This window comes from Gopherus evgoodei, chromosome 3 (genome assembly GCF_007399415.2).
Source record: "Gopherus evgoodei ecotype Sinaloan lineage chromosome 3, rGopEvg1_v1.p, whole genome shotgun sequence".
NCBI lineage: Eukaryota > Metazoa > Chordata > Testudines > Testudinidae > Gopherus > Gopherus evgoodei.
This window is the reverse complement of record NC_044324.1, coordinates 34,911,571-35,488,286: the sequence shown is the minus strand read 5'-3', so window position 1 is coordinate 35,488,286 and position 576,716 is coordinate 34,911,571. Positions and strand designations below refer to the sequence as shown.

At 41.4% G+C, this 576,716-nt stretch overlaps 2 protein-coding genes and 2 long non-coding RNA genes across 6 annotated transcripts; 2 read left to right on the top strand and 2 right to left on the bottom strand.

Moving 5' to 3' along the window:
- Positions 1–102,148: 102,148 nt before the first annotated feature.
- NBAS (NBAS subunit of NRZ tethering complex) lies at positions 102,149–483,895 on the bottom strand. The gene is given in 57 exon segments (XM_030555399.1): positions 102,149–103,033; positions 117,232–117,360; positions 125,466–125,610; positions 145,756–145,895; positions 180,661–180,856; positions 193,798–193,887; positions 209,922–210,124; positions 211,110–211,328; positions 226,825–227,159; positions 233,616–233,866; positions 239,385–239,495; positions 242,929–243,158; positions 289,836–289,973; positions 290,558–290,634; positions 308,392–308,515; positions 309,704–309,817; positions 311,237–311,404; positions 328,960–329,061; positions 331,294–331,451; positions 334,144–334,257; positions 345,324–345,437; positions 350,212–350,324; positions 365,785–366,014; positions 369,783–369,885; positions 371,231–371,353; positions 372,980–373,042; positions 374,103–374,236; positions 378,266–378,300; positions 378,303–378,344; positions 378,347–378,437; positions 380,053–380,238; positions 384,393–384,401; positions 384,403–384,437; positions 384,440–384,496; positions 384,499–384,545; positions 386,458–386,541; positions 411,013–411,149; positions 411,528–411,632; positions 413,028–413,106; positions 413,447–413,584; positions 415,054–415,205; positions 416,432–416,557; positions 420,085–420,342; positions 422,227–422,420; positions 424,656–424,719; positions 440,377–440,505; positions 446,019–446,084; positions 447,038–447,176; positions 468,874–468,972; positions 469,073–469,206; positions 470,349–470,482; positions 471,911–471,954; positions 473,089–473,136; positions 474,711–474,788; positions 477,758–477,794; positions 479,635–479,689; positions 483,740–483,895. Coding segments are annotated over 57 exon segments (7,125 nt in total). The 5' UTR covers positions 483,863–483,895; the 3' UTR covers positions 102,149–102,757.
- LOC115648178 lies at positions 306,060–325,623 on the top strand. Its single transcript, XR_003999484.1, has 3 exons — positions 306,060–306,162; positions 323,148–323,155; positions 325,613–325,623. It is a non-coding gene; the product is annotated as an uncharacterized LOC115648178 (long non-coding RNA).
- A 698-nt stretch (positions 483,896–484,593) lies between the features above and the next one.
- LOC115648176 lies at positions 484,594–488,208 on the bottom strand. Of its 2 annotated transcripts, none has more exons than XR_003999482.1 (3): positions 487,938–488,208; positions 485,541–485,595; positions 484,594–484,772 (listed from the first exon to the last, which is right to left on the bottom strand). It is a non-coding gene; the product is annotated as an uncharacterized LOC115648176 (long non-coding RNA). The 2 variants fall into 2 exon arrangements; XR_003999483.1 differs by lacking the exon at positions 487,938–488,208 and adding an exon at positions 487,135–487,189.
- On the top strand, positions 487,473–525,399 carry DDX1 (DEAD-box helicase 1). 2 transcript variants are annotated; one of them, XM_030555398.1, is made up of 26 exons: positions 487,473–487,497; positions 491,329–491,380; positions 494,304–494,367; positions 496,035–496,064; positions 496,894–496,990; positions 497,856–497,903; positions 499,757–499,840; positions 500,158–500,241; positions 500,739–500,815; positions 502,002–502,074; positions 502,166–502,242; positions 504,948–505,062; positions 505,706–505,844; positions 507,252–507,312; positions 510,014–510,112; positions 511,173–511,262; positions 512,471–512,659; positions 518,563–518,614; positions 519,843–519,989; positions 520,101–520,192; positions 520,919–520,991; positions 521,572–521,644; positions 521,729–521,771; positions 522,015–522,110; positions 524,270–524,390; positions 525,053–525,399. In XM_030555398.1, the coding sequence occupies exons 2-26, from the start codon at positions 491,331–491,333 to the stop codon at positions 525,181–525,183; spliced, it is 2,205 nt and encodes a 734-aa protein (XP_030411258.1). In that variant the 5' UTR covers positions 487,473–487,497; positions 491,329–491,330; the 3' UTR covers positions 525,184–525,399. The 2 variants fall into 2 exon arrangements, with proteins under 2 accessions (XP_030411258.1, XP_030411257.1); XM_030555397.1 differs by lacking the exon at positions 487,473–487,497 and adding an exon at positions 488,344–488,461.
- Positions 525,400–576,716: the final 51,317 nt, after the last annotated feature.

The following is a 576,716-nucleotide window of genomic DNA, read 5'->3' as shown; positions in this document are numbered from 1 at the left end:
CAACCCACTCTTTCTTAGCTGTGTTAGGTCAACAGTACTAATGAGTGAAAAACAATACAAAAACGTATTTTTTGTCACAAAGTCAGAAGATCTGTGTCTCTGAATGCACCCCAAGGAACAGATCTGTTGAGTAAGATGATGCCACTTTTACACAGACTATTTTCATTAATACTGTATTTTTTAAAAACTCTCTCTTTATGATTTGCATTTGAGGCCTACAAAGACAAATTACAAAGACAATTAACAGGGCAATTCAGTTTTCAAACATTTCTATCTGAATTCCATGTAAGTGTGTATCATTGAAGCCTGAATAATGTATCTTATGGCAAAGTACTTTGAACATATTTAAATAAACACACCTAAAGTGGTTTTATAAGCATGACATAATAAATTATGTATCATTAAGGAGGAAAATGCATGTTGTAATGAATTAGATGTAAGAAATGTCAGAAATGCTGGACCAAAAACAAAAACAGGAGGGTTTGTATGGTTCAAGGCAGAAATTTGTAATTAATAAATTACTCAAAAAATCTATGTTTTTCATTTTGTTCAACAAATATATTACAATTCTTTGCTTTTGTACTGCTATGAAGTTTAAAAAATTATATTTTCACAATATTAGTTATGCTTTCTACAAATCTAGTTTATTGTGTCCCAACTTCAAATGATGCCACAACTTCACTAATGGATCCAATTCATGGATAATTACTGTTTACTAACATATAATCTGCTACAGGCAATTGCCTCTGTGCTACATAGAGAAAGTGGACCAAGGATATTTTGGTTATACGTAAGGATTCAGTTATGCTCTTAAAATGACAAACATTATCATTTACAGTGCATGTGATTTTCTCAGGACTAATCTATACTATTCCTTTTTCAGATCTTGAAAATTGTCCTTCAAGACAATAATCATGCTAGAGGAAAAAGACATTTTCACTTTAGCATAATACTCTACTATCATTTTACCGCCATTCCTTTTTGTGTACCATGACTTACTGACTTAAGAGGTTCAATGGTGAGCAAATGTATTATAGTTTGGGATATACCTTAGTGGAACTTGTATTTAAAAGCATATAATAATAGTTATAAATTTGTGTTTTTTCCATTACACTATTACTTTATACTTACAGCTTTTAGAACTCCCAGGTATTCCCAGTGCAGGTGTCTACTGCTTTGGCTGTGGTGTGGCATCAGCCTAAGAATGTTTGTGTGTTTAGTTATTTTGTCAGGCTGCACAAAACGTTCTGAGAAATGCAAGTGGAAATGGCAATAAGGTGCCATGATAAGCCAGTGAACACTAACAGGTATGCCAACAAATAAGTTAGAATTCTTTGAATAAGCAGATCTGTCTCATTCCATGTAACCTTTGCTCTGTCCTCTTTATTGTCCCAATTTTAAGTTGTATTTCTTCTTTTCCTCATTCTTTAGCTCTTCATTTTATTCTCTCCTTGCTCCAGTGAAGCAGTAAAAGCTTTAAGTCAGTGATTAAAGTGGCACTATTAAATTCATGTGCATTGTAAGTAATATGAAAATTTACTCTCGCTCTCTACAGACAATATTAAGACACAGTTATTTCCAGTCTACAAAGAAATGATAAAAAGGCTGTATTGTGGAATATAGTGTTTGATAGGCAATGATGCTACAATATGAACAAAGAAAAGGCTATTAGTATTCAACTCCCTGCTAATCAGCATGCAACAGAAACACAGGGCCAGATCCTCAATCAACATAAATCACTGATTTGGACCAGCTGAAGATCCAGTCCCAAGTAGTTGACTGTACAGTCTGCAGTAGCAGGGCAATGGGAGTGAACTGTGTAACCTTCACCAAACTGTCACACAATAAGCTTCTTCCCAGTGTCTAGATCCCCATGCACACAAAGTGCCCGTGAAAGAACTTAAACATGCTTGGAGGGGAAATACATGGACCTATTGCAAACCAGTCTCTTCAGTATACCAGGTCACTCTGCCTATAAAAGTGCCAGGGAACACCTGGCAAAGCAAAACACATACAAAAAGCTACATTCATGCAAACTTACGGCTCCATAGTTGAAATAAACTCAACAACTGCAAAAGTTATGATTCCTATCAAAAATTTCACTTATGCACACTATTATTTATCTCTAAGGGCCTGATTTTGCCAACCTTACACATGCTGAGTATGGCCTTGTCATAAACAGATAGTTAAGGGTTAATGTCTCTTTTACCTGTAAAGGGTTAAGAAGCTCAGTGAACCTGGCTGACATCTGACCAGAGGACCAATAGGGGAACAAGATACTTTCAAATCTTGGTGGAGGGAAGGCTTTGTTTGTGCTTTTTGTGTTGTTCATTGTTCGCTCTTGGGGCTAAGAGGGACCAGACATACACCCAAGCTTTCCCAATCGTTCTGAATCAGTCTTTCATGTTTCAAAATTGTAAGTAATAGCCAGGCAAGGCGGATTAGTCTTATGTATGTTTTCTTAATTTGTAAATGTGTCTTTTTGCTGGAAGGATTTTTACCTCTGTTTGCTGTAACTTTGAATCTAAGGCTAGCGGGGGAGTCCCTCTAGTCAATATGAATCTGAATACCCTATAAGCATTTTCCATCCTGATTTTACAGAGATAATTTTTACCTTTTCTTTCTTTAATTAAAAGTTTTCTTTTTATGAACCTGATTGATTTTTCCTTGTTTTAAAATCCAAGGGATTGAGTCTGAATTTACCAGGGATTGGTGGGGGGAAAGGAAGGAGGGGGGATGGTTAATTCCTCCTTGTTTTAAGATCCAAGGAGTTTGGATCAGTGTGAAGCCTCTCAAGGCAACCCAGGGAGGGGAAAGTCTGGGGGGCAAAGAAGGGGGATGGTTAATTTCTCCTTGTTTTAAGACCCAAGGGGTTTGGATCTGGGTTCCCCAGGGAAGGTTTTGGGGGAACAGAAAGTGTGCCAGACACTAAATTCTGGCTGGTGGCAGCGTACCAGATTTAAGCTAGTAATTAAGCTTAAAAGTGATCATGCAGGTCCCCACTTTTTGTACCCTAAAGTTCAAAGTGGGGGAAAAACCTTGACAGGCCTGAATGACATGAGCAGTCCCTTTGAAGTCAATGGAACTGCTTGTATGAGTACACTGCTACTCAACTTGAGAAAGTGTGGCAGAATCAGGCTTGGAATGAAGTTCATTCCTGTGCAGGAGGCCAGCACAGGGTCCTAATAACCACTTACATGCCATGTAAGTCCTCAGAATAAGTAAGTGGTGCATAAACCTCATGTAGGCCTTTGATATTATTCGTTCAGGGATTTACATGCTGGTTGAGAGAGCTCCATCAGTCTAGCTGAAAGATCACTGATTACATGACAAGACTGCAGATCACTTTGAGCTATCGATCCAGATACAGCTAGCTGGCTCAACATACAAATTCTGGTGACTATTTCCTAGGTGAAAGATGGCAAAAAATAAAACATAAAAATGAATTTTGATTATAAGAACTAAAGGAACTGTTCACAGAAATACTGTTTTGTTTTTAATCAGCTCTATTCATAGTTATAGGCTTGATTCATCCTAAACTTCAGTTGGAATTGTTGACTAGTGAAGATATAATCGAAACACAGAGTTTCTCTGTTCCCCTCTTGTGGCTGCAGTATCTAAAGGCTTAAGAATCTGCTACAGGCTCTGAGTTAGCATAGTAGCACTTTTAGCTTTTTATTCCTGAGTCCCTGGGTTCAATTTCAACTGCCAACAATGCACCCAGGTGCAAGGCATTATAAAAGTGACGTAACCATCAGCGGTGATACTGCCACCAAGACTGCAACCTCTTCCAAAGAGAAACTCCTCCCAAGGGAGTGGCTGCATAATTCTGGTTTAGGATTTCCAAGGTCCAACTGAGAGTTCACCTTATCGGGACAAGTTGTGCAACTTTCCTACCATGTTACATATTAGGGGGTGTGATATATCCTAATTCACAGTATAACTTCCTTGTGTAGACAAGCCCCAACTACTAACGACAGAGAACAGAATGGTACCGTAACAGCCTGAACATGTTTTCTTTGAGAGGAGGTAGTTTTCTGTTGTTCAGAGGCATTCTTGGTTTTTCTTTCATGGTCTTCATGAGCAATTCCAGAGAATTAGTCTTTCTGACACAAAAGCAAATAAGGCTGAAAAGTAAAAATAATGCATCCCGAGAAGTACTTTTTCCCTGCCCTGCTTTCACCTTCAGCAGCAGCAAAGAGAGAGAGGAAGACAGACAGACTCCAGATGACTCCTCAGCTCAGAATTTTCCAACCAAATTTGATCAGCTCCCCCTGTGAGTTAATAATATAGACTGTGGGAAATACAGAGAACAAAGTTTTGCAGACAGAGTTAACGCTTGAAAAACACAGCTGAGAGAAAACACAGTAAGACAAGATGTCCAAAAACTTTTGTTTTGGAGAGCAAGCTTTTGCAAAGCAATACAAAGGGCTAGAAAATCAGAAAGGAGTTTACAAGTGGTTACTTGGTATTATATACAAAAAGGATTGGGGGAGGCTCAGATGTGTGTTCTTGGGAAATAAATTCCCTGCTTGGCTACCCCAGAATATATAAAGGGCACACAAAACTCTGCAAGGAGCTAGGTGAGTAATCAGAATGCATAGACTATGGCTGGTTCCACCATTTTCTGAGGCTCAGAGGCACAGAGGGAAATCTCAGGTGAATTGGGAACTGCAAGATTTGCTCTATATCAAAGTCACAACACTCAGAATTATTCTGGATTATTATTTTGGAAGTTAGCGATCCAGTGTGATGGTTCTACTTCAATGAAAACCTCTGCTGCTCATAAAAATAGCCTTTTTGTATTTAGCAGTGTGACAGAACGGACTAGGTCCAGAGGCCCCATGCTGGAAGCCTCGCACCTCATCCCACCCAAGAAAAGAGCAGAGGAGGAGCCTTCCATGCAAGCTAGAGTGGTTGCAGAGAATCAGCCAATCAGAGAGGCTGCTGGAGCAGCCAATCAAGGGCCAGAATGACCACATAAAAGGGAACAGCAGAGGCGTATCAGTCAATTGCTGCCTGGTACCTGGCTGATTGGAACAGCAGCAGGACCGTGGACAGCTCCCTTCAGGCAGGCTGAGCCCAGGGGAATGAGCCCAGAACTTAGCCAGACCAGGCAAAGTACCATGATGGGCCCTGCTGATCTGGCTGAAGACTGAGCCTAGGGAGGGCTGCTGAAAGGATACCAATTGAGTACCAAGATGGATCTCTGTTGAGCTGTTGAAGAAATCAGTGGCTCTGGAGAGGAATCCTTAGTGTTACAGCCCCATACCAAAGTCATAAGAAAGAACTAGAAATTGTATACCCCAGAAGGAGGAACAATGCTTGTGACTCAACTGGAGGGCTGAGTTGCTGAAGACCTGCTGAACAACCATTGACTAGGGAAGCACTCACAAGAGGTGGGTGCCACCCCATAGTAAGAACTGAAAGAAAAGCAGGCTCACACCTAACCAGAAAGGGGGCGCCCGCAAGAGGTGGGTGCTGATGTCATTACAAGAAGACAGATACTTTTCAGCTTTATCCTACCCAGTTGGGAGTGAGACAAATAATATGTTTTACAGTAGGCAGGTAACATCAAAGAATTTTTCAAGAAACACTGAAGCTAAAATTGACTGAGATGAAATACAACAAAGCTCCAATGCTCCAAGCCTGACAGAACTTGAAATTAAGAGCTAGCCTTGTGTCCAAAATTGACATTTCGTTGTTCTGACTGGGTTTGAAGGCTTTGATAATTTATACATGGAGAATTGGCTTTATTAATATTTAAGCATCAAGATGTGTGTAACGTGTAGCAAGTAATATTAAAGCCAGAGATGTTTTTTCTTTAATTTTCTCCATTTCAGTTCATCCTTTCTAGCTGTAAAGGAGGATGGCATGCACATGGAGACCTAATAAAAAATGATATCTTATACTTATTGGGCACTTGGCATACTGGAGGATCCCAAAGTGAGATGATATGTAAGCTACATTGTATACACATAGGCCTAGTTATCTATTCCTTTGCAATGCAGCTGCTTTAATACACTCACACACAGAGTGTCTATATTTATTCCATACTGGGATATACTGCAAATGTTAAAGGGTAAGAGAAATATTTCATAACAATTATTTAATGTGTATAATGTTAGGGCCTAAGGGCCTACCAAAAGTAGGGCCCCATAGTGCTAGGCACTGTACAAACACAAAGCAGAAGACAATTAAAAAAAAGAACTAGATAAGTTCATGGAGGATTCTTCCATCAATGGCTGTTAGCCAGGATGGGCAGGGATGGTATCACTAGCCTCTGTTTGCCAAAAGCTGGGAATGGGCAACAGGGGAAGGATCACTTGATGATTATCTGTTCTGTTCATTCCCTTTGGGGCACCTGGAATTGGCTACTGTCAGAAGGAGGATACTGGTCTAGATGGACCTTTGGTTTGACCCACTATGACCATTCTTATGTGCCTGTCACAAAAAGCTTACAATCTAAACAGACCAGATAGATGCAGGCTGAGGAAAGAGGTATAACACACAAACATAAAGAATGGGATCACAGCAAATGTCAAGTTAGTTCTATTGTATAATTATACAGTAAATGCTGTTTTATCTGGCACTTCACCAACCAGAAATCTCTATAAACTGGCATTTCTGATTTTCATTGAAATTCTGGTTTATAGCCTGATTGGCATGGGGCCTGCAGGGGGTTGAGGTGTGGAAGGCAGTGTGGAGCATGGGCTTTGGGAGGGATTTTGGGTGTGGGCTCAGGGCAGTGGGTTGGGGCATGGAAGGAGGGGGGTGCTCACCTCGGGAAGCTCCCTGCAAGCGGCGACTTGTCCTGGCTGCTCCTAGGTGGAGGTGCGGCACATGGCTCTCGGCACTTCCTCCACCCACAGGCGCTGCCCCCACAGCTCCCATTGGTTGTGGTTCCCAGCCAATGGAAGCTGCAAAGCTAGTGCTCAGATCGGGGTGGGGGCAACATGCAGAACTGTAGTGAGGCTTTAATTAGAGGGGATCAGCTAAATGGAAAGAAAATGGAAGGAATGAGGGGGACAAGGCAAGGGAGAAAAGGGTACCAGGAGAGATGTGGAGTGAAGCTCAGGTGAAGAATCTGAGGGAGGAGGAGCAGGACGGTTAAAGCAAACAGCTAGTCAGCAAAGGGCACAGAATTCCAGTCAAAACTGTAGAAATTTCTCTGAAGAGGTCCTAAAGCCCCACTTTGGCTGTTTCTGCTACTACTGGCTGGAGTCTCTGGTTGGCTCCTCTCGGCAGCCCACATGTGGAGGGAAGCATCAGCTGGATGTGAGTGCCCAGAGAGTAGGGGAATCTCCCCTGCACAGTTCTGAGTCCATTGGTGGCACTGATTGGGCCCCATTTTGCTCCCTCATTCCAGTGTCATAGTCCCTGCTTTGGCAGCCTCTGCTCCCATTGACTGGAGCATGGACTCTTCTCTCCACCATCTTTAGCAGTACCAACTCCTTTGAGCATGGAACCCACTGGGCTGCAGGGCTGGTATTTTTCATCTTTTAATGCAAAACCCGTATTCATCCCTTTTCCCGCAAAGCACAAAGAGGGCACTAGTGTGAAATTGCAATTTACCTTTGAACAGAGGTGACCTGCAGGTATAACAAATGGCAAGATAGTGGATAAGTATGTGAAAAGTTGGTTTATTCAGCAGACCAGCTAGTGAAAAATAGTCAGGACAAGTTGTTTAAAAATACAAAGAAAGAAAATAAATTATACTTTTAAAAACAATTAAATAAATAATAATACTTTTCAGTATTTGGTAATTATACTAGACTGAACAAAACTCCTGTGTATATTTGATAACGCCTTCATAACAGCTTAGAAAGTGGAGTAGATTAAAGCATCACCACAGAATTTTTAGTGTGCATCAGCAGGGTCTGCATAGACACTCAGTACATGGCTACACCCCAGCTTGCAGCAAATTAAGTATTTGTATAGACAAGCCCTGAGAAGACAGGGCATTCTCTGCATTACTTTAGCAGGGACAAACAAACAAACATAGACTTGTCCCTTAGAAAGCCAAGACATCTTCTAGGAAAGTCAGGATAGGACCAAAGTCTACTGTTCATTTATTTCACATCAAACTGTAGGGGTAGAATCTAAAAGCTTTATACATATATGTGTCTCTGTCTGAAACAGACGTATTATTTAGGAAATCTTTTTTACTTCTGTTTGATCCCTATTCTGTCAATGGTCAAGGCAATGTACTTAATTTAATTTAAATTGGCTGTTATATATTGGTGAATCTCTCTGATGCTCTTGAAAAGACAGATATTCTCCATCTTCTCCAGATAAAGACAATTCACAAGAATGTGTTCACTTCTGTTAAATGCACGGGGAGGAAGAAGTCTTGAATAGCATTTTGGACACAAAGAAGACTGAATGCAACGAAGATGACAAGGCACCACCGCAGTTGTAGTCCTATGAAATGGCTTCTACTAAGACAATAGTTAAAATCAGTCAGCAAAAGAATTTCAAAAGGGAAGAGAGCTGGATCAATTATTAAATAGATTTTATTATTGAAAACTATAACAATGACTCACACTTGAAGAAAATAAGATTGTGTGCCACATTTTGTACTCCAGCTGCAATACAAGCTGTACATCTTTCTCACTTTGGTCAAATAAGTATCTATCATGAAGAAATCCACAGCTATAATGGCAGGTATTGAGCATGCTTTAAAGGGGTGTAGGAAATGTATAAAAAGAAGGGGGGTTAGCCAAAAATCAATGTTCCAAACTCCATTCTCAAAAGAGAAAAACATGCAGATTTAGGGAACAGAAGTACCAGGAACTGACTGACTCAGAAGATTGAGTTTCAGATATACAAGCTTTCCCCTCAGTATCACCAGTTCAAATCCAACCCAGGTTGCTAATGACAGAATCACAGAAGATCAGGGTTGGAAGGAACCTCAGGAGGTCATCTAATCCAACCCCTTGCTCAAAGCAGGACCAAACCCCAACTAAATCATCCCAGCCAGGGTTTTGTCAAGCCTGACCTTAAAAACCTCTAAGGAAGGAGATTCCACCACCTCCCTAGGTAACTCATTCCAGTGCTTCACTACCCTCCTAGTGAAAAAGTTTTTCCTAATATCCTAAACCTCCCCCACTGCAACTTGAGAACATTGCTCCTTGTTCTGTCATCTGGTACCACTGAGAACAGTCTAGATCCATCCTCTTTGGAACCCTCTTTCAGATAGTTGAAAGCAGCTATCAAATCCCACCTCATTCTTCTCTTCTACAGACTAAAGAATCCCAGTTCCCTCAGCCTTTCCTCATAAGTCATGTGCTCCAGCCCCCTAATCATTTTTGTTGCCCTCTGCTGAACTCTTTCCAATTTTTCCACATCCTTCTTGTAGTGTGGGGCCCAAAACTGGACACAGTATTCCAGATGAGGCCTCACTAATGCCGAATCGAGGGGAATGATCACGTCCCTCGATCTGCTGGCAAGGCCCCTACTTATACAGCCCCAAATGTCATTAGCCTTTTTGACTTCTTGACTGATTCTTGCCTGCATATTTATACCTGCCTCTGGAAATTTCCATTACATGTGTCTGACGAAGTGGGTATTCACTGATGAAAGCTTATGCTACAATACATCTGTTAGTCTATAAGGTGCCACAGAACTCTGTGTTGCTTTTTACAGATCCAGACTAACACGGCTACCCCTCTGATACTTGGCAACAAAGGTACACTGCTGACTCAGATCTAGCTTCTCATCCACTGTAACCCCTAGGTCCTTTTCTGCAGAACTGCTGCCTAGCCACTCGGTCCCTAGTCTGTAGCAGTGCATGGGATTCTTCCATCCTAAGTGCAGGACTCTGCACTTGTCCTTGCTGAACCTCATCAGATTCTTTTTGGCCCAATCTGCTAATTTGTCTAGGTCTCTCTGTATCCTATCCCTACCCTCCAGCATACCTACCACTCTTCCCAGTTTAGTGTCATCTGCATACTTGCTGATCCATGCCATCCTCCAGTTTATTAATGAAGATATTGAACAAAACTGGCCTCATGACCAATCCTTGGGGCACTCCCCAACTAGACATGGAGCCATTGATCACTGCCTGTTGAGCCTGACGATCTAGCCAGCTTTCTATCCACCTTATAGTCCATTTATCCAGCCATACTTCTTTAACGTGCCTGCAGGAATGCTGTGGGAGACCGTATCAAAAGCTTTGCTAAAGTCAAGGAATAACACATCTACTGCTTTCCCCTCATCCACAGAGCCAGTTATCTTCTTATAGAAGGCAATTAGGTTAGTCAGGCATGACCTGCCCTCAGTGAACCCATGCTGACTATTCCTGATCACTTTCCTCTTCTCTAAGTGCTTCAGAATTGATTCCTTGAGGACCTGCTCCATGATTTTTCCAGGGATTGAGGTGAGGCTAACTGGCCTGTAGTTCCCTGGATCCTCCTTCTTCCCTTTTTTAAAGATGGGTACTACATTATGGGACCTCCTCTGATCGTCATGAGTTTTCAAAGATAATGGCCAATGGCTCTGCAATCACATCCGCCAACTCCTGTAGCACCTTCAGATGCAGTGCATCCAGCCCCATGGACTTGTGCTCATCCAATTTTTCTAAATAGTCCCAAACCACTTCTTTCTCCACAGAGGGCTGGTCATTTCCTCCCCATGCTGTACTGCCCAATGCAGCAGTCTGGGAGCTGACCTTGTTCGTGAAGACAGAAGCAAAAAAAAGAACTGAGTACCTTAGCTTTTTCCACATCCTCTATCACTAGGTTGCCTCCCTCATTCAGTAAGGGGCCCACACTTTCCTTGACTTTCTTCTTATTACTAACATACCTGAAGAAACCCTTCTTGTCACTCTTAACATCTCTTGCTATCTGCAACTCCAAGGTCACATCAGTATATTGTGGCTGTTTGGGATTTTATATGAAAGAGGTTAACAATTGCTAATGGTTAAATATCCAACTCTGATATTCTTACAACTAAGGCCTTCAATGGAAATCTAAAAAAATGCCAAGGACTACATTACTCGCTTGGCCTAGAGGTGGTATAGTGTTGTACCTGTTCCATGGATAAATAAATGCAAGACTTTTGTCTCCACAACTGCAAATCAGGGAAATTTCATGTGTAGCCAATTTCCTTTAAGAAAAGAAAATAGAACAATTTAAAGTTGAACCTGGACAATTTTAATATACAAGTTGAGCATGGGCTTACTTGAATCATGGCAAAACAATAACTCTGTGATTGAGCCCTCCAAGTAATGGGTTACGTAAACTTCATTTTGTACACCTTAGTGCAAAAGTTCAGAAATATAAACCCTTGTACACAATGTGAAATCTGTATTAAATTTTGGAGCTGTTAATAAATTTCTATGGAACAACGTTTGATAAAAACTGCAATTTATTTCAAGACATTTTAGACTCCAAATGCAAGGCTAGAAGAAAACTTATTACTGCTTTAAGTTTATACATCCATAACTAAATTAATAATCAATTATTTGCAGTAAGCTAGAATGATGATGATTCATCGCAGAAGAAAGCTACCCCACCATTTATTCAATCCAGAGCTCTTAGACTATGGCGTGGGGCTTTTAAATCTAATCTGCTTAATGACTTTACAGGTGGTAATGGAAGATATGTCTCTATGCTTAAGAACCCAAATGTAATTAAAAAAAAACCTCAGCAAATTATTATCCCACTTAAAACTTATATATAATGGAAATGCTGGGGAAATAAATGTTGTGGAAGGGGGAATATAGAGTCATTTGTGTGTAAGACTAAGAATTTTGACTGTATTTTTGGTGGAGAAACCAATTTGAATGAATGCCCAAAATACATAAAGGTACACAAAGATGATATAAAAATACAAAATAGCCAACTTAAGCAGCACTTGATATCTCACCTCCTTCTCTACTATCTATTCATCTAGATTTTCTACATTGCATAAGGCAAATGACACAAAATGTTTAAATTTTTTAAAAGAGTGTATTGTGCACCAATTAAGAAACAAATATTTTTCAACTTCTTAACCTCTTGCTGACAGTTGGTAAGCACTCAGCTGAATGACTACCAGGCCTCCAATTATAAATTCACTAACTAAGTTTACTGTGAGAATAAACAGGTCAGAACAGTTTAACAATGGACTCATAGTTACATGGAATCCTAAATTATTTCTCAACTGCCTAAACTGATACTTCAGTCTTGTCACTTTCTTACTGTTCTGCCACATAGCAGTTAATAGCCTGCAATAAATCCAAGAAACTGATCTGGAAGCCACAGAAGCATAGCTGGGAAACAGGGTTATGGTATTTGGTCTGAGAAATGATATTCATATTAGATTTCTCTCTCATTTTTCCTTCATTATTAGGTTGTCCCTCATTTTGGGCCCAAACATAGTTCTATTTATCCTTGTCTCACAATCCTACTGTTATCACACTTTTTATTACTGTAAATAAAAGAAAAAATAATGAAATTGAAGTTATGGAAAGCACTATAATAAAAGCCACATCATTTTGTGGGTTTTTCCATGACATTTGTTTGGTTTTGCACCATTATTTTGGGACACTTTCTCCCAGATTATGTTCCATTTTGGTACCTTTGGGCGAGTGCTAAATCCACATTGTCATGCAAAGCATCTCTAGCATTTATTTCTCTTTTAATATACCCAGAGGTGCTTAATTATTTAAACTTCAATTAAACCCTTTAATGTGCCTGCATGTTAGGTTTTATAAATTATCCTCTTTGAACATCCTTTAGCTGAATAGTCCTGGTTTCAAAGTGCCTTGTTGAATTTACTAAGCACAGAACCACCGCACATCACATCAGAAGACATATTGAAAACTGCATTTCAGCAGATGCTGCTTCAGAAGGAATGCAAAGTAGGACTGTCTTCCTACTTTCAGTTTAATATTTTCTTGACATCACTTTGGGGAAGGAACATCCTGTCCTATTCCAAACATTTGGAATATTATGGGTTCGTCTACACAATGGGAATCTTTATTTCTCTTCTTTGGCAGAATCAGAAAATCAAAGTCACACACTTAAGCAGAATAAATGGTTTCACTATTTTTCTGGTCTTGTTTCTTTTAAGATTACTTACCCATTTCCCTCCTGTGCTTCCCCTATCAAGTCGAATATTCTATTGTTAGCGGTGTCCAATTCCTGATGCTGCAGAAGATGACCAAAATTGTTATGGAGTTATTAATATAGCCCCATCTCTTCCCCAACTTCCTTCCTTTCAGACTTTGACTCATAACTGTACCTTTTCCTCCCCTCACAAACTCCCAGCCTAACCTTCGGCAACTTCAACTTTCAAATGAATGTGTGATCTGTCGGATTGGCTGCCCACCTCCTTGCCCTCAACTCCTAGTTTGATTACTGTAATCAACTCTCCACTCACCAGAATGATAACTTGCTTCACCCTCTTGTCCTCACTAACACCACTCCTTTTCTAACTTCTCAGTTTCTATGGCGGAGGTGAGTGAGTTCAGTGGGAGGTGGGATGGAGGGAATCAATAAATCAGTTAACAGTGGAGAGGGGAGGGAGGGGAATGGAAAAAGAGACAGGACACTCACATTGATGGACAGGAAGTAATCAAAGATCCAATGGAAGACACTTACTAGCAATAAGTCCCGTGGTTGATATGTGTATTTTTACCACTAATTCCTAAAGCCTTCGGACTCTTTCAGTATCTTAAACACTTTGATATAAATTTTGACAGGATGCTTCCACCCCACTGTATTCAGAGATCTATATGAAATAAGTGTAGCAGTCTCAGATGTCCATATGGCAAAAACCTTCCCCAGCACTAATTGCTGCTTAATCTTTGCAAAAGTAGTCATAGTTGGATGAGCCTGAAAATAGCACTACACTCTCACACCTAAAAGTTGGCTCCTTCTAGTCAGTATTAAGGCACATTGGTGGGGACAGCATGGGTAACCGGGTTGCTTTGGGGATAACTAAGATTTCAGGCTACACTGCTGTCAGTTAGGAATGGACTAGTACTCTTACATGCACAAACATTAAACATGACTAATTTTATGTGAGATAGTCAGTTTTATCCAAAAAGCTCAACCAGAGCAACTATTCAAGGAAAATTATTGTATTTGAGTAGTTCTGTCGGTTTCTCCAATCACCACATAAATCTGCATTTGTTCTTTAACAAAAACATACATTTTGCTCAACGAACTGAAAGTTCAAACATTAGGAAGCCCTTCTTGCTAGAAATAACTTCTAAAAAGTGCATACCTAACTGTAACTGTTGTTCTTCAAGATGTAATAATGACATGTATTCCATATGGGAGGATGTGCCTCAGGCACCAGAGCTGGAAAAAACGTTGCTTAGCAGTATCTGTAGCAGTGGTATTCATGCCCCGTGACCATAGCCCCTCCTTGCCCATATAAGGATGGCACCACCCCAACTCATCAGTTCCTTGGTACTGAACATCAGAAGTACAGGCTCCAGTGCAGAGAGGACAGAGTATAGGTCATAGTATACACATCTGCATCTCATCTCAAAGAACAACAGTTATAGATAGGTAACCGTTTTTTCTTCAAATAGATGCAGCCACGTATTCCGTGTGGGTGATTCACAAGATGCAGCCATAATGGCACAGTGGTTTGCAAAAGTATGCATAGAGGACCACATAACTGCCCTGAAAAATCCATTATAGGAATTTCATTTAGAAATGCCATTGATGTCACCTGAGGTCTTTGCAGTTTGGGGCATCCTGATGATTGACCTGTTTGCCACAAGACAAAACAAGAAATGCCATCTGTTTTGCTCCTGAGGAGGTCTCAGTTTGGGCTCCTTGATGGATGCTTTTCACTTGAACTGGGAATTGGGACTCCTGTATGCCTTTTTTCCAATTCCAATCATCTTGCAAGTCATTCTCAACTCAACTGAAATTGGAACATACCAAGCTCATTCTCATTGCTCATTCTCATTGGCTGAGACAATGTTGGTTCTCCTATCTCCTCACATTATCAGTTTGACCTCCCATAGACCTTCCTCTTCATCCCAATCTCCTGATTCTGCATTAAAGTCAGGTTTTACATCCAGCACTCAGCTCTCTGCATCTCACAGCATGAATACTGCATGGTTAGAAGATTAGAAGGAATGATGCTCAGAAGTGATCTGGCAGGTCTTGCTTAACAATAGAAAGCCCTCCACCTGGGCAGCCTATTTGGCCAGGTGGAAGTGATTCTTGGTATGCTTGTTAGCCTGGAGTTAAACTGATGCTAGCTCATATCCAGGAAATCGTGGAGTACCTGTTACACCTTCAATCTTCTGGTCATGCACTTAGTTCATTGAGAGTCCACCTTATGATGTTTTTGGCATTTCATCCACTTAGCCATCAGTGTTGAAAACTTCAGTGTTTTCAAACTCCATGGCAGTGAGGTTCTTGAAACAAGTCACTCATCTCTTCCCATAAGTTAGGAGTTGGTTCCTTTGTAAAACCTTAATACTGTTTTGGCAGCTCTTAAGGAACCTTGGTTCAAGCCTTTGGCAACTACTTCTTTCTCCCTTCTTTGTCAGAAAACTGCCTTCCTCATGGTAATAACATCTGCAAGGATGGTGTGCAAGTTATAGGCTTTGAATGCAGACTATCCTTGCATGCAATGTTCCAAAGACAATGTAACCCTGCTTATTATCAAAGGTGGTTTCCCCTTTTCACTTGAACAAAGTTATATATCCACTAGTCTTGTTTTATAAGTCGCAATGAAACCCAGAAGAGCAGTGTCTTCACACATTCTTTGTCAGACAAAATGTCTAGCTTTTTATCTGGATAGAACTGCATCTTTCCGTTCCTTCCCACCTCTGTTTGTTTCATATGTGGACACAGTGAAGGGTCAAGCAGTCTCTTCACAGACAGTCTTCAGTAAATGAAATAGCCCTGACAGGGATGACTAAAAAAAAAACCAAACCAAAACAACAACAAAAACACCTGTAAAAAAAACACGTGGGGCTTGTATTCACCGTGCGGTGCTCTGAGTCTTCGGCGGCACTTCGGCGATGGGTCCTTCACTTGCTCCAGGTCTTTGGTGGCACTGAAGGACCCGCCACCGAAGTGCCACTGAAGACCCAGAGCAAGTGAAGGACCCGCCGCCGAAGTGCCGCTGGAGACCCAAAGCGCCGCCAGGTGAGTAAAAATTAAAAAGGCACCTCTAGCCAGGGAAGGGATTCTCACTGGGTGCGGGGCCCTCTTAGGCATGGGGCCCGATTCGGGGGAATTGGTCTAAAGCCAGCCCTGGCCCTGGCCCCGGCCCTGCCCCCACTCCACCCCTTCCTCCAAGTCCCCACCCTGCCTCTTCCCACCTCTGTTCTGCCTCCACCCCACCCCCATTCTGCCCCCTTCCCCAAGCCCCCATCCTCCGTCTCTTCCCCCCCGAGCACGCTGTGTCTCCACTCCTCCCTCCCTCCTAGAGCAGGCAGAAAAGCTGGGAGGGAGCGGGGGGAGCAGGAACATGGTGAACTCAAGGGAGGAGGCAGGGAAGAGGAGAGGGAAGCTTCGCTGCCGGTGAGTGCGGAGCACCCATTAGTTTTTCCCCAGGGATGCTCCACCCCTGGAGTACCCATACAGTCAGCACCTATGTATAAAGAAGCTTCTCGTTTTGACCACAGACCTTGAATTTCCAATGATTCCAGAAGCACTGCCCAACCTATTAAGGAGGCATACGTGACTGTAGTTCTAGTTGATGGAGCCTGTGCGAAAGGAACACTCCGGCAAACATAGTCCTGAATGGTCCACCACCGTATGGTACCCAAGATCAGTGTGGGGAGTCAAAACCACCAATTCAGATGATAGACTGACTTCAGCCAGATCTGAAGAGGATGCAGGCACAGCCTGACATATTGGACTACCAGTGTGCATGCAGTCATATGGCCTAGCAACCTTAGACATATTCAGGCTGTGGATAAGGGTTCAGATTGCAAGTCCAGACATAAGTGGTGGATCACCTGGAATCACTCAGTCAGTAGAAATGCTCCCAAATTCATAGAATCTATCAGCACCCAATGAATGTAACTCTGAATTGGAACTAATGTTGACTTGCCACTGTTTAGGATGAGACATAGACCATCAAGTAGGCATAGTGTGAACATGAGAAGGGATTTCCCCTTTGGCCTTGCCGCTCAGTAACCAATCATCCAGATATGAGAAGATATGAATTCCCATCTTCCTAAGGCACCTTGTTACCTCAATCATATACCTGGTAAAAATCTGGGGAGTAGAAAACAAGCCAAGAGGCAGCACAATGTACTGGCACTACCAGCCAGCCATGAAAAATACAAGGAACCTCCTGTGGCTTGGGAGGATTGCTGTGTGGAAAGAAACATTCTGCAGGTCCAGAGTGTAATGAGTTCCACCTCCACAGAGTGCAACCTGGAACTGGGGTACCACTGAGCCCTCTGACTCACCAGCCTCGGCTCACTCTCAGACTGTGCTGCTGTGACAAACTGTAGACTGCTCCTGGTCCTAACTCCCACCAGTATTCACACAAGTAGGGACACACCCAGCTGCAGTTACATGCAGGCTCTGGCCAGTGACTGCAAGAACCAGCAATAGAGAGGCTACAGCCAAAATTCTCCCAGACCCCCAGCCTAGGACGTCAGAGCTGTACTGTCCTTCCCTGGTCAAAAGCCCAACCAGTATGAATTTATTACCCAGTTCACCCTTCCCTCGATGTGGAGAGGACCATGTGCACCTGGTCAGTTGAGCTGACCTTTCCCCAAGCACTTCACTCAAAAACACACTGGTTAAGATAAAACATAAAACAAGTTTATTAACTACAGAAAGATAGTTTTTAAGTGATTATATGCGATAGCAAGCATATCAAAGCAGGTTACCTAGGAAATTAAATAATAACGCAATCTAAGTTTCATACAAACACGATAGGATTTGAATCAGCAATATCTCACCCTGACTGATAATACAAGCAGTCCACCAAGTTTCCATACACAGGCTAGAAATCCCTTTACCCTGGGACCAACATGCTGCCCAGCTCAGCCTTTGTTCATCAGGTGTTTCGGTGTTTTTTTGTGTGGGGAATGAGGCCAAGAAATGATGTCACTCCTCTTTTATAGCCTTTCTGTATGTTGGGAACCTCTTTGTTTTAAGATGAGTTCCCAGCCCCGTCTGTGGGAAAATACAGGTACAAAAATGTAGTCTAGTATCATGTAAACTTGTCACATGCCCTTGCATGCTTCTGATGAGTCATAGCAACCATTATCCATAGGCTGTGAAGCGTTCCATGATGTGGATAAAACTTTTCCATGGCCATTGTCTTTGTTGATGGGCCATTAACACTGACTAGCTTCTTCATTGTTCTACCTGAAAGGCGAGTTACCTAATGAGTGTTACCCAGTGTAAACACATTTGAAAAACAGAGACATAGTCAATATTCATAACTTCAGATACAAAAATGATACCTGCTGTGATAGACCCAGGCCAGCTGGGAACAGCAGGATAGTAGAAGGGAGATATACTGGCCACTGGATAAGCAGCTTTCTGTTCCCTGAGTGACCAGAGCAGGGGCTGCTCCAGGCTAATGAGAACACCTGACTCCAATTAACCTGCTAAGAATGCTTCACTATAAGGGCAATGAAGCTGGGGTATTTCTATGTGGGCTGCAAGAGAGCTTCATTCATCAGGAGGGCTACTCTCCCTGGAGCTGATGTTGGAAAATATTCAGCAACTTACGTGTATTCTCCTTCAGTAATTTCACCTGGATACCAAAAGTCCTCAGGCACCAAGGGGAAAGGAAGATTCCAGCGTGGTAGAGTCAGCCAGGGAGGACAAGGAGGCGGTTTGCTACAGCAGCGATGGATCTTGTTTTGGTACTATCAGGACTGGTGATCTTGTTCCAGATCAGGGTGGAGGAGCAGGATCTCAGAGACCAAGAAGCATCCCACGGATACCAAGGAGGCCACTGGCCATATGGATAAGGCATTGTTGGCCAGTAGACACCAAGCCAAGCATTCCTGTCCAAACTGCAGGACAGATGCCTATCTTGGTACGAATAGCGATCTGAGGATGATCTCTGGCACCTTTCTGATGAGACCAGGATGACGACCGGTACCTGGGTCTTGAGGAATTCCAGAAGTTCTGTGATGACAACATGGGATCTTGCCCCAATGGGGGCAAACAACCAATTGGATTCATCTGAGATCCAATAAGGAGTGGGGAATCAGCACTGGTAGCACCAAATGAAAGACGCTTCCACTGGTACCAAGAGAGGCATCAGCACTGAGGCTGGTAGTGAACTTGATGATGGGATCAGCCATCAAGACAAGGGCAGTGCTGAAGGATGCACCAGCATCAAGGGGGCCTTCGGTTCTGAGCCCAGTTTGACTCCATAGTCTGCAGCCCAGGTGGTGTGAGCTGCAGTGCTGATGGTCCCAGCAGCTCTGCAACACAGCCAGAAGGTGCCAAGGGCACAATAGAGGATGAGCCAGTAGAAGCAGTAGTACTATAAAACTCCTGAACCAGCAAAGAGTCTGGGATTGAGAGATAAAGCAAGTGTGAGGCTGCCCAGTATGCTGTCAGCATGGAGATGGTCGGCGCTGGTGCCAACATTGTTGGTACTGAACTCAGACAAACCACAGCTGTAACTGGAGTCGATGGTATGGGCCTGAGCTGCTCTCACAGTGATACCAGGGAGCAGTTGGATGGATCAGCTCAATCTTGTGCACTGGAGGGAGTACAGTGTAGGTCAGCATTCTTCCTACAAGTGGAGGGAGGCAGAGTCTCTCCAAACCCTGGAATGGTCCCAATTCATTTTATGGGACCCCTTCCTCACCATACCAGAGGAGGATGCATCACTCTTTTCCTCTTGGGTATAATGTCAAAGCCCAAGCACTGGTTGGCATCACTTGTAAGAGCCAAAGGTGTCCGCCGCTGATCAGACAAGGGCTTAGGTGCCAAAGCGGGTCTCCTGGCCTGCTCCAGAAGGTGCTGTTTCAACCGCAAGTCTCTTTCCACCTGACTCCTTTTTGTGAATGACTTGCAGATGGAGCATCTCTATTTAATGTCTCCCTTGCCGTGACACAATAAACATCTCTTGTGGTGGGTCGTTGTTCAGGATGGGCCCCTCTACTTGATGGACAATACTTGAACCCTGGTCAATGCAGAGGGAAGCCAAGTGCTCTCCTAACACTAAACTAACCCTTAAACTAAACCTAAGGTGGTTGTCATAAACAGATAAGTAAGAGTTAATAGAACCGAAGTACTTCATAGCTCTTTTGCCTGTAAAGGGTTAACAAGATCAGTGAGCCTGGCTGTCACCTGACCAGAGGACCACCCAGGGGACAGGATACTTTCAAATATTGAGGGAGGGAAGTTTGTGTGTGTGCTGTTAGAATTTGGTTGTTGTTCTCTCTGGGTTCTGAGAGTGACCAGACGTGCAACCAGGTGTCTCTCCAATCTCTCTGATACAGTCTCTTATATGTCCAGACTAGTAAGTACTAGGTAGATAAAGCGAGTTAGGCTTATGTTTGTTTTCTTTATTTGCAAATGTGTATTTGGCTGGAAGGAGTTCAAATTTGTATTTTGTTGAAAGGATTTTAATTTGTACTTGTATACTTAGGCTGGGAGGGTATTCCCAGTGTCTATAGCTGAAAGACCCTGTAACATATTCCATCTTAAATTTACAAAGATAATTTTCACTGTTTTTCCTTCTTTAATTAAAAGCTTTTCTTGTTTAAGGACCTGATTTTTTTTTATTCTGGTGAGACCCCAGGGGACTGGGTCTGGATTCACCAGGGAATTGGTGGGGAGAAAGGAGGGAAGGGGGAGAGAAAGGTTAATTTCTCTCAGTGTTAGGATTACTTTCTCTCTCAGGGAGAGTCTGGGAGGGGGAGAGAGAAGGAGGGGGAAGGTGGATTTTCCTCTCTGTTTTGAGATTCAGGGAGTTTGAATCACGGTGATCTTCCAGGGTAACCCAGGGAGGGGAAGTCTGGGAGAAGCAACGGTGAGGGAAAGGGTTTACTTTCCTTGTGTTAAGATCCAGAGGGACTGGGTCTTGGGGATTTTGGGGGGGACCGGAGTGTAGCAGGCACTGGAATTCCTGGTTGGTGGCAGCGCTACAAGTACTAAGCTGGTAATTGAGCTTAGAGGAATTCATGCTGGTACCCCATCTTTTGGACGCTAAGGTTCAGAGTGGGGATTTATACCATGACAGTGGTACTACTACTACTATATAGAAGAAAAGTTTTCAGAAAACTGGGAGTAAATCTGTGAGGTGAAGCCACACACAGAGCTCATACTTTACCCATAGGTGGTAAGAAGGAACTAATCAGGTCAGGGCAGTGCCAACCTTACATGGCCAGGGGAAGAGTTACAACCACAGGCCATGAGCACCACTGCTACAGGCAGTGCTAGGCAAAGTTTTCCAACTCCAACTCCATGGAATACATGGCTGAATATATTCAAAGAAGAATGTGTGTTTGGATGTCAAGTTTCATTACGCTTGTCATAGCCTTCTTGTTATAAATGAAATAAATTGTAACATAGCCATGTCAAGGACCATGTGTAACCCACTGGTCAGTGTGTGATACTCATCCCCCTCCATGCTCAATCCACAGCAAATGTGAGTACATTACGGCCTTCACTTGCAGAACCTGACTGCAGCTCAAGCTATTCATGTTTTCTACTTTGAAGATCTCTGGTCCAACCTCTAATTTTAGCCAAGATGGCGGACATCCCATAAGTGATGCCCCTTGTTATTGTTCAGATCAGAGGCTGGCAAACTTTCAGAAGTGGTGTGCTGAGTCTTCATTTATTCACTCTAAATGAAGGTTTTGCGTGCCAGTAATACATTTTAACATTTTTAGAAGGTCTCTTTCTATAAGTCTATAATATATAACTAAACTATTGTTGCATGTAAAGTAAATAAGGCTTTTAAAATGTTTAAGAAGCTTCACTTAAAATTAAATTAAAATGCAGAGCTCCCCAGACTGATGGCCAGGACCCGGGCAGTGTGAGTGCCACTGAAAATCAGCTCACGTGCCGCCTTTGGCACCCGTGCCATAGGTTGCCTACCCCTGGTTTAGATGGATCTAATGTTTCTTTTATATGTTTGATTTTTGGTTTCCATTCAGATAGAATAACAAAAAGATTGTTGTGCTAGTTCTTCATCCTCTGGACTATACTTTGCCTAAAGGATCAATACTCTAACTATACCAGAATTGTTCCTGTCTATGTCATGTACAGTATATACATGCTTCTTTTCTGCTGCTCTAGGGCTTGAAAATGAACAGTTCTTTATAAATCTAATTTCAGAGAATTTGCATGATACATATAATAACAGAAGTATTGAATAATGTATGAAATCCTTTAATGGTCCATTTCTTGTTTTTAAGAGTGATCTTACAAAACTACTAGTGTTACTTTTTATGGTAAATTGGAAGCTGTTTTCCCCACATTTACTTTACATATTCTTCTAATTAAGGTAGGATGAAATGTGTTTTGGACCTGAAATAAGCCATTTCTTTTCAACAATCTGCATTTATAAATTGGATCAGTTCATTTCAATCAACTGCACCCTCTAATTTAAAAGTGTTGTCAGCATAATGCAATCATAAAAGATATCTCAATAAGCAGCTTTGATAATGATTTCATCCTTACAGCGTCACTTCAGAAGTTAGCAAACTTTATTGCATTATCTTTACTTTTTTTAAAAAAAGAGGGAGGGAATGTCAGAACATGTTATGATACAAGTGAAATTTTATAAGATAAATATCAGAACTTCTTTAAATGAGAGACCTCCTTTTCTCTGCAAATGCTGTACCTTTCCATATGTACTTGTTAAAATAATTTATGTAATCATACTCCATGAGTGACATTTACTGCTGCAAAGATTGGATGCAATTCCACTGATGTCAAAAAATGTAATTGGTTACACCAGTGGTGAATTGCACTTTGTTTTGAAATTAGGGCTGCATCAAATGAATTGGACTTGGTGTGTAGGAATTTTATATTTTGTTTGGTTTAAGATCCTTTCAGGTTTGCCGACTGTATATGTTCAACCAATCAGTCAATCAGAATTTCAAAGGGAAAGTCTGCCAACTCGATTTCATTCTCCCAGGTTTGAGATTGAAGCAATGATAAAAGGAACAAGTTTCAGCTTGAATTTTGGGTTTGCAACCATTATGTAAGTGAAGTGACTGGCTGGGTCTGGTGGATCTTTTTGCATTCTCCTGCATTATGGTAGGATGGATGTAACTAGGCCTTAAGTATCTTTAACAGATGGATGTTTAGACTAGCCATGAATATCCCCAATGATGTAAATTCCACAGTCTTATCTGGCAGCTTATTTCATTGCAGGCATGATCTTTGAAACCTATTCCTAATATTTAACCACATTCTAACCACATTGAATGACAAGAACGTGTATGAGTCCTCTTCACAACATCCCTTCATACGTTGGGAGAAAATTGTTTCCCCCACACTTCACTTTTCATCTAAGGTGATATCTTGACCTTTTTGAAGTCCATGGAATATTTGCCATTGAATTCAGTGGGGCCAGGATTTCACCCATAGAGTGGAGTCACCCAGCTCCTCTCAGAAGTCTTATGAGTCTCCTGTTCACTGAGCATCCCTTGAAATCTTAGCACAGGAATGTGAGGGGCTTCCCTGGGAGATTAATTTGTGGTCAGGAAAGGAAAAAATTGAAGAGGAGAAATAACACAAGTCACTCCTTCCGGATGAGCTCTGAAGTAGCTCTGTCAGACAAAGAGGGGAAAAGACTTATCTGGCTTCCAGCATCCCCAATCCAACATGTGAAATCAATGATCAGTGGAGGACAAGAGATCCTATCTCCCCAAGACTGCTTATTAGGAAAATCTGGTTTCATCTGGTTCTATGTCAAAACTAGAAATCTGCCCAGATTCACTCAATGTTCAGGAAATGCTATGTGAACCTAGGGAGTGTTACTAATTTATGACAAAGCAGGTGATTTTCCCATTGCAGTGAATACTTATCAGACAGTTCTGGACAGCATCCAATATCAGGAATGGCAGATTTTGCTGGGAGATAGGGAGGTTATTTATGCTACATGAGTTTTCCTGCTTCACAGCCAAGATCCACAACGTCATGACTTGGAGCTGTAGGGCTTAGGGAGAATTTTTGCCCTTCTGGGGTGTGTTATCTTTGACCCTGGATAGGTTGGCCTGCTTGTCAGACAGCAGCTATTGTGCTCCAGGACTTGTGCATCTCAGAAAGTTGTGTAGATATTTCCTCCTGAATTGGTCCAACTATCAACAATTGTTTAGAAAAAAAAATAATTAGCAGAGGAAGGGACATTTCTTGAGACATAGCCTAGCATCATCTTACTTCTCCATTGCTAATGCTTTGAGTTCACATTTATTCTAACTGGTTAACCAAATAAAATTATAACACAATTAAACAAATGATTATTATAACCATAAACTGTATCTCTCAACCTGCCAAGGCCCAACTGTGGGATTCAATGTGTGATAAAGACCAAAAATGAGGCAAACAAAGAAAGTTACAAAGAAAGGAAACTTAAACTATAATGGGATTGGTTCCTCTATTGTGAACAATGTTCTCTGTAACCTCAAGCTTCACAGTTCTTTCCGATCTAAATAATTTTCAATAACAAAAAAGGGGACACCAAATTTGTGAGGAACGGAGGTAACGGTTCTGAAATGGATTATATCTCTGGAAATATCTTTGACTAAGAGGTATGAATACGACAGCATTGGTAAATGTTGATTTATAGAGTATAAAGATGCATCTGCTGAACCCATGAAGAAAAGGAATTACCAAAAATCTCTCTTGTATTTTGAAAAAGACTTTTGTTTTCCTCCTTCATTTCCTAGTGTCAGAGTCATTTATCACTTCTCAATTTTTTCAGCTGATTTTTTATTTGTTTTTATTTTTTTCTTCAAGCGAAGTAATGTGTTTGCTTGAATACTCCTATGTGAAGGAGCTTTCAAAAAGCAGAGGAAATAATGAAGCCTGCCTGCTGATTGTGTGGGATAGATTTGAACAATGCCTTCCTAATACAGTTTTCCATTTAAATTTTTTATTTTTGATTTCATCAATAGAAACCATACTCAGGTTCCTTTTTTAAAGTTAACATCTTGCAAAAGTAGAAAACATCAAAGGAACAAGAGGGAAGAGTCTCTACACACTAAGTTACATTATGAAATTGGGGCTTCATTCTGTATACAAAAGCATAGCTAGAGGCAGATTCTGCCTCAGAGCTTACAGTCTAAATAAATAATTTTCCCCAATTCGAACCAAGGCAAATTGTATAAGATTAATGAGCCTTCTTTGCACTAAATGAAAAAATATTGCCCCCACCAAATTGAAAAAGGCACTCATGCTATCATAATTCTATCATGATTCTTCACGGAGAGAAGTTTTATAGAGGAATTCCATAATTTGAACATTGCAGTGCTGTGTTCCATAGTGAATGTCCTCATGGCAAAGTAGAGCATGGAATAGGCCAAGTGGTTGTAATGTAAAAAGAATGAGGTGTACTAGTCTCTAAGGTGCCACAAGTACTCCTCATTCTTTTTACAGATACAACTAACACGGCTACCACTCTGAAACCTGTCACCAAAATGTATGGACACTTGGCATCCTGCAGCTCCTGCTATAGCCAGGAGGCATAAAAGTATTCAACAATCTATTATATATAACCCTAAGTTACAGATAAGAGAGGGTTGAGTTCCCCCAAACACCTACGCTCCTTCCATAGCTACACAGCATAAAATCTGTTTACTCAGTCTTTGCACAGTTGACAAGAACTGGCTTCCTAGGGTGCAGCCACATTAGAAGATTTGCTGTGCTCCTGCAAGGTCATGGTCAGACATTCCTGATTCCAAACACAGCACTTGGAAATTGAGGAGCAAGGTGTTTTCTAAACCTAAGATGCCTGATTCTCTTCTCACTTAGTTTTTTTTACTCTTCAGCTTCAGTTTGGTTACTCCTGATTTACACCAGCATAAATGAGAAGTGAATCAAACTTTAGGATTAAAATAGATATACCCTAAGAATTCTGCAATGTTCTGCTGTCTGTATGGAAGCCCTCCATTATAATAATAATAATTTGAGATATACCTATCTCATAGAACTGAAGGGACCCCAAAAAGTCATTGAGTCCAGCCCCCTGCCTTCACTAGCAGGACCAAGTACTGATTTTGCCCCAGATCCTTAAGTGGCCCCCTCAAGGACTAAATTCACAACCCTGGTTTAGCAGGCCAATGCTCAAACCACTGAGCTATCTCTCCCTTTAATCTAAGCTTACCCGCACCTTGGTTTCTTCTTTCAAACCCATAGTTGGAAAGCAGTTATGTCAGTCAGTGACCAAGTGCAATTGGGACAATGAGTGAGACATTGTTGATTTCTAGAATCAGAACATTGTGAACTTGGCTGCTGTTTAATATTCATTTCTGCTCAAAGCAATAACAGACACAAACATCCTGAGTGTGTGCACACACATCTCTCCTACTAAGGAAATAATTCATTTCCAGAGTCCAAATCTTTCCTGATAGCTCAGAAGCTGTGACAATAAAATGATTTCCACAAGATGACAAGCAATGACCACAGCGCCTAAGTAATTACTATAGGCAAATGATAGCCCTGAGAATAAAGAAACATTCCAATTATATTACCTTGTCAGAGGAGAAAGAACAATCTCAAAAGTAATATAGAGTATGTTAGATTCAATATTATACTGCCTGCCTCTCCACTGTTATCAAGAATTGCAAGGATGCCAGCATTTCCCAACAGTCTGAGGTTATTACGGGAGTTTTAAATTACAAAAACTCTCAAGAATTTACTCCCACTCTCCTATTCTGACAAAAAACACAGCTGGTGAGTTTTAGGGCAGGTTATAGGACTCCTCTATTTCGCAGTGTTTTCCATGGTCACTAGCAGGGAGGCTGAACATATGCTGGAATGGAGAATGTTCATTCTGGTATATGGGATGGTCTTGTTTTAGCTGAGTTCTGTGACCGTACAAAGCATGCTGCTGAGAGCTCTGAACAGACACTTTTATAACTGTAAAGGAAAAAATAAATGCCGGTGGTACTGACATTAACTATGGGACTTGTCTACATTACACATTTTTTTTCACATTCAAACACAGTTGTGAACAGTCGAGTTAGCTGACCTGATGGGCGTAAATTGCAGCCAGGACAGCTTAGGTTGGACATTAGGAAAAACTTCCAGTCGGGGTGGTGCAGCACTGAAATAAATTGCTGGGGCGGGTGGGGGGGGAACTCTGTCATTGGAGATTTTTTTTAAGAGCAAGTTGGACAAACACCTGTCAGGGATGGTCTAGATAATACTTAGTCCTGCCTTGAATGCAGGGGACTGGACTATAAGACCTCATAGACTCATAGACTTTAAGGTCAGAAGGGACCAATGTGATCATCTAGTCTGACCTCCTGCACAAAGCAGGCCACAGAACCGTACCCATCCACTTCTATAACAAACCCCTAACCTATGTCCAAGTTACTGAAGTAATCAAATCGTGGTTTGAAGACCTCAAGCTGCAGAGAATCCACCAGCAAGTGACCCATGCCCCACGCTGCAGGGGAAGGCGAAAAACCTCCAAGGCCTCTGTCAATCTGCCCTGGAGGAAAATTCCTTCCCGACCCCAAATATGGCAATCAGCTAAACCCTGAGCATGTGGGCAAGACTCACCAGCCAGCAGGAAAGAATTCTCTGCAGTAACTCAGATCCCATCCCATCCAACATCCCATCACCGACCACTGGGCATACTTATCTGCTGATAATCAAAGATCAATTGATTGATTGACTCGAGGTCCCTTCCAGTTCTATGATTCTATGTACTTATTAGTCAGAGGATAGCACTGAAAGCTGTCTTTAGCATCAAGCCAGCTAATCACAATTAAATGTCTAAACACAATGCCAAAACACTGTTTACCCTAGTCTCCGTTAACTGGTCAGTCACAGTCAGCTAACTTTACTCATTACAACCATGTACAAACACAGTGATATTTTCTAAACTAGACAAACCCTTAAATTGGTATTGGGGTTATTGACATAGGTAAGAGCCTTCAAGGCAGTTGGTGAATCCTTAACATTTACACGTCCAGGTCATTGTTTCATTTAGGGTTGCCAACTTTATAATTGCAGAAAACCAAACATCCTTACCCTGCCCCTGCCCCGATGCCCCACCCCTGTTCACTCCATCCCTGCTGACTCTACCCCACCCTCACTCACTCATTTTCACCAGGCTGGGGCAAGGGGTGGGGTGCAGGAGGAGGTGAGGGCTCTGGCTGGGGGTGCAGGTTCTGGGGTGGGGCCAGGGATGAAGGGTTTGGGGTGCAAGAGGGGGCTCTGGGTTGGGGCAGGAGGTTGCGGTGAGTGAGGGGGGGTGTGGCTGGGAGGGAGCCCAGGGCTGGGGCATGGCATTGGGGCACAGGAGGAGCACGGGCTCTGGGAGGCGCTTACCTCAGGCGGCTTCCAGGAAGCGGCTGGCGTGACTCTCCTCTGGTTCCTAGGCAGAGGGGCCAGATGGCTCTGTATGCCTTCCCTGCTTCCAGGTGACAAACCCACAGCTCCCATTGGCCGTGGTTCCTGCCCAATGGGAGCTGCAGAGCTGGCGCTCAGGTAGGGGCAGCACATGGAGCCCCCATGACTGCCCCTATGCCTAGGAGCCAGAGGAGGAACATGCTGGCTGCTTCCGAGAGCCACATGGAGCCAGGCAGGCACCCTGGCTGCCCCGCTGTGGGCAGCCAACTCTACTTTTAAAGGCCTGCCTGGTCAGCACAGTGCTGCCGCCAGGGTCCTTTTTCGATTGGGCATTCCAGTCAAAAACTGACTGCCTGGCAACCCTAGTTTCATTGTTTGATAATAGTTTCAGTATCTATTCTCTTCTCCTATGGTAATTATCTTGTGCGTTTGCTATGTATGCTTCCAGCTGGATGAGTGAACTCAGACTGTGCATCCTGAAAATCAACATCAACCCTAGCTCTGAAATAGGAATACTAGTATCACAGATTTAATTGTTTATGACTTTTCAACATGCAACCGTAATGTACTAATTTAAATGTGTGCCCAGTCTTCTTCTGTTTTAAGACAGTGGGTACTTTGCTATTAACGTAATTGGCAGCAAGATGGGGCCCCAAATCTCTATTTGAAACACACTGAAAGACACAGTTGAAGAAGAGGCGGTATGAGACAACAGAGATATTCAGTATTCTGCTTCAGACAGCTGCCTTGGAAGTAAAGTGTCTGGTATAACTGTTACAGCTGTGGATGAAATATAAATAAATGATTATACTTCATAAACTACACCTATGCATAGTTTAAACACAAGCTGTATTTGTTGTGGAAGATGAGTACAGTATAATGCAGGTCTCTATCATGCAGGATTCCTGCTGTCACAGAATCATGCAGTTACTTAAGATACAAAAAGAACTCCTGGAAGGCACAGAATGAAACATCTTCTGAGCACATTGGCCACCTACCTTTTTCCAATTCTTTCCATTGTTGCTGGTATGCTCCCTGTTTTACAGTAGTGTTTCTGTCAAAAGCATGGACAGGAGTCTGATTAAGTTCTGTAACTTCTTTTCATAGGACATGTTTCTAAAACACTTGGAGCTGGCTATAGAAGTTCATTCTGACCTCTCAGTTAGATGTAGAGGAGGCTGCCACAGTCTAGGTACAGCTCCCTCAACTGGGCACTTGCCAGGCTGGTGTGTTGGGGTCCCAACACGTTAGACCCCTGTGCTGAAAAGCTGCCCTTCTCTGAGTAGGCTGCAGCACAAGGGCTAAGTCACTAGAGATATTTCAAATGCAAGCTGAAGATAGAATACATAGCAGTGTTGCATTTGTAGGTATGAACAACGGATCAAATTCTGGCTCATATGATCTAACAAGATAGACTTCCAATAATAACAACATTCTTTGTGAATATTTGCTCTGATTTAAAAACAAAATTTGTTTGGCTTCCTTTGTATCCGTGCCTCTTTGGTATTCACCTCACATGATTAATCTAGGTAACTGTTGTACTAGCAGGCAGGTTTGTAGGGAGAGTACATTTTAAGCAGAGAATTATTTCCAGAAAGTGAATTTTGAACTCAAACCAGAAAAAAATCCTAAGAATTGCATTAATCCAAACAAAAATGTGTCCAATCAAAACTAAACAAAGATACCGAGTGTCGATTCCTCCAACAAACTGCTCTGAAATAATGGATAAACTGAGAACTGTTCTCAGAAATCGTTCAGCAGATAATTCTGAATAGTGATTAAATTTAAGAAAAGTATGACCTGTCTGCAGAGCTCATGAAATGACAATTGATAGAATTATAAATATAAACCAATTATTGAATAAATTATTCATTACTAGTTATTTCTCTCAGTTCTATTCTCATAACTCACCCAGGAAAAGTAGTAATTACAGTAATATTTAATAATTACATAACGCTTTTCATCCACAGTTCTTAAAGCACTTTGCAAAGGTTATTGCCTTTTTAGAGATGAGGAAACCAGAGGCACAGAGAGATGAAGTGACTCATCTAAAGTGACAGTACTGAGAATTTAAGTTAGTTGAATAGCAATATCTACAGATACATGCTGCAGCCCAATTAGATGTATCATCATCTTGTTTATTATTGAGCTGTAAAATTGAATATTGTCATCTTTAGCAGCACAGATTCAACAGTTATTAACACTTACAATTTGTACTATAGTGGCACTAAACAAGCAAAGGGAATGAAGAGACCATTGAACAGTTTTCTCCTACAAACTCTTGTCTCCTGTTAAATTGTATTTTAAACATTCATTCCACAATCATTTGCTAAGATATTGTCAAAACCATTTCTCTTGGGGAAAAAAATCCATTTTAATCAAAGTATAAACCACAAGGACTTGTCACTAGGTGCTTGTACTAATGTAGAATTAAAACAGACAATAGACATTTTGCTTAATTAGCACAGACTTTTCATGTAATTAGATAAATACACAATGTAAAAAAAGTTTCCCCTTCAGACAGACAACAAACTGCCAAGAAGGAAATCTTAACTCTTTTCTTTTTTAAATGTTTTTCTACAGTACATCAAACTTTTAAAACAATAAAACAGTTTTTAAAGGCAGTCTGCCTATATTCCCTACCTCAGGGCTGAAAACACACACAAAGGGACAAGATTCATCGCTCCTCTAATGGTCTTGTGGTTTAGGCGATGGCCTGGAACTAAGAAGATGTGGAGTAGAGCTGAGATAATAACTAGTGTAAATAAACTGTAAATTGTCAAACTGAGGCATGAGGGATTAAGGAGAGTGTGTGACTTGAGGTAAATCACTTAATCCCTCTGTGCCTCAATTCCCCATCTGTAAATTAGGAAATATTCCTATCCCTTTCTCCTAGTGCCTCCTGACTAGTTAGAGTGTAACCTGTGGGGCACAGACTGTTTCTGGCTATATACAGTGCCAAGCTCAATGGGCCTGATTGCAAGTGCATGGAACGGGTGAAGCCAGGACTTTTCCCATTCCCTGGTTCTTCACCCACCTGCTTCCCCCCATATTGGACATGCAGCCCTTCTCTCGCCCCTGTGCGCAGCATTATAATCCAGGAGCATTCCACAAGGCTATACAAGGGGCCTTACTCTCCTAGAATATGTCTACACTACGAAATTAGGTCAATTTTATAGAAGTTGATTTTTAGAAATCGATTTTATACAGTCAATTGCGTACATCCACACTACGCGCATTAAATCAGAGGAGTGAGTCCTCACTACCGTGGCTAGCATCAACTTACAGAGTGGTGCACTGTGGGTAGCTATCCCACAGTTCCCACAGTCTCTGCCACCCATTGAAATTCTGGGTTGAGCTCCCAATATCTGATGGGGCAAAAACATTGGTCGCAGGTGGTTTGGGGTACATGTCATCAGTCGCCCTTCCCACCATGAAAGCAATGGCAGACAATCATTCTGCGCCAGACACCAGGCCGATTAGAAGAGCACAGCAGGGTGCACCGCGCATCAGAGAGGCTTTGAAGACCAGTTTCATGATTGACCAGGCTTCGGTGTGACAGGTGTGTGTGTTTTTCCTTGATGTAAACCTGCCCCCTTTGTTGATTTTAATTCCCTGTAAGCCAACCACCCTTCCCCCCTTCGAAATAAAGTAACTATTGTTTTGAAACTATGCATTCTTTCTTTATTAGTTAAAAAAATGAAACAACAGACAAGGTAGCCCAGGTGGGGTGGGGGAGGAGGGACGGACGTAGCTTATTTTAGCCACACTAAAAATCAAACGGTTTCAATGACAGCCTTCTGTTGCTTGGGCCATCCTCTGCAGTGGAGTGGCTGGGTACCCGGAGCCTCCTCCCCCACGTTCTTGGACATCTGGGTGAGGAGGCCATGGAACATGGGGAGAAGGGTAGGTAGTTATACAGTGGATGCAGCGGAGGTCTGTGATCTCCTTTCCTGCAGCTCCAACAGACTCTTCATCATGTCCGTCTGCTCCCCCAGATGCTTCATCATGTCCATCTGCTCCCCCATTAGCCTCAGCATCGCATCCTGCCTCTGTTCTTCGCACTCACTTAATTCTTTCCTGGACTCTTCCACTGAATGCCTCCATACATTAAGCTGTGCCCTATCAGTGCAGGAGGACTGCATGAGATTGGAAAACATGACATCGCAAGTGCGTTTTTTCACCTTCTAATCCGCGATAATCTCCGGGACGAAAATGATAGGCGGAGCGTAGAAACATTCTACACTCTATGATTCTGCAGGGACTGCATGGTCACCTGTGCTGCTGAGTTTGCCATGCTGACCAAACAGGAAATGAAATTCAAAAGTTTCCAGGGCTTTTCCTGTGTACCTGGCTAGCGCATTGGAGTTCAAAGTGCAGTCCAGAGCGGTCACAATAGAATACTCTGGGATAGTTCCCAGAGGCCAATACTGTTGATTTGTGTTCGCACTACCCCAAATTCGACCCAAAGTCGATTTTAGTGCTACTCCCCTCACCGGGGAGGAGTATGGAAGATGATTTTAAGAGCCCTTTAGGTCGATGGAACGGGGTTGGCTGGGTGGACGCATTCATTTTTAAATCGACCTAATGCAGCTAAATTCAACCTAACCTCATAGTGTAGACCAGGCCCTACACTGCTGAGGGGCACAAGAATAATCCAGCCCTGGATATTTGAATAGCCTTTGATCAAATACCCATAGCAAATACTCAGGACTCGCTGTGACCAGCGTTAATGGAGTTAGCATCTAACTACTGGATTACTGGAGTATCAAAGAAAGTATATATTTACTAAATAGTAATTTAAAAAGTCAACGACACTATATAGTATTTCTTACTTTTCTATTACTTTTGGGATCTACAGCCATTCCTCAGAAAGAAGTAGGGTTTTTTGCACCTTAGCTCAGAAATAAATCTTAAATTCTGTGAATTGCTCAGTAACAAAGGTGTAATCATACAGTCCTGATTTTAGTGAGCAATAAAACCTCTAAACAGGAGCAAGTATGCAAACAAAGTACATGAGTACAGGTAATATAATCTGAAAGCAAAATGAATTTTATTTCACCAGATAAATTCATAGCCAGATGACAAAATAACTGGAGTACTGTCCATATGAAATAAGATATGAGAAATATTGTACCTGAATAATGATCATCTTCCATCAATATCTGTCATTAAAGTGGAGTGACAATACAGAGGAGTGCAGAATGGAGTGTGTATATAAAGATTCAGTGTATATGCATACAATTATACCTACATGAAGAGAGAGAGAAAGAAGATGTGAAATCAGTTTTCTGATATAGATTTATAGAATGACAATTAGATCATCTAGTCCAGGGGTAGTCAATACGCAGACTGTGGGTCAAATCAGGACTACCAGATGCTTTTGAACAGACCCCAAAATCTTTTTATTCACTTATTTTTTTAATTATTTTCTTAGGAGTCTGGACCTTGACTATATCTTGACCAAGAAATGTAGACATTGACAGAAATAACTAATTAGACCTGATCTAGTCTGACCCAGGGCCAGCACTTCCATTAGGCGACCCTAGGCCATTGCCTAGGGCGCCAGGATTCGGGGGGCGGCATTTTGTGCACTCCCTATGAGGCGCATAGGAGCTTCCGGTTCTGTTCCCGTGGTGCAGCCGAAGAAGGACCTTCTGCCGACGTGCCGTGGAAAACAGCAGCAGGCAATTGAGAAGCTCAATGACTGCCACTGTCACCTGCAGCATTTTGGCGGATGGTCCTTCTTCGGCGGCACAATGGGAGTGGAACCGGAAGCTCCCACGCACCCCCTGGGGAGCGCACAAAATGCCGCCCCCGGAATTCTGCCTAGGGCGCCAGAAATCCTGGCACCACTCCTGGTCTGACCTCCTGTACATCACAGGCCATTACATTTCACCCAGGTTCCCCTTGAAAGAGTACAATAAAATGTGTGTTTGACTAAAGCATATGTTCCTAGAAGGCCTTTGGTCTTGATCTGAAGACATCAAGAGACTGAGAATCTACCACTTTCATTCAAGTTTGTTCCAATGGTTAATCATTCTCACTGTTAAAAATATGTGCCTTGTTTCTAATCTGAAGATTGTCTGGCTTCAGCTTCCAACTATCAGTTCTTGTTATGCCTTTCTCTGCTAGTTTAAAGAGCCCTCCTTTAATGCTCAGTATTTTCTCCCTATTAAGGTTCTTATCCCTTCTAATGAAGTCATCTCTCAATATTCTATTTGAAGAACTGAACAGACTGAATTCCAAATCTCACTATAAGACATTTTCTCCAGCCTTCAGATAATGTAGAAAAGAGGCACAAAAAATGTCTCAAATTTTTCAACATCTAGTTTAAAATGTTAGCACCAGAACTGTATGCAATATTCCAGTACCTGTCTCACTAATGCAGTTTGATTCAGCGGTCTGTAACAGACCTCCAAGAGTAATCCCTCCCCACCACTCCCTGCCCTGGACTTTGTAATTTAGCACATTGATCGATTTGTATTTAAGATCCTGCAGTTCTGAGTTATCGATAACTCTAAAACAGATAATGGTGCCTAACAGAGTGCCACTTACTACCATCATCCTTTTTACCCACTCTGTCCTTCTGAAACAAATTATAATCAGTGATTTTTATAACATTCCAATCATGCATATTGTCCCACCAAGATTTCAAGATATACCAATTATATCAAAATTTCTTCTCATCCATTTCCTCTTGCTTGTTACCCAACCTCCTAGCATTAGTATATAAGCAACTGAAAAATTTCTTCTCTTCACCTTCTGTGTCATATAGGTTCAATTTGCTCACACCACACTGAATTGAGTTTATACTGCATTTTCTGTCTTAGCAGCTTTCCCTTAAATTGCTAGTTTAACTGATCCAGCTAGTCTCCAACAGAGATTACCCCACTACTTGTGAGATGCAGTCCCCCTCCTCCTGCTGGAATGTAGCTCAATGTTCCACAAAACCCAAACCTTCAACTTCACACCGGTCACATAGCCAAGAGGTCATAGTGCAGTGAAACTAATAGCCTTCCTTTTTCATGTATCTGCAACTCTTTTGTCCTGAGTACCCCATCTCCAGAGAACTTCTCTCTCCCAGCAGGGGTGATGAGCAAAGTCTAGAATTACCTTAAGGAACCTTATCAATTCTCTACTGTGGTATTGGATCTTTCCCTTTAACCATTGGTTTCTTGTACATATATCAAATACTGATTTGTTTAAAAAGTTTATTGTTGCACTAACATTACCCTCTTCTTCATTGAATTGCTCACCCAACATCATGCAAAATGCCTTTAGTTTTCATTTCTAAGTGCTGGTAATTTGCAAGCATGTTCCTTGTATAGGGCATCAGCACTCAGTTGGGCCTATGAACTTACCATAGTTGTAAGATCAATTGTAAAACATATATGAAAGTTCATAATATGTGACAATAACCTGTCCTATAATAACAAATGTTGAAGGAAATTAGGTCAAGTTGTTTTCAATAATAAGTGTTTTAAACATGTGCAAGAGAACCAGACAGAGAGACTATATAAACCAATGCAAATAAAAATGGACACGTTGATATAATTGCAGGACTATGTTGAAACAACGCTTGGTAAAAACAGAAGATATGGAACCAGAAATTAATGAAGTAAAATTGGTATGTCAGATATTAGGTCGTGTGACAAAGCTCTGACCTTGTCTCTGTGCATCTCATGCTTCCTGGTGGATTCTGCTAGCCTCAGAGGCTCACTGTGACCCTCCACACAGCCCTTCTCTCTCTAGAGGCAAGGGTCACAGCCTAATGAGCCATTTTCCTCATAAGCCAGCAAGGGAGGAAAGGAGAAGCAACCCTCCCTCGCACAGTCTCTGTTGTCTCCCAGTCTCAGTGATTCATCAGGGAGGGGAGGGGAAGTCGGGCCTGCCCTCTATTCTGGGCGGCTCCAACCCAGGGACCCTAATAGTAGCAGGTATGGTAGCTGACTTTTTGGAAACAGGACACGTACAATTCCCTGGGCCACTTCCACACAGCAGCTCCCAATTCCTCAATATCTACTTCACCCTTACTTCAGAGCCTCCTTCCTTGTGCCTAATATGGTTTGTACTGCTCAGTTTCTCCAACAGCGTGGCTTCCTTCTACAGCTCTTGACATGCGCGCCCACCTAATTAACTGGGAGACTTTTAACTAGTTTCAGCCAGCCCCTGACTGACTTCAGGTGTCCCAATCAACCTAGTGTCTTCCCTGCCTTCTGGACAGAGCTTAATTGGCTCTAGGTGTCTTAATTGACCTGGAGTGGCTGCCATTTGCTTATTCTAGTAACAGGGATTTGTTTAGCCTGGGGCTAATATATCTGTCTCCCACTACTTTACTATAGCTATCTGGCCTTGCCCCGTCACAGTCTAATTGGTGGACAAAATAATGAGGGATGGGCTATTCTACACATTAGTCCCTTTTGGGGTCCTTACAGAACAGACAAAATAAAGATGGAAGAACAGAGGGAGGCTATTTAAACAAACTTCACTATCATGGCTGCCACCCCCACCATCTCCTGGGACCCCAGACTTTCTTTGTCCTAATCCTGTGGGATGTCCCGACCAGCTCGGGCCAGAGAGAGGGATCCAGATGACATCACTACCCCCACCAGTTCTAGCTGAATCCCAAACACCACCTGAGATGAAACTGGGATGGGACTTTGACAACAGTAGCAACAACAACTTAAGAACATAAGAACAGCCATACTGGGTCAGAACAAAGGTCCATGTAGCCCAGCATCCTGTCTTCCAGTAGTGGCCAATGCCACCGGTCCCAGAGGGAATGACCAGAACAGGTAATCATCAAGTGATCCATCCCCTGTTGCCCATTCCCAGCTTCTGGCAAACAGAGGCTAGGGACACCATCCCTGCCCAGCCTGGCTAATAGCCATTGATGGACCTATCATCCATGAATTTATCTAGTTTTTTTTTTAACCCTGTTATAGTTTTGGCCTTCACAACATCCTTTCGCAAGGAGTTCCACAGGTTGACTGTGTGTTATGTGAAAAAATACTGCCTTTTGTTTGTTTTAAATGTGCTGCCTATTAATTTTGTTTGGTGGCCCCTAGTTCTTGTGTTACAAGAAGGAATAAATGACACTTCCTTATTTACTTTGTCCTCACCAGTCATGATTTTATAGAACAATAGCTCCAGCCCACTTCAACTAATAATTTCTTTTAACTGAAAGTTCAGTGCTTACCATCTTTTATACCATCTCAGATACTATCAAACAAGGGGATTTTTCCTTCTAAAACTCTTTCCAGCTAAATTAAAAGGGAATAAGAAATGTTAAAATAAAAGCCTTATTTTATACTTTACATATCAAATGTTATAACCTTTTTTCCTTCTTTTCTGTTCCTTTAATGAAAAGTTTAAAGGATTTTTAATGGTGTGTTTGCTGTATTAAACAGGCTGAGGTCTCCGTATACCAAACCCCAGACCTTATTTAACATTGTTTAATGTTGGAAAGTGATGGCATACGTTAACACCTTTGGCCCATACATTCCATTTAAATTAATACAAATCCCTTCCTGCCTGTCAAGCACGGCTAAATTTAAGCAGATTATGACTGCCCCAATATATACAGAAAGGATAGAAACTCTTTCAATCTAACTAAACTGACCTTGAAGGTTTGAGTGGTTGCACAGTGGTTGCCATTAACCAGTCAATATTTTTTTATATCTATTATGTATATTATAAAGTTACATTCCTATTCTAAATACCCTGGAAAACCTGGTATTTCAAATACCACTGTGTGGTAACTGTTGACAAATACTGACTTTTTAATGAAGAACACTGCGCATGCTGCAAATTGTGTTCTGTTTTCCTAATGAGATCATCTTTACCCAAGGGAAATGTAGCTGTATACTTAACCAAAAACAAATACAAAAAATAAATCAACATTGTACTATTGAAACATTAACTTGACCACTTACCATATCGGCTAGTTTGCTCAAACATTGCACCTCTACCTCTTCTCTTTGTCTGTATAGCTGTCTGTCTTTTGCCTTGCAAGCTTTTATGTGCAGACGTCATGCCTTCTTTTATGTTTGGTTAATGTCTAGCAGATTTTTGGTGCCACCAAAAAATGAATACAAATAAAAAATATAAATGAACATAAAGAGTGTAAAAGTTCACTGCTCTCTTTCCTAGTTAGTTTTCCAACTGCTGCAAACCAACACATTTCAGAATTGCTTCTTTTCTCTGAGCTCTCTGTCTCTCTTGTCTATTTTGACTGTCAGCACTTCTGGGCAAGAACAGTCTCTTAGTAGACATATGTTCATATAGTAAGCACAACGGGCCTCCAATCTCAGCTGGCACCTCCTGGCACAACCACAATACAAGTAATAAAAACTATTGCTAATTAAAACTGAGCACTTGTCTTATCCTGTGGTAGACAGAAGACAGGCATTCAGGAGGTATAGAATTATTTACATGTAGCTTACACTCTATTTTGCAGGAAGCCATCTGACTCTTACTCTTTTCCATGCTGGTAAATTTAACTCCTGCTGACAGCAAAAGCAATTGCAATACACAGATTGCAACCGACTGTTTGGAAATTTTAACTCTGTTTCCCAATTCCATTTTTACAGTGCAAGCATTCCTACAGATCTGAGTTTCATTGCACAGATGGTCTGTGCAAAAACACAACAACAACGTATTGTTATATGGTTTTGGTGCCAAAACACACAGAAGGTTTATGTGCCACTACGGAAAGGTAAGTATTGAGAATAAGGCTGTATCTTGGGTAATAAAAGCTTCTTTTATTTCATATTCTCCTTCACAATGGTGGCTGTTCCCCTAAATCTCTCTAGGCATTTGGCAGACAATAAAAAGGGCCCTTGTTTCCTGAAACATCAGCAGTTCTAGGGCTTTGTTTAAACTAAACACTCCTACTTATAAAGCGTGGCCATCTTTGACTTCCATAGCAACTTGGTGACTGGCCCAAATTCAGGCAAATCAGGGTCACAGTGATTTTCTTGGGAGGTGGTGTGGCAGGGCAATGACTCACCAGTGTGGTGCCTCCCGCTGGTCATCCAGAGAATTAGCTCTTTTCCAGCTCTGGAGCGCCCTCTACCAGCTGCTGTCTCGCCTGCTGCTGGCTCCTGCGTCCCTTCCAGACTCCGATGCCCTTTGCCCAGGGGTTTTGCCCACCACAGTACCCCCTCACTCTGGGTCTCCCCTCCCTGGGGAAACCCCACCCCCTATCCCTACCTTGCCTCAGTGGCTATTGCCAGTCTCCATATAGCCTCCGCTCACTGGGGCAGACAGCAGTCTGTAAACCACTCATCATTGGCAAGAGAAGTAGGACCGGCTGTCTCTGCCTATTCCTGGGCTGCTCCTCTGCAGCCCTAGTACCCTTTTGTGGGCCCTTAACTCAGCCTGCAGCCTAAGGCTTTGCTAGGATGGAGCTCCCCAGCTCCCTCTGCCCTTCCCCAACACTGCTCCACCCTAGATACCCTCCTCAGCTTCCCAGGAAGCCAGGTCCTTCCCTCTCTAGGGAGTTAGAGAGAGAGTGTGTCTTCTTGAACTCCTGGCTCCCAGCCCTTTTATAAGGCCAGCTGTGGCCTGATTAGGGCGTGGCCTCACCTGTGGTTGAATTCCCCCAATCAGCCTAGCATTTCTCCGCAACAGCCCTCTCCAGAGCTGCTTTAACCCCCTTAGGGCAGGAGCAGGGTGACCACCCTGCTACAGGTGGTATAATGGAATAGTACATGATGGGGAAAGCTAGTAATGCTCTGTTCAAGGATTAATGCAGCCTGGTGCCCCATATAGGTTCCAGCATGAAGAGTCAGGAGATCTGGATTCAATTCCTACTTTTATACTGGCTGAAGCCCTGATTCACAAAGGCATCCCTATTCAGGACAGCAATTTCGCATGAGCTTAAGTTCTATTAAAGTCTGTAAAACTAGGGATAATCTGCTTAGTCTAATACTTTGAAATACGTTCTGAAGAAAAACAGTATATACTGTAAGTGCAAAGTAAAAGTATGGAGGTGGATATTCTGATGGCAAAGAAAAAAAAACCCATAGGACTTCAGCCAAGAACACTGGGTTCTTTCATTCCTGTCTTAGTCTAGACTTCCATGCACAAGTCACAATATCTTTGTACCTCAGTTTCCCAATATACAAAAATGGGAACAATAGCTACATCACAGGGCTATCGTGTTCTTTCATTCATTAATATTTGTTCAGCACTTTGCGGAGCTCAGATGGGAGATTTAAGAAGTATTCACCGTTAAAGTTAATGCATGAGCTGAATTAGCTATTGTGCTCCAGCTCACTGAGTGGAAAAGCATGTGTCACTCCAAGGTGGCCAATGATCTTTGGCCAGCAGAAGCCACCCCCTGCATGCACAGGCATTAGCGTAAGTCACTTAGCATATCCTTTCACAATACTCAGCATGTCCTTCCCTATTCTACCCAAGGAATCAACTTGTAACTGCTTTTCCTCTTCCCCATCCCCCCACATATATATGGTCGCACAACCATTCATCACTCTTCAGTGAGTCTTTGCAGGGTGTTTTGTTGCTTTTTTTTAAACTATTCCTTCACAGCTTGTTTTTCTATCACTTATGAAAGCCCCATCAGAGGAAATAATGCTTGACATGCACAGTTTTGATATTGCGTGGAGTGCATATCACAATAATCCTGTGTCAGACAAGTCCAAACGCATTGTGCATTCAGCAGGCTGCATTCATTGCATTCTAATAAAGAACAGCCACAAGGAAGTTTATAGAGGATCTGAATAAATATTCCAGCGCATGTAAGAGATGTGTTATCTTGTCCCCAAAATTGCTTGAAAGGTGCTTGTGGTTCTGTCTCAGCATTGGTCCTCTGGCTGTTTTCATTTCATACAAACTCAGGGCCAAAGTCCTACTTGTGTCATTAATTCAAATTTTAACAATTTTTTCCAGGGATACATTCACTCAGAGATAAAGTAGGATAATAGTAAAAGCTAATAAAAGTGGTTCTACATTTGACAGAACTAGTTCTCCCAGCCCGAATAGAAAATACGAACCCTGACATCTCCCAGAACGGATTTTCCCTCTTTTAACTGTTTTTATGACAATAAAAACAGTGAGGTGTACATTTGGATGCTGTTAGGAATTGTACTGTGTACTTCTAGTTCACTACCTGGGTGCCAGGCCTGCAGCAGCAATTTCGGGCCCCAGGGCAGAACAGTCAATGGACCTCTTAGAAAGGGATGGCTGAGGTTTACGACACTGCTGGAGCCAGGCCCAAGGCTGCTGCTGGCCTGGCATCACCACATGGGTTCAGAGCTGGACCATGTGTGGCGGCTGGTACACACACGCAGAAACTGTGGACACGATCTGCTTGACATTTGGGTGATGCTGCTCCCACCGCTGCCACTATATCATAACCTAGTCCCAGATTTGGACCTTAGCGTCCAAAATATGGGGGTTAGCATGAAAACCTCCAAGCTTAGTTACCAGCTTGGACCTGGTAAAGCTGCCACCACCCAAAAAATTAGAGTGTTTTGGGGCACTCTGGTCCCCCCAAAAACCTTCCCTGGGGACCCCAAGACCCAAATCCCTTGAGTCTCACAACAAAGGGAAAGAAACCTTTTCCCTTCCCCCCTCCAGGTGTTCCTGGAGAGACACACAGAAGCAAGCTCCGTGAATCTAAACAGAGGGATTCCACCCTCCCCGTTCCCAGCCTTGGAAAACAGAAGCACTGAGAGCTAATCTCTCTTCCCCCCTCACCCAGAGGGAATGCAAAGTCAGGCTAGTAAATCTAACACACACAGATTTCCCCCAGACTTTTTCCTCCCACCAATTCCCTGGTGAGCACAGACTCAATTCCCTGGAGTTTCCCACTAAAGAAAAACTCCAACAGGTCTTAAAAAGAAAGCTTTATGTAAAAAGAAAGAAAAATACATAAAAATGGTCTTTTTGTATCAAGGTGACAAATACAGGGTCAATTGATTAAAAGAAATATGAATAAACAGCCTTATTCAAAAAGAATACAATTTAAAACACTCCAGCAAGTACACACATGTAAAATACAAAAAAAAAACATATAAATCACTATCTGATCTTTTGTACTTACAATTGGGAAACAGAAGATTAGAAAGCAAGAGACAGAAATCCTCTCATAGCCGAGAGAGAGACAGGCATAAGACAAAGAACTCAAACACAAACTTCCCTCCACCCAGACCTGAAAAAGTCTGGTTTTTTGATTGGTCCTCTGGTCAGGTGTTTTAGGTTACTTCTTTCCAGGTGTAAGAGACATTAACCCTTAGCTATCTGTTTATGACAGGCTGGTACACACACGCAGAAACCGTGGACACGATCTGCTTGACATTTGGGTAATGCTGCACCTGCGCTGGCCAGTGCCCAGTGAGCTGCTGTCAGCTGCACTGACGGACGCGCTCTTCCATCACGGCCAGGGCTTCCACATGCCTGCCCAACTGCCTTCGCAGGCACCAGTACCACTCCATGTGCACCTAGGAGCCCTGAGGCCCACCCGGGTAATTTAAAAGGGCCTGGGGCTCCTGGCCGCTGCCGCTACCACAGCAGTGGCAGTGGTCAGGGCCCCCTGGGCCCTTTTAAATCACCCAGGCCCCTGGGCAATTGCCCTCTGTGCCCCACCTCCCCCCCATCGGCACGCCTGATGGGTTCTGACCCCTCGCTCTGGGAAGGCATAACTCATTGTTCCCGCAGCAGCAGGTTGAGGTTCCAGGGTGGAGGAAGCAGTGATATTTATGTGCATGTGGTTACTGTTAATCTAACAAAATCATCATTCTTATTTTCCTCTGATTCTTGGAGTGCATACCACAATAATCCTGTGACGCACAGAGAGACTAAATGATTCACCTCAAGGCCACACTGCAACTGAGTAGCAGCAATAAGATGAGAACTCAGGGGTCCCCGTCCCATACTCAGTCTATTAGATGCTGCTGTTTCTCTAATTTTTCACCAACGGTCACACTAAAAGCAGTGAACATCGGAGTTGAGACAAATTGACACCGATTAGCCAGATCATCACAGGAAAACATGCCACATACTGTAGCTTTAAAAAAAGAAGAGAGTTCAGTGAATAAACACTGATTTGAAAAGAAGTCAGCTATATCCATCCACCCAGAGTAATATGCAGCTATCACCTTCCACACAAAATGCTGTTTAAAGGAGCACTGAGGAAACCCTATAGTGACACAAATACCACAAGGTCCTTACTCCTAACCCTTAAAAGTCATGTCTTCTCTGCTCCTTTTTTTGATGAGTCCAGCTAGCGCCATTATTACTTGTGATTAGCAGCAGAGCTGTGCCTATTCTTAGACCTGTGCTCTTTGCACTTCCTAGAACAATATCCTCAACACTATCTTTGACCAGCTAAGATTAAAACACGACTGATATGTTGAGTCGTTAGGAAGAACAACATAGGAGCCTCTCACTTCTGCAACAGACCTCCCATCTGACATCACTGACACTGCCAAGGAGGACTTTACAGCCCTTTAATCATTCTATGAAAGATCAGACTTTGTCCAAAATCAACTCTCAATTTCTGTTTAATTATAGGGTGCTGGGCCTATTTTCCCACTCCGTGCATTGTAACCCTGTGCATGGGGTCTCAGTGCCACTCAGATTTGACCAGCTGCCCCTCCGTCATGATGGGGTGGCTAGAATAAATTTGCGTGAGTAGCATTGTGGCCTGATGCACAGGACGATAGCATGACTGAAAGCTTGGAAAAATGAGCCAGGTCACAGTGCCACTCACTAAAATTTGACCCAGCTGCCCCCCTGTCATGATAGAGAAGCAGCCAGGCCAAACCTGGATGGGGCTGTGATTCCATGTGCCAGGTCACAACACCCAGAGCAAACAGTTGGGCCCAGCCCTGCAGGACAAGCACTGAAGGAGTCGCTGCTGCAGGGTGACTGTGGTGTAGGGTTGGTCTCCAGCCGCCCCTCATTTTCATTAGTCTCGACATTTTCCCATGTTTAAATAAAAAAAAAAATCACAAAACCCATGACTTCTATTAGATTCTACTAAATCACTTCTCCATGATTATTGATATAAACTACCATGCCCTAATTACAGCTGCAGGAGAGAGAGATTTGAAAAAGAAGGGATTTACCACGATTTTATGACATCACCACTTTATTTAAGATAAACCAAAAACAGATTCCATTGGCCAATTTAAGATTTAACCATTTAATCTATTATGAAAATGTTAATCTAGGCTGAAATGTGACATTGTAAAAGTGCATTTGTGGAGCTCCATAGCTACCATTTCTTGATGGTACCATATACTCTAGCTGCCAGGCCTGAAAACTCAGCCTTGGATCAAGAGAGTCGAGCAGGTCAAGCCTTCTCACACACATTTACTTGAAACAAAGCTGGCAGGAAATGTTATTTTTCTATCAACAAAATTTCCTTAAACTGTTTCTGAATTCTCATAAATATGAAAATTTCAGTTTAAAACAAAATTTGTTTCTTGTTTGCTGAAAACAAAAAAAAAGTTTTTAGTTTTTTTTTGTCAAAAAAGCCATTTTTCCTTTGTAAAATTATTTCCACTGAAAACTTTGAACAAACTACTACATGACAACACATATTCAGAAGGGCCAGACCCCCACTCAAGTCAATAAGAGGCTTGCTGTTAATGTCAAGAGAAATTTGCGCAAAGTTTGCTGAATACTGAACCCGTACATTGATACTGAGGAGCACATTGTTTTTTTTATTCTGCCTAATATATCTTCAAACCCATTTGGATTGCTACCAAGGAAGCCAGTGCTAGAAAATAAAGTATTATTAAGTCAAATTATCCCATTGCTCCAGCTGCCAGGGAAGAGAAAATGAGGGAAAGTCAGAGTTTGCCAAGCCCTGCCGTACATTAGAAATAGAGAAGAGTTTACCTGCAGACTCTCATTCACCTTTCCAACGCAGGAAATCTAAATCACATAAAATATTAACTATAAATTATTCATTTTACACATATGCACACAGACATATTTAAAGTTCAGGTAAGAAATCAAATTTAGGAGGTTTATTCCAGACAGAACAAAAAAACCTTTTGACGTTATCCATAGCTTAACCTTCCTTGTCAACTTTACCTCAAGTCCTTTTCAGGATTTTAAAAACTTCTATTAGGCCATCTCAAAGTTTCCTCTTTTTCAGTGAGAATGAGTTCCACTTATTTGGCCTATTCTTGTAAGTTATTTATTATTCAAAACCTGGCCCCATATTTTGTGCCCAATGCTAGTCTGTCAATAATATTCTTCCTGTGACCTGTATTTTTTTACCTGAAATTGTGCCCAGTGCCTCTGCACACAAGATGTACATACATAATTTTATACACATTCTATATGTAACAGTTGCTATATATACTTAACAGTGCTCACCTTTGTTTAGCATTTTATTCCTGGGGGATTATTAACTGCTAGGTATGAAAAAATAGTATTTCAAAAATAGTGCTCCAAATTGGCCATGGCATTGTGGGAGTTAATCCTCTAGACTTTTGCTTCTGAAAACTAGAAGGCACTCCTATTAGGACAGAAGTGAAATGGGAGTCTCCCATGGTCATTTTTTCTCATCAAGCACTCAGACTCCATGGTGACGAGAGGGGCATAAAAACACCACAGCCGGAGTAGGCAGACTACTACCTTATTTCAGTGTGATCTCTGCTCACAAACTCATCTCGGAATAGTTGGCAATTGACTTTCAGGGAGAAGATGGAGGTATGTGGGTTGAGCTATCTGAAGAAGCTTAACACAGAATGACTCCACAATCTGCCTGGCTCTAGCCAATGGTATTGAAATCTCATTTAAATGAGCATTGTTATATACCAAGAGAAAAACAAAAACACAAACCCCAGATTTGCTTTGATCACAAGAAATATCAAGCTTTGGCTGGGTGCTACCAGCTCAAGAATGTAAAGGGGAAGGCAGTGGGAATGCATCACTTTCAGGTCCCTAAGGCAACGAAATGATTAAACAATCCTAGTAAACTTTTTTTTTCATGTTTGTCAACGGGACCGGACTTGCCCCATGGTAAGTAGTTGCAAAGTAATTAAATATTTCAGTTGTCAGGTTGCTTCTCAAAACTAGCAGCATTTTTACCAGCAGCTAGCAAACTGCTAATAAAAGTCAGTAACGAAACAGCTGGGGGCTGCAGAATTCTGTTGCTATGGAAACCACTGCAGGTGTGTAGTCCAAGGAATAATAAAACCAGATTTTCAGAGTATATTAAAAAAAAAAAGGAAGAGAGGACACAGAGTGAAATAAATATCTCCAGCTAAGGGCAGTGAAAACAGTTCTGACAAGAGCACAGAACAGCATTGCTAAACTTGATCTGCCAGAACGTATTAGGGGACAAAGGGATATAGGTGGAAGATGTCTCAGAGTGTAGGTATGCTGTGGGGTAGGATGCAGGAGAACAAGAGGGCACTGGCACAGAAAGAAAAATTGAGTACAGCTCACTGAGTTCAGAACAGTCAAGAGAGGGAAGAGGAATGGTTTGGAGACAGGATTGGGAATCAGGAACTCCTAGATTCCCTAATCTATCTTCAGCCCTTAGCATCCCTACCTGTAGTACGGGGATCCTACTTCTCAAACAGTATGAGGATTAGATCATGACTGTACATCACTAAGGGCCAGATTTACAAAAGTATTAAGGCAACTAAAGATGCAGATAGGTTCCTAGTGGAATTTATAAAAGCACCTAAGCAGGTTAGGCACCCAAGTCCCATAGTGTGACTTAGGGACAGATTTTAAAAGGTGCCTAAAGATGTACATAGGCATCTAGTGGGGATTTTCAAATGTGTCTAAGCAGGTTAGGTGTCTAACTCCTTTTGATTTCAACAGGAGCTAGGCACCTTAAAAATCCCACTAAGTGCCTAACTACCTTTGTAAGCCTAAATCCTATGTATTCATCATCATCATCAATTAAGGCTGTGCTACAGACTAGTACTAAGTGAAATTAAATGTGTATATATGCAGGGGGCTCTTCATAAAGGTTATAGTTGATCTAGTTAAATTGATCTAGTTAAATTAAAGCAAGGTCGTTTTAGGTTGGACATTATCAAAAACTTCCTAACGGTCAGGGTTGTTAAGCACTGGAATAAATTGCTATCTCCATTGTTGGAAGTTTTTAAGAGTAGGTTAGACAAACATCTGTCAGGGATGGTCTAAATAATACTTAGTGCTGCCATGAGTGCAGGGGATGGGACTAGATGACTTCGAGGTCCCTTCCAGTCCTATGATTCTATGATCTGAAAGGAAGACAGAAAGAACAGGGGTACTTGTGGGACCTTAGAGACTAACAAATTTATTTCAGCATGAGCTTTCATGAGCTACAGCTCACTTGTTTGGATGCATAGAATGGAACACACAGACAGGAGATATTTATACATACAGAGAACATGAAAAGGTGGAAGTATGCGTACCAACTGGAAGAGTCTAATCAATTGAGATGAGAAGCTGTTTTCTTTGAACTCTAGGGTTTCTCAACCAACCAAAATTGAGGAGGAAGCCTGGCTGTGATGCTCAGCAGGTCTATAAGAGAGGCTGGGCTGCTTTAAATTGTAACCAGACCATGAAGCTGAATTGAAGTTTGAACCTTCTCATTTCAGAGCCAGATCTCTGCTGGTTTAAATCAGCATATGGTGATTTATATTCACTCTGGATCTGTCCCACTCCATCTACAGTAAAGTCACAGAGAACAAAGTTTGACTCACAAACTCATTTATTTGACAAAAATAGACTTGGCCATGAATGTTCTCAACATTTTCCCATGCCACTGGTCTAGGGAATCTTTTACAGAATGTGTCAAACTGTCCTGTTGGTCTTGCATTTCTTCCTCACCTCACACAGAGCCTCAGATAATATGGACTGTCTCTAAAATGAGTAATGAAAGCAGTGCCTCCGTCACAAACTGCATTACATAGCATATTTGTGTCCTCTTTCAAAAGTTAAGCAAAAATGGCCAGACTCTGAGATTTCCTTACTATATTATTTATTCAGGGAAAAAATAGTCAGAGTTTTATAAAAACAAACAAATTTTTGTTGTTACCGATGCCTACTGTAGACACCAGATTTTATTTTTCTGAACCAAGCTGCTTAAATTTAGGTCAAGGCATAAAAACCTTAGAATAAACAGATTTTAAGAAAAATAAATTATTTGGTACTGTCATTTTTAAAATCTATAATGTCAATTAACTGTATTTATTACTGTCCATTAGGAGTATCCATTTTTTACATTACAAAATCATATGAGAGGTAACAAGTAGGCCAGCAATTTGCTACCACAAGTGCTACCTTCTCTAGTGACAATTTCTTGCAATTGAATGTCACATTTTTCAGGTATGCTGAAAGACACCCACCTACTTTGCCAATCTGCATTTATTGGTTTACTTTCTCAGACATTTGCATCCTAAATATTAAAACAAAATATACGCTAAACTATATTTCCATGGTATTTTGCACAGAGTATTGTTATGCTGGAGGTTGAGTAGCTCCTAATAAGCTTGTCTTTGTGCGATAGGCTACCACATGACCTCCACTGAAGATGTTGAGCATGCTGGCTGCTCTTCTGACCCGATGAGGGAATCATTAAAAGCCTCCTTTTTAGTGATAGCTGAAACAGTGGAAGCCACCACATAAGACTTGATGGAATGTAAATGGTGATTGATTTGATTGCAGGGAGATGAGTGAGTGTGAGTGTGCATGTGTGAGGGGAGCAGCCATAAACCAAGCACAGAGAAGCAGAACATGAAAGAGATAACAAGAGATGTATTTGGAGTGTGGCATTGAGAAAAAGCCAAGAGAAGGCTTTTTGGGCAGAGCGCGGGCAAGAAAAACACTTGGAATTATGAGTGAAGCTGCTGCCTCCTGTTGTTTAATTTCTACGTTATTCTGGGAAACAGGACTTTGTGTACATTTTTTGCAAATAAACATGATTCCATACAATAAAATATCTGACTCCATCATCAATTTCTTCTCCTAATAAACACAACCTGTGAGGCCCAGAGACCAAAAAAGTGCAATAGAATTATTGATGCATTCTTATGCTCAGGTGCAAACTTTAGGATGTAGGAATACAGCAAAAGAAACCAAACAACAGAACTATTCCATTTGGAAAAAGAAAACCAAACATTTAATACCTTCTGGACTGCTGGTTCAAATCTGGCACAAGACGTAAATTATCACCATCTAATGTTTAATTAGTGACTTTTATGAAATAAGTCCTGTTCCCAGTGGAGAGAGAAGCATTTCACAAAAACCACTACCATATTAGCACCCCTATTAGCAGTCTCGAACAGTGACACCTTGAATGGGTACCTATGCTGAATTAGCCTGTCACTTACAGGCAGTCAGACACCACAGTAATGGCATGGTAGAAAAACCTAAGCAGAACAGGATCCTTCCAGGTTAGATAGGGTCATGTTGGAGAGCTTGTATTGCTCCTGTTTGTGCTGTACATGTTCTGTAGAGACATACATAAATTCAGTCTCTGGGGCTGTCAATCCATCATGTTTCCCAGTCTTTAAATCTCCATAAAATACATCAAAAAGAATGCAGCCAATAAAGTGAAAATGCAAATGTCTCCTTCTGCACAAAACATTTCTTAAAACAACCTCCCTTCTTCTCCTCATATCCTCAAGTGCTAAAGGGTCAGTTCTTCAGGAGCCCCTTTCTTATTAATATGCAGCTCACAATTTCCATTGCTAGCATCATTGGGAAGTGACCAGAGCAGAGCTCTTTATGGCAGATGCAGCTGTCAAAATCCAAAGAAGTTATCCAACCTTTGGCATTACACACTGCTGAAGTCTGCATCATGGAGTGTGAAGTAGCTGTTAATTTGGTCATTACTATCACTGTCAGATGACAGCTCAAAACTGATTGGCAGAGCAAATGCACATACCCAACAGTGCAGACTCTAGCTCAATGTGTCTGTAACAGCAGGTAAGCTTTGCCAGTGCTGAAGCTATACCATGCGGCTCCTTTATCAAGATGTGGTAATGACTGTACTAATAAAGAAAAGATGGATATTTGTAGGAAATTCACATTGACTTTATTTGTTCCACATCTGTATAGTTGTTTAGAATTAAGAGAGCTGACTTTAAGTACTGGAAATGGAATGGTTAAATTCCATATACTTTGAATTGCCTACAAGTAACTTTTAAAGTAACATGCAGGGTCGTGATGTATTTCACCAGAACAGGGCATCATGGGGTCATTTTCATTATTCCAGAATTTAAAAGTTTTATTTTTCCTGGACTTGTAATCAAACTGGGCAATCCCAATACAATAGCTCAGCAGAAACACACTGCACTGGACATGATAGTATCTCCAAGAGGGCTTGGATTTAGGGCCAAAGGGGGTAATTCTCTCAAAGTAAAGAGGAAAAATGAAAACAAGTAGTATCTCTTACAGTCTGAATGTACGGTACGAGAGGCAGATCTACACAGAGCTCATGAGTGGATTAAAGGTTGTATCCAGGTGTCATAGCTTAGGAGAAAAATCTTCTCTCACTTGGCCAAATAGTCATTGTAGATAGAAACATCCAATTATATGTCACTGGGTGCAGAAGGTAAACTAGAGTTCAAAAGAGTATCTTGTCGAGATTTTCCTACTCAATGTCTAGGACCCTTGCAAATAAGTGAACCTTCAGTCTCTCCTATTACAATATATACACCTCTACCTCAATATAACACAAATTTGAATATAAAACAGTAAAGCAATGCTCTGGGTAGGCGTGGCTGTACACTCCGGCAGATCAAAGCAAGTTTGATATAACATGGTGTGACTGGTTGCGACTCACCACCATGGTGCCTCCTACTGGTTGTCTTGGGAATTAGCTCAGTCCAGTGGAGCGCCCTCTCCCGGTGGAGTCCCGTGCGTCATCTCGCCCTTGGTTGGCATGTGGACCCATGTTGCTCCCAACTTGTGGAGTTCTCTTTGAGCCACTGCCCTCCGGCAGTGCCCCCCAGTCCAACTTCACCCCCTTTCACGGGGGGGGGGGGTGTTAGCAGTCTCTCTGAGCCCTAGCCACCATGTCCAATCACACCCTCAAAGTCTAATTCCTCCTGTCAGGGATCTGGCGTAGTCTATGATGGCGACTCCCCATGGCCGATGGCGGGGTGTACTGCAAGAAGGGAAGGACGGGGGGGGACCCAGGCCTGCTCTCTACTTTGGGTCCTGGCCCAGGGACCCTCTGGCAGCAGCCTCACTGTTCTCCTTCTCTCCCCTCATCTGTTCACTTCCCTGGGCCGCTTCCCCTATGGCCCCTTGCACCCGCTAGGCCCTTCCCTTCAGGGCCTGCAGCCTGGCAGGCTACAGGCTAGCTCCCTTCTGCTCCCCGAGCCTGGCCAGCACTGCGCTGTCCACGGTGTTAGTCTCCCAACTCTGGAGACTGACCTTCCCCTGTCGAAAGCCTGGGACAGACAGACTGCTCCCATCCTGAGCAGCCTTTTTATAGATCTGAGCCTGGCCTTGATTGGCTCTCAGTAAGCCCTTTCCTGATTGGCTGCCGTCCTGCACAGCCACTCTGGCATACTCCAGCCCCCTCTCACATGGGGGTGGGGCAGTCGCTCCACCACACACAGTTTCACCTATAACACAGTAAGATTTTTTGGCTCCCGAGGACAATGTTATATCAGAGTAGAAGTGTATATTGTACCAACTTACATGTTTATTGTCAGAGCATAAAATGATGCAACATGTAGAAGCTAAACAAACTTACCCCATGTAGCCTCTTCTTGGGAAACTGGCTACTCATTTCACATAACAGTCTTTTTTTCAGTTGGGAAGATTTGAGGCACTACACAAGAGTAACAAATTAATGGACTGAAAAAAAGAGACAATCATTATACAAACCACACACATTTGCATGAGGAGCCCGGAGGTGAATCCTGGTTTTTCAGCTCCAAAAAGAAACTTCTATCACATGAGCTCAAGCCAAACCACTTTCACAAGCAATAATGGCACACCTCCAATTCTTTGAATATGAGAGCACTAGCGGATGACAGCATATAAGAATATCTTCTTGTGCTCAATATCGGTAGACCCTCCTTGATTCTCAAGTGTCACGCCAAACCCTTAGTGAGCCTCACAAATTTCTCTTCTTTATAGGAAAGGTAAATAATGGTTTCTGCCATCATGTGGCAGAACTCTTCTACTGTGCTGAGCAAAACCTGTGGGCAGAAGCCAGCAAAGCTGAGCCTAGAACTGGAGCATCACACATTCAAATCTCCTCAGAATGGCAAGCTGCATGTAGTGAGTTGGATGAGCCCCTTTGAGCAGAGTTAAGAGAAAGCATCATATGGAACTAGGATAACTGCCAAATCAAAGCACAGAGCTGATACATCTGTGCAACACCATCTAAGTATTGCCAGCTAGATTACTACTACAACTAGGAAACTACAGTGAAATAAAGTATTCACAAACTGACCTTAGAACAAAAGGATTCACACTGTGGGATTCTCCACCCCTTTTGATCATCTTTACCAAGCATGTAAACATGAGATTTTTTTGGTTCCCAAGGATGTTTTTGGAATTAAAGTATCCCAAATACTCATGCAAATATGTTTCAATAAACATCTGCACTACAAGAGACTTATTTAAACTCTCCTCCCATTTGAAAAAGGCGCAGTCACAGAGCAGAAACAATGCCACATGGCTCACTGTAGGAGAACTACCACACACAGTGACTGGTGAATCACAAGCAACAAGACACTCAAAGCAACACCAGCCACTAACGATTTGTGAGCAACACATGGGCTGAAATGTTTTTTTCATGAAACAGTCACTGAATTATTTCAAAGAACTGTCATTTGTAGAAAGCTGTGTGTGTTCGCCAATAACACAAATGGGAAAAAGAAGCTATATTTGTCAGGTTAATTTTCTGCTGCAAAAAGTTTGCTTAGCTCTAAATAGGGCAAAATCATTCCATCATTTTGAGAACCACAGGATACACTTCCAACAAAACAAAGTAAAGCTTAGCAGAGTGGCTTTGCTGCTATGTGTTTCAAAGCATTTCTATATCAATAGATCTAGAGCAGTGGTTCCCAAACTTCTTCCGCCGCTTGTTCAGGGAAAGCCAGTTTGTTTACCTGCCACGTCCGCAGGTTCGGCTGATCCAGGCTCCCAGTGGCTGCAGTTCACTGCTCCAGGCCAATGGGGGCTGCAAGAAGTGGCATGGGTCAAGGGACATACTGATAGCCACTTCCAGCAGCTCCCATTGGCCTGGAGCAGCAAATCACAGCCACTGAGAGCCACAATCAGCCAAACTTGCAGACGTGGCAGGTAAACAAACCAGCTTGGCCTGCCGGGGCTTTCCTTGCACAAGCGGTGGAACAAGTTTGGGAACCACTGATCTAGAGCATCTCTATAACAATTCAGTGTTTCTAAGAGAAGGGTTAAAATCTCAATAAGGAATGGATGGACAGATTGGCTATTACAGTTTAAGGACAGTACCAATGTGCAAGAGGAGGTGGATATCAAGGGAATGATTCTTCCCCACTATGACTCTCTTACACTGCTATAGCAGCTAAAACGAACCATTGAGCCCTGGATCTGGTCAGGGGACAATTCCTTCTGGCACAGACTTTGTTCAGGGAAGTTTATGCTACTCTATGAAAACCCTGGGAGAGATGTAGCTGTAACACATCCAAGAAGCTATAACTTAGGCAGCCACACCACAGTTAAGTATTGAGAGACCACGAAGATGGCTTAAAGCTATCTCATCCCATCCCACCGCATGCACCCCTTCCTCTTAGGGGTGGGGAGGGCTGCAAGTTTTGAGCGGGATGTCTTAGAGCCTCAGCACAAAATCTCACTCAAAGAGCCTAATTCCTCCCATTTGCACACCTATGGAGGTGTAAGCCACAATACGGCTGGAAGCCCCCTTTTTCTTCATAACTGCCTTAACAAGCATAGGAAATGGCAGAGTTTGCCCAGCATTATGCTTCACCCACTCCAAGGGATGCACCAGAATGCATAGCCCAGGTGCACCAAGGAGGAAGCCCTCTTGGTGATGCAGGCTGCCCTGTGATCTCTCCACAGCCCCTTGTGGGTGCCTGAGGACAATGAGGGAAAATTATTTTTAACCACTAATCTTGTGCTTAGTACTGTATGAGACCCAGGAGAAAACATGTCTGCTCTGAGAGGAGGCAAAAATCCCTGTACAACCAGTGCCCCAAACACAATCACAAAACCCACTGGAAAGCATTTGGAATCATTAGCACAGAATACAGTAATCTTTTTAAACAAGATTTTACGGTTTCGCTATTGGGTTCTTTTATAAGCAAAGCTCTTTTCTGGCATGTTTTTCAGGAGCAGAGGAAGCCCATTTCATACCCCTTTAATAAGGAAAGAAAATAACATTTAAATGTTAATGTAAAATAAAAAGTTATGTTGCAAGTCTAGCTGCATGGTTAAGCACTTAGCGGCGAGGAAATGTACATACTCAGCTTCAGTTCACAGCCTTACCCAAGCTCCCTTGTGAAGGTGCATTACAATGTCATTATGTGCTCACCTACTAGTCCTCCAACACTTATATTAAAACAACCTTAAACACCAGAGATGAGATCCTCACCTCCACTCTAGCGCTGTTACACCATGTGTAAGGGCTGGAATGGCATAGAGGGGTCCTAAAAGCTTCTGCTGTGGAGAGGGAATGATTCCCCCAGAGTGGCAAAACAAAGACAGCAATAGGCTGCCTCCTGAGGACCCATCACGAGCCCCACCCTAAGGGGCATGCCAGGGGTGGGTTAGGGTCAGCAGAGGGATGCTGGGGACAGGGGAGAGGGCCACAGCATTGCAGAAATTCTAAGCAGTCCTACAACTTGTTGGGCAGGCTGCCGTAATTTAACCAGGCCCCTAGGGCTGTCTAAATTGTGCTGAGGCCTCTCAAGGCCTCAGAACAGTGAAGATGCAAAACCACTTTACAATCCCTCTAATACACACAAACAGGGTTGAGATTTCTGCCCTCAAATATACTGTGACCTCAAAATCTGATATATTATCCCAAAGCATAGTCATAAGGGACAGAGTTAGCAGGCATGTGTGTTCCCTTTAGCTTGTTCTGATTTTTGAGAAATTAACTGAGCAAACAATATAGGATTAAGAAAAGACCCTAGGTTTATAAATAGCAGATACCAGTTAGCAAGTGCCTACCAACATTTATTAATAAAACATACAGTTGTAGATACCTTGGCACTAGTTAGTCATAAACTGACTTAATTTCTGTTACTACTGGAACATGCCTATCTATGTAGTTGAGCCTGCAAGATCACTGGCCATAGAAATCCACACACACACAATAATTCCGAGAGCAGATCTTTTAGAAGAGGATCCAATCCTGATTTAAAATTGTCAGTGACTGTGATGCAACGACCTCTTCATGCCAACTTGTTGCCGGCACAGAGTGCCCGAGGGTGGCAACGGTTGAGTCCGTTGCCCGGTGTGCTTTGCAACCAATTAAACACACCAGGGTAGAGAAGTAACCAAACTTTATTTGAGCTCAAATAAGATGCCTGGAGCCACACAGGACTCAGATCAAGCGCGCCAAACAAACAGCTTACCTAACCATTTATACTGGAACCAAAACTGATACACATTATAACATGATCTGTCACTCACACTGTCCCCACCCAAGGCTAAGTCTGCCTAGTAACAGTTCAGTTTCCCGCCAAAAGGTTAAATCTGCCCAACAACAGAGGAGTAGGAGTAGCCCCTCCCAACAAGGGCAACCTGAGGTCAAACATGGAGGAGTAAAACTCAAAATGGAGGAGCTGGTACACTATGGCTCAGAACAAGAGAACTTCATCGGCTCTCATGGCCTTCCATTCTCCGAATTACCTGGGTTATGCCAAGTGCATCCCCAACAAACTGACAGAGGGTACTGGGGTGCATAAAGGTTACAGGGATTCCCTGGATCTAGTATTTACATTTTATTTCACCAAAGAGTGTCACGTAAGGTTTCTACTGAAACCCTTTGTCACACTGGTCATCACAAGCTGTGAAAAATGTATGTGCAGATAATCCTGTAAGGATATATAGATATAGATATATAGATATATAAAATTATGTTCTTACGACCTTGTAATTTAAAGGCAGGTCACCCAGAGGTAGCAGGCCTTAGATCAGGTTCCACCGGAGGGAAGATGGAAGATCTAGCTAACTATTGTGTATTGTGTGTCTTACAATGGAAGTTAATATGCATACAAAATAAAATGCTAATGAAGAGATTGAGGGGACTTAGGATGGAAATATTAACAGGAAGACAGGTGAGGGGAGGAGTTGTGAATAGCAAAGGGCTTGTCTACTATATCTAGGGCTGCAGGAAGAAGCACTATCATCAGGGTCGGTGCAACCATTTAGGTGACCTAGGCAGCTGCCTAGGGTGCTAGGATGGGGGGGGCGGCATTTTCTTTGGCAGCAACTGCTGCGGCCAGATCTTCATCCGCCCCGGTCGCCGCCGGCATTTAGGCGGAGGAAGCTGGGGCAGGGAAGCACAGGGAGGGCCGCCTGCAGCTAATAAGGGGGGGGGGCAGCACGCAGGGAAACTCCCCGCCCCAGCTCACCCCTGCCCCGCCTCCTCCCTGAGCACACCGTGGCTGCTTCACTTCTCCCGCTTCCCAGGCTTGCGGCGCCTAAGCTGCCACGGGGGGGTGCCTCAGGGCGGAGGGGGTAGTTGCCGCAGGGGGGCACCTCAGGGTGGGGGGGGAGAGCAGCCGCCACGGGGGGGGCGCCTCAGGGCGGGGTCTCAGGGACGGGGGAGGGCGCAAAGTGGAAGTTTCGCCTAGGGCACGAAACATGCCTGCACCAGCCCTGACTATCATCTTTTATCTAGGGGAAACAAGCTGCAAGCGAGTTTGAGCTCATGAAGAAAGAGTTGGTTGAAAAACTCTGAGAAGGATGTTGGGGGTAAGCCGTAGTTTGTTTAGTTTGTTAAACAAAAAGGCATCTTAGCTGAATTCAGGTACTAGTAGCATGTTATAATTTTATTTTCTATGTAACCTTTTGTTTCCAATATATCTGCTTGCTATCATTTGAATCTCTATCCCTTTATTTAACAAAGGAAACTTGCTTTATCTATAAACAAAAACCAATGTTGTGTGTTAAGTTGGGCTGTGTTCTAGGTGTAACTAGTTGTTCCTTTGAGAACAGTGGATCTGGTAATCCTATGTGTATCCAGTGGATAGGAAGCTGAACACTGCAGGGAGATGATCAGAGGACTCAGGGGTTGAAGTGTGCCTATTGCTAGCTTGCATGAGGGACAGCAGTGCCCTTTTGGGCTGAGAGAGGAGTGCTTGCATTGCCCTCTGGCTGGGAGAGTCAGATAGCTGACTCCAGGCAACTAAGGGCAGGTGGTAGCGAGATACCTCACAACCCTGGGTACCTCTGGTGAGTATCGCAGTGATGGATAATCCACTTCACCCTTGGTAAATTGTTTCAGTGGTAAATTACCCTCTCTGTTAAACATTTATCCTTTATTTCCATTCTGAATTTGTCTAGCTTCAGCTTCCAACCACTTGATCACGTCAGACCTTTCTCTGCTAGATGGAGGAGGTCAAATATATGATGCCCATACAGGTAGTTGCAGACTGTAATCAAGTCACCCTTTAATCTATTAAGATAAACAGATAGAACTCCTTGACTCTAACATTATAAGGCAGATTTTCTAACCTTTAATCATTCTCATGACTCTTCTCTGAAGTCTTTCCAATTTATCAACATTCTTCTTCAACTGCGGACACCAGAACTGGACACAGCAGTCCAGCTCTGCTTGCACCAGTGCCAAATATAGACTTAATATAACCTCTCTACTCCTACTCCAGATTCCTCTGCTTATGCATCCTAGGATCACATGAGTCCTTTGGGCCACAGAGTCGCAATAGGAGCTCATATTCAACTGATAATACAGACCTACCTTCAAATCTTTTTCAGAATCACTGCTTCTCAAAATAACCCCCCCCCATTCTTTGTTCCTAGGTGTACAGATTTACATTTAGCCATATTAAAATGCATATTGCTTGCCTGTGCCCAGCTTATCAATTGAACCATATTGCTCTGCCCTCTTTGTTATTTACCATTCCCCCAATTTTTGTGTCATCCGCAAACTGTATTGGTGATGATTTTATGTTGTGGGTTGATTTGTTTCTGTGGAGTATAAATTGTACTCATTAGAAAACTTGGGGAATTTAATATTTTATGTTACACTGTTTGACAGCTCACTTGGACTCGTGGACTATTTCTGTTTGCATGGTAATGAAGCATGTTCTAAGAGTCTTGAAGGAAACCAACACACTAATGAATTTTGATGCTTAATATCTGAAAGAGAGACTTGTGGGGAGATAGACTATCAGTAGCTCGGTAAACAGTAAAAAAAAACAAAAGGAATATATGTGTATGATAGAGAACCCCAGTTATATCAACAATTCAATTGTGCAAGAGGAAGAAAAGGTGTTTTATTGCATATTGTTACTCAGAGAGGATGTATTGAATTTTGCATGCACCTCAAAAGAAAACATGGCTGCATACACGGTGTATCAATCTGGGCTCTCCTAATGCTGTAAAAGCCGGGAAGAGGAAACTACTGTTATGGGAGACATTTCTTTCATTATGGGACAATGACAAAGGTGTTTGCAGTCATGGTTGTAAGGGTAGGTATTATATTACTGATCTGGGAGTGACTAAGGTCTACATATGGATTTTGCCTCTATATAACTATTTCAAGAAGGGGTAATTTTTTTTTTAACACCAAAGTAGATATACAGGTACAGCCTCGAGGGAGGATACAGTTACAGTTAAAGCAGTGTGTATAGACGAGGCCTATGACAAAGCAAGTGAGATGATGTAAAGTTTGTACAGGAGTGATTATAATAGTGTCCATGTTAAACTCCTGAGCCTACCCAGTATGAACTCGATGGGGGATTTTCAGAGCACACAGCTTTGGCCTAACTCAGCTCCCATTGCAATCAATGGTGGTTTTATCATTACTTCAATTGCAGCAAAATGAGGCCAACGCTGAACACTTTTGCAAATCATGTCCTGTAGGCTCCCAGAAGCCTGTGCAATTTCAGTCCAAATTGTATAATGAAAAAGCTCTGCCTGCTCTTCAACCAACCTTCCTGAGCTCTTTCCAAATGTTACAATCCTCACAGCCGACAAGTGAGGATAAGACTGGACAGTTATTAGTCTGAGACGGAGAAAAACTCCCCTCAGCTGCATTGTACACAGTGTGTTAGACTTCATAACACAGATTTTGCACCCATCGCCACATAGCAGAAAACCAGCATGGAAAATTTCATCCCAAAAGGTGAATGTCAGAAAGTTACATGTACATTATACAGTAGAAACTGATTTGGAACCCAAAGAGTATCAATAGCTGCCAGCTCTCAGAATGCAGTGCTAACACTCTGGGGCCTTGTCTACACTGGCAAGTTTCTGTGCAGTAAAGCAGCTTTCTGCATTGTAACTCCCGACATGCACACAGTGCCAAGCCACTTAGTGTGCAGAAACTATGCAGTTGCAGCACTGTAAAAGAACCCATCCAAATGAGAGGCGTAGAGCTTTCTGTGCCAGGAGTCCAGTGCCAAGGTGCCAGTGTAGACATCCTGGTCAATTACAGCACCGCAACTGGCCTCCAGGAGGTGTCCCACAATGCCTGTTCTCGCCTCTCTGGTCATTGGTTTGAACTCTTCTGCACTGCCCTCAGGTGTCCAACCGCCATCCCCACCCCTTAAATTCCTTGGGAATTTTGAAAGTCCCTTTCCTGTTTGCTTGGTGACACATGCAGTGGTCTCAGTGCATCTTTCCAGGTGGCCATGCCTGCTCAGCACACCAGGTGATCCCTCGCTTGGAGAAATGCTGAGCTGCTGGACAAAATCAGCATTTGGGGAGAGGAAGTTCTCCAATCCTAGCAATGTTCCAGCCATAGGAATTATGATACCTGCGGACAGATTTCACGATGTGTGACAGAAAGGGGCCATGACTGGGACACACTGCGGTGCAGGGTCAAAGTGAAGGAGCTGCAGAATGCCTTCCACAATGCCCGGGAGGCAAACCACGCTCCAATGCTGCACCCATGAGCTGCCAGTTCTGCAAAAAGCTGGACGCAATACTCTGTGGTGACCCCACCTCCACTGTGAAATCCATTGTGCATACTTTGGTTGTTCGCATGCCAATCGAAAGTGGACTGAGCCAAGAGGAGGAAATCTTGGACGAGGATGTGGAGGAGGAGGGGGACCCAGAGGCAGAGGATTACTTGGAGATTGCAGAAAGCAGGGTTGTGTCTGTATGACGGGTATACTACCACATGTCTAGTCTGAGCGGTGGAACAGGATGTTGATTGACTCCTTCACTTAATGGGAATCTGTCTCGGAGATCTCCAGGAAACTGTTAATCCGCTGCTGCAGGTTCTTTGGCAGAGATGCTTGGTTTCTTGCCCCATTAAGGGTAACTGATGTCACTGGGGGGGCGGAGGGGCATTGCTGCACACAGGCAAGCTGCATAAGAGCCAGGGTGGAAGCTGCAGTCTTGGAGAAGAGCCCCCCTTGATTCCCTGCTCACCTTCAGCAGCAATATATCTTCTATAATGAATACAGCCTGTGGAAATGTGGAGACAGGAATGATTATGAGGCCCCCCTTACAGTGCTGGCTCTCCCCAAGAGCCACATGCCCAGTGTACAGTATGGTCCTAAAACATTGATTTCCCTCGCCCCTGCAGTTACTTACGATTTTGGGGGTCTTGTGGCTCATGTGTGCTTGCCTGGGGCCAGCCAGTTAGTGACAAGTGTGTAAATAGTGGCTGTGTTTTAAATCACTGAAGCAGTGGTCTGTGTGTTGCAAACAATACTGTTTCTGTAAAATGTTGAATTTTGGCTTCACAGATATGATCTTGGGAGCCCAGCCTCCTTCTTTGTTGTTGCCAGCTGAATGGCTGCGCAGAATTAGAAAGCAGCCACAAAGAACTAAGGAGGACTTTCTGAGTGAGATCATGATGTACTTCGCAGCCGGAAAACAAGAATTGAAGGAGTGGCAGGACAGCGAGAAACGGGACTGAAAGGAGAACACAGCGCGCCAGACCAAAGCCAGGGAGCGGCTCTTAAACATTATGGAACACCAAGCAGACATGCTACAGGCACTACTAGCACTGCAAACCGAGCAGCTTTGTGCTCACTCTCCCCTGCAGCCGCTGTTGCAAAACTCTTTCCCATGAGCTCCCCAAACATCACAACACACTCTTATCAACTTCCTGGTTCCAGTCCGTACCCGCGGCATTCCACTCCTCCCTCATCCCAGCCCAGCACTGCAAACTCCCAGTATCCACTGCACTCAACACCCGTCCCTCTGCAGTTTAGCCCTGCTGAAGTGCAGCAACCGCTGCACCATACTCCAAAGGAGAAGATTGGATATGATACCTGGACATACACAAATATTTCACTGTCCTGGGACCCCACCGCCTCCTGGGAGGCTCTCTTCTCCCAACCCCCTCAGTGCTGATGTGTTTTTTTGTTTGTCTCTCTTCTCTGGTTGTTGTTTTTTAATAAAATAATTGTGTTGGTTTGAAAGCAATCTTTATTCTATTAATTGAAAGCAAACAGAGCCCTGCACAAAGCAACAGGCAATTTTCATAAACCTTCATAGTGCATCCTCTGCACCAATCACAATCACCTCCTGGAATTACAAGCACTGCCCTCCCAAGCAGAGCAACAAATATTAATGGCTTTCAGCTTCAAATTGCTGCCTCAAGGCATCCCTGATCCTTATGGTCTCTAGCCCTGGTCTCTGGCTGTTCAAATTCAGCCTGCTGGCGCTGGGATTCAATGGTCCAGCCCTGAGTGAAGCTTTCACCCTTCCCTTCACAAATATTATGGAGAGTACAGCACGTGGCTATAAGCATAGGAATATTGTGTAAGCAGAGTCAGGATGAGCTCTACTCTGACATCTGGTGGTGAATTATGGGGAATGTGGAAAGGAATTTTAGGTATTTGCATTGGCACACCCACCCCACCTAGCATAGCCCACAGCAGCCTGGGATGGTTATTTTGACAGTTCTGGGATCCCCAATTTCTTTGTTATTGGGGCAGGAGGAATAAAGTGTTGTCACCCTGATTATGTGAATGAGGAACTATGAGACTGTTTTATGACAGAGATGTCTCAATATCAATTAAGTAGCACTTGCTAGACAAGGGATATGGGTGCCAAAACCCATTGAAATGAGAGAGGTTGGGGACTGGCGTGTGTATCTGATGGTATGGGCCCCTTTTGAGGGCCTGGAACACCAATTGCACATCCTCCTCTCTCCACTGTTGAAGAGTAGAGCTAATTTTGATTCCATTAGGAGTCCATCTAGAGGCTGCTGAGCTGAATTCACGTTGGGCTAGTGGTGCACCAGCACCGGGGCTTCCCTACTACAAGCTGAAATCACTAAAAGAGCTAAGCTTACTGAGGTGAGATCACTGAGTGCTGTGTTAACTAGTGGGGGAGCCTGAAGACCTATCGCTAAGAGGCTGGCAGAGCGGAGCAGTTTGCAGCATGTTGGAGCAGCCCATGGAACAGTGAGCGGAGTGGAGCAGTTTGCAGGGACGGCTGGAGTGGCTCACGGGTCAGCTGGAGGAGCGGCACAGCTGGTGTAGTGGAGCTGGTCGTGGTGAAGGCTGCAACCCAACTCCACAGAGAGGCAGAGCAGTTGGCCCTGGCCCACGTAAGGTGCCCCTTAACACCCTGTGTGTGCCCCCCCATTTCCACCCAGGCTGGGGGGGGGTAAAACTCTGCAGATAAACTTTTGAACTCTGCGGTGGTACTGACCAGAGACTTTCGGGTTGTTGGAATTTGGGGTGATTGGACTTCAGACCCTAAAGGGGAAAAGACATTGCCAAACGTACTTGGAGGTGGGTTTTTGCTTTTGGTTTGTGTTATAATCCTGTTTGTGGTGTTTCTCCAACGTGATGCCGCATTATTTCCCTCCTTTATTAAAAGGATTTTGCTATACACAGACTCCGTGCTTGCGAGAGGGGAAGTATTGCCTCCTAGAGGCGCCCAGGGGGGTGGTATGTAATTGTCCCAGGTCACTGGGTGGGGGCTTGAGCCGGTTATGCATTGTGTTATTGAAACGGAACCCCTGGATACTGAACCCGGCCCTTATTGCTGCCAACTCAGAGGGGCAGAAGGGTTACAAGTGTAATTGGCCAGGTCAAGCCTCCCACATTGGCAGCACCAGCAGGTCTTTAAATGGCCAAAAGCATACTCAACAGTCATTCTACACTTGCTCAGACTGTTGTTGAACAGCTCCTTTCTGCTGTCAAGGTGCCCCGTGTATGGCTTCATAAGCCACAGCATTAAGGGATAGTCAAGGTCTCCCAGGATCACAATGTGCATTTTGACTTCACCTACGGTGATTTTCTGGTCCAGGAAGAAAGTCTCTGCTTGCAGCTTCCTGAACAGGCCAGTGTTCCGAAAGATGTATGCGTCATGCACCTTTCCACACTAGCCTCCATTAATGTCCATGAAATGCCCACGGTGATCCACAAGCATCTGGAGAACCATAGAGAAATACTCTTTCCAATTAATGTACTTGGTGGCTAGGTGGTCTGATGCCAGAATTGGAATGTGCGTGCCATCTAGCACCCCTCTGCAGTTAGGGAAGCCTATTTGTGCAAAGCCATCCACAATGTCACGCATGTTGTCCAGAGTCAGGGTATTTCGGAGCAGGATGCAATTAATGGCCCTGCACACTTCTATCAACACGAGTCCAACAGTTGACTTTCCCACTCTGAACAGGTTAGTGACCAATCGGTAGGAGTCTGGAGTGGCCAGCTTCCACAGTGCAATCGCCACACACTTCTCCAATGGCAGGGCAGCTTTCACTCTCGTGTCCTTGTGCCACAGGGCTGGGGCAAGCTCATCACACAATCCCATGAATCTGGCTTTCCTCATCCAAAAGTTCTGCTGCCACTGCTCGTCATCCCAGACATGCATGATGATGTGATCCCACCACTCAGTGCCTGTTTCCCAAGTCCAAAAGTGGTGTTCCACTGTGGTCAGCACCTCTCTGAATGGCACAAGCAATCTCGTGTCATAGCTACTATGCGTGGAGAGATAAATGTCACACTCCCCTTGCCTTTGTAGTTTAAGGAATAACTCCACTGCCACTTGTGATGTGTTAGTCAGAGCAAGCAGCTTACTGGTCAACAGTGCGGAATCCATTCCTGCAGCCCAAAAGGCAGGGTGCACAATACCACAAGCCGTTGAATGATGGTGCCAAATGTGGATGGACGCACAAGTATTGATGGGATGTAAAGCAATCCATCCCGGGGCATTGGGATAGGACCCAGGATGCCCCGCAACCCCTTCCGCCTTCCCACAAGTCTTAGCGGCACAAGCAGAAGAGATGCTCTTTGGGATAGCTGCCCAGAGTGCACCACTTCAAATACCGCTGCAAGTGCTGCAAATGTGAACATGCTATTGCGGAGGCAGCTGACAGTGTGAACACACAGCAGTGGTTTCCCTTCAGTGCTGTCTGAGCGGTGCTGTAACCCTGCCAGTGTAGACATACTCTGGGTGTAACAACAGTTCCTCTTTGGAACAATGCTAACCTGCATCTCTAACAGAGGGGACAATTTTAGGGTCTGGGGTTAGGAGGGAAGTAACTCAGCATTAATTTGGGAAAATACCACAATTAGGGTTCATAAACATAAACCGTGAGCAAAAGACCCATCCCCAAGTAAGTTGGGCAGTGTCCTTTTCCCCTCAGGTTCTTAAGTCCAGCAACCCAAAAGTCCCTTTAATGTGCCCACCCCTTCCCTGTACCCACTCAGTTGTTGTCCTGGGCCAGTGCAGTCCCAGAGCTCAGAGGTTCATCCACAGAGTTCACCTCCCACCCTGTGTGTGGAGGGGGGAGTTAAGGAGGCACCTCTCCACCAGCCTCCCTGCTGGCCGCTTCTCTCCACCAGCTGTCTGGCTGGCCACTCACCAAGATGTCTTCAGGGTCCCCACAGACACACTCAACACAGCTCTCAGTGATTTCAGCTGTTAGTGGGGGAGCATCACTGCTGCTGCACACTCAGCAGTCTCTTGACTGTCTCAAAGTAGATCTAATAATCACCTAGGTATCAGTTATTTCAGCTCTGCAGCATGTAACAAGACTCTCGATTAAATCTAAATTAGCTCTTTTATTAACTATGGAGAAAGGAAGGGTCAAATGGTGCCTAGGACCCTAAACAGAACCCACATCACCAGGTACAAGTACCTGTCACCACCCTGTCTCAATTCATTGGGCTTTGAAACCCATGTCCCCTGCCTAGCAAATGCTGTTCAGTTGAGGATGAGTCCTGATTTGTTCTTCGGCTCCCATTTTTGTCTTGGTAGGCATGCTTCCTGTTTTCTTGTGTTGGGGTGCCCTCCGGTGTTTATCTTCTGAACTGCAGGCTCTGTTGCCTCCTGGGGTCTGCCTAGCAACAGGGCTTTTGCCCTTTGTTTTCAATGTAAAGCAAACCAGAAAAACCACTTTATTTGCATGTATATAGTGCTGGTAATTGACTCCTAATGGGAGTGCTATTGTGTGACAAAAGACCCTTAACAGCCTCTTAATGGCTTCTTGCTTACTATGCAAACCACAAACTGCCAGAGAGCAGAAAAAAAAATTCTCTCTGGTTCCCTTTTAAAACCAAACTGTTTCTCTCTGCTAAAAAGCCCTTAGCAGAGAAAAGAAAAATATAATATTCCTACTGGCTTCTGGATTCTGTCTATCCCGTAACCGCTGCCACTCATGTCAAACCTTAGTCTCAGATTTGGACCTTAGCGTCCAAAATATGGGGGTTAGCATGAAAACCTCCAAGCTTAGTTACCAGCTTGGACCTGGTACTTGCTGCCACCACCCAAAAGATTAGAGTGTTTTGGGGCACTCTGGTCCCCCTGAAAAACCTTCCCTGGGGACCCCAAGACCCAAATCCCTTGAGTCTCACAACAAAGGGAAATAAATCTTTTCCCTTCCCCCCCTCCAGGTGCTCCTGGAGAGATACACAGACACAAGCTCTGTGAATCTAAACAGAGGGAATCCACCCTCTGTAATTCCAGTCCTGGAAACACAAGCACTTCCCTCTTCACCCAGAGGGAATGCAAAGTCAGGCGAACAAATCCAACACACACAGACCTCCCTTTGACTTCTTCCTCCCACCAATTCCCTGGTGAGTACAAACTCAATTTCCCTGAAGTTTCCCAGAAAAGAAAACTCCAACAGGTCTCAAAAAGAAAGCTTTATATAAAAAAGAAAGAAAAATACATACAAATGGTCTCTCTGTATTAAGGTGACAAATACAGGGTCAATTGCTTAAAAGAATATTGAATAAACAGCCTTATTCAAAAAGAATACAATTCAAAGCACTCCAGCAACTATAGACATGTAAATACATGATCTCTGTACTCACAACTTGGAAACAGAAGATTAGAGAGCAGGAAATAGAAATTACTCCTCATAGCTGAGAGAAAAGCAGGCAGACCGACAAAGACTCGGACACAAACTCCCTCCACCCAGAGTTGAAAAAATCCTGTTTTCTGATTGGTCCTCTGGTCAGGTGTTCAGATTACTTCTTTCCAGGTGAAAGAGATGTTAACCCTTAGCTATCTGTTTATGACACTGTCACCACCCTGTCTCAATTCATTGGGCTTTGAAACCCATGTCCCCTGCCTAGCAAATGCTGTTCAGTTGAGGATGAGTCCCTCCATTGGGGTGTGCTAAGTATAGTTCTGCTGCCCTTTGTTCACACAAGGATAAAAACCCTTTATTACTCCTGCCCTAATAATAAGGAGACTGGGGATCCAACACCAGACACAAGTGATCATTTAGGCAAGCAAGCCCATCATGCTGAGCACCTACACAGGGTGGGTGTGTCCATGCAAACAAGATCAGCTTCTGAAGTCTTTTTCCACAGCTAACCTCTAAATGTCAGGGCATGGAAGAGTTCATTTAGACTCCGCTTACGTGAGTGTTAACTCCAAAGCCCAGTGATGTCACTTCAGCATCACATTAACTAGTTCATAGCTGATCATTTTAGCACATGCAGTTGGGAAGGGGCTGGGAGTGAAGCACATGGGGTAGGCTTTTTCAGGGAAATGCGGAGAGAACAGAGGAGATTCACAAGCACCAGGAAGGGGATGAGAAACAGGGAAAGGAGGACGGGAGAGGAAGAGAAACAATAGGCAAATATAATGGCAACTTGCAGGGGAGTGTATTCTCTCCCCAAGAGATGAAAAGACACAGTACAAACAAAAGCTAAATGTTCAGTTACTCCTTAAAGTTTCTTGATCTCTGTGAAAGCCTCGTACTTATGTCAATGAGAGGTCCACTCTGCATTGTTGGGAAAATGCAGTTCTGAATTTGTACCACAGCCCACAGATCATAATGAAACATGGAACTCAGCCGTATTCTCCAGATGACTGAAAACAATCCAAGTTAAACAGTAACCTCTTCAGGGGTCTGTCACTACATGTCTACACAGTGCTTAGCACAAGGGGACCATTGATCTCACTTGGGATTGCCAGGCTCTAGTGTAATACAGATAAATTTCTTAAGCCTCGCAACACCCCCATAAAGATGTTATCACCAAGTAACAGGAGGGGAACCTGAGGCACAGACATGTTAGGTCACTTGTTTAAGGTGGCAAGAAAACAGTGGTAGGACCACTGCAAAGCAGGCATGTAGAAATGCAAAGCAAGAGACACAAAGGTTTCCAGTCTCATGTTCTAATCACTAGAGTATGCTCCCTCTCTATACAGATTTTATTGATAAACTTTACTCTTTCCCCCTTAAACTGCATTGTGTTTGCTACAGGACTAGCTAACCACTGCTGTGGCAGAGCGACATTGGAGGGATGATGGGATCATATGCATGATGATATGAAAGTATCAGTGGTGCTTAAAGGCATAGTAGCTATGCAAACAGAACTGTTTTGACTGTCACCATGCTACTTTGTCTTCTGAGACAAGCAGCAGTACAGGAACTACTTACTGTTTCTTTCACCCCTTGCTCTACCAGTGTGTTATTTCCTTAAGATCTGGCATTGTCTGAGCTGGGACTGCCCTCCAAATCTGTACCTGGAATTAAAGCAGATGCACAAATGTATCTTAAATATTTAAAGACATAGGTTTGTTGCTATCTATTTTAGCTGTAGCAAATCCTACACCCTAGAATCTTAGAAGCTCAGATTTTCAAAAGAAACCTGTGATCTTAGGCATTCAACCCGATACACCATTCAGAAAGTGGTTAGCACCCACCCTGTGAATATGAGACTCTTTCAAAAGGGGTTTCAAGTTAGAAACCCAAAATGGAGGCATCTGGAATCACTAGTCACCTGAGAACATCTTGGTCCTGAGTTCCGGTCTGAGAGTTAGAAACCAGAAATCATTCCAGAGGCTTATAGTGTCCCTACAGGAAACATACTTGTACAGACATGTCAGGATCCTTTGGAAGGGGCTGAGGTGGAGGAGTGGTAAAATGGAAGAAATTCTGCAGCCTTTCAAGAAGGTCTTGGCAGTTTAAACTTCCAACATGACAGCTGTGAACAGACCAATCTGGGGAAGGTCAAACCGTCAGGAGAAGGGAACAATCCAACCATTATAAAACATTGAGCTGAGCAGCAACAGTATAAAGTCAACAATTGCCCTGAATACAGATGATTTCAGCAGAAAACTTTATCCACTAGATCTATCTGAACTACAAAGGGAAGTAATGAAGGTTTACAATCATGACAAATCATTGTCTTCACAAAAACTATCCTGTCTGTCCCAGGTGGAAGAGAAGGTTGACAAAGACCATCCTGGACAATTATACACAGAGCAGGAGGGGAAACAGGGACTGAATGTCTATGAGATTAGTAATTGGCTATGAACCTTTTCATTGTAAAGTTGCCAGTTCTAATCCAATTAAAGGGTCCATAATGATCAGAACTCACTGACATCTGTTAGCTACTTGGCGGCGTCAGTGACATTTTATTTATTAATAAGGATATGTATGGTGTTCAGAGCATCCCACAAATATTAATGAATTCTACCTCACAATGCCCATTTTCCCTGCACAGTAGAAGGGATAACAGTGACTTCTTGGGAGCTGAGATGGGAGAATGTCTCAGAGCTGGTCAGGCTTCACAAGCAGAGATTGCAGGGGTTCTACATTGGGGACTGTCTCTAATTACTGTACTTAAATTATTCTCCCTTTTTGTTATAAATACTAACATAAGGGAAGGAGAGCTTGCCAGCTTCAACTGTATGTTTTCTGACAAATCTTTTCACCAGTTTACATGAAGTATTATAGGCTGGGAAAATGAGGCACAAAGACTTGTCCAAGTTCACATATGGCACCTGTGGCAGTGCCTGCAAAGAACCCAGATCTCCCAATCCAGTGCCTTTAACCTCAAGACTACCCTTTCCTCCCTAATAAATTGATGGTCTGAATCTACACCCTCTTGGGTGATTATGTGCATTTCATCTCCACCTCCATAGGCGCCCTGTTAGCAATCTCAGGAGGGAAGCCAACAGTTGTAAGCCTCTTCCAGCACCTATTGAAGTCAATGAGACTCTGAATTGGTCTGGAGTCTGAACTGTCATCTGACCCCTCCAAGTCAGAACTGAAACACAATGGGACAGTGTGGGGAAGACTGAATCACTGCTGCCTATACATAAAAAGGAGGATTTCAGGGCTGTCGATCTACATTAAAGTTGTAGCCAAGACACTGGCACAAGCAGAACAGCCATAGCTATCCTCTCTACCTAAGGAATGCTTTGAGTTTCAAACCAGATTTTGAAAACAAACATATTTTCTACTTGATTTCTTTGATGGTTTCAAAGTAAATTACAGCACAGTACATCTAAGGCAGAGCTCTGCAATAAATAAAACTTACCTATAACAACAGGAAATTATTCTTAAATGCATCATTTGAGCAACTAAAAAGTATTTTTTTCAACATTTCATTGAATTAGGCAGAAAATGTCTTGTTAAACAATTTTCATAACTAACAATGTGCTAAGTTCTGAATACAATGATATTTTTTTCTTTTGAAATCCTGTATTTAGCATTGCCAAGTTCATACATAAATATGGATGAAGAGAGTGACAATAAATAAATAAATTCCTTCTGGCAGTAGGCAGGAACTGAATGATTTTAACACAACTTCCATGGACTGTATTTGCCTGAGTTCTAAATGTGCCCTTTTCTCCTCCATCTTATTTAAGCCAGTTCAGTAGCTATTTTACTCAAAACCAATGAGTAATACAATAAAATATCAAAGATAAAAATCAGTGCATGACAGAACTTGACATATGTAGAAATCCCAGAAGGGGACACTCTTCAAGCATCTTCTCTGGCACAAAGCTCTTGAAAGAACTTCCTGTCCATTTCCAAGGAGATGTAGTTGGTGTGCTTTGATTAGTCCTGAAGAAGCATGAATTGGGATCAAGTTGGGCTCCCCTTAGCAGACCTGCTACAGTCCAGCGCATGGTAGGGAGCACTTTGCATTTATTTAATCAGCTGCAGCTTGGCTTCCTTGGCTTGAAGTCTCTTTCCCTGATGATTATCAGACTCGGATCCCACTGTCATTTAAATTGCAGATCACTCAATAAAGGTGGTGAAGAGGAACGATCCCAAAGCAGGGGAAACCAAGTGATAGAGGAATGTAAATTTAAGTCAACATATATTGTCAGTGGGTGCTGAGCTGGACTGGGTGCCCCGCTGGTCTACATGAATACATGCTTGTGTTGTTATCTTGTCCTCACTGACACCATCCCCCAACCCTTAATTTTCTCCACCTGCATGTTTTGTCTTTGGGTCCAGGGACTGACTTTTTAACTATATACCTACCACAATGAGAATCCCTTATCTGGGCCTCCAGGTACTACGATTATACCAGAGTAGTAACAATAGTACAGAATGCATTGGGAGGCAGCATGCCCCAGCAGAAGGCCTTGGAGTCAAGTCCAGAAATCCAATGCTAGCCTTCCACTGGCTTGCTGTGTGGCCTGGGGCAAGTCACTTCATCTTTATCTGCCTCAGCTTCCTCGTCTCTGAGTGAGGATGCTACTTTCCTTCAGGTGCATTTGTAACTTGGATGTTTCATGCTCTGAACGTGCCAAGTGCTATAGAAGAGCTCAGGATTATTCTTTAAGTTATATCATGGTGATCTTTTCATCACTATGAACCGGTAACTAAGAATCAGACATGGACTTTTAGGGAAGCCTGTTCCTTAAATCATGCAGCCATTTCCTCCGGCATCTTAATGTTACATTATTTTACATCAGAAGCCTGAACTCCAGATAACCTTTCATTTTTGACCTAGTTATCATGTCCAACAGCTGCTTGGCATTTTCTTCCTTTTCCCCCGACTGACTGCAAAAATTGAAATGCACATGTAAGCATTCGCAGGATCAGGGCCTTAAATTGCAACATTATTGCCATTTTAGTTGGCACATGAAACAACATAGTGCCTATCTATCAATTATATCCTCTAGAAAGATGCATACAGACATTACTATGCCTTTTCCCCAGTACTGCCAAACACAGCACAGATGGTACAACCGGATTAATTAAAATCACCCCCAGGTTTCATTTGCAGTTTGTGTTCTGCATTATTCTCCCATTTAGACTAAACTCCTTCTGCTTATTTGTTTTCAGTGTTACTTTTTTATTTTTAAACAGTATACATCTGCTTTATTCGTTACAATAAATATTTTATATGCACATTAGGTAGATAAAAGATTCACACATTGCAGAAAAGGACTTTCATACAATTTTCTATCTATACATTGCAAAAGGCTTTGGCCACTAAATCAGTATGTGGAGTTAGACTAAATGAAACTTATCTGATCTTGTGACAACAGAAGTCTGTAGGACCAAACCAAGAGAGATGGTGATGATAGGGAGTGAAATTGAGAAGGAAACTAATCCAGAGAGGGAAGGATGTAAGTTCTGTAGTACAAATCAATTGCAATAGAGACTGTACTTTATGTGTAATATAAAATCTATATTGATCACTCTCAAAAGTCCTATTTCCTGAGTCCTCGGAAATCAGCACAAAGGGTTTTCCTATTTTGTTTATGAATATTAGGCTTGGTGCATTTTTTTCTTATAACATCTCCCATTTAAAAAAAACTATTCACTAACAGAACTACTGAGCACCCTAAAGAAGCTGCTCAGCACTTCACATCTCCAGAAAGATGCTGTGACTCACTAAGGAACACCTGTGTCATCTGTGCCCTCTAACCTATGGTGCCCTCTACACTGCTTTGCTGCTGTAGCCTCCAGCCTGGACTGCTCACAAACAGCCTCCAGCATGCACGTCATCCCCATTGATGCCTGTGTGTGTGCTATGGCCAGCCAGCCACAGCTTGGCTCTTACCAGCCTTGGTTATACTGAAGGGTGACCCAGACATACTCCCAGTCTTATCTTTTCCCTCAGAAATGCGTGTCATGTATTGCCAAGCCCACTCCTGGACAATACAAGTTTTTATGAAGTCAGTTGTATCTTTAATAGAATCGATATGCACACAACTTGCCACCCCAAATCGAGCATTTACACTTCACTTTAAACACAGTGGATTAGAGAAAACAATAAAACAAGTCTATTACCTACAAAGATAGATTTTAAATGAGTATAAGTAATGAGGCATAAAGGTCAGAGATGATTACAAGAAAAATAAAGATAAAAGGCAACTGGTACCTAACTTAGCCAACTATATTAAATTCAAAGCAAAGTTTTCTCACCACATGCTTTCAGAAGTCTCATTGACCAAACTTCTTAGGTAAGGACCTCTTTTCTCAGCATCCAACAAATGCTTCCTTTGTCACCTCAGGTGCCATGAATGTGATGCACAGGGAGAGAGAAAGGGGTGCCTTGAGGGCATTTGTCCCTCCTTTTTATAGTGTCAGTCCCAGCTTGGTACCAGGAGATAAAAAGTCTATGTGGAAGGATGTTCCCTGATGCTTTTTTCTTACCTGTTTGAGCTTCCTTTGTCTCCCTTTCCTGCCTGATGACTCTGTTTACTGTTTAAATGCAAATCAAGCTTAGCACACATTCCTTTGTTTGGAATAGACCTGTTTGCCAACTTCTGCTTGGGAGGGCTGTGGCTTGGAACATGCGTTATCAACACCTTGCAGGGGAATCTTATAACTTCACATACAATGTTGTCATACATTTTACCAGGGCAATAATTACCAGCAATTAGGAGTTTTCAAATGATCCCTCACAAGATATACTTTGCACAAAGTGCATATGCCGTAGGGTGTGGATACAAGGGTACATTCTGTCACAGATGCATCTCAATTTAATATACTGAACCACAGTATCTAGGTCAGAGAACAAATAGAAGGCTTCAGTTTCCAGGGCTCCTTCAATATCCACCAAGTAAAAATTGATTTTACATAGTGATTTTCACCCCCTAAGTATTGCAAAATGCTTTACAATGTAATGAGTTGGGTGTGGGTAGCACGGTGACTGTGTGGGCAAATAGATATACTCCAAGATGCTCCATGACTACTCAGCTTTGGAAAATACAACTCCTATTTTGAGCTAGGGAATGCTGGCCAGGATGTCAGGGCTAGCCATGGCTCCACTATAAGATCTTTAAGTGTATCTGCTATTGCCCAATGCTGAGTACAATGTGAAGGCTCAGACAGAAAAGAACAATAATCTTCTATTCTGTTCAAATCGTGTAGTCACTGGTGTTGAGATTTTGTGGTTCCCAATGAGTCTGATGCTGGGTAGAATCAAGGGTCTTCAATTCGATGCGATGCGATTCAACAAGGCTTTATTTAATACGTACAAAAGGAGATCCCCTGGTACAAAAATCAGGCAGAGTCCCTCCAGCAAGGAACCCCTCCCCCTGCTATTTTATAGCACATGTCACTTACATAACAAGTTACATAACATGAACCTCTAACCAATCAGAGTTAACCTTTCCATATATGGGTTTGTTTATCACATGCTCATAGTTCTCAATTCCACATGCTGAGCTCAACCCCCTCCCCTTGGCCTTCTCTAGAATGTTCCTAGGCTGGTGAGCCACAGCATGCTTCCCTATCCGTAAGCACCCTGCAAACCACATTTTACCCAAAATGAACACAAACATACCCTTCAGCTCCCCCATTTGGTTTTGGGGCTAAGAACAATTCTTAGACCCCACTAACACCACTTCCTTGTATTTATTAGGAGCAATAAATAACTTTTATCAACAATTAACTATGATTTTGAGAACAGAATGAAATAATAAATAATAATATTTACAATAAAAATAATAAGTCTCCATACCATTGCGAGAACACAACCCAAATCCATCCCCATGGAATCTTTGTTTCCACAATAGCAAACCCTTTTATCCATTGAATCACTGTAATTGCCTTACCACTTCTTTCAATATTTTTTTAAAAGGCTTAACACAATAGGAAGAATGAAATGTTTAAGCCAGGCTTGCCTGCCAAAGTTAATCATCCAAAACCATACCAGATAGTGGAGTCCTTCCTCACTGCTATATCATCCATTAAATCAAACATTACATGCACCATTAAGTCAGGTCCCAACATTTGAGATAAGGCTTGTCCTGACTTTAGGTTTCCCATACACGAAACGCATCCTCCAGGAAGGAACATTGGTCCCATGGGAAAGCCATATAGTTATCTCCGGCCCTTAAGTTACACAGGTGTCTGTGACATGTGAATGGGAGTTGGTGCATTGGCTGAGTCTCCAGTTCTGGAATTAACACCCCTCCAAGGATGCAATGACCATCTCAACATACCTCTATTATCGATAGGGACCACTCCCCTGCCATCATCCAAGGTGAAGACATTCAGTCTTTGAGAACTGCAGCTCTCACCCAACATGGCACCTGTGGCACGAGTGAGTCTCCTATCAGGGCTGCAACTTTCATGTTGAACACCAGGATGATACCATTCCAGGAAGATAACACAATTTTTCCACACGCCTAGACCAATGCTTGCTCATACATTTGAGTAGTTTTTAATAAATGGCTGAGTGCAACAGTGAGGACCTGACCAACTGTTGCTGAGTTAAGATAATATCTAACTTGATTAGACGTGCGCCCCACTCTTACCACAATAAACTGTGATTCCTGCTACTAACAAATTTTCAACCCAGTCCCTATTATTAGATTTGAGTAATGGCATTTACAACTGATCCAGTGGCTCCTCCCCAGGTGATTACATCAATAAAACACTGAAAGCCACTGCAGCATTATTAAGATGAGCGCTCTTAAAAAAAAAACTTTCAGAAAGCCACTCAAAACAATTACAAGACTACAAAAATTTCTACATCAATTTTAAACTGAGAATATCCAATGCATCAATAGTTTAACTACATCAGATACAGTGGCCTTGGCCACTGGGAAAGCTTCTACCAACTTAGTAAAGTGATCCATGATCACCAGAACATATTCTTTTCCTCTGCCCCATGGCAGGGTCCCAATGAAATCTATTTGTAACTGTGTGAAGGGCGGTGTTGGTCTTGGCTGATGTTGCATTTTCATTTTCACTGTGGGAGCAGAATTATATTGAGCACACATTACACACCTCCTCACATAATCATGCATATTTGCATTAAGCTTAGGATGCCACCAGGTGTCCAACATCCCGTGGATCACCCTCCGTGCTCCATCATGTGCCAACATGTGATACATTTGCATCATAGTTCCCATTAGCTCATTTGCTAACACTAATGTGTTCCCTGGACCTCTCGAAGTGTTATCATCACACAGTTTGCCCCCATTATCCATCCATAACCAGTTCTCTGCTCTTGGTGCAGCGTGTTGAATGTCCTGTAATTTAAAAAAGTTTGGGGTTTTTATAAGAGGCTGTGTTGTAGCAATCAGTTGTGTCTCTTTACCTTCTACTGCTGCTTGCTTAGCTAGATCGTCTGCCCTTCAGTTCCCCTTGCTATGAGGATCTGTCCCTTTTGTGTGGGCCTTCACCTTTATCACTGCTACTTCAGTAGGTTTCTGCATGGCTGCATGAAGTTTCTGCACTATCCCCCCATTTTGTATTGAGGATCCTGTACTTATCAGGAATCCCCGATTTACTCACAAGTTAATATAATCATGTACAACCCCAAACGTGTATCTAGAATCAGTATATATGTTTATAGCATGACCTTCTGCAGCTTCTGTCATAAACAGATAGCTAAGAGTTAATGTCTCTTACACCTGAAAGAAGTACCTGAAACACCTGACCAGAGGACCAATCAGGAAACCAGACTTTTTCAGATCTGGGTGGAGGGAAGTTTCTTTCTGAGTTCTTTGTCTTGAATCTGTCCCTCTCGGCTATGGGAAGGATTTTTCTATTTCCTGTTTTCTAATCTTCTGTTTCCAAGTTGTAAGTACAAAGATAGGTTTGTTTTTTTGTATTTACATGTATGTGTTGCTGGAATGTGTTAAATTGTATTCTTTTCAATAAAGCTGTTTATTCATATTTCTTTTAAGCAATTGACCCTGTATTTGTCACCTTAATACAGAGAGACCATTTTTATGTATTTTCTTTCTTTTTATATAAAGCTTTCTTTTTAAGACCTGTTGGAGTTTTTCTTTAGTGGGGAACTCCAGGGAATTGAGTCTGTGCTCATGAGGAAATTGGTGGGAGGAAGAAGTCAGGGGGAAATCTGTGTGTTAGATTTACTAGCCTGACTTTGCATTCCCTCTGGGTGAGGGAGGAAGAGAGATTAGCTCTCGGTACTTCTGTTTTCCAAGGCTGGAAACGGGGAGGGTGGAATCCCTCTGTTTAGATTCACGGAACTTGCTTCTGTGTATCTCTCCAGGAACACCTGGAGTGGGGAGGGGAAAAGGTTTCTTTCCCTTTGTTGTAAGACTCAAGGGATTTGGTTCTTGGGGTCCCCAGGGAAGGTTTGGGGGGACCAGAGTGCCCTAAAACACTAATTTTTTGGGTGGTGGCAGCTTTACCAGGTCCAAGCTGGTAACTAAGCTTGGAGGTTTTCATGCTAACCCCCATATTTTGGACGCTAAGGTCCAAATCTGGGACTAGGTTATGATATGGTGGCAGAGGCAGGAAAGATAGAATCCAGAAGCCAGTAGGAATATTATATTTTCCTTTTCTCTGCTAGGGGCTTTTAAGCAGAGAGAAACAGTTTGGTTTTAAAAGGAACCAGAGAGAATTTTTTTTTCTGCTCTCTCTGGCAGTTTTTGGCTTGCATATTAAGCAAGGAACCATTAAGCTGTGACAAACAGGTCTTTTGTCAGACAATAGCACTCCCATTAGGAGGCAAATACCAGCACTATACACATGCAAATAAAGTGGTTTTTCTGGTTTACTTTACATTGAAAAGATTAGCTAGAGGAAGAAAGGGAAAAAGACACTGTTGCTAGGCAGACCCCAGGAGGCAACAGAGAACCTGAAGTTCAGACAACAAACACCGGAGGGCACCCCAACACAAGAAAACAGGAACCATGCCTAACAAGACAAAAATGGTGGCCGAAGAACAAATCAAAGACGCCGAGCACAGGCGAGAGATGGAAAAAAAAATACAGAAACTAAAAATAAAACAAAAAGAGATGGAGCTGAAAAAAAGAAAAGAACAGATCAAAAATGCAGCCCACCTCAGAAAACTACAAGAAGAAGAGGTGGCCTACAAAAGAGAACAAGCAGCCAGAGAGGCAGCCTACAAAAGAGAGCAAGAAGCCAAAGATGCAGACCACCAAAAACAGCTGGAAATAAAAGAGAAAGAGTGGGAACTCCAGATGGAGGCCCACCGACAGGCCATGAAATTAGAAAAGGCTAAGCAAAACACAGCCAACCCTAACAACCCTGCGCCAATGATTGTTCCACAGCACAGGAAATTTCCCAACTACAAGGCAGGTGATGACAGCGAGGCCTTCTTGGAAAATTGTGAAAGAGCCTGTCTTGGGTACCGCATCCCTGAAGACCAGTACATGGTAGAATTGAGGCCACAGCTCAGTGGACCTTTAGCAGAGGTGGCAACTGAAATGCCTAAGGAGAATACGAACGACTATAAACTTTTTCAAACCAAGGCCAGATACAGAATGGGAATAACCCCGGATCATGCCCGTCGCCGTTTCAGAACCCAAAAGTGGAAACCAGATGTGTCATTTCCCAAACACGCCTACTACGTTGGGAAAAATTATGAGGCCTGGATATCAGGACACAATGTTAAATCCTTGGAAGAACTGCACCTCATACAAATGGAGCAGTTCTTGGATGGTGTTCCTGAGGACATAACACTGTACATACAAAATGGAAAACCCAAAAATCTCACCGAGGCAGGGGAGATTGGAGCCAGATGGATGGAAGTGGCAGAAAGCAAGAAAGCTACTGTCAAGGGGAACGAATACCCCAGAGGGCACACCGACCATAAACCCTACAACCGAGGGCAGCCAAAAACCCCACCTACAACCCAAGTAAAGCCACAGACACACTATTCTTCCACCTCACCAGTCTCCAGTAACTCACCTCGACCCAGTGACCCATCAGATGGAAGATGCTTTAAGTGTAACGAACTGGGACATATCAAGGCCAACTGTCCAAAGCACGCCATCCGAATGCAGTTCATTACACCACCATCACCCACAAGATCCCCAGGCCCAGATGCCTCTCAAATACCCTTGGAGCGAAGGGAAAATTTGAGAGTGGGCGGAAAGAAGGTTACTGCGTGGAGAGACACGGGGGCACAGGTGTCAGCTATCCACCAATCCTTCGTAGACCCCAAATTCATCAACCCAAAGGCCCAAGTAACAATTTACCCCTTCATGTCACAAGCTGTAGACTTACCTACAGCTGAACTGCCTGTCCAGTACAAAGCTAGTCAGGAAAGTGGACTTTTGCAGTCTATGACAATTATCCTATCCCCATGCTACTGGGGGAAGACTCGGCCAACCAGGCGAAGCGGGCCAAAAGAGTGGGAATAGTTACATGTAGCCAAACAAGGCAAGCTTCCAGACCCATTCCTGTTCCTGAGCCGTCCACAGATGCCCCGTCTGTGTTACCAGAGACCCAGACAGAGGTAGTGGACCCGGATTCCATGCCAACCACTGAAACAGCCACAGCACCTCCAGTCCCAGGCCCGGAATTGGAACAGCAACCAACACCAGCAAGCGCAACCACATCTTCAAACTCAACGCCAGAGGGCGACAGCGAGCCAGAACTGGCGGAAGCAACAGACAGCCATACCCAAAAGGCTCAACCAGCGCCTGAAATACCCTCAGGTGCACCAGCGGAGAGTGGTTCACCAGCAACGGAAACAACCCCATCTGCTACAGCGCTTCCAGAGGGGTCCAAGCCCAAGTCCCCAGTCTGAGAAAGAACTGGTGACCCCAGCCTCAAGGGAACAGTTCCAGACTGAGCAGGAAGCAGATGACAGCCATCACAAAGCTTGGGCGGCAGCATGGAGCACCCCACCGCCTCTCAGCTCTTCTAATCGATCCCGGTTTGTTATAGACCAAGGACTTTTATACAAGGAGATTCTCTCTGGTGGACACCGGAAAGAATGGCAGCCGCAAAAACAGTTGGTGGTTCCAACTAAGTACCAGGGGAAGCTCTTAAGCTTAGGCCATAATCATCCCAGTGGCCATGCTGGGGTGAACAGAACCAAGGACCGGTTGGGACAGTCCTTCCACTGGGAGGGGATGGGCAAAAACATTGCCAAGTATGTCCGGTCTTGTGAGGTATGCCAAAGAGTGGGAAAACCCCAAGATCAGGTCAAGGCCCCTCTCCAGCCACTCCCCATAATTGAGGTCCCATTTCAGCAAGTAGCTGTGGATATTCTGGGTCCTTTCCCAAAAAAGACACCCAGAGGAAAGCAGTACGTACTGACTTTCATGGACTTTGCTACCCGATGGCCGGAAGCAGTAGCTCTAGGCAACACCAGGGCTAACACGGTGTGCCTGGCCCTAACAGATATTTTTGCCAGAGTAGGTTGGCCCTCCGACATCCTTACAGATTCAGGATCTAATTTCCTTGCAGTGACCATGCAAAAACTGTGGGAAACTCATGGGGTGAATCACTTGGTTGCCACCCCGTATCACCATCAAAACAATGGCCTGGTGGAAAGGTTTAATGGAACTTTGGGGGCCATGATAAGTAAATTCGTCAATGAATACTCCAATAATTGGGACCTAGTGTTGCAGCAGTTGCTGTTTGCCTACAGGGCTGTACCACATCCCAGTTTAGGGTTTTCACCGTTTGAACTTGTGTATGGTCACGAGGTTAAGGGGCCATTACAGTTGGTGAAGCAGCAATGGGAGGGGTTTACGCCTTCTCCAGGAACTAACATTCTGGACTTTGTAAGCAACCTACAAAGCACGCTCCGACACTCTTTAGCCCTTGCTAGAGAGAACCTAAAGGATGCTCAGGAAGAGCAAAAGGCCTGGTATGACAAACATGCCAAAGAATGTTCCTTCAAGGTAGGAGACCAGGTTATAGTCTTGAAGGCGCAACAGGCCCATAAGATGGAAGCATCATGGGAAGGGCCATTCATGGTCCAAAAGCGCCTGAAAACTGTGAACTACCTCATAGCATTTCCCAATTCCTCACTAAAGCCCAGAGTGTACCATGTTAATTCGCTCAAGCCTTTCTATTCCAGAGACTTACAGGTTTGTCAGTTTACAGTCCCGGGAGATGATGCTGAGTGGCCTAACGGTGTCTACTACGACGGGAAAAAAGACGGTGGCGTGGAAGAGGTGAACCTCTCAACCACCCTGGAACGTCTGCAGCAGTGACAAATCAAGGAGCTGTGCACTAGCTTCGCCCCATTGTTCTCAGCCACCCCAGGACAGACTGAATGGGCATACTACTCCATTGACACAGATAATGCTCACCCCATTAGAACCCCACCCTACCGGGTGTTTCCTCATGCCCAAGCTGCTATAGAACGGAAAATCCAAAACATGCTACAGATGGGTATAATCCGCTCATCTACCAGTGCATGGGCATCTCCAGTGGTTCTGGTACCCAAACCAGATGAGGAAATAAGCTTTTGCATGGACTACCGTAAGCTAAATGCGGTAACTCGTCCGGACAACTATCCAATGCCACGCACCAATGAGCTATTGGAAAAGTTGGGACGTGCCCAGTTCTTCTCTACAATAAACTTAACCAAGGGGTACTGGCAAGTACCACTAGATGAACCTGCCAAGGAAAGGTCAGCAGTCGTCACCCATGCGGGGGTGTATGAATTCAATGTCCTTCCTCTCGGGCTTCGAAATGCACCCGCCACCTTCCAGAGGCTCGTAGATGGTCTACTAGCAGGACTTGGAGAATATGCAGTTGCCTACCTCGATGATGTGGCCATTTTTTCAGACTCCTGGCCCAAACACCTACTACACCTGGAAAAGGCGCATCAGGCAGGCCGGACTAACTGTTAAGGCCAAAAAGTGTCAAATAGGGCAAAACAAAGTGACTTACCTGGGGCACCAGGTGGGTCGAGGAACCATAAACCCCCTACAGGCCAAGGTGGATGCTATCCAAAAGTGGCCTGTCCCAAGGTCAAAAAAACAGGTCCAATCCTTCTTAGGCTTGGCCGGGTACTACAGGCGATTTGTACCACACTACAGCCAAATCGCTGGCCCACTGACCGACCTAACCAAAAAGACCCAGCCAAATGCCGTTAAGTGGACTGATGAGTGTCAAAAGGCCTTTACCCAACTTAAGGCAACGCTCATGTCTGACCCTGTGCTCAGAGCCCCGGACTTTGACAAGCCATTCCTAGTAACCACGGATGCATCTGAGCGTGGTATAGGAGCAGTTCTCATGCAAAAAGCAACGGATCACAACTTCCATCCTGTCATGTTTCTCAGCAAAAAACTGTCTGAGAGGGAAAGTCACTGGTCAGTCAGTGAAAAGAAATGCTATGCCATTGTGTATGCCCTGAAAAAGCTACGCCCATATGTTTGGGGACGGCGGTTCCAGCTACAAACTGACCATGCTGCACTAAAGTGGCTTCATACTGCCAAGGGGAACAACAAGAAACTTCTTCGTTGAAGTTTAGCTCTCCAAGATTTTGATTTTAAAATTCAGCACGTCTCAGGAGCTTCTAACAAAGTAGCTGATGCACTCTCCCATGAGAGTTTCCCAGAAGCCAGTAGTTAAAAAGTGTTCTTAAAATGTAGAAGTTATATACTTAGTGGTATATGTAAAGGTGCATGTGTTGTATTAATCTGTTTATTTTAAAGTTCTAAAAGAAAATCGCCGCCAGTGCGCTTCCCCACTGTCTGCAATTTGGGGGGCGTGTCATAAAGAGATAGCTAAGGGTTAATGCCTCTTACACCTGGAAAAAAGTACCTGAAACACCTGACCAGAAGACCAATCAGGAAACCAGACTTTTTCAGATCTGGGTGGAGGGAAGTTTGTGTCTGAGTTCTTTGTCTTGAATCTGTCCCTCTCGGCTATGGGAAGGATTTTTCTATTTCTTGCTTTCTAATCTTCTGTTTCCAAGTTGTAAGTACAAAGATAGGTTTGTTTTTTTGTAATTACATGTATGTGTTGCTGGAATGTGTTAAATTGTATTCTTTTGAATAAGGCTGTTTATTCATATTTCTTTTAAGCAATTGACCCTGTATTTGTCACCTTAATACAGAGAGACCATTTTTATGTATTTTCTTTCTTTTTATATAAAGCTTTCTTTTTAAGACCTGTTGGAGTTTTTCTTTAGTGGGGAACTCCAGGGAATTGAGTCTGTGCTCACGAGGAAATTGGTGGGAGGAAGAAGTCAGGGGGAAATCTGTGTGTTAGATTTACTAGCCTGACTTTGCATTCCCTCTGGGTGAGGGGGGAAGAGAGATTAGCTCTCGGTACTTCTGTTTTCCAAGGCTGGAAACGGGGAGGGTGGAATCCCTGTGTTTAGATTCACGGAACTTGCTTCTGTGTATCTCTCCAGGAACACCTGGAGGGGGGAAGGGAAAAGGTTTCCTTCTCTTTGTTGTAAGACTCAAGGGATTTGGGTCTTGGGGTCCCCAGGGAAGGTTTGTTGGGACCAGAGTGCCCCAGAACACTCTAATTTTTTGGGTGGTGGCAGCTTTACCAGGTCCAAGCTGGTAACTAAGCTTGGAGGTTTTCATGCTAACCCCCATATTTTGGACGCTAAGGTCCAAATCTGGGACTAGGTTATGACACATGCTGCAACTAACACCTGTAGTTCTGTTACTTGTGCAGATGCCCCAGGTAAACTGCCATGTGCCACCAGCTGCCCATCTTGAGTACAAACGGACCATCCTGTGTGTCGCTTGCCATCCACATAGAAGGAAGAACCATCCACGTATAGGCAAGGGGCACCAGGTATTTCAGTTTCTTTTACCAATGGAAGGTCCATGGGCTTTTCCTTAAGGCAACAACGATGCGGGTGTCCCTCCTCTGGGGTAGGCATGAGGATGGCAGGGTTTAGCGATGATGCTCATTGCAGATGTACTGAAGGCATTAGCAAGCTCGTTTCCCATCGAGTCCATCTTGCCACAGAGACTGCCGAAGATTTCTTTCCTGATAAAATAGCAAGGACAGCGTGAGGGACGACAATATTTACATCTTGCACACCAATAAGTGGCGAGGCCTGACTTAGGGCCACAGAAGCTCCTTCCACCGCCTGGAGGCCTGGTGGCATTGCTTGAGTGACAACATCTAGTTTAGAAGAGTAGTATGCTACTGGGTGCTGTTTGTCCCCATGTTTTTGCATTAACACTGCTGTCATATGTCCCTTTCTGACATGCGTGTACAATGTAAAAGGCATTAATGGATTAGGAAGTCCCAACCCTGGGGCAGTACTTAGCCTCTGTTTCAATGTGGTAAACGCCTGTTCACATTGAAGTGTCCATTCAATTGCATCATGTGGTCCACCAGCACCCTTCAGGAGATTATTAAGGGGCTGGACAATCTTGGATAATTAGGGATTTGAGTTTGGCAAAAATTGAATAGCTCCAACACTTTCCTAACTCCCCTGACCGTAATTGGTCATGGGCATGCATTAATAGCCTCAATGCGGTCAAGAGTTAAACATTTGTACCCCTTGGATATTAGATACCCGAGATAGGATACTTCCTCCTTTGCGATCTGAGCCTTTCTAGCATTACATTTTACCCCACTGTCTGCCAAGTGTTGCAGGATCACTTCTAAGTTTTTCATGTGCGTTTGGCAATCTGGTGAGGAGATAAGAAGATCATCAACATACTGTACAACACAAGAAGCCATGTCTGGCAGCTTTGCCAGCACATCAGCTAACACTCTATGAAACAAAGTGGGTGAGTTATAGAAACCCTGGCTTAGGCGAGTGAAGGTATATTGCTTTCCTTTAACAGTGAATGCAAACCAAAATTGACTGTCAGGGTGCACAGGAATAGACCAAAAGCGATTGCTAATGTCCAAGGCTGAAAACACTATTTGATCACCAAAAGCATGTAAGCCTCCCTCTACCATCCACTCCTGTACCTTTTCCTAGAAAGGTAGGTTTGGGTTATTAAACTGCAAAAATGCAATTCTTTTAACATGCTCCGCAAGTCAGATGCACTTATAGGAGTGAGCTCTAGGCGACTAACAGTAGCAGGGTCCCCTTCCCCTTGATTAGGATTAGGGACAGTGTGCACTCTCACCAGAGCCATGAAACTAGACTGATAGCCCCATGTTGCACATGTAGGGTCCAAAGGTGCGGCGGGACAAGGTCTCTTTCCCTGCAAGTCTGCTTCTTTATACTTTTTTGCTTCTTCTTGCAGTTTTTCTACCTCTGCTTCTAACTCTTCCACCCTTCCTTTTAGCACATCACTTTTTCTAACCAGCTGTTCATAATCAAAAATTAAAACACATACCAGCCATTTTGTCCTTCTTTATTTCAATTATATAGCCAAAATATCTCCACAAGAAAACTAATAAACGTACCGCTACAATAGTTATAAAAGCACTAATTATACACTCTTCACATTATGGATCACTATATCCCTTCATCTTTCTCTTTTTTTTCCCCTTAACCTAAATATCCTCCAATCTCCAAATTTTGAAACTCAATTCTGTTTACAGACTAATAGCAATTTATTCAAATCAAACATCCCAGACTGAAATGCCCAATCAGCAGTTTAATCCTTTCTGCAATTTATTTGATCTGCACAATTACAATGTCCAATTAGGAGATCTGGGCCAGCCAACACATTAGCTAGAGGTACTTATGGCTATATTTGCCCCTACACTAACTGTTGGTCCTTATAGCCTCTTTGATTTCGCACATCAACAACACTTAGTCAGAGGAATTTACAGCTTAACCAGCCCCCACCCTAAGTACTATGTTTTAAGACTGCAACAAACCCCCTGAATTCCCCAGCACCAAGACTTGCTTACTACAAAAGGTATGAGAGTCACCAGTCAGGTCAGAGACACACAACCAAATTAAAAATGAACAAACTCATCCTCTAATTTGATTGTAGATCATGATCCTGAAGGATATTTCTCACCCTGCTTGCTGCGCCAAGAAACGGTTGGGATTTTGTGGTTCCCAATGAGTCTGATGCTGGGTAGAATAAAGGGATTTTGATTCGATGTGATGCGATTTAACAAGGCTTTATTTAATATATACAAAAGCAGAGCCCCTGGTACAAAAATCAGGCAGAGTCCCTCCAGCAAGGAGTCCCTCCTCTTGCTATTTTATAGCACATGGCACTTACATAACAAGTTACATAACATGAACCTCTAACCAATCAGAGTTAACCTTTCCATATATGGGTTTATCACATGCTCATAGTTCTCCATTCCACATGCTGAGCTCAACCCTCTCTCCCGGCCTTCTCTGCAAACCACATTTTACCCAAAATGAACACAAGCACACCCTTCACTGGACAAGTGGCGAGGGCATTTTGCAAAGAGATGGCTCAGAGCAAGCAGAATTTAGCGGGGTTTCAGTTTCCCAAACTTCAGAGCACATCCAAGAGATTTCTGCTTCATAAGTTTTTAATAGAACTTTGCCTTCACCATTGTGTCTACTGGAAGCTCCTACCTGTAGAAAGAGATAGTCAAGTGGTTAAGCCACTAACAGGAGACATGAGTTCAATTCCAACTCTGCCACAGACTTCCTAAGTGACCCTGAGCAAGTCACTTTGTCTTTCTGTGCCTCAGTTCCCCACCTGTAAAATGGAGATACTAGCACTTCACTACTTCACAGGGGTGTTGAGAGGACACATACATTAAAGATTGTGAGGTGCTCAGATAGTAAAATCTCAGAGGTAATATAAGTAGATTGAAGTGAGAAGCAGGGTCCTGCTTCTGGGATTTTCTGGCAGGTTTATTCACCAAACTTGCCTTGGTTCTTACCTACATTCTATCACAGTGAAGATGAGCTGGCTAGTGCCTGATGCTAGTCAGTTGCCTGTAGCTGGCAGATTCAATTTCTGGATTATTTGAGAGTAAAGGAAGCCATTTAAAAACTTGGTAAGAGCCTTTACACTAATGAGAAAAAAAGTAAATTTGGGCTTTCTTCTGTCAACTGGGAGTCTCTCCTCCCAACTTTACCTGAGGTGCATTTACCCTGAGACAAACTGCAGACACTTGATTAACCTTACCCTTTACATTGGAAAGGAAAAACAAAAGTGGCTTGCTTTCTGCTGCTATATTGCATTGCAAAATCTTGTCTAATTTGCTATGCGAGGAAGTCTCATTCAGCATTGCTTTTTCCCAGGTTTCTCCATGCCATGGCATAGTCTATGCTTCATCCTTTCCCCCTCGATTGCTTTTTCCCATCTCTCTCTTTTTATCCCCGTCTTTAATGTCTCCAGTTCTCTGTTTTGCTTCATTGTCTTGATTGGTATTCTCTACTCCTCATAATATAGAGTCTGCACATTAATGGTCTCCTCCAGACCTGTGAAGAAAGTCTTTAAAACGTAATGTTTTCCAGCTGTCAACTAAGTCAGGACTAGCACTAATACCCTGCCAGATTCCTCCCAATATCTTTCCACATTGCCATTAGCCCACCTGCCTTCCCTCTTCTTTTTCCCTCCAAAACTTATTATGGTACAGCTCAAAGGCCAGAGCCCCATTGTGCTAGGAACTGTACCAATACAAACATTTAACAAAGAGATGGTCCCTACCCTTAACTGCTTACAGTCTAAATATAAGACGATAGACAGGTAGATGCAACAAATGCTTCTTCCACGTTTCTACAGAGGCAATAAGGAAGAAAGCTACTATCTGGGGATTTTCACAAGCACTCAGGCCTAGATCCATGAATTTATTTAAGCACCTTAATCCCAGATTTCAGTGTTACTTTGATCCACAAAATCCCTCCCAGCTACCACCCAATTTACCATCACTTAGAAGAATTCCTTCCCAATCTACCAACAACATAATGGAGTACTAGAGAAACTGATCACAACGCTATAAGAAGAAGTGGAAACAATATTGGAGACAGGGGTGATTGAGCCATCTACAAGTGAATGGGCAAGCCTGATAGTTTTGGTTCCAAAAAGAGACAGGTCACAATACAGTTGTGTGCGGATTTTAGAAAATTTCACATGGTATTGAAATTCGACTTTTACCCAATGCTGCATATAGTTGAGTTAATTGAATAGATTGGGAAAGCAGAATTTATCTGAACCCTGGATTTGAGAAAGGGTGATTATACACTGCATTTAACCCCCTTGCAAATCTGTATCAATTCACCATCCTTCCATATGGACTACATGGGGCTCCCTCCAGCCACATTTCAGCAACTGTGACCATTCTTTTAAAGGAATGTGAGATACACACCTCCACATATTTGGATGATGTGATTATCTGTAGTACCACTTAAAGGGAGCATCTAGAACATGTAGAGGAAGTGCTCTAACAGATGAAGAAACTGGATTAACAGGAATCTCTGGCAAATCTGAATGGGCCCAGAAAGAGGTCAAATATCTGGGTAATTTATTAGGGTGAGGGCAGATTACTCTTGAGTGTCCAACCACAAGAACCAATATGCATGTAAGATCCTTTTTAGGGATCATAGGATGGTATAGGTGGTTTATTCCTCACTTTTCCACATTTGCTGCACACCTTACCAAGCTAACCAAACAGAACAAAATAAGGTGACTTGGACAAATGAATCTGAACAGGCCTTCCAGGCACTGAAGAAAACCATCAGTGAACAACCAGTACTTCAGAACCCTGATTTTTCTGCTGAATTTGTAGTCCAAGTTGATGCTTCAGGAATCAGCCTAAAAATGGTTTTATTGCAAGAAAAAGAAGGGATACAACATCCAGTGCCGTATGTGAGTGCAAAGTTGTGCTACAAGAGACTAAATGTGCCTACTGTAGAAAAGGAATGATGGGTCATAAAATGGCAGGAGAGTCTGAAGTACTATCTGTATAAAAGATCCTTTGTTCCTGAAATCAACCAAAAAGATCTACAATGGCTGCAGAGTATGAAAGATCATCATCATAATTCCAGTATAAGTAGGTGGCACCAAGCACTGCAGCCATCTGACTTCACCATTTGACAAAATAAAGGGCATACCAATTTAGTGTCAGCCTACTTATCTTGGTCGACCCCTAAACCTAACCCGAAAGGAGATGGGGGAGAAAATGTGGAGGGAAGAAAAAAACCCAGGCAGCTGTCTCCAATTAGGCAGTCCTCTCAAAGGCTGCTGGGAACTGGAATGGCCTGGGCCTTCCTAAGCCAGACTCAGCTCTTTCCAGGGGCAAGAGGTGGAAGAGGTATGTCATAACCTATTCCCAGATTTGGACCTTAGCGTCCAAAATATGGGGGTTAGCATGAAAACCTCCAAGCTTAGTTACCAGCTTGGACCTGGTAAAGCTGCCACCACCCAAAAAATTAGAGTGTTTTGGGGCACTCTGGTCCCCCCAAAAACCTTCCCTGGGGACCCCAAGACCAAAATTCCTTGAGTCTCACAACAAAGGGGAATAAACCATTTCCCTTCCCTTCTCCCTTCCAGGTGTTCCCTCCCTGGGTTCCTGGAGAGATACACAGAAGCAAGCTCCGTGAATCTAAACAGAGGGATACCACCCTCTCTATTTCCAGTCCTGGAAAAACAAGCACTGAGAGAGAGCCAAGCTCCCCCCATCCCCCTCCTTCACCCAGAGGGAATGCAAAGTCAGGCTAGTAAATCTAACACACACAGATTTCCCCCTGACTTCTTCCTCCCATCAATTCCTTGGTGAGCTGCAGACTCAATTCCCTGGAGTTCCCCACCAAAGAAAACTCCAACAGGTCTTAAAAAGAAAGCTTTATATAAAAAGAAAGAAAAAATACATAAAAATGGTCTCTCTGTATTAAGGTGACAAATACAAGGTCAATTGCTTAAAAGAAAAATGAATAAACAGCCTTATTCAAAAAACACAATTCCAAACACTCCAGCAAGTACACACATGTAAATACAAAATAAAAACCATATAAATCACTATCTTATCTTTTGTACTTACAACTGGGAAACAGAAGAGTAGAAAAGCAGGAGGCAGAAAAATCCTCTCATAGCTGAGAGAGTATAGGCAGAAGACAAGAATAAAGGACTCACACAAACTTCCCTCCACCCAGATTTGAAAAAGTCTTGTTTCCTGATTGGTCTTCTGGTCAGGTGTTTCAGGTTACTCCTTTCCAGGTAAAAGAACATTAACCCTTAGCTATCTGTTTATGACACGCCCCCCAAATTGCAGACAGTGGGGAAGCTCACTGGCGGCGATTTCCTCCTAGAACTTTAAAAGAAACAGATTAATACAACACATGCACCTTTATATATACCACTAAGTATATAATTAACAGACTTTTACATTTTAAGAACACTTTTTAACTACTAGATTCTGGGAAACTCTCACGGGAGAGTGCATCAGCTACTTTTTAGAAGCTCCTGAGATGTGCTGAATTTCAAAATCAAAGTCTTGGAGAGCTAAACTCCAACGAAGAAGTTTCTTGTTTCCCTTGGCAGTATGAAGCCACTTTAGTGCAGCATGGTCAGTTTGTAGCTGGAACCGCCATCCCCAAACATATGGGAGTAGCTTTTCCAGGGCGTACACAATGACATAGCATTCCTTTTCACTGACTGACCAGTGACTTTCCCTCTCAGACAGTTTCTTGCTGAGAAACACGACAGGATGGAAGTTGTGATCCATTGCTTCCTGCATAAGAACTGCTTCTATACCACGCTCAGATGCATCCGTGGTTACTAGGAATGGCTTGTCAAAGTCCGGGGCTCTGAGCACAGGGTGTCAGACATGAGCGTTGCCTTAAGTTGGGTAAAGGCCTTTTGACACTCATCAGTCCACTTAACTGTATTTGGCTGGGTCTTTTTGGTCAGGTCGGTCAGTGGGGCAGCGATTTGGCTGTAGTGTGGTACAAATCGCCTGTAGTACCCGGCCAGGCCTAAGAAGGATTGGACCTGTTTCTTTGACTTTGGGACAAGCCACTTTTGGATAGCATCCACCTTGGCCTGTAGGGGGTTTATGGTTCCTCGACCTACCTGGTGCCCCAGGTAAGTCACTCTGTTTTGCCCTATTTGACACTTTTTGGCCTTAACAGTTAGTCCGGCCTGCCTGATGTGCTCAAAGACCTTTTCCAGGTGTAGTAGGTGTTTGGGCCAGGAGTCTGAAAAAATGGCCACATCATCGAGGTAGGCAACTGCATATTCGCCCAGTCCTGCTAGTAGACCATCTACCAGCCTCTGGAAGGTGGCGGGTGCATTTCGCAGCCCGAAAGGAAGGACATTACATTCATACACCCCCGCATGGGTGACGACTGCTGACCTTTCCTTGGCAGGTTCATCTAGTGGTACTTGCCAGTACCCCTTGGTTAAGTCTATTGTAGAGATGAACTGGGCATGTCCCAACTTCTCCAATAGCTCATCGGTGCGTGGCATTGGATAGTTCTCCGGACAAGTTACCGCATTTAGCTTACGGTAGTCCACGCAAAAGCTGGTTTGGGTACCAGAACCACTGGAGATGCCCATGCACTGGTAGATGAGCGGATTATACCCATCTGTAGCATGTTCTGGATCTCCCGTTCTATAGCAGCTTGGGCATGAGGAAACACCCGGTAGGGTGGGGTTCTAATGGGATGAGCATTACCTGTGTCAATGGAGTGGTATGCCTGTTCAGTCCGTCCTGGGGTGGCTGAGAACAATGGGGCGAAGCTAGTGCACAGCTCCTTGATTTGTCGCCGCTGCAGACATTTCCAGGGTGGTTGAGAGGTTCACCTCTTCCACGCCACCGTCTTTTTTCCCATCGTAGTAGACACCCTTAGGCCACTCAGCATCATCTCCCGGGACTGTAAACTGACAAACCTGTAAGTCTCTGGAATAGAAAGGCTTGAGAGAATTAACATGGTACACTCTGGGCTTTAGTGAGGAATTGGGAAATGCTATGAGGTAGTTCACAGTTCCCATGCGCTCTTGGACTGTGAATGGCCCTTCCCATGATGCTTCCATCTTATGGGCCTGTTGCACCTTCAAGACCATAACCTGGTCTCTTACTTTGAAGGAACGTTCTCTGGTATGTCTGTCATACCAGGCCTTTTGCTCTTCCTGAGCATCCTTTAGGTTCTCTTTAGCAAGGGCTAAAGAGTGTCGGAGGGTGCTTTGTAGGTTGCTTACAAAGTCCAGAATGTTAGTTCCTGGAGAAGGCGTAAACCCCTCCCATTGCTGCTTCACCAACTGTAATGGCCCCTTAACCTCGTGACCATACACAAGTTCAAACGGTGAAAACCCTAAACTGGGATGTAGTACAGCCCTGTAGGCAAACAGCAACTGCTGCAACACTAGGTCCCAATTATTGGAGTATTCATTGACGAATTTACGTATCATGGCCCCCAAAGTTCCATTAAACCTTTCCACCAGGCCATTGGTTTGATGGTGGTACGGGGTAGCAACCAAGTGGTTAACCCCATGAGTTTCCCACAGTTTTTGCATGGTCCCTGCCAGGAAGTTAGATCCTGAATCTGTAAGGATGTCGGAGGGCCAACCTACCCTGGCAAAAATGTCTCTGAGGGCCAGGCACACCGTGTTAGCCCTGGTGTTGCCTAGAGCTACTGCTTCCGGCCATCGGGTAGCAAAATCCACAAAAGTCAGTGCGTACTGCTTTCCTCTGGGTATCTTTTTTGGGAAAGGACCCAGAATATCCACAGCTACTTGCTGAAATGGGACCTCAATTATGGAAAGTGGCTGGAGAGGGGCCTTGACCTGGTCTTGGGGCTTTCCCACTCTTTGGCATACCACACAAGACTGGACATACTTGGCAACGTCCTTGCCCATCCCCTCCCAGTGGAAGGACTTCCCCAACCGGTCCTTGGTTCTGTTCACTCCAGCATGGCCACTGGGATGGTCATGGGCTAAGCTTAAGGGCTTCCCCCGGTACTTAGATGGAATCACCAACTGTTTTTGCAGCTGCCATTCTTCCCGATGTCCACCAGAAAGAATCTCCTTGTATAAAAGTCCTTGGTCTATAACAAACCGGGATCGATTAGAAGAGCTCAGAGGCGGTGGGGTGCTCCATGCCGCCGCCTAAGCTTTCTGAAGGCTGTCATCTGCTTCCTGCTCAGTCTGGAACTGTTCCCTTGAGGCTGGGGTCAACAGTTCTTCCTCAGACTGTGGACTTGGGCTTGGTCCCTCTGGAAGTGATGTAGGTGATGGGGCTGTTTCCGTTGCTGGTGAACCGCTCTCCGCTGGTGCACTTGAGGGTATTTCAGGCTCTGGCTGAGCCTTTTGGGTATGGCTGTCTGTTGCTTCTGCCAGTTTTGGCTCGCTGGCGCCCACTGGCGTTGAGTTTGAAGATGTGGTTGCAATTGCTGGTGCTGGTTGCTGTTCCAGTTCCGGGCCTGGGACTGGAGGTGCTGTGGCTGTTTCAGTGGTTGGCATGGAATCCGGGTCCACTACCTCTGTCTGGGTCTCTGGTAACACAGACGGGGCACCTGTGGATGGCTCAGGAACAGGAATGGGTCTGGAAGCTTGTCTGGTTTGGCTGCGTGTAACCATTCCCACTCTCTTGGCCCGCTTCACCTGGTTGGCCAAGTCTTCCCCTAGTAGCATGGGGATGGGATAGTTGTCATAGACTGCAAAAGTCCACATTCCTGACCAGCCTTTGTACTGGACAGGCAGTTTAGCTGTAGGCAAGTCTACAGCTTGTGACATGAAGGGGTAAATTGTCACTTGGGCCTTTGGGTTGATGAATTTGGGGTCTACGAAGGATTGGTGGATAGCTGACACTTGTGCCCCCGTGTCTCTCCACGCAGTAAACTTCTTTCCGCCCACTCTCAAATTTTCCCTTCGCTCCAAGGGTATTTGAGAGGCATCAGGGCCTGGGGATCTTTTGGGTGATGGTGGTGTAATGAACTGCACTCGGTTGGCGGTCTTTGGGCAGTTGGCCTTGATATGTCCCAGTTCATTACACTTGAAGCATCTTTCATCTGACTGGTCACTGGGTCAAGGTGGGTTACTGGAGACTGGTGAGGTGGAAGAATAGTGTGTCTGTGGCTTTACTTGGGTTGTAGGTGGGGTTTTTGGCTGCCCTCGGTTGTAGGGTTTATGGTCGGTGTGTCCTCTGGAGTATACGTTCCCCTTGACAGTAGCTTTCTTGCTTTCTGCCACTTCCATCCATCTGGCTCAAATCTCCCCGGCCTCGGTGAGATTTTTGGGTTTTCCATCTTGTATGTACCGTGTTATGTCCTCAGGAACACCATCCAAGAACTGCTCCATTTGTATGAGGTGCAGTTCTTCCAAGGATTTAACATTGTGTCCTGATATCCAGGCCTCATAATTTTTCCCAACGTAGTAGGCGTGTTTGGGAAATGACACATCTGGTTTCCACTTTTGGGTTCTGAAACGGCGACGGGCATGATCCGGGGTTATCCCCATTCTGTATCTGGCCTTGGTTTGAAAAAGTTTATAGTCATTCATTTGCTCCTTACGCATTTCAGTTGCCACCTCTGCTAAAGGTCCACTGAGCTGTGGCCTCAATTCTACCATGTACTGGTCTTCAAGGATGCTGTACCCAAGACAGGCTCTTTCAAAATTTTCCAAGGCCTCAGTGTCATCACCTGCCTTGTAGGTGGGAAATTTCCTGTGCTGTGGAACAAGTACTGGTGAAGGGTTGTTAGGATTGGCTGGGTTTTGTTGCTTAGCCTTTTCTAATTCCATGGCCTGTCGGTGGGCCTCCCTCTGTTTTTCCAACTCTCGTTGGTGGGCTGCATTGTTGGCTTCTTCTTGTTTTTGTAGCCTTTCCATCTCGTTTGTGAGTTGCCTCTCTTTCTCCGTTTCTCAGCTCCATCACTTGTAGTCTTTTTTCCATATCTCGCCTGTGCTCAGCTTCTTTGATTTGTTCTTCGGCCACCATTTGTGCCTTAGAAGGCATGGTTTCTGTTTTCTTGTGTTGGGGTGCCCTCCAGTGTTTATTGTCTGAACTGCAGGTTCTCTGTTGCCTCCTGGGGTCTGCCTAGCAACAGTGCCTTTTTCCCTTTCTTCCTCTAGCTAATCTTTTAAATGTCAAGTAAACCAGAAAAACCACTTTATTTGCATGTGTAATGCTGGATACTTGTCTCACAATGGGAGTGCTATTGTGTGACAAAAGACCCGTAATAGTTCCTTAATGGTTCCTTACTTAATATGCAAGCCAGAAACTGCAAGAGAGAGCAGAGAAAAAAAATTCTCTCTGGTTCCTTTTAAAACCAAACTGTTTCTCTCTGCTTAAAAGCCCCTAGCAGAGAAAAGAAAAATATAATATTCCTACTGGCTTCTGGATTCTATCTATCTCACCACTGCCACTCATGTCATAACCTATTCCCAGATTTGGACCTTAGCGTCCAAAATATGAGGGTTAGCATGAAAACCTCCAAGCTTCGTTACCAGCTTGGACCTGGTAAAGCTGCCTCCACCCAAAACATTAGAGTGTTTTGGGGCACTCTGGTCCCCCCAAAAACCTTCCCTGGGGACCCCAAGACCCAAATTCCTTGAGTCTCACAACAAAGGGGAATAAACCATTTCTCTTCCCTTCTCCCTTCCAGGTGTTCCCTCCCTGGGTTCCTGGAGAGATACACAGAAGCAAGCTCCGTGAATCTAAACAGAGGGATACCACCCTCTCTATTTCCAGTCCTGGAAAAACAAGCACTGAGAGAGAGCCAAGCTCTCCCCATCCCCCTCCTTCACCCAGAGGGAATGGAAAGTCAGGCTAGTAAATCTAACACACACAGATTTCCCCCTGACTTCTTCCTCCCATCAATTCCTTGGTGAGCTGCAGACTCAATTCCCTGGAGTTCCCCACCAAAGAAAACTCCAACAGGTCTTAAAAAGAAAGCTTTATATAAAAAGAAAGAAAAAATACATAAAAATGGTCTCTCTGTATTAAGGTGACAAATACAGGGTCAATTGCTTAAAAGAAAAATGAATAAACAGCCTTATTCAAAAAACACAGTTCCAAGCACTCCAGCAAGTACACACATGTAAATACAAAATAAAAACCATATAAATCACTATCTTATCTTTTGTACTTACAACTGGGAAACAGAAGAGTAGAAAGCAGGAGGCAGAAAAATCCTCTCATAGCTGAGAGAGTATAGGCAGAAGACAAGAACAAAGGACTCACACACAAACTTCCCTCCACCCAGATTTGAAAAAGTCTTGTTTCCTGATTGGTCCTCTGGTCAGATATTTCAGGTTACTCCTTTCCAGGTAAAAGAACATTAACCCTTAGCTATCTGTTTATGACAAGGTAGCACCCAAGAAGATTGCGAGGACAGAGGAGGCAAGAGGAGAGGAAAACTCCCTGGGGAAAAGGTCATCCTGGCTCATCAGGGAATAGTTTGGTGACAACATCTAACTTCATGAGGGCCGGGTTTGAGACACATCCCTCTTGTGAGGATCTCCCATTGGCTAGCTTAGGTGGCTCCCTGTCTACCAGACTGGAGTTTGTGGATCCCATTTTTAGGTGATTTCTCTCTCCTTATGCATTGTATAGGGAGCCTAGGTGCTTAACCCAGCTTTGTGGATCCTATTGCTGTTCCAGTGATTTTCCAGATACCTACAAGTTAGGTGTTACAATAGTCCAGGCCTCAATGTCATTTTAACTCTGGTCTTATTAAAGACAATGGTAAAATTCCCACTAAAATCCCATCTTCCATGTTTTCAGATTGAAGCAAAGTTATCTAATTCTTAGCCCTGAAGCACTTGCTAATATATTCTGTAGTTTATACTAAAAACACAACTTCAGTCCTGCAATGTGAACACTGAACGTACTAACAATCCCATTTATTTCAATTGATGTGGGCCCAAATGGGCCTCATCCTGATCTCTAATAATCACAGATTGGTTTAAGACTGAAGCACAAGAGTTAATATTCCTTCTAAAATTTTTGTTGTCATTAATTACAACAATGCTGGATGTTCCTTATATCCATATTAACATCCACTCTCTCAATGTCAAGTTCTTGATTTCAATTAATATCCACTCTCTTAATGTTAAGTTCTTGACTTCAATGACTTCCTGTGTCAATGTGTTCCACCGTTCAACTACATATTGTGTGAAAAAATTATTTCCTCTTATCAGTTTTACCTTTTAATTTAATTGAATGTCCCCTTGTTTTTGTATCATTATATACGGAGAACAAAAGCTCTGACTCTACCTTCTCTAGACTTAATTTTTCTAAATACGTTTGTTATGTCTTATTTGTCTCCTTTCTAAGCTAAACAATCCCAGTCTTTTCAATCTCTCTTCATGAGTTTTCCAGGCTTTGATCAATCTCATCACTCTCCTATGAACCTTCTCTAGTTCTGAAATATTCTTTTTGAGATGGAGTGACTACTGTTATTTCAGGTGAGGTCACACCATTGATTTATATAAAGTTAGATTTTCAATATTATTCTCCAGCTATTTCTTTATTTATCCTAATATCTTGCTTTTTGGACTGCAGCTGCACATTGTGTAAGTCTCCACTGAGTGCTCTACAATGATGCCCAGGTCCCATTCTGAGGCTGCTACATTTAATTTAGAAACTTATCAGATGTACAATAGCTTGATTTTCCCCCTCCAATATGCATTACTTTTCTATTTGTCAACATTTAATTAAATTTCAATTGCCATTGTGCTGCCCATTCATCTACTTTGTTTATTTCTCTCTGAAGTTCCTCTGTCCTCTCTGGTTGTGACTAACCTAAATAACTTTGTAGCAAAATTTGCAGATGATATCTTGCTATGTATCCCTCCACTTTCCAGATAATTAATATATTAAATAACACAGGATCTGATACAGAACCTGTGTTAAGCTTTTGCCATCGTGAAAATTGACCATTGAATCGTAATCTAGTTTCTGTTTCCTAGCCAGTTTTTGATCCAAGGCAATACTTTGCCTCTTATTTCTTGTCAAAGGCCTTCTCTATTAGTATATTGACATTATATCTCTACTAGTACATTAAACAATTCTAAGACACTACTGAGACTCAGTTTTCCTTTGCTAAATTCATGTTGGTTTAGACCAGATGAAGTTTAGTATTTTATACATCTTATTTCATGATTATTCAGTTAACAATATGGTTTTCTGAAATGGTAAATACAATTCTAGAAAGTCTTAAGAACACTAATACTATGATCCCTTTATTTTTGTTAGCCATCCTCCTGTGAATGATATTTTCTGTTAGACGTATTAAAGATATGTTCCAATGACCATTTTGGCTGTTTTGCCTCTATTCTTCATCATGGTATGCAGTGCTGTTATAGCTGAGTCAGTCCCAGGATATTAGAGAGGCAAGGGGGTGAAGTAATATCTTTCATTGGACCAACTTCTGTTGGTGAGAGAGACAAGCTTTTGAATGAGCAAATTTTTGATTTAAATAATTGATTTTAATCTTGTTTCCATTTGTACTTTTGATATTTTCTAAAAAAAGATTGATTCTCATTGATTGGTAACTACTAAAATATGCTGATTTGCAATTAAATATAGCCCTTTATAGTAAAGTTGGTGCTTCTTTTTGCTAACCAGGAGGATATAATGTATGTATACACATATAAGTAATTATATAGCTTTACTTATACTTATTCAGACTCTTATTTTTTTACCATATTTATGATGTTAGAAAATGGCGAATGATACATTTCTTACTTACTAGATGATGACTTTTTTTATCTGTGATTTGTGTCAAGCTCTACTTTGGTGGAAATTTGAATGTAATTAACCACGCACAAAAACATTTTAAAAATCGTTTAAATAAAATGAATATGTTGGATATATAAGTGTATAAAAAGTTGATCAAAATGTTCTGCATTTTAAAATGATTTATTAAACGATGTATCATATGTAATTAGTGAATTGAACTAATTATTTATAGTCACCACTGCCCTTCAATATTTTAGAATAGTGGATCTCATCCAATTTTTAATTCATAGATTGGAAAGGAAAAACAAGCTTTCCTGCATTTTCAACTCTCAGTTAGTCTCTTTAACTTTGAACTCATTGAACTGAACTAGTTGAATAAACTGAAATGAAGAAAATATTCTCTCTGCACTTGCAAAAGAGGCTACCACTGTCAAAAACTCATTTAACACTTCAACAAACTCTAGTTCTACGTTTTTAGCCAGTGACTTCCTCCAGTTCAGTGGTTTCACTTTCTTCAAAATGTCAACAGCAAACATGTACTGCTTAATATTATTTTTAATTTAATGTACATGATTTTAATAGATTATAGTAGGTTTGGGCTTTAACATAGATTGTCATAGTTTCATATGTAATTTTAATAGGTTTATTTAAAAAAAAACCCAGTATTTAATTTAAATTAAATAAAAACAAACTTTTTTAAATCATTCATTTTATCCACCCTGTCCAGGAGCAAAAAATGCTGACCTTGACTCCAATAGACAGGACATACCTTCTGTAAGCCAGCCTTGTGAAATTCTTCTCTTCACCACACAATTGCTGGATAGCTTCAGGGATGTGCCTGTTCCTCATCCTGGGTAACATGAGCTTAATCCAGGTGACCTATTAATGATGGTTCATATGAAGACTCTCCTGACTTTATCAGAGTTACTCTTGATTTCAAACCAATAGAAATGACAAATGAATCAGGCCAAGTGTTTTGGTCTTGACAACTTTAACTACCAAATACCACCCTGTTCACTATTACAGACAGCTAATAAAACTATGAGCTTGCTAAGATTTTCAACCCATATAGCCCTAGGAATTAGGCTCCAGACCTCAGCCATAGACAATACCTGGAACAGCTTGATTATCAAAGCTGCCGAGCACCTGCAGCTGCCATGATCATTATTAGGAGCTAGGGTGCTCAGCACCTTTGAAAAATCAGCCCATTTCTATTTAGGTGATTGAATATGAATGTAAGAGGCTACATTCTGTCCTGTTTCTTTATAAGGAAATGAACAAACTACTAAATGAGTTACCTTCAAAGGACAGATCCAGCTCATGCTGTATTCATTGAAAGTAATATTATGAACAGTTTGCAATTGTAATTCAATTACATTGACAAAATCCAAGTAGGCACAAGTGTCAATTCAGCTCTTCAGTACCTTTTTTTTGTCTTAAAAGTAACAGATGATGAGAGGGTCTTATGGGCCAACTCTCACTGTTATCCCATTTCTTAACATGTTTTAATAACAATTGTTAGAACTCCAAATCTGAACTCAATCTCATGGAAGAAATTCACAAACACACCTTTTGATACATGTATACTCAGAACGTGCCTTCTCTTTTCAGGAACAGATGCCTGGAAGCTACATTGCTGCAGGCTGGAGAGACATCTACAACCATGTAATGCCTCTAATGTCATTGCTGTATGATAGCCAATTGACTCACCATGTCCAAATGGCAGGACAGATAAGGTCACAAACACAATTCATTGAGAATCAAGAGGGGGAAATACAGCCCCAAAAGACAAGCAGCTACTATGAATTATCTTTCTTAAACAAGGACCACTTACACTGCTTCATAGCCTACTCCGCATTAGGAACATTATGATAGTTCATTGCATATTGGTCCTAGTGAGAAATTACATCCAGCTGTCCAGTATAACCCATCACTGTCTCTTTTAGAAAATGTTTAAATAAAGTTAAGTATCTGTTTAATCATCTCCGAGTTCCTGTTTGCATAAGCTGTTTATTGATGAGGGTGGGGGAAACAGAACTTTTCTATTTCATCCAGAAAGAACTGGTTGATAATGTCATTTGGAAAGTGTTACTGGAGAACAGTTAAGACTAAGCATGTGATTTTGGATGGAGATGTTGAAAATTGTTTAATCTCTGCAAGTTTTTGGGCTAGAACCACACAGGAACCATACCAACTGGATATCAACCATTGTTATCTACCCTGCGTTAGGTTTGCTGTGATGTAATGCCAGGATGTCAGTGGCTCTCTAAACTGCTAACACGGCTGGGTTTTATCTACTGCACTGGCGCTGAAGTGACACAAACACGTGGACTCCCTGGAAACATGATCCTGAGTTAACAGGCTGAGAAATGTGATGTGCATTGTTATGCTATGCTGTAGGTGCTATTTCAATACTTTATAAGACAACCTGTGTGTCTGGCTAATAGCATTGTTCAGTGTTCCAATGCATTTATTTATTTCCATTTATCTTTGGGTTTGTAATTTTTGCCAATGAGCTTTGATTTTATTTAAGATATAGTATTTGGAACCTGAGGCAAAGATTAATTTGGGGAACTTAAATGAAAAAGACCTCAATTCTAATCCCTGAGATTGATGAAAGAAAATGATGGTCATGAATGAAGGAAGCTGGAAGTCCCTTCCTCAAACATTGTTGAAAAGGTGTGAACCAAAAAGGACCAAATCACCTGAAGGATTCAATACTTTGTTACAGTCTTCTTAAAGAATTCCAAGCAACTTTTTTTAGGACAAAGTGTAAATAAAATAAAATAATATATTGATTTAAAGACACAGATGATACTTAAAGGAAATTAACCCAACAATGGTTGTCTGGCAATACCAAAGGAGGACAGACATTTGTTATGGATTTAATCAGGTCGCAACACTATTATTAGATGTCTGGGACTACCCGGCAGATAAAAGTGCAGTGCAGGTAACCCCATGTTTAGTCCGCAATTACCCAGGGGACTTTTGCCAGTTCCCTCCTTTTTTCCCCATCCAAGTCCCTCCAGCAAATCCATTGCCAGAACCTTACCTTAACTTAAACACGGCCCCTCCCTCCCCCGGATTAAGGTGGGCTATAATAATGGGGGTTGGCTCCCTGCCACACCAATCATAGGAGTCCTCCACTGCCCCCCGTTTGCTCCTTTATCACACACCTCTTTTTAAGTTCTTTTCCAAGCCATTTATCTGGTTGTATACCTTTCCTGTGGAGTACCTGCACCGGACATCCGCCTTACACATAAAGATTAGAAACTATTGTCTCAACATCCATTTTTGTAGAATGAAACAAATGTTATTTTTTTTCTCACAAAATTCCTTTGAAAACTGATCTCAGTATAGGACTAGGCAAGAGTGAAACTAAGAAGGTAATTTTAACACAAAGCCATAATCATATAAACACATATAAACACCAAATGCTTCTGGCAAAACAGGCTACATAGAATAAATCCATGTGCATCATTTCCCTTACTGAACAAAACTGAAAAGGATCTGCTGTTCATGTCCATAGCAAGTAGGAGAAGATATCGGGAGGGAAAGACAAAATGGTGAACAAAATCTTCTGGAGATCTGAGCCAAGTTTCTGAAATTGGATGGAGAGTAAAAAAGACCAAACTATAGTAAGCATGAAAAAAATTATCAGCTGTCTTCCCCCCCGAAGAATACTCAGTTCAGTCAAAAGGAGAGGGAAAAAAGAAAAGGTTTAATAAATGAAATGTATTTTGCTTGTTGCAAATAAAACTATTGTAATAATATGTCCAAAACAACATTGAAAAATTTCCAATTTTAAGATTTCAGAACTTCTCATTGGTTATTTCTCTTCATGGCGATGACACATTGTTCTAAACACCTTTATTGATAACTATTGTTTTACATTGTGACCAGGGTGTAAATGACTTACAAGAATTGTGTGATACATTGTATAACCCTGCAGCATTACAAGTTACTTTCCTAGTTTATAATTTGCATATTACAGTGGTTGTATTTCAAATGTTTTTGCCAATTTCAAAGTTTTTTTTTCCAGTTTGAGAGATTTACTATATCTATATTGAGAGAGATATTTTTAGAACTTGTAAAAAGTTTCAAAATAACTGAAAGTATGTAAATGTATGTATACTGTTAACATTTTCCACAAATCATGAGTAGTGATGATCAACTCTACATATATAATTTCATTAGAAGAATAGTTTGTCTCTCATGTAGAAGATCTCCATCTGAAAAGCAGGCAATTGAAACAAACACATTATTGAGGCAGCTGTTTTGTCAAAAGAAATTCAGTTTGTTTTGCCACTCAGATCCAATGCTGAATAGCACTGAGGGCAGTACTGTAGGTTCTGAGGGCAGGATGAGTCCCTTTGTAACACATCATAAGAGACCCTGCCTCCGCACTGAAGCCTGCTTCCTGCAGTTCTTTTGCTATTTCCTCTATATCCCAACGCCCCTCTTCCTGGTTGGCCAGTAAGTGGTTGATAAGGTGAGGGTAGAACACAGTGGATATGCACTTTACCACTAATTTCGCATTCAGGAGCAAGGAAAGAATTTCAGAATCACAGCTGGAATCATCAATCTGCAAAGAAAGAAAAATACACAAAAATGAAGACTGAGATATTGGTTACATCCATAGATTTTTTTTTTAAGGCCACAAGGGACCATGACCATTATAACCATCAACTATGACCTCCTCCAATATGCTTTTCACTTGGGAAGCAGCAATGGTAGTATGTTTTGCATAGCTTAATAGCAATAGTGATATATACTTTACACGTCCAGGAAAACCTTTAACAGTCATCATTTATTTTATTAATAAAACCTCACATTTCAAACTAAGGAACAAAGAAACTAAATAGAAGATAGTGCAGAGTTTGGAATAGATTCCCAGTATCTTCTCTATATACTAGAAAACTCCCTTTCTATCTTCACGTTAATAGAAGGATTGTCAAGGTTCCTTCCCCACTCTGAACTTTAGGGTACAGATGTGGGGGACCTGCATGAGACGCTCTAAGGTCAATTACCAGCTTAGATCTGGTCTGGCTGCCACCGCTCGCAAGCACTACTTTCCTTCCCTGGGTAGCCTTGAGAGACTTGACCAATTTTCTGGTTAACATAGATCCAAACCCTTTGGATCTTAAAACAAGGAGAAATTAACCATCTCCCTTCCTTTCTCCCACCAACTCCTGGTGGATCCAGATCTAATCCCCCTGGATCTAAAACCAAGGAAAAATCAATCAGGTATTAAGAAAAAGGCTTTTAATTAAAGAAACGAAAGGTGAAAGAAAAGCATACCACCTACTCTCACAGACAACAGATTCAAACGCAAAGGATGTTCCCAAAAACTTAGTTACACAAAAAATACCTAAATACCCAATTTGACTATTCCTCTAATTGCACAAGACAGGTTACAAAGAAATAAACATAAACAAATTTATTTCCTTCACTAATACTCACTACTTAATAAGAGGCTGAATTCTGGAGCTTTCCCACTCCGGTCAAAGTGAAACTGACCCAAACAAAGGCAACTTCCCTCCTCCCTTTTGAACCGTCTTGTCCCCCCATTGGTTCCTCTGGTCAGGTGTCAGCTAGGCTAAGTGAACTTCTTAGCCCTTTATAGGTAAAAGAGGCATTAAACCTTAACTATCTGTTTATGACAAGGATTAACAGATTCATATGGGAGATTGTAAGGTAAACTATATTTTCTGACACACTGAATTGTGTGCACTATACAGGCAAGTGTCTGAACAGAGCTCAGGACCAGAACTCATAACCAGGCTCAGATTTTCGAAGCCCAAAGCCCAAAGCCCCCAGCAGCTCCCATTGTGGCATACAATGGGTACGGAGTTCTTTTGAAAATTGAATCTATATCTGTATGGACAATGCTACAGGATTAAGTTTTTCAATTCAATTTTAGTGAATTTAATAGATAAATCAGATCTAAGTTCCTAGAAAGACAAGACTGCTTTAATGACATAAAGCGTCTTACGTCTCCAATGTCCAGAAAAAAACTAATAAGCAACAGAAAAGAACATTGTAAGAAGTATGTAGAAACCGCCTTTATTTCAATGCACTCCATCAGATAAAATCTGAACATACCAATAAAACTGTTTAATAAATAATGAGTAATTTCCTGACCAGACAGTTTTTTTTTAATTTAAATTCCATCTGCCTTCTACTCAACAATGGTCCCATTTTCCAGAATAACTGCCCACTACATTTTGATGGCTGGTAGAGCAGACAGTGTTAATAGCACTCATTTTGTTGTTTGAAGTGATTTGAATCAGCAACACAGCTCTCCCACTTCTAGGCATATGTAGCTGAATCTATGACATCTCAATGGTGAAGTGGACATCTTGGAGACATTTGACAACTTATTCCTAGGCAATTTTTTACTCAACCAGAATCATAAATCATTTCACTCTGATTTTTCAGGACACCATCCAACATTTTCCTGCCTATCATAGACTCATAGACTCATAGGTCAGAAGGGACCAATATGATCATCTAGTCTGACCTCCTGCACCAGGCAGGCCACAGAACCCCACCCATCCAATTTTAGAAACAACCCAGGACCGAGTTATTGAAATCCTCAAAATTGGTTTGAAGACCTCAAGCTGCAGAGAATCCACCAGCAAGCGACCCATGCCCCACGCTGCAGGGGAAGGCGAAAAACCTCCAGGGCCCCTGCCAATCCGCCCTGGAGGAAAATTCCTTCCCGACCCCAAATATGGCGATCAGCTAAACCCTGAGCATGTGGGCAAGACTCACCAGCCAGCACCCAAGAAGGAATTCTCTGCAGTAACTCAGTTCCCATCCCATCCAACATCTCCCCTCAGACCATTGAGCAGACCTATCTGGTGGTAATCCAAGATCAATTGCCCAAATTAACGATCCTATCATAACATCCCCTCCATATACTTATCAAGCTTTGTCTTAAAGCCAGAAAAGTCTTTTGCCCCCACTACTTTCCTCGGAAGGCTGTTCCAGAACTTCACTCCCCTAACGGTTAGAAACCTTCGTCTAATTTCAAGTCTAAACTTCCTAATATCCAATTTATACCCATTCGTCCTCGTGCCTACATTAGTATTAAACTTAAATAATTCCTCTCCCTCCCTAACGTTAACCCCCCTGATATATTTCTGATTGTCTTTCTTGTCTACAGCTAAAGCAGCTCAGGACTTAGCTTCTCAGTACTTTTGTTAAACTGTCAGGTTGAATTTCCCCTCCCCACCCAAGCACCAGGATGGGCATTTCTTGGTTAGATCCCAATTTCCTATTTCATCATTTCACCTCCATTTCTCAGACAATAGGGGGAATTACCAGCTCTGTGCCTTTGTCTGGGAGATTAAATATGCCTTGGGTACAGTGAGCCAGCAAACCGAACTTAGTGGCTAAGAACAGGTCTATACTACCACTTATATCAATCTAACTTGCATTGCTCATGGGTGTGAAAAAGACACCCTCCTGAGCGATGCAAGTTACAGTGACCTACGTCCTGTCCACATTGGTGCTATGTCAGCGGGAGACGCTCTCCCACCAACACTGCTTCCGACTCTCATGGAGGTGGAGTAATTATGCTGATGGTAGAGCATTCTCCTATCTGCATAGAGCAGTGGTGCCAAAACTTTCTACTTCGGGCTCCCCCTTACCCCTCTCCATGCCCCCGCCCCCGGAGCTGGGAGTGGGGCTGGGGCTCTGGGAGGAGGAGGGGGGACATAGACAGGCTGGTAGCCCCGCCCAGGCCCCAGCTGCCTTCACCCAAACATTCCTCCCTGCCAGTTTGGGGACCTCTGGCATACAGCATCTTCACCAAACACGCAAAAGTGGTGTAGCTGCAAGTAGCGCTTCTAGTGTAGACATACCCTTAAGACATCACTGTTTCTCACACCACAGTGGCTACATTGAGATGTTCACTCCATATTCAGAGGAACATGAAGAATTCAAAAGAAGCCTATGCTGGATCCTGCTGCTCTTGAAGTCAGTGGGACAGCTGCCATTGACTTCAACAAGGATGAGACTGAGCCCTAACTGAAGAAACCACACAAGTTATTTTAGAATCGAGAACTTTATCATCTTTAGATCCTCTCATCCTTATAAATGTAAGCATCTCTCTTGTGTTAAAGAGATGATGGGAGAAGTCAGCATGATGCTTTATCTTTATGAATGAAAAATGGGCAAGAATAATTTGTTGCTCCTTTTTTAAAGGTAGAACCCAACCTCTCTTTCTTTTCTTAAAACATCGGAAGAGAGACAAAGTCTGGAAGCATGTCAGCATGCCAAGAATGTTCATTTGATGAACCATACTCCTTAGATAATAGGCTCCAAGTACAACTAACTTCCTTCTTTTAATTTGCCTTAAAAACTACCCTCTATTATTACTGGTTTATTAATTAACTTCCCTCCCTTAGGGACTTCAGACACTCTTGTACGGGAAATGCTGGATTTTTCAAGGTAAAATGAAAGACAGAACAAAGATTTCTAACCAGCAGAGGAGCAAAGATCTGGAACAGCTTTCCAAGGCGAGCAGGGGAGCAAAAACCCTAACTTCTTTTTAAGACTGAACTTGATAAATTTATTGAGGGGATTGTATAATGAGATCACAAACAATGGAATATGGCCCATCTGTGACTACTATTAGCTAGTATATCCAAGGGGCAAAGATAGGACTCTAGAGGGGAGGGCTCTGAATTACAACAAACAATTTCTTTCCAGGTATCTGGCTGGCACGTCTTTCCCACATGCTCAGGATCTAATTTACCACCATATCTGGTTGGGAAGAAATTTCCCCTCAAGTCAGACTGGCGGAGACCCGGGTGGTTTTCCTGTTCAGCATGGGTCACTCATTAGTTTGAGCTAGAGATGTCAATTTATTGCAGTTAACACCTATGATTAACTGAAAACAAAATTAACACATTTATTTTTTTAATGGTGTTAATCTCATATCTTTGGGCAGGGATGGAGACAGGCATCGGCTGTGGAGGGACCTCACAGTGTCCAGTCAGGTGCAGTAACCCAATCCCCTTCTGGAGGGTGGGAAAAGAAGAGGAGAGGAGAAAGAGAAAGTGGTTCCTATCCCAGCTCTGGCTGAGAGGTAGAGATCCTGACCTGCCGTGCCCTAATGTCCCCGGCCTGCCCCTTGCTCCTAGGACTGCACCCCCACATTCTGTGCCCCATTGCCCCCCGCCGGCCTCTTGCTCCAGGAACCGACTCCCCCCACCTCCTCACACACCATTTCCAAATGCCCCCCCCCAGCAGGCCCCTCATCCAACCCCCACCTCCCTACCATGCCCCCAGCTGGCCTCTTATTCTGAGGACCGACCTCCCTCACACCGTGCCCCATTGTGCCTGGCCGGCCCTTTGCTATGGTGACTGACACTCCTCACCCCGCGTTGTGCCCCCTTGTCCCCAGTTGGCATTTTACTCCGAGGACCAACGCCCCTGGCCAGCCCCTTGCTCTGGGGGGTACCCCATAGAGAACAGGTGCAGGGCAAGCTCAGCCTCTCGCCACCAACCTCTCCTTCCCGCCACATGCCAAATTCCTGAGGTAAAATCCATATCTTCCCTTACAAACAAGGGTTTGCCCAGCTAAAGGGAGCTCACCTGGCTCAGTAAAAAGAGGCGAGCCCCAGTACCAGTAACCACCATTTCAGAAGCAGCAGCAAGGCATCTCTCCCCCCTCCTCCTGCACAAGTCATTGCTTGCTCCCAACCCCTGCCTCCCCAAACACTGAATGCAGATTTCTAAGATGAAACTTTCTTCCTCTTTGGATAGGAGGCGAGCCTGGTGAGCTCAGAAACACAATCAAAGAGGAGCAGCACCAAGAATTCGCCCTTCTCCTGCACAACTCACACCCCTCCCATCTCCAGAATACTGACTTTCTGAGATAAAAAAATCTTACCCCTTCAATATGCTGAGACTCTCAAAGGAGAAGTAGTAGTAGAACTAAGTGCACTGGTAGGCTCTAAAGTTTGATTTTGTTTTATTTTTGAGTGTAGTTATGTAAAAAAATAATTCCACATTTATAAGTTCAAGTTTCATGGTAAAAGAGATTGCACTACAGTACTTGTATGAGTTGAACTGAACTACTATTCATTTCATTTTTTTTACAGTGCAAATATTTCTAATAAAAATTATATAAGGTGAGCATTGTACACTTTGTATTGTGTTGTAATTTAAATCAATATATTTGAAAGTGTAGAAAACAAAAATATTTAAATAAATAGTATTCTATTATTAACAGTGCGATTAAAACAGCAATTAATCACAATTAATTTTTTTAATGGCTTGACAGCACTAGTTTAAACTAAAATGGTGCATTCTCTGTAGCTTAAAGTCTTTATGTCAAGATAAGGGACGTTAGAGGTTATGGGTCTACTACAGGAGTGTGTGGGCAAGGTTCTGTGGCCTACAACATGCAAGAGGTCAGATTAGATCATCATGATGGTCCCTTCTGGCTTTCAAGTCTATGTGGTACAACTCCCCGAACCTGCATTTCCCTTTTATTTCATTTAGATACAAGTTGTACTTCTCACTGACAGTCTTCTTCACACTGACATCTTTAAAATACATTTCTTGATTAAGAATTTTTAAAAAATCCTTGGCATATTATCAATCCGTTGCATGAAATTACCTCCAGCGATGCAAAGCTAATTATTTCAATGTACAGTAGTTCTTGCCTTACTCTCTGGAGGGACAATTCTAAGAACACTAAAAAATCAGATGGAGTTACCGTCATGGGTTATACCTTGATTTTAGTTTTGTGCTGTGTGGCTCAGAACACGTCAGCTTGTGGATGTGGTAAAGTGATTAGTTTTCAGGTTTTAAAGACATTTTGGCTGGTAGTACACAGATACATTTCAGACATGTAAAGCATGAATTATTATTTATAATTTGTAAAATCATAGCGTATAGTAGCCCTAGTCATGGACCAGGACTCCATTGTGCTAGGCACTGTACAAACATAAAACAAAAAGACTGTCCCGCCCCAAAAAGCTTACAATTTAAATACGAGACAAATACTCCATATGTAATACACACAGACACCTCAGATACATTTATATTATTTATATTGTCAACATTTTATGGAACACAAATACACACAAAAAATACCCACAAAACTCACAGCAATCACATAGTCTTGTAAACACCATTAAGGCAACTGCTAATATACACCTACCACCCCACATTGGAACTCATACAAACTATCATCTAACAACTATAACCCGTACTTGATGGGGACTCCATCCTGAAAGAAATTTTCATGAACCCCCTCTTCTGGCCTTCAAACAACCCCCCAGCCTCTCCAAGTTAATCATCAGAAGCAAGTTCCCCACAGACCAGGAAACACCAACTCAAAGTGACGCCAGACCCTGCCAGAACAACAGATGATATCTCCACTGCTACATGATAAATACCACCCCAGCCCAAACAAGCCTTACAACAGGGATAGGCAACCTTTCAGAAGTGGTAAGCCGAATCTTCATTTATTCACTCTAATTTAAGGTTTCGTGTGCCAGTAATACATTTTAACATTTTCGGAATGTCTCTTTCTATAAGTCTATAATATATAACTAAACTATTGTTGTATGTAAAGTAAATAAGGCTTTTAAAATGTTTAAGAAGCTTCATTTAAAATTAAATTAAAATTCAGAGCTCCTCAGACCGCTGGCCAGGACCCAGGCAGTGTGAGTGCACTGAAAATCAGCTTGCATGCTGCCTTCGGCACCCGTGCCATAGGTTGCCTACTCCAGCCTTGCAAGATCCCTGGATTCTGCACATAACTATCACAACATGTGACGTACCTTATCCAGTGCACTATATGTCCCAATAGCAAATATGTGGGTGAAACCAGACAATCACTATACTCTTGAATGAACTCACACAGGAAAATAGTAAGAGAGAAAAACACCATATCACCTGTGGGTGAACACTTTTCACGAAGTGATCACTCTATAGCTGACCTATCAGTCTTCACCCTCAAAGGAAACATGCACAAAACTTTCAAACGATGAGCCTGGGAGCTTAAATTCATAACTCTGCTAGACACTAAAAATCAAGGACCAAATAGACACACTGGATTTATGGCATATTATAACAATCTATATCCCACTAACAACTCCCTCCCCACACTCCAGCTGCCCCTCCTCCCATCCTTACCTCTCTATGACTGGAGGGGTGTTAAAGGGCCACTTCACCTTGAATTATCCCTTGAAATGTGTTAACTACTTATGTTAAACTATCTGTTCCACCCTGTATTTAGCAGTGACACAGAGGGCTTGTCTACGCATACGGTGCTGTAGCATGTCTGGTGACAACACTATATCAGTGGGAGAGAGCTCTCCTGTTAGCATAAGAAAACCACCTCTATGAGAGGCAGTAGCTATGTTGGCGAAAGAAGCTCTCCTGCCGACACAGGGCTGTTCACACTGGTGCTTATGTTGGTGTGACTTTTCATGTCCCTGAGAAACATAAGTTATGTCAATTTAAGCTGTAGTGTAGACACAGCCAAAGATAGTTTCCCAGACCTGAAGAAGAGTTCTGTGTAAACTCAAAAGCTTCTCTCTCTCACCAAGAGAAGCTGGTCCAACAAAAGACATTATCTCACCTGCTTTATCTCTCTAATGTCCTTTTTCTGGACAGAGATCAAGTGTAATATGTCAGGATTGACTTATTTGTGGCGGAAGCAATTGTTTTCCCAACCAAAATTATGCTGTGTTCTTTTATTTAACATATATAAACTGATGTTGTGAATATTTACACAGCAAAATAACAATAATTGTAAGAAAGACATAAAATGCCGGTTTAAACTTAGCAGGTCTCAGTCATCACTTTGGGAGATTGTATACAATGATAACGAGTCTTTATATAGCACTCTGTAAAGTGCTGTACAAATATTAACTAGAGCACATTTTTCCTCATGAGTATTATCAGTAGTATTAACCCCATTCCATAGCATGCAAAACCAAAAAGCAGTGAAACTCACTCAAGGGCATACAGTGTACAGGGCAAAGATTAGTACTTGGGAGTTCCTGGCTATTACATCTTTAGACCACTCTGTTCATTAAACCAGTCCTATATGGACGCAGGCAATATAGCACGAAACATCAAGTGGAGATACACTAAAAATTTGAGGTGAAATAATGTGTTGCTCTCTGAAAATCTATCTAGGTGCTGTCAAGGACCCAGTCCAGAACAGGGATGGACAGGAATGCCTCTCTCACCTCAGCGGCTTATGGTAGTTCCTAGCTGATGTCTATTGGACAGGGAGATGCTGAGATACATAGTGTTATCAGTGGAAAAAAATGTTACCATAAAGAGCGAGGTTTTATCCTTTTCTGTTGATTAATAATATCTAACCATGCTAGTGGCAACGTACTACTGCCAATGATGCATCAGACAGAATAGAATTGAGTTTGTTCTTCATGTAAGTATTAGTTTTGCACTGTTAGCAGAGGTTAAAAGTTGGTTTTGTCCCTGAACTGTACAGGTATGGCTCAAGGACACACAGAGATTAAATCTCTGGAGTAAGCTGGTGATATTTTTGCAGTCACTTTTCTGGCCATACACACTGTTTAAAAAGAGTCCAACAAAGAAGAAACTGATAAACCAGGTTGCAAGTCAACAGTCATTAATGAAGAAAGAGGCTAGTTACACAGCTGAAGAAGATCTCAAGGAATATGGAGCTGATTATCACCCAGAATTAGTCAAAAACAAATAACTGTAGATTTATTTTCCAAGCTTCATTTTTTGTAAATTTTTATGTTAGAAAAGGAATAAATTGTTTTGAAATATAAGGATGTATCCCAGTACATCAAAAATGAATATATAATATGTGAGTAGGCTAAATAGCAACAATTATTTTAGACTAACTAGAAAAAAAGTTATGTTCAAGTCCCACTTTCAACTCAAGTCTGTTGGGTACAGGCAGCATTTTTTGCTGACTACATAAGCTCTAAATCTATGGCTGCTTTAACAGTATAGCTACAAACAGCCTATAGAATTATTGTATTATAAACAATCAGTCTTAACCTTTGCATGCTGACATAAGAAAGAAGACAACACTGAAAGCGTTCTAAGAAATAAGCAGCTCTTAAAGAGAAGCTCTGAATCCTACTGACATTCATAAACTACTTAACTGGCTATACTAAGATAAAGTTTTTTAAATTATTCATAGGCCATATTCACTGCGAGGGGGTAGTCTAGTTATTTCTGATATGTGAAAGATGGAACTGGCAGTTTGCAAAAGGTTACACAATAATAGAGGTCTGCAGTTTCAGAAAAGCTTAAAAAAACTGGCTGTTTTATTGTCAGCAAAGGCTGTACAATCCTAGTATCAGCACTTCAGCATCATCCTTTTAACTGTAAACATCCATAAGTCTGTCAGTATCATACAACAAATGGCTAAATAATACATCGTGCCAGTAAGCAACTGCTGTATTTTTTTCACAGCCATGTTTGTGAGCCGTGCTAGCAGTATATCAGGGAATCTGACTATTTCACTTTGTCAGATGGTATATTTCCTTTCCCTGTTTAATATAAATGGGAATTGGCCTTCTACAACACATCTGAAAACTAAGTAGAGCCAAAGCCAATTGCTTGACTACACTTGTGGTTCGTTATTAAAAATATTCAAGAAACCAAGTAGCCTAAGTTTAGCCAGGTCATTAGTCAAAGACAAAACAGTACAACAAAAAGCAATCTTGCAGCTTCAAATATATGCATTTGAGATAATCTATATTAATAGTAGCCTTTTTTACGAGGTAGTGAGCATTCTGTACATCACCCAAGCTTTAACAGACCAGTCAATACCAGCTTCTTATCTTGTTTTCTGTGCTATCCTGTACCTTTCTCTTATCTTTGTTTTTACCATCACATTCCAGGTGTCAGTGCAGGCATCCTCTAACTGTACCAGGGCATAGTGTTTGTACCATGACAGGTTTTGTATTTGCTCTTGCCAAGAGCAAAAGTTAGCTATTGAAAAGTGTTATATAGGATATTCCTTAGCATGAGTGAAAAGCATTTTTGGAAAAGTACAATACAATTTGCAACTGCATCACTTATTATACTGTCTACAATATTAATGTAATGATTCTACTACACAGCATATAGGTTGGCTGACACAATCTTTTACTAAAATTCCACCTGAAGTAATTATGAGTGAAAAATAACTGGCAAGACGCATGCTTTCTGGAATGCAACAAAAACACTTCCAAACACTCCAAGATTTACAGAGAATAATGGTAATCTCTTCTGTATTACCTGTTTTTCAAATACTGCCTAAAATCTCTTATAAATCAACCTTTCAGTCACTGACCAAACTACTCCAGTTGAAGTAAAGTCAACAGTAAAACACTCATTGACTTCAATGTTTGAAAGAAATGAGCCTATATGAGAGGCCTAGTGCAGTGGTTCTCAAACTTTTTTTTTCATAGACCACTTGAAAATTGCTGAGTGTCTTGGTGGACCACTTAATGATCTTTGCAAATGTTGTTTGTATTGTTAGGAAACTACTGTAAAGCACTCTGGATAAAAACACTATATGTAAAAAAACGTAATTAATTTTTTTTGTTCTACAAATAAACCACACAACTCATATTTTAATATCACTAGTCTTACCTTTCTAATCCAATGGAGGTGCCCTCTCTCCCCCACCGTGGCAGCCCTTGAACTGGAACTGGGAACGAGGGCGGGGGGTGTCTCTCTCTCTCCCCCACGCAGCAGCCTCTGAGCTCGGGCTGGGAAGGAGGGGGGGTCTCTCCCCCGCCACAGCTGCCAGAGCTGGGGAAAGTCGCCTCTTTCTCTCGTTGCTGCAGCACTGCACATCCCAAATTCCCCCCACCTGCTCTTCTCATCCCACTGCCCCCTCCCATCTACCCTCTATTCCCCCCAAGGCCACCACCTCATCTTACATGTGCACCTTCTCCAGGGTTCAGGCACCTAAATAGTGGACCCATGTCTGCAGGGCTCCACTAATTAGGTGGGTGGCCCTTCATTGTGTTATGTGCAGTCGCACAAGTGTGCACCTTAGAGGGAACTACCCATGGACCACCTGAATGGAACTCGCAGAGCACTAGTGGTCCAGGACCACACTTTGAGAACCTCTGGCCTAGTGTATAAACTTCCATTTTCTTTAGTGAATATAAATTGTAATACATTTTTATCTTAAGTGGGACTTATATTAACAGGATCTAATGCAACTCTGCCTCCTTGCCTTGTTGCTGAGAGCAAATTATGTCACAAATCACATCGAGAATGTGTGGTGACTGAGGAATCTGGCACTTTCTGCTCCCTCAATTCATCTCAAAGGAGTGAGGTTGAAGCTGCATCCATGAAGTAATCTCCGATTAATCCCATGCTTTTTATATTTTGGAAGAATATCTGGCTTGTGGTTTAGTGACCGATATGGTCAAAGAACCACTCTTAAAAGTGGCGGGCGGGAACCTTTCCAAAGATCAGGGCTGCCCACCCTTGACCCAGATTAGACCACATTTTTGGGGTACAAGACCTGTACATGACACTACACCCTATATTTTCATAGAAATATTGTTATAATACGATTATAGCATAACTATGATATGTTTTGTTCAAGAAAAGGCATGAGAGATATCATTGGATAGGTTATGATTTGCTGAATACGATTATCCTATTTGTATGCATGTATCATTTTCACATCTAAAATTAGGAATATTGACTATACATCTGTACTACAAAAGAATTTGTACCCAGGGAACACCCACCAGATAGCATGAATGAGTCTGGACCATTAGGGAGAACCATAGATCTTTGAAGATGCTCATCTCCCACCTTCCTGAAAAGCTTTTCTGAGATGTTACAAACAACCTCTGACTCATGGCTGCTTTGACTCTGCAGGATCATGTGATCAAGTTATCTGGTACTGGATTCCATGATAGAATACTAGTATTTTTCCACTGTGAGGGGAGAAACCACACTGGAAAACAAAGGATTCCTGCCATATGTAAAACCTACTTAAGGCAGGAGAGTGACATAATCAGCATGGAACTTTTAAAAAATTCTTTGTAGACTGTCTAATTCTGACTCTTTATTGAAAATTTTGTAGATTAATAAGTAAATGCAGAGAAGCCATGGTTAGCTTTCCTTAAAAGCATGCGGAAAGTTCATTCCATGAGAACTTCATTGTATGATGTATTCTGAAATTTCCAATAGTCAGTTTTCCATAAGAACTATCAGGTCTGCTTAGTAATAAATCCTGGTTTCTGAAGGTTATAGCGACAATGGAAATTGTGAACAAATTGTTATTCTTTATTATATTTTCTGTTGCAGGCAGATTTTTGTCACATGTGGCATAGAAGTAAAAAAGGCTAGCTTTTCTAACTGCAGCTTCTCATCATGTTCCCGCACACGCCCCGGCAACTTCTATCCTGTTACAAGGAGGTATTGAGAGTACTGGATTCTACATCATTCTGTTATACTCCCTCTAATAACCTGATGGACATACACAGCAACTAAATAACTATTTTCTCAAGTACATCAGTGGGTTTTGCATCTTTGAAATGAAGATTACAGAGTTTTTTTAAAACATATTTTAGTGATTTTAACAAAAGCTAGTCAGTCACTGTCTACATATGGGTTCACAGACTACGAACATGTCACAAAGAAACTTTATATGTAGTAAAGGGCTGAGGAGGTGGTATTTGCAGTCAGATTAGGTTTTTGGTATGATTCCGCATGGAAATCTTACGAGGATTTTCTTGCTGAAATCTTATTAACTGACCTTGGACACTTTAGCTACCTTTAAACAAGAACTCAAAAATGGATTGAAAACAAAAAATGGATTGAAAGCAAGAAGAGACTGAGCTGAAAATGAAAATGAAAGGAGCAAGTTTGGATATAGGGTTTTGATTCTCAATCAACCTTTTTCCTCACAAAAACAAATTTGAGCATTGTCAGACTCATGGTTTTGATTTTTGTCTGTTTTCAGTTGTAACCATGTTACAAAAAAGAAAGTTAAGCAAAAATGATATGCTAAGAAAATTAATCTTGGCATATGATGATAAAGCTTCTTCTAGTATGTCAGTCTTATGAGTTTGCCAGATTAAGAGTTTACAAGAACTCCTTGATTACATTTCTGCTTTGTATCACACAGTTGCTTACCTACTTTTCAGATATATACATATGATTGACAGATATACACTTACTTTGGGGATAGCAAAAAGAGTTAAACATTAAGATACAGTAGATATGTCACCATCCCAAATTCTCAATAGGAATTAAATGAAAACAAAATGTGGTGGTTTATAGGCATTATTGATGCGTTTGTCAATGCTATAGTTTACGTTGCACTGAAATTTGCACTTAGAGTGAAATTAAATCCCTGTGTTGTGTGTGAAAAATGTAAATCAGCATCAACAAGATTGAATTTTCCAGAAAGTTAGAAGTGAATCTGTTAATAAAAATTACCGTGTGTATGGAAGAGTCTACAGCAGTGGGCTATTTATGCAATATTATGGAATAAGTTATTTTAAAAGAACTAAAACAAATCTACTTTGTATAACATAGTAGTTTCTGTTCTACCACATTAACTTACAAGTGGGTAGTCAGATAATTAAAACTGACAGCATTTGTGGATTCTTTTGAATGTATAAAGGATCTTTATCAGCCCTATGGCTGAAGACAAAATAACTTTAGAAAATCTTAATAATGACAATGTACTCAAGAGACTACTTCCAATGTGAAGATAAAAGAGCTATTTTATTACCTGAAAGTACGAAGGATGGTTAATTCAATTGCTCATACCTTAGTAACAGCTGTTATCTGCTCCAGTGCCAATGCATGAAGACCTTGGTCTTTACTTTCTACTAGCAGTTTCAGGGATGGCAGCAGGAGGGACTGGTTAAGCAGTAGCAAACATAATTCCTTTGTACACTGAAAACAAAAAGTAACCCCAGACTGTCAGAACTCAGGAGACATTTGGTAACATCATCCACACAAAATTTTATGAAAACTTTGTGTCAAATGCAAAATGGAAATCAAACTATTAAAACAAATGAATTTCCCAGTAGAAATAAGCATGTTTGGAAACTTGAAAGCACAAATTAAAAAAGGATGTGGTATAGGGTTGTAAGTAGAAGGTTTGATATATATATGAGAAACAAGGCAAGTACTGAATACTTATTACAATCCACACAGAGTTTTACTGAAAGAAGAACGGAGCAATCACTGCTCTCTGCGGGACTAATACTTTTGCTGTGGTCACTGAAACAGCGAAAACTGTAAGACTTAAGGTAAGACATCTGTAACATTTCTTTAACACAGTTATATAGTCATAAAGGTGGAATAAAATAAAGAAGGAATATAACAGTTCCTCATGTCAGAGTCCAGCATCATAAAGCATCCCCAAAATCTTGTCAAATGATTTTTACAGAGCTCTGATGCAGTATATTAGTTTCTCTATTTTAATATGAGTTTCCATGTTTTATTATCCAGCATGAACTATTTGGCATTACAATTTTGGTATAGTGTGTCCTCATACAAAGGCTGGCAACAGAAAGTGAAGCTTAAAAAAAAATACTGAGTAGGATTACTTCCAAACACTTCTTTAGGTTTACTGTTGTTAGTAACAAAGTGAACATTTATTAGTCTTTATCTTATACATGTAGAATTATTTTATTTAATCTACTATAGTGTATAAATGAAACACTGACCAATTTCAAAAAGGGATTACATTACCTCAAAAATCAAATTATTACTTTTCCTTTATGAACAACAACCTAACTTGTCCAGAGTGACCAGGCTCAAAGATATAGTTAACTCTGATTCCTCAATACTTTGTCTCCAGTGAACAATAGTACTCCATCTGGTCAGCCTGTGTATTATATAACATAGATATTATTACAATATCATTTTAGACATCCACAGACATGCTCTATGCTTCAGAAAAACATTGAAAGACACTGCACCTGCCCGAAAGAGCTTACAATCTAAAAAGGGAACTTAAATGTTTAATTTTTTACCATTTAAGGTCAAATTTGATGAATCTGGTGCCCAAAGGTGCTGCTAAATGTAGTCATGCCCTTTGGGTAGTTATATCTTCTCTAACTTAAAAAAATGGAAAATGATAAATTGGTGTATTATATACCTGAGTTTGCTGTTATGGACTGAGGTCTTAAAGTAGGGTATCTACTGACATCTTTTTTCACAACCAATTTATTTTCAGATAATGCAGCCACTCTTCAGTTACCCCCCTCAACTGCATTTCTGACAGCAAAATATTAATTTAATTGTGATGCATACCTCAAAATGCAACGTAATTACAAATTACATTGTGCTTGGAAACAGTTCATGGTAGCTACAAAAAAGTCTTTCCAACTTCCACTGCTCAGAGCCAGTCTAAACGACATAGTAGTAAAAATGTCTTTGTCTTGTCTACACTAGCACATCACCAGCAAAGTTCCAATCAGGAAAGAGTTTACACACTGGACTACTAGCAAAACATCTTCCAAATGCATTCACCAGTTGCCTGCATAGCAGTTTAGCAGACAAAAATTGAGAACCTGCTACACTTTGCTATCAACTAATCTTCTCCCTATGATATCAAGTAACACATTTTGTTATTATTGCAGCTCGGCAGAGGTCGGTGAGCCTCAGGAGAAAACAAAAGGTTTGTAATACACTGTGGAGATTTTGTCTTTTGTTGCCAAAGAATAGACAGAAGTGTGTCATAAGTTTTTACAAAATTAAGCAACGGCTAAGTCTGCGGTTGACAGGCTTTGCTTTCATTGAGAACTAACATTACAGGAACAGATGAACAGCTGTATTGAAAAGACTATAAAGACTATAAAATTAAAAATATTATCCCCTTTAAGTCTTTGATATTTTGATTTTCTCCTTCATTTCTGCCAAACAGCAACATACTAAGGAGATTACAGAATGCAAACTTAGCAATTTATAATTCTACAAGTCCCTTTGTGTCTGGAAAGCGCAATTTATCACCATGGATACACCTTTGTGTTAGGAAAAATAAATTTTGAGGGTTGTAGGATGCACAACTTAAGTGTAACAGCAAGTTTATAGTGCTGGTAACATTTTATATCTGAAAACTCATCAAAACCATAAGAGAAGAAGCAGTGCCATAGGGAACAGCATAGAACTATAAAAAAGCTTTCAGAAGAATCCCCCCCAGAATCACACTTTTGTACCTTAAGGTGGTGGGAGGAGAAAAGGAAAGGCAGATGATTTAAGTACACTGTTAAACATAATTAGGTACAGTGAGCATTTCTAAAGTCAATGACTAGGAAAATGAAAAGATGTTTTAAAAACACTGCTGTACTGCTGAATTACAATTTGCTTTCTCACTCAAGTGATTTAATATAGAAAAAATGTAATTAGATTATGTAAATTTGCAAATGCAGTTAATGTAGATATTAAAATCATTATTTTTGCAACAAATGAATGTCAGGTCAAACAGGTATTTCAGCCCTTCTACAAAAATGTTTATTATCAACTTGCATCATTTGCAAAATGTTACGAAGAACACCACATAGTGCTGATAAGAATCACACATAGGCCCCAATAATTCCTTATAGCCAGTCTTTAATGTAAAGTCATATTTAGTACCTTAATCACTGGGAGTATTAATATTGATAATACAAATACACATAAATGAATTTTAAAGTGGTACTATTTATGTATTTTAGACAGGAGTAATAATACACCTGTCTTAAAAATTAAGGGGCCAATTCAGCAAAGTACTAAAGCAAATGTTTAATGTTAAGCCCATGTTTATATCCCAATGGCAATACTCAAGTGCTTTAAGTTAAGTACGTGCTTCAGTGGTTGGGTGAAGCGGGTTCTAAAGAAACTTATGCTACATTAGATTCAGCCATTCCATAACCTGGAACATTTTAGGTTTAAAGACACATGTTTGAGTTTTTTCAAACATAGTTCAAGAACATCCACACACATTTTATGATAATTTGTATAAAAAGATTGCTCTTGAACTACTGACCTTGCATTCTGAGGTTTAGCCCAGGGAAAACACGTATAGTTGAAATACAAAAGGAAAACACAGACACAACCTTAGCTGGATTTCTGAATGTAATGCTAGTGCCAGATTTGATTAAAAACTATAAATTGCCATTACTAGGCTTTCTAAATCTAGTATATGCTTCTGGCACCAGTCGTTGCCATCAGTGAAAGGCAGCATTTTTTAAAATCCACTTGGGCAATTTGATCAATGCTGTACTGTATATGCACTGGTGAAGAGGGAAGAGAAAATCACTTTGTAAATTTGGCTACTGTGATTTCACATAGAATTCTCACTCCCTGATCTTCTGCATTCAGCATGAGCCATACAAGAAAGTCCACTAGCTCTTAAGATAGAGTTGGGCAACCTTTTGGCCTGAGGGCCACATCTGGGTGGGGAAATTGCATGCAGGGCCATGAATGTAGGGCTGGGGCAGGGGACTGGGGTGCGGGAGGGAGTGCGGGATGTGGTGTGCAGGAAGGGGCTCATGGAAAGGGATTGGGCAGAGGAGGGGTATGGGAGGGGACTCAGGGCAGGGGATTGGAGTGCAGGAGGGCTGTGAGGTACAGCAAGGGACTCAGGGCAGAGGACTGGGGTGCAGGAGAGGTGCGGGATGTGGCAGGGGGCTCAGGGGAGTGGACTGGGGTGTCGGAAAGGTGCAGTGTGTGCCAGGAGACTCAGGGCAGGGAGTAGAGGTGCAGAGTGCAGGAGAGATTTGAGGTGCAGGCTCCAGCCTGATGCCGCTTACCTAGAATGGCACTGTGGTGGCAGCAGTGCGCACCGAGGCCAAGACAGGTTCTCTGCCTGCCCTGGCCCCGCACCGCTCCGGGAAGTGGCCGGCACCATGTCCCTGTGGCCCCTGGGGGATAGGGTGGAGCAGACGGATCCGGGTGCTGTCCTCGCGAGCAAGCACTGCCTCCCACAGCTCCCACTGGCCATGGTTCCCTGTTCCCAGCAATGGGAGCTTCTGGGGAGGCACTCACAGAGAAGGGCAGTCCTTTGCTCCTCCTCCCCCAAGGACCACAGAGACATGGTGCCGGCCGCTTCCCGGAGCGGCAATCCCGTGGGATGTATCCAAAGCCTTGAGGGGCCGGATCCAGCCCGTGGGATGTAGTTTGTCCATCCCTGCCTTAAGATCTTCTCTCCTGGAGGCATAAGACTCAGAAGTGACAATCATAGAATCATAAGAAATTAGGGTTGGAAGAGACCTCAGGTCACCTAGTCCAACCCACTGCTCAAAGCAGGACAAACCCCAACTAAATCAACTCAGCCAGGGCTTTGTCAAGCCAAGTTTTAAAAACCTCTAAGGATGGAGATTCTACCACCTCCCTAGGTAACCCATTCTAGTGCTTCACCACCATTCTAATGAACTAGTTTTTCCTAATATCCAATCTCGACCTCCCCCACTTGCTATTTGAGACCACTGCTCCTTGTTCTGTCATCTGCCACCACTGAGAACAGCCTGGCTCCATCCTCTTTGGAACTCCGCTTCAAGCAGTTGAAGGCTGCTATCAAATCTCCCCTCACGCTTCTCTTCTGCAGACTAAATAAGCCCAGTCCCCTCAGCCTCTCCTCATAAGTCATGTGCCCCAGCCCCCTAATCATTTTGTTTGCCCTCCAGATATGGCCTCACCAGTGTCGAACAGAGAGGAATAATCACTTCCCTTGATCTGCTGGTTAGCCATTTTGGCAACCAGGGCACACTGTTGACTTATATCCAGCTTCTCATCCACTGTAATTCCCAGGTCCTTTTCTGTAGAACTGCCGCTTAGCCGGTTGGTCCCCAGCCTGTAGCAGTGCATATAATTCTTCCATCCTAAGTGCAGGACTCTGCACTTGTCCTTGTTGAACTTCATCAGATTTCTTTTGGCCCAATCTTCCAATTTGTCTAGGTCACTCTGGACCATATCCCTACCCTTCAGCATATCTACCTCTCCCCCCAGATGAGTGTTATCCATGCACTTGCTGAGGGTGCAATCCATCCCATCATCCAGATCATTAATGAAGATTTTGAACAAAACCGGCCCCAGAACCGACCCCTGGGGCTCTTCGCTTGATACTGGCTGCCAAGTAGACATCGAGCCATTGATCACTACTCATTGAACCTGATGATCAAACCAGCTTTCTATCCACCTTATAGTCCATTCATCCAATCCATACTTTTGTAAGTTGCTGGCAAGAATACTGTGGGAGACCATGCCAAAACTTTGCTAAATTCAAGATATATCAGATCCATCACTTTCTCCATATCCACAGAGCCAATTATCTCATCCTAGAAGGCAATCAGGTTGGTCAGGCATGACTTGCCCTTGGTGAATCCATGTTGACTGTTCCTGATCACCTTTCTCTTCTCCAAGTGCTTCAAAATGGATTTGTTGAGGACCTGATCCATGATTTTTCCAGGGACTGAGGTAAGTTCCCCGGATTCTCCTTCTTCCCTTTTTAAAAGATGGACACTATATTTGCCTTTTTACAATCATCGAGGACCCTTCCCCACCATCGCCATGAGTTTTCAAAGATAATGGCCAATGGCTCTGCAATCACATCAGCCAACTCCGTCAGCACCCTCGGATGCATTAGATCCAGCCCCATGGAATTGTGGATGTCCAGCTTTTCTAAACAGTCCTTAACCTATTCTTTCACCACTGAGGGCTGCTCACCTCCTCCCCATACTGTGCTGACCAGTGCAGCAGTCTGGGAGCTGACCTTGTCTGTGAAGACCGAGGCAAAAAACCCAAAAACATGGAGTAGGTCAGCTTTTTCCATATCATCAGTCACTAGGTTGCTTCCCCGATTCAGTAAGGGTCCCACACTTTCCCTGACCAACTTCTTGTTGCTAACATACCTGTAGAAACCCTTCTTGTTACCCTTCACAACCCTTGCTAGCTTCAACTCCAATTGTGCTTTGGTCTTCCTGAGTACACTTCCGCATGCTTGAGCAATGTTTTTATACTCCTCCCTAGTCACCTGTCCAAGTTTCCATTTCTTGAAAGCTTCCTTTTTGTGTTTAAGCTCACCAAAGATTTCTCTGTTAAGCCAAGCTGGTTACCTGCCATATTTGCTATTGTTTCTGCACCTCAGGATAGTTTGTTTCTGCACCCTCAATAAGGCTTCTTTAAAATACAGCCAGGTCTCCTGGACTCCTTTCCCCCTCATATAAGCCTCCCAGGCGATCCTGCCCATCAGTTCCCTGACGGAGTCAAAGTCTGCTTTTCTGAAATCCAGGGTCTGTATTCTGCTGCTCTTCTTTCTTCTTTTTGTCAGTATCCTGAACTCGACCATCTCATGGTCACTGCTGCCCAGGTTGCCACCCACTTCTACTTCCCCTACCAATTCCTCCTTGTTTGTGAGCAGCAGGTCAAAAGGAGCACGGCCCTAGTTAGTTCCTCCTGTAATGATGGTGTCTTTAGAGAAAGATTTCTTCCCGACCTCAGTGAACATCCTGTATCATAAAGTTTAAATGCCTTTTCAATTATTGCCTTTAGACTTCAGAACCACAAATGCTACTGGTGGTCAGAAAGTTATCCAGTTTTTTTTTAAAAAAAGCAGCTGATTGATGCTTCTCTACCCACTCAAATTATTTAATAGGCTCCAATGACAGATTCTGCAAAATGCAAGTTTTGATCAAATGGTTTTAGCAATGGTTCTTAAACTAATCTACATTACTTTTTCCTCAGTAAAGGATTGTTTACCCAAAAGTTGTACTGCTTTAGCTTCTATGCACAAAAGTTATACTGTCTTTAACTACGCTGATACAGTTAAAGCAGTACAGCCTCCTAGTGTATTATATCAATGTAAAGGCACTTTGTTTTCGTATGAGGAAGAGACTAACCTACACTAATATATAGGCACTTTTATACAGGTATAACATGCTCATACTAAGGGTTGTACTGATAAAATTATATTGGTAAAAATTGCACCTATAACTGAAAAAGTAATACCAGTATAAAAACTGTGCACAGACTAGGCCTTACTGATGCTGAATTGAACAGTAACTTTATTAATCAAAAAGAGATGATCAATGTTTGACCGTGGTGTAACTCTCCTATCAGGAGGAGATCTGCTGTGGTAGAACACTGATTTTCAATTACATTTGTGTTTGTAAGTCACTTAGATGTTTTAGTAAATTCCACCCTAGGACCTTAACTTTGGTTTGGCCACCCTAAATCAGGTTGAATAGTACCTTCCTGTAGAAGTAGTCCCACTGGTTTTGATCAGAACTACTTGTGGTGTAAAGTATTACTCATGAGGAGTGAGGAGAAAGCATCGGGCACTTTGTAGGTCTATCCCATGCACTGTAATTAAAAATAAAATTTGGCTCGCTCCACAAAATATATCTGGCACTCTGCCTTACTGACTTTTGGCAGAAAGTCCCAGAAGTGGGCTTTAAGCAGCAAAAACACAAGTGTCCCATTTGTTTTGAAATATATTGCCCTTCAATTTCTACCAGAGACTTCTTAGTATTAAAGTGAAAAGAATCATTTGATCAGTTTCCATTACACTGCCCATAATCTTTGTGTTGGCTATTTTCCAGAACAGAGGCTGTGGATATGTGAATCTCAATGTAAAGGATGAATCAGGATAATAAAAGAAGATGCCTGAGAATAATTCCAGAGAAGCGCGAAGATTTTTAATCCTTTTTTAAATCTGGTATAGTTAGGCTACGACGTACGAGTATGGGATGCTGTGGCACTTTGGGACATAAGAGATGCTTGTATGGAAGAGAGTATACATAATGAATTTAGGAAGAGGGAATACTAGAGCACTTGTAAAGAAGAACTGCTTGTAAAATAAAAGCTAATTAAAGCCCATATATTTCAGCACTTCCTTACAGACAACTTTCTATGTTTAGTAAGTGGAACGTTACTGATGCTTATCTTGAATAGTTTTGCTAAATAGTACTCAAGTGTGGTCAGTAAAGCTATATAAGGAGCTTTACTAGTGATACTACATCCACTGTACAAGGTACAGGTATATCTGCAAGGTACTTTAAGTTACAACTCACCTCTATGGGCAGCATGTGCTTAGTCTCATATAAAGAACGACAGATCTTCAAAATTTCATTTCCCATATTCTCTTTTTGCTCAGTTGGGCATCTCGATAGCATGACTGTCCCTAGTTTCACCCATGGATTATTACTCATGTAGGTGCTAAAAAAACAAAAACAAGAAAACAAAATTCAGAAAACTGTATTTTAAAAAACTGTGAATAAAAGCATGGTATAATAGTATGAAAAAGTGAAAAAGATCTGGGGACAAGTAGGGCTCTCTGATTCTAAAACTGCCTCATAAAACTTAGAGCAGCCTTTGGACTATTCTATATTACAACTGTTATGGTCCCTAAAGGACCATGTTTCAGTTGTGAATTAGCATAATGGAGCTCTCTCTCCCAAACCCAACATGAAGAATGCTTGGCACAGGAGTGGGCACTGCTGGCTTTACAGCAGCTGAAAATTTCCTTTCATTGGAAGTGGGATTCTTAACTTGGTAGCTTCAGCAAGACTCTGACCTCTTAGGTGCTCTCTTAGGTGATCAAAGAATCCAGCTTCTGGTTTCTCAATGAAAAACCTTCACATCAAAATCACTGACAAAAATCAACACCAAGATCCAAATATGTCAGCACAGAAGGAATAAAAATATCGTTAAAAACAAACATGCACCCTTTGTGGTTGCAAACCTCATTAATTGTATATGTAAATCGGGCAAAGAGGTGAACCATGTACATATGCAACTGACAATTAATTAATTAATTCCTATCATCTAGCTCTCATATATTGGTTTTCATCAGTAGATCTGAAAGCACTTCACAATCAGATACACCTGTTACACATTTAAAATTGGCCACCAATTATCCTTTTTTTCTGCACAGAATTGTGCACCATGGTTCTTGTTCCAAAGTCACCATGTGCCATGAGATACATCTATTAGAGCTATTACCTGTTCTCAGTCTAAGGCAAAAACATGGATAAAAGAAAACAATGTGTGGGAAGTGTTGAAAAATGCTGTCTTCTTAAATGGCAGCTACTGACATGAAGTATTAATGAATGACAATGTAATTAAGGAGGAGGTTACTAAAAAGCTCATATTCACTTTAGAGCGTTAATGTCGCGTAACTGTGATTTTTGAAAACAGGAATAGCGAAATATCACAATTTATGACAATCAGGTCAATGTCTCAGTCAGATTATGCCAAAGACTTCAAGCTCTAATCTACCTATTTTTAGGCACCTAGATAAATAGCCTGAGTTTCAGAGATGTTAAGTATCACACTGAGGTCAATGGGAACTGCCAGCATTAAGCACTTCTTAGGAGCAAAAATTACATTTAGATTGTAAACTCTTTGAAGGAAATAACTGTGTCTGTAAAGTATCTAGCACATATTGGACCCATGAAAATGATAAGAGTCTCCCACACAGATATAGTGCACACTCCTTTGGTGTGAGATCCTCACCCCCTCTCTGGCCCCTTTATGTTGGGAGAAAGGAATGGAGGAGTGTAAAGGGGCTTTAAAACCAGTTCTGCAAGGGGGAGGATTCCTTTGATCTAGGAGCTGAGGAAGGCAGCTGTAATGTTGTCCTCCAAGGACTCCCTTCCTGGCCTAGCCTTAGGAGGCGTGCGGGGGGTGGAAGGAGTATGTTGAGGACAGAGCAGTAGCACGTAGTATTACAGAGATCCTGAGCAGTGCAGCTGGTGACAGGCTGTCATAACTTAGACAGGCCACCAGGGGAACACAAAGGTGGTTCAAAACCAGCCCCCCCCCCCCCCCGCCCCCAGATTGTAAATTGTGTTCTATGTCTCTTCAAGGCACAGAGCAGTATCTTAGCCTTGACCTTGAAGAATCAACATCGGCCCACAGATATACTGACCACAGTCAAAAGACAGACTTACCTGTGATGGAGAAAAATATGACCTCCTCATATTAGCAGTGGAAAGCAGGAAAAAGGGTTTATACGTCTTTGAACTTACCTTCCATGTACACAGGAAGGTTTCAAAATTAATTCAGACTAAAATGGAAAACCACAGTATGATCGACTCATACCCAATGGAATTGGATTAATTATAAATCATGTCATTCATTGGGCACCTACTGACATATGTGCTGTTTAAAACAGCAACTGTGAGGTACCTTGGAAACCTTGCATTGCTAATGTTGCTACTCAGTGGCAATTGGTAAAAAATACAATCACGAACCATAAGCAGTGAATATTGTACAGCTCCCTTCCTCCCTGGAGAGGGTCAAGCCCCGCCAGAGGCCAGAGTGAGCAGAGCTACGGAGCTCTGAGCCCGCCCCTCAAAGGATCAGGCAGCGACCCGGAACTATAAAAGCCAGCCCTGAGAGCTCAGTCAGGCCCCAGCCGCCAGAGAGATCAGACGTACCTCAGGGAGCTCAAGACTGGGAGACTCTGGCGACCCAGGGGAGCCGCCCAGACTGGCTGGAGCTCCCCCGCGCTCACTACTGGGAGGAGCTACCTGAGCTTCCCCGTGCTCGCTATTTGGAGGAGATGCCAGAGCTACCCAGAGGAGCTGCTGGAGCTTCCCCGCCCCTGCTACCCAGAGGAGCCGATGGGGCTTCCTCGCCCCTGCTGCTACCCGGAGGAGCCGCCGGCACTACCCTGGCCCGACTATCCCGAGGAATTCCCAGACCTACCACCCAGCCCCGGTCGCGATGAGTCTATGCTCGTGGACCCTTCAGAGGCCGACGTTAGGACCCAGATAGGTCCCGAGGGGGAGTATGGAAGCAGCCCGGGGGCAGCCAACCACAGTCTGGCTGCGGAGTTGCCGGAGCCTATGTCAGTGTGTTGTGGTCAGGATCCCCACTGACTGACCAGCAGAGTGATAGCCACTGTTAGGGCCCCAGGCGGGGACGCAGTGGAGTGGGAGGGCCTGCGTCCCCCCTGCTACCCCACTCTGGAGTGGCAGACTCCCCCTCTCCCTGGCTTGAGGAGGCCGATAACCGTTACTGTTGCTCAGCCCTGACCAAAGGCCTGAGCTTACTGACTCAGTGCTTGTTACCCGCCCTGACGTAGGGCTGGACCTTAATCTATTACTGGTACTACTCAGGCCTGACCCAGGCCTGAGCTTACTGACTCAGTGTTTGCTGTCCGCCTTGGTGTAGGGCCCGGCGCCTCGTGGCTGGTATGGCAGCCCTGATGGAGGGCCTGAGCCCCTTGCCCACCAGATGGACAAGCACCGCAAGGACCGCTGGGCTAGTTTCCCAGACCAACTGGAGTGGAGTGGGCCAGTGTGGCTCCCCTTCCCCTCCGGAGAGGGTCGAGCCCCGGCCGCACACGTTTACAAGGTTATTCTATCCTGATCTGTGTAATAGATAGAGAGATACTAGTAGTAGTTACATTTGAGTGAGAAATGACTAAAAACCATTATCTTTATTCTTTCTTGACAACTTAATTAGAGTACTTTAATCAGCCATAGTCAATGAGCACTCACTGCTGCAAGCCCATGGTGCTATCAGTACAGTTCTTCCCTTCCTCTTCTTCCAACCTCCTGGGTCAAACCTAGGGATAGTAGTTAATATCGAAAACCACGATGCCAGAATGTGTGCTGCAGCTGCTGCATAACCCGCAAGAGAGACAGAGGAAGAATGCTGCAACTCCATCATTGTCACTGGCTAAATTAATAGCTTATGCTGTGGTTCCAGGATCTGATTCCTGAGTCATCTCAGGACCCATATGCAAATCTGTGGTAGAGATTATCCTCGAATTGAGGGATCAGCGACAACGAGCTTCTGCTGCCTGATTGGTCTCCTGCTTATGATTCCCTCTGTCCTGAATGTTTTTTTAATCTTAATAGGTGCTATCTCCTTAGTAAATGAAGAAAAACTCAATTTTTTTTTCCATTAGGAGAACAAACAAGAAAGTCACCCTTCAATGTGTGGAAGAATTTAAAACAAGAAAGGAACAGAAACCAGAACTAGGACTCTAAATTTTCCCATGTCTTTGTAAAGCCTTGCTGCTAAGATAGATGTCTAGTTCTGTGCTAAACTCTTCCCAATATTCTAGAACTCATTAGGTTACAGATGTAACAGACCTATAAGGACATTATTCTCTCTAGCATATTCTCAAATATTTGTCCATTTTTGTATTAAAAGCCTGTTCAGAGTTGGAGGATCACAAAGGCATTATTCAGTTAGCAAGAATTTCACATTATGAAACAGAATTTATCATTTGACTTTCATCTTCCCTCTGTTGCATGATGTATAACTATAATCAGTTTCAAATTCAAATAGGGAAAAATGTGTCTCTCTCTTTTTTTTCTTTAAAGTGAAAGAGGTTAACATTTCATTGTTTGGGCCCTGAATGTGACATTTCTTTGCACAGCATCATCAGTTTCTTCTATGATGACGGTGTTAATCAGATATACCTTCCCAGGTATTTGATTTTCAAATAATAGATTGTGATTGGGGATGGATGACCTACCTTGTTCAAAAATAAAATGTGATCTAAATCTTCTGATCCCTCAAACCATACCTTTTGCAAATTCCAAAAAGTTTTGTTCATTTTGGTAGGGATTAAAAAACGGATTGAATGCCTTGAATTCAGGAAGAAGTGCCAAAATATCATACAAAATAACTCCTATGATATTGCCAACCCTGCAAAAAAACTAATGAAGCTCTTAAAATTTTCTCCAGAGAGCAAGATGCTTGGATAATTTTTTTTAAAAATATTTTGTTTTGCAATTCAGCCAGTAGCAGCAATCTGCATATACAGTCAAATCTACTAAATAAATATTTAACATGTCATATACAATCACATCTACTAAATAATTATTAAACATTAAGGATGTAAAGAGAAAGGAAACATCTAATTTGCCTGTTTAAGAAAATGAGGAACAAAAAACTGCCATTGTAATCTTTCCAAACACGTGTTCAAACATGAGCCAGGTCCTCACAAAACATGAAATTGGCTTAATCATATTAAAAAAATAAATAAGTGGTGAATTTCTTTTATTTGTCTACTGGTTTTGGAGTCTTTAGGGCATACTCAGGTCACATTATCAAGGTTTCCTCCTGAATTAGAAGGGCTAGAAACATACTGCTTTTAAAATGAAAACTGTGATTTTCATGTATTCAGAGGACTCCATAGCTGGGGCTTAGAGGAAAAACACCACATACCACAAAGTTTGTGATAAAATCCCAAGATTCAGTAACACTGTATTGTCCCTTTAATAAAGGAGTGGGGGTAAAACTGAACAAAAAATAAAATAAAATACAGTGACAAAAACCTGCTGAAAAGTGTTAAGCAATTGCAAAGAAAAAGTTGATGAACGTTGAACCGTAACTGGGAGATCTGAACGTGACACAGTATGAAAGAGACAGGAGATACATGTAGGCAGCCAGAACCAAATGTTTGGGAGCTCCAGAAGAGGCAAACTGCGCGATAAGGAATTATTGCTATATTTGGGTGATCAGTTTTCCTTTTCGACCCAGTCAAAAATTTGTTTTTACTAGTTTCATCACTCAAAAAGAAACTATTAACCACTCTGTCCAAAAGGAATGAAACGGATACTCACTGCCTGTGGAATTATCAGCACAGCCTAGGTTTTCTAGAATTAACATTTCAGGAACAAATGTGATACAAAGCTAGACTGCAGGATTAACTGGTATGTGAGTATGAAAAGAGGCAGAGAAATGAAGTCCCAAGGGTTGTAAGGAAAAGAGGACAGACCAGAATAAAAAAGGAAATGCCAGCAGCCTTTCCAGAGACGCTTTGAGAGGAACTCTGAGCACTGCTGTCAATGACCACTTGGGGAGAGAGGAGAGAAAGTGCAGACTGACAGGCCTGAAGGAAGCAGAGGAGATGATATATTTTTCTGATCATCTGTGAACTTAGACCACACAAAAAATAGTTATCTATCTTTCATAACTGTTGTCCTTTGAGATGCGTTGCTCATGTCCACTCCATGTTAGGTGTATGTGCGCCCATGTGCATGGCTGCCAGAGATTTTTCCCTTAGTGATATCCATAGGGCTGGCTCTGGTGTACCCTGGAGCCCCGTGCTAATGTGCCGGTATATGAGTCACTGCCGGCCCTGCACCCTCAGTTCCTGTTTGCTGTTGACTTTGACAGTAGGGAAGGAGTGTGGATCATGGAATGGACATGATCAACACATCTCGAAGAACAACAGTTACGAAAGGTAGGTAACCATTTTTAATTCGAGTGCTTGCTCTGTCAATTTCATGTTAGGTGATTCACATGCAGTATCCCTGGAGGTGGGCTCAGAGTTCACCATCATGCTCTGCTGAAGCTGGCATCATCTCAGGCCTGCTGGGTGATGGCACAGTGGGACGCAAAGGTATGAACCGCAGACCAGGTGGTGGCTCTACAGAGATCCTGGATCGGTGCCTGCGTGAGGAAGGCTGCTGCTGATGCTTGCGCTCTGGTGGAATGGGCAGTCATGATGGTTGGAAGTAACACTCTTGCTTGTTCATAGCAGAATCTAATACAGGCAGTTATCCACGAGGAGATTCTCTGAGTGGACACAGGCAGACCTTTCATCCTGTCCGCCACTGATGAAGAGCTGCGTTGACTTATGGAAGAGTCTGGTCCTCTTGATGTAGAAGGCTAAGGCCCGCCTAACATCAAAAGAGTGTAACCGACACTCCTCCTCCATCTTGTAAGGCTTCAGAAAGAAAACCGGCAGGAAGATGTCATTATTATTGTGGAACTGTGAAACCACCTTAGGTAAGAAGATTGAGTGGGGTGCAGCTGGACTTTGTCTTTGTAGGACACCATATAAGGGGGTTCAGATGTCAATGCTCTAATCTTGGAGACCCTATGGGTCAAAGTGATAGCCACGAAGAAGGAAATCTTTCACAAGAACACTAAGCCAGCAGCTTGAAAGGAGAACTTGTGAGCCTCGATAGCACCAGGTTTAGGTCCCAATGAGGAATGGGATCATGAATCTGTGGGTATAGCCTGTCCAGACCTTTTAGGAACTTGATTGTCATGTTGTGACCAAAGACTGATCTGCACTGGACAGGAGGGTGAAAAGCTCTAATATATTAGAGACCAAAGTTACTCATGGGAGCAGAGCTACAAATGGGACCCCTTCCAAAACAGCTTGTGGTTCTGTCCACTAAGCCAGAGATCACAGGACGTTTGATGGAACTGCAACCACTAAGTCCAACTTGTGTCTGCTGGGAGAGAAAACCAATGCCAGTCAAGCCTATAGAGTTCTGAGCTGTAGCCGCATCTGTCAAACCACATAGGTACAAGCTGCCATGTGACCCAGCAGCTTGAGGTATACCTGGGAAGTCGTGCGTGGGTGGGTTCTGACATGCTTGATGAGATCTAACATAACCCAAAATCGGGGCTCTGTCAGGTGGGCTCTGGCATGGGTGGAGTCAAGTACTGCTCTTATAAACTCTATTCTTTCAACTGCAGTCAGTGTTGATTTTTGTTTATTGACAAGCAGGCCTAGATCCTGATGTGTCTTCCACCAAAGAAAGGCTGTGCTGCCCTTGGGCCTGTGTCCTGCCTCTGACAAGCCTGTCATCAAGGTAGAAATAGATTTGAACACATCTGCACCTCAGGTAAGTGGCCACCACCACCATGCACTTCATGAAGACACTCAAAGCAGACGATAGGATGAAGGACAGTGCCGTGAATAGGTAGTGGCACTGCCCCACAACAAAATGGAGGAATCTCCTGTGGCCATGGAAGATCATTATCTCTGAAAACTTGTGGCGATGGGGGAGGTCCCAGACAATTGGAAAATGGCAAATATAGTGCCTATTTTTAAAAAAGGGAAGAAGGAGAATCCAGGGAACTACAGATGGGTCAGTCTCACCTCAGTCCCCAGAAAAATCATGGAGCAGGTCCTCAACTAATCCATTCTGAAGCACTTGGTGAATACATGTTGATATTCCTGATCACCTTCCTCTCCTCCAAGAGCAAGTCATGCCTGACTAACCTGATTGCCTTCTATGATGAGATAACTGGCTCTGTGGAAATGGGCAAAGTGGCCGATGTGATAAACCTTGACTGCAACAAAGCTTTTGATACGGACTCCCACAGTATTCTTGTCAGCAAGTTTAAAAAAATATGAACTGGATGAAGAGACTATAAGGAGGATAGAAAGCTGGCTACATCGTCGGGTTCAATGGGTAGTGATCAACGGCTCGATATCTATTTGGCAGCTGGTATCAAGCGGAGTGCCCCAGGGATCGGTTCTGCGGCCGGTTTTGTTCAACATCTTCATTAATGATCTGAATGATGGGAAGGATTGCACCCTCAGCATGCTGACAGATGACACTAAGCTGAGGGGAGAGGTAGATACGCTGGAAAGTAGGGATATGGTCCAGAGTGACCTACACAAATTGGAAGATTGGGCCAAAAGAAATCTGATGAGGTTCAACAAGAACAAGTGCAGAGTCCTGCATTTAGGTCAGAAGAATCCCATGCACTGCTACAGGCAGGGACCAACTGGCTAAGCGGCAGTTCTACAGAAAAGGACCTGGGGATTACAGTGGATGAGAAGATGGATATAAATCAACACTATGACCTGGTTGCCAAGAAGGCTAATGGCATAATGAGCTGCATTAGTAGAAGTACTGCCAGCAGATTGAGGGAAGTGATTATTCTCCTCTATTTGGCACTGGTGAGGCCACATCTGGAGTATTGTGTCCAGTTTTGGGCCCTCCGTTACAGAAAGGATGTGGACAAATTGGAGAGAGTCCAGTAGAGGACAATGAAAATGATTAGGGGGTTGGAGCATATGACTTATGAGAAGAGGCTGAGGGAACTGGACTAATTTAGTCTGCAGAAGAGTGTGTGTGGGGTATTTGATAGCATCCTTCAACCACCTGAAGGGGGAGTGGTTCCAAAGAGGATGGAGGTAGGCTGTTCTCAGTGATGGCAGATGACAGAACAAGGAGCAATGGTCTCAAGTTTCAGTGGGAGAGGTCTAGGTTGGATATTAGGGAAAACCATTTCACTAGGAGAGTGGTGAAGCACTGGAATGGGTTACCTAGGGAAGTGGTGGAATCTCCATTCTTAGAAGTGGTTTAAGGCTCGGCTTGACAAAGCCTTGTTGGGATGATTTAGTTGGGGTTGGTCCTGCTTTGAGCAGGGGGTTGGACTAGATGACCTCCTGAGGTCTCTTCCAGCTCTAACCTTCTATGATTCTAAGGCCATGTCTACATCTAAAATTTTGCAGCGCTGGTTGTTACAGCTGTATTAGTACAGCTGTATAGGGCCAGCGCTGCAGAGTGGCCACACTTACAGCAACCAGCGCTGCAAGTGGTGTTAGATGTGGCCACACTGCAGCGCTGTTGGGCGGCTTCAAGGGGGGGTTCCGGGACCGAGAGAGCAAACCGGGAAAGGAAACCAGCTTCGCCGCGGTTTGCTCTCTCGGTCCCGGAGCCAGCCAGCAAACCGCGGGGAAGGAGACCTGCTTGCTCGGGGTTCCGGGACCGAGAGAGCAAACCGGGAACGCCGCGGTTTGCTCTCTCGGTCCCGGAGCCAGCCAGCAAACCGCGGGGAAGGAGACCTGCTTGCTCGGGGTTCCGGGACCGAGAGAGCAAACCGGGAACGCCGCGGTTTGCTCTCTCGGTCCCGGAGCCAGCCAGCAAACCGCGGGGAAGGAGACCTGCTTGCTCGGGGTTCCGGGACCGAGAGAGCAAACCGGGAACGCCGCGGTTTGCTCTCTCGGTCCCGGAGCCAGCCAGCAAGCCGCGGGGAAGGAGACCTGCTTGCTCGGGGTTCCGGGACCGAGAGAGCAAACCGGGAACGCCGCGGTTTGCTCTCTCGGTCCCGGAGCCAGCCAGCAAACCGCGGGGAAGGAGACCTGCTTGCTCGGGGTTCCGGGACCGAGAGAGCAAACCGCGGCGTTCCCGGTTTGCTCTCTCGGTCCCGGAACCCCGAGCAAGCAGGTCTCCTTCCCCGCGGTTTGCTGGCTGGCTCCGGGACCGAGAGAGCAAACCGCGGCGTTCCCGGTTTGCTCTCTCGGTCCCGGAACCCCGAGCAAGCAGGTCTCCTTCCCCGCGGTTTGCTGGCTGGCTCCGGGACCGAGAGAGCAAACCGCGGCGAAGCTGGTTTCCTTTCCCGGTTTGCTCTCTCGGTCCCGGAACCCCGAGCAAGCAGGTCTCCTTCCCTGCGGTTTGCTGGCTGGCTCCGGGACCGAGAGAGCAAACCGCGGCGAAGCTGGTTTCCTTTCCCGGTTTGCTCTCTCGGTCCCGGAACCCCGAGCAAGCAGGTCTCCTTCCCTGCGGTTTGCTGGGTGGCTCCGGGACCGAGAGAGCAAACCGGGAAAGGAAACCAGCTTGATTACCAGAGGCTTCCTCCTTCCACGGAGGTCAAGAAAAGCGCTGGTAACTGTCTACATTGGATTACCAGCGCTGGATCACCAGCGCTGGATCCTCTACACCCGAGACAAAACGGGAGTACGGCCAGCGCTGCAAACAGGGAGTTGCAGCGCTGGTGGTGCCCTGCAGATGTGTACACCTTCAAAGTTGCAGCGCTGTAACTCCCTCACCAGCACTGCAACTTTCTGATGTAGACAAGCCCTAAGACAGAAATATGGAATTAGGTGTCCTTTAAGTCAAGGGTGGCATACCAGTCTCCTGGATCCAGAGAGGGGATGATTGAGGCCTGGGAGACCAAGCAGAACTTCAACTTCTTGGGATATCTGTTGAGGTGACACAGGTCTAAGATGCATCTGGGGTCCCCCTTGGCCTTCGGGATTAACAGGAATAAAACCTTTTCCTCCCTCATAACTTGAGGAATCTCCTCCAAGGACCCCAGACGTACAAGACCCCATCTGGACAAGAAGATGCTTGTGAAAAGGTCCCTGAAGAGGGACGGGGAAGGGGGATAGTAGGAGAGATGGAGAAAATCTGCAGGGTCTCGCCAAGTGCTATGGTGTTGAGCATCCAGCGGTCCAAGGTGACCTTGGCCCATGCAGCAAATGAGGGAAATAGATTGTTCCAAAATAAATGGGGGGATGGATTCTGGGGCAAGACTGGAACTGTGTCCTGGGCACACCCTCAGAATGCCTGCCGAGTACCACCTGAGTGACATGCAGGGCCCAACTGGGCAGCTGAGGGGGACAGAGTGGATTGGAGGAGTTTAAAGCCCCTGTCTTTCTCCTTGTAGGAGCTCTGCCATTGTGGACCCGAGAGTCTGGGCAGAGATGACGGCCAGAAGCGTTTCCTCGAGGCCTGCGGCGTGTACAGGCCCAAGGAGCAAAGCGTGGCACAGGAATCTTGCAGGTCGTGCAGCCTGGCATCCGTCTGCTCTGAAAATGGAGCAGTGGCCTCGAAGGGGAGGTCCTGAATGGACTGCTGCACCTCTTGAGACAGCCCCAAAGATTGCAGCCAAGAGCCCTGCTAGGTGGATACAACAGAGGCCATGGACCTGGCCACTAGATTAGCCACATCCAATGCAATTTGGAGAGAGGCTCTGGCCACTGTCTTGCCCTCCTCAAAGATGGACAGAAACTCTTGTCTGAACTCCTGTTGCAGGGGGTCCTTGAATTTGGACACGGAGTCCCAAATGTTATAATTATATCTCCCAGCAACACTCATGGAGACTGGCCATGCAATAACTTTTTCTTCCAAACAAGTTGAGTTTCCTTGTGTCCTTATTTTTAGGTGTGGCAGCATTCACCACAAGAGACCTGGGGGGTGGGTGAGAATACAACTATTCATAGCCCTGGGCTAGGGCATAATATTTCTTTTCTGCTCTTTTTGATGTTGGGGCAGAGAGGATGGGCTCTGCCAAAGGGCCTTAACTACTTTTAGCACTCTTTCATGTACCGGAAACGTTGCCGTAGCCACCAGAGTATCCAAAGAGGTTGTCCAAGGGCTCTGTGAGTTCCTCTGCTTCTAACCCAAAGTTTGAGGTCATCCTCTTCAAAAGGTCCTGATGGGCCTGAAAGTTATCTGTTGGGAGTGGCTGGGTGGGCCTGGTGACTGCCTTGTCTGGGGATGATGAGGATGATAGCAACACTGTGCTGGGGCCCCTTCTTCCACTGGAGAGGCTTCCCCTTCCGCTGAAGCCTGTACCTTGGTACCTGCACTGGAACTTGAATCAGGTTCCTGTGCTGAGGCAGGAGGCGTCGCAGTCTGCTTTACCAATGTGACTGTGGATGACTGCTAGGAGTATGGTCCCGGCATTGTAGGGAGCCCCCATTGGCTCCAGTACGGCCAGTGTAGTTGCCAATGATCTTGCGGTCAGATACCTGCTGCAGGGTCAGTACCGGAGTCCAACACATGGGCTGACCAGTGCCTTTGGGATTGGGAACCGACATCCCCTTCCAACTCCAAGGACGACTCCTCTCTCGGGTACAACAGTGGTGCTGACAGTGCCTCTCACTGATGGCTATGGTGCGAGGCTGAGTGGTGCCAAGGGGAAGGTGACCGGAGGATGAATTTGGAGATTGGTGCTATATCAGAGACCAGTGTCTAGTTGGAGGTGAGAGATGTGGAGACAGAGACTGAGGTATCAGAGACCAGGAATAGGCTGGCGCATTGGTGAGCGGCAGTGTGGTGGCGGTGAGGAAGGAGGCTGGTACTGAGGAGACCTGGACCGACACTGTGAGGTTGGTGAGCCATACAGTGGAGGCAGGTACTGGGAATTTGGGACTGGGGATGCGGGGTAGAAAACCAAGGACACGGTGCCAGAAACTGGGATTGTGGAGTTGTGGATCGATGTCAGAACAACTTCAGCAAATGGTGATGAACAAGCAACCACTAAGGGGGGACTATAGGAGGCTTCCCGTTGGGTAGGGGGCCTTCACTGGCTCCGTTGATGGAGGGAGGTCTCGTGGTAAGCGGCACCAGTAGGGACATCAGGTCCCAAGTCGCCTGAAAAGACTGAGGGTACCATAAGCTTCTTGGGACCCCTGCTGCTCCCTGGAGTCGGAGGTAGTTCCCATACTGGGCTCGGAGCCCTGGGTGGAGAAGCTGCACCTTGCAGTCCTGATGAAGGCAGAGGACCTGACCTGGGCCCTTTGCCTGCTGCCCTTTCCCGTCCTTCTTTGAGACTGAGAGTACCTATGTTTCGCGCGCTGCTTCGTGTACTGCTTCCGCAGCATTGGCGATGGTAAGCGGTACTGAGGCGAACACAGTGTCAGTGGAGGGATCCATGCCAAGGTACTCTGCATGAGTTGGAGCAAGAGGGTTCCGAGTCTGGTCTAAGTGTCACCTCCCTCAGAAGGGCTTTGAGATTAATGTCTGTCTTTTTGAGTGTGTGCTGTAAAGCCCTTGCAAATTTTGCATTTTTCTTTAACACACGATTCCTCCAGACACTTCAGACAGCTTGTATGAGGGTCACTGACTGGCATGGGTTTGTGACAAATGGCACACAGTTTGAATCCCACAGACTGGGCATGCCCTGCCCTAAGGAAAAGTCCCCAAAGGGACCACTGACTATTCTAACTTAACTACTCATCTAACTAACTCTACTTCAGATAAGTATATACAACTATATACAAAAACTGAGAGCAGTTTGCGAATCGGAAGGGGATACAGGCGGTACAGTGACTGTCACAGGCGGTAAGAATGAACAGGGAGGGCGCAGGGCCAGCGGAGTCTCATATCCTGGTGAATGAGCGCGGGGCTCTAGGGGGTACCAGATCTGGCTCTACAGATACCACTAGGGGAAAAATCTCTCAGCCGTGCACACAGGCATGCACACACCTGACATGGAACTGACATGAGCAAGCACTTGAGAAGAACTCTACTTGCCAGCTGGCTGATTTGCCGCATGAAGAATTTCAGAGGATTTACAAAGTAAAATAATTCATGTACTCCTTTGAAAATTTAAGGCTCTGCAACAGATTGCCATAAAAATAAACAAAAAACCTCACAGTCTTTATCACTAATAGTTTCTGAAGAGAATCCTGCCTCGCATTACAGCTTTCAACAGAAAGTCAATGCTAAATGTTTTTAAAAGGACATTTACTACGGGTTTGGATATTTGGGGAAAGACTGAAATGCCCAGGGAGATTAGAGAGGCTATTAAAATAAAAAACTCAGTAATAATGGGGGATTTCAACTATCCCCATATTGACTTGGTACATATAACCTCAGAAAGGGATGCAAAGATAAAGTTTCTTGACACATTAAATGACTGCTTCTTGGAGCAGCTAGTCCTGGAACCCACAAGAGGAGAGGCAATTCTTTATTTAGTCCTAAGTGGAGCACAGGATCAGGTCCAAGAGATGGACATAGCTGGACTGCTTGGTAATAGTGACCATAATATAATTAAATTTAACATCCCTGTGGTGGAGAAAACACCACAGTGGCCAAACATTGTAGCATTTAATTTTAGAAAGGGATCTACACAAAATGAGCAGGTTAATTAAGCAGAAATTAAAAGGTACAGCATCAAAAGCAAAATCCTTGCAAGCCGCATGGAAATTTTTTAAAGACACCATAATAGAGGCTCAACTTAAATGTATACCCCAAATTAAAAAACATAGTAAGAGAAGCAAAAAAGAGCCACCATGGCTAAATAACAAAGTTAAAGAAGCAGTGAGAGGCAAAAAGGCACCCTTTAAAAAGTAGAAGTTATTTCTTAATGAGGAAAATAGAAAGGAGCATAAACTCTGACAAATGAAGTGTAAAAATATAATGAGGAAGTCCAAAACAGAATTTGAAGAACAGCTAGCCAAAGACTCAAAATGTAATAGCAAAACATTTTTTAAGTACATCAGAAGCAGGAAGCCTGCTTAAAAACCAGTGGAGCCAATGGACGATTGAGATGCTAAAGGAGCACTCAAGGATGATAAGGCCATTGCAGAGAAACTAAATGAATTCTTTGCAGCTATCTTCACGGTTGAGGATGTGAGGGAGATTCCCAAACCTGAGCCATTCTTTTTTAGGTGACAAATCTGAGGAACTGTGCCAGATTGAGGTGCCATTAGAGGAGATATTGGAACAAATTGATAAACTAAACAGTAATAATTGATCAGGATCAGATAGTATTCACCAAAGAGTTCTGAAGGAACCCAAATATAAATTGCAGGACTACTAACTGTCGTCTGTAACCTATCATTTAAATCAGCTTCTGTACCAAATGACTGGAGAATACTAACATGATGCCAATTTTTAAAAAGGGCTCCAGAGGTGACCCTGGCAATTATAGATTGGTAAGCTTGACTTTAGTACCGGGAAAACTGGTTGAAACTATAGAACTAAGAACAAAATTGTTAGACACATAGATGAACATAATTTGTTGGGGAATAGTCAACATGGTTTTTGTAAAGGGAAATCCTGCTTCACCAGTCTACTAGAATTCTTTCAGGGGGTCAACAAGAATGTGGACAAGGGGGATCCAGTGGGTATAGTGTGTTTAGATTTCCAGAAAGCCTTCGACAAGGTCTCTCACCAAAGTTTCTTAAGCAAAGTAAGCAGTCATGGGATAAGAGGGAAGGTTCTCTCACGGATTGGTAATTGGTTAAAAGATAGGAAACAAAGGGTAACAATAAATGGTCAGTTTTCAGAATGCAGAGAAGTAAATAGTGATGTCCCCCAGGGGTCTGTACTGGGACATGTCCTATTCAAGACATTCATAAATGATCTGGAAAAAGGGTAAACAGTGGAGGTGGCAAAATTTGCAGATGAAACAAAACTTTTCAAGATAGGTGAGTCCCAGGCAGACTGCAAAGAACTACAAAAGGATCTCTCAAAACTAGGTGACTGGGCAACAAAATGGCAGATGAAATTCAGTATTGATAAACGCAAAGCAATGCACATTGGAAAACATAATACCAACTATACATATAAAATGATGGGGGCTAAATTAGCTGTTACCACTCAAGAAAGAGATCTTGGAGTCACTGGGGATAGTTCTCTGAAAACGTCCACTCAACGAGCAGCAGCAGTCAAAAAAGCAAACGGAATGTTGGGAATCATTAAGAAAGGGACAGATAATAAGACCGAAAATATCATATTGCCTCTATATAAATCCATGGTTTGCCCACATCTGCATGCAATACTCAAGATGTATTAGACTTAGAAAAGGTTTAAAGAAGGGCAACAAAAATGATTAGGAGTATGGAACGGCTACCGTATTAGGAGAGTCTAATAAGATGGGAATTTTTCAGCTTGGAAAAGAGATGACTAAGGAGGGATATGATAGAGGTCTATAAAATCATGACTGTTGTGGAGAAAGTAAATAAGGAAGTGTTATTTACTCCTTCTCATAACACAAGAAATCAGGGACACCAAATGAAATTAATAGGCAGCAGGTTTAAAACAAACAAAAGGAAGCTTTTTTTCCCCCACACAACACACAGTCAACCTGTAGAACTCTTTGCCAGAGGATATTGTGAAGGCCAAAACTATAACAGGGTTCAAAAAAGAACTAGATAAATTCATGGAGGATAGGTCCATCAATGGCTATTAGCCAGGATGAGCTGGGATGGTGTGTTTGCCAGAAGCTGGGAATGGGTAATGGGATGGATCACTTGATGATTACCTGTTCTGTTCATTCCCTCTGGGACACCTGACATTGGCCACTAAAGGAAAACATGATCCTGGGCTAGATGGAACTTTGGTCTGACCCAGTATGGCCATTCTTATGTTCTTAATGAGAGGCGCTTTAATTCAGGAGAGTTATTAATGTTAATAGTTAAAAACTGTGATTTAAAAAAAATAATCTCTTATTTAAATCTAATTTTAAATAAAATTTAATAAGAAAATGACAATTTGCTGAGTGCAAAATAACAAAAACCAGAACTAGTGAGTTCATCCTTAAGTACCAAACATATTCATCCTGTGGAAAAAAAATAAAGAGGGTAAGTTCTTTTCACATGTTTAATGGACTAAGGGTAGAGATATAATGATGATGATTTGTTTTTGATTTTTAGGAGACAAAAACTCTTTAGGGTAACAAGTCTAGCAATTTTTTTTAAAAGAACTTGTTTCATAAAAGAAATAGTTATTTCTGACTTATATTTGACCATATCTGGGGAATCATTTAAAAAAATCTAATCAAAGGGTAAACTCTGAAGTTCATGACAGAAAATCTGAGATGCACAGAAGAGGCTTTAATTTACTGGTCAGCAGGCTAACCATCACTTATACGTCACAAGTCTCCTGGTAACTAGCCTGCAGAAATTTTGGAAAGGTTTGTATCTATCTTAGAAGACTTCACAGTGCCTGTTGGCAGCTATTTCTATGCTTGTAGGCGACCGTTGGAAAACGGCATACAGCTGTATATTTCTGTTCATAGTGTGGTATTCACGGACCATTGATTTCTGTCGCCAGTGCAATTGCAATTTCTGCTTTTGCTCTCTTGTGTTACATTCCATCCCTAATATTATGTAAAGTCAACTCAAACTCTCCGTGAAGTCAATGGAAACTGCAGAAGTTTGGAACCTCTGAAAATCAGGCTATAGGACTCTGAATCAACTGGTATTCAAACAAAGACCTCGATGGAAGCTGAAATAGGCCTTTGAAAAAAGTTTCCAATTTTCTATTACAAACCCTGGACAGGCTCATTCCTAGCATGAATACATAAACTTCAATCATTCTGACATTTTGGTTGATTCAACTTAAATGTGAGGCTGATAGTTAATTCAGCCTGCCCCCTCCTCCATTCTTTCACAATGCTGCCGATTTCTTTGTCAAAATACCAGTTATCAGTTGTTTTCAAGTCCTAACTTATTTAGACTTAAAAGATTTGCATAATTCATGCAGGTCTCTATTCTTCAGGCCCTAACTGAGACTAAGACGAACCTCCAAACCACTGGGGTTTGGTTGATCATTAGTTGGGAAGAGAATATAATTTAATCTGCATTTTGTTTTTCCTCGCCCATCTGCATTATTAAAGAGAGGAATGAGTATAACAAACATGGAGCAAACTTAGCTGCTGTACTGAATCAAGTTAGGAACAGATGGGAAATAAGATTGGGAAGTTGCTCATCAAGAATAGCGGATAAAATGAATAGAACACACACTATGAATGAACTAAGGGTCCTGATACTTCTCGCCTTTGCTGTGCATTGTGAAGCAAAATAGGAAAAAGCGCTGGATGGCAATGTGGAATATTTCTCTGTCCCTGTAGCCACCTTTAGCATCCCTGTCAAATCTGGGGAGGATCACTTCTCTCTATAGCAAGGTCTAAATTATGAGTAAAGATGAAAGATTCAATAATGCCGTTTCCTTGTGGTAGAGTCATGCAGAGACCAGGTGCTGGCCTGGAACCAGTCTCAATGTGGCTGCTGAGCTAGCTGTGTTGCCACGGATTCTGAGATCAGAAGATCAAAGAGATGCATAGGGAGTCCTTTCCCAAAATTGGCTAGGGGAATGTGTGTATTTCAGCAGTGCTTTTCTGCAAAACCAGTGACCTCCAAAGTGATTTGTTTTTGAAAAGCCTTATAACAATGAACAATTATTTGGAGATGTCATTTTAGGAGATACAGACAGACATCCTTTGGCTGGAGAAAGAAGAGCTTGAGAAGAGTCCCACGGTCTAAGTCTAATTCTCCTTCGTAAAGAAAGAATAGCTAATAGTAACAATAACATCTGTTTCACTATAATGGACTGAAATTGTCAACATTATAAAATTATATGAAAATGATGACAATAAAATCACTAATTTAGTTGGCAGGTTTATTGTTCACAAAGGCTATAAACATAAAATTTAGTAAAATTCTATCCCTTGGGGAAAAAAAAATCATGTTGTCAAAGTCCATAACTTAAAACTTTGGAACAAAGATTAGTTTTCTACATTATATTTTGATCCATTTTGACTGCATAAAAGGTTTGTAAAATGAAAATATGTAGGGGAATGACAATGTGAATATAGGACAAGTCAGACAGCGAACACCCTATAACATTTTAATGCCTGAGAAATGCTTTCTTTGTTCATGAAAATGCAGTAAAGAATGAGTTCAGCTCTTAGTCCACATATCCCAAACACACCGATAAAGGCTTCAAGCTGAATAATCACTGCAGATTTGTCCCTAATATATCAGTATCTTAAATGCACACAAAAGTATTAGTTTTCAGGAAAATAAAAATATATCTTAATTTTTCAAACAAGCCTTTTTAGAAGTCTTCCCTATATTCAAACAGAATGTGATCAATGGCACCTGGAACTCAAAGTTAAGTGGAAGTTAGTAACCAGCCTTTCTCACCTAACTGCTGACAGATGAAAGATGGTACTGCTGGCTAGCCCATAAAAAGTTAATTTTATTGCTCTCCTTGAAGGATGAATAGAAGCATGGATGACTGCTGACAGCATAATGTAGAGACAAAGAGACTCTTTAAATCTTAGAAGTCACGATCAAAGTATTGAACAAATGGAATGTATAGAAGCAGTACAGATAGACTGGAAGACAAAAGACTGATACAAAAATATTGGCAAATTATGGCCTGCCATATAAATGGCTTCAGAACGTGCACAATGCTGCAAAAATAATCTTGTGTTTATTTTCTGGACATCAGTGGCCCTAAAATACATTCCTCCTTTCCCTGTAGTTTACTCTGGGATGGGACAACTTGGTAGCAGGCGTAGAAGAGAAACGTATCATTGCCTGGTCACCTACAAAGACTGGAATGTTCCTCCACTCTTGGCCCTTCCCTGGAATGTGTCTCTGCAGTCGTTGCCCAAAAGAGCAGTTTCAAAAAGAGTTTTTAGGGAGCCAGAACTGGCCCACGTCCAGACTAACCCGCGGCATCGGCGGGTTAAAATAGATTGCTCGGGGATCGATATATCGCGTCTAGTCTGGACGCGATGTATCGATCCCCGAGCGCGCTTACATCGATTCCGGAACTCCATCAACTCGAACGGAGTTCCAGAATCGACACGGAGAGCCGCGGACATCGATGCCGTGCCGTCCAGACTGGTGAGTACCTCGATTTTAGAAAATTCACGTAGCTGAAGTTGCGTATCTAAAATCGATTTTAATACCCTAGTCTGGACGTGGCCCTGGAGTGAAAATCTTCAATCACACTCTCCCTCCTCTCCTCTCTGCAAGTTTTCCACTGGGTGCTGATAGCTAGACCTTGATTTGCAAATCAAGCAAGTATTTATAAAGTCTTTATTTGGACTAGCCAGTTTGAAGTTTAATAAGAAACATGGAGATCAGCAAAATTAAATGTGTGCCTCCTCGAAGATGCTTTTCAGAAGAAACTTTTTGTTCTACATACGCAATTGTCTTCTGTGTGCCTTCCAAAAGAGCATATTTAAGATGGTTATACTTCTTTATGTAATGGTTTGTTTGAATTCACTGACCGGAGGCTGCATGAAAGGTTCAGTAATTTCAAAATCAAAGTAGGAGAGAGCATACTGTTCTCCCAGGTTTCTCTTTGAAGGAATACTTACATGCTTGCACTTTTCATAGGTGGCCAAGCTTGCAGGAGTAAAACCAAATGCTGAAACTCAGATTGACTGTTACTAGAGTGCAGGAGTTCCAGGAAGAGATAATATCTTTTTTCTTCATTTTCAATATCAATTATCTCTACCTGCAAGAAAAATACAGCCATATAAGAACAGGATCTAAATCAGCTAACTCCGCCATACCTATGTAACAATAAATATGATGTGTTCGATCTGTGAAGGATATCACTACTGTAAAACAAGTCAGAAACACAGACTAAGGAATTTTCTCTAAATCTTCAGTTATATGCATTTGAAACTAGGAAGCACATAGATGATGGGAGATTACTTAGAATGAGGTTCCTAAAATAACATGAAACCCACACAAGAGATTAATTCAAGTGATCCCTCCACCTCCAACTTTTCACATCATTAGTTAAAAATTCCCTAGCCCTTTAAAAAAAAAAGTTCCTCTGATATTTTCCCAACATATATTACTGTGTAAAATTACTTTATTTAAAAAATGACCCTCTCCCCCTACACAAATACACAGAGTAAAAATGACCATTGTTCTCTCTAAATTGGCATCTAATCTTCATTCACTGGAGAAGGAAATTTGGATGCTGATTTTTAACTCATGTTTGCCACATAGCTATCGACTAGCACATATTTCTCTTCATATGTACTATAAATTAAAAAAAAATCCTCTCCATCTCTGTACACCATGCATCTTTAATCAGAAAACAAGGCTTCTTCTAGAATTTACTTAGTTTCCCCTGAGGCTTTCAGCTGAGGACAGGTTCTATTAAACATAATTACTTTCTGCAGCTCTCATGGTAAAAGTGCAAGATAAAAAGGTCTAGCTATTAAATGGAGGATGCTATTAAATGAGAAGCAGCTTCTTTTTAAAACTTTGGCTATCACACAAACAGGACTTCTCAAATGATGTATCCAATTACTGTCAACCTGTTAAATTTTTGTCAGTTTAAAAAATAATTTGTTCCCTAGCACCGAGATAGCTTTAATATATAAATACAAATTCTTCCTCTCTAACATTAGAACGTTTTTGCACTGAAAAACATTTCCTCAAAAATCTGGAAAAAAGTTCCAAATCATCAAATATTACCTTCAGCTCAGTTAGGATACACAACATTAAAAGTTAATTTTTTTTCAATCCAAAAGTGGTTCTAAAACATAGAATCATAGATTATTAGGGTTGGAAGGGACCTCAGGAGATCATCTAGTCCACTCCACTGCTCAAAGCAGGACCAATCCCCACCTAAACCCCCAAATGGGGCCCTCAAGGATTGAACTCACAACCCTGGGTTTAGCAGGCCAATGCTCAAACCACTGAGCATTGGCCTGCTAAACCCAGGGTTAACATCAATTGGACCAAAAAGTTTTCCTCAGTTCTATAGCAACTTTAAAGGACTAAAACTCATGTTCCCACAGTTTGAGTGACTCAAACAAGGACAACATTTTCAAACGAGGTTCGAAAATACAGATTGCCCATTAATTTGTTGAAATGCCTACACAATTTTGTGGCTTTAATATATTCAATGTTGACAGTTTGCTTCCAGCCCCAGGGTGCATCTGAAAATGTCTCAAATAAAAATAATATCTGAAGAAGAAGTATTATTTTAAAATACTGGATATTTCCAACAGTTAGCACAGGTAATCAGCCATATTAAATAATACAAACATGCCTACAATCTGTCTAGAAATGTTAGTCTAAGATTTCAAGTTCATTACTTATATGGTACCATAATATGACTGTCACCACCATTTATTAGAGAAACAAGTGGGATTATAGTGAAGCTTCATTTTTTAAGAAAAGAAATAGAGATGGGGAAATTTTTCATCCAAATCTTTTTTTTTTTTGGCCTGAAAAAGTAGATTTTGGTTGAGAAACATTTCGACATTTTGCAAATTTATGTCAATTTCGACAAATTGTCTTGGTTGAAATGGGAAATAGAAAAACAATTAGGAAACATCAAAATGGTTCATTCTGATAATGTCAGCACAAAAGTTTTCAACTTTTTTGGACAGATTTGCAAAGGGATTTGGGTGCCAGTGAGGTGGTGCCGCCCCTCACTTACATTGAATAGCCTAGTGTTTAGGGCACTCACTCCAGATGTGGGAGACCCAAGTTCAAATTCCTTGGCTGGAGCAGGATTTGACCATGACCCCTGCTGTATGCCCTAACCACTAGTTTATAGAGAGTCACTCATTCGCTCCCTTTGGCCCAATAAGTAGTCAAGTATTTAATATAAAGTGGAATAGCTTCAACTGGAGAAACAGACAGCCTCATCCACGCCCCCCCCCGCCCCAAAAAAGCCCCCAATAACCTGAGGATTAGGGCATACACCTGGGGGCTCTCTAATCCAGAGTGGGGATTTGAAACTGAGTCTCCAACATCCCAGGTAAGGGCCCTAAGCACTGGGCTATTGGTTATCAGGAAGCAGAGCAGAGTAGCACAAACTCCATTATTTTGTGACTCTAACCCTTTATTTTTACAAAAACAAAAGGTTAACAGTGGCTGAAATCAAAACAAAACATTTCATTTTGGGGTTGAACACTTAGAATTAAATTAATTTTTTCAGATTTGTTCGATGCACCAAAAAAATTGTAGTTTTGGTTTGACCTGAGCTGATTTTTTTTAAACTGTCAGTAAACAACAACAAAATCAGTTATTCATACAGCTCTAAGAGGAAATGAAAGGATATATTTGCAGATGCCTGAGGAGCCAGAAGAGAGTGATTAACAGTAAAAGAAATGAACAGGGTGGTAGAGGAATGGTGAAAGGAAGTGGTGTAGCGTGAAGGTAAGAGCCAGATGAAAGGCATGCTTGCCTCTGTTGAATTACTAGTTTTGTCTAGACTCACTGAATAAAAATTTATTTTTTCCACATCAAAGAATGCCCCCCCAATTTTCTCTTCTTCAATCTATCATATGCTTATTCCTCTTCCAATCATCTCCTATTGCTAGCACATTGTTACAGGATGGTAGTTTGAAATAAAGCTCAATCCTAAGTATAACGAAAAAGCAAAACTGCATTACGGTGGCTGTAATCACCTCTATGGCTACTTTCACGTTCCTTGCTTTTTTTATTTGAAGTAAGGTCTTCAAAGGTGGGTTGAGATCTTGACATGAACTTTTCTCCTGTACACAATATTCAATGGCAGAACCTAGATATGCCACTAGACATCACATTGCATTGATTATGTTAGGTTCATGTTTTTAAGCTTTTTTGCGCAACGGTAAGGGCTAAAAACTCACTTTTTAAAAAAAAATAAAAGCTGATATTCTCATAAAATCACGTGACTCTAGAGGTTTAGGGCCTATAGTGCTTACGCCATAATCCACTCAGGATGGCCACATATATATGCCATGTTATGCACATTTCTTAAAAAGTATTCATGGATGACTGCAATATTAAAAATGCATTAAGCCTCAATCCTGCAAAGATTTAGGCACATGCTTCACATTACAAACTATGAGAAGTCCCATTGATTTTAGTGAGACTATTCAGAGTGTAAATTTTCACAGTCTGTGGAACATCTGACAGTTTAATGTGTGTATAACTTTCGTGGCATCAAGTCATGAAAAATCTGGTGATAATATAGCCCACTGTATTATAAGAAGATAAATCTTTCCTAGCAGCAGAAAAAAAAGAAAAAGCCTACAAAAGAAGTGGACATTGTAAAGAAAAAAACAACAAGTGTGAAAAGACTGATTTTTAAAAATGTTTTCCTGACACTACACAGCACAAAAACAGATGGTAAAACATACCTCCTAAGGGAAGAAGTTTCTACATATAAATACTAATACACACAAAAAGAGAGATTGTTCTATATCATAAAGACAAATAAGTTGAAGGTAAAACCTTGAGACCCCCTTCTCAGTTATACAGTGACAAGTTTCTCTGCCACTCTTTAAAACTCCTTGCTCAAGAGGCTTCTGAAACCACAACCACCACCAAACCACAATCTATTCACAGTGACATCTAATATTACAAGATAAGAAAAAGGTAGTGTACTAAGGTATCAAATGATAGTGTACCCACAGCATTTCTGAGTGCAGTATACCATAGAGATAAGTGTCCTTCTCTCAATGCCACAAAATAATGCAGCATTATCAAGACAAACTTAACCTGTAGATGTAGTAACAGACAAACATTTCCATGAACATTTGTTTCATGGTAGATGCTTTATTATCCTCGGAAGTGAGATTTTAGTTTTTGATAAACATGAGAGATCCAGCTCGTTTTGCCCTAATTCCTCATTAACATGATCATCTTTTTAAGCAACAATAAAACAATTTTGCATTCAAGTTTTACTCCTACTTATACAAATATTAAACACAATGGGTGTAAGTTGGCTTATGAAAGGAATTAAAAAGTGGTAATCATGAAAGTAAATTGACCCACTTTTTCCTAGAATTAATCAATCCAGTTACCCAAACATGTTTTGGGAATTCATAAGTGTACTGATTATTTCAGTTGCATTCTTCAACCACTACACCATTTCAGAAGCCAGAATTTAATTTTCCTTTTATCTCTGATATTTCATGTCTGTTGTCTTGGAGCATAACCACACAGCACCTCATTGAATTAGGTGACTTTAGCCATCACAACAGCTGTATTTCTTTAATACTTACAGTCGGCTTGTCAGTAACAGATTCACTGGATTTGACACAGCACGTTAAATCATCTACTCATATACAGAAATAATCTTGACCTTGCTGCTTCTTGTGTATCTCTTGAAAACTGAAATAATTACCTGAATACAAAAAAGTTACCATTGGAGTCCAATGTTTTATCAAACAACATACTGCAGTTCTCCATTTTTACTGCTAATGCTCAATTGCATCACATGAGTTTTCAGGGGCTTTTACTTCAAATTTTCAGCAACAACAAAAATTGGCTTCAGGTGCGAAAACATAAAATATAGGAGTTTCAGATTTTTTTTGGAATGGTATAAATAATTAAAGCAATTTAGCACGTGTCTCAGGCTTTTCTAATCCACTCAGCTTTATGGTATCTGAGCACAGATTTATCTGAAATTCTACCACTTACTGGATACTCTTGAGTGCATGTTCTTTGCTGCAGGTACAGGGATAAAAAGAAGATCTTTATGCACTAAATGCTCAGCATTTCATGTAAAGCACACCTTTTTTTTAAAGTGTACATTTTTCTCTGTCGCCCATAGATTAAAGGTGTTAGAAGCCATAAGACTTCAAAGCACTAACATCCTCCAAGATATTTGCTATCCAATTTCAGTGACTCAAAAGTTTGATCTTTTCCCATTTTCTCATGGTGTGGCTATTGCTTTATGTATATTCATCATATTATGACACTCCTGAAGATGAGTCAATATGTGAACAGTTCCTGTAAAAAGCCATTGACACTGTAGCTTTAAAAGAAAATGCTATACTGTATAAATTATATGATTATCAACTTTTAAAAAATCATGAGCAAATAGTTTTGGACTGAGGCAAAGATGGCAAAGGCAGAGGTGACAAAGATTGTAGCATGGTATTATACTGGGTCACTCCCTCTAGTTTGTTACATCTGTCATTTTTATTTTATTTTTTTAAATTTTAGCCAAAACTGTAGGGTGCTTATTCTAAATTGTGCCCTTGAGGCACAGAAATCCATTATAGAAAGTTTCATCATTCCTAAAATATGGAAACATCTGCTAGAGTTGTAAATGCTGTATTGCCTAAATCATATAATTGGAGAACCTGGAGCTGGTAACCTGGAGATATCTTTTGCCGTAAAATAGAATGATTGAAAAGTTACAGTGAAAAGGAGATGATTCAGTCAGACAGACCAAAAAAATTCAGTCTACTTTGCACTACACTTATCAACAGAGTTGGTGAGCAGCAAAGTAAAGTAGAGCTTTTTTGTATTGAAATGTGTCCAGCTCAATACATTTTTATTCTTCTAAGAATAGGAAAACTCTTGGTTTTAGTGGACATTGTTTAGATACTACTAATGTTCTCAGAAAAACATTGGTGAGCATTGGCAGGGGAAGAAGATTCAGAACTCAGCAAATGTTTTCCTTTATTATAATTGCCTGGACGTTACAAAAAGATATATTTTTGCTTAAAATCAATGCCTGATAGATAAAACACAAATGCTTCTGCTCTTACTGTCTTGGAGTTTCAATCAACAACTGAACTGATTTACATGTTTGTAAGTTCCATTTTATTACTTTTACCAGATTGTAAATGTAAACATCTCAAAATATTGGCATATCCTTGGCTACAATGTAAATTTGAATTAATATGGCATTAAGAACAGAATTGTTGAGCAAGAATTTGAGAAGTATTGCTACAATACATTGTGTCACCCTGAATCCCTGCTAAAATGCACTACATTCATATTTATTCTCAGCTGCTCGGCTTTCAAAACAGTATGGATGTTATATGGGCTATATTTTAAAATACTACACTAAAATAACAAAATATTTTTCTTTAGCCCTAGAAAAAGTGAAGGAAGAATTCAAGAGCTAAAGCATCCTGAGTGGAAGTGGAACACTGTGCTTAGATATTACAGGATTCTAAGAGCTATAGTGGAAACAATTATTTGTATTATGATAATACTTCAAGACTCCATCCTGCTAAATACCATGTAAACACAATACAGGCCAATGCCTGCCGTGAAGAATTTACAATTTAAATAGATCAAGCTGACAAAGGAAATAGTATCCTTACTTTACAATTGGGGAACTGAGGCACAGATATGGTTGCACGGGAAGTCTTTGGCACAGCCAGAAATTGAACCCAAATCTCCCCCAAGTCCCAGTCCTATGCTTCAACCACTAGATCACCATTCCTTACATTACCCATTCGGGGTACATTCTTGACTATATGCATAAGATAAGTCACTATGCAAGCCACTTCATGGTTAAAAAGCTTGTTGCAATTAATTAATGTCCTACGTGGGTATTAAAATACATGAACAAAACAGGGTGAATTATGGGTGGAGAGGAAGGCTTTAAAACATCGGACTGGTGTCAAAAAGTCAAAATAATACCCAACTGTTGCATCTTTATTCACCATTACTTCCATACAAAATCTGTAAGTATGCAAGTCAAACAGAACTTTTGCAAAGTAACTGTTCACACTGCTAACTCAGTGCGAAATCAACAGTAAAGATTTTGTAATTGGAATTTAGCTGGCCATTTGGCCAATGAAATACATATAACTATTACTGACCCTACAGAACTAACAAAAGTAAAACCTTTGATATTTTTAGTTATTTATTTCTCTTTAAATCAGCCTAAGACACTGGGTGCTTCTGAAAACATTTATAATATACAGAAAGACACTGGATGTAAAAATGCAAATCTTCCATAGGTAATGTCTCATGAAGAAAACAACTCAGATGCCCAAAATAATAATTAATTACCGCACATAAGTCACATACTGCAACCTGTTTCCTCAGCAAAACTCAGAGAAAATAGAGATTTGCAGCACACTCTAAAAGTAAATGAATTCACCCTGTTGGCCCCAGGGCAGAGAGCAAGTTACTTAGGGTAAGTCTGCACTACAGGATTATTCTGATTTCACATAAACCGGTTTTGTAAAACAAATTGTATAAAGTCGAGTGCACGCAGCCACACAAAGCACAATAATTCGGTGGTGTGCGTCCATGTACCGAGGCTAGCATCAATTTCTGGAGTGTTGCACTGTGGGTAGCTATCCTGTAGCTATCCCATAGTACTCGCAGTCGCCCCCGCCCATTGGAATTCTGGGTTGAGATCCCAATGCATAATGGTGCAAAAACAGTGTCACGAGTGATTCTGGGTAAATGTCGTCACTCATTCCTTCCTCCGTGAAAGCAACGGCAAACAATCATTTCGCGCCCTTTTTCCCTGGATTCAACTGGCAGACGCCATAGCATGACAACCATGGAGCCGTTTTGCCTTTTGTCATTGTCACCGTATGTGTACTAGATGTCGCTGACAGAGGCGGTATTGCAGCGCTACACAGCAGCATTCATTTGCCTTTGCAAGGTAGGAGAGAGGGTTACCAGTCGTTCTGTACCGTCTGCTGTGTCATTGTAAATTGGCGATGAGATGACGATTATCAGTCGTTCTGTACTGTCTGCTGCTGTCATGGGTGCTCCTGGCTGACCTTCGCTGAGGTCGGCCGGGGGTGCAAAGACAAAAATGGTAATGACCCCCCAGGTCATTCCCTCCTTTATGTTGTATCTAAAAATAGAGTCAGTCCTGCCTAGAGTATGGGGCAAGTATACTAGAGAACTAGTGTATCAGAGAACCAGAGAGCACAGCCGCTCCATGTCAGATCCCACAGAAATGATGAGCTGCATGCCATTCTAGGGGGTGTCCCTGCAACAACCCCACCCGTTACTTCCCTCCTCCCCTAACCCTTCTGGGCTACCATTGCAGGGTCCCCCCATTTGTATGATGAAGAAATAAAGAATGCAGGAATAAGAAACACTGACTTGTTAGTGAGATAAAATGAGGAGGAGGCAGCCTCCAGCTGCTATGATAGTCCAGGCAAGACATTAAACGGTGGAGGGAAGAGGAGCGCAGCATCCCGCTGCTATGATAGTCCAGGCAGTACAGAATCTTCTCTTTAGACATGAAAGGGGGGGTGATGGAGTTCAGCCCCCAATTGCTATGATGAGGACGGTCACCAGCCATTCTGTACCACCTGCCGGGAATAACCGGGAGTCATTCCTATTTTTACCTAGGTGCCCCCGGCCGACCTCACCTGAGGCCAGCCAGGAGCACTCACGGGATGATGACGACAATGGACAGCAGTCATATTGTACCGTCTGCCACCGGGGAAGGGAGAGGAGAGGATGCTGCTGTTCATTGCCCCAGCACCGTATCTACCAGCAGCATGCAGTAGACATACGGTGACATTGAAAAAAGTCATGAAATGATTTTTTTCCCTTTTCTTTCACGGGAGGGGGGGGGTAAATTGACGAGATATACCCTGAACCACCCCGGACAATGTGTTTGACCCTACAGGCATTGGGAACTCAGCCAAGAATGCAAATGCTTTTCGGAGACTGCGGGGACTGTGGGATAGCTGGAGTCCTCAATACCCCCTTCCTTCCTCCATGAGCGTCAATTTGATTCTTTGGCTTTCCGTTACGCTTGTCATGCAGCACTGTGCTGTGGACTCTGTAACATAGCCTGGAGATTTTTTCAATTGCTTTGTCATTTCGTCTTCTGTAACAGATTTGTCTCCCCATACAGTGATCAGATCCAGTATCTCCTGTACAGTCTATGCTAGAGCTCTTTTTGGATTTGGGACTGCATTGCCACTCGTGCTGATCAGAGCTCCATGCTGGGCAAACAGGAAATGAAATTCAAAAGTTTGCGGGGCTTTTCCTGTCTACCTGGCCAGTGCATCCGAGTTCAGATTGCTTTGCAGAGTGGTCACAGTGGTGCACTGTGGGATACCACCCGGAGACCAATACCATCGATTTGCAGCCACACTAACCCTAATCCGATATGGTAATACCGATTTCAGTGCTACTCCTCTCGTTGGGGAGGAGTACAGAAACCAGTTTAAAGAGCCCTTTATATCGATATAAAGGGCCTCGTTGTGTGGACGGGTGCAGCATTAAATCGGTTTAATGCTGCTAAAATCGGTTTAAACGCATAGTGTAGACCAGGCCAGAGTCGAGGACCCGATAAAGAAACTACTCCACCAAACTGGGAATGTTAAACTGAAGTACTTGTGTTGATAGGATATAGAGGGGACACCCACACCAAGAAAGGTCAAGGAGAATGGGCAGTCTAAACCAAGGGATTCCCCATCCGTTCAGGGTAGAAAGAGGGGACTGCCAAAGATGGCTGAATGAGGGAATTGAGAGCAGTGGGACATTCCTTAGGACTGGGTGAGATAGGGAATGGGGATTGCAAACCTGAACATGGGCATTTACAGATACTTGGCTAAGAAATATCCTCTCACAGAATGGGCCAGAAGAGACAGTGGATCTGTTGTCCATCTCCCAAAATATCAGATGGAGCAAGAGAGCACCCAGTCTACCTAAAAGATGGGATGGAGAGCCAAGACCTTTTGCTCCTTGCCATACTAAATGTCTTCTACATCTCCATTTGCAGATTTTAAGGCCAGAAATGTAAGTTAGTTACCTGTAACTGGAGGTTCTTAGAGATGTGCAGTGCCTATCTATATTCCACATGTGAGATACGCATGCGGAACATATCCCTAAGCCTGGAATTTCATGTGAACAGTGTCTGTTGGTCCGCACATGCATCATACCTAGACTTGTACTGCAGTGTAATGAAATTGCAGAAGGGAAGGTGAGTAATGGATGTTAGCTATCAGCTCTGTTTTCTTGGGGAACCAGGGCACAGTATCCATCCTGTCTGACTCATGAAAGATCTTCCTTCTGTTCTCCCCAGCCTCTGCTTGAACCAAAGCCAATCAGAAGAAAGACTTACAAAAAGCAATGAAAAGGCAGTGGGAGACACAGCTAAACCCCTCTGGACAAGTGTGACAGGATTAAGGAAACTCCCCTAACCTCATTTGCATCAAAGATGGGATAAGGAGGCATCTCTACCAGCATACAAAATGGAGAACAGAGATTCCAAGGCAAGAACTGCACTGAACTCTGGGACCAGAAAAGCAGGGAAGCACTGCATGATGGGGGATCTCTGCTCCAGATGTTAATAAACCCACGCCTCCACACACCCAGCTCAGCAGTTATCAGACCAATTCTGTAATAAATCCTTTATTGGTATCCAAAATACTGAAGCTGTCTAACTGCACTGTGAACTCCCTCAAAAGAACACCGCAGATAGCCAGGAATGATCAGTTCCAATTGTCTAGCCTGAACAAAACAACTTTGGTATACTCCCTCAAGCCATCCATTTACCCATAAACAAATCTAGTGTTCTCCCTTGAACCATTGTTCTTTCACTACAAAAACCCTTACCCACGTTCAAGTAAGTGTTCTGATGCTTGTATCCAACATCTGCAGCAGTTTCACTGAGACTCTATCTTCTCCTGACTGATCATGCTGGTGGCTCTGCCTGTCTCCAGAACTCCGGACCCTCAGATACTATCACCACTACCTGTGAACCTCAATCGATTCAAGCTTCATGGAGTGGTGAGAACGCAACCCTCTCTCCCTCCCCCCAATGCTCGTAGGTGTTTTTTGGCTTTCCCATTAGCTTTGCAGCAACGGTCCTTGTACCTAAAGATCCCTGCAGCGCTCAAAAATTCTGTGGGGTTTGCACATCAAGTAGGTTACTACCAGAACAATTGTAACGTGAAAGTGCAGATAGGGATATGCTGAACCTGGGGCATATAAGGGTGGCAGCTTGGAAGTGCTGCCCAACCCAATCTGCTGAGTCCAGGGGCATATAAGGGTGGCAGATTGAAAGTGCTGCTCGACCCAGCCTACTGAGTCCAGGGACATATAGGGGTCAGCCTGGGAGTGTACTTCTTGTCTGCTCTTTTACAAGAAGGTGGAGCTGTAGCTGGCGTCTCCCAGACAGCTTTTGCCGGGTCCACCATGGGAGCATTCACGGGTAGTGCAATTTTGGCAGTAGGAGATGTATAGAGAATATCTGTCAGCTTATGCTGTGTCTCCAGCAGCTCTGCCAATGAAATGTCAAAGGAGTCATCCACTCGTTTAAATAAGTCCTGGAAGGAGTTAAAGTCATCGCCTGACGTGGGAGGAGGAGGCATTATTGTTTCATCAGGAGATGGAAAGGAGATGTGGGTGGGTGGGATGGTGTCACCTTCTGGTGGCTCTTCAACTGCTTCTGCTTCCTCCTCAAGACCTTCTGGGGAGGTTGGGGCAGAAGGTGAAGGTGATCTCTGTGATCTTGGTGTTATGGACCTGGATGAGTTGGAGGCTGCATGTTCTGGGTTCTGTATAATGCTCATGTGTCCCAATATGGACAGTTTGATGGGAGGACCATGGACGGGGGCACCCATTGCTGAGGTTGCCACGCTATGGGCTGCTTTAATAAAACCTGTGACATCAAAGGAACTGGAAGGAAAGAATCTCTCAGGTGAACCTTCCACGACCTCAGGAGGGCATCTCCCAAAGAGTTCTTCCCCAGGGCTGCTTTGGTGCAGTACTAAGGAAGCTTCCGGTTCACCTTTGAGGCAAAACAGTCCCAGGATGGCTTTCCTTACAGAACGAAGATGTTGCTGAAAAATGAATCATGAATCTCCCATTTGTAATTCACAGAAACATGTCTTCTCAGGCAATCTGCTAGGGAATTTGTTATGTAATGCTTGATGCACCAATTTCACAGGGTGACTACCTCAATGCACACAGAGAAAGTTTTCATTCTCCCTTGCTTGTTTATATAACATATTGTGATGTTGTCCAATGTTATCTAAACATATTTGGATTGGATGAGTGGCAGGAAGCATTGCAGGCCCAACAGACCACCATGAGTTCCAATAAACTGATGTGTATTTTGGGTTTCTGGTAGGTCCAGATGCTCTGTGTTATATGATCACCCATGTGTGCACCCCAACCCAAGAGGGAGGCTTTGGTAATGACGGTTGCCTGAGGTGTCGGTGTGAGGAAAGGGACTTCTACCAAAACTTCTCCGGTTTTGTCTGCTGGACAAGAGAAGCTAATATCATGGATGGAACTGTGACCTTAGCCTTTATGGTACCTTTCTCTGGTGAGAAGTATCAGAGGGGTAGCCGTGTTAGTCTGGATCTGTAAAAGCAGCAAAGAATCCTGTGGCACCTTATAAACTAACAGACATTTTGGAGCATAAGCTTTCGTGGGTGAATACTCACTTCGTCGGATGCATGTAGTGGAAATTTCCAGGGGCAGGCATATATATGCAAGCAAGCTAGAGATAAGGAGGTTAGTTCAATCAGGGAGGATGAGGCCCTGTTCTAGCAGCTGAGGTGTGAAAACCAAGGGAGAAAAAACTGGTTTTGTAGTTGGCAAGCCATTCACAGTCTTTGTTTAATCCTGAGCTGATGGTGTCAAATTTGCAGATGAACTGAAGCTCAGCAGTTTCTCTTTGAAGTCTGGTCCTAAAGTTTTTTTGCTGCAGGATGGCCACCTTAAGATCTGCTACTGTGTGGCCAGGGAGGTTGAAGTGTTCTTCTACAAGTTTTTGTATATTGCCATTCCTAATATCTGATTTGTGTCCATTTATCCTTTGCCGTAGCGACTGTCCAGTTTGGCCGACATACATAGCAGAGGGGCACTGCTGGCATATGATGGCGTATATTACATTGGTGGACGTGCAGGTGAATGAACCGGTGATGGTGTGGCTGATCTGGTTAGGTCCTGTGATGGTGTCTCTGGTGTAGATATGTGGGCAGAGTTGGCATCGAGGTTTGTTGCATGGATTGGTTCCTGAGCTAGAGTCACTATGGTGCGGTGTGCAGTTACTGGTGAGAATATGCTTCAGGTTGGCAGGTTGTCTGTGGGCGAGGACTGGCCAGCCACCCAAGGTCTGCAAAAGTATGGGATCATTGTCCAGGATGGGTTATAGATCCCTGATGATGCGCTGGAGGAGTTTTAGTTGGGGACTGTATGTGATGACCAGTGGAGTCCTGTTGGTTTCTTTCTTGGGTTTGTCTTACAGTCGGAAGCTTCTGGGTACACGTCTGGCTCTGTTGATCTGTTTCCTTATTTCCTCGTGTGGGTATTGTAGTTTTGAGAGTGCTTGGTGGAGATTTTGTAGGTGTTGGTCTCTGTCTGAGGGGTTAGAGCAGATGTGGTTGTACTTCAGTGCTTGGCTGTAGACAATGGATCGTGTGATGTGCCCGGGATGGAAGCTGGAGGCATCAAGGCAGGCACAGCGGTTGGTAGGTTTTCGATATAGGGTGGTGTTAGTGTGACCATCACTTATTTGCACCGTGGTGTCTAGGAAGAGGACCTCTCGTGTAGATTGGTCCAAGCTGAGGTTGATGGTGGGGTGGAAGCTGTTGAAATTGTGGTGGAATTTTTCCAGAGTCTCCTTCCCATGGGTCCAGATGATGAAGATGTCATCAATGTAGAGAAGGGGCGTGAGTGGATGAGAGTTGAGGAAGTGTTGTTCCAGGTCGGCCATAAAAATATTGGCATATTGTGGGGCCATGCGGGTGTCCATAGTGGTGCCACTGATCTGGAGATATATATTGTCATCAAATTTGAAATAGTTGTGTGTGAGGATAAAGGCACAGAGCTCAGCAGCCAGTTGTGCTGCGGCACCATCAGGGATACTACTCCTGACAGCTTGTATTCCATCTGTATGTGGGATGTTTGTGACTACATCCATGGTGACTAGGATGGTGTTTTCTGGAAGGTCATCAATGCATTGTAGTTTCCTCAGGAAATCAGTGGTGTCACGGAGATAGCTGGGAGTGCTGGTGGCATAGGGTCTGAGTAGAGAGCCCACATATCCAGACAGTCCTTCAGTGAGAGTGCCAATGCCCAAGATGGAGCGTCCAGGATTTCCAGGTTTGTGGATCTTGGGTAGTAGATAGAATAACCCTGGTCGGGGCTTTAAGGGTATGTTGATTTGTTCCGGTGTTAGTGCAGGGAGTGTCCTGAGTAGATGGTGCAGTTTCTTAGTGTATTCCTCAGTGTGATCTGAGGGAAGTGGCCTGTAGAATTTGGTATTGGAGAGTTGTCTGGTGGCCGCCTTTTGGTAGTCAGCCTTTTGGTAGTCGAGAAGGCACTGAGGCCAAAGTTTTCAAGTTAGGCACCTAAAGTTAGGCTTCATTTTCAGAGGTGCTAAGTAGCCACAATTCCAGCTAAAGTCAGCAGAAACTCTGGATGACCACAAACTTTGAAAATCAGCCCATGTATTGAAGTGCCTAATTATGGATCTATGTACCTACTTTCTGGCATCCAAGATTAAAAAAGATGCCCTTTAATTTTAAACTTTTATATCAGTGTCATGCATTTCTCCCTTCAAGTCCATACTTCTGCTCTTTAGGCATCTGCTTATGAGTAATACTAACATTAGTATGTGCACAATTCCAGTATTCAACCCTCTGACTATCAACACAATAATTACATAAAGTCCATTTTTTCTAATCTACTTTTGCTAATAGATTAAAGTATTTTTTTAAAATTGTGTTTGTGCAAATGAATATTTGTCAAAATTAAATTTTCTGTCATAATGACATCCGGCAAGTGTGCCAATACGATAACATGGGTAAGGTAAAATGCTTATGCATTTTTACACTGTGTTAAAAAAAACCAAACACTTTCTGTGAATAATCTTCAAGTTTTTCATGCTACTGATCCAAATGCAGATTCTTATTCCAGTATCACATTAGTAATTTGAAAGTATATTTCAATTTAACACTCCTCCAATTTTTATATGCATTTGTGATTCTTAACAAGAGCACTTTGGTATCAAGCTGATAAACACAGAACTACCCAAGGAAGATAGTTATAATAATATAGTAAGTTTAAAATTGTGATTATATTCATAGATAAAAAAGCTACTCAGCACTCTTTCAGATAACACAGTATATATTATTGCACAGCTATGGCAACCAATTAACTTTTTTTTTTTAAAGCAAATGGTAACTCATCGAATGAACTCCATATGAACAGAAAGTAAAAATTAACCCCTACACAAACTTAGCTTCCGTACTTATATATTACATCAGGATACAAAGGAAAATGAGGACAGAGATATGACAGGCTGCAACTTTTTTTAACTTTAAAATTCCCCTCCATCTCCCACAATCTATGAGGCATTAACTGGGTTCAGTTCAGAGATAAATGACCTCACGCCATATAACCAAGGAATGAGGGCTGGCTATCTTAGCAAACCTTCACTGCTCAATTCATAATTCAACCCAGTACTGAATCCCTCCTTCCCTCTAGCAAGCATGAAATAGGGTACTATGAAGGGGAGCTCAGTCTGCCTAGATTGAAGACCTTCTTTGGCCTAAAGTTGAGACCCATGATCTGGTTTACTCTGGTAGCTAGACCCTTGAAGTCTCTTATCTCTTGAACTGGATACAAGTTGTGACAATATTCCTACAGTCCCCCTCCATATCTTCCACTTTTTGTTGTTTGTTTATTTAAAATTGTCTCTTTTATCCTTATTATCACCATCTATTTGGCCTGCAGAATGCTATGAGGAAGGTGAAAATTGGACACCTCCCCATGTTGCCCAGAGGAAAAATTCCTTCTTGACCCCAAACGGTGCTTGAGTTAGACCTACAGTGAGCCTGGAAACCTCGTTCTGACAACTTCATCATCTACAGGGAGACAGGGACAGTAAGTGGAGTTTACTGCAGCCAATCATCTCCCTCATTCCCCCACCCTTTAACCGGCCAATGAGTGACTAGGCAATGTGGAGCTCTGTTCTACTTTCCTCAGCTCCAGCTCCCACATGATTCTCATATGCACTATGGAAAGGAGAATATTAAAAGGGAGGGCACCCTGGTGTCAGGGCACACAACCCTCCAACCCATGTATAACCTGGTTAAATAACCTGGTGAGAAAATGTGTGGACAATGTACGTGATTCCTTCTTGGAATTGCTAGTTCTGGAGCACACAAAATGAGGCGTTATTCTTGACTTGGTCTTAAGTAGAGTTAACTCAAAAAGTAACAGTAGCTGAGCCACTAAATAATAATGACCACAGTATAATTAGCAAAGAGTCCTGTGGCACCTTATAGATTAACAGACATTTTGGAGCATGAGCTTTCGTAGGTGAATACTCACTTTGTCGGATGCATGTAGTGGAAATTTCCAGGGGCAGGTATATCTATGCAAGCAAGAAGCAGGCTAGAGATAATGAGTTTTGAGAATGCTTGGTGGAGATTTTGTAGGTGTTGGTCTCTATCTGAGGGGTTAGAGCAGATGCGGTTGTACCTCAGTGCTTGGCTGTAGACAATGAATCGTGTGGTGTGCCCGGGATGGAAGCTGGAGGCATGAAAGTAGGCATAACGGTCGGTAGTTTTTTGGTATAGGGTGGTGTTAATGTGACCATCATTTATTTGCACCGTGGTATCTAGGAAGTGGACCTCCCGTGTAGATTGGTCCAGGCTGAGATTGATGGTGGGGAGGAAGCTGTTGAAATTGTGATGGAATTTTTTCTGAGTCTCCTTCCCATGGGTCCATGTTGTCAAGCTGAATGAAGGAGTCTCTGCTTCAAGAGGTTTGGTGTTTTCTGCAGACAGAATGTGGGGACTTTGGCTATCTGGCAAGCCCAAAGAACCTTCTGGGCCAGGACTTAGAGGACTTCAACCCTCCCTTTTCCTCTTTTCTGTATCCCTTATGTGAACTGTCTTAAAGACAGCATATTCTTCTCTATCCAGGGCTTTATTTCCATTGCCACAGAGCTTTGACCTCTGGTTACTCCCTGATTTCAGAGAGTATAAATATATATAAATACTCATGCCTCAATCATAAATCGATCCTTCATGGGAAGCAGGAGAAGACTCTTTGAGACTACCATATTTGCCTGCAATGTTGTCTTTCACCTTTCACTGATGCATCTGTTACTGGTCATTGTCACAGCTAGGATACTGGACTTGATGGACCACTGGTCTGATCCCATATGGTCATGTTTGTGGATTTTTCTTTTAAAAAAAACAAACATGCAGATAGAGGTATCTAAATGAACTGAAGGGATGTGTACTAAGAGATTTTGAAAATTTGTCTTCCATATATGTTTGTTTCAATCAGGAGTACACAATGAATGAAAGTTGGGTTGGCTTTCAGCATGTTGTTTGAACTTACCAGCTCACAAAGGCATACTGCTGTTATGCCAGAATGATACCTAAATCTGCATTACATCAAGTGCATGGAACAAATGGATAATTTAAAAAGCACTAAGTCAACAGGCACAGATGATATACATATAGGAGTTCTGATGGAACTTAATTATGAAGTAGCTGAGTTGCTAACAAAAACATGTGATCTGATTAACACCAGCTACAATGTCAGTATGCTTTCTGCAAAGGAAAAATGTGTCCAATTAATCTATTAGAATTCTTTGAACACATCAGTAAAGTTGGGGATAAAGGAAAACCAGCTGACAATTTTGAATTTCAAAAGGTCTTTCACAAGATTCCTCACAAGAAGCTTCTCAAGAAATTACATTATGGGGTGAAGGCATAGTACTGTCATGGACCAAAAGAGGTCTAGGAGACAAAAGTTTAGGATTGAATGGTCAATTGAAATGACAAAAGGTTAATAGATTCAAGGTTCTGTACTAGGTCTATACCGTATCTCTGTACTGTATCTCTTTCTGCTCATTTCATCTGATGTTTTCTTTATTTTGCTTGAATGCATACTGATAACGTTTCCATTTGCATGTTATAGGAACTGTTTAATGAATCACATAGTTGAATGTGATGTTCTCAGAAGCAATGCATGCTGCACTTTTTCACATGGAGAAACTACATAATTAGCAAATTGAGTTTATTTTATTGAATGTTATTTCATATATTTATTAATTTTCTAGATGAGGGTAAGCAGTGAAATATCAAGTTGCAGATAACACAAACGCTATAGGGTTGGTAAAGATCACAGAGGACCATGCAGAACTTCCAAGGGACCGAAACTAAGCTCAGTGAATGGGTTATTTGACAGAAGATGAAATCCTATGCTGATAAATGCGAAGTAATGCATATTGGAAGGAAAAAAACAAACAAACAACTCATATCTTACAAGGTTCTAAATTAATTGTATCAACTCAAGAAAGTGACCTGGAAGTCACTGTAGACAGTTCAGTGAAGACCTCTACTCAATGTGCAGGTGCAGTAAAAAAAAAAAAAAGCAAACAAGACATTAGGTTACATAAGGAATAAGACTGTGAATAATACAAAAAATACTTTGTCATTATATAAATAAATACATCTGGAATACTAGTCACCTCGTCTCAAAAGGTATATTGCAGAATCAGAGAGGGTTCAGCAATAGGTGATAAGAATGATTATGGGCATAGAAAAATGTTCATATGAAGAGAGATGAAAATATTATATTTGTTCATTTTAGGAACAAGACAATAATGACAACATGATAAAACACAAATTAACAAATGATATAAAGAATGGTAATGAATCTTACAGAGAAGGTGGATAGTGAGCTTCTATTCTCTCTGTTCCATAACACAAGAACAAAGGGGCACATTCATTGAAATTAACAGGTGGAAAATGCAAAACAGGAAATACTTTTTCACATATATAAATAGACTATGGAACTTATTGTCAACGGGTATTGTTGAGGCCAAGAATTTAGCAAGATTCCAAAAGCGATTTACATGAATATGGATTACAAGACTATCCAGAGTTATAACAGCTATTGTTTACAAAGAAATAAAACTGATATGAAATCTCATGCTTCAGGTTTTAAATCAACCTCCAGAAATAAAGGATAAGGAGGTGACCTAATGTGCAGAGTAGATTATCCCACATCTGCTTACTGTGTGGTTCTTTCATCTTCCTTTGACATATCTGGTGCTGTCCACGGAATACTAGATAAGATACTCCCATTCCCTAATAGAATGGGAAAGGCATTTGTAAATTATCTATATCTACATCCATACTTCAAACTAACATGCATATATTGTGTATTCAAACTGTCCTGTATCTCTTTCTGCCCATTTCATCTGATGTTTTCTTTGTTTTGCTTGAGTGAATGCTGATAACTTTTCCATTTGCATGTTATAGGAACTGCTTAATGAATCACATAGTTGAATGTGATGTTCTCGGAAGCAATGCATGCTGCACTTCTTCACATGGAAAAACTGCATAATCAGCAAATGGAGGTTTTTTTTTTGTTTTTTGTTTTTTTGTTTTTTTTTTACAGTTTAACATTAAAAATCTGCAAGTTTCTCATTTGATTAGTTTTTCCTTCGGTAAATCCACCTACACTATAAACACCTGATTCAAAGCAATGATAGACAGCTGCAGCGGCACAGGAGCCAGCAAACAGAGCTGCAAACAGGGGAGTTTCAGTGGGAGTTCTGTTGGAGGAGGAGGTTTCTGTATTGTGTGTACTGTATTTTGTAGTTATATGTGTGGAGGCTGGTAGGGGCAGTGTGCTGAGTGAGGAAAGTGGACAGTGGAAGCATGTGACTAAAAGAACCAGGCAGAGGAAAAGACGGGCTAGTGAAGGAGAAATAGAGCTCAGGAACAGGTTTGCAGAGTTTTGAAAATGAAGAAGGGTCACAGGAGGTGGTTGCTGAAGGTGAGAGGGCAAGGAAGAAGAGCAGAGCAGCTAGTCCTATAGGAAGAGGGGAAGAGTCAATGGAGATAACACCACCAAATATGAGCCCCAGGATGAATATGGGATGGGTTGCGGAGAATTGCAAGAGACAACATCTTCAGTGGGGATTCTGTCTGTTCCTAGAGAAGGGCAACAAAGGTGTGACAAGATTATGGTGATCAACAGATGGCTCAGGCAGTGGTGCGAAAAGGAGGGCTTTGGAATGTATGGCCACTGGGAAGTATTTATGGACAGAGGACTGTTCTCTCGGGATGGACTTCACCTGAGTAAGGAGGGAAATAGACTTCTAGGATGGAGGCTGGCACAACTGATTAAGAGAGCTTTAAAACTAGGAATTTGCGGGAGATGGTTGGGAGATGTCCAGGTAATCTCCACGCCGAAATTTAACACTGAGAGGGAAGAAAACAAAGTAATAAAAGATATAGCCATAAGTATGAGAATGGACATAAGGAGGATACCAGTCTAATAGGTGATACTGGTGGTAGAATGTGTGTGCCTAATCAAGTAAAGAATATCAGTGAAACCAAATGGCAAAAATTAAGATGTTTGTACACTAATGTGAGGAGCCTAGGTAACAAAATGGAGCAACTAGAGCTACTGGTGCAGGAAGTGAAACCAGATATTATAGGGATAACAGAAACATGGTGGAACAGTAGTCATGACTGGAGTACAGTTATTGAAGGTTATGTGCTGTTTAGGAAAGACAGAAATAAAAGCAAAGGTGGTGGAGTAGCATTGTATATAAATGATGAGGTAGACTGTAAAGAAATAAGAAGTGATGGAATGGATAAGACAGTCTGTCTGGGCAAAAATCACATTGGGAAAGAAAGCTACTAAAGCCTCCCCTGCAATAGTGCTCAGGGTGTGCTATGGACTGCCGGGATCCAATCTGGATATGGATAGAGACCTCTTTAATGTTTTTTATGAAGTAAACACTAATGGGAATTGTGCGATCATGGGAGACTAACTTCCCAGATATAGACTGGAGAACAAGTGCTAGTAATAATAATAGGGCTCAGATTTTCCTGGATGCGATAACTGATGGATTTCTTCACCAAGTAGTTGGTGAACCAACAAGAGGGGATGCCATTTTAGATTTAGTTTTGGTGAGTAGTGAGGACCTCATAGAAGAAATGGTTGTAGGGGACAACCTTTGTTCGAGCGATCATGAGCTAATTCAGTTCAAACTAGATGGAAGGAAAAACAAAAATAGACCTGGGATTAGGGTTTTTGATTTCAAAAGGGCTAACTTTAAAGAAATAAGGAAACTAGTTAGGGAAGTGGATTAGACTGAAGAACTTGTGGATCTAAAGGTGGAGGAGGTCTGGAATTACTTCAAGTCAAAGTTGCAGAAACTATCAGAAGCCTGCATCCCAGGAAAGGGGAAAAAAATCATAGGCAGGAGTTGTAGACCAAGCTGGATGAGCAAGCATCTCAGAGAGATGATTAAGAAAAAGCAGAAAGTCTACAAGGAGTGGAAGATGGGAGGGATTAGCAAAGAAAGCTATCTTATAAGCTACAGAACATGTAGGGAGAAAGTGAGAAAGGCTAAAAGCCATGTAGAGTTGGACCTTGCAAAGGGAATTAAAACCAATAGTAAAAGATTCTATAGCCATATAAATAAGAAGAAAACAAAGAGAAGAAGTGGGACTGCTAAACACTGAGGATGGAGTGGAGGTTAAGGATAATCTAGGCATGGCCCAATATCTAAACAAATACTTTGCCTCAGTCTTTAATAAGACTAATGAGGAGCTTAGGGATAAGGGTAGGATGACAAATGGGAATGAGGATATAGAGGTAGATACTACCACATCCGAGGTGGAAGCCAAACTCAAACAGCTCAATGGTACTAAATCGGGGGGCCCAGATAATCTTCATTCAAGAATATTAAAGGAACTGGCACATGGAATTGCAAGCCCATTAGCAAGAATTTTTAACGAATCAGTAAACTCAGGGGTTATACAGTACGACTGGAGAATTGCTAACATAGTTCCTATTTTTAAGAAAGGGAAAAAAGGTGATCTGAGTAACTATAGGCCTGTTGGTTTGACATCTGTAGCATGCAAGGTCTTGGAAAAAATGTGAGGGAGAAAGTAGTTAAGGACATTGAGGTCAATGGTAATTGGGAAAAAATACAACATGGTTTTACAAAAGGCAGATCATGCCAAACCAACCTGATCTCCTTTGAGAAGGTAACAGATTTTTTAGACAATGGAAATGCAGTGGATCTAATTTACCTCGATTTCATTAAGGCATTTGATATGGTTCCACATGGGGAATTATTATCTAAATTGGAAAAGATGGGGATCAATATGAAAATTGAAAAGTGGATAAGAAACTGGATAAAGGGGAGACTACAACGGGTCATACTGAAAGGCTGGAGGGAGGTTACTAGTGGAGTTCCTCAGGGATCGGTTTTGGAACCAACCTTATTTAATCTCTTTATTACTGACCTTGGCACAAAAAGTGAGAATGTGCTAATAAAGTTTGCGGATGACACAAAGCTGGGAGATATTGCTAATACAGAGAAGGACCTAGATATCATACAGGAAGATCTAGATGACCTTGTAAATTGGAGTAATAGTAATAGGATGAAATTTAATAGTGAAAAGTGCAAGGTCATGCATTTAGGAATTAATAACAAGAATTTTGGTTATAAATTGGGGACACATCAGTTGGAAGTAACAGAGGAGGAGAAGGACCTTGGAGTATTGGTTCATCACAGGATGACCATGAACTGCCAATGTGATATGGCCGCTAAAAAAGCTAACGTGGTCTTGGGCTGCATCAGGAAAGATCCAGTAAAGATAAGGAGGTGTTAGTAATGTTACACAAAGCACTGGTGAGACCTCATCTGGAATACTGTGTGCAGTTCTGGTCTCCCATGTTTAAGAAGGATGAATTCAAACTGGAACAGGTACAGAGAAGGGCTACCAGGATCATCCAAGGAATGGAAAACCTGTCATATGAAAGGAGACTCAAAGAGCTTGGCTTGTTTAGCCTAACCAAAAGAAGGCTGAGGGGAGATATGATTGCTCTTTATAAATATATCAGAGGGATAAATATCAGGGAGGTAGAGGAATTATTTAAGCTTAGTACCAATGTGGACACAAGAACAAATAGATATAAACTGGACATTAAGAAGTTTAGACTTGAAATTAGACGACGGTTTCTAACCACTAGAGGAGTGAAGTTCTGGAACAGCCTTCCAAGGGGAGTAGTGGGGGCAAAAGACATATCTGGCTTCAAGACTAAGCTTGATAATTTTATGGAGGGTATGATGGGATAGCCTAATTTTGGCAATTAATTGATCTTTGATTATTAGCAGGTAAATATGTCCAATGGTCTGTGATGGGATATTAGATGGGGTGGGATCTGAGTTACTACAGAGAATTCTTTCCTGGGTATTGGCTGGTGAGTCTTGCCCACATGCTCAGGGTTTAACTGATTGCCATATTTGGGGTTGGGAAGAAATTTTCCTCCATGGCAGATTGGCAGAGGCTCTGGAGGTTTTTCGCCTTCCTCTGCAGCATGGGTCACCGGTCACTTGATGGAGGATTCTCTGAACCTTGAGGTCTTTAAACCACGGTTTGAGGACTTCAACAACTCAGACATAGGTTAGGGGTTTGTTACAGGAGTGGGTGGGTTAGATTCTGTGGCCTGCGTTGTGCAGGAAGTCAGACTAGATGATTATAATGGTCCCTTCTGACATTAAAGTCTGAGTCTATGAGCAATTTCTAATTAATTCATTTACTAAAAATAGATATAGTCATTAATTCTTATGTATTATGTAAGGTTTCAGAGGTTACAAGATGTCAAAAGTTTCTCCTGAGTGAATGGCTCATCAGGCTGATGCAGTTAAGGCACATCAGTTCAATAGCTAATGTTACACAACAGAGTGCTGTAGCCAGAATGATGTCTGATGGTCTTTGACTGCCCTACCAGATGGATAAGGCCACTCTGCAGCTGGGTGAATTGGCCTTTCAGTGTGAGATTGAACAAAACTTTAACCCAGGCCTTTCACAGCTGTAGTTGAGAGCCTTAACTACTCAGTCACTGAACAAGACGACTCAGGGACAAGTAATATAGCATCTTTGCAACTATTTTGCCAGTACGGATTCAGTCAAGGGTAGTAACAGTCAAAGGCCACTACTATCTGATGGTGTTCACATCAAAGACCTCCGTCACTCAAGAGAGACTGGACAATAATTCAGTATGTTCTTTCTAATTATGTGTTGAGATCAACATACGCTGCCTTTGTCCTCTACATACCTTTTCTGGATGGCTGGGGGGAGGAGACTGACATCTTCCAGAATGAAATTCCAGTAAAAGCATTAAATTAATGTGTACATTAATGCAATTATTTAAAAGATCCCTCAGTTCTTATTTTACACACACACACACACACACACACTCTCTCTCTCTCTCTCCATGCCACTTTTCAAGGCTATAATTTAAAAAAAAACCCACAATAGGAGGCTAAAGTTAGGCTCCAAATTAATATTTAGTTAATTTCCTGATTTTCCAAAATGGCTTCAAGAGCATGACAATGTATGATACACCAAAATTAAAGGAAACTCTATATACGATTACCTTCTCTAAACTACACATGCTATTTGGATTCAAGTCACACACAAATGACAAATGTTATTCTTATAATAATTAAACTATCTTACTTGTTAACTAATAAATATTGGTTTACACACACAACCTTTGCTCAAGCTCTTATATTCCTACAGTAGCTTCTGCTTGCCAGGGTAAAGTTCTAGCTTACTGTAAACTGTGTAGAACTGGTGACCAAACTGAATGACTAATATGTTCACACATATCCTGTAAGCAGACATAATACATACATTAGTCATGTTGTTGGAAGTCCTTATAAACTCTATTATTTCTCAATTATAGTGACAGGGAATGAGTTATCTATCCTCAATGGATAAGCTAAAATTTAAAACATGAAAATTCTAAGGTACCCATTTTCTCTTACCCCAAAAAATAAAATACAAATAAAAATAAAAAAAAATTAAAGAAAATATCAGTATTTTGACCCATATTTTTCATGCACCAGTTAACTAGAAAATTACAGAACCTGAAAAGCTCAGATAAAATGTATCAAGGGGATTAAAACAACACATGCCTCCTCCCGCCAGTAGCTGTGGGATGCTACTGGAATGTGAATTAAGGACTCTGAAGCCTTTGAAAAATGAGGACCTCTGAATTTTTAATTTTGTTAACTAATCATTAGAGAACTGGAAATTGCTGTGTTTCTGACTGTTAGCTAGGTAGCTGCCTGTATAAAGTACATTTTTAATTTTGCACGATCTGGTCTGTTTCCCAGCAGCATATTGATTTGTGGGACCACTACTTATAGAACCTAGAGCATAATTAAATATTAAGTCCCTCTTTGATGTGTGCAAAGCCCGACTAAGAGGATTACTAGACATACTGAGGGTGGCTTTCACACATTTTCTGGTAATTGAACATTGCAATACCATTAAACTTATCTTTACTCAATAAGAATCCACATCCATCCTTTGCAATATCTGGTGTCTCTTTAGATATTGGAGAGGGATTGGGGGAAAGAGGGGACATTATAAAGGAACAAAACAATTATCAAAGAAGGAAAAACAATTTTTGAAATAATGTGACACTGAAATAAAATTAGGATATTTTGTAACTATTGAAAGAGAAGGCATCCCACATCTGCAATGATTTAAATGTCAACTATTATGGAAGTCTCAGAAATACATTTCTATCTGTAAGTCCCAAGGTGAAATTGGGATAGCAATTTTTCACTGACATTTCAAAGGGCTTTACTATTTCAGCACCATTTTGTCCACTCTGTTCTGAGAAAGGGTCATCTTGCAAATGAGAGGGGCAGTCTTGTTAAATACAAAGTAAGAACAGTTAAAAGGAGGTAAGACAGCAGTATAGTCTAGCAGTTTGGGCATAAGTCTGGACGTTGGAAGTGCTGAGTTCTATTCCTAACTCTGCCACCAGTTCATTATATGACCTTGTGTCATAAACAGATAGCTAAGGGTTAATGTCTCTTTCACCTGAAGAACCTGACCAGAGGACCAATCAGGAAACTGGATTTTTTCAACTTTGGGTGGAGGGAAGTTTGTGTCTGGGGTCTTTGTTTTCTGGCTGCCTGCTTTCTCTGAGCTTTGGAGAAGTAGTTCTGTTTTCTAATCTTCTGTTTCTAAGTGTAAGGACAAAGAGATCAGATAGTAAGTTATATGGTTTCTTTTCTTTGGTATTTGCATGAATATAAGTGCTGGAGTGCTTTGATTTGTATTCTTTTTGAATAAGGCTGTTTATTCAATATTCTTTTAAGCAATCGACCCTGTGTTGTGTCACCTTAATACAGAGAGAACATTTGTATGTATTTTTTCTTTCTTTTTATATAAAGCTTTCTTTTAAGACCTGTTGGAGTTTTTCTTTACTTCAGGGAAATTGAGTCTGTACTCACCAGGGAATTGGTGGGAGGAAGAAATCAGGGGAGATCTGTGTGTGTTGAATTGGCTAGCCTGATTTTGCATTCCCTCTGGGGGAATAGGAAAGTTCTTTTGTTTCCAGGATTGGGAACAGAGAGGGGGAGTCACTCTGTGTAGTTTCACAGAGCTTGTGTCTGGGTATCTCTCCAGGAGCACCTGGAGGGGGGGAGGGAAAAAGGATTATTTCCCTTTGTTGTGAGACTCAAGGGATTTGGGTCTTGGGGTCCCCAGGGAAGGTTTTTCAGGGGGACCAGAGTGTCCCAAAACACTCTAATTTTTTGGGTGGTGGCAGCAAGTACCAGGTCCAAGCTGGTAACTAAGCTTGGAGGTTTTCATGCTAACCCCCATATTTTGGACGCTAAGGTCCAGATCTGGGACTAAGGTTATAACACCTTGGATACGTCACTTTAGCTCTGTGCCTCAGTTTCTCCATCTGTAAAGTTGGGACAGTCATTCTATATAGTACTTTGGGATATTTGAAGAAAATATAAGCGAGAAGTATTGACACAGTGCATTAGAAACTTGCATTAGAAACTTTGCTTACCTGCGCACTCCTACCACATGCACAAACCGACTGCTTTCCTCTCAGTTTTCAGCAAAAGATGTAATAGCTGGAGCTCTGTAGTTTGGACTTTTATATTTCTAAGATTGTATTTTACTAGTTTACCATCAAACACTGTGACAAGTAACTAATAGGACATTTGTCATATAAAGAGATGCAGTATAGTGTGTGATAAACTCTCTTTGCTTTTTATCATATGTGGTCACTAACTTGCTAATCTGAAAAATTTGATGACTCAGACTCATAGACTTTAAGATCAGAATGGACCATTATGATCATCTAGTCTGACCTCCTGCACAATGCAGGCCACAGAATCTCACCCACCCACTCATGTAACAAATCCCTAACCTATGCCTGAGTTACTGAAGTCCTCAAATTGTGGTCTGAAGACCTCAAGCTGCAGAGAATTGTTCAGCAACTGACCGTGCCCCATGCTGCGGAGGAAGGCGACAAACCTCCAAGGCCTCTGCCAATCTGCTGTGGAGGAAAATTCCTTCCCAACCCCAAATATGGTGATCAGTTAAACCCTGAGCATGTGGGCAAGACTCACCAGCCAGCACCCAGGAAAGAATTCTCTGTAGTAACTCAGATCCCACCCCATCTAACATCCCATCACAAACCACTGGGCATACTTACCTGCTGATAATCAAAAGATCAATTGCAAAATTAATTGCCAAAATTAGGTTATCCCACTCGAGAGATATCCCACTTTCAGTGAGGATTTGTTAATTTGTGAAGGCTCAGGAACTAAAAACCAGGCTTATTTACCCTCATGGTGTCTCCATGTCCTTCTTCAAATATAACAGCTCCCCCAGTACCATATTCTGGGTTACTCACCAAACCATGATATTACATGCACACTAAAAGGAAGTTCATTAAATTGTTTTCTTTAGAAATGGTAAAAGAAATGAACTTCAACTGGTACCTGCTAGACATACCAGCCTGTCACTTCTGAATCATTTCACTAGTTGTTCAGGGTAAAGTACCCCAAAATTCACCAGAACCAAAGCTTTGAGCCTGCTAAATGATCCAAATGTGAAAATTACTACACCTAGACTATAATGATAAGAATACTGAAACTTGTTAAAAATTATACTAAGAGGTGTTCTTTGACATACTCTGTATCAGTAAAAGTGTAAAAGAACAGCTATTGCTTATGTCAAATATACAAACTGTTTTTATAACTTTAAGAAACAAAACCCATAGCTTATTAGTTCTGAAGGATTTGAGCTTACTGGGTACAGAGTACACACTTGGATTTTGTTACAAGTTATTACTAGACGCTTTCTTTTTATGCCTTGTTTGCTCAGCAGCTGAAGAGTAAAACATTGACGAGATAGATGAATTGCCTTGTGCTATGAGGGGTATCTGACCTGTAGCACCATTTTTGCAAGATAATTTTCTATGCCTTCCCTTCCCCATACAAAAGACCACCTTGGCTTAACCACGAGATCTTGCGTGACCTACAAAATAAAAAGGTGTCATATAAAAAAATGGAAACTAGGTCAGATTACAAAGGATGAATATAGGCAAATAACACAGGAATGCAGAGGAAAGATTAGAAAGGCAAAGGCACAAAATGAGCTCAAACTAGCTATGGGAATAAAGGGAAACAAGAAGACTTTTTATCAATACATTAGAAGCAAGAGGAAGACCAAGGACAGGGTAGGCCCATTGCTCAGTGAGAAGGGGGAAACAGTAACGGGAGACTTGGAAATGGCAGAGATGCTTAATGACTTCTTTGTTTCGGTCTTCACTGAGAAGTCTGAAGGAATGTCCAATATAGTGAATGCTTATGGGAAGAGAGTAGGTTTAGAAGATAAAATAAAAAAAGAGCAAGTAAAAAATCACTTAGAAAAGTTAGATGCCTGCAAGTCATCAGGGCCTGATGAAATGCATCCTAGAATACTCAAGGAGTTAATAGATGAGGTATCTGAGCCTCTAGCTATTATCTTTGGGAAATCATGGGAGACAGGGGAGATTCCAGAAGACTGGAAAAGGGCAAATATAGTGCCCATCTATAAAAAGGGAAATAAAAACAACCCAGGAAACTACAGACCAGTTAGTTTAACTTCTGTGCCAGGGAAGATAATGGAGCAAGTAATTAAAGAAATCATCTGCAAACACTTGGAAGGTGGTAAGGTGATAGGGAATAACCAGCATGGATTTGTAAAGAACAAATCGTGTCAAACTAATCTGATAGCATTCTTTGATAGGACAATGAGCCTTGTGGATAAGGGAGAAGTGGTGGATGTGATATACCTAGACTTTAGTAAGGCATTTGATACGGTCTCGCATGATATTCTTATAGATAAACTAGGAAAGTACAGTTTAGATGGGGCTACTATAAGGTGGGTGCATAACTGGCTGGATAACCGTACTCAGAGAGTAGTTATTAATGGCTCCCAATCCTGCTGGAAAGGTGTAACAAGTGGGGTTCTGCAGGGGTCTGTTTTGGGACCGGCTCTGTTCAATATCTTCATCAATGATTTAGATGTTGGCATAGAAAGTACGCTTATTAAGTTTGCGGACGATACCAAACTGGGAGGGACTGCAACTGCTTTGGAGGACAGGGTCAAAATTCAAAATGATCTGAACAAATTGGAGAAATGGTCTGAGGTAAACAGGATGAAGTTCAATAAAGATAAATGCAAAGTGCTCCACTTAGGAAGGAACAATCAGTTTCACACATACAGAATGGGAAGAGACTGTCTAGGAAGGAGTATGGCAGAAAGAGATCTAGGGGTCATAGTGGACCACAAGCTTAATATGAGTCAACAGTGTGATACTGTTACAAAAAAAGCAAACATGATTCTGGGATGCATTAACAGGTGTGTTGTAAACAAGACACAGGAAGTCATTCTTCCGCTTTACTCTGCGCTGGTTAGGCCTCAACTGGAGTATTGTGTCCAGTTCTGGGCATCGCATTTCAAGAAAGATGTGGAGAAATTGGAGAGGGTCCAGAGAAGAGCAACAAGAATGATTAAAGGTCTTGAGAACATGACCTATGAAGGAAGGCTGAAGGAATTGGGTTTGTTTAGTTTGGAAAAGAGAAGACTGAGAGGGGACCTGATAGCAGTTTTCAGGTATCTAAAAGGGTGTCATCAGGAGGAGGGAGAAAACTTGTTCACCTTAGCCTCCAATGATAGAACAAGAAGCAATGGGCTTAAACTGCAACAAGGGAGATTTAGGTTGGACATTAGGAAAAAGTTCCTAACTGTCAGGGTAGTTAAACACTGGAACAGATTGCCTAGGGAAGCTGTGGAATCTCCATCTCTGGAGATATTTAAGAGTAGGTAAGATAAATGTCTATTAGGGATGGTCTAGACAGTATTTGGTCCTGCCATGAGGGCAGGGGACTGGACTCGATGACCTCTCGAGGTCCCTTCCAGTCCTAGAGTCTATGAGTAATAATAGCTAGAACAGTTCCCTCTACAAAGCACAATATTTTAAAGAACATACCCTATATTTATCTATTTCTTCTTGCTGCTATCTGAATTTGATCTTTCTGTGATGAGAACAAGAATGGTACACATTCCTCTCTCTTCCAAGAAAAAAAGTACATTCAGTTTTGTAAAAGGGAAGGAACTACAGGCAGTTCCATCTCCTACCTGGGTCTTGTATACTTGTGTTACACAGTTCTTACGAAAGATGGGGTGTTGTCTTCAGCCATACAGCTAACATCCTGTTGGATCTCACGAACTCAGCAGGGTTGGCATAGGTTGCTATTTGGATGGGAGACCACTAAGACACACAATCAGAGGTATGGGAAGGAAGTAGCTAACCAATATCCAAACACAATCATAGAATCACAGAAGTTTAGGAGACCTCAGGAGGTCATCTAGTCCAACCACCTGCTCAAAGATGTTAGAGGGCAATATACTGTCAGAGGTGGTCTCTTTCATCTCAGAAGAGCAACACCTGCAAGAGTCTCAAGACAGATACATGACCACTTTCTGTGGGCGCAGGAATGTTAACTTTGACACACTACTAAAATCTTTCCTGGGTACTAAAATTCCTTGTGCAGTATCATAGGGATACTTACTTTTTCTGCACAGCCTTTCCTTGGCTGATGTGTACCATAAGTATGTGTCGTTATAGTTTTACTGTATTTCACCACAGATTTCAATCAGTTTCAGTACTGTGCGAGAGTGAATCATACATACAGTATTTAGGACAACACTCACTAAAGCTGATGCAGGGATGCATAAATTGGATCTTCCTGTATCTGGGAGGCCCCATAATACACCCTTGTCTTTCGCTGCCTCTGTCAAAAATTCTTGTTAGTCCCCAAATGCATGACCTTGCACTTTGCACTATTAAATTTCATCCCGTTTCTATTACTCTAGTTTACAAGGTCATCCACAAGGTCATCAGTTTTTGAGTCCAGCAGAGGGCAACAAAAATGATTAGGGGGCTGGAGCACATGACTTATGAGGAGAGGCTGAGGGAACTGGGATTCTTTAGTCTGCAGAAGAGAAGAGTTCGGGGGGGGATTTGATGGCTGCTTTCAAGTACCTGAAAGGGGGTTCCAAAGAGGATGGATCTAGGTTATTCTCAGTGGTACCAGATGACAGAACAAGAAGTGATGGTCTCAAGTTGCAGTCAGGGAGGTTTAGGTTGGATACTAGGAAAAGCACTGGAATGGGTTACCTAGGGAGGTGGTGGAATCTCCATCCTTAATGGTTTTTAATGTCAGGCTTGACGAAGCCCTGGCTGGGATAGTCTAGCTCACCTCGGTATTGGCAATACCTCCCCAACGTTGTGTCAGGCACAAGTTTTATTAGCACACACTCACTTTTTGTGCCAAGGTCAGTAATGAAAGTGTTAAGTAAGATTGGTCCCAAGACTGATCCCTGAGGAACTCCACTGGTAACCTCCCTCCAGCCTGAGAGTTCATCTTGCAGTATGACATGTTGTAGTCTCCCCTTTAACCAGTTCCTTATCCACCTTTCAGTTCTCATATTAATTCTCATCTTCTTTATATGTTAAAAATGCGTGGGTGCTTAGTGATGTACCCCAAAATGTGTTTTCTGTACAGGATTTCTGAGATCAGGTCTACACTAAAAGAGGAGGTTACTTACCTGTAACTGGAGGCTCTCCAAGATGTGTGGTCTCTATTTGTATTCCAAACGCCGGCACACATGTGAGCCATGTGCCGGAAGCTTTTCAGCAGCAGTGTCCATTGACCAACATGGCCGCCTTATGTCACCACATGCTCCACGTGAAGCGCAGAAGTTGAGCAACGTGACTCCTTGACATGAAGGACTTGCAGATATTGCAGCGGGCAACGAAGTGTGCCTCATCCATGCAGTAGAGGAAGCACATATGCTCATCATTCACGGAGAAGAGAGAGGGCACAAGGCACAGTTCTTGAACCATGGAATGCGGAGAATAATCCCCCATAAGGGGCTATTATATACACTAATTAACTAAACTAACATATTTACAGAAGCATGAAGAGAAAGGAAACTGAACTATCTATAAAGGACTGTTGTTCTTGTAAAGCATATGAGTGCGAAGAGAAGATTCCGACTCTGATCACGTGGTAAGAGGGAACTGAGGGCATGTCGCCCCGCACAGACTCTTATAACCTTGCATGGAGCATGTGGTGACGTAAGCCGGCCGTGCGGATAGGGTGACCAGACAGCAAGTGTGAAAAATTTGGACAAGGGGTGGGGGGGTTTATAGGCACCTATGTAAGACAAAGCCTCAAATATTGGTACTGTCCCTATAAAATCAGGACATCTGGTTACCTTACGTGATGGTCAACATACACTCCTGCTGAAAAACTTCTGGCTCCAGTGCATGGAATACATATAGGGACAATAACTCAAAGGAGGAGGTTAGGATGACTGAGTTACATTGCTCAGGGTTGTGAAAAATCCACACCACTGAGCAATATAGTTAAGTTGACCTATCATCCTCCTCCTATTGACCTAGCTACTGCCTACTGGAGAGATGGATTAACTACAGTGATGGGAGAACCCCTCCTGTCACTGTCGCCACTGAAATGCTGCAGCCGCACTACACTGCTGCAGCTTTTTTAGTGAAAACATAGTCTGAGATGGTATGTTGGAATGCTAGGGAGAGAAGACAGTTTCAGCAGAGACCCAAGGCTCATCTACACTTAAAATGCTACAGACACACAGCTGCACCGCTGTAGTGCTTCAGTATAGACGCTACTTAAGTTGATGGAAGGGATTCTCCCTGTCAGCTTAGGTACTTCACTTCCCCAAAAGGCAGTAGCTATGACAACAGAATTGTTCTATCAACCTAGCACTGTCTAAATAGGGACTTAGGTTGGCTTAACAATTTTTCACACACCTGACCAGTGTAATTAAACCAACATAATTTTCTAGAGTAGATAGGCAAAAGGATAACTTCACACCTATGCTCTGTAACAAAAAGGCATTGAGCATTATGATAATGTGGCTCCAGCACACATAATGAGGGTGGGGCTTTGAGAAAATAGAATTTTCCTGAGAGGTAAAACAGACAAGATGACACACTCTCTAGAAGGAAAAATGAGTCCAGGCTGGGTCCCAAGAACTCTTGGGTTTGCTAAAAGGATGGAAGTAGGGCCTGTTCTGTTCCTGTAACTCAGTACAGAAAACTATCAAAGTTAGCTTGTAGGGAAAAGTAGAATTAAATGAGTAAAAATGTAAATAGGGTTTTTCCCAATTGCTTTGTTCCCATTTGCTAAATAAACCTACTAGTTCTAAGAAGGCTGCTTGTCATTGTATAGCGCTAGTCACAGGCTCCCAAAGGGATGAAACACAGGTGCTCAATCAAACCTGCACAGCAATAAATGGCTGGTACACATGGGGTATGTTGCACCCACATCCTAGTCTAAGAACAGAACTGCAAAATACCACCCACAAGTCAGATAAAGGGCATGTGGGCCAATAGCTGAGGTTGTGCACTTACGGAGACCAGAAAGGGGACATAGGTTCAAGCAGCCCTGTGATTATGACAAAGTACTTTAACAACTCTTTCTATTTGAGGATCTCAAAGTCAGGTATAAACACAATATTAATTAATCCTTGCACTACATCTTTCCGAGGTTACAGTTACTAGCTCTCCTTTAAAGACAGTTAAGATGAATCACAGACAAGATAAAATTCATATCTAAGGTCAAAGGGTCTGGAAGAGAATCTAAATGTTACATTTACAGTCCTTGCTCTAACCACTAGAATGCATACCAGAGTACACCACAGAGGAGACAGGGGTAAGTGGCAGAAGATAAACTGTGGAGAGGGGAAGAAAAAATGGCAAATACCAGAAAGGTATATAGAGGGTAGGAGAAGGGAATAGAGAATAAAGAAAAAAAGGCACAGGGGCATGCTTCTGTTTGGTATCAAGTGTTCTTGGTCCCACTAAAGGGAGTGGGAGCTGAGGATGCTCGGCCCATAAGTGAGGCAATATTTAACTACTCCTAGTTATTTTTATTTTTTTAAACTAAAGTCACAATTTGTTACAATCCTGGCTTGGTATGAGAATAGAAAAAAGGCCACTTCATTTGTCGACAGCATGCATTTGTAACTGCCCATATGGTTCATACTACAAAACTGACAAAGTTCCATCATACAGTTTTTAAAAGAAAAACACAGTAATACACTATCACTTAATGTTAGGGTAAATAATAATACCTTTGTCTCAGGCCAACAGGCTTTGAGAACTGCTTGAGTTCTGAAGAACACAAGTAGCCTGCTATCCTCATCAGTGAGATGAAATGCTTGCTCCATAATCTGCAGCACCTTAATGCGGGGCTTCACTGGCAAGGAGTCATCACTACAGAAAGGTCTCAACCACTCCAATAGATCACCTGAAGAAACTAGATTCTCCCTGTAATCCAAATAAAATGGTTCAGCTTTAATTACTACTTAGTCATTTTAATCCAAATTCTAAAGACATACTGATAGCCACATAACAAATATGTCCTGTGTTTAGTTGTGAACAACTTTAATGGGAACATTTTAAACTCTTCTAATTCTGATTGTGACATAAGCAGCTGTGAGTTAGATCTACCTGAACACAACCACAGACATTCAGTGCCTCTGAATTACTTGGTTACATATTTGGCTACCTTGAAATAGAGACTGTTAACCTGTGGAACTCAACCACTCCACTGTTTTATGAACATGAAAATAAATGAAGGAGTTCTCAAATGATATTAATTGCATGCTGACTTCACTATCATGCCATTCTGATTTTAAGAACTATCACTACAAGATCAACCAAAAGGACTGATCTAGAATAAGTGACAATATAGACGATCATGGAATCGGAGAAGAAATGATCATGTTAAAAAATGAAACTTGTTGGGAAGAGAATTTATATACATCCACCCTGCAAACATAAAATGAAACACACATCTATCTACTACATCTATTTAAATAGATGCACCCTCAGTTAAAAATCCATTTTAAGTTCTTTAAATTTTCCTACACTAAATCAATTTAAAGCATCATCACTGAGGAACCATGAAGAACCAGCTATACACAAAAACACTATTTTCTAAACTGTAAGAGTTTAATCAGGGAATATGATGTCTTCCTAGCATATAGAAAGCAAAACACATTTCAATATTTAACATAATATGAACTACAGAGAAATAAAACTTCTCAAGCATATACTAATCTCATGAAGGAATTGTTTTTTCATGATTCCATTCCAAATGAGGTCATTCCAATAGTTGTAATATAAAATGTAAAAGTAAACAGATAAAACGGGACACATAATACTTTGAACATTAATGGTCAGAGTCTATGAACACAATTTCTAATAATTTTGATAATTCGGGGATTTTATGATATTAAAATAATTGTATTTTAAATAAATGTAATAATAAAACCAACATTAAAAAGACTCAATGTTTCCTTTAACTCAAAGAAGTATATTCTCAACTTTGTCCATAGGATGTTACCCAGGTTGCAAAGCTATGAACTGAGCTAAAGTATATATGCATAAGGATGCTTATTTTGAATTCACACAGTATACAAGGAAGTATCTGTTAAATAAGCAATATGATGAATAGTTATAAACATTCAAGATATACCAACACATGTGACAGGTACAGGTGTGAAATTTTTTTTTTAAAAAGTATATTCACAAATTAATAGACTGTACTGTTTCTTTTGTGATATTTTCTGAGAAAGATGCCAAAAGGGGTGGCAGGCGGGGAAGTATTGCCACTGCTTCTAAAGATGCAGTACTTATTGTTTTTCTAAACTACATTTTAGGTCTGAATAGTGCTATTGAGTAGTTGGAATAATTTAAATAATTATGTCTAAATTTTATTTATTTATTTAAATAAATATACTGCACTCCTACTGACTCCATGTGCATTGTATACTTAAAACAAACATGCATATTTTAACAGATTCCTAAAAACTAATCTTTGAATTCTTGGAAAGCCCAACTTATCTACTATACCAGTGTCACCCCATACGGCTTCTTTAGACACCTGTTCATTGCCTCCCCTCCAACCAGCCTACCACAATCATCTCCCATTCATCACTCAACGCCAACAAAACCCTTCAGGAAAGGCCTGAGAACATAGGCTCATCTAACATGTCCTCCAAAGGTCATCAAACCATGGCACTGGTGAAGCAAGTGGGAAAGGATTTCCAGTCATGAGCCTTCCAGAAATGACAACCTTGTTCTAAGAATTGTAGGAATGTTTATGAAAAAAAAATTACGGAGGAATTACAAGTAGAAGATAATAAGGTGATAAGTAACATTCAACATAGATTTGTCAAGAATAAACCATGTCAAACCAATCTAAAATCTTTCCTTGAAAGGGTAACAAGCCTTGTGGATGGGGGGAAAGTACGTTACCCGAGCTAGTGTTCTCAGTCCAGCCCTCTGCTCTCTGAAGTGATGGTGTTGGCAGCAGCATGCGTTCATGCCCCATGAAGGTACATAGGCTTGGGATGGGCTCACCTTATCAGGAGATCTCACCAATGCAACGTCTCCCCCAGTCTGGCCGATAAAAATGGTATGCACCGTGCACAACATGCATACTGCTGGGCTGTGGGTGGCCTTGTACAGGCACCCCCAGCAGAGGTCAAAAAGATCCTTGGATGGCCATGGCACTGTGTTTATCAGACTCAAGTGGTCAGTAACACACACAATCTTCCCAGTTTTTAAATCTAATTGCAAAATGAGTAGAATTAATCCTGATTTAATAGTTTTGTAATTACCTTAAACAATTAGGAGTCTTATGGAAAGTTTGTGGGGGGGGGGGCATGTTGCTATCTCTGCCCTTCCCAACCAAAATACTACATCACCAGCTCCCACTGGCATACAAGGGGCAGGCAGGTTGACTGCTTCGGGGGATCTCAACTATCCCATCATCACACAAGAAGAGAGAGACTCTTTTAGGTAGGCCAGTCCCCAAACCCTTTAGGGTTATACAGGTGAAAATTAAGGGCTAAGTTGTATTTTAGAACAAAGTAGTGCATTTTGTCATTGTGGATAATTAAATCATTGATATGGGACAAAAACTACAGAAACATTCATTTCAAATACTGAAGATAGGATATAGCAGCAGTGACTGAATTCATTACATTTTAAAAAGCAGCTGAAGCATCATCTAACAATTAAATTGGAGAATACACTGTTTAGAAATAATCCTAGTTCTTTTAAACATATTTTTGGTATTTTTCTAGGTTCATTATTCCTAAAGGTATGTACATAAAAGCTTCCCCTCTTTTCTGTTGGCCTCAGCTGCCCTGCTACAGACATCCATGTGCATTGCAAAATGGTTTTAACATGCTTATTCATCTGAGCATGGCTTGTATTAATGCTTCTGCTGTTTACTAAGCAGTAATGGATTCTTCTTATGCATTTCTACTCTAAATTATATTAGATGACATTTCTGTAATCCTTTCATTCTGAAATATTTAAATTAGCTAATGTCATTACAATTAGCAAAGAACTGATTAAATATTCTTCCATGAGAATCTATAGATTATTTTAGTCTAATCAATGTATGGCTGACAATGAGCACTAATGTCTGTTCCTAATGGGAGAGGAAGAGGATGCTAAACATGTATATGTAAGAGACACACAGCACAACTTTTTTACAGAACTTACACCTAAAATGATAAAATTCTGTTATCTATCCATTTATGCTTTTAGCTAGTTTTCAGTTCATTTGACAGTGTTCATACTCAAGTTAATTTGAATTAATCTTTCAAACAAGATTGAGACATTGTCATTTACTTTAATAAATCCAATACATATCACATCTACAGTACAGTGTTCCCTTCAGTTGCACCACAATTCAAAACTAAGGTTGCAGAAATATCCTGTCACTTTTCTTTATGCTTGAAAAGAAACACTAATGTCATTTGCACAGTTTCTGAAGACTGGATCTTCCCTGTAAGGTAATTAGCTTGGCATCAAACTTCCCCCCTCTTTTAATATGATCTTTGTATCTTAAAAAACATTTACAGATAGGTACCTAGGTTAAAAACATATGGCAATATCATAGATGCACAGGCAAGTACTATGTTACAATTTGTTTTGGCCCAAGATTGTTATGCAGAGTTTGGTGCACAGTTAGGGTCACAATACTCTATCCATGAAGAATATAAATAATTTTCTATAGCATATTATCTCTAGACAAATATATATAGATAAGCGTTCGTTGTGGCATTGTATTCTGAGAGCCTGTAAATGGCAGATATTGTAGGGATGGTTTAATATTCCACAGCTAGGGAAATGGATGGTTGGGGCAGAGTCATTCTATATAAATATCAGTAACTAGATAACAAGTTGGCACCATGTTTGGGTGCAGGGCTGATTTTAGCTTTGGGCCATTGTGGTTGACCTGTGTAAATATTGGCAAGAGCCCAGCAATCCTCAAATAGACATTGGGACTGTAAAAATCCAGCTGTGATTAGTGCCATTTCGCATTTGTTGGATTTTTTTCCCCTTTGGCTAAAATATTGCTTTCAGAGTTTCTAGTTTCTTGTATTCTAGTTGAGCCTCAAATGCAAGGGTTTTCTTAAATGAGCACTGGCACAGTGATGCATTTTCTTGCAGTTGTTAATATTCTGCACAGTGTTTATTCTTTGTTTGAAAGGTCTGAGAGAGTGCTTTCTGGAAAACAATACAGTGGTCCACAATTGCACAGATTTCTTTTACCTTTTTAAATATGAGTTCAAGCAGTATCCTTTGTTATGCAATAAGAACAGAACAAGGAATATAAGCCAAGAGAGGTAATGTTTTACCTACCGGTAAAAAAAAACCCATAGTATTGTCCATGGTAGGTAAGGTTTTTATTGAACAATTATCAAATGTTTTCTTTCAACTTTCATGTTTGGATCTCTGGAGAAACGCAAAAAGGATGTAATGTGCATAGCGGGTGAACTGTCCACAACTTCTAACACAGGAACTGAGGCGGTTTTGGTTCATTCTGTTGCCATTACCAAGATATAGAGGAAGCACATAAGCACTTTTCATTGGAATTCACTCATCAATGACGAGGTGGTATTTTCTGGCATACTGGAGGACATCAGCCAAAGTATCATTCTCTGTGGCTTCCTGAAATTCTACTTATCTTTCTTTTATATATTGTGACTCATCTATTTTAGTGTCATCCATTACTGTACAATTTGGCAATTAGTCCTTTAGATCTGCCTATTTGTCCGAGTCTTATGCACATCTTCAAAGTTGGGCAACATTTGCTCCAGATTTTCCTACTCTAGTGTGGAGTCAACAGTGTTGTAATTGTAAGAGTATCTAAACACCCGGTTTTGTTTATATTGAGGTCTCAATTGCTGTAAAGATTTCAAGCCTGAGAATAGCTCTACGTGAGGGAAAACCACGAGAGCATGATGAGGGGCACAGTATTGGTAACCTAAGGGCTTATCTACATGGAGACTTAGTGCAATGAAAGCCAGGGTGTGAATCTACAGTGCACAACCTTGTTGCACACTAATTGGCAGAGTGGCCCTGCTGCCATGCCCTAGGAGATCTATGGCACACTGATTCAGACCCCGACCTGCTGCACACTAACTCTCGGACAGATTGTTAGGACAGGAGATTTGGAAGTCTCTGTTTGGAAGTAATTAAGAAATTAAAGCATATTTTCAACTCTTGTAGTAAAGATTTGCAAAAGTTTAACGTAATTGGGTACCTTTAATTAAAAAGCAAACCTTCAATGGGGTACAGGATTTGGCCTTTGTTGAAACTGTGAAGAGGACTGACCTCAATGGAACAGTAGGTTAGGATGGCTGCTCTATTTATAACCATGTCCAAACTCCAACCATATATTCTGGGTGGGCTCCTCTCCCCAGTCACGATCAGGGAAATTCCAGAGGACCAGTTCCCTGGTTTCTGTCCTATCCTGCAGAAGTTTATATTTCATTCTGCTCTCTCTCATCCCCCTCAAAATGAATCTGGAAATGTTTGCGTACAGACATAGAAAACTGCTATTGGAGGTATTCGAATGGGAACAGGTATCTTAGGGCATTCAGCATTCATTTAAATGACTCAAACTCTGTCTGGCAGCATAATAGGTAATACAGACAGATAACTAATTTTTTAACATTTACATTTGGGCAAAGAATTTGAGGTAATTTATAATATAAAGACTATGTATCAGTGTGTGTTATTAGCCGAAGGTATTGGCTCAGTTGAGTGGATTACATCCTAATGGAGTAAGATACTAGACCTTCTGATCAGACCTGGTTCCAATGGGTGTCTGTACTAGCGCATCATCTGCCTATAAAAATGAGTTAAACTTGATCAGTAAGTAATTTGCTTTTGTTGTGCTTTTGCTCAGTCCTTCCCCCAACAATCATTATTTAATACTTTTAAAAGCATGTGGAACTTTTTTCTTTTCTTTACAAATTTATCATTGTTGACCTTCCACCTTCTCTCCTTCTGAATAGCACCCTTTCCAATTTAATTACTTTATAATGTCTTATTATAGTTATTCATGATTACAAAACAACCATGTTTATCAGAAAGGGAGAAGAGGTTAACACTTGGTACATTAACTACAGTTCTTCAAGAGGTGTCCCCTTATGGGTGCTCCAGTACAGTTCACATGCTCCACTAGAGCCCTTGAATGGAGATTTCAGTTAGTGTCCGTTTAGCTCATGCATGTACCCTATGCCTCCTCATACCAAATAATGAAGCTATATGGGGTACATGGGTGAACCACTCTCATTTCCTTCTCCACCCAAATGTCCCTGGAGGATCAGTCCAATGCAAAAGGGAATGAGGGCAGGTAGTAAAGCACCCACAGGGATACACAACTCAAAGAACTGCAGTTACTGCACAAAGTGAGTAACCTCTTTGCCTCCTTCGAGTACTGTCTCTATGGATGTTCCACTTCTGGTAGCTTCCAGGCAGTACCCCCAAATGAAGGAGGCAGCTTCAGAATAGAGTCCAGAACTGAAAGTGGTATAGCAGAACCAAGTGCCACATCAAATCTGACAGCATGGATCAGGGTATAATATTTTGAAAATGCGCTCTGAAGCCCATGTATTGGACCTACATATTTCAGATACTAGTACATTCTTCAGTAATGCCCTAGATGTTGTCTGTGATATGGTTGACTGTGCTATCACCCTTTGTGGGGAGGAGAGGATGGGATGAATGCCTGTAGCATAACAAGTGACAATACATTCAGATATACATCTCGATAGTCTCTGAGTAGAGCTTGAAGACTTTGTGGATATATCCATGAAGGAAATGAAGAACCTAAGTAACTTTCTAAATTGCTTGGTCCTATCTCAAAGGAAAGCCAAATCTCCTTCTTCTAACACCCACTATATATAAACAGGATTGCTGTAGAGAACTATGTCACTTCAGGAAAAAAAACACACTGGTAAGATGAATGTACTGGTTAAAATGGAGCTCTGATAGAATCTTAGGTAAGACTTTAGGGTGTAGATGTAAAGAGACCTTGTCCTTAAAGAATCCTGTAAAGGGGGTATCTGCCAACTCCAATCTCCCTGATCTTACGGGCTGACATGATAGTTACTAAAAAGGCCGTCTTCATAGATAAATGCAACAGAGACTAGGTTTGCCATTCACTGGAATGGAGATCTCATAAGGTAATTGAGGTCCCAGAACAGAGTATGTTTTCTAATCTGCAGACAGAGATTCCCCAAATCTTTAATAAACCTAGATGATACTGGATGAGCAAATATGGAGAATCCTTCTAATGGAGGATGAAAGGCTGATTCTGTGGCCAAATGGATCTTAGCTGAACTAATAGATAACCCTGATTTCTTTAGACGCAACGAATAATCCAAAATGGTAAAGTGGCACCAAATCAGGCAGGAGACAGCGATGACAACAAAAATGGAAGGATCTCTTCCATTTCTGCAGAAAGTAGTACTGGTTGATTTCTTTGTATTATTCAGTCAGTCATACTGCTGTACTTCAGTAGACAGGGCCGGCTCCAGGTTTTCTGCTGCCCCTAGCAAAAAAATGTTTGGCTGCCCCCCACTCCAGCCCTGGGCTCTCCCCCGCACTCCCTTGCTGCCCCAGCCCTGGGGCTCCCCCCTTTCCCTCTCACCAGTGCCCTCCCCCCACCCGCAGCCCTCTGCTTCCCCAACCCTGGGCTCTCCGCAGCAACTGCACTCTCCTGCTGTCCCAGCCCTGGGTCACTGGTAACTCACTCCCAGGGCGGGTCATTCAGCAGAAATTTTGGATGTGCACAGAACACAGCCAGGACTGGTTCCCATATGGTTACAGAACTGCAGTAAAGTGGAACAATTTTTAGCTTGTGTGATTGGAGGATATCTGGATGCATATTATAAGACTGTCCTACATAAATGAGGAAAAGCTTAGGTGCCTTTATTATTCTTTTGTTCCACTCTTTCTTTCTATGGGGAATTTTCCAATGCAATATCACTGTCTTCCTTTTAAACAAATAAAACTTTAAAAAAAAATAGCTGTTGAAAATAGCAATTCCAGTCCTAAAAACCACTGGGAAGCATTTCTTGCTCAATTTTATCCTACTTCTTCTACAGCAAGTTACAGTGGATCAGTATATTTGATTTGGGAGAAATGAAGTAACAGCTGCCCAAACTGAGCTTCAGCACTCCTGAATTTTGAGGGTGTTCAAATCTGGAAGGCAGGTGCTAGATTCCCTTTCTGATTATTAGCTAAATCTGGAAAGAAAAAGTCAATTTCTGCTTCCATGGCTCAGAAGTGGAAATCCTCCTACGTGCCTGGTACTGTATCTAAAGCTGCCAAAATCCTCTAGCAGACCCTCCCCTCCCTTACCTCTCATTTTAAATTATAGTGGGATCCACGTACCTCCCTTGCCAGGCTTCAGATAGAGAGGTGCACTGTCCATTTAGTCCACCCAATTCCTTCTTCGGGAGCTGCAAGGTGAGGTCACACCAGTATCCCTAATCCAGTCTGGGGAAGTCTTCTGAAGGAGATATGTGGGGCAAAGCCACCTACTCCTTGGGCTGGGCACACTTGTTCCCCATTTACAGTGCCACCCCCTTCTAATCAGCTCTCGACTCACAGCAAGCTGCAGCATGGCTCAGCTGCCTCCCTCCCCTCCCCCTTCCTTTCCTGTTGATAGCTGCCAAGGGATTGCTGGGAAATGCAGTTCTTTCCCTGCTCCAGGGCTGGCTCTATAGGCAGGGAGCTAGGTAAGGAACTATAGCTCCAATGCTGGATCCCCAGCTGCTCTGTGGTTCCGCTTCTGCAGGGTTGTGAGAAGGGAGGATGTGAGTGTAAAAAAAAGGATGGCTGGAATGCCGCCCCCTGCAAACGTGCCACCCCAAGCACCTGCTTGTTTTGCTAGTGCCTAGAGTCAGCCCTGTCAGTAGAACAGGAGGATTCTAACCCTGTGAACCACTGAGGAGTCATACCCTGAGGTGTAGAACCACTAGGCTGGGAAGAACCACATGATCTGCATCCCATTACAGGAGATGAGAAATGGCTGGGAGCTAGAACAACAGTTGGATACATAGGTGAAGCAGTTAAAGGTGCAAAGCTTGTCCTTCAGGCACTATAAGCATAATTCTGACTGTGTCAGAACAGCCCTTGAACAGCTAGTTGTGGAGGTGTGAGAAGACTAGGATAGCTTCTTGTTTGAGGTAAGCAGCCACTATTGCCAGGACTTTTGAGAACACCCTTGGGGCCCAGGAAAGGCCAAAAGGAAGCACTCGTTGTTGAAAATGACCCTGACCTATAGTGAAGCATAGGTAATTCCTGTGCAATTGGTATATCATTATATGGAAATAGGCATCTTGTAGGCTGAGGGCCGAAAACCAATATCCTTTCTTTAGTGAAGGAATTATAGCAGCGAGAGTGATCGTTTTAAACTTTTGAAACTTTACAAACTTGTGTAGAAATCTTAGATATAAGGTCGGTCTCCACCCTCCATCCTTCTTTGGCACAAGGAAATACTTTGAGTAAAACCTCTTGCCCTTGTGAGGAGGAGAAACCAGCAGTATTGCTTCTAATTGAAAGAGAGAGTTCAATTTTGTCTCAATAAAAGCTTGAGAGAAGTCCCTGAAGAGGGACAGGGAAGAGGGGTGGAAGGGAGGGGGTGACGTAAAATGGATGGCATAGTCCTATGTTATGATCTGTATGATCCACTTGTCTGTAGTGATCTGCCTTCAAGCAAGCTGGAAATAGGCAATGTGGTCTCCAAAGGACAGAATGTGGGCTAATTAGCACAGTTTTAAATGCAGACTAGTGCTGTGTCTAAAGGCTGAAGCAGTTGAGAAGGACGTGAGAGTGGTTTGCCCTCACACTTCTATAGCCTCAGTATTTGGTGTGAGGAGGCATAGGGTGCATGCATAGGCTGAATGGACAATGCTAACTGAACAGGAGTACTTATGGCACCTTAGAGACTACCAAATTTATTTAAGCATATGCTTTTGTGGGCTACAGCCCACTTCATCGGATGATAGCTCATTTGATAGCTCATCTCATGTCAACTGATTGGCCTCTTACAGTTGGCATGGCTACTTCCACCTTTTCACGTTCTCTGCATGTATAAATATCTTCTTGCTGTATGTTCCAGTCTATGCATCCGATGAAGTGGGCTGTAGCCCATGAGAGCATATGCTCAAATAAATCTGTTAGTCTCTAAGGAGTCACAAGTACTCCTGTTCTTTCTGCAGATACAGACTAACATGGCTGTTACTGTGAATGCTAATTGAAAATCTCCAATGAAGACCGTGAGAGGCGCCTGAAGTGGAGCACCCATAGAGACACTGCTTGAAGAAAAAAAGAGGTGGTTTATAATTAAATTAGGGGGAGTTGGGACTACAGATAATAAAAATAAATTAGTATGAATAGATTATATCATATAATGAAGTATATTAGAATAAATGCATTCTGATTATTAAACTGTATTTACAGTGTACAGATTAGTAAAATCAGCAAATAGTTGTAGGCAGGAGTCTACAGTCCTATACAGACTCCAGACTATCATGTAATAAATCTGTAAACAATGTTCTGCTATTCTTTGGTAATATTTCAAACTATCATTGGGTTGGGTTGGTTTTTTTTAAGAAAGTGGCTCTACGTGAAATGTAATTTATAACTACTGTTCCTTTATTTGTCCTAACAAGACAGATGGCAAAGTAGTGTTAGCCAGAAAATACCAATTTATCCTATCTTGAAGGTCTGAAGTAATAAACATTGACAGTTTAAGTTTTCAGTTGTGAGGATTTCAATATTATTTAACCGCTATTATCATCTCATCTATCTCAGAACTTGAGCTAAATTAGAAATTACTCTGCTGAATGAGTGTCATTCAAACTGTAAATTAAAAGTGTGAAAATTAAAAGTAACTGTTGGAACATTTCTCAAAAGTAAGGCAAGCTCACGTCTCAATTTTTTATGACTTTCTTGAAGCAGAAGCTGATTGGTGCAAGGAAGGAGAGGGGGCGGGGCAGGAAAGAACCACTCTGGGGGAAGAAGCGGGGGAGAGGGAAGCTTGGCTGCTGCAGAACCAAGCTTCTGCCTCCTGCCCCTGCAGGGGAGAGCGGTGGACGGGAGGGCTGAGGGCAAGGACTGCGGCAGGCGGCTCTGTCACTCAAAATCGGCTTGCGTGCCATGTTTGGCACGCGTGCCGTAGGTTGCCGACCCCTTCACTAGCTCAAAGAGAACTAACAAGTTTATATTCACCTCTGCTAGAAATCACATCTCTCAGCTGCTGTGCAGACATACCTTAATGTGTGGGGGGGGAGGAGGAGGGAGTTCTGCCTCTTCCCCATGCACAGTGTTACCTCAGATAGGCAATTTGCAAAAGCCCTGGCTCAGCACTTCTTTAGGGATCAGTTCTCTCAGCAAAGAAGTGAAATTATGGGGACCAATGAAAAGATGTGAGACTCCTCCTACCACAAAGTCAACAAAAAGCCACATCACACTGAGTTATAAAAGCTCACACACACATCTGACTTAAGTTTCTTTTTTGTTTAACTCCATAAGACCACTTTTTTTTTCTTTTTGATTTTGTTTGGTATACTACATTTTCTCTCTCAAACTGTGATTTGTATGCCATGTTTCAGTCCAGAATAAATTTTAAGGCTCAGTTATCAAGAAAATGCTGACACGAGCATAGGAGTAGCAATGCTAAGAGAACCAATAAAATGATAAATAACATTGGCAGGACATTAAAGCACTAGAAGTTTGAACAATGATTCCGTGTACAGACCTTACCTTCCCCCCCTGCCTCATGCCTGCTGCTTCTGGTTATGGCTTAGTCAAAAATAGGTATAGTGGTAATGAGTGTTGTACAGCAAACTGATAAGTATCGATTCATAATTAAGCAAAGCCTTATTTTTTTCCTAGAGCGGGAGTTATTAACAAGGAACTGGACGGGTGGGAGAGCTTTCTTTTTAATGCAATTAATGGATTGTGAAAGTCGTTCAGGGGACGAATTTCCAGGAGCTAGAATCAAGGCATTCTTGGTGGCAGGGCCCTAGGGTTTGGAATTAATTCCCTGTTGGATTCTGTCACTTTTACAGCAGATGCAAAATAGATCTTTTTGTTCGGATGTTTTTCCAACAAAATGCTGCAATCCCCATTAGTAATTAGGCTCTTGGATCTAGTCCTTTCAGTAAGTTTAGTTTGATAATTGCAAGCGGTTGTAGGATATAGTATGCTTTTTCTTTTAAATTGTGCAAAAGTCAAGTACTACTGATGGGTGTCTTATAATGCATGTGGGAAATAAATTCATCGTATACTCCTTTGCAGGAAAGTATCCATATGTACCTGGTCATAGCACTGTGACTAAAAAAATGCGAAGGGGTGCTCCATCCAACTAGTTTAGTTTCCTTTTGTTCTTTTTGTCTTTACCTTTTAGCTTAGCTTTTTCAGTACAACAACTCTCAACATTTGACCCTTCTCCACCATCTCGGATACTGAGGAACATGAAACATCAGACTCATTTGTCATAGAAGAGACAAGGCCCTCTGCCTCCCATCACCAGGTCCACTAAGGAAGGGTGTGAGTGTGCAAGTCTAAGCAACTTTTGTAAGGAATGATACCACAGGTATCCACAGAACTCTATTATTTCTTTTTCATTCTGTAGTTTCGGGCTTTTATCACTTTTTCCTTTATTTTAATAAAAATCTCCAAAGTTCAGCTTTGACCTCACCATGAGCATTTTAGTCACACACCCTGAGGGTCCTTACAAAATACTGAACGTTCAGTTCTGTGTAGCCTGATTTCAGGATGAGAACCTGGTTATCTTATGGTCAGATCATGAGCAAGCCTATAATAATATACAACCCACTAAAAATCAGGTTAACAGCATCCATATACATTCTTACCCCTTTTCAGCACTTGCATGGACTGCAGAAACAATCTCTTCTAGGATCTGAAGCGGGTCTTTTATCAAAGTAAATTCAGCACCATTGCCACTGTTAAAAGAATCAAACAAAACCAGTTTTTACAAAAACACGATTATTTTAGAATAAAGGTTTCTGGACACAATATCATTTCATCTGTACACCTGAAGGTCATTTATGAATATTCAGTACATGTGACAACTTTCACAGTTATATCTGTGTCAGATGTGATGCGAGGAGCAAAAATGGAAATAAACAACAGGAGAAAACAACAGCACTCAAATGCACTTTAAGGAAAAACCCCAGAGAGTTAAAATGGCCTGGAACATTTGGTATTCTTCAGAATGCCCATCTCAAACCTGGCCTATGTGAAAAACTACGGAAATGCATTGGTAAAATTTGCAGAGTAACATGATTCAGTGTGGGTATCTTCCTACCACTGATTATTTCTCTTCAAGAATCAGTCTGCCTAGGATTAAATACAATAATTATGAATCATGTATCCAGTCAGGGAATTTCCATAGTTGGGACACACACCTCTCCAAATGTCCGAAGATAAAAGTTGGAGTGGCTGTTGTTAGCTACTGATCTAAAGATAAAAGTTGCAGTGTTGTTTAAACATTTGTCTTATGGAATGAAATTTCAAATCTTTTCATATGAAGTCTAGAGAAATAAACATGAAACATGACTGACTACTTAAGGGGAAACTGAATTACATTTGCACTTTATGCCTCAAGTGTCTTTTCATACAAATTGTTATAAGGGCACTGATGGTTAAGCTGACCTGTCTATTTTAGGGTGACTTATTTTAATTTTTAAGAACTAAGGATGCTAGACAAATGTTTCCAAAATTGGTTTGTTAAGAATAACTCAAACATGAGAGATAGGATATACCCTCCCTTCAATTCATCAGGACAGTTATTGTATCATTAGAGTAAGTGGCAGCCTCTCTCTGTACCTGAGAAATATGACTTCCCACTACTTTGAAAAATGTCAAAGGCATCAATGACTGCTCTGCAAAGATGAGATAACCCAAAGGGCATCAGATATTGAAATATGCAGAGGAATAATTACAGCACTTTTCACATCTACCCTTGGAGTTACGGTAGTTTCTACAACCTTGTAATTTATGCAACTGCAGTGGGACAATATTTGCCCTAGCTAAGAAAATAACTACTCTACACAGGTGACCCTTGAGGAAAGTATAGACATGCAAGTTTTGAAACTTTAGCAGATTTTCTTCTTTAATGTTGATTAGTAGTCAGGATCTCTCTCTGTAGCATTGTATCAGTAGATTAAAAATGATTGAATGGCAAAAAACTACATTAACACGGAGTTAAAGTTGTTTGGTGGCATGCTGTTCCCCTGCAGAATGACAAGTTAAGCAAAATCAAACTTCTGAAAATTAGGAAATGCAGAGTTAAGGTTGCCCTCTATCAGTAATGCCCCAGTTACACCCTGTTAATACACACACCTTTCCACTGCCAAGCCTACAGGTACTGAAATGTACAAACTTTTCACCTCCTTTTACCACTCATTCACTCTCACCCACAGGATTCCGTCCGACACACACATATGACACTGGCCCTTGGTACTGTAAGATTCAGGAGGTTCCAGATCCTGGAATACACTCACACACTTAGCCAACTGCCCAGAAAGAATATCACATGTATACAATTGATGAATCACTTCACAGCCTTTTAGAACTCCCTTATACTTAGAGCATAACATCTTAACTTACACTTTCACTTAATCATCATTAAAGTATTAGTCCTCTCATACTCTAGTTCACTGCTGACAATGCCCTTTGTAATAAAAGCCCTATATCCTGATACTGACATAACAATTCTGAAAATAAATGATGGATACTGCATCCTAAAGGTACACATGCACTTCTTTCCTTTTCTCACGTGAGAGGGTGCGAAGCAGCCATTTCCTCATATCACAATCACAGCTCTGTCACACACCTTAAAGCAATCTACAGATCTTACAAACACATCTCTACAAAACAGAGCTAACTAGTGCCTCCACCAATCAATCCAGCTACACCTGACACTGATCACACTTGAGTCCATGTAGATAACAAATGCTTAGACTGCTCTCATATCCCAGCTCGCTACTGACAATACCCTTAGAAATAACCTCCCCCCCGATGTCCTGCTAATTACATAATGTACGTAGAGCTTCTCTTTCTCAGGGTTTGTTAATTTCATTTTCTAGGCTCATTTTTAGCAATTTTTGATTTCTATGTAGATGTTCAGAAGTCTGAGGGTTTCAAGGATCTCTTGTATACTGTAATGAGAAATTTTTTTTTCAGGTACTTCCCAAAATTCTTGTCTACTTAATTTTTATTACAGGTATAAAAAATGCCCTACATGATTAATTTAAGCTTCACATCCTTGTTATTGAACCCCTGGTTGGTGTATCTGTCCCTATTGTGGTTTAACGTGGTACTATTTCATATGTTAAAGCACTCCAGGGAATCTTTAGTGCATAACAGCAGGATTTACACAGACCAGTTAAATTGTAACATGTTAGTGTGCTTTAGAAATCACATCCCCGCAGTCCACATTACCGCTCTGCGTAGACAATCCCTTAGATCAGGGGTCGGCAAGCTATGGCAAGTGTGCCCAGGAGCGGTGCCAGGGTTTTTGGCGCCATAGGCAGGGGTCCTTCCGTGCTCCTGGTTGGCAGCAATTCGGCGGCGGGGGGGGGTGTCCTTCCACACTCCCTGTCTTCGGGGCACTTCAGCGGCAGGTTCCAGAGCAAGTGAAGGACCCGCCGCAGAATTGCCGCTGAAGACCTGGAGCGCGGAAGGACCCCCGCCGCCGAAGACCCGGAGCGCAGAAGGATCCCCCGCAGCCAAATCCCCCGCCTAGGTCGCCTAAGTGGAAGCTCCGGCCCTACGTGTGCCAAAGTCGGCATGAGAGCCAATTTTTAATGACACGCTGGAGCCTGCGGGACTCCACCGTGCCATTAAAAATCCTGCCCAGCCCGGCCCGCTCTCCTCTGCCTTCTGCTCCCCCCGCAAAGGCAGGAAGCAGAAGCATAGCTGTGCACATGGGGTAGGCAAATGGCCCCACTCTCCTGGCACGGCAAGCCACGGGGTCCGCGCTCCCGGGCTGGAGCGCTGGGCCGAGCGCAGCAAGCTGCTGGCCCCTCCCCCACCTTCTCCCCTCCCCTAGAGCCATGCCACCCTGCGCGCTCCCGCGGGGCAGCGTTTGGCTCCGCAGGGAGGCAGACATGCTCCCCACTCACCCAGAGCTCTGCTGACGTGCGCAGCGTTCTAAGGGGCAAGGCTGTGTGCTCCTGCGAGGCAGTGTATCTGGCTCTGCATGGAGCCTTATGTTAAGGGGGCCAGGGCTGGGTGGGTTGGATAAGGGCTGGAAGCAGTCAGGGGACAGGGAGCAGAGTGGGATCCCGGGGGGTGGCTAGGGGCAGGTGTCTCTGGAGGGAGCAGTCAGGAAGCGGGGGGGGGGGTGGATGAGGCATGGGAGTCCCGGGGTTTGTGAGGGGGCAGAGGGTGGATAGGAGTCAGGGCAGTCAGGGGACCGGGAGCAAGGAGGGTCCTGGGGGGGCAGTTAGGTTGGGGGGGTCTCTGGAGTGGATGGTCAGGGGACAAGGAGCTCAGAGGGTTGTATGAGTTGGGATTCTGGGGGTCCTGTCAGGAGGCGGGGAGTCGTTGGATGGGGCATGGGCGTCCCGGGGGTCTGGCTGGCGATGGGGGTGTGGATAAGGGTTGGGGCAGTCAAGGGACAGGTAGGATCTGGTCGGGGGACAAGAACAGGGAGGCTTTGATATGGGGTGGGATCCAGGGGGCAGGGATTCCAGGAGCGGGTAGTCAGGGGACAAGGAGCAGTGGGGTTGGGAGTTCTTAGGGGGGCAGTCACCCAGCCCTCTCCCCTGAGCCCTGACCCCCCTCATACACATGCCATGCCCTCTGCCCTGAATCCCACACGCCCCCCAGGCCCTGCCCTGAGCCCTGTACCTCCCTCATACACACTCAGTCCTCTGCTTGACTCCTTCATCCCCTCCCAACCATAGCCCTGACTCTGGCACCCCCACCCATACCCAGCCCCCCCACTGCCCTGACACCTACACCGTCCCCCACCCCATGCCCAGCCTCCAGCCCTGACTCCAGCCCTCTGCCCCAGCCCTCTGGGTCCTGGCCGCCGGCCCTGGACAGCCCGCTGCTGGCTTGGTGCTCTGGCTGATGGACCCTTGCCAGCCGGGGTCCTGGCTGCAGGCCTCACTCAGCCTGCTGCCAGCTTAGGTGAACAGAACCCAAGACCAGCAGCGAGCTGACCGGGCCGGCAGCGTAATATCAACATTTTAATTTCATTTTAAATGAAGCTTCTTAAACATTTTGAAAATCTTGTTTATTTTACAATACAACACTAGTTTAACATATAGACTTATAGAGAGAGATCTTCTAAAAAACATTAAAATGTATTACTGGCACGCAAAACTTTAAATTACAGTGAATAAATGAAGACTTGGCACACCACTTCTGAAAGGTTGCTGACCCCTGCCTTAGATATAAGCCAGGCAGCAGTGACATTTACCTATATAAACAAACTGCACTGTGAAAGGGATGAGGTCAACATGAACTGAGTAACCATTTCTGGTGTTTATTGGATAAATGTTCATTTCATTATTCTCATAACTGGAGTGTTTTATCAAGCTATCAATTATAACCTAAAATTGGAAGACCTAAATGTACACAATTCTGCACTGAACCGATGCATACTAGAACCTTAAATCACACCTGCAGTCCTTTCTTTTTGCTCTCACACATCAGAGGGTGCAAAACACAGATTTCATATCACATTTACAGCTCCTTACATCACAAACACACCTCTACCAAGCAGGCACAACTATTGCCTCCATCAGTTCTTTTACGTACACCTAACATGCTGACTGCATCTTGAGTGTATGCAACTAATTCCCATTGGCTACTGCCTATGCCAGGGGAACAGAAGAAAGGCAACCAGTTTTGTTTTTCATTTTGTTCTATAATAGTGTTCGATGGAATCCTGTGGGTTAGAATGAATGGCTTGTAAAGGGAAGTGAAGAGCTTGTACATTTCAGCAACTGTGGGCTTGGCAGAGTAAAGGTATGTGTGTTAACAGAGTGTAACTGCTGAAAGAGGACAGAGTTAAGGATATCCTGATGTTCAGAAGCTTGAGTCTTGCTCAACCCAGTGTTCTGCAAGGGGACAATATACCTTAACTTTGAATGAACATAGGGTTTTTTTGCCATTGAATTTTCTAGGTTTTTCATTTTTTTTTTATCCAACAGAAAAAGATACACTATTGGTAGGAATAAGCTGTCATTTTGGCAGTTGTAGATATCATGTCCCATAAGTTTGTTGCTGAACCAGATGGCCTTCCCTCCCAACACGCACACATCAGCTGGTTTTGGCACACCTTGCCAGCCATGCGCTTGACCCATTCACTGCATTCCCCCTCCAATTTGACCCCCTCCCCACTACTGTACCCAGGTGCTAACTGCCTGCACATCAAAAGCAGGGAATGTATTTCCAGGAAGTCTTTACTTCCTGGTATACAAACATCTCTATTGTTGTTACTACCTCCCTTCTGTAACTGACTCATACACAGCGCCTAGAGCGAAGGACAAATATGTTACAGTGGAATGGGGCTCCTGGTCATGTTTCAAAATGGTTCGAGGGTGGAGTTTGTGATAAGGCTGGTGAAAAACTGAGACAGGATTTCTGTTCCAAAATACTGAGCGTTTTATGTTTGAGAGAAAGATCCCCTAATCCCTATCCTGTAGATCAGGGGTCGGCAACCTTTCAGAAGTGGTGTGCCGAGTCTTCATTCATTCATTCTAATTTAAGGTTTCGCATGCCAGTAATACATTTTAATGTTCTTAGAAGGTCTCTCTCTATAAGTCTATAATATATAACTAAACTACTGTTGTATGTAAAGTAAATAAGGTTTTTAAAATGTTTAAGAAGCTTAATTTAAAATTAAATAAAATGCAGAACCCCCCAGACCAGTGGCCAGGACCCAGGCAGTGTGAGTGCCACTGAAAAATCACCTTGTGTGCCGCCTTCGGCACCCATGCCAGAGGTTGCCTACCCCTGGAGTAGATGTATCCATCTCCAAGAAACAGTGAGATGTCAGAGCTGGTAATGTTTTTTGCCATATAGTGCACGCTGTCTGGTCAGCCCATTTCCAATTTCCTGATTAGTGTTCTTCCAGTACCTAATCACTTTCATATTGTGGCTGTAGCAACTATTCAGACTCTCAGCGAAATCTGAGAAAACAGCTCCTGCACACAAATCTCTGATGAGATCCATATCTGCTCTCACACACTGTATCATGTATCCTAGGAATAAAGGCCCAGATCATCTCAACCTGAGTGAATCATCACAATGTCTGACAGAACACAACTTCTTAGGTCACTGGTTAGATGCTGCAATGCAGGCAAAACATGGAATCTCCCAGAATCCGCATATTGGCAACTCTGGCAGCACACACATTTCTTTTCCCTCGGTAGTCAAAGTACCTGGACTATCAGTTGCAAATGATCACTTTGTGTCTTTGGAAACACATTAATTGCTCCAAGATTTGGAAGCAGCCACTTGCCCTGCCTTGGGACCTGTAAAATATAGATTTTCTCAAAAAACAAAGCCAACACTTGGCTACCATCCATTCTCATTTCCTGCCCTCTCTGCAGCCGCCAATCCTCTCCTTGTCTCTGTCCCTCCCACATAGTCCTCTGTCTCCAGCTCCTCCCTACCTATAACAAAAATGTTGATAAGACTGGCTGCTGACTATTTTGCTATGTTCACAATAAGCCTCTCCTAAAATAAATACATGTTGTAACAGAGACAACGCATAGCAAGCTATAAAAGTTGTTACTTTTTTATTGCACAGGAGTACAAAGTTCTGGAGTAGAAACATCAGTGGGGGGGTGTTCACCAGGAACAGTGACATGGGCACATTCCCCCAAACTACCCACGCAAGCATAAGGGGGTTGCAAAGAAAACATCTTATTGTGTTTTTCTGTAGCGGCACATGTGCACTATAATCCTTCCACAGTACGCGTCTACATAAGCTAAGAAATGAACATTTTCTTAAATATCGTTCACAATTTGGGTTCCCCAAAGATGTAATCAGTGCCATGCACTACTTTCGGTCAAAACTGACTTGCTGCAGCCCTAAATATCTCTCCACCTAGTATGTCTACCCCCTTCCAGGGAGCATTCACATGTCCAATTTCCCTCAATACTTTGATTATGTTCATCAAAAATAAAATCGCCACCCATGACTCACAAATTGCAGCAACCTGCAGTCATTCAGTCCAAAACTTTTTTTTCCTTACGTGGAGACTTGTAATTAATTTATCCTTAGTTATGTTAATTGATGGATGAGTTCACAGCCATCAAACTCAGCCACATCTGTGATTCATCCAGTCATGAGTACTGCTCAGTTTAACAGTATAAGGCAGCACACAGAAACCATTTTCTGTACGGCCTGTAACTCAGGAAATCATCAGTTAAATGACCCCAAATTTGGATAGATAATGCTGATCTGCAACTCCATGAGGCACATTATATTTCAAAGCACTCCAGGTAACCATTTGTATTTTACAGAGTCGAACCATTGTATTTGTATTTTAAAGGAGTCGAACTTTAAAGCAAATAAAATGGTGAGAATGGAAACCCTACCGTCATTTTTCTTTATTGGTAAATGGACATAAAAATGACATTTTCTTAAATACCATTGTCAATTTGGGTTCCCCAAACATTTAGGGGTGCAAGGCACTATCTTGGGTAAAACTCAGAGTGTGACCATCACATCAATAGTTGGATCTCTAGCTCTCTGGAACCATAACCCTCCCAAAAACCCAAGACAAACTAACCAAACAAAACCCACCTAGAAACATCCAGAAGTAATAAACCATATGAAAGAATGGGGATTCTGAAAAAGGGAACCTGTAATAAGAACACAACACAGATATATGCACAATGAGATGGTTTCCAATCTGTTTAAAAAAAATAACTAGAAGGAAACAAAAAGAAAATTTCAAACACCGGCACAGAATCAAGAGAGCTATAACAACATTTAAACTTACATTATTAGAGATTCTTCTACAGACTGACTTGAAATTTCCCATCTTGTCTTGTTGATCCTGATAGTTTTTTTTTTGGACTAGTTTGTGCAATAAGGGAATTTGCTTTTCATATATATCATCAAATATACAAAGAACTCTAACAGTGATTTAAAAACCATGATCCAAACAGAGAAATGAAGAGATATCAGACCTATTCCCAGCTCTGCAACAGGATTTTTTGTGATTCAGTTTTCCAGTCATTTGAAATATATTCTTTCTATGGATAACCAAATTCTATGCCCTGGGAAAAAGTGTGTTCACTAATTTTGGGTTCCTGAGGTTTTGGATGGTACAAAAATCTGAAACACCTCCAGTACTTGATTTTTAAAAAAAGCTCTGGGTGACTTCACTGGAAAGTGCAAATGCACCTCTAGAAATCATGTTATGTACTCAAACTGGGCTCCATTGAAACAACAGAAATTAAAGGAGATTTCTGAAAACTGAGGCCTTAACGTCCTGTGTTTTAATTATCACATATGTGAAGAAGGGACAATATTTACTTTCCCAGGATAATGTTAATTAATGTTTACAAAGTGATTTGAGATAATCACATGGAAGGTGCTGTAGAAGGGCAAGTGTTATTTCACCAGAAAATTGGTAAATTGGCCCTTTTTCCTAAGGTAGAAAGTCTAGTTATCCATGGTAAGGATGTATTTTAGAATAAAATAGAAATGAACTCAATTAACAGTAATCAAATAAATGTTCATTTCTAATGGAAGCAAGTATTTTTCTTCTTAAAAACCCGATACTATCTGAGCTGCTTAAAATTGGTTAGGACAACGAAAAAGAATTACAATAAAAAAAAAAAAAGACTTTTACACGACAATCATCTGCTAAATTTTCACAAGGAATACAGTTTTCTTATTTTCCTCCTAATTAACAGTAAAATCATCAGAAGCTACTGACAAAAGCAAATATAATTAATGAAACATTAGTCCATCACACAGATTATAATATTTTGTGTGCATTTTTTGTCTCTCTCCCTCTCGTATGCCCCCCCCCCACGAAATGCTTTAAGGTGAAGACTACATGAGTTTAGTGTAATTAAACTGATAAAGACTCATTTTGTTTTCAGTTCACCTGCAGAAAAACGACATGAATTTAATCAAAAAGGTCCTCAAGAGTAATAAAAAAAATTACAAAGAATGCTAAAAGGCGAATAAATTAAATACAGCTAAATCTTTTCACCTAATTACATTATTCACTGAAAATGCCTAATGCCTTGTTATTTCCTTAGTCTAACTTTCTATCTTGTTATATTTGTGCAGTCCTTCAGTGGTAGGAGATCAGAAACCTCTGCATTGGTGTTAATATTTAGGACATTAGCACATCCCACTGGGTAATCATGAGTCACAATGTCACACAACTGTGTTTTCTATAAGAAACGCCATACAATGATGTACATTCCTAAGTTATTAAACCTCTGCTTCCCACACTGTTCTCCAATAGAGCATGGGGCAATGGAAAATCAACTCTCCTTTCTGGAACTGATCATTTCCTATGTCCGAAAAACATTGGGCTACATCTCTCCCTGCAAGTAAGAGAAATACTTCATTCAGAGTTGTCAACAAGTCCCCAGAGTCTGGTAAAGCCAGATGAAAAGTCCAAAGCTGTATGATGCACACAAGAGATCAGAAGACCCAGGAGCTGACAATGAAGTGGATTAATTATATTCAGTTCCACGACATCTCAGTGTCTCTTGACGCCCAGATAGTAGATCCTCTGAGATGCGATTAGAAACCTCTTCTTTAAATGTATCACAAATACTGGTGTGCATGAAACATGGAAAAGGTCTTCTGCCTCTTTTCCATTTCTTCCTGGGAGGTTTCTGTGGACAATACTCTCAGTATGTCATCTAAAAACAGGTATAGATTATACCCTAGATGACTCAAGGCTTGGCTATACTTGCGAGTTACAGTGCAATAAAGGAGCCCCAGGCACACTAGCTCACTACCCGTCCACACTGCCAAGGCACGTAAAGTGCTCTCACTTCGTGGCTACAGCGCTGCTGGTACTCCACCTCGGCGAGTGGAATAAAGTTTGCTGCGCCCCCCTCCGGAGCACCGCGGCGCCAGTGTGGATGAGGTGTTGCATTTATGTGCTCTGATCAGTCTCCAAAAATGTCTCAGAATCCCCTTAAAGTCAAGTAGCCACTCTTCTCATTGTTTTGAACTCACTGTAGGAATGTGGCTATGCCCTTTGAAAGCTCCGTTTCTGACAGCCAGCTGCTTATTTGCTCCTAGACAAAGCAACCATTAGTGTGGAATGCTATGCGTGAGAGAGAGGCCGGGGGGCGCAGTCTGCTGCTGTCTGAATTTACAAGACAGCATGCAGACATGCTCTCAGCCCCCCAAACATCCACTCTCTCCCCCACCACATACACACAACACACTCCCTGTTGAATGGGGAGACTTTGGCAAACCAGTAAAGTGCTTGAAACCACTATGCTTATTGTTAAAGGCAGCTTAGTCAGCAAGCTGTAAATTGGCCATTCAGCAATCTCAGTTTGATCAAGGCAGGAGGGGAGGGGGTTTTGGGTGCCACAGAAAGGGCAGCTTGACCCCACGTCCTTCTTGATAAGAATTGTGTTGAAGTTGCTGATACATGCCTTTTAAAAGAGCAGGAATGTCTATTGGGGTCTCAAGACTGCAAACTCTGGAAAACCCCACACCTGGTTAATCAATAATCAGAAGGAACCTCTTGCTTACTCATTGGAACTGCTTGCTTAACAAGTTTTCTTTAAGGGACATGTCATTCTATTACTAATGTATAAATATGGGGAAAAAGCTTGAGATAGTAGGACTTGTTTGGGGACTCTTTTTGGACTCTCCCTATGGATACATCTTGCGGTCCCCACTGGCAGACGGAAGATTTGGCCACTGGAAGCCTGTCGCTGTGTCACTCGAAAGCCACACTCAGCTTTGGTAATTAGCAAGGGTTGGGGGTGTTTTACTAATCCTGTTGTGGACGTGTGTAAGTGCTTGAGACTAAGTAAAGTTTAGCTTTAAGTGAAAGGACTCTTGTGTCGTCCTCTTCGTACCAGCCATTTATTGGTCGGACGGCCGTGTCTCCCCTGATTTATTTCCAGACACTTCCTCACACAGAGGAAAAGTTACCAAGAGCTTTGGGCTGAAAGAACCCTGGGTAACACTATCACACTCCAGCCCCTCGTTCCCCCCGCATTTGAAAAGCATGTTGCAGTCACTTGCATGCTGGGATAGCTGCCCATAATGCACCACTCCCAATGCCACTGCAAGTGCTGCAAATGTGGCCACGCCAGTGCGCTTGAAGCAGTGCTTTTACCTACTGTGCTCTACGAAGCCTGGTTTAACTCAAAGCGCTCTACATCTGCAAGTGTAGCCATGCCCTCAGAAAGACTAAAATCATTAGCAAAACCTTTGTGAGCACACGGAAGAAGAATGACATAAAAAAAGAGTCATCCAATTTCCATTGTTAGCAGTGATTTCTGTAGGAAAACCAAAGAAACTGCCAATGACAGAGCGTAATTGGAATATGCAAACAAGCTTCCCATGGAGATACTACACTTATAGTGGAAGATTTTCCATACTAAATTTGGAGAAGTGGGGCTGAAAAGTCAGCGAGGCAGACTGAGAGTGTAGGAAAATGGAAGTATCTGACAGGACTTGACAATGTTGTTAAATACTCTTGACTTAGCTCAAAGTTATGCATCTAGAATTAGGGGAATAACTATGTGTTCCATCTAAAACTGATCTGTTTCTAAGGAGACTTGTGTGAGATAAGTTTGGAGCTGGTTGGTTAGCTAGAAAAATCCAAAGAAATATGAAAAAAGGGGAGAGGGGAAATTTCAAAGAGAACATTTTTAGATGGTTCTGTGGAAAAGTTAGTAAATTGTTTACTATGAAAATACACAGAATTCTGTTGTCTTTTGAAACTGTAAATAATAATAATAGTAAATAATACACAACAAATGGAAGAAAGGGAAAGTTGATAATAATGAATACAAATCAGGAGTTAGGAATTACAAAAAACTGATAACGGAGGCAAGGGGCATGAAGAGAAATCTATGGCCAACAGAGTTAAGGATAATAAAAAAGGAGATTTTTTTAAATATACTAGGAACAAAAACAATCCTGACAATGGTATTGGTCCATTATGAGATGGAAATGGTAGAATTATCAGTAAGAACACAAAAAAGGTAGAAGTACTCAATAAATATTTCTGTTCTGTATTTGGGGAAAAACAGATGATATAGTCTCATGACATGGTGATGATAATACTGTTTCCATTCCACTAGCTCAGGGGTCGGTAACCTTTGAGAAGTGGTGTGCCAAGTCTTCATTTATTCACTCTAATTTAAGGTTTCATGTGCCGTTAATACATTTTAACATTTTTAGAAGGTCTCTTTCTATAAATCTATATTATATAACTAAACTATTGTTGTATGTAAAGTAAACAAGATTTTGAAAATGTTTAAGAAGCTTCATTTAAAATTAAATTAAAATGCTGATCTTACACCAGCAGCCTGCTCAGCTTGCTGCCAGCCTGGGGTTCTGTTCACCTAGGCCGGCAGCAGGCTGAGCAGGGCCCGTGGCAGGGACCCCAGTCCTGGGGGGGGATCAGGGCAGAAGGCTGGGGTGTGTGTTAGATGATCACAATGGTCTCTTCTGGACTTACAATCTATGAACCATTTTTGTACTGATGGTGGGATCTTAATTTTATCACCAAAATGTTAAACAGTGGGATTTTTGTCCTCCCTTAAGTTTGTTTTGAGATTTACATTTTACTTTGGAGTCATCACAGAGGCCAACATAATCTTTCACAAAAGAAGTAAACTTACATTAAGGTTAAGAATGCTCAATGACATCCCCTATCAACTCAGTCATTAAAAATCCAGGGGAGCTCCAGTTAAGCTAAATATTACATCTATAACATCCTCAATTTACACGCTTAGCCAACATGCACCCCAAAACACAACTTAAACTCTTCAGCTCCACAACACTGTATTCTTTCAAACTCGTTGTATGAGCAACCACAATTAAATAGAACTGGAACCAACCCGGGGGATGGTTCTATTCAATAACATCATAAATGATTTGGATAATGGAATGATTTAGTTGGGGATTGGTCCTGCTTTGAGCAAGGGGTTGGACTAGATGACCTACTGAGGTCCCTTCCAACCCTGATATTCTAAGATTCTAGAGAGTACATGCATAAAGTCAGCACTAATCCAAAATGACTGCTTAGGAATGAGTAATGCAGAAAAGGATCCGGGTGTTTTAGTGCATCAGAACCTAAATATAAGTCAACAACATAATACTGTTGCAAAAAAGTAAACATCATTCTGGGATGTATTACAGGAGTGTTGTAAGCAAGATATTGGAGTAATTCTTCCACTCTACACAGCACTGATAAGGCTTCAAGTGGACTATTGGTCCAGTTCCAGGAACCACACTTTGGGAAAGATGTGGACAAACTGAAGAAAGTCCAGGAGAGAGCAACAAAAATGACTTAAAGGTCTAGAAAACATGATCCACAAGGAAAGGGAAAAAATTGGATTGTTTAATTTAGAGAAGACAAGACAAAGGGGACATGATAACAGTCATCAAGTATATAAAAGGTTGTTACTAGCATGAGGGTGATAAATTGTTCTCCTTAACCACTGTGGACAGGACAAAAAGCAATGAGTTTAAATTGCAGCAAGGAAAATTTACGTTAAACATTAGGAAAGCATTCCTAACTGTAAGTACAGTTAAGCATTGGAACAAATTCTCTAGGGAGATTGTGAAATCTTTGTCATTGGAGGCTTTTAGGAACAGGTTAGACAAATACCTGTCAGGGATGGCCTAGATAATACTTAGTCCTGTGTCAGTTCAGGGGGCTGGACTAGATGACATATCTAGGTCCCTTCCAGTCCTACATTTCTATGATTTCTATGAATTCACATGTCCAAACCCTAATAAGCCTAAGAAGTTTCAATACAAAAAATAAAAACCTTAGGAGATTTTTTTTTAAGCAAGTTACACTTATTGAGTTCCTTAACTTGGCAGTCCTTGCAGGCAACAAAGATTTTTTTTTTTTTTATATAATTACACTTTTTTCCCACTGAACTTTGAAAAGCACAGGAGTCACAGAGAATGTTGTGGTTAGTAAGTTTCGATTAGCGTCATGCACTAGCTTGAATGTTAATATACTGGTGCATGACTGAGACACATTCAATTTCACTCACTTCCACTCACTTCAACAACACCAATGTCAGCAGTCTAAAAAGATGCCAGGCAACAACCTTTCTTTAAAATGCTCTCTATATTTAGAAAGAAGCTATTTATACACTTTTAACCCTCTCCAGTACATAGGTCAATATGCGCATTCCATTTTGCACAAGGATACACTTCACAACTTTTGCACCTGTCTTTTTACATATCACAATGTAGGGACATATGGGCCCAGATTTTCTGATGAGGGCACTAAAGTTGCCTTCTCTTCCCTCCTGCCAAATGGGGAGCAGAAGCAACAGCTAGGATGATCTCCAAGAAGGAAATACCCCAAACCTTTGAGGCTCCTTTCCCAAATCAGCCAACACTAGCTATAACCAGTTTTGCAGGGGTAAATCAACGCCTTTCAGTTCCCAGGAACTGAATGGACTCATCTGGAGAACTGTGTTCATTAGCTCCCACTCTCCCTTCTGCTTAGGGACATCAACCAGGAGAAGTATTCACAGCCTCTAACATCATTTACAGACCTCTTAAACTTGGTCACTTGTGGTTGTTTCCTGATCATCCCATTACTCACCTACCCCTACAACTTATCAGCTACTCAACTTCATTGTTCCAACATATTATGTTTTTTCCGTTCTTATTCTTCTCCTTTCTACTTGCCTCCCTATCAGTTTCCTTCTTCCTTTACTCCATTTCCTTCTTACAACAGTCCATTTCTACTACCTGCAAATAAACAATAAAGTGCAATAATGTATGCCCTTCCAAAAAAAGGTAACTGCTCACCCAAATTTATCGTGCAACAGAAAAGACTGGCAAAGGGAAATTTCTGAACACCTTCAAAGAACAAGTCACCAAAACCAAAATATACCATAATAAAATATGACAGAAGTAATTCTTTCTACCATTATTGCTCATGGTAACGTTTAAAACAGATAATTGATTAGTAACTAGGCTTCCTTATAACTCAAAATGCTTTTTAAGAGTATCACTTGTGCATTCAACTCCAGGTCCCTCCATTCAGATTAGGAGTCTGAGGACAATGACTTTTCAATTCAGTAAAATCAAAACAGATCAACGCTACATAAAAGACAAAAAATAAATCTTAAAAGCCTAAATTTTCAAAAGTAACTAATAATATGGGATATCTGACTATACATAACCATAGGGTCTGATTTTCACACAGCGATGAGCACCCATCCACCATCAGGAAATGACGTCCCTTCACAGCTGAACACCCAAAAATTGAGGAATCCCAAATCAGTCATTTTGAAAACACAGATCTTCATTTGGTACCTACAGTTCTGCAGTTGTAGCACAAAAGAGCTCCCAGGTCCACATAGCCCAATGCATATGTAAAACATCCTTATAAGCCAGGAAATTCCACCTTTTGGACTCCATAACCTGCTCCCAACAACCTTTTTACATAAGGGAACTTTCCACTCTCTATTTAACAAAGGCACAATTCATTGTACTCACTCCAAAGACACGCAGCTGGTGTATAAAGTGGGTATATCCTATAAGTACACTTCCAAAAACTGGATCCATGGCATAAGAGCAAATTTATGAAAAAAGGTTAAGTTCATGCTCAGTCTCCTGGAACCCTGTATTCCACAATGAATTCTACAGGCATAAAATAAATATAACATCAACATAAACTTCTCTAATATCTGCTATTTCTTCAGGCACTGCAGAATTCCAAGCATCCTGGAACACAAAGAAATAAGAAAGATTTTTATTTTTAATAATTGTAGAAATTTAACTTACCGTAATGCAAACACAATTTTGTTTATGGCACATTGTACTATCTCTCTGGGGGAGAGTTCCAGATCTCCGACAGCCACTTCCAACAACTGCTGTATCATGTCTAGAGGCTGACCGTCTATACACATAGCTACTGCCTGGGCATGGATTTTTTCCTTCTCTGACCTGGATAAATCATATAAGTGGCCGTACTTCTGTAGCATTTCCTGAAAACAGACATTTTAAAACTCATGAGATAGGGTGATCTTTACTTACAGATATGTATGGCTCAGTACCTCAAATTTATCGTGCAACAGAAAAGACTGGCAAAGGGAAATTTCTGAACACCTTCAAAGAACAAGTCACCAAAACCAAAATATACCATAATAAAATATGACAGAAGTAATTCTTTCTACCATTATTGCTCATGGTAACGTTTAAAACAGATAATTGATTAGTAACTAGGCTTCCTTATAACTCAAAATGCTTTTTAAGAGTATCATTGATAATCTCTCATTTGTGTAGATGAACTTTACTAGCAATAGCAACTTATTTTCTCCAGTGCGTTTTATTTTACAAGCAAAAATGTATATAAAACTAAACCCTTTATTTCATTGTGGAAAATTGAAGACTTCATAAAAGTACAGACTTATGCTCCTCAAAACAATGTTGACTTGGTGAATATTACTTTATAAAAATGAAGAGGAAAAACATTTTCCCTGAACACAGTAATATATGTATGAAAGATAAAGCTGTCCAGTGAATTTCCGCGCCCGCCCCCCCTCCCCCCGCCCCGGGACATACCTGTAATAGTACAGTAACTCAAAAAAGCTTACCAATTGATACAGAAATGTCTCACTGCATTTTATATCAATATAAACTCTGAAACCTTGCACAAGTTCCACCTATGAACTTTAAATTGAAACCCCACCATGCCCTTTTGTCCTGGCAAAAGAGAACTGTTCCTTTTGTATTAAATTATTACAATTTATGTTGAAACATATTCAAGTCTCAGAGTTAATCATGGACCTACAATAAGAAGGCATATTTAGAAATTTAGAAAGAAGGCATATTCAGCAATTTAGAAATCCCATCGAGTCCAAACCTCTAACATCAATTGCAGTAACTTGAAAGTGCCTAGGGATAGAAGGCAAATATATCCTGCTGCTGGAATATACTTGATTTTGTTTGTTATGCGTAATTTCTCATTACCTGGTCACTGTTTTTCAGACAAGTGATAAACCTATGATTGAGCGTTTCCAGATGAGCAAGAGACTGCTGCAGATGATTCAGAGCTTTCTCATAAGTGACAAGCGTGCTTCCAGCACTGTCCATGCCATCTTCAGAGCTCTTTTTTCTTGATTTCTCAATGATCTGTTGCATTGCTTTAATAGCCTTATTAGTCATCTCTAGCCGGGCATCTACTGACAGCTGAAAAGGAGATGATGACTTATTTGATCATTATTATTATTATTATTATTCAGTCATTATTATTTGTATTACAATATTGCTCTGAGGCCACAACCAGGATCATGACTCTATTGCATTAAGCACTGTATAAACACAGAGTAATAGACAGTTCGTGCCCCAAAAAGTTAATTAAAACATTAAGTGAAACACTAAATGGCAACATTCTTATTTCTCAAACCCAATCATTTATTTGAAAACTATCACATTATATATATTTCCCTGCATTTTCCTTATGAACCAGAAGCAGCAAGAACAACTGGAAAGGAAAGGAAAAGGAAAAGGAAAAAGAAAAAAAAACCCTCTGATAGTGTCCTTTTATCCCCCAACTTCTGGGCTGAATGTTCCATAGAATGGAACTTTGAAAGTCTCCATTTTTAAAATGTTTATGGATATACTTAGGCACAAGTCTGAAGTCCAAATTTTAATTCATATGCTTCAAATTGCCTGTCAAATTTCTTTGAAGTTGTCAATAGTCCAGTTTTTTATTTAAACTATTTTGATTTGTATTAGGTCACTGTTTAAATCTATACTTAACTTAGAACAGTGGGAGGACAACAAATTTACATATTTCTAGCTTATCCATCATAAGCCACATTTGATTCCAACCATCCATGCATTCATTGTAACTCTCTATACTCAGCTGATCGGATGCTGATACAGATACAGAGTGCCATTTTTCTAATCAAGAATGTATTATAGTTGTACCTTACCCTACTTTACACAATGCCAGAAGCACCAATTGCAACTACAGACATTATTTAAAGAAGGTGCAAGCTTAACTAGAAAGGTTATAGATAAGTGAATTCCATTCTATCAAATGCTTGAGTCATATAAACAGCACTAGTAAACAAGCTATTCTTACTTTGAGAGATCTCATAATCCTAGCAACACTCATAACATCATATACTTCCTTCAGATTGTTTTATATTTATTAACACACATCAAGCAGTCTAAGTACATTCAACTAAAATTTAAGTGCTCAAAAACAGTCTCCTTGAAGTAAATTAAACAGCAGTCTCAAATGAGGAATTTTCCCCCCAGAAGGACTTTAATTCTTGGACTTCCATGTAGAGGCTTATACATACTATACATTGATAAAAGATTGTTCTCAGCTAGACATGTTTTTTTTAAAGAAGTTAGTGTGATAAGGTGTTTCTCACTCTCAGTTGCTCTAGTGCCTATGGTCCTGGGTTGCAGGTGATGGCAACAGATTTCAGGGCTGCTTAGGAACCATAGGTTTTGTGCTCCTGCGACAGACTGTGCATACCCCACACTAGCCTGGAAAGGTTAATTGCACTATGGGCAGAGCAATGCCCCTCAGACTGTGCTGGTAATGCTCCAATTGCTGTGCTAATATAAAGGAGAGTAGCCCAGCTGCTGACTGGGCTGACTACTTAGGAGGAACGACGCTTGGTGGAGGCTCCAACCCAAGAGTCGTTACAGTCCTTGCCTGCAGGAGCCAGACATCCCGAGACACAGACCAGAGACCTGTTGCCTACAGCTGACTGGCTTGAGTCGGAGTCCTAGGGAGTTACCTGTGCCAAGGAGCCCAAAGACCCCAGTGACCTACAGACTGCAGCTTCAGGAAGCCCGGTAGGAAGTGCAGGGAGCTGGAGGGAGTGGTATCTTCCATCCATGTATAGTCAGTGTGTTGTGGTTGGATTCCCTGCTGCCCCAGTGGTGGACCACTCTGCCACTGTTGGGGCCATGGGTTGGGACTCGGAGTTGGGTGAGTCCAGACCCCCCCTACCCTGGCCATCACCCCCTTTGGTGACAGCCTCTGGATTTGCCCATTATGTCATGCTGCCCTGCACTCAAGGGACGTTCTATTGACTCTGTCCACTAGGCCATGCTGCCCTGCACTCGAGGGCTTATATATTGATCCCGGCCACTAGGCTTGTCATAAACAGATAGTAGGAGTTAATAGAACAGAAGTACTTTATATCTCTTTTGCTTGTAAAGGGTTAACAAAATCAGTGAGCCTGGCTGTCACCTGACCAGAGGACCAATCATGGGACAGGATACTTTCAAATCTTGAGGGAGGGAAGTTTTTGTGTGTGCTGTTAGTGTTTGGTTGTTGTTCACTCTGGGGGCTCAGAGGGATCAGACGTGCAACCAGGTTTCTCTCCAATCTCTCCAATAAAGGCTCTTATAAGTTCAGAATAGTGAGTACTAGGTAGATAAAGCGAGTTAGGCTTATGGTTGTTTTCTTTATTTGCAAATGTGTATTTGATTGGAAGGAGTTCAAATTTGTATTTTGCTGAAAGGGTTTTAATTTGTACTTGTATACTTAGGCTGGGAGGGTATTCCCTGTGTCTATAGCTGAAAGACCCTGTACCTATTCCATTTTTTAAATTTACAAAGATAATTTTTACTGTTTTTCCTTCTTTAATTAAAAGCTTTTCTTGTTTAAGAACCTGATTGTTTTTTTTATTTCGGTGTGAGACCCCAGGGGACTGGGTCTGGATCCACCAGGGAATTGGTGGGGAGAAAGGAGGAGAGAAAGGTTATTTTCTCTCTGTGTTAGGATTACTTTCTCTCTCAGGGAGAGTCTGAGAGGGGGAGAGAGAAGGAGGGGGAAGGTGGATTTTCCTCTCTGTTTTAAGATTCAAGGAGTTTGAATCACAGTAATCTTCCAGGGTAACCCAGGGCGGGGAAGCCTGGGAGAGGAAACGGTGAGGGAAAGGGTTTACTTTCCTTGTGTTAAGATCCAGAGGGACTGGGTCTTGGGGGTCCCCGGGAAAGGTTTTGGGGGGACCAGAGTGTACCAGGCACTGGAATTCCTGGTTGGTGGCAGCGCTACAGGTTCTAAGCTGGTAATTGAGCTTAGAGGAATTCATGCTGGTGCCCCATCTTTTGGACGCTAAGGTTCAGAGTGGGGAATTATACCATGACAAGGCCACACTGCCCTGTGCTTGTGGGTGGCCATATTGTCTCGGGCCATTAGGCCTTGCAGCCCAGAATCCAAGGGCCACCACTCTGACTCTAGCCATTGGGCCGCATCATGGTGAGGGAGGAACAATTTAAACGTATGCCTATTGACTCACTTTAAATTAGCTGCAATCTGTTGGGAACATTCTTGATGTAACTACAAATAGCTTGATATACACACTGATTTTGAACGTAGAAAAATTATTATTGTTCCAATGTGAAATAGTGCAAATACAAGTTAAAGCCACACTCTGCTGCTTTTGAATAGAAATCTGTTGGTTCACTTTAGAAAAAATATTTCTGATAGTTGGACCATTTCTTTTTACAGTTAGTTGTACAGTCCATTTCATATTTTGCATAACCAGGGTAATACTTGCAAGATTTAGATGCTACAGAGGTGTATTCTTTAAATATAAACCCCTGACACTGGAGATACTTGGACAAAAAAAGTACCTGTTTTTGTCTTTCAAACCTGGATTTCTATAGTGGTAAACATTTTTTTTAAAAAGCAATAGTGGTTTTATCACAACTTATTGTGGTGTTTTCCTGTACCTAGAGTGAAGTGTTGGAATTAGAAGTTCTACTCAGTTGATTCCAGTTGTCTTTCATTGACAACTGCTGTAGAACCAATATTTCAAGAATCTTATTTGTTTTTAAAGGAAAGGTAACAGATAACATTGTGTATAAAAAAGTTAAATTCATCTTTAGAGTTTGAATAAGGTCCATTTAGTTTTAGTATCACAGGGGACAGAGGTTGCAAACTCAATGATGTCCTATATCAGTGTTAAAACTTGTGCACCATAAGACTGTTCCCATAAAACTCTTTAATGCGAGACAGAGGTTACCCCAGTTTTTCAGGGCTATTGCTCTGAACTACAGGACATGCTCCAATGGGCACTTTTAATGAAAACTGAATTTACTATCACATCCTCTCCCTTCCTCTCTCTCTATCCTTTTTTTTTTTTTTGAAGTGCTAAAGGATTAAAGAGATATAACTTGTTTAATCGGCTAACTGATATTTTACTATTAAACTCTAAGAAGTCAAATAATTTTGTGAACTGTTCCATTGCTGTGAAAAGAAAGAAATATTTTAGTCAACTAAGAAAATAAGCTTTTTAATACAATGTTAGTATAAGCATGAGACCAGTGGCAATCAACATTTTTTATACCGAATCATATTAAATTGGCTCAACAACTAGGTTTGTATATTTATTTCCTAAAACTAAAAAGATAATGGGAAAGATTAAACCAACATCGTATCTTCTTCTTTTCCCTTTTAATGCATTCTGATGTCCGAACTATGATTACAAAGACGCAGAAAGCAGAATTATGCATACATTTTACCTTGTTTTATTAATATCTGGAGAATTAGCCAAATGCTTTTTAGGCTTAGAATTCATGATGCCATAAGCATATATAGATTGGACCATTAAAAAAATTCTGGGCTATCCAATGCCATTTTAATTTTGTTTTCATCTTTGCACAGTGATAAAATGCAGCACTACAAATATATTATCATCTTCTTATTTCATTCAAAATGTGAGTGGCTATCTTCTTTATTTCTAGTCAGTTTCAGTAATGAGATTTGCTATCATGCACAGTGCTTTAGAATAGCTTGGGGGCTACTTCAATCTTAGTTTGCATGTGAAGAAAAGAGAGAATATTTTTAAAAGCGTCTTTTATGAATATAAAACTGTTTAATTTTATAGCCAATAATCTGTAATGAAAAAATCCTAAATCCTAAAATGTTTCATTTCATTTACAAACCATGTAACATCATATATAATGTTAGTTCTAGAGATTTAATTCCTCAAGGGAAATTTTACATTTATTGTGAAATGTACATTTATATCAGAGGCAAATTCCTAGCAGAATATGTAAATTTATTTACTAAGAAAAAGTGTATTCCCTACTAGTAGCATTAACTTGTACATGACCCTGACTCCACAACTTTACTATCATTGAACAGTATGCAACACTGCAGATAGGCAGGGCTAGGGCAATTTATGGTATATCGTCCTGACTGAGGAAAGCACTTGAGTATGTAATTAAGTGCTTTTCTAAATATGAGTTGACTCAAACATGTGCTGACAGAGGTTCCTGAATTGGGGACTAAGCTACAACTCATTGGAAGGTAGGGTGGTAAAACTGGGTCCAAAGTTAATAAAAGATTTCAAATGGGATTTTTTTTGTAATTCTATTTAACACAAATGCAATATATAATTCTAAAAAAAAGATAAAATGAAACATGGCGTTTCAGCTAAGCAGAACTAACTCTGCGTCCTTTTTCCAAAGCTCCAAGATAAGCTATTCCGGGAACAGGTTTAATGAGCGACATTAAGAGACTCTATGCTCTGGTTTTCTATTCCAAAAATACTCTATTCACCAAGGATGTGGGAGACCTAAGTTCTAGTTCTCGCTCTGAATAAGGCAGAGCAGAGACTAGATCCTGGGTCTCCTCCATCCCTGGTGAATGGTCTAACCATTGCACTACTGGCTACTGTGGAGTGAGTGTCTCTATGGTTGGACCAGAAACTCCATTCTGGACCTGAGACAGTTTTCTCAAAACTGATATTTTTCCACAAAAAAGATTTTGTGATTAGGCATTTCTCAATGCAAAAATATTTCATCCAAAGATTCCCAAGCACCCCTACTGATTATACCATTGATTTATATTTTACTTTTGTTGACTAAAATTGCAGCTTATTAACATCCTGTGCCTGTCCCTATTTATAGTGTGTCCTTGGTAATGACAATGTAGCAAAGGGGGGGGGGGGCAATTATTTTCATGACTCTCAACTGCTTTGGTATTTTATTTGTCAAAAGGATATTTAGTATTTTTTTCCACAAAGAATCAGGACAACAGACTCTGAGCACTGAAACAGCACTTCTTTGAAGGCACAACAGACTATCATGCAAATCTAAACAAAAGGCTATGTTATCAATAAAGGAATTTTAAAAAAAATTAAGAACTTTGGGCAGATTGTCAAGAAGGATACGTAGCAAGCCATCAAGATTGAAAAGTTTGATGTGATCACTACTGTAATGGAGAATCTAAGATGTGAACATTTCTTAGAAACTAAAGGCATCTGCCATGAGAAAAGGTGACCGACTCAAATCACATGTATAAACAGAGGCAACAATTTCAGAGAACAATTAGAAAACCTGAAGTGAGGGGGAAAAACTCCCTTTTTCTATAACTCACACTGTTGCAGAGTGGCCCTTTATCCCTCTTTTGTGGCTACACCCTATTATTTTTCTTTAACATTTATATTTCAGTAATGCTAGGCACTGTACAAACATGATAGCCTGTGACAAATGGGTCTGCTACTGTCTCTAAGCTAATGGATCTGGTCTTTTATCTGCAGCAGTAGAGGCTTATGCATTTAGATCAGGGGTGGGCAAACCACAGCCTGCAGGCCAGATCTGGCCCCTCGAGGCTTTGGATCTGGCCCGCGGGATTGCCCCCATGGCTCTGCAGGCCCCACGCTGCTTTCAGCAGCGGCTGGCCCAACGTCCCTGTGGCCCCCAGACCCTTGCCTCCAGCACCACCCCCTGCAGCTCTCATTGGCCAGGAAAGGGGAAGAGCAGCCAATGAGAGCTTCAGTGGAGGTACACGGAGGCACAGCAAGGGCAATGCATGTGGATCCTTCCGCCCCCACCACTCACTCACCCGGGGCCGTGGCGCTTCCTGGAATGGCCCGGGGCCGGGGACAAAGCAGGCGTGCAGGGAGCCTACCCTGGCCCTTGTGCATGCCGCTGCCATCACGGAGCCCGAACCCCTCCTGCACTCCACTGCCCCCCAACTCCCTGCCCTAACCCCCCTGCCTGCACCTGCACACCCCTCCTGGACCCTAACTCCCTGCCTTGAGCCCTCTTGTACACCAGCCACCCCTCTTGCACCCCAACCCAATGCCCTGAGACCCCTGCTGCACCCCACGCCCCCTGCATCCAATCCAATGCCCTGAGCCCTCTGCTGCACCCCATAGCCCCTGCACTGAGCCCCCTCCCACAGTCCACACCTCCCCTGTACTCCTGCTCTGAGCCCCATCCTGCACTCCGCACCCCTCCTGCACCTCAGTCCCCTTCCCTGAGCCCCCTCATACACACCACACCCCTCCTCTGCCCCAATCACTTGCCCTGAGCCCCTTCCTGCACACCACACCCCCTTCCACACACCAATCCCCTGGCCCGCCACTGCATACAATTTCCCTACCCAGATGTGGCTCTCGGCCCAAAAAGTTTGCCTATCCCTGATTTAGATCAGTTCCTGCAGACAGTCCAGCTTGGGGTATTGTTATATTCAGGTAGATAATGTTTTAAAATTTTCCTATATTAAGTACTAGTATAGCATAAGATTATTTCTGATCTGAGGCATATAGATGAACAAACAGCAAAACACCATACAAAAAGCAGTGCAGAAGTTTGAATATTTCCCATTTGTGTCTGTCTGCAAAATGTTTTAAGCCCTGTCTGATCAAGATATGTTGCATTTTTAAATATCATGACATTCGCAAAAACATCTTGCTTTTTACTCCCCACTACAAGTCACATGATTTTAGAAGTAGAGTTTCACAAAAACTGCTATAATTAGAAATTAATGTAATACTTTATACCAGTCATGCAAAGCCATTAAAAACACATTTTCTTGTACACAATCTGCACATATGTACACAGAACACATTTTCTTGCACACACCAAAGTACATGTGTTCACACTGCACAGCAAATTATTCCTTTCATAGAAGCAGCACAGAGTCCTGTGGCACCTTATAGACTGACAGACGTTTTGGAGCATGAGCTTTTCTGGGTGAATACCCACTTCGTCGGATGCATGCTCCAAAACGTCTCAGTCTATAAGGTGCCACAGGACCCTGCTGCTTTTACAGATCCAGACTAACACAGCTACCCCTCTGATATTTCCTTTCATGAGCATCCCTCAGATTAGTTGCTCTGTCTCACATACACCTCACATCTATTTCTCATATGTACTAGAAGACCACACCACCCAGCCACTCACTCACTTATCTCTCCTCATTCATCCAGCCACCTTTCCATTCAACCACTTGCCCCCTGAGATGTATCAATTTTCTTCCCTCAGAAATTCATTAGTTCCCTGTGCTCCGCCTAGCTACAATATTTGCTGAGTATTAGATCAGCTCAACAGGACCTGAGGGGAACAGGCCCTGGCTAGCCCTGTTGCTCCCTCTTTACTATGCATTTCCTTCCTGTGCCTCTTTTAATCAGTCCTAGGTTGATTAAGTTTTTACCCCACCCAGCCCACTCGCCTGATCAGATAATTTCCCCTAATCAGCTTCTCCTGAGGCACTAGTTAGTTCACATACCCATTCCCTGCATTCTCTTACAGGGTGAAATAGGCAGATGAGTTGGGGAGGTTGAACACAAGGATTCAGAGTGATTTCCCATGGCAGCATTACAGGAAGACTTGTACACTGCTCTTTTGACAAAAAAAAAGACAGTTCATGCCTCTAGGAGAGGCGCTGCCTTCAGATGCCTCTATATAGCAACAGGGGTGGGAAGAAGATGATGAAATGGGGGAGACGCACAACAACCCAAAATAGTAGAAAGACTTCTCTGAATTGGAAAGTGTCCCTCTGAGACAGGAGGGACAGCTTTGAGTCATGGAGACTTAATCCTTTCTCCGTCATGGAGAAGAGAGTTGAGAGACTCAGTGCTGACCTCAGACAGGGAGAGAGAGATTTGGTAGGAAAGACTCCACACGTGCAATGGGAAAGAGGGAGAAAGAGCTGGGTAGTTGATAGGCAGAGCTCTTTTCATCCCCTCCAATTCATCCCCTTAGAGGGACAGCACTATTTCACTTTGGCATGAGGGTCTCCCTTAGCTGTGTGGCATCACAACTATTATAGCAGAGAATATGAAATAAAAATGAAATGCATGACTGACATGAGGCATGACACTTGGGTATATGTCATGCATACACATGTATGCAGAGATAACAGTTAATGTGAACTGTATGTTTGAGTATTGGCCTGCTAAACCCAGGGTTGTGAGTTCAATCCTTGAGGGGGCCACTTAGGGATCTGGGGCAAAATCAGTACTTAGTCCTGCTAGTGAAGGCAGGGGACTGGACTCCGTGACCTTTCAGGGTCCATTTCAGTTCTATGAGATAGGATAGGTATGTGAAGGATGCTGCAGCTGCTGGGTAGTATGATACTACTGTTGGTTTTTCACTGTTGGTGTGAACGTATTGCAAGTAGGGGAGGAACAAGAAGAAAAAAAGATGAATTGGGTGTGGTGGTGGAGAGGGGAAGAGAACTGTGGTTACGTTGGTAAAAGGGGACTGAAATAAAGTTTCAGCGTGAGCACACCCAGGGGAGGCCACGTGGTTTCTGCAAGGAAGAGGACAGGGGTAGAAAATCGGCCTCTGTTACACACCCCTTCCTAGAGTTGCCAACTCTCCCGGATTGGCCAGGAGTCTCCCAGAATCAGCCTCGATTTCCTGGTGGCTATTGAAAGCAAACTGGGAGATTTGAATAGGCCATTAAAAGTCTGGTCTGTGGTGCAGCAGGGCTAAGACAGGATCCCTACCTGCCCTGGCTCCGCATGGTTCCCAGAAGTGACCAGCATATCCGTGAGGCTTCTATACACACAGGCGGCCTGAGGGTCTCTGTGCACTGCCTTCGCCCCGAGTGCAGACTCCACAGCTCCCACTGGCCAGGAACCCCGGCCAATGGGAGCAGTGCCTGCAGGTAGAAGCAGCGCACAGAGCTGTATGGTCACCCCGAGCTTTGGAGCTGGACATGCTGCTTGCTTCTGGGAGCCGTCCGAGATAAGCATTGCCTGGCCAGACTCTGCATCCCTCACCCTTGCCTGCACCAGCCTGGAGCCCTGTCCTGCACCCAAACTCCATCCTAGAGCCCGCACCCTCTTCTGCGCTCCAAGCCTCTGACACAGGTTCAGCCTGGAGCCCCCTTCCACACTCCAAACCCCTCAGCCCCACCCCCCAGCCCAGAGCCTCTACCCCCCGGCCCTAGCCTGATGAAAGTGAGAAAGGGTGGAGTAGAGCAAGTGACAGAGGGAGGGTGGATGGAGTGAGTGGGGGACAGGGCCTCAGAGAAGGGGTGGGGCAGAGGCATGGCCTCAGGGAAGAGACAGTGGCAAGGCAAGAGTGTTTGGGTTTGTGCTATTAGACAGTTGGCAACCCTACCCCTTTCTAGGGCTCCCATTCCTCCTACTGTTCCTCTCAGCTAAGGAGAGGAAAGATCCAGCTAGACCAGATAGTGAGGAACGTGAGAAATGCTGGGAGAAGCAGGGGACTATACAAAGATAGGGAGTTGATTTTAGAAAAGAAAGGGGTGGCAGCAATGAACTTATTGTGGTGGGGAAGACGACATTTCACAATTTTCTCATGGAGGACTATGGGTTCCCCCCCATACAATTGTTTTGTTGCTTCACCTTCCAAGACCCCTCCAAAAGTCTTCCTATTTCTATTGGCAGGCCTGCCCCATGTCAGCATCATGCAGCTCCATGAGTGACATTTGCCAGTGAGTGTGTCTCTAATCATCTCTCTCACAGTAACATGAGTAAGTGTGGCCCTGTGTGTATATGAGATGTGGACCCTCAGGCATGCTCTGGTCCTACCACTTAGGAGCAGAGGGCACCAGGAGAGGGAAGATAAGTGTTTCACATGCACCTGCAGAAACTTGGCAGCTATGAATTATGGTCAGGTATCTTTCAAGTAAAATCCATGATAAAAGGTATGTAAGAAGTAACTCATCTTATTTAGGCCACATACTGTGGCTTTCTTTAAGAAACTTATTTTTCATCAGCATCCCTGGTTTGGGATTTATATCTTTAATATGGATAAATATGTCTTTAAACAGGTTGATAGTGTCACTTATAAATAATGTATTAAAGAACTATTGGTTTAACCTCTCTTCCTAACCTAATCAGAGCTGACTCCTATTTTTGAAATTTGTAGAGTAATTTCTTTAAAAAACATTTCAGGACCTCAATTTATCCATTCACTGGTTCTCAATGCATTTAGAATCACATCCCTATTTTACTTCCAAATAGAAACAATATTTTAAAGACAGCTATAGAGAAAAAAGAAACATTAGATTTGTTTCAAAGCTGGTAAAAGATCAGAGAGCTGAAGGCTAAAGGAGTAAGTGGATGTGGAAGATCATTACATGACTAATACAGATTCTAAATGGGAAATGGTTTGACGTGAGGGGTGGTCGGGGAAGGCTATAAAAAGTTAGAATCTAAAGATAGCTGATATGCTGTAAGTAGTATTTTAATGCTGATAAATTCAAAGTGAGAGGAACAAAAAGAGCTAAAAATAAGAGTGATAGAAGTTTTCAGAAATTACCAGTCAATAATATTTTCATAATACACTTCCATTAGGAAAAGCAGCAAAGAATCCTGTGGCACCTTATAGACTAACAGATGTTTTGGAGCATGAGCTTTCGTGGGTGAATACCCACTTCGTCAGATGCAACGACGAATCTTGCATCTGATGAAGTGGGTATTCACCCACGAAAGCTCATGCTCCAAAACGTCTGTTAGTCTATAAGGTGCCACAGGATTCTTTGCTGCTTTTACAGATCCTGACTAACACGGCTAACCCTCTGATACTTGACTTCCATTAGGAAGCTATTTATTGGACTCCAGTACATGCCAGTACTGGACTGGAAAGCTGGGCAATTAACTGGCAGACCATTTCCTGGGTCTAGCTAAAGGACTGTTTCATTCCCAGTCCCAACACGTGTATTAAATAAGATGGCTGAGAAAGTCTGGGGTGCTATTCAAAAAGCTGCTGCTACATTTGGCCACTCCTGAGGGTATTCTGTGCCACTATACAACACAGAGTTAATGTCCCCCACAGTCTTTTCTCTCCCACACAGAATAATTGATTCTGATAGGGAGGCAAAGGGAAGCCGTTAGTGGGGTCACAGGTGAGGAAGGCAAGGGATATGGGGGGTGGGGAAGGACAGAGTGGGGCACACAGGGCTGCTGGGAGATCACACAGACTGGGGGTTCAGAAGGGCTATTGAGAGAGACAGACAGGTGCCAGGGCATAGGAGCTAGTGGGGTGACATTAAGCCAGGGGCTGAATGGGAGTGGGGGCTTAGGGACACATGGGGACAGGGGCATTTATGCCCAGCTGAGTGAATTAGCAGGGACACATGGGGACATATGCCTGACTGAACAGGAGAGCCTAGGGGTCCAGCCAAGGTTTGCATGGGGGAGGCTCTCCAACTCATTAACAATCCCTCCCTCTCCCAAATAATTGTTCCATACCACTTCTCCCACCCAAACCCAACAACCCTCCAAGTTCACTCCACAGCTCCTTCCCAGGAATTATTTCCCTCTCAGCTCCTCTGTTACCCCTTACTTCCCCCAAGGGTTTGTACTGCTTCTGAGGGGTGCAAGAATTATTTTCTGTATTGTAGTTTAAATGAATTATTACTCAAAGTTCTGTATTAAATATGCCTAATAAGGAACTTATTTGTCAAGGAAAAAAAAATTCCCAAATCTGTTAGTTGTCTGTATTATTACAGACAAACATGCTGACGGGTATTTTGAAATAAATTACCAAATGATTACACAGTGTTATTCTGACAAAAAATATGCAGAATTTTAAAATATTATGCACAGAATTTTTATTTTTTTGGTGCAGAATTCCTCCAGGAGTAATTTGGGGTCTAAGAAAGATGAACAGCACTCTTTAGAGGCTTCTGTTGAACTTTTCTACTGACACGTCAACCACCCCAGTAGTTCTGCTCTCTCTACTCAATCCGCCTACCAAAGAGAACATAAGAATGGAAGAATCATAAAGACTCCAAGAGGAGAGAGAAACATAGCAGAGGCAGCACTTCTCTCTCCATTCAGTTAGGGAGAGCGAGTGAAGGTGGGAATCAATGAAGCATAGAGCAGCTCAACAACAGACAGCAGAGCCAATAAAAAACAGCAACCCACCCTAATGAAGCCACCATTCCTCCCACATCCCATCCCAATCTTGTCTTGCCTACCTCAGTCCAGACCCATGTCAGACAAGTGGAGTTTAATGAAAACAAAGAAGTCAGGGTTCCAGGCTAGAAACGAAAGTGGATGCTGGGACTAGGTGATCTGAAGAGTGTTGGGGTTGGACAGGTATATTGAGAGGGGAAGAGGAAAGGGCTATAAATGAACATGGTGCAGTGACCAGTTGACATGTTGGAGAGGGGAAGAGAGATAAACATGGTGTTGGGTGGTCTGGCTGGCCAGAGATAAAGAAAAGATTAGAGAAGAGACGACTATGAGGGTATATAACAGAAGTCTATAAAATCATGAATAAGGAAATGTTATTTACTCATTCACATAACACATGAACCAGGGGTCACTCAATGAAATTAACAGGCAGCAGGTTTAAAAGAAAGGAAGTATTTTTTCATACAATACAGAGTCAACTTGTGGAACTTCTTGCCAAAGGATGTTGCGAATGCCAAGACTATAACAGGGTTCAAAAAAGAACTAGATAAATTCATGGAGAAGTCCATCAATGGCTATTAGCCAGGATGGGCAGAGATGGGGCACTTAGCCTCTGTTTGCCAGAAGTTGGGAATGGGCGACAGGGGATTGATCACTTGATGATTACCTGTTCTGTTCATTTCCTCTGGGGCACCCAGCATTGGCCACTGTCAAAAGACAGGATACTGGGCTAGAAGGACATTTGAGCTGACTCTGTATGGCCGTTCTTATGTTATTCTTCATTTATTTTTTCTTCCCTAAGTGTAGCTCCTTACATTTGTCTTTGTTGAATTTCATTTTGTTTACTATAGCCTAGTTCTCCAATTTATCAAGATCCTTTTGAATTTTAGTTCTATCCTCCACAGCGTTGGCAACCCCCTAGCATTGTGTCATTTGCAAATTTGATAGTATGCTCTATATTCAGAGACCCAGGACACTAATAAAGATGTTAAACAACACAAAACCCAGAACAAATCCCTGTAGAACCTCACTTGAAACTCCCCCTCCAATCTGACATAATTCCATTAATAGTTACTCTTTGTTAGCGGTTGTTTAACCAATTATGTATCCACTTAATGGTAGTTCTGCCAAACCCACATTTCTCCAGTTTACTTATCAGAATGTTATGACTATGTCAAATGCCTACTGAAGTCTAGGTATATGTACATATTATATCCACCACATTTCCCCTATTCATCAAATTAGTTACTCTGATAGGATAGATCCATCAATGACTGTGTTAGCCAAGATAGTCAGGGACACAAGCTGATCCTCTAGTTCCCCTAAACCTCTGACTGCAAGAAGCTGGGACTGGATGACAGGGGATGGATCACTTGATGATTACCTCTTCTGTTCATTCTCTCTGAAGTATCTAGCACTGACCACTGTCTGATCCAGCATGGCCATTCTTATGTTCTTATGAGAAAAAGATAGACTTGAAGAACATAGCTAGAGATGTAGAAATCAGTTGGTCTAGATGACAGTTATTTCAATGCTGCTAGCACTAGTCTACACTAGTGCTCCAGTTGTGCTAAAGAAAATGAAATTTCTGAGCAAGCAAATACTAATGTAGAAAAAAGCAGAGGAGTCATAAGCCAGTCGAAATGAGCTGCTGGGAAATTGTAACTAGTAATATCCAAAAAAAAAAAAAGAAGGAGTGATTGACAACTGATTAACCAAAATGAATAATTACAGGAAATAAGGAGGAAGGGGAAGAATTCTCATCATCATTTTTTTTAAGATATAGGGTTAGACACAACAGCACTCAGGATTCTGGAATCAAAGGAATGTGTGAAGCTTTTGCCTTAGTTGCCATAGTGCGGGGTAGCAAAGGTGTGAAACAAGGCCCAGGTGATTTTACTTTACAGACCTCCTCATAAGAAGCCCTTTGGAAGAAGTTACTATGGATTCAGCAGAATAAGCTTGGGCCCTGAAGGCAGCATCTTCTTGTAAGAAACTAATAGCAGGCTTCAGCCATATGGAAATTGTGGCATTAGGTAACTTTTGGACCGTTTTATATTGTAACTACAGGCCATGAAAAGGGCATCAGACATTCATTCTATATTGAGTTTCAATGTCCCAGTAGTAAATTAGATCTCTAACTAGTCCAAGAAATGCAGACCATTATCCTTGGGTTTGGGAGTTAATGGAAACCTCGAGCAAATATAGATTTTCAGATTTGCACCGGCGAAAAACATTGCCCTATTTCTCTGCTACGTCTGGATCATGGAGACTTTGGAGGACCATGAAAGTATTTCTTTCACTGGGAGGATGAACCTATCATCAATTTAGGTCGATAAAAATGTTTAAAATTAAAATACCAATTTTCTTTCCACAGTACCAATTTTAGACATGAAAACTAAGCTTTGGGCTTTTGTTTGTTTCTTTTTGTTTTTTAATATGGTACATTAATGCAACATTTCCCTAGAAGAAAAAGCGATAAAAATGAGATATGGACTATCTGTATGAAACTTATTATCTAAGCAGCTTAACCAAACTTGTAATTCTTTTGTAAAAGGGATTATATTTACCTTGGTGACAGCCTTTGAAGAAAAGGTAATGTCATCAATGAAAGTGACAATATCTCCTGGGTAGAGGCTATCAAAGTACTTTGCACATGTATCATATGCACTTAACCACTCTGGTATTGTTTCTGGTGCTTTTTTAATGAGCTTGCGATCACCATTCCAGAAGAGTTTTTGTAACCAGATGGTGTAAACAGAGCTTGGAGAGAGCATACTACCATCTTTCTCAGGGATTTTGGGAGCGAGTTTGGAAATGGATAAGATGTTCTGACTTGTAAGGATGGGCTGCAATACTCCCAGAGGGCTCACATTTTCATCTGTTAGTTTTTTGTAATTGAGATCTATTGACAGAAAGAGAAAAACAAAAGTAGTTATTAAAGTTGCACCTGTTCAACAGGTAGGACTGTATTTGGCATTCTATGTACAAAAAACAAAAACAAACAAAAAAAGAAAACCAAGGACTGAAAGAGCACTGACAGAACTACCATCTCCACCGACAAAGTCCATTGTAACTTAGGGTTGATGCATACTGACAGACTGTAATGTAGAACGGGCTGCTGAGTCCTCTGTTTGCTGATAATCAACAGGTTTAAACTCCTAGTGATAACAGTCTGTCAAGAAAATTTGCATTTTTTTAAAATTATTCAAGTCCCATACCAAGTACATATACTTGTATGTGTTTATCCCTGGAGAAGCAAGTGCATATACACATACATCTAGGGCTACAAATATATATAAATTCCTGTAAAGCCTACAAAACCTGATTCTTCCCCTCTGCCTTCACTGACAAAAAGTATGTTTTTACACCATGGGAAAATTAATGCACATGAGCTATCTCGTTGTAAAAACACAGTGGAGACAAGACACTAGTTTTACAGACACACAAACTAGGCAAGGCCACCCACTGCCAGGGGGTAGTACTGACCTTCTCTAGCCACCTCATGAAAAGAGCTACAAATGCCTTGTCTCCATTTAGGATTTTGCAGTGAGATAACAATCATGTTAGTCATCTTGCGGTAAAAATCACTGTGTGTCAATGAAGACAAAGACTTAGTGTGCCTGTCTGTGAAGAAAAATAAACAAGCCCTGCTCCATTAAAAAACCTTAACCCTGAGAGACTGGTGGAAAATCTTCAGTAGCATCACTTTACGTTATAGCCCTTCCACTCAGCCCCATACCCTCTCTACATCCTTCAAACATTTTGCTTTCACTTGGGCGCTTCTGGAAATTCTTATACACGCTTAACTTTCTGTAGTCTCCTTGAGTTCAGGGAGCCTTAGGCCATGTCTACACTTGCTGGGGATCAGTGCTGCTGCAATCAATGCAGTGGGGTTGATTTAGCAGGTCTAGTGAAGACTCACTAAATCGACTGCAGAACACTCTCCTGTCGACTCCAGTACTCCACTGGAATGACAGGAGTAAGGTAAGTTGATGGGAGAGTTTCTCCCATCAATGCAGCGCAGTGTGGACACTGCAGTAAGTCAACCTAAGCTACGTTGACTCCAGATACGGTATTCATGTAGCTGGAATAGTGTAACTTAGGTTCACTTACCTCAGTAGTGTAGACAAGGCCTCAGACTGTAAGCTCCTCAGGGCAGGGACTTTGTCATTTGTCTTTACAATTCTATGCATATTTATGATGCTGTACAAATAATAATGCTATGACTGTGGATAAATGGGGAGGTGGGGGGGGAGAACCACCCTAGCAACTGGTCAAGATCAAGATTAAAGATACAAGTAAACAACAGCCAAGAAATGCAAATTTTAAGACTGCTCCCACAATGGTATACATTGACAACAAATCAATAATATATTAAAAATTTACATAAAAATACAACAGATTAGAATACTGTTTACACCATGACAAAGATAAAGTTGCTAGAACAACCATAACTTCTATAATTTCCTGACTGCAGAATGCTTATTATTATAGCAGTAGTGTTATAACACTTGGTTTTACATTTAATTTCCCAATTTAGAACACACAAACATGGAAATAAAGAAATCCACATATGTTTAGCTTTGGAACTTATAAACTCTTCAATCTTGGGCCTATGCTAATGGCTTTTCATAGCTGTTTCTTCTGTGAAGTTTATAAGTTCTGCAAGCTCCCAGACCAACTCTGCTACTAATGGAGCTGGATGTACTTAATGACAAAAAAAAGCAAAGGAGACACAAATCAAAAAAGTGCCATTTTTAAGAAGATTCATAACATTTCTTCAGACTTGGCTTTTTTAAATGCAATATATGGCTGGAAATCAATCTCATTTTGATGTTTCTAGGCTTAGCCAAGTAAATCATCCAAAAGCAAAATTTTGATAATGATTTTTTTAAATGCACATTTAATTGAGAACAACAGAGAAAAAATTGCTCAAACTTCGAAAAAAAATCACATTTGGACTTACAAAAAATGAAAATTTGGCTTAAATTTTATTGTGGAAAATATGAGCAATTGAAAAGGGGCGTGTGAGCTGCAAATACCACGTGTGAAATAAATGTGTGTACCTTTGTATTTTATATACATATTGCACACAAAACTATAGTACAAGACCATTATTAAGGCTGCAAAGTCAAATACTCAAAAGTCAGGAAATATCACAAAGATATCCGTACAACCTTAATTCGGCCCCTTTGTGCGTATTTGTTATGACAGATTTTAATGTCATGATTACATGCTATTTTTTCCAAAGGACCCCTGCCTCATTCAGTGCACAAACAAACTGTGCTCACTGAATGAGTAGTATTCAATGTTCTGTTTTGTCCTCATAGTTAAATGTCAAGTATCAGAGGGGTAGCCGTGTTAGTCTGGATCTGTAAAAGCAGCAAAGAATCCTGTGGCACCTTATAGACTAACAGACGTTTTGGAGCATGAGCTTTCGTGGGTGAATACCCACTTCTTCAGATGCATGTGGTGGAAATTTCCAGGGGCAGGTATATATATGCTAGCAAGCAAGCTAGAGATAACGAGGTCAGTTCAATAAGGGAGGATGAGGCCCTGTTCTAGCAGTTGAGGTGTGAAAACCAAGAGAGGAGAAACTGGTTCTGTAGTTGGCAAGCCATTCACAGTCTTTGTTCAATCCTGAGCTGATGGTGTCAAATTTGCAGATGAACTGAAACTCAGCAGTTTCTCTTTGAAGTCTGGTCCTGAAGTTTTTTTGCTGCAGGATGGCCACCTTAAGGTCTGCTATCGTGTGGCCAGGGAGGTTGAAGTGCTCTCCTACAGGTTTTTGTATATTGCCATTCCTAATGTCTGATTTGTGTCCATTTATCCTTTTCCGTAGAGACTGTCCAGTTTGGCCGATGTACATAGCAGAGGGGCATTGCTGGCATATGATGGCGTATATTACATTGGTGGATGTGCAGGTGAATGAACCAGTGATGGTGTGGCTGATCTGGTTAGATTCTGTGATGGTGTCGCTGGTGTAGATATGTGGGCAGAGTTGGCATCGAGGTTTGTTGCATGGATTGGTTCCTGAGCTAGAGTTCTTATGGTGCGGTGTGCAGTTATTGGTGAGAATATGTTTCAGGTTGGCAGGTTGTCTGTGGGCAAGGACTGGCCTGCCACCCAAGGCCTGTGAAAGTATGGGATCATTGTCCAGGATGGGTTGTAGATCCTTGATGATGCGTTGGAGGGGTTTTAGCCGGGGGCTGTATGCGATGGCCAGTGGAGTCCTGTTGGTTTCTTTCTTGGGTTTGTCTTGCAGTGGGAGGCTTCTGGGTACACGTCTGGCTCTGTTGATCTCTTTCCTTATTTCCTCATGCGGGTATTGTAGTTTTGAGAATGCTTACTGGAGAATTTGTAGGTGTTGGTCTCTGTCTGAGGGGTTAGAGCAGATGCGGTTGTACCTCAGTGCTTGGCTGTAAAAAATGGATCGTATGATGTGTCCGGGATGGAAGCTGGAGGCATGAAGGTAGGCATAGCGGTCGGTAGGTTTTTGATATAGGCTGGTGTTAATGTGACCATCACTTATTTGCACTTATTAGGTAGAGAAGGGGTGTGAGTGTACATACGCTACATTGATGACATCTTCATCATCTGGACCCATGGGAAGGAGACTCTGGAAAAATTCCACCACGATTTCAACAGCTTCCACCCCACCATCAACCTCAGCCTGGACCAATCTACACGGGAGGTCCACTTTCTTGACACCACGGTGCAAATTAGTGATGGTCACATTAACACCAGCCTATATCAAAAACCTACCGACCGCTATGCCTACCTTCATGCCTCCAGCTTCCATCCCGGACACATCATACGATCCATTGTCTACAGCCAAGCACTGAGGTACAACCGCATCTGCTCTAACCCCTCAGACAGAGACCAACACCTACAAATTCTCCAGTAAGCATTCTCAAAACTACAATACCCACATGAGGAAATAAGGAAAGAGATCAACAGAGCCAGAGGTGTACCCAGAAGCCTCCTACTGCAAGACAAACCCAAGAAAGAAACCAACAGGACTCCACTGGCCATCACATACAGCCCCCGGCTAAAACCCCTCCAACGCATCATCAAGGATCTACAACCCATCCTGGACAATGATCCCACACTTTCACAGGCCTTGGGTGGCAGGCCAGTCCTTGCCCACAGAAAACCTGCCAACCTGAAACATATTCTCACCAATAACTGCACACCGCACCATAAGAACTCTAGCTCAGGAACCAATCCATGCAACAAACCTCGATGCCAACTCTGCTCACATATCTACACCAGCGACACCATCACAGAATCTAATCAGATCAGCCACACCATCACTGGTTCATTCACCTGCACATCCACCAATGTAATATACGCCATCATATGCCAGCAATGCCCCTCTGCTATGTACATCGGCCAAACTGGACAGTCTCTACGGAAAAGGATAAATGGACACAAATCAGACATTAGGAATGGCAATATACAAAAACCTGTAGGAGAGCACTTCAACCTCCCTGGCCACACTATAGCAGACCTTAAGGTGGCCATCCTGCAGCAAAAAAACTTCAGGACCAGACTTCAAAGAGAAACTGCTGAGTTTCAGTTCATCTGCAAATTTGACACCATCAGCTCAGGATTGAACAAAGACTGTGAATGGCTTGCCAACTATAGAACCAGTTTCTCCTCTCTTGGTTTTCACACCTCAACTGCTAGAACAGGGCCTCATCCTCCCTTATTGAACTGACCTCGTTATCTCTAGCTTGCTTGCTAGCATATATATACCTGCCCCTGGAAATTTCCACCACATGCATCTGAAGAAGTGGGTATTCACCCATGAAAGCTCATGCTCCAAAACGTCTGTTAGTCTATAAGGTGCCACAGGATTCTTTGCTGCTTTTATAGTTAAATGTGTAGCCTCAGGCCTTAATTTACAGCACACTGTTCAAACCCTGCTATAAAGATAGAATTATTAATATCCTCTTGGTCTTTCCTATAGCCTTCATTAGTATAGCATCTCAGTCCTTAATTTATCAATCCATCTTCCCAACACCCCGTGCAATAAGGGAGTATTATTATCTCTACATTATCACTGGGGGGGTTGAGGCATAGAGATTAAGGTCAAACAGTACACTGATTTTGGGTGCTCAACTTGAGAAGCCTTGAAGACTTGATTATTTTAAGAGTTCTTAGCATTTTAAAGCACTCTGAACATTTAAAACATTGGACTTCAGTTGTAGCTGCAAAGGCTAAGCACTTCTGCAAATCAGACCTCACTTGACTAAGTTGAGCACTGAAAAAATGAGGAACACAAACAATTAGTGGGAACCTCTGAAAAGTTTACTTTAAGTGACTTGCTTAGCTTCACACAAGAACTCTCTGGCAGTGGCTGGGATAGAATCCAATTATCCAACACTGCATTTGACTGATTTAGCTATGAGACAGTCCTTTCTCTTCCTGAAGTCCCCTGTATTATTCACAACACACCTTCCAATTTCTGCAGCATGAGACAGGGGTCCTAAGACAGCACCTCATTTACAATGCAACCCTCATTCATCCCCGGAGCAGAGCCATCTTGTGTATTGAAATGTTTTCTAAAAACATTCAGCTTGAGGCAGGCACCTATCATGTCAAGTTTCAAACCAATCAATTACAATTTGGTAAAGTTCTACACAACTTGAAAAGAGGGTCTTATTATGGGTAGTGTCAGGCAACTTTAAAAATGGGGACACTATTAGCCCCACTTAAAAATATAATTACATAAATACCTGTTGCCAGGCCGGGTGAAAAATAGTAGTTAAAACTGTATCCCTTTGAAAAGAAAAATGCTTAACATCTATGAAATGCTGTATTATGTAATGAAGATTTTTGATAGGTACACCAATACACAGAATGTATTTTAGGTAGTTTAAAAGGAGCCGATTTTACATGAACTGCATTTCTCCCCACAGTATGTTATTCAAGTGCTTGTTTTTGTTTTTTAAGCCTCTTCATACACTGTAACCCATATTTTTGCAGAATGGAGAATTTCTTTTTAATTATACAAAGATACATTTAATATTTACATAACATTTTTAGAAGCTAAAATATTTAACATTTACTAGACTGGAAATATCAAAATACTGTTAAATTTTTTTCAGCAATGCATTTTGCTGTAGCTTGCTATGGAAAACTAATCTAAACATGCAATGAATCGAAAGACAAGGTTAATTTTCCTCTGAGTTATAAGAAACCTACTGAGCTCCCTGCATCTATCTGATTTGCTTATAAAAGAGCACCTGATAATTTAAACTAAAAAGTGTGACCTTGTCAATACTCAGAAAACTGAATAAATGTGATAAGTAACTACAGATATAAAGTACAAAAGCAATAAATCTCGTACCTGGTGCAACAGCCTTGAATTTTTTCAGCAGCCGTATGTGAGTTTCAGGTTTGATAGCATGCTTTACAAATTCGGAACAACCGCAGTTTTCAAGGAGAGTAAAATAATAAAGCAACCGCTGGTGATCTATGCCTTCAATACCCGGGTAAACATATTTGGCCATGTGCTCATGTAGGGCTTCAGAGTTGGTTTTCAAAGTCTCAAAGAGACCAAGACTTTGTGCTCTGTCTTCTATTTCTCCAGTAGATAAGCTGTATGTAAAACAAACATTGCCTTAAAGGTTGGACACTCGAGTAAATTAAATACGTATTCATTCAAATACAAGAGGTGACATGATAACTTATTTTTTTCCTTAAGCATAAAGGTTAAATTTTGTGACAGATTTTGACGTGTGAATACTACTTCATGTACATATGTCTGACGTGTAAAAAGTGATCCCAAATATTTAAGAAATTCTTAAATAATTCATGCTCTTTCAACAAGAGGAAAAGACGCTGGGTAATAAACTACTTATTTAGACATGTATATAGAGTGTCATTTCAGTCACAACAGAACATTTCATACTTTCACATTCCAATGTCATCAAATGGTATTGGATCACCATTTCTATAATAAGCATCTATTTTCAGGTTTTATAGTTTTCTGCAAAAATTCAGCTTTAATATTAAACTTGGCAGGTGGGTTCTCCATCATGGAACAAGATTTTGGCTGGTTTTAAGTTTTAAAAGAGTAAGAAAATAGAGCTTTTACAGTTCAAGTTTCTTTAAAATGATCCATTTAAAAAAGTAATTATTCCACATGAACTGCCTGGTTTTGCTATCCACATTTTTTTTTTAAAATGTCAAAACGTTCACATTGTAAAAAAGGAAAGTGCAAGTGCATGGGCACAAGCAGAGGAATTAGGATATTCAGTAGTTACACTGTAGATAGGCACTTGAAGCACGATATATTAATGCTTTAGATGTTCAATATAGTCAGAGGACTTGGTCAGTAAAGGGAAACGGTAATTGCATATCCTTCAGTCATTTGTTTGATTCAGTAATGACCAGAAAGCTAATATCTGCTGGACTGTTGGTGACATGGCAAATGACTTGGGCCAGGAGCCTGAAAGGTTCTCCATGTGGAATAACTGTGCTAGACTGGCGCTTTGTTGATTTTATACTAGCTTATACTAGCAACAGATGTTGTTGATAGATAATGCTTAGACCACAGAATCCATTCCCCTGCAAGTGCAGCATATATTACTCATACAGAGGGTACCTTCAGACAGCCTAATCTCTCAAATACATTCAGTCACTAAAACTGGCATTTTGCTAGCAGATTGAAGCATTTCCCCATAGATTTAATGCAGATGAAGATTCAGTTATTCTCTCATGCCTGGGGCTGAGCCCCATGCAACAGCTTTGAGAAACATCTGTGGGTAGGATGAAGAAACCTGCAGTATTACTGCCCATTCTGTACCTACTCTCTGCAGAACCACTTTCCACGTCTGTCAACCTACCAGTGATAATCATTAAATTTAAATGAACACGAAAATGACACTTAGAATACCAGGAAGGCCAGAGAGCTCTTGAAATAGTACAGATAAGAACAACTAAACAACAAGGTTAAATACAAATGCAGGCAGAATTAAAACCACAACTGTAAATATCTAGAATATGCTGAAAATGTAAAGTTGACAAGTTCAAATCTGAAGAATTTAACCTACAGTACATTTCCAATAAGTCAGATGTTCTCGGCTCTCTTCTTCTTCATTAAATGAAGTTATATTCTGAATACTGCCTTGGTAGAAGCAACATTGAGACATTTTATATTTACTTGTGATTTCCAAACAGAATATGCTCGGTTTCCAGCCCTAAAGATGATTTTTGTCATTGTAAGAACTGCAAACTCAATCTTGTTTCAGTTGGAATTAAGGTCCTACCTTTTACTCTAATAAAGATTCTATATATAGAACAATTAAAAATTTCGATAATGATGCTGAAGACAATGCTACTACTTTGGGCTTGGCTACACTTGAGAGTTACAGCGCTGGTCGTGACTTTACAGCGCTATAACTTATTCCCTGTCCACACTGGCAAGGCACATACAGGGCTGTATCTCGCTGGCTATAGCGCTGCATGTACTCCACCTCGATGAGAGGAATAAAGAGAACAGCGCTGCTGTTTCAGTGCTGGGGTGCCAGTGTAAACAGTGATTAATCTTACTATGCTGTAACTGCCTCCAGAACCTTCCCATAATGCTTTTAAGTAAAGATAACACTCTTTGTTTTGTTGTGAACTAGGGGCTCCCGGAGCTGCTTATCTAAAAAACAAACACAGCTACTGTTTGCTGTGAATGAGGCAGGCAGTGGGATCCCTTTGGAATGTCCACAGTTAGTGCTTGCTTGAGGAGAGAAGCAGGGCGGCAGGCGGGGCGGGGGGTCCGTTTCAGAGCAGCTGCTTATCTGGTCTGTGAGAAAAAACACAAAGAAGGCTATTTGCATTTAGTGAATGAGAGGCGGTGGGGGAAGGGGTCGGAACTTGCAAGGTGGGGAGATGACACAGTGTCAACTTCAAAAATCCACTCTCTCTGTCTCCCCCATGCTCCTTGTCACACTCCACCACACCCCCGTCTTTTGAAAGCACGTTGCAGCCACTTGAACGCTGGGATAGCTACCCATAATGCACCACTCCCAACACCGCTGCAAATGCAGCCACACTGCAGCACTGGTAGCTGTCAGTGTGGCCACACTGCAGCGCTTTCCCTACACAGCTGTACGAAGACAGCTTTAACTCCCAGTGCTGTACAGCTGCAAGTGTAACCAAACCCTCTGTTCCTTCATAGCTGTATTGGCTCTGCAGTGCTAATGAAATAAAATTCTGCTTTTTTTTTTTCTTTCTGACCATAGCCAAAGTTTAAGCTATTTGCTCACTTTGGACCCACAGTTAAATCTTCCCAAATCTGCACTTTTTGTTTAATTACCTTGTCAAGACAGATATTAGAATACATTTACTGACGCATAATAAATATTGAAACCCCCCTCTTAACTAAATTACAACGTGCCAACATATTTTATAGACTTCTGTGATCAATAGTCCTTTTCAATCGCTTCTATAGGAAGAAGCAGTTGTATTTTCCTTTAGAACATAAAACGTAATTTTAACTTAGATAATAATTACCACAAATTCTGATTCATTGCACGATGCAATATCGTGTGATCATTACTGTCATCACCTAATAAAATAAACGATTACAAGTATAAAATGTGTCTCTCTTTTTTCAGAAACTGTCCATAAAGTGGCTTATATAAATACTGCATATTTGTCTAACAATGAGTAACTCTTAGAATAAACTTGCATTAATAATGCATGTCTTGTTACGCATTAATGTTGAAATGAAAATAATAATCTCTAGAATGAATTATACTGTAATGGCCACATGCTTTCAATCACCCTTAAAATGAGATTATTGTAAACTAAAGCATGTTCTGCAGTATCTTATATTATTATACATCAATTTTTTTAGGATTTTTTTTTGAATTTCATTTGGGAAAAGGATTTTTATTTTGTATTTCGCTTATTATAGTCTTCTATGAATACTAATTCATAGATGAGAGAATGAATAAAATGGCAGAAGCCTTAGGTGATATCCCTGCCCCACTGAATTCAGTGGAAGTTTTGCCATTTACTTCAGTGGGTCCAGGATTTTACCCCTTGTGTGTAATTTCTCTTAATGAAATGAATAGTACAGGAATATGTTTGAATTTAAGGGCTGTAGCTTTTTTTCCTCTTACTTTTTTTAAGACAGAAGAATTCAGACTGCTCCTCCATCTTCAGACTTCTCCACTACATACATACAACATTTTCTCTCTTATGTCTCATGTTTTATAAAATAACTTTTTCATGTATTTTAATTAGTAGTTAATGTTAAAAGGGGTGCAAGTGGTACTGAAACAAGTGGCTACATGAATTATTTCAAATTTAAAGCCAGCATCTTCAATTTCCATTTTTTTTTCTTTTTTTTTTTTTTTACTGAAACTGGTAAGAATTGCCCTGGTTCATTGCTTTTGTTCTGTATTTATACCGAGAGCCTGAAGCACTGCCATCTGAACCTGCTATAAGGACAGTTGGCATAGCCTCTTATTGTTCCATCTTACTCATTCTTAAAAAGGGGTATGCAGTATTTGCCTGCCACACAAGGTTGTTGTTACGCATTTGATTGGTTTGATTAATTCAAACCAATTAGAATTAGAAACAAAAGAATCCTTTTTTAAACCAATATAACCAAGAGCTGGACATAATCTCCTAAACTGGACCCAACTCCGTAAATCTGATACAGAGATGAAAGATGTTCTTGTAAAAAATCAGAACCTCATATGAATATCATTACGAAGATGAGAGGTATTAATACTATTGACTTTAATGCAAAGAGGATCAAGCCCTATATGAAGAAGTTGAAGCTTATGTAATATGAGTGTAATTCCTGTGCATGGTGATAAATTATAACTAAGGTAAAGATTTTGTCACAGGTATTGTTATTAAAAACACAGACACGTCATGGGCAATAAACAAAAATTCATGAAAACCTGCGGTCAGGAGTGCTGGACGCTGCTCCAAGGCTGAGTTGCCCCAGGCTGCTGCTCCAGAGCCAAACCCAGTGCCTGGCTGCGGCTCCAGTCTCTGGGTGGGCTGCTGCTGTGGCTGCTCCAACCTTCTCAACTGACTGTTGCTCCAGCCTTGTATTGCTCCTTCAGTGAGGCTAGACAGCTGTTCCAGCCCTGCTGCTCTGGTACAGGCTGAAGCCAAAGAAGTCATGGAGGTCCTTTAAAGTCATGGACTCCATGACCTCAGTGACAAAATCGTATCCTTAATTATAAATAACCTGGCATCAGCCAAACGTATTCCCCAATGCAATCTTATATTTCATATATAATGATAATGTCAGTAGATATACAAAAGTATGACCTCTTTAACTTAAATATTCTAAAATTCACACACATTTAAATTGTTTTAGCATATCACTTGTTTCTCCAAGAAAATTCAGACAATTTGCATTTAGTAGTGTTAGATACAAAGACGTGATAGCAACACTCTTTTTTTGTACATTTTCTCCTTTTCATTTTTTAAAAAACTTTTTTCTACTGTTAACAATACATGAAATGAATATGGTAATTGAATGACGATCACGAAATCCTCAGGAATGAAGAATATACATTTCTGTGTCATTTAAGCAGGCCAATGGCATCCCCTCGTATGCATGGACTTTGAGAAGCGCAAGAACCTTCTAGAACTGCTTGAAGAATATAACATTGTTTTCAAAATTCTATAAAATATTTAATGCCTCAATCATTAGTGAGTTGACACGCATTTGGAAAAAATTACACATAATAAGATGATTTTAAGCAGTTAAGGAATGAGAAGAAATGGTTTGTGTTTAGTGAGGTCAAGGCTTAGCGAAAACAGAGGCCTAAACACTGAAGAATCCATAGGAACTTGTATATTGATCCAAAGCCCAAACGGTTGAATAAGAACAACAAAGGAGGTACAGATGGGAGCTCATGAAGCCTTGAAGAGCCATTTAACCCTTCTTCCATTAATCTTTTTATAGGTTGTTAAGGAAGGCCTGATTAAAATGTAAATATATGGAAAATGTGAAGCATGCTATGTGAAAGTAAAGCAAATATAGTAAACAAAAGCTGCTTCTTTCTTCCATGAGAATTCTCTTGGAATGGGTCATACCTCAATGGAACAGAACTGTAAATTTATTCAGATGAGCCGGAACACTTACCCACTATCAGTGAACAAAAACTCAAGATGTGTCATATAAACTTCCCAAAGTGGAACACTGTAACGTTGAGCCAAGGAAAGAGCGATGTTGTACACATTTTCTTCAAGTGTTCTTGTTAGGGGAGAACCATAAAACACAGCAAGAGAAAACAAAATAACTGATCACACTAAGATGCTTAGAAAAAAAAGTCAAAGAAAAATACTTAAGATAGAAAAGGCATCGCTGCTCTGCAGACCTCCCCCCCACAAATCCCATGCAGAAACTGAGAAACAACAATTCAAATTAGTTTTATTTCTTTGTTTTATTCTCAAAAGTTAACAGATTAGAAATCTATCATTCTATAATTGCTTGTATGGCATAAATTAAAAATACCATAGGTATATGTAACAAAATATTAGGGACAGATTTTTCAAAGGCACAAATAGAAGTTATGTAAATCACAGAATATCAGGGTTGGAAGGGACCTTAGGAGGTCATCTAGTCCAACCCCCTGCTCAAAGCAGGACCAATCCCCAGATTTTCACCCCAGTTCCCCAAATGGCCGCCTCAATGGACTGAACTCACAACCCTGGGTTTAGCAGGCCAAAGCTCAAATCACTGAGTTATCCCTCCCCCTTCTTCTTGTTTAGCCAATCATTAAGATAAACAAGTAAACTAACTTGTTTATCTTAATGATTGGCTAAACAAGAAATAGGACTGACTGGACTTGTAAGATCTAAAGTTTTACATTGTTTTGTTTTTGAGTGCAGTTATGTAACGAAAAAAATCTAGATTTGTAAATTGCACTTTCACGATAGAGATTGAACTACAGTACTTGTATGAGGTAAATTGAAAAATACTATTTCTTTTGTTTATCATTTTTGCAGTGAAAATATTTGTAATAAAAATAATAATATAAAGCAAGCACTTATACACTTTGTATTCTGTGTTGTAATTGAAATCAAATATTTGAAAATGTAGAAAAACATCCAAAATATTTAATAAATTTCAATTGGTATTCTAGTGTTTAAAAGGTGTGATTAAAACCACGATTAACTGCGATTAATTTTTTTTGAGTTAATTGTGTGAATTAACTGCGATTAATCGACAGCCCCTACTCTCTCTCTCTCTCTCAGTTTCATTCAGGTGCAGGTTCTTTGGGGTGGGATGGGAGGTGGGGCAGGGTTGGGGCTTAACCTTGATTCCAGGGATATAATAGAGACAAGGGCTGGTAGATTTGTCTGTTAAGATCACCTGACACTTCCCATTTTCTCAGTTGCTTATAGGTTTGCTAAGTTTTAAAGTTTGGGGTGAAATTTTCTATGCTCGTTGTCTGCCTCGGGCTCAGATTAATTTTGGAAAATGTCAGCCAAAATGGTTCAGAGAGCCATTAGGAGAACAAGGCTAGGAAAAAATACATTTTCTCCATATTAATCAATACTGGTGACCCTTTCTGAACAGCTCTAGTGTCCCCATGCTTTGGAATGGGGATTGGGACAAGAATCCTGAGAAGTGGAGACGGACTGATTAGGTGAGGAGAATGGGACTGGGAGGAAGAGCTGGGGTGAGAAAAAGATAGTACTGGGAAGGAACAGTTGTGATCATCTAGTTTGACCTCTGGCATAACACAGGATTTCCTTGAATTAATTTCTTCTTCAAATCCAATAGTTGTGTCTGAGGATGAGTATATCTTTTAGAAAAAGATCTTTAAAGATTATCCAGTGATGGAGAATCGACCACAACCCTTGGTTAGTTTTGATAAAAGGAGCAAAGACTTCTGTGGTACCTTATAGACTAACAGACGTATTGGAGCATGAGCTTTTCTGGGTGAACACCCATTTCATTGGATGCATCTGACGAAGTGGGTATTCACTAACGAAAGCTCATGCTCCAATACGTCTGTTAGTCTATACGGTGCCACAGAACGCTTTGCTGCTTTTACAGATCCAGACTAACACGGCTACCCCTCTGATACTTAATTTTGATAGTTAATTACCCTCACTGTTAAAAAATTGTGCCTTATAAGTTTGTCTAGTTTCAAATTCCAGCCACTGGATCTTGTTATAGCTTTGTCAGCAAGACTGATAACCCCGTTTTAGATTTGTTCCTTATGTACGAATAGATGAAATCACTAAGGCCCATAACCTGAAAGTCATCTTCAACTTGGACCTCTCTTTATGCATACACATCTAGGCTGTGTCTAAATCTTGCATATTCTTTGTGCACTACATCTCTACAATACAGCCTTTCCTAACTACCCATATAGCTAGGCTCTCCTCATCTCACATCTCAATTACTGCAATACCCTTTTCTCTCGCCATGACAAATGCAATCTTGCCCCACTCATATTCATTCATTCAGAATGCCTCTGCAAAGATCATTCTCCTAGCCCATCACTTAAATGATGTCAGTTCCCTCCTTCCATCTTTTCATCTGGGTTCCCCTTCTCTACCACATAAAATAAGCTGCTTGTCTTCACTTTCAAGCCCTTTATAGTTTATCCCCATTTTACCTATCATCTCCCACTCACAATCAAAGTGTGGACTCCCTTCTCTTACTGGCTAATGATGCCAGCCTCGACCACTTGTTAAATTTTGAAACATGCATTTTTATGCTTTTTCCCATGTTACCCTTCACATTTGCTCCCTATAGTCTGTAAAGTGACCTCACTGTCCTCCTTAAAATGTTCCTTTGCCATGATGCATACAATAAACTTGACAACAGTTAGGAATCTGATGCATTGATGCCATAGCCTACAGTGGTGACCAATATTGTCCCTTGTTTCGTTGTAGTTCCCTGTAAATCTGAATTCATCTAGGTATAAGGCAGGAGACAACAGATTGCTATTCTTTGGGGCTTTATATTCTGTTTGTACAGCACCTAGCATTTCTAGGTACCTAGAAGTAAGGTATTTTGATGCTCAGCATTGTCATTTCTTTGTGAATCAAGCCCTTAGGAGGCACACTGCAGCCTATTCTCGAGAACCCCAAGACTAGAATAAAGAGATTCTGGAAATTAAGATTACAATTCAATAGAAAAATTGAATGGAGAATCCGATAGAGCCGGGTCTCCAGTTAATGCTATGAGACAGATTTGAGGGGGTGGAAGTGTATACATTTTTGCAATGTAAGTCTACTATAACTAAAGTATCAACATTAAAACAGAGGGTTTATCTATAATTTATTCAAATTCAATAGTCGAAGACACTATATTTTTTAGTGTGGTTCAGAAAATTCCCCTCCTTTTAGGGCATCTGTTTTAATGGATTGTAATAGTAGTAGCTAAAGCACAAAGATAAGGGGGGCGGGAAGGAGTGGAAAGAGTATCTTTACTATTAGAATCCTGCACTTATTGATCAATTTGGTTGGACAAACATCATTTCATCTGATTAGAGTGGTTGGAGAAAAAAGGTCACATTTATAGCAACATTGCAAAATAAACCTGCAAAATAAGTGATTAATAAGTCCCTCTAAAGGTCAGTGCTGCTGAAAATTTACTTTCCTGTTTTGAATTTTAAATACTTCTACTTAAACAAAACAGAAACCACACAACAGACATTACTTACTCCGCCAACCCCAGTATTGTTTCCCTCTTGTACTGGCCATCTGCTGTAAACCTCTGCACATCCACTCCTTTGCCAAGGCCTTGAAGGATTTGAGCCTGAGTGAAGTCCAGTAGTCGTTCATTGTAGTAGTACAACTGCTTAATCAAAGTTGCTATTTCTTCAGGCCAGTCTGCATAGCCACACTGAGAAACGTGCTTTGTGACCATCTTAATCAGCTCTTTTGGGTCAGCCTGTGAAATCAATTAAAAAAAAAGCATACTATTTTAAAACTCTAAAACAAAGTTGCCATTCTAAGATCCATCTCATGGTGTTTTCATTAATCAACAATGAAATATTTCTTCCATCCTAAGAGATCTGATCAGATCTTGCGGTATTCCACATTTTAAACATAGGAACCTTCCAGAAACTTGTAGAACCTTGTAGAAATGTAAGTGTGACCACCAAATGTTAAATAACCTGAACACATTTATATAATTGATGCAAGCCAAATCTGCACTGCTGTCAAACTTGTATTTCTACTGGAGGATTTTGATTAGTGGAAGTAATATTATAGTGCGCATTTTGTAATAGTAGTAAAAACACAAAAATAAGAGGAAAAAGTCTCTTTACTACTAAAATCCTGCATTTGTTGACCCATTGAGCTAAAAGATTAAATAACAGACTCTAAACTATCTGTATAAAATATAAGTTACCTAATTACAAATTAGCTAATGACCATCCTACAGTCAAACAGAGGAACATACCACAAATATTAAAATAATTCTTCTGAATCAATGACTATTTCCAATAAACTGAGAGAAATAACATACAAATGTAACAGCAAATCCATAACAGAATAAAGAGTTATTTAGATGATTTAAAAATCATCTGTGTTATGTATTTAAAGTGCACAATGGCTGTAGTATTTAGCTCAAACTGCACACAGAAATGAGATCTTTAAATGTGCATTATAGTTTCCACATTCATAAATCTATGGCACACAGAGACAGATACACTTTTGAAAATCTGGCCCCAAATAATTTTTTATTGCATGTATTATTAATACTGTATCTTCCATTTATACGGCGATACTCATCCCAAAGTAACTCACAAACTATCTTTATTATAGAAGCTACACAGTGATCCACTTACTCAGCCACTGAAATATAGCAAATTCTGTGGTCAAACAGCATGTAGCAAAACTATCCTACTACATTTTTAGGAGAGGAAATTAATATGGTATCTATTTGAAATGGCAGAGGAATGTACACACAGCAGGGAAATGCAATTACCTAGGAATTTTGATAGTGCACTGTGTTTAGTCATGTTCTCTTAAGAAAAGTTGCATGTGATCTATAATAGCAGAGTGTGATCAACTCCCTGACTTTACTGCTTAACTGAAAAATGACATCTTTAGCAATACAATGCCCCCAACACAATACTACGACTTTATTACGGGCTCTGAGGGAACAGTGCCACCTACAGGATCACCAACACTTATTCCTGTATCATCTTGTGTGACAAGCAGGGTCCAGACACCTCAAAAGGAGAACAGGAGTCCTGAACCCCAAAGAATAAGAAATTGAATCAACAAGTTGCATACAATATTATTGTGTAAAAATATATGCCAATTAAGGTCTTTAATGAAAGCTTATAATGTTGTGAACTTGGTGGTCATTAGGAAATATTTTTTCAGGTTATTGTTATGAATGTAGGCATGTACATATGTGTAGACAATGGCAAATTGTAACTGTGGTGTATCTACAGCATCACCTCCCAACAAGGGGTGAAGCAATCAGGCAGGGAGGATCATCTCCCAGGCTAGTTGTTCACATGAAACTACCTGCTAGCACCCAGCATTGTGTAACCTAGGGAAAGGACCATTAAAGTTAATGGAAAGACACTGAAACTGAAAAAAAATAATCACTCAGTCTTGGAAAACTAAAGGAAGGAGAGTTACCCTTGCTCTGTGTAAGCATTACCATAGTTTGAGCCCATGTCGACACTACCACTTATGTCAGCGGTAAAACTTATGTCGCTCTGGGGTGTGAAAAAAACACCCTGCTGCGTGACATAAGTGGTAGTGTGCACAGCACTGTGTCAGTGAGAGAGCTTCTCCTGCTTACGTAGCTACTGCCAGTCATTGTAGGTGGTCTAATTATGTTGGTGGGAGAGCTCTCTTCTGTTGGCTGTAAGGTCTTTAGTGTAAGCATAGCCTGAGAGAAAGGGGAAAAAAACTTGGAAACCTGGTTAAAAGGAAAAGGGGTTTGAAGAAAAAGCTATCTAGAAACTGTGGGCCAGCATCTAAACAGGGTGCTCTCCCTTAAACACTGGATCCCCTCCAGGACAGAGGACGAGCTGGAAAATTGGTAACTTGTATCAGAGAAGGGAATTTGGCTAACACAGTAAAGCCTGAGATTGCTTATTTTCTGTGTAACTTGTATGTGTTTGCTTTTCCTTACTATTCATCTTTGAATCTACTTTTTCAATTAAACAAACTTTATTTTTAACCCAAGTATGTCTCTGTTGTGCAAACTGTGTGGCATACGTCCTCTAAAGAGAACTGATAATTGGGAGCAGATTTCACTTCTTTGGGGATGAGGAACCAGAGGAGGAACCAGATGTCTGGTAGTTAAGCACTTGGGGAGATAGATTTGAGGAGACTCAGGACTGGAAGGGATTGTGCAGGTACGGTGCAAGGTATAACTAGGCTGGTAGAAACCAGAGTTGAGACTTTTCTGCTTGTAGGCTGGCTACTGGTGTCAGAGCTCTGAGACATACCGGAACGGCATTACTAAGGCAGGTAGTGACAGAATCCCTTACTGGTCTGGGAGATCTGCGAAATGTCATATCTTGCAAGTCTTAAGTTCTGATCAGGTTGCATGAGTTAACAAGATCAAAACACAAGACGACACAGATGCCAGGCACAGCTGTGATATTTTCTGAAAAAGGACAAATTATCTAAGCATAATGAATACATTGACTAAGTAGCAGCGGAGTATGTTGGATGAGTTTATATTTATTTCAATTACAACTAGATACTTTTTTTTTAAAACATCTTAGCAATCAAGATTATTAAAAAGTGCAAGTTTTTTAATGACCTATGTAAACTACAACAGCACTATGAGTTTCTGTACACAATAAAATGTTTGAACACTGGAAAAAAAATCATTAAGAAATCCTTTACTTCTCTAGAAGCCTTTTTTCTCTCCCATCACTGTAACAGGTTTGTCCTGCTTTGAGAAGGGGGTTGGACTAGATGACCTCCAGAGGTCCCTTCCAACCCTGAATATTCTATGATTCTAACAGGTTGATATCCTGTTCAACTATTTAAATTGCTCTTGGCATGTTTTTCTAACCTGACATCATCCATCATCATTACAAAGAATCCTAGAATATGCTGATTTTATAAATGGACGTTCTTTGAAGGTGCTGAGGAGACTGGTATGTTGGCATAAGTTCTCATCAAGATAGATTTGTGGGTAGAGTACTGCCTCCACATATGTCGTGTGCACACATATGTATTCACACACAAAATGCAAAGAACCCTATATGAAAAGAAAGCTACAGTTGTAAAAACAAGCATCTGAAAGTTAAAGAAATGCCAGAAGTAAAGGCTGCCCAGACAACCTTAATTCCTCTTTCCTTTATGTATGCATTAAGTGTAGGAAAAAGTAAAAAATGTGTTAATGTTGGCAAAACTATCTACATTTCATCTTGGAAATGGATGCAGCCTTTTGCTGAAATTTCCCAGAAAGAGTTCAACCTGAGGCAAAGATCAACCTTCGAAATTTTCAAACCAATCAGTTAAAATTTCGCAAAGTTATGACAAACTGAAAGCAGGGAGTTAGTAAAGAAAATATTAGGCAATTACCTACCCACAACAAAGACTCAATTAATCCTTTCCCTGAACTTCCAGGTGCTCTATTTTGTCTTTTAGATTGTAAGCGCCTCATAGCAAGGACTTGTACAACACTAAGCTCACTGACAACGCTTATATAAATAATAAATATCACTGCAATTGGCAGAAAATAATTTAATGCAAGTATGTCAGAACTTTTCCTAGTGGGTGTTAGAGTAATTTACTTTGTAGTGCAAAAAAACCATGAATAATTACATTCTTGCAAAAAAGCATTATACACATTTTATACATACCAAAACTACTTAAAATGCACTGCAAAGGCTAATAAGTCCAAAATCTGACCTACTTTTTGCTTCCCCTTCTTCACTACAAGCCAATGACTGATCTTCACTTTCAAGGCCCTACACTGACTATATCTAATACACTATCAAGATTGATTCGCCCCACTCTACCAAAAAAGCTAGCCTTCATTGTTCTCTTGTTGAATTTTCAACAGGCACATCTGTGCTTTTTTCCATGCTGCCTATCATAGTTGGGAGGAACTTCAGTAATATCTGCAAAGCCTCCTCCTTCAAATCCATCCATAATGCTCTCCTTTGCCAAGATCATTACAAAAAAACTTGACAACAGATAGGCAGCAAGTATGCAACATAAGAACGGCCACACTGGGTCAGACCAAAGGTCCATCTAGCCCAGTATCCTGTTTTCCAACAGTGGCCAATGCCAGGTGCCCCAGAGGGAATGAACAGTACAGGTAATCACCAAGTGATCCATTCCGTTGCCCATTCACTGCTTCTGGCAAACAGAGGCTAGGGACACCATCCCTGCCCAGCCTGGCTAATAGCCATTGGTGGACCTATCCTCCATGAATTTATCTAGTTCTTTTTTAAACCCTATTATAGTTTTGGCCTTCACAACATCAATCCTGGCCTTCACAACAGTGTGCTGAAACCACTGTTTTTCATGCTGAGCAGTATTGTCTCCCTGTTTCCTTTTTCTCCCACATCTGTCTGCATATACCCACTTGTCTCTCTTTTTATAAAAGATTATAAATTCTTTGGTCTGGGACTATCTTTTTCTTCTTGTGCTATCACAATATAAATAATAAATAAGGATAAATAAAATGGATGTGGTGGCTAAAAGAGCTAATGCAATTCTTAAACCTATAAGCAGGGGGATCTCCTTAGCAGTAGAGAGATTCTATTATCTATAACGTGGCACGGATGGAACTGCTACTAGAATACTGTGTCCAGTTCTGGTGTCCACAATTCAAGAAGGATGTTGAGAAATTGGAGAGAGTTCAGTGAAGAGTCATGAAAATGATTAAAGGACTGAGGAAATATGCTTTATAGTAACAGATTCAAGGAGCTCAATCTATTTATTTTACCAATTTAACAGACAAAGGTATAATGAGATCCTACGGCTGGAGACTGAAGCGAGACAAATTTAGACTAGATATAAGGTGCACATTTTTAACAGTGGTTTTGAGTGCTGGAACAACTTACCATGGGTTGCGATAGATTTTTGATCATTGTAAATCTTCATGTAAAGATTAGATTCCTTTTCTTAAAAGATATGCTCTAGTTCAGCCACAGCTATTGAAACTGAAGCAGGAATTAATCCAGGGAAGTCTCATGGCCTGTGTTATGCAGGTGGTCAGAATAGATTACCACAATGATCACTACTGGCCTTAAAATCTATGAATAAAGGAAAATACTTTTCTCAACTGTGTCTGTTTGCATAGTCCATTTAATTATTACATGTTTTATTCCTTCTCTTTCTGTGCACTAAGTCTTCTTCTACACCCCTTAAAATGACTTTTTAAATAACACCGATTCTACTAGTGTGATATTTCTTGGATTTTCAACAAGAAGAAGAACCCAGTGATGGATAATAAAATTTCAGTGTCAAGCTGTGTAGGGCTTAAAGAATGAATAAAAAGCAATTTAAAATTATGAAATATATTTTTCACAGTATCCTTTTAGAATATACTAATATTTCTATATCTCCATATTTTAATGAAGACAGGTTTTATGTGAGTGTGGGAAGTGTAAATACAAACACTAATAAGATCGTTAATTATAAACGAAACCAGCAAAAAAGGCTAGAGTAGACTGCTTACTACTATACTTACGTAGTTCATAGGCTCCTCAATATTTTTAAACAGTCAGTAGGCTAGATAAGAAGGTAGAATCAGTTTGTTCTTTCTAATGCTGTGCGTTTAAAAAAAAAAAAGACAAATACATGACAATCTGTTGGCTTTTCAAATTCTCTCAGACACTGAGAAAGTGTGGCTACATGCCCAATTATCCTGCTTCCTTTTATTAGGAAAATCTTTCCTGATACTTTAAGACAGATGCCTGAATAATATAGCTTTTCTCCCTGATGCTCCACCATGGGCTTGTCTAATTTACAAAATTCTGTATCATTCGAACACAACAGGAAACAATCAAGTTCGATGCCACAGTGTTAACTGCGACTTGGCAGTCAGTGCAGACTGGGCTCAGCACTGTGTCAGCTACCTGTAATTAGTTATCATCAAAAACAATGCTGCAGTAGCATCTACAATCCCCATTCAGAGATGAGGGCCACACTGTACCAAGTGTCTTTAGCGATATTTCTCCTTAACATAGTAAGTAAAATCCACTTATTCGTGGATGACTATGGTGACTTCAACAAAGAATTTTCAGAAGGCTTCTTGATTCTTCACTAGCTTCAAGCACTCAGCAGCTGACCTCCTAGTGATCTGCTGCACACTTTCTATCCATCTCCTTACTCGTCACCCCCTACTACAACTAACAACCACCATTCCTTCCAAAATAACCTTCTCAAGGTTACTTCAATTTCTATGCCCAATGCGACCAAAATATATATATTTGCACCTGTTGATTTCCGACAGCACTGTCTCCTTCTCTCCAATAATGTTTCTAACCTAAGCATTCGTTATCTTTTCCATACAAGAGTAACACAGTAGATGAACTATATTTCAAGTGTGCTGTAGCTGTAGGAGAGAATGCAGGCAGAAGCCAGGCAGCAGAGTGGGGGCTATTCTTTTATTGCACACAGTGTAGCATGTATGATTACCTACCCTGTGGGTGGGTGGCGTATGTGTGCATTTGGTGCAAGGAGCTCCTGGCCCTCAGAGACCATGTACAGGCTTTGGAGGCCAGAGTGGCAGAATTGCAGAAGCTAAGGAAGACAGAGAGGTATGTTGATGAGGCTTTCCAGGACACTGCAGAGTTGTCTCACTTCCAGTCAGACAGCCCCTGCACTGTTAAAGAGGATGAAAGACTCAGGGAAAGGCTCAAGTCAACGGGATCAGAGGGAAACCTTCCCATAGTTGGGACCCTCCTTCCAGATAATGTTGGGGTATCCTCTCGCACTGAGGTTACCTCTCCATTAGGAAAAGGCAGGTGTTAGTAATGGGAGATTCGATCATTAGAAACATAGATAGCTCATAGATTCATAGACTCTAGGACTGGAAGGGACCTCGAGAGGTCATCGAGTCCAGTCCCCTGCCCTCATAGCTGGGGTTGTGATGACCAGGAGAACTGTATGGTGACTTGCCTGCCTGGTGCAAAGGTTGCGGATCTCTTGAGGTATCTAGATAGACTTATGGTTGTGGTACTTGTAGGTACCAATGACATACGGAAGGTTAGGAGAGACATCCTAGAGGCCAAATTTAGGCTCCTAGGAAAGAGACTGAAATCCAGGACCTCTATGGTGGCATTCTAAGAAATGCTTCCAGTTCCACGCGCAGGGCCAGGTAGAGCTTCAGAGTCTCAATGAGTGGATGAGATGATGGTGTAGACAGAAGGGGTTTAGATTTATTACGAACTGGGGAAACTTTTGGGACAGGGGGAGCCTATACAGGAAGGATGGGCTCCACCTAAACCAAAGTGGATCCAGACTGCTGACAATAAACATTAAAAAGGTTGCAGTGCAGTTTAAAAACTAAGAGATGGAGGAAAGCCAATTGTTGTAGAGGAGCACGTGGATCGGACAGAGACTTCTCTTAGAGGAGAGTCTACTGATAGAGATTCTCTAGACTTTAGTCAGGAGGAGAGGATGGAAGACGATAAAGTATGGGCCAGATCAGATGAGAAACATTCTTATAAAAAAGAATCTGACACATCAGAAAAGGGCACAAAAATAAACAAGGACAAGTTTTTAAAGCGCTTGTACACAAATGCTAGAAGTCTAAATAATAAGAACTAGAGTGCCTCCTGTTAAAGGAGGATATTGATATAATAGGCATCACAGAAACCTAGTGGAGTGGGGACAATCAATGGGACACAATCATTCTGATATATTTTGTACCCTGGAAGGACAGAACAGGTCGGGCAGGGGGGAAGGAGTGGAGTGGCGCTATATGTGAAAGAAAATGTAGAATCAAATGAAGTAAAAATCTTAAATGAATCCACATGTTCCACAGAATCTCTATGGATAGTAATTCCATGCTCTAGTAAGAATATAACAGTAGGGATCTATTATCAATTACCTGACGAGGACAGTGATAGTGACGATGAAATGCTAAGGAAGATTAGAGAGGTTATCATAATAGTGGGGGATTTCAATTATCCCCATATTGACTGAGTACGTGTCACCTCAGGACAAAATACAGAGACAAAATTTCACGATACTTTTAATGACTGCTTCTTGGAGCAGCTGGTAAAGGAAACCACAAGGGGAGAGGCAATTCTCGATTTAGTCCCGAGTGGAGAGCAGAATCTGGTCCAGGACCACTTGGAAATAGTGACCATAATATAGTAACATTTAACATTCTTATGGTGGGAAGAACAGCTCAACAGCCCAACACTGTGACATTTAATTTCAGAAAAGGTAACTATGAAAAAAGAGGAGGTTGGTTAAACAGAAATTAAAAGGTACAGTGACTAGAGTGAAATCCCTGCAAGCTGCATGGACACTTTTCAAAGACACCATAATAGAGGCCAAACTTAAATGTATACCTCAAATTAAAAAAAACACAGTAAAAGAACTAAAAAAGAGCCACCATGGCTTAACAACCATGTAAAAGAAGCAGTGAGAGATAAAAAGGTGGAAGTCAAATCCTAGTGAGGTGAATAGAAAGGAGCATAAATACTTCCAAATTAAGTGTAAAAATGTAATAAGAAAAGCCAAAAAGGAGTTTGAAGAACAGCCAGCCAAAAACTCCATTGGTAATAATAAAATGTTTTTTAAGTAATCAGAAGCAGGAAGCCAGCTAAACAACCAGTGGGACCCCTGGATGATCGAGATACAAAAAGAGCACTTAAAGACCATAGTCATTGCGGAGAAACTAAATTAATTCTTTGCTTCGGTCTTCATGGCTGAGGATGTTAGGGAGATTCACAAACCTGAGACGTCTTTTGTAGGTGACAAATCTGAGGAATTGTCACAGATTGAAGTGTCACTAGAGGAGGTTTTGGAATTAATTGATAAACTTAACCGTAACAAGTCACCAGGACCAGATGGCATTCACTCAAGAGTTCTGAAAGAACTCAAATGTGAAATTGCGGAACTATTAATTCTGTTTTGTAACCTGTCCTTTAAATCAGCTTCTGTAACCAATGACTGGAAGATAGCTAATGTAACACCAATATTTAAAAAGGGCTCTAGAGGTGATCCCGGCAATTACAGACCAGTAAGTCTAACGTCAGTACTGGGCAAATTAGTTGAAACAATAGTAAAGAATAAAATTGTCAGACACATAGAAGAACATATATTAAATTTTCAGAATGGAGAGGGGTACCTAGTGGTGTTCCCCAAGGGTCAGTCCTAGGACCAATCCTATTCAACTTATTGATAAATGATCTGGAGAAAGGGGTAAAAAGTGAAGTGGCAAAGTTTGCAGATGATACTAAACTGCTCAAGATAGTTAAGACCAAAGGAGACTGTGAAGAACTTCAAAAAGATCTCACAAAACTAAGTAATTGGGCAACAAACCATTTAATGTGGATAAATGTAATGTAATGCACACTGGAAAAAAATAACCCCAACTATACATACAATATGATGGGGGCTAATTTAGCTACAACTAATCAGGAAAGGAATCTTGGAGTCATCGTAGATAGTTCTCTGAAGACATCCATGCAGTGTGCAGTGGCAGTCAAAAAAGTAAACAAGATGTTAGGAATCATTAAAAAAGGGATAGAGAATAAGACGGAGAATACCTTATTGCCCTTATATAAATCCACGGTACGCCCAGGGCTGGCTCCAGGGTTTTTGGCACCCCAAGCAGTGGGGAAAGAAAAAAACAAAATAAAATAGAAGCCACGATCGCGATCAGTGGCAGCGCCACTGTGCCACTTTCTTCTTCGGCGGCAATTCGGAGGCAAGTCCTTCCCTCCAAGAGGGACTGAGGGATCCGCCGCAAAATTGTTGCTGAAGAGCCTGACGTGCCACCCCTTCCCCTTGGCCACCCCAAACACCTGCTTGCTGGGCTGGTACCTGGAGCCAGCCCTGGGTACACTCACATCTTGAATACTGCATACAGATGTGGTCTCCATCTCAAAAAAGATACACTAATGTCATAAACATACAGCTCAGGGTAGCATAAAATCCTCTTTACCTTGTAAAGGGTTAATTCCTCTTTTACCTGTAAAGCGTTAAGCTACTCAGATAACCTAGTTGGCACCTGACTAAAAGGACCAATACGAGAAGAAGATACTTTCAAATCTGTGGGGAAAGGTTTTGTCTGTGTCTGTCTTTTGTTCTCTTTGAGTCAGCTAGGAACCAGGGCAGGAAAAATACATCTCCTTAAGCATATCTGGATTAAGCATCTACTATTGCAGAAATAGTAAGTAATAGCAAAGAAATGCATTATATTATCTTTTGTTTTAGCTTGTGAATTTTCCCTGTCCTAAGAGGGAGGTTTATCACTGGTTTTGTAACTTTAAAGTTTTGCCTAGAGGGGAAATCCTCTGTGTTTTTTAATCTTTTGTTATTCTGTAAAGTACTTACTATCCTGATTCTACAGATGTGATTCTTTTACTTTTTCTTTCTTTATAATAAAAAGGTTTGTTTTTTTTTTTAGAATCTGATTGGGTTTTAGAGTCCTAAAACCCAAGGGTCTGGTCTGTGCTCACCTGGTTACCTATCTGGTTGGTAGAGTATTCTCAAGCCTCCCCAGGAAAGGGGGTGAAGAGCTTGGGGGGATATTTTGGGGAAACAGGAACTCCAAGTAGCCCTTTTCCTGAATCTTTGTCTAACTCACTTGGTGGTGGCAGCATACTGTTCAAGGACAAGGTGGAATGTGTGTCATGGGAAAGTTTTTAACCTAAACTTAAATAAGCTTAGAGGGTCTTTCATGTGGGTCCCCACATCTGTACCCTAGAGTTTAGAATGGGGAAGGAACCCTGACAACTGGCATTAGAAAAGTGTAGAGAAGGGCAACTAAAATGATTACGGGTTTGGAACAGGTCTCATATGAGGAGAGATTAAAGAGGATAGGACTTTTCAGCTTGGAAAAGAGGAGACTAAGGGGGGATATGATAGAGGTATATAAAATCATTAGTGATGTGGAGAAAGTGAATAAGGAAACATTATTTACTTGTTCCCATAACATAAGAACAAGGGGCCACCAAATGAAATTAATGGGCAGAAGGTTTAGAACAAATAAAAGGAAGTTCTTCACACAGTGCAGAGTCAACCTGTGGAACTCCTCGCCTGAAGAGGTTGTGAAGGCTAGGACTACAACAGGGTTTAAGAAAACTAGATAAATTCATGGAGGTTAAGTCCATTAGTGGCTATTAGCCACGATGGGTAAGGAATGGTGTCCCTAGCCTCTGTTTGTCAGAAGATGGAGATGGATGGCAGGAGAGAGATCACTTGATCATTACTTGTTAGGTTCACTCCTTCTGGGACATCTGGCATTGGACACTGTCGGTAGACAAGATACTGGGCTGGATGGACCTTTGGTCTGACCCAGTATGGCCATTCTTATGTGCTTGGGATAAAATGGATTACTGCTTGAGATTAAAGAGAAAAAAATGGATTTTGGGGCTACTAGCTTTGTCCGCCCCTTATACATAAGGTAATCTCCAAAATTTTCTTCACTAAGCAATCACCCTCTTCTCGTTCAAATCCCTCCTAAACAGTCATCTTAGCAGCACAACCGACAGTTAACCTATACATATAATTCAGTTAATGGAATTGTCAAGATTTGCATATACCAAAAATGAATAACTACATAACTATTTTCATCAACTATTGTTTTTTGAGACCCAACTCTCTCTATTGTTTTCCTGCCTTTTCCCCCAAATCACTCAGCCCAGTGATGGTACTTAATTACAATAAAATACACTGTACTCTAAATGCAAGGCACAGGGAAAGCCATGTCTTCCTATATTTAAATATCCACACTTAATTCAGTATTAGGTGACTGAGTTATGAACTGCAGATTGAGTTTTAGCAATCTGTGATGTTTCTTCTTTTTTGGCATGAATAGTATACCATACAGAAGCACGAGACTTCCTTAACATTCTCTCTCCAATATTTGAACGAAAATACTCTTTTCTTCACCTGAATAGTTCAAATTGAGACAAACCTGTGTATTAAAAGGTGTTTCTTCTCCTTCACACATGAGATTCTTGATCCCTCATATACTGAAATAGCCCCCACATGAACAAATTAGTTCTCACTAATGTCACAGGGCTTGAAAGCAATGGCTATTAAGATAATTATAGTAAGTTACTGAAACTAATCTTGCATTTCCTTGTTAGCTGACTTTTTCCACCTTAGTCACAACTCCCAATGTGACTTTGATTTTTTTTATTAAAAATTATGAAACATTGCCAGTTTATGCTAATCTCTTTTTAAGTGAGCAATCATGTTTAAGAAAAAATAATTTTTTTTGATAAATATGCTGAATTAATTCAATTCAGTGCAGTCAATCTAGGTTGTAAAAATAGTAAGTCACTTACCCCGTGCAGTCATAGGACCTTGGAGTCCAATGAGTTCTTTAGACAGGAAGTGCATTTTTCACTCACAGGACTTTAATGTTATTTGATGGCAAGAAATGCCCAGTAGGGCAGGTGGCCTTGAATATTCAACAGTGCTTTTTTGTTTTACATGGGACTTTTGGATCACAATTATCCAGTAATGTAACATACAACTCAATTAAAAAAAAAACACAATAGAACTATTAACTGTTAGGATCCTGAGTCCCAGTACAAAATTAGTCAATGATAATATTATATCATGAGAAAGTTATCTGGCCTCTTTCTACTTCTGTTGAGACATGCTGGCCTTAATGCCATGTTTCTCTTAACTTGTTTTAGCAATTTATATTACTCTAAATCTCACTTATATTTGTTTCCTTAATTGTTAATTATATCTTTTAAAGTAAATCTCACAATTTGCAAATATTTTATACATTTTAAAAAAATCTAAAAAAGGTACATGAACATAAAAATTAGGAGCTCAGCTGAAATTAAATGTGTCAAAGAGAAAAGGAGGTAAGTTATGTGCAGATATTTATACATATACACCCTTAGAAGTAATTGACACAGGTATAATATTGGGCCTTCATAAAAGTGTTTTAATTAAGACATGTTTTAAAGACACAATGACAGTGCATGCTGCTCAGCAGGCAGACAATTTCAGATGTATTTCCCAGAGCTCTATTAACAGGACATCAAGATAATGGAATGTGGTATAATATTTCATTAACTCCTCATTTTAAAGAACTTAAAATAAATGGAAAGCTTTTCTGTTTCTGCATCATTCTCACTTTGGTGTTTATTCAAGCAGTGCATATTCACAGCACAAAAGGGTGGAAGGTTATTCTATTATATTAGGATGGGCGTATCATAAAGAAATACATCTCTGCATATACAAGCCTGAACAAAGAGCTTGCAATTCTCACAATTTGTGAAACTTAGATGTGCATCAAACCATGGTTTACACAGTCAACTGGTACGTTTGACTTAATTTCTGTACTTTCAACTGACAGCTCTACCACAGTTTTCTTTGTGCCTTAATAGAATAGAGCTGGTGGAAATGCAGATGCCAAACCCTGTAATTACCAACTCTAATAGTTGTATGTGGGGGAAGGGAGAATGAAAAAAATGTCTACAATATTGCTAAAAGAAAAGATATGACAACTGAATAATATATTTTGACATGAAGTGAAGTTTATATTGTGAATAAACTTTTTTCCAACAGTGGAAAGAATATACACCAAATTGCTTTCAGATAAAAATAACCAAAAAAATTAACTATGCCTTTATTTTTAATATAAATTTGGATTTGATTTTGGAAAAGCCTGTGCGATTTTGTGCTTGTTTCTTTTTAACTGATTGACAGTAAAGTACTATGTGACATATAGTTTGCTGTTAGACTTGAGACATTTCATAGGAATGCTGTGGGCTATTTGCATGCAGCTCATAGTAAAGGGCTCCCAGTTGCATTTCTCACACATCTTTAGGAAGTGCAAAATACTTCCGCTGACTGGAGAATGGATGAGCAAGGCAGACATTTAGGGCAAGCTATAGTTCTATCTACAACCTATGCAAAACAAAAACTGTATGCACACTCTGAACTCTCGAGCATTGGGGCTGTGGTTTGCGTAGCCCTTACTCTGCCATACAAAAGAACAAAGATTAGTAGCTCCTATGTCATTTTGAAAGGTGGTTTCTAAAGTAAATGTAACCTAACAGTTATATAGATGAAGCAAGATTTAGGTTATGGGGAGATTTCTGAATAGAAGTTAGGTCTGGTTCATGGAAATGATGCAATTGATAGCCTGCATCCTTGGTTACCAAATGGTAGATTATTTGGGAAAACAAAGAGGAGGTGGTTTCTGAAACACAGACATCTAAGCCTTGGCAAACTCACTTTCTTGAGTCATGCTGAAAATAAAGACACTCACACAACAGGCTGAAAGCCACTTAGCCCAGTGGTCCCCAACCTTTTCGTCTGGCGGGCGCCAGACGAAGGACCACTGTGGCGGTGGAGCACCCACCGAAATGCAGCAGAATTTTGGCGGCATTTCGGCAGTGACGCCACTCGATGACGCTGCTTGCTGTCGACAAGCGACGTCATCGAGAGGCGTCCCCGCCAAAATTCGGGAGCGATGCCTCTCAATGACGTCACTTGTCGACGGCATGTGGCGTCATCGAGAGACGTTCCCGCCGAAATTCGGGGGGCGACGCCTCTTGAAGACGTCACTTGTTGGCGACAAGCGTCATCATCGAGAGGCATCCACGCCGAAATGCCGCTGAAAGTCGGTGGCATTTCAGCAGGTGCTCTCCCGGGGTCCAGGATGTGGGTGCATTAAGATGCCCCCGCGGGTGCCATGGCACGCTCGGGCACCGCACTGGGGACCATTGACTTAGCCTGACCCAGACTCTCTTTGGATATGTAGCTAATATTCATAACAGTAGCTTTGTGCCTGCCTAATTATGTTTTCCATAGTATGCAACTATAGGTATTTATTTACAGATATCTTATATTTTGTGATGGGGAAAATTCCTATTGACGAAACTTGGAGAGATGAGAACTAAACTCTGACCTCAATGCAGGCAGTCTGAATTTGAGCTGTTGCCTAAATACCCAGTCAAAAGCAGAAGCTATCTGTAACTACAAACAACATCACAATATTGTGGACCAAAGTGGCATGGGGAAAGATTAACAACCTGAAGAGTACTATGCCTTGTTACGTGAGGTGGCAGCAACTCCCAAAATAGCTATAGTGGAAAGAAGTGGAGAGAAAGAGAGAGAAAATCTCTTATGCTTTGCTCCAAAGGATTTTATATGTGACGCTTGATTCTGCCCTTCCTCTTGGTCAAGGAAAAGGACTGCATGTTGATCAGCAACTGGGATGATGTGTGTAGGAAACTTGGGGACCAAAACTGTCTGGGCCAACTGGGTTGATGAGGATGAATCAAGCCCTGTCCTGACGAATCTTCCATAAGATCCAAGATAGGAGTGGCAAGGGAGGGAAGGCATAGTTCTGATAGTCTGACCACGAAAGAGTGTGTCACTTTGAAAGCGATGTCTTCGGGCTCCCCTGGAACAGTACAGGTTTGTTTGAGAGGCGAACAGATCCCTTGTGGGGTTTCCCATAGAACAAAAATACTGTTCACCACTGAGTCATGTAACACTCACTTGTGATCAATAGCAAAGTACCCACTGAACGTGCTCAACACCACATTTTGATTCCCTACAAGGTAAACTTGTGACAAGGTGATTCGACTGCTGATGCACAAATTCTATAAGGTGACAACTTCAGCATACAAGGGAAAATACTGAAGTGTCTGCTTCATCTGGAGATGAAGACTGTCTCATTGGTACCAGCAGAATTGCCAGATCCAGTTAATCTTCCTCTTCGATGGTGTCAGAAGGAAACTCTGATTTTCCTCAGCAGGGAGCAGTGGACTGACTTCCTAGTGGATCATGTCGATGCTGAAGGGGGAGGTATGGGTACCACAGTCCCCAGTATGGTAAGTAAGATGTGTCAAAGGGTAGTTGTGGATATCCACTGGAACCATGGGGTACCACCAGTTCTGATACAGACACTGAGATGGGAGGTTACATCTAGACAGGTCCGAGTCCCTTGTCTAAGAAGATATTTCTCAGAATACATCAATTCCTCAGGTGATTCAGAGCCCCTCAAGAAAGAAATGGCCTATTCTGGGTTTAAGGTGGCACCAATAGTTCTGCTGGAGGGAAACCATGGCTGGATGATGGAATGGGGGACAGACTCCTCCAATACTTTGCATCTCCTGATGTAGTCAGGATTTCTCTCATGAGGGAAGGCCCTGATGGCAACAGCAATTGTGGAACGCGAGAGCAACAATGTCACCAGGTGTAACACAAGTCTCTGCTCTCCCTGGAGTGCATTGGTCCTGTCCTCTAAACTGATAGAAAGTGAGCACTTACAGTTTGTGGCTGAGGCTCCCCAGTGGTTGTGCCTTTTGTTGGTGCAATCGGTTCCCAGTGTTTAGGCTTAGATGGTACCAGAGGTACCGTTGCCATCAAGAGTGCGGTCTGGTACTGAAAGAGTCCTTGATTTGTTGGCTTTTTTGTCAAGGCTCTGAGACTTAGGTTCTAAATCCTCATGGGCTGAGCAGGAATACTTGCTTGCCTTAGGCAAGGTTGTATCCAACTTCTTTGAAGTGAACTTAGAAGAGGATTCACTCTTGTATTTATGAGAATGTTCCTTGCCTTCCTGACAAGACCTCAATGGGGGAATCTGTGGGAGTAGATTCCCTTGCTCATAAATTGAGCCTCGTGTCAAAAAGCACACTCCTTGCTGAGTCAGGCTGATGTTCCTGGGTATGACTAGGGCAAGAGCAGCAGACACAGCGTCTTGCAGCGACATGACCTTTCTTGAGGCAATACAGGCAACACTGATGATCACTGCTGACCGAGAAGGAGAGGGGGCAAGAAGCACAGACACCGGAGCCTGAAGTTCTGGACTTAGTCTAATATCCGTAAACTGGATAATGGGGTGAGGAGGAGGGGGTAGTTTCCCAGGACAGGGAATCTAACTAATTATAACATTTAGCTAAACTATCTCTGACAATAGCCAGCATCAGATGAATCACAGGAAAGTGCAAAAACCCCCACAGATAGACAGATACGGAACAATCTGACTCTCTCATCCTAATCCCTAACAGTTAGAGATTAGCTTAAAACCCAGAGATGTTTCACATCTCTTAGATTTGTTGCGTTAATTATTATAACTGGTTATTCTTGGTAACCAATTCCTCTTTGAATATTGCTAAATTCTGGCAGTCAGTGACATCCAGTGATTTTAACTACCTACAAAGTATTGTTCACACAGCGCTACATAGCCAAGACTGCGTGTCTGTCACAGAGGTCACAGACATCACAGAAGTAACAGATTTTGTGATTTTCCATGATCTTCCTGACTTTTGCAGCAGCCAGTGCGGCTGGTTCAGGGGCTGCCTGAACATTCGGGCTGCCCCTGGGCCAGCAGCAGCAGTAGTTTAGGTGTGGGAGGGGGCCCAGGGCTGAGTCAGGAGGTTGGCGTGTGGGGTGGCGCTTACCTGGAGGGGGTTCCTCGGAAGTGGCTGGCATGTCCCTACAGATCTTAAGTGGAGGGGCCAGGGGGCTCTGTGTGCTGCCTCTGCTTGCAGATAATGTCCCCACAGCTCCCACCGGCTGCGTTTCCTGGCCAATGGGAGCTGCAGAGCTGGAGCTCGTGGTGGGGGCAGCATGTGGAGCCCCCCTGGCCTTCCCTCCCCCTAGGGGCTGCAGTTACATGCCAGCCACTTCCAGGGAGCTGCACAGAGCCAGCAAGGAGCCTGCCAGCCCCTTCAACCCCATCCCCAGCACTAGCACGGGTCCCGTTCCACATGCCGCCTCCCGCCCATCCCTCCCACCAGTGCCAGCAGGGTCCCGAGCTGCCCACCACTTCCCACCCTCCCCCTTCCCCAACATCAGCAAGGGTCTCGGGCTACCCGTCAGCACCCGTGGCGCTCCCAGACTTCCTCTCTCCAAACACCCCCGCCCCTCAGCCCAAGTTTTAGTTAGGGGTATACAGTACAAGTCATGGACACGTCACGGGCCGTGAATTTTTGTTTACTGCCCGTGATCTGTCCATGACTTTTACTAAAAATACCCGTGACTAAAATACAGCCTTATATATAACTAACATAAGATGAAACTGTTGGTTAGTTTGCCTGGACTAGAGAGATTTGCAGTCAGGATTGGAAGGTCAGGGGTCTAAACAGATTAGTGATCAAGATAATGGTGTGAATAGTAAGGATACAAAATTTGTGGATGTCAAACTTATTCAGCTAAATTAAGACTAAAGAGGATTATGAAGATCCCACCTTTGGACAGTATCCATTCACTATCATTTTACAAATGATAATATGTATTTTAATTTTTGAAAACGCTCCGCAGTTTCTACGGTGATAGGCAGCCAATAATATGACAAAGAAAAATAGAAATATTAAAGAGAAATGACAATTTATAGCTTTTCCTCAGGTTCCACATCAGGAGAGAAATATTTTAGTCATTTTGAATATGAATTTTTGTCTTTAAGCATGTACTTAACTGCTGTCCTGAAGAGGGATGGATTTAAAATTAAATGCTTTCCAGAACTGAGGCTCAAACCTTTGGAACAAATTTTCATTAAGTATGTCAATAACACTTGCTCTCACTGAAGATTAAGTTAACAGCAAATTTCAAGATTAAAAACTACAATGTCTGATTTATCCAGGTGCAAGAATACACTGAGTTATCTTGTCCATACATTACTGTGGATGCTTCTGTTTTCTCTGATGTATCAGAATATTTATATCTAATACCAATAACATATAAATTGCTCAAAAGCAATGTTTGCAGTCACTCTTGATAAAGAGCGTACACAAGGAGGCATCTGTGTGTTGCATTTTTAAGGCTACGATTTTTTACATGGAGGTCACATAGGTCATGGAATACCTGACTACCATGACTTCAGCCCATGGCGGCCGGGAGCAGTGGGGGTCTCCAGGAGCTCCCAGGCCACCGCTGCACTGGGAGGACACCAGAGCTCCAAGCCACCACAGGCAGCTCCACGCAGTCTGTGATGTATGAGTGTCATCTAATATCGCATTGAAGAATAACAGGGCCAGAAAGAGTTAATTAACTCACACACTAACTTGACCCATGGCTGAACTTTCGAGACTTGTTAGGAAAATATGTAAATGAATAGAGCTTTGAAATGAAAATCTGCATTGTTAGAAGTAGAAGGGGAGATGTTTGCTCAAGTCTTGTGATGTAAGCAAATAAGTCTTGTCTATTGCTATGGCTTTAATTCAAAGAGCAAAAAAGGAATATTAACATTTAGGAAGAAAGTTGAGTGAAATAATATTATTGCCTGTGTATCTCTTTGAAGGTTGTGGTAACCTGTATCTGAACTGTTTAATGGATAAATTACCCTATGTTAATTGACAGGGTGTTTTGGAGAAGAAAAGTTAAGCCTATTGTTTTCCTCAGGCCAAAAGGCTACTGGAAATGTATAAGAACCCTGAGACACGATCCTACTTCATCTCACATCTGCTTTGGGTTTCAAGAAGGGGAAACCTTAAGCCATAAGGATTGAGATCCCCAGTCACTGACTGGAGTCACCCTGAATATGGACCTTGGACTATAACCTATGGATTATTTCTAAAAGGACTTTTGGCAACTACAAGCTCACCTCTACTATGTATCTGAACCTCAAGAACTGAATTAAAGTCTGTGGCCATGGCTACACTTACAGTTCTGCAGCGCTGGTAGTTACAGCTGTGTTCGTACAGCTGTGTAGGGCCAGGGCTGCAGTGTGGCCACATCTGCAGCATTTGCAGCGCTGTTGGGAGTGGTGCATTGTGGGCAGCTATCCCAGCATTCAAATGGCTGCAACGTGCTTTTCAAAAGAGGGGGGTGGGGTGGAATGTGACAGGGAGCGTGGAGGAGGCAGACAGAATGGATTTTTGGAGTTGACACTGTTCTCAGCTCCCTGCCTTGCAAGTTTTAAGGACTGGAAGACACACAGTGCCTACCTTCAATCATTTTAAAAGTTCTAACTCCCTTCCCCCTCTGCTCTCTCATTCACTAAATGCAAATTATGTACTGCTAAATACCCGTCAGACCAGATAAGCAACTGCTCAACAAGGACTTCCCCCTCCCCCTCTGCCGTGTGAGCGTGCTGTTTCTCTCTTCAAGCAAACAGCTGTGAACATTCCAAAGTAATTCCCCTGCCTGCCTCCGCTCGCTCAGCAAACAGGAGCTGTTTGTTTTTTAAATAAGCAGTTTGGCTGAACTCCGAGCTCTCCCTTTCTTCCAGTTTGTTGTGGACAGGAATTCTGGGATATCTCCTTATACCCCGGAGGTCAATAAAAGCGCTGGTGGGCATCCACACTTGCTGACCAGCGCTGGATCACCAGCGCTGGAATCCCTACACCCGAGGCTCAACCGGGTGTACAGCCAGCGCTGCAACCAGGGAGTTGCAGCGCTGGCCGTGCTTTGCAAGTGTGGCCACATCCTAAGTTGCAGCACTGTAACCCCCTCACCAGCGCTGCAACTCTCTAGTGTAGCCTTGGCCTGTATGTATTTTGATCTTTTAACCAACACTCACTCTCTTTTCTTTCTTAATAAATTTTAGCTTAGTTAATAAGAATTGGCTGTAGCGTGTATTTTGGGTAAGATCTAAGTTATAATTGAACCTGGGTATGTGGCTGATCCTTTGGGATTGGAAGAACCTTTCCTTTTATATGATGAGATAAAATTTTCAGTAATCATCATCATATCTGACGTGTGTATCTGGACGGAGGCCTGAGACTGGGCACTTTAAGGGAACTGGGTTGTTTGGACTTCTGAGTAATCTGCATGGTAATACAGAAGTTGTTTTGTGCTGGATTGGTAAATCTAAGTATTGAATTATCCACCAGCTTTGGGGGTTTGTTTGCCCCGTTCTGTTTGCAGTTCACCCTGAGTGACCTCAGCTGGCTCCCAAGGGCAGCACCGTCACACAGGCTCCCGCAGCTGCCTAGCCATGGGGGGTTGTGGGGAACCCACAGCTGAGCTCCCCATTTTGTAATGGATATTTTTAGTTAAAGTCATGGACAGATCGGCTTCTATGAATTTTTCTTTATTGCTCATGACCTGTATGTGACTTTTACGAAAAATATTTGGGACAAAATCTTAGCCTTACTCATTTTCAACTGATGAACCCACTGCCATTACAAAAATGTCGGCAAACCCTTTAACAAAAAGCTGCTGGCTCATACTGAACCCAGGCAAATGATGTTGGTCAGAAAGGAGAAATGCAGTACTTGGGAAGACAATGCAAGATTCAGCTTTGATTGGTCAGGCACAGGTGGGGCATGTTCTCAAGGACACACGCTCATCCATCATACAAGAATAAGCACCACATTCTGCTTTATAAGAATCCCACCTATTGATGCTGGAATAACTCTTACTGGCTCCACAGCAATCAGCACATATCTGTCCTCAGTAAAAAGGGAGTTGTTTCAAGCCTGACAAAAAAGTGGAGTAAATGGGAGGAGGTATTATGAAGAAAGAGACTGAAGTCAGAGGAACAGAAACATGAGGGGGAGATCTAATGAAGAGAGAAAAAGATGTAAATGGAATTCTTTGAGAGGTGTGTGCCTATGGTTGCTCCGTATCAAGATGGAGAACAGTACTTGAAGAAGGAGGTATAGCAGAGGACTGGAAGAGAAACAGGGAAAAATAGGTGAAGAGAGTAACAGAAGGATGGCAAAGAGAGGGAGCTGAAAAAAAGTGAAGGTGCAGAGGCTTCTAATTTTTTTTTAAGAGGTCTGGAGGCATCTGACTGATAATGGGGGTGTGGCAGGGTTAATTTTTCAAGCTAAACATGATTTTACCAGAATTTTGTCACTTTACATGTTGCATTTGATCTTTCTAATCACAAAAAGGAAATTATCTTTACACATCACCTCCATCTTTAAAAAAAAATCAAAACCCCCTTTTAACTATTTAAAAATATGCTCTTTACATTAAATGAAGTCCCTGTATTTTTTTTAAAAGGTTTATCCAACTGCAGATAGCTCCACCATGCTAGATTTTGCATTTTGTTAAAACCACCTGAATTTCCATTCATCACTAACTTTTCAAAAGTTCTTTAATTTGTGGCAAAATATCAGACAGAGTTCTTGTAGAAGCTAAAAGTAGGTTTCAAGGCAGTTGTACAGTCTATCAAAACACAGCAATCTGCCTGAATTATTTTTTTCCTGTTTCTCATAACCGCAGACTGAGGTACTGAGAAATGCACAAAGATTGTAGATTAGAAAAGAGGTGAACAATTGATAGTCAAGTAAAATCCAAAACCTTTAAGTACAGTGATACATTCAAACAATTGAAGCTATTTTCTATTTCAATTTTCTAACTTCAGATAGTCCATTCTGAATTTTTGTCATATTTAATTCCAACTTCTGAAGTACTATTTTAGAAACTATAACTATCTCTAAATCTATCATCCCTAACAGGCCCATCTCCAGGTGCTGTACAGAGATTCCATGAACAAATCATTGCATATTCTACCCTAAAATGGCACCTAGACTCTCCACTTCTACATACTCCCCTTCCCCCCATTTCCCTCCCCACTTGATTGCAACCAAGCTTGCTTCATGAGAAATTAACTGGCCCTTCTCTAATCGCATTACATGGGGAAGTCCTGTGCAAAGAGAAGGGTCTTGTGCTGTGATTTAGAACTAATAATATTAACTCATCCTAATCTTCAGATGGGCAGGTGATTATGCAGTTCAGAGACCACATCAGGAATGATTTACCAGTAATCTGAGCCATGCCCTAGAAAGTATCAAGGCTGTTGCAGAGAAGCTAAATGAAGTCTTTGCATTGGTCTTCACTACAGAGGATGTGAGGGAGATCTCCACACCCAAGCCATTCTTTTTAGGGGACATATCTGAGGAAATGTTCAAGGTGCAGGGTTAATAGAGGAGGTTTTGTAATAAACTGAACAGAAATAAGTCACCAGGACCAGAACATCAAGAGTTCTGAAGGAATTCATATATGAAATTTTAGAAATACTAACTGTGGTATGTAACCTATCACTTAAATCAGCCTCTGTACCAGATGCCTAGAGGATAGCTAATGTAATACCTATATTTTAAAAAGGCCTAGAGACAATCCATGGAATTTCAGGCCAGAATGCCTAACACCAGTACCCTACATATTAGTTGAAACTATAGTAAAGAACAGAATTATCAGACACACAGATAAACACAATATATTTGGGAAGAGTCAACACAGTTTTTGTAAAGGGTAATCATGCCTCACTGAGCTATTAGAATTCTTTGAGGGTTATACAAACATGTGGGAAAGGGTGATCCAGTTAATATAGCTGGACTTTCAGAAAGCCTGTGACAAAGTCCCTCACTAAAGGCTCTTAAGCAAAGTAAGCAGTCACTGGATAAGGAAGGAAGGCCCTCTCATGGATCAGTAACTGGTTAAAAGACAGGAATTAATAGTCAGTTTTCACAATGGAGAGAGTAATAGGTTGGGTCCCCACAAGGATCTGTGCTAGGACCTATGCTGTTCAACATATGTATAAATGATCTGGAAGAGGAGATGGGGAATAGTGATGTGGCAAAATCAGCAGACTATTCAAAATTACTCAAGAGAGTTAAGTCCAAAGCTGACCATGAAGAGTTACAAAGGGATCTCACTAAACTGGGGGATGGGGCAACAAAATGGCAGATGAAATTCAGTGTTGATAAATGCAAAGTAATGTATATTGGAAAATATAATCATAACTATACATACAAAATGATGTGATCTAAATTAGCTCTTATCACTCAAGAAAGATCTTGGATTTATTGTAGATAGTTCTTTGGAAACATCTGTTCAATGTGCAGCAGCAGCCAAAAAAAGCCAACAGAATGTTAGGAACCATTAGGGAAGGGATAAATAATAAGACAGAAAATATAATGCCACTATATAAATCCATGGTATGCTCACACCTTGACTACTGTGAGCAGTTCTGGTTGCCCCATCTCAAAAAAGACTGGGAAAGATTCAGAGAAGGGGAGCAATAATAATTGTGGTTATAGAACAATTTTCATATAAGACATTAAAAAGACTAGGACTGTTTAGCTTAGAAAAGTGATGACTAAGGGGGACAATAGAGATCTTAAAAATCATGAATAGTATGGATAAAATGGATAGGGAAGTGTTATTTACCCTTTCACATTAGACAACTAGGAGTCACCCAAAGAAATTAATAGGCAGCAGGTTTAAAACAAAAGGAAGCACTTCTTTGCATAACAAAGTCAACCCGTGGAACATGTTAGGGGATGTTGTGAAAGCCAAAAGTATATCTGGGTTCAAAAAAGACTTAGATAAGTTCATGGAGGACAGATCCATTAAATGGCTTTAGCCAAGATGGTCAGGTAAGCAGCTTCACACTCCGTATGTCCCTAAACCTCCAACAGCCAGAAGCTGGGATTAGACATAAGGGGATAGATCACTTGAAACAACTCTGCCTGTTCATTCCTTCAGAAGCATTTGTTACTGGTCACTGTCAGAGACAGGATACTGAACTACATGAACCATTGGTCTGACCCACTTTGTCCATTCTTATTTCCTTTCAGATTGCAGAAGTTGTGGTGGTCATAAGGCATTAACATAGAATCACAGAATATGAGGTTGGAAGGGACGTCAGAAGGTCATCTAGTCCAACCCCTTGCCCAAAGCAAGACTTTCATAAACAGATGGTTAAGGGTTAATGTCTCTTTTACCTGTAAAGGGTTAAGAAGCTTAGTGAACCTGGCTGACACATGTCCAGAGGACCAATTGGGGGACAAGATACTTTCAAATCTTGGTGGAGGGAAGTCTTTATTTGTGTTTTTTGTTTTGGGGGTTGTTCGCTCTTGGGGCTAAGAGGGACCAGACGTACACCCAGGTTTTCTCTAATCTTTCTGAATCAGTCTCTCATGTTTCAAAACAGTAAGTATAGCCAGGAAAGGCATGTTAGTCTTATGTTTGTTTTCTTACCTTGTAAATGAGTATTCTGCTGGAAGGATTTTTACCTCTGTTTGCTGTAACTTTGAATCTCAGGTTGGGGGGGAAGGGAGGAAGTCCCTCTAGTCTATATGAAACCGAATACCCTGTAAGCATTTACCATCCTGATTTTACAGAGATAATGTTTACTTTTTATTTATTTAATTAAAAAGTTTCCTTTTTTAAGAAGCTGATTGATTTTTTTCCCCTTAAGACCCAAGGAGATTGGGTCTGAACTCACCAGGGATTGGTGGGGGGAAAGCAGGGGGGCGGAAGGTTAATTCCTCTTCGTTTTAAGATCCAAGGAGTTTGGATCAGTGTAGCCTCTCAGGGTAACCCAGGGAGGGGAAAGGAGGGGGGATGGTTTATTTCTCCTTGTTTTAGGACCCAAAAGGTTTGGATCTTGGGTTCCCCAGGGAAGGTTTTGGGGGAACAGGAAGTGTGCCAAACACTATATTTTTGGCTGGTGGCAGCATTATCAGCTCTAAGCTAGGAATTAAGCTTAGAAGGGTCCATGCAGGTCCCTAATTTTTGGACGCTAAAGTTCAAAGTGGGGAAAAAACCTTGACAGACATCCCCAGACAGATTTTTGCCCCAGATCCCTAGGTTGCCCCCTCAAGGATTGAACTCACAACCCTGGGTTTAGCAGGCCGATGCTCAAACCACTGAGCTATCCCTTCTCGGTTGATTGTGACAGTAGCACAGATCTAATCCATTCTTTTAAAGACCAAAACCAACACCATGAACCTAAATAACTATTCAAGTGCTCACTGGAAACCTTATTCAAGTTCAGAACTCAATTTTTTCCATTAGCAAATGTGACACATCTCTGGCTAAAATCCAAAAGCCAGGACTCAAAACATATGCCATCAGATGCAAAGCATACACTGTGCACAACTTCATTCACATGAAAACAAGTAATTTTTAGCTCAGAAGACCTGCTCCCTTCCAACAAATCGTATCAAATGACTGAATAGAGTCATAAATTCCAAGGCCAGAAAGAACCACTGTGATCTTTTCATCTGACCTCTTATATACAAAAGGGCATAGAACTTCCTCAAAATAATCTCAGAACATGTACTTTAGAGAAACATCCAATCTTGATTTAAAAATTTTCAGTGGTGGGGGACCCAATATGATCTCTGGCAATTTGTTATCCTCACTGTCAAAAATTTACACCTTATTTCCAGTCTGAATTTCTCACTTCAAGATGATACTTTACTCATAAAACGACCAAACACTCACATTCTCATTAGAGGAAATGAACTATGTGATGAGCCTTAGAATGGTTGAGAGATTATATTATCATTTCAAAACTCTTAAGTCTAAAACGAGTTGATTTCATCTATTTGGGAATGAAGAAACGTTGTGTATTCCTAATACAAAATTCTTATTCAAATTCTCTAAGAGTGGACCAGGCTGACAGTCCAGAGACTGTCTATTTCAGTCCATGATGGATCCAGTTCATTACCCAGACTGAGATCTTTAAGTGTTGGTGCAGTGTGCAGAGAGACCAGTGCTATGATGCCTGGAGGATTTTGTGCAAGTGAAGAGAGGATAAAATAGATAGGATCCTAAGAGCCTCTTTTCCTTTAAATGAACCAAAAATGCTGCCCTAGGTGTTCACGGTGAGAATTAGGCTGTTTACTTCTGACTTGAGAACAAAACTTTGAAAGTTAGAACACAGAGTTACAGAGAAAGCTATTAGTTGCTATTTGCATTGTGTTAGAGACCAAAAGGATTGATCATGATTGTGCTAGGCACTGTACAAACACAATATAGAAAAACATGGTCCATGCCATAAAGAATTTACAAACTAATTTAAAACTTTCAAAAGTAGCAAACTCAGATACTGGGCCTAGTGCAACATGCATGGCAGAGGGAATGGGAAGGGGAATGCATTTAACAAAATGTAAAGACCGTACTCTGCTTTCAAGTCTGAGCAGCTATCACAGAATGAAATCTAAGTACTGGACAGAGAAACTGATAGTAACAAACTATCCAAAGTATTTTGAGGATGCCCATCATTGGTCTCTATACACCATTCTAATAATGTGTCCTGTATTTGTGACTGAAGATATGTCACACTGTTAAGCTCCCAGTGGAGTTAAAAGATTAAATCTATCTAGCAAAGGAAGGTGTACTCCTTTTTGGAGCCAGTCTAAGGAGTTAAATTTAATATCAGACGGGCTGTCGGTGCCAACAGAAAACCCCAGATGTTGAAGTTTAAATCAACACAGCTTCCAACATGGAGGCCAGTGTGGCTGAAAACAGTATTTAAGATATTGCTGTTGGCAAAAAAAAACAAACAAACAAACAAAAAAGACAAACCAGGTGCTACCACTGTTACATTAAATGACTTGTGCCTGTAGAGTTGAATAACAACTTGTCCAAGTGCTGGATTTTAAAAGCTTTTCTGCTTGTTTCTTTGTTTGAAAGCAGCCCTTCAAGCAAAAATGGGGGAATAATTTACTCCTCATGCAAAAGTTTTATTTTTATTTATTTATTTTCCATTTGGTTCCCCCTGGGGTCAGATATTAAAGAATCACCTTCAAGCACGAAACAAACAATCTCATCACTTTGTTTCTACTGAAACTGAAAGGTATTTCAGTGTAATTAACACAAGATACATGAAAGCATAAAGAGTCAAATCCAAAGCGGACTTTGCAGATAGCCATCAAAAATGGCACGTTTACCCACTGAAAGAACCAGTAGGTAACAATATACAAAAGTGGTAAACTGGGAAGCAAGGCCAGAAAATCTATAATAATAATTGTACACTTACACTCAACATTATTGAAAGCTCATTCAGCACCCCAGCATCATTTTCGCTGTGGAGCAGGAAATGTTGAGGATTTAATAGCATCAATTTTCATGGTAACGGCTCTGATACATTTTTTAAAACTTTGGAGATTATAATAAGATGATGTGTACGGTAGTATAAAAACTTTACACGTAAATACGACTACATTATTGACAAGGGACAAAGTTACAATTCAGGCAGTTGATGTCAACTTAAAATGTCACCATGGAACCACTCTGTTTTACTTATGCCACCTCTAGAGAAAAGTTATTTTAAAGAATTAAGACGATAAACCATTTTATTAGTACTATATCCATATAAAAATCTCCATTCCTGAACTCAGATTGCCTTAGTTGTACAGTATGCAAAGGCCTTTGAATAACTCACACTGCCCCAGCTGTACTCCACATACAGGCCTTGGAGTACCTAAACAGAAAAGAACATATTAAATAATTTTAAAGGTTATTAAATAGGGATTTTTCCTGTACAATATGGTGGTGTTGTAAAGTGCAATGTCATACCTGACTGGCTAAATGCAAATGCTTTATACTGTACCATTTCAAAGCCTGAAAACCCAGAATCCCAATCGGATATAGGAGAGGAAAGAGTAGCCTTTTTCACCTATATGAAAATTGTTCTTCTAAAAGAATCTCCAATATTACTTTGTCCTCCGATCCCAGCCAGGGGCATTGCTATCATATTGACTCAGAGAGAGGAGTGCAACCTTCTGAATGACCAACAAAACTTCCTGGAACACATGAGTTTTCCCATTTTGCTTCAGACATGTTTGACTTATCTACCCCAACTCTGAGACAGGAAAAAAAGAAGAAAAAAGAGCAAACAATCTTATTCAATGTGTAAATCCACTTTAATGGAGATTTTATCAGGAGATATGTGTATCTGCAACTAAGATGGATAACTTTCTGCTAAAACATTATCTTGCCTGAGCTGATCTGCGTTGTAGATACTCAGTCTAAATCATGCCGTCTGTAAGATCACTACAGCTCACAGCTCTGAATTAAGATATATACAAGAAAGCAGTATAGTGTTTGTTCAGAGTAGCAAATGACAGTAGAATTGAATTCTACAGTAAAAGGAACATCACTGATGCAGTCATTCTACAGTCTATTTCGGTGTTGCAAAATTACTGTAGACTATTTTATTTCTCATTCATTTTAAGTAAATAAAATTAAGTATTTTGCCTTCCAAGACCTATCATTATACATAACCATACTACCACAGTAAACTGAAAGGTACAAGTCATCCAGAGGTCATTAGGTTTCCCCAGTATTAACATACCCAATACATGCTTCCAATTTCCCCTACTTCTAAACCTCCTAAATAATTCTGATAACAGAAATCTAACCTGAATCAATTTCAGAAAACATTTCCAAAAGAATAGCAAAGAGGAAAGTTAACCTGGTTTTTAAAAGTCCTGTTTTGTGAGGTGATTTCCCCATTAGAAAAACTCAAGGAGGAAACCAGAAATAAAACAGGGTCCCCTACTCTTAAGAGCAAACAGAAGTGGAAGATCTAGGTTAATTTGAGTTAGTGTCTCAGAAACCCTCTAGAGCACAATGCTGAAGATGGAAGCTTTCCAGGCATTATCTCAGGAATTTATCAGGAGATCCTAAGGGCACGGTTGTACTATCAGTACATCATAGCTCCATAGATGTGTACATCGATCTGATTTTACATGGTTTTATGCAAAAATTAAAAAAAACAACACCACCTTTTCAAAATTCCCACTAAAATGAAAGCATAAAACTTGAAAAGTTTTCAGGTTTTGCCACTGAAAAAACGGGAAGAGCATGACACTAAAAATATTTTCCTCTGTTTTTAACTGAAATTTTTTTTATATTAAAAAATCCTTTAGGGAAAAAACCCTGCTCTTTTCCACTGAAAATTAGAGACCACTTTTTGGACGAGTTGTACATGCATTTCACTTCACAGAATAAACATTGATGGATTCTCTGCCCAGAGGAGCTTACAATCTACATAATTACCAGAAAAGCAGAAGATAATAAAGGGATGAGAGAAGGAAAAGGACATATTCTGAAAGGTTTTCTGTATGAGAGAGATGTGAATGCCACTTCCCCTACCTTTGGCTGATGTACTACTTAGGAATAAATTATTTTCTTCTTTTTAAGTACTAAAATTAAAAGGACAAAGACATACAAGTGTGGCAGAAGGCTTACATAGGTAGCAGGGTGAAAAGCTTAGAAACCTTGTTCTCAGCTACACTCTTAAAGTTCTGGGTGAGGGATCTCCAAAGATTTTCTTGCCAGAACAGTGGAGAGCCACGGTTCACTTCTACTGTGAAATTTAAACGGGACTTGCTCAGAGCCATCAGCACAATCAGAGAAACACATGAAGTTCTCAGAGATGAAGCTGTTGCAAGTGTAAATTCTGAAACTTTTAAGCAAATTGGAAAAATCCTTGGAATTCTTCCAGCTGAGATTTGCTGGATGGAGAAAACAGTTCTAAAAGCACTCAAGAGTAGATAAAGATCAATGGAGTGTAGGGAAATTCATAAGACCACTAGAAAAGGCTGACAGTACTTTGTCTATATGTTCTTGGGGATAGAAAAAATCCCCCATGGAAAGGGAAACTCTATAGCAATTATCACATTTAGTGCAAAAGGCCATGGTTGTGCTGTAAGGAGGATTCACCATCAGCTCTCCAGGTTCACCCACTTTCCTGGCTGAGGCGACGGGTAGCAGGAATTAAACCTTCATGGATAGGAGAAAGAGATGAATCATCTAGTTAATGTTCGAAGGGAGGCTTAGTGAGCATCAGGAGAACAAGGTTCAGGTCCCATTTAGCCGTAGGTTTTTTTTACTGGCAGAAAGTTTCTGGAGGCTTTTCAAGAATCTGTTAGTCCATGGGTCAGTGAAGATCAAATAACCCTATGAAGGTGGCTGGTACATACTCACTGCTGCCAACTGGACTTGTAAAGAACTGTTTGAAAGACATGCTAATTTTAGGGAAAGGTGATGGTCCAAAATAAATGAAATAGCCACAGCTTCTGGGGACATACAACTTTGCCATGCCCAGATACAGAAATGCTTCCACTTGGCTAAATAACATCTTCTAATGGAATCCTTTCTATTATTGATAAGGCTGCTTAGTACAGCTTCAGAAGTTGACGCTCACCCAAAAACCATGCCTTGAGATGGTGTGACTGGGGTTTGGGGCTTGATTCTACCTTTCCCCTGAGTCAGGAGATCGGAAAAGGACTGAATGTTGATCGAGACAACATGCATAGGAGTCTTGGGAACCAAAACTGTCTGGGCCAGTTTGGCGCAACAAGGATGACTTATGCCCTGTTCTGACAACTGTTCTGTAAGACCCTGGAGATGCATTCATCAGTAGACACTGCTTTCAAAATTCTCAGTTCCACCTGTCCCAGGGCAAACTGGACTCTTCTATTTCCTCCGCCCCCAAATATAAGGTAATAAGTGGGTGTAATAGGGAGAGGTCCAAGTGCCCTGGGCTATGCAGATGTGCATATGAGCTCCCCAACCTAATAGGGAGGCATCTGTAATGATTGTCCTGTGCAGTGAGGAGGAAAGTATTGAAACACCCTCTTACACCTTGCAGGGATCCTTCTATCATAGCAGAGTCTTTGGTGATAACTATGGCATTCATGGACTGTTGGTTTGGTGAATATACTGCTTGAAGTCACACTTGCAGGCAAGGAAGATGGAGTCTGGCAAATGGCGTGACATAAGTGCATAGAATCACAGGACTTAAAGAGACCTTGAGAGGTCATCTAGTCCAGTTCCCTGCACTCACGGCAGGACTAAGTATTATCTAGAACATCCCTGACAGGTGTTTGTCTTAGCTGCTCTTAAAAATCTCCATTGATGGAATTTCCACAACCACCCTAGGCAATTTATTCCAGTGCATAAACAAACACCTGACAGGAAGTTTTTCCTCATGTCCAACCTAAACCTCCTTTGCTGCAATTTAAGCCCATTGTCCTATTCTGAGAGGTTAAGAAGAACAATTTGTCTCCCTCCTCTTTGAAACAAACTTTTATGTATTTGAAAACTGTTATGTCCCCTCTCAGTCTTCTCTTTTCCAGACAATTTTGGGGTCAATTGCTGGAACATCCAAACTGCAATTCTTCAGTCAAGTTAGTAATTCTTAAATTCCTCAAGTAAAAAGAAATTTCATGACAAGATAAAATAAATGCTACATATGTGTATTATTGATTTGGAACTCAAAGTAGGTCCATATATCTTTTCTGTTTGCCTGTGAACACCACAAGTGTTCAGAATATGGCATCCTGGAGGACTCCCACACTCTCGAAGATAGTATGCTTTCCTTATAGATCAATAAAACAGTTATCGTCTTATCTGTTCTATCAATAGGAAGAATACCTACAAAATTTATCTTTTGATGAAAATAAGAAACTTAGGCTTGGAAAACAGAAATGTCCTCCAGAAGTGATCTTAGTAAATAATTCCTTCCTGAGCTGATCCACAAAGACGCTACAGGGTTGTCTTTATGGTGTGTTAGTGCACAGCAGTTGGGCTGTAAATTTTGGTGCACACCTGAGTGCACTGATGTACTCCCAGGATTTAACACTGTGTAAATAAGACCTACCTTCTCCTCAATTAAATCCCTCTTGAAGACTCACTGTTTCCAGGATGTCTATAAGAAAATGGCTGACTAAATCACCTACTAATTTTATCTTAAAAAAAAAAAAAAAAAAAAAAAAAAAAAAAAAAAAAAAAAAAGAACTTCAGTTCCTCATTCTGTGCACTAGCCTTCACTGAGTAAAGCCCTGACCTTACAAAGATCTATGCACATGCTTAACTTCATGCACTGCGAGTAGTCCCATTGACTACTATGGGATTACTCACAGAATGTGAAGTTAAGTATGTGTGTAAGTTTTTCAATTTCTCCAGAAGGACAGCCAGGAGCGGTAGAGTGGATGACAAACTTGGACATCTAACTTTAACATTGTTTTTCAAGTTGCCATGTGAACAAAGTGTTTATATGGTTAAGTCCTAAGCCTGCAACCTTTAAAAATGTAATTCATGTCTTTGCTCTCTTATCTTTCCCTAATGTCTGTTACACCTTTCACTGAATCACATCTTACATTAGTTTATTAACACCTCAAACCAGGGAACATGTCCTTTTACTCTGTATTGGGAGGCACCTGACACTCTTGCATGCTTTTAATAATCTTAATTTAAAAAAAAAAATACTCTTGGATGTTCCAGTTCATCAGGTTCTGGAGTCAATTGCCGTTCGTTTGCCCTGAGCCTAAAGTTACCACTTAAAAAAAAACAGAATTTTCTGCTATGGAATTCAGGTGTGTATAGTAGGCAGTGTTTTTGGAGGTAATGCATCTGGTTTACACATGAGGGATTTCTTCCTGACCTTAGATACCAATCAGTTTATGTTCTGAAGCATGAGGATAGGTAACACTCATATTTTTTTCTTAAATTTTTATCTGAAAATGATAGTTATTAAAACAAGTATATAGGGTATTTTGATTTAAATATTTACTAAATTCCCCTCCTCTCCTGCCATATTTTATCCCGCAGCACTTGGTTAATTATGTGTTCTTTTAAAAAAAATGTTGCTTATAAAAATGATAGGTTCCAATTTCTCAATTTCTGTGTGTTGTGGACAGCATGATAATGTTAATTTGACCCATACAGCTTACCCAAAATGGGCAGCCATTAGAACTACAATTCCCCGGTACCTTCAATTTCTAAAATTATAACTACTTAATGGAGAGTCCCTCCCTCTATTTATTTGGTACAAGACTCTATGGTGTGGAGATGGAATTTATGTGGAACTATCACTAAAGCTTGAAATGAGAAGTCTCCACTCTTGTTTATAAGCAGGGAAATAGTTTTAACCTGGTATTTTATTTCACTGTAATGAATACACAATTCTAGATACCTGATTTATACCTATGGATGTCAAAATGGGATAATGTTATGCATATCTGAGTAGTAAAGGCAGGAATACTCATATTAATAGATTTGATAATAAACTCCTTAAATGGTAGGTTCCACTGTTTGAATACTCAGATAATTTTTGGCTAATGGAATACTTGCTAGATTTTTTTTTTTAAATTTTATTGCATTGGAGAAGTCCAAGAGGATTTCCCACTACTTATCTGAAAAAAACCTAACAGAAAGTGAGATGTGTGGCAATGATGATTTATTGAGTTTTAAGTTATCCTGTTAAATGAGCATGATAACTATCAAAACCTCATGGACTACATGCTCAAATTAAACCACACCACAAAACATAACTGCCCATAAAATACAAGACAGCCGACAGGATAGTTCATTAGATTGTAATGGGACACAGAGCCTTACGCCTCTTCATGTCTGTTTCAAATTCAGCCCAAGCAGGTAGGACTCAAAGGTTGTTAAGCTGTGATAGCTATTTGGGGGCCTATATGAAATGCATTTACAATTTCAAACCACTTCTCACAGTAGATCAGAATCACTGTGGTATAAGCCTCTCAAAATATCTCTCAGTCCTGAAAGCACTTTAATCTATCAGTATTTTTTCTTTCTTTTGCTCCAGCTCACTAGAAAACTTTTTCAAGTCTTAGGTGATTATCTCATGGAGACATAAAGATGCTGCACATAGTGAGCAACTTACAGCCAAGTACTGCTATGTGAAAGTCCACATACGGCTACCACAAAAACAATCAGAGGGTGGCAAGAAAATTTAGACACTCCCTAACTGAGAGTTCTGGTTCTCCTCTGATTGCGAAAGCCAGATCTTTTAGTAAAATGAAATTCAGCACTTTGTAGCAGATCACCTTGCAAATTTGACAACTGGAGTGAGAGAAGAGCAGTTAGGTAGGGATCTAGAGAAGAATAAGTTTAGGAATATAATTTTTTTACACTATCAGTGTTTGGAGAGCAGCTTGAAAATAGCGTTAAATGGAACCTGTAGCACAAGTTCTCTTTTCCCCCTCTTGCTGCCTCTAAGACATTTTAAAAAAGGACAAGAAACTTAGCAAGGGGGACAAGTAGCTGTTACAGGAACACAATAATACAACTGTGGGACTATACCTAACCTAGTGTTGTCACAAAAGAAAGAACAATCATCTCCTTGTACAAAAAGTTCAATCATGAAATTCTTGGATCAAAATAGAAGCTGAGCAATGTGAGTCTGCAGCTGAGGATGAGAGGAGCAGAAACTGGTTTGCAATCACTTCATTTTTTTAAATTGTCTGAATTGTGCAAAACACTCTCTGTAACAAATCAACTCACTCAGATAAAGTACTACTTTGGCAACTTTTCTTCATCCCCACAAACTATAAAACACAAGAAAATTGCAAGTACAGGTTAAGCAGACTGCCTGAATGGAAGGTACCTATTGGAGACTGATAGGATTTTCTTGAACTTGTAATTACATACTTAGTTTCATAAATTGATTTGGAGGAGTTATGACATTAAAAATGTGATTGGAAAAAGTTATTTGACATAGGGCCCTTACCAAGAGTTGGAAGGAGAAGGAAACTGTCCTTTTTTCTGAATTAAAAGAGAAAGCTTTGTTTAGGCAATGGCCAGATGCCTAGTATGACAACTGGTGTAGCATTTTTACATCTTGCCTGCAGCAACTTTGAGTCCCTAAGGCAGTGGTGCTGGAACTAGGGCTGCTGGGGATGCTGCCACACCTCTTGGCTTGAAGTAGTCATAATGAACACCAAATACCTGGTTTCCATCATCAGCACCTTTACTATAAAAATTGTTCCAGCACCCCGTCCGAAGGTATTGGCATTTTGAATAGAATGTGATGACCAGGACAGAATTGGCATATGTACTGCAGATGCCTGAGATATCACTTCAGAGTTTTAGGAATACTTATTTATGCAACAAGTTTCCAAGGGTTACAACAAAAATGATGGGGAAACTATTTCCCAGGAATTGTGAAACTAGGAACTTACCTTGAACAGAAAGGTTTCTGGAGCTATAGGAACAATCTTTTCTCCAGTGGTTCTTGTGTGGATATGGGAACTAACTCCAAAAATTGACTTTCAGAAGTAATAGCAACAAAAAGACTGTCACACTGTTACTGTGATTAAACTTGGCATCTGATATGCAAATGAAGAATCCAATGTGCCTGCCTACAAAATGCTGCTATGATCTGCATCCATGTTTCTGTGGTGCTTGATTGTAAGACTCCAACAGAACTTCCTGGAGATGTACATGTACATCTAGTGTACATGAGATCACGAGAGCTTTGTGATTACTGTATTACTCTATTTGTACGACAACAGCATCTAGAGCAGGGGTAGGCAACCTATGGCATACGTGACAAAAGCGACACTCATGCTGCCAAAGATCTGCATTTTAATTTAATTTTAAATGAAGCTTCTGAAACATTTTAAAAATCTTATTTACTTTACATACAACAATAGTTTTGTTATATATTATAGACTTATAGAAAGAGACCTTCTAAAAACATTCAAATGTATTATTGGCACACAAAACCTTAAATTAGAGTGAATAAATGAAGACTCGGCGCATCATTTCTGAAAGGTTGCCGACCCCTATCTAGAGGTCAGGGCCGCACTGTGTTAGGAAGTCCACAAAGAGGTAGCTCTGCCCCCAAAGAACTTTGTTTCCCCTCACACCAAAAATGTAAATTTGACCAGATCAGTGAATAAAGCAAGAGATATACACACTAAGGAATTATGTAGGAATAACCCAAATGCTCTTTCCCTTTCTCTCATCCTTCCCTCCAATATATGTCAAGACTTCTGTGAATAATTTTCCAGGTGCCTAGGATGCCAAGTGGTGCATGATACTAACATCTTACCTGCAGCAACTTTGAGACCTTAAGGCCTCAGCATTTTGCATGGAATGAGATGAACAGAAAATGATCTATTATTAAGGTCCCTTCAGCTGCATACTTCTATGATTCTGTGAACTGGCGTACGTACTTCATATGCTTGAGTTATTATTTTACTATTCATACTCCATATTTGTGCTACTAGATCCCAAAGTGTGATGAGCGTGTAAAGCATGGCTGGACTGCAAGGCCCGCAGGCTGAGGCCTGTAAGATTTTAGCTTAGCCATACTAGGCGTAAACTTAAGAACACTTGTCATAAGTTGGTGATCTAGGAATATCCCTATGCCAGTAAGGTTGCAAAATAAGATGCGCCAATAGGTAATGTTACAGAAAAACAGACTGCAACACAGGAAGTAAGCAGGGGGGTGGGGAAAATGGGAACAGGGAATGGGGGTGAGAAAATTGGAATGTTTCGCCAAGGAGGGGAAACGGGAACAAGAACCGGGAACAGGGACACAGGTAAGGCTCTGTGGTGTCAGAGCAGGGAAGGGAGACACTGAGGAAGGAAACTGAAATCATGCTTGCTGGAAGTTCACCCCAATAAACATCGAATTGTTTGCACCTTCGGATATGGCTGCTCTCTGTTCATGCGAGAAGGACCAGGGAAATGAGAGAGTGAAGGAATAAGCCCCCTAACAGCTGAGATCATCAGAACTTTGTGATTATTATTCTGTTTATATTATAACACCACCTGGAAGTCAGGACTCCATTCTGCAGATACTGCACAATAAGTCCTTTCCTGCAAAGAGCTTCATGTTTCCCCTCACACTAGAAATGTAATTTGAGCAGATCAACGAATCAAATTACCTTGAGAGTTCTGCTTGGATTCCAAGATGCATGAGCGGCTAATGGAGAATCCTTGCTGAACTTTACTTCTCTTTTGATGCCCAGGAAGTTAATTGTCTGATTTCTAGATCCAGATGAAGGTGTCCCTGCTTTGAGAGGTCTAGTAATTGCTGCAGGTGCAATGTGAGTTTCTGGACTATCTAACAAGTCCAAAGAGCCCTTTGGGCCAGTCGAAGATTAAGAGAAGGACTTCAACTCTCTCTTTTCCTCTTTTCTGCATCCTTTATTTGAACGGTAGTAAATTCTTCTCTGTCCCGGATATTATTTCCACTGCCGTGGAGAAGCTTTGATCTCTAGTTACTCCCTGGTTTTGGAAGGGTTTTAAACAAACATGCCTCAACCAGAAGTCACTCTAAAGGGAAGTAGGAGCAGACTTCCTCTGTGAGCAACAAAACAGCCCCCTACTTGGTTACTTGCACCTTCCTCTGAAGCAGCTGGAACTGGCCGCTGCCCTAAAAAGGTATGGCACATAGGTATGGCAATATGGAATGGGACCAATATTTTTATTAAAACCCAAAGATGTCAGGTGAACTAAAACAATGTGAACTCTGACATTTTGAAAGACTGCCTTTCAAGTATGCATCTCACCCTGAAAGGTTTGCTTCCAGAGTCTAGAGTGAAAACTGGGTTGTGTTCAGCATACGTTTTGTACTTTCCTGCCCATGATGGGACATTTGGGAGTGATCAAAGAATGACACCTACATTTGTATTGCATCAAGTGACTAGTCCTAGGTACTCAGAAAGAATTTTTGCAGGCACATCTTGAGAAACCCAGTCAGCTGATGCATGGAATCAGCAATCATAGCTACTGGGGCTACTTGGTTATAAATAATCACAGCTGGGAAATGACTGATGAAGTAAAGTTTAGGACATCTGTAAATTTTACCATGTTGGTAACGTTATGACCAACCATGTCTGTTTTGATTCCTGGGTGAGCAATTCTTGGCAGTTTCGAAAGCTCTTCCTGATCTTGAACAATTGGTGGCTATGAATTCTTCCCAGCAGTTGTCCAGTTGAGAATAAGTTTGCTTCTCCGGACAGAGCAAACTATGGTATGTTATCTAGGTTGGTAATTTACAACCTGTGCTTCATCGAGACTACTAGCCATTTTTTAAGACTCTTGGTGCAGGGAGTAGATCAGAAGAAAGTCTTGTAAAGAAATCATGAGTTCTCGTGTACACATGCTCATTTTGCCTTTATCATTTTGAGGATTTTCTTTGTTTGGAGGAAAATTTATCTAGGACCCTCGGACGCTTCTGTTCCAGATTTTTGCTCTCCTAGGTGAACAGTCCCTTGCGAATACCCTTGGGGTAGATAGTGACTAATGGGTTGGACAGTGAGGGCTGAGGTGTCTCAGGCCTCAGGGGAAAGGGATGCAAAGTCCCTTCCCCACAGTGAAGCAGAGTCTTTTGCAGAACTAACTCCCTGATCTGGTCAGATAGCACCTTGGTCTACAGATTCTCTCCTCAAAATGCTCAGAATCTCCTGATCAAACTCTTATGCATAGAGTTGGTTTATGGGAGGAGATGGGGCAACCCAACATGCTGGTCTGACTCTAAGCTGCATGCTGTGGCAATGCAAGGATCAGCTGACTATGAATAAGGTTAAGATTTTGTCTTGGATATTAAAAGTCACAGATAGGTCACGGGCAATAAAGAAAAATTCACAGAATCCCATGACCTGTCCCTGATTTTTACTAAAAGTATCCATGATAAAATAGGAAGACACTGGGCAGCTGCGGAGTGGCTGGGAACTCTGGGGCCCCCACCGCCCATGGGGGCTCAGAACTCCAGGGTTCCCCTGCCCCACTCCAGCAGCAGAGCACACTGCTGGGGTCCCCTGTCCTCCCCCAAGTGGCAGGGAACAATACCGAGGTCCCCTGCCACGTGATGGTGGCGGGTGGGAAGCAGCCAGGGGTCCCTCTGCCCCATGGCAGCAGCAGGTGGGGAGCTGGTGGGTATCCCCCATGCCCACAGAGGCAGGTGGGCAGCTGGCAGGGGTCCTCTGCCGGCAATGTCTGGGAGCTGCGAGGTACTTCTGCTGCAGCTGAGAGCATGGGGGGCCGCTACCTCAGGCAGTGGGGGTACGTTACCGCTCCCTGCTGCTACAGAAGGCGGTGGGATCCTGCAGCTCCCAGCTGCCAGGGCTGAAGTCATGGAGGTCTTTTGAAGCCATGGATTCTGAGACTTCTGCAACCTCAGTGACAAAACGGTAACCTTAGCTATGAACAGGCAGAGTTTAATTTGCCCTCTCTAGAGCTGCCTCACTGCTTCTCCCTGTGCTGGCTGGACAGCTCTGCCATGAGTGAATGGAGGCAGAGGAATCCCAGAAAGGAGGTACTGCTAGCTGGAGATCCAGGTGACTGAACCCACCACTCTGCCAGATACCTGATCTTGAGGAAGAAGAGTAAGTAATATTGTAAGTCACTATTCCAATAAAACAAATAACTGTTGTTCTTCGAGATGTGTTGCTCATATCCATTTCAGTTAGGTGTGCGCGCCGCGCGTGCACGTTTGTCGGAAGATTTTTACCCTAGCAACTCCGGCGGGCCGGCAGGTCGCCCCCTAGAGTGGCGCCGCCATGGCGCCTGATATATACCCCTGCCGGCCTGTCCGCTCCTCAGTTCCTTCTTGCCAGCTACTCCGACAGTGGGGAAGGAGAGCGGGTGTGGAATGGATATGAGCAACACATCTCGAAGAACAACAGTTACAAAGGTGAGTAACCGTCTTTTCTTCTACAAGTGATTGCTCATATACATTCCAGTTAGGTGAATCCCAAGCCTTACCTAGGCGGTGGGGTCGGAATGAGAAGTCGCGGCGTGGAGCACAGCGGAGCCGAAGGCCGCGTCATCTCTGGACTGCTGGACCAGGGCATAATGGGAAGCGAAAATATGAACGGAGGACCAGGTCGCTGCCCTACAGATCTCCTGGATGGGCACGTGGGTGAAGAAAGCAGTCGATGAGGCTTGAGCCCTGGTAGAGTGCGCAGTCACGTGGCCCGGAGGGGGATGAGCCAAGTCATAACAGGCTCGGATACAGGACGTCACCCACAAGGAGATTCTTCGAGATGAGATGGGCAACCCTTTGACACGTTCCGCTACCGCCACAAAGAGCTGGGGGGATTTGCGGAACGGCTTGGTTCGCTCTATATAAAAGGTGAGCGCCCTACATACGTCCAGTCAGTGAAGCTGCTGCTCCCTGCGGGATGAATGGGGTTTCGGGAAAAAGACAGGGAGAAAGATCTCTTGGTTGACGTGAAAGGCCGAGACCACCTTGGGGAGAAAGGCTGGGTGCGGTCTCAGCTGCACCTTGTCCCTGTGGAACACAGTATATGGGGGATCTACCGTGAGGGCCCGGAGCTCCGACATCCATCTAGCGGAGGTGATGGCCACCAGGAAGGTGGTCTTCCAGGAGAGGTAGAGAAGGGAGCAAGTTGCCAAAGGCTCAAAGGGAGGGGACATGAGCCGGGCCAGAACCAGGTTCAGGTCCCAGGTGGGGGCGGGGCGGCGAATCTGTGGGTAAAGACTCTCCCTCCAGACCTTTAAGGAACCTAGTCACCATCGGGTGAGAAAACACCGAACGGTCATCCCTTCCTGGGTGGAAGGTGGAAATGGCCGCCAAGTGAACCCTTAGAGATGACACCGCCAGGCCCTGTTGTTTGAGGGACCAGAGGTAGTCAAGTATAGTAGAGATGGAGACTGCAGTGGGAAGGAAGTTTCGATTAGCACACCAGCACGTGAAGCGCTTCCATTTGGCCGAATACGTCGCTCTGGTGGAAGGCTTCCTGCTCTCCAGGAGCACGTGACGCTCTGGGGTAGAGCAACGCATTTCAGACCGGGTCAGTCACTCAGAAGCCACGCCTTGAGGTACAGCGATTGAAGGTCCGGGTGACGGAGCCTGCTGTGGTCCTGAGTGATCAGGTCCAGGTGAAGAGGCAGGGGGACAGGGTCAGCCAGAGACAGGTCCAGCAAAATGGAGTACCAATGTTGCCGGGGTCACGCTGGAGCTATCATGATCAAGCGGGCCCTGTCCCTGCGCACCTTCAGAAGGACCTTGTGGACGAGTGAGAACGGGGGGAATGCACAGAACAGGTGCGTCGTCCACGGAATAAAGAAGGCGCCCGCTACCGAACCCGGTTCGAGACCGTGAAAGGTGCAGAACAGCTGGCACTTCCTGTTCCCCCGGGATGCGAAGAGGTCCATCCGGGGACATCTCCATCTCCAGAAGAGCAAAAGGGCGATGTCCGGGCGAAGGGACCACTCGTGGGAAAGGAAGGATCTGCTCAGATGATCCGCCAGCATGTTCCGAACCCCAGGAAGGAAGGATGCAATGAGGTGAATGGAGTGGGCTATGCAGAAGTCCCAGAGCCTCATGGTCTCCTGACACAGGGAAAAAGACCTCATGCCGCCCTGCTTGTTTATATGATACATGGTCGTTGTGTTGTCGGTGAACACCGAGACACAGCGGCCCTGAAGTTGATGATGGAACGTTTGGCAAGCAAGGCGGACCGCCCTCAATTCCCGAACGTTGATGTGGAGGGTCAGCTCGTGAGGTGACCACCGGCCTTGGGTCCGCAGAGTTCCGAAATGGGCCCCCCAGCCTAAATCTGAGGCATCCGTTGTCAGGGACACCGAGGGCTAGGGCGGATGGAACGGGAGCCCCGCACACACCACGGACTGATCCAGCCACCACTGCAGGGAACCTAATACGTCCTGGGGGATGGTGACAATCGTGTCCAGAGGGTGCCTGGCCAGACGGTACTGAGTGATGAGCCAGGACTGGAGGGGCCTCATGCGAAGCCACGCATAACCCGTGACAAACGTGCAGGCCACCATGTGGCCCAATAGAGTCAGGCAAGTGCGTATTGTGGTCAAGGGTGCTGCCTGTAGTCGTTGTATGATGGCCGTCAAGGTCTGGAACCTTGATAGAGGAAGAACGGCTCTGGCCAGAGTAGAGTCCAGAAGGGCTCCAATAAACTCTATCCTCTGAGTGGGGATTAGTGTTGACTTTTCTACATTGAGGATTAGACCCAAGCTCGCGAAAAGTCTGTTGACCATGCGGACGTGGATGAGGACTTGTGCCTCTGAGCATCCCCGTATCAGCCAGTCGTCAAGGTATGGAAATACATGTATGCGACTGCGATGAAGGTGGGCGATGACTACAGCCATACACTTGCTATATGAAAGTAGGCGTCTTGCATGTTGAGGGTGACATACCAGTCTCCAGGGATGGGATAATGGTCCCCAAGGATACCATATGGAACTTCAACTTCACCACGTATCTGCTGAGTTCCCGCAGGTCAAGGATAGGCCTGAGGCCTCCCTTGGCTTTGGGGATCAGAAAGTAACGGGAATAAAACCCCTTGCCCCGCTCGCTCTCTGGAACCTCCTCTATGGCTCCTTTGGCGAGGAGCGTTCGCACCTCCTGAAGGAGGAGTTGCTCGTGAGAGGGGTCCCTGAAGAGAGACGAGGAAGGGGGGTGGGAGAGAGGGTGAGAAACAAATTGCAGATGGTATCCAAGTTGCAACGTGCGTAAGACCCATCGGTCGGATGTTAGCCGGGACCACGCATGGAGGAAAAATGAAAGACGGTTGGAAAAGGGAGGGGATGGATCCATGAGGGAAACTAGTGCAGCACCCTCGGGCACACCATCAAAATGAAGGTTTCGGGCCAAAGGGAGCCTTGGAGGAGCTCTGGTTTTGTCCTCCTTGGTTGCCCAATTGTCTACGTCAGTCATTTCTACTTCGTCATCTGGCGAAGTCTTGCCTCTGCCGGGGTTGGGGGTAGGGCCGGCATTGTTGTTGAGGCCGGAAGGGTCTGCGCTGGGTGACGGGTGTATGCATCCCCAGAGAGCGCACAATGACCCTATTGTCTTTTAGGCTTTGTAGCCTGGGGTCAGTTTTGGCTGAGAACAGGCCCTGGACTTCAAACGGGAGATCCTGGATGGTATACTGGAGCTCTGGAGGGAGGCCAGAGACCTGTAGCCAGGAAATGCGAAGCATGGTAACGCCAGAAGCTAGAGTCCTGGCAGCTGAATCTGCGGCGTCCAGAGATGCTTGTAGGGAAGTTCTTGCCACCTTCTTGCCCTCGTCAAGGATAGCAGAGAATTCCTGACGCACATCTTGCAGAAGCAGCTCCTTAAATTTGTCCGCTGCCATCCAGGTGTTGTAAGTGTAGCGGCTAAGGAGAGCCTGTTGATTGGACGCCCGAAGCTGGAGGGCACCCACAGAATAGACCTTTCGGCCGAGCAGGTCCATGCGCCTTGCTTCCTTAGACTTTGGTGCCGGGGCCTGTTGGCCGTGGCGCTCCCTCTTGTTCACAGATTGTACGACGAGGGAGCACGGGGGCGGGTGAACATATAGATATTCATACCCTTTTGAGGGCACCATGTACTTGCGCTCCACTCCGCGTGCAGCGGGGGGAACGGAAGCCAGTGATTGCCAGATGGTATTGGCATTGGCCTGAATGGTCCAGATGAAAGGAAGAGCGACTCGAGTGGGTGTATCGGCAGATAATATGCTCACCACCGTATCCTCAATTTCTGAGACCTCCTCAGCCTGTAAGTTCATATTCTGCGCCACGCGCCTGAGGAGGTCCTGATGCGCCCTGAGGTCAAGCAGAGGAGGGCTGGTGGATGTCGTTCCAGCCACTGCTTCATCCGGGGAGGATGAGGAGGAGACACCTGGCAGGAGTGGATCTGCAGGAGGCTCTGCCTGGAGCACTGCATCCGACTCTGGAGGGAGATCAGAGTCCTGACGGTGAGACAACCCCTCCTCTGCAGGGCAAGGGGGAGGACGAGAAAATGTGGCCTCCGAAGCCCTGTGTTCAGATGCCGTCGAACGCGGGGCAATCTGCTGAGGGCCTTGGGCTTGATGATATGCCCAGGGAGTCCAGAAGCCCCACTGTTGTGGTCCATGCTCCTGAGGGGGGGGATCATGGAAGAGAGCAGCAGGCCTGCCAGTGTCCATGGCGTACGCGCTGTCTGCTTGGGAGGAGACAGACGGTTGTCGGGACGGCCAGGTAGGAGCCAAACGGGACTGATATGGGTCCCTCACTCCAGACGATGGAGACCTCCTCGGTGCCAGGGACCGGTGCCGGGAGTCATAGCAGTGCAGGGATCGAGACCGGGACCTGCCACCAGTGCGGTGCCGGGAGGTCGACCGGGATCTGAAACGTCGACGTTGGGAATGGCTTCTCTAATCTCGGTGCCGGTAGCAATGGCTCGAGCCAGAGCGGTGCCGGGAGTATCAGGACCGGTGTGAAGAGGACCGGTGCCGCGAGTACGACCGGTACCGCCGGGGAGAGCGGTGCCGGGACTGCAAGCGGCGCCTTGATCGAGACCGCCCACAGGACCGGGAACGGCGCCGGGACCGCGATTGGGATCGGTGCTGGCTCGGTGAATCCAGAGACGGAGCTCACATGGCCACAGGCTTGCCTTTAGATTGCAGAACCCGCACCGGAGGCACCGGGGGTTGAGGCAGCGTAGACTCAGTTAGTGCTATCAGGTCCCTAGCCGAGGAAAATGTCTCAGGCGTCGAGAGGACCATTAGCTCGACCCTGGACCTTATGGGGGAGCTGTGAGGGACCGGAGTAGAAGGACCCCCCGGGCCCAGAGTCAACGGAATCCCTGGTAACGGTGCCGCAGCAGTAGTCGGTGCCAGGCGCTCCGTTCGAGTCTGCTTGGCCAGAGTGGTGGACGTTGAAGGTCTTGCGTCAGGGCCCGGTGCCGGGGAAGGTCGGTGCCGAGGTGTTTTCCCGGGCCTGGCCTGGTCCGATGCTGGAGCAGAGCCAGCACTCGGTGTCGAGGATGGAGGGTTAAGCGCTGCTTCCATGAGGAGAGTCTTTAAGCGCTGATCTCTCTCCTTCTTGGTCCTTGGCTTAAATGCCTTGAAAATGCAGCACTTCTCTGAAATATGCGATTCCCCGAGGCACTTTAAGCAGGAGTCGTGGGGATCGCTCGTGGGCATCGGCTTCTTGTAGGCTGAGCACTGTTTGAACCCCGGCGAACCGGGCATGAGCCCCGCGCCGGGGAGGGCTAGAGCCCAAGCCCGCTAACTATATACAATAAGTAAATACAACTATCAACTAATATTCTATACTCTAACTACAACTAAATAAATACAACTAGTAGAACAACGATACAATGGAGAGCTAGGGACGTGGAGGACAGCTATGCCGTGCTCCACAGTTCCAATGACCGACACGGCGGTAAGAAGGAACTGAGGAGCGGACAGGCCGGTAGGGGTATATATCAGGCGCCATGGCGGTGCCACTCTAGGGGGCGACCTGCCGGCCCGCCAGAGTTGCTAGGGTGAAAATCTTCCGACGAACGTGCACGCACGGCACACACACCTAACTGGAATGGATATGAGCAATCACTCGAAGAAGAATAAGATAAAATGGTCCGGAGAAACTGAACCATCAAATTGTTCAGCTGCTGAAGGCAGAAAATCTAGTAGCCCGAAATGAATGGTTGGGTTTAGTCCCTGAGGCTTCAACAAACAACACTGGACCACCTCCAAAATTCCATAGATGGGGAAATTAACTATTAGTGATGAATAAGGAGAGAATCCATAGAACAGAAAGAAATTGGTCAAATCAAATCAGTGAGTAATTATCATTTGGTAATCAATTTGCAATGCAGTATTTTTGACCTAAGGAACAGTGCAAAAATACACTGTACCAAAACACCCAAAAGAAAACTTTTGGAACACCACAGTTCTCATTTAGACAGACAGTATAGTCTTCCCTAGAAGTGTAATATCCATGCTGGCAGATGACCTATTCAGTATATGATGAATGTTTGTAAAGTGCTTTGGAAATGGACAGCGCTACTGTATACAAATCCTAAATAACTTGACATATCAAAAACATGTACTATACTTTTTTGAAACATATGTTAAGTACTTCTCTGTTTACAGAATAGTAGAAGAAATAATTATATACAACCTGGCTGACTGTCCAAAGTGCAAGTCAGAGCTGCCCCTTAACAGGCTTAATACAAGCTTTTTAGAATAGATTTTATATTGCATATTAATGAATACGGGAAAAAAAAAAGAGAACTAACCCTGTAGAGGGGGTGGCATTTGTCCTTGAAACATGGTGCCAAATGAGCATAGATCTGCAGGCTATAGTAATAACTTGCCAGCTGGAGAGATAAAGCAGAATGTGATTGCTTTTCAAAGCACTTGTTGGCATCTACCACCTAGGAGAAAAAGGACATTAACTTAGATGAAGGAATTAACAAGTTTATAATTGCAAGTGCACAAGCTTTCTAGAAGCTAGTCTTGAACCACGGTTTAGAAGTAGAACTGTCTATGTGTCTTTTTCTCCCCCCTAAAAGGGATTTAATACAGAGCAAAAGTGGACATAACTGCATCAAAATACATAACAAAAGACCACCTGTATTACACAAGCTCCTGTCTTGAGGCTACCGCAAAATATCACTCAGATACATTAAATACAATTCTGATTCCTCTTTATTAAAATGGTACCTTCCAAATTTGTCAGCCGCATTTGAGTTATTGTTGTGCAAAAAGGCTCGACAAGTTAATTTTAATATCAGGATGTATGGCTCCCTCCACCACTCACAACACAACAGTTCAGTAACATCTGTTCAGATTTTCTTCAACATTATCAGCCCAAAGCTGGATTTTGTAGAGATCAAGGATATGAATTTAAAGCCCAAAGAAACCGGTTTCCAAGATTATAAGCAAGCAAATATATAAGAGGCTAACGTCTGCAAGCGCGTGCACGCACGCGCACACACAAACACAGAGGTAAACTTACCTGTGGTAATGCAAGTAGGTAGGCAAGGGATAAGGTCATATCATTTGGTAAAGCATCACTAGCCAGTTGTAACAGAACTGAAATACAGGAGGGAGGGGGAAGAGGGGAAATAAAGGTTTGATTACTGACCCATCTAGTCTTGAACCCATCTGTCCTTCACAGTTAGCAAGTGAAATATTTACCATGTAACCATATTTTTAGACTGTAGCTTGAAGCATTTTATATATGTTAAATTAAACATTCATGAGTGCAATCCAGGAAAAGATATCGTGTAGTTGAAGTGCAACCCCGATTTACCTTAACTTCCAAGCAAAGCATTTATACATTAAGCAAAGACGGTGAAATACTGCAGTATGAGACCCCAAAACAAACTGCTGAAACATTTTCTGCACTGATTTACAACAACTAAATCTGTTGGTTGTAAAATCAAGGCAGTAGTATAAAGTTATGAGCATTAAAGAAAACCAAGCAGAGGAATAATGGTCTCAAGTTGCAGCGTGGGAGGTTTATGTTGGACATTAGGAAAAGCTTTTTCACTAGGAGGGTGGTGAAGCACTGGAATGGGTTACCTAGGGAGGTGGTGGAATCTCCTTCCTTAGAGGTTTTTAAGGTCAGGCTTGATAAAGCCCTGGCTGGGATGATTTAGTTGGGGACTGGTCCTGCTCTGAGCAGGGGATTGGACTAGATGATCTTCTGAGGTCCCTTCCAACCCTGACATTCTATGAATAATGTAAAATACATTGTTTCCTGAAGCTAGAGCATCAAATTTACTTGTAAGCTGCACACAACAAAAATCTCAATTATTAATCTACTTTTCATCTTTAAATAAAAAAGCAACATAGTATTCTGTTATTTTAAAGGAAGACCTGTACACTTAAGTATTGACAAAGAACAAGCAAAGCAGCTCGTTCAGATGATACATATTCTAAAAAATTAAGAAAATTAGCTAACTGTTTCACTAACAATTATTTCTGAAAGCTGTTTGCCACTTGATGAGATGCCAAAAGACTGCAGAGAAATTGTAGTTGTGATCCAAAATCCATTGAAGTCAATGGGCTTTATATTAGCCCCTAGTGTAGTTCTGTTTTTCAAATAAAAGACAGAACTTTCCTGGCCAGTGCTTTCCTATCAGAAGGATCACAGAGATCCTAGAGGGCAATGTGAGAATGAGCAATAAGTATTGCTATGAATGAACTTCATCTGACAAACTGTGGGGGTCTTCAGGCAGGGCAGGCCAAACCCTCTCTGCCTCTGAGTCCACAGCACATTTCCTGACCTTGGCTTTCAACTTCTCCTTCTCTGCCAGGCAGGTGACTGGGGATAGGAGAGTGCCTGAGGAAAACCTTCAGTACAACACTCCAAAACCAAATTTGCTGCTTCCCTTTCAGGGCATTTAAATTTCAAATTAAACTGTCTGAAGGGGGAAAAAAAGGAAGAGTCAAGATGTCCAAAAAATGTCACCAAAGAAGGTCTGCCATTTGCACTTCTTTGGAAGCATATAATTAGGGCTTCTGATCTTAGGTGTTACTCAATAAACATCAATAAAACACAACAATATAAAAAAAATTAGTGTTTAACCAATAAAACATCAGAAAATACACCAGAAATGGTTACTTGTATCTAAGGGCTTCAGGGGCATGCACAGGAATTTAAACTTCATTGCTTTTGGAGAGGCATGTTCTGTGCCCCCGTCCCACGGACTTCCGTGCCACAGCCGATTATTGGGGCGGTCCATGCCCCTGCTTAGCCCCCCTCCCCTTGTGCAATCCCTGAATGGCTTGTTTAACCAGAGCTGTCATGCAGACTACAGGGGTGTGATTTCTCAAGTGCAGTAAAGCATTGTACATATCTAGTTTGTACATATCTAGATCCTGCCCGTGTGCACTAAAGGTTCCCTAGTGCACTTTAACCTAGTGCTGTTTGAAACACTGCAAAGAGATTAATCAGAATAAATACTACTGCAATGAGTAACACATACAATATACATTATTCATTACAGTATAAATAAAAGTCATTTACAAAAGCCTCCAAAAACTCTGATTTTCTGTCATCTGCATAAAACTCAGAAATTGCTAAAAATAAACCCTGACAAAATGAAATTAATAAATCCCATAAAAATAAGTCTTACATGTAATATAAATCTGGGAAAAGCAGAGAGGGTAGATCTATGCCCCAGACAGGACAAAAAAGATTCCACCTGCCTCCAGCCATTTAAGAGAAATTGGAAAATCCATGGTTTTGAGGCATGCAGGGGACAAAGGATCTTGTTTATTCTATGTAGACCTCCTACTTTTAAGTGAATCCTACAAAGAAGGAACTTTCTCTGAACCTATGAGTTTCAAATAGAAATGGCAGCACTTGGACACCACTTATATGTAAGCAGCACTACAGAATAAGGTTTTTTTCGTTTTGCTGAATATCTTCTTACCCTGAATGCACTATGCCAGACACAAAAAATATCACCAGCAGTTATTCTGTAGTTCACTGCTCACTTCGGGAAGATGTAATAATTCTTCCATCAGTAGATCTCAACACACTTTACAAAGAGGTCAGTATCATTATCCGTATTTTACAGATGGACTAATGAGGCAAAAAGGTGCAATGACTTGACTAAGGTCACCCAGCAAACCAGAAGCAGAGTTAGAAACAGAACCCAGGTCTCCCAACTCCTGGTGGAGTGCTTAATCACTAGATCACAGTGACATGTGTACTTGTATCTTCTTCCCACTCACTGTGCCCTGATGAATTCTGTAGTGTCCACTTTGATTTTTGTAATCTCCTTAAAACCAATATTCAACCCACTCAACCTAAATATTACATTTTAAAAACCCACTCTCGGTTCCAAGAATCACATGCAAACTTTTGTAAACACACTTTTATAAAATGTGGATCAAATACTGCAATGAGGAATCTGCCAAAACCATATTTACTTTCTCAATTATTTGCAGAGCAGGAGTATGATTTCACCAAAATATTTAATAATGACAACCCCTGCATGTCTAGCACCTTGCCCCTTTTAACAGCCTTGTCAACACTTAAAATTTAAGTCAACATAGCCACGTCTCTCAGAGGTGTGAAAAATCCATACTCCTGAGTGCTTTTGCTATGTCTACCTAACGTCGATTGTAGTTGTAGTTCGGTTGACAGAATAATGCTTCCATCAATCTAGTTACCACTGCTTCCGGAGGAGGAGTTCCTACAATAACATCTGCGTCTATACTACGAGGTTATGCTGACATAGCTACAGCACCAAAGCTATGCTACTATAGTCCAGGTAGCATACACATGGCCTAAAAGGAGACATAATATATTCTGATACTCCCTGATCAAAGAACCACTCTTATGGGCTCCCTATCAAGAGGCCTGTGTATTTCAGCCTGCTTATGTGGTTACTTCATTTACAGCGAAAAAGTTTGGAGGATTATTTATAATTGCAGGTTGTCACTGGACTTCCATCTAACTGTGGTGGTTGCGATGTTCTCCCTCAGCCAGAAGCAATAAGCTAGTCTTTGGATGCCACGTGACCACAGAGGTTGCTCAGGTGGCACCAGGCCACAGGTAGTAAGACTACAGATGTGGTCATCACTACCTATTCTGATAACTTGGCTTCTGACAAAAGCTTCTAGCTCTGGCAAATTATTTGGCTAGACTCAACATTCCTGGATCCTGTCCGAGTCAAGATATCTAACAGATCTCCTAACATAGTTATTATTAAAATCTGAATGTTGTTGCTTTTGCAACTAAGGTTATTTGTGATGTTCTCTATGTTCAGGGCAGGAAATGCAATGGTAAAGCTAATAACTTACACAGGAATTTGTTAACATTTAACTGATGTTCTTTGGCTCTAGACAGGCTGGTATTCTGTGTATTTTTTCTCTTGAGAACCCTAATGAAGCCAGAACCTGCATGATTATTCTTTGGATCTTTTTCAAAATATTGTCCTTAATGAGCCAATTTGTCCAGGTACACGAACACCATACTCCTACATAGTTAGCCACTCAGTACTCCCAAGCATTGTGTGAACAACCATGGCACCAACACCAGGACAAAAGGCAATCTTTTATTCTATTCAGGTTCCTGTACCATGCCCATCAGCATGGTGCCAAAGTGCTTTCCAAGACTGCATTAATCAGTATGACTAGTGACAGTCATATACTGTTTTTTCCTTATTTTTCCCTTCCTTGTCCTAATGGAAAAGTTGCATGTGGATTTACAAAAAAATATATTATAGTATACAATATATTTTTATACATATTGTGCTATATATTTTTATTAGTGAAGGCAAGGTCAAAGAAGCTTGCCTTGACTTGGACTGGAAAGTGGTGAGAAACGTGGTTGTTCTTAACTCTTAAGGAGTTGGTTCTGCAATCTTAGACTAGCTCCTGAGAATAAACTAATCTGCTCCCTTACCAGAAATCTGAGAAACATATGGATATATGATCACCAAATGTAAATTGAAGCATCTTCATAGTCCAGTATACCTAATAAGTAGCCTTCTTCAAACTGCCATGATTGCTCCCAAACACTTCACTGTGAATTTTTCTGTAACCCAATAAAGATATAACTCAATCAGAAGTACAGAATTGGGCTATAACTGTTTTCTGGAACATCTGAAAGTATCTCTTCCCTTTTGCACTCACTGTCAACGTCTGAGTGATGCTCTTCATAAGACAAGGAATTTCCTGAATTGTTGGTTGTTGAATGAATTTGAGAGGAGCAGTTTGGTGGAATTCCTCTGAAGTGGATCTTCCATCTCTTTTGATAATTCTGAAGATATCTGTTGTCAAAATAATTTGAAGTCATCAGGGATAAAAAGTCTATAGTTTCTCTTTAAAAGATAGATTCTCCTCCAAGTATGCTGTAAGCCTTGAAACTTGCTCCAGAACTCTTATAAAATGTAAGCTTTTTTCTCATTACGGACAAAAAACTGTTGTAGAAACCCTTAGGCTTCTGTGCAAAAAGAGATCCTAACCTTCACGTACATCTTTGGTGGTGTTTTTTCACTTGCTCTCTCTGAATGCAGAGACAGACAATAGATCCAAACACAGTATCTTTCTCCTATCTGAGCCATTCTGCACAATGCTGATGCAATTTTAATACCAGCTGGGGCTCTCAACTCTGGGTCTCAAAGTGGAAGCCTTCAGAAAAATAGAAACCGTATAGGGGAAAGCTTGTAACGCTTCCAGGCTCTGCTTCCAAGATTGTTCAGTGTCATCTAAGAGCAGCTCTTCATCAAGCCAACATTAGCAATGTTTGAGGCACATCACACAATAATCAAGGCAGTACATCTATGATCCCTTATATCAATTCCTAATTTACTTTTCATTATCTGCAAAGGGCTCATATCACTATGGTATTCAAACCACCTCAGAACACTCTTGAAGATCCTATTGAAGTTAGTGGGCATTTTGCTATAGACTTCAAGGGGAATTAATTTAAACTAAGAGAACAATGTAACTTTTCTGTAGTCAAAACATCAAGAATTGGAATGGGTGAAACCCAAGATTGCTGCAAAAAGAATTGTGTAAGGCAAGCATAAGCACCATGCAAACCAAATATTTCTCTGAAAACAACATGAGAAGTTAAATTTCAAAGCAACAGTCACAGAGAGAAAGCTGCCCATATTATTGGTATAGAAATCAATGCCCATAAAAGAGACTGGATAAATAAATATCCTTATCTTTACCACTTTGTGTATAACATCTATCTACAGATCTATCAAGATTTCTACTCTTCCCCTGAACTAACATGATTCCTATCCTTCACCTCCTACAAGTGATGATAGATAGATAGATAGATAGATAGATAGATAGATAGATAGATAGATAGATAGATAGATAGATAGATAGATAGATAGATAGATAGATAGATAGATAGATAGATAGATAGATAATCTGAGGAGTTGCAGAATTCAAATCTATTCAGTGACCTATTAATGGACCAGAGACATAGAACATATTTTTTCAATAATATTTGAATTTATATATATAATTATGTTTTATGGTGCTGATTAAATTACTACTCTGTTCTATTTATTTTAACAACTGCTGACTTAGACTTTTACCAAAAGTAATGTGCATGAATGTCTGTTTGCCTGCACATATTTATTAACTGTATAGGGCATCAAAGGCATCATTTTACATAAGAGACAAGCATCTTTCACACAATGTGTTGTTATACTGCAACCGCTGCTAATACTGCTGTGCACTAGACTTTGTAGCTAGAGAAGTGTACTGGAAGCTTGTTGTAGGCAAGGGTGGCTCTAGCTTTATTGCCGCCCCAAGTATGGCAGGCAGGCTGCCTCCAGCGGCTTGCCTGTGCGAGGTCCGCCGGTCCTGCGGATTTGGCATACCCGCTGCTGAATTGCTGCTGAATCCGTGGGACCGGTGATCTCTTGCAGGCATGCCGCCGAAGGCTGCCTGACTGCCACCCTCGCAGGGACCGGCAGGGCACCCCCCACAGCTTGCCGCCCCAGGCACGCGCTCGGAGCGCTGGTGCCTGGAGTCGCCGCTGATTGTAGGCTAGCAGGCTATTTCACCAGCTGAAGAAAGGAAGCAATGTCAAGCTAAACCCATGTCTGTTTAAGGTGCTTGCCTCAGTTTATTAGTCAAACACAAAACCATAAACACTACAAATAATAAAGCAATAAAATTGGCCTACACTGGATTTCTCTTGCCTCTACTTAGCAGTGGAGACAAGGCATACCTTTCACTTATTGTCTCTTACCCAGCTTCCTCCTCTTTATATACCCCTGCTGAATCATATGACAGGCCAGGAGCCCTTAATTCTTTCCAGACTGCTATGCTACCTTGTAACACACATAATCAGCTAGTTATTGACCATTATCCTAATTCCTGTTCAGAGTCACTGCTTTAACATGATACAGTGCCATGATTCTGTAAATATGGCCTATATTCTTTATATTCCTAGCTATATGAGCTGACATTCAACTGTATTAAAATATGTTTGATTGTACCCAGCATAACAAGCAATTCATATTGCTCTATACGAGTGATCTGTCATTATTTACCACTCCGCCAATCTGTGTCATTTGCAAACTTTTACAGCAATGAGTTGGTATTTTCTTCCAAATCACTAATAAAATCATAGAATAGTGTTTCGCCTATGAGTAATAACTGTGGAACTCCACTAGAAAAACATGGATGTTTCCTATGGATGATGCCCCATTAATAACAAAAAGATGAGGTCTATCAGCCAGTTTCCGTAACTATTTCATATGAGCTAAATTTATTTTGTACCAAAAAACCCACCATTCAATCAGAATGTCATATGGAACCAAGCTAAATGCCTTTCAAAAGTCAAAGTAGATCATGTCAGTGAAGTTACCTATATCAACCAAAGCTGCAATCTCACCCAAGAACAATATTAATCGACCTCTCAGCTTCTCACCTGGACAACATGCTGTATACAAACCAAGAGTAGTGAGTTTCTTTGTGTCTTACGCACATGATACAAACACAAATACACATGCTGTGGTGTATGTTCCCTTTGTTCCTGTAAATATGCAAGGTATTGAAATATATGGAAATCTTGTATCTGAAGCATATAAAATATTCTTATTAGTTTCAGATACCTTGCAATATGGTTCAGGCGTATGGGGAAGAGGGGTTAGTATGCCATGTACACACAATTTGTGTTACTTGCACTCTGCAACTTGCAAACCAAAATAAAGCCGACTGGTCTCTATTTAGGGTTCCCACCCTTGTCGTGTTCCCTTAAAAAAAAAAAAAAAAAAAAAAAGGAAGAAGAAAGGAACCTGTAGATCTGACAAATACTAAAGGAATAAATTCAGGAGACAAGTATTTTGGTTGAATGCCTTCATTGCTAATCACTGAAGAAGGAGTTTTGCCAAAACTCATATCTTTAAACTGCAAAGCCTATAATAATGAAGAGAAAAAAACAACAGCTTATGGTCCTGCGACCCAATCTGAGATCGCCTGAGAAAAAACTCATACCATCTTAAAAGGAGACTGCCATTTACCCATCATTCTCGGTGATTCTCACAAAACTGCCAGATACTCACATTATGTGCAGCATTTACTTTTCTATCCACAGTCCAATAGATTAAATTGTAATCCAGTCAGTGCAAACAGGGTATTTTAGAAAGTCAATGCCCAATTGAAGAAACTAAAGAATTTGTGACTATAAAATATTATAGCGTCACTGATGGATCTGCCAAACTTGATTTATTTATTGCTTGTTTTTCTTTTTTTCTGGAACAGCTCTTAGATGCATAATACAGCTTGCATTTTAACAAACATTGTTAGACATCAGAAAAGTCTAAGTGTCAATATAATTAATTATTATTATTGTGGTCAGTTTCACTAGAAAAATGTTGCACTCCACAAAAGTAACTAGGAGTGAACAACAAGGGATGGATCACTCAATGATTGCCCTGTTCTGAGGCACCTGGCATTGGCTATTTTCAGAAGATAGGATACTGGCCTAGATAGACCATAGGTATGACCTAGTATGACTGGTCTTATATTCTCATGCAGAAAACTCTTTGGAAAAATTACTGTGTTTGTGTAGAACTCAGAGCATATCTATGAAAATCTGGACATTTTCAATTTATTTTTCATGGTGATTACTGAAAATGCTAAGGAAACCTCAGGACCTAAACTGCTCACTATTCACTTAGAAAAAGATCCAATGTCTGCTAAACTCAATGGACCTGCTACACGTTCAAGCAAATGAAGATCAACCTGAACCTTAAGCCATCCCCCGCCTGGAAACCACTGGGGATCAATGACAGTCATTTGGAACTGTGCTCAGGCTTGCCTCAGGAGCTGACTTTACTAGCAGCCTATTGGCACTGACACTGGCCATAAACTGCAACAAATTTTTAATTCTACCCCATCTCCAACTTCATCACCAAAATTCCAGGTTTTGTATGGGGAAGGGTTAAAAGACTGTAGACACATGGCTAGTCTGGGCTAGCAAGAAAATCCCCTCCTGATGCCAAAAAGACAATGCGGGCAGGCCCATAGCATACCAGGAGAACCAGTAACACTACAGTTAACCAAAGATGTGTGGGAGCAACACAGGTGCAGAATACTGTCCACACCCCACAGAGACTTTATATTCTTCAGCGGAATGGAAGGGGATCCAATCCTTTCCCTCTGCCTCATGTGAACTGGCTAATCACAGCATGATGGGTGCCGCGCAAAGCCCAGCCCCATCAAACCAGCTGCCTCTACCTCCCATCCACATGTGGAACAGGAGAGGGGCGCAGCCAAAGGTTGTGAGCATGTCAGATACACCCCATCCCTCCCAAGAAAGAAGTGGGGGGACATCCTCTAAATAAAAATTCAAGGTAAATTGAAAGGCTCATGTCATTGCACCCACTGTTTAGATGGTGTGAACTGCAATGAAGTCCGTTGGTTTCTGCAAATATAGTTCCTCAAATCTTGCCCTCCTGTAGTAATGTCTTCAAACAAACCGAGGGTCAACAGCTGATTTCAGGAGGTCCGCAAAACCCCAAGCCCCAGCACCCCACGGGACAGAAAGCCCAAGTCCATGGGAAGAATTTTGGAGATACGAGGGGAGGCATTGCCCCTGCAAACTTAACCAGAGTGAGGCAGGCCCAGGGGCCGCTCCACACACACCCTTAACTCCCCCACACACATGCCCCCCCAGTTCCCACCCCCTGGCCAGGTAAGAGGTGGGCATCCAGAGCCAGGCGGTGCAAGGTGGCTGCTACCTTGGCTGATGCCACAGAGTGGGCAGTTGCAGCACTTCCCATCTCCTCCTCCTCCTGATGCTGGTACCTGAGGCTGCAGCTCCTCCTCACCTCCCAGCCCCCTTTGACTGCTCGAGCTGCCAGTAAGAGCCACCTGGGGCCAGCAGAGCCCTCGGAGCAGAGCAGTTCCCCCCGCTCTTGAATTATAATTTTTAGTTGTCTCCCTTCCTTCCCCAAACCCAGACAGGATAGGTGGCCTCCTCAGGTGAGTCAGGGAGTGAATGTGGCGCTCCCTCCCTGGACCCCTGTCATAACTCTAGTCCCAGATTTGGACCTTAGCATCCAAAATATGGGAGTTAGCATGAAAACCTCCAAACTTAGTTACCAGCTTGGACCTGGTACTTGCTGCCACCACCCAAAAAATTAGAGTGTTTTGGGGCACTCTGGTCCCCCTGAAAAACCTTCCCTGGGGACCCCAAGACCCAAATCCCTTGAGTCTCACAACAAAGGGAAATAATTCTTTTTCCCTTCCCCCCTCCAGGTGCTCCTGGAGAGATACACAGAAGCAATCTTCGTGAATCTAAGCAGAAGGAGTCCACCCTCTGTAATTCCAATCCTGGAAACAAAAGCACTTTCCTCTTCAACCAGAGGGAATGCAAAACCAGACTTCCCCCTGACTTCTTCCTCCCACCAATTCCCTGGTGAGCTGCAGACCCAATTCCCTGAAGTTCCCCACTAACGAAAAACTCCAACAGGTCTTAAAAGAAAGCTTTATATAAAAAGAAAGAAAATACATACAAATAGTCTCTCTGCATTAAGGTGACAAATACAGGGTCAATTGCTTAAAAGAATATTGAATAAACAGCCTTATTCAAAAAGAATACAAATCAAAGCACTCCAGCAACTATATTCATGTAAATACAAAAGAAACAAACTCTTTGGTACTCACAACTTGGAAACAGAAGATTAGAAAGCAGAAATACTTCTCCAAAGCTCAGAGAAAGCAGGCAGACAGAAAACAAAGACTCAGGCCATGTCTACATCTAAAATTTTGCAGCGCTGGTTGTTACAGCTGTATTAGTACAGCTGTATAGGGCCAGCGCTGCAGAGTGGCCACACTTACAGCAACCAGCGCTGCAAGTGGTGTTAGATGTGGCCACACTGAAGCGCTGTTGGGCGGCTTCAAGGGGGGTTCGGGGAACGCGAGAGCAAACCAGGAAAGGAGACCAGGTTCGCCGCGGTTTGCTCTCGCGTTCCCGGAACCACCCAGCAAACCTCAGGGAAGGAGACCTGCTTGCTCGGGGTTCGGGGAACGCGAGAGCAAACCGGGAAAGGAGACCAGCTTCGCTGCGGTTTGCTCTCGCGTTCCCCGAACCACCCTGCAAACCGCAGGGAAGGAGACCTGCTTGCTCGGGGGTTCGGGGAACGAGAGAGCAAACCGGGAAAGGAGACCAGCTTCGCCGCGGTTTGCTCTCGCGTTCCCGGAACCACCCAGCAAACCTCAGGGAAGGAGACCTGCTTGCTCGGGGTTTGGGGAACTCGAGAGCAAACCGGGAAAGGAGACCAGCTTCGCTGCGGTTTGCTCTCACATTCCCCGAACCACCCTGCAAACCGCAGGGAAGGAGACCTGCTTGCTCGGGGTTCGGGGAACGCGAGAGCAAACCGGGAAAGGAGACCAGCTTCGCCGCGGTTTGCTCTCGCGTTCCCGGAACCACCCAGCAAACCTCAGGGAAGGAGACCTGCTTGCTCGAGGTTCGGGGAACGCGAGAGCAAGCCAGGGAAGGAGACCAGCTTGATTACCAGAGGCTTCCTCAGGTATGCTGGGATACCTGCTTATTCCACGGAGGTCAAGAAAAGCGCTGGTAAGTGTCTATACTTGATTACCAGCGCTGGATCACCAGTGCTGGATCCTCTACACCCGAGACAAAACGGGAGTACGGCCAGCGCTGCAAACAGGGAGTTGCAGCGCTGGTGGTACCCTGCAGATGTGTACACCTCCTAGGTTGCAGCGCTGTAACTCCCTCACCAGCGCTGCAACTTTCTGATGTAGACAAGCCCTCAGACACAAACTTCCCTCCACTCAGAGTTGAAAAAATCCGGTTTCCTGATTGGTCCTCTGGTCAGGTGCTTCAGGTGAAAGAGACATTAACCCTTAGCTGTTTATGACAACCCCACTGTGCAGACCTGACCCAAGCCCCACGAGCACTGCCCCCCCTCCACAACAGAAGCCAAACTACACCTATACCCAAGCCCCCCACCCCCACCTGGCAGCTAGAGCCCCAAGCCCCACCCCGCCCCAGGGGGATCTGGAGTTTGTATAGCATGTTGAGTGGGCCTCAGAATGGAAAAGGTTGAGAGCCTCTTTTCTAAAACATGTAGCACCAGATCCAGGTTTACAGCAAATGTTATCATATTTAATGTGTGTTTTAATACTGACTCATGGTAAGACACATAATTCATAAATTCTGTCTATAGATACAGTCTACAGAACTCAGCACTGAAATGAAATATATTTGATCCCTGAAGGTTCACATGCACCTCTCCTCATATCACAGTGACAATTCTTCTAACTTGCTTCAACCAGGCCCTCCACCCTCCAATACAATGAATGCAGATAGACTGCATGCAGAGACATGCTGCAATTAAAATTTGTGGAATACAACATGAACAATGACACCGTCTCACAGCACTTCATCATGCCTATTGATTATGGCATCATCCTTATTGAACTATTCCCAGTAGCTATTGCCAGCTAGAAAGGGACAGAGTTAAGGTTGCAATGTGGTTCTTATTTGCCTTTTGATTTTTTAATCTTTAGAATCCACATTTTCAAGCTTTTATCCAGAAACATAAGGGCTAGAAGCCTAATAAAATAAAGCTGAGCTACTCAATCACTAGACTCTAGAAGCTAGAGCTTTAGGAAAAAAATGAACTATTGTGCGAGACTCATGATTAAATTGTGAGAGAGTTGGCAAAACTGTAAATTCACTGATTATAGGAAATGAGTCTTGCTACTGAAAGCGAAAGGTCTGATGGAGCACACTGAGTGCCAAGTGGAAGGTTTGCAGAAGAGAGAATTTAGCTGTCTCCAGGGCTATAGCAGAGGAGTAGTGCCACAGCATAGAGGAGCAGTACAGAAGTTACAACATAGAAATGCTGTCATGTACAAAGAAGCAGCACTGTTTATCTGGAAGCCAGGTGAAGTGTTTGGAAGTGGAAAGAAAAATAAAAGCAAATTCATGTGGACTAAGACATGAATATGGGGAAAGTGACAATAGGATAGAAAGGAAGGAAAGATACAACTCTTCTTTTGACATTACCACACTCAACACATTTTTCAAATAGTTTCCAGGGGATTCACAACTTACAACACATTCAGCTCCATTATTTCATTTAAATGCAAATGAATAACAAAGACAATATCTAAAGGGCCCTGCGCTCTGGAGCCAAAGAGTGAAGGTGGGGCCTATGAAGAACCATTCCAATTCCACTCATGTCCAAAATAAATAAATAAAACCCAACATAATCTTAAAATTTCAGTTTAAAAGTATCCAGCGAGTTATAGAGAGCCAGACTGAAGTCTATAACTTGATGTCAGCAAGTGCTCTGGGTCACTCAGAGACTTGTTTAAACAAACACCAGCTGTCATAAACAGATAGCTAAGGGTTACTGTTCTTTTACCTGTAAAGAGTTGACACAGGGAACCAAACACCTGACCAGAGGACCAATCAGGAAACAAGACTTTTTCAAATCTGGGTGGAGGGAAGTTTTGGGTGTGAGTCCTTTGTTCTTGGTCTGTTCTCCTTCTGGGCTCTGAGGGCTTGGCTACACTAGAGAGTTGCAGCGCTGGTGAGGGGGTTACAGCGCTGCAACTTAGGATGTGGCCACACTTGCAAAGCACGGCCAGCGCTGCAACTCCCTGGTTGCAGCGCTGGCTGTACACCCGGTCGAGCCTCGGGTGTAGGGATTCCAGCGCTGGTGATCCAGCGCCGGTCAGCAAGTGTGGACGCCCACCAGCGCTTTTATTGACCTCCGGGGTATAAGGAGGTATCCCAGAATTCCTGTCCACAACAAACCGGAAGAAAGGGAGAGCTCGGAGTTCAGCCAAACTGCTTATTTAAAAAACAAACACAGCTCCTGTTTGCTGAGCGAGCGGAGGCAGGCAGGGGAATTACTTTGGAATGTTTACAGCTATTTGCTTGAAGAGAGAAACAGCACTCTCACACGGCAGGGGGGGAGGGGGCAGTCCGTGTTCAGCAATTGCTGATCTGGTCTGATGGGTATTTAGCAGTACATAATTTGCATTTAGTGAATGCGAGAGGAGTGGGGGAAGGGAGTTAGAACTTTTAAAATGATTGAAGGTAGGCACTGTGTGTCTTCCAGTCCTTAGAACTTGCAAGGCAGGGAGCTGAGAACAGTGTCAACTCCAAAAATCCATTCTGTCTGTCTCCTCCACGCTCCCTGTCACATTCCATCCCACCCCCCTCTTTTGAAAAGCACGTTGCAGCCACTTGAATGCTGGGATAGCTGCCCACAATGCACCACTCCCAACAGTGCTGCAAGTGCTGCAAATGTGGCCACACTGCAGCGCTGGTAGCTGTCAGTGTGGCCACACTGCAGCGCTGGTCCTACACAGCTGTACGAACACAGCTGTAACTACCAGCGCTGCAAAACTGTAAGTGTAGCCATACCCTGAGAGTGACCACAGAAATCTCCAGGCTTTCTAATCTTCTGTTTCCAAGTTGTAAGTACAAGGATAGTAAGACAATAGGTTTATATTGTTTTTTTGTATTTACATATGTGTAGTTGCTGGAATGTTTTAAATTGTATTCTTTTTGAATAAGGCTGTTTATTCATTTTTTCTTTTAAGCAATTGACGCTGTATATTGTTACCTTGATACAGAGACCATTTTATGTCCTTTTTCTTTCTTTTTTATATAAAGCTTTCTTTTTAAGACCTGTTTGAGTGTTTTTCACTGGTTAAGGCTAAGAAACGAAGGGAGGGGGAAAATGTATTTGTGTTAGATTTACTAAGCCTGACTTTGCATACTCTCTGGGTGAGGGGGGAGAGAGATTTGATCTCTCGGTACTTGTGTTTCAAACACTTGAAGCAGGGAGGGTGGAATCCCTTTGTTTAGATTCACGGAGCTTGAATCTGTATATCTCTCCAGGAACTCAAGAAGGGAACACCTGGAGGGGAAGAGGGAGAAGGGAAGTGCGTTATTTCCCTTTGTGGTGAGACTCAAGGAATCTGGGTCTTGGCGTCCCCTGGGAAGTTTTGGGGGGACCAGAGGGTATCAGGCCCTAAAATTCCTGATTGGCGGCAGCGATATCAGATCTAAGCTGGTAATTAAGCTTTGGAGGTCTCATGCTAGCTTCTCATGTTCTGAACTCTAAGGTTCAGATTTGAGTAGGACAGTTATGACACCAGCCCTGCTAATAAAGCCTTGCTATAAACACAGGAAAAAACACTTTCCAATCTCAGATCGTTCCTCTTTCAATACAAGTAACCCTGGCACAACATCTGGAAACTAGTGCTGTTGAAGCATGTAAGATAAAACAGGTAGATCAACAGTAAGGACTACATCTAAAACTGATGATGCATTAAGAGAGCATGAAGGGAACCAACCTGACATCCTCTTAGTATGATCATTGTTAATGACTTTTCATAACTCATGGCTTTGCTTCATATACAGCTCTACCCCAACATAATGCGGCCTGATATAACATGAATTCGGATATAACACGGTAAAGCAGTGCACCAGTTGGGGGAGGGGGGAAAGGAGTCGGCGCAGGGCTGCGCACTCCAGCGGATCAAAGCCAGTTCGATATAACATGATTTCACCTATATCATAGTACAATTTTTTGGCTCCCAAGGACAGTGTTATATTGGGGTAGAGGTGTATTAAGCTGTTATCAGTAACTCATGGAAATAAATCACACATCCAGAGCTAGCCAACTGTATACCCTTTACACACCCATGCATGTGCTTTTAACTGCATGATAGTTCCATTTTGCAGTTAAAAATGTATGGCTTATGGAGAGAACTCCACTTTAAAGACTTTACTCACATTTCATGGGATCTAATACACTAAGGCCATAGCTACACTGGCACTTTACAGCGCTGCAACTTTCACGCTCAGGGGTGCGAAAAAAACACTCCCCTGAGCACTGCAAGATACAGCACTGTAAAGCCTCAGTGTAAACAGTGCCGTAGCACTGGGAGCACAGCTCCCAGTGCTGCAAGCTACACCCGTAGAGGATGTGGAGTACGTGCAGCGCTGGGAGAGCTCTCTCCCAGCGCTGGCGCTGAGACCACACTCGAAACTTCAAAGCCATACCCTAACTTTTCATGCCAGAACTCTCCAGAGTAAAGCATTAAACAGACATCTTCCTTCAAAGGACACTAACAGCATGTAAATATTTAAACAGTTCATTTCTTAAACCAGCAGGAGGCAGCTAAAGGGAAAAAGATATATAATCATAGCTAGGAGAAAAAAATTGCAAGACTAACATGAGACTGTTTCACTTTTAATGACACATCCAAGGCAGGTGAGGGTGCAGGAAGGGATAAGCTTTCAAGCGTCACAGAATTCTTCTTCTGGTCTGGGGAAGGTAACCAGAGCGTCTAAGCTAAATAGAAGTTGAGACAGGACTGTTAAACATATGGGATTCACACATACTGTAGCACACCACTTAAGTGGGCAATTAAGGGTTAGCAGGCAATAGCGTGTGCTACAAACTGTTTTAATGAGCCTTAAAACCAGTGTCTCTTAAGTCCACAGCTTTTAGTGTCTAGCACAGCTATGGATTTAAGTTCCCAGGTTTGTCTTTTGAAAGCGTTGTGCACATTTCCTTTGAAAACAAGGACTGAGTGGTCAGATATGGGGTGATCGCTTTGTGAAAAGTGTTCACCTGGGGTGAGAGGGTGTTTTTCTCTTATTTTTCTGTGAGAATCAATCTGAGAGTGTAACAATTGTATGGCTTTACCCATATAGTGGGTGCTGGGGCATCTGATGCACTGAATGAGGTACACCATATGTTGGGATAGGCATGTGCAGGATTCATGGTTACTGAAAGGTGTTTTGTGGGGGTAACCATCATCATAGCAGTGGAGATATGTCTGCAGGTTTTTCATCTTTTGTTCTGGCAGGGTCTGGTGCCACTTTGAGTTGGTGTGTCCTGGTCTGTGGGGAGATTGCTTCTGATGAGTTTGGCGAGGCCAGAGGGTTGTTTGAAGGCCAGAAGACGGGGTTCGGGAAAGATTTCTTTCAGGATGCGGTCCTATACGGGTTGTAATTGTTTGATGATACCCATATGGATTCCACTGTAGGGTGCTAGATGACAATTAGGGATATGTGGTCATTGTTTTGTTCCCCACCCCCGGCATTGAAACAGGTTCTCCGGGGGTATCTGGGTGGCTCGTTCCGTGAAGTAATCTATTTCCCTGGTGAAGTGTCCTTTTTCAGTGAAGACAGTTTTATGTCTCAGTGTAATCCCTATATAAATTTTAATTTTGGTAAAGAGAAGTTCTAGGGAATCCAGGAATTTTAAATACGAACTATGCACTAAATAAAATAGTGAAGAAAAAACCCCTATAATTCAAAGTTCATTTTATCAAAGTGGCAAAGATATGAACTCTAATTGCAACAGATGAACATACCTATCTGCAGATTATCTGATGGACACTTTATTGCACTCCACTGCTTCTCAAACTGTATCTGTGGACCACTGGAAGCACGCGGCTATTTCTGTCACAATGGCCAAGCACCCGTGAGCCTTCTAAAAGTGACACTTCCACAAGTACTCCTGTTCTTCTTGCGGATACAGACTAACACAGCTGCTACTCTGATTCCTGATTACTGTCAGTCTAGAACTTCGCTTGAGATTTCCAGAGACTTTGCAGATCTACTACCCTAAACAAAATAACCTTTTTTTTTTTTGCACTCTTCAAGGATTTGCCTCTTTTGATAGATTTTTTTTCTTTGTTAGAAATTAAACCATAATGAACTTTGTAGAAAATACTAAAATATCACTTTCAAACACTACATTGAAAAAATGAAAATGTATAGTATATACACACACACATTATATTATAAATAAAACACACACCACACAGAAAACAATGTACCTTCTGTAGCTGGAAACAGGTCCTCTCCTTCACTTTTAGTTTCTGCTAATTTTCCTGTTCTCAGCAATACTTCTGCAAAACTTTCTGAAGAATTGTGTTGGAATCCAGTATAGGCTACTTCAGACTAACAGAAAAAAAAAATCACAGTTGCATTGTTTAAAATATCCTCTTAAAAAAAAATTCACGTTTTGTAATACGTTACATTAGATACAATGATATAATTTAGTTCCTTTTTTTAAATTCTAGATAGAGATCTTATGCAGCAATAGAAAACCTAATAATTCTCTTGTTAACTTGGTTTTTCCTGTTGACTTAATATGTAAAATGAAACCTATCATACTGGTTATGATAAGCATTGTGAAATGTAAACAGACAGTGTAGATAATGAAGTTTTTTCAAAAAAAAAAAAAAAAAAGAATGTTGCTTTACCTGTCTGCCTAGCTCTCCTACGTAAAGCACACATTGTGTAAGTCAACACCAAGCAAGCTTCATTTGCATGTTAAATCAACCCAGGAATGAAAGAAACAATATGGTATCAGCACACAAAAGAACAAATAGCAGAGCAGGGAAGAAGAATTTTGTCTGGGGGGGTACACTTCAAAGGGACACATTTCAAAGTTTTTTTCTGGACTATGAGAAGGATGAAAGGAAACCCTTGGTGATTCATTTGACTGAGGAACACTAGTGGCAGAGGGGAGTGATTCATGTTAAATCTGGATCCTGATTTGAATCAGTGAATTGTGCAAAAGGGCATTGAGGGTGAGAAAACTGCTTTAGACAAAGAACTGTAGCTTGCCCGTTATGTTTGGTCTCTTAAAAGCATGTTATACTTTTATTTGTAATCAATTCTGATTCTACTACCTTTAGTCAATATGAGTTAAAACTCTTATCTTTGCTAATAAACTTCTCTTTCCTTTTATCATAAGTAGATTTCTGTACTGTAATAGTAAGCAAAATATGAATTCTTAGTTGAATCAAACAAGCTTGTTTCTTTGGAAACAGCAGACTTGGTCATTACTGTGAGGTTCCAGTGACGGGCTGGATACCACACGGGAATGCTCTTCCAGGGGGCTTCGGAACTGGAGTGCACTAAGTGTTATCTGCAAGGTAAAGTAATCCTGAGAAGTTTGTCTGTGATTGCTAACAGATTAGGGTGTGAAGCAGTTTATCACCAAGTTTAGCACCAGCCAATATCTCTCTCGCTGAGGCAGGGGAGAGTTACAAGGTCACCCATAGTTTTGAATTCCTCAAACAAGTGCACAGTCTTCTTTCAATGCTTCTATAAGTGTATTTCAATGCATGTTAAACTTACTTCTGCAACATAGGAATCAGCTATGAGAGATTCATAAAAGGGATGACAGCTCTGCTTTTCCACTGCAGCATTGGTTCCAGAACTGCTTTTTAATACATCTTCAAATTCTTGGCCCTGGAAGAAATAAGCAGAATTAAGCCCAGTGTACTAGTCGACTAGGTGACAGCTCATGTCAGAGCCCCAGGCCAATTCATTTGTGTACTAGTATAGATCAAAGTGATTGCTAATTGCGTAAGAGTGCATTTGGAGTTTAAGCTTCATGAAAACTGATGGGATGTTACATGCATTGTTTTTACTTATCTGTACCCCCTTACAATGTAATCGTAAACTTTTACATTGTGTATACCCCTGTAACTAATAAACCATCAAACGAGAAAGAAGTCTTATAGCATGCAAATGAAGAACTTTTCTGTTCTTGGAATTGCAAACTGTAACTCACCTGTACATATATTTTACCTGCTTTAATCTCTCAATAGCTCTCATTTCCTTTTCTTAGCTAATAAATCTTTAGTTAGTTTACTATATAATTGGTTCCCCGTGTTGTCTTTGGTGTAAGCTCTAGGGTAAATGACTGGTCTCTTGGATTGGAAGCAACCTAAATGTGATGTGATTTTTGGTATAAGTGACCTTTTATCACAAAGCCCAGTTTCTCTGGGTGGCAAGATAGACTAGAGAGTCTAAGGGGAATGTGTGTGTCCCCATAAGACTTGCATAGTAATCCAGGAGTTCACATTTGTCACTGGCTTGTTTTGTTCTATAATTAGATTTCACCACCAGTTTGGGGTGTCCGCCTGTTTTCTGAAGGTCTGCCCTGAGATATGCACTCGTGGTCGTGAGCCATTCCAAATAGTGTGACGCCTGGTAATAATGAAATCTTGCATTAAAGTCTATTAAGCAGTGATATATTCAGATGGGAGGAGATCCTACAATGAACCCCATGCATAGAACCCATGCAGAACTCCACTAAAGTCAATGGGGCTTAATAAAGGAGTATGCTAACTACATATGACAAAAAACAAGATAAGGACCCACGTTTCATCTATTCATCAATTAAAAGCAAAGAAAAAATAGCAAAGTTAGTCAGAGAATCAGAGACACCATAAAAAAAGACTAGAGAAAAATGCACATATATATGGAAAGAAAAGAAAAGAATAGGACCTGAAATGAATAGGAAGGTAAAGAGATTTTCTAAATTTTAATAGAAAGTGTGACACTATACTTTAATGGTGCTTCAACTGCTTTTAGCTCCCACTCCAAACACCTTGAAATTTTACTAGCATTGGCCTGTTGCTCTTCTTTGATGACACAGCTAACACTAAAAAATAAACAAACAAACCAACAAACCACAGTGTGTAGTATTCATTTTGGAAAAGAAAGACTAAAAATATAAGAAAACATTAAAAGTCATCCATGGTCCCTTGATGTCAATGTGACTGCCAGTGGTTCCAGAAGCAGGACTAGCAGTTCCTTGTGAAGGAATATGGCCTATACGTTTATCCATAGACAATAGGAGAGATTTTAGTGACTTCTTACATGTAATGGCCGAAGATAAGTTAATGACCTCTTCCACCATTGTCCATCACTGACTGCATGCAGCATGGCTTTTGTCGTTGTAGTTGTATTAGACAGAACTTTCATGGTTTTAGCGGTGGTCCAATACAACAAGTCAGCAGACTGGCTAGAAGGGATGCTGATTTCTTCCTGTGAGTTTATGCAACACACAACAAATGTTAGAAATAAGCTCAGTATTATCACCACCACGAGTTAATAAGACCAAATGCCTAGAACAAACACACAATGGCATCAAGATATACTGATAACAGTTTGGTTAATAAGTTATTTCAATTATCAGTCTCATTTAGCAGCAAGCTAAACACAAGCAGAGTTACAATGTTGCCCTTTTAAAATCTCATAGCTGATTTCTTGATTAGTAGAACATTATTTTTCTCATTAAATTCTAATCTCATGATATTGTGGAAACCAGCCCTTTACATTTTTGAAGGTTATTTTGCTCAACTAGTCCCACTGTTCTGCTGATATACTGAAGTTTATAAAAAAGGGGAGGTTGGGTGTACTGGCCACTGGATCGATTCTTCAACATCTTATGAACAGTCTTCACATACAAAGCCAGGATTGTGTAGATATCCAAAAAGCACAACTAAGCCATCCAGATTCTCAGCAGGGGACTCTTGTCTTTACACCTTTTGCTGGTGAAAAACTTGAATCTTTCATCAGAGCTACCCAAAATAGGGTTCTCTACAGCTCCTCCATTTGATGTTGTGGGTCTGTGTGACCTACTGATGTGAAAATACTGGCAGCTGTATGTATTCTGAAATTCTGGTGCTTTGTAAGGGTACGTCTACAATACGGGATTATTCCGATTTTACATAAACCGGTTTTATAAAACAGATTGTATAAAGTCGAGTGCACGTGGCCACACTAAGCACATTAATTCGGCGGTTTGCATCCATGGCCCGAGGCTAGCGTCGATTTCCGGAGCATTGCACTGTGGGTAGCTATTCCGTAGCTATCCCATAGTTCCTGCAGTCTCCCCCGCCCCTTGGAATTCTGGGTTGAGAGCCCATTGGCTGATGGGGCAAAAATCATTGCCGCGGGTGATTCTGGGTAAATGTCGTCAGTCATTCCTTCCTCCGGGAAAGCAACGGCAGACAATCATTTTGCGCCCTTTTTCCCTGGATTGCCCTGGCAGATGCCATAGCACAGCAATCACAGAGCCTGTTCGGCTTTTTTTTTTTTTTTTTTTTTTTTTTTTTACAGTCACCATATATGTACTGGATGCCGCGGACAGAGGCGATACTCCAGCTCTACACAGCAGCATTCATTTGCTTTTCCATGATAGCAGAGACGGTTATCAGTCGTTCTGTACCGTCTGCTGCTGGTGTAAACTGGCAATGAGATGACGATTATCTGTCCTTCTGTGTTGTCTGCTGCTATCATGAGTGCCCCTGGCTGAGATCGGCCGGGGGCGCAAAGGCAAAACTGGGAATGACTCCCCGAGTCAATCCCTCCTTTATGGTATCTAAAAATAGAGTCCGTCCTACCTAGAATATGGTGCAAGTGTACTAGAGAACCAGTGTATCAGAGAGCACAGCTGCTCCGTGTCAGATCCCGCAGAAATGATGAGCTACATGCCATTCACAGGGGGTGCCTCTGCAACAACCCCACCCGTTGCTTCCCTCCTCCCCAAACCTTCCTGGGCTATAGTGGCAGTGTCCCCCCCATTTGTGTCATGAAGTTATAAGGAATGCAGGAATAACAAACAATGTTAGTGAGATAAAATGAGGGGGAGGCAGCCTCCCGGTGCTCTGACAGTCCAGGCAGGACATTAAGCGGTGTGGAGGAGAGGAGCCCAGCATGCCACTGCTATGATAGTCCAGGCAGGACAGAATCTTTTCTTTACACAGGAAAGGGAGGGGGCAGATGGAGTTCAGCCCCCAGTTGCTATGATGAGGATGGTTACCAGCCGTTCTGTACCATCTACTGGGAATGGCCAAGAATCATTCCTATTTTCACCCAGGCGCCCTCGGCCAGCCTCACCTGAAGCCAGCCAGGAGCACTCACGGGTTGACAATAAGGATGGTTACCAGTCCTACTGCACCGTCTGCCACCAGGGAGGGGAGAGGAGCGGATACTGCTCTTCACTGCTGCAGCATCACGTCTACCAGCAGCATTCAGTAGACATAGGGTGACATCGAAACGATTTCTTTCCCTTTTCTTTCACGTGGGGGGGGAGGTAAATTGACGATCTATTCCCTGAACCACGCCGGACAATGTGTTTGTACCTACAGGTACTGGGAGCTCAGCCAAGAATGCAAATACTTTTCGGAGACTGCTGTGGACTGTGGGATAGCTGGAGTCCTCAGTACTCCTTCTCTCCCTCCATGAGCGTCCATTTGAGTCTCTGGCTTCCCATTACACTTGTCACGCAGCACTGTGTAGCCTGTAGATTTTTTTTTTCAAATGCTTTGGCATTTCGTCTTCTGTAACGGAGCTTTGATAGAACAGATTTGTTTCCCCATACAGCGATTAGATCCAGTATCTCCCGTACGGTGCATGCTGGAGCTCTTTTTGGATTTGGGACTGCATAGCCACCGGTGCTGATCAGAGCTCCACGCTGGGCAAACAGGAAATGAAAATCAAAATTTCGTGGGGCTTTTCCTGTTTACCTGACCACTGCATCCGAGTTCAGATTGCTGTCCAGAGCAGTCACAGTGGCGCACTGTGGGATACCAACTGGAGGCCAATACCGTCGATTTGCGGCCACACTAACCCTAATTCGGTATGGTAATATCGATTTTAGCGCTACTCCTCTCGTCGAGGAGGAGTACATAAATTGGTTTAAAGAGCCCTTTATATCAATATAAAGGGCCTCGTAGTGTGGACGGGTACAGCGTTAAATCGGTTTAACGCTGCTAAAATCGGTTTAAACGTGTAGTGTAGACCAAGCCTGAGACATTAACCAAATATAGTAATTCTCACAGGCTGCAAACAGATCTTGTGAGATTTCTGCCTATTCTGATTTCCCACCCTTCCCACACAGACATATGTTTCGGCAGACACCTGGATCCAAACTCAATAAGGGCAGGTTCAGGTCTGGTCTTTCAAAATTTAGAGTCTGGGCTTTGCAAATTTGGGTTGCTGGGTCAGGCCTACCTCAAATAAAGGGTTTAAATTAATACTTGATACATCTGCAGTGATTTCTGTGTCACTAATTGTTACATTCCTGAGAGGTCTGTGACTATTCTTTCCATGTTTTACACAGCTTACATATTAAAACATAAAACAGATTTCAGCATGCTGTCAATTATGTAACTATATTCCACTGACGATAACTGCACAAATGTACAGTAGGGTAATATTTATAATACACTTATATACATACATATTGTTCATGTTTTAATAGCCAGTATGTTATAATGGTTAGTTTCCCCACACAAGATACTGAATTTAAACCTATCAAAAGAAAATCACTTTTCTACATTTACGCTGGCAGGAGGATATGAACTACCAATTTTCAGCTCAACAACTTGAGACAGAATTTTACACACTAAACAGGGACTGGTGGCCAAAATGACTTAGGTGAAATCTTGCCCCTAAATTAATACATCAATGGGGAAGAATTTCACCTCTAATCTACTTTATTCTCTAGCACCGTTAATGTAGTACTGTATACTTCAAACTGGCAAACCAATAATCAAGGTAACATAATAGACCTTTCCCCCCAGTTTAGGGACCAATTTCCACCAAGGCGTTTGCATTTTCTTTAATTTTTTAGTTGCAATTCTGTGCCCACAAATGGTAGCAATTGAATATCAAGCTATCAGAGCTGCAGTCACAAAATTGTGGGTGAAGTAATTAAAAGATCATCAACTTAGGAGATCACGTGACTACATTTTCCAGGTATTATTATATGGCTGTTTGATAAAGTCCATTTTAAAAGGATTGGCTTCTCTTAGCAGTTTTAAAAGATTGAGAACAGCAAATTATTTTTACTTTGCCCTGGTCTGACACGTCCCATTATTTTAGATTTTTTTTAAAATGTACAAAAACAAGGAAGACATTTATCACTAAATCTATCATTGTCATTAAAAAGGCATCAACAACATTCTATCTGCAACAAAACCTGTAAATGTGAGTACTGCCTAATTATTAATAGTAATAAAATGATCTAAAGAGGGGACTTCCTGCCAAGTTCTGAACAATCAATTGGAAATTTCAATTCCCACTTGACCAGATGAAAGTGACTGCATGCTGAGCAAAATATGCCAGAATCTTTACTCTTCCTGAAAAATAAATGGCGACAGGATTTATTTAGATTGCGTTTAAAGAAAAATAGTATCTCTTGGTACTTTTTTTTTTTTAAACTTTCAAAATAACAGAGAAAATCAGTTTCTTCTTTTGTAAGGCATTATACTATTTTCAAGAGGATGCTTCATTAAACTTTACCAATTAATGCAAGTTTCTACGAAAATAAGAGCAAGAAACAACTAACCAATTTCTCAATTAAATTTGAACTAAATACTTCTTTAAAAACTGTGTGAAAATGTATGGGCCATCAGAAAGTGAAAGTTTTAAAACAAAAAAAAATAAAGACTGTGCCCTAGAAATATAATCCTGGCCCAATTCAGAAAACTATGCCTATTCAGCAAAGACCTTAAGCATGTGCCTAAATCCACACTGAATTCATATGCTTAAGTGATTGGCTGAACAGGAGTGGACATAAGCATGTTCTTAAATGTTTTCCTGAACTGAGGCACTTATGAGGTTAATTCTTGAAGACCCCAGAAGCATAGTCTAGCAATCTGAGAAGAATATTGGGAGTCCTTGCTTTGCCCTAGTGACTTTGGAAAGTTGTATTTTAATATATATTTTAGAGAAAATAATTTTGAAATTAATACACCCCTACCTCAATATAACGCTGTCCTCGGGAGCCAAAAAAATCTTACAGCGTTATAGGTGAAATCATGTTCTATAGAACTTGCTTTGATCCACCGGAGTGCACAGCCCTGCCCCCCCCCCCCCCCCAGAGCACTGCTTTGCCACATTATAGCCGAATTCCTGTTATATCGAGCCGCGTTATATCAGGGTAGAGGTGTACTTTGAACTTACAGACAGCTTAACATCCCAGGATATCAAACTACTCATTGTTTTTAAAATAATTTACCATCTAACAAACTTAAATATATAGCTACCAATAGCAATTAAAGCAAACTGTGTAGATTTGAATTTTATAGGAGGAAAAAAAAATCCCTAAGCAACTTTTAATGACTAAAATGACCCAGTCAGATTTCAGATCCTCACAGTGCTCCCAATCCTCTCCTGGAACAATACACTTCATTAAATCTAGGACAAAGCTTGTGAGAGCCAGAGATAAAGCATTCCAGGTCAAGGCAGTTTGGCTGTGGAATGTTTTAAATTGTAGCTTTCATGTGTTTTGTCCTTGGCTTAGTTAGCTGTGCTGTTCCATTTGGAATCAAAGTATGATAATTTTTAGAACATACTGCAGGATCCTCTTTTTTGTTCAAAGTAAAGCTCTCTGTAACAGGAAGAAGTTTTATCCCTAAACATGTACCCCAACAGAACTTCCTGAAAGAACAGAGCCTTCTATGACATCCACTATGAATTTTGGGACAAAGATTGAATTAACCTGTGCTGCACTTTGAGAGTACTATAGAAAACCCACAGATGGATTAGATAAAGACCCAATCTGCAGGATGTTGAGCTCCTTCAATGCCCACTGGCTGCTGTAGAAAGTGAAGGTGGTTAGTATGCCACAGATTTGGTCCATAGATTATAATTTTTTTCAGTCAGGAACATGTTTTATTTACCTAGTGAGCACATTTATAGCAATACACAAGTAGTGAATAATTCTCCATGGAATGTCCCAGTTCACACTTAGCACTTGGGAGTTTTCTGCAAAAAAAAATTACCCTAGATGGATGAGAGAGTTATTTTATTAAGAAATGTTTATTATCCTAACCAAACAATTTGTATAACGTACCAACTGGTGAAACAAGATAAAAGTGTCTAGCTTTCAGAATGTATAGTTCATTGTAGCAATCTTTGTTCACTTAAAGTCTTTTAAGACTAAGGGCTTGGCTACACTCAAAACTCCAAAGCGCTGCCACGGGAGGGCTCCCGCAGCAGCGCTTTGAAGTGCGAGTGTGGTCGCGGAGCCAGCGCTGGAAGAGAGCTCTCCCGCTGCAGGTACTCCACCTCCCCGTGGGGACTAGCTTGCAGCGCTGGAAGCCGCGCTCTCAGCGCTGGGGCACTGTTTACACTGGCGCTTTGCAGCGCTGTAACTTGCTGCGCTCAGGGGGCTGTTTTCTTCACAAGTAAGATGTTTCTTTGCTGCAATCCTGTTTATTTACACAGGATAGCTTTCCCTGGAAAACACTGCAGCAGCACCCTGGTCATTTTCCATCTCTAATCTGGTCTTCTCTCTTCCACATTTGCTGCTCAACCTTTCAAGCAAGCATGGACAATGTTTTTCTTTCTCCCTCCCATCAAAGCCCGCTCCTCTTTTATCTTGAAGTGTGGTCATACACTCTGAAAAATGAATATGTAAAAATGTCAATTTTTTTTTTTTTTTTTTACTCATGAGACCTGCTCCTTGTGTGCTTTCAGTGCCATAGCAGATCTGCTGACATTAACGAATAAATGATTTTCTACTATTTTGCCTCCCTGTTAGCTCTGCAGACCCAATAGAGCTAAGAGAATGTGGTCTATTCCTTCTTAGATGAAGTCCAATGAACATGGAACCCCATGATGCCATTTATTCAAGTTACTCAAGTCTAGAACTGCACTTCCCTTTATTTGCCCCCTTAACAGGCTTCTGAAGAAGGGTGTAGCAGGCTGGTTCTTCGTGAGTTAAGGCTGAGGAGTTGAAGCTGCCTCTCTCTCCTCCCTCCACAGGTCTGACCTTTACTTTTCTGCTGGATATTGGTGAAGCATTAACTGAGCTGATTCTTGAGAGCTAACTGGTGTCTGAAGCTACACCTTCTGCTCCTGGGTGCCAATGCTTACACATTACAAGATTTTTTAACTCATGCTACAAGAACTTAGGACAGATCTACAAAGGGAGTTAGTTGTTGCAATGCTGAGCACCGCAATCCTGAACTTTTAGACACCCTGCCATTCAGTGGAAACCTCAGCCCTGAGTTAGGCATCCAGGCTCCCTATGGAATGCCTGGGAAGAGTTAGGTTTTAGAGTGGTAGCCATGTTAGTCTGTATCAGCAAAAACAATGAGAAGTCCTTGTGGCACCTTAGAGACTAATACATTTATTTGGGCCATAAGCTATTGTGGGCTAAAACCCAGTTAATCAGACGTATGGAGTGAAAAATACAGTAAGCAGTACATATATTACAGCACTTGAAAAGATGAGAGTTGGCTTACCAAGTGGGGGGTCAGTGCTAACAAGTCCAATTCAATTAATGTGGAAGTGGCCTATTCGCAACAGTTGACAAGAAGGGGTGAATATCAACAGAGGGAAAATTAGTCTGATTACCTGATACAGACACATTAAAAAAAAAAACACTCTCTCACAGGTTCTGCGATATATGAGCTAACCCATTCATTCTTCCAAAAAATGCTGTGCATACTTATACATAGATCTTATACAGCTATAAAATACTGGAGTTCAGATCCCAGAATTTACGATATTCCTTTTAGAAGCTACTTACAACAGATATTTACTAAGTCATGTCATTAAGAACTAGATTCTTCAATGGACTCAACTCTGAATCTGCACAGGTACAAGTGAGATGAGAATTTGCCCTTCATTGTCTTAACTAGTGACACTATCACTAAGCATTTTCACGTACAGAAAAATTTTAATTTTCACTTCCACCTAAATCACTGAGAACATACATTATAACTGCTTAGGCCCCACATATACAAATTCTTCATTAAATGTGTTCAATTAGATGAGCCTTTCACTAAACATAATGTATATATTTGTAGCTCATTAGAAAGGTATTTGATGCTCAGTAAAAGGATAAGTACAAGGCATGTCACAAGCTAATAAGTGTGGTTTTTAATACGAGACCTCAGGTGTAGGAAATTTTTCAAATCTAAATAGATTTTCAGGTGAAAGCACAGGCTTAATTGCATAACTAACTCTTGCAAAAGAGAATACTAAACTGCAGCTACTAGAAACTTTGAGTCCTTTAAACAGCATTTATACAAAAAGCAGATAAGACGGTTACTCACCTTTGTAACTGTTGTTCTTCGAGATGTGTTGCTCATATCCATTCCAGGTAGGTGTATGCGCCGCGCGTGCACGTTTGCCGGAAACTTTTTACCCTAGCAACTCCAGTGGGCCGGCAGGTCGCCCCCTAGAGTGGCGCCACTATGGCACTAGATATATACCCCTGCCGGCCCGCCCGCTCCTCAGTTCCTTCTTGCCGGCTACTCCAACAGTGGGGAAGGAGGGCGGGTGTGGAATGGATATGAGCAACACATCTCGAAGAACAACAGTTACAAAGGTGAGTAACCATCTTTTCTTCTTCGAGTGATTGCTCATATCCATTCCAGGTAGGTGAATCCCAAGCCTTACCTAGGCGGTGGGGTCGGAGTGAGAGGTCGCAGCCTGGAGTACTGCAGAGCCAAAAGGCCACATCATCTCTGGACTGCTGGACCAGGGCGTAATGGGAAGCGAACGTGTGGACCGATGACCAGGTCGCCGCCCTACAAATCTCTAGGATTGGCACGCGGGCAAGGAAAGCCAGCGATGATGCCTGTGCTCTGGTGGAGTGAGCAGTCACACGGCCCGTCGGAACGTGGGCCAGGTCGTAGCAGGTCCTGATGCAGGAGGTAACCCAGGAAGATATCCTCTGCGAGGAAATCGGCAGCCCCTTGACCCGGTCTGCTACCGCCACGAATAACTGGGGGGACTTGCGGAACGGTTTGGTCCTGTCCACATAAAATGCTAGCGCCCGACGGACATCTAGCGAGTGGAGCTGTTGCTCCCTGCGGGACGAATGGGGCTTTGGAAAAAAAGACGGGGAGGAAGATCTCTTGGTTAACGTGGAAAGCTGAGAACACCTTGGGAAGAAAGGCAGGGTGTGGCCTCAGCTGCACCTTGTCTTTATGGAAGACGGTGTACGGGGGGTCTACTGTGAGGGCCCGTAGTTCTGACACTCGTCTAGCTGAGGTAATGGCCACTAGGAAGGCGGTCTTCCACGAGAGGTAGAGCAGGGAGCAAGTAGCTAATGGCTCGAATGGAGGACCCATGAGCCGAGTTAGGACCAGGTTGAGGTCCCATGAAGGGGCGGGAGGATAGAGACACTCCAGTCCCTTCAGGAATCTCACCACCATAGGGTGGGAGAAGACGGAACATCCGTCCACTCCAGGATGAAACGCGGAGATGGCCGCTAGGTGGACCCGGAGAGACGACAACGCCAGACCCTGGGTCTTGAGGGACCAGATGTAGTCTAAAATAGTGGTGACGGGAGTCTCCATAGGGCGAAGACCTTTCTCCGAACACCAACAGGAGAAACGCTTCCACTTAGCTGAGTAAGTAGCCCTGGTGGAAGGCTTTCTACTGCCCAGGAGAACCTCCCGAACCGGGGTAGAGCAGCGTAACTTGGAGCCTGTCAACCACTCAGGAGCCATGCCGTAAGGTGCAGAGACGGAAGGTCCGGGTGACATAGCCTGCCATGGTCCTGGGTGATCAGGTCCAAATGTAGGGGCAGGGCAACTGGGTTGGCTACTGAGAGGTCCAGCAGCATGGGGTACCAATGCTGTCTGGCCCATGCTAGAGCTATGAGAATCACCCAAGCTCTGTCTCTGCGCACCTTGAGGAGAACCCTGTGTATCAGTGGAACGGGAGGGAATGTGTAAAACGGGTGGGTTGTCCATGGGATCAGGAATGCATCTGCTAGAGACCCTGGCTCCCAACCCTGGAAGGAGCAGAATGCTCGACACTTCCTGTTCTCCCTGGACGCGAAGAGGTCCATCCGGGGACAACCCCACCTCTGGAAGAGTGAGAGGGCGACGTCCGTACGGAGGGACCACTCGTGGGAACGGAAGGATCTGCTCAGTCGATCCGCTAAAGTGTTCCGCACTCCCGGGAGATAGGAGGCGGAAAGGTGAACGGTATGGGCTATGCAAAACTCCCAGAGGCGCATTGCCTCGAGACACAGGGGAGAGGACCTGGTGCCGCCCTGCTTGTTGATGTAAAACATGGTCGTCGTGTTGTCGATGAACACCGCAACACAACGACCTTGAAGGAGATGGACAAACGCTTGACAAGCAAGATGGACCGCTCTCAACTCTCGTATGTTGATATGGAGGTCCCTCTCCTGAGGGATCCACAAGCCTTGAGTTCTCTGGGCACCGCAGTGTGCCCCCCAGCCCAGTTCTGAGGCGTCCGTAGTCAGGGATGCCGAGGGCTGGGGCGGATGAAACGGGAGCCCCACACAGACTACGGACTGGTCCATCCACCACCGAAGGGAGTCCAGTACCCTTTGAGGGACTGTGACAACTGTGTCCAACGAATGTCTGGCCGGCCGGTACTGCGCGATGAGCCAAGATTGAAGAGGCCTCATGCGGAGTCGGGCATATGCCGTCACAAACGTACAGGCTGCCATATGGCCTAGGAGGGCCAGACATGTTCGTAGAGAGGTCAGCGGGGCCGCCTGCAAGTGCAGAATGATGGCCAACAGCGACTGGAACCTGGGCAAGGGTAGCAAGGCCCTGGCCAGGGTAGAGTCCAGAACGGCCCCGATGAACTCTATCCTCTGCGTGGGGAGCAGAGTAGACTTGTCCACATTGATGACGAGGCCCAAGGCAGCAAAGAGGCTGCTGATTCTGCGGACGTGGCCGCGGACCTGCAGCTCCGATGTGCCTCGAATCAACCAGTCGTCCAGATAGGGGAACACGTGAATGCGGCAACGCCGAAGGTGTGCGACGACGACTGCCATGCATTTCGTAAACACCCTCGGAGCCGTAGAGAGGCCAAACGGGAAGACCGCAAATTGATAATGTTGGCGGTCGACTACAAAGCAGAGGAAACGTCTGTGCTGGGGGGCAATGGAGATGTGGAAGTAAGCGTCCTGCATGTCGAGGGCGGCGTACCAGTCTCCGGAATCCAGGGATGGGATGATGGTTCCAAGGGATACCATACGGGACTTCAACTTCACCATATACTTGTTGAGTTCCCGTAGGTCGAGGATGGGCCTGAGGCTCCCTTGGACTTGGGGATTAGAAAGTAGCGGGAATAAAACCCCTTGCCCTTCTCGGTCTCTGGAACCTCCTCTATGGCTCCCTTGACGAGGAGCGCGTGCACCTCCTGACGGAGGAATTGCTCGTGAGAGGGGTCCCTGAAAAGGGACAGGGATGGTGGGGGGAGGGGGTGAAGAAAACTGCAGGCGATAACCGGCCTGCACCGTACGCAACACCCAACAGTCCGATGTTATTCGGGTCCAGGCCAGGAGGAAAAAAGAAAGACGGTTGGAAAACTGCGGGGAAGGATCCGGAGGGAAACTGGTACTGCGTCCTCGGGCGCACCCTCAAAATGAAGGCTTAGGTCCCGGAGGGGCCTTGGCGGAGCCTTGGTTCTGCCCCGTTTGGCCACCGGACTGTCTGCGGCGGTTGTTCCTGCCGCGGCGCCTAGTGAGGTCCTGCCGCGGACGGAACTGAGGGTACGGCCACCGCTGCTGCTGTTGGTTCTGCTGCCGGAATGGCCTGCGCTGTGTCGCAGGCGTATGCATCCCCAGCAACTGTATTATGACCCTATTATCCTTGAGGTCCTTTAGTCTGGGGTCTGTTTTATCAGAAAACAGGCCCTGGCCTTCAAAGGAGAGGTCCTGGATAGTATGTTGGAGCTCCGGTGGAAGGCCAGAGACCTGCAGCCAGGAAATTCGGCGCATCGTGAGCCCCGAGGCCAGGGTCCGAGCGGCCGAGTCGGCAGCATCTAGAGAGGCTTGTAGCGATATCCTCGCTACTTTCTTGCCCTCATCCAGGATGGTGGAAAACTCCTGGCGGGCGTCCTGTGGCAAGTGCTCCGCGAACTTCCCTGCCGCTACCCACGTGTTGAAGGAGTAGCAGCTGAGGAGGCCCTGCTGATTTGAGACCCTGAGCTGTAGCGCCCCCGCCGAATAGACCTTGCGGCCCAGGAAGTCCATTCATCTCGCCTCCTTCGACTTGGGCGCTGGGGCCTCTTGACCGTGGCGCTCCCTGTCGTTCACCGACTGGACCACCAGTGAGCAGGGTGTCGGGTGAACGTATAGGTATTCATAGCCCTTCGAGGGGGCCATGTACTTCCGTTCCACCCCTCGAGCGGTCGGAGGGATGGAGGCCGGTGACTGCCAGATGTTAGCTGCATTGGCCTGGATTGTTTTTATAAAGGGCAGGGCCACTCTGGTGGGCGCATCGGCGGAGAGGATGCTCACCACCGGGTCCTCAATTTCAGACACCACCTCCGCTTGCAAGTCCAAGTTCTGTGCCACACGTAGGAGGAGGTCCTGGTGAGCCCTAAGATCCAGCGGGGGAGGGCTGGAGGACGATGTACCCACCACTGCCTCATCCGGTGAAGACGACAATGAAACCCCCAGCAACAGAGTGTCCACGGAGGGTTCCATTTGGGGCTGCACCTCCGTCGCTGGAGGGAGCTCTGGGTCCTGGTGACTGGACCTGCCGTCTGCTTCCGGGGAGGGAGGTAGTCTAGACACCATCGCCTCCGGTGGCCTGCGTTCCCCCGTAGGGTGGGGGGAAATGTGTTGTGGACCCTGGGCTTGGCAATACGCCCATGGGGTCCAAAACCCCCACTGCTGAGGCCCTCGCTCCTGTGGTGGAGGATCCTGGAACAGGGCCGAGTGTCTGTCCTGGCCCAAGGCATAGGCACTGTCAGCCTGGGAAGACACCGATGGTTCCCTGGAAGGCCACGGAGGTGCTAAGCCTGTTTGGTAGGCATCTCTATGCGCCGACACCGACGCTCCCCTCGGTGTCAAGGGTCGGTGCTGCGACTCATATCGGTGCCGGGATCGGGAAAGGCGTGATAACCTGTGCCGGGATCCGGAGCGGGATCTGGAGCGATGTTGGTGCCGGGAGTGGGACCGCGACCTTCGATCAGCGCGGTGCCGGGATGGCAGTGGAGACCGGGACCTGCCACCGGTTCGGTGCCGGGAGGTCGACCGAGGAGCCGAACATCGAGGTGAACGGCTTCTAGAGTCTCGGTGCCGGCGGTGAGAGGAGCCCGACCAGGACCGTGCAGATATCAATCGGTGCCGCGAGTATGACCGGTACCGCCTGGGAGAACGGTGCCGGGACTGCGAGCAGCGCCCCGAGCGTGAGCGTTCACGTCTCCGGGGTGATCGGTGCCGGGACTCTGGAGACAGCGCTCATAGCATCGGTTTGCCCCTGGAGGTTACCCATCCAGGGGGTGCCGGCTGAGACTGTGACGGCTCCGTCAGCGCGATCAAGTCCCGTGCCGAGGCAAAAGTCTCCAGCGTCGATGGTACTAGCAGCTCAAGCCCTGATCGTAAGGGGGAGCTAGGAGGGGCTGGACTTGACGGACCTTCTGGGCCCGGAGTCGACAGCAGCCCTGCAGGCGGTGCCGCGGCCAAGGTAGGTGCCGGGTGCTCCACTCGGGCCTGCCTCGATGGTGTCGCAGACGCCGAGGGTCGTGAGTCTGCTCCCGGTGCCAAAGATGGTTGGTGCCGGGGAGTCTTGCCGGTGCCGGCACGGTCCGGTGCCGGAGTAGAATTGGCCGACTGCGCCGCCGGTGCCGGAGTCAGAGCCGCTTCCATGAGGAGAGCGCGGAGCCTTTGATCCCTCTCTTGGTGCGAGGCTTAAAGGCTTTGCAAATATGGCACTTTTCACTGATGTGCAATTCCCCGAGGCACTTGAGGCACGCGTCGTGGGGATCGCTCGTACGCATCGGCTTTTTACATGCTGAGCACTGCTTGAAGCCCAGCGAGCCAGGCATGGGCCCGGTGCCGGGCGCCGGGGAGGGCAACGGCCCACCCGCGAGCAATGTTAAACAACTATATACAATACACTAACTAACTAATATACTATCAAACTAACTATGAACTATCTATGAACTATTTACAACTATGACTACGAACAAAGTACAGGAGAACTAGGTACGTGGAGGACAGCAAGTCACACTCCACAGTTCCAGCAACCGACACGGCGGTAAGAAGGAACTGAGGAGCGGGCGGGCTGGCAGGGGTATATATATCTAGTGCCATAGTGGCGCCACTCTAGGGGGCGACTTGCCGGCCCACTGGAGTTGCTAGGGTAAAAAGTTTCCGGCAAACATGCACGTGCGGCGCGTACACCTACCTGGAATGGATATGAGCAATCACTCGAAGAAGAACTGTAATTTTTACAAATTATGCATCCTCTGCAATTTATCAAAAAACACCTTGTTTCCAAGGACAGCACCAATATTTCTGAAATTACAAGCTTCTCTTGTGCTAAAGCGCTACGCACAGTAATTACATTTTCACATTAGATATAAAAATAAAATCATTATTTTTACAGCAGATGTAATGTAGGTTTTAAGTATTAAACAGATTAAGTAAAAGTCAGCCCTCATTTATGAGGCATAATTTACTGTGGTTATTATTTCTTATGTTAACACATAACACCGCATCTTACGGCTAAGCATTATACTTTAATCTAATAATGTTAGCTATAATATTCTGAAATTTTCTTCATGAATCAAGGTCCTAATTTGCGCTTTGAGATTTTTTTCTTTGAGCACCACTAGATTAGTAATTGAGGTAATTACAGCATACAACAAGAGTGCAAAGGGGAAAAGGAGCTTAATAAGGAAGAGGCAATCATTATGGAGGAATTCCTTTCCCTTCCTGAACACAGTTCTTCAAAGAATTACATGAGCTGAAGACTGACTAGGCCAATTAGATGATCTAGTCCAGCCTTGTGCCAGTGAAGTATTGTTCCCCAAAGTATTTATTTTAATGCATTGTCTAGTCTATTTTAAAATGTCTAAACAATGTGGTCTGCAGAGGAGCCGAATGGTTATGTTCCCTTCTCTGTCATCCCAACACACCTTAGGCCTCCTCATTTCAATTCACTGTGGGAGGATAAAAAGTTAAAATTAGCAAAACAAGTGAAAAATCTTTTATTGGAGCCCTAGAGAGGGTGAAACATGATGTGCTGAGGGAGCTACGCCCATCTAGTACTGGTTTTATCAGCTTTATCCATATAATATTAGTTAAATCAAATAGTGTTAGCTAATATTAGGGTTGGCATATTTCTGATTGCAGAAAACTGAAAACCCTTACTCCACCCCTGCCCCACCCTTTCTCCAAGCCCCCACCCTCACTCACTCCCTTCCCTTCCCTGAGTCACTCAGGGGTGCGGCCTGGGATGAGGGGTTTGGGGCTGAAAGAGAGGCTATGGGTGGGGGGGGAGAGGGTCAAGGGGTTTGGAGTGGGGGGGGGGGGCTCTGGCCTGGGGAACAGGATTAGTGTGAAGGAGGAGGTAAGGGCTCCCAATGGGGCCAGAAATGAGGGGTTTGGAGTGTGAGAGAAGGCTCTGGGCTAGGGTAGGGGGTTGAGGTGTGGGAGGAATGAAGGCTTTGGCTGGGAATGTGGGCTCTGGTGTAGAGCCAGGGATGAGAGATTTGGAGTGCAGGAGGGGGCTCCGTGCTGGGGCTTACCTCAGGCAGCTCCCGGATGCATGTCCCCCCTCCAGCTCCTATGCGGAAGTGCAGCCAGGCAGTTCTGCGCACTGCCTCATCTGCAGGCATCACCCCCGTAGTTCCCTTTGGCCGCAGATCCCAGGCAATGGGAGCTACAGAGCCAGTGCTTGGGGCAGGGGCAGCGTAAGGAGCACCCTGGCTGCCCCTAAGCTTAGGAGCCAACCAGACTTCAGTGACCCAGTGACTGACTGGGCATTCCAGTTGAAAACCAGACACATGGCAACCCTACCTAATATGTTTTAGCAATCAATGGTAAACCCCCCAAGATGGTCTACCCAACAAATATATAGTTGATACATACTCACATATACATGGGCTGATTTTTAAATCAATTGGATTTTTCCTGAATAAGCCTTAGATGGTAGAATCTGAATTACAGACTTTTCTCTTTAATTTTATTTTTTTTAATAAGACTATTACCAATATACTGTATGAAACGGAAAACGTAAGAGGAAATAAATGAAATCCAAGTTTGCAAAAACCTATTCTTCCAAAAGAAGCAGATTAACCAAACTTCTAACTCCCAGCTCTCCAAAAAACTCTAACAAAGGCATTTCGCTTCCTTGCTATTTAGGTGGTTCCTATTCCTTCATTACAGGAGACCAGGTACTCACATTCTATTGGGCTATTATTGAAGTTATGTTGAAGCTGTAAGCATGAAACTGAAGAAGGGAGTTAACCTATAAAAATGCCATTTTGATAAAAAAGGAATTAAGTGCAAAAGCTTAAGTCATAGTAAACCTCAACAGATTATGATTTATAAAAAACATGACATCAAATATTTAAGCAAATATAAATGATACCATATAACAACGGTAATAACTCACTGACTCTTACGTAAGAGCAACAATTTAAACTCCTTTAGTACTAATAGTACTAAGTAGAGAAGTTGCAGTCTACAGTCTCTACAAATAATCTTGAAAGAACAGAAGGCAAAAAAAAACTTTGTGATTTTATATTGCTGTTCCCCTCAAAATTCATAAGGAGAGTTGGGTAAGAACTGTAAAGAATTATTTGTGCATATTCTAGAACTTGCAAAAATGTTTTTCCATTTAGCCATGTTGAACCCCTCTCTAACTTGCTTTTGCTGATCACTCATGAGAACATATTTTTTGTTCCCACCAATGCCAGTAAATGACTATCCTTTTTATAAACATCTGTATTTGCCCACAATCTGCTCAGATGCAGGTATTGAATATTTGCACCATAAGTACTTACCCTGTTTAGAAACCTTCAGTCATCCAATTAGAAGAAAAAAATAATGTCACATTATTTAGGTGACAAACTACACCAATGAATCAAACAGTCAAAACTAATAGATTACAAGCAACACATAAGCTAAAACACAGAGCATTCTCCATCACTATAGGTCTTTAAATGAAGATCGAGTGTGTGTTTCTGAAAGATATATACTACATCAAACTGATGTTACGGGCTTAACACACAAATGGCTTTGTGAAGTTCTACAGCCTGCATTAAGCATGAGGTCAGACTAGATGATCATAATGGTGCCTTCAAGCCTCATTAAAAAAAAAAATCTATGAAAGTATGTACATACAAAGTCTTTGAGCAATTATGAATTTGTAAAAGATAAAATGTCCATATGTGAATAATATGCAGACAGAAAAAAGGATAATTCAAACATCATATAGTTTATTTTCCAGTGTTGGTATGTGCCATACTGCAAAGCTAGCATCAATATCAATAATTATTCCTTTCCTTTATGTTAGGTTTTTGTCTTGTCTTCCACTTCTTCTGCCTTCGTATTTATTTATGTTCTCAATTATTTTGTTTACAGTGCTGAGACCCCACTGGACAAGGATGGTCAAGACCACATTTGGAGTATATACTAGCAAGAAAACTTCATTACAAATCATCTATTAGTTTGTTTCCTTAGGTTATTTGATAGTGCTAAGCACAAAGCCTAAAGCAGAAAAATATCTCAAGTTCTCTACGCTGTGCTAGATGAAATCTTTGAAATCTGTTTCTCCTTATAATGCAGAATAAAACAGAATGCAATGGTGGTCATTTTACACTCTCACTTTAAAACTTACCTGAGGAGTCTCCTTAGCGATCAGTGAAGAAGGTCCTGTGATATTTATATTCTCCCCTCCTTCTGAAGGGCGTAACTGGTAATTCACTGCTTGATAAAGAATCTGAAAAGAAGGGATATACATTATTTCTGCTACCATGTAAACTAATAATACACAATTATTCAAGCTACCTAGTGTCACAAGAAAGCAAGGACTTCAAGTGGCAAAACTTCCAGGAAAATTTGAAAAAAAAAAAAAAAAATCATGGCATCCTGCTGAACCACTGATATAAATGTCTACACAAGACCACCTTCTCTCAGTACTGTATATGCATTTTCCATGATTTACTGTTGTTGCTGTTTTTTTAAAGAAAGTAACTATGTGAAAATGGCATCTTCTTGCTCAACAGATCTATCTCATACATTTACTGTATTGACAGAAGTTTTTACTGCTTTTCACTCTTCCTGGTAATGTAGAGTTACTGCAGTAATGGGAGAGTGAATAGGCTTATTTTCTGGTTTGTACATTATCTAAAAAATAGTTTGAAATAAGTTCCAATTCCAGGTGGATAGCACTGTTTTACTTGTAAACTAAATATTCAGGACCCAATCTTGCAAGTGTATATACTTGTGCTTCTCTCTATTACTGTGGCAAGTAATGTGGATTACTAATCATAGTAATACAGTTAACAAAGTGTGTTGGCCTAGTATGGAAGTTACTGGTAGACCAACTTTCCACCACATTCACCTCCCATTTGCAGTATTTCTATTAGTTGCTGATGCCCTTTACTCTGATCCTTCACTCTGCAGCTTTAGCTGCGCAAACTCTCCCCCAACCCATTATGCTTCTACCCTTTCTTTTACCTACTTTCTCCTACTTGAACAATCACTTTCTCTCCCCAATTTCAATCATGTGCTGCCACCCTCCAAAATACTCACAAATACATTCTTGTAATATAAATAAGACAAATATACAAACAATTTTCAGAAAGAAAAATGAGATGTGCTTGTAATCAGCCTAATCACATTACTTTTGTGTTGTACCTGTTCCCCCCTCCTTTTTTTTTTTTTTTTTTTTTACATTCTTAGCTCTTAAGAACAAATACAATGTCTTCCTGTGTGATTACACTGCACCAACACAATGTTGAGTGGGACTCTGGAGCCCATAAGCAAGCAAGCAAACAGCATAGAAATGATCATTCAAACAGGAACTCTGCCAGCCAGTCAAGCACCTACAAAAAACCCACAGCAGACCCACAGCCCTCTCCAATAACCCTATCCAATCCCTATTTTTGCACTGTTCCTGGAAGGTTACCAATTTTGGATTGCTTCAGACTCCACAGGGATATCAATTCCAGAGTCTCTGAGCCTTTACAGAGAATGTCCTGCTGGCTTCCCCTCTTTTTTAAAAAAGGGAGATCCAGCTTAAGCCCTTCTGCTGACTGCAAGACAGTATGGAACGTGGAGAGATGAACAACGTAATTTGTTAGGAGTTACTTTTCAGAGTACAAAATTCAATTTCCCCTAACGTACCCTATATGAAACAATTCAGAAAAACTCTGTGCACATTGGCAAAACTAGGGTCAACCTCAATGGAAATTAAACGTTTTGACTTACTCAACCACTGTACCACAGCATTTATGCCACTCTTCTCAAATGCATATATTAGTAATCTTCTTAAATACATATAATGAAATATCTGATAGTTACAGATTTTACATACATAATTAAATTGATAATTAGGGCCCTGATCCTGTGAAGAGCTAATAGCAGGATCAGGACTTAAAACCTCATTATAAAACATTAAAACCATTATGGGTGAAATCATGGCCTCACAGAAATTAATGGGAATTTTGTCATTTATTTCAACTTAGCCAGGATTTCACCCTATGTTTGGCAGAACCTGCAGAAAACATTGGAACAGGCAGTGGGCATTTAAAGAGACTGTGTACAAATGAGGCTGTGTACAATGCACAAAATCCTTATAGAAGATGAATAACTGACAGAGAAGAATTACACATTTGTACATCCCAATCAAATGTATTACAGAGTTGGAACAGAGTCTTCGGTCAACAATATGCCAGACAGTGCTGCATTTTAGAAACCTATGAAGCTATAGCACCCATCCAGCAGTACTAGTTATAATAAAAAAGAAATTGCATTCTTATTTGAAATAGTTATTTATTGATTGTAGAAAATGTATTATAAAAGCAATATTTAACTGTTCAGATATAAAATGTAAGGTAGAAAAAATACAGAAATTTGATAATACATATTGTAGGAAGATTAGGGGAAAAAAACACAAAAGTAAGTATTCACAGCTTATGTAGGAAAAGTTTACAGAAATGGATCCTACCTGAGTCTGCAAAGAACTGTTTGCTGCCAGCAGTGACTCTATGGCACCTGGAGGGCAATGTGTCAGAGCAAAAGCCATGAGCTCCTGCCGAGTACGCAAGTCATGGTAGCCTTCTGATTGCCCTAATTGGCTGCATACCTCCCAACTTTTAGAATAGCCTGCAAAGGGAACAAAAAGATTGCCAAGTAAAGTCACATAAAATCAATAATTCAAATGTGTGGGTGCTGAGAAAAAAAAAATCAACCTTGTCCAATGGCCAAAGCTTACATCATCTTCAATAATCAGATGAGAGTATAGCCTCTCTTGTTGAATTCTCAACATTTCATGAGAGAGAGACAGACACAGACAGACAGACACTTAGTAGTAAGGAAATAGAATTCAGCTACCTAACATTATATATACTCTAGGTACCAATATGGTGCATGGTCATGTGTGTGTGTCCATATATGTGTATTTGTCCTTAGTGACACCATGTTAAGAAAAATCAGACCAGACTGCTTCAGCATAAACTGAACATTTTTAGAACAGATCAGCTGCTGCAAAAAATCAGTGTTGTCTTTTAAAATAAAATAATGTAACTCCTCTGTGTTAGGTGGAATAGAGGGGAGAAGCACAGGAGCAGACTATCTTCTGCTATACCATTCCCCGATCTCCACTTAGACCTTCCCATAAGCCATATTAGACTTGAAAGAATTAAAATAGGAATTGGGCAGACAAGGAGAAACGTGAAGCCCCGTCATTTCTACTAGTGATCCTCTGGATGGATGTGATGTGGGTGGTATGGCCAAAAGAGGAATCACATTTCTCCAAAGTGCACACAATCACTTCCAGTGGCTGAGAGTCTAGTGGCCCCATGGGATCCACTTTTCGTACTGTAGGCGGGATTATGGGGACATGTCAACCTCCCCCACCACCAAACACACACTTCACTTAAAAGTATTTAAGTTTGAAGATGGCGGAGATCATCATTTTACAAACCCCTCAGCCAAATCCTTGGACTTGCTCTGTGCATAACTGACAGGGGGAAGGTCTTTATTGTGGAAGACCATTCAAAAATGAAAAAGCCACATGTGACCTGCCCTAAACAATACAAAAAGACTGAGCTCTTAGTTTCACAGTGTGTGCGTTTATGGAAAAACTAAGAACAGAACAGTACCTATTACTAAATTACTGGGCCAGATTAACAAGAGTGACTAAGGCACCCAATGGCACCTTTAGGCACCACAGACATGCACAAAATTCTTGCTCCAGTGCTGCCTAGCCCTGCAGGTGCCTAGAATTCCCAGGTATTTAAATCTCCACACGTGGGCATGAGCAAAGCCACTTAAGTCCAGATGCCACCGAACTGCTCGGCACCTCACATCTAAGCCGGGTGGATTCACAAACAAGGTGCTCTGTTGTCTCTCTCATATGCAGAGCCTGTCCTGGTAGGTATGCTTTTAGCAGACCTAACCCACACAAAAGACAGTGTGGAGGAGGTTGTGTTGGTGTCATGCCTTCCGCACAATTGCCAAGTGGATAAAGTTCTTACCTAGAATAACCACTGGCCTATGAATTAATGCTCACCCTCTGTCCGAATGAATATTTAAGTATTTCATACAAAGTGGAACAGCTTCAACAGGAAAGATTGAAGGATTCATCCAAGAACACTCCACAGCCTGATGGTTAGGGCACTCACAGGACAGGTAGGAGACCTGGGTAGAAGGAGACCGGGGATTTGATCCCAGCTCTCCCACCCCCCAAGCGAGCGCTTGCACCACTGGGCTACTGAGTATAATTAATGAAGGGACCACCACCACCACCACCACCTCCCTTGAGAAAGGGCTGACCTGGATTAGGCACCTAACTCCAGAAAAGGGTTCACAACTATGAATCCTGAGCAGAGGAAAGCACTATCCTCCAGCTTGGAGTTCGGCAACTAACTCCACCAAATTAAAGGTGGAGGCTGGCTCCCTGTTAGGGTGCTGCCTTCTGTGAATCCTTTACGAGCCTAACTCTACCCACACATGTATAAGGAGCCTGTTTGACTAACCTGGGGTTGTGAATTATAGTAGGCAGCCAGATCCCTAAAAGTTCCCCTTATGAATATAGTCCCTAAGGTTCTCAGAGTAATACAACAGGACCCCTGAGTAACTGCATTACTCACTATATAATTGTTTCAATAAGTACACCAATCACTTCATATGATAAATAGGCCATCATTATACTCTGAAGTTTCTAAATTGATTTAACTTTTTCAGGTTGAAACCAGATCCTGGCATAGCTTCATGAAGTAATGTGCTCATGTTTTGATGGAGAATTTATATAGAAAAGGATTAAAGCATGAATGAGCCCAGAAATTAATACATTTACCACTAGGATCTATAGGGGTCTTTGGATTTTAATAGTATTTCAATGAATATTCATTAATGAACAAGATTTCAAATTTATCACACATGGGGACTCATATGAAATAAATGAAAAACAATTTCTTCTCTCCTCCCTCCACAAGAATAATTTGGAAATAAACCACTGTGGAAACAATTAAAACTAAATCCCTGCTGGGACAGATTTATGAGACACTATCATGAAAATAAAGGATATCTGAATTAAAATACATAATTCCCGCAGACAAATCACAGAGAATTAATCTAACTGAAAATCTGCATTCTTCCAGAGGTGACTGTTGCTTAAATGTTCTGTAGTCTATGTGATTTATGTAGGTAACATAAGTAACTATATTCTAATTTCTACTGACAAAATGCGGGTTGACCTGCCAGTTAAGTTAGTCAGTCTGGAGTCGCCTATTTGACATAATGTCAGAAAATTCAGGAGAAGATTTTTTTTTTTTCTTAAAGTGGTAAACTTCACCTGTGGCTATAAGCTCTTGGCAGTGCATACTAGCAGCTTTGTAGTCCTGGAAATGGAGAGCTTGTTCCACTAAAAGGATCAAAACCTGGCCTTTTCTCTCTGTCTGGTCATCTCCTGTAAGTAGAGTCAGAAAAGTTGTTCCCAATTATTTCAAAGGTCAATGGTCAGTTAATTATTAACACAGCATTTCACAAGAATGTTTCTGTACAGTGTGGATGAAAATGACTCTCTTTCAAAGCTGTTGATGGTTTGGATGCTACAAATATGCAATATACATCTACCTCTTCCTGATGAAACGAAGACGTATCTTATTTAATTAGTGAAACAGGTAATTGTGTGCACAAACCATGTATTCATATATTGCTAGAGGAACTCACATCAGTATGTATTAAGCATATCACAAGGTGGAAAACACTTGCTTAAAAAAATAAATACCGTCTAGTTAATTAACATTTTATATGTCAGAAAAGATCTTCAAAAAAGGGGGCTTAAAATTAGGCTCTTTAAATCACCAATTAGGTCTCTAAATATGGAAGCTGTGTGCTTCAATGTTAATTTTAAGTATCTTAGGGCCCTATATCTGTGTGTCCAATACAGTATGAATGATTTTTCTATGTATCATTTTAATGTTAACACCTGTAAGATCCCTTATGACTCTGAAGGGAATGAAAGCTCTAATTCATTCTTTATGGCCTGGACTTCTGCTTGGTTGCATTGCTGTCAGTGAACTCTTGCTCTCCATTAATAACTTTCACAGTCCAAGGTTTAACTTTTCACTGAAGTCTTTGAGTCCTGCAGTTTGTTCAATTGTTCACCCATAGGCAACCAGAGATGATTGTGCATGTTACCATGCAACACAATAAATGTAAAATAAAACACGGCCAGTGCAGGATTAACAAAATTCGACTTTGGGGTGACGCGGAGAGCAATGTGTCTATAAAATCTTGTCCTGGAAATAAAACCCATTCCACATACATATGTTCTGGTAAAAATTTACCTATATGTTCTAGGTGAGCATGAACTAGAAATGGAAACAGGAATATGAGGAGTTCTAATCTCCTTTTCCAAACCACAGTTATATTCCATGCATATAATCTTCTCTCCTTCCACGTTTTTTTTTGGCCCTCTATTTCTCACCTCACTTAGCAAGTTGTAATGAACACAGCATATGTCCATAACTGTACATGAAAGTGCAGTCACACACACACACACACACACACGATCTAGACACACACACACACACACACACACGATCTAGATCTATATATTTTAAACTTATGGAAGATCTACAGGGATGCACTGATCGGAAAAAAAAGGGCTTCTTTCAATGCAAGTTTTGTATCTTTACTTCCTCTCAACGGCTATCAGAGGATTTTAAGGATGCAGTGATGATGCAGCTATCTGAACTTTTTTAAATATTTGAAGTTGAATTATGAGACACTGTGTTAACATACCCGCCCTGGAATAATTTTACTTCAAATATTTAAAAAAATTAAATTTATTTAACTTGTACTTAAGACTATAAAAACAATTAAAAAGTCCATGGTTATTTTTTTTCACCTCTACTTTGTCGCTCCAGCAACAGAGGTAAAGGAATCGCTTGTCTAGTCTTCTTTATTTATTTTTAATCACACCCATAAAGATAAATGCATTGAGTGTGCTAGATTGAGTCTCCATGGTTGTCAATTCCTTGTTAATACTTCAAACTAATTTAAGTTACTGAAATAGTAAAACAGTAATTTTAGTGTGCAGGTGGGAGGTAGTGCTGGTGGCCAGTGATTTACAGGAGGTCAGACCAGATAATCTGGTGGTCCTTTTTGGCCTAAAACTCTATAACTCTATTTACAGAGCTGTCCAATCAAGATGCCTCCGCTCCGGACGCAGAGGGACCACCTTTGGGGTCTGGAGGGTAGCATTACCTCCATATTCATTTATTCCTTAGCCTCTCTACTAAGACAGACTGCCATACATTGTTGCCAATTAGTCATCATCTTGTTTTTTGTGATGTGAATTTTTGCCCACTGGGAGCTGGACCGCTACGAAACTCCTCTCATACAGGCCACTGCCCAGCAATTAAATGGAAACAACTTTCAGTCATTTTTACCTAGGATAAATTTGAACCAGTGTCCTAGATGTGTATTCCTAGATACCTGCCAGGCATCCAGTGCCTGCGCTACACTCTTGGCAGCTTTATAATGTATTATATTTATATTGGGAGATTTGTGTCAGCATCAGACACAAGGAAGGGGCAACAAAAGTGCAGTAAATGGATCTTTGATGTTATTCAGAAATCGCCGTGACCAATAATCAACTACAATTTATTACTATTTAAAATCAGTAGGGGCACAATTAGAGCTGTTCTTTTCTTAATTGATCATGAGTGTTCTTATGGTTTAGAGGGTTTTTTTCGGGGGGTAGAGGGGCTGACTAATTTATTTTGAAGCAATAGGCTCTTCTTCTGTGTGTTTTACAAGAGTGCAAATGTATGTTAGCATCATTCTCTCACAATACTTAGTACCCTATATCAATTTGCCGCTCATTTAAACTCCCATTATCTTGATGCACACTGTTATATCAAAGGGTTACAATTCCAACATGACTAGCAAATCCCCTGCAATGCACAGCTAAAACATTGTTCACATGGCTTTTGCTGACTCAGTGAAGCCAATTAAAATCTTACCCCCTGCAGGATTTCCAGTATCTCCTCTATTCTTCTGTTTAGACCTAGACTGCCATTGCTTTACAGTTCCTGACTTGGGAGTGAAGAGTAAGTCTTCAAGAAATTAAGCAGCTTTTAATGTCTAGCCCCATCCCACCCCCATCTCTTGCAATACTGACATGAGACATTCAAGATTTTTCTTTAAAACAGTTGGTAAGATAAATGCCATCATAAAATGAGTGTCTTATTTTACTCTATTATTCTTATCTGTTAGTGTTGTTTGACATCTCGCAGACTGAATAGCAAAGACATTTAAAATTCAGGAACTGGAAATGTTGTATCACTTATTATTTCTATAGCACGGCCTGTATATACAGCATGAGTTTAGAAACCTCCTCAGGACTACTCCCTAACATAAAGACTTGTATGCTCTGACTTCATGCCTACTGAGGGTCAATCTACTGAGAAGCATTTACAGAATCCTTAAAGGATGTCATGCATCTCATCTTATCTCAAGGCAAATTGTCATAATGACAGGCAGATGATAGATATTGTGAGAAGGAAGAAAACTATCAGCACTCGAGAAATATAAAGAAAACATCTTCTCCACTTCAGGCAGCCTGGGTCATCCAGCAAGCAAGACAATATGAATTGCAACTAATAAAGGACAATTCCAGTGCCAGAAGTTAATTTTGGCTAAATTAGTCAGAATCGTCTTCTGATGAGGTAAACTGAGGCACAGACCCACCCAAATTTCCAGAATGTCAGACCTGGATTTAGATCACACGTATTCCTCAATAAAATAGTCATATGTCCTATGCTCAGACAACAGTGTCTCTTTCATATACAGCAAGAACAGCTGTGCACTATTTTGATATATATTCTTTTGGATGAAACTGGGAAGGGCAACAACATGAGAAAGTTGAGGAACTTGGTAATCTTCAAAAATAGGTTTGACTTCTAGATAAGGGTTCCAAACATTTTTTAATTAGAAAAAGTTCACCCATTCCTAGAATTACATTTTTCCAAAAAACTTTACTGTCAACTTAATGAGAAACTAAATGGAAAATGTTTTTTGTTTGTTTTTTAAATTAATGTCTCATCAAGCAACTCCTGCAACGTGACAGCACAAAACAATGTCTAGACAGGCTTTTACAACATTCAGTAACAGTAAACAAACAGTAATTAAAAGCAATTATCCAAGATTGATTTTGTATTTTGAATATTTTTTTTGTTCCAGTGTGCAACAAATACAACAATTTAAGGCTAAATAATTACCTAAAATAGATTATTTGTGTTCTCATTGTTACTGGGAATGAGGACTCTGGTTCCAATTCCCAAGTTTGCAACTGATTTATTAGTGACACCTTGTAAACCCCACCATGACTCCCTTATTTTGTCCACCTGTGAAACGGAGATATTGCTTACATACCTATTTTACAGAGGTGGTGTTGTGAGCCTAATTAGGATTTACTAATTGATTTAAGATACCTGATGAAAGACTATAAGCGTGCCCAAAGGAAGCATGAGGAATACATGACTTGCCTGTAACTCTTGTTCTCTGAAAACATACTCCTCAGTGGATTGCTACTCTTGGAGTGGGGTGTTCCCATAACACTGCCACACGCCAGTACAGGGAATCTTATGCCACCCCGACTTAGTGTCTATCCTTCTCCAAATCATTCTCTTTTAATGGTGGAACACAGACAGCACATGCTATTTACCCTACTGTGCAGAATAAAAGCTTTGGTTCACAGATGCTATTAAAAATGCTAATGAACCATAGAACCAAACCCATTAATTTGGAAGGCAAGTACATTTTATTTCAAGCTGAAAATTATTCAGATAATAAAAGTTTTGATTTTTAGTTTATCTTAAAATAATATGAATGCAGGGGCTGCTCTTTAGGTTACAATGCATAACTTGAAGGAGACTAATAACATTGTTAATATTGTTATAGCCACAAAGATAAATAGTAACTATTCATCATATTAATGATACACTGCAACCTAATAAAATAATAAAGAGAGAATAGATGCAAAAGTGCTCTATATGTCTTGCTTTTACAACCTAATTGATACATTCATGAGAGGCTCTGTTTACACACTGTACTTAAGGCTGCATCCGTATTTCTATTTAAACCTCTGTTTTGCAAGGTTTATTAATTTGATCATAAAAATCAACTGACTTTAAACTTGGTGAGATGGTCTGGCTAAGGAGCAAATGTTAGTTGTTTTTAAAGCTGTTGTGGTTATGTAAAAAAGCGTCTTCCTCATGTAAAAATTATATGGATTTGTTGAAAGCTCTTTTGCCCAGTCATATTTTTAGAAAGATGCCCAATCCAAGGACATACAACTTTCATTCAAGTCAATGCTGCAATATCTAGGCACATCAGAGTTAGTGAATGGAAGATTTAAACCCAAACTTTGAATAATCAGACTGTGAAACTCATTACTACATGATAGGTTTCAAAGTAGCAGCCGTGTTAGTCTGTATCCATAAAAGAACAAGAGTACTTGTGGCACCTTAGATACTAACACATTTATTTCAGCCATCACCTACAGCCCCCAACTAAAACCTCTCCAGCGCATCATCAAAGATCTACAACCTATCCTTAAAGATGATCCCTCACTCTCACAGATCCTGGGTGACAGGCCAGTCCTCGCTTATAGACAGCCTCCCAACCTGAAACAAATACTCACCAGCAGCCGCACACCATACAACATAAACACTAACCCAGGAACCTATCCTTGCAACAAAGCCCGATGCCAGCTCTGTCCACATATCTATTTAAGTGACACCATCATAGGACCTAATCACATCAGCCACGCCATCAGGGGTTCGTTCACCTGCACATCTACCAACATGATATATGCCATCATGTGCCAGCAATGCCCCTCTGCCATTACACTGGCCAAACCAGACAGTCTCTTCACAAAAGAATAAATGGACACAAATCTGACATCAGGAATCATAACATTCAAAAACCAGTGGGAGAACACTTCAACCTCTCTAACCACTCAGTGACAGACTTGAAGGTGGCAGTTTTGCAACAAAAAAACTTCAAAAACAGACTCCAAAGAGAGACTGCTGAACTCGAATTAATATGCACATTAGACACAATTAATTCAGGCCTTAACAGAGACTGGGAATGGCTGAGTCATTACACTAACTGAATCTATTTCCCTATGTTAAATTCTCCTCACACCTTCTATGGGTCATCTTAATTAACACTTCAAAAGTTTTTTTTTCCCCTGCTGACGATAGCTTATCTCAATTGATTAGACTCTTTCTGTTGGTATGCATACTTCCATCTTTTCATGTTCTCTGTATGTATAAATATCTCCTGTCTGTGTGCTCCATTCTGTGCATCTGAAGAAGTGAGCTGTAGCTCACGAAAGCTCATGCTGAAATAAATTTGTTAGTCTCTAAGGTGCCACAAATACTCTTGTTCTTATTACTACATGATGTTATCAAGGTCAAGAATTTAGCAAGATTTTTTTTAAAAAGGATTGGACATTGTATGGATAATATCCAGTTACAACAGATAATATTAACAAAAATTCTGAAGGGATATAAAATAACTTAATTCAAGTCTCAAGATTTAAACCTTAAACCATTGCCTAACTATTAGGGATTAGGACAAGACCTTGGTAGGGAGGCAGATTTTAACAACTGCCTATTTTCTTGTACCTTGTTCTGAATCATTTTGTGCTGGTTCCTGACAGGAGATTGGACAAGATGGATTATGGGTTTCATGTACTATAGTAATTTATACGATCCTGAGAATAGCCCATTCTTTGTGAGTTACTCAGATCTTGGAATTTGGAAACTGTGTAAACTAACAACTTTTCTGAGTATTTAAAGGTATAAATAGCATAACAAAACCATCTGAAACAGCACTAATGGTTAAACTCAGAATGTAATGCACCGCAATACATCATACTTGCTAACACATACTGTTGTCCTCTGCTGTACAGAACGTACAGCCTGTTAAAGTCTTTTTTTTTTTTTTTTTTTTTGCAATTAAGGCTGCTTTCTAATGAGTAGCTCCCCAAGAGACAAAAGTTCCTAATCCTGATTTTTCTTAAAATCAAGTGTTGTGTTGTGCAGCACGTTACCAAGTTCCAACACCGATGAGGAATGAGTGTAGAATAACTAAGGTATTAACTGTAGGCAAGGATTCATTAGAAAAACATATCAGAGGTCTACGGTAAAGAATATTTCCATTATTGCAATAAGGCCAAACAAACTGGCATGCTGTAAACCTCCAGTGACAGTAAAAGTATAAAGCCAAATGCAGAGTGATTTTATATACAAAATAATCCATTTGAAGTAAGTGTTTTGTTGCTATTACAAAGTGGAACCTATTAATGACAACATGGGAACACACAGTTCTGTACATTTATTCAGCCAAGAGAGACAAAAAAATATTACTAACTGTTAAAGCACAGTGTTTTGCTCAGTGAGATAGCCTCTTGAAGTACACTCATTTCCATGAAATTTCATACTTATCTTGGGAGTGACTACTGAGAGTTGCCTGGTGTGCTGTGAAAACAATTATTAATGCACAAAGAATCCCATTAATGGCTTAAATATCCACTATGATCTTTTTTATCTTTATCTAAATTCCTTTGGTGGTTGTTCTCCTTCCTCTTATCATTAACACATTAATTTCAGCATAAAAATATGCTAAATCAACTGCAGATAAACTTCAGTGTAACAACGTGATTTATGTGACACACAACTTTTCTTCTCTGACATGAACAGGACTGTTGTTAAATCAAACTAGCATACTTGACAGGGATAAGAAAATTACTGGAATTTTAATACTAATTGATTCTACATCATAAAATATTGTCACCTGTAAATCCAAATTTGACATGATCTTTGGCTCAAAATCTAAATTAAACAAGGCTTTTCTTATTTTATGTATTAAAGAAGGTCACAACAGCTGAATACAAAATCACTTGTAAAATAGGTCAGTCTTCCTTGAAGACTGCTCCTCCAGAGGACAATTTAGTGACATCCTCAAGTACATCGTGATGATTAACTCAAATGCCCTTGAACATAACACATATCTTGCACTGCAGTTTAACATTTACAACAGTTTACCTGCAACTCTCAGTAAATCTGCAAGTCCCAGGAGCTTGGCAGACAGTTTGTAGTTTGTGGGCAATTGAGCAATACAGTCCTTGATGAGGCTGAGTCGATCAGAACACAAACAATAGAAAAAGCAATGTGATACAGTTTAAAAAGAAAAGTGCTGTAACCCTGCCTTTGGGGAAAGGGGGAGAGGGAGAGATTTAATCTTATCTACATGCCATTTATTGGAATGAGCTAGGGATTGGTTATTACTTATTTATATATGTGAGAGTGCATCTGTGCATATATACTCTCAGAAAGTCATATGCATACAATTATTTTAAATATATACAGTTTAGGTTACCCTAACTTATCATTGTATGACATTATTGTTAAGCAAACTGAAAAGGCAGGATAGTACTTCCTGTTACCCTTTCTCTACCTCCCCTGAGTCCCACAATCCAATTCAGCCATTCATAATTCTCAGTCACCCACATTTTTTTCCCTGACACCATGCAATGTCCCCTGCTCCTCACTGCACTTGTAAATATTCAAGAAATTATTTTGAATTATAAATGTTTAAAAGTGCAACAGACAAAGGGGCAGGAGGAGCATGTAATAAGACAATGGGCAATAGGGTTGGTGCTATCACATGGCATACTTCACGACTGATGCATTTCTATTAATTTAACTGAGAAAATGTAGCATTTTATTATTTTCATCATGAGTTATTCTTTGAAAAGGTAATCAGAGAATCACAGAACTGGAAGGGACCTTGAGAGGTCATCAAGTCCAGTCACCTGCACTCAAGGCAGGACTAAGTATTATCTAGACCAGGGGTAGGCAAACTATGGCACGTGTGCCAAAGGCAATATGCGCGCTGATTTTCAGTGGCACTCAACACTGCCTGGGTACTGGCCACCGGTTAAGGAGCTCCGCCGCTGGCCTGGGGTCCTGGCTGCCAGCCCGGGGCTCTGCTCCTGACCTTGGCCCAGGCGGATCTGCTGCTACCCCCAGCTATGGCCCTCTGGCCCCAGACTGGGGCAGTGAGGAGTGCAGACAGGGGCAAGAGGGGGCACAGATCAGCACCCCCACCTTAAAAATTGTTCCAGCTTTACTGTACTGGGATATTTTTAAGTCCTGATTTGCTGCTTACTTCACTATCACACCATGTGTTTGATGTTGAGCATGCCATTTGTTTGCCATTCCCCCCCGCCCCCCTACTGTAAGTTGAGGTGTATATGTGCTTTCTTAGGAGCTGACATTTTGTCAAAGTTAGATGTCCATTCATTTCAGCCTTCTTGGAAGGATGCATTTGGATTTATTCAAAAGAAGGACTGTGCTGTTTGTGCTTTCTGTTGTGAAAGTGTTGTTTGTCGCACATCAAGCGTTCAAGGACATTTTCAAACGAAGCACGAGAAAACCTCTCGACGAAGCAGGTAAGACTGAATCAATCAAAAAGGCAGTAGCAGGATATGAGAAGCAAATCAGTGTTTTTAAATACTAAAGTGTAAGTAAAAATCAAGCCATAGAAGGAAGTTACAAGATTGCACAGTGCATTGCAAAACACAGAAAGCCGTTTACAGATGGGGAATATATAAAAGAAGTTTTTCTCAGCAGTTCAGAGGTTTTGTTCAATGATTTGCCAAATAGGATTTTATCTTTATCTAGAATAATAGAACTGTCTGTCTCTTGAAGAACAGTTGAAAGACGTATAAGCGAAATGGCAGAAAACATTAACAAAAAGCAGACAACTGCATTGAAGAACACACCAGTGCAGTTGATGAGAGCGTGGATATAAACAACGTTCCACATTTGGCAGTTTTTGCAAGATATTGTGCTTCCGATGAAATCCAAGAGGAACTTTGTTGCCTAAAAACCCTGAATGGCACAACGAAGGGGGAAGATATAGTGTTTCCAATACATTCCAAGAACTTGTTGGATAATCTGTGCCCTTTTGCGTTATTTTCCCAAAAGATGTCTGAGTAGTTGAAGTCCTCCATCACCACCAACTCCTGTGCTTTGGATGATTTTTAGTTGTTTAAAAAAAAAAAAACACACTCATCTATCTCTTCTTCCTGGTTTGGTAGTCTGTAGTAGACCTCTACCATGACATCACCCTTGTTTTTTACCCCTTTTATCTTTACCCAGAGACTTTCAACAAGTTTGTCTCTTATTTCTATCTCAACCTCAGTCCAACTGTATGCATTCTTTAATATATAAGGCAACACTCCCTCCCTTTTTTCCCTGCCTGTCCTTCCTGAGCAAGCTGTACCCTTATATGTCAATATTCCAGTCATGCATATTATTCCACCGAGTCTCCGTGATACCAGCTAGGTCATAGTTGTGTTCATTTACTAGCATTTCAAGTTCATTCTGCTTATTCCCCATACTTCTCGCATTAGTAAACAGACATTAGTGATAAAGAAAGTCAACAAGATGCATGAGAGTTTATGTAAGCCACCTCAGAACACATGCCGGTTACATGCCTCACATTCAAAGTCTGGAGAAAATATGTTTTACGCACACTAATACCCTTGTAAACATTAACAGAAACAAAACAAGAACTTAGCATAAACTATATGCAAGAGGTAATATTGACATGAAAAAGGAAAATCAGTGATTTGGTCTAGGTGGTGGGAGGCAAGATGTACAGGGTAGCCAGGGAGGAAGATTAGTTTTCCCAACCAACACCCAAAACTTCAACATAGTCCTAACCATAGAATCTCTAGTGATGCCTCCAAAATACCAATAGCAACATCTATATTGAGCTATACGTGAAAAGAGTTATATATAAGTTCTCAGCATTATTATCATTAAATATAATTAGAGTGTTGAAAACACTTCAGCAGAGAAGTCTGGGGGAACATGCCAAATTCACTGCCTTACTTTTCTGAAAAAGCAGAAAATTCAATATGGAACAGCTATTGTACTGCAGGTCCAATCCTGCAAGACGTTCAACATCTTAAATAAACATTCAGTCCTAACACATTAATTTCAGCATAAAAATATGCTAAATCAACTGCAGATAAACTTCAGTGTAACAACGTGATTTATGTGACACACAACTTTTCTTCTCTGACATGAACAGGACTGTTGTTAAATCAAACTAGCATACTTGACAGGGATAAGAAAATTACTGGAATTTTAATACTAATTGATTCTACATCATAAAATATTGTCACCTGTAAATCCAAATTTGACATGATCTTTGGCTCAAAATCTAAATTAAACAAGGCTTTTCTTATTTTATGTATTAAAGAAGGTCACAACAGCTGAATACAAAATCACTTGTAAAATAGGTCAGTCTTCCTTGAAGACTGCTCCTCCAGAGGACAATTTAGTGACATCCTCAAGTACATCGTGATGATTAACTCAAATGCCCTTGAACATAACACATATCTTGCACTGCAGTTTAACATTTACAACAGTTTACCTGCAACTCTCAGTAAATCTGCAAGTCCCAGGAGCTTGGCAGACAGTTTGTAGTTTGTGGGCAATTGAGCAATACAGTCCTTGATGAGGCTGAGTCGATCAGAACACAAACGCACTGTTTAAAGAAAATATAATATGTTAAAGGGAAATTCTAAGTGCAAACTTTCTCTAATTTATGTATATAATTTTTGTTTAAAATGCAGGCACACTTACTCATGTTGCATAAACAAAACACCTTGTTTTCTAAGGTATTATAATTATTTGTTATAATTTAATGAGGACTGTGCAGAAGGTCCTTGACAAACACATAAAATACCTCTCTCTATCCTGAAAAGCTTGCAATTTACATTAGGACTTCAGAGGCACATTTTAACATTAGTGGGCACCATTAAAATCTCTGCATTTACTGATTGCACCAGTTAAATTTGTCAGAGTATTTCTCATTCTAATTAAAAGTAATACACACACCAAGCCAACACTGCAGTTTCATAAATATCAAAGATGGGGACTTTCAGATGTATTCAGTATTGGCCTAACTTTAGAGTTCTACCACTTAAGTACAATTCAGTCAACGTTGACCATTTTGGTAAAATCACACCCCAAGATTTTAACTGAACTGCCTATACACTAGTACAAATTGTAATTAATTAAACTTGTGTTACAAATATTACACTGATGTAACTGAACAGAATTTAGCCCAGAACTTAGAGGTAAAAACTAATGGATTTATGGGCCTGAATAGGCAATAATTTACATCATTCTACACTGGTGTAACTCTACTCGCTTCAATAATTAGTTTTGATGCACAACAGTATAACTGAAAGAAGGATCACATCCTTAATCTAAATGGAACCACCAAATAAAGTTTAAAAGATACAAGGAGTCCCATTTTAAGATTGAAAAACAGTGAACAGCACCCCTTCAGATTAAAATATTATATATATACACATACACACATACACACAAAAATTAAGAACTTTATGTTTGAACTTGGCCCTCTATCCTAAAAGTGTAAAAAACAAATTTAAGCAATTTTCACATATAATATTTAAAAGTCCTAAAAGCTTTATAATCATGTCATTAATTTTAAAGCCATTAATTCAGAAGGGCAATTTTGTTTCTAATACAAATACATTCAACAAGGTTTTTTTTATGTTTTATGTATATAGCAGGAACTCAAGAGCTGAACAGAAGACTGCATCTGTAAAATGTGTCAGTCTTCTTGAGACTAAGAAGATAAAAAACAAGGGTGAATCATATAGCTCGTTAAAGTGAACAACTGTTAATACTGGCCAGATCAGCACAAGAATCAAGGCAGGAACTTTGGAAGCTCTCAAATCCTCCTCTCAGTGGCTCTCTCAATTCTTACTGCATTGTTATATTCAAATAATGTAGAAATGGATTCATTAAAGGGGAAGGGAGAACAGACGTAGTACCCAATCCCACTTCTTGTTGGCAGGGAAGGAAGATAGGCGTTTTATTTTTTTTCCCTTCTTCTTTAAAGCAAACTCATCTGGAGTATTGTGTTCAGTTTTGGGCCCCATCACTACAGAAAGGATGTGGACAAACTGGAGAGAATCCAGAAGAGGGCAACGAAAATTATTAGGGGGCTGAGGCACATGACTTATGAAGAGAGGCTGAGGGAACTGGGCTTATTTAGTCTGCGAAGAGAAGAATGAGGGGAGATTTGATAGCAGCTGTCAACTACCTGGGATTGGTCCTGCTTTGAGCAGGGGTGTTGGAATAGATGACCTCCTGAGGTCCCTTCCAACCCTCATATTCTATGATTCCACACCTGAAGGGGGAGTGTCCAAAGAATCATAGAAGATTAGAGTTGGAAGAGACCTCAGGAGGTCAAAGAGGATGGCGCTAGGCTGTTCTCAGTGGTGGCAGATGACAGAACAAGGAGCAATGTTCTCAAGTTGCAGTGAGGGAGGTCTAGGTTGGATATTAGGAAACACTATTTCACTAGGAGGGTAGTGAAGCACTGGAATGGGTTCCCTAGGGAGGTGGTGGAATCTTCATCCTTAGAGGTTTTTAAGGTCTAGCTTGACAAAGCCCTGACTGGGATGATTTAGTTGGAGTTGGTCCTGCTTTGAGCAGGGGGTTGGACTAAATGACCTCCTGAAGTCTCTTCCAACCCTAATCTTCTATGATTCATAAGATGCACTCAGGTACTACAACAATAGGTGGTGGATGAATATTCTAACAAAGTACAGGTGGGATTTTTAAAAAAACACTTATCTGGTTCAAATCTGTGGTGCAGCCGGACGGATGGATAATCAGACTAAAGTTAGCATTTTAGATCCACAACAAGGATATCTGTAAATGTTTTTAAACCAGGGCAGGTAGGCGGAAAGAGTGTTTCTTGGCACACAATGCTAGAATGCTGTTCAAGTAGCTTCTACACTACAAAATCATACACTACACCTCTACCCCGATATAACTCCACTCGATATAACACAAATTCGGATATAACACAAGCAGTGCTCCAGGGGGGAGGGGCAGAGAGGGACAGAGCTGCACACTCCAGCAGATCAAATCAAGTTCGATATAATGCAGTTTCATCTTTAACGCAGTAAGATTCTTTGGCTCCTGAGGACAGCGTTATATCGAGGTAAAGTTGTACTTCTGCTCCTAGGATGTTTCCTTTGGGGTACCTTAACATTGCTTTAACAGAGCCTTGCAAAATTCTACTAGCTCACTTACCCCAGTATTTAAAAAACAAACAAAAAATAAATCAGGCAACTAATATGTTCTTTTTTAGCATCATTGTGAAGATAATGATGAGAGACTATGTTGCAGCTGGGATGGTAAAGTATCCTGACTATTTTGTAAGCTAGTATTAGACGCAGGGTCTTGCATTTAAGATCAATGGCACCTGCAACACTAAAAATCTCCTGACAAACTCTTGAAGGGCTAAGATGGTCCCAAATGTGACCTTTCAGGACTTGATCAATTTAGTTATTTTTCATTAGTTCAAAGTCACCTAAACTCAGTTTAAAGAGTATGGGCAAGCAAAGGTGGACATGAACGATTAGTGGGAATAGAAGACAAAGACTGAGAAAAGTATTAAAAGAAAAGAAAATGCAACAAAAGCTAGAGAAAAACAAGCTGAAAGAAATGATTGGGAAACTACTAATGAAAACATGGAGAAGAAACTAAACTAAAAGAGGCACATAAAGAGATTTTTATGGATGAAAGCAGAGTCAGGAGTCATTGTCTCAAGAAGATCTGATATGGAGAGAGGAAATGAAACTTGGTAAAACTATTTGAGGAGGAAGATGACATCCAGAAGTACAGATATGATCAACTATTTTAATATATATAAAATATACTACGAGACTCGTACATATTTTGCCAATTAACTAGAGATGACTGTTCCAGTTTTTTTTGCAACCAACTGGACGGGGAAACAGAAGAGATGGAGTTAGGATAAAGAAAAGCCAAGCTAATGAAATTAAAAGACAAGATGGTATAAGTAAAATAACTCTAAGGGTTAGGCTCATAGCCACAGATAAATTCTGAGAAAGGTTGTGAGAGCATCCTAACATCCCACTGAGCAAGATGATACTGCACATGATCGGGTGGGAAAGGAGGCGGGGAGATGGGGTGTGGAGTGTGTGTGTGTGTGTTTGTTCCTCTCTCTACTGTTCTGAGAAAGTTCTGATAAAGTGCACTGCAATTCCCAAGCACAGGGTACACTACGAATGTAAACCCACAACTTTAATTCTTTCCTTCCTAAATAGTGTCTCACTCTTAGTGCTATTTTAACATCTTTAAAATATTTAAATTACTGTACAATAACATCTAGCTCAGATAAACTTCTTGCAGCTGTATGAAAACTTCAATGATTTTTTATTTCTTTACTAGATTAATTTATCCAAAAGATTTTGAAGAGAGAAGGATAAAGCAGTACCATTAAAAATGACAGGCTTCATTTCACATGCCGTAATTATGGCAAATTGGACATGTTACAGGTGATATTAAAACTGTATTCCAATATGATTTTTTTTTATATTACTCTGTTTTATTAAGTGAAACAGGCATAAGAGAATCGTGCATATCACTGAAAGGTCATTTACAAACTGAACGAAATAAATGAATGAATTCACCTTGAAGAAGAAGAATTCAACTGTAGAATACAGAAATGTTTAGTACCTAGCCTTTTTAACCTTCAGCCCTGTGCCACGGGAAGTTCTTATGCTTTTCCTATGGAAACATATCTGTTTCATTTAGCTTTTAAAAAAAATATTTGCAATGGAAAAATGAAAGAAAACTCCACACCACTTTAAAAAAACGGGAAACACAAAAAACAACTATTTACAATTTTAAATCAAGAGTTCTCCAGAGGAAATCTACTGCAAATGTTGACCTTGACTGCCAATTTGTTTTACAGGAATATATGAAACCATACAGCAATCTGCTTAAGAAAGAAAATTATTCTTTTTTCAAGAGCAACTCCCTGCAGAATTTTTTAAAAAAAGGACTCTCTCAAAGGTTGTTTTCAACGTAATTAATATTGTATGAACATTCTGGGCATCATTTCAGAGGTGTACTTTCCACTGCAGTCAGTGGGAGCTGTGCATACTCAACATCAATGATGATCAAGCCCCTCACTTTTTCAAAATAGTTTCATGAAAACAGATTACATTTAAACAGTGTCTTTCGCTCTCAAAGGATCCCCAAAGTGCTTTTACAAACTCAAAAAATATTAAAACTCTTACGCAGCAAAGCACTTATGCACAAGAGTAAAATGTATGTACATATGGAGTCTTATTAACTTCACTGGGATTACTTATATTAAAGTTAAGCACAATTTCAGCTAATGAACTGTGGGTCATGTTCCACCATGCCATCACATAAGGGACATAAGTAATATATTATACCTTGTAATGGCAAGATTGTCAGACCAAATTCTTCAAGATAACTAAGCGCACGAATGAGATCTAGCTCATCTTGGATAGCACTGGGACAGTCAACAATAAGTTGTAAACAGCACCTAAACAAACAGAAAAAGAACATTACAAACTTCTGTAAAAAATTCAAACGAGTTACTGCTTTTATATATATATATTAAAGGATCAAAAACAGTAATATATATATATATACACTTTTTATATTTCACAGAAAAGTCAAGTGCAATACAACAGGGTTTATTATACTTTTGTATTGTCAAACTTTTAATACAAACTGTACCATGTGACAAAGAGGTTTACATGATTTAATCGTTAGCTGACCAATGGTCTGTGACACCCAGAAACACATACTAGTTACCAAATATCTTAGCTGAGTGACTCGTAATACTAATGACCTAAATTAAGACAATAAATTAGGGGGAAAAAAAAAAAAAGGACTTGAGTACATTTAATGAAACGGAGACACAGACATTTAAATTTATTGAAACATTTAATGCAGCATTTAGGGGCACACTTCTGTGCACTGCTGCTGCTTTTAAGTTTTGCCAAAAAAAAAATAGTACATAATGTCAAAAAGCTTGAGGAAAAATTACACAAACACAACCCTTCCAGGAACTCCAGGAAGTTAATCTAGCAATGTTCAGTGTTTAAAAACAAACAAACCAAAAAAGAATACATAGAAATGATAGATTAAAATTGCTGACATTGTATCAAGTACAAATAAGTGTTTAATGCATGACTACATACTATTGCTCAAGTGTAAAATGCATCAAAAATTATTATTGTCTTTAAAACAACATTTCATCTTATATGGTGCACAGTGAAGGAGGCATTGCTTCACAAGAACCTGTGTATTCTATCTCATGCCTATGCAATTTGCCATGTGGACATATTCATATATATGGAATATTTGGTAGTAATATCTGAGAGTGAAAAAAGGTATCAAGTTAAAAGGATGCAATTGTGATAGATGTGAGCTAGCTTTGTTAATAACTGAAGAGTCAGATTTTCAAGACGATTCAGCACATTCAGCATAGACTAGGTTTTCAGAAGTGCTTGCCATCCTTTCGCTCCCTCTGTTCTCAAAGAGAGCTGGGCACTTTTGAAAATCTCACCTCCTTATTTAGGTGCCTAATAGGAGCTATTGTGTGTTGAACACTTCTGAAAATCTGGTCAAGTCACATGTTTGTGTCCACCTATGTAACTACTCAGACTATAAGCATAACCATTTAGAATTTAATTGGAACAAACCCTTTCAATTGTGACTTAGGTCTACAGTAAAAAAGTTAAGGCGACCCAGCTGCATCCCTCAAGTATGTGAAAAATCCATACCCCTGAGCAACACAGTTACTAACTCCAGTGTAGACAGTGCTAGGCCAACAGAAGAATTCTTCCATTGACCTAGCTACTGCCTCTTGGGGAGGTGGATGAACTACAGTGACAGGAGAACCCTCCTATCTGAAGTGCTATAGTGATGTGGCTGTGCCGCTGTAGCAGTTGAAGTGTAGCCATAGCATAAGTCTGATCATCATTACTAATTTCTAAGGAGGAAAATACTACTTAAAAATCCATGACTAGTTAGCATGGGGAACAGTCATTGTCATACACACATGGCAGATTTAATCTGCAACATTCTTCCCTCTCTACAGGCACAAAAATCCCCATTGAGGAGATTTTAATAATTAGATACAGCATGTGCATTTAGATTACTGAATGCATATGTAAATGGCAATATTATAACAAATGTTTATAAATATGTTTTAGCAGGAATCTATCAATATTTCTGCAGTGTATCTAGTAACCTTGGTATCTCGGAAATGTGACAAGCAAGCAACTGATTTTAAGAATGCACCAGTCTGATCATTATGGTGTGGGGTACAAAAATCAGCACAAAGCCTATGGTTCAATTTAAAGTATTCATGATAGACAGACATGGGCCCTGCCCCAAAGAGTTTAATATTGAACTTTTTATTAGGGAAGGGCAGCTAACTCAATATTACACAGGCTAAGCACTGCATAATTTGATGGCTCCCAACTGTTCCAAGTCATTGTCTTTTGGAGTAAATAAAATCTGCATGTCTTCAACTGCTACACAATTCAGCCATAGTTGCTGGGCTGTTTCATGTAAGGGACACAACCAAAGTGGGTCTAGAGGAGGGATTTGAACAAGCAGGGCAATGGCCTTAAGGCTTAAATCAAGGCATATACTCCATGTAGACAAGGCAGTGCTGAGGAAAGTGTAGAGATCTTAGTGGGACAAACAGACAAAATAGATGCTCAAGGCTCACATTACTGAAGGAAATCAATATATTTTCTATGAAATGTCTCCTGTGCATGCCTTTTTTAGTTTTAAGTAATCCAAATTTATACAAAAATTGATATTTACGATTAAAATATGGCTGCAAACACAGAAGTATAATTCCCCTCAAATAGGTGAATATGAACACAACCAAAGCTAAATTAACATAAACCAAAACATCTGCAGTCTTCACCTCACATGTAGAAGTTCACCTCCTCACTCAGATGGGTAACAGAAAAAATCTGTAGGGGATTGGAGAAAGTGCTGCTCACGTACTAAAATGTAGAGACAATGCCTCCCCCTAAAAGTCCTTCCCTAAAATGCCATCAGCGGTCTCTGATTGGGTTTGGAAAAGAGAGAGGCATACCCATAGGCCCATTCTTTGTTGTGGTTATTTGACTGTATTTGTATAGAAATACCAGACAAGATTCTGGGTGTTATGCCATACTTGAGAATTTAACTTCCAAGTTAGTCTGAATGAACATCAGTCTACCACTTCAAAAATAGCGAAAAGGTGGGTTGGGGAATCAGAACTGCATTTTCAGTCACTTTTACCACTTTTTTCCAGTTCAGTCATGGAGAAACCCAATTAGTTAGCGGTGGCCCTAATTATTCATGAGAATAAATGCATGGTTTGCCAACCAATACAGTTCAGTAATAGCAAATGTTCCACTAAAAAGAATAAAACTTCTTAATATCAAGAAAGTGAAATCAGTTATTAACTGTTCAACTGTAGCACCTGAATTATGCAATTAGAAGTTGTTTTTTGGAGATCTCTGCAAAAACTGATAAGGAACACAAAAAATTATTTTTATAGGCCAACATGAATTCTGTGCCTTAGAGGAAAAACTAACTTATTTAATAATTTTTTCTCATAAATTGGTTCAACCACTCAGATGTAATTAAGTAAAAAAAAAATAAATAGTTGATTATATCTTATGGGGGAAGAAGGAAACTAGTTCGAGTTAATGTATACTTAAATAACTTAAATGGAATAGATAACTCTTAAATAATAAGGAAACACTACATAAATGAAGTCATTTTTATATAAAATTAATATTCAGGATAAGCCAAGCCATAAAAAGACGGTTACTCACCTTTGTAACTGTTGTTCTTCGAGATGTGTTGCTCATATCCATTCCAGGTAGGTGTGCGCGCCGCGTGTGCACATTCGTCGGAAAACTTTTACCCTAGCAACTCAGTGGGCCGGCAGGTCGCCCCCTAGAGTGGCGCCATCATGGCGCTTGATATATACCCCTGCCGGCCCACCCGCTCCTCAGTTCCTTCTTGCCGGCTACTCCGACAGTGGGGAAGGAGGGCGGGTGTGGAACGGATATGAACAACACATCTCGAAGAACAACAGTTACAAAGGTGAGTAACCGTCTTTTCTTCTTCGAGTGATTGCTCATATCCATTCCAGTTAGGTGAATCCCAAGCCTTACGTAGGCGGTGGGGTCGGAGTGAAATGTGGCAGAATGAAAACTGCTGAGCCAGAGGCTACAGCCTCTCTTGACTGTTGAACCAGGGCATACTGCGAAGCAAAGGTATGGACCGAGGACCAATGGAGCTGCGCAACAGATCTCGTGGGTAGGAACACGAGCCAGCAAGGCGGCAGATGAAGCCTGAGCCCTGGTAGAGTGTACGATGATGTGGCTTGGGGAAATATGAGCCAAATCATAACAAGTGCGGATGTACGCCATCACCCAAGATGAGATCCTCTGAGAGGAAAACAAGCAAGCTCTCCCTTTGGCCCGCTACCGTGACAGAGCTGGGGCACCTTACGAAATGGTTCTGTCAGCGCAATATAAATGCGAGCACTCCACAGATGTTCAAGGAGTGCAATGGTTGTGCCCATTGCGTTGAGCTGTGGGTAACATGAAAGGCCGAAACCACCTTAGGGAGGAAAGCTGGATGCGGTCATAACTGCACCTTGTCTTTGTGAAACCTAGTGTACAGCGGAACCACCGTAAGAGCTCTGAGCTCGGAGACCCGTCTGGCCGATGTAACAGCTACGAGGAAAGATGTCGTCCAAGACAGGTATAGCAGAGGGCCAGTCGTGAACGGCTCAACTGGGGGAGACATAAGTCTGGTTAAAACTAGGTTGAGGTCCCAGGTTGGGGCTGGGCGGCGCACCCGAGGGTGCAAGCGCTCCAAGCCCTTGAGGGACCTCGAACCCATAGAGCGTGAGAACACGGAACGTCCACCTTAGCCTGGCTGAAAGGTAGAGATGGCTGCTGAGTGTATCCTCAGCGATGATACCGCCAGGTCCTGCCGCTGAAGGCCAGAGGCAGGCCAAATAGAGGGGATCGAGACCTCAGCAGGAGCAAGATCGAGCGTATTGCAGCTGTAGAAGAACGCTTCCACCTGGCCCGGTACGTTGACCAGGTGGAAGGCTTCCTGTCACCCCGGCTCAGTTACACAGCAGCCACACCGTGAGGCGAAGAGGCTGCAGGTCCGAGTGACGAAGCCTGTCGTTGCCCTGAGTGATGAGGTCTGGGTGGGGTGGCAGGGTAACTGGGTCTGTTATTGACAGGCCGAGCAACATGGTATATCAGTGCTGCCTGGACCACTCTGGAGTGATCATGATGATGCACGCTCTGCCCCTGCGGAGTTTGAGCAGGACCTAATGAACCAGTGGGAACAGTGGGAAGGCATAACGAAGTTGGCCTTTCCCCAGCACCAGGAATGCGCCCAAGATCGATCCCGAGGAGAGACCTTGGAAGGAGCAGAACATCTGGCATTTTCTGCTCTCGCGGTGAGCTAACAGGTCTATGTGAGGAAACATCTCCACTTCTGGAAAGCAGAACGCCTCACATGGGGCAGAGTGATCAGTCGTAAGACAGGAAAAACCTGCTGAGTCAAAGCGCCAAGACGTTCCGAACGCCTGGGAGAAAGGACGTCACCAGCTCCATCGAGTGGGCCATGCAAAAGTCCCGGAAATGGATGGCTTCCTGACAAAAGGGGGGGGGAGGACCATGTCCCTCCCTGGATATTCATGAAGCACATGGCTGTTGTGTTGGCTGTAAACACCGAGATACAACGGCCTCGCAGCTGCCGCTGGAACCCCTGGCACGCCAGGCGGACTACTCTCATTTTTGGGGCATTGATGTGGAATGCCAGCCCCCGAGAAGACCAAAGGCCTTAAGCTCAGAGGTACTACCATGACCATCAGCTCCCTGGCCGGGTGGTACGCCGAGGTGAGCCGGACTTGGAGAGGACGGAGGCGGAGCTTGGCGTGTTTGGTTACAAACTTGCGGGCAACCATGGACTCAGGAGACTGAGACAAGTACGAGCCGAGGTCGTTGGGAAAGCCTGCAGACCTCAGATGATTGTTGCCATCGCCTAAAACCGCAGTTGTGATAAGCAGGCTCCGGCTAGGTAGGAGACCAGAATAGCCCCTAGGAAGTCCAACCTCTGCGTGGGAACCAGAGTGGATTGCTCTATAGTAATCATCAGGCCTTGACCGGTGAATAAGACCGTGACGATGCCCACACACTGAGTGGTTTGTGTCTCAGAGTCTCCTCGGATAAGCGAATCATCCAGATACGGAAAAATGCATATCCGACATCAGCGAAGGTAGGCGGCGACTATGGCCGTAAACCAGAAGTACTGACAGTTGGCTAGAAAGCGGAGGTATCTCCTGTGCGGAGGGAAGATGGCGTTGCGAAAGTACGCGTCCTTCATATCCAGGGCGGCATAGTAGCCCCCAGGAGGCAAGGATGGAATAATGGTTCCCAGGGATACCGTGCGGAACTTCAACCTTATCCTAAACCGGTTGAGTCCGTGCAGGACTAGGAAGGTCTGAGACCTGCGTTCGAGTGGGGGACTAGGGCATAATGGGAGTAAAACCCCTTGCCCCTTTCGTCCGCTGAAGGGGGACAGGGCTGGAACAAATTAGAGGTGGTACCTAAGCTCCACCATGTGCAGGACCCAGCGATCTGATATTAACTGGGGCCACGCCAGGAGAAAGCGGGATTGGGATCCCGGCCTGTGACTGGTACACCGCCCTCAGGCGCACCTTGGAAGGTTCGTCTTTGGTCCCAGTGGTAATTGCGAGGGACCTTGACCTTGGCTCTTTAGGGGTCCTGACGTTCGTCTGCGACCACCTTGGCCTCGCCATCTGCCAAAGTCCTGTCTCTGGCTAGGCACAGAGTATGGCAGCTGGGGACAGAAAAGGCCTGCGTTTGGTCGCTGGCATATGCATGCTGAGAGAGCGCATTAGGACCCTATTGTCCATCAGGCTTCGCAGCCTGGGGCTGTCCTTGCCGCGAAGAGGCCTGTACCAACAAAGGGTAAATCCTGAATGGCATACTGCAGCTCTGGCCGGAGGTTTGAAACCTGAAGCCATGAGATGCACCTCATGGCGACACCACAGGCCAGAGTCCTGGCTGCAGAGTCTGCTGCGTCCAACGAGGCCTGGAGGGACGCTCTGGGTACCTTTTTCCCCCCGTCCTCCAAGACGGCAACGAACTCTTGGCGGGAGTTTTGAGAGAGAAACTCCATAAACTAAACTACCTTCACCCAGGTGCTACAATTATCGCAGCTAAGCAAGGCTTGTTGCTTTGCTACCCAGAGCTGCAGGGCCTCTGCAGAGTACACCTGGCGGCCAAGCAGGTTCATTCGCCAAGCCTCTTTTGGTTTCGGGGCTGGCGCCCACTGGCCATCGTATCAGAATCGTGGTCCTGAGCATAAGACCTGCGCATGTGGGATGACACGGATGCGTGTCCGGATGACCATGGAGGTACTAAAAGAAGGCACAGGCAGAGTCTCTGACTCTATCGGACCTTGCCCAACTCGGCACCAGGGACCGGCACCGGGAGGCGCACCGGTACCTGGAACGAGATCCAGACCCGCAACCAGAACGGTGCCGGGAGTTCGACCGAGATCTCGAGGCTCGGGGAGAGGCTACAGGAGTCAAGGTACCTATCGCAGTGCCGGGAGTCGGAACGGTGCCGATAGCGGCTCGGCGAACGGGATACCAACCGGTGCAGCGAGTGCGACCAGTACCGATGAGGAAAACAGCACCGGGACTGTAAGTGGTGTCGGGCGTGCCGACAGGACCTGGAGTGTCTGCGGGACCGTGATCATGAACGGTGCCGCTCTGCTGTGCTGACAGAGGACGGTCACATGAAGAGACTGTATTACCCGCACCGGCGGTGCCGGGGTTAGGCAGCATCGACTCTGTCATGGCAATGAGATCCCTCGCCGCTGGTAATGTCTCCGGCGTGGAGGGAACAGCAGGCTCAACCACAGTGCATACTGGGGAGCTGTCAGGCACCGGATTCGACGGCCCTCGTGGGACCGGGATCGACGGTACCGAGGTCGTCAGAGTTTCGGTAGGTGTCGGTGCCGGGCGATCCGAGTTAGATGAGCTGTCTGGCTACGGTGCCGTCGGCACGGAAGCAGCAGGAGCAATAAGCTCAACCACGGCGCGTGCCGGGGAGCCGTCAGGCACCGGATTCGACGGCCCTTGTGGGACTGGAATCGACGGTGCCGACGTTATCGGTGCCTCCGAGGTGTCGGTGCCGGGCAATCCGACTTAGACGAGCCCTCTGGCTGCGGTGCCGTTGGCACGGAAGCAGCAGGAGCAGTAGCTCAACCATGGCGCGTGCCGGGGAGCCGTCCGGCACCGGATTCTACGGCCCTTGTGGGACCGGGATCGACTGTGCCGACGTCGTCGGTGCCGCAGCAGGTGTCGGTGCTGGGCGATCCGACTTAGACGAGCCCTCTGGCTGCGGTGCCGTGGGCACGGAAGCAGCAGGAGCAGTAGCTCAACCACGGCGCGTGCCAGGGAGCCGTCAGGCACCGGATTCTACGGCCCTTGTGGGACCGGGATCGACGGTGCCGACGTCGTCGGTGCCGCAGCAGGTGTCGGTGCCGGGCGATCCGACTTAGACGAGCTCTTTGGCTGCGGTGCCGCTGGCACGGAAGCAGCAGGAGCAGTAGCTCAACCCCGACGCGTGCCGGGGAGCCGTCAGGCACCGGATTCTACGGCCCTTGTGGGACCGGGATCGACGGTGCCGACGTCGTCGGTGCCTCAGCAGGTGTCAGTGCCGGGCGATCCGACTTAGACGAGCTCTCTGGCTGCGATGCAGGTGGCACGGAAGCAGCAGGAGCAGGGGGCTCAACCACAGCGCGTGCCGGGGAGCGGTCAGGCACCAGCAGGAATCGTAGGCTTTCTCGACCTCGGAGGAAGGGAGCGGTGCCGAGTCGACTTCGGTGCCGGCGACGGCCAGTGCCGAAAGGCCGTGGCAGTACCGGCGAGGTCCGGTGCCGAGGAGGTGCTTCTGCCAGCCGCTTGATCATCGCTCGGCGCCCAAGGTGGAGGGGTAAGTGAAAGTCCCGCTCCTTTTTGTTCTCGGCTTAAAAGCCTTGCAAATGGGGCACTTAGCTGTCAAGTGTGATTCCCTGAGGCACTTCAAACAGGAGCTGTGTGGATCTCCCTTCGGCATCGGCTTCTGGCAGGCCGAGCCCATTTTAAAATCCGGTGAGCCGTGCATGGGCTCCGGCACCAGGTTCATGGAAGGGCTACTTCCTGAACCCCGCTAACAATTACTAAACTAACTATGTTAGCAAAGAAAAACGTATAAGTACACAAATATATATATAAAAGGATTATAACTGCATAACTATATACGAGAATTACGAGTAGCTAGGGAAGTGGAGGTCAGCTAAGCCGCGCTCCACTGTTCCAACGACCGACACGGGCGGTAAGAAGGAACTGAGGAGCGGGTGGGCCGGCAGGGGTATATATCAAGCGCCATGATGGCGCCACTCTAGGGGGCAACCTGCCGGCCCACTGAGTTGCTAGGGTAAAAGTTTTCCGACGAATGTGCACGCGCGGCGCGCACACCTAACTGGAATGGATATGAGCAATCACTCGAAGAAGAACCATAGTTGGTGTTGGTCCTGCTTTGTGCAGGGAGTTGGACTAGATGACCTCCTGAGGTCTTCCAACCCTAATCTTCTATGATTCTATTATTTATTTTCAAAGTAAGAGATATCAGGTTCCTTTGCATGTACCTCATAGATGAGAACCATTAAAACACTATTATATTTAACATTTCAGTGAAATGATCTCCCACGTTAGACATAATTATCTTGTGATGAAGGGGACATCTCTATTTCTTTCAGAGAAAAAAAAAATTGTTCCTAAAAAGAAAGGGATGAAGTGCAATGAGGCAGCTGCATTGAAAAAAAATAAGGGAAAGAAAGAAGAAAAGAAAAGGAAATGAGACTGAAAGACTGAAGAGAAAATCATTATTTGTTATTTGCATTGCAGTAGAATCCAGACGATCAGGGCTCCACTGTGCTACATGCTTTACTACTACAAAACAAAGAGATGGCTCCCACAACAAAGAGTTTACAGATACAAGACCAGAGAAAGAAAGAGACATATGGACATGAGGACTACAAGGAAACAATGAGAGAATGTTGATCAGGACGATAAGCAGCAGTTATGGCTACTTGACCAAAACAAAACCGGTATATGCACTTTTATATCCTCTATGTAAGACTCTCACAGCACTTTCCAAAAATTACTGAGGTAAACCTCAGAACACCTGGCAGTAGAGGTTGGATAACTGCTCCCCCTTTATAGACTAGAAACTGAAGCACAGAATGTAATGACAGACTGGACTTGACTCACAGCCATCTTGTGTATGGACTTAGCATAACCAGCAGCCACCATAAGTTGAAAACAAAAAACTGTAGGAGTCAGGAGAATTCAACCTTGACATAGGCAGATAGAAAAGTATCAGCTGAAGCATTACTAACAGGGATAGATATATATTCACAAAGTCCCGAGAATAGGGAGCGAATGGACAAGCTAACTTTGAGTTTCTGTAGCTTCTTCCTGATAATAAAAAATAAGAGGTTTTGCTGTTGCAAGTGTATTCCACTAATGAAGCATAAAGATGCGTAGTCCTTGAGAAGTCATTACTAACTGTGAAAAATACAAAAGCTAATGAGTAGGTGGTCTTAGGCATGTAGACCTCTGTATAGTTAGTGGGTTTTTTTGCATAACTACCATTTAAGTAAAATAACTGGTTAAGGCGTGGATAAAAGAAATCCTCATTTTAACTATATAATGAGGGTCAGACAACAAGCTCATTGGAACTTAACTCCAGGATACAGCTCAAGACCAAAGCTGCTAAGACTTAACCTCTGCATGACTAGGTTGTGTAGAAGCTGGAATCACATAAGAGATCGGATCCTGACAGGCCATCAGGAGACTCTGTTTACTTTACTGGGAGAGTTGAACATCAGATGCTTGGCATGTGTATTCTGTTGATTATTAATTGCTAATAAATACATGTACATGTTTAAGAATATTTACTGTGTAACAAAGGCTCTGTCACTGGGCCCTGGGATGGGGGTGGGAGCAGATATCATGGAGAGGACAAGTGACTTGCTCACATAGGAACTACAAGATGCTGAACACATGCCTAATTTCAAGTACAAGTTGTGTTTTTTTTGTTATTTGGGGGTTTTTGTTTTGTTTTGTTTTGGGGATTTTTTGGTTTTTGTTACATTTTTAAAAATATGTTGATATGACTGAAGCTGAAGTAATTCTGGTTATTTGTATTATGATTATTAGTATTATAACAGCATCTAAAGCTCAGGGTCTGATTGTGCTGGGCACTGCACAAGGAGCTTTCCATTTCCCCTCACACCAGAAACATAAATTTGACCAGATCAATAAATGAAATATCCTGGCTGAGTTCTGTCTGGATACCAAATTGTATCAGAAGTTAATGGACAATCCATACTGAACTACATTTCTTTTCTGATGGCCAGGGTGTTAACTATAGGTGTTTCAGGTCCAGATGAAAGATGCATCCCCCAGCTTTAAAAGGTCAGGTATTTTCTTCAGCTGCAATGTGAAGTCCTTAGATACCTAGTAAGTCCAGTGGAGGATTAGGATGACTTCAACTTTCCCCTTTTGTATCCTTTACATGAACTGTCTTGAGAGGAAACATATTCTTCACTGTACAGGACATTTTTTTCCATCATAGAATCACAGAATCATAGAATATCAAGGTTGGAAGGGACCTCAGGAGGTCATGGAGAAGCTTTGACTCTTGCTATTCCATGATTTTGGAATGGATATAAACACTCATGCCTCAATCATAAGCCAACCTCTAAATGGGAGGTAAGAGGAGATTTCCTCTATGAGTATCGTAAAAACCCACTACATGGTTTCTTGAACCTTCTATTGAAGCAGTTGGTACCAGTCACTATCACAGATAGGATACAAGAGATGATGGAGCACTGGTCCAATTCAATATGGCTTTTTAAAAAGATTCAAATGTTTATGAGCATTGAAATGAACTAAAGAATGAGTACTATAAGATTTTGGAAAATTTGTGTCCGTATATACTTGTATGCAAAAGTCTAGAGTGACCTTTTTTGTCTTGCAACATGTTGTTTGTGCTTACCTGCCCAGAAAGGGGCATTTGGATGCGATCTCATGATGCCTAATTTTGCATTACGTCAAGTGCATGGTTCTGTGTCTTCAGAAGGAATTTCAGCAGGTGCATGTTGAGAAACCCACTCAGGGGATGAAGCTGATACCTAACATTAGCAATTCTAGCCATTGGGTGACTTCTCAGGAAATGACTGATGTAATCAAGTTCTGAATCTCTACAATATTTTCCACTGTGGTAAAATTATGGTCAGAGCCACATCTGTTTTGATCTCTGGGTGAGCAATTCTCTGCACTGGGATCAAAAACTCTTGATTTTGAAGAATTGGTAGTCATGAATCCTTTCCAGGAGCTGTTCATTTATCAACTGGTCTGTTTCTCTGGATGGGAGACTGACTGGAATGTTGTCTATGAATGGAAATAAGAGTACAACATGCAACCTGTGTCTTGCTGTGACTATCACAAGCCATTCAAGATTCTGGGTGCAGAAGGTGACTCAGAAGGAAGAATCTTGCACAGAAGCTGTGTGCTCTTGTACACAAAAAGCTTTTTTGTCTTTGTCATGCCAAGGATTTTGCTGGGTTAGAGGAAAATTTATCTAGGTTTCTTTGGAAACTTCTGCTCCAGATTTTCCCTCTGCCAGGGTAATAGTCCCTTCTTTGGTACTCTTGGTTTCAGTAGCAGCTAATGGATTGCTCTGCTGGCTTCAACAATAAGGGCTGGGGTGTCTCTGCAATGTCAGCTACTAATTTCTCTAATGTTTCCCCTGATAGTTCTTCATTTGGAAGCACAAGATACCTGTTTAGGATGAGCAATGACCATTCACAGGTATTACATGACTTCCTTGTAGCACCAACATAGAATCCATTGCTCATCACAAATCACATCAAGAATTTGACCAAGACAGAACCTGAGACAGCTCATTCCAAGCAAGGATCATATCCCTAGATGATGATCCACCTGCCTGCCGCTAAGTAAGCTTTCCTTACCGAATACATGAAAACCTGTTTGAATGGCTATAGGTGAGGCTTTTAAATTGTTGTGCAATGTGTCATGAATCGTATGGTCTATGGGATAATTGGGAAGGAAGTCCCCTTCTGAAGGCGTATCTGTCTTTCACTGGTGATCCTATGGCTGTACCAACCTCAGGCTCCCAAAATGTATGAAATTTCTTTCATTTTTATATAAACATTTTGGTTTAACAGTTGGTTTAATTAGATGTCCTGATTTGGATATTATGATGCCCTCTAAGGAGGCATTAATAGGAAAATACCTATCTAATAATTATTGAAAGGGTTAATACTGTATTAATATTAGTAATTTCCTTGCAAGCCACCCACATGCTGTCCTGTAAGAGTCCTGTAGTTTTTTTTGTTTTGCTTTTGATGCGTGTCTGATATTGCTTCCCATGCCATTTGTAGGGGAGAGGCAGTACACTATACGTCCTGGCATGGCAATCATGTAACAGAGAAGGGGTGCTGGTACACATACCTTGATTGTGGAAGACGCTTGTTCACTGTCCCCAGGAGCCTAAAAGGCAGCCTGCATGCTGCCCTGGGCTGGCTAGCACCCACGTAAGTACTGCAGGAGTAACCCAGTACCATTCAGGATTTAACTGAATCCATCAGGATCAGTTTGAACATAGGAAGGTATTTCTCATTTGCCACCCAGTAATCCCACGATGGTACAGCTTTGTGTAGAGTGGAATCCTCATGTGCCTCTGTTCAAGTCACAGACTGCCTGAAGTGCTCCTGAGGCTTTCATATGTAGCCTGTGGAGCCTGATGAGGGGAGAAGAGAGACAGAGAGACCTCCCCACCGTCCAGAGTCTGCGCCCATTTCCGTGGCACATCAAGGGGCTATGGCTGATGATCAAAACACTCAATTCCCATTCTGCTGCTGCCTGAATTCTGAGCCCCTTTCCCTTGCAGAGTCAGGGTGCTGGACAAGCTCCACAAGCAATAGGCTGCAACCATATGCAGGGATGCATAGGAGAAACAGGCTCTTCTGCATCCCCAGACATGCTGCTGGTGTGGGAGGGGCAGCAACCATGATACAGAGCACTGAGAGAGACTGTGTAGGAGAAAAGCCCCAGCAAACACTTCCTCAGGGGGAGAAGGACTTTCACACCCCTTGTTCATTAACAATACTAATTTCTGCCTTGCAAAGGATACTTGCTTTTGTGTCTTTGGGACTCAGTCTCTGGGATTTACAGGATTTACCCCTGAATATCATGAGAATCCCCTAGTTCAGAGTGGGAGGAATGGGCGCTTCTTTCCCCAGGGAGCAGAGGACCCACTTCAGTACTGGGATGGGGGGGACTCTGGATCCTTTCAAGCGTTCTTCCTCCCTCCTGCCCAGCTCTGTTGCAGGACTTACCCCCTGAGCTGGCTGGATAGCTTCCTCCTCCTCAGACTTTCTCCCCATATACTCAGAAGCTCCTGATTGGGCTTTCATGTGTTGGAGCCACAGCTCATTGGAGCAGGGTGGGGACCTGACATGTCAGTCCAACTCTGAGCCCTCTGTCCTGGCAGTGCAAAGTCTGTCTGTCTGCGAACAGGCAGAGTATTATTCTCCCTTTGTAGAGCCTGCAAGTGCTGCCTCACTTACATGAGCATGGCTTAGATCAGGGATAGGAAATCTATGGCACGTGAGCCTAAGGCAGCAGGTGAGCTGATTTTCAGTGGCACTCACACTGCCCAGGTCCTGGTCACCAATCCAGTGGGCTCTGCATTTTAATTTAATTTTAAATTAAGCTTCTTAAACATTTTAAAAACCTTATTCACTTTACATACAACAATAGTTGAATTATATATTATAGACATAGAAAGAGACCTTCTAAAAACGTTTAAAAGTATTACTGGCATGCAAAACCTTAAATTAGAGTGAATAAATGAAGACTCGGCATGCCACTTCTGAAAGGTTGCCGACCCCTGGGTTAGATGTTTGTGGGACAGCTCTTCCATGCCCTAGTATGACCAGAAGGATCTGACAGGGCGGCACTGCAACAGCAGATCCACGTGGTTGAAACCACCATACTGCTATTTACCCAATGTAGAAAAGGAGGAGGAGGAGGAGGAGAAGTTGCAACTGCACAAAAACAAATAAATATAAAAGTTTAAAATAAAATGGTCAAGCGAAATGAACTGCCACCTTGTTTCACTGCCAGAGGCAGAAAGGCTGGTAACCTTAAGTGAAGAGCAATGAGAGAGTGGAGCCTCCTGCAACAACATTGAACCTCCTCCAAATTCCATAGCTGGGGAGAATTAGATCATTAGTAATCAATGAGGTGAGAAGCTGTGCAACAAAAAGCAACTTATTCCAGCCAGGCAGACTCGTGTACTTTCATGTCTTCAAACCTGAATCAGAAGAAAGTACACACATCTCCATCTCATCCAGGAGAAACTCACATTAAAAAAAAAATTCCAAACATTTAATGGTATTGCATTATTCTTCTCCACAAACTCTCTCCACTACTGTCTTGCTTATGGCATCCCTTATAATGCTAGATGTGACATGGGAATCCATGGCTCCAAGGGGCCATTCTAGCAGCCAGGAACAGTAGAAGTGCAGAGATGCTCCAGCAACACCCCTTTCCTTCAGCTATGCCCCACTAAGCCAGTTGTTGCAAAGGAAGTTGGGGGCTCCTCAGAGAAGCTGTGGTTACAGCCCTTTTATCCCCCACTTGCTTTGCACAAGGGGACAGATTGTAGATGGCCAAAGCTCTTTTTCAGTAAAATTCATCATCTACTACATTTAAAATAAAGGAATCAAAAGGTAAAGAATATTGAAGAGAGAGAAAATGTGTTTTACTATACCTGGCCAAATCCATGCAGCTATCAGTCAGACTGGTAGAAGAATTGAAGTATTCTCTGCTAGCAGCCAAAACCAGTTTGATGCTTTTCTCATAGCTGACTCTATACCGTGGTTTTCCTTTTGAGGCAACACCAACTGGTGGATCCACTGACCAAACACTGCAATGCATCATTTCCCCAGCTAGGTGTATATTTTCTAGATGGCTTGAACATAGAAGGCTTTCTGTAAATATCTGCAAAGTAAGATGGGTACATTTGTTATAGTAGCTTCATCCAAAAAAAAGTGTATAGTTTTCTGTGAGACCAAGCCATCTGGACATAAAGGTTCCTTGTAATATGTTGGGAGAAAATGAATTTAAGATGTGTCTGAAAAATTATTCCAGGATTAATATTTGCATAAATAATTTTTAAAGTATTTTAACCACAAAAGCAGAATTAGGACAATTATTCCCATCTTTCTCTTTTTGTTTTTTAATTTAAGTACAAAATTTAGTTCTGCTACCACACTAATTGTTAACTTCAAAATAAAATCTTTAGTGAAACTCAACAAGATTAATTTTAAAACATTCAAATGATAGCATTTTGCAATTACAAGATAGTTTACAATTCAGAATTGACCCACATTAGAGGCAGAATTTTTGAGGTGATTATTTTTTATTTGTTTTTATAGATAGGGCTTAAAAACTAGAAGGATAAAATTCTATAGCTTAATATTTAATTAATATTTTTATTAATAGTGTTGTGTATAGATAATATTTAGCCATTTGTGTAACAATATGCACACATATTTATAAATTAAAAACTCAAGCTTCAAAAAGGGCGACTTCTTCCTCCTAATATATTAGTTATGTTTGCTGAAAATTTGAAATTAAACATACACATGCTCTGGATGGAATTTTAAAAAAATAGTTTGCTGCTAAGCAATACCACAAAACCAACCCCTGATACCATCAAGATTTACAGAAGTGCTTAACTTTACACACTGTAAACAGTCCCATTGAAGTGTGTGAAGCTAAGCACATGCTAAAAGTCTGATGCCCGTGCTTCTGGTGCAGTTTTACTGACTCCTCCCTCATCATCTGTTCCTGAAGAAACATAACTAGGGGTCTAATTAAATCATGGAGAAATCACACATTTTTCACAGGGTGGTCACAGAATAAATAGCAAATTTCACAGATGTGTTCATACAGTAAATGTACAACTACTATACTGCACTATTATTAGGCTTGTAAGCCTCCCTCTCCGCCCATACCATGCCAACCTGACTTCTGCGCTGCTGCTGACAGCAGCACTGCCTTCAGAGACAGGCACCCAGCCAGCAGCCACCACTCTCCAGCCACCCAGTTCTGAAGGCAGCACAGAAGTAAGGGTAGCAATACTGCACCCCCCACTACCACAGCCAGATTTTGCGGGGAGACGAGATTTCATAGCCCATAAATTTGGTAGGGCTCTAAACATAACACATTTAGGTTCATAATGAACATCAGAATAATATTAAAATCCTCATCGTTTTATTTTTTTAATTTTAAATCAAGACTAATCTTCAAAGTATGAAAGTACGAATGTTAATATATCAAGATATTTGCCACAAAACTTTTAAATGTTTTAGCCTTAGGCCAAAAAGCTGTGATTATTTAAAATGTACTTAAAAATGCATAAATTCCCTTTAAGAATAACTCAAATCAGTGAATCATTTTTTTTCCACAAAATAAGAGACCAGTGCAATCCTAATTAACAAGAACAAAAAAATATTTTAACAATAGTTATTATAACTTTGCATCAGTTAAAAAGTTTTTAATTCCATTACATGATTTTTTTCTTTGCCCCAAAATTTATATCATTAAATTTAAAACAGTGCATCTGTAAGCAAAATCTGTATTTGCAGACACTCTCATACTATAGTTATGATCACAACGGAGAAAAAAATGACATATAGTTTATTTTATTCTTTCAAATCTATATGTCAGGACCGAATGAGCTCTACTGGAAGCATACATAAGACTATATAGAGACCCAGAGGCACCTCACCCTCATGACAACAGGTTGCAACATTCTTACATATGTCCTGCTCTCCTGCAAGTCAAAAAATTTGCATGGGAGATAACTTGTAAGATAACCATATCCGAAGTTCTGTGTCTCATTCCTACATCTAAAACCATTGATTAGGGAAAGCTGAAACATAGGCAGAGAGTAGCTACCATAATGCTGGCAATAAACCTTTTTAATCTCCATAAGAATATATCTGACCAGTAAACAATTCTTAGTACATATGTGTAACCTCCTTGAACATAGAAATTTGTAGGTAACGATCTAAGGCAAAAAGTCTCTATATTTGTTGATTTATCAATAAGAGAGTAGACCAAAAAGCAGATTGTTGGATACGGGTCCCATTCTCCAAAAGGATCCCTGGACTTTTTGTTTCAATCAAATAAAACAACACACTTCACAACAGAGTCCCAACACAAATGTCCCAATGTTGATACAGAAGCCACCTTACAGGCCTATTCTTTTTCTAGTGTCATGCATGATTTTCAAACAAAAGATATTAAATTTACCAGTTCTGAGTGTTAATGGACGCTAGAAATACATTAGATCCTCAGAGTTACAAACACTTGAGTTATGAACTGACCAGCCAACAACACACCTCATTTGGACTGGAAGTACATAATCAGGCAGCAGCAGAGACCAAAAAAAAACAAAAACAAAAAACCCCAAATACAGTACAGTACTGTGTTAAATGTAAACTACTAAAAATAAATAAATAAATAAAAAGGGAAAGCAGCCTTTTTTCTTTTGCACAGTGAAGTTTCAAAGCTGTATTAAGTCATTGTTCAGTTGTAAAACTTTTGAAAGAACGATCATAACATTTTGTTCAGAGTTATGAACATTTCAGAGTTGCAAACAACCTCCATTCCCGAGGTGTTCATAACTCTGAGGTTCTATTGTATGTTCTAGTTGCAACAAAATATGCATATTATCAGACAATGAATAGTCCAACTGTTTTAATTATCTAGTCCATTATTTCATTAAATGAGGAATGCCTTCTGACATACAACGTTCTTCTTGACATGGCTTAAAAATGTATAACTGTAGAAAAAAAAAGTGATATATTTCAATTTCTAGTTTTAGTCTCATATGCTTTTTTTTTTTCTTTAATTCCTTCAAAACTGTTCAGATTTGCTTTCAGAACTTCTCCCAAGAGCAGGAGAGACTGGCAGCTATATGCAATTAATTCTGTAAACTGTAATGAAAAAAAACTTACAATAATATTAAACTTTCAAAAGATGTCAAGATTTCAAGATAAGTGAGCCTATGCACAGTGTAATCTAAATGCTGAACTGTAATGTATTAAAGTGAATATGCAAATAAACAGCACTTATCAAAATAAATTCCACTGCAGCATAACAGTCCTTCACAAACTCTAATGGTCAGCATGCCTTGGGTTTATACATATGCAGATTATTTTCTGCCGAAATTGGATTTCATATTTCACTTTAAATCAAAGAGGAAAATATCTACACACAGTTCTATATGTACTGTGGGTGACATTAAAACGCTTGGCTGAATACAAAGTTCATGTTTAATTAAAACGTAACATTGAACGAAAATATAATTTATCTTTCAATTACATTTATTAGTAATCACTTGCCTAAACTTCTATTTATTACGATATCTATGAATCAAAAACTATAGATCTCACAACTCTTATATTTCTCAAGTAGTTCAGTCTTTTGAGTTAAATAAATAGAATCTCATGCTGAGGGACTGACAGAAGACTACATGGACTGCTGATGAAATGCATCAGAGGAACTCCTTTGAAACTTCTACTACGCTGGTTTCAATGGTAGAGTTCACAGACAGCAGGTAATATTTCAGTACAGCCTGTGACTATTTACTTGTGCCAATCTCGGTAACACAAATGAAAAACAGCAGTACAAACTAAGACAATTTATTCTGATATTGGTTTGTAGAATAAAAGTAAAGGAGTGAGTAGAAATCACCTCATAGCAAGTGTCTGGCTCTAAGCACGTGTAGACATTCTGCTGCATATCCAACATATCCTGCAGTAACCCTTTCCAGTGCATCTCACTGACTGGTGGCTGCCTAAATAAATAGGAAAAAAATATATCAATATTTATTGTCCCCCTTAACGGGATGTTAGCTGAAGAAAGAACAAAGGGAGATGATGCTAGAGTTCCATCTGTGACCTGACATACCACTTTTTTTTTTTTTTAAAGTAAGTAACATTCCCAAAATCTACCAGTGATGAGCTATTTGTTGAGCTATTTCTAACAGCACCCAAAAAAGTTGGGTAATCATAATTCTGAGCCATCAACTTCAGATTATTGCAGTAAATTTAATGCAAGCTACCAAAAAGCATGATATACGTTGCCTGCAACCAGTGGAGACAGCATTATTATTTTTATTTAAATGTTATTTTAATTTGGTGGGAGGAGTTTAGAAGGCAAGATTCTACTAAGCTGTCTATTGGTTCACTATTTGCCAGACTGCTTTTTGATCATGAACTGACACTGATGTTAGCATTTTCTCTATATTCTTGATATTAAAGTATTTAACTGAGCATCTGACCCTAATAGGTAAGGTAGTAAGACATAGGGGTCCAAGAGCCAAGGATCTATACAGATGAGAGGTACTTTTCTTCTACAGCACCATTTTACTTTAGGAGGGACACTGATTTGATCTTTCCAAGCTATTTAAAAAAAAAACTCTTAAGGCTTTCAACATGCACCAGCTATACATTGCCCACCAAAGCTGATGGAGATTTTCTTAGTAAGAGAAGTAGTAATTACAACAAACACAAAATGCTGCTTTTTCTCAAGACTTCAGCAATCTGATTTCTCTGTTCTCAATGAAAGGTGTACAATAACTCATCTACAGTAAGATGTAACATGAAAAATAAGAGTATTTTCCAAATAAAAAAAATCACTGAAAGAAGAAATGGCAGATTCAATTATTGCTAAATTCCTGAATTAAAATTACTGATACAAAAGCTCAGAAGAAAATCATGTGAAGCCAGAAAAAGCCAAAAATTCTAAAAGATGCTATTTCATAAATTCTGCACTTTCTGTAGAACAGAATTAGTTTTAAAGGACTTTATTTCCAGTACATTAGTTTTATTGTTCATTTTTAAAGTACATACACTGGAAGTATTTTCTCTGCCAATATGCCTTTTAAGCTTGCTTACTGAACAGAACACAACGATACTGAAATCAGTCTGCAACAATTCTAGCAAGTAGTAGTATTTTTAGCAACAACAAAAAGCGGTGAAGTACTTATAGTCAATGTTCAATTTCACGTTAACAAGTTTGTTTTATGGATATTGTGTTAAGGCTAAGAGTAAGAAGTACCATCATATTGGTGTATAAAGGGAAAATGTGCATTCTCTGAACATTAACATTCTAAGCTGACCAACACTGTCAATACTCACTTGCGTCCTGTGTGCCTGGTCAGTCTAATCATAAGCTTCACTGCTTGCTCTGGGCTGTTCTGCGTATCTTTTACAAATGATACAGGTTTCTGAAGTCCATGCTTCTCCAAAATTTCTGATACACTAAAAAATATACAGTATAAATCATTTAGCATCTTGCCATTTTGTCCTGCATTAGATCATCATTATTTGTATCATAATATTGCCTAAAGCAGTGTTTCTCAACCTTTTTGATACCTGGGACCAGGGCTTCCTAAACTGTCAGGGAGATCTCAGGGACAGACCAGTTGTTGAGAAACAATGGCCTAGAGGCTTCAAACAAGATCAGGGTTCCATTGTGCAAAGCACTGCACATACATATACAGTGAGAGTCTCTCCCTCGAAGAGCTTACAACCTCAACAGAAAAGTTAGACAGAAGGTGGGAGGAAGGTAATATTAGTAGGGACCTTACAGATGAGGAGCTCAACTGAGGTTGAGAGAGTATGTGACTTTGCCAAAGTCATAAACAGTCTGTGGCAGAGCCAAAAACTGAACTCACATCTCCCAAATCCCAAACTAGTGCCATAACCATATGAGTATTGTCCCTCCTTCAAACAAGGAATACTTTCAGTACATATACACTGGCAGCTAACAGCAGTATTTTCAGCCAGTTCCTTCTGAAATGAACAAACTCTATTTTCAATTTCAAACTATTCAGATAATCTATATATATACATTCAGGAAGAAACGTTATTCTCCAACCACCAGCTGTTTTAGTGATAAACCAACCAACCAACCAAAAGAGTCTAATATTATTTCAAGGAAGAATGTTGTAAACCATCTCATATTTTCTTGAATTTTATACAATCTATAAGCATTATAAAATTTGAAAGCTCTGATTATCAGAACATACAAACTTTTCCTAAGGTACAGGGAGCAGACATTACGACAATACCACTGGAAACCAGAAAAAAAAAAAACTTGTTACTTCCTTTCTTAGACTAACCTCTCCTAGACATTTTTGTTATGTTTCTCTTCCTATAAATACTCAAGCATTTGAAACTTGGCTTAGAGGAGACGTCCTCAATCTATGGGGCATGCTCCCTAGAACATTCAGGGGGGCCCGGGCCAGTCCCCATGGAGGACAGAAAGGGAGCACCATCTGCTCCACTCCTGGCCCCAGCCCTGGCTGCCAGCCCCGCGCCTGGGGCTCCACTTCCAGCCGTGGCTACCAACCCCGCGCCCATGGATCCCGCTCCTAGCCAAGGCTCCACTCCTTCCCCCAGTTATGGCCCCAGCCTTAGCCCCCTTACTCCTGTCCATGTTTCCCCCCTTCTAGAGCCATGGCCCCACTCCTGGCCCCAGCTCTGAGGGGTATGGATAGCACAGACAGGAGTAATGGGGAGCACGAGGTAAAAAGTTTGGAGACCACTGGCTTAGAGGCTCAGATTTGGCCTAAACCCTTTTGTTCACACTACAGATACTCTAACTGATGTTCCACAAATATGGAAGCGGCTCAGCACTCCATTCTCATCCCTTACAATCCTAGCTTTGGTATTTGATTTGGGACCGTAGTGGTTGAAATATTTTTTGCAGGAAGAAAGTTACAACCTTAGGATTGTAGAAGAGCTCAACATTCAGAAAGTATTTTTCCTCTAGATTTGTAATGAAGGGTTTGGATATGACCCTATGCTATGGTAACCTGTACATTCTTGTACTATTCCTCCAATAAAACAAAATAAACTGTTGTTATGGTAAATGGTTTTTACCTGAGAATTTGTTCTAGTTCATCTACCTTGTCATGAAGAGTTTTAGTTATGTCTGTTTCTGGGCTGTGAAGGTTTAAAAAACAAAAACAAAAACACTGTTAAATGCATGACCCTGTTATTGCTGCTATAACACATTATAGACATGGAAATAAACACTAAAAAGTTGAATATTCATTCTGGAACCTTTCAAAACCCAGAGGATGCTGCAGCTTGCACAGAAAGGATTAAAATCGTTGGCTTCTGGAAGAAGGAAAGCCACGAACTTGTGCGTAATACTAGACAACACTGAACCCACTCCTAGAAATACCAGCTCACTTCTTACCTGACACCTTCCCCTTGAACTTCCTCCCATCCATCTACCTCCACTTTTCCAAGTGTGACCTTCCCAAGTGTGGAGATTGGCAATGGACCCAGAAGAATACCAGGTAGCCTAGGGCTTCTACTGTTAGTCAGTCTTTCATCCATTTTATCCAGAAATGTTGTTTGTCATAGTGAAGTTCCTCTGTAGGAGGGCCTGTCTCATGCTGGCATGAATGCTTATGAGCATCGATGCTGTACATAGTCGTGTTATTAGAAAGACAAGCTGGGCAAGGTAGTATCTCATTGGACCAACTTCTGTTGATGAAAGAGAGAAGCTTTCGAGCTTACACAGAGCTCTTCTTCAGGTCTGGGAAATGTACTTCGAGGGTATGTCTACACTACAATTAAACACCCATGGCTGGCCTGTGCCAGCTGCCTTGAGCTTGCGTGGCTTCGGCTGAGGGACTGTTTAACTGCAGTGTAGACATTTGGGCTTGGGCTGCAGCTCAAGCTCAGGGACCTTCCCACCTCTGCCTGACACAAAGGCATGGGGAGGGGGCATGGCCTGGATCGTCTGATTTTGACCTTTTGATTTAGATAATTTGTTAAACTTTTTTTTAAAAAAACATATATGAAGTATAGGCTCAAACAGTTAAGTTAAGATAGGTACTACACCAATTACATTACATACTTCAGCTTTTAATTAATTTTAATTATTTCCCCAGGAGAAAGGAATGTCATCTCAGGAAATATTTTAGATAATTCCAAACTATATTTAATGCAGTCTAAAAGCATCCGCATATAACCACATATGCATGCTCACCCATATCCTCTTTGTGGAAGGCATTCCAAAATATCATAACAAAGGGAGAGTTGGTCATCTCGGCCGCAACTATAGATACATTCCAGTGCCATACTCATCAGCTGGTCCTGATCAGGAATTATTTTTTGCTGACACTATCAAAAACAGAATATATTTTGCTGTATGTTGGAACATTTTTTCCATTTACAGTCAGTTTTTCCACATTGCAGTGTTACTGTCAATACAATCTTAACTAGTGCAAGTACAACTATAAAACCAATCTAGTGATTTCTTCTTAATTAGAGGCGCTCTGGATCTTTAATAATCCTCTGTGAAATATCTTTTGTAATTACAGAAAATGCAACAAAAGCTAATCTGTATCCACTGCATACTGAACCTGTCTGAAAGAGCAAGATATTTGCAACTGAATCCTATTTTAATTTTGAAAAAGTAAATATTTTAAACAGGCAGATTATTAAAAAAAATGTTAGATGCTTGAAACCATTATTTACACACATCAAAAGAATTTACTTCATTTGCACATTAACAGCATCAATACTGTAAAATGCTGCAGTTATTGTGTACAGCCCATCCACCACAAAACCCACTACTGCATGCAGCAGAAAAATGAGGTGCTTCTAACAATTATATCAATTTATGATTCATGAATCTCAAACTGTATTTGAAATTGTACAGACATTACAATAATTCATATAGCTCCAAATACAACAGCTGAAGTACAGCCTTACATTGCCAGAGTATTTTATATTTTACTGAAGAACCCTTTAAAAATTTCCATGCTTGTAGAAAGACCAGTTATTCACTGTTGCAAAAGCACTTCCCTCCTCCACTAACAAAGTTGTGTTATTTTTCTCTGTACTGAGGCCACATTTTGGAGGTACCTTGAATGTATATCAACTGCCAGTGTTTTTACCATCACGTCAACTTGTGCTGCTTGGATCAGTAACAGTGGATGCTAATCTACGCAAGATCTCACACTACTGTAAATGCAGGATGTGATACGAAGAACAGTGATACAAGGGTGTATTATGGGAAAAATAAGTTCTTTTGCAACAGTGCATCTTTCACTAAGGATGTAATTACTTACAAACTATCAGTGGTACAGCTCCGGTTTTTAGTAGAACCGTGATGGGAGAATTTGAGAAAGTTTTCAGCACAGACACAAAAAAAGGTTTATAAGCCACTCAGTTCTTCTACTTCCCATTACCCATTGATTCCCTGGACCTATATATATATATAGGATAATATATGTGGGTATTTAAGTCCTTCAACTTAACTCTGAGGAAGGAGAGAGATAGTGAGGAAAGGTTACTCAGAAAGTGACGGCTCATAAGCCTGTAACAGTGGATGACTACGTAGTAGTGAGAAATTCTTGATATCATTTTATCGGAATAGTCATAACTTGGCAGAGGTGACAATTGTACTGAATGTGCTTCCATCACAATAGATAAAATATTAAGCATTTAGGGTGAAATTTTCAAAAATACTCAGTGTCAGCCTAACCCTACTCCTATTGAAGTCAATAGTAAAACTACCACTGACTTCCATAGGAGTAGAGTCAGCCAACCCTGAAAAAGATTTTCAAAGTCCCATATCCCTTAGTTCTTTCTTTCTCATGTACCACTATCAGCAACAAAAAGTTCCTGCAGGCCAAATTCTGCTCTCACTTGAACTGTGCAAATCCAATGTTTCCAGTGAGGCTGTATGGGAGTAAGCAAGTAAACACTTCCATTGATGATGCACAAGGAGAAACATCATCTGGCTCTCTCACTTCTAACTCTGCAGAGCAGACACTGACAAGCAGTAAAAAGTTAGTTGTGTCTGTTAAACAATAAGATACGCCTGAAGGCACCAGGAGCAGACCTGCTGAGTAAGAAGTTATCATTTTTAGCAACACTTTTCCAGATTAGAACCACACGTCAAAAGTAGGTAGTTAGATAAACAATCAGTTGCGGGAGAGGGGGCCAAAATTTGTATTTATTAGGCCAGCATATGAAATACAATTTCACTTGCAATTTTCATTTGCTCCTAAATATGCAGTTAATTCATCTGCAGAACTATTCTCTAAATATCATTTTTGTAAGGCGTAAGAAGTGACTGTTGATACCCTCTTTTGAGCAAAGCAGTTACTGCTCTGCAAATGAAACACCAATTGGCAACCTTTGGCACGTGGCACGTCAGGGAACTCCGCTGGCGGGCTGGGATTGTTTGTTTACCTGCAGCGTCCGCGGGTTCGGCTGACTGCAGCTCCCACTGGCCACAGTTCACTGTTTCAGTCCAATGGGGGCTGCGGAAAGTGAAAGCCAGCACAGCCCTCAGCCCACGCTGCTTCCTGCAGCCCTCGTTGCCCTGAAACAGCGAAACACAGCTACTGGGAGCTGTGATTGTCCAAACCTGCGGATGCTGCAGGTAAACAAACCATCCCAGACCACCAGCAGTCTTCCCTGATGGGAAGTGTGCCAAAGGTTGCCAATCCCTGATGTAACAGTTGAGGATTGGGACATGAAGTTTGCTGCAGTTGCATCTTTTCAAATATTACATTATAAACTACAAACTGAATCACCAGAGTATCAAGTTTTTGGATCAGATTTAAAGTAACTTAAATATTGATCTCATCCATATGGGACTACAACCATCAGAAGCAACTTAAAATCTGTATCTGAAGTGAGAATTAGCTGTATTGATGTTTTGTTATCATAGCAATTATATTAATTTGCTGTTTCTTCCATCTTCTATATCATTAATGAAGATGTCACATACCACTGATCCAAGAAACAATATTGGTGGCTTCCAACTCGAACTTGGCACACTGCTATCTTTCACTGTCTCTTGCTTTCCATTTTTAGACAAAAGGTCAATCCACACAAAAGCATCCAAGACAATGTCAATGTTCCAATTAAGATTTCATGAAATACAGTATTCAATATTTTACTAGAGTCCACATCTATTACTGTGGTGAAAAACTATCAGGCACGATTGTCTAACAAGATTTATAAAACCTTGCTGTTTATTATGCATAGTTCATTTGCCTTCTAATTATTTAATGATTTATTTGATCTAAATATTTGTTCCATTAGTTTTACTTTGAATCAGGTCCTGATTAAGGCAACGTGGGCCCTGAGGCACAGCGTGACATTGGACTCCCATGTTTTACCCCCTGTGGACCTATGCCCCAACATCCATTTCAAGTAGGGGCAGCAGGGGTCTTCTCTCCTTCCAAAAGAAGCTGGGAGACTCCTCTATTTTCAGAAGCAGCAGAGGTGTCCTTCTCTACCCTACAAGGAGAGGTAGAGGGGATAGAACTTACCTTGGCAGCCAGAGTGTGACTATGCAGGAAGTGGGTGTGTTGGTGTGGTTATTGATTGTGCACTTAAAACACAGGAAGGGAATCTCAGGATTTAAGCTGGACCTTTCTGCTAAGTATGTTTTAGAAATCTAAATAAATAATCACATAAATAAATGAACTTCATATGAACTGACAAGGGCTGTGGGTGAATGTAAATTTAAAATATCTAACTACACACATTTTGATCTAGCTACTGGAAAAAGGTAGTTTCAATAATGGATACAAAAGATGATAGAAAGGGATACAGCTTATTTATTAAAGTTCTATTGTGGTCCTTCTACTTTCTTATGAGAATAGCAGCAACTTACTGAGATATGAATTTCAGCATTTTTATCTACAGTGATCAATATCACTGTTTTTTTCCCTCATTAATGAGGCAAAGAAATACTTCTTACCAACATTCTTAGCGGCAAAAAAAAATGAAAGCTAGTAAAATTCTTCAGGGAAAGGCATCAGACAGAAGTACTCAGAAAATATTTTAAGAGGCTTCAAACAAAACAAATAAAATATTTAGCCATGTTCAGAAAATGAAGTTCGATGCATTACCAAAAAATGAAGAATCCCTACTATTTTTTGACATCCTGATCAAGAATTATATAGTTTAACCATACATTAGAAATTCTGTTTTAACCTTGTTTAGGGAACATATTTTCATATCTGCATGACAAATGTTCAGTGAAAAAGGAAAAAAAAGACCGAGTCAACCTCTAAAATGGATCGTGAAACAAAGAAACCTTACTTATGAATCCAGTTCTGCGTGATAAATTATAGTTTTCAAATAAGCCAATAAATAAAACAACTATGAATCTGTACTTACATCTGGTTTTGAATTTTGAAAAATCTTCAGAGGTATTTCAGGTCTTCCTTTGCTAAGCTTACTAAATACTCCCTAAAAGTGTGTTTGCAAGACCAGGGGACTGATTTTCACAGCGATGTAGAAATGGGACCATCCACTGATAAATGTTCTTCACATATCTTTCATCAGAAGACTAGAAAGTGTAAGAGATTAAACAAAACAAATGAAAACAGAACGATAAAAAATGAAAAAAAAGCAAAAACAAATTTTATTATGTGTAACAGTAATAAACTGCCCTCATCATGCATCATCAGCACTGTTTGAAGCCTGAGCTTGCAGCAGACTCCTACCACTTAAACTATAGAATTAAACTAACTGGCAGCAGGAGAAGCCTGTCATCCAAGATGGCAGGGAGGGCTATTGAGTGTAAGGGAGTCCTATAGAAAAGCTCAGCTTTCTTATTCCTCAGTCTCCTTAGACTACAGATGACCTGGTCATACTAGGCATTCCCAGTACAATGTCCCATCCCACTGCTGCTTTGCTGGTGGCATGAGCCCAGCCTTACCATATTCATATAAATTATTTGGCAAGCTGCCAAAATTTTCCCAAGGACCTGCAAGCAAGAAAAATAAATAGTGATTTTTCAATAGTGCATGTCTCAGCAGAACATGGGACTTGTTATGGGACCAAATCAAAGGCACTTCTCTCGCCTAAGGACATTCCCCCTGCTGAATTCAAAGGCGTGCTACACTCATTGGAAGTGTTTCATAACAATAAAGAAAAAAATAAAAAAAATAACATCACAAGAAACTTTTGTAATGGCAAATGTTAGGTAAACTACATATTGGGTTCACTTTCAGTTTCCTCCTACAATACAAATTGTATAAAAAAGATGGATGTAAAAGGATAAATGGACACAAATCAGATATTAGGAATGGCAACGTACAAACAACCTGTAGGAGAACACTTCAACCTCCCTGGCCACACTATAGCAGACCTTAAGGTGGCCATCCTGCCAGCAAAAACTTCAAGACCAGATATCAAAGAGAAACTGCTGAGCTTCAGTTCATCTGCAAATTGACACCATCAGCTCAGGATTAAACAAAGACTGTGAATGCTTGCCAACTACAAAACAGTTTCTCCTCCGTTGGTGTTCAACCCTCAACTGCTAGAACAGGGCCTCATCCTCCCTGATTGAACTAACCTCTTTATCTCTGATTCTTACTTGCATATTTATACCTGCCTCTGGAAATTTCCACCACATGCATCTGATGAAGTGGGTATTCACCCCCGAAGCTCATGCTCCAATACGTCCTGTTAGTCTATAAAGTGCCACAGGACTCTTTGCCACTTTTACAGATCCAGACTAACACGGCTACCACTCTGATACTTGACAGATTAAAAAAGTGCTCTTAACTTGAGCAGTAGAAATAGTGATACTTAAGGCATTTTTACCATATTCCTGTTTTCAGTCAATCATGGTTTGCACAGTCTGAAATTATTCAGGCTTAGCCTCCGCCCAAAGGTTGGGGGTGGGGGGTGAGGAGGGGAGGGTTGTTTCATTTTAATTTTAAAATGAGCCAAAATGGTTCCGCTGTTTTCCAAAAATACTATTTCCACGTTATTAAAAAAAGGAAACAAATCTAGTGCCATTGTTGTTTGGGGATATGGCTGGAAAATAAATGGAAATGTGAAAGAAACACCTCTGGATGAAGAACATTGTTATGTTGCACATGTAAGGAGTCTATATAAGTATGGAAATTATTTAGGCTCAACAATCTACCTAATGCATTTTCAAAAATACGTACATTCATCATTAACAGTCTTAGTTTTTCACTATCTTTCATCTCCTGCAGATCTTTCAAGGTTAGGGTTAGATCACATCCAGTCTCATAAATCAGCATCTCCAGAGTAACCAGGTTATCACAAAGCACCTGCAGACCAGGAATGTTCCTCTCCATGCCAAGTCTAACCAAGGACAGAGCACAGTCCACCTAAAAAAAATGAAAATAATAATGTTGTTACCTGATTGTTTCTTTTTGGGTAATCAATACCTGAAGTAGTCCGATCTGGTCCCTCAGATATTGTTTTGCCAATATTTTTTTCCAAGTAGGACTAGTCACTAAAGAGCCAGATGAGGTTTTAAAAACAATGGCATGATCTTTGTCTTTGTTGTTTGAAATCTCCTTGGTGTTACTGAAGAGTCTGGAAGTGAGAGTTCCCTGTCTTTTCCCACACATACTTACAAAGAACTTCATTAGTCTCAGCAATCCAGGATCTGAGCCAGAGTATCATAGAATCATACAATATCAGGGTTGGAAGGGACTTAAAGAGGTCATCTAGTACAAGCTCCCCTGCTCAAAGCAGGACCAATCCCCAGACAGATTTTTACCCCAGTTCCCTAAATAGCGTCATGGTCACTGAATTAGGTGTCATTGCTCTTACTAGAAAGTTCAGAGACTACAGGAATCAGACATAAAAGGTATAACTAGGGATATTTTCTTTAAAACAGAGAAAAAATATTCCCTGTTTAATTGGTCTGTATTCTTTAGGTCACTGCACCAGGACACTGCTGCCTGGACAAAGCATGTGGTTGTTGAAGACGCTTTCACAGCTACTGCTAATGCTTCAGAATCCTTGTGGTGGGTATCTTGTATCTTCCAGTCCTACAATCTTTCGGGAGAAAATACTCCAAGGGAACTAGTCTATCCTTAGGGAGGAGGGATAGCTCAGTATGGGGAAGGGATAGCTCAGTGGTCTGAGCATTAGCCTGCTAAACCCAGGGTTGTGAATCCTTGAGGGGGCCATTTAGGGATCTGGGGCAAAAATCTGTCAGGGACAGTACTTGGTCCTGCTAATGAAGGCAGGGGACTGGACTCGATGACCTTTCAAGGTTCCTGTCAGTTCTATGAGATAGATATATCTCCATATTAAAAACAATCCTTGGGTAGGGAGGCCACAACTGTATCCACATTAGATATTTGAGCTAGGGAAGTATTGGAAGTCATCGATCTTACAGATTTTTAAAAAGCTATTTATTTAGCTTCTTGAATTTTAGTCAGCCAGCTCTGGCATGGACCTTACAAAAATCTTAATATTATGTGGGCAGTAATACAGCAGCTTACGATTAACCTTTTGGTGGTATACTTCCCTTTCCTTTTTATAGGTTTTATTACCTAAATTGTGATTACTGCTCTGCACATCCTATCAAAGTGGAAAATACATTTCCTAAAGGTCAGGTTCTCGTTCTTTTCCCTCATGATCTACTCAGACAATTCGCCCTCTTTATCGAAGAGGGAAATTAGGAGATGGATGACAGCTAATAATGATTTTGAGCTTTTCTGTTTTTCCTTAGATTTCACCCTCATCTGATCCCCAACACACACCTTTTAAAGGGAGCCATTGACTCATTTGAGTAAGGGCCTGCTCTGGTTTTGAAGTGTTCTGATAGGAGAGGCTAGCCTTATAATCCACACCTGAGAGAAGTTGGGGGGTAGGGATCAACCATAAAATTGATGCCCTCTAAACTGAAATGGACTCCTCCTACAAGGCAGAAAGAATACTAGTTGTTTCCCAAGTTAATGACAACCCATTTAACACATTAAAAGAAACACTCACACTTTTCCTAGATCTTGCCCTTTCGCACTGGACCCCAGAGAAAATTTGAATAGGGAGGTGATTTCGTTTGCAACAGACAGTTGTCTGCTTTGACAACTGCATAGCATAGCAGTGCCTCTTGGGAGAAGATGGAAGCCCTGGGAACAGTGGGAGGCTCAATCCAGCCTGAGAAATGAATCCCCTTTCAGTCAGTCATGTTTAGTAGGCTGTGAGCAGGTTACACACAGTCGCAGAAGCTGGGAGAGAAGCTTCATAAAGGAGTACCTTTTGTCCTTAATAGGATGCACATTTCCTGGCTTTGCTACTGTTTGATACTGCATGTGTATTGCTGGTCATTGTTTTCTTTTCCTTCTTTTGTGTCTTTTCTTTTTTTCTTTTGGGGTGAGGGGAGGGGGAAGTGGCAGGCAGGGAAATAAAATGGAAGAACTACAGGATTCCCAACAAGTACAAACCAAAATTACCACATTTCCCCCCGGAAGAAGCAATCTCCTGCTGAGTGGACAGAGTTACCCGGCAGCAAGACTCAGCTGCCTGACATGGATTAGCAAAAGGAGGACAACCAGCACTTGAACTAGTGGAGAGATTATGACATAGAAACACAATATTTGCTCCTCATCTCAGCTAACTAGCTATTCCTCATAAGCACAGCAGCTAGGAACATCTGAGATAAGAATGGTGAAAAGGCCAATAAAAAGAGTACAGTCAACTAGCTTTCAGATACTGAAAAGAAGTGTTTGGAAATGAGTGTGAGAGATTAAAAATTACGGGAGATTTATTAGTACAAACACTCTATAGATGATATCAAAATGTGATGGATACACAGGCAGATGAAATGTTACTAAAAGGCAGATCACTGCAAGTAAATGAGTTAAAGTACAGAAGTTGAGTACAGAAGAAAATCAGACAAAAACTTGACAAAAACCAGTAATAATACTGCATTTGTTTTTAATAGTACACCTACATAGTTTCTGAACATTAATTCTAATCTGTTCATTTTCTGTATTATCTAGTATCATCTGTGAATCTGTCGCCTTTGCAAATTCTTACTGAACTAAAACAAACTTCAAAAATCAATTACATTACTGACACATTAAATGAAACAGTGTAATACAGAGAGCTGTATATTAAAGGAAAACCTCATTGGATACAACCAAAAATCATAACATTTTTCAAGGCCAATGTAAATGATTTTCAAAGGCATTTCTGGGCACTAAGAAAAATATTCCCTATATCTTTTATCTTTCTTAAAATGCAAGGGGAGATTAATCTTTTTATTAGTTAAGGATTTAAATTCTGAAGGCATCTAAAATTTAATTGTTTTTAAATTAAATTAATGGAAATATATCTATCTCCTAGAACCGGAAGGGACCCTGAAGGGTCATGGAGTCCAGCTCCCTGCCTTCACTAGCAGGACCAAGTCCTGATTTTGCTCCAGATCCCTAAGTGGCCCCCTCAAGGATTGAACTCACAACCCTGGGTTTAGCAGGTCAATGCTCAAACCACTGAGCTATCCCTCCGTCCATTCCCCACTCTGGAGTCACTAGCAACATTATCTTTTACTGTTATTTTAGTCATAAAAGAGAGGGTCTACAATGAGGGTATCTGGAAGATTAAGCATTTTATGAAACATCTGTGAAACTTGGGAGGATCAATTAACTCAGGAATATAAAGAAATAAGAGCTCAGGTTGATCTGTAAAATGAAGTACTCAAATAATGATTAATTAATAGCCACGGGAGTATTTTAAACATCTCTATGTTGTTAACCATAAGTGAACTGCAATTATCTGTGACATTCCACAGAGGATTCTCAAAACTACAGGTCAGGGAAAGAGCATGTCATAACATTAATAGTAACACCTTCCAGTCTCATGGCCCCATTCATCCAGGATCTCAAAGTGCTTTACACATTTTAAAGATGTGGGGAAGCTAGGGCACAGAAAAGCTGCATGACTTGCCCAAATTCACACAGCAAGTTGGTCTGACATCACAGCTGAGTTCCCTGATGAAGCCACTCACTATTCAACACTTCTTCCTTTAGAAAACATGAACATAAAATATGTAGCAGAAGGGAAAATGCACTTCACGGCTGGGAAAGTTTTGCTATTTTCTAGAGCCCACGTACAAATAGGCCGAAGGAAATTTATTCCTCCATTCACCCCTATGAATTGATCACAATTGAGCTGAGGTAAACCTTAAATAGGATTGAATTCAAGAAACAAAACCTAAAACAATCTCTAAATTGAAGAGAGCAATTTGGGGTCATCTAAAATATTATTTGGCAGTGAAGTAGTTTTCTTTCCCTATACGTGCACATATGAAAATAAAAATCTGTGAATCCATACTAATTCCATGACAAGCACCCCAATGACCTCAATAGGCTAGCATTTTACCTCAGCATCTGCAATCACTACAATATTCAATTCAGATGGTTTGATATTGCCTAATTTTGACACAGCTTAATTAGCTTCGAAAAGCAATAAAATGCTTGCATCTATGCCAAAATTATTATTTCTGTGCTGCTGTTCTTACCTGCATAGCAGTAGTTCTCAATCTCCTGTGTCCTATTCCAATACAGTCAGAAACCAGTCCTATCGAAAGCTTAGTAGTTCTGTACTTTAGTAACTCAGGGTGGTTTCATACAGAATTCATCTTCATCTTGAAAGAACTGGTTCAAATATCATTCTGAGAAGAGCAGACAAAAAGTTACAAAGGTATATACAGATGGACTAAGACTGTACACCTTACCGGAGGATCGATGAGCGGTGATCAATGCATTGGCAGTCGATTTAGTGGGTCTAGTGAAGACCCACTAAACTGATCACAGATCGCTCTCCTGTCGACTCCTGAATGAGCAGAGCGTTTCCCATCAACATTGTATAATGTGGACCCCCACAGGTAAGTAGATCTAAGCTACGTTGATTTGAGTTACACTATTACATAATGTACGTAACTCAAATTGCATAGCTTAGATCAATTTCCCCTGTAGCGTAGACAAGGCCTGACACCAACAGCTAATGTGTTTCATGCAATGCTCTGAACTAACACTAATACTAGCGGTAATAAGCATTTGTACTAAACTGAGAAGTAAGCTGTAAGAACTTTCAATATAGAAAAAATACATTGATTTAAAAGCCATTTTTTAAATAATCACTATCCCCTATAAAGATGCTGTTGACAAAACCAGGAGACATTACTCAGGGAGAACTCACCCTGGACACTCCCCCCACACACACACAAAAACAAACCAATGACGCTGGACCCAATTGCACACATCAGAAAGTTCAGCTTCCCGTAGCAGTCTCTGGTACATCTGCATAATAAGGTTTTGTTTTTCATTATATGATGATCACAGAATAAATGTAGCAATACAAAACACCACACTTGTTCACCCAGACTTAAGGAAATGGTGCAATGTAAACAAGTCAAAAGCACTGTAAAACAGTTTGGGAGATCTGTCTGTGTACAACTTATGAATTCTGTTTGAAATCGTATCAAATTATAAACTATCATTTTGCTCACTGAGCACCATTTTGAACCTGCAGCCTCTGTGTTGCGCTGGAATACCCAGGAGAAATTCTTGCACCTAGTAGACAGCTAACAATGGAGGGTAATTAAACCTCGATGACTGTCCATATAAATGGAAGTATCCTTGGACAAAGAGCTAGCTACCAATTTTTCAAGTCTGGACTCCAACTGGGAACCACCAAGCAAGAGACAGATGGCTCTACAGAAGTTTAGAACCCAACCAGGGATTCCCCTGACAGAGGGGACTGGAAATCTATAGAAGAAAGGTTCTCTCACAGCCATTTTAGAGAGGAAGAAGAGACCTAGAATCAGAATGCAAATCCTAAGAATGCTCAAGAGTAGTAAGGAAAGTGACACAGGGAATTTTGTACAGATTTCCTTATTTCGCATGGATCAGTAAATCTCTTGGGCTGTCTAAAGTGAAGAGTAATTGCTTTAAAAATCCTTTTACAAAGTCTATTTCCCTACAATTACCACGTGTCCCTGAAGGCGTTAAGTATAAATCAGGGTGTCCACTAGGGCGGAAGTCTGCAAAAGACATGCTAAAGATAGAGATGTACTGAGTGGAGCCTAACACTGGTCCTGAGGCAGCTAGCCACAGGGTCCCACTTCCAAAAGGATATCAGATAGTGAGTCAGCATTCAGCAAGTGGGCTAGAGAGGCTATAGCCAAAGACTGCTGAAGCCTATCCGGACACTGCTCAGTGGCTCCAAACACAGCAGCCTCATGAGTTCCAGCAAGGGAGCTCATCTGAGGCTGTGACACATACCATTAAAGTTACTTAAAAACCCATGGCATAAAGATGAAGAGTTAATATTGTTATGAGTCCCTGAACTCATAGTTTCTCTACTTTTATGTAATTAAAATTTCAGGTTTAACACTGTATTAGCACAGTGTTGTTGTTTTGAATATATTTTTGTTACATGAGCTTTTAATTGTCTACCAATTTAGGCATAAATAGTAAAGACAAATATTTAGTCATGCATTCCATCAACCTTATTTTGGCAACCTCTTAGAGTGTTCTTTTTAACTAACTCACACACACACCCCTTACTTGCTCTATACCTACTTGCACTGTGGATTTTCACACCAGTCCTCTTCCCGATGCTTTTGTTCATTCCAGGGAAGAATCATCAACACATCATGCCTACAACTATTACAAATACAATGGAAATTTTATACAAACATTCTGAAAAATATGGATTGGCAAAAACATTCTGTTAACTGAATAGATAGTTCAGCAAAGTATTTGGATTCAGTCTATATTATGGGCTAACATTCAATTGGCAGGATCAATTCCTAACAGGTATCTGTTGCATAAATTGGGCATACAGAGGCATGAGAATAATTTTGCATACCTAGTTTGGAAAGTCTGTATGCTACTTACAGGATACTTGAGAGCTATTTCATGGACAATAGATTTTACTCATGTTATTTTGACAATTTAATATCTTAGCTAGGCTTCCTTTGCTTTCACGGTAAGGATATTTAACAAGAATATTTCTATCACAGAAGCTTGAAATGAATAGTAATGAGAACGGGACAGGATATTTAGCTTAAAAAAAGAATAGGATTATTTAAAAACTTGTAGACAAATCCATGTATTGCATAGAGATAAAATACGCCCTGCTGTATTGATTTTCTCAATTAACTTAGACATGAGTTTCTGCCTACAAACATCAACAGTGAATATTTACTAAATGCTGTAGTGAGAATCATCTAAAAAATGGAATTTGCATTTCCTGTATACAATATAGACTAAGACAACAAAAAGGTATTACTAAAAACAACTAGTTATGGTCTTTATCCTTCATCTTCCTAGTATTGTTAGGTATTTAAACACCAAAAAAGCTGGAAAAATCTTGTTAAGCCATGCCGAACAGAAACTAAGCACAAGAGACGAGAAAAAATGTGCACACAGGCATGGTTTTAAATTTTCAGCAAATTAGAGAAATAAAGTGTACTATGCCTTACTCATTTTAACATGATCTTGATAATTCAATACCATAATACTGATGCAAGCCTTTCAGGCATGACCTCTTTATTGCAAATTCAAGGCTAATATAAATTTCTCATCCCTTCAAGGACAGCAACAGTGTAGCCGGTAGCAATAGATATTTATGACTCCTTCCCTCAGTAGCTTAAAAAGCAAAATGATATGTTCTGATGCACAAATCAATTGTAAAAGCATAATGCAAATAAACTCATGAAAAGTATCAGAGGGTAGCCGTATTAGTCTGGATATGTAAAAGCAGCAAAGAGAGTCCTGTGCCACCTTATAGACTAACAGACGTATTGGAGCATGAGCTTTCATGGGTGAATACCTACTTTGTCAGGTGCATCCGACGAAGTGGGTATTCACCCACAAAAGCTCATGCTCCAATATGTCTGTTAGTCTATAAGGTGCCGCAGGACTCTTTACTGCTTGAACTGACGAAAGGTGACCTGAAAATTTAATTAACTATCACGTTTAGCAATAGGCACTACATATTTTATCTAAGTGAAGCACCCTCACCCACTTTCACCACACAGGCACATTTCTCCAGAAAGGCCACATGTCCCTCCTTCCCCATTGTGATGCTTCCAACAGTGTTGGTGGCACCAATGACAATCACAACTACCCAAAATTAGACCCTTCACTGGAAAAAAATCAGCAATAAAGTGTCAGAGAAGTATCTGCAGGTCATAAAGGTCAAGAAGAAGAAAATATAAGAGGAAGCACCAGCTCTAATGATCATAGCACAGCAAGTGGAGTAAGATCTATGTTCTATATCAGTCTGCACAACTTTAGGTATGTCTCAACTTCCCTATGTTTCCATTTTCCCCGCCTTTAAAAAGAGCATCACCTTCCACCTAAATTAAAACATCAAATCCTGATATTATGTATCTTTAAAAAAAACAGAGTAGTCTCCACAAATGATGCCAAACAAGGCTGCTGCTCCTCCTTCACTTCAGTGCTCAAACTTCTAGCCTAGCTGACTGACAGAAATTTGTCTCCTCATGACTGGTGGAGGGATAAGGCTAGCCATAACAGCTGTTGCTGGTTAGCATAGGAGAAAGGAACTATAACAAAAGGTGGAAAAACATTTTGTTTCAGAACTCAGCCAGGAAGTTGTAGTAGAAGTTGAATAAGAACATAAGAACAGCCATACTGGGTCAGAACAAAGATCCATCTAGCCCAGTATCCTTCTTCTGACAGCGGCCAATGCCAGGTGCCTCAGAGGGAACGAACAGAACAAGTAATCAACAAGTGACCCATCCCATCACCCACTCTCAGCTTCTGGCAAACAGAGGCTAGGAACACCACCCCTTTCCATTCTGGACAATAGCCATTTATGGACTTATCCTCCATGAACTTATCTAGTTCTTTTTTGAACTCTGTTATAGTCTTGGCCTTCACAACATCCTCTGGCAAGGAGTTCCACAGGTTGACTGTGTGTTGTGTGAAAAAATACTTCCTTTGTTTTAAATCTGCTGTCTATTAATTAAATATCTGCTGCCTATTTAATATTAAATATTAATTATTAAAAACACTCCCTTTTCCCTATACCACCCGAACAGATAAAAGAAAACAAAGGTGGGGACAATGAGAAAGGGCTTCAGAATCTCACTCCATCAACCAGAAATATAGTCCCAGTGCCATTACACTTTCTTTTAAGCCCTATCTGACTCCTTTAGTGTAATCTTATCACTGGGATTTTTGCCTCATGACTGCCGCATTCTTCTGTCAGCCATACTGGACCAATGGATGTGCTACCAGAAGCCTTTCACCATTATTTTTTGACTGGGCAGGTATAATTTTTGCTTTTTTGTGTAACCGTCAAACACCAAATAGACAACCTACATTAAGTAATGAGACTAGAGCAGATTGCTCTTACTACGGTCCCAAATTTGAAACTTAACTACATTCTAATCATCCACCTTCAGTTGCTTCAGAAGTTTTCCGCATATGGTCTCAGCTCAAGTGGGAACTTTCAGAAAAGTTTGTTTAGCTGCCTGAGCTATGAACATTTTTGTTTATGGGGAAGAAGGATGACAGATACACTCATTTTTTTCCCCTCTGTAATTGAAATGTGGCTGAATTCTCAAAAGTGGTTTGCTTTGATGATCTCATTGTATTAAACTGTTTGCTATTTTAATATGTTAGGATCATTTAAAATTGATAATTAAAAGCCTGCAAGGATGGGTCTGTGTAACTTGGGGACTTCAGTTCTGAACAGCCTGTGCTTATATGACTCAGAGCGTGGAGGAACTGAGACATATTCTGGAAGTAGAACAGCTCAGAAATTGTCTTTTAGTCCATTAAATAAATGAAAGGACACAAAAATGCTGCTCTTAACATAGCATTAAGGTTGAGGGATCTAACAATCTAAAGTCGGCATTATGAAATGTTAACTTTGATGGACCATTTGTTATTAACAAATACTGGTGTAAAGTCCATGAAACATGGCTAACATAAAGCAAAGCAAACCTTAACTTTTGGAATTTTTATCTTGAGTGCTTGGTTTCTCAACTTGAATGTTTCATTAGCATTAGTGGTTTGCAATGAATAGCTCAAAACTTGCAAAATTTCTTCTTAATTAACCAGAATGTCAATCATATTATTGAGTCTACATAAACGATGTGCCTCCTTCTTCCAAGTACTTTCAATATTGTTTAGATTCTCATCAGACACTGGAAAAAGCTGTTAAAATTCTCTTATATTTTAACAAGGACATGCAAGCACCCACCCAATCTAAGACAATGAATTACTGTACTCTGCATTTCCATTCAGAAGACTTATATCAACACATCTAAGATCCATACCTTTCCTCTCTTATAAACCACATGGCTTCTCCAGCTGAAAAAAATATAAATATTTCCTTATCCTTCCTTTAAAAATTATCTTGAGATCTTGCTGATTCCAGCACCAAAGAATTCATACTGACGCTGCTCCAACAAAGGAGAAAATTATGCTGTCTAAATTAAGAAGAACAATTTAAAGAGCTGACAAGAGGAACAAGGAAGGTCTTCAGAGCATTATAAAGCAGCATGTGCTCCGTTAAATACTGAACAATTGCATCATGTACAGGAATTTTCTTCATTAATTCATTTTTCCCCCTTAGATATACATCAAGTTTTTAAAAACTAATGTGCCATGCAAAGCAACACTTTCTGATTCATAGGCACTTGAAAAGAAATGTGCAGATAGGGAGTCCATGTGGAATATCTTGTCCAACATCACATTATGGCCTGTAATTTCAACAGTAATAAGAACAGTTCAGAGGATCACTGACAGAAACTGTGTTTCACTCTGTTCAAATTTGCCAGACTTTTCTTTCCTTGGTTGGGAACCAGTTTTTTTCTCCTTAATTCTATGAAGAATAGAAAAAAAGCATTGCCCCCGTTAAGAAGTTTAGCACATGATGCAGAAATGACAGCTGCAATGGTTCATACTTACAAGCTGACATCTAAGTAATATGAGCCTGGTTAAAAACAGAGAAAAGCTCTTTTTCATATTAAATCATTGGATCTCTGTATGGAACACTGTAGCCTACAAAAAAGAATCTTCATTCTTGCTAAAGAAACACGACTCCAGTGCCATTAGGAGTGGCCAAAGTCCCAAAGGGCCACCTTCTCCCTTCTCTCTTTTTCCTTTCCCACAGCAGAAAATAAAGAGATCTCTTTATGGCATGTTTGTTGATAAACTATAAAATGAGTACCAAAAACCTTGCAATTTCTGTTTGACTGACTTGTTTTGCAATTCTGAAAGCACAGATTTAATAGAGAGATGAGTGGGTCTAAGAGGGTGGGGGATTTCCAGAATTGTTTATGGGAGCTATCCAACACCCACTGAAAGTCAAAGGAAGCTGGGCGCCTGGCACATTTGAAAATTCCATCACAAAAAGACCAGAAACAGAAGAGGTGGTATCCACAAAAATATTAAGCCTGGGTTATACAAGTAAATATGGCATTTCAGCCTCAACCTGGAATTTTCTTGCCAGGAGTATTTTAAGAATCTCTCACTCACTCACATACAAAAATACATAAGTTTACAGACAGAATGAAACCCTTTCCCTTAATTCAATCACCTCACAGCTCTCTAGCCTTCAACTGCACACCAAAAAAGGATAAAGCAGACTTTTTACTGTATGCATTATCAGAGCTTTTCAAAATGTCCCATATGGAGCATCACAAGAACACGTCAAGTTTTAACTGGCGTAGTTGTAATAAACATGAGACAAATGCAGCAGAATCTCTGTACACTTCTCTATAATCCATTTTTTCAAATGTTTTGTTATGTTCTTACTAATGAGTTGGATGTTAATAGAGGAATGCATGATATTGACATGGTCCTTTCTCACCAGTTCATCTTTATTATACAGATCTTTCTCTGTAGGCCTGATTCAACGTCCACGGAAGTTAATGAAGATATTCCCGCCGACATCAATGTGCACTGAATCAGCCCATATATGAACAACACACACTTATAGGCCTTTCTCCCATATTTCGTGTGCTTTAGCCTGGCTTAGATTACAAAGTATCACACACCCTGGACAAAACCACATAAAAGAAAGACACACATTCATAAGGCCCCATTAAGTTTAGACCTCTCCCACTCCCATGACATCTCAGTGGTGACCACTCCCTCACACAGCAATATGCTGCTAGTAGAGAGCAGAATCTGCTGACAGGAACTTGGCTCACACACTAGGGTCAGCCAGGAAGTGAGAGGTTCCATGACACAGGTGAGGGAGCTGCCAACTCAGCACTAGCGATAGTTATTTCCTTTAATATTTATACAATAAAAATAAACTGACATCCAGGTCGTATTAAATCAGAAAAGGAAAAATGGTTGAAATTTTCTTGTAATAGGCACAATTGTAATCAACATATGGTTGTCTCTAAGAATTTAGACAGAGGTCAAAAAAAAAATAAAGCCACTATTTTATTACTGCTATATTGTTATTTATCAGTACCTAGACAATTTCAGAAACTTGCAGAGTTGGGGCAGGTTCCCATAAAAATCCAATATAGGAGCCAGATGCAAGACTATATGCCAAACACTTATGCGCACACAGTACATTACGTTCAATCTCTGAGAATCTGTTTTAAGCTTTCATTTTAACTTTATTTAAAATCTATTTTACGGACTTTAATTTTCTTCCCCTATATAAAATGGTTAACACTGAAAAGCAGAGTTTCTGAATCAACCTTCAATCCCTCTGCACAAGTGTGGCAGCCCTCATCCAAACAGGCCATTTTAGTTTTCTTCACAGACCACCAACAGCAATTAGCAATTGCAACATCCATCTATTGCAATATATGGCACAGTTCTAACAAACATCAAAACATCTATAAGAACATATTTCATCCCTAAAAAGTCTGCTGGGGGAAAGAGCTGAGACTGATTTTGGAGTCAGACAGCTTATTAAAATAACTTATTTTATAGCCCAGAGTACTGAATACAATTTACTTTGCTCTATATGCTGCCAGCTGGAGCTCCCCATGAATTTCAGTATGGTTTAACGATGGCTCATCTAATAAACCCTGCTCCATTTTAATCAAAATGCTAAGGAATAGATTTGAAGTAATAGAAAAGACCTGTCAAAGTGATGTGATATCCTTCCAGATATAGAACAGAAACAGCATGAGAGCACACAAGAGCAAACCTATGGGTAATGCAGTGGCAATACATTAGCATGGCATTAAACTTCAGAAGATGTACAAGGAGCACTCATCCCACAGATTGGTCATTATTTTTACTTCTAAAACTTCCCAGGGCCATAATTTTTTACCTATTTCTTTCAATGGACAGACAAGCTGAAATTATTGCATAACCAGTCAGTCGTAATCTGAATATTAGATATATAACGAAGTATAAATTTCAATCAGAAAACCCCAAGTACAAAGCTTTGAGTTCCCATACCAATACTTCCATCTATAATGATGCCAAAAAACACGAAAAGCCTGCTTTTCAGCAACTAGCTCTTTAATCTCTCAAAATAGTTTGACATATTAAAACATCTATAATCTGCAAACATTGCACACAGTTGAACTACATAATACATGTTCTCTTTCTCATCACCCTTCTATTCTTTCTCCCATCCCTTCCCACTGCTCATTGCACCCATGTGCTGCCTCTTCTTTCACTTAGTTTATAAGGTCTTTAGGAAAGGAACTTTGATTGCACAGCACCTAGGACTAATGGGACCCAGTCAGGATTGTGGCCTGTGGGCGCTTTCATATTAAAAAGAAGTCAATAATATCATCATTTACCATAGTTTCTGAACAGTGAAGTGGCCCATTTCCCCAATAAATAACTTGTATTATTACAATACGTCAAGGAGATATTAGTCCAGAAACCATCTACTTATTGACTCACAGCAACTCCCATGCAGTTTGCACAGCAGGCGCCATTTTATTTTTATGTGCCCTTAAAAACAGCTCAGAGTAATCCTACTGAGCCACTTTAGAAAATTTTCTGTATTTGGTTTTATCATAGGAGTTTATGACTGAGACCTGGAAAAATGAGGGAGAGCACAACTAACTGTCTCAATATGTACATATCTATTAGTAGTGGGAAATTCATTCATTATGACAGCCCAAAATTCAGTTCTGTATATGCGACCTTTCTGATACAATGAAAGTAAATCTTATCCAGATAACAGTGGGGTCGTTTCCCTTTTTACTTTACCTCACTATTTTAACATTTATTTCAGGGATGAATCTATTTTTACTGTTATCCCTGGCTATACCATCTATAATTCAGAAGATAAGTTTCTCAGAAAAGGATCATACACATATGGTACCATACGAACAAATGAGATGCAAAAACATGTGAATGAAGTACAACTAGCTGTTCCAAAACACAGGTATAGAGCGCAGAATTCTGAATTTAGAATGGGTAAGGATTTAATCATTATGAACATTAGCACACATCTCAAAAAACTCAAGGAGGTCATTTTATTAAATAACTCCAATGTATTTTAGAAAAATCATGCCCTTTAAAAAATGTTTCCAAGATTTTTATAAAGGAAAATCAATTACATAGACAGGATTTTACCCAGACACCAAAGACCTAAACAAAGTCTTCCATCTCCTCCTGCCAAATGAACTTAGTAGTCAAGATTGGCAGAGAACAGGGAAGTTCTGTTTTCAAAACAATCATGCACACATCGGTACTCTTCTTTGGCCATCATCAACTGCCAGGAGCAACCGGACATTAATAGTCCCAAAGGAATAGTGCCAGGTTGACTCACATAGGAAAAATCTTAAGTGCAGTAATGTATGCCAAATACCTACAATGAAATCTACAGATTAAAAATCATACAAATGCTAAGCATTACCTATTACACACTGAAATTTGTTTGCAACACTTTATATATTCTTCTTGCCAATTAAACTGCTCATTCCAAAGAGCCAAAACACACTTTTTGATGATTTTCCCCTTGGTGTTATTGAAGCTTCTACTTCCTTCAATACACTCCAAATTCAACTGGAGTCCAATCAATTGACTGACTAGGAAGGCACTCAACTCCTGATCTTTTTCTTTTAAAGGCTTTCACTTTTCTCAATATAGCCCTTTTCACTCTTGTGTTTACCCTAGTTCAACTGGTCTTATAATTCTCTGCTTTGATAAAAGACCGCCTGTTTTATTGTAAGGGCCATAAACTACTTATTGCAAGAATTCAAGCTGTGAGTTTATTTTTCTCATGGACATGTTATCTAAAAGGTAAGGTATTATTCAGTTTTAAGGACAGAGTTCAATTCTTTCATTTTTCCTATGACTTTATACTCTGAACACAGTACTTGGAGGAAAAAAGTGCAGTGCGTCTTTCTATATGACTCACAAATGTCAGGCTGAATTTGTAGAGCTGACAGGAAATACTACCTCCTCCCTGTAAACTCTGCACATCTGATCTGGAAACACTGAAACACAAAAAACATGGAACTTCACAATGTCATTTTCACATATTCACTGTCTTTTTTTTTTTAATCGGAGTCTCTCTTACCATCTGAAAGGTTTGCTGTGCTAAGTATTGGTTCTGAATATCCGATATAATGAATACAGATTAAAAATGCAAGGTATCCATATGCTAGAGATGAGAAAGCTATTTATGGAAGATGTTGAATGCACAAAATATGGTACAGTTCTCACAAAAAGTCTTCCATCCATACACCATCCAAAAGCTATTAATGTGAGGATTCTGACTCTCATCTTACTTGCATTTAATCTGGAAAAAACTCCATGTACTAAGGACATAATAAAAAATTTGCAATGGAAGTACTTAAAGAGTCATTTGTTCTGCTGCAATCACATACATTTAATGCATATCCATGTTTTACATTTTAAAATATGTCTGAAAGTTATCAAATCTGAAATATAATATTATATCTCTATTTTCCTTCTGTTCTATCACATGCTTTTCTTTGAATACTAATACATTATAAATATCATAGACTAGAGGAAACAATTTACTGACCGTATAATATTAAGTCAGGCATTATTTTTCATCTTTATTACAGAGGTTACAAAACTACATTATTCCATGTCTGCTTTATGATCAAATCCTGAGAAAGATACTGAGCACCTGCAACTGCCATAGAATGAAATGAAAGGACAGAATGCAATGTCAGTGATACTTGCAGGTTCTCAGGATTAGGCCCTAAGCACAGCTTCATTATGTCTGAGGTCATCTTTTCCAAAGAAGAGGGGTAATAAGGAAAGAATGGTCTTTTAGAAATTCATGGTGTATATTTATCATATTTGTATATGTTGTTTGTGCTTTATTTTTAATTCAGGAAAAAGCTCCCCTCAGCCAGTTATAATTGACAATCTGGTTTTCTTAAAGAGTAACAGACACAGCCAGGCACTTTGTGTGACTGTAACTACATCCATTCTAAACTTTCATCTTATTTGATAAACTGTGACAGGAAAAAAGGTTGTCAGAGAGGAGATAAGAGAGTGGCGTGGTTCAATACTCACAATTTTCTAGAGAGGGAGAGCAAGAGAGAGAGAGAGAGAGAGAGAGAGAGAGAGAGGAAGCAATACATTCAAGTGCCCTACTATCCTAAAGCACAGCCAGTGCCATTTCTTTAAACCACCCTACTTAAAAAAGAACCACTTTGGGATGATTAACCCAAATGAAAATAATCAACATTTAAAATAATAGCATCTCAGCTGCTTGCAGCTTCCAGTGTAGCTTCTGCTTCAAAATTTCTGCTGTGGAAATTAATGATAGACCCTTTGAAAATGACTCTGGTCTTGCAGAAAGTTTTACAGCTTATGTTTAAGGTTAAGATTTTGTCACTGTTATTTTTAGTAAAAGTCAAAGGCAGGTCGCAGGCAATAAACAAGAATTTACAGCAACCCAGCCCCTGAAGTCAGAGGTCACACAAAAATAAATGAATAAATCACAGAATCGTGACCTCTGTGACAAACCTGTAGCCTTATGCTTAATCTGTTCCACCTTGTATTTAGCTGTGATACTCTGAATACCTTTCCTAGACCTGAAGAAGAGCTCTGTATAGCTCAAAAACTTGTCTCTTTATTGGACCAACATCTGTTGGTCCAATAAAAGATAATATCTCAACACTGTTCTCACTAGGTCAGATGTGGCATTTAAGAAGAAAGGCCTTTTTTTAATTGTAGGATTCAAGCACTGATGATTTTAAAGCTTCAATATAACTCTAAACAAGAACATAGAAAGATCTTTTCATCCAAATAGGAGCCAAAATGAAAGAAAGAATCTAGTTAGGTTCTAAATCATCAGGAAGAAAAAGCAGCAGTCATTTTTTTGACCATATGCATCCATATAGGCATGTAAAGTTGAAATTGGAGGAAAAAAAAAACACTTTAAAAGAAAAAATTTAAGAGTTAACACAAACTAATTTAAACAGCGCAGAATGTAAAACAAACAAAAATCCAAAGTATTTTTCCAGTACCTATCACTCAAATTATTTTTAAAAACTATATCAAACATCTATATACAATCATACATATACATGGTACTTTATAAACATATATAAGGAGTTTGCTCTGTTCCAGACAGGATGAAGTCTAAAAAGGACAAACAAATAAGACAGACCAACAATTCAAAATGGAGAGAATGTCAAGATTATTGATGAGAAGAATTGAGGGAATGATTAAGTAGTAAATTTTAAGTGTATGGAGGAGGAAGTAATGTTTGGTAGATTAGGACATAGCAGGAATCCAGGCACAATGGCAACAATGTAAAAACAGCAAGGGCACATTCCAGAAGATTCATTAAAACAATGAATTTCACAATGTTAATATTAAAGCATAAGAATTAAGAAATTCAAGAAAGACAGTTCCCACAACAACTTCAATTTTGTCCTCAAGTATACGTAAGATTTCAGCTTTTTTCATTAATATACACAAACACATACAACTTGTGTTACTGCAGTATTAAATCTGACAACATGAACACAGAAAACGTAAATCTAAAAGCTCTTGACCTGCAGCCTTTCACCAGTTCAACCACATAATGAAAAGCAATAGGAAAAGTAATCTGACTATATTGCATACCATATATATTAAAGACTACACGAACAACTGCCTAACCATCAAATGAATATCTGACTACACGTGCAATACAGACAAATTAACATTCCCATCAGATGTTTATCTTTCACATTTCCTGGATGTGTTCATTTTTACAACCTTAATATTGTTTTAACATATGCTTTTAATTATATTGGGCTCATCTGAACACCCCTCTCCTGCCCCTCTCCACATATTCCTTTAACTTGCCTACTTTGTTTTTCCTTTCATTGTGAAAACAAGTTGAGTGCAAATAAAAGCTCTGCCCTTTCTACTCAATAGAGTCACAATCCATAGACAATGGACTGCGACATCACTGAACGGAGACAAATGCATTAGTGGAAATAACTTCTTATAATGTATCATTATCATCCTTCCCACACCATCAAGTGCATAAAGCAGAAGTAGGATGCACCAACCACCTCGATCCTAAGCTAATTTTTTCAAGTCTTTTATATTCACATGTAATAATGCCACTTCAGCTAGGAGTGTGCCTCTATGTCAGCCTCTCTGCCTTCTTCTATGGGTTCACTAAGCAATGCTCATTTAGGAAGCCTACTATAAGACATTCTTAAAAGATATCACAAATACACCCATCTTTTCATACTTGCTTCTTTTGTTGCAGGCAGTTGTGCCCATTCTAGGGCTGTTAATTACTTATCCTATCAGTCCATTTTACATATTTTCTCCAAGTACCTGTATTGTTAATTTTTCAATTGCCATTGGATGGATTTATTTTCTAGGATTCTACCCCTACAGGCAGACACTTGGGATGTGCTTCTAAAGATCTTAAGTCTGGTGGTTTTGTTGATCACACTGGACTCCCATGTTGTATGAGTTTTCAAAATACAGCACTTGCTTACCTATTCTGGACTTTATATCAAATATGCAAGCACTGCCATCTTGAATCATACTATTCAGATAAGTACATTTATTAACAGTTTTCAAGGCTTCACTTTTTACGTAAGGAAAGTTATTGGTACGTAAATTTTCATAACTTCCATCTGATCTATTGATAAGACTTATTTGCTTGAGAGAATTTGCAAGAACATCTGTGTTTCTCTGCATACCTTCAACTGATATACTTATGACAGATGTCATCTGCAGAATGTAATTCTCCAAGCTCACCTACTACTCCCACAGTCCCCCTTTACCTACTGATAGTCTGTCACATCAAGTCAACAATGACTCCAAACAATAGAGAGGACAAGATACAACATTGCCTGATCCGAATGCAAGTTACTAGTAACTGGTAACATTAACAAGTTCATTAGCTCCTGGTTTATCGAATGATTTTGTTGGGGATACCATAGATTTGTATCATCTGCTACAAAGATTCTCCATCTACACTAATCTCTTTTGAAAAACTACAACATTCAGAACTATGGCACTTGCCATTCATTGGTTTTTTTTCCCCCACAATATTATGGAAGATGAACACCTGATACACACAATATCGACTGGGATGAAAATCAGCTTGTTGTTCTAAGTCTGCGACCTATGGCATCTCTAAGTCTATTTAGGGTGCTCACACAGAAGACCTTCCCTGGGACTGAAAGCAGCACAATACCACACTAGTTATTACAGTCACTCAAATCTACCCTTTTGAGGCCCTGGTTATAATCCCTCTTTTCCATTCTTCTGGGGCATGTCCCTTCTCCCGTATCAGGGATAATAGGATTTTCATGTTGTCCTCTCCACTTCCCTTAAGCAGTTCTGCTACGATTTGATCTTCACCTCGTGATTTATTGTTACTTAATCCATCAATGTCTGCTTTCAATTCATCCAGGATAATTTCCTCACAGCAAACATCAAGCTCTGCCATTTTCTCTACGTTATCAAAGCTGAATGCTATCTCTGGTGGAGGCCTGTTAAGGATATCATGGAAAAGTTCTATCCATCTTTTGTTTTGTTCCTCTAAGGTAGTAAAGGGTTTTCCCTGTTTATATTTTACTGGAACTTCTCTACTATGGCTAAAATCTCGACAAGTCATTTAGTAGTTTTATAAAACCTTTCATTGCTGCCCTTCTTGTTACCAAATGCCTATCAATAAATGCTCTTTTATCCTCCCTGGCTGATCTTTTTTATTGGTTTATCTTTATCGCTATATTCCTCCTTTTGTTGTTTACCCTCTTCTGGCCTAAAGACATTAAGCAGATTTAACCTGGTTTTTCTTTCTGCAATTGTCAGGGTCCTCCAGCACACACACTCTCTGAACTCTGGGGTACAGATATGGGGACCCACATGAAAGACCACCTAGCTTATAGTCTACCAGCTTCAGTTAAACTTCCCCAAGGCAGTTATTCTCAAGCCATCCCAGGAAAGGAGGGTGAAGGGACTTGGGAGGATATTTTGGGAGGATCTAGGGATTCCAAGTGACCTTTCCCTGAATTTTTTTGTGTAAATCACTTGGTGGTAACAGCAATACCGTCCGAGGACAAGGAAAGGAATTTGTGCCTTGGGAAAGTTTTAACCTCAACTGGTAGAATATAAGATTGGGAAGTCTTCATGTGGGTCTCCACATCTGTACCCCAGAGTTCAGAGTAGGGGGGAACCCTGACGGTGGCAGTGATGGAATAAACTGTAGGTTCAAATCAAGCCTCTGGAGTACCTCCACAGCTGGGATGGTCATTCAGTCCTTTGTTCAGAGCTTCGGTCTGTAGCAATAGTCCCTCCAGAGGCAAGACGCAGGACTCGAAGACAAAATGGAGGAGATGCTGCAGCCTTTTATAATCTCTGCCCTCTGGAAGATCACAACAGCAAGATAAGAGCCTGAAGTCACATGAGCAAGCCACATGCCTATGCATGACTCAATTCTTTATATGCCGACGCTATTGTTTACATGTTAGTTTGAACATTCCCAAGAAAGCTCAGAGGTGGATTGGTGTCCTCCAAAGCCCACTGTCAGTTAGGTGTTTCTTGACTTGGCACTTACTGAGAATAGTCTCTTCTCAAGAAGCTGATCAAATGCTTCACTGAGGTACTTGGAATCAAATACACTGAGATACAGGTATATAGCCAATATTTATAACTTCAGCTACCAAAATGATACACCCATACAGAGAGCATAATCATAATCAGCAAATCATAACCTTTCCATAGACACCTCACATGACAACCTTTGTACAATATTTGCTGCAAAATATATAACAGTGGTTGCAACAATGATCTAAACGGTCATAGCTTGTCGATAACATCACAACAATAGTTTCCCACATGGCACTGCAAATTCATTCTTCTTTCCTAACTTTGCTAAATCCAAGGACAGTCTCCACTGTCTTAATATAAGGTCTACTAATGGCTTCCATGCTTTTTCTATATTACAGACTACTTCTGCCACATTTGACAACTTTCTTTAAAGTAAAGTTCTAAATTATCCTTATTTGTTCATCCTCAGGTTTAAAGATATTCATCTTTCTTATAAACATCTTTAGAGGCAATTTCCCCAATTTCATTTCATGATGGCAATGCATTGATAATCACTTCCTATATATGCCCTTCTGTATATTCAGACGTCTTGAAGTGACTATTAAAACTATGTTTTGTACACCAAAATGATCTATTACATATTGTCTGACTGCATTACTAAAAAGCAATGGGGTTTTTAAAAATCTCATTATAAGAAAGTGTGTTTTTTCCAACAATAAAATGGTTCAGGTGATATAATTCAAGAACATGCTCACCAATGTTGTTAAGTGAGCCATGGGTGCTCATTATGTCCATCATGCCATGACTGACTACCCCAACTACAGAATTTGTATCACCCTACAATACAAATCACATTGTGGGCCCTTGTTGATGAGATCCTGAAGAATGTTACTGAAAGTATCTTCATCTTCCTCATCATATACATTCGTTGGGGCATACCACTGAATAACCATTACATGTACATAGTGTGTTTGAAATCATGTATATTACTGCCATTAACCAGTTCCCAGTCTAAAATGGTTCTTTGTGTGGTAGATTTCAAGATCAATGCAACTTTTTCTCGTCTTCCATCTGGTGTCCCAGAGTGAATCAGATTTATTTCTGTTTTTCATCTGCATTCACTCATACGAAGGATGTCTAAATTGTAATTTTTTATTTCTTGGGCTGACTGCCCAATCTGTAACAGTCCTCACATTTCAAAAACTAACCTGAAGTTTGGAATGAGCGGGCAGCAGTGAGATCTTCAGGATAACAGCATCCTGACAGAAGAGTTTGGCCGATAACCTCAAATGGACAGCATGATGGGTAAGGCTCAGTATTTGGTGTCTTATTTGTTCTTCTGTTCCCATAATAAAACTGTTCTATGGATTTAGGCTGTCAACGTCATGTCCAACTCCCAATGGGTTGGAGAACCAGGAGGCTGATTTTCGTATGGTGTCTACCCTTCTATCTGTCTGGCTTGGGTGACCTTACCAGGAGAATAATATTCCTGCTGGTTAAGCTCTCTGCGTCATGGGGCCACTCAAGCAGCTCTATCATGTCAAGATATTATCTCTAGAGAAGACTTTAATGCATTCACTTTTCCTTACTTTTTTATTATTAAAAACAGCAGACAAAACAGAGACAAAGAAGAGAAAAAAACCTTAGCTCTGGCACTCTTTGGACCCTTTTGCAAAACTCTATATGCTTTAAATCACATCAATTATACACACACACACACACACAAAACAAGGACGGTGCAGCAAGGAGAGCTTTGAAACTCTACAGTGCTGCAGGTGATAACTGAAAAACTGGTTAAGTAGAATGGTTTCATTCTGAAAAGGCAAATGTAATGGTCTATAATATTACTTTACTTTAAGCCTACCATTTACCTACCCATTACTGATAACTTGCCACATTGGAATTTTGAAGTTTTAAAGTTTAGTTGTTTGAATTATTAAGAAAGTATTCCTGTCCCCACCTCACGTGGCTGAATGGATTTCATTCAAAGTATCCAATAAACATTCATCTTGAAGCTGAAAACAAATAGGGACAATTTCAGCCAGTAGTAGTATTTGGGAAAATTGAGAGTGAAAACAGAGGAATATACATAAAAATAACCATCTTAAAGTGTAGATTTTTACTACCAGTATAATGTGCAATAAACTGAAATATGGCTGTTGGGGGAACGATACATTTGAATTCCCTGACTTTTGTGAGTTTAAAGTGTCAGCTATAATGTTGCAACATGGTAGTTTAATGCAGTAAAAAGGAAAAGGAAATTACGAGTAAAGGAAAAAGAGCTCTGGTTATGTATTTATAATGCACAGAAGGGCATTATTTTCCACTGAGATTACCTCTTAAATCCCAGTGGCAATAGTTTTAACAAGAAGCTATGGACTCTAATTGTATCCATTAAAACAGACATTAGAAAAGAGCTATCTTTCCTCTGTCTGCCTCGCTACTTCTCCAAGACAGACGTTTGACTTGCAAAATTTATCCAAACCACCAACAGGCCTATTCGCCAGAATACAAAACAAAAAAAGAAAATACTCCATGTCCCCTCTCTCCCACCCCTCCATTTGTTACAGCTAGAATTAGACTGTAAACGTTTCAGAGCAGTGACTGAGTCTTGCTATATGTTATTTATTATTTGTATTATGATAGCACCTAGAGGCCAATGCTCCATTGTTTTAATTTTAACAAAAATAGTCCCTTCTTGAAGAGTTTACAGTCTACTAGGTAGCGTATACAGCACAATGAGGCCCTCAACACAACTGGAGCTTTTCAGAGCTATGGTAATACAAAATAAGATCATAGAAAAGATTATTTGCACTTGGACAGCACATTACAAATATTAAGGACACTTAAAGAGTTCTATGAGGTAGAGAAATATTACTTTATTTACAGATGAGGTAACACTAAGGGACAGATAAACAGACTAATTGCCTCATCTACTGATCACCACAGGCCTCAAATGAGTTGTCCAAGCTCACAGCTGGTAAATAGCAAGTCCAGAAACATAATTTAACACTCCATCCTCCTCCAACCACAAGACCACAGCAGTACTGTTACAACAATGTAAGAGTCAGTAAAGATGCTTTCAAATTTTATGAATGTTGCAGATCCCTTCTCACAGCAGTTTATTAATGAAAAGAACAAAACCTATTTCAAAAGTACAAAGCCAAGTACTTTTATGTTCAGTATTCACTACCTAAAAGCAAAGTAGGACTGAATCACAAATTCATTAATTTCATTTTGATTAGATTGTCTAATCAGCTTTTCATTTTTATAGGAAAAAATGAAATCTCATTATGCTTCTCCTGAGAATAACAAAGAGGGATGTACTGCTCTAATCTTGTTTCCAAAGCCACTACAATACACTAGCTATTCCATACATGGCAATATTTCATTACAAAAATAAAGTTATGCTGGAAAAAACACAGTCCTTGCTTTAAAGTTCTTGCAGGAGTCAAAAGTGGTGAGAAAAATTCATGAACTGAAATAGGTTATATAAAATTTTACTAAACCAAAGAAAAAAAAATATGTCATTCTAATTTAACAAGCAATTACTATTTTTTCAAGGAGGTTACGTTACAAAAAAAAGTCTGCTACATTACAAATTCTTGGTGGGAGCATACGGTGGTGCTTCTGTGTGGGAAATGGGGTTTTGAAAGAAGAACTCCTTCGGTTTCAGCAGAAATGGTAGCTCATAAACAGGGCCATCTGTTTCTCTTAGAGTATGAAGTGTACAAGTAATGAAATTCCAGTTTTTGAAAAACTACCTATGAATAATTGGTCATAAGTTATTTTTACATATATTCAACCATTGTCTGAAAGTTGCATAGGGCACTAAATAATTTTAACACGAGAGACAGAGAGAGAGAGCTCATGAGTGCTCACTTCTGTTGGAAATGTTGGAATGGAATATATTTTGTTGGGTTTAGAATGCATATTTTGTGATGTTTTAATTATTATATTGATATTTAAATTTTTGTGTACATGTAATGTAGAGCTCGTGAAATGTGCTGTACTGATAACCGTTAAAGAACAAAGTCATGTAATTTGCCCTCGGAATGGATATAGCATGTCCAGTGGCAATGCATGTTTCCCCAGAAAGAGAGGTAATTCAGTCTGCATGCCCATTCCACCCTTGGGATTTCTGCTACAACTAACAACAAAGGTGTTACTTTTGGTGGTAATTTGGTACCAGGTCCACCCGGAGCATAGGTCTACAAGGAACTCAAAGACGATCATCCTATCTCAAATACAAGTAGATTGAGGAACAAGCATTAGGTGGTAACTTTGTTAATACTGAACTGTGCCAAATCTGATCTAGTGTATGACAGATGAAGAGTTCCAATTCAAATTACTAGTTATCTATTATGAACCTATTTTAAATTATTTGTGTAGAGCCTTAGCTTCTCAGTAGCAAGTGGTTTTTACATATATATATAAAATATGTCTTTGTAAAAGGTACTGAGAATGAGATTGACTTACACCCAGTACCTCCCATCCCATCTACATTTTGCAGCTGTCCATGCAATGACCGTTATCTGTTACCCAAGTTGCATAGTTCAGTCTCTTTGCAGTTTACAGAGAGTGCACCAAAGAGAAGCTTTTAAGGAGGAAAAACCTGGATGTGTAGTATTCCCCAGAATACATCTTCCAGTGCTAAGATCACCATATATACCAGTCAGGCTAGAAAGTCTGCAAATCCATCCCAGGACTATTAAGAGTAGCCATAAATTTAACACAGCCACCTCTTCATGAGTAGAGGAAAAGGACTATCTTGACCCACGACTGCACAACTCTTCACAGCTGCTGCTAAGGCCAAAGATTAAGTACTTGATCATATACACAGGGTGGCAAACGTGCTTGGGAAACTGACTCACTGATCAGGGAAAGGAACAACATTTCTGGAATACGGGAGTCAACAGTGTAGACTGGAAACAACTACATGTGCACACAATACAAAAAGAGAAACAGGCTTTTCAAAGGTAACTACCTTTGCTTCCTCTTGCTCCTGCCTCAGCTTGTCAGAATACAATTACCAAAGCAGTATCAGTTAGTTAACAGTTAGCAATTAAACACCCAGTTCATTTTTCCTCTCTCTTTTTATGGTCCTAATAGCAGTCTTAATAGATGGGAAAGAACAATTGATTTAGACATGAAAAAATCAGTGATGTCTTAACATTTGCTAGTTGGCCAAAGGAAACATTCTGCAAATATCAGATATAGTAAGTACTTGGCCAATTTCTACTCAAGAAGCAGTTCTCCCCCCTTTTTTTTTTTTTTGTGAAGAATATTGTTAGTGGGGAAAGGGAAAAAAGTTTGATTTATTAATAAGCCTCTTCAATGCAAGAAACAAGCTATCTGGAAAAGTATGCTTTGAAATAAGAAGAAGCTTAAACTGCAGTGCTGGAAAAATAAAGGCTCTGATAGATATTCTGAAACTTGTCTTTCTGATATAAGACTTCAAAAATGTTCCTTGCAACTACTAGATAATGAAGTCTACTCGATTCTGATTTATGAGCTCTAAGCTCTATACTTCAAATCTATTTTTATAATTGAAACACTAGTATGAAACAACAAAGCAAAAAAAATCTAATTATTCTAATTATGACAGAGTAATGATTTTAAAATAAGGAGATCTACTGTGAAAACATGTAAGCTCATCCACTCTACATAAACTTAACAGTAGAAAGAGTCAAATCCAGGAAATAACTTTCAGAAAAGTTTACAGTAGAACTTCAGTTACGAACACCAGAGTTACGAACTGACCAGTTAACCACACACCTCATTTGGAACTAGAAGTACACAATCTGGCAGCAGCAGAGACCAAAAGAGGCAAATACAGTACAGTACTGTGTTAAATGTAAACTATTAAAAAGGTGGGGGGGAGCAACATTTTTCTTCTGCATAATAAAGTTTCAAAGCAGTATTAAATTAATGTTCAGTTGTAAACTTTTGAAAGAATGTTTTATTCAAAGTTAGGAACATTTCAGAGTTATGAACAACCTCCATTCCCAAGCTATTCATAATCATAAGGTTCTACTGTATTTTCAGGATGAAAAACAGATTCTCTATATGTTCCCAGCATCACTATACATTTTTTGGATCACTGATAAATTTTTATTTTTCTAAAATGCAGAATCATACATTTTTTTTAACATGGTAGTACCAAGATACTGCAATATGCATTTTGCACACTTTACTTCTCCTATATTGTAATATCCCATTTAAGAACTGTGGGAAGAAACGTTAAGACTGCATTCTTAAGCATCCATAAGTCAGTAATTACAAACCTTAACTTTGCTTTTTTGTGTGCATTATAAAACAATTGTTAATTACAAGATCAAATGTCAGATGGGTAGCCGTGCATTCGACGAAGTGGGTATTCACCCACGAAAGCTCATGCTCCAAAACATCTGTCTATAAGGTGCCACAAGATCAAATGCTATTTCTCAGACACAATCTTATAATTTTTCTACAATCTTTAACACCAGAAGAACTATCAGGCATTTTTGACAATTTTACATAAACTTAGGAGGCTAAATCCCATTTCCCAGAAAGACTTAGGCATTTAGGAGCCTAGTCACATTGACTTTCCATATGACTGACTCCTGAAAATGAAAATTAGCTGCCTCTGAAAATTTTATCCATTGTAATTCATTTATTCTTTTAAACATACTGTTTTCATTGTGATACAAGCTCAGGAATATCTTTAGTAACAGACTCTTATTTGAGGAAAAGGTTTTCAAAAAGGTGCCTTTGGGGAGCTAGCTGTTCACATGGTGCTGGGACTCTTTGTTTCTAGCTGCTAAACCACCTTGAAAGACACCATTAAATAGGTCCCTAATTTTTTTAATGTAATCTATTGCTGCATTTTTTATTTATTTATTTATTTATTTTTACTCAGGATGTTAGGGGACCTCAATTGGGAAGAACATGGTCTGCTTGCTAATAATAGATGAGGAAATGTCCATAAAATGTTCTCTTGATTAAGATGCAGTTCACACTCAAACAGTCTGAGAACTCCTGATCTATGGTACATATTTTAATAATTTAGTGAGTTAGCAGTCTCTTGCTTTACAATTTCAACCAGCTGTACCTCTGCCTTTAGTTACAATTCAGGAGAGGGCTCAATAAATGTGCAGCTTAGCTAGCTACACATTTAGATGGTCTGTATGTCAGCAAATATCAGTTATTACTCTTTATTTATTTTACTCTAACTTATGGAAACTCTACACTATTCAGGAGTTCTAGAAGTGGCATTCTGTGTTGCTCTTTCTTTCATTCACTTTCTAGTGCACACTGTTCTTTTAGTCAAAGCCACCTAAATATTTCTCAGAGTTATACCAGTCTCCAAACCATATCTGAAAAGAGTGCCACAAAGTGTAAGGACATAGATCTGAAGAAATCCAAGTGGCTGTTTTCATTTTTAGTTACAGCATTTGTTACACAAAAATTGTGTCATTACTTTGCAATCGTATTAAAATTCAGTCACCCACACAAAGGCAAAAAATCTCATGAAGATATGTTCTACTGGTTTAATAGGCAAAGCTCCATTCTGTTATCTCTACCTTACAAGTTTACCTCAGAGACTCTTATTCAAATCAGAAAGTTTCAAAACACAACAAAAAGTAGAAACTGCAAATGGCTGACATAGGTTCATTATGTAAATCAAATGATAATCAATACATAAAATATATTCAAGAGTCTTGAACCTAAAATTTATAGCATAAAACTGAGTAAACATTTATTTGAATGTGTGTTTCATCCATTTTCAAACTTTTCATAGAACCAAGTTTCAAGGAAAATTAAACATCAAGATGGTATCAATATACAGAAGGTAATAATCAGTAACATTTGAGTACTATACATCAAAAATTTTCCTCCATTTTATACTATAACTGTTATTTCTATAAATGTGTGCAAGTAAAGCCTGCAGTAATCTCAGTGCAATTATTAAGACTTGTATATTTTGTATTCCAAGGCATGCAGTACCTACACATGTGCATTTCAGAGCGATAAGTGAAGTCCTTTTGATCTCAGATTTGTTCTGTATTATATAAAGCTTGTTTCTGTATTACCTTAAATGTATTCATATTACTATTTTTCTCATTAAATGAAAAGTATCCTATAAATTTTTGGAAATTAAAAAGTTCCAAGTTTTAAACAGCAAGTGGTAGAATAACTCATCTAAAATTGAATGATTTAACACTGTCAGCAAAACCACAATTCAGAATCTATTAATATGTTGCAGGACAGGAACAATGAGGTCCAGTGGTTAGGGTGGTAGCCTGGGACTCAAAGCAGACACCCTGTGTGACTTTGGACTGTCACAGTCACTCTGTGTATTAATTCCTTATCCATAAAAAAGGATTAATAATATTTCCCTTCCTCACAAGGATAATACATTAAAGATTTTGTGGGCACTCAGCTACTGAGATTACAAGGGTCTTTAATGACATAAGTTAGACAACTATACAGCTATCTTTTAGTTCTTTTATTTGTATTATGCTGCTGTCTAAAGTAATCATTTTTTCTTAATAACTGCTTAAATACAGTGAATACTGAAGGATTAATAGACTTAAATCCCATTTCACAGTTTTCAAAAGTCAATCATTTTCTTCCCAAATGAGAAATAAATGCCTCAAGTCAACATATACTGACAGAAAAGATTGAGAGATCTGGAAATATTAACAAAGGCAACTATGATGACAGCCATAGAAGCTCAGAAGCAGTAGCACTGACTGTTATACATAAGGGCTTTCTGCTCTTGTTTTTGATCCGAAAGCTTAAAGTTATGAAGAAAATCTCATTTGACTTCTCTCTGTTTCATATAGATACAGTATGAAATATCTTGAAGTAGTTACCCGCAGAAAGAGTACGTAGCCCAAAATGCTTTGGTGGACATTGCCATTATATATACACAACATACACAAGGATTAGGTTCTCTGGCATGACTGCTGTAAAACCACCAAAGCGTTTCGGGCTAGATAGATCGATCAACAGAAACAAACACACACACACACACACACACACTCTCCCCAAAGGAGTCTGTTGAAAATTATTTCTTATGATTAGAAAACACTGTTATAATACCAGAGAAATTAGGGGTTTTCCATTCTTTTCTCAGAAACTGAGATATTGTATTTAGCTGTATTTAATCCAGGAAAAGAGAATAGCCTTGTTCATAAGCTTTTATATATGGAAATCAGTGGTCTTGAACTTTTGCCTGGGAGACAAGGAGTCACAGAGAACCTATCAGGAAATTTCCCCAAATCTTCATAGATTGTTGTAATAGCTTCACAATCAATGACAGACTGAGAAAACGTATAACAGCATCCTGCAGCATCTATAAATGTCAACAGAGATGGAAACAGGACACTTCAGAAATCTTGAAGCTTCTTCAGAATTCCCTAAATTGGATCAGGGAGATCTCTCATAAAACAGAAGATGAAGGAATTAAAACCTAATTTAAAAACCATTTTGTATGTGAAATCTGAATTTTAGACTATTGACCTCATGCTCTCTCTTCCTCTGAGGTAGTCTGCCAAGTTTCTTGAGTCACTTTAAGGTCAGTACATAAAATTTCCACACTTCAGTTATTTCTTAATTTAAAGAATGTATCACAATAATTGGTATTTCTCCTGTGCCTTACACCCAAAGACCTCAATGCAATTACGAACAAAATTATGGAAAGACTCACATGCACCCCATGAAGCACAGCTTTTGATAATCTGTACAGAGTGCTAGGCAGGTCTTCTTAAGGGAAGTCAGATTGGGCACTTCCCCTGATAGAGTCTATTATGTGAAAAGGAGGTAAGTACATTTAAATACTCTCAACACCTAAAGATTTACCATATGTCCTGAAAAATCTCTGCAAGTAAGAGATAGAAAGCTACTGATTCTTACCTACTTACACTGAGTGACTTGATAATATAGTTTTCACTTTGCCTTAAGTAGAAAGTGAAGAGATTCAATAAGTAAATTCAAAAGTGCTCTCTTGATGCTGGGCAACAGCTATACGCAGACACAAATCCACACTTAGTTTTCAAATCGTTTTTAAGTTTACAGCCACACTTTTAGAATAAAATCTCTCAAAGTGTTCTAAAAAGAAAATGCTGTCTAGTAACTGATATTGAGAAAATGCTTTCTTACCAAGCTTCAGGCAGTAAAAAGGAATACTCATGTGGTGAAGTAGTCTCTGGAAAATTAGAGAGAATTGCCAGCCAATGTGGAAGCAGGTCTGAGCCATGGTATGTAAACAAGATCTCTAGGGCTCTCACATTGCTTTCCTACACCAGAAAATATAAAATATTCTGTTTTACACTATAAAAACAGTTTAAGCATGATTCTGATTACCAATTACAGCTCAGCAAACACTACAATTCTGTTTTCATCATGCATTTTTAAAGACTAGGAGTGACTAAAACATTTATTTAATTTAAAAGTTTTCATAATCTGAAAGCTTGACAGAGCAGAGGAATCCTGTCCTATTTTACAGTCAGACAAAGATAATCAAATACAACATTGAAGATATATTATTCCTATTTTTAAAATTACTCATAGCTTTAAACAGAAAAAAATATTGGCTGCATTTCAGTATGTGGTGATGGGGAATTAGTGTTAACAAAAACAGCAATTTAAACGTGTGAAAAAAAAAATACTCATACCCGAGCATAAGTTCTTGCTGAAAGTACAATATTCTGATTTCGGAACTTCTTGAAGAATTCAGCATCATATCTCTGCTCAGCTGCATGAGGCCCTCCAAGGATTTCCTTTAAAAAAAAAAAAAAGTTTAATAGAAAATGATTTAAGTATTTGATAAAAGTCATATTAAAACTCTCGCATCTCAGATTACCTAAGGAGTGGACACTTACATAGCTCACTATGTTATTCTAAAAATGATCTATAGAAACAATTTATGATTATGTAGATTTCTATCATTTCTACAGTCATGCTGTACATACACGTATTCTAACAGCAACACTTAACATCGAAGTCTTAGTAGTTGGCTAAGCAATTAAGGTTTAAAGTCTAAATATTTTTGGAATAAATACCTGGACATATAATATGCACACACTTAACTTTAAAGACACATTATCAGCTTCAAAATAGACACTTTTATTTCATTTGTTTTTCTGCTTACAATTGTTAAGAGTCACCTTAAATTTTGTTTCATCAGTTTACTCTGTACATTTCATAGTTCTCTGTATCTAACCAGCTGCTCTGTTTTCCCACAATACCCATTACCCCTCACTGCCATTTCTGTAGGTCTTCCACAGAGCAACAAAGGAAAGAAAACAAAAAGAATAGTTAGCTATTGTGACTGTAAAACCACCAATAAATAAATAAATAAATAATAAATCAACAAGATGATAGGAGCAGTTGTTCTATCTGAAGCTTTTTACTGTTTTTTTTAATTATTATTCTCTAGATTTCAAGTGGATGGTGTCCATTTAAGTAGAGTAAACAAAACCATAGCTGACTATTTAAATTTGGATTCCATATAATCCACTAGCTTCGTTCAAACTAAGTGAAATTTCATATACTGGGGGGGAGACGGAATCTATTTGAATGTTTAGTTTCAAACTTCAAATGAATGTAGCAACTCAACACTTTTAAAAACTTAAATTACTACCATATAAGTTTACTGTAAATTTCAAGTGCTTTGCTTCTAGTAGAATCTAACATAGCTGCTAAGTGTGTGTGTGTCTGTATTTGAAAAGGTAAATTGGTATTTCCATCACCGTGGCTTGGCTTTTGCTGTAAGTTGCTAGTATAGACAGGGCTCAGGCATTTCAGATAGTGTCTCATGAAAAATGCTCAGAGCAGATTTTCATGGTAGAGTGGTACATCTGAATGTCTCTACATTAACTATTACATTGTCTGTACCATTGATGCAAGGGATACGTGGTAACCCATTTTCTTCACAAGCTGTGTTTCCCCAAACACATTAAATTTCCCATTTTCACAATCAAAGATCTCAATAATATTATACCCATTCAATGTTCCTAAGCACAACAGGTATATTTTTTTTAATTACTGCAAAGAAATACAGGATGAAACAATGGTATCTAATAGAGAAGATCAAAAATAGAACAAAATAAGTCAGAGAAACAACATAAGCTATTCACAAGACAGGATCTAAGGACTAAATCCCATCTCCTCACCTCATAAGTTGCAAGTCTATCTAAATAACTTAATAATTTCAGTCTGCTTCGACAAAGTTCCTTTTGTTCCAGTGTTAGTCTGTTTTGAAAGAGAGAGAGAAAAAGAGACCACTACATTTTCAAGATTGCTACAGCATATTAGCATAGTATCTAAATGCTCAAAAATAGACTTCTATTTAAAAAAAAAAAAAAAAAGATTATTCGAAGGCAACAAGACAAAAAAATGTTTTAGCAGATCCATATATTGAAAGCACAACAAGAAATTCAATAAACTGAAAACTTTCATAATAGAGTGCTGATTGAAATGTTAACCATCGTCCAAAGAAGAAGTACAATGTATTAAGATAATTATGGCCATGGGATTATGTATTTATAAACTTATGAATTTAAGTAAAAACTAGGCTTGACATATAATTTACTTTGAGAAGTTCACTGATAGAAGCAGTTCTTGATGCTTCCTAGCCTCCCTTTTCTTTCTATTTTCTGCCTCTTCACCAGGTGACAAAAATTGTTCATAGGGGATTTCATCAATGTCCACCTCTCCTGATAAGATAAATCTGGCAGAAAGAAACAAAAATCAATGTTGATAAAAAGATATGAAGAGCTGGTTATTCAGTCGACAGATTTTACACAACTTTCCATCTGTAACTTTTGTATCTGAATTGATTTTTACTGAAACTGGTGACAACGAATTAAATATATGAAAAACAATTTTGCTACTGTGAGCTTAAGTGATGTATTCTCAGTATCTGAAATAGGGAGGGCATTCTTCATATTTTCTTCACAAAATACACAAGGTTTTCATTGTTAAAAGTTCACAAATTCTACAAGCAACAGAGTTCCTGACACTATTTCCATGGCACATACTACTATATATAGTAGTTATTACATATACACCCAAGAAGCAATTCTACATCACCACTGTATTGAGTTGTTACAGAATGACCTGCATTTGTGTTTTCTCCAATCTTTTGTACAAGACAGAACCAGACCATGTTTTGCTTCCCTGATGCATTTTTTTTTAATTTTACCTACACAGCTTAAGAATTAAGGCAAAAGCAGCTGTTAAAAAAGGCTAATTCAACACTTCCTCTTGGGGGCATTCTCTGTCACCGCGCACACAAAGAACTCATGTGCCACTCAAAATTCCCCCACCCAACACACCAGGACAGAAAATACATCCTGTCAGAAAGGTGCTGCCCACCAGGGGCTGCGGTGGCACCAGAACAGAGAGCAACCACTCCTGGGACAGCCCCAACTACCTACAGGGAGAGAGCAGAAGCCACCTTCCTCACAGCTCCCTGCCTGGAGGGCCAGGTCAGGATGCGTGGGATATGGAGGGGACAGACAGCATGGGACACAGAAGGCTGCTGTGGGCGTGGGAAATACATTTCTGTATTGTAGTTTAAATAAATTCTTACTCAGAATTCTGGATTAATATGTGTAGTAAGTAATCTATTTATCAAAAAACATTTCCTGAATCTTTTTTGTTATCTGTATTGTTACAAGCATACTTGCTGACAAGTATTTTAAAATAAAATTACCAAAATAGTTTAAATGGGCATGATTATATTGTGTTATTTTAACAAATAAAATATACAGCATTTTAAAATATTGTGCACATAATTTTTAATATTTTAGTGCAGAGTTTTTAATTTTTTGGCACAGAATTCTCCCAAGAGTAAGCATTGTGGTTCAAACTCATCTAAGAACATCAACACAGGAATCTGTTCCAAGTAGAAGCCAAATTTTGGAAGTATTTTGTGCTGACTTCCGAGCTATTGTCTATATATTCATTTCTTCTCTATTGCATTCAATTTCTAAGGTCATCATTTTATTTATTTTCATTCATGAGAGAACTTGACTGCTATCTTTAGCATTGGTCACAGCTATTCTTATGGGAACATATTTTAAAAACTATCTGTCCTGCAAAATCTATTAATATTTCAGTTTGTAGTTAACTGACAAATTCACTGCATAATTCCAAAGCACAGAAACACAATACATAAAAATTATTCCAACAAACCTGCCATCATCTTCTCCTTTTCCAATAGCTATGAGAGCCTCCAAGTCTGTCCCTTTTAAACCATACTGCAGCAACTCTTTGGCAGCATCCACGTTCTCAGGAACTCTTTCCAGGCATTCATGAAGAACCCAGGACCGCTTCTTAATTTTACTCTAATCAAATGACAAAAAAAGAGTGAGAAGAAAGCATAGTGGAATATGTCATAGCCTACCAAAGCACTGAGATCCGTGTCTTTCACTTTTTCAGTCTGCCTCTCTTCCATTTAGAACCTTATCAATTTAGTCTGGTGACTGGGAGACTCAACATGAATTAAAGAAAAGAATCAGCCAGTACAAAAAAGCAGGGAAAATGCAACAAAATATTATGTTTTGAAAACTACAGCCTAGTTTTATTTATAGCATTTCCTAATCTATCAGCAAATGAACTGCAGTGTATTGGTTAGCATTAGTGAATTAGTAGAAAGAAACCTCACAACAGCATTCTAATAAATCTTTGCTGACTAGCGGACAGAAGCTATTTAAATTTCAGAGTTCCTAAATATATTTAACCATTGCTTTTGAAAACAAGATAGACTACACTTGAAACCAATACATAATAAAGTAATACTGTTCTCCTTCCATTTAAGGATCACAAAGCACTGTACAAAAGATGTTCTTCCCAATTTATAGAGGAGAAAACTGACATACAGATGTCAAGTGACTTGACAAAAGTCACCCAGCAACTCAGACACAGAACTAGAAATAGAACCTAGTTATACTGGATCTCAGGGCTCTAACTCTTCTTCCTAGTCAGTATGGCAACTCTGTGCTGACTGAAAATTTTGCAGTCTGATCACAACATACAATTACTCCCATCTCAGTGTACTATATGGCCATTTTCAGGATCATCTCCTTCAGCAAGTGCTGCTTATGTGATCTAGAAGTGCAAATTACACTGTGAGGTGTTCCAGTCCATGTTCTAGATAACATACGGAGAACAATTGCTAGTACATTACTACTACAGGCATTTTTTCAATTAGCATTTGGCTTAGAGATAATGCTAATTTAGCAACAGAACTTCAACTTCAAATTATCTGAGGCTCGTAAATCAACAATACCACAATACCTTCAACTAAATAATTAAGACAACCTGAAGACACCAGCTTCATGCATTTTTTTCTTTTCAAGACCACTGAACACAATGGGAGTCTTTCCATTTACTTCAATGAGATTTAAGATCCAGCCACTAGCAAATTTAACAAGGTCAGTCCCTTCTGCATTAGGTGAAATTCATGAAGGACAGTTCTGCAAATCGGTACCACCATTTGTTACATAAATTAGAACATGATTTCTGTTTCTACGAGAATATTAAGAAATTTATTTCAACTTAAAAAACATACCAGGTAGTCTTGAATAGAAGCAATGTTAACAGTTGATTTCCTCCACTGTCTTTGATATACAAGATCAGAATCTAGACCATATGCTTGAGCCAAAGATAAAGCTTCACCATATTCTTCATTATCAATCTAAAACAAAGTACATGAACGTAAACATCTTTGACAGAATGGAGTTGCTCTGTAATTATTTGTGAATACTGTGTGTTTATGTGTTATCTACACACGTGCATGCGCGCACACACACACATGCATGCATAGTGAATTCAGTAGTCTAATTAAATAGGGATCCCAAAGGAAAAAACACACAGAAAAGAAAAATAATGTCTCAAGATATCAAATTCTCCACAGACACTAGGGGCTATTAAGAGACAATCGCAGAACAGGTAAAGGCACGTGCATACTGGAGAGCTAAGAACTGTGGCAGGTTTAAAAAGGAACCCTTTCTCAAGAGAAGAGGGATTTGTTCAGGGGAAAAAGTCTGACACATTCGCACCCAACTGGAGGGTCTGAAGAAGTTAAACCAGCGTAAGTTACCATCAAGAAGCCTTAGATAATAGACGTGTGTCAACTGCGTGTTATTTTAAAACCCTTTTTCTGTACATGTTTTGGTCCTTTTTTAAAAAAAAAAAAATCAAAAAACCAATATTTAGGTTTAAAGTAGTATATGGCCGCTATATTCACTACTAGTCAGTCTTCTGTGCCAAAATTGAACTGGGTCTGCTGGTAAGCACAGTTGCTACACAAAGTACTGTAGCTCAGGACGTGGTCTAAGATTGAGAGAACTGTGCAATTCCACCCTCAGAGCGAACCTGAGGGTGGAGGACAATTTGAGTGAAAGTGACCACGAAATGAGGTCATGATTCTAAAAAAAGGAAGGAGTAAGACTAACCGGATAAGGACAATGAACTTCAAAAAAGCAGATTTTAACTGACTCAACAACCTGAGAGGTAAGGTCCCATGGGAAGAAAAAAACAAGGGAAAAATGAGTTCAGGAGAGCTGGCAATTTCTCAAGGAGACAACATTAAAGGAATAACTGCAAACTACCTCAATGAGAAGGGAAGATAGGAAGGACATTAAGAGGCCATCACGACTCCATCAGGAGCTCTTTAATGACCTGAAAATCAAAAAAGGAATCCCACAGAAATAGGAAACACGGACAAATTGGTAAGAGGAATGCGAAAGAATAGCATAAGCACATAGGTATAAAATCGGACAGGCTAAGGCACAAAATGAGTTACACCTAATATGGGACATAAAAGGCAATAAAAAGAGGTTCCCTTAAATACATTATGAGCAAGAGAAAAACAAAAGGAAAGTGTAAGTTCTTTACTTAGCGGGAAAGGCGACTTAAAAACTGATGACATCAATAAGGCTGATGGGTTTAATGCCTACTTAGCTTCCGTCTTCAGAAAAAAAGATTAATGGTGATGAGATACTCAACACAATTCTATAACAAGAAAGGTGAAGGAACACAAGCCAAAATAAAGAAAGAACATGTTGAAGAATTAAATGTATTCAAGTTAGCAGAACTTGAAATTCATTCTAGGATATTTAAGGAACTAGCTGAAGCACTCTCAGACCCATTAGCCTTATCTTTGAGATCACATCGAGGATAGATGCAGTCCCAGGGGACTGGAGAAGAGCAAACATAGTAGCTACCTTTAAAAGAGAGAACTAAGAGGAGCCATCAAATTATACACTGGTCAGCCCAACTTTAATACCTGGAAAGATACTGGAACAAACTATTAAAAAATTAATTTGTAAGCACCTAGAAGATAACAGGATTAGAAGGAATAGCCAGTATGGATTTGTTAAAAACAAAATCATGCCAAACCAACCTAATTTCCTTTTTTTGACAGGGTTACTGGCCTATTGGATTGGGGCGGGCAGGGGGCCACCAGTAAACATTATACTTCTTGATTTCAGTAAGGCCTTTGATACTGTTATACATGAAATGCTCATAAGCAAAATAGGGAAATGTGGCCTACATGAATTTACAATAAGGTGGGTGCACAACTGGTTGGAAGACCGAACTCAGACTACTTATCAATGGCTCACTGTTAAACTGGGAGGGTGTATCTAGGAGGGGTCACACAGTCATCAGTCCTGGGTTTGGTACCATTCAATATTTTCTTGAACTTGGATAATGAGGTGGAGAGCATGCTTGCAAAATTTGCAGATGACACCAAGCTGGGTGGGGTTGCAAGCACTTTGAAGGACAGACTTAGAATTCAAAATAATCTAGACAAATGGAAAACTGGTCTGAAATCAATAAGATGAAATTCAATTAAGATTAAAGGCAAAGTAGTACACTTAGGAGGGCAAAAATCAAAAGATTAATTACAAAATTGAATGGCTAGGTGTTAATACTGCTGAAAAGGATCTGAGGGTTAGAGTGAATCATAAATTGAATGAGAGTCAATATGATGCAGTTGTATAAAAGGCTAATGTCATTCTAGGGCGTATTAACAGGAAGGCAAGACATGGGAAGTAATTGTCCTGCTCTACTCTGCACTGACGAGGCCTCAGCTAGCATGCTGTTTCTATCTCTGGGCACTACACTTTAGAAAAGATGTGGGAAACATGGAAAGAGATTAGTAGAGAGCAACAAAGGTGATAAAATATTTAAAGCAATGAACTATACGGAAAAGTTTAAAAAATTGGGCATGTTTAGTCTTGAGAAAAGATGACGGGGGCAGGGACCTGATAGTTGTCAAATTCATTAAGAGGAGAGGGATCATAGAATCATAGAATATCAGGGTTGGAAGGGACCTCAGCAGGTCATCTAGTGCAAACCCCTGCTCAAAGCAGGATCAATCCCCAACTAAATCATCCCAGCCAGGGCTTTGTCAAGCCTGACCTTAAAAACCTCCAAGGAAGAAGATTCCACCACCTCCCTAGGTAACCCATTCCAGTGCTTCACCACCCTCCTAGTGAAAAAGTTTTGTCTAATATCCAACCTAAATCTCCCCCACTGCAGCTTGAGACCATTACTCTTTGTTCTGACAATTGTTCTCTGCATTCACTCAAGGTAGTACACGAAATAATGGCTTAATCTGCAGCGAGGGAGATTAGGTTACTTATTATGAAAATCTCCATGAAAATATCTACGGGTGTGTGCATTCAGAGAAACTACAGGGGACAGAGGCGCAGCTAGCCCTGTAACCGTGATACCATCTATGTTAGTGGACATTACCATTGAATCAAAGAAATAAAATAGCATATCAATTCTGTCCCCTGGCCAATACAGTATTGTTTCACTGAATATATTTACCAGGGTTTTCTCTAGTCTAATTTTAAATGTCTAATGTGATGTAGCTTACCCACCCCATTCACAGTCTAATGAATCTCATACTTTCTGCTCAAATGATCCTTAAATAACTTGTCATTTGAACTACATTAATGCAGCTTCTCTATTTTAATCACATGCCTTCCAGCTGGTGGACACATTGCGTATTGTTGATATCCCTCTCTCTCTCTCAAAACACATACACCCCTTAAAAATACATGGCTAGACCCTTGTATTAAAAGAAAAAAATAAATAAAACAGGAAGATATCAAAGCTGGTCTTTCTAAAACAATGAAAAACAAACAGTTATTTTATGTTAATCTTTACTGTTGTCCTAGTCTCGTGTTGTATGGGTCTCAATCTCACCTTTCTCTGGTAAAGCTCCTCTGGAGTTGTAGATCTTAAACTCACAAGGCGGTAATTCTTTGTAATAGTGCGTGAACGTTTCCGTGGAGGAGCAAATCGCTCCATTTCTGTCACAAAATACAGGCCTTGCTTCAGGTAACTGAAATACCTGGCCTTGGCAGAAGTTACATCATCTGAGTCAGAGTCAACTTCTCCTTCATCTTCCTCACCAGGCCTGCTCTCCAAGCGTAATCTCTTTGGAGCCAGTTTTATCTCGCACTACACAGAAACGCAAGTCTTAAACAGTGCAATATATTGTTGTTAGTTTGCTCCCAAGTTGCCTGATTCAGGAAAATGCTGAGCATCCACAATTCACATCAACTTTAGGATCAAGGACCCCGACTCCTCCCATTCCCGCACATTAAAACATTAGCTTGTAACCTGTAATTTGTACTTCAGGGATGCTTCTTGGCTTTCCATCCTGGACTACAGATCTGATCCAGAGCCCACTGAAGTTAATAGAAAGACTTCCATAAATCTCAACTGGCTACCAATCAGACACTGTGTCCTCTAACAGAGGCAGGAAGCCGTACAAGGTGGGGAACTAAGAGGTAATCCATATCAGTTCTATTATCAGAAAATTTAGCTAACACATGAGTTAAACAGTATGCAAACTAAAAAGTCACATGTTTAATCAATTATTTGGAACTCTATATCAATGTACTAAGCTTCTCTCTGATTAGGTCAATGTTAACATCCTGACGGAAGAACAAGGAGCCACTGATAGGAAGCTTTTCAGGTCTTTCAATTAATGTCATTTCCATAGTAATGCATCTTTTAATAGACATATGAACAAACTTGTTTATATTGCGATCATGCTGTTCCGAAACAAGTATTAGCAACAACTGTGATATAAAAGGTGTTTGGTGTTTGTTTGTTTTGTTTTTAATCTGTCTTGACTGGGAAAGGGGAACAAGGGATGGATCACTTGATGATTATACCTCTACCTCAATATAACGCTGTCCTTGGGAGTCAAAAAATTTTACCATGTTATGGGTGAAACCAAGTTATATTGAACTTGCTTTGATCCACTGGAGTGCGCAGCCTCGCGCCCCCCAGAGCACTGCTTTACTGTGTTATATCCAAATTCATGTTATATCGGGTGGCGTTATATCAAGGTAGCAGTGTACCTGTTCTGTTCATTCCTTCTGAAGCAGTTGGCATTGGTCACTGTGGGAAGACAGGATAGTGGGCTAGATGGACCTTTGGTCTCAGTCAGTATGGCTGTTCTTATGTTGTAAGACCAACATGTCATAACAATTTTACAGGGAAATCAAAGATTTAATTACTTGGATTGAAATAACATTGCAGGTATACATTATTATGGAGGGCAGCAGACTTTTTTTGCCATAATTTAAATAAATGAAAAAATTTACAAAAACATTTAACATAGCTTGTTTTTAATAGCATTTCTTCTCTGAATAAGTGATAGGGACAAATACTGTATTCCCCACTTCAATCAAACATACCCAGTATCCATGAGACTTCAAGCCAATGCGAGTTTTACTTGAGGAAGGATGACTCAGGTTGCAGGATTTTTCATATAATTATATATAGATATATATTTTAACATACACATAAATTGCCATTCTTACTGTACAAATTTGTAGATACAAATTTTCTTGGTTACTGTATATATCAGATTATTTTTCCTTCTAATTAAAACAGTTTGAAGAAAACCCATTTTTTCCAAGTAGCATAAAATTAAATAAATCAAATAATCTATATTGAAACAAAGCAAAATGTCTCAATGGAGTGGGGCCTTGTTTATTTATACTTATGACCAGAAAATATATTGCAAAGTAGAGGATTCTGAACATTAGTCAGAAAGAAGGCAACTGAAAAAGCCAAAATTTCAAACTATTTTGTTCATTTGCTTTCATGATTTAGGATAATCCTTCAGAGTATATGAGAAAACAATTTGTAAACGCAATGAAAACATAGTAAGACAAGATTTCATTACAGAATCTGTTATTAGGGTGGGAGAGATGGCCATCTTTTGTATAAACATTTTGGGTTCTGCACATTAGCAAACTGAAAAAAGTGAGGTTTTATTATACTACAGTGGGGGGTTTCTTAGTATTGTTAGTATATGTTTATTACCTCCAGGCTTAGAAATCCTCCATCATGAGCAGAAGTGACCTGAGGGGAACTCTCAAACCATTCACATGATTTCCCCAGTAAGTTTTTTAATGTTTTCACAGATGACACAGTCAAAGCTCCAGAGCAGCGAGCCAAGATCACAGCATTTTCTGCCCACCAATTTACATCCATTAGTGAATAATACGATTCTTTATCTAAAGGAGAAAACCAAAAGCATTTCTAACAAACATATTCATCAGCATCAGACACAGCCTCGCTTCACTAAGTTTCTATTTTACAGCAATGGTATTTTTAATCACAGTCAACTCTGTATTAACAAAAGTAAAACTCAACCATTATAGATTTTGACATAACTGCATTACTTTTTAAATATTGCTTGAAAAAACTAATTTACAGCAAGCTGATTTACATGCACTGAGTATGACAGGTTTTGAGCATTTGTTAAAGATTTGGTACATCACTCCTCAGGACAGCTGAGAGTGAATTTCTTTGGCAAATGCATAGAAAATTACGGATAGGATCCAGAAAAATTGCATTCAGCTGGAGGACATATCACAACTGAAAAGAGAACTCTTAGAGGACCACTCAGGGAGAAAATAGTTATTAAGATGACATTTTAAAAATAGTTACAATCTAGAATTTTACATTTTGTGGGCAATTTGCTTATGCAGTTAGATATCGCCCTTAAGTGAAGACAGACCACCTTATTTTCTAACTATTACAGCACGCTCCTTTCAATTCAGTTCATTCTTTTCACTTTGAATGATCGTTGTCTGAATTTTGTACATAGATAATACCAGGGTGTATCTCAGAAACTGTAGAAGTGTCTCAACAGCAGCTTTTAAATTGCAGTCATATTTTATCAACAAGTTTTCCTTGGGCTCTTCTCTGGTTCAGAATGCTGGCCTCTCACTAACTGGCAAAGATTTTTAAACTATAGCTATGAACGGTATTACACAAACCTATCTCCTCAAAACAAGGTAGATGCTGTTATTTCTACTGCCAATTATTCTAACCAAGTTAATCATGACTTAAGCAGGTAAAAGGGACTATAATGAAACACCACCTGTATGAATCCTTAGAAGATTTCCACTCACTAATCTCAGGCAGGCATGGTGTCAAGGAGGGTTTTGTTTATTTTAAATCAAGTCATGTAATTTGGCAAAAATAACTTTACTTTTTTGTAACTGGACTTTTCCATTTCTCTCCTAGACAAATCTTTACTCTGATTGTGCATGCCAGGTCACTTAGACTGCAAACTTTTAGGGGCTGGCACCACAAATATCTCAGGAAAATGCAGCCCAGATCTATGATTGAGGCCCAGAGGTACTACAGCAATACTTCTTGTTGTTACTTTCTTTGTATCAGTGGAACCATGAAGCTATTAGCTTCTTTGCTGTGAAACTACAGACGCTCCCCGGGTTATGCAAACCCGACTTACAGAAACCCACACTTACGGAAAAAGTTCCCTAAAAGTTCCCGGGTTTGTTTGTTTTTTCATAACTGTTAGGTATACGACCCCGACTTACGCAAAATTCAACTCACGCAAGGCGTTTCGCAACGGAATGCCTTGCGTAAGTCGGGGGAGCGTCTGTGCTGGCTACATAAACATTGTTCATATACTGATGTACAAGCATGGCATTAACACTCCATGTATAAATGGAAGTACATTAAAACACGCTCTCAGCTAAAATATTAACTGAAGACAAGCAGGCAGACCAACCTCCTGTAGTGTTCTAACTTGTTCCAAGACTTTTAAAATTCACCATGCTGGCATGGAGGGGAAGGACTGAATTAAATATGAAAAGTGTATTTAGCATTGTGGACTACAAAGGTATGCCTACACAGCATTTTGGAGCCCGCAGGAGCAAATCTTCCCTAGCAGGGCTCATGCCAGCACTCTAAAAATAGTTATGTGGACAGCACTTTGGGGTTGCAGTTCAGGCTGGAGCTCAGGCACTAAAGCCCGCCCACCTACCTCCCTAAGCTTTAAAAACCGAGCTCTGTGGACCCGGCTCTCAGGCTCCAATATATCCCAAGAGGTCTCCTTGTGGGCTCTGCAAATTTCTGCACCATACAATTTACTGTTTCATGTACTTCCAAGACAGACAGATATTTTTGCTGAGTGTTAAGCCTTGCATGGAGACCGGATCCACAACCTTCTGATTTATCATGAATGAAAAAGCCCTATATTATCTATAACCATAAATAAAAGGATATTTCAGCTGCAAAGTATGCCTAACAGCGTTTTTTTAAATGTTTGCATTGTGACACTCATTAAGCTAGGATGAACTGAAAATTCAAGAAAGATTCACAATTTTGGCAACTATCCTAGGCAAGATTTTAATTAAAAACATTATGTTCTTTAACCAATGTATTTTTTTCCAGAACATCAATGTTTAGTATAATAATTTGACTACATCACCCACCTTTTATTTTCTTCCTTTTTTCAGTAGAAAGCCTCCAATCTGGATTGATCTCATCATAACCTGGCTAAAAACATTAAAGTTGCAATGTTACATTAACTATATTAGTAAGCAATCATCTTTAAAAAGCAAACATTTTGCCCCCTTTATATCTAACTACTTCTCACAAAAGGTAACATCTTCAATTTTCCAGTCTTAAACTGCTCTGTTATCACTGAGACTACATCCATGTAAATTCAAACTTCCTCCACTAGGTCAGATGTACAAGTTGGACCCTTTCTTTAAATATTTAATTTAGAAATATAGGAACTGCACAATGGATCAGATCCATAGCCCATCTAATACAGTATTCTGCCTAGCACTATGTCCTACTTAAGAAACCGGGATCTATCAACAGATAACCCAATGACTCTCTGATCTGGGCAGTGTTCTATGGCAATGGTTGCCCATGAATTTCTCAAATACAGGATATCCAATTAAACTGCCCACTTTCCCAAACTATATGTGATTTGTTTAACCTGAAGTGTTTTTAAGAGAACAATTACTTGTTATAAGTCATAGAACGCAAGTGTCACTCTAAATTCCCCTGCGTCTTAGGAACCCAGGATCATGTATTATAGTCAGTTATCTCTGTAACATTTCCCTTGTAGGACTAGCATAGCAGAGGAACCAGCAGTATTTAGTGACCTCTGCACCTGCAGCTCCTTCCTTTGAACAGATTTTTCTTCATCTTGGAAAGAGCACACAGAGATGTACAGTAGGAGAGTGATGCTGAATCTCACACAATGTGGTATCACAAGTCACATGGTATGTGACAGAAAAACAGCTTTTATTATTTACTGAGTACAGTCAGGGTGCAGGACACTGTGAAGACAGAGGATATAGTGGCCATGCCCCAAGCAATTTACAACATCAAAAGGACACCTCTCAACAGCTGAAACACCAGACTGGGTCCAGTTTCAGTCCAGCGGAAAATTTGGGATTTGGTTTGGTTTGTTTTTTTTAAAGGAGCACAAAAGCACACTAGTATCACCTGGGGAGGGGAAGGGGGCTGGTTTGTTTTTTTTTGTTTGTTTTGGCATGCCAGTTCTCACCCCACATTTTATTAAACCAAAATGTTTATGTGCAAAACAGGTAAAAGTTGCATATTTCTGAAATGTTCTGTCCTATAAAAAACAGTTACTAACCTTTCCGTAATCGTTGTTCTTCCAGATGTGTTGCTCATGTCCATTCCATGTCCGGTGTCCACATGCTGCATGCAGACACCGGAGACTTTTCCCTCACTGGTATCCATCAGGCTGGCTCTAGCATCTTCTGGTGCCAAGCACTCATGCGCCAATATAAGAGCCCCAGCCAGCGCCAAATCCTCTGAGTTCCTTCCTGCCAGCTAACTCCAAGAGATGGACAGGAGGATGGGTTGTGAAATGAAATGAGCATCACATCTCAAACAGCAGTAGCTATGGAAAGGTTAGTAATCATTTTTTCTTCAAGTGCTTGCTCATGCCCATTCCATTTTAGAGGACTTTCAAATAGTGAGCAAGGAAGTTGGTTCAGAGTTCATGGACATGCAGATTGCAACACTGCTCTACCAAACTTGGCATTATCCCTAGCCTGCTGGGTAATGGCATAGTGGGAGGAGAAAGTATGTATCAACTACCAGGTCACTTCTCTGCAGATGTTTTGGATCAGGAACTGGGACAGATGGAGCCTGAGCTCTCGTCAAATGGGCTGTCAAGATGGCAGGAGGGGGAACACCCCTGCTCATAGTATGTACGAATGCAGGAAGCAATCCAGGATGAGAGTCTCTGGGCTGAAACTGGTAGGCTTTTCATCCTGTCTGCTACTGCCACAAAAAGCTGCATGGATTTACAGAATTGCTTGGTTCTTTCAGCACAGAAGGCCAGGGCACATTTAACTTCCAACGTATGGAGATGCCACTCCTCCATATTTTTGTGCAGTTTGGGGAAGAAAACAGGCAGGAAAATAGCCTGATTACTATGAAACTGCAAGACCACCTTTGGCAGGAACGCTGGGTAGAGGCATAGTTGAACCTTCTCCTTAACACCGTATATGGGGATTCTGAAATAAGGGCCAAGATTTCTGAGACCCTCTTGGCTGAGGTAATCATTACCAGGAAGGAAACCTTCCAGGAGACAAATGTCAGAAAGCATAATTCCAGTTACACAAAAGGAGGGCCCATGAATCTTGACAAGACCAGGTTTAGGGCCTCCAGTGGAATGAGTTCACGAATTTCAGTGTAAAGTCTCTCATCCTTTGAAGAAGCAAATGGATATTTCGCATGAGAAGACCGACCTACTGTCCACCAGAGGGTAGAAGGCTGAGATTGCTGCTAGATGCACCTTGAACGATGAACTGGCTAGGCCCTGTTGTTTCAGATGCAGCAGTTACTCCAGCACAGACTGGAGGAGTGACCAAGTTGGTAAGAGGCCTCGTTGGGATGATCAAACCAAGAAACATTTCCATTTGGCAAGGTAAGTCACTCTAGTAGATGGTTTCACACTACCTAGCAAGACCTGGCGGACTTCTTCTGAACAGGCCAGTCTCACGGGCCTCTTGACAGAGGATGAACGAGCATGCCCCTCCCTGCCTGTTGAAGCAAAACATGGCTGCTGCGTTGTCCATGAGCACTTGCACTACTTTGCCTGCAATCTGGAGTAGAAACACTTGCACGCTTGGTGGACTGCTCTGAGCAATTGACATTTATATGCAATGAGAACTCGTCCTAGGACCACAGGCCCTGAGTCCTGAAATGTTCAAGGTGAGCCTCCCAACCTACAGTGAATGCAACCAAGATTATGGCTGAAGAGAGACAAAGGGAACCGATCAGGGATGCCTCCAGCAGTCGTGGGAAATGAGGATTGGGGTGGGAACTGTAAGCACCAAGTCCAAGTGATGTACACTAAGGCCAGCCAAGCCTGAAGAGGTCTGAGGTACAATTTTGCATAATAAATAATAATTAGAGATATACCTATCACCTAGAACTGGAAGGGACCTTAAAAGGTCATTGAGTCCAGCCCCTTGCTTTAACTAGTAGGACCAAGTACTGATTTTTGCCCCAGATCCCTAAGTGGCCCCCTCAAAGACTGAATTCACAACCCTCGGTTTAGCAAGCCAATCCTCAAACCACAGAGCTATCCCTCTATCCCCTAATTTTTGTACCACAAGTGCACGTAGCCATGTGACCTAAAAATATGAGGCAGAAACAGGCTGTCATGACAATGTGGGCCTTGACCTTTGATACCACAGCCAACACTGTCCGGAACTGAGCCTCTGGGAGGAAGGCTCTGGCCCTGGTAGAACCGAGAACAGCAACAAGAGTTGACTTTTGCTAATTTATCAATAGACCCAGGGCTCAGAAGGTAGCTTAGACCAGATAAATGCTGGCTCTCACCTGGGCTTTGGACTGGCCCTTGATTAGCCAGTCATTGAGGTAAAGGTAGAAGCTAACACCTTGCCTTCTGAGTAAGGCTGCCACCAGCGCCATACATATTGTAAAAACACTGCCAGCAGGCCAAAGAAGAGGACAGTAAATTGGTAGCGGGTCTGGTTTACAATGGATCCGAGAAACCTTCTGTGGCCCTGGAAAATGGAGATGTGGAAATCGGTCTTTCAAGTCGAGGGCAATATAGCAGTCCCCTGGATCCAGGGAGGGAATAATGGAGGCCAGGGAGACCATGCAGAACCTCAGTTTCTTGAGATAACTGTGGAGGTGATGCAGATCTAGAATGGTTCAAAGATCCCCTCTGGCCTTCAGGATCAGGAAATATCAGCAGGAGTAAAACCCGACCCCTCTCAAGTTCTGAGGCACCTGCCCCACAGCCCCTTCCTGAAGGAGAGCCTACACCTCCAGGACTAGAAGTTGCTCATTAGAAGGGTCACAGAAGAGGGATGAAGAGGGGATGGGAGAGAAGGGTGGAAGAAAGCTAGCGGGAATAACTTTCCTCCACCATACTTGGCACCCAACAGTCCGAGGTGATGAGGGACCATGCCGGGCCAAAGTAGGAAAGACGGTCTGAGAAAACAAAAGGAGGCCACAGAAGGTTTCTCGGATCCATTGTAAACCAGACCCGCTACCAATTTACTGTCCTCTTCTTTGGCCTGTTGGCAGTATCAGAAACTGATATAAATGTCTCATAGACTTTAAGGTCAGAAGGGACCAATGTGATCATCTAGTCTGACCTCCTGCACAAAGCAGGCCACAGAATCTAATCCACTCACTTCTATAACAAACCCCTAACCTATGTCCGAGTTATTGAAGTCCTCAAATTGTGGTTTGAAGACCTCAAGCTGCAGGGAATCCACCAGCAAGTGACCCATGCCCCACGCTGCAGGGGAAGGCGAAAAACCTCCAGTGCCTCTGCCAATCTGCCGTGGACGAAAATTCCTTCCCGACCCCAAATATGGCAATCAGCTAAACCCTGAGCATGTGAGCAAGACTCACCAGCCAGCACTCAGAAAAGAATTCTCTGCAGTAACTCAAATCCCATCCCATCCAACATCCCATCACCGACCACTGGGCATACTTATCTGCTGATAATCAAAGATCAATTGCCAAAATTAAGCTATCCCATCAGACCATCCCTTCCATAAACTTATCAAGCTTAGTCTTAAAGCCAGATATGTCTTTTGCCCCCGCTACTCCCCTTGGAAGGCTGTTCCAGAACTTCATTCCTCTAATGGTTAGAAATCTTCGTCTAATTTCAAGTCTAAACTTCCTAGTGTCCAGTTTATACCCATTCGTTCTTGTGTCTACATTGGTACTAAGCTTAAATAATTCCTCTCCCTCCCTAATATTAATCCCTCTGATATATTTATAAAGAGCAAGCATATCCCCCCTCAGCCTTCTTTTGGCTAGACTAAACAAGCCAAGCTCTTTGAGTCTCCTTTCATATGACAGGTTTTCCATTCCTCGGATCATCCTAGTAGCCCATCTCTGAACCTGTTCCAGTTTGAATTCATCCTTCTTAAACATGGGAGACCAGAACTGCACACAGTATTCCAGGTGAGGTCTCACCAGTGCCTTATATAACAGTACTAACACCTCCTTATCTTTCCTGGAAATACCTCACCTGATGCATCCTAAAACCGCATTAGCTTTTTTAACGGTCATATCACATTGGCAGCTCATAGTCATCCTGTGATCAACCAATACTCTAAGGTCCTTCTCCTCCTCTGTTGCTTCCAACTGATGCGTCCCCAATGTATATCTAAAATTCTTATTATTAATCCCTAAGTGCATGATCTTGCACTTTTCACTATTAAATTTCATCCTATTACTATTACTCCAGTTTACAAGGTCATCCAGATCTTCCTGTATGATATCCCTGTCCTTCTCCGTGTTAGCAATACCCCCCAGCTTTGTGTCATCCGCAAACTTTATTAGCACATTCCCGCTTTTTGTGCCAAGTTCAGTAATAAAAAGGCTAAATAAGATTGGTCCCAAAACCGATCCTTGAGGAACTCCACTAGTAACCTCCTTCCAGCCTGACAGTTCACCCTTCAGCACTACCCGTTGTAGTCTCCCCTTTAACCAGTTCCTTATCCACCTTTCAATTTTCATATTGATACCCATCTTTTCCAATTTAACTAATTATTCCCCATGTGGAACCGTGTCAAATGCCTTACTAAAATGGAGGTAAATTAGGTCTACTGCATTTCCTTTGTCTAAATAATCTGTCACCTTCTCAAAGAAGGAGATCAGGTTGGTTTGGCACGATCTACCTTTAGTAAAACTATGTTGTACTTTGTCCCAATTACCATTGACCTCAATGTCCTTAACTACTTTCTCCTTCAAAATTTTTTCCAAGACCTTACATACTACAGATGTCAAACTAACAGGCCTATAGTTACTCGGATCACTTTTTTTCCCTTTCTTAAAGATAGGAACTACGTTAGCAATTCTCCAGTCGTACGGTACAACCCCTGAGATAACCGATTCATTAAAAATTCTCGCTAACGGGCTTGCAATTTCATGCACCAGTTCCTTTAATATTCTTGGATGAAGATTGTCTGGGCCCTCCGATTTTGTCTCATTAAGCTGTTCAAGTTTGGCTTCTACCTCAGATGTGGTAATATCCTCCATATCCTCATTCAGATTTGTCATCCTTCCATGATCCCTAAGCTCCTCATTAGCCGCATTAAAGACTGAGGCAAAGTACTTATTTAGATATTGGGCCATGCCTAGGTTATCCTTAACCTCCTTTCCATCCTCAGTGTTTAGCAGTCCCACTTATTCTTTCTTCGTTTTCTTCTTATTTATATGGCTATAGAACCTTTTACTATTGGTTTTAACTCCCTTTGCAAGGTCCAACTCTACTTGGCTTTTAGCCTTTCTCACTTTATCCCTACATGTTCTGACCTCAGTAAGGTAGCTTTCCTTGCTAATCCCACCCTTCTTCCACTCCTTGTAGACTTTCTGATTTTTCTTAATCACCTCTCTGAGATGCTTGCTCATCCAGCTTGGTCTACAACTCCTGCCTATGGTTTTTTTCCTCTTTCTTCGGATGCAGGATTCCGATAGTTTCTGCAACTGCGACTTAAAGTAATTCCAGGCCTCCTCCGCATTTAGATCCACAAGTTCTTCAGTCCAATCCACTTGCCTAACTAATTTCCTTAATTCTTTAAAGTTAGCCCTCGAGAAGTCAAAAACCCTAGTCCCAGATCTATTTTTGTTTATCTTCCCATCTAGTTTGAACTGAATTAGCTCATGATCACTTAAACCAAGGTTGCCCCCTACAACCATTTCTTCCATGACGTCCTCACTACTCACCAAAACCAAATCTAAAATGGCATCCCCTCTTGTTCGTTCTTCAACTACTTGGTGAAGAAATCCATCTGCTATCACATCCAGAAAAATTTGAGCCCTATTATTCTTGCTAGCACTTGTCCTCCAGTCTATATCTGGGAAGTTAAAGTCTCCCATGATCACACATTTCCCATTAGTGTTTACTTCCTTAAAAACATTAAAGAGGTCTCTATCCATATCCAAATCTGATCCCGGCGGTCTGTAGCACACCTCAAGCACTATCTCAGGGGAGGCTCTAGTAGCTTTCTTTCCCAATGTGATTTTTGCCCAGACAGACTCTGTCTTGTCCATTCCATCACTTCTCATTTCTTTACAGTTAACCTCCTCATTGATGTACAATGCTACTCCACCACCTTTGCCTTTATTTCTGTCTTTCCTAAACAGCATATAGCCTTTAATACCTGTACTCCGGTCATGACTACTATACCACCATCATGTTTCTGTTATCCCTATAATATCCGGTTTCACTTCCTACACCAGTAGCTCTAGTTCCTCCATTTTGTTCCCTAGGCTCCTCACATTAGTATACAGACATCTTAATTTTTGCCGTTTGGCTGCACTGACATTCTTTACCCTGTTAGGCACAGACATTCTACCACCGGCATCTATACTACCCTTCCTCCTTATGCCAATTCTTCGGTCCACGGCTGTATCCCCTCTTACTTTGTTTACTTCCCTCTCAAGGTTACATTCCAGCGCGGAGATCTCCTGGACATCTCCCAACCATCTCCCCCAAATTCCTAGTTTAAAGCTCTCTTAATCAGTTCGGCGAGCCTCCATCCTAGAAGTCTATTTCTCTCCTTACTCAGGTGAAGTCCATCCTGAGAGAACAGTCTTCTGTCCGTAAATGCTTCCCAACGGCCGTACATCCCAAAGCCCTCCTTATAGCACCACTGCCTGAGCCATCTGTTGATTGCCATAATCTTGTTACATCTTTGTTGGCCTTCTCTAGGAACCGGCAGAATCCCACTGAAGATCACCTGAGCCTCAATTTCCTTAAGCGTCTTTCCCAGTCTGGCATAGTCTCCCTTGATACATTCCAGAGAGTATCTAGCCGTATCATTCGTTCCCACATGAAGGACAATCAACGGATTCTTTCCCGCTAGGATCCTTTTCAGCCTCAGGTCCACATCCTGCATCTTAGCACCCGGCATACAGCACACCCTTCTGTTCTCCCGATCAGCTCTAGTCACAGGCCTGTCTATTCTTCTCAGTAAGGAGTCTCCAATCACGTAGACCTGCCTTTTCCTGGTGACAGTGTGATTCTCCGGTCTATCCCCTGCACCCACTGGCTGCAAGTCCTCTCGATTCCTATTCACCCTTGCAATCCTCCTGGGGCTTATATTTGGTGTTGCCTCCATTGACTCCGCCCCTCCTCTTGTAGGACTATCAGCTCTTCTCTTTTTCCTTGCCCTCTCTCCTTCAGTGACCTCCTGCTGTGTCCCTTCTTCATTTTCCAACTCTGCAAACCTGTTCCTGAGTTCTACTTCTCCTTCACTGGCCCATCTTTTCCTCTGCTTGGTTCTCTTAGTCACATGCTTCCACTGTCCACTTTCCTCACCCAGCAGTCTCTCCTCTGAATTCTTTGGTCCTGCTTCCATCTGCACGTCTGAGCTTATCCCTTCAGCCCCTTCGTGTCTGTGCTTCATCATCTGCTCAAACTCCCTTCTCTGGTGCCACTTCAAAAGTTCTGCTTGGGACATGCAAGATATCTACGCAAGCCCAGTAATGAGGCTGAGGTGGAAGGGGGCGATTGCCTGTGCTTACAATCCCTGCTGCATTTCTTAAACAGGTGTTGGCATGGTGATGGAGACAAGAAGATGACCATTTTCTGAGGCCTGAAGTGCTTCCTTGAAGGTCCAAGGGTATCATAGAGTCAAAGGAATGGAAGGGACCTTGAGAGGTTATCTAGTCCAGTCTCCTTCAGTCATGCAGGACTAAGTATTATCTAGACCAGGGGTAGGCAACCTATGGCACGGGTGCCGAAGTCGGCATATGAGCTGATTTTCAGTGGTACTCACATTGCCCGGGTCCTGGCCACCAGTCTGGGGGGCTCTGCATTTAAATTTAAAATTTAAATGAAGCTTCTTAAACATTTTAAAAGCCTTATTTACTTTACATACAGCAAAAGAGTTTAGTTATATATTATAGAGTTATAGAAAGAGACCTTCTAAAAACATTAAAATGTATTACTGGCACGTGAAACCTTAAATTAGTGTGAATAAATGAAGACTTGGCACAGCATTTCTAAAAGGTTGCTGACCCCTGATCTAGACCATTCCTGACAGGTGTTTAAAAATTTCCAATGATGGAGATTCCACAACCTCCCTGGGCAATTTATTCCAGTGTTTAGCCGCCCTGACAGTTCGGAAGTTTTTCCTAACGTCCAACCTAAACTGCTCTTGCTGCAATTTAAGCCCGTTGCTTCTTGTCTATGCTCAGAGGTTAAGGAGAACAATTTTTTTTCCATCCTCCTTGTAGCAACATTTTATATACTTGAAAACTGATATGTCCTCTCTCAATCTTGTCTTCTCCTGGCTAAACAAACCCATTTTTTTTCAATCTTCCCTCATAAGTCATGTTTTCTAGACCTTTAAATTTATTTATTTATTTATTTATTTGCTCTTCTCTGGACTTGCTTCAATTTGTCTACATCTTTCCTGAAATGTGCACCCAGAACAGGACACAATATTCCAGTTAAGACTTAATCAACATGGAGTAGATCAGAAGAATTACTTCTTGTGTCTTGCTTACAAAATACTCCTGCTAATACATCCCAGAATTATGTATGTTTGTTTTTTTCAACAGTGTTACACTGTTGACTCATATTTAACTTGTGATTCACTATGGCCCTCAGATTCCTTTCTCCAGTACTCCTTCCTAGGCAGTCATTTCCCATTTTGTATGATGGGAACTCATTTTTCCTTCCTAAGTGGAGTATTTTGCATTTGTACTTATTGAATCTGATCTTATTTATTCAGACCATTTCTCCAGTTTCTCCAGATGATTTTGAATTTTAATGCTATCCTCCAAAGCACTTCCAACCCCTCCCAGCTTGGTATCATCCACAAACTTTACAATGTACTGTCTATGCCATTATCTAAATCGTTGATGAAGACATTGAATAGAACTGGACCCAGGACTGATCCCTGCAGGATCCCCCATGATATGCTCTTCTCTGGGAATGTTATTTCAATCAGTTACGCACCCATCTTATAGTAGCGCCATCTAGGCTGTATTTCTCTAGTTTGTTCATTCGAGACAATATTAAAAGCCTTACTAAAGTCAAGATATACCACATCTACTGCTTCCTCCCTATCCACAAGGCTTGTTACCCTGTCAAAGAAAGCTGCTAGGTTGGTTTGACACAATTTGTTCCTGACTAACCCATGATGACTGTTACTTATCACTTTATTATCTTCTAGGTGTTTGCAAACTGATTGCTTAATTATTTGCTCCATTATCTTTCTGGGTACTGAAGTTAAGCTGATAGAGATCCAGGGACATGAGGGTGGCCTTGTAATCTTTCAGTCAAGGTAGTTTTGCATCCATCTGGTAGGACAAAAGGGAAATTCCCTCAAATGGAAGGTCCTGATTGGCCTCCTTAACCTCCGGAGGCAGTCTCAAAGATTGGAGCCAGGAGTATCTTCTCATGACCACCGCCAATGCCAGCCTTTTGTAAGGGCATCTAGGGCAGCCTAGAGGGAGGCCCTGGCTATGGTCTTCCTTTCCTCCACCAGAGCAGAGAATTTCTGTCTGGACTCCTGGGTCAGCAAGTTTTTTAATTCAGACAAGGAGTCCCAGATGTTATAGTCATGCCTCCAAAGGAAGGCCTGCTGGTTGGAGATGCGGGGCTGCAACCCACCAGGAAAATAAATCTTTTTACCAAACAGATTCAGCTTCTTTGAGTCCTGTAGCTTGAGGGACACACCTTGCAGTCCTTGCATGTCTCTTTTGTTGGCCACTCCAACCACAAAAGGACCTGGGAAGGGGATGGGAATAGAAGTTTTTATACCCCTTGGTGGGACACCACACTTTTTCTCTGCTCTTTTTGAAGTGGGTGCCAGAGAAGATATGGTCTGGCATAGGGACCCATAAGGGCCTCGTTGGGGGGTAGGACCACCTTTTATGGGACTGCTGCGACCAAGATGTTGCTCAAGCTGCGTGAGGACTCTTCAAACACCTCCACCTCCCGCACTAGGTTAGAAGTCGCACTTTTCAATAACCCCTGGTGAGCTCTAAAGTCATCCTACGGCAGCAAGCTGCTCAGCCCTGACACAGCTTCATCTGGGGAGGAGGAGGAGGTGGCAGTCGCCTGCACTGGCAGGGGGCTTCCTCCTCCCCTTCTGCAACAACCACATCACATAGCTCCAAGTCCTGAATATCAGTACCCGGCTCGATACCAGAGTCAAGGTCGGGTGCCAGATGATGAAGCAGAGGGACCCTTCTCTTGGACACCCTCCCCCAAGTATGAACGGCTGGAACCCCAGGGATTCCAAAAAGGCCATTGGACTTGCACAGACCACCTGCCCACCAGGCCAGGTGCCTGGGAGGGCACCCGCACCAGGATCCAACAGGACATAGATCGGGTACTGGTAACGGCACCTTGGTTGAGTGTATGACACCATCTCCAACTCTGAGGACGAATCAGTTTGGGTGGGACTGGTACCCCTTGCTTCTGCTGGCCAGTGCTGATGGCCTGGGGAACAGTGCCGAAGCAAGGAAGTCTTTGCTGACATCAGCAGAGTCATTTTCGCTCTGGTTGGTACCAGAGGGTTCGGTGTCAGACAGAAGCTCAGGGCAACATACTCCCTTCTGCTCAATGATCTCACCGGTGCCAGAACATGCCCTGCCTGTACTGGGACAGCAATCATGTCCCCGGCCGCTGCAAATGCCTCCAGGGTGGATGACACCACAACCCCACTGGCGCTACGATGTCCTCCTGGGGGTCAGTTGATAGTCTTACACTGGACTCAATGGCACCTGCAATCAAGGCGGAGTCAACAGTGCCACTTGTGGAGAGGGGGTAGAGGAGGGGCTCAACACAGGTCGCACTCCACTGGACTCCCCGTGTTTATCGGTCCTCAGCTCTGGGAAGTACCCCCTCTCAGACTGTTGCTTTTTGTGCTTCTACCTTGACACCAATGAAAGGGAAAGGTGCCAAGAAACCCATGATGCCAGAGTCGTATTCAGTGCCGAGGTACTCAGTGCCAAATCTGACCAGCTTTGCGCCATAGTCCATCTGAGTGCGGCTTCCATCAGGATGGACCTTAGCCTAGCCTCCCTGTCCTTTCTCGTATGACATTTGAACTAGCGGCAGATCTGGCAACACTCTCACACATAAGCCTCCCCCAGACACTCCAGACAGCTGGAGTGTGAGTCGCTCCCCAGCATTAGCTTGCCACAGAAGGCAAAGGGTTTGAAGCCGAGAGCATGCTCCTCCAAACAACTGGGGGAAGGAATTGTTATAAACAGATAGCTAAGGGTTAATGTCTCTTTCACCTGAAGCACCTGACCAGAGGACCAATCAGGAAACCAGATTTTTTCAACTTTGGGTGGAGGGAATTGTGTGTCTGAGGTCTTTGTTTTCTGGCTGCCTGCTTTCTCTGAGCTTTGGAGAAGTAGTTTCTGCTTTCTAATCTTCTGTTTCTAAGTGTAAGGACAAAGAGATCAGATAGTAAGTTATATGGTTTCTTTTCTTTGGTATTTGCATGAATATAAGTGCTGGAGTGCTTTGATTTGTATTCTTTTTGAATAAGGCTGTTTATTCATATTTCTTTTAAGCAATTAACTCTGTATTTGTCACCTTAATACAGAGAGACCATTTGTATGTATTTTTCTTTCTTTTTTAAAACCTGTTAAAGTTTTCTTTACTGGGAAATTTCAGGGAAATTGAGTCTGTACTCACCAGGGAATTGGTGGGAGGAAGAAATCAGGGGGAGATCTGTGTGTGTTGGATTGGCTAGCCTGATTTTGCATTCCCTCTGGGTGAAGAGGAAAGTGCTTTTGTTTCCAGGACTGGGAACGGAGAGGGGGAGTCACCCTGTTTGGATTCACAGAGCTTGTGTCTGTGTATCTCTCCAGGAGCACCTGGAGGGGGGAAGGGAAAAAGGATTATTTCCCTTTGTTGTGAGACTCAAGGGATTTTGGTCTTGGGGTCCCCTAGGGAAGGTTTTTCAGGGGAACCAGAGTGCCCCAAAACACTCTAATTTTTTGGGTGGTGGCAGCAAGTACCAGGTCCAAGCTGGTAACTAAGCTTGGAGGTTTTCATGCTAACCCCCATATTTTGGACGCTAAGGTCCAAATCTGGGACTAAAGTTATGATATGGTGGCAGCGGTGAGTCTAACAACATACACCACTACTAAAGGAAATGAACTGAATCTAACTAAACTAGCAAAGAAAAGAGGATATTACAGAACCACTAGATGAATGCCTTGCCAAGGCAAGAAGAGTTGTTCCAGAGACTATCACAGGCAGTAAGAAGGAACTGAGAGGGTGCGGGGATGCCTAAGCCCTTTATACCAGTGCATGAGCACATAGCACCAGAGGGCACTGGAGCCAGCCTGATGGATACTACTAAGGGAAAAAATCTACAGTGACTGTGGATGCGGCATGCACACACCTAATATGGAATTGACACTCGACAAGCACTCGAAGAAGAAATATCCTTTATAATTCAACACCAACTTAAACAATTTTAAAACAGGCTCTGCACTAGGCAAGTCAGGTTCATCAATACATTCTTATATGACCTTCTACTGGAACATGCATAAAATAATGAAAATGGCTTCACTGGCAAATGAGTAATAGGTAGTAAATATCATGAGGCAAAATCTCAATGCAGGTGTAGATCTTATAAGTGCAAAGAATATAAAAATTACATCATTTCTTTTCCCAAAGTTTCAACGGATTCTTTGAAGTGCTGTTCTCTATGTAAATTAGAACTATATCTTGGAGCCTAAATGTCATTACCAGATATGACTGCTTAATGTCAACAATATAAACAAAGACTGGATCTGGTCATGGCAGTCACAAACATGCATCTCCTAGGCTTGAACCCAGATATTTCACACACAACAGGATGACAGTGGACATCTAAACTTTTGGCTTGTTACGGCCATAGGCTATATTTGGAGTGTAGTATCATCTTTTAGAGTATTTTATGAACCGCAATCCTCTTCATATATTAGTACGCCTTATGAAATGAGTCCCAGTAAGCGTTCCGGTTACTTATCTTTACGGAAGACTTAATTGCAAATGCTTCTCACAATGCTCAGATACGGAAATAATCATCAAAACAGTCAAAAAAAAAAAACCCACACACCAATGTAAATCTGTATCTACATAGCATTAAAAAACCCAAAAGCTCTATGTTGGAGCTTATGGTGTCTGCTCTGCAACTCATGGACTGCAGGAGAGTTCAACAGATTGTGGGAACAGCTGGATGTATTTCATATAGACAAAGAGAAGCTGAGTTATTTAAATCATCTTACAAAAATGATCATAAACAGTAGAAAATATTTTATATCATGAGTCCTAAAGTAGCTAGCATGTTGTGCAGAAAAATATTGGGTGACAGTAAATCGCAGTGAACAACCAGTAATTGAAGATATTACATAACAGAATAGGTTGGCAATTCACTCATCAACATATGGACTTTGTAGACTAAGAAAGAACAGTGAGTCTGTGAATTGAACAACCCTAAAACAAATGAGAATGACATTTATACACAACATATATAAACAAATTCTGTGGATACAAATGTAGATAGAAAACATCAAGGACAATTCTTCTAACATGTTTGGATACTGAACATCCTGTCTGGTTACAAAAATCTATTTACAATCCCACAGCCTGGTCAATGCAAGTAGACCCTTGCATGGCTAAAATGTCAAAGTACTTTTTCAAACTGGCCTAAAACGTGAAATGTTCTTTCCTAGGTACACAGTATGAAATCAGATCAGTGCATCAACTACATGTCATTAACAAAAAAGTCCACCACCTAGGCTTGCACCTGAAAGTAGGGAGAATTAGAGCAGACTCAGATATGAACTCTGGTTTTCAAAAGCAGCTAAAAGTACAGATAGTGCACTCTATCCTATAAAATGGATCATGCCTGATTTTTAAAGACATTAACTGAACACTATACACCACATGCAGTGAGAGACACAAAGCTTATGTCAGTATCTAATACTTAAGAAATGGTTTCCAAAATCAGGCAAGAGAAGTCAGAGTTCTTTGTGTTCATGATTCCAGATCTGCCACTTTTCAAACTGTAAGCAGATGCCATTTCATCATTAACTGACAACTCCAGCACACTGTACGGTTGAAGTAATAAGGAGTTTATTTAATTTCAAGATTAGGTAAGACCATGGTTGTTTTTATTGCACTGAATTTCATGCTTACAAAACTAAGATAAATTGTATTAGGTAGAGCATAGCTTTTTGATGTCATCATTTGAAAGCAAGTCCTTCTGGAGTATCATTATTCAGGAGAGAAGTACCACTTTACAAGAGTAAAAGACTAATGCATTAGCCTACTGCACCGCAAGGCTACATACTCAACTGATTTGTGTTTTGAAACAGTGTTTCAGTTTACCTGCATCTGTTTATTTTCCTCTCTTCACACTTAGGGCTTTGTCAACTACATATTATTTTCAACACTTCCAACTTTTAACTCATTCCAATATCAACCACGTTTTTCATCTGAAAGGCCCCTCACTTCAAAGCTGCAGAAGACACTACAATTAGAGCATCAGTAAAACAGGGCACCTTGTAAATAAGCAGATGAATGGAAAGAAGTATCGGTAGCTAAAATGACAGATATCCAGAACCTCTCTCAATCTCTAATAAACCTAAACTCATGATTAAAATAATTATATTTAAATGTCCATGTACCTGGTCACTTTGATCCCATTCTCCTTGCTGTTTGAGAGACGGGATTCCCCAGATGGTCAGTTTTCCTGAGAAATGAATAGCTGCCAGAAGAGTTCCATCAGGAGAAAGGCTCATCTTGAAAACTCCATCCTGCCCAACCAATTTAATAAAGAGTGCAAAGAGAAAACCAAGACTCTCAGTAAGAATAGGCTAAATTCAGGTCTGCAATACAGAGTAACTTTTTCCTTTATTTTAGGGCCACAATTTTTTATTTGTATGGGTCTTTTAAATTACAAAGGAGGAAGAGACAGTTATCTGATTGGTATTTGGTGGATTAGAGCTAGGATAGGGTTGATCAACTTTTTTTCAATCAAAATCTTACTTTAATCACATTTTTTATTTTAAATTAAATACACTTTGCTTTTAAAAAAATCTTTTTTCAAAATTAAATTTGAAATTATGACAGCCTATGTTAAAACCTAAAAAACTACTATCATCTATTAAAATCATCTAAATTACATATAAATAACAATATTCAAGTAGTATATGTTTGCTGCCAAAGTTAGAGCAAAGTTAAACCACTGAATTAGTAGTTAATTGCTGGCTAAGCACCCTGAGCTAGAGAGTTTGTTGAAGTGCTCAACCAGCTTTTGACAGCAGTAGCTTTTACTGCAGGTACAGAGAGAATATTCTCTTAATTTCAGTTTATTCAACTAGTTCAGTTCAAGGACGAGTTAATGCAAAACTGAGAACCAATTAGGAGTAGAAAAAGAGGAAAGCTTGTTTTTCTCTTCCAAGTTACGAATAAAAATGAAGTATGAGAGAATGAGAAATTCCAGTTTTAAAATCTTGAAAGACACTGTTACCAGAAATCATCAATTCAATTCACTAACTACAACAGAGAACACTCCATTTGTTTAATAAATCAGTTAATTTTAAATACAAAACACATTTTGTTAAACTTTTTTTCCTTATATATCCTGCACACGTAGGTGTTTTTAACTAAAAAAAAATTAAAATGTTGTTTTGGGGCATTTTTACTTGATTTCCATCCAAATGAAGCTTGACTAGTCACGCCTAAAAAATTAATGTTAATTATCCTGTAAATAAGTAATGTGTCATTCACCGTTTTCGAACACAAAACAGTAAAAATTAAGAATGTGAATAAATGTATGTTATTTAAGCAATTATATAACTTAAATGTGTATAGATTAAATGGCAGAAAACTTTATTAAGCTTGCCCAATTATAGCTCATGCCCTTCCAGAATGTCAAGGTCAGCAAAACTCAAACTTTTCAAAATCAGGAAATATAGAGTTAAGGTAATACAACCCCTGAAGCTGGCAATAGTCACTAGGAATTATCTGCAGGCACTCCAGCTGCATTCACTGTGTTAAATGTAGGTGTATTGAATAGTAGAAGAATAAACTGGAACAGCTTGAAAGAGATGTGATTGGGATATGAGGAGGTCTGGGGATCAGTCTGAGGAGCATCTCGGAGATCTCTGGGTACATCCACACTACCCGCCGGATTGGCGGGTAGCAATCCATCTATCAGGGATCGCTTTATCACGTCTCGTCTAGATGTGATAAACCGATCCCCAAACGCGCTCCCCGTCAACTCTGGAACTCCACCAGGGCGAGAGGCGGAAGGGGAGTCGACGGTAGCCGCAGTCGTCAATCCCGCGCCGTGAGGACGGGAGGTAAGTCGATCCAGGATACGTTGACTTCAGCTACGCTATTCTCATAGCTGAAGTTGCGTGCCTTAGATCAATCCCCCACCCCAGTGTAGACCAGGCCTTAGGAGATCTGGGTCTGCAGCCCCAAACGAAAGAAGTGCATGTGTACCATGAAGTTCCAGTCTGCATCATTTCAATACAGAATTGTTTAGACCCTGTCAGTAGCAGGGAAGGTTTGAAACAAACATAAGGAAGTACTTATACACACACCACAAAGTCAACTTGTGAAACTCAATGCCAGGCATTTTGTGAATGCCAAAACTATAACTGAGTTCACAAAAGAATTAGATAAAGTCATGGAGGTCCATCAATGACTATTAGCCAGTGACACAACTTTACGCTCCGAGTGTCCCTAAGCCTCGGACTGCCAGAAGCTGGGAGTGGAAGTCAGAGGATGTATCACTCAATAAAATGCCCCGTTCTGTTCTCTTCATCTGCAGAATCTGGCACCAGCCACTGTGGGCTACAAGGACCATCGGTGTGACCAAGTAAGGCCATTCTTAAAATCATGCTTATGGCAGAAATTGTCTTCCATAACCTTAAACTATGGACATGACTGGGGCTACACACAATCGAAATTTTAAGTCTAGTTTCTAAAGTTGGCCAAGAAGCTATAATTTTGAAATTTCCAATGCAAAAAAAGTTTCCTTTCATTTTAGACTAGCGTCCATCTTATGTCAAACTATTTAAAATTTACATTTTGTTCACTTAGACAATGAAAACTGGCTTATCAGTTTTACTTTCCATTCTTATACATTAGGTGTTTGGCTTGCAAATAATGAATAAGATTCTTTAAACCTAAAATGATAGCAAGCTTGTTTTAAAAGTTACAACAAACAACAACCACCTACAATTTTGTGCTTAAACTACCTGATGGTGTCTGGTTAAATAGTAGATTTCCACTCTTATGAAATAACTGGCATGAGAGCAGTAATATTACTGACTGGTGCTTTATATTTCCTTTTGCTGAAAGTTGCAAAGCTATGAATTGCACTCTCCTTTTTAGTTTATAAATCAAGATTTGTTCACAGAAGAGAAAGATGGTTATGAAACTGCACGGAACTGTAAAATAAAAAACCCTACCCGCTAGGCTGAGAGCCTTTCTTGAATGTCATCATGACTGAACGTTATGAGAGGCCTCTCTGAAATTCAGTACATAACTCAGCAATCAGTGCAACTGCTGCTCCTTTGGATGGCCATCATACACATCACACACCTCCAAATCTAGCCTCTCAAAAGATTCATATGTCCTTAGGTAAAGCAGGTTCTGCTACTGCAGTAAACAGTTCACTACTCTTGGGGCAAATGCAGAACAAAATATAGAAAGCTCCAGTAGGCTGGCATACCACATTTAAGATTTGTCATCTAAGTTGAGAACAGCTGGCTCCACAGGCAAGGCCTCGCTGAGTCTTGGCAACAGTCTGAAACAGCTTTTTCCATCCCCCATAAATCACAATAAAACTATACCTCAGGTATTTAAGATACAATCTCTGAAATGGTATTAAAACTTTTGAAGATGAGTGAACAACAATAGTAACCTTTACTCTTTTAAAATTTAGTGCTGGCAAGGGCAGTAAAATTAAAGTTTAGTTCAATTCAATACTAGCCTTTCAATAAAAACTTACTTGAACTTTTTACATATATATAAAATCTACTTCTGTTTCATGTTTTCCATTCTTTAATTTATAGATTGAAATACCAGCCCAGGAAATGCTTCTATTCAGGGTTCAGTATTAACTTGATACCTCCCAGACAATGGAAAAGTGCTAGGAAGAAGCCAAGCATTTCTTTCCTCAGGACAGACAAACACCTTTCTATTCTCTTGCAAGCCTTTTCAGCCAATCTGATTGTGACAATGACTGACCAGCTAAGCTTCAGGTGTTGGCCAGAGAGAGTATGTATTTATAGACAGAGAGGCCTGCCCCTAAATATCATATGGCCCAGTTGGAGAGGTTACAGGAACTCTGAAGAACAGGATTAGAATTTGAAATGATCTTGATAAATTAGAGCATGTTTGAAATCAGCAAGATGAAATATAATAAAGACAAATGAAAACTACTATACTTAGGAAGAGAACAATTGAATACATAAATACAAAACGCAGAATAACTGATTAGGCAGCAGTACTGCTGAAAAGGATCTTGGAGTTATAGGGGATCATAAATTGAATATGAGTCAATGTGATACTGTTACTAAAAAGGCAAATGTTATTATAGAATGTGTTAACAGCGGTGCTGTATGTAAGACAGATGAAGTAACTGTTTCACGCTACTCGGCACTGGTGAGGCCTCAGGTGAAGTACTGTGCCCAGTTTAGGCACCACATTTAAGAAAAATGCGGAAAAATTGGAAAGAGTCCAAAGAAAAGGAACAAAAAAAAAGTATGCAATTTGAAAAACACGACCTGTGAGGAAAAAAGGGCATATTTAGTCTAGAGAAAAGTAGTATTCCAATATTTTAAAGGTTGTTATAAAAAGGACAGAAATTGATTGTTCTCCATGTGCACTGAGGGTAGGACAAGAAGTAACTGGCTTAACCTGCAGCAAGGAAGATTTAGGTTTGATATCAGGATACACTTTAACTATAGAGGACAGTTAAGTACTAGAAAAGACAGTTACCTTTTTTCGTAACTCGTGTTCTTAGAGATGTGTTGCTCATGTCCATTCCATTGTAGGTGTGTGTGCGCTCGCCACATGCACTGGTGCCCTCAGTGGTACCCATAGGGAACCGGCCCTGGCACCCTCTGGAGTGGTGTGTGTATGCTGCCGTATAAGGGGAGCTGCCGGCTCCCCTCACCCCCAGTTCCTTCTTGCCATAAACTCCAACAGTGGGGAAGGAGGGTGGGTCATGGAATGGACATTATGAACACATCTCTATTGTACGTGACTCCCAGTTCAACATACAGGATGTGGCCTGTAGGTTCCTTGCGTTACAGCCAAATACACTCTAGTACAAATCTATTATAATAAAACAAACAATCAAACCCATAAGAAAAGATATATAAGCAAGCAAGCAGGCTAGCCCCAGGGGCTACAATCACATCCCCTCTTAGTTGTCTCTTTTCCAAGCTGAGCAGTCCCAGTCTTATTAATCATTCCATTCCAAACCCCTAATCATTTTTGTTGCCCTTTTCTGAAGCTCTTCCAATTCCAATATACGTTTTTTTGAGATGGGGACAACACATCTGCATGCAGTATTCAAGATGTGGGCAAGATTTACACAGAGGCAATATGATACTTTCAGTCTTATTATCTAACCCTTTCTTAATGATTCCCAACATTCTGTTAACTTTTCTACTGCCGCTGCACATTGAGTGGATGTTTCCAGAGAACTATCCACAATGACTCCAAGATCTGTTGAGTGTTAACAGCTAATTTAGACCTCATCATTGCATATGCACAGTTGGGACTATGTTTTCCATTACTTTGCATTTATCAACACTGAATTTCATCTGCCCAGTCACCCAGTTTTATGAGATCCTTTTGTAGCTCTTCGCAGTCTGCTTGGGACTTACACATTGCACATATTAGCAAAGACTTTCTGCACCTGCCACCTTGGATAACAAGTTACACTTAGGATAAAGCAATAAATCACTGGATCAGGTCTCTCTGAGCAGGACTGATGACGCCAGGTAATATATGAAACGAGTCAATAAAAGTGAAGAAAAACCAAATCAGTGACAGAGCAACAGTCTGCCAAGAAAACAAAGTCCCCAAAAAAGCAATTTGATAACTCATGCCAGTTAACTGATTTAAAGCTAAATCCTACTATTGCATTAAAGAGTGTTTTCAGCAAAGAATTCTAAACAGATTAATTTTTAATCTATCTAAATTAAGTTACTTCAAGTCAATTAGATTCCTCATTCATGTAAACCAAGGGAATCTAAATGAGTAACAGTGCTACTAGTGTTAAGGAGGAACGTATTACCTGTTCTGTTCCTTTTTTGCTGTAAAATCTGAAATTCATAATCCTTAATAATCCGCTTCTCTTTGCCTGTTAAAACAGGAGTGTATCACACACTTTAATCTTAAAGGCAGTCTTTGATTTATGCAGTAAAAAATAAATCAAATCCAGTGAGTAATGAAACAACCAAGAAAGAATACATTATTTTGCAATATTCTCTCAGCTTTATGAAAATTTTAAAATATTCATAAGAATTATTTTAATATTCATGTATTAAAATGTCACTTCATGTAAATGTTGCAACAGGTTCAATTTGCTTATTAAGTACTTGGACTATGTATGCATGTTTCCATAAAAAGAACCATCAGCTTGCCACTAAATTATGCCATGATAGAACATTGAATACATATTGCCAAGTATACACATTAGAACTTTTCACATGCTAAAATGTAAAAATTGGTTTACTGTATTAAGCTAAACTGATACAAGCTAATTAAGAAATTAATTTCCGTGTACCCATATAGAGAACACCAATTTAACTACAGCGAGTTTTATTATGCCAGTGAAAGTTTTATGTATGCTACAACCCTAAAAAGAGGGTTACAATTAGGCTTATTTCAAACTGAGCTATAAGAGACTAAAATATTTTCAAAATATACAGGTGAAAAATAACCTGATCCATAACTGGGCTTCTAACTGCTCTGCAATACCCGTAATAAATAGTTTTAAGACAACAAGTGAAAGCTTTGATGAGACTATTTTTTATAAAACAATGCTGACATTAAGTTTTTTTTGTCCTTTTAATTCTTCATCAACTGAATCCTGTATCAGCTTTTCCATTATTTTGCTTGGGATTGATTTCAGGCTGACCAGCCTACAGTTGCCCAAGTCAGTCATCCTGACTTAATACTGCCAGTATCTCCAATATGGAAACATGCTATGGTTTGCGAAAAGAGAGCAATCTACATAAAGTTTCTCTTTATGTAACCAGAGTAACTATAATATTCTTCCAACAGCAAAATGAGGATGTTAAAGCTACTTACTGTCCCAGTATCATCTTCATAACTAGTGACCTGTTTATAATAGGGGGATCCAGAAAGAACTCTCCAAGCAGATATTCCACGACTAGTTGCTTTAGATACTCCATCTTCATCTGTTTCACAGCCACCCACAAGCAAAAGCCTGTAAACACAAACACTTATTACTGAACGCAGGTTTCGGTTTTGTTTTGCCTACTGCAGGAGTCCAAATATATATTTCGTAATTCCATTAAACACGAGCATAATAGCTTTACCTGAAATGAATAAAACCATGCATTAAAATAGCATTGAAAAGCCCCATCTAAGGATAAGCCTACATTACACAATTAACCTGGGATCTTTTACCCAGGTTTTAGCCTTAACCTTCCCCTACCATGCACACAAAACATCAAAGTCTGACTTGGGTTTGGAAGCAATTTAAAACAAGGGCAGCTTACTTGGCTGGGGGTAAGGGTTAGAATCTAGGTTCCACTTTAACTCTGGCTGGAACCCGCCCATTTTGCAGTAATGACACAAGCTAAATCACAGTGAAATGAGGACCCAAGCGAAATCACTCAAGTGCTGGTAGTCCTCCTATGCCCTTCCCACAATTCCCCACAAAGGACAGACAAATTCTCCCTCGATTGATAGGGAAAAAATCTAAAGCATCTCAACACAAAGAACCATGGGATATGGCCTGAGACCTCATTAACCCCCCACCCCCTCCTCCCATATTAAACTAGCCTTGGGTGAAACTCAGGGAGTTCACCACTAAAACTGAAAAAAGGAACGTTCTGCTGCTGATAAAGCACACCCTCCGGCCCCCCAGGAATGTCCCTAACCACCAAGGTTGTAAAGACACTGGGAAATTAGGGAGGATACAGAAAGAAACTCAACAAATGGTAAGGTACGCTCTGACAGCATTTTATGTTGACCACCTGTACAAATAGAGAAGGTCACAATTTGGATATGGAAGATAAAATGTAAAGAATTTGGGCAGGAAGGAGGACACACAGGTGCCAGTGCCTAACTGATTAAAATTTTGTTATTTTCGAGTGTAGGATAAGGTAATAGGTTTAGTAAATTTGAAGGAGGTAGCTAGTTTTACCTATATAATGTAAATGAAAAACAACACTCTTTGAGAACCATTTCCGGACTGCAGTTCAACATTAGCTGATAGAACTCTGACCTCTTTGCATGACCGTGATGTGCAGCAGCATTGCCAGGAACCCCTAGATGAACGAATCCTGACTGGCCATGGGTGAAATCTGTCTGTATATTGGGAGTGGTGAGCATAAGAGATTTGCTTGGTATATGTATTCTGTGTGTGTTGCTAATAAATAGATGTTTAGAGCAGAACTATGTAAGGCTCTTTTACCAGGAAAAGGTTCCACAGACCTGTAGAGCCCTGAGCCCCAAGGGAAAGGGCGGGTACTTAAATTGACCAGGTTCCTTCTGGAGCCCGGTGAGTAAAGATAGGTGCCTTACACTCTGAGCCCTTGGGTGGGGGTGCCTAAATTGATTGGGTCATGCCTTGAGCCCTCAGTAGGGTATAGGTGGCATGCCCTAAACTGAACGGGGAACACCAGGCTCACAGGCAAGTGCAGAAACCATAAGGACGCAATAACAGGTAACGCTACACAGCTGGGACACTCTCACCCAGGCTGAGTAAACCCAGGTGCCAATCTCTGATGTTATCTGTGCAGTGTAGACATAGCCTAAGACTGGAATCCCACTGTGTTTGGTGCTGTACCTAGAAGGAGGAAGAAATGGTCATTTCCTCAAAGAGTTTGCAATCTAAATAGACAAAACAGACAGATTCAGAAAAAGGAAGTATTATTATCCACATTTTACAGAAAGGAAATGGAAAGACAGATTTTGTCTTAAGCATGTGCTTAGCTTTAAGTTATGATTATTCTCATTTAATTCAAGCAAGTCTTTGCAGGAACAGGGCCTAGTTGCTTTCTTCTATATCTCAGAAAATATGCTGCAGAGTTGGGCATTGGCACCACATGTCCCAACTCTCGCCCAAATTATACCCACAAAACCATCTTTTCCTCTCTGAGCTAAATCAACTTCATCCTTGATATATCTCAAAGTAAGTCAAATCAAGCTCACCAAAGATAAATTGGGCCCAATGTATGAAATACTTATATATTCTGATACATTTTTCCCATCTCTGAGTTCCAAATAAAATATACTAATATATAGGTAAATTATATTTTTCCAAAAAAAGTTAAAAAAAAATGAACCAAAAAAAACCAAAACCACACATTCAAAGACTTGAGATTCTTTAACAAGAACAAAACTATACTCAAAATATGTTGCTGGAACAAATGTCAGCAAAAAGAGTTTACATCATCTGACTATTTTAACATTTAGTTGCTTATTTATAAATAAAAATATAAAACACAAAACACAAAACAGAAGACAAAACAGCTTATTCTATCAACAACTACCTATACTAAGTATAGATAAAATTGCATCTTAGTATATCGCAGTATAACCTACACATCGCTGCATGTATATCAGTTAGTAATATTGTTAATTACACACGGTAGAAAACAGGGTGAGGTATGGAAAACACCATTTTAAAACACTTTGAAACATACAACTAGTGCTGATTACTACTAAAAGAAAAAAAATCAACACTTTTTCCTTTAAGCCCCTATGATTACTGTTAAACAAGCAGTTTCGTTTTTTAGAAACTAGCAATAACTTGGAAAATAATGTTTAGAACATAGCCCTATGCTAGCCTTTTTTATTGTGCATATGACTTTTGAAAAACAAGCTATCAAAGTAAAAATATTCGTACAGAAAGAACAAACAATCTGGGAAAGAAATTAGTAAAGAAATTAACAAGCTGGGTAACAATTGTGTATCCTCAATGTTCAAGATGTGTTACTGTTGAAAGATTCTGCCACCTAGTGGTTGAGATGTATATAAAGCTTGTTCAGGGTTAAAATGCATTCCCAGAAAGGTGATTTACTAAAATATAAAAACTAAAAATCAAGGTTGCATCTAGCAACATGGAACCACCCTGGATAACTCAACTTTGCTTGGATAGTTCAAAATAATATTTAAAAGTGATATGTTCTCCTTAAATTGAATGTGGTCCAAGGGACGTTCTTATTAATTGTAAAAACTTTAAAATATTCTCTCATTTAATTTGGGCTAATCAGCATAAACTGAGTAATATTTGATTACAGAAGAGAAAGTAATAAAAGTGAAAAGATGCTCTATCTAGTAGCCTAACTGAAGCCTCTCACTAATTCAGCAACATGATGATCCTCTAGAGCACTGAAATGGAACGTGACCTAGTGGCTGCTCCGGACGTTAATTTTTTTTTTTTAAATATATATTCATATCTAATTATAGACCCATTCATTTCATGGATAAACCATACTTCTGTTTCACACACTAATACAGCAATAATTTAAGTACAATGGATGCCCTGTCCCTCCTTTCCTACTGTGAGGTGCCTGGAATAAATACGATAGACATATTTTATATTGCAAAAATATGCACATAGCAATTTTTAATGTTGAATATTTGTTTATTGCTGTATTGTGCTGCTTCTGTTTTTGCCAACAGTCATGTCAATTATGGAACTAAAGAAATGAGAGCTGCCCCATTAAAAACAGAGAAGGGCACTTGAAGTGGACCTTTGTTTGGACCTGTGAGTATGTGAATGTGTGCATGTGTACTGAGAGGAATACATACCATTGAGAATGGGAAGCCACAACTTATACACAGTTCCCAAAAGAGTCTAAGAATTCAGGTCTTAATAAAAGTCACCCTTCATGAATCTGAAATATCATCACTGAAGGGGTAATTCTCTTCCTTACATTATATACTTTATTTTTTACCTCATTGTGCTTTGAGAGGCTTTAGCAGTTGGGCTAACAGTGAAATTACTCAAACATTTTGTCTATAGTTGTACATATTTTAGAAGTTTACCATCTAGATAAAGGTTTAATATAAATGCAAGTAAAAAAAAAACACTTTGAACATGAAGTATTTTTATTTGTAAAATGAGCACCAGTATGTCATAGGGCATTTATACAACACGTAACAGAAACATAATATTTAACCATTTTTGCCTCTTTCCAAGAAGCAACAAGAAGATATATTCTTCTCCCCACCAACACAAGTACTGGTTAAAATGGCAAAGGAAACAGAAGGACCTTGCATTGTGCCCTGAAGTCAGCTTCTCGCTATGTCAGACCAATGGGGAAAGCATGCTACAGAGTCATTAACCCTCTTTTGAGGATGCCCTGCCACAATCGCTTTAATTTTTACACAAAGAGCCTGTTAGCTTGAGCACTTCAAATGACCTTCATTGCTGCAGCAGCTCATGGGGTGAAACAGTTTTTCAGAAAGCCAACACCAAGTCACATGCAATAATTTAGGGCCCTCTCCAACTCCAAATAACCCATTGCAAAATCTTCCTTTGAATTCCATAGGATTTTGATCAAGCCATTTTAAATTAAAAGAAAAAATCAACACCCTGAATAGCACTTGGAATCAAATGAAGCTCCTGGATAACTACATAATCTCGTACTACTACATCCACAAAAATGAGAGAGAGAGTGGGAGGGAGGGAGAGAAAGAAAGAAAGCCCATAGGAGTTTGCTAGTGCACAATGTTCTTATAACAGGGTTGTTGTCGTTTGTTTTTTAAGATTTGGATGGGGTGAGGGCTGGCTCCAGGCATCAGCCAAGCAAGCTCGTGCTTGGGGCGGCAGATTCCAAGGGGCGACATTCCAGTCAATCTTTTTTTTTTTTTTTTTTTTTGCTTCCCTGCTTCGGTTGCCCCCCGCCGGTTTTTTTCTTTTTGGTTCACTGCTCCAGCCACCGTGTAGGGGGCGGCAGTGCAGAGGAGGGGAGCGCCCACCTGGGAGCTGTGCCAGGTCTGTAGCAATCCCGGCAGGGCAGCCCACATCCTTCCCTGCCCGCCGACCGGAGCGGCGTGGACCCCTCCTGGCAGGCAGTATGGCAAGCGCCCCGCTGAAGGAAGCCTTGGCTGCCCCCCTTCTCTCTCTCTCCCCCTCGCTGCCCAGGGCACATCTGCAGGGCCAGGAGTCCCCCTGCACCTACGCTCCATCCGCCCCGCATGTTTTGATTTTGTTTTTTTTCTCCCCTTCGTCGCAGGTTGTTGTTTTTTTTTTCCCTTTCACTTCTCCGGCTGGCTTGCAAGTTTGTTCTCCCGCACCCCGCTTCGCTGATCCGGCCGGCTCTCAGGTTTGTGTGTGTCCCATCCCCGCTTCCCCCCACCTTCACTGCTCCAGTCAACTGCAGCAGAATGAGAAAAAAACAGGAGGCATTCCATACAGCTACAAGTTTCAAATTGGTACAAGGTCCTCAACATGGACAGAATGGAAGATAACTCTCAAGATCCAGCATGTCCAAAGGAACAATGAGATTTTCGGGACATGTCTGGATGATGGTGGCTTGATCTAACCTGTAAGAAAATCAAGCTTACTCACTGATGAGTTCTCCAACCACCCCAGGAAGACAGATGATCCTTGCAGAAGATTCAGTACTCAGAAGAATAGAAAAAACATTCTGAAAGAGACAGGTGGACAACAGGACAGCGTGTCGCCTTCCCGGAGTTAAGACATGAGACATCACGCTAAGATTAGATAGGCTTCAGAACTCTACAAGCAAGGATTCACTGGTCATGGTTCATGTCAGCATTAATGACACTGTATCGCAGGATCTCTCACAGATAGTAGATGACTTCAAAGAACTCAAAAGCATGCTGAAAAATGTCCAACTGATCTTCTCCAAGATCCGTCCTGTCCCACGAGTAAGGAAGACAGAATGCAGACGATTCTGGAAGTGAATTACTGGCTAGGTAAATGATGTAAGGCTTTGGTTTTGTGCAATACTAGTCGACCTTCAGGGGCTGGGAAGCTACATAGTTTGGATGTCCTTCACCTCAGTAGAAGGAGGCCCAAATCTCCTTGTAGGCAGGCTAGCTAGAGCAGTCAGGAGCAGGTTAAACTAACAGCACAAAGGAAGAGTAAGAAGAGGCAAGATATGAGCACTCAGCATAACATTGAGATGTTGAGAACAAAATTAATCAAGCAAGAAAAGGACATGACAAGAAAAAACTCCTGAATTCCCTATACACTAATACTAAGAGCCTAGATAGCAAACAAGAGGAATTCGAACTGCTCATTTATGAGCATAAATTTGATCTAGTACGTACTACTGAAACATGGTGAGAAGTCTCACAAAATTGGAATGTTAAAAATCTATGGTTATAAGCTATTTAGGAAGAATCAGGTGAACAAAAGGGGAACAGGAGTAGCACTCTACATAAAAAATGGCATTATCTGTTTCCAGTTACAGATAATGATGTGGAATGTTTATGGATCAATGTCCTAACAGATAAAACATAAGGTGGGATATTAGTTGGTATCTGTTACACAGATCACCAAGTCACGAGGGAGCAGGATGACCATCTCCTTATACCCCTATCTATAATGTGTAGGGGGAAAAAAGCTACATAACCATTAGGGGATTGAGTTTGAGTGGTATATTCTAGGTCTCATGCTGCCAGTACAAAAATATGGTTGAAATTTCTAAATATTATAGAGGACAATTTTCTAACTCAAAAGAGTGTTGCAGCGAATATGGGGGAATTCTATATTAGACATTGCCTTCACAGATAAAGAACTAAAAATGATGGTAGCTTAGGTACAAGTGGTCATCATTTGATGACATTTATACTGTGCGAGCAGAATAAAGTCCATACCAGTAAGATATATACTTGGTGCTTTAACAGGGCCAACTTCACAAAGCTGATAAGTCAAATCATGTGGGAGGAAGAATGTAATCAGAAAAATGTGAATGATAATTGGGAATCATTTAAAAACCCATTACTAGATGCCCAAAATGCCACAACCCCACAACTAAGGAAGAAAGATGTGCTGGTTAAAAAACAAACTTGATTTAGAGAGCAAATGAAGGCAGCTATAAAATATATATAGCAAATGGAAGAAAAGAGACGATGAATTGTAATGTAATAGTAGTAAATATAAATATAAATGAATGAATATAAATCAGAAGTTAAGAACAGTAGAAAATTCATGTAGGAAACAGAGGTACAAAAGGAGAAAACTATGGCAAATAGAGTTAAGGACAATAAAACGGAGTTTTTAAAGTATATTAGTAACAAACAGAATTCTGACAATGGTATTGGTCCATTACTAGATGGAAATGGTATAATTATCAATAAAGATGCAGAAAAGGGCAGCAGTATTCAATAAATATTTCTGTTCTGTATTTAGGGAAAAAATAAATTATGCAGTCTCATCAAAGGGTGATAACACTATTTCCATTCCACTTTATCTCTGGAGGACATTAAATAGAAGCTACTAAAGTTAGACATTTTTAAATCAGCAGGTCCAGATAACTTTCATCCAAGAGTTTTAAAAGAGCTGGCTGAGGAGTTTGCTGGACCACTAATGTTGATTTTCAATAAGTCTTGGTGCACCGGGGAAGCTCCAGAAGATAATATTCCAATATTTTAAAAGAGTAAACAGGATAACCTGGGTAATTATAGGCCTGTCCGTCTGACATTAATCACAGGCAAAATGATGAAGCAGCTGATACAGGACTTAATTAATAATTAACTAAGGAAGGTAATGTACTTAATGCAAATCGACATGGGTTGATGGAAAATGGATCTTGTGAAACTAACTTGATTTTTGTTTAAAATGAGATTACAAGTTTGATAAAGGTAATAGTGCTGACGTAATAGATTTCTGCAAAGTGTTTGAACTGGTGCTGCACCACATTTTAATTAAAAACTAAAACATAAAATTACATGGCACACATTAAATGGATTAAAAATTGGCTAACTGTAAACAGGGAATCATCATTGAGCAGGTTTGCTTCCAATGGGATCCTGTAGAGATCAATTCCGGGCCCTTTGCTATGTAAACTATCATTTAAATCTGCTTCTGTACCAGATGACAGGAGGATAGCTAATTTGACACCAATTTTTTAAAAAGACTCCAGAGGCGAACTCAGCAATTACAGGCTGATAAGCCTAACTTCAATACCAAGCAATTGGTTGAAACTATAGTAAAAGAAAAAAATTATCAGACATATAGATGAACACAATTTGTTGGAGAGGAAGTCAACATCTTTTTTGTAAATCGAAACCACACCTCACCAATCTAGTAGAATTCTTTGAAGGGTCAACAAGCATGTGGACAAGGGAGATCCAGTGGATATAGTTTACTTAGATTTTCAGAAAGCCTTTGACAAGGTCGCTCACCAAAGGTTCTTAAAGTAAGCAGTAGGGATAAGAGGGAAAGTCCTCTTATGGATCAGTAACTGACTGAAATATAGGAAACCAAGAGTAGAAATAGAATATCAGTGTTGGAAGGGACCTCAAGAGGTCATCTAAGTCCAACCCCCTGCTCAAAGCAGGACCAATTCCCAGATAGATTTTTACCCCAGTTCCCTAAATGGCCCCCTCAAGGATTGAACTCATAACCCTGGATTTAGGAGTCCAATGCTCAAACCACTGAGCTATCCGTCCCAACTAGCCAATAAACGGTTAGTTTTCAGAATGGAGAGAGGTAAATAGCTGCTGATAAACTATGTTAGCAATTCTCCAGTCATATTGTACAATCCCCGAGTTTACACATTCATTAAACATTCTTGCTAATGGGCTTGCAATTTCATGTGCCAGTTCCTTTAATATTCTTGGATGAAGGTTATCTGGCCCCCCTGATTTAATCCCACTAAACTGTTTGAGTATGGCTTCTACCTCGGACGTGGTAATATGGATGGACCATTGGTCTGACCCAGTATGACCATTCTTATGTCCTACTAAGGATGTAAATAACGTGCAAAAACAGTAACCATGTAATCAATTAAAATTCTATTGCTTACACAGTTCAGTGATTACCACCCCTGCATTTTACATGGGGCCCTGCTGCTGCCCCCCTGCCTGGGGATCCCCACTGCTGCCCCAGCGCCCAGGGCTCTGCTGCCACCCACATCAGCATCCCAGCTTGCCTGGGGTGCCAGCTGCCAACCCCAGGACAGGGCTCTATTGCTGCAGCACATGAGGTCTGCTGCTGCCCAGCATCCCAGCACACCCAGGGTCCTGCATCAAGCTTATCAGTTAACTGTTTAAACTCTTATAACCCTATGCCCTACAACATTTAATGTATTTATTGGTGACCAGGAAGAAAACAAAATCCTCACCAATAAGGTCTGTAGATGAGACAAAAATTGGGGAAGTGGTAAACAATGAAAAGGACAGGTCACTGATTCAAAATGATCTAGCTTGTTTAGTAAACTGGGCATAAGTAAAGAACATGCATTTTAATATGGCTAACATCAGTTATACTCAGACTGAGGCTTGTGATCCATAAGTGGCTCGTCACTGGGTCTCCTGCAGCTCATCACAGAACATGATATAAAAATACTGTGAGATTTAATTGATTAATAACTTAGACTGGTTAATAATCAGGATACTTTTACTATGTGATTAACCAAATGTAGTTGATAAAATAATAATACTTGGTCAGTCATTTTGCTGTGAAAATCATATATAAATTAATATTTCTCATCATACCGTTTAAATATGAATATGTAGTACTATAGTAAATGAAACAATTAAGCCACATTACTGTGGCTTTACTGTGGTCGCTAATTTGGCTCCTAAACCAGAGGTCTGAGTATCACTGAGCTAAACGTAAATGTGTAAACATTCTAGGAACAAAGAATGTAGCCATTCTTATGGGATGAGGGACTCTATCCTGGGAAGCAGTGACTCTGAAAAAGATTTGGGGGGGATCATGGTAGATAATCAGTTGAACATGAGCTCCCAATATGACACTGTGTCCAAAAGAACTAATTCAATCCTGGAATACAAGTAAGTATAGAGAGGCTATTTTATCTCTGCATTTGGCACTGGTGCAACTGCTGCTGGAACAGTGCCCAGCTCGTGTGTCCACCTCGTGTGTCCACAATTCAAGAAGGATGTTGATAAATTGGAGAGGGCTCAGAAAAGTCATGAGAATGATTAAAAGTATTAGAAAACCTGCCTTATGACATAAAAATAAATAGATTGAACTCTTTGAATCTCACAAAGAGAAGGTTAAGGGTGACTTGATTACAGTCTATATTTAATAATAGACTCTTCAATCCAGCAGAGAAACGTATAACACAATCCAATGGCCAGAATCTGAAGCTAGACAAATTCTGTCTGGAAATAATGGTGATAATAATTAATAATTGGAACAATTTACCAAGGGTCATAGTGGATTCTCCACCACTGACCATTTTTAAATCAAAATTGGCTGTTTTTCTAAAAGATATGGCCTAGCAATTATTTTGGGGAAGTTCTATGGCCTGTGCTATACCGGATATCAGATTAGATGATCATAACAGTCCTTTCTGGCCATAGAATCTGTGAATCTCTGGGTACTACAGCCAGGAAACTGAGAAGCCATATTCTGCTTCAACTGTAGCTCCCTAGTGGCCTCTTTAATGGAGCAGAAGCATCTGCTGTACAATACTTAAAGTAAAAAAAGTATAACAGAAAAAGCACTTTGACAAGACTCCAAAAATGCATCTGCTTTCCTTTTAAGACATTTATGACAATTGTGAATTTACCTTACTACAAATATCTAAAGCTTGGATCAAAGCTAATATGAAATCCAGTGCCTAAGCAAAACTTTGCTACTTTAATGGTGCTTGGAAACAGATTTTTCTATGAATAAGTAATACTTTTCATTATGCAGTGAATTACATGACAGGATTTTCATCAGTGAATTGTCAGATTATTGATCAACATTCCCTCACATAGACCCAGGATGGACATGGCTGTGCAATGTTCATAAATATCAAACAACAACATCTGAGTTGCAGGTTCCGTCACCAAATAATATGCTAGCAATGTGCAAAGACTGCTTGAAACAAGACATTTATCCAGTGACTACATGTAGGAAATGGAATATCTCCATTTAAAATTAGTTTAAACTATTTATTTTTGACTTGACATCAATAATTCATTGGGATTCTCTCTCTCTCCCTCTCTCACACACACACATTTTGTTCTAGTCAAGCTGAGCAAGTCTCCTTCAAAAGATATTCAAGCAAAGTCCCAGCATTGGGACTTTTTCTTAATAGACTTCACTGTTTAAAAACATAGTTTTCAGCATCACATTCAAGGGGAAGTTAAAAATACAACACCTAATGGAAGCCGAATTCCCACCCCCAGGATCTATATTAGGCAGCAGTTCTTCCAGAGGCTGGCCCAGAACCCAGGAGACAGAGCCTCAGGAGTCAATGGGGCAGAGCAGCACCATGGTTGGGAAAGCGGGAGAAGAAAGAGGACAGTCCAGTCAGGGTGCCCTCACCCCACTCCCCATTTTTGTCTGGAAGCTCCTTCACAGCATTTGCAAACTCCTTCTATATGGACCCATCCTCCCAAAGAGCAATTTGGATCAGGAGTCTACCCAGCAAGCAGTTCCCTAAAAGGCACAAAGCAGCATGGCTTTTCCTCAGCCCTCTGACATCTGCCAACATTACTTGTGTGAGATGCTGTTGATTTATGAAGTAAACAATTATTAGGAAGGAAGTCTAGAGAGGTCACTGGAGGAAAGATGGCAAGTTGCACTGTGAAGGACAGACATGGGAGTGATCAGTTAGACAAGAAAGAGGATGGGGGCGATGCATAGTACCTAGACTTGTTTTCTCACACATGTAAGATACCTATCACAATTCTGGAAATTATATAAATATATATATTTATATAAGATATCAGAACTTTAACAGAATATTAATTCAGCTGGAAAGAAAGAGAGAAAGCTGCATCTCAGGGAGCTGTGGTCATGGAATAAAGTGCAATCCTGCTTTCTCTTGCCCGCTGCTACAAAGTGTTTCGAATGTAGCATGTGCTTCTGCAGCTGGGAGGATGGGTGCTCGCCTCTTTAGAAAGCTCACATTTAGGATGAGTTTTTGGTTTGTTTGTTAATTTTAAACCTACTGAAAAAACTGCCAGGAGGAAGTCAAGCAAGAGAAGGCAAATGGTGATTTTCAAAAGTTTATAGCTCAGAAAAGCAAACGGAATTTCACAGAACATGCATAAAACACATTTCAGTCAACTTTCAAAGGCCTTCTGCAAACAAGGGAAGCATTCAAGCGTCTCAAAAAAGTTCTCAATAAACTTATAACAAAATGTTGGGCAACCTAAATATAGCAGTCACTACAATTTACCTCCTAGAATAACAGATTATAATTTTTCTATCATCTGAGAAACTGGACTAGAAACAAGCATGACAATATGACTCCGCAGTATGTTTGACATGCAAATCTCTTTTTATTTGTAATGGCGCTGATCTGGATGAACAAGCACAGGGCTGAGAACTCAGGAAGTCTGAAATTCTAATCCGAGTGCTGACCCTAACTCAGTGGACTTTGGGCAAACTCCTACATATTCATGTCTGAGCTTCCCCGGTAGTAAAACAGGTATAACAATGCTTACCCACCTACCTCAGTGGAGAGGATTAATTAAAGGGCTATACATGCATTGAACATTGTTATGGGGTAGCATTCACCTCTCGAGTGCCGCCTTGACAGAGTGTGTGTGCCTGCACTTTTTCTCTGCTTTGTGGTGAGTCTTCAGTAACTCAGCCTTCCGGTCGAGTCTCTCTCAGTCTGCATGTGAATTAAAAAGTAAACCCTCTTCTGGGGTACAAGTCCAGCAGAGGCCTCCCTCAGTGCCCTCTACAACGTCTCTTTATCTGCAGCCCTATCCTTCGGCTCACTTCTCAATCAGTCCAGCAGGGCCTATAGCAGTATTCTTGCTCAAACTGTCTCTCAGTCCCTTCTGAACTCTCTCAAATTGTCCCTGTTCTGGTATAAAGCAGTGCCTCAAGGCTCCCTCCCTAGAGGCAATATCTTCATCCTCTCTGGGTCTTTTTGGCCCCAAGTCTCCAGCTGGGTCACTAGAGTTCAGTTCCCCTTCCAAAGGTGCCTCTAAGTCCAGGACTCTTCCCCAGCGGCTAATATGGGGAGCGCGGGAATCTGGACCATCCACTGCTGCAGATCCCAGCCCAAAAACCCTATAGACAGCAACTGCTCACCACGTACCTGTGTTGCTGCTACAATTCTCTGGGCCACTTCCCTGCAGCGCCAAGCACATTCTTATCCTTACCTCAGGGCCTAGTCCTGGTTGCCTCGGCCAGCACTGTTCTTTCCAAGGTCCCGTAGCTCCCTCAGCCAGCCAGGCACACCATCTATGCTCCTCCAACTCTAGCAAGCAACTGAACTCACTCTGGAGGCTAGCCCTGCAGCTCATTTTATGCTAGCCTGCTGGGCTCTGATTGGTTGCGTTCCACAGAGCCACTCTAGGGCAGCTTGGCGGCCCTCTCCGCTGCTCTTTTCTGGGGTGGGGTGTGGCAGGTCCATGAGGCCTCCAGCAGGCTGCTCAAGACCTAGTCCACCCTGACACACACGTATAAAGGACTATGAAAATACTGGTATTATTATGGGAGCTCAATAAATGTAAGGATTGAAGTCCTAGCTTCAGTACCAAATACAAAGAACTGCCTGAGAGATCAACAGTAAATATACTGTTATTTTACTGCCCTCCAAAAAGGTAAGTGGTTTATTTCTCCCCTCATTCCCTCATTTTAAGAGCCAGATTCACATGCAGCTTATATGCAAGTACCCATCTGTTGAGTGATAAAAAGTGGTGCTAAATGTAAATTCAGATAGTGCCACAACAAAATGCATAAGGCAGACAATAATACAGTGGAAATGTATCAGCACAAAGAAGCCAGCAAGTCATGAAAGACCTACTGCACAGATGTCATTTGCTAATAATCACAAGATAGGGGTCAAACATATACAAGATTAAATTATTTACAGTCATATATAATTTACTCCGTCCATAGGCACTTCACAAGTTTTATATCAGATCTCATTTACCAAAAAAAATTGACTAAATTAAACTAGAAACATCTCAATGGTGTCAGAGTCCTGAAATTCGATTACAACTGACTACACTCTGTTGTCAGAGGTGAGTAATAGCCCGACAGTGGCATGAAGATCAAGGGAAAAGTTGTCAATAATGGTAGCAGCAACAGAAGCTCCAACTCTGCCTGAACTAGCTTTTAAAAACTCCATTCAAATAAGTCTTTTCTCTGGGATTTTGGAAAAATCATCACATACAGTGCAATACATTTATAATTTAAAAGTCTCTTCTCAGGATAGATTTAATTCAGTGACAGCTGGAATGAAGCTGCCACATCAAGTTAGACAAAGAACCTTCTCCCAAGACAAAAGACCTTCTCTCCCAGGACTGAAGAAGAATTCATCACGGCAGCACATACTTAAAATTTTAAAAAGCTCTTCATTGAGACAGCAAAATACAACAGCAGGAGCAGAAGCTATTAAGATGAATAGAGCCACTGCTATCAAAAGAACCTCAAAAACTCTTCTGAGAGCCACAGAAAAGGCCTAGATCCATTTACAAATTATTAATTTTTTTTCCAGAGCTGGACAGGAGACTCAAAATAATAAAAAAAAAAAACTTGACAGGTGCCTGAGGCTGCCAACAATCAAATCCTTTGAGTCAAAAGTGCTTAGCTTGATAGATGCAGTGCTGTTGTAGCCACGTTGGTCCTAGGATATTAGAGAAAATGTGAATGAAGAAATAACTTTTATCAGAACAACTTCTGTCGGTGAGACAGACAAGCTTTTGAGCTTACACAGAGCTCTTTTTAGGTCACTTGAAGTATGCTTTTACCTACTTCAGGTGATCTGAGGCAAAGTTCTGTGTAAGCTCAAAAGCTTGTCTATCTTAGCAACAGAAGTTGGTTCAATAAAAGTTATTTCCCCTCTCACCTTGTCTCTCTCAGTTTTACATCATTTTAATAAACCAAGACTATGTCAACGAAAAGATTACAGATGCAAGTTTTCCATTCCCCTTATCACCACTACCACACTCATTATCTGTTGGGGATAACCAAAGCACCGTCTCCCTATCAACACAGTATTGAAGACACGCAATTCTACAGTAGGTAAATGCATATGGCTTCCCAGAGCCAAGAGAAAAAGAAGTAAGGTTGTAAGATTCAAAAACATTACTTATTCAGCAAACTGGAAAGACATTGCAAAAATAAAGCCCAGGGACTTCGGAGATAAATCCTCACACAGACTCAACCTTCAGATAAGAAGCCCTTTCACATCCATTCTCCATTTCCAATACGAGCTACAAACCCAATGAACCAAAACACCCATCCATTACACATGCTTCACAGAGCCAGAAGTGCTATCAGCCTGCTACAGGACACATCCAGTAATTTATTGCCCATATACCTCACATACAGACCAGAGCATTGATTAATGCCCAGCATGACTTCTCTTCTCACTCTACAAACAGTCCCTCATCCGTCTTAGTATTATGAATCAGACTATCCAATCTCTCTCTCCCATCCTCCCAACACAAATTGAAGACTCCACCATTCCTTCCCCATTCACTCTTTCAACATGAATTGGAGACTCCTCTCATCAAAGACAACTAGAAATACAATCCATGCTATACAAAATTTATCAGTTCATAAGAGAAAGAGGTCTATTTTGACTGGACTGACCCAAGGCCATACAATTTTACTCAATGATACCTGCATCCAGCCCAACAGCTTGTGGTTGAACTAGACATTAGCACATATCTTTAAATCAAGACCAGATGCCATATGATAGTGAATTGCTAATGTTTCAACGGTTAATTACCCTCACTGTTAAAAATGTGGTGACTTCAAATTCCAAACCACAGTTCTCAGAGTACACCCATTCATTAAACCAAACTAAGCCACTCTTTAAACAAGGGAAGGAAAGGGAAAAGTGAAGAGACTGTATTGCGCTTGCATTTGTAGTCTTTTATTTTTTTATTCTAAAGCAGAGAGAATGATAAGCACAGTCTCATTAGGTCATAATTGTGACTCCATAAGTCACAATAACCTCTCACTATACTTATTTAAATATTCTCTCTGTAGAGCTAGCAGTTCAAAACACCACACAACCATGTCAGTGCACCAAACTAAGACGTGAAAACAAAGCCCCATATTCTATGTGACACATTAGAACTAAAATAGTGGCAACATTCCCCCACGCTCTCTCCTCACTGACCTCCACTCCACTCACTAGGACATTCACTGTAATATAAAAATAGTAATGTTTTATTTAAACAAATTTAAATATTTTCAGTGAGCTAAGATTTTTACATTAACTCCTGCCTGCACTGTATAAGTTTCCCCAACATCATCAACTACGTAGGTGAGGTAGGGCTGAGGTATGAACAGATTCCATCCATGTCTGTTTTGAGCTGTCATTTGAGACTGTGGGGATTTTGTCTGCTTGGTTTTATACATCATATTTTACCACGGTCTCCCTGTGCGTCCATGCTCTCTCTCTCTACGCACTCTGCCACACAGAACAACTTTAGGCCCTGAGAATGAGGTCGATGAACTGTGCCTCCAGTGCTTAATTTGTGGCAGGGCTGAGCACCAACAGCTCTAGGCTTGGCAGCTCATAGCCCCGCACCTCTGGCCTCGTTGCATCAATTATGAATGTAAAAAGATTGCTTGAGCCCCAGAAACTCTTTCATTACAAATTAAGCACTGTCCCTCTCTGACAAAAAAACCTACATATCTGATCACCAGTGGAACATCTAGATCTAGAGATAAGAGTTCCAAAGGGCGAATGGATTTTCTGCTAGCTTATCTTGCTGGTAGGCCAACCCTGGCAAGGACCCATTCTTATACCGTCCTCATAACCATAGTGTCCGAGCACCTCCCAAAAGTGCATTATGGAAGGTGACCAGCACTTGTCATTTTCTAGGAAAATTCTGTGAGGGTTTTATGGATTTCTTTTATGTCAGCCCCACTATGTGCTATATATATATATATATATTTTGATAGCAAGATCAAAGCAGTGCCTTGCACTTAGAATGGAAAGTGATGAGGTCTGCTCCTGTGGAAGTTGGCTCTGCAGCCTTGCACTGGCCCTTGAGAAAAGCTCTATCTTCTGACTGAGGAATGGAAGTATCGACCAATCGCTATCCTGAAGCTTCAGGGAATCTCTGAGAAAGGGGACAATTAGGGTTACTTACATCTAGGAAGGCACAGGTGGAGGCTTTGGTTTTGCTGTTCAAGAAGCACTTCAGGCTTTTTGAACCTCCTCTGTCTCCTCCCATTATGGGAAGCTGATGAGGTAACTTTAAAATTTAAGGGATGGATTTAAATTTCTCATCTTGTACTCCAACCCATTTTGGCAAAAGGATGCTTAACTGTACTCAGCTCCTAATCCTGACATCACATCAAACAACATCAGACATGTTTAACATGTCTGTTAATATTATCAGCAGTGAAACTTCACAGTTTACACTTTTCACACAGCTATTGTTTCAAGATGTCTGCAGACTCAACTGAACAACACTGCATCATTATATTTATTTACTTTGCAATCATTGCATCTTGAGTCTTAAATTTGTTTTAAAATGAAAGCACAGACTCTTAACCACAACTGTGTGGCACTTTAAATGTGAACTTCCATTATGTAGCAATTTTACAGGACTACATGATAATATTATACGTAAGCTAATGAATGAACCAATCTGGTTTTTCCTCACATACACACACACACACACACACAAAAGGAGAAAGCAAACAAACAGTAAGTAAAACAGTGGCATGTAAATTAGACAGTTGAAGTTCTTAACACTTCAATAAAGCATTCACATAGGTCCACAATCAGGCAATTTTTAATCTAGCTGTCTCCCTTTAAATTGTCTCACTTTCTGGACAAGAAGAATAACTTCAAGAAAAGGCTTTGCTTAAGAATCTTGAGCTCTCTGGTGTCAGAAGTCAAGAATTTTCTGACACCCAGAATGAATGCAAAAATCAAGAGGAACAGAGGATTTGCCCACTCACAGGGTCAAAGTATCATCTGTTTCATTCTCTTTATCCACAGAATTAAAAAAATCTTTCAAATACTGATTTTTAAATACTACTGAACATAAGTTTTTCCAACCGTTCAAGATTTAATGATACTATTATTATGAATTTAGGACCATATCTACATGCTGATAGCTTTGATGGAAGCCATCCTCCAGCACTAGGTATAATATATCTTTCTTTTCGTGCCAGAATGTTACTTATCCTCATAGAACAGACCATATTTACATAAAATGAGGAAACAATTTTTATCGACTGTAGACTTCCTATTAAATCAGCCATAATTGCTAATCCTTTGGCTACTGAACATTTCTAACAAAAAGGCACCCGATAATACTGTCTGATGCTTTTGTTTGCTTTACTTACTAATATCAAGCAAACAAAAGACTTTGACCAAATCCACTGGGATAAGAAATACTTTTTATGCAATAAATATTTTATTTATCTCAAAAGTTTTCCACGCATAAATAGTTTTGACTAGATTGTTTTGTGTGCAAGTAACTGCATGATATTCAGAGTTTCTATTACTCAATTGTCAAATACATCAATTGATTTATTTTCCTTTTTTAAAAATTCCATAGCAGCCAATATACCTAATATGAAAAAAAAAAAAAAAACATGATGCAATTTTTCCACAAAGAGAACGAAACAGCCAAGAACATCCAAGTAATGGGTGGATCAGTCACACACATGTACTATGAGCTAGTGAATTAGCCGATATTCCTCACAGTACAGTAAAATTCATCCTGAAGGTTTAATCAAGTCTTGATCACAAATCTGGCAGCAAGAAAGATGGCTTGTTTTTAAGATCTGGATGCAAACACAGTAAATGTCAAGAGCTAATAGGCTTGGCCTGAATGAGACCCAGTGCAGCCAGGTGCTGTATAAGTTTCTCCATAGAGCTCTGCCAAAACATTTTAACTCTGAACTATAATACCCTGGATTCTTAGACTCACTAAGAATGCTGGAGAAGGCTGTCACTTGTACTGAATTTGAATTATGCCAAGTTACGTGATATGAACAAATGAGGGAGTAGATGACCAAATTCCTTCACTTCTGACCAAAGCCAGGATTAACCCACTAAATCAGTTAACTCCAAGATGCAAGTCTCCTACTTAAAAAGACTGTAAAGCAGAAGGATTGATGCCAGGGGCGGCTCTATGTATTTTGCCGTCCCAAGCACGGCAGTCAGGGAGCTTTCAGCGCGCGCCTGTGGGAGGTCCGCTGGTAACGCAGATTCAGCGGCATGCCTGCGGGAGGTCCGCCGGTACTGCGGCTTCGGCACACTCGCCGCCAAATTTCCGCTGAAACCACAGGACTTGCGGACCTCCCGCAGGCATGCCGCAGAAGGCAGCCCGACTGCCACCCTCACAGCGACAGGCAGGCTGCCACCCCCTATTCTCCCCCGTCTTGTCTCCCCAGGCATGTGCTTGGTGCGCTGGTCCTGGGGTCGCCCGATTGATGCTCTCCTTGCTAAGGAAAAAGCTATTTGTTGAGTTGTAAGCATGGCCATCTCATTAGGCCTGCATAATCAGAGTAGACGTTCCCCACACCTCAACACAGTGATGTTGCCTTTAACTTTTTTCAACTTGGTTGGTGCAATGGAAGACATGCCTAGCTTCATCTCTGAAAATTACAGCCCCAATTTTCAGTCTCAAACAGCAACAATATCAGTTCTCATAGGAGAAATTCCACTTTCCAAGACCAAAGTTTAGACTCTTGCTCTTATGCACTGCCATTGAAGAAAAACTGAAAAGAGAGTGAGGTTTTTAAAAATGGATTAATATATGAAGGAAATATTTGTTTTAGAGACACAAGTGTATTAAATAATTAAACATAAGTTTTAAAAAAAAAAGGAATGGAAGCCACTTCCTAACCTCATCTAAATCCAAATGAAGAGCAGCCACAATTAGCCAGTCTTTCAAGTCCACTATCTGTGCCTGACACATTACAAACAAAATCAACATAGAAAAGCTTTGAATATCAAAGCCTGACAGTTCTATTCATGTAGTTGAAAAATTTCAAATGCAAAGAAAAACTATGCATAAAAATAAAAAAATGTGATTCAAAACTGTACATTTTACATGAATCTGATGTTACACAAACAATACAGCATGATCTTCTCATTCTAACGTCTGGTGCTTTATTTGATAATTGAGAGCCACATAAGGAATTTAAGAAAATTCCTCTGAACATTTTTGGCATTTGGGATAATATTGTTCCATTTTGTGGAAAAGCAGGTTTGTCACATCAGCAAGCGTCCCTACATCTCCTCCCATGAACAAAACTCTCTCAAAACAGAGACTGGCATCCTGGATTAGCTGAAAAAGATTACTTTGGATAACTGTTAAAGGAGTTAACATTTTCACTGCCACTAAACTCCAGCATCACTGACCACCCACAGAAAGTGTCATTTTTAAACACAGAGAACTTATCACAAAAAATTAACAACAACTGGCACTGCTGGATTATTAGGCCCCATTCTGATCATACACCATGATGTTTTATGTTGGAGTAATCCCATTGACTTCTATGGATTATTCCTGATTTACATCAGTGTAAGCAAGAGAAGAAGACTCACTATTCCTCAACATCTATAATGTGAGTTTCTCTATATAGCTCAACACATAATACTTCATTCCTGTGGTAAGGACCAACAAAAAAGTTACAGTACTGTAAATAACTAACCTGTGTATTTAGGAATATTTGATGCAATAATGGAGGATTTCATCAGTCAAGTGAAGTAGTTACACATTTCATAACTACTATGTGACTTCAAAGCATTCTGAAGTAAAAAAGGCATTTCTCATATAAGCCTGTGGGAGCGGAGCCTGCCTGTAGTTTCTGCTCTCTGACAGAGTGTTTAACCAACGCTGGTTTGAAAGTATTAAGTAACACCGAAGACTTTGCACATTCCTTGTAAATAAACAAGACTGCATCACAGAAAATACCAGATCCCATCAACTTCAAATTCCATGTCTAACAATTGGCAGGGCCCCAAACTTTGACGAGTCACTCAGGTTAAAAGAGGCAACAATATTTTAGAAGCCAAATTCTAATATAATGTGAAAAATACTCTGATCACAACATAAAAGAGTAACATTGAATACTTAATTTCTTAATAAATAACTAACCATCCCATAGAAAGAAGATATTATCAGTTTCAGATACAGAAAAATGGAGAGAAAGTAGATCCAATTTATATGCATGGGAAAGCGGGAAATTATAGCTTTGTGTAGTAAATTCCATTTTAATAAAAGGGAATGTGACATCTAAGAGCATGATCCTAATGAGAAGACTCTTGTTGACTTTAATGGGCATCAGATCATGCTCAAATAAAGCAGAATTACAAATTTAGGTCCTGATCCTGCACATACGTATGCAAGCTGTTACACTGAGTTCACGAGTTTGCAGGATGGAAGCCACAATTACCATGAAGTTCCTCTACCTTTCCCATACATTCCAAAGAGAACTACATTCTTGCAGTTGTGTTCTGCATGATGAGCCTGAACTACACCTCTAGCCAGATATAACACCACCCGATATAACACGGTAAAGCAGTGCTCTGGGGGGGTGGGGCTGCGCACTCTGGAAGATCAAAGCAAGTTCGATATAACTCGGTTTCACCTGTAACACAGTAAGATTTTTTGGCTCCCAAGGACAGCGTTATATCGGGGTAGAGTTGTATCAGTAAAACGACACAATCCGCCCAGAGACCATTCATAGTTAGAGACAGCTAATCAGCAACAGGTATTCCTAAGAACCACTGTGTGGATGCATATAACTATAAGCAGTACTCTTTAGTTATTTATCACTACAATGATTATTCACGTTTTATTTAGTCTGATCAAAAGCTTACCTGTGCCCAAGGTGATAAACCACTGTAGTTATTCCATGGGCATAATGGCTGCTGAAGTTGAAACTATGACTCTCTTGGAAGCTTTGGTTTGTTCCAACACTAGACCAGGAAAAATGAACACAGTTTATATTTTATAAGGGAAAAAAAGGCTCTTTAAGTTTGTTCTGAAATGTACCACAAGCATGCGAGTTAGTTTTACCTTACAAGGTAACTTTTCAGTTCTCCACGATAATTGATGACTAGCAGTTCAGCTGACCATTGGGCACTTGCTTTATATTCTACAAAGATCAATCCAGCAATTGCGTAGCTCAAATCTCCTGGAAAACTGGTTGCCTTTTACCAAAAAAAAAGACAGACATTTATAGGTAAAACACAAGAAAGCAGCTAAGCTGAACTAGCAGAAATAATTCATATATTGCATTAGTTCCAGGGGAAATGAGTTTGCCCTTCACAATACTAAGAAAAAAGCAGTCGTTAACACAGAACATAAGGTGCTTAGACAATACATTGAGGGAAAGTGATTAAAAGATATCCAAAAATGTTAGCTCATAATAACTTGTCCTTCAGGCTCTGAAAGGTTTATTGCTTTTAATTCTGAAATTGTTATTAGCTTGCTGCAAACAGCATTACGTCTCCTCAAATAAAAGATCACTTTGTTGAGATCCCTGTAGCAGCAATGCCAACTTTGGACTGTGATCAAATCAGAATATAAGCTGCAGTTTCAGACCTGATCAGTACTTTTATAAGAGAAAAAGAAAATGGAAATTCGGATGCTATTGTGGGTAGCGGTGCTGGCAGTGTTCCCTTAGACCAGTGATACTTAGACCTCAGTGGTTCAGGAGCCAAATCAGTGATAAACATTACCCAAAAGAGCCATAGCCAGTGTCAATTCACTGCTTCGTTTATATAGGTGTATACAAATAGTATACACACATATTATCCTTACTGCAAAATGATTGGTTAATAACTTAGACTGGTTAATAATTAAATCACACAGTATTTCAATATCACGTGCTGCAAAGAGCCACAGGAGAGACATAAGAGAGCACTTGCAGCTCACGAGCTCAGTCTGAGTATCATTGCCTCCGAGTGTGATGCCCCAGTAAAGTGTCAGAGGCTACCAAAAGTTTGGATCTGCCATATTTTTGGATGAGAGTCAAGATAAAGTTCCAGTCAACTGTGTTCTTTGAAGATCAATTGGTACTTTCAGCAAAAATAATAAACAGGAATAATGTACTTGTTCATTTAACACTTACAGCTCAATTGTATTTAGTCATGATAAATACTTCATACTACACTACTAAACTGTAATAGCACTTTTGTAAAAGTAACAGTCTTTGAAGTGCAAGTCCTTGCACTAGAATATACTGTTATTAAACTTCTACAGAGGAGTGAGTAGAAGCAGTCATTTGTGTGCATACAAGTTACGCAGGATTCCACTGTATGAAACTTTATTTAATAAAGAGGGTAAATACCCGAGAAATGACAAAGAGCTCACTGCCCATCAGGTCAAATACTCTCACAGTTCCAGTGCTTTCAGCATAGGCAAGCAGTGTGCAGTCATGACTCCATGCCACTCGTCTCCACTGTGTGTTAGGATCCCTCAGCACTACAGAGATGGAAGATATAAGATGTATTCATAAAAATAATATGGCCATGGTTTCAATGGTTACACTATAAACTGGACTCAACTGTTTTCATCTATCAACTTTCTGAATCTTAATTACGACAATACAGAGTTTTGTTGGATCACGTAAATGAATCTTACTGTAACTCATCCGCTGTAGTGGAAAACCTTGAGACTAGGAATCTGAATTTCCTAACTTTTGTACTATAAATATGTCATTCTTAACACAGCATCAATGTACTGCCTGCATATGTGGGAATCTTTTTAATAATCTTAAAAATAGAGTGGTGTAAAAAAATGGAAGAGATATAACAGACACTCTGCCTCAAATTTCCTTATTACACAGACACAATAATTTTTGTAGATAGGTGCTACATAAAAGTGTATTCTCTAAATACCATAAAGAGTTCAATCATCGCACTGTGCACTTATTATTGTCCAGCAACAATAACTGATCATCCTACCACCTGAAAATAAGCATCCACTGGGATAATGAGCAAAGAGAAGATGACAGCCTATTCCAGGCAGCCTATCCCATTATCTAACAGACAGAAAATTAAGACTAGCAGAAGGAAAGAGAGAGACTGACTTGTTTGGTACATATAGTATAAGTTCAATATAGCCCCTTTCATTTCCAGCACTACAGTATTACCCTATTGAAAATTATTGTAAAAAAATTTTTGGAAGCTTACTGTAATTCTACTTTATGACCACTATTGCATCTGTCCTACCATCATACTGCATTGATATGGCTGTTTTAAAGGAAGAGCTCCCTTCCTCAGACATAAAAGTTGTCACATTTGAAGGAGTCATTTAAACACAACGGGTAACCTTTCCAAAAGCACCTTAATCTCAGTTTCAAAATGATTTAGGAGCCTAAGTCTCACTGAAAGTCAATGAGATTTATGGCCCATGCTTTTGAAATTTTCCCCAAGCATGGCAGGAGGTAGCCAGATTAACAGGATAGAGAAGGTAAAGGACTCTGTTTTAGAGTTATGGTACCTTAAAAAAAATATATATATATGAAGTACTCCCTTCAGCTCCTATTACAAACATTTATTTGATCTTTAACTGAGCTTTGGTAGAGGACAGCTGAACCACTGTGCAGTCACACCATAACCAAGATACTTCTGTACACATCAATGCTTGTAGCCTGTCTATTTTTTTTATATTCAATACTCTACAACTGCCTCAACATGCTCTTAACTCTACCCTCTCCACATCAGAGATTCAGGCTCAGTACCCTAGTTAGGGAAGAGGAAGGAAAAAGTGGAGAAAACACAGTCTGTCAAACTGTATCAATGTTATTAAAAGGTACTTCCTTAAAAGAGCATATGAATAATCTTTTAAACCCAATAAGCAATAATACTGCTTAAGAAACCTCCTTGCCATAAAAAAAGTTTTGCATACCTTGACATTTTCCAACAATGGATCCAAAGTCATCTTTTGCAGACCTGTAAATCATGAACACATGTAATTAACTGAATTTTGATGAAGAAAACTGACAAATACTGCAGCATTTATAAAATAAGAATTTGCACATAGTTAATTTTACTTTCTATTAAGACATTTGATTCCATCCTCAGACAGCCAAGATGGTTTAAAACATAGGATCTCTCTCTTTCCAATCCATGGACAAAAACTGCTCAAAAGAGTCAGAGGCATCCTTTCCACCAGATTATATTAGCACCTGAAAAACTAGGCAGGTAAATGTGGGATCTACACAAGCTCAGTATCCTTTAAGGCTAGTATTTCATAAACAATGTAAAAATTCAGCCAGTTACAGCTACACAGTAAAAATGCAAACTTCAACCTTACATTCTAGGAAGTTTGATATTTGTGATGTTTTGTCTATTTTCATCAAAATGGTTTTCACACATTTTCTTCTTTTACATATAAATAGCAGGTTTGATCTTCCAGCAAATGGATTTTTGGGAAGCAAGCAAATACACTTGTTCTGCAGATAAGTATGAGGTGGTTGCTATTGAACTTGCAAATGAAGGTGGATACGTTGTCTTTTTGGGGGAGAGGAAAGTAAAACTCTCTACATCATTTTACTCAAATCAGTATTATTTGTACAGCACCATAAGTTTTCAAGGCACTTTACAGATAAGTAAAATGACAGCTCCTTGCCACAATCCAGTGAGATACCAAACAACTCCTCTTCTTTCTGCAATGTGACTTGAATGGGAGATGAGGGCACTCAGCACCTCAGAAGGTTAAAGCCAGAGATTACTTAACAGAGCAAGAAATAAAATACAAAGGAGAGGAAGATGCAAAGGAGGACAAAAGCAGTGAAAGATCATGAAATGTGCTTAGTGAGGTTCATCCATCTTGTTCATGCCTCTATGTGTCTTCATTTTTTAAAATGTAGTTTTTGTGTTTATGGGCAGTGTCAGGAATAAGGCTGAGGGTGTAAAGCTCCTGCTTTTACAGTTAATGGGTTCTAAGACTATTTCACAAATTATGATGCCTAAAATACAAAAATTTAACTTTAACTTTAAAAAAATAGCTTATAAATCCCTAACTTCATTTTTTCAAGGTACTCCATGAAATTGGTAGTGAAACGATAGATAATACTGAGTTACCTGATTTCTACACACTGGTCCTGAACAACTGCCAACAGTTTCCCATTACTGAAACGAGGGGAAAAAAGCATTTCATGTTAAAATTCAATTACAATAAAAAGTTGCTTTTGTTAAACATGGGTCACACAACTAGGTATCATTTTACAAACTCAGATTTAAATTCTGTCTTACATTCCAAGTGAAAATAATTGGGTGGTGACTAGGGTCACCCAGACGATTCAGGGGGCCTGAGGTCTTCGGCGGCGGGTCCCGGGGCGGAAGGACCCCCCGCTGCCAAAGACCTGGAGCGGAAGAAGCTTTGGGGGCCCAGGCCCCACGAGAGTTTTCCGGGGCCCCCAGAGCAAGTGAAGGACCCTGCTCCAGGAGCCCCGAAAAACTCTTGTGGGATCCTCTGCAGGGTCTGGAGCAAATTGCCCCACCTGCCCCTCCCCCTTCTGGGTGGCTCTGGTGGTGACAATTACTAGAAGATACTGGTCCCCATTATGTAAATTAGCACAGTTAGATTCCATACATCACTGGCTGCACCATATCACTCAGTACTATTAATATCTCATTTTTTATTAGCACTATTAAAAACATCTAAAATGGTTGTTCCAAAGGAGATCAGAGTCAAACACTGCTGAAGGATAATTTCAAAGCCAGAAATATTTGTAATTATGCCTGTTAAGACAAGAGTTAATCAAATATCATGCTTCAGGGTGTCAGCTGATCACTACAGGGGCGATGAAGGAAATTCCCATCCTGCTGCAAAATATACAGCATTGCACAATTGAGGGAAGGGGTCCTCCCTTCTTCTGAAGTATCAGGCATAGACCATTGCCTTCAGCCGGATACCAGTCTCACTGGACCTTTGTTCAGATCCAATATGACACACACTATGTTTGAGAGCCACAGTAAAACACCCTGTGTAAAGCTATTACAAACTAACATCAGGGCATGCAATCCTCCTATATATACATTTTCCATTTCTTAGAAAAAAAATCATTCATTTTATTTAACTATTGCAAAACAGCTATTTTCAGTCCCAGAATTTTTCCACACATTAAAGGCCAGACTTAGAAGGTGCTGAGCAGCTCCGGGAAACCACTTATACTCACCTCCCACTAACTTTAATGGAACTTGATGACATCGCATCTTGCAGGTTCTAGGACTTTAGCAAAGCAAGCCCTGACAAGTCAATCATCCAATAGATTCTCAGCCAAAGATTTATCCTATTCACCCTCTTTACATGCAAATTAAGCTCGCATTCAGGGGTGAGCAGGAGGAGGATGGAAGCCTGCATGCAGTTCCACACACAGCAGATATGATGGGTATAACTAAATGAGCTGGTTCAGACAAGACTGCCAAATCACTAGGCTTAGGGACAGGGAGGCCACCAAAGTTAAACTCATGACCAAATCTGGACCCATAGCTTATTTTCTCCTTCTTTAGCCCATGTCTCTCTGATAAAGCTAAATTATTGCTATCTAAATAGAGTTTTTTATATGCTTGCTCAACCAACTTAACTCTTATTACAAAAATTACTAGAAAGAGTGAGTTTGCCTTTTTTCCTCCCACAAATGTATATAAAACAATGTGCATGTCAACAAAGCACACAGAAAGAAAAATGATATTCCTCTTACCTTGAAAGCACTAGATGCCAGTTGATCTGCTTGCTAACCAGACGAACAAGCCCAGCAGGGAGGGAAAACTTTGCAGGACTGAAATTACAAGTATATTTAGATTAGAATGTGAGGTTTTAAAATGGATACAATATATATCAAAACAGTAATATGTAAAGAATACATGGCAGATTAATTGATTTCAAAAGGTCACTCTAAACATATTAGCCTAAAAGTTATTGTCTATTTCAGAAAAAAAGATTCCCAGCTGGAAGTCAGAGGTCCAAAACTACTTTGGGTGCTTTTGTTTTTACACAACAAATGCATACGTTATGAAATCTTAAAAGAAATTTCCCACAACATACACAAATGAAGGCCCGAAAAGGCAAATGGATCCATGCATACAGACCTAAATGCCCGCCTGAAGTCCAATGACTTCAGAAGGCAACGTATTGCTGTAAACGCCTGATCCAATTCCAAGATCAAAACCCAGGTGCACACTTCATGTTAGAAAAGTATACACAGACAGATTTATTTACTTGTGTAGTCTACTGCTATTTGAAAGAAACATCTTGCCATGCAAATGATACCAAAGGGATCCAGCCAATGAGAGAGAGACAAGAAAAATCAAAAACTTAGAATCTGACTAAATGGCAGACTAAATATTGAATTTAACCTAAATAATGAAACTTACAGTCTAAGACTGTCATTTACGTATACTATATCCTGCTAGAGACCTTTCTAGAACATTTGATTTTAAACACATTATACTGATTTACAAATTAAGATTAGCAATGATGTGACAGTTCGATGGAAACAGTGGCTCTTCCAATTCGGGAGTCTTCCTTGTATTTTTTCCTTTATTTCTTGAAAGAGAACCTAAATTTACATTTTTATTTTGTCCACGATAGTATGAGTTTATCGGAACAATTTTTACTGTGTGTTTTGTGAGACATGCATTGTATTCTGTCCCTTCTATCCCTATGCCAACCCCAATTACTTATTGGAAAAATTGTTATTTTAGACTTCTGACAAAACTAGGTCACAACTTTCAAGTGGATACATGTAATCCTTAAAAAAGTGACTAGTTACTCTTCTGCATGTTGGAATACTGTAAAATTCAGAGGAAGTTACAGTAGCATGAACTGATTCTGAATATAATTGTGTTTGTTTCAAGTTTTGTATAAAAAACAAAAATGCTTTGCACTTTTAGATGACTATGTTTGTCATCAAATGATTTCTAAGCAGCATGTATAAGTATAACCCCATTTTAGAGATGAGAAAACTAAGGTGTTAAGAGGCTGTCTAACCTCAGGCAAATCACTTTACAAGTCAGTAGCATAGTCCACAATCATGTCTAGGGCCCTGCCAAGCACTTCAGGAAGGAGAATGACATAAGAAGATTTCTAATGACTTGAGAATGCTCACCGCAGGTAAATATCATAAGATGCATAGTAAGAATGGAGAAAAGTAGTAAGTCTGAACTCAGCACTCTAGGGAGCAGGGCCAAGGAAACATACAGTTTACAAGCTCAACCAAGAACTTGAATACGTCTAGTACAGCATTTCTCAACGTGGGCATGCAGCCACCAGGGGCTTTTCTTGTGGCCACAGCCTCCTGAGCTGTGTTGAAGCAGAAGGATCCACTCCCTGCCCTCCCTGGTGCTCCTGGATGAACAGCTTTGCTGTTGGTTGCTGGGGCTTCCAGCAAGGGTTGGACAGCTGGTGAAGTCCCCATCTTTCCAGGGGAGGTGGGGCTCTGAATTTGGGCTTCAGCCCAGGGTTGGCAAGGGAGGCAGGCTCTGGCCACTGAGAGGCAGGCCCCAGCCCCCCAGCTGCATCCACCTCCCATCGCCCCTGAAGCATCCTCCGATCCTTCATCTAGGGATTATTTGTCCCCAGACTCCCTGGGGCTGAGTAAGTCTGCTGTGAAAAGTGATACCTGAATGTTGGTTAATATCACTTTTCATAGCAGATTTACTAGCTAGCAGCAAATAAATTACAATGATTTGTATAAGTATATGTGCATATTTATTTGTTTTTCCTAGAGCTAATTAAAGTATTTTAGGAAAAAATGTGAGATCGGCCACCAGCAAGAGTTGGTAGCTGCACTCTGAGGCCACCAAATAATTCGTCCTGAGAACCCCGCGTCTAGTGGCACAGATAAAGTCTAGAGAGTGTACAAGCTCAAGGAAAAGAAAAAACACGTGAGTTGCAGACAAGAACACTATTGTCCATCAAATCACACAGAAAATGGAACCAGGGGACATTGTTTATCAAGAGAGGTATGGCCCTCAAACCAAACAAACAGAAATTCCCAAATCCGTGAAAACTATGTCCTGCTAAATTTCAGAATGACTAGCATGTTTGACAGTCACTTACCTGGTGGATTAGCAGGTTCATCTTAATTGTCTCAAGGGACTAGCAAGTATAAAAGTCTATCATTCCACGGGGTCAGAGGTGCAGCAGCCATTCATAGTTAGGCTTCTGATCACAGGACCCCCTTACATAGAATCTTGCACTTGCTAGTAACAAGAATGAGATGATCATCCTCTTTCCCTTCCAATTCCTTATATTTGGGGTCACAGCAGGAATGATATGTCTCATTTTAAGGAGTTGGGGAACTGGTCCTGTCTGATCATTTACTTATTTTAAAAGCACCCAGTGTATTCAGTACAGTGTCAACACAAGGAAAGAGAGCCCCACGGCCAATAATATAAATCTACGCATACTGTTTATTATGACTCAGCACTATGAAATGGAGTCACAGAGATAAACATGGAACCCTACACAATGCCATTTGGGTGTTTACAGTCACCTTTTAGTGCAGAAACTCACTTTTGTGGCCAAATTCTGACCGCCAATACTTGTTGGCAGCTTTAACAAGCACAATGTGGCCATAAACTGGGTTCAGTGAAACAGTAATTCTCAAGAGAAGCAGGATTGAGGAGGGAGGAGTGTCTTTACTTGCATGGCAAAAAAATAACCTTCTAAAGCAAAAAAAGTTATGAGGAAGAATAATATTTGGCAAAATTTTAATATTCTTGTTTCCAATTTCAACAAACCTACCTGTACCAGATATACTGAAGCAAAAATAATGCAGGACCTATGAAAAGAGAAAAGCAATAAATTGAGACAGTTGCTTCAACAGTTTAAAAAAAAAATCAGTTCTCCAATAACAGCGGAAAATAAAAAGAACTGGGTGTGACAAATCGGGCAATCTCCTGGATAAACCGTACTGAATTATGTTTCCATTGGGGTCCATTTATTAAAAATGTAATTGTTAATGGGTTATTGAGGGATTCTATGTATTTCCATGGAAAAGGTAAAAATACAGCACCTCCAGGAAGTGAGAACAAAAGAAGGTGATCAGTCAAAGTCATTCCGGTTGTAACACCTCCAGAGTAACACTACTGCCAGGAAAGATTCACATAAACTAATTCAAACTGGATTCTCTAGGGAGCAACAGACAAAGAAAGGATTTTTTGGACAAATAACCTGTTAGTAAACTGACTCATGGTGTTCTTCCTGATTCAGTAAATGGACAAAACCTCTGGTCCACGAAGGCCTCAATCCTTAGGGAGGGGCTGGAAGACTTTGGCCTACTGAGACTCCCTAAAACTGTGTTTTTGTTCTGAGCAAAGAGTGTTACAAACTTGAAACCATAGGAAGAACCCTGTGTGGGGTATGACAGACTGTTCATCAGCCACAGCTGATGTTGGAGTTGGAGTGACTTCTGGTAAGTTTATTAGCACGTGTGTAGGTTCTTTTATTGTTTGTAACATGTTTTCTCTGTACTGCTTTTGCCTTAAGAGTAAAACGTGCTTGCTTAAGAAGAGCTGTAGAGTAGATTAACTGTGGCAAACACATCTCTCTCAAGAAAAGACAAAAAGGCCTACTTAAGCAGCCTGTCTTTTGATAGGGAGGTCACAATTTACGCAGGGAACTGTTCAGCCTGGAACTACTCTGGTCAGAAGGGAGAGAGGCAACAGCTGAGGTGCCAGAAGCCTAGAGTGGATGCACTTGCTTGATCATAGAAGGGGAATACAGGTGCAGTTGCCCTGAATTGTGACACTGGGAACTCTTAGAAAAAAGAATATTCTTCATTTTTCTACTTGACCACTGAATCTCAAATTTTATGAAATAAGTAAATACAGAGTTCAAACTCCATGCACTTTTGAAAACTCAGTGAAAAGTATCTGGAAGATGAAAATTACTAACATGCATACATCATAGTAATAGCAGCATGCCATGATTTTAAAATGCATTTTGTAGAAGATTTGTAGAAATCTTAACTAAAAACCATTAGGTCTGACAAGGCACATGCCAAAACCTCAAGATCATTCTGCAGTAATACATATGCTTGTCAGATGCATGTTTTATTAGTGTGCCCCAATGGGGTACTATCTAGCCCAGGGGTTCTCAAACTGGGGGTCGGGGCCCCTCAAGGGGTCCCAAGGTTATTACATGTGGGATCACAAGCTATCAGCATCCACCCCCAAGCCCTGCTTTGCCTTCAGCATTTATAATGGCGTTAAATATACAAAAAAGTGGTTTTAATGTATAAGGGGGGGGTGTCACACTCACAGGCTTGCTGCGTGAAAGGAGTCACCAATACAAAAGTCTGAGAACCCCTGATCTAACCAGAACAAACTCACAACTAAGAAGATACAGAGGGGGAAATGATCAAAAGCTGTTCCCAGATTGATACATAGTATACGTTCCATTCTACTAGTCCAGCAGTTCTCAAACTTTTGTACGGATGACTCCTTTCACATAGCAAGCCTCTGAGTGTGAGGCTCAACCCCCACTTTGAGAACCCCTGTACTAGCCCCATCACAATACCAGGCATAGCAAAGCCTGTAAGCAGAACCCACACACAGATCATTTAAGCCATAAATATAAAACCAGTCAACAATCCTTCAATGAAAATAAGTCATATTTACCTGTAATTGCTCTAGTGATGATAAAAGATGCACCATGTTTTTTGTTCCCTCTTGGCTGTAATTACAACAATATATTAATCATGCAACATCTGAACAATCCAATATTCATGTACATACTCCGTGAATAATGCACTTGATAAACTCTCTGCTCCTCTAAAAACATCTCATTTAATTTTGAGTATTCCCAATTCCATATGAAACTGCATAAGCTAAGAGACTGTATAACTGAACTTCAGTATGTGCCAAATTGTAATAAAAACAGATTATTATCATAGGATACAATTGTTCAATGTGCCATCACTGGTGTACTACATTCTGATCATGCATGAGAAAGTCTCTGGCTCAAAATTCTTATTTTGTGAAAGAGTAAGAACTTTCAATAGCAACAGGTCTCTTTATATATATTTCAGTCAAGTAAAACACCTATTCAGAGACCATTTTCTCTCCTCAGTACCCTTCTTCTACCTTTCCTTCTCTCACATAATCTCACTAATACTCTACTTCTGCAGCAATGCTACTACACCCCATTTTGTATCCATTGCCTGGCACACAGAGAACTCACGATTTCTATCTCATGAAGAAACGAGCAGTGCAGGAGAGCTACATAGCAAGCGGAGGAAGCAATATAATCAGCCAGGACAAAAGGGAAAGCAGAGAATCACGAAAGGAAAAAGTACACACAACCAAAAGTAAGATCCAAAGAGAAGGGAGAGATAACAGAACATGGGCTAAGTGCTCTTGCCTATAAAAAGAGGAGGAGACTACTTCTCAAAGAAAAAGAAAAGGAAGGAGGAAGAGATTTAAACCAGAAATGAAAAGGAGTATGAGAACAGAGGGATAGCATAGATAAAGAGGAAAGGAAGACATCACAAGCAGAGCTTAAGCAGTGGTTTTCAACCTGTGGCCCACAGACCCCTGGGAATCCACAGATTATTTCTAAGATTCCAAAGGGGCCCAGACCTCCATTTAAAGTTTTTTAGGGGTCTGCAAATGAAAAAAAGAGGTTGAAAGCCACTGGTTTAAATTCAATAAAAATTCATTTACATATGGTTGTCATTCTCTGGTCAAAATCTCACAGCACCACGAGCTGAAGGAAGGAAGTACAACTACTCTTAGGTCAATGATTAGGTTAATGGAGCAGATGGTTTTATGACAATCATGCCAGTGACAAAGGTAGAAATATATATTTTTTTTTAAATTCCTAATGCTATGATTTTCAAAAATGAATGCCCACAGTTAGGTTTCCGACTCCATATTTTGAAGTCAATGGGAACTGTGGGATATTCAGCACTTCTGAAAAATCAGGCCGCTTGTTACATGTCTAAATGAATGCATCTTCAGACACCTAAGTTCTAGGATCCCGATTTGAAAATCTTGGCCTAAGGTAGAATTTCTTTTTATTTACCGTTTGCAAAGATTTTTAAAGAAATACCTTTCACAGTGTGAGCAACTCCTTAGAATGCCTGTTTCTTGTGCCTCAGTGTGGGTGAGCTGAAGGGAGGAGTACACACAGCTGCCCCAATACACAATTTGCTCTGCGAAGTTGATCAGCCAGGCAGCAATGTGATCACAGTTTCTATATAGCACGGGTGGCCAAACTGTGGCTCATGAGCCGCATGCAGCTCTTTTACAGTTACAGTGCAGTTCCAGGAACCCCCCCACGGGCCTCCCCCTTCCACCTACAAGACTGGGCAGGAAGGAACTTGGGGATTCTGCCCTGCGGTGGGGTGGTAGGACTAGAGGCTTCTGCCCAGCAGAAAGGGGGATAGTGGGCCTAAGGGCTTTAGCCCAGCAAGGAGATATTGGGGAAGAAGCCCTGCACCCTGGCAGGTACTGCCCCATGGGGCACGCTGCGTGTGTGTGTTGCAGCTCTCAAACTTCTGAAGATTACTGTAGGCGGCTTCGGAGGGTCAGTAAGTTTGGCCACTCCTGCTACATAGCATTACAGTAACCATAAGTGACAAAGTTTTAACTGTTTCTTTTATTCATAAGATTTCCCAGTGTGCCCAAGGGATTTATGAGCCTAAGTCCCACTGAAAATTCTAAGGAGTCATGAAAAGTTCCTAAATCGCACAGGCACTTTTGAAAGTCTCCCCCCATTACTTTTAAGAGTACTTTTTTGAAAGTTTACAGCATCCACTTCTGAACTTAAACTACGTACTCTTGTTCTTCAACTGTTTAATCCCTAAAAGTAAGTAACTTACTCTCATATTAGGAACACTGGAATTTACTCTCCCTTTAACGTAGCTCCACTGGGAATTACATACACCATATAGTTACAGAGAAACCCATCTTCCAACCCATTAAGAAACCTCCTTTCTGATTCATTCATATTTGATGGACAATCTTCAAATTTCTTTCTGTTCAAGCAAATCTATACATGAATCATATCTACTTTTGCAATGACAATATATCCATTTAGCACTGATGTTTGTTGGCTGCCTAGCACACATTCATAAAAATTACCTTAAAAGAACACAAAAGTAGAAAAGTCAAGCACTCAAAAGTTAGGAAATGCCAGAATTAAGATTACATGGGCAACCATAAAATTCAGTCTCCTTATGCTTAAGCATTATCAGGCAGTCTTTAAATTATGTGATCAAATACATTTTTCTCCCCACATGACCCCTGCTTCATTCAGTGCACAGAATGAAGTGTTCAGTAAACAGTTAACTATTCAATATTTCTTTTTTTATTCTCGTACATGTGGCCTCATGCATTATTACACACTATCCAAATCCTGCATTGAATACAGAAAGCCATCATGGGCTTTTCTGTGGAGCTCTCATCACAGTATCTTGGTTATTTACAAACACTAATAAGTTTATCTTCACAACACCCCTGTGAGGTGAGGTGGTTTTATTACCATCACCATTTTACACATGGGAAACCGGAGTACAGAGATTGGAAACCAAAATTTAGATGACACTTTTGGCTTTACTTTGAGAAACCAACACCTAACTTTTCAGAATTCTTAGCATTTTATAGCACAGAGTAAGAGAAAGAATAGAAAAAGAAGAGAGGGAAAATTTGTCCCCAAGGATACAAGGGCAAGCCACTATTCGCTGACCATAGAAAAGGATCAAAGTTTCTCTAATGGTCCATGCAGAACAAACAGAACTTCAACAATTACAATTTTCTAATTTGTGAATTTGAAATAATGCTTACCCAAACTTTGTGCTGTGATATCTACTCATGACAAGCTCTGAAAACATACCAAAAATTGTATGCCCTCTCCACTCAGCACATGTTGCAGATGTATCAAACCCTGCCAGAGCTTTAATATGAAATAATTTCTTTTGCATCATACACTGTTTACTTGACAGAGGACATGGTTTTCATAAGAACTTCCACTGAGTCCTTTGGTGCTGTGAGTACTTAATATTTCTGGAGATCAGGCCCAAAGTAAATTACACAATGAATACCTCTCCCTGACAACTTTCTGTATGTTTGTTAAAAAGTAAAAACCTAATCAATATTGGTTATTGGTATAAAAAGGACAGAAGATTTTTAAAAAAATATCTAAAACCATAGGTGTTAGTACTAAGGGTGCTAGGGGGAAGCAGCACCCCCTGGCTTGAAGTGGTTTCCATTATATACAGGGTTTACAATTGCATTCAACTGCTTTCAGCACCCACATTATAAACATTTGTTCTTGCACCTGTGACAGCACACGTGTAAAAGTGAGGTGACAAACTGGAGGGGACTCACTTCTCCCTCCCACTGAAAGCAGCATTCAGTGGCATAGTACAGGTGTTTTGTCCGTGCCCTGGCTATCGTGATGGATGTACGACCGCTGCATATAAGAGTGGCCTCAGCATCTTGGAGAGAAGGAATCCCCGCACTCAGGATTAATGTTAGGGCTTGGCCTCATTTTGTCCGGCAAAAGGGTTTTGCTGTGTGCCTGTAAATTTCATCCGTGCAAGATCCCCCCAACGTGAGCCCAAGCCCCGCACCTCGCACCGCTGGGGGGGGGGGAGAGAGACCCCGCCATCCACACTCCCCTTCTCCCTCCCCCCTGCCTGGCAGAGCTCTACGTGGCCACCCTCCTCCCCGCCCCCGCTGCGGTTATTCCCACCCGGCGTGGGGGGGCAGGAGGACTGACCTGCACCTCGGTCTCCGGCGGCCACTCGGTGTTGATGAGCAGGTCGTAGAGGATGTTCTCCTCCTCTTCCCCACTGACATCGGCCGCCGCCTCCTCCTCCCAGCTCCGCCGGGCAGCGGCCATACTCAGCCCGGACCCGGACCGCTGCTGCAGCCGCTACGGCGCCCGGCAGCGGACAAACCTCACACTCCTCCCGGTGGGCGGGGGGAGGAAGAGAGAGGTGTTTAACGCTTTCCGCTCTGCTGCTGTCTGCGTAGAGCTAGTTGGGCTTGCCCAAAAGATAGGGAGATGAGGGCAAAATACTTTCCAGAGGTCCCAGCATGGCCAGGTCCTTAAAGGTATTTAGACCCCTACTTCTAATTTCATTGGGAGTTAAGGGTCTGAATACCAGATACCTTTCAGGAGCTTGGCCTCAGGCCCCAGTGTATCAGCAGGGCTTTGCTTAGGCATAGAGGTCTAGCACCCCCATGGTCATGTTCCAGGATCAGCACTCTAGATTGCAAAATCATTGGGACAGGTAGCATTAATTTAGGAGCAAAACACAAATGAGTTAATAAATGAAATGGTAATTTAAAAAGACAATTGTGTGTATAGTATTTTTCGATAATGAAGACTTCTTAGGACAGAATGAAAATGAGCTCACACCTCACTGCTAATCTTAATTTTTATTTTTAGCATGATTTTAATAACCTCTTTTTTTAATTTGTAGTTATCTGTGTGGTCCAGTTTTGGATACTGACAAAAGTGTGAAATTAGAAGACCTAGCATTCTGTGCTGTTACATAGCTTGTGTTAAACATTGAAGAAATAGTTCCATTTGAGAAGAAATTACTAGTGATTAATAATTATTTATTTTGCTGAATATTTTTTAGTTGAATAATGTTTAGCAAGGTAAAATGGTAACATCAGCAGTGCATCAGTCCAATGTTCATAGTTTACAGGAACTATATGAAGTTCACAATAAATTTTTCCTTCAGAGCTACAGGCTCCAATCTGTCAAGGAGCTCTGCAAGGGCTTCACATGGACACTGCATCTTTAAAAAAAAAAAATTGCATGAGTATCATATCTTATGATCCAAAAGCAAGGCAGAATATGATGATAGATAGATTAGATAGAAAATGAGCTAATCACTGTAATGTAATAATGTAATAACCACTGTAATAAGAGAAAACAGAAAATAATTAGCATCATACAAACGAACTGTATTTAACTGATCTGATCTGAATATAACTGCAAAGATACAGCAGAGATTAAACTGATGCCCCTTTGAACCTAGATTCCATGTACTTTGGTTACTATTAAAAAACAGCTCCCAAAAAGGACTCAAAATAATACCATCGATAGCACAAATGAAATGTGGTATTAAAGTACTAAAATACTTATTGCATTATTTCTAATATAATACTTCCTATCTCATATGTCATCAGCATACGTCAGTAATGGTCAGTATGCCCCAAATGGTAACACGCTTGGACAGAAGGCTTTGAATTCAACTCCCATGACAGGAATTAGTTTAGCCACCATTCATGCTAAGGTGCAGTAGTAGGAGATGCTGCATTGTTACAGATGCTGTCCTTAGTATGAAATCTGAACCTAGGTGCCTTCTTCCTCTCTCTGGGGACACTCCCAATGTAAGTTAAACATTCTGTGTATCGATTTAACAACAGTAGGGAATTACCATGATGCTATGCTCTCTAAACCATAAACTAGCTTATAATGGGCCAAATGCGCCATTAATGTAAACTGGTGAAGTAGAGTTGCACTTGTTTTGTTCCCAGTATGGCGTTAATCTTATACTTACAGTGTCAAATCCAGAGATTTTCACTCTTGTCAATAGGAGTTTGCTTGAATACCGACTGAGTAGAAAATGAGTACATTTGTGTAAAAGTTGAGTAAGGACTTCAGTAATATGTTACTAAAAACAACTTAGAATTCCATACGTGTAAGTAAAGATACTTTCTAAGAAACATGCTGTTATAGAAGATTAAATAACTATGAAACCAGACTACATCAGTGCAGTTGTCTAGAGGTGACAATAATTGCATAATTTAAAGACAAAATACTCATTGTACACAGATAGTTTGGATTTAGGTTCAGGTAAAGAGTTCAGTTTCAGATTTGGGTTAAGTGAGCAGTGTTACTAATTCTCTAAATTTTATTGCAATTCTCATTATATTTGGTATTTTTTCTTAAAACCCCAGCTTCCAGAATCCCTTGATTATGTGAGAATCTTAGCTTTAATTTGAGTGATAAAAGTATGTTTCTAGCTCTAATGGTTATGGAAAAAAGTTTGAAAATTTGATCTGAATATATCCTAAAAAATAAAAAACAAAGGGCAAATAAAAAGTGTGACAGATAATACAACTTCCTGCAGTATCTTTGGAAGACCATATTATATTATGAATGGTTTATGGATTATTTTGGGCTGCAATTGTATGTAACCCCTGCAGAGGTGAGATGTGACAGATGTGAGACCTGGGAGTTCAAAAGACTATATTTAAAATATGCCAGACACTCAGGGTTCCCAGGTGTCCGTTTTTTTGACAGGAATATCCAGTCAAAAAGGAACACTGGCGGTTCTGGACAGCAATGCTGACCGGGACGTTAAAAGCCCGGTCGGCGGTGCCACAGGGCCGAGGCAAGCTAGTCCCCTACCTGTCCTGGGGCACCACGCTGCGCCCCGGAAGCAGCCAGCCAGTCCGGCTCCTAGGAGGGAAGGGAAACGGGGCTCCAGGCACTGCCCGAGTATCGGCTCCACACTCCCATTGGCCAGGGGTGGGGACGGTGCCTGCGGGTGAGAGCAGCACACGCCGCAGAGCCTCCTCCCCCTGCCGCCGAGGAGCCAGACCTGCTGGCCACTTCCGGGGCACAGCACGGAGACACGACAGGTAGGCAGCCTGCCTAGCCCCACTGTGTCGCTGACCAAGAGCCACTCGAGGTAAGGCCGTGCCCCAACTTCAAGCCCCAACCCCTGCACTCAGGGGGGTGTTTTTTCACATCCCTGAGCAAGAAAGACAAGCCCATAGACCAGGGGTCGGCAACCTTTCAGAAGTGCCAAATCTTCATTTATTCACTTTAATTTAAGGTTTCACGTGCCAGTAATATATTTTAATGTTTTTGGAAAATCTCTAAGTCTATAATATATAACTAAACTATTGTTGTATATAAAGTAAATAAGGCTTTTAAAATGTTTAAGAAGCGTCATTTAAAATTAAATTAAAATGCAGAGCTCCCCGGACTGATGGCCAGGACCCGGGCAGTGTGAGTGCCACTGAAAATCAGCTCGCGTGCCGCCTTTGGCACTCGTGCCATAGGTTGCCTACTCCTGCCATAGACTAATGAACTCATAACTAAGGGGGAAACCCAGTTGTGAGTTTTGAAGGAATAAAACTTACCAGAACCCTAGGTTCAAGTTGCAGGTGACTACTAGTAAGCTTTATAGAATGCATGTAGATAGATTTTATTATTGTTTTAATATATTTTCTCTGTAAAATTTTTATCTTAAGAATAAATGTGCTTGCTTAGAAGAATCTGTGTGGTAACTGATAACTACAGGCCATAGCCCTTATCAAGAAAGTGAAGTGCAGGCACTTGCCTTTTTAGGCAGTCCATTTTGCAGCTGATATCACAGTGTACAGCATCTGTACTGCCTTAAAATCCCTATTAGGAGGGAACAAGACACTAGTCTCTGCCCAAGAGAGATGATGACTTGGAGCACAGAGAGCAGTTTACCCTGAAGTTGTGACAAAAAGAACCAGGTTTTCAAATTAATAATTTCAGATTGACTCTTCAGTTTTGAACTCTTGGTGTGGGCAACACTGAATCTGAATGAGGGTTCAGACAGGACCTGCGCTAGGGGTTTGAGCATCCTAGGTAGACAGCAATTTCGCCGCCCCGCGCGCTGGTCCTGCGGCTCTGCTGGAGCTGCCGCAGTAGTGCCTGCGGAGGGTCCGGTGCTCCGTGGCTCTGGTGGAGCTGCCGCAGTGATGCCTGCGGGCGGTTCACTGGAGCCGCGGAGCACCGGACCCTCTGCAGGCACCACTGCTGCAGCTCTACCAGAGCCGCCTGCCGCCCCCTCTGGCAAAACGGTGCCCACCAATTATTCTGGCGCCCTAGGCGATTGCCTAGGCTGCCTAAATGGTAGCGCCGGCCCTGGTTCAGAACTTGAGCTCAGTTTGGTTTATGGTCTCAGGCTTACCAGCCAATTTAAAATCCATGTCATGGTCTTGGTTTGGTCAGTCTCGGTTTGGGTTTGGATTAGGTACAGAGCTCAGGGTCAGTCTGGGCTGCTCAGGGTGAGGGTTCATGGTCTGGGGGGGGGGTCAGCTAGGGCATGTCCGGCCCCAGTCCGGGTGAGGGATTAGAATCAGTCAGGGCGGGGTCGGGGTCAGACAGGAGAGGGTACAGGGTGAGGATCCAGACCAGGAACTCAGTTTGGGAATTGGTGGGTAGCCACTGGTTCGCTCAGGGAGCGGCTCGGATTAGGCTCGGGATTTGGGTCATGGCTGGAGACCCAGGTCACGGTTCAGGACAGACCGGGTTAGGGTTGTTTGGGGTTCAGGTCGGACTCACTCGGCCCGGGTGACTTCCGCAGCCGGAACCGGTGCGGTCTGGCCGCGGAGCCGCCCGGAAGGATAAAGCGCGCGGACAGGCTCTGGGCGCTCTCGGTAGCGGGCCGCTAACGCATCTGTCTGCGTGGCGCCGAGATGGCGGCTTTCTCCGGTATGTGGCACCGGGGCAGGGTGCGGCAGGGGCTGCTGCTCGGGGAGAGGGCCGGGGGCAGGCGGGCTCACCAAGGGCCCAGCCAGGAGCCCCCGCCGGGGAGGGGGCCGACGAGGAGCCGCAGGCTCTCTGGTTACATTGTACCCAAGGGAGCCGGGCGTAGGTGTCGCCGTCCCCCCAGGGAGCAGGATCTGCTCTGTCTCAGGCCCGTCGCGCTGGGGCCTAGGGCAGCCCGCTTTCCTCGCGGCGCTTAGCGCGGGGGGCTGGTGTCACAGGCTGCTACCCCCGGGGTGGGGGATGGGGATGGGGATATGGAGGTAACATCTTGTACATGAAGTAAGAGAAGTCGGTCTCGGTAACAGGTGCTTGTAGGAAAGTGCTGCCCCTCGCTGCGCTTTACGCTAGGGCGGCCCCTTGCCTTTGGGTTGAGGATAGCCAGATTTCTTCACCCATAGGGGCCTAGGCCAGGCTGGCTGCTGCCGGGTGTAATGTTCATTTTATAACTTGCCTTGTTATAAATTAGTGTTAGTTAAATTAAGGCGGTAGCTTTTCACATAGCAGTAGAAGGGCTGTGAGTTTTTCAAGGAGGTGCTCCCTATAAGAGGTTATACTATTTAAATATTTGTCAGATTTCCCCCCCGCCCACACACACACACACACACACTCCCGACCTCAGTGCTTTGTGAATGGTGTTTCATGATAGCTGAATTGCACACTACAGTGGACTGGAGCTATTTTTTTATTTTATACTATTAGGTGTCAGCCCTTGTTTTGAGCACCCTTCCAATACATTAAAATACATAATTGCATGGAATCTTAAAATATGTTTATGCTGACAGATAAAAATTATCAAGAAAAACAGAATCCTATTCACAAGAAGACTTGATATTTGGTTTTCTCTGCAGAGATTTACTATAGACTCCTTCAGGGCTCTCCTGTAATGCTAACTGTATCTTGGGACACAATGGAATAAATCAGAAATTCTTCTCCGTATCATGAAGTTTTCATAACTTTAATCCAGCAATTAGACATAATGATACAAAGATGAAGCCAAAATTTCATGACTTTTTGATTTACTTTATGGTGAGAGTTTAGCTTGAAAAATCACATCTATTTTGAGATCGGAGGTGGGGGAGGGACCTATCATTGCTATTGTGAAACCTCATTACTTGAGACTGCCATGTTGTTTATGTGGTCTTCAATTATAAATGTCAGATTAGAGTTAAACTAGATACAATAATGATAGTGCTTTGGTACAGCTTAGCATAGCCATTCCTTGCAAGGAGTTTACACATCTTTCTTGAGTATTGTAGTTTGCCTCAGAATTCTTTAAATCTCGCATCAAGTTTTGTGTTGAAGCAACTAATAGTCAGAAGTTTATGAGCAGGCAACATGAAAATATAGTTAAAATGCACTCAACTTGAAATTCTATTTAACTGTTCAGGAAATTTGGGTCCTTCCTTTTAGTGTTAAAAAAAATGTAGACTATTTATTTCTATTTTTTTCCTTAAATAGAAGTGCCTTGGTTTAAAAGGACACTAGTAACTTAAACATAGTACTAAAATATCAAAGTGTCTTACTCAAATATCACAGTGTTGCTGAGATGCAACAATGATTAGAATAGTTCTGTAACTTGGTGTTGAGGGGAGGGAGATTTTTTTTTGGCTGCTTAAGTGTCATCATTGGGTCAAGACTGGGGTTCACAGTAGGCCAATTAGGCAGGCCTTTCTCTTCAGATAACTGTCTATGCGTCTGATTCTTAGCCTTTGAAAGTTGGGGCACATTCCATGTTTAGATATAATGGAATTAAGCACAGAGCACTTGCATGCAAAGAGGTGGACCAGCAGCTGAAGAATCAGGTTGACAGCATGATGCAATCAACTGGTTTGGTTAGATCTTTGCACCTCATTCACCTTATTGAACTGCATGAGGGAAGGTAATAGAGTCCATCCATCAATTTATGAGTTTGCCCTGTTCACTTGTGCATAACTCATAACCACCAGACACAGAAGTTTGGTATATATTCTGATTTTAAAAAAAAAACCTCTGTAGCAGAATTGGATGTGGGCAAAAACTTTTATTAAAGAATTTATTTCACACTGACGTATCAGAATTGGTAAACTCACTGCAACTCTGTTCCTGACTTCATGCTGGAGTAATGAGAGTTGGGGACATGAAAGAAAACAGACCAAGCATTGTGTTGCAGGATTTTTTTTTTCATTTTTGGCAGTGTTACTGTAAAAATACTTTAAATGGAGCCTCTGTTGTTAGTTTACATTTAGTTGGACAAAGCCAGTGTAGAGTGATGTGATATATGGTGTTTCCTATTTTATAGCTGAGCACCCTTCAGTAGCAGTTCTCCTAGCCTCTTCTGTCTTGGCACTTTTAGTACTTGCTATAGGAGGAGTAAAGTTCTGAATTCTGAAAACCTGATTCCCTATATAACATTGATACTTTCTGAAGAGCAAAGCTAACTTCCATCCTGTTGTAGTCAGAGTTGAGATTTTGGAGCATAGAAAAATTCTACCCTCTGATACGCCCATGCAGTTCACATTGATGTCAAGGTGGAGATGCACTTGCACATCAAGAGTAAAATTTGGCACTAACAAAGGTGGGGTCAGAGAACTCAGAATCCTGCCATCTTCTCTTTACTTTGTCAACCACAACAGAGGAAATGGACAAAGTAACAAATTTGATGCAAAACGTTTTGGTGCAAAAAAAGAGACAGTACTATGGTGATGACAAAAATATATAAACACTTTTTTTCTTTTTGAACTGCATGATGGGTTGGTATTTGAAAATAATGCCATCAGACTTATGATGAGATATCTAATGCATTTGTTTGTTTGTTTTTTTGTTTCTGATAGAGATGGGTGTTATGCCAGAGATAGCTCAAGCTGTGGAGGAGATGGACTGGCTGTAAGTATGAGTGCTTAGATATCTAATAAGCAGGAGCTCAAAATCAAAATTTGGTCTGTCAGTGATGTGTAATTCAGTTTCTGAAATATCCAGTCTCTCTATTCACTTAACAGCAAAGATGCATGTGTTTTCCCTATCTTTGGTTGCATCTCTTGTATTCCTTTTATCATGAATGACTGAAAAATCTGATAAATGTAATTGCAGAGCTGATGTTACCCAGATTGGCTGCAATCAATACCTTACTCCTGATTTCCCCAATGTTATAATGCCTTTTCTCTGCAAAAAGCTTTTTTTTTTTTCCACCTTCTTTTCATTGTACTTATGGTGAGTTTACAGAACCAGATAACTAGTATATCTTAATCACTGAAGGCAGTGGTTTTCAAACTGGGGTTTGATGTTATGCAGTCATTTGCTAGCTTGTCTTAGGGTACACTTCGAAATTAGATTGAATTTATAGAAGTTGTTGTTTAGAAATCGTTTTTATACAGTCAGTTCTGTGTGTGTCCCCACACAAAATACTCCAAGTGCATTAAGTCGGCGGACTGCATGCATAGTACCGAAGCTAGCATCAGCTTTCAGAGCATTGCACTGTGGGTAGCTGTGAGTTCCTGCAGTCTCTGCTGCCCACAGTTCCCGCAGTCTCTGCTGCCCATTAGGATTCTGGGTTGAGATCCCAATGCCTGATGGGGCAAAAACAGTATTGTGAGTGGTTCTAGATTCATGTTGTCAGGCTCCCACTCTCCCTCCCTCCGTGAAAGCAATGGCAGACAATCATTTTGCGCCTTTTTTTCCTGGGTTACCTGAGCAGCTTCCATACCACGGCAAGCATGGAGCCTGCTCAGCTCACCGTCGCCGTACATCTCCTGGGTGCTGGCAGATGTGGGACTGCATTGCTACACAGCAACAGCTCATTGTCTTTTGGCAGCAGACAGTGCATTACGATTGGTAGCCATCGTCATCGTATTTCTGGGTGCTCTTTTAGCCGATCTCGGCAAGATCAGTCTGGGTGCTTGGGCAGACATGGGAGTGACTCAGCCAGGTCATTGCCATCTTCTGCCAAGCACCCAGGAGATGACAATGGCTAGCAGTCATACTGCACCGTCTGCTACCAGCCTAAGATCTGAAAGATAGATGGATCAAAACAAGAAATTGACCCGATTTGTTTTGTGAAATCAACGGCCTGCTAAACTCAGGGATTTGAGTTCAGTCATTGAGGGGGCCATTCTGTGTGACAGTTATTTGTGTTTCTCCTTGATGCAAAGCCACCCGTTTTGTTGATTTTATTTCCCTGTAAGCCATGTGTCATAACTTTCCTACTCAGTTCTGAACCTTAGAGTTCAGAACATGAGAAGCTAGCATGAAACCTCTAAACCTAATTACCAGTTTGGATCTGATATTGCTGCCACCAGCCAGAAAATTCCAGTGTCTGGCTCACTCTGGTCTCCCCAAAACCTTCCCTGGGGGACCCCAAGACTCAGATGCCCTGAGTCTCACCACAAAGGGAAATAACCCACTTCCCTTCCCCCTCTTTACCTCCTCCCAGATTTCCCCGCTCTGAGTACTCTAGGATATTCCCTGCTTCAAGTCCTTGAAACACAAGTACCGAGAGATCAAATCTCTCTCTCCTCTCACCCAGAGAGTATGCAAAATCAGGCTTAGTAAATCTAACACAAAGAGATTTTCCCCTCCCTTTGTTTCTTAGCATTAACCAGTGAAAAAACTCAAACAAGTCTTAAAAAGAAAGCTTTATATAAAAAGAAAGAAAAAGACATAAAAATGGTCTTTGTATCAAGGTGACAATATACAGGGTCAATTGCTTAAAAGAAAAATTGAATAAACAGCCTTATTCAAACAGAATACAATTTAAAACATTCCAGCAACTACACACATGTAAATACAAAAAAAACAATATAAACCTATTATCTTACTATCCTTGTACTTACAACTTGGAAACAGAAGATTAGAAAGCTGGAGATAGAGAGATCACTCTCAGAGCCAAGAGGGCCACGGAACCAAGACAAAGAACACCCACCCAAAAACTTCCCTCCCTGGATATTTGAAAAATCTTGTTTTCTGATTGGTCCTCTGGTCAGGTGTTTGGTTCCCTTTGTTAACCCTTTACAGGTAAAAGAACATTAACCCTTAGTTATCTGTTTGACACCATGTTGTTGTCAGTCACCCCTCCCTCCGTCAGAGCAATGGCAGACAATTGTTTCATGCAAAACCAGGCCAGGAGGTGACAGCAGCGCAGTAACGAGAGGGACATGGTCATAGACTTCTCACAAAGTACAGGCTGGGCAATGTGTACATCATGCTGATGAGCTCTGCAAACACGCTGGCCAAACAAGAAATGAAATTCAAAAGTTGGCAGGCCTTTTTCTGTCTGTCTGGCCACTGCATGTGAGTTGGGAGCGCTGTCCAGAGCAGTCACAATGGAGCACTCTGAGATAGCTCCTGGAGGCCGATACCGTCGACTTGCATCCACACTATCCCAAATTCAACCCAGCAAGGCTGATTTCAGTGCTAATCCCCTCGTCGGAGGTGGAGTAAAGAAATTGATTTTTAAAAGCCCTTGAAGTTGGGGGAGGGGGAAAGGGCTTTGTCGTGTGGACAGGTCCAGGCTTAAATCAAAGTAATGCTGCTAAATTCAACCTAAAGTCGTAGTGTAGACCAGGCCTCATTCTGCTGCCAATGAAGTTGGATGGTTGCATAATTGTGACTTCTCCCTGTTTCCAGCTTCTAGTTCAGTTTTCTTTGACTACATTTCTGCTTCTATGGAGAAAATTCATACATTGCAGGTTTGAACACTTCAGGACACTGACTAAACTGGTTAATTTGCAATTATAAGCTTCCTATAAACTGATATGCAAGGAGACTGACATTTTACTTTGTCAGCTCTTGTTTTACACTGAGGGTTTTGCAGTCTTCCCACAGATATTCAAGCTGAGTCTATCCCATTGATTCTAGGAGGTGGTGATGTGCTTATGGTATGTATGTTAAACTGTTCAGTTTACATAGAAATAAAATTCATGGCTCTACAATTTTAAAATTAAATGTACAGTAGATGGATTATTTAAATCTAGTAAGTAAGCACTGACACTAATTTAGAGCATATTTCATAAAAGCTTAGTTACAGTATGCAGTTAATTTTTATCAGATGGTATAATCAAACAGTCCATTTACTCAAACTTACTTTTTTATGTTCTATGGATTGTATTGCAACATATCTATGTAAAACTGTTTAATTTAGGGCTGTCAATTGCAGTTAACTCAGTGATTAATGCAAAATAACTAGATTAAAACAGTTAATCAGTTTTAATCACACTTAATAATAGAATATCAATTTAAATTAATATATTTGGATGTTTTCCTAAGTTTTCAAATATATTGATTTAAATTACAACATTGACCACTTGGTATTCTGTGCTCATTTTATATTTTTCATTACAAATATTTGCACTGTAAAAAAAGATGAAATTGTATGAAGTGAATTAAAAATACAAGTACTATAGTGCACTCTCTTTAGTGTGAAAGTACAACTTAACGTACAATTATTTTTTTAATGTAAAACTTTAAAGCCTACAACTTCACTCAGTCTTACTTCATGTTCAGCCAATAGCTAAGACAAACAAGTTTGGCTACATTTATGTGAGATGCTGCTGCCCACTTCTTATTTATGTTAAAGGCATAATGATGCATTAGTTTACTAATATTTTCGGACCTCTTGCTCTGAAACGGTGAAACAAAAGAAATAATAATGGAGTCATCCTTTATATCATATTTTGTATTGTCGAAAGGGCACAAAGAATATAGGATTTGTTATTGTATTTTAGAAAGCCAAAGAGAGAAATTTAAAATGTGTCCCCTTTTTAATACACCACTATTTTGGGTATTTTTTTTCTTGGATTTTTAATTTTTTTTTTTTGTAATTTTAAGTATTCCATCCACCTTTACATTGATTAAAATCAAGCTTTGAAGTTATTGCTTAAATTTGCACATCTTTAAAGAATTCAGAGTGCTTTAATACTCAGTCTCATTTAGTTATCCAGAAATAACTATCTCACAAGTGTTGTTCATCCCACTCATCTACACAGTCCCTCCTGGGTACCTTCAGTAATATTACATTACACGCATGCAGTGGCCTTCATCGTAAAGGACAACAGAGCACTTCACAAACTGCTGCAGTTTGTGAATATTGAAAAACAGACACCTTGAATGTCAGACAAGCAGAAAAATAGTACATAGCAGATTACATTACAGTGGAGAGAGGAGCAATTAAACAGTTTCAGCTGAGGAAATCTTTTCTTATGAAGTACTACTTTATCGTGTTCAAAGACCCTTCTCTTTGAGAACACTTCCTTCATAACCAGACCAGTACATTAAAAATGTATGTTAAATTATGTTAAAAAAACAAAAACTAGTCAGCAGCCCCTATAATCAAGGAAAAGCAGAAAGTCTATGGGAAATGTTACTCTCTAGATCTAACTTACCTGGAAAGCATTTAACTTATACTGATGTGTACTATAGAAACTTAAAATAAATAGTGAAGACATAAATTCAAGTGAACGTACTATAAATTTTACAACTATACCAATTATTTATTATGGAGCAATATTTAATGTAGCTTCTGAAACTTTTTTTCCCCTCCCCACAGGCTGCAGAAACTGGGAGTGGAAAGACTGGTGTAAGTAAACAGGCTTAATTTGAGTATGTAGACGAGAGTGAGCGGGAGTCCAGTTTTCAACTGGAACACGTAGCTGAAAAGGCACCCTGGCTGCTCCAGTCAGCACCGCCAACTAGGCTGTCATAAGTCCGGTCGACAGTGCTGCAGCGCTAAGGCTCTGTGCGCTGCCCCTGCTCCGAGCACTGGCTCCACAATCCCATTGGTCGGTTCCTGGCCAATGGGAGCTGGGGAAGCAGTGCCTGCGGGCAAGAGCAGTGCATGGAGCCTCTTGCCCTACACCCTCCCCACCCCCAGCTTTGGACCCAGACCTGCTGGCTGTTTCATGGGCCCATGCAGTGGTGGTGCCAGGACAGGCACCCTTAACTTCTCATTTCTGGCCCTATCCCAGAGCCTGCACCTCCAGCAGAGCATTCACCCCATCCCCTTCTGCACTCCAACCCTCTGCTCCAGCCCAGTGAAAGTGACGGAGGGTGGGGGAGAGTGAGCCACCAAGGGAGGGGGATGTAGTGGGCATGCCCTAAGAAAGGGGCAGGGCCTTGGAAGGGGCAGGGCTAAGGTGTTCAGCTTTGTTCAACGGGCAAGGTGGCAACCCTAATGTAGACTAATACAATTCAGATGTGACAGGTATGTCTTGGTGTGTTGCTGTTTGTTTACTTAAGAATTTAACATTTCTGTTAACACATACAATGTGTTACAACTAGACTTGACAGCTTTGGGGTTTTTTTTAAACACAAGGATTGGAAGATCATAACACTTTATGCATAATTTATTTTTTGTGGCTTAACATTTGATGTATTTCTTCAGTATCAAAAGAGCTCTGTATTTTTAGGCTTTCAGCATCCCAGTTATCCAGATTGTTTATGAAACACTTAAGGACCAGCAGGAAGGCAAAAAGGGGAAAACAACTATCAAAACAGGTGGGGCAGGTAAGTCTGTTCACTTAACTACATAATTCTTGTGGCATTTGAAATGTTGAAACTGAATATACTTCATTCTGTTTCTTAAGTCATGTTTTAGTTAAAATACAGCTTTAAAAAAAAAAAGAATTTGGTCATTTATTTAACCAAGTCCTATGTATACTATGTTATACAAAATGTGGAGATTTGTAGGGACGACTTTGGAACTGTCACAATGTGTTTATGTTGCAACAGTTTTCAGTCTCCAATTACGATTTGAGCTCCAATTGCACTAGGGACAGTTCAAGTGTGTTGGGGGCAGGGAGGAAATAAATGGTACTACTCGAGCCACCTTAATGCATGTGGAAAGGACTTGTAGACCTAACTGCCATGGAGTTTTGTTTTTAAACTTTTATTTGTTTTTAATGGCCAACTTAAACCTGCAAAATACAAGATGCCTTTTTATTTTAGTATGTGTACAAACTCTTCACAAATTGATTTCATTCTGCACACACACACATCTGAAACTTGACTTGTTACAGCTGTGTTTCTGAAAGATACACTGGAATATAGATAAGATACCACCAACTGGAATAGTACTTTAGCCAATACAAGATATCTGAAAAGTGAATACTCAATGTACACAGCAACAACATTCAAAATTCCTTGCTACGTTTTAAGAGTATTTTCTGTAGGACCAAAACCATGACAAAAAGCCAGGAGGTTTGTAAGATCTGGGCCTAACAGTTAAAGAACTTATTCTCTGACCTGAAATGCAGTAAGACCATGTACCAAAATACCATTCACTTACATATTTACACCTTTGTAAATTTTTAACGCTAGCTATACTGACTGACCTTATTTGTGTTTTGTGTGGTTGTTTTGTTTTAAATAGTGCTTAACAAGTGGCAGATGAACCCATACGATAGAGGATCAGCTTTTGGTAAGTTGTCATCTTAATGCTGTAAGAGTGACTAACAAATATTATTAAATTGTAAAATGCAGTCTGTAAATAGAAGTATACGCTGATTTTTTGAATGTAACTAGAAATAAGACCTAGGCCTGCATCTTTAACTAGTGTAAGTAATTTACTGATTTCAGTGGACTGCTTAAAGGCTCCAGGGTTCTGACCAAAATCTGTAACTGCTTTTGGTATCAGCTGCAGGACATGGAGTGGGGCATGTTTTTGAGTATTACTCTAAATATTAAAAGTCAAAGTAACTTGTAACAGGCTCCTTTTTACTCAAAAACAGATTTACAGAAAGAGCAGGTTGAATATGGTGCATGGGAAACCTTCAAAATTTTATAATTTAATCTGAAGTACTTGATTTTAGACACACAAAATTGAAACTGTTAATATATGTACCAATTCAGCAATATTAAGGAGAAATTAATGAAGATCCAGTAGGTTTGTGAAATGTGGACCAACAATACAATATCTTTCTAGTCCTGGAGTGGTATTAATAAAATGTTTAAAAAGTTTAGACTGTCATTAAGAGGGTGACTTTTTCCATGTTAAAAGATGTTAAATCTTTCTCTGAAATCAGGATGACGTAGATCCCTTCAGTATATAAATTTTTATATCAGCGATGGCTGAGAACTAATTTTTAATAAGGTAGTAAGAGTTCATTATCAAGACCAAGGAGGCAGAGTTTAGCACAAAGGGCTTTAAGGCAGGTGTTGCTTATGAAATGTGAGTACAACGGTTGCCCACATTGGATCTACCATATGGCAAATCCAACAGATGAGTTATAAGTGGTAAACATGATCCTTGGATGCATAAGCAGGTGAATGTCACGTAAGAGTACGGAGATCTTCTCTGAATATGGCATTAGGAATATCACTACTGGCATACTGTGTCCTGTTCCGGCTTTCACACTTCAAAAAATGATGTTGGAAAAGCTGGCAAGGGTTCAGCCAAGAGAGATGAGAATTCTTAGGGGTTTAGAAAGGCCTGTGGTGAAAAAAAATTTTTTTTTGTTTTATACCGAAGAGTAGGTTAAGAGGAGCTGTGATCAGTCAGTAAGGTTTATAGGTACCTGATTTTTGATAGTCTGTTTCTCTGTTTAATCTGGCAAAAAAAAAAAGGCACAGCATAATGACTTCCAGTACTTGGAAGATTAATCTAGACACATTCAGACTAGAAATAAGGTGAAAAATTTTAACAGCAAGAGTAATTAACCCTTGATAAAACTTGCCTAGGAGTATGGTGGATTCTCCAGCATTTGAATCCTTTTAGTCAAGACTCTAGTCTTGACTAAAGACTAAACTAAAAAATGAAGTTGGTTTAACTGCATTGCTCAGGGGTGTGAACAATTCCCACTCCTGAGCAGCATAGTTAGACAGACATAATTGAAGTGTAAACAACACAAGGTTGATGGAAGAATTCTTCCTAACTTCCACCTCTGAAGGAGGTGGATTACTTACACTGAGAAGCAAATCCCTCCTGTTGGCAAAAGTAGTCTCTATGCTGCAGCACAGCCATAGCATTTTAAGTGTAGTAGACATACCTTGGATATCTTTCTAGGTAACTTCTGTTTGAACTATAGCTTATTATGGACTTAATGTGAAGATCACTGGCTGAATTTCTCTGGCCTGTTATGCCAGAGGTCAGACTAGATGATCGTAATTGTAACACCAATTATAATTTACTCTGGTTGAAGATTGAAGTGTCAAAGCAATGTTAAGATACATTCCTGTCCATAGCATTTCTCCACATGAGTTTTTCATATAAGGCTGAATCAAGTTTCTGTCTCTACTCTAAAATGTTTAAGTTCATTGTTTTGTCTTGTTCAGCAATTGGAGCAGATGGTCTGTGTTGCCAAAGCAGAGAGGTAAAGGAATGGCATGGATGCAGAGCAACTAAAGGAGTGACTAAAGGTAGCTATACAATGTTTAAGTATGCATGTTGAAAACAATGAGTTTCTGAAACCTGACTATCTTTGACTTTCTACCTTGTCAACTATCCTCAGTTTAAGTTGGCTGCGTTCAGAATAGTCACTGAGCCAATGTACGTTGACCCAGATCCATACTCTTAAAACAGATCGAAGACCTTAAGAAGAAATGTGCTTTTGCGTATTCAAGTTCAGTTTTACTAATTATCTTACCAAACAATCCTTCAGTCTTTCTCTTGAAGTAACCAAGCTGAACTGCTTTGATGAAACTGAAATTTAAATGTTGTATGTGTCTTATTTTAGGAAAATACTATTATGAAGTATCCTGTCATGACCAGGGCTTATGCAGAATTGGGTGGTCCACTATGCAGGCTTCATTGGATTTGGGTGAGTTTTCATCATAAAATAGAAAATTCTGAAGTTCATCTGGTCTACAGGAGTCAGTATCACAGAGGGTATATAATCTCCTGCTCCAGTCTTCTGGAGAACAAGTAGAGGGGACATTGCATTGGAGGATTGTGGGGATTGCATTGGAGGGAGAGCAAGCCCCTGGATGTGCAGCTCTTTTCATCCAAACACTGCTAAGCAGGCAGGAAGAGATCTGCCTGTAGAGGGGATACACTCTCTCTAATTTTCTGTTTCTATTTTCATAGTTTATTAACATGTAGATGAGTAGAGACTGAAGGAAAAAAAAATCAGCATGCTATCTTAGAGATGGTGTTCTAGAGTGCACTAAGGCAATGAATTGTTTAAGAGCAAGTGTTGTTCCCTTGCATGATGGCAATCCAAACAGTTGGGTCTGACATGGTTTGAGATGGTAGTGAAAAAGGATCTGTGACCTTCAATATGAACAGTAACAATGATATTGTTTAACTTGAGTTTAGGCACTGACAAATTTGGCTTTGGCTATGGTGGAACTGGAAAGAAGTCACACAACAAACAGTTTGACAGTTATGGTGAGGTAAGTTTCAATCATGAAGTGGCTAGAAATGCTATTGTTTACTAGAAATAACAGCATCTGTTTTAGAAATTAAAATATTTTTGTTAGCCATGTACTGTACCATGTGTATAATATAGATTTGCTGCTTTAAAAAACAGGCATTGAATTAGCACAAATCTGGAATTTATTTACACGAACATACTGACCCAACATGCCCACATCTTAAAACTTACAGCTACGTATAGAGTAAAAAATTGTCATCTCCTGGACTTCTGGGGCTTTTCTTTCTGTTATCACTGGCCTCTATGCAACTGACCTACTTAGGGTCTTAACAACCACCACAGTGAGGACCTTGTATTGCATTGAGCAGTAATTAATGTGAAACAAATTCCTTACCACCTTGCTTCACTTACTGCACCTTTTTTGTCACACTATACCAATACAATGAGGTCAGTCAGACCTAAACCTTTTACATCTTAGCTGTTCAGTTGAGAATTTTTTTAGTTTCCTATTAACTAGTCTTTCCTCTTTCCTGTTTCTGTTCAAACCTTTTTGAAATTGTAGTTAACTTCAGAAGCTTACATGCTTATCTAAATTCCTGATTCAATTTATATGAATCCAAGTACCTCAGCAGAAACCCAATTTTAATAATTATCTTTGATATTATCGGTGAACTGTCCAAAGCTTATGCATTGCAGCTTGTGCAGCTGTTTAAAAAAATATTTCTGATTACTAAAATTGAAGTACTTTATGTAGCACCTCTTCAAATCACCCTTGGGTTATTATAAACATCTTTCAAAAATATTAAGTGCAATCTCTCTCGTGTCTGTATAAGTTGGCATGTACATAGGCTTGCATGTTTGTCATAAACTGAGATTGCTTGTCTAATCCATATTTAGTGCACTTCCACTCAGACTTAAAACCAAAAAAACATTTTGGATTAGAGTCATGAACAAACTAATTATGTGAAATCAAACTTTCTTGTAATAAGATGCCAGTTTCATCTGTTTAAACACACTTGTTTATAGGACAAGTGTGTGCTGCTCAGAGAAGAGGTGTGGGTGGTGGTGGTGGTTTTTTGTTTTTAAATCAAATTTAAAATTGTATCTGCTTTTGAAGCTATTTGGGTCAAACTATGAAGATTAATTTTTTTTTAATACAACTACTCTAAATCAGTTTTCTGTTCTCAATCTGTCTTCCATTGTAGGAATTCACTATGCATGATACAGTTGGATGCTATTTGGATATAGACAAAGGGCAAATCAGGTTCTCTAAAAATGGTAAGCTGTGATTTAATTTTTTTTCCTCTCTCCTTTTGACAATCTAACTGAACATTTCACCCTAATTGTGTTGCATATATTATGTTCTCAGGGAAAGACCTTGGCATTGCATTTGAAATCCCACCGCATATAAAGAGCCAAGCACTCTTTGCAGCCTGTGTTCTGAAGGTAACTTATCAACCTGTCAAATATATATATCTCAAATTATAAGAGATTCTTCTTCATTATGAAGTAGGATCCTAGTCCCTGGGTTTTCCCTTCCACAGGGACCCCATCTATTTCAGTCACCTTCCTAATGTCATCGTACCTTGGGTTTTCAGCCTGGTCCTGTCCAAAATTTCCTCTCCTGGGGCTAATCTGCTCAAGATCTAGGGGCCCAGTCTCTTGCCTCTACTAGTTCAGAAGCGTTAGGGTCGGGGTCAGACTCAGGTGCTTCTCCATCCTGGATGGCCTCCTTTTCAGCTGCTCGGGTCCTCCTACCTACAGGAACAACCCTCTGGCTTTGAGTCAGTATTCAGGTTCCCAAGGACTTAACTGCCTTCCTTTCCCTTTTCGACTTTCTACTGTGTCTGGGAATGGAAAATAAATCTGGGGATATTTCAGAGAAGACTAGGGGTTGACAGTCTACTGTGGATGCCTCACTAACTTCAGGGTTCCCCTCTTTCTCCAATCCTACTGGGAGTAAGTCTCCAAACCCTGGGAAGTCCCTCCCTATGAGCACCCAGTGTGGGAGTTTAGGGACTACACCTGCTGCTACCTGCGTAGTGTTCCCCTGAATCTCGCTTGATTATTTTTTTACTGGGATGATGGGGGGTAGTAACCAACTGTCCCATGGACACATGTTATCCCCATACGCTTAGCCCGCAGCAGCTGACTACACTTCACGAGCTTCCCAGAGACAAGCATGATAGCGCTTCCCAAATTAACCAGTGCTGTGGTCTCTAACCCATTTAGCTTTACTGGTCTGATGTACATATGTGGGGTTAGTGAGACCCCCACAAGGTGGATTAGGGAGCATGCGTCTGCCCAGTTCCCCAGGTTACGCTGTATAGGCTCCTCGGCATTGGGACACTGCAGCTATATGTCCCCACTCCCCGCAGGCATAACATCTGTATGGGTCCTTAGGCATTCTACGGTCTCTTGGTTTGGGCAGTCTGACATCACGATCCTCTTCTCCCTCAGTGCTCAGACTCTTTGTGGCTTTTGGTGGGCCTTCAGCCCCTCTTCTTCCACCTGTGGTCTCCTGGTTGCCCAGTCACCTGAGCTCTAGGGCTTGGTGCTGCTAGTTTAACCTGGGGTGCCTCTTCCTTAACTGGTCGGGTCAGCTCCCTCACTGTCCTTTGCCTCTCTACCAGTTCAACAACCTCCTCATAGGTGGCGGGTTCGTTCTGGCTTACCCAGGCATGAAGGTCTGGCTGTAGTCCCCTCATGTATCGGTCGATGACCAGAACCTCTAGTATCTCTTCTAGACTCTGGGACTCCGTTCGCAACCACTTTCGTTCGAGATGGATGAGGTCATACAATTGGGACCACGGGGTTTTGTATTCCTGGTACCTCCACTCATGATACCGCTGGGCCCGCACTGCAGTCATAACCCCAGATCTGGCCAGGATCTCTGCTTTCAGCTGGGGTTAGTCTGCTGCAGCCTCTTCAGGCAGATCATAGTAGGCCTTCTGGGCCTCCCCACACAGGAATGGGGCAAGGATGCCAGACCACTGATCTCAAGGCCAAGCCTCCCATAGGGCTGTCCTCTCAAATGCCAGAAGGAATGCCTCTACATCATCCTCCTGTGTCATTTTCTGCAGCCAATGGCTGGCCCATATGATCTGAGTCCCATTATGGCCACGGTTCAGTTCTGTAAGGGTCTTTACCTGGTTTACCAATTCCCGCAACATAGCTCAGTCTTGAGAAGCCTGGTCCATCAGCAGGCGATTAGTCTCTTGCCGCAGCTGCACTGCTTCCTGTTGGGTGGCTGCCTGGACACGGGTAACCTCCTGCTGGGCTGCCGTAGCTTGTATCAATGCCCGCACTAAGTCATCCATTGTGATGGGGGGGGAGGGGAGGGAGACCTCTTTCTTTTCTTTTTTTTTTTTAAAGTCACCCTTCTGCTGCTCTGTGCACACCAAATCCCACCTCTGATACCAGTTGTGACAAAGTTCCTCCTCTACCTTGGTGGGTCCTGCGCTTATTGGCAGATTTGCTCACCTCAGTGATCTTCCCCACAGTCTCTGTCAACTTCTCCTGTGTCTGATCAGGAGTGGGAAGGTTTGGGGGGGAACCCGGGCCTGCTCTCTACTCTGGGTTCCAGCCCAGGGCCCTGTGGATTGCAGCTGTCTATAGTGCCTCCTGTAACAGCTGCATGACAGCTACAACTCCCTGGGCTACTTCCCCATGGCCTCCTCCAAACACCTTCTTTATCCTCACCACGGAACCTTCCTCCTGGTGTCTGATAACGCTTGTTCTCCTTAGTCCTCCAGCAGCACACTCTCTCACTCTGAGCTCCTTGCACCTTTTGCTCCCAGCTCCTCCTCACTTGACTGGAGTGAGCTTCTTTTTAAACCCAGGTGCCCTGATTAGCCTGCCTTGATTGATTAGAACACCTGCAGCCAGCCTGTCTGCCTTAATTGGTTCTAGCAGGTTCCTAATTACTCTAGTGCAGCCTCTGCTCTGGTCACTTGGGGAACAGAAAACTACTCATCCAGTGACCAGTATATTTACCCTCTACCAGACTCCTGTACTCTATTGGTTTGGATCTGTCAGTTACTATAAGCTTATGGCTGATTTCCACGGAAATTTTTTATGGAAGTGTTAATAAAGACAGTAGATACCTAGAATTAATGTCTGAAATGTTTTGTGAAACTTATTTATTTCAGAATGCTGAATTGAAATTCAATTTTGGTGAAGAAGACTTTAAGTTTCCACCAAAGGATGGATTTATTGCTCTTTGCAAGGCTCCTGATGGAAATGTTCTGAAATCACAGCACACAGGTCTGTTTTTTTGGGGGGAGATAGTTTGGAGACTAAATAAATGGGATTTTTCAGAAGGGCTTTGAATTGACCTAATTGTGTCAATTAAAGACACTTGATGCTTGACCATTGACTTCAGTTGGAGCAGAATTAGGTTAACATGGAGCACTTCTGCAAATCTCATCCAAGTCTTAACTCTGTGTAGTCTAATACTTAATGTGAAGTTGGCATTTTTAGCTATTTAGTCTATGCATATCCAACTCCTAATGTATGGGAATTCAACTTTACTTATAAAAGGACACCCACTTCAAGAATTAGCAATTTTCCATTAAAGGACGAGCAGTGAATGGCTCATATTGTGTGAGTAATATGAACATTTGTCTTGGCTTGATTTGTTTTTGAGTGGGCAATTACACTTTTTTCAGTTCAAAATGTAAAACTGGAGGTGAACTCTACTAGTTGCAAATGAGTAAAGTTGTTGGCCATAGCAATGATTTTTGTTTAAATGGAGTAGATAAGTCCTTTAAAAGGTGCATTCTCAAGGGTGGTTTGTTTGTGTTTTTTTTTTTTTTTTAACTGAGGAGGTCTGGAAAATTATTTCTAACAATCAATTTAAAGATGTGAAATTTAACTTTCTCTCAACTGCAAATGTTGTCTTCTCTAGGAAGTGCACAAGTGGCTCAAACAAAGAACCTTCCTAATGCTCCAAAAGCATTAATTGTGGAACCATCCAGAGAGTTAGCAGAACAAACTTTGAACAACGTAAAACAATTCAAAAAATACGTTGATAATCCTAAATTAAGGTAACATCTCTTCTAATATTATCTGCAATCCAGGTAACAGTCCAGTTACCTTTGGTCTGTGTGGATGATGTCATAGGTTATATGCTTTCAGGGTCAGCCTTAAGATTCATGTGCCCTCAAGATGAAGCAGATGGAGACACGGCAGATTGTAGAGAAGAAATTAGGGTGATAGTTGCAGCATCAAGGCTAGATCATCAAACAGTTGATATTTGTTTAGGCCATCTCTACCTGATGTGTGTGTTTTTTTTGGGGGTTGACCTCAGGTTGCCAAATGTATATCTAAAGCTCCCTTAAGTTTGGAAAATGGAAGAAAGAAAATAAGTAATCGCGGTATCATAGAACTTTAGGGCTAGGCAGGACCCAGTATACCTAGAGACCATCACTGAGAGCTGTGTTCGTACTTTTTCTCACTGCAGACTAAAGCAAAGTAGGCATTAAGTACTTCAGCCTTCTTAATGCCATCACTAGCTCTCCTTGTTTTGCTTTCTCAGGCTATTACAGTGCCATTACAAATGAACTAGTACAATAGACCTGTTCCTCTTGTTCCAGTGGGATCAGAGCAAAGTCTCTTGGTTTGTATGTGGATGCTCATTGTGCTGACGTTTGATGTGGTTTTAAATCGTTTTTTACCTACAAAATATTTTGATCAAATGAAGAAACCTTAGAAATCAAGACTACAATTCAGTTCCCTTTTTTTAAAAGTAGAGCTATAAGATTTGTTTAGTGTGTATAGCTCACTGCATTCATAATGATGCATTTATTTCCTAACTTCTGAGAACATAGTTTAACATGCTATAAGAAGTTATATAGTGTACGTTTAATCTTATACATCTCTTTTGAAGGGATCGGAATACTTAGTGCATTTGTCACTCTCTTGTAATTTCACTTTTTTTTTTCCAAACATTTTTGCCACTGTTTGAAACTCATGCTCCTGGAATTCAACAAAATGATTCACATTCTGGTCTTAAATATGTGCATATGTATTGTAGGCCACAATTTTGTCCAGTGCTGCTATTTTTCTTGATGCTTAGTTTAAAACAAGTTAGTGTGTTTTTGTTTTTGAACAATCAATCTCTTTAAACGTATGCAGTGTTATAGCTGTCTTAGTCCCAGGATATTAGAGAGGCAAGGTAGGTAAGGTATTATCTTTTTATTGGACCAACTTCTGTTGGTAAGAGACAAGCTTTCAAGCTCAGACAGAGGTGAAAAAGAGCTCTGTAATCTCCTTAACCACAGTTCTCTAGCATGAGGTACATATAGATAATGATGTACAGAATACCAGGCCAGCTGGTTGATTACTCTGTTGTATATGCAAAGGACTACAGGCTGGAGAATAAGATGTGTCTATAACATACAAATATAAAATTTTCAAAAACTTTTGATTTCTTATTTTCTGTTCTATTTTAGGGAACTCCTAATTATTGGTGGTGTTGCAGCAAGAGATCAGCTTTCCATTCTGGAAAACGGTGTAAGTTTTGTGTTCTTATCACTAACTGAAAGTTTAAAGTTGTGGTGTTCCACAGCCCAAATTCCCTGACAGTGTTGCACTCCGTATAGCTTCTGTAAGTCTGATCAAATGAAATGAGTGGTATGTTGCCCAACTACTGTGGTATTCTAGTGTTTATTTCCCTTCAGACAGAGAAATTGATCAAATTAAGCCAGGTAAGGCAAATAGCTTTTAATTTTGTAGTAAGCCTGTTAACTTTGGTCATTCAGTTCTGAAACTTTTTTTTTTCCTCCCAAAACCTAAGAAAATGCATAGTTGGAGCTATGTACCCAATCTCTAAATGTGTACACGGCTTTTCAGGAATTGTGTTCTCTCTTGATTAGTTTGGAAACTGCATCTATTGTGTTTTCACAAAAAAAGATTCTAATTTGTCATTTCCTTCTCCTCCTCCAAAACAGGGGAAATAGGAAGGAGATGTGAGGAAGGTTTTCATTAGATAAGCTTGGCTGTCATGCTATTGTTTGTAATACCTATGTAGATCATGGTAAAGCTGGCTTACTGTAACACTAAATAATAGCTTTTTGCTTTGGGCATTGAGACACATGAGCCTGAAAACTTAGAGCCTTAATTAGGTGTCGAAACTAGAAGAACTAAACTTGGTGGGTTGGGGGAGAAATACAAACCTTTATGTTCTGCAAGAAAAGCTGGTGCATTGATCAGTAAGGTAATTCATAGACCAAGACAAAATCGTATCACCTCCAGCCACAATCCTGTCAGGTCTCCTAAGCTAAGTGGCATCCTTCTTGTCAGGGATACATTTAGGGAAAGTACAGATACTGAAGGAAATGATGATTTTCTTTCTGGATTGGATCAGAACCTGAGCCCCAGCATGGTGTTCAGTAGCACAATGTTTAAGGTACCATCTTTCAGATGAGTTGTAAAAACCAAGGTCCTAAGCACATACAGTAAATAACAGGCCTATATCATTGTCGTTATTGGTGTCCTAAAGATATTCTAATCTTTACTAACCTGTTTTATAGATTTAATGGAAACTGTCATTTTCATCTCTTCAAACGTAAGAGATGTACAAATTAGAATCCTCTTTCCGGTGCATACTAATAGATAGATGTCTAACATCTTGTTTACCTAAATGTTCCCTGCAGTCTATTATTCATTTTCAGTCTTAAGCTTTTGTTTAGTATGTCTGTGCTAACCTGCTACTGTTTGACCCCAGAAGTGACTGCAGTTCTTGATTTTGCAGGTGGGGGAACAAATCCCATATGTATCTGTAAAATGCATTAGAGTACATTTTGGCTTTGTGCCTAGAGATAAGTGTCATTCATTACTCCACCCTGTTTCATCCTCTGAACGCCATCCATCCTGCTCACTAAACAAGGCCAGGGTCCTGTGGAAAAAATAGTGTGTAATCATGTAATTATGCATTATATGATATAGTATTTACATACCAGGGGGGTAAATAAGGTTGCACAGGCAGCCTTAATGCTGGCTTTTCCTGGCATTTGGGTACTTGACTTTGCAACCTTTTATATTAATAGAAATTCCATTTTTTCAGGGTTTTTTTTATCCTGTGGGTTTTAAACAATGTGTTTGGATCCTTAGAGGTCACAGCAGACCTTCTCCACTTAAGCAAATGGAGGAACTGGTAGCAGAAGTAGACTGTTATCCTCTAATGTGGATCAGCCCCTAGAGGGGGATGCAATGTACATTTTATGAATGGGTTTCACAGGTATTTGCTGACAGAGGAGTATAGAGACTGAATATTCTTGGGTTCAATTTCAGGCTCTATAGGGGAGTGTGCTCTGTTGGCTATAGAGCATTCTGCCCTAGTGCTATCATCTGGCGCCCCATCCCCGCATATTACTCTCATCAGCATTCAAACAGGCGCTTTCTTCTCCTTTTCCTTGCTGCCTGTGCACTAGCATTGAGAGCACAATTGAGAGGTTTCCCTGTTTTCAATTCCTGTGCCCCAAATAGCCCCAACTAATGCAAGGAACAATTGTGAGGAAAGTCCTGCTTGGATGAAGTATGTTCAGCCACTCTATGTTCAGCTTTCCATGGATAGCATGGATACAGTATGTCTGGCTGGTGTCTATAGGAGCTTTTTGGTGTGTAGATGAATCTTCAGTGAAGTTAGCTGCCAAGTTCTAACAAGTCTCCACAAAACATGTGTTAACTAAGGTAGTGGTGGGGGGAGGTTCTAAGCGGGGTTTGGTTTTTGGCTTGGCCAAATTTTAGCTGTATATTTTTCAGAAGAATGGCAAAAATCACCTCACTGACCAGAAAGATGATTCTCCCCCCTCCCTTGCCCTTGCAAAATATCAAATTTCTGCGTCAATGGGTAGAGGATTTGGAGCTTCTCAATTAGATGACTAGAAGTTTGTGGTGCGGAGGGTGGGGGAAGAGGTTTTTAAATGTGGGCAGTACCACTTACTTTCATCAACCTTGTCTGAAACAGCTGAACCATTGTAGCTGAAATATTCCAAAGAGATTCAGTGTGAACCAGATAGTGGGAATGGCAAATTTCAGCTGATACTATTAAAGGTTGGCAAAGTTTTTTTTTATAAGCAACTGAAAACTAGGTCTTTTAGTGGGAAGAGTTGTGCTACCTTAATTGCGACACTTAGCTCTGCATGCAATTTCCTAAATTTAGTGTTAAATTTTGACTTGTAAATGTACTTTAAAACCCTTTTATATTTCATAGGTGGACATCGTTGTGGGAACCCCTGGAAGATTGGATGATTTGGTGTCCACTGGAAAGCTTAACTTATCTCAAGTTAGATTCCTGGTTCTTGATGAGGCTGTAAGTAAAGAAAATAACTAATATTGTTTGTAAGAACAAAACTTTGGCAATTTGATTCATTGTTAGAAGTTAGATGAAGTTTTCATTGCCCTAGAGTTAAAGCATTTATTTATTTAAATGCATTAGTTAACAGTTCAATATCCTTGTGTTTTCAGGGTTCGTTATCCTAGTTGGTGTTTTTTCTAAATGCAGCATGCTCAATTCCTCCACTTGCATTGCATCCAAGGTGTGGACTGAGCTAGTCGTCCCTCTGAAATAGGGAGACCATGAGTGGTCACAAGGCTTTCAAAAAACTTCACCTTTGGAAAAACTTAAATGGCTACTCTCAGAAAAAGTCATTTCACCTTGTAACAGAGGAATCTTGCATGGAAGTAGCCTCAAAGACAGCATTGTGAATGTACAAAGCCCTGGGGTAGAAGCTACTATCACAAGATTTGATGTCGTAATATAATGCCAAATACCAAAAAAGTACTATGGAAAAATACCTAATTTACTAACTTTGAAAATTACTACCTAGGCTGAGTTTATACAACTGCAGTCACAACCGTCGGACTTCTGACTTTAGTTCATCTTCTAAATTTAGCTTGGACACTAATTTTGGGTGGTTTTTGAGGTGGGTTTTTGGGTATTGATTAAAATAAACTAGTTTTTCCTACTTGTTGGCTTTTGTTTTCTTCCCCAAAACCTGATTATTTTAAATCAGCTTTTGGAATTGTGTGGGCTATTCCAAACTCCTGCTCTACTCAAAAAGCTACAATGGTGCTATTTCAGGTTTCCTAGCTCCATTTATTTAAGTAGATTAATCTTTAAAGTGCAGCAGCTGCTCTGGAGGGTTTGTTTTTGTCCACCCACTTTCATTTTATTCAGGATCCAGTTTAAATAAATTGGAGTTTTAGGATTTTTCCCTTTTTGGTAATGCTTTCCCAGCCAGACTAGTCCATCTAGCCAGATGAGATTTTTTTAAAAAGAGCATCAAAGTCTATATCCTAATATTTGTTTGTCGAATTGAGTAGATTAACAAAAGGTGGTATAGCGTGTTTTTTTTTGGTACCCAATGTAGGATGGACTCCTTCTCCAAGGTTATTCAGACTTCATAAACAGAATCCATGGTCAGATTCCTCAGATAACTTCAGATGGAAAAAGACTGCAGGTATAATGCTCTCTTTATTGTAATCAGCAATCATTTTTAACACGTTAAACTGTTATTCAACAGCTTGTATCAGTGTGATGCACTTTTTTTCTTTTATGGGGTAGTTAATACTTCACTTTCTCTTTTATTTCAGTGTTTTGTTCGCAAGTTGTTGGGCTGAACACAGGGGTAACTGGGTATAGCTTAATAGCCTGTGATATACTGGCCTACAACTCTCTTAATCTACCTTCCACCACAAGTGGTTACCTATTTGTTATATTTTTCTAACAATAGTTTTTATAGATGACTGTCTGCTAATTTAAAGGTATAACATGGGATTTTATTTAAAAAGTCAGCAATTTCCTGAAATTACTATTTCTCCTTCTTAGTGTTTACAGAAGATACTCTTGGGTTTAATCTGCTGGTCTTTCATGGCCTTCATTGTTGGGCTGAAATGTTTGTTTGGTTATCTTGAGTAATTTTAAGATGCTAGTTTTGAACTGAACCAAAATATGAAAAGCAAAACATATGTTTTTACATTATATTTATTTTTTAATATACTCTTACTAAAGGTCGGCTTTCTTTCGATTTGAAAAGAAAAGATTTGTAGGCTAGAAACTACCTAGAATGCCATCAAGAGCTGTGTACTTCCTCATTTTGAAAAAAGTGCATGATGACCACCACCACTAGAACTACAGTCTGCTACTTGGTTCTAAGTGTAACTCAAATTAGGAGTGTGATAAACAACTTTCATAATCTGCAATATTACTGTAGGCATTTTGATATGAAAATTATACTTGGAACAGATGCATGACAACCCTAAAGTCCACATTCAGAAATCTGTAAAATTGTGAAGTACCCATGTGATGAATATATCTGAGGAATTGTTTTATTTCATCTCTGCTCTGTGTTGCCTCTTTGTCAGCTGCCAATAATGCCACTCTCCTTGACCAAGAATGACTGACTGGCAGCTGATTTTAGAGAAGAATGGAGTAATTATTTGGCTTGGCCAGAAAGCTCTTCATATGGCTAGCTTCCATCAGTCTATAGTATCAGAAGTAGGGAGGCAAAAAATTTTCTGCATGACACCACACTACTGTCACCAACCTACAAGACCTTTCCAGACTTTATTCTCTCCACTTAAACTCTTGACCAGTAGGAGTCACCTGCTGTGATGTTTGTGGCTTTGGTAAAACTTCTTGCCCTAAAGTGTTTGTATTTTTCTTAAGGTTATTGTGTGTTCTGCAACTCTACATTCTTTTGATGTGAAGAAACTGTCTGAGAAGATCATGCATTTCCCCACTTGGGTTGACTTAAAAGGAGAGGATTCTGTCCCAGAAACTGTGCACCACGTTGTTGTTCCTGTGAATCCCAAAAATGACAAACTATGGGAAAGGCTTGGCAAGAATCATATCAGGGTAAGTGGTTTGTAATTACCTATTAGACCACAGTCGATGTAACTTAATTTTAAAAAAAAAAACAAAACCACTTTTGCTTTCAGGTTACACAGTGACTTAAACTGCTAGAACCTGAACTTAACCATATGGGACCAACTGCCACTGTAGCTTGTTGAAATGGCTGCATGTATCTGAGTATAGAATTTGGCATATTGATTGTAGTATGAAGTCATGTTGTCAACATAATATTATAGATCTAATAAAACTCCAATTCTGCAAGACTCTTGCAGTCAAAGTGCCTGACTCAAATAGAAATCTGAATGAGAGACCCGATTGCCAGAAAACTTTAATGCGTTTGAATTGCAGAGGACAGCATTATACCTGGATATTTTTTTGCTGTAGTGTTCCATAGTCCCAGACATGTGGCCTATATTATCTTTCATCTGTGACTGGTCAGAAGTCTGTAAATAAGCCTTTCTAATGTAGATCTTGCTGTGGTGGTCTGTGCCCTTATTGAGTTCAACTACCCTAATGGGCTTTACAAATGAAGATTGGCAACTGCAATGTCAGTTTTGGCTGATTAATTCCAGGCCTTTGTTTCAGATGGACCAGTTTTGGCTGGCTAAATTAAGCTTATAGATTTTTTTCTTTAATTTCTTGCTCTTTAAACCTATTCATTTGATGGAATTTTAATAGTTAAGACTTACATTTCACATAAGGACAGGGATGTAGTCCTGAATGGGCAATCACCAGAACACTTCTGACATGACCTTACACGCATGCTGTATGGAGGTTGACATTTTGCTCTACCGAATGACATCCTCCATGCAGGACTGTGTGTGTCTGTGTGAGAGAAATCACGCTATGGAGGCTGCCATTTCAAGAACAAAATTACATCCCTCATGCAGCAAAAATGCTAGCATGCCATTCTGGGCAATCCAGCCCCACTGCAGCACAGAATTAGGAGTAGGTTTCTCTTCTGTGAGATGTGGACAACTGACCTTATTCCTTGCTACCCTAAACAAAATAATTAGAGGCAGTGATCACTCTGATCTTATAGCCTCAGAACAGGAGCCAAGGAACTCTCTATTTTCCAGCTCCACCACGCGAAGTTCTTGGTAGCTTCTGTGTGTCTAGTCTGCCCTCCAACTGAGGGCTTTAACTGGGGAGCTTGCACTTTCTTAGATCTACTGGCATTTATTTGTGCTTGATGAGGCAAACCTGCTCTGAGGAGGCCTCATGTTTCTTTGGCAAGAGAGCAGATATCTTCCTTGACATTTACCTTCAGGTACCTTTATACTTCACAATGCCTCTGCCTGCAGTTATTGGCTAATCTGGGGAAAGGTAAACTATATTTTTCTTGCCCAGGGCTGGATTTCAAGTTTCATAAAAACTCATTTTCCCTGATAAACATCTCACTATCCTTAAACCCCACAAGGAGGATGGATAAACCCCAGCATTTCCAGCCAGAGACAAATTTTGCTCTTTGCAAAACCATTTCAAGATGAGATGGAGAAGCCAGGCTGGTATAGCAAACTTGCTTGCAGTGTTTGAATTAAGATATCTGATGAGAACTTATCTTTATTGAGTTGAGGGTAAAGTATTTAGTTATTTAAAAACTCACTGAGATTTTAGATCATTCTGTAGTCAAAATATGGATATAGAATGTGGTAGATCTTAAACTAACCACCGGAGGGAGTCCATGCATTTGTCAGTGTAGCTGAAACTTGCTTTTAAACGTAATTCCCTAAATTTACATAGTTTTTTCCTCAACTTCTTGTTTGGCTTTTTCAGGAAAAAATCATTTTAGAAAACAAGGATTTTTCCCTCTTGTCCACATACTTCTCCATAACTAGCATACTTTTTTGAATACGTTTATACAAACCCCATGTTAGAGCGTGAAGGAATAAGCCCCCTCACTTCCCTGGTCCTTTGGGTATTGTTGCTCTTTGTTCATGCAAGAAGTCTGTGAAGGTGCAAACAATTCAATGTTTATTGGGGTGAACTTCTAGAAAGCATGATTCCCGTTTCCTTCCTCAGTGTCCTCTTCCCAGCTCTGACACCACAGAGCTTTGCCTATGTCCCTGTTCCCATTCCATGTTCCCATTTCCCACCTTAGCAAAACATGATTCCTATTTCCCCCCACCACCACTTTCTGCTTTACTATATAGTCTGCCATCATACTTTTCTGCTTAGCTGTACTTTAACCAATCGTTCTTCTGATATTTAATTAACCAATCCTAACATATTGTAACATGTTTATCTAACCAATTACATCGCACCACCTTCATTGGTTTACATCCAGCAAAATTAATTATACAGCAGACAGAAACAATCTCAGAGCCAGAGACCATGCAAGTAATAGCAAAGTGGAAACTATAATCATAAAACAATATAGAAGTGAGGATTTCACAACTACATCTATAAAGACATAAGGGTTTCCCAGCTGTATCTATTGATGAGTTCTTACCAAACAGAAAACTATCAAACTAAAATTTTTCCCTTTTACATCTTCTAGGCTCTTCCCTTTATCTGGAGGTGATCGGATCACATTTTTAACAGCCCAATACTGTCTTTTTTCACTTTGACTGAGGATGTGACCGTTCGCTTCCCAGCTTATGGCTGCCCCTGCTGTTTATCCAAAGGCCTTAGCCTAAGAACAAGGCCTTAGACTATCATAGTGAGAGAAGGCCTATAAACAGGCAGACTGTGATTTATTTTATTTATTTATTTTATTCTTGTTTTGTACCTCTATAACTAGCTTAGTGATAAGAATACACCTAAATTCTTAAAGTATAGGCCTTTGCAGACAGGCCTGAATATCTATATCCTAACACTCCATAAAAATAAATACTTGGCAATGGTAAATATAAACTTTCCTATTGCTCTTGTGTAGCTGGTCATGGTGGGGTTGGTTTGTTTTTTTTCTACCTTGGCTAGAATTAATGTGACTCTCTTAGCCCATGAGTTTATTTCGAACTTAGCAGTGTTAAACCGAATTAACCCTGCACCCGTTCACACAACGAACCTCTTTACTTAGATGTAAAGGGCTCTTAATATCGATATCTGTACTCCCTGACGAGGGGAGTAACGCTGAAATTGGTATTGCCATTTCAAATTAGGGTTAGTGTGGCCGCAGTTTGACGGTATTGGCCTCTGGAAGCTATCCCACAGTGCACCATTGTGACCGCTCTGGACCGCAATCTGAACTCTGATGCATTGGCCAGGTAGACAGGAAAAGCCCAGCAAACTTTTTTGAATTTCATTTGCTGTTTCCCCAGCGTGGAGTGCTGATCAGTGCAGGTGACCATGCACTCCCAGAATCGAAAAAGAGCTCCAGCATGGACCCCCGTACGGGAGATACTGAATCTGATCTCTGTATGGGGAAAGGAATCTGTTCTAGCAGAACTCTGCTCCGATAGATGAAATGCCAAAACATTTGAAAAAATCTCCAAGGCTGTGATGGACAGAGGCCACAACAGGGACTCAACACAGTGCTGCGTAAAACTTAAGGAGCCGAGATAAGCATACCAAAGAGCCAAAGAATGAAATGGACGCTCACTGAGGGAGGGATGACTGTAGCTATCCCACAGTTTCCACACTCTCCGAAAACCATTTGAATTCTGGGCTGAGCTCCCAAAGCCTGAAGGGTCAAAAACATTGTTGTGAGGGGTTCAGGGTATATCGTTGTTGTTGTCGTCGTCCATCGTGTCCCATCCCCTCCTCACCCCTAGCAAAGGGGAAAAATCCTTTCTTGCCTTTTTTCAGTGTCACTGTATGCCTACTGGATACCGCTGGCAGATGCGGTGCTGCAGCGCTACACAGCAGCATCCCCTTCCCTTCCCTTCCCTTTCCCTTCCCTTGCAGACGGTACAGTAGAACTGATATCCATCGTCATCCTGTGAGTGCTCCTGGCTGGCCTCGGTGAAGTCGGCCAGGGGTGCCTGGGCAAAAATGGGAATGACTCCCAGGTCATTCTCTTCTTTAAGCTTTGTCTAATGGAGATTCACTCCTGCCTTGAATATCCTAGCAGCTGGAGGCTGCCCTCCCCTCCTCACTTTGATCTCTGCTTGCAGAGGCAGTAAAGTCAGTGTCATTCATGCATTCTTTATTACTTCATCACACAAATGGGGGGATAACTGCCACAGTAGTCCAGGAGGGAAGCAATGGGTGGCGTTGCAGGGGCACCCCCTAGAGTAGCATGCAGCTCATCATTTCTGCGGGATGTCTGGGGCTCTGACCTAGAGAGGCAGTTGGGCTCTCTGGTTCTTTAGTAGGCTTGCCTGATATTCTAGGCAGGACTGACTCTCCATTAGACAAAACTTAAAGAAGGGAATGATCTGGGAAGTCATTCCTATTTTTGTTCATGCACTGTCGACCGACCTCACCGAGGCTGGCCAGGAGCACCCATGACAGCAGCAGACGGTACAGTGTGGCCGGAAAGCGTCATTGTCACCTTGCAAGGCAGCAGACAGTACAGTAGGGCTGGTAACCGTCTCTGCTAACTTGCAAAGGCAAGGGGATGCTGCTTTGTAGTGCTGCAGTACCGTGTCTGTTAGCAACATCCAGTAGACATACGGTGACGGTGGGGAAAAAAGGCTGAATGGGCTCCATGGTTGCCATGCTATGGCGTCTGCCCAGACAATCCAGGGAAAAGGACACGAAATGATTTTCTGCCGTTGCTTTCACAAAGGGAGGATTGACTGACGACAATTACCTATAACCACCCGTGACAAATTTTTGGCCCCATCAGGCATTGGGATCTTAACCCAGAATTCCAGTAGGCGGGGGAGATTGCGGGAACTATGGGATAGCTAGTCACAGTGCAACACTCCAGAAGTCGACGCACACCACCAAATTAATGTGCTTAGTGTGGCCGTGTGCACTCGACTATATACAATCTGTTTCCAAATATCGGTTTCTGTAAAATCAGAATAATCCCGTAGCGTAGGCATACCCTTAGTACTCAGCTTTCAGGAGAGTTGCTTTAGTAACTAGCTTACCTGTCTACTTACTACTGCCTTCTATAATGGAGTATTTTCTCTTGATGGGCTTTGTTGTGGTTTAAAAATAAACACAGCTGTTTTTGACAATTAGGTTTCTTGTGGTTTTTGTTGACTTTGAATTTTACTCTCCCCCCCCCCCAGTACTTAATTACAAAAAAAGTATATCTTTAAATCCTGAATCAGCTAAATTTGTAACTCTCTTCCTCAAAATACTGTAGTTTCCCTTTCAGCAGTGTCAGAGAAGCAATGTAGGTTAGAGAAAGGAGCATGAAACTGAAAGTCAAGAGCATGCAAATTTTAATTCATGCAATGCAATTGATTTGCTCTGTGCTCTTGGACTAGGTAAACTGAAACATAGAGGTAAAGCAATATCTATAAAATAAGCATTGACTTTGAGAACTTGGAATGAAAAATTCGGTAGTGTGCATTACACACTTAAAAAAACAAAAACACTAAATTTCCCGAAATTCAAACTACTTTTGGCCTAGAGATAGGAAAATTCCGCTGAAAACTCAGTGGAAAAAAATTCACTTCAGATTAAGTTGATAGCAGTTAAGGTTGCCAGTTTTGGTTGAATATATTCCTGGAGGTTTCATCACGTGACATAATCTTTAATGAAAGATTGATCTTTATTTCCTGGAGATTCCAGCACAATCCTGGAGAGTTGGCAACTCTAATAGCAATACTCCCATTGATTCTGTTGGGACAAGAACTTCACCTTTGGTGCTTGCTAATATTAGATAAGGCTTTGGAGCAATGGTTGTCTTAATGTGGCATAGAACGCTAAGTAGATTGTTGGTGCTTAATAAATTTAAATGCAAATAGCAAACTATTGATGAGATTGATGCTACTTTTGCATACTATCGTAGTTATGAAGGCACTGCTATAATTAACGTATTTTTTTTTTCCCCTTTCTAGACTGATGAGGTACATGCAAAAGATAATACAAGGCCTGGTGTTAACAGTCCAGGTAATTGAACTTACCCTGCGGTCTTAAAATCATTTGGTATCCGAGCAGTGGCTTTTGAAATAAAATAAAATAGTATTCTTTAGAACAGGGGAGGGCAAACTATGGTCCATGGGCCGAATCTGGCCGGTCAGGGCTTTCAATCCAGCCTGCAGGATTGCCAGTCCCATGGTGCAGTAGGGCTAAGGCAGGCTTCTTGCCTGCCATGGCCCCGCGCCACTCCCAGATACGGTCGGCACCACATCCCTGCAGCCCCTGGGGAAGGGGGGGGGGCAGAGGGCTCCCCTGCAGTTCCAGTTGGCCAGGAATGGGGAACTGCAGCCAGTGTGAGCTTTGGGGATAATACCCGCAGGCGAGGGCAGCGTGCAGCAGAGCTGCCTGTCCCACCCCACCCACAAGAGCCATTGCCAGACATGCTGGCCACTTCCAGGAGTAGTGCAGGGCAAGGGCAGCCAAGAAGCCTGCCTTAGCCCCACTGCGCACTCCTGCTACCTCAGAGCCACTCAAAGTAAGTGGCACTGGGCCACACCCCACATCCAACCCCCTGCCCTTAACCTCTTGATGCCCTACCCTGAGCCCCCTGCTGAACCCCTCCTGCACTCCAAACCCCTACCCCTGAGCCCCTTCCTGCTCACTGTACCACCTCCCACACCCCGCACTCCCTCCTGCTCCCCAACCCCCTGCCCCAGCCCTAAATTCATGGCCCTGCATACAGTTTCTCCACCCAGATGTGGCCCTTGGGCCAGAAAGTTTGCCCATCCCTGCTTTAAAAGACATCATGAGGCAGAGTTGAGTTGCATTGAGAGAGAGGCCCTACAAAAAGGTATAGCATGTCTCAGTTCCTGGAGTCAAGTGATAGGTCATAGTCAAATGGGAAAAAAGCTTGTTTCTAGTCCTCAAGTTTGCAAAGAAAAGCTTGAAAATGGAATTTGATTATAACTGAGGCAGGGATTTCTGCCTGAGTCTGCAGACACCTTCTCTCAGCCACTTACTTCTCATGGGGAAGTTAATGTATTATTTTAACTCTTGCTGGGGGAAGAGAATTCTTCACCCTTTTTCTTTGGGAGAGGAGAATGTGAGTGCAGACTTGGCCTATTGCACCCACCATACTAATATACCTAGTTTTCATGATAAGTGTTCAAGCAGCCTTCAGAAAACTGTTTAGTAACAAATTTAGAAAATAGCATTTTTATAAATGCTTTGAGTGACAATCATCTCTTGTTATACTCAGAAATGTGGTCTGAAGCTATTAAAATACTAAAGGGAGAGTATGCTGTTCGAGCAATTAAGGAACACAAGATGGATCAAGCAATTATTTTCTGCAGAACTAAAATAGACTGTGATAACATGGAGCAGTACTTTATGCAACAAGGAGGAGGTAATATTTCTCATTGTAAACTTTTATTTAATCCATTTTATTGATTGGCTGTTTAGGTCTGAAATAGTCTTCCACTTTTGCTTGCTTTTTTTTTTTTTTTTTTTTTTTTAGGCCCAGATAGGAAAGGACATCAGTTCTCATGTGTCTGTCTGCATGGTGACAGAAAACCTCATGAAAGAAAACAAAACTTGGAAAGATTTAAGGTAAAAATACAGGCTATGTTGTGGTGCTTCTTAGTCCCCAAACAAATCTGAACCAGGATGACTTGATGTGGAACTGCAGTATTCCCAAACCACTGCAATAAGGATGTTTATTTCATATGAGGATGTCTGTGATGCCAGAGGGCCTTGTAATATCTAGATTGAGAGAAAAGTACGCAAGTGTATCTGCTATTTTGCCCAACTACTTCTCCAAACACTTCTCCATTTCATGCTACTCAGAGTTCTAGAGAGGAGTGAACAAGTCCTTCACAATGCAATATGGAATGTGGAAAGATTACTACTTTAGTAGCCTACCTACTTACCTGAAGTTGTAAGGAAATAGTTTGCTCTTGTGGCCATGGGATAGGGCTCGTAATATCATATGTGGTGTCTTATTAATAACATAAGCCATGCTTTAACGTGTATGGCCAGTCTTCCAATTTTAGGAGCATCCACATTAAAATAGCTCATCAAGCCAGAGGCCCAGGATGTAATTATTCACTATTGTCTAAACCCTGTGACATGTTCTTCGTGTAATTAGAAGCTATACACAAGCAATTACACTAAGACCAATTTTTTTTAAAGGAACCAAACTGTAGGCTAAACAAGTAACCCAGCTTTCAAAGGATACTACTCTATTTAAAGGCCCTTGCAGTGAGTGTGAGGTGGGGGGGGGGGGTGTTTTTAAAAGCTGTAGTGGGTTTAACTATGAATTCAATTTTTCCTTAGAAAGGAGATGTCAGATTCTTGATCTGCACCGATGTAGCTGCTAGAGGAATTGATATTCATGGTGTTCCTTATGGTAAGAAGTCTAAATCTGATTAACACATGAATTTTACCTATGGAACTCCTGTAAGGATTTGCTTAAGTATGTGAATATACAAACTAGTTAAACCAAATATATAATAACCACACTAAGAGAACATTAAGGTTTCAAAATGAAGCACTCAAATATTAGAAAGTTCACAGGCAATCTTAATTTGTCCATCTTGTATATGTATGTGTGACGTTGCAGTCTTTAACTATATGATCACTTATTTTTCAGGGGGGGGGACCCCAGAGAAGTCTTATACTGTGAGGTGTTGAGCAACCTTTAACTATAGGTTTTTCCACCTGAGCTGGCTACAATTTGGGGGGGTTGAAACAAGAATTTTAAAAAAAAAATCTTTTATTAAAGCTAACTTGTCCTGTCAACTGGTTTTTGTTACTCTGTAAAACTGTGTTGCATATGCATGAAAAAGGGATTACAGCAGAGTTTAGGTAGAATAAGTTAACAGTATGTATGGTTACTATAAGTAGTTAGTACAACCTGGATTGTATGCTCCTGCTATGAATTGTCATACTCCTGTATGTGGTAACGTCCACCTTTTTTATTAACGCAGTTATCAATGTCACGCTTCCTGATGAAAAGCAAAACTATGTTCATCGAATTGGGAGAGTAGGCAGAGCCGAAAGGTATGTTGGAACCTTCATCAATCTTTTATGGGGTTTGTTTAAATGCCTCAAATGCACTTAAGTACTTTTTTTCAAACATTTCAGAATGGGTCTAGCGATTTCCCTCGTGGCAACAGAAAAAGAGAAGGTAATTCTAATCCAAAAGCAGAAGCACTGGGCAGAACAAAAGCTGTTTGAAGTTTATCATGGCTGATATCTAACTTTAATCTCTTGCTTTGGAAAACACCTGTTTGTGTACTGTACTTTGGTTTAGTGTGTCTGCATCTTTAACTGAGTATTGTAGTTCTTATACTAGATTTAACGAAAATAATATATGTGATTTTAAATTGTTTTTTGTTTGTGTGTGGCATATATTTCACTTCTTGTCTAGGTGTGGTATCATGTTTGTAGTAGCCGTGGAAAGGGTTGCTATAATACCAGGCTGAAAGAAGATGGAGGTTGCACTATATGGTACAATGAGATGCAGGTAATCTTTCATTGGTTTTTTGTTTTTTTTAATTCAAAAATATCATCTTTTTATTTAAAAGGAGTGAAAAAATAGCTGATACTTGTTTTTTCACGGATTGAGAGGAATTATAGTTTTAGTCTTGTTTAATTGAAGCATAAATCATGTTAGTTTCAAAATCCCATGGATGATGACTTTAAAAATAAGTCTTATTTAAAGTCAAAATTGTGGTGGTTGGGAATAATATATTTCATTTTAATCTACAAATTCTGAAATTCATTTTGATTATATTATCCTATTGATAAGTATCCAAGAACTTTTGTTTTTCCTTTTCTTCTGTCCTCTTAGTTTTGGCGCTGACTTACATCCAGTGTCTTCACAGATAAAATAACTGATTCCATTGTGCTAGGATATTGCTAGTGAATGTTTAATTACATCTTAACTGTCCTTTTTAAAAAGCAGAATGTCTCACTTTTATCATCTAGTCATATAGACTGATACGTTTGCATGTCCGTTTCAAGAATGTCATATCGCTTCATACAATAATTCCCAATCAGTTTTTGATAATTTAAAGTGCAGCTGATTATGTTGCTGTTGCACAGACTGATAAGAGAATCTTGTATTTTCATTTTCCATATCCAGAATAACATGCAGATTCTGAATGTATTTTACTACCTTCCTAACCACGTGCTGTGAACTGTTATAAAATGGGATTAAAAATTTGATATCATTCAATTCATTTCATTTACTGAGATGAAGTATCTCTTAAGACTATTTATATCTGTCATTCCTCTTAACTTGAGAATATCACTTTTTATATAAGTACAGATTTTTGAATGGGTTATATCCAGTATGAAATTGCTGGAAATTCATGGCAATTTACACTTGTGAAATATTAAATGCCTTGTATGTAATAAAATAAGCAGTTAGGTTCAGACCACAAGTTATTCTGTGTGGATCGGCCACATTCAAGTCAATAAGGAAGGGGTTCTCAGACTGGGCATCATGACCCCTTGGGGTTGGAAGGTGGTTACATGGGGGTTGCAAGCTGTCGGCTCCATGGGGCTGATAGCCCCAAGCTTCAATTAAATTACCTCCCCTCCCGTCCCCATTTTAATTTATATGGGGAGAGTCACACTCAGAGACTTACTGTGTGAAAGGGCTCATCAATAGAAAATCTCTGAAAACCACTGCAGTGGGGACACCATATGGATGTAGGGGGTCTGCCAATAGAGAGTTACTTGTAGTCTCAAAGGGGCCTTGATTATAACAGTTGTGGTTATTCTGTATCAAAAGGAGTGTCATATGTAAGACACAAGAGGTAGTAATTCCCCTTTCCTCACCATTGGTGGGGCCTCAGCTGAAGTACTGTGTCCACTCTTTGGGCACCACCCTTTAAGAAAGATGTAGACAAATTGGAGAGAGTTCAGAGAGCAACAAAAATAAAAAGTTTTTAAAAAACATGACCTGTGAGCAATGGTTGAAAGAATAGGCCATGTTTAAAAAACACGACTTGGGGGGCTGGGGGGAACAGAATCTTCAAATGCAAAAGTTGTTCTAAAGAGAACAGTGATCAGTTGTTCTCTGTGTCCACAGAGAGTAGAATAAGAACTAAAAAGCTTAGTTTGTAACTAAGGAAATTTAGGTTGATATTAAAACGGGGGGGATTGTTAAGGAATAGAACAGGTTACCTGGAATTCCTGCCATTGAAGGCTTTTAAGAATAGGTTAGACACAAACAGGATGTACTCGCCAACGCTTCCAGCAGCTCCCATTTAGCCTGGAGCGGCAAACCGCAGCCATGGGAGCTATGATCAGCTGAACCTGCAGACACGGCAGGTCAACAAACTGGCCCGGGGTGGGGAAAGCCCCTGGTGAACAAGTGGCAGAACAAGTTTGGGAACCACTGGTCTAGAGAGAGACTTAATCACAGAAGTGATTAAAATCACAGAAATGAAGGACTCGAAGGGAACTCAAGAGGTCATCTAGTCTAAGCTAGTATGCATATGCTTCTGAGACTTTATTCCTTTCAGGGCAACTCTGTTCTTGGATGTATGCCACTCCTGTTAGAACCACTGAACATAATCACTGGTTTAGAACAATATAATACTATTTTTGCTTCAGAAATGGAAGAATCTTTAAGACTGAATTGTGTTTTGTTTCGTTTTTTTTCTTTCTTAGTTGCTGGGTGAGATTGAAGAGCATCTGAACTGTACTATTTCCCAAGTTGAGCCAGACATAAAAGTACCAGTGGATGACTTCGATGGGAAAGTTACATATGGACAAAGAAGAGCTGCAGGCGGTAAGCAACTAACTGGTGTTCAGTAGTCTAGTTATGTTTCGTTCAGTCAATTAGCGGAAACATTGGAAAGAGTGACTTAACAATAAATTGACAAAATGGTCCGTTATCCTAAGACTTTTAATTTATGTAACCACTCTTTATGTAACCTTTTGGAATAGCCCATGTCACTAAACAAAGCATCCATGATTATTTTCACTCCACCCCCTATATGTGACTGTGATACATGGCAGGCCATCAAATGTAACGTCCTCCTGTGTGGATCCTGTGTTTTTTGGTTTTTTGTTTGTTTTTCAAAATATAAATTTATATAAAAATAAGGATGTGGTTTCTTTTCAGGCAGTTGCAAGCATGGCTATGTATTTATCTATCTATGGCCGGGAGCATGTGTTTAACCATAACCATAAATTCAGTTAAATAAACTGATCTTCTAAACTCTGATTTTATTAAAGGTGTTTTTATTGGTTTTTGTCTAGATAATTAATTTGTTTCTAGCTTAGTTGCAACAGATAATATTTACTGTGTGTGGTGAGGGCTGCAAGTTTGCCAGTAGCAAGTTAGTAAGGCTGGAATAGTTAACTTTCTGAACAATTGCAACTGAACATAAGTACTGCTGACAAGTTATTTCAAGCATGTCCTTTAGAGTGTGGTTCTTTTTTTGGCAGGTGGAACCTATAAAGGCCATGTGGATATTTTGGCACCTACAGTACAAGAGTTGGCTGCCCTTGAAAAGGAGGCTCAGACATCTTTCTTACATCTTGGCTACCTTCCTAACCAGCTGTTCAGAATGTTTTGAATGTGCCACGCTTTAGGCAAGACCTTGAATAATAAAATAAGCTCCACATTGAAAATACTATAATCTTGTGCTGCCTCTCGGCAGTAGTATTTACAATAACTCTTAAAAACAAGGCATTGTTTCTGCATGTCAAGGAACCCTGTTCAAGAATGTCGACGCCCATGTTTTAGCTGTCATAAATGTTGGCCTAATAAAAGAGAACTAATCTAAACTTGAGTTGTGTGTTTTGTTTTGTTTTTACATTTTCCCCCTCACCCTTGAGTGAGTTTTCAGAATCACTAGTTTTGTAGCATTTTCATTTACTAAAAATGCAAATATAACTTACTCAGTTGAGTGAGAATGTTTATGTATCTTTCTACTAAATAGTACCAGGACAAGTCATTTTATATTTTGTTGGGTTAAATTCAGTTTTCAATCACATAGTCAACCTTGACACAAACTTTTGTTCACTTGTGTTCTAGTTTTTTTAAAAAAACACAGGTATCTTTAATGCATACTATAACAAACAACTGTGACTTTTCACAAAGTACATTGTTTTAAAATGAACATTGTGGGGAAAAATCCATCAAGTTTAAGTATCTTACAAGTCAGAGCCTCTAATTTCTATCTACTAAAACATGGACTGTAGGTCCTCTCAAACTGTCCTACTTGCTTGAGTATTGCAGAACATTGAGTCTTCTGCAATTTAGCATATGTAATCTAGTTTGTTGGGGCAAGTCAATGAACACTGAATTCACTTGGCTAAATGGAAGTCCATGGGCCCAGGAGCCTGCAGCATTCATAAGCATTACAAGTGACCATCTTCATTCTGCAGACCTTATAAATGGTAATAATTTGAAGGCGCTAGTAGGGAGGCTTTTGAATAGCCCTCTGATATCCTTGTGGATATCCTCTTTATATCAGAGACGTAGCCGTGTTTGTTGCTTTTTACAGATCCAGACTAAGAGTCCTGTGGCACCTTATAGTCTAACAGATGTATTGGAGCATAATCTTTCATAGTTGAATACCCACTTTGTCAGATGCATGTAATGGAAATGTCCAGAGGCAGGTATAAGTATGCAGGCGAGAATCAGTCTGGAGATAATGAGGTTAGTTCTATCAGGGAGGGTGAGGCCCTCTTCTAGCAGTTGAGGTGTGAACACCAAGGGAGGAGAAACTGCTTTTTATAGTAGCTATAAATTGCATACGCACACATTTCAGGTAAAATCTGTCTAATGGCATTTCATTTAAAAGTTTAGATTTATTCCATTTTGTGGCTTCAGGTAAAAACCTTAAAGTTACTTTAAAATTATTTTCAGTGGCTTAACAAAGCAATTGCTGCTTTGACACTTGAAAATATCCAAAGCTACAGGAAGTATCTGATATTGTGTGAGTGTTGTTCCATTCCCCTGAATATCTTCTTCATTCTTGTGAGCAGAAAACCAATTTCCAGAATTGGAGTAGTGTGCCTGCTTGCCAGAATGGAGGAAATGGCTCAGTGTGCATTGGGATGAGAACCCAGCAGCCTAGGTTTCAAGTTGTCCCACAGAGAAATATGTAGTAGTTCAACATAAGAGACTATGTTGAGGGAGTGGGGCCGGGAGAGGGAAGAGAACTTGTTTTGTCAGTAACTTAAAACTGACTTTCAAAAAATGATGGAAAATTCATTAGAACTTGACACCATAACTGAATTGGGCAATGTCCTATGAGTTCTCTTTTTATCTTTGAAAATCTTTCTAGTGTTCTTGTACTTGATACAAGCAAAGGTGCAACAGGTCAGGCAGGCTTCTCACCAGTGTGTTTCCATGTGGCAATGGAAGTCCACCATGTGACTTCACATCAGAAAAGGTGGTAATGGTTCCCCTTCCTCATCCTCAGTATGACATACACAAAGCAGGTGCACTTAATTGAACAATGTTCTTTTCAGTAGTTCAAAAATTGTAGCTGTAAGTGAAATTTTCATTTTTGCAACACTAAAATCACTTCATACAAACACACAAGCATCAGAATCATTCAGTGGGTGGAGATTTTTTGTCAGTAAAATTGTTCCCTAAACATTCATCCAAGTGTAAAGCATATAAAAGAAATTTCTGAACAGAACTAGCAAAAATGTTCAGACCAGATGTCTCAAGCAAGACCCTTGTTCAGGCACCAAAATAAAATTGAGGCATTAAATATTCACAATTCTGAAGTCCAATCCTAGGACTGAAGATGGCTAAATAAAGCTTTAAGTACATAGTTTTTAGGCACTCAGGTTTGGAAAACATTGGCTTTCTTTTTCCAGTGTCAGCCTCTCTTACATTTAAGAGGCCCTTTTTTTTTTTTGTTTTTTTTTTTTGTTTTTGTTTTTTTTTTTTTTGGTAGTTTAAGTATGTACTCTTGAAGACTGCAACATGACTTAGTGAAGGATTCTTGACTATGCATTTTATTCTCTATTATAATCCTTCAGAACCTGGCTATGCTAAACAGAATGTAGGGCAAGGTGTAGGCATTTTATGTAGATCGTTGCTGGGGGCAGTTGTGTCTTGTTGAGGTGGTACACTGGCAAGGCTGTTTGTGCTCCCTATTACAAGGAATTAAACTGAATTGCTTGTATTAAATCAGGCTGCCGGCTACATCAGTGGCAGTTTATAATGTTACAGTAACTTTTACTGATCATCTATCTCAGACAAATAAGACCACCTTCTTAGTGAGTCCATAAAGCTGAGAGCTGAACTCAGCTAAGATGCTTAGATTTTTTTTTTAATCAAAGTAGCTTGCTCTATTGACAAATAAGAGCAGCTGGTTGTAGGTTAGGAGCCTTTGGAAATAGGCAAAGACTGATGCTGTATAGGCAAGCAACCCAAGCTACCTAGCCAAGGCCCCAATTAAGTGCACTTTTCAAATGGATTCTTTCTGAATCAGGCAGTATTGATTTTGCTTTTGCATCCATGGCTGAGAGATGATAAAGATGAGGCTTTGCCGCCAGTCTAAATCTGGAGCAGTTCTGTTGGTTTTAAGTGTAGTCACACCAGTGCAAACAAAGACAGAATATCTTGGAAACTCACATAGATTCATGTTATTTTCTATGTGAGCTGGGCATGAGAACACAGACACCAATGATAATATCCAAAATATTATTCATACTAGTATCCTGGTCATTAAATTGGCTGCCAAATTAATATTGAAGGCTGTGGGGCCGGGGAGTGTGTGTGTGTGTGTGTGTTTTGTTTTGTTTCTTTTCCCTAAGTTCATTGCTAAAAACAAAATCTATTGACTACCTCATGGTGGTGCTAATGTTTCATTGATGCCTAAGGGGCGCAGAATCTAAACTAGTCTGTTACTGCCACTTGGCGTCAATGTCTTTTTTCTTCCTTTTTTTTTTTTTTAAATGGTGAAATTGTTTCAAGCTAAATTTTTTTTAATCAAAGATATTGGATCTTCATGTATGGAGCTAAGCTTAGTGTTCACAATGAAGAAACTTTGCTTCATTAGCTGACTTGTTGCTGCAACAGGATTAAACATGCAATTTAAACTGTCAGTGTTTTTATGCACAACTAACTATATAAGCAGCCTGTACCTTGTTTTGGGTACAGTATGAATTCGTGCTGTAGACAGATCACCTGTACATGTCAAAACTGTGTATGTTCATTACTGTTCTCAGTAACTCTAGCAATCAGCCTGGAATGATAAATGTACAACCCTGTGTAAGTAGCTCTGTTGCTAAATGTCTTTAAATTTCAGCGCTTTGAATGAAGAGGGGTAATGATGGCCAGCAAATCAGTACACTTACACATTAATTGTTCCTGGTCAAAAGTGAGTTATGTTGCATTTTAAGAATATAATAAAACTTAGCAAAGAATGCTAACTTTCACTTTTCCTGAACTTCTTGTTTTAGAAAAAAAATTCTTAAAATGGGTGTAATTGGAAGGAATAAGATGTTGAATTGTGTATCACAGTTCCACTTATTTGGGCACTATTTTACAGTCTAAAATACTAATTCAACAGCTTTGTATGTCTCATGAGAATTCATGCTCTTATTGGATGATTAACTATTGGAGTATTTATAACTACTGGAAGTAATCTTTCTTTGTTTTCCTTTTCTACACTATAAAGGTTCCTTTTATGGAAGGGAAAAGGATACAGATGGTGTTTGCCACTCTGTCCAAACTGCTTAGTTGGGGCCCCTTTTTAGTGTACTCCAAAGGCAGGAGTTCAGTGGTCTCTTACACTTGAAGTATGGTTCTATTTTGCTACTGTGAGGGCAGACAAAATTGCTTCTGGCAATACTGTGTTTTGCTTCAATGTTCTCATGTTTATGGAACCACACAAGCAAATAAATGTGCCTAGTCTACTTGAAGATGTAATTGGTCTGTGGTCACTTCCATATGTGAATATCCATATAATGCTATGTATCTAACTTATTTTCCCTCATACTTAAATCAATTATCAAAATAGCTTAGGGCGCATAGTGCTAACAAAAACGTGGGATGAAACAAAATGAGCTGAGAGCTACACGTTTATATTTTTGATTGGGGATTGCATGCATACACTATGCCATGTTTTTAAATTAAGATTTTTATTTGTGTGTGTGTGTGTGTGTGTGTGTGTGTGTGTGTGTGTGTGTGTGTTGCGGGGTGGGGAAAATGAGGACTCGAGGTGAGTAACTGGTTGGGTTGGGTTGTGTGTGTTTGTTTAAATCCTCAGCCAGTCACAGTTCTACCTCTAGTCACCTGTGGACCAATAATAACCATGAATTATGAAAGTTAAACCTGGAAGAAACCTAATTAGCATCTATTGTAGGGAGTTCCCTTGACAATTTTTTGTTCTCAATATATTGTATTCACCAAACATTTCAGCACAAACTTTATAGACAAGTTTTATAATTGTTTGAAAGTATCTCCTGATAATGCTGAATGATCTCCTTCCATAACCTTGCTGACAGCTTCATAAGGTGGATGAGTGATTCCTGTCCTAGCTCTATGTATAGTGCTTGTCATCAACATAGTGCTTTTATCTATACATTTCTAAAGACCTTTACAAAATAAGTCAGTATCATTATTCCCATCTTACAGATGTGGAAATGAAGGTAGAGATGCAAAGTGACTTGCCCAAGGTCACTCAGCAGGCCAGTGGCGGAGCCAGGAATAAAACACTGGTCTCCTGAGTCTTTCTGGTCTTATACTAGCAGACAGTACAGTAGAGTCAGACTTGAGACAGAATGGGGCCTAGGTCTCCTGATTTCATAGACCTCTGCTCAAGCCTGTATATCATGCTCCCTCTCTAAACATGATGATCTTACCAAGAATTTGTCATAGTAATGCTTGGAAAATACACACTGTACTACCTAAAATATTTTATCCATATGGGCCAAAAATAAAAAGTAATCCTTGTAATGACCCATTAAAGATATCTAGTTGCTAAAGTTCTGAATACTGTTGCTCATAGCTGATATACCATTATAAAGCAAGGTATTAAAAGTGCTGTATTAAGACTGAGTTAATTCGTAGAACATGTATGTACATATGCTGAACTGGGGTTATATACCGCAATACCCAAGAGGGCATTAGACAGGTGAGCCATACTGTTTCTAGTTGGCTGAAGACTTACTTTGCCTACAATTACAGAAAAATTAATGTGATGCAGCAAACTAAAGTGAGGAAACCATGTGTGTTCAAGTCAATTAGCTCCGGCATGTATGAAAATATCCCACCAGTTAGAATGTATAAGCTAATAAAAGTACCCTGGCCTACCAGCCTTTGCCTCCTGATTTTCATTAACTGTCGGCTGCTCTGGGCGAAAACCCAGCAGATAGTCCAAGCACAACAGGTAGCATCATCGTATCTAACTTGAAACAAAACTAATTATCTCTATTTGATGCTAAAAGCCACACCATGAACACAGGCCAAAAATACATGATCAGTAAAATCCCATAATAAACAACTGTTCTCCACACAAGCTATCTTTCTACTACTTTTGAGCATCAGCACGTTCTAATGAGGCATCATCTTATTATGTAAACTGCGTCCAAGATACTCTCTCTGACATACTTGAGTAGCTGGCATATTAGCAGCTGCTATATTATATATGCAGCGTCTGCAGCATGGTCTTCATAAACTTGAGAGAGGGTTGTGAAGGACAAACCTGCTTTACTGAAGTGAATGAATAATTATTGTAAAACAGTGGTTATGAAATTTTAGCTGCAGCTTAGTAGCCATATTTTAAATCAGCTGTTTCAAAATTCTAAGCTGTTTGTGTACATTTAGGTTCTTCAATGGTAGTAGGTTAGACTTTTACCCAGAATTGGGACCAAAAAACATGCAAAAGTAATATGACTCAAGTGTGTTGTGGAGTGGGTGTTTTTGTTTTTTTGTTGCTATTTAAACTTCGAGGCTAGTTTTTTTTTGTATTTAAAAAAAATTGTATCCACATTGTCCTCTTGTATCATGTTACAGCCCAATGCAATTTGAAATAGAATATTAGACCTTCATAATTGGGTTTACAATAACTGTCAGCTCATCCGTACCTACAGTACTGCTACCAGTACTATTATAGTGTGCCAAACTAATGAATAGAACACTTTTTTCCAAATTCAAGGAAAAGTCTCTAAAAGCTTTAAAATGAGCAGAAGCCACTTAAAGTTCTGTCAACAGTCCAAATTACATAAAAATCTTGCTGTGACAGCTTGATGTGCAATATGCTACTTTTTCACTAGTGTCTTTATTTAATTCCATTTTCTAAAGCACGTAGTACCTTGAAATATACAGCAGCTTTTTTTCCTTAGCATCCTACTGAGTTTAAAAAATTAAACAAAGAAACCAAAACAACCTTGTGTGCTCTCAACCTTCCTTAACTGCTTTAAAGGACATAATCTTTGCATCTCACAACATAAGACATTTTTCATTTGGCAAATGAACTTTAAAATGTAAACACATTTTGTAAAGATGAATGATTGACCTAAAATGAAAAATAAGTTAAACCCAGGGTGGTCCATGGTGCCCCATCAACCTAGGCTGCAAGGGGTATTCTAGACCCACTTTAATTAGTGTGTGATCTTGCATGCAATCTACACTCAGGAGGTGCCCCAGCATGCACCGTTCTGCAGTTTATTGAATACAGCAAGAAATGCCCAGGACCTGATCAAGTTAAACATGGGTTATAAAATAACCCAAACAGTCAGGGATATGTGTTTGCAATCAGAACACATCCTCCAATTTCATCTTGCCTTTACAATTCCCCTTTTCAAAATAAAATCTTTTTTTTTTTTTTAAAAAAAGAGAGACCCTGTAAAATTCTTTTCCTACTCAGACTGCATGTGTCCAGAATCATACCTGCTTTTTGTCACTAAAGTAAACAAGTTAGTTGCCTTTTACTCCTGTTAAGCCTGCATGCTGAAGAGAGCAAACTGTATATTGTTGATTCTCCACACATTTGTTTGCAGGGTTCCAGTCAGTTTACATCTGTTGTTAACCAGTTAAGACCATGGGGTTTGCACAGGGGTCATTGAAAGCCTAATTTGGCCTGCAATACTTATTTGTAATGAGTGTGAGAAGGGGAGCTTAAGCTGGAGGGGTGGGAGGGGACTTGCAAAGCCCATGCTCTTTGCATGGCTGCCAGTTAGGAAACAATACATCATGTAAACATGGCTCATTGGTAAAAGTTTTCAAAAGTCACCAGTGAGTCAGGTGTTTCAATTTTTTGGTGTGCAGCTGAAGATACTTTTAAAGGGTCCTGATTTTCAGAAAATGCTGAGCCCTCACCTCTGAAAATCAGGCCCCTTTCTAAGATGTCTTAAAATCACTAATCACATTGGAAAAACTTAGCTACTGGAGAACTGTCTCTTCCACTCAAATGCCATATTTTTATAGTCGCTCTTCAGAGCAGAATCATATTTTAAATATTGCATATCAAAGTTAGCCTATCTTACTAAAACAGAGTGAAAATTTACATAAGCTCCCTAAAGTCTGGCATTCATTATATTGGTTACTTAAGTATAATGATTATCATTATTGAGGGTTGACAGGTTCTTGCCCCAAAATCAGGCCCAGTATTATTCAAATTACACCTCTACCCTGATAGAACGTGACCTGATATAACACGAATTTGGATATAACGCAGTAAAGCAGCCTGGAGCCCCAGGCCCTTTAAAGTGCCACCTGAGGCCTGCTACTTTACTGCGTTATATCCAAATTCATGTGGAGCCCTGGGCCCTTTAAATCCCTGCCCAAGCCCGGCTGCCAGAGCTCCAGTGGTGATTTAAAGGGACCGGGGCTCCCCACAGCAGCTGGAGCACTGGGATCTTTAAATCCCCACAGCCAGGCTTGGGTGGTGATTTAAAGAGCCAGAGGCTCCAGCTGCTGCAGGGAGCCCCGGGCCTCCCCACAGCAGCTGGAGCACTAGGACCTTTAAATCACTGACAGGGAAGCTGGTCCAGTCTGGTATGGCATACCAGCCCAAACCCGATATAACGAGGTCTCACCTATAAGGCGGTGAGATTTTTTGGCTCCTGAGGACTGTGTTATATCGGGGTAGAGGTGTATTATATAGTTGGGAACCCCAATGTACACAGTTGCAACACTCGCACTGTAGGAACTTTTAAATGTATTAATAAACTGAAGTTGCAAATATCAGTCTCAAACACCCCAGCTTAGTAAGATAGAAATACCACAGAATGTACATCTACACACCTGTATACTCACACCATCCCTTGTAGAACAACCTGAAGTGTTAGACATCATCTTCCTCATCACCATCACCTTCTCCATTATCACCAGTGGACATCATTCTGGCACCCTCCCAAGGACTACATCTCTCTCTCTCTCTCTTTCCCCTACTGCCCCTAGCCTGGGATGCCACTTTTATAATATGTTACGCTGATGCCGTTACGTTTGATCCATATTTAGTAGGGGATTTTTCCCCTTTTCCTTATTTGTATTTCCTCACCTTACTAATGTTGGAGTGACTTTTTCCTATAGGTTACTATATCAATGATCCCAACTTATTATCATATATGTCAATTTGTTATCATGGCCCTTTTGTGAGCAGGTATCACATTTGTTATTTCTGTCCCAACCGGTTATTTTGGTTTTTTCCAAGTTGTGGTGTACCTGTTAAGTTTAAAAGGCTATGAACTTAGAAAAGCCCATGTGCCAACCTGCTTTAACGCATCCTCTATGTTAAAGGTTGCAGCCATATATAAACCTTCTGCTTTAGCTCATCACCATCTATCTAGGTGAAAGATCCCAAATGTATGTATGCTAATCTTCCCTTAGCTCAACATACAGAATGTGGCCTGCAGGTCCCTTGTGTTACAGCCAAAATATACTCTAATATAAGCCTATTCTAATAAATAACCAAACCCATAAGAAAATAAGAAACTTATAAGAAAAGACATAGAGGCAAGCAAGCAGGCTAGTCTTAGATATATCTCATGTACCTGTTCTGTATGTCCCTTCATTGCCAGGACGCTTCTGTGGTTGACTCGTGTACCTGTGATCAGAACTTTCCCTTAAACTCTATTATCAGCTCCCCAAATACTTGGGGTTTTCCACTGGGCCATTTATCTCTTCAAAGTCCGTAAGCCTCAAACCTTATGCTACCTTGGTGAAGCTAATGTCTTACGGGATACAGGCCTGTAGGTTTCTTGCATTATTGTTGAATATAATGCAAAGCAATGAATATAATAAAGGCAAACTAGCCCACCGGGCTACTTTATGTATGTTTTTGGATACTGTTCAACCCATTCTACCTGCAGTGCCAAAAAGTTGTATTCTCTCCCCCTTCCTGTGGCAATTCCTTAGAATGATGGCCTTGTGCCTTGTACTACTGTTGTACTTATTGGATATTTTGCCATTGCATACCTTCCCAAAGACTTTTTACTATATCTAGAACTTCCATCTTAATTATTTAAAGAAGAAACCCCAAACTTCACTAGTCTGTGTCTTACATTAAGCTAATTAACCTGAGTGCAAGGGCCTCTACATTTCCAGAGAGAGGAATCTGCAGCTCTCAGACTGTTGCTTAGTAGAGAGCATTTAAGAAGAGAAAAATGAGTTCATTTAGTGAGGTGCTGCTGATGTGAGAAACCACTTCAAGGATCACAAGGGCTCATTATAGGGCTTTTCTTAGAGCCATCCTTTTAATTTTGGTTTATTTTGAAATGCCTGTTGTAGCAGCATGAATGTTTATAATGGCTGTTGGTTTGCTTGCAACCCAGTTGCAAAAAGCTTTTATTTTACAAGTACATTGTATAGCAAAGTAAAATCTAGACATACTAGTTTTGAAGCCAATGTTAAGATTTTCCTTCAGTTTTAAGAATGAAAAAGTTCCTTGTTGTGTCTAACAACGTGATCTGAAATAATCACACATTGCATTGAGCTCTGAAGGAGAAATTCAGGTCTCGGTCCTGTTCATACAAGTACGCCAAGCTCAGATGGGTTGTCCTGTTGAATTCCACTACAGGATAAAGCACCTGCCTACTTCATGCTTTTCTAAAGACAAGTTTTTCTAATGTGTGTACTCAAGGGGTTGCAATCTGCCCCCAATGAAGGGGGCATTCCCCTGTTGATTCAGCTGTATTGCTGCTTGATACTGTGTCACTGCTACCTCTCTCTCATGGTAGAGTGGGTAGGAGGAAACACAGCAGAGGTGAAGAGATAGGGTAGCCAACTTTCTAATTTATGAGGACTGGACCCCCTGCTCTCCTCTTCCCCCGAGGCTCTGCCCCTGCCACACCTCTTCCCCCGAGGCCTACCTCCCACTCACTTCTCTTCTCCCCCTCAACTTTGCCATCACTCACTGCTTTTCACTTCCCTCCTCCCAAGCTGGGCTCCCTCTGCTCCAGGGCTGGGATGGGAGCTGCAGCCCAATGCAGAGCCTGCTGCCTGCCTGATCATGAGATGCTGGTAGGAGGCAGCCCCAGCTGAGCAGAGGTGGGCACGGGTTGATGACCCAGCGCCTTCTCCCTCACCTCCACCCGCAGTAACCAGACTTTTAGTGTCTAGTCAGTACATCTGACCAGACACTGCCAGGTCCCCTTTTTGACAGGCAAAAACTGGACACTCGGCTGGCCACCTATGGAGAGAAGGCGTGGCACAGCAGCACTCTACTACATGACTCCTCACTGGTGCAGGACACAGTGAGAACCCAGTGCCAGGTATGTGATTTAAAACAGCTGCTGGGCTGCTCTAAGTCACCTTGGAGATGGGGTGCACAGCCAGAATCAGGAAGCCTATTCTGTTCTTGATAGCATTGTCACTTTTTGATACGAACAGCAAGGAAAATTTCAGGGCTCAGCCAATATTCTAGCTGGATGTAGAATTGATGGATTCTGGTCTTTTTCTTTGATGCAATAGTGTTTGTTTCCAGGGAACGTAAAAATCCTGCTCCTCCAAATGCAGGAGGAATCAAGAACAGAAAGCAGTTTACTGGTTTACAGTTTCAAACCTCTTTCGCCAACGCCAGACATAAAAACTCTCTCTTTAGCTTTTTCCAGGGTCAGATGGTGCTCACAGGCTGCTGCTTGGTTTTCTTGCTTTTTTGCATCTGCCTCTGTTCTTGTCTGTCCTCATTTTCTGTGTGCTCTGTCTTTCCCCTCTCCACCCGTAACGCACCTACTCAAAACAGTACTAACCCAATAAGTCCTGGGTGGCTTCACACACCCCTTTTGTTTAGGTGGGGATTTATGCTTACAATTATATTAATTGAACGATGACTTCACACCTATCAATCTCAAAGGGGTTTTAACTCAATCCATAACAAGGTTTCACTCAGCTCATAAGAATAGGTCCTTCTATTGTCCTCATTACTATAGTGTATGAGCACCTTCCTGAGGTACATAAAATGGTGTGACTAACATCCGGTCACATGTGGCTCATTTGTTCTCTCATTCTCTCTTAACTGGGAGAATTATGTGTGTAGTGGAGTGAGGTTTTGGGGGTTGTTTTATTCTGATTTTTTAAATGTACATGCTGCCCTGTCTTTGTTAGGGAAGGCAGATTGATTAATAGATTTCAAGGGCAGAAGGGCCTTGTCTGATCTCCTACGTAACAGAGGCCATAGAACTTCCCAAAAATAATTCCTAGAGCAGACCTTTTAGAAAAACATCCAGTCTTGATTTCAAAATTGTCAGTGATAGAAAATCTACCATGACACTTGGTAAATTGTTCCAATGGTTAATTACCCTTACCATTAAGAATGTATGCCTTATTTTCACTCTCTTTGTCTCTCTCACACAATTTGTCTAGCTTCAACTTCCAGCCACTGGATCATGTTATTCCTTTCTCTGCTAGATTGAAGAGCCCATTTTTAAATATTTGTTCCCCATGTGGATACTTATAGTCCATAATCGTCACCCTTTAACCTTCTCTTTGTTAAGCTAAATAGACTCAAAGAGCTCAATCACTACAACGCATGTTTTCTAATGTCTTGTTATAGACTATAGAAGTGAACCTTGCCTTTGCCTTGAGGTTTGCAGTGGTCCTGAGTTCCTGAGAAAGTCCATTCTGACGTGGTGATCGAGGAAGCTGTGTCTCCTATGCAGCTGAACTTTAATCTTCTGGTAGAAAGTTCCATTGTGCCAGAGGAATAGAGCTGTTGATCACAGTGTTCTTTCTGCAGATATAAATGACCTTTTATATATGCTCGGCCCAGGCCATTGAATTCCTTGAGAAGATAAGGGCCAAGACTTTAAACTTGATTCTGTATTTTATGGGAAGCCAGTGTAGGGAACTGAGGACAGGATTTGATGTGATTGCAGTACTCTGTGTGCTGTTCAGTTCTGAATCAGATGGAGTTTGCGGAGGAGTGATGGCTGGTACACTGCATTGCTGTGGTCCAGATGGGCGATAACAAAGCAAAGTCAGGTCTTTGTCTGCCAGGATAAGAGGGAGCCTCCTAACTAAGCAGAGATCATAGAAAGCATTGCTCATGACTGCTGCAATGTGAGAGCTTAACATCAATGAGGAATTCAGGAGCATTCCTAAACTGTGAAGTGAATTGACCAGTTGCGGGTATGTACTTTCAACCAAAGATGACTGCACTGTGGCTGACACCCTCCATTCCCACCCTCCTGTGCTAACGGGTGGGGAGGCTCGGAATCTAGCCCAATGACTTTTATTTTGTTAGGTTTACATTTTCTCCTATAGCAAAAACTAGCTTTACCATAATGCAGCATGATTTTATGCTGTAATGATCTAGGAGAAAGGTCACAGAGTTGAATCTTTCCATAAGCACTTGTATTGCTGGGAGTGCGGTTTCAGGGTAAGCAAGTGAGTGAAGAGAAGTTATTTACAAATCCTTAAACATGAGTTTTTCAGGCCTTGAGACCGTAGTTTTAAAAAATATAACCATGACCAAAGTCGGTTTTCTACTGTTTCATCCTTGACTAGAGGTTAATTACATTACATACGTGCTGACCAGTGAAGTATCTGAGTATGTTAGAAACACAATCGTTATTTTCAAGAATAGATTCTGAAGACAATAATTTTAAAGTATCTTTTATTTAATCCTTCAATTACAGCACATTTAGCCTGAACTGAAATGAGTCTCAGCTCAAGGGCTGAAGCAGAGTTCAAAACAACAAAGTCACAGGCAACTGTACTCCAAACTGTAGCTGAGAAACCCGATCACTCTGATTCATGCTCTTGATGGCATTAGCATTCTGGTAAACCTATCCCTGTCACTTATTGATGCTTTTCACACTCTGCAGCAGTCTCAGGATCACTGTGAACAGCTGAATATAGAATGCACTGAGAGGTTTGATTTTATACCCAGATTGATAGATTAGGAACAAGAGATCAGCCTGCGTTGGACTAAACCAGAGTCATGGTTCATACTGAACAAAAATTTCCCAGACGTTTTATAAGGGGTGAAATTGAAAGAATGTTGGTTTTAATTATTTTAAGTGCACATTGATATGTCCTTAAAGAACATAGGGAGGAGGTGATCTGTTTGTAGGGCCACCAGGACCTCCAGGTAGATTATATGCTTGACTGCTACCATATGTTCAGCTGGGAGTGACATTACAACCTATCCAGGGGAGGGGACCTTGATGTGAGAACCATAACAACCAATTTCCTTTCAATATCCTTGTCTGCCTTATTGTTACACTGAAGCACTCAACTAACAGTTATACTTGCTGACTGGTTTCCAAAAGGGTATATTAAAAAAATTAGTTATTGTTTAACAGGACACTGTACAGTTTGGTAGGCCCCAATACTAATTTACTCTGATTTTATTCTAAAAAACAAACAAACAAAACCTCAAACAAACAAAACAGACCTTGCTTTTGTTCACTTGCTAAAACAGAGTGGTAGAGCAACCATACAATAATAATCCAATCACCAGTTTATATGTAGAATGTAAAGAAGATTGGTAGGCTTGAATTTCAGGTCTCCAAATATTTATTACAAATAGTGGGATAATGACATAGTTTGACATGTTTAAATGGTAATCTTTTAAAGATTTGTAAATAACACTTGTGCAGTTTTGTGTCTATGATCATGCTGCTCTGGAATTAGCCACAGGTTGATCCTGAGTTAGTGAAATTTTGTGCTATTCCTATCTGATGGACAATAACAATCATTTCACTTTGCTTTCTCAGTAGTGACTTCTTTCCAAGTCACACAGACAAAGAAGGTGCAAATTCAGTATTTTCAGAATTACTAGATAATGAACCAAAGTGGTTCTACTGCAAATTAAATTGCTTCTTTTATTGCTAAACAAATATTAAAGCAGCTTTATGCTGGGAGATGCAGTGGATCATCTTGAAACAACTCTAAACCAAATTATCAAACATAAAGAAATGAGAAGTAACATTTTCTTTTAGCTGCTGAAGGAATTACCCTTCTGTGATCTGTTTCTTGAAATTTAATTTGCACAAGGTAATGGGGGGACCACCCACACCTCTTGTTTATGTGTTGGGCTCCTGTGAGGTTGAAAACGGATGAAGGATTTTCCCTAGCTACAAATGTAGTCTTTCCATGAAAAGTGAGTGCATAGAGCACAGAAAAGTCCAATTCATAGGTATTAATCTTCTTGCAGGTCAACAAAACTATTACTTTCAGATGTTTTTATGCTTTTCACACTGTTGGATAATTGTTCTGTATATGTTAATGCTTACATATGTTATCGCTACAATAAAAAATACATTTAAATGAAGTTCAGAATGTCACTTAAAACACAAGGAAAGAAATTCGAAGCTCGGACAGAAAGTTCTAGCCTCTACAAAGTTTTGAAGGGGTTTCTAATGGTCAGGTTAGGGTTGCCAATTTTCTAATCCCACAAAACCGAAGACCCTAGCCCCTCCCCTTCCCTGAGGCCACACCCTAGCCCTGCCCCTTCCCTGAGGCCACACACTTTCCCTGTCCTTTCCCAAAGGCCCGGCTCCCCGCTCACTACGTTCCTTCTCCTTTGGTGGCTCGCTGTCCCCCACCCTCACTCACTTTCACTGGGCTGGGGCAGGAGGTTGGGGTGCAGGAGGGGGTACGGGCTCTAACTAGGGATGTGGGCTCTGAGGTGGGGCCAGAAATGGGGAGTGCAGGAGGGGGCTCCAGGCTAGGGGGTGGGGCAGAGGGGTTCAGGGTATGAGAGGGTGCTCTGGGCTGGGGCAGGGGGTTGGGGGAAAGAAGGGTGAGGGCTCCAGCTAGGGGTGTAGGATCTGGGGTGGGGCTGGGAATGAGGGGTTTGGGGCATAGGAGGTGGCTCTGGGCTGCGGGGGGCTTAGGGATGGGTGTTGGGGCGCGGGCTTACTTCTGGTGGCTCTTCTGCCTGTCCTGACTCTGCACTGCTTCCTGGAAGTGGCCAGCAGGTCCGGCGCCTAGACGTGGCTCTGCACCCTGGCGGGCTCAGACAGTTTGTTTATCTGCTGTGTTTGGCAGAAATGGACTGAAGTAGACACACGTTTTCTACTGTTTTAATTTGAAAGTTCTATGAATTTATTTGATAAGTTTGCACTGTACTGTTTTTAATTGCACATTATTTCTTGCACTGTTTTTGATGTGCATTTTTTTTTGGAAATTCACCTGTATAACTTCCTAACATATAGCCCAGAAAGCCTAGAGCTACTCAAAGCCCGCATTACTTATACTAGAACAGAACCACAGAACTCATTGGTTTAGTGGAAAACAGTGTAATATACAGTAAGCACTGCATAATTAAAGGTTCATTAAAAAACAGCGATAAATATACATGAAGCACTAACCATTCCTAACACCCCCAAAACTTCAGGGCCAGACAAAGAACAGTTCATCCCACCACGTTACGGTGGCTGACCCTTAAAGTGCTCTTTCAAGGCCTCCGTTAGCTGCATAGTTCCACACTGAACTCTTCTAATGGCTTATTTCTGGCTATTCAAAGTCAGCAGACAGCTGCTCCCCTTCAATGGCAGTGGGCAACCTTTTGTTCCCGACTTGGTGTGACATACCAAGGGGCAATCCAGACCACTGGGGGCGCTGTGTCACCCCTGGCTGCAACTTTGGGTGCCTTACAATGTCTTGCTAAGGTAGCTCCCACCAGGCCACTCACAAACAGTCTTCTAGCATGTAAACCACGTGCTGAGTGTCTGGGAGTAACTGTAGCCTGCTAGCCACACTTGGCTACACTCTGGCTCTCATCAGCCTGTCTCCGCCGTGACTCGAACACACTCCCAGTTCTGGATTTTCCCCCAGAAATGTATGTATGTCTTATATCTTCCAATCCTCTCCTGGGACAGTTCAAATATGTTAAGTTCCTTATTCCTTTAAAGGAATAATACGCACCAATTAGCCACCTTAAATGGAGTTATCCTGACACTTTAAATTAAACACACTGGATTAGATAAAACAAGTCTATTAACAACAAAAAGAGAGATTTTAAGTGAGTATAAGTAATGAATAAAAAAATAAAAAATTAGCTAATAAGAAAAATAAGGATAAAAATGCTTTCTAGTGCCTACTTAAACTATATCAGATTCAAAGCAAAGTTTCTCAGCGCATGGTTCCAACTATATTACTGACCAAACTCTTTAGATCAGGGCCCCTGCCCTCAAAGTCCAATGGTTGTTTTCCTTTGTCTTTTTAGGTGTGATGCCAGAGATAGTGAGAGAGAGGGGTATCTTGGGGTGTTTGCCCCTCCTTTTCATCGCTTTTAGTGCCTCTTTGACAAACATTTCCAGCAGAGAAGCAAGATACAGGTAGTCTGCTGGAGGGAGAGTCCATGCTATTTCATTGCTAAGATGCAGATCTCTTTATGACCCCCGCCCTTCTGGCCAAAGAATGAACATTTGGTAGGAAATGGCCATCAGCTTTGTTGGCATCTGGATGGGGCATCAGCTTGCTCTTTGTCTTTGAGAGACTGGTTCAGCCTCTTCCCAGAGTTATCTGGGAAACACACTTCTGTTATGATTTCAGCTTATGTTCATAATGTTGCCACATGCATTTTACTATGGTCAGCAAATTATGAGTTTTCAAAGGATACATCACAAACCAAGCTTCGTACAAAGATTACTACAATCATGTGTAGGGTGTGAATACAAGAGTGTATTCCATCACATTGGGCTGTGGTCAGTCAGGCCTAGTGATGAAAGTGAGAGTTTAGCCTACTGGTTAGAGCCGGATCCAGGGTGGGCAGAATCCAGGAAATGAGCCAAGAGTCAGTACCAGAGGAGCAGAAGCCAAATTCCACAACCAGAGAGAGCAAACCAGAGAAGTGAGCCAGGGATCAGTACCGGTGGGACAGAAGCTGAATGTCAGAACCGGAGGGTCAACTGGAGTTGTAAGCCAGAGGTCTGAAGCCAGAGGGGTATAAGAGCTGGAGCAGAGCAGAGCAGGAACATGGACTGGAACAGACTGGAGCAAAAGCAAGCACAGCCACTGAACTGCTGTAGGGGCCAGGATTATGAAAAGACCACTGAACCAGCCTCCAGGCAGGGGCTGTGGCCACTCTGTCAGTTCCAAGGCAGTGCAGCTGGACTCACTGGTTGCCTAGCAGCACGGTCAGGGAGCAGCCCTGCAGCTTGTCCTAACTGGTCTGGTCCCTGACACTTTTCCTCCGCTGGGAATGGGCGACAGGGGATGGATCATTTGACGATTACCTGTTCTGTTCATTCCCTCTGGGGCACCTGACATTGGCCACTCTCAGAAGACAGGATACTGGGCTACATGGACCTTTGGCCTGACCGAGTATGGCTGTTCTTATGTTCTTTGTCTCACAGATATTATGCAGGACACAACAAGCATCTATAACCATCAGTATATTTTTCTCTCTGACATCTAATCTAGTGAGTAAACACAGCCAGCCTCCCTTCAGTTTACCAAAAGCACATTGAACTGTCATTCTGGACCTGCTGAGCTGGTAGTCAAATTGTTCCTTGGACTGTCAACATGGCCTGTGTACAGCTTCATGAGCCAGGAGAGCTAAAGGTGGGCTGGGTCTCCCAGGATCAATATTGTCATTTCAACACTGTCAATGGAAATCTGCTGGTTGGGAAAAATGTCCCTTCTCGCAGCTTTCTGAATAGTCCTGTGTTCTTAAAGATGTGATCGTCATGCACCTTCTCTGGCCAGCCCACATTGAGATCAGTGAAGCATTCCCAGTGATCCACCAGTGTCTGCATAACCATAGAAAAGTTGCCCTTTTCTGCTGAACCATAGAAAAGTTGCCAGTGGGCTGGAGCCAAAATAGGGACGTGCGGGCTGTTTATAGCTCCAACACAGTGTTAGGATCCCCATAGCTGCAAATCCACCCAGGATGTTCTGCACATTGCCTAGAGTCTCAGTCCTGTGAAGCAAGATACAATTTATGGCCCTATGCACTTGTGTGACAATACACCACTGTGGATTTTCCAACTCCATAATTATTTCCCTCTGCACTGTAGGAATCTGGCATTGCAAGTTTCTCCAGTGCAATCGCCACTCGCTTCTCCAGTGTCAATGCAGCTTTCATTCTAGCATTCCTGCTCTGGAGGGCTGGTGCAGGCTCAACACAGATTCAGATATAAAGCCTTTCACATCTGAAAGTTCTGCAGCCACTGCTCGTCATCCCAAGCCTGCATTATGATGTGATCCCATCAGTCAGTGCTCATGTTTTGCCAGAAGTGGTTGTCGTCCTTCTGCTGATGCTCCATAAACACCATTAACAACCCTGAATTTATTTTTTGCTATGTCTCTTAGCAATCTGTCCTCAAAGAAATTGTCATGTCCCCCATTTTTGCGGTATTTCCTGAGGCTCTGCAAATACTGAAGGATCATTTATCCTGTGTTTGCAATGTTCATGACACCACTGCAGAGCTGTGCGGGCTACATGTTTCAGAAATGGCAGATAGTGATAAGTGCAGCATGAGTTTGTGGGATTCCTTAAAAAGGCATGAAAATTATGGGCTGGAGATGGCATTATAGAAGGGAGAAAGTTGCATGATGGGAATCTGACCTCTTGCTCCCATGTGTGGGTGGTGTGTGCCCCCACAATACACTATGAAAATGTTCGAAAAGGCATTGCATGGGATGGGCCTGTGACACACTGGGATACCTACTTATGGTGCACTGTATTTTGTGTCAACACATGCACTCTTGGTGAGTACATAAAGCACCAACACAAGCAACCAAGTATGCATGCACACAAGTGATATACTAACTGTGATGGCTTTACAACGATGTAATTTTTGTTGACCAAAGTTTTATAATGTAGACATGGCCTGAGGAGCTACATTGACCCAAACCCATTGAATAGAGCATTAAAAATAAGTCACTACCCATTACCAGTGATTAAGGACATATTACTCCATTTATCCAGGGCAGGCGTTCACTATTTCTGATGTCAAGAATGGGTCCAGGCATTTGGAGCTAGAGGGGCCATTGAGCCACCAGCCAATCTTTGTAGGCACTATGGATACATGCTTCACACTTTAGGATAGAGGTATGGAAAGAGTATAATGAGACACAACAGAAGGAGATTCCGAGACTCATGAAATCCCAACCTCATCCTGGGAAAAGGTCAGAACAATAACAGGAACTACATGGTCACAGTAGATTACTACTCCTGTTTCTGGGAGGTGGACTATCTGGAGGACATTCAGGCAAGAACTGTGATCAAGAAACTGAAGGTACATTTTGCAAGGTATGGCATATCTAACAGACTATGCTCAGGCAATGGGCCACAGTACTGTACACTATAATCAAATCAACCTTTAAGTTTTCCCTTTGATAAGCTAAATAGATTGATCTTCTTGAGTCTTTCACGAGAAGACATATTTTCCAGTCCTTTAATCATTCTCACGGTGTTCCAGGCTAGAGTTCCCAGTCCTGTAAGTACTGCATTCTTTGTTCCTAGATGTGTGGCTTTATGTTTGGCCATACGAAAATACATGTTGTTTGCTTTCACCCAGCTTACCAAGCAATCACTCTGTTTTAGTAACCTGTCCTCTTCATTATTTACCACTCCCCCAATCTTTGTATCACCTGAAAACATCAGTCATCATTTTCTTTCTTTCTTTCTTTCTTTCTTTCTTTCTTTCTTTCTTTCTTTCTTTCTTTCTTTCTTTCTTTCTTTCTTTCTTTCTGTTAAAAATGTTAAATAGTTTAGGCCAAGAGCTGATCCCTGTAGAAAACCACTTGAGAAACATACCCATTCAATGATGATTTACTGTTATCATTTACAATTTGAGACTTATCCAATTGCCAGTTTTTAATTCAGTTAATGTGTGCCATGTTGATTTTGTATTTTCTAGAGTTTAATCAAAAAGTCATGTGGCACCAAGTCCAATGTCTTACAGAAGTCTAAGTATATTACATCAACCCTATTACCTTTATCAACAAAACTTGTAATCTAATTAAAAATATGTATATTTAGTTAGTTTGACATGATTTATTTTCCATAAACCCATGTTGATTGGCATTAATTATATTACCTTTCTTTAATTCTTTGTTAATCAAATCTTGTATCAGCTGTATCATTATTTTGCCTGGGATTGATGAGAGTCTGGCAGGCCTATACATACCTAAGTCATCTTTTTTATTCTTTTAAAATGTTTTAAAAGTTAGCTTCTTCCAGTTCTCTGCAATTTCCCTAGAGTTCCAAGACTTATTGAAAATCAATATTAATGGTCCAATGAGCTCCTTGGCCAGCTCTTGTAAAACTCTTGGAGGCAAGTTATCCAGAACTGTTGATCTGAAAATGTCTGACTTTAGTAACTGCTGTTTAACATTATCCTTAATTACTGTTGGAAAGGAAATTATTCTATCATCACTGTACAATTTAAGTACATCATCTGGCTTTCTCTCAAATACATAACAGAAATATTTATTTGACAATTCTGCTTTTTGTGTATTACTATTGATGGTTCTACCATTTCCATCTTGCAATGGACCAATACCCTTGTTAGGATTTCTTTAGTTCTTAATATATTTTAGACGTTCCTTCTTATTGCCTTCAGTCCTGCTCACCACAGATTTCTCCTTATATCCTTTTTCTTCCCTTAACAATTTTATAAAATTCCTAGCTTCTACTTTATATTCTTTGCTATGAAGTTTCCCTTTTCCCGTAATGTATTTTTAAATTTATTTTATAGCTACTTTCACTTCCTCTCTGTCAGGTTGGATTTTTAACCAGCATAGCCTTCTTTCTTGATTGTGACTTTTTAAGCATCTAGTAAAATGTTCTTAATCAGTTCCCAATTATCCCTCACAGTTTCCTGTTTAAATTCTTTGTCCCAGCTGATTGGCTTATAATTGTTTTCAGCCCTTTTAAGTACAAAGTATGTATGTTACTGATCTGGACTTTCTTCTGTTTGTACATAAGAGATATGATCAAGTCATGATCACTTGCACCTAAATAACCACTAACTTTTAGTTCTGAGATCAATTCCTATTTATCTGTCAAGATGAGGGTCTAATGTAGAATTCCCTCATGTGCTTTTTGAGTTAGCAAATTGTGATCTATAATTTAACAACGCACTCCTAAGGATGATCTTGCTAAGGCACTAGAGTGGGACTCAAAATCTAAGTTCAAGATCTATGAGTGTGCGAAAAACTTCCTCTGTGACTTTGGAAAGATTATTTAGGCTGTGATCCTGCAAATACTTGTGTATGCTTGCTCCATTGGGCCTATTCCTGTCTTAAAGTTAAATGTGTGTCTAAATCTTTGCAGAATGAGGGCCTTAATTTTTCTGGAGCAGCTGGAGTAAATTAGAGTAATACCAGCCTGGTCAATGGAGTGATGCTGGTTTATACTGGCTGCACATCTCTGCTTTTATGCCAGAACAATGGAGATGATACTTCCTGGCCTTACAGGGTGTTGTGAGGATAAGAAGTTAATGTTTGTGTTGTGCTTAGATGCTGCAGTGATGAAAGACACAAAAATGCCTAAATAAATAGTATTCTGTATTTTAATCTTCAGGTTTTGTTGAATTAGTTGCTATGCATTTGTGGCATTTCTTCCCCCATGATATGTGTGGCATTTCTCCATTTGGAACAATGCGACATAAAATCACATTGAAATAAATTTACCTTTGTCCCAAATCTATGCACCATTCACATCTTAATTTCTGGTTTACTTAAATTTAGGAATGGGAGAGGGTGCTGATGAAAGGGGTGGTTTCGGTGAGTGTGACAATTATTGGGGAAGGGAGCTGGAACAGAGAGGACCATGCAAGGGAGGCCCAGGGATGCGAGCAAGAGATAGGTGGATGGATAGGTAAGAAATCAGGAGGCTGGGTGGAGCTAGGAAGGCTTCATCCTGCTAGACTGAAGACAACTAAGGCATAGTCAGCTGAAGGCAGAAGCTATGGTGAGGAAGACTGTGGCATGTTAAGGGGCTTGCTGAATGGAAAGGTGGAACCAGGGGGGGAGTAGCCAGTCATGTTCAGAAGAACTGGGCTTGTATAGAGAAGCCTGTAATCAGTCGTGTAGCCAGGTTTTCAGTGTAGGGGGAGCAAAAAACATTAAAAAAGCACCCCCCTTGACTCCTCCTCTGGCCACACCCCACTACCAGATTCCCCCACCCCTGTTCACCTTCCCTCCTGCGCTGCCGCCTGTCCCTGGCTCCTGTCCCAGAGCTCAGCTGCTTGGTCTGGCAGGCGCAGCTTCCATGCCAGCCTGCAGCCCCACAGCTCCTCCGGCCGTGTGACTGGTAGCACCGGCCAGCAGGTGCCGCTTCCACGCCGAGCTGCTGCTGCCGCCCCTCGGCTTCTCCAGCTGTGTGGCTGAGAGCACCGGCCGGCAGGCGCCGCTTCTGCACTGGGCTTCCACTGCCGCCCCGCGGCTCCTCCGGCCCTCTGGCTGGCAGCGCAGGCCGGCAGGCACCGCTTCCGCTCCTGCTGGCCTGAGGGGAAGCAGCTGCTTCCACTGAACCCCACCATCTACGCTACTGCCTGTAACGTAGTGGAGGGAAGCACTGAAACTCCTTGCTCAAAGAAGCTGTTTTCTAAAGCATTGGATTGGAGTGGTGGGATTAACAAAATAGCTATTTTAGATAAATGTTCAATTTAGGGTCATAGGATTAGAAGGGACGTCCTGGTTCCTCAAGTCCAGTCACCTGCAATTGCATGAGTTGATTTAAGTTCAGCTGATCCATTGGGTCAGACTGTGTCACTGCGCACACTCCAGAAGAGAACTCCAGCAGCAGGATTTTATAGAGTAGCCAATGAGCCACAATACAGCACTCTCGGGAACTTTTTTAAAAAGTAAATTTTAAAAGTATAGCGAAAGCAAGTTACAGGGCCCCACTCCAGATTTTTGACTTAAACTCATTACTTACACATTTGCAATAGAGATTTTGAATCCCCCACTTCTTTTCCAAAAATACCAAAAGCATGGAGGCCAGAGATAGATAAATCACTTTCCAAAGTTAATTTTTAAACTGACACCATGTTTGAATTATACTAGCCTAAAAAGTGTAACATCAGAAACATTATTATGGTAAAATAACCCATTTTTACTTTTTAAAAATCTGTATAAGAACTTGTTCTTGAGTTGCTATATTGAACAGTCTTGTCATAGTTTCAATGACTTTTTTCTGGGGTATCTTTTGTTGCTGCTGTTTTATCCTTTAATAAGAGCTTTCTCCCTCCCGCAGGATGCAGCAGAAATTATCTTCCTGAGTTTATTACATTTGTTTGCCATGGAAATGTTTGTGATGTCTCAAACTCAGCACTACAGCTGTAGCAGCAGAGGAGGAGCTGGAAATGGGATGAAGTAAGTCTTGGTTTAAGCATATTATTATTGCTTTATTTATTATTTGTTTTACAGTAGCACTTAGAGGCCACAATCAAGAATTAGGGCCACATTTTGTTGGGCACTGTACATGTAGGGTATGTACGTATAAGTTGGTTCCTGTCTTGAAAAACTTGCAGCCTCTGGGTAAGATCAAAGACAGCATATGGATACAACTAACAGGTAACAGTAGCACACGGTAAGAGTAGGACAGTTGTAATTAGTATAATAAGCAGCAGTAAAAAAAGAGCACACCAACTGCATCACCATTATCAAGTGTTCTGTAGGCCTCACAGCATAGTTTTCAGCATAAATGTGGTGAAATCTTGGCCTTATTGAAGTGGGAGTTTTGCCATTGCCTTTAGTAAGTTTAGGATTTCACCTCCTGTTTGCTATTTGCTGAAAAGGAACAAGATCAGAAGGGCAAATATATTAGATAAGTTCTCCAGCATGAAAGTGCCTCTTCAAAGCTGATAAATGTCTACATGGGGGATGTACCCGTGAGAACGCTTGATGGACTTTTATCCATACTGGCGTGAAGAGCCCAAGTGTCATGTTGTTTATTGTTATGAGCTGGTTGAAATCTTGTTATGGGCCAAGTTTAAAAAAAAGCCCAATTAACTGAGGTTGAGACGTATGAATGTGCCTGTCAATTAACATAGCTATAAAGATAAGGCCATGTCTACACCATGTGTGCTATAGCATCATAGTTAGGGTGCTGTAGTTATGGTGCTGTAATCCTGTACTGTTTACACAATCAGCAGTGGAAAGGGTTTTTTCATCATTGTAGCAGCTCTACCTCCATGAGCAGCAGCACCGAGGTTAGGTTGACAGAAGCATTCTTCCTTTGGATGTACACTGGGGTTAAGGTCAGCATAGCTACAGCATTCAGTGAGTGTGGATTTTTCACACCCCTGAGCTCAATTGCTATGTTGACCTACATTTTAAGTTTAGAACAGGCCTAAGTTAATCACAAACCCTAAAGTGTTGCCAGGTTTCACAATATAAAAAAGCTGCACTGCCTTTCACAGCAAGCCCCAAACAAGCCAAACCCATTTCAGAGGGGTGTTTATATACAAATACCATAATTTATTTTTAGTAATAATGTAAGTACACAGAAAAAGGTATGTAGCCCTTCTTCCAGATGGAGTCGGCAGAAAACAGGGTTGAGTTCAATATTGAGGAGTTTTTCTTCAACAATACAACACAAAATCTTCTCAAACCCCCATCCAGTAACCTGGGACAATTACATATCACCCTGACAGACTCTCCTCACCGTAGGTGCACCACATCACCAGCGTTTCCCTAAGATTGACCAACAACCATGCCATCCCACTACCTCCCACTTCTGCCTCACACAGCCCCGTGGAGCTGCAACTGCCGCCCACAGCCCCGCCATGCCACTCCACAATCCCTCCCTGACTGTCCTCCTCCATCCCAGCCAGGTGTGTGCCCCCCCAGTCCCTCTTCGCCCCAAGCCATGCTGCAGCCCTCCACCCAGCTGTGCTACCCCACAGCCCTGTCCTCCACACAAACCCCCACAGCCATGCTGTCCCCCTGGGCAGCCATGCTGCCAGCCCTCACAGCCCCACAGCCTAGCAGCCATGCCATTGTCCCCATAGCCTCCTTGAACTGGACCCCTCCCAGTCCCCATCCGTGCCACTGCTCCCTGCTAACAAATCCCCTTTCCCACACAGCCCCATCACCAATCCAGCCCCCGCTCCCCACAGCCCACACCACACACAGACCCTTTCCCTCCCCCTTGCCGCCCAGCTATGCCACCAGCCCCCAACAGATCCCCCCCCCACCACAGGTGCACCACACCACCAGAATTGCCCCAACTTCAGTCTGCTTCGAATTAAAAAAAATAAAAGTGGGGAGCCAGCTGACCCGAGCCGCGGTTATCTAGTACAGTGTGGTAGTGCTCAATTCACTGAATTCTCCTTCTGAGCCAGTCAGTGTAGTGAGCAAGTAAAGTGATGGAAGTGGTGGGGTGAGGAATACTTAAGAAGAGAAAAGTAGTCATCAGTCATTCAAGATTAATTTCAAGTCAACTCAAACCACCACTGCTGGCACTGGCACGATCCGAATCTGAAATGGAATCCGAAAGCGAAAGGCAAAATTCAAAAACTGAAGGTCTTTTAAAGGCTTTTATAGCTCCACCCCCGAACTCTGATGCATGACATTGGAAAAAGCTAGAAAGAGTTTTTTGGGTCTGGTGCTGGGCATAGGGTTGTAAACTAAGAAAGCGTTTTTTTGTTTCTGGTTCCTCCTGCGTTTGGAGAGGCAGGACCTTGCACAGTCCTTGTAAATAAACAGGATTGCACCAAAGAAACTATCAGATCCCATCATCAATTTCTACCTTCAACTGGAACATCCCCATGGCCCTAAACTTTGACTAGCTGCTTGGGTCTGAAAGAGGCAACAATATATAGCTTGCTTTGGGTGCTCCCTAGCTTAAGGCCTGTCCTCTGGTGAGGCCCTCTGATACCTAAACAAAATCAAACTGCTGAGGTTTTCAGGCTCGGGAGTGGCAGAATCAGGAAACGCTTCCCCAGCTGCTTTTGTAACTGATGACCTGGAAATGGAACGCTCTCGAAATCTACTATCCCATTAGTTATTTCTTGTGATTGTTTCTGGGTACGTCTACACTACGGGATTATTCCGATTTTACATAAACCAGTTTTGTAAAACAGATTGTATAAAGTCGAATGCACACGGCCACACTAAGCACATTAATTCGGCGGTGTGCGTCCATGTACCGAGGCTAGCATCCATTTCCAGAGTGTTGCACTGTGGGTAGCTATCCCGTAGCTATCCCATAGTTCCCGCAGGCCCCCCTGCCCCTTGGAATTCTGGGTTGAGATCCCAGTGCCTGAAGGGTCAAAAAACATTGTCGCGGGTGGTTCTGGGTACAGCCTCACCCCTCCCTCCGTGAATGCAGCAGACAACCGTTTCTCGCCTTTTTTCCTGGGTGAACTGTGCAAACGCCATAGCACAGCAAGCATGGACCCTGCTTAGATCAAGACCGCAATCGTGGACGTTGTAAACACCTCGCACATTCTCGTGCAGTCTGTGCTGAACCAGGAGAGGAGGAGGCAGCTACGGCAGAGCGGCGATGAGAGTGATGAGGACATGGACACAGAATTCTCTCAAACTGCGGTCCCCTGCGCTTTGGAGATCCTGCTGGTAATGGGGCAGGTTCTAGCCATAGAACGCCAATTTTTGTCCCGGGAAACAAGCACAGACTGGTGGGACAGCATAGTTTTGCAGGTTTGGGACGATTTGCAGTGGCTGCAAAACTTTCGCATACGTAAGGGCACTATCATGGAACTTTGTGACTTGCTTTCCCCTGCCCTGAAACTCCATAATACCAAGATTAGAGCAGCCCTCACAGTTGAGAAGCAAGTGACAATAGCCCTCTGGAAGCTTGCAATGCCAGACAGCTACCGGTCAGTCGGGAATCAATTTGGAGTGGGAAAATCTACTGTGGGGGCTGCTGTGATGCAAGTAGCCAAAGCAATCATTAAGCTGCTGCTACGAAAGGTTGTGACTCTGGGAAACGTGCAGATCATAGTGGATGGCTTTGCTGCAATGGGATTCCCTAACTGTGGGGGGGTGATAGATGGAACCCATATCCCTATCTTGGCAGTGGAGCACCAGGGCACCCAGTACGTAAACCGCAAGGGGTACTTTTCAATGGTGCTGCAAGCACTGGTGGATCACAAGGGACGTTTCACCAACATCCACGTGGGATGGCCAGGAAGGGTTCATGACGCTCGCGTTTTCAGGAACATTACTCTGTTTAAATGGCTGCAGCAAGGAAATTACTTCCCAGACCAGAAAATAACAGTTGGGGATGTTGAAATGCCTGTCGTTATCCTGGGTGACCCAGCCTACCCCTTGATGCCATGGCTCATGGAGCCATACACAGGCAGCCTGGACAGTAGTCAGGAGCTGTTCAACTACAGGCTGAGCAAGTGCAGAATGGTGGTAGAATGTGCATTTGGCCATTTAAAGGGGCGCTGGCGCACATTACTGACTTGCTCAGACCTCCGCCAAACCAATGTCCCCATTGTTATTGCTGCTTGCTGTGTGCTCCACAATCTCTGTGAGAGTAAGTGGGAGACCTTATGGTGGGGTGGGAGGCTGAGGCAAATCACCTGGCCGCTGATTACGCGCAGCCAGACACCAGGGCGATTAGAAGAGCACACCAGGAAGTGGTGCGCATCACAGAAGCTTTGAAAATGAGTTTAATCACGGGTCAGGGTACAGTGTGACTGTTGTGTTTGTTTCCCCTTGATGAACTCCCCCCTTGATTGACTCATTCCCTGTAAGCAACCCACCCTCCCCCTTCGCTTACAGCTTGCTTAAGGAAATAATGTCACTATCGTTTAAAAATCATGTATTCTTTATTAAAAAGTCATTATAAAAAGAGGGAGAGAACTGACAAGGTATCCCGGGTGTGGTTTGGGAGGAGGATAGGAGGGAAGGAAAAGGCCACTAAAAATATTTCAAAGTAATGACAGCCTTTTGGTTGGGCTGTCCACGGAGGTGGAGTGGGCCGGTGCACGAAGCCTTCCCCCACGCGTTCTTGCATGTCTGGGTGAGGAAGATATGGAACACGGTGAGTGGTGAGGGTGGTTACACAGGGGCTGCAGGGGCACTCTGTGACCCTGCTGCTGTTCCTGAAGCTCCACCAGACGTCGGAGATCTCAGAGATGCAGGTCCAGGCAGCAGAATTCAGCTTGCATGCGGCCATGGTAAGCCATTGTCTTTCAGCTTCTGCAGCTTTCATATACACAGTGCCCTCCTTTCCCAAATACCAAGCAAATCCCGTTCAGCGCTGCTTCTTTCCTGTTAATATGCAGCAGCAGAAACCACCCCCCCATCCAATTCTCTGGGATGATCGCTTTACCCCTCTCCCCACCGCGTGGCTGGTATCATGGAAGATCACTGCTAATTACCCCCCTTTCCCTCACCACCGCGTGGCTGGTAGCATTGAAGACCCCTGCTAGCCAAATGCCAAAAAGCTCAGTGCCATTCCGTCCCCCGCCCTCCCCCTGGTTGGCTACCTGCAAGGAAGGATTTCTTTTAAGCAACAGGCAAGCAGCCCAGTAGGAATGGCCATCTCTGTCCCCTTAATTAAATTCCTGAATTTCAACCAGGTTACCATGAACGATATCACTCTCCTGAGGATAACACAGCGAGATAAAGAACGGATGTTGCTTGAATGCCAGCAATCACTGGGACCATACGCAGCTAGGCTTTGTCATGCAATGATACCAGATTACTTGCTACATGCGTGGCGTGGTCAAGTGTCCTACCATGGTGGATGGAATAAGGCTGCCTTGCCCAGAAACCTTCTGCAAAGGCTTTTGGAGTACCTCCAGGAGCACTTCATGGAGATGTCCCTGGAGGATTTCTGCTCCATCCCCAGACATGTTAACAAACTTTTCCAATAACTGTACTGGCCGCGAATGCATCCCAAGTCCTCAGGGCAAATCAATCATTAAAAAACTCTTGCTTTTAAACCATGTTTTATATTTACAAAGGTACACTCACCAGAGGTCGCTTCCATGCCTTTATTGTCTGGGCTAGTGGCTTGGGAGGGCTGGGAGGGTAATTCTATCTGGGTGAGAAAAAGCTCCTTGCTGTTGGGGAGAACGGAGTGCTGTGTGGTCTCTGCAAGCTCGTCCTCCTCTTCCTCCTCCTCATCTTCCCTGTCTGCAGAATCCTCAGGCATGGCTGAGATTACCACCCTCACCTTGGAATCCACGGACAGCGGTGGGGTCGTGGTGGCGGACCCCCCTATAATTGCATGCAGCTCAGCTTAGAAGTGGCATGTTTTCAGCCCTGCCCCAGACCTTCCGTTTGCTTCTTTGGTTTTCTGTTAGGCTTGTCTGAGCTCCTTAACTTTCATTCTGCACTGCACTGAGTCCCTGGTGTGGCCTTTGGCCATCATAGCCTTGGAAACTTTTTCAAATGTTTTTTCATTTTGTCTTTTGGAACGGAGTTCTGTTAGCACAGAATCCTCTCCCCATATAGCAATAAGATCCAGTACCTCTCGTGCGGTCCATGCTGGAGCTCTTTTTCAATTCTCAGGAGACTGCATTGTTACCTGTGCTGATGAGCTCTGCGTGGTCACCTGTGCTGGTGAGCCCTCCATGCTGGGCAAACAGGAAATGAAATTCAAAAGTTCACGGGGCTTTTCCTGTCTATCTGGCCAGTGCATCCGAGTTCAGATTGCTGTCCAGAGCGGTCACAGTGATGCACTGTGGGATACTGCCCGGAGGCCAATACTGTTGATTTGCGGCCACACTAACCCTAATCCGATATGGTAATACCGATTTCAGCGCTACGCCTCTCATCGGGGAGGAGTACAGAAACGGGTTTAAAGAGCCCTTTATATCGATATAAAGGGCTTTGTTGTGTGGACGGGTGCAGCATTAAATCAGTTTAACTCTGCTAAAATCGGTATAAATGTGTAGTGTAGCCCAGGACTCCGTCAACGCACTGTTCCTGTCTGTGAGTAAGTGTGCACTAAACTCTGGGTGAATGAGTACATAATTTAAAAAAAAATCTTCCCTCATCTCCATATTTTAGGTAGAAAATTGACATTGTACTCATTTGTTCAAACTAAGACTTCAGTAGTGCTTCCTAATTTTAAAGAAAGTGAAATATTTATCAAACTTTTGGATAATAGAATTTTATTCCTTCTGTCTTTCAGAAGATGAGAGCTAGATCATAACTTGTCATAACTGTGTGCTAGATTCATGGTGCTTCTCTAGAATTGTTCATGCTTCCTTCCCAATGAGTGCCACGTTTATGAAGTCTGGAGTGAACAAGCTGTTCATTTTTTATTATAACTCACTTTAACCCCTATGTAAGTAAAAATATTATTATAGTCTACATTTGTTCACACGCTCTGGTTCTGTTCCTATTGATTACACATAATTTGCCAGGAGAAAATAGCTTATGTCTGTCTAGTTGGATTAACATATTGTAGCCATGTCAGTCCCAGGATGTTAGAGATACAAGATGAGTGAAATAATATCTTTTACTGGACCTACTTCTGTTGGTGAGAGAGACAAGCTTTCGAGCTACACAGAGCTCATCTTCAGGTCTAGGAAATTAATCAGAGTGTCGCTGCTAAATACAAGGTGGAACAGATTGTTTAGCATAAGTAAATAACATATTTCAAGGGACCATTCAAGGTTCAAGAGGCCTGTTTACCCCCTTCCAGTCATAGGAAGGAAAGGAGGGAGAGGGAAATGGGAGAGGGGAAGATAGAAGTGTTAGTGGTTTACAGATTGTTGTAATAAGCCATAAGTCAAGTGTCTTTCTTCAGTCAATGAGTTTTAGCGTCTAGTAAAGTTTTAAGCTCCCAGGCTAGTCTTTTGAAAGTGTTATGGGGGTTTCCTTTGACAATGAGAACCGATCGGTCAGCTATAGAGTGAGCGTTTTGTGGAAAGTGTTCACCCAGAGGTGATGTGGCATTTTGGTCTTTTATTATTTTCCTATGTGAGTTCACTGGAGAGCGTATTGATTGTCTGGTTTCACCCACATAGCTGCTGTATTGGGGCATTTAGTGCACTGGATGAAGTACACCACATGTTGTGATAGGCATGTGTAGGACCTATGGATCTTGAAAGGTTTTTTGTGGAGTGTGTTAATCATTGTAGCAGCAGAGATATGTCTGCAGGTTTTGCATTGTTGTTTTGGCAGGGTCTGGTGCCACTTTGAGTTGGTGTCTTCTGGTTTGTGGAGAGGTTGCTTCTGTTGATGAGCTTGGAGAGGTTGGGGGATTGTTTGAAGGCCAGAAGACTGAGTTCAGGAAAGATGTCTTTTAGGATGTGGTCCCCTTCAAGTGTGGGTTGTAGATACCCCATGTGGATTCTAGTGTGGGGTGGGAGGTGTGCATTTGGAGGGTTTTTTATTTCTGAATTGTAACAGGTTCTTTCAGAGTATTTGGGTGACCCATTCCAACAACACATCTTTACAACAATCTACAACCCCTTTCTCCCCCCAGCTGCTTATACCACCATGCTTACTTTCCTTCCTATGACTAGAGAGGTGCTAACAAGCCACTTCACCTTGAATGGTCCCTTGAAATATGTGTTAACTACTTATGCTAAACTGTCTGCTCCACCTTGTATTTAGAAGTGACACTCTGATTAATTTCCAAGATCTGAAGAAGAACTCTGTGTAAACTTGAAAGTTCGTCTCTCTCACTAACAGAAATAGGTCCAATAAAAAATATTACCTTACCCACCTTGTCTGTCTAGTTGGATGAACAACTTTCTTCAGTCTTCCTCCTCCATCCTCTCTTTTGTGTGTGTGTGTGTGTGTGTGTGTGTGTGTGTGTGTGTGTGTGTGTGTGTTTAGACTATGGTGTTTGATTCAGTTGAACTTAAACTTAAGAAGCAACAATTCCTATTGCTTGATATGCATTAGTAATCCTTTTATAATATACTACCATGAAATATCAAGGAAAAACAAAAACACAAAAAGTTAAGATTCTATCAAAATATTTAACATCCAGAATATTTTTCTGTAACTTTAAGGTGAAATTAACCATTATTAACTACTAATATGGGCTTTCTTTTCTAAATGACACTAAACTTTTTAGGGGCTTGATCCAAAACCTATTGAAGTCAATGGATATACTCTGATTTGACTTCAAACCTTGGGCTTCTCTAACAATTGCCATTGGAAGGTGTGATTCCAAACACAGGTAGACAGACCCATGCTAGCATTGCTCGAGCTAGTTCACTAAAAATAGCAGTGTGGACGTTGTGTGGACATGGGCAGTGGCTTGGGCTAGCCATCTCAACTTGGGATCCAGGAGATTGGGCAGGCTTGGACCTGGGCAGCTAGCCCGAGCTGCCGCCTACACTGCAATGTCCACACTGCTATTTTTAGTGTACCAGCTTGAGCAAAGCTAGCATGAGTGTGTCTATTTGCACTGGGACTCACACCTCCCAGCTGCAGTGTAGAGGTACCCTCAAAGATCAGGTTGGGAATCCTAATGTGGGGAGCAGAGTATCCTAAATCTACTATAGGACTGTGGGATTCTTACAGCTTCCCCTGAAGTATCTGGGCACTGTCAATGACAGAATACTGGACAAGATGGACCTTGAGGGGGAGGGGGTGATCCAGTCTGGCAATTTCTATATTCTTATGTTCCTATTGTCATGAGTTTTGTAGGATAGGAACTAATCATTTTGTGAAGCCGGTGAAAATCCAGTGCTGAACAGAACTGTTGTATGTGTCTTGCTAAGGGTAAGAAAGACACACCAACATATAGACATAAAAGTGGAGAACAAGAAAAGAAAAACAAAGGAAAGAAAAAACAACCAAGGGAGGCAAACGTTTTTTGCCACTTAGCTTCTGCATATAAAGTCAGTGGTTTTGACCTATAAGATCCTATATCTATTGAGGCTGGGGAGCCTCAATAGAAATGGAAGGGAGCTGTCAGTAGGGCATGTCTAATGAGGTCTCCTCCCTTTGAGAATTTGCTCCCCCAAATCTTGATATAAAGTAGACCATATTGGTTGAGCTTCAGAATGTATTGCAAGGCCCATCCATTTTCCTGGGCTTCTGGAAGGGTTGGAGTGTACAATGAGGGCTGTAGGATTTTAGGTGGAAGTGGGTATTAGCTTGTTTTGTTATTACTTGATTACACCTAGATTTTTTTTTTGTATTGTATAACTTTGTATGTAATTAAGTGTTGGCATGATGCCTAGAGAGCTTGGAAAAAAGCTTTCCTTCTTTGTTTCAGTTTAGAATTGAAATAATTAAACTTTGAACAATAAATGTAGCCTACTTCAACTCAGCTTTGTGTTGGCCATTTTCAGAATTCTGCCATTTTTTTAAGGAAATGTTACCAAATCTTTACTACAGGCACACTACAGTTCATCTCTGAATTGTTTCTGTAGATTTCCTACTGGAGAGGCTAATGCAGTCATAAGGAGCAATATAGGAATTCATAAATTCTTCTCCTTGGGCTTCTACCTTGATGTGGTGGAGATGCTTGTGTATACTTAAGGCCCTAAGAGCAATGCTGTTGGCTGTCCTGTACTCCTGGTAGGGTCACCCATGGCAGTAAGGTCGAAGGCATGGTGCCAGACAAAGTGCAACCCAATCCAACCCAATCCAACCTAGTATAAGACCTCAATGGCAGAACAGGCGGATGAAACAGGATCACCTCTCAATGGCTGTGAAGGCGAATGAAGACTGCAACAAAGGAGAAACCATGGCTGTCTTGGACCTCTTTTTCACCGGACACAAATGCCTCTTTCACCAAGATCTCTGTGACTGCTGATGCACACCAGCGCCTCCACGTTAAACTACTCAAATGCAGGCTTCTTTCACAGGAAGAACTCCCCCACCCCAAAAGTCATGCGGCGATGGGTGAGTGGCAACAGGTGACAAGGGACAGGTGAAGTGATCACCAGGAGTCACTAGTCACAGACCCACACACAGGCAGTGACTGTGAGCTGATTGTTATGTGCCCTTGGATTGGGATTGGGGGGGCATTTTCGGCAGCAGCATTCGTGACTGAGCAGACCTTTTTATGAACCTCTCTGCTCACTCCATATGGGGAAGGGGCTAGAAAAGATGCCTCAAACATAGGCTATCCCACCATACCTGACTGGATAACCATGTCCAGAGGAATCACTCCCAATGCAGTCGGAAAACAAAAATGTTTCTTGCAACTTGGAATGTCCGTATCCTACTAGACGAATCAAAAAGTGAAAGACCCAAACACAGAACAGCAATTGTTGCCCTAGAACTCTTGAGGTACAACATTGACATCACTGCTCTCAGTGAAACAAGATGTGCAGATGAAGGCCACTTGAGGGAAGAGGGTGGTGGTTACACTTTCTCTGGAAAGAAAAATCAGCAAGCAGCAGGCAAATACACGGTGTTGGCTTTTCAATCAAGAACCTTCTAGTCAACCTCCTGACTGAACTCCCCATCGGCATCAATGAGCTCTTTATGACTCTTCACATCCAATTGGTTAATAAGTCATTTGCCACTATCATCAGTGCATATGTATCAACACTTGACGCTGAGGAAGAACAGAAAGGATCCTTCTTCACTGACCCTGATAATTTTGTCATCCATTCCAAAAACAGATAAAATAATCCTCTTAGGGGACTTTAACACAAGAGTTGGCCAAGATTCTAAGGTATGGAGTAGCACCATTGGGAAGGAAGGAATGAGCAAGACCAATTCCAATGGCATCCTTTTGTACAGAGCACTACCTTGTGATCACAAACACAATCTTCAGACAAAGCAACAAGTACAAAACAACTTGGCGACACCCCTGCTCAAAACAGTGGCACCTCCTAGGCTATTTCATTGTAAGACACAGGATCTAAAAGATGTCCAAATCACCCCTCTCATGAGAGAAGCCAATGATTGCTGGGCTGAGCACAGCTTGTCTGTCATGTCTAGGGCCCTAGCAAATTCATGGTCCATTCTGGTCAATTTCACGGCCAGAGGGTTTTAAAATTGGTCAATTTCATGATTTCAGATATTTATATCTGAAATTCCAGGGTGTTGTAACTGTGGGGTTCTGACCCAAAATGGGATTGTATGGGGGTTGTAAAGTTGTTGTAGGGGGGTCCCAAGCTTGTCACCCTCACTTCTATGCTGCCTAGGCAGCAACCTCCAAGCTTCCTGCAGTTAGAGGAGGTTTTGGGAGGTGGAAGTGGGTAGGATCTCCCCCATGCTGCTAAGAGCACCCCAGCCAGGGGCTTCTTGTTGCTAGTCCAGGCCAGATTAAGGCAGGGGCCCCACCCAGTAAATTGTGGGGCCCCAGGAAAAATGCATGCCCCAGCCCTGGAAAAAGTCCTAGGGTGGAAGGCCCAACTGGGTCACTCCTAGTCCTGGCAGGAGCCTTGGGGAAAGAAGCCCTGAGCCTGGGCACCCCGAGCCCAGGCAGCAACTGCAGGGCTGAAGCCTCAAGCCTGGACTGGCCTGAGCCCCAGCTAGGGGGGCGGAAGCCCCAAGCTGCTCTGGTGGGGTGGGGAGGGGGGGAGTCGGTATGGAAACCCTGAGCCCAGGCTGCTCTAGGGGGAGAGGGCAGAAGCTCCAAGCCTGGCAGGTGTAGTGCGAGAAACTGCTACCTGTAAGAATTTGCTACCATAGAAGTTACTCATATGTAAGGGATTGTAAAACCCACCCCCCATTATCTGATGTAGCAAATTCCTACAGACAACAGATTCAGTTTCTTACACTACACTGCCAGGGGCAGAAGCCCCCAGCCCTGGCCACTGAGGAGGAAGCCTGGAGCCAAGGCAGGAGCTGTGGTGGAGAGGGGCCAAGTCCCGAGCCCAGGCTGCCCAGGCTGGAGCAGCAGAGGGTACCCTGAGCTCCGGCTGGAGCAATAGGGAGCCCCAGCCTGGGCTGCTGCAAGTCCTGGCTGGAGTGTGGGGGAAGCTCTGAGCCCAGTCTGCAATTGCAGGTGCCGGGAGCAGAAGCCCCCAGCCCAGCAGGAGCTGCTGAGGGAAGAAAGGGAAGCCAGGAGCTCAGCTCTCAGAGCAATGGAAGGAACTGCGTGAGGGAGAGGAGTCGGAGGGAGAAGAGGACAGAAGCCCGGAGCCCAGCTCCCAGGCAGCTGCAGCACTGAAATGAGGGTGTACCACCCTCATTTCTGTGCTGCCTCTGGAGGTGGGTCTGATCTCCCCACCAAGAGCAGCCATGCAGGGGAAGGACAAGTCCTGTCCCTCCCCAGTGTGGCTGGACTAGCAGCTAGGAGCCCCAGGCTCCCAGCAGCAGTGGAGATCATATTTCATGGGAGAGGGCTGATTTCACGGTGCATGACATGTTTTTCATAGCCATGAGATTGGTAGGACCCTAGTCATGTCCATCAGGATTGCTCGTGAACATAGAAAGCAATCCAAATCAATACAATACAACATCCAATGACTTCAATCCTCAGTGCCTGGAAGTGACAACACAAGTGTTGAAGAAGACTGAGAAGCTCTAAAACAGACCATCTATGAGGCTTGCGAGAAATCTATTGGCCTTCCTACCTGCCACCATCAGGACTAGTTTGACAACAACAGTAACATTGAGATTACAACCCTTTTGGATCAGGAGAGAAAAGCTTTCTGTGACTGACAAAAACAACCACTATCCAGTCAGAAGCAGAGCTCTTTTCATCAGCTCAAAGCAGAAGTTCAAAGGAGAATCTGAGAAATCAAAAACAAATGGTGGGAGAACAAAGAAAAAGAAATCCAAACATTCACTGACAGACATGATCGGAGCTTTTTTTGTGAGACAAAGACCCTGTATGGACCTAGATCATATGGCCTCACACCTCTGAGAAGTGAAGATGGTAGTAGCCTTCTTAAAGATAATGAATCCATCACAGAGTGCTGGAAGGAAAGGAACACGACCAAAAACTTCTAAATTGAGAATTGACTGACCGACGACAACACCGACTCCATCCCTCAGCACCAAATCTGGGAAACTCTTGCCAATCCACCAACACTTGGGGAGGTCCGCAAAGCAATTAAACAAATGAAGAACAATAAAGCATCAGTCCTGATGTCATACCATCTGAAGTACTGAACGTGGGGAGAAAAACGCTAACAAGCCTCATTTGCTGTTCCTCAAAATCTGGCGCACCAAAGAAATCCCTGCTGACTTATGTTATGCTACCATTGTCACCATTTTCAACAAGGGAGACAGGCTGACTGTGGTAACTATAAAGACATTGTCCTCCTCTCCATTGCTGGGAAGATTCTTGCTAGAATCTTACTGAATCGACTGCTCCATCTTGCAGAAGAAGTTCTTCCAGAGTCCCCTTGAGGCTTCAGACCATCACAAGGCACCACTGCCATGATTTTCACAGCTGGGAAGATCCAGGAAAAATGTCAAGAACAACACCAGGAGCTGTATATGGCCTTTATTGATCTGAGCAAAGCTTTCGACTTTGCCAGCCATGAGGCTCTGTGGAAAATCATGTCAAAGTTTGGCTGCCCAAGCAAATTTATCACTGTGTCCATCCTGTGCAGTGACTCTACCTCTGAGTCTTTTGTCATCCGAACTGACATAAAACAAGGTTGTGTACTGGCACTCACCCTTTTCTCCATCTTCTTAGCAGCTATGAAAACATTAATAACCCAAGCCCATCTACTGCAGGGCATTGGCATCCAATATGTGACTGATGGCAACCTCTTCAACCTTTCTCGTCTCCGTGTCAGAACTAAAGAAATATTGGCAAAAATAACCAAACTCCAATATGTGTTAGCCCTAGGCTTTTGTGTTCTGTTGTTTGTGCTGTTGTTGCACACTCAAAGGAGGTCTTACAAACAGCCCTTAATTGCTTCTCATAAGTTTACAAAAGCCTAGTGCTAACTCTGAACATTGGCACTGTATTTGTGAGGCTAAAGTTCTCCACCAGCCAGTTCCCCGTCAATCATCAGACCCAGCAAGGAAGATCTGCATTGACAAAGAAGAACTGGAAAATGTAGAACACTTTGCCTATCTTGACAGCCATCTCTCACAGAGGGCAGACATAGATGTTGAGATTCAGCACAGAATTTGCTGTGTCAGCTTGCCTTGGCAGAATGTCCTCCTGGGTCTTCAAAATCATAAGATCAGAACACATGCAAGACTTTTAATTTATAAAGCGGTGCTAATTCCAACTCTCCTCTACGGCTGTGAGACTTGGGCACACCTTGGAAAACACTTGAAAAACCTGGAATGTCAGCATCAGTACTTTCTTTGGAAGAACCTCAACATAAAGTGGGAGGATCATCGCAGTAATGTCAGTGTCCTCACAAAGGCCAACATCTTCAGTGTTGAGGTCCTGATTATCCAGTACCAGTTGAGATGAAGTGGGCACTGTGTGCACATGCCTGATATACGCTTACCAAAACAACTGCTGTACGCCCAACTCACCAAAGGAGAAAGGAAACAGGTAAGCCAAAAGAACTGCTTTAAAGACACTCTCAAGATAAACATCCTACTGTATTGGACAGACATAGGAAGACAGAATCCTTGTTTTAAAGAACTTACAATGTAAATAGACAAAGGTACAACAAGCAATCTGATTGCAGTTTGTATTCTGGCCAAGTATCATATTATTTCCAAATTTACTTATTTTATTAAATATATTATGAATTCAAAGTAGTGAGATAACAGGTGGAAGGGGAGGAACATCAAAAATAAATATACTATATATTGCAACTTAATGACATCATACATTAGGGCACACCACAAATCTACCTTCATTGGTTTAGAGTAAAGCATGAATACAAATAATCAAATACTTTATAAGCTAGTTCATATGGATGATTGTGTACGACACATAATCAGTGATCAGGGATTTATGCAAGATTGGATTCCATGAGGCATTGCAGTGTAGATATCTATGATACTAAACTTTGATGCTATCTGTAGTTGAGGCAGTTGGATCCTTTGAAAACACTCTTAACTCTGGAACAGAAATCTTGGGTTCATGTGTCACAGTGGGTCTTAGATTCAAATGTGCTGACAATGCAGGATAAGGCTGGGATAGCGCTGCTGTGTTAGAGGTGCTGGCCTGCTGAGAAGATGTTAAACAGAAATCCATTCATCCTTTGGCAGTATTTTAAAAGTGTAATGATAACCCCAGTGTCCAGCTGGCCTGCATTCCTTGTCTCAATAAAATGGTTCTAATGTCCAGAATTGCATGAGTTATTGGTGGATGTTTAATAGATACTCTGTGTGCCTGCACAGACACTGTATTACCAGGAATTGCCTTGCTATATTTAAAGCATATTAGGAATCTCTGAGTATGATCTGTCCTAGAGAACACTAAATTCTGTTCTCCGCACACACTCTAAAATTCCAGCAAATGGAAAGCAATTTTCCTCTACAGCATGATTGGTGTTTCCTGAATTGGGAAATAATGATACTAATTAACATTTTTTTTCTTCTTTCCATTTTAAAGCATACCTATTAAACACTGAAATGCACAACCATTATATTTAAACAGGACTCATGCCAGGTTAACACATAGGCTGTTAATGAAACCACCGTGTGAAGACCCTCCCTAATCTACTCAACCCTCAAGAGATCAAACAGAGAGTTAACAGAGCAGAGTAGGTTAGATGTGATGGATGTGTGTGTGTAAATCACTTCCTCTGAGCTAAACTAAATTGTTCCAATTCACTCACTGGCAACAAACTGCAAAGGTTCTCACACACACACCCCCACACTCCCCATTGAGGATTATAGGTTGAGATCCAGAAAACTCCTGGGAAATAAGGTAATATAATGCCACGATAAAAAGCAGCAAGCCGAAAAGGGAATGAGAGCATGCATGTAAAAGAAATTAACATGGTTCTTGTCTTTTGATATGCATTTTCTTGTCCCTTAGGGTTTCCTGCTTGGTTTGTATTACTTTAGCATTTAATGATTTGCAGGTAGCTTTACTCATGTATTCCAGGAGCAAATAAAACAAACAAACAACAACAACAAAAATTCTGACAAAGAACGAATGTCATGGTTCTTTGAGAAGTGACTTGTTAAGTTATGAAATAATACAATTTCTGTGAATAATAAAACCATACAAAGAGCATTTCTATAAAATGCCACCCACAATTTATAATAGTTTTGGTGTGTTTTTATTGTTCCAATAAAATTATTTCCTGGAATATGGTGACGTGAAGAGCATTCTTCTTGTGGTTTATTAACATATGATTTCAGGTCTGTGGTTTTAGGGTCTAATTCTGTAGTTCTTACAGAGGAAAAATTAATTGACTCCATGATCAGGTAAAGCCCAGAAGACCGGGTCCTTAATTATCACATTTTGTCACATTTAGACAAATTATGCTCTCAATTACATAATTATAATTTCATAGATGTTAATGAATCACACTAATGAAACCAGGAGCAGAAATTGGTGCAATAATTAAATTACCTCAGAATTAAAACCAAATCTAATTTATTGATCTTTTTCCAGTTAAAACTGTTGCTTACATTTCATTTACTGGATCGCAAATTCTGCTCTTTTGGGGAGCAGACTGGGGAGCAGATTTTCTCTTCCTGTTATCCCCATCTCATTTCTATTCTGCTTGCTTGAAACTCAAGGGATCGGAGGGCTACATTTTTGGGAGAGGCCCATTTCAGTATTGCCTTATGCTTTTCTATACATTTGCCTATGTTTGAAAGTAACTTTTGTTGAGGGCATTGTATTTGTGAGGCTAAAAGTAGTCCCACTTGTCACTTATCCTTTCCTTTTCATAGGCCATGTCTGGCCTGACAAAGTGATATAAGTCCCAATCCTGCAATGTGCTGAACATTCTCAGCTCCGACTGATGGTCAGTAGAGCTGAGGATTCTCAGCACTTTTCAGGAGACACTTTGAACCTTACAGATTAAGGACCCAGTTCTTACTCTTTCCTGACTGTTTAGGCATGAAATACAGTGGGACAAGTATTTTGACTGGATGCTGAGGTAATCTGTGTGGAGGAAGGAGGGAAATAATCCTGCCACTAAAGCTACTATTGGCAGCAGAACTGTTCTGGAAATGGGTTTCCAGACTAGTCTCTGTAGTTCTAGTTTGCCTCATATGTGAAAGAAAGGACTGGCAGACTCTCCAGCCCCATCCTTCCCCTTGCCCGCTTCCAAAGATTCCCATGGAGCTGCACCCAGTGCTGCACAGAATATACATACCACATATCTGTTTTTTCCTACAAATCTTATTCCTATAGCTCTTGAGCAGCAGAACCTCCCTCAGGAATGTATATGCAACAGGTGCACCTTAATTTGACCTTCTTGGGTGCTCATGAATGCACCATATCCAAAGTGTAGTCTGTGATTTCTCCAGACAGAACACTATTTCCATGTTTTGTATCTTCCTGCCAGTTCCCATCTGCTGAGCTTTCTTCCTCACTATACACTGGACACATCACCACCTTCTGTTCTTCTCTGTTCTTCTGAATGTTGGCTACAGAAGATAACGAGTGTGTGAAAGGTAGCAGATTTGCGTGTGAGTCTAAGTGGACATTTTATGGTGGAAAAGCTAAGTCCGAAAAATAAGTTTTGCATTTACACCCTGAGTCTGCAAACACTTAACCATGTGCTTTGTTTTAAACACATTAATCCCAGTGAAGTCAATTAAAGTTAAGCACATGCATGCATAAGTGTTTGCAGGATCATAGTCTTAATTCTGAATGTGGTTAGCTCTGTGATTAGTCTTCTCTTTTGTGGGAGTAAATTCCATATTCTAGGTCCAGCTATTTCTGGTGCTCAGGTGGCAGCTTGACATGAATAGAGACTGAAGTCCACTATTGATCCATTATGAGCAGAGGCCGTGGCAACTCAAGACTCCTTCCATGTGTCTCAACCCTGGCATAAAGGAGCCACCCTTCAAGTATGAGAAGTAGTTTAGTCTTCATGCACATGCCTTCTCTGCTGAGACTGCCAATAAAAAATGACATTCTTGTCATTTCTCCCTTTTTTGGCTGTGTTTTGAAAAATGTAAATTTCTGAAGAGATTCAAATAATGCCAGGGTTTCTGTTTTATAGAATCATGTCCAAGCTGACAACTTGTGAGCTAGATTTTAGCCAAATACCATTTGCAACTGCTGAATTTGGCAACAAAAAGGCTGAAACCTGACTTTATAATGGACCTGCTGACAGATCTTTTACTATAGCATTATTAGCAAAGGCTGTTATACAAGTGTACGGATGAACACGGTAAATTACAATTCAAAGCCAAGCCATGTCATTTCCTTCCCTATGCTGTAGAAAACATAAGCGTGTCTTTGTGCATGAGACAGTAATTGGCTTGGCTTACTTTATTGTCCAATTTTTTAATCAAATTTCTTGCTCCAGCTCACTGCTTAGTATTAAAACCAACACTTGCTCCTAACTTTGAAGATTTCATTCCAGAGGTTCAGACAAGTCAGTCCAGAGTGCTAAACACTTCTCACACTTGATCAACTCATGCATCTAGATTTTTTTTAAAGATGAACAATTGTGCAAAATAATTGCTCCTTTTTAAAAAATATATATCTGAAAAAAGAATTTTGTTGAAATGGCTGTCTTCAAAAGGCTACTTTGCAAAACAGAAATACACTTAAAAGCTTGTAATCTTTAGCTGGAGGCCAGGCCAAGTATGTTTCTGATTATACTAGTGACCCTCACCCTAAAATCTCTTTGTAGAGTGCCTTTATTCAAGACAACACAGTGACTAGCAAATGATCTAACAGATTTCACAGCACATAAATTAAGACCTAATACATTATTCCAAATTCAGGCTCCCTAATTACAGAATCAGTGAAGCATTCCGTTCATAATTGCAATTATCCAAACAATTAATAAACACAAATAAAGGGAGACTGCATGAAAATTATTTGATAACTGTTAACACTGGAAAAATTAGGCTACAATTTTAGGATTAAGAGGACTGGGTTAAGCCCTAGTCTTCAAAACTGGTCCAGAGGCAAGGATAGTGAATATTTCATTATTCCATTATGTTAGCCTGATTAGTAACATTTATATTTATTTTTACTCTTAAATGAAAATGCATAACTCTGTCACTAGTTTTAATAATATTCTACTGTCAGGAGGAAAGAGGTTGGGAGTATGTGACCATATTAGTAATGCTAAACAGCTGAATCTCACCAATATTTTTTTGAGGATTTTAAGGGATAGAAAAAAGGCCTAGATTTTAAAATTTCATGGATAATTAAGAACTGCAGTTGCAAATTTGGTTATTGGGCTGTGTGAAGGAAATTCATAGATTCTGTGTTCTTTGCTAGATGAACCTTAACATTGGAAATATATATTGTCACCTAAAATAGTTAAACAACTAAAATAACAAAACCCAGAATAAAATATTGTGCTTTTCCATCCACTTATTTTTTCTAGACATTGAGACATTTTGGTGACAAGAGTTTGGTGACTTGAAATTGAATGTCATCTGTGTATTGGTGGCAGTGAAATCCTGGGAGTGAATCCAGTGCAGTGCTGCCTCATTTACTCATGCTGTGTCATCGGCACAAAATGGTCAGAGATGTTGACACTTGGTACTGAGAAATCTAGTAATATCTGTGTATTAGGTTTGTGTCCTCTTTTCTTCCATGCCAAGACAGGGTTATTCATCAGAGATGGAGCTTGAATACTACAACATTATCAGTGACCTTTCCAAGAAAATGAGTCAGAAACAAGAAGGTAATTGATGAGTTTGTTGGTATCAAGTGAATGGGACTTCAGAATTATTTAAGGAGACTGGTATGATCTCAGATATCCTATGGCTAGATGTTCTTGACACCATGTATGAGAAGCAGGGGTTGATTTCACATATCTCTCAGAGCTTCCAGGGCTTCTGTTTGAGTGATGGACTTAAGCTCCTTCAAAGCACCCTCCTGGTTTGGGCACCCTTCCAGGCTCTGGATTTATGTTCTTTGTTCCAGGAAGACCCTTTTTCATTCTGTTGATTTTTACTGGCTCAGGAGGAAGACAACCCTTTATAGTGGGTGGTGCTTAGGTCTGGGTGTGTGTGAAGGTATTATGAATTGATTAGGCAGTTTACTACAGTAGAACCTCAGAGTTATGAATACCAGAGTTACAAAATGACCAGTGAACCACACACCACATTTGGAACTGGAGGTATGCAATCAGGCAGCAGCAGACGGGGCCAACCCACAACATTTTTGCACCTGAGGTGGGGAGCTCAAAGGTCCCTCCCCCCATACCCCCTCACTTGGGCCAAAACTTTGAAAGGTCTCAATTCTGCCTTCTTCCTGCTCTACTCCTCTCGTGGTACTGCTCTGCTACCTACCCCAATAAAGGAGAACTAACAACTTAAAATGCCTTGTTCAAAAATTTTAAGTAACACTTTACTTTCAAATGCCTGAACAGCAAATGTAACTTTTCTTGTCTGCATAGTAAACACTGGCATTTTTATGTCTAAATAATCAAAGTGGTGCTTTCCGTGCCTTCTTGGTTGCAAAGATTTGAAATGCTTCCTGCTGAAGGTCCACAGTCTGGGCCAGCTCATGCTCTACTGAGATGGTTGCAAGGCCGACCAGCCTCTCCTGTGTCATTGTAGAGCATAGATGTGTTATTATTAACTTCAGCTTGGAGAAACTGCATTCTCCATTGGCAACTGTTACAGGAGGTGTTAGAAGTATGCACACAGCAACAAAAGCATTTGGAAAGAGGGTGGTCATCTTATTTGTGCACATATATTCCAGAACAGCTTTTGGAGTTGATCCTGCTGAAATGTATCTTGAAAGGGCTTTCAGTTCATCACCTAAATCACTCATATCAATATCGCACATGTCATTATGTGTCAATACTGTCTCTAGTGCCCTGCATTGCTGATGTAGGTCTTCTTCAGGTATAGTGAGGAGTTTTGGAATGTCATACAACATCCCAAATATACTGCTGTGTTCCTTGAGCTGCATGAAATGTTCTTCAATTCACTTTATTGCACACTCTAGCACCTGGTTAAAGAATTCAACTTTGAATTGTTGTTTGGGGTCTCTTATGGGATTATCCTGTGCCTCGTAATCAAAATGTCATCTTCTTAGATGACTCTTGAAAGAGTGGGAAAATAGCTTCAGTATGAAGTTCCTCTGCCAACTTCTATGCACTCTTCAGAACGTTTTGAAATCCCTCAAACCCTTTGACTGGGAAGACTGTAGATATGACTTTGCTTTGTCCAGTTGTTCCATTGCTCCAGATATATCAAGGTTAACACCTTGGAATCTCTTACTTACAACATTTATTTCAAACAGTATGTCATGCCACAACACTAAGACACACAGAATTTTGAAGTTATGTATGTTTCTGGTGACTCCATTTCCCTCTGCCACTGTTCTCCCATGAACAGTTCCTGTCACAGCATTATCCTCCATAATGGCAACTATGGCATCATCTATCTTCCCAATTTGGTGTGTGTTAGGCTTTATCACCTGCATTTGACTTTCCCATCATGTGGCACTGAGTGGTTTCAGTGTCAGAGAGGATGTTCCCAGATGTTGCTTCAAAATTTGCCATCGATGAGTCAATGCAGAGAAAAATACATAGATGCTTTGAATTACATTAAAAAATTCAGCAGCCTCACTAGAAGCTGATGCTGCATCACTGACCACCAAGTTCAATGAATGAGAACTGCATGTGACAAAAAAAGCTCGAAGGTTTAACTCTCGGATCCATGTCTGCACTCCTCTGTTCTTTCCTCTCATGTTGGCACCATCATCGTAGCCCTGACTTCTCACAATTACTGTATCTTCCAGCTTTTTAAGAAGCACATTTGTCATACCAGCTCCTGTAGTATCATCAATGTCAATAAATTCTAGAAAATGCTCCCTGACAGTCACCTTTGCAGGGACATTTTCACTAAGTTCTATTGTTGTTACAAAATGTACCATTAAAGTCATTTGTTCTGTATGGCTGATGTCAGGTGTGCAGTCCAGAATAATGGAATAATATCTTGCTGACTTCAGATCTGCCACAATCTTCTGTTTGACTTTTGTTGCCAGTAACTGTGTGATCTCATTTTGAATTGTTTTTCCAAGGTAGTGATGTGTGTACATTTATTGGGTGGTGACTCTTCTTAGGTGCTCCTGGAGTACAGCATCATACTCAGCCATCAACTCCACAATTTAAAGGAATTTTCCATTGTTTGGCACGTACAGCTGATCTGAAGTGCCACGCAGTGCTAGGTTTTGGGTAGCAAGAATTCTCACTATGGCAATGAGCCTTTTCAGAACATTTTGCCGGTAAAGAAACTCTGATGCCGATCATCTATGGTGGCCTTTAACCTTAGTCTCATCCCAAGCACTTTCCACCTATGAAATGCTGTCTAGTGATTTGCTGCCTTTCATGGCATGCCAGATTTCTAGCCAGATTTTTCCAGTCCTTTGTTCCTGTAGAACCGAATATGGCTAAAACATTAGAGTGGAAGAGTTTGCAACAAAAACGGTATGCAGCATTCTGGGTTTTTGAGTACGTAAGCCATGGGCTCTCCACTTTGTCACCATTGGGGATTTAGTAATGTGTTGGATGGAAACTTCTGTTTTCATTGTCTTTGTGGAACATGATGTTTTTCACTTACTGTGGCCCATGCAGCACAAGGAAGTCCATCAGGTTACTGCTCAAGTGGGTCCACAGTCCTGGATCATCTAGACTTCAGGAACTAAACTCAGCAGCAGCTGTTTCTTGCACCTCCACCACACTCTTCTCTGATCTACACTTTTCTTCAGGAATGTTCGTGATTACATCCATTTGAGATGGAGATATGGATGCTGCAGTAGCTGCCAGGTCACCTGCACTCTGACTAACTGGAAGATCAGGCATCTCCTCACCACTCACATCCTCACTGGGGCCGGAAGGCTCACCGTGGACATTAGTCTCCATGTATCTCAGGAGAACTCCTTCCTGCTTAGATAGAAAAACTTCCTTTGCTTGCTTTCTTTTTCTGAATTCTGCCCCAGAGGAGCATTTTCTTCTTTCACTCATGACTGCTGTTCTGTGCCAGCTATAGTGGCTCTCAACACACAATTGAAGGGGACAAATAAGCAGGCTGGTAGCAGGGCCTGAGTGAGGGAAGATATCAGCATCTTAAGGGCCTAACTGGCTCCTACTACTTGAGTTGATTGTCTGTTCTCCCCAAGTGGGTTCAGGGAAGCAGTAGGAAACAGGAAGCTCCCAAAGAAGCTGGTGTTAATCAATCTAGGCTTCTCAGGGTGCTAAAGAGGTACATAAGAGGCGGCTCCTCCTCTCACTCTCTGCAGCTCCTGCTGCTTTCTCTTATTCCCTCTCATCTTTTCTCCTGCCTGCCTGTTATGTCTCTTGTGCTCTCCTTCCTCCAGCACAGCACGCCACTATCTCTGTGCATCTAGAGCAGAGAGAATACATATGCACCAGCAGCAGATACAATTTTCTACACTCTGGATCCTAGTGGAGCCCCCCCTACAGTCTAGCACCTGAGGTGGCCACTTCAGGTCGCCCCATGGTAATGCCAGCCCTGGCAGCAGAGACAAAAGAGAAAAGCAAATACAGTACAGTATTATGTTAAATGTAAACTACTAAAAAAAAAAAAGGGAAAACTAAAATAAACAAGATTTGACAAGGTAAGGAAACTGTTTCTATGCCTGTTTCATTTAAATTAAGATGGTTAAAAGGAACATTTTTCTTCTGCATAGTAAAGTTTCAAAGCTGTATTACGTAAATGTTCAGTTGTAAACTTCTGAAAGAACAACCATAATGCTTTGTTCAGATTTATGAACATTTCAGAGTTATGAACAACCTCCATTCCCGAGATGTTTGTAACTCTGAGGTTCCGCTGTACATGGAACAGTTCTTTTGATCATGATTTGGTGAATGTGACTGTGGCTGAGAGGAAGGGAATGAATCTAACTATAGGTAATCTGCTGGTGGGCTGCGAGACAGTGTTTACATTGACTGTCCACAGGCATGGCTGCCTGCAGCTCCCGGTGTCCGCGGTTTGCCGTTCCTGGCCAATGAGAGCTGTGGGAAGCGGCAGTCTGTGCTGCGTCCCACAGCTCCAATTGGCTGGGAACGGTGAACCGCAGCCACTTGGAGCTGCGGGCAGCCATGCCTGCAGATGGCCAAAGTAAACACTGTCTTGTGGCCCACCAGCAGATTACAGGGTGCCCACCACTGCTTTAGACTGTTTAAAGTCAGAAAGCAAAAACAAACCTAACATAAAGCCATCAGAAAAATCTAATGTAATTCAATCTTCTGCATTATGTGAATTTTCTTGCTTCAACTCACAGTGAAGGAATATTTCTGTTCCATTAGCTACTGAGGTTAGGGCTGGCTCCAGGCACCAGCCAAGCAAGCTTGTGCTGGGGGCAGCAGATTCTAAGGGGTGACATTTCGTCCAATCCTAGGGCTACATGGCCTCCCTTTTTTTTCTTTTTTTTTTTGTTCGCCGCTCTAGCTGCCCTGTAGGGGGTGGTGGCTTGGAGGAGGTGAGTGCCCTGCTGAGAGCCAGCTGTGCTCTCGGTCTGCCCCAGCCAGTGCCAGGTCTGCAGCAAGCCCAGCAGCCCGTGTCATTCCCTCCCTGCCGACCGGAGCAGCGCGGAGCCCTCCCGGCAGGCGGCGGGGCGGGAGGGGCCGAGTGGCGAGCGCCCTGGCTGAAGGAAGCCCTGGCCACCCCCCTTCTCTCTCTCTCCCCTGCTTCCTCCTCCAGGCTAGCCGGGGTGTGCAGTCCACTGCCCAGGGCACGTCTGCAATGCAGGAAGTCCCACTAGCCGAAAGTTTGCACCCTGGCTCCGGCTGCCTCGCTGGTTTTTTTTGGTTTTTTTTGCTTCGCCGCTCCAGCTGCCCTGCAAGTTTGTTTTTTTTTGCTTGGGGCAGCAAAGAAGCCAGCGCCCGCCCTGACTGAGGTGCCTTACTTCAAAGAATTATCTACAGTTGCATTGATATTTTTTAGTCTAGGTCTTTTGGGGGAGGAGAGAAAATTTGTAAGTATTTAGAATATGCAAAGACCTGTATGAGAGTTTATGAATATAACTATATTTACTTTAGAAAAATCTGAACTCATTTAAAACAATAACTTGTGTAAGGGATTATTTTAAAAATCACATTTTCCTTCCCCAGAAAACATTCGTTTACATTTTTCTGACTGACATGTTATTGCTGACTTGTCATCCATGAAATTCAAAGAGATGGGTTTTGGCTTTTTTGTGTGAAAACTGCAGTTAAAAAAGCTGTGGTATCTGACAAGGAAATGCTTGTAAAAACAATTTTAGAAGAAATGAAAGAAATATCTTTTGCATTAGGTAGTTGAATGCTAGCCAGAAATTCATTTACTCTGTTTCATATGATGTATCCAATTACTGGGAGCTCCTTACATCAAGGCATTGGGACTAGATTATGTGCATCACACCCCACTGTAGGAGAAATTCACTAATGGTCAGTAGGTCCACATAAGACCTCTTGCACCAAGTAAGCCCCAGGTATGGGATGTGTGGAGGCATGGAGAACATCATGGCTGAACAGGGAAGCCCTCACAGTCCTTACATTCTACTAAAAGAATATCTCTCCTGGCTCCACAAAAGCTGACATAGAAGGCAGTGAGGGGATCATGGAATTACAATTCCGTGACTCCAAGAACTTGTGCAAGTGGTGCAGAAGGGCTGCTGTTTCAGCCTGATAGCCTTGTGTTGAGGGATGGTTTTCACCTTTCCAACTCCTCTGTACTCTGTTTTGAAATGCTGGAGCTCTATGGAGATGGAATAGATTTCACTCTACGTTAATGTTCATTTAGCTCTCCCAAAGTCCTATGCACAGTGCATTGCACTGTTTTCTATTCCATGACTTGCCTTCTGTAGTGTGGAGACCTTCTAAAGGGAAATACCCAGGAGCAGCTGCCGGTTCTGAGAGTCATGTAGCCACGAAGTGAGAGGAAGGTCTTGGGAGGTACAAAGTCATTGTTTGTGACTGAGTTGTGAGGTCTGTTCTGTGGCAGTGGGAAGAAAGGAGTCAAATTTCATGCTCATGAAAAATGTGAGGAAAAGTTCACAAGCAAAACCTCTCAGAGACACTCTTCCTGAGCTCCTCTTTGTTTCTGTCCCTGGGAAGGGTGATTGGGTCCTCAGTTTTCAAACCCTTGCCTGAAAAATGCTATTTCAGGATGGTAAAATCTTCTTATCAGTACTATCACTTATTAAAGCTAGAAAAACTTTTAGCTTAAGCCATCTGTGGTGTCTGTACCACACTTTGGGTGTGTGTGTGTGTGTGTCTGGAAGGTGGGGGTGTTACTGGAACAATCACAGAATAGCATGATTTCATACAGCTGCTTGAGCTTTTCTCTTCAGCTGTTTCCTTTGTGTGTACTGCTGCACCTATGTTGTCATCCTACATTAGAAAGCTGGTTTCACCCTGGATGGATAAAAGTGTGACACAAATAATGGCAAATACTTGATTAATGATCCTTTTAATAAAAAATCCATACAGTCCATTTTCTACAGCAAAATGCTTTTTTCTAGTGTGGAAATAAATAATTTCTCCTCAGTATGTGAATAATAACAATTTGTTGCTAGTGTCAATTTATCCTAGAGGATTGTACAAACATATTATTGAATTATTAAATCATGTAACCATTGTTTTTTTTTACTGAAAATTGCATTCATTCATCCCCCCCTTTTTTTTTAGCAAACTAAAACATTTTCAAAACAATGGAAATTATGTCTGTGAACAATTTAGAGAAAATGCTCTATCTCTTCTGCAAGAAGACATCTAAAATTATGGAATGCATGATTTAAATATAGTTATGTTCAATATTTTAAAATTGCTTGTAGGCCTCACTTCCCTTCCATGGACTTAACACTGGACGTCAGCGTGATTCTTCATGGGCACCAGGAGTCTGCACAAATGATCTCATTTTAGGATAGGG

What these genes read in the sequence shown, in the direction of transcription:
- DDX1 (XM_030555397.1), top strand. An exon ending in TTTCCATTCTGGAAAACGGT is followed by an intron (nt 507,313 to 510,013) that starts GTAAGTTTTGTG and finishes TATATTTCATAG; the next exon opens with GTGGACATCGTTGTGGGAAC. An exon ending in TGGCAACAGAAAAAGAGAAG is followed by an intron (nt 521,772 to 522,014) that starts GTAATTCTAATC and finishes CTTCTTGTCTAG; the next exon opens with GTGTGGTATCATGTTTGTAG.